This window comes from Pongo pygmaeus, chromosome 13 (genome assembly GCF_028885625.2).
Source record: "Pongo pygmaeus isolate AG05252 chromosome 13, NHGRI_mPonPyg2-v2.0_pri, whole genome shotgun sequence".
Classification (NCBI taxonomy): Eukaryota; Metazoa; Chordata; class Mammalia; order Primates; family Hominidae; genus Pongo; species Pongo pygmaeus.
The window spans coordinates 36840747-37417462 of record NC_072386.2 but is presented as its reverse complement, the minus strand read 5'-3'; the positions used below and the strand labels follow the sequence as shown (position 1 = coordinate 37417462).

The following is a 576716-nucleotide window of genomic DNA, read 5'->3' as shown; positions in this document are numbered from 1 at the left end:
TTCTGCAATCCTAGATCTCAGATTTCTGAAGTAAGAAAGAAAACCAAAGTTATCTAACCCTAGGGGACTGAGTTATGGGAGAAAGCATCCACCAAGGTAGGAGTGAGAGGACATGGCCTTCCTTCTGGGTCCTAGGCCTTATTGCTAAGGGACTTGTTCATTTATCCTTCCAATATTCTCCTCTCCACTAGCAGAGAATGCAGGCGTACCTCCTTTTATTGTGCTTTGCTTTATTGCACTTTGCAGGTAGTGTGATTTTTACAAATTGAAGGTTTGTGGCAACAATATCTATGTGCCATTTTTCCAACAGCATGTGCTCACTTCATGTCTCTGTGTCATGTTTTGATAATTCTTGCAATATTTCAAACTTTTTCATTATTATTTTATCTGTTATGGTGATCTGTGACCAGTAATCTTCGATGTCACTATTTTAATTGCTTTGAGGCACCACAAGCCATGCCCACGTAAGATGGAAAACTTAATTGATAAATGTTATGTGTATTTTAATGGCTCCAATGACTGGCTTTTCCCCTTTTCTCTCCTTCTCCTTGGGTCTCCCTATTTCCTAGACACAATATGGAAATTGGACCAGTTAATAACCCTACAATGGCCTGTAGGTGTTCAGATGAAAGAAAGAGTCACACATCTTTCACTTTAAATCAAAAGCCACAAATGATTAAGCTTAGTGAGGAAGGCATGTCGAAAGCTGAGACACGCCAAAAGCTAGGGCTCTTGCACCAGTTAGCAAAGGTATAAATGTAAAGGAAATGTTCTTGAAGGAAATTAAAAGTGCTACTCCAGTGAGCAAAAGAACGAAAAGAAAGTGAAACAAACTTATTACCTATATGGAGATATACAAAGAGATGAGTGTTGTTTTCTTGCCTGCTAACACAACACCCATTCTGCAGCCCATGTGTCGAGCAGTAATTTTGACTTTCAAGTCTCATTATTTAGAAAGTACATTTTGTAACGTGATAGCTGCCATAGATAGTGATTCCCTCTGATGGATCTGGACAAAGCATATTGAAAAACTTCTGGAAAGGATTCACTATTCTGGATACCATTAAGGGCATCTGTGATTCATGACAGGAGGTCAAAATATCAACATTAATGGGAGTTTGGAAGAAGTTGATTCCAGCCCTCATAGATGACTTTGAGAGGTTTAAGACTTCAGTGAGAAGGTCACTGCAGATGTGGTGGGAATAGTAAGAGAACTTGAATTAGAAGTGAAACCTGAAGATGGCACCGAATGGCCACAATCTCATGACAAAACTTGAACGGATAAGGAATTGCTTCTTATGGAGGAGCAAATAAAGTAGTTTATTGAGATGGAATATGCTTCTGATGAAGTTGCTGTGCTGAAATGATGAAGAGGATTTAGAATAAACTTAGTTGATAAAGCAGTGGCAGGGTTTTGAGAGGACTGACCGATTTTGAAAGAATTTCTACTGTGGGTAAAATGCTATCAAACAGTATCACATGCTACAGAAAAAATCTTTCATAAAAGGAAAAATCAATCGATGCAGCAAATTTCGTTGTTGTCTCATTTTAAGAAATTGCCAGAGCCATCCCAACCATCAGCAACCACTACCCTGGTCAGCAGCCATCAACATCAAGACAAGACCCTTTACCAGCGAAAGAATATAACTCACTGAAGGCTTAGATTATCACTAGCATTTTTTTTTTAGCAGTAAAGTATTTTTTATTGTGTATATTTTGAAACATAATGCAAACTTTTTATACATAATGCTATTCCACACTTAATAGACTATAGTGTAAATGTAACTTTTATATACACGAGGAAACCAAAAAATGTTGGTGACTTGCTTTACTGTGATGGTCTGGAACCTGAACCTGAAATATCTCTGAGGTACTCCTGTATATGCTAAGCCTTAAAGCCTAAAGGTCTGCAATCACAAAAGACAGAACCTACCATTTCTGCTCTGAGAAGAGCAGTATTTGTTAGCACAGGACCCCGAACCACGGTGAACCCATGGGGAGGGCAGGGAGGGTGTTTAGTTTCACTTAACATTGGGAGGCGGGGTTGTGCTCATGGCTGTGGAGTTACCGCTCATTCCATTCCTTTTGCTGGGTCAAGGAAACCAGGGTATCTAGGTGGAAGAGTCTGGGCTTGGGTCCTCAATGGGTTCTTCGGACAATGCTTATTTTATCTCATCTAATAAATTGGGGATAAAAATTATACAGTGACCCAGAAGATCATAAAAGAAAACTGACGTGGAGCTATAAAGCTCCAAAGAAATGCAAATTGTTATTTTCTGCTACAGTGTTAGAATTCTGATTACCCTATTTTTTTGTTTGTTTCTTTGTATATAGGCCCTAATGCTACCATGCACACATTATCACTAAGTCATTAAGCTTCCATAACACTCAGTGAAGCAAAAATTACCCCCAACCACTCATACTTGGTTGTTTTTAGAGTGACTCAGCACAGGGTGAGCACATGACTTACACAGGTTACATCTTCAAGTGTTATGATTTATCTGGTATGTGGCTGTCAACAATACTGGGGACCTTTTGAGAGCAGGAACCATCTTTTCTATTGCTGCCTGACTAGCTTCTAGCACAGTGTCTGGTATAAAGTTAGTGCTCAGTATATTTTTGTTGAATTAAATAAAATGTATCAACTTAGGTGCTTTAAACATTTCTATACATGGATCATATAGATATACTATACATTTGGCAAAAATTTATTGAGAACTTACTATATGCTAGACTCTGTGCCAGGCACTGGGTATACAATGTAAAAAGGATGCTTGCAGCCTAGTGGAGAAGACAGACTTCACCAAATGATCACACTAATAAACACAGAATTGCAAAAGAAGCACAGATTTCTCAGAGAGCATGTACAAAGCAACTGATCTACTAGGTGGGGAGGTTCCCTAAGGAAATGATACTTCAGCTAAGACTTGAAAGAAGAGTGAGAATTAATATGGTTAAATAGAACACAAAAAAGGAACACATTATTATTATTATTATTATCATTATTATTTTTCAAGACAGAGTCTCGCACTGTCGCCTGGGCTGGAGTGCGGTGGCGCAATCTTGGCTTACTGCAACCTCTGCCTCCCAGGTTCAAGCAACTCTCCTGCCTCAGCCTCTTGAGTAGCTAGGATTACAGGCGCCTGCCACCATACCAGGCTAATTTTTTGTATTTTTAGTAGAGGCGGGGTTTCACTATGTTGGCCAGGCTGCTCTTGAATTCCTGACCTCGTGATCTGCCTGCCTCAGCCTCCCAAAGAGCTGGAATTACCGAGGTGAGCCACTGCACCGGGCCACATGTTATTAATACTATGTGCCACACACTGTTCTGCTGCCCTTCCATGCATGCTTATATCATTCTCACAGTGATCCTGTTTGGAACTACTATGAGTGTGCCTAATCATATGGTGAGAAAATCAAGGTGTGAGTGGTCAAGTATCTTGCCCAAGAGCCAGTGAGTGATGGGGTTTGAACCTGGTAGGCTGGTTCTAGAGCCACGCTCCCCACATATGGAGAGAACAACTAGTGCAAAGGACCTGTGCCTTAGCAGGCAACAAAGAACAGGTCTATTCACCCCCAGGCTGGCCAGGCTCCTAGCTGCTCTCATATCAAAAGTCCCAACACTGACAGCTCTCCTTTCAGAAGAAGAATTCTGGTGAGTGTGGTGTCCTCATCTTGTTTCATCTGTAAGTTATCTTTTATGGTGCGAACACACACATGCTTGTGGAAGCCAAGGCACTGAGGCTGAATGGCCCAAAATAAAGACAAGTGCCCACTGTGTGGGCTGGTCAGCATCCATCTTCATACCGTCTAATTGCTTCTGAAGTAAGTAAGGAAAGAAAAAGAAAGGGACAGGCAGACAGGCAGACCCAGAGGTTTCTCTGTTGCATCTGGTGACTGTAACTCACAGAGTAAGGAAGCACTTAGGCAGACAATGCCCAACCTTCCTTCAGATTGACAATGCCAAGGGCTTTTTTATGGGCCCTTAAAATTGGTTGTCAAAGGAAATGCAAATTGAGTTCATCTTTGTCTTGAAGCCATATGTCCTCTGGGATAAAAACAACTTTTTTTTTCTGTTGAGAATGCTATCCAGGGTTTACTTGGTTACTACAGCTTGAGTGTGCACAATGTGGTCGGGGGGCAGTAAAAGGAGAAAGTGAACACTCAGAGTTACAAGTGAACCTCTGTAGTCTTTAGAATGAGAGGAAAACAGTTTGCAAACTGAGAAGCAGAGATGGAAAGGAAAGCTACTCTGTGGTGGGACACTGCCCACTTTTTCACAGTGGCCCTTACTCATCTCCCTTTATCCCCAGAGAATCTCATTAGCTATTTGATACCACTTATTGCCTTTCAATTTTTTAAGCAAAGTTTTTCTCTCCTCTTAAAACAGTTTTCTTCCTAGTGACCCTCCAGGTATTGCTTCTTTCTATCTACTTACTAATAAGACCCAGCATTCCTTTTTTTCCTTTTTCTAAATTCTTCTTTCTAGTGTCCACATGGAACAACCAGGAAGACCACTCAGGGAACCCTTATTTTTATGGGACTACTATTCCTTTCCCTAATTATATAACTCTCTAGCTCTTTGCACTAGAGTTTGGGAAGGGGCCGTGTTCAGCAACAGCCTATCAGGACCAGAGACTCAGAACAGCATCTGTCCAGCCTGAGGTTACAACAGGTGATGTTGACATGAAGGCCCGAGGGAACTGGCAACAGGACCTAGCATTTGAGAATGCAGGCTTTGGAGTCAAGTTGCCTGGGCCTAAATTCTAGTTCTGCCACTTTCTAGCTATGCAGACTGTTTGCTCAATCTTTCTAAACTTCAGTTACTAATAATAAAGAAGGGAGGGTTATAGGGTCTACTGCATAAGATTCAATAAGATAATACTTATAAAGCATTTAACACCATACCTGACAAAGGTCAGAGTCAGGTTAAATGTCAGCTATTTTCATTATTAAGATAAGGGGATGAAAAGCAGTATCTTAGTCAGTTTGGGGTGCTATAACAAAATACCAAAGACTGGGCGGCTTCTGTACAACAGAAATTTATTTCCTGTGTTTCTGAAGGCTGGAAAGTCCAAGATCTGCAATGGAAGATGGCCCTCCATGAGGAAGTGGGCCCTCACCAGACACTGAATCTTCACTGTCTGGTGAGAGCCCACTACCTCATGGAGGGCCACCTTCTCATTGTAACTGTACATAGAGGAAATGGGGAGCTAGCCCTCTGGGGTCTCTTCAATAAAGAAACTAATCCCAATCATGAGGGCCCTTCCCTCATGACCTAATCACTTCTCCAAAGCCCCACCTCCTAATACCATCACCTTGGGGGTTAGGATTTTAACATGCGTTTTGGGGAGACACAAACATTCAGACCATAGCAGGATGAAGGTTAAAGCAGGTAGGTTTGTCTGTAATAGATAAATAATAGTGAGTAGTAGATAGATAATAGTAGTCATAGGCAGATAAAGTAGTTAGGTTAGAGTTAATATGGGAAGCCAATAGAAGCATGGTCAGAATCACATGGCATATACACATATCCTATCCTATCTTGATTCTTTACAGCAGGGAAAACCCAGGATTGGGATGCAAGACACCAGATTATTAATAACAGCTACCACTTATTGAGCATTACTACATGCCAGAAACAATGCTAAGTGTTTTAAATAACTTGTTTAAATACAGTCCCCTTAGTACTATGAGTGTCATTGTTACATCTCTGTAATGCTTAGCACACTGCCTAGCACATAGTAGGTATTTAGTAAATAGTTGTTGACATTAAAACATTTTGCAGCACTCCTAGTTTATCCCTTTTCAATATACATAATTTGCTTGATAAGTCAAATGAGAAGGCAATATTATTGGCATTTGACCTTTAACCACCTGAAGCACAAGTAGAACATATGTATGTAATCAAATCGATTACTAGGATATTTCTACATTGGCGAAAAAACTTTTCTACATTGGTCTAGATTGAAAGAAATCAGCCCAAGCCAGTGATGTGTCAAATGGGATATTATTTAGAAAAATTGCTGCATGTTTTACAGGCTCACAAAGCTAGACTGAAAAATATTCTTCTTGGCAAACATATAACAAAGTAATTAAAGGAGTCAACATTCAAAACAGGGAAGTGAAAATCTGAAACCGGCACTGAGACAAATAAAATAAAAGTATACTTTCAGCTGGGTGGGGAAATACTAATTCATTCAGCAGTCCCTAAGAGGGAAAAATGGAATACCATCAAGTAATTCCTTTTAGTACATTAAAAAAAAATCTCAATATTTCCAGTGTGAAAAGATTTTATCAGCAGCAAAACCAAAGTTTAAAAAAAGTTTAAAAATCTTCCCAGAAAAATTTAGATCCAGGCCTTTCCCCACCCCCATCCTATTTTTAACGATTAGTATTTTTTTTTCTTCTTTCTGCTTTTTCTTTTTATTTCTTTTTATTTTTTTATTTTTATTTGTTATTATTATTATACTTTAAGTTTTAGGGTACATGTGCACAATGTGCAGGTTTGTTACATATGTATACATGTGCCATGTTGGTGTGCTGCACCCATCAACTCGTTTTATCAGCAATCCAAAGTGTTGGGTGACTTTAGAGGACAGGTATCATTAAAGAGCAACTATATATGGAAAGGGCTTCCCTTGGCTTATCTAGCAATAGACAAGATATTAAGATGGGCAGCAAAGTCTATTTTCTCTCAGAGAAAGAGGAAATAGCCCAAACAGGAAAGGGATTCTTTTCTATTTTGTAATGGTTATTGTACCAGAACCATCACATCAATCCATCAATGACTCTATGTTTGAACACCTATGATAATGTCCATATAATTCATAGTGTAACACTCCACTGAGTGAGCGCATTAAGTTATTGCGTGACTCCAGTGAACTTTTTTTTCTTGGAGTATCTAGCTAGCTCATAGTTTAGTTACCATTTTAGGATGCGTATAGGAAGCCACAGTCACTAAAGTAGGTGACACCCTACTTTAATTCACCTCTAAATACAAACACTGACACACTCACACACAACCAATCACTCACATTGTTTCAGTCATGGTCAAACCAGAAAAAGCTACACTAAGTATCTACAAAAGAAAACATTTAATCCAGGTGACTGGTAACAAAGATGATAAATATGTTAAGTATTAAGTTAAATATGTTAAGTATTGAGATAAAATAAAAATTTTATAAGTATGATAAAATACTTAAGAAATCACATAGAGGGGACACAGAGGAAACCAAAAGGTTTAGGAACATCAGGCAGCTGTTGTCACCCATAAACTACAGGGATTAAGGTAGTTTTGGCAGCAATCACTGGGTACAAGCTAGAAACGCATTGCATCTGTTACAGAGGAAGTTAGCACAATGGAACAGACACAGCCACTCAGGAAGATGGGCCGAGATACGAAGAAAAAAGGGGAAAACAACCCACTTCTTCCTCCCCTCTGCTCATAATCTTGCTGGTGTGCCACGTCGGTTAAACCTAGCAAGAAACTAGGACACAGGGAAATACAGCTTTCAGGTGTTAGTCACCCTATGGGCTGGAGCAGAGCAGGAAAAGGGTATGAAATATATCTGTTATCAACAAGCCAAGAACTGCTCCCCACCGCCCCACCAAACATACACACACAGAGATAACTTGGTTTCAACATCAGAATTGTCACTCTCTGAATTTGAAGCTAATTGAATCAGTGTAAAATAAATAAAACCAACCAGCCCGGCCAACATGGTGAAACCCCGTCTCTACAAAAAAAAAAAAACAAAAAAAAAATTTAGCCGGGCATGGTGGTGCATGCTTGTAATCCTAGCTACTTGGGAGGCTGAAGCATGAGAATCGCTTGAACCTGGGAGGTGGAGGTTGCAGTGAGCCCAGATCGCGCCACTGCACTCTAGCCTGGATGACAGAGGAGGACTGTGTCTCAAATAAATAAATAAAGCCATCCATTAGCGAGACAATTTAACTTTCCAAGTCTACTTGACTCTAAGAATCTATGATGTCTTTCAATATGGTGAAGCTTAGAAAAGACAGAGGAATAAAGACCGAATGCTTACTATATGTTAGAATCAGTGTTTAATGCTTTTTGAACATCATATGACTTTATCCTCACATCAACTCCATAAGTTTATTACAGGGTTCAAGGTTATAAAGATATATCAACTCTATTTCATAGGTGAAGAAACTCAATGACGTGAATACATTACCCAGCATAGTACAATAAGTAAATATTGGAGTCTGGTTTTACATAATGGTGGGTCTGACTTAAAATTTTCACTAACAACACACAATCGGTGATGCAACTAATCTAAAGCTGTAGCCTAATCAATTGCTTTGTGTTTTACTGTCTGTTGTAATGATGTCATGATTGGAAAAAGGCGAAGAACAACCTGAACTAAAAAATACTTAAAGGGTGTATGACTTCCAAATTAACAGAAGAAAACTAGAAAAAAAGTTAAATAATCAAAATAAGGGAATAAAAGAAAAAATACGTAAAAGAAGAAACATTAGAAGGTACATAGTGAGATGGTAGATCTAAGCCCAAATATATCACTGATTATATTAAGTGAACTAAATGTACCAGCTAAAAGACAAAGATTGTCAGACTAGATAAAAACACAAGATTCAACAATATTTTGTTAACAAGTAACACAATGAAAACAGGATATCGTTTAAATATAAAAGAATAGGAAAAGATATACCATGCAAACACTAATCAAAATAATAACAATATTAATATCAAGCAAAAAGTTTACTGAAGACGAAGAGGGTCACTTCATAATTATAATGCTTTAAATCACATTAAAGATTTATTCAGACTAACGTTTGGTAGACCTAACATAAAATCTTTAGAATATATAAAGGAAAATTGACAGAAGTACAAGAAGAAACAGATAATAATCATGAAACTGGGACATTTTATATATCTCAGCATTTGATAGAACAGACAAAAAAATCAGCATGGATAGAGAAGATGTCAACAACATGATTAGCAAACTTGATATCACGGACATACAGAGAACAGTACTGCCAACAACTGCAATATGAGTATATTCTAGTCAAGCATACATTGAAATTTACTAAAAATTACCACATAGTGAGCCATAAATTAAGACAATGGCATTCTTTATCTTTGTTACTGTGTTTCTGTGAGGTTTTTTCTTTCTTTTTTTTTTTTTTTTTTTTTTTTTTTTTGGTGCTTGCTCCCAACCGAAGCTTCCGTTTGCCTGTCTTGGTCTGTGTATATCATTTCAAAGATTTTCTGAAATGTATGGTGCTCCTTGGTGAGCTGTTAATTTTTAGGACTTGAACACTAGAGAGCTGGTTTCAAGCTCCAAGTATAGGAGGCAGGGCTTTCATTGTTCACAAGGACCCCTAATGTCACTGTCAATGGTCTTTTCTCTGGGCTGGTTTAGTCTTACTGAGAAGAATCCTTTAATCCCCTGTTTTCTCATATGTAAACTCTGGATAATAATTGTTTCTAGCTCACAGGACAGTGTAAGCATTAATGAGATAATCCATATCAAGTGCTTAAAATAGTTCCTGGAACATTGAAACTTTCAATATATATTGGCTACTATTATTCAGAGCATTCAACTACCCTCATGGTTTCAATATTGCTGATTAGATATGTTGATGATGCCCAGATTTATATATTTAATTGCTTCCTTAACATTTCCACTTGGATATAGCTCAGCCATCTCGAACTTAACATGTCCGCTCTCCTCTCATCTCAGTAAACAGCATTGTCATGTTTGCACTTGCTGAAACCAGAATCCTAACTCCCCTTCTATGAGTTCATGGCCTTTCTCCCCCAACTAAGATGGAAGCTACTAGGTAGCAAAGACATTCTCTGTCATCTTCTCCTTTGGGGTTATGATCAGTGTGTCTCTGCACTGGCTGTGACTGAACCAGTGTACAAAATACAATGAGGCACTGAAATAAGGAACAATTGCACCCAATTAACACTGTAGTTGTAAAACCGTATTATTTGAAGGTTCAATTTGTTTCTAACTCCTTGATCTTCTTCTGTTCCCATTTTTTCCATGCGTTTTCTTTTTCTTGCTTCAATCCATCTTCAGTTATTTTCAGATAGAGCCTCATTCTCTCCTCCATTTGGATTTTGCTTCATTTCATTTTATTTCCATTTCCTCACAACATTGCTGGTGAGGACTCTACCTATTCTCCAATTGTCATGCCCTAACTGCTGTTTCCTGAGATCCTGGGCATCATAAGATATCCTTGGATTCTTCACAGCAGACTGTTAAATTTGGAAATGTAGACTCTTATTCAGATATTTTTGTTTTTTTCTTTCAGACTGCACTGTTAGGCCTTTAGGACTTGATGTTGTTTATTCTTAGAGACTTCCTGGGGCATCAAAAACAGCTTAAAACAATTACTATGTGTGCACTGGCATATATGACATCCAATCGCCCTATGTTAAACTGAATTTCAATGAGTTTTCTGTAAATGAATCAGAAACATATGGATTTCATCCTCTCTATCTGCACTTTTTTAAAAGCAGGAACTCAGTATTTGGGTTTCATTGAATATAAAATATTTGAAACTGACTGAGATATGACAAATCAGGGAAGAGAGGCTTTCCTAATTTGATAGCCATCTTGTCTCTAATATTCTAGTTAGTAACGATGTGTTTGTTGATTTCTCATCAACTTCACTTTCCTCTGCTTGCTTCTAAGTTTTCCTTCATTCTTCTAAATTCCTATTTATCCTTCTGCTTCATCCAGCCATCCTATAAATAATTATCTGTTGACCACTACTCTGCCCTGCCTGTGCTACCTCCCTGGAGGGCTATATAACCAGAGATTTCCAACACACTGGGAAAGTGCCACAATAGAGGGGCATAAAACAAGCTTTGAGGAGAGGGCAACTTTTTGTCCATTTTGCATTTTCCTCCCTTTTGTTTGCCTTTCTTTTCACTCTCTTCACAGAGATGCTCTCCATTTTACTTTCCTTGCTCTGATCTTCATTACTAGTCTTTTTTCTCCTTGCTACCATGAATGTTTGTGTCTTCCCCCAACCCTGAAAATTCATATGTTGAAGCCAAAATCCCAATGTGATGGTATTTGGAGGTGGAGTCTTTGGGGATGATTAGGTCATGAGGGTGGAACCCTGATGAATGAGATTATGGCCTTATAAAACAGACCCCAGAGACCTCCCTTACTCCTTCCATTATGGAGGTTTACAGCAAAAAAATGGCTGTTTATGAACCAGGAAGCAGGCCCTCACCAAATAACAAATCTGCCAGGGCCTAGATCTTGGACTTTCCAGCCTCTAGAAATATGAGAAATAAATTTCTGTCACTTAGAAGCCACCCCGTGTATGGTATTTTGTAATGGCTGCCCAAACAGACCAAGACACTCCTGAGTTTTCTACAGCCACATTAACTGCTTTCCAATTCCCCATTGTATCAATGTTTAGGTCCATCTGGCACTGCATATGCATGAGCAGTTTAATGCTTTCCTCTACTTGACTTTTATCCATTGTCCTGAATGGAATCCCCAGAGTCTGAGCCTTTTGCTGCTCTTAGTCTGCGTGAGTTTGATAGGGGTCTTTATTTAATTTTAATTTTAATTTTAATTTCAATAGTCTTGGGGGAACAGGTGGTGTTTAGTTGCATGGAAAAGTTCTTTAACGGTGATTTCTGGTTTTTTCTTTTTTTTTGAGATGGAATCTCACTCTGTCACCCAGGCTGGAATGCAGTGGTGTGATCTTGGCTCACTGCAACCTCTGCCTCCTGGGTTCAAGTGATTCTCCTGTCTCAGCCTCCCAAGTAGCTGGGATTGCAGGCACCCGCCACCACACCTAGCTAGTTTTTGTATTTTTAGTAGAGACAGGGTTTCACCATGTTGGCCAGGCTGGTCTCAAACTCCTGACCTCAAGTGATCCACCTGCCTTGGTCTCCCAAAGTGCTGGAATTACAGGCATGAGCCACTGCACCTGGTCGTTCAGTGGTGATTTCTGAGATTTTGGTGCACCCATCGCCCAAGCAGTGTACACTGGTACCCAAAGTGTAGTTTATACCTCACCCCCCTCCCATGCTTCCCTCCTGAGTTTTCAAAGTCCATTATATAATTCTTATGCCTTTGCATTCTCATAGCTTAGATCCCTCACTTTAGTAGAGGTCTTGAGAGAGCAGAGCCAGCTCCTAATAGGGTAAAGCTGTGTGAATGCATTGAAATCTCCAATTGCAGTGCACAAAATATGTGGCCAAGACTAATACAACTCTAACATGGTGAGGAATTAGTATGAAGTGTTAAATTACATAAGTAAATAGATATCCAGTAGACAGAACAGTCAGCCACTCTGATTAATGTTGCCTCCTCCACCTTCATAATTGCATTAACTTAGTAACGATGCTCTCAATCATAAAAATACAAGTAAAGACATAATCCTTTAAATAGTTTTCCTTTAACTACTTTGGTGAATTAGTGTCATTCTGTTTACCTATACCACATTTTGAAGCATTCTGCTAAAGACAATATAATTCTATCAGTAGTGAATATGACAAGCAAAAAAAGGAGATATTTGAGGGGGCAGGAATGTATAGATATGAACATTCAGACAGGCTCAAGTGCTTATAAAGCTCCTTTCCATCCACCTACACATCTCCTTGCTGTGTCAAGACCTTTACGATCCCAGAATGAACCAGTTAAATAAACAGCTACAGATCTAGTGCTCTCATGGGAACACAAAAAAGTCTTTACTTCTGCAAAATTTTTCATTAGGTAATTCACAAAATTAAAATTTAGGCAAAATTGAAGAAAAATACAGGATATAAGGGAGAAATTATGTTTTATTTTAAACATTTTATCTAGTAATCATAAATACAGTGCTTAACTACTTGACAGGCACTGTCCAAATCATCTTATAAATATTAAGTATAATTTGCATGACAACTGTTTAGTAGGGGGTGTAAATTTCATAACAACTCTTCAGTAGCTATTATCTGTAACTTTTAGATGAGAAAACTCAGCCACAGTAAGATTAAGTGATTTGCACATGGTCACACATTTTTAAGGGGTAGAATCAGGATTTGAACTTAGACATACCAGGCCAGGCGCGGTGGTTCATGCCTATAATCCTAGCACTTTGGGAGGCCAAGAAGGGAGGATTGCCCAAGCTCAGGAGTTCAAGACTACCCCGGGCAACATGGTGAAATACCATCTCTACTAAAAATACAAATATTAGCCAGGTGTGGTGGTGGGAGCCTGTAATCCCAGCTACTTAGGGAGGCTGAGGCAGGAGAATCGCTTGAACCCAGGATATGGAGGATGCAGTGAGCTGAGACGGCACCGCTGCACTCCAGCCTGGGTGACAGAGTGAGACTCTGTCTCCAAAATATAAAAAATTAAATAAATAAATAAATAGACATGCCAGCTCCAAAGTTCATGTTCTTACCGCTCCACTATACAGCTATGCTATGGTAGAAATAGAAGACGTGTGGAGTATTTAAAAACTTAGAAATTGAAGTTTACCATACAAATTCTAATAAGAACCTAACATGTTCTAGAAGACACCTGTCTCACAAAGATCATATGTAAAATGGTAATAGTACCTATCACATAAGAAGTTGTGGGATTTAAATGAGCTTATATATTTAGCAAAGAGCCTGGCATTTGCTGATAGTATCCATTTTTCCCAAGAAACAAAAGGCAAATTGAGCACTGCGTGTGTGTTCATGTATATATTCATGAATAAATTGGTGGATAGCTGTATAGAAGACTATTATAAATAAGAAAATCTATAAATGACTATATTTTTCAGATTCAAAGGGAGTGAAAAGAACCTCCCCTATTGAGGAGAGGAAATCAAAGTCACATTGTTAGACAAGGATGTGGGTTGGGAGATATCGTGACCATCTGCAAAATACAATCTACCACAAAAGGTTCTATTTCTAATCCTGTGAATGACCAACAAATGTTTGGATTAATAATCTGAAGTTCTTACAGTGTTGATCATCTTGAGTACACAGCTTTTCTTAATGAATTAATTATGTAATAAGCACTAGAATTTTATTTTAGCTCCTCAGTATCAAAAAGTTTTCCTAACCTGTGTGAATTCCCTGTTGAATAAATCTCAGTGGAAATCAGATTCTTACCTTTCACCATTGCATCTGCTGGTAACCAAAGCAAGGGCATACGACCTGATCTCTGCCACCTCAACCCCCTTTTGGTCTCTGAAGTTTGATTGCGTGGCATCAAGACCAATAGATAGGCAGATGTGGCCATAGGGCTGCAATCAAGCAATGTAATGTGAGGGAAAGTGATACATGCATCTCCATGTTCTTGAATGACACTAATGAACAAAGAGGTTATATTTTTCTTTTGCCCCTCCTTTCACAAAATAAAAATTTAAAAAACCCCTCTCTTTACACCATTGCATTCTCTCAATCGTTTTAAATTGTTTGGAGAGAGATATTTTCCTTAACTCTTCTTGGGTAATATTGGGAGAAATTCTCTCTCCCTAAAGCATTAATTTTATTTCAAACCCAGAGTGGAAAGTACAGATATAATTTTTTAAATCCCAAGTAATTTTTTGTTCACTTGATTGAACCCCAAGTGGGTATATGTGTGTGTGTGCATGTGCACATGAACACATCACATATATATTCACAAATATTGGGCCAGAAGATTCATATTCTCAGTGAAATTCTCTCTGAACTACTCATGCTAAATCCTAAAACTATCATTTTTTTTTAAAGAAGCTAAATTTGAGCATGCGATGCTCATTATGTTATTAAATAATTCTTTCTAAATATTAGTAACCCATTCCCTACTCTTTTGATGTACCTAGCCAAGTATTTTGTTTTACTGATGTAAACTATGCACTTCTGACCTATCAATAAAGGAGCTTGCGTCTTCAACTCCTTTCTCCTGTAGTAGGGGTAGATTTATCATATTTATCTAGTCTTTCCTAACCAGACACCAATTATCTGTGAGATGGCTGGTCAGAGTTGGAGCTGTGGCTAAAAAATGGAGAGAAAACTCCACTTGCTTACATGGAGATAAATAGAAACAAAATGTTCACATTTGTCCCATCAGCCTCATGATCTAGATATTTGAAACCTATCAAACTGTTGGATAGAGTACTTGTTCTCACCAAATACATTCATTCTTAATAATGAAAATTTACATGTGTGCAATCTATTATTACTATGCAAGATGCAGAGGTTCCTCTTCTACTTGTAAGTAGCAGTAATCCATTTCATTGGTTGAGTACGCTACACTTTTGAAAGCACATTCTAATAACTCTTAAAACTGTGTGAGGTAGATATTGTCTTCATTTTACAGGTGAGAAAACTGAGGCTCATAGAGATCATTTGACTTTTACAAGGTCAAGTTGTAAGTATCAGAACCATGATATGAAACTACATCATCTGACTGCAGTTCAGTAGGCTATCAAAACTATTCCCGTGTTATTTTCCATTGCATTTCGTGGTCATCCTTCATAAGCCCTTTCTTTGGTAAACAAACAAACAAACAAACAAAAACTTTAAAATAAAGTCTAACAAAGGAGCATCAACACTAAACATTGAACTCACTGGTCAGAAACTTCCTGGCTCACAACTAGAGATTTCTAAATGATGGAAAGAGGGCAGTTAACATGTTGTGATGTTCTTTCTTTCAGCCATAACTTTTCTTGTAGGTTTATAGTTATGGTTTGGCTGTGGAGTACAAAGCTATAAAACTTAAATGAATAGAAGTCAGATCGAGGTCTTTCAAGCTAGACATAATGTAAGTCACACAAATAAAGATGAACCAACAAATTTTTTAAAATTCATTACAAAGACCCCAGTGGAAAACATAACCCTAATTTATAAAATCTCCCCACTGTGAAGCATATTTTGTGTGATACACAGGGGAATAAACCCATAACTATTATTATTGGGAATGAAAACTATATCATAAAACTTATATCCGGAGGCTCAAAGTATGCTTCTGATACAAACCCTGCCCTTCATACACACACACACACACACACACACACAAATATTTGGGAAAGACCCAGATTTTCTCTACATTGGAGCATAAGTAACAACGACTTCCCCATGTAAAACCTCTTGTCAAGTCACATTAAATACAATAAACATATCAAATGCAGGCTGCATGTAGAGACTCACGTCTGTAATCTTAGCACTTTGGAAGGATCACTTGACCCAGAAGTTCAAGGCTGCGGTGAACTACGATTGAGTCACTATACTCTCTTCTGGGCGACAGAGTGAAATCCTGTCTCTAACAAAACACATACATACATACGTATGTACATATAGTTTTCCACCCTGATTTCCATTGTCCTGGAAGTTGAGGCCCCCTTTTATTCCAATAGAATAACATCCATCTTTCAGTTTTGGAATGCTTCAAAATGCTACTTTGATATTGTGTTTTGCCCCCATGCTGTTGTAGTTGCACACTCTTCTCCCTATTTCTGAGTTAATCCTGTCCTACTGTGCAGTTAGTGAGTGCATTGACTGTAGATAAGTATTTAAGGCAAGACTATATAGTTAATATGAGAGGCTGAATAATGGCATCCTAAAGATGCCCACTTCCTAATCCCTGGAATTTGTAAATATCTTCCCTTAAAAGGTAAAAAGGGACTTTACAGATGTGATTAAGAATTCCAAGATGAGAAGATTATCCTGGATTATCCAGCTTGGCCCAGTGTACTCACAAGGGTCCTCACAAGAGGGAAACAAGAGAACATTTAGAGAGAAGATCAGCAAGGATACAGATAACTTGAATAATAGTATAAACCAGCTAGACCTAATAGACATACACAGAAAACTCCATTTAACAACAGCAGAATATACATTCTTCTCATGTCTACATGGAATATTCTCCAGGATGTACCATATACTAAACCATAAGACAAGTCTCCATAAATTTTAAAAGACTGAAATCTTACAAAATATCTTTTCCAACCATAATGGAATAAAACAATTAGAAATCAATAACATAAGGAAAACTGGAAAATCCACAAATATGTAGAAATTAAACAACATACTCTTTAAACTGGGCAGAAAATAAATCACAAGGCAAATAGAAAATACTTTGAGATGAATGAAAATGAAAACACAGCATACCAAAACTTAGGAGATGCAGTAAACACAGTGCTCAGAGTTAAATTTATAACAAGCTGTAAATGCCTATATTAAAAAGAAGAAAGATCTCTTGCAAATTGATAACCCTATTTTACACCTTAAAGAACTAGAAGAAGTTCAAACTAAAACCAAAGCTAGCAGAGGGAAGGAAAGAATGAAAATTAGAGCAGAAATAAGTGAAATGGAGACTAGAAAAACAATAGAGAAAATCAACGAAATCAAAAGTTGGTTGTTTGAAAAGATTAACAAGTTTGCCACACGTTTAGGTAAGTTCACTAAGAAAAAAGGGAGAGAAGATGCAAATCACTAAAAGCAGAAATAAAGATGGAGACATGATTACTGACCTTACAGAAATAAAAAGGATTATAAAAGAATACTATGAACAACTGTAAATGAACAAGTTGGATAACCTAGATGAAATGGACAAATTCCTGAAAACATACAAATGATCAAAATTTGCTCATGAAGAAATACAAAATCAGAACAGACTTATAACAAGTACAGAAACTAAATTAGTAATAAAAAAAAATCCACTTAACAAAAAAGAGCTCAGGACCAGATGGCTTTGCTGGTGAATTTTACCAAACATTTAAAGAAGAAAAACATCAATCCTTTTCAAACTCTCCCAAAAAATAGAAGAGAAGGAAACATTTTCTAACCCATTCCAAAAAGCCAGCTTTATTCCGGATACCAAAGTCAGACAGAGATATCACAGGAAAACTATAGTTCAATATTCCTCATAAACATAGATGCAAAAATCCTTAAAATATTACCAAACCAAATTCAGAAACATATAAAAAGGATTATTATTAAGACCAAGTGGGATTTGCCCTAGGAATGTAAGATTGCCTTAATATATGAAAATCAATTACTTTTATACACCATTGTAAAGTAGTAAAGGACAAAACCCATATGGCCATCTAGTAGAGGCAGAAAAAACATTCAACAAAACCCAACACTGATTCATGATGAAAATCTCTCAACAAACCAGGAATAGAAGGGAACTTTTCCAACTTGGTAAAGGGTACCCATGAAAAATTTTCAGCTAACATACTTAATTGTGAAAGAAAACTGTGCACCTAAGAAATTAAATACAACCAGATTAGAAAGAAAGAAGTAAAACTATATTAGCAGGTGACATGTAGAAATTCTTAGGGAACACACACACACAATGTGGAGCTACTATAACGATTTTAGTAAGGTCACAAGTTGCAAGATCAATATGCAAAACTTAATTGTATTTCTATAAACTTATAGCAAATAACCAGAAAGTAAATTTAAAAAAAAATTTCATTTACAAAAATGAAACAGAGTAAGATACTTAACTGTAAATTTAACAAAAGAAACCCAGGATTTGTATACTGAAAACTACAAAATGTTGCTGAAAGTAATTTAAAAATACATCCATAAATGGAAAGACATTCCATGTTTATGGATTATAAAATTCAAGGATCTATTATAAAAATTGACAAGATAATTTTAATATTTAAATGGCAATGCAAAAGACCTAAAATAAAGCAATTTTGAAGAAAAACAAAGTGTACTTACTATAAAGCTACAGTATCAAGACAGTGTGGTATTCATATAAAGATAGACCTATAAGGATCAGTGGAACAGAAGTCTAGAAATATGTCTTATGTTTATGGTCAACTGATTTTTTTTTTTTTTTTTTTGAGACAGAGTCTCACTCTGTTGCCCAGGCTGCAATGCAGTGGTGCACGATCTCGGCTCACCACAACCTCTGCCTCCTTGGTTCAAGTGATTCTCCTGCCTCAGCCTCCCAAGTAGCTGGAAGTACAGGCATGTGCCACCATGCCCAGCTAATTTTTGTATTTTTAGTAGAGACGGGGTTTCACCATATTGACCAGGCTGGTCTTGAGCTCCTGACCTCAAGTGATCCACCTGCCTCAGCCTCCCAAAGTGCTAGGATTACAGGCATGAGCCACTGCACTCAGCCAGTCAATTGATTTTTAACAAAAGTGCCAAGACAATTCAATGAGAAAAGGATAGTCTTTTCAATAGATGGTTGTACTGGCACCACACACAAACTTTAATTCAAAATGGATCATCAATATCAATGCAAGAATTAAAAGCATAAAACATCTGGAAGAAAATACAGGAGAAGATTTGTATGGCCTTTGGTTAGTCAAGGAGTTCTTAGGTTAAAACCAAAGCACAAGCCATTAAAAAAAAATACCTGGTAAGCTGGACTTTATAAAAATTAGGAGTGCTTCAGAAGACACCATTAAGGAAACGAAAGGGCAACCTACAGAGTGGATGAAATTATTTGCAAATCGTATATCTGATAAAAGCCTTGTATCTAGGCTGAGCATGCTGGCTCACACCTGTAATCCCAGTGCTTTGGGAGGCTAAGGCAAGAGGATTGCTCGAGGCCAGGAGTTCAACACCAGCCTGGGAAACACAGCATCTCTCCAAAAAGAAAAAGAAAATACCCAGGTGAGGTGGCACATGCCTGTAGTCTTAGATAATATGGGGGCTGAAGTGGGAGGATCACTTGAGCCCAAAAGTCCAAGGTAGCAGTGAGCTATGATTGTGCCACTGCACCTTAGCCTGTGTGACAGAGAAAGACCTTCTCTTGAAAAAATAAATAAAAGACTTGTATCTAGAATATATAAATAACTCATAAAGCTCAATAGTAGAAACACAACCCAATTAGAAAATGAGCAAAATAACATGTGAATGGCTAACAAGTACATTTAAAAGTGCTTGACATCATTAGTCATGAAGGAAACTAAAACTACAGAGAGTTACCAATGCATATCAACTAAAATGGTATGTGAAGAAATGGTATCCTTATCGATTACTTGTGGAAATGTAAAATGGTACATCCGCTACCCAAAACAGCTTAGCAGTTTCTTAAAAAGTTACACATAAACTTACCAAATAACCCAGCAATTTTACTCTTAAGAATCTACCTGAGAAATAAAAACATATGCACAAAGATTTGAACATAAGTATTCATAGCAGCATTACCATAATAGCCCCAAACTAGAAATAATCCAAGTGTCTAACAATCTGATAAATGAATAAATGTGGTATATCCATATAGTGGAATATTTGTCAGCAATTGAAAGGAATGCAAACACTGATACATGTTAAAATATGGATGGACCTCAAAAATATGGTAAATGAAAAAAAAAAAGTGAGATTCACCAGGATACATACTGTATGATTCCATTTATAGGAAATGCACAAAAATGCATATTTATAAAGACAGAGAGTAGATCAATGGTTGCTGGGGCTGGGAGTATGTGAGTGGGTATTCATTGCAAACAGATTTGTGAGGAACTCAGGGAAAAGTTCTAAAATGGAAATGTTCTAAAATCGGATTGTGCTTGGGGTTTGCACATCTTTATAAATTTATTTAAAATTATTGAATTATAACTTAGGGTAAATAAATTATTGCCCAATAAAGCTGTATATTTTTTGTTTAAATTTTTAAGGGAAAAAAAGGGAAGAAAAAAATTTAGATTAGGTTGTTATTTACACAGGCTACTGTGCTTAGTTTTATTGTAGCACTTAATTATACTCTCTTCAAATCAGCTGTCTAATTCTCTGACTTTCCCATTGGAAATGTAAACAGGATCACAACTGATGGATTTGATAATTATCCTTTACTGCGTTAGGTATTTAGATGGGGGCTACCTTTCTTGGCCAACTGACATCTCAAGCACCCAGCACTGAAGCTGAAAGCAGAAATCAGGAAGAACCAGGAGATTAAAGAGAATAAAAGGCATACAATATGCATATGAATCCATGAAGACATGTTCCATGGAACTGTTCAATGCATCTAAAGAGCCCAGTGTGAGAATCCCACTGGAATGACAGTTGATGTGCCTGCCAGTCACCTTGGGGCAGGGAAGTGATACCAGCCTAGAGGAGAAGAGGAGGGAGAGGCAGGTGAAAGCGAGTAGTGAGAACAAAATGTGAGCAAACAACCTTCATTACTGGCAATTTGTGTTATTCCAAAACTGGTATCCAACCGATGAGCTGCTGGAGACATGTGAGGACCGTTTGTATTCTCAAACCCCAAACATTCGTTTCATAGTCCTAAAACAATGAATCCTACAGCTCACTATCACATTTAATAGCTCTGGGGAAAACCAGAAAAGGACAGATTGGGCAGGGGTTCAAAGAGGAAGTGTCTTCTGCCAAACCGAGTGGCCCCACTTCCTCTCTGCGCAAGAGTGGAATCTGAGATAGACCCTGCTTCCAGCAGTCTCCCAGACAAGACAAAGGGTCTCACTTGTGAATCAAAGTTCACTGCAACAGCATAACAGGCTGAGACAGGTTCCCATCTCATCCAGATATTCCCCATAAAAGGCAGAGGATAGAGTAAGAATGCCAGTCCCAATATCCTGTAAATGCCTGTGGATTTTGATGTGGACTGGACAGAGGAATGGAGAGAGAAAGGGGAGGTGACCCTCACAGGAAGCTAACGTTTCTCAAGGGCCCACATGACAAGCACTATTAGGTACTTTTATTTAATACTTCCAGCAACACTGTCACATGGGCATTGTTATAACCTACATTGTTATACCTACAAGAAACTGGGGTTCAAAAATCTTTTTTGCCTGTAAAATAGCTAATATTATACATTATACCTATATACAGGCAAGAATCTAAGGCTTAAAATCTTAAGTGAACAGTGTTACACATTTGGTAAGTAGCAGATATGGGATTTAAATTCAGGTCCATATGAGCCCTGAACCCCTGTTCTTTTTTATTACATATGCCGCACTGTCCAATCACGTTTAAATAGTTTAAAAACACGTTCAGCCTTTTAGCTTAGGCTTTCTGATTTCTTGTTTCTGGATGATAATAAGCCAGCCAAAAGTCCTCCCGGGAATTCTTTTCTCCCCAAGGGCTGGAAGGATAAAAACACACCACTGTGCCCTTGAAGCTTCACTAACAATCACAACTATAAAGGCTGGAGTCAATGCTGAGAGGATATTATTAACAAATGGCTTTAGAAAACCTTCAGAGGGTTTGCAGCCACCCACATCATTTGTAAAATCTTAGGGAAGAAACCTGATCCAGTAAATGACTAGGAAGAAAACAAACCCTAGTATCAGAAATATAAAGGGAGGAGGATCATTGCCTTTAGACAATTTGCTCTATTGTGAACAATAAAAATGTTCCAGTTGATTCAACAAAAAATAATAAAAAACAAGGCTATTTTTAAAAAGGCATTTATAGCACTGCAGTTTCATTTCCTTTGCCTTTAGATCTTCACGCTCTCATTCTGAGCAGCAGATGCTGTCATATAAGGAAGACCACCTGCTTTCCAGGGCATCTCTGCAACAAATAGCTTTGAGGGAGAGAGAAAAAAGATCACAGGATGAAAAGGAAAGAATTAGAAAGGGGGGAAACGGGAAATTAAGAAGTTGGCTTAATGCACATCTTCTGAATTATTCAACTGCTAAAAAGCCGACAGATTTCTTTTGACACTTGACTGTCTCACTCTGTGCCTGTATCCATATTCCACTTTTTAAGGACCTACTTTAAGAGAATTCTGTCCATCTGCACAGCCCAGCTTTGTGACATATTTATCTTTCTTTGCGAAATGGAAGCATAAAAAATTTATGGAACATGGGTATTAATTAAATGGTATTTAGTTCAGGGAAGTTGCCCAGCTTAAAAAGGACTCCTAGGAGTGAATCCTTTGTAAAGAAATATAGTTGTGGAAATAAAAATAGCCCACACTCACTCACTACCTCCCCCCAGCAAAATGACTTAAGCAGTGTTTTTGAGTCCCCAGGTTTCTAAAAGCTTGTTAAACTCTTATTTAAAGCAACAGGTAATGACTTGTTTCTGCTGAACTGACCCCAAAGGCTAATTGTTTGGAGTGATCTAGGTCCCCACATGCCAAGGAAAAGAAGACATTAAGGAAATCATTCACATAATTCCAACCCACTTAACACACTCACCTGAAACATATCAATAATAAAAGTGATAACAGGAAAATGTTTACAGTTTTGAAGTCTCAGGAAACAATTTGTTCTAGATGGTATTTTTTATATATCAAAGGTTTTCTTTTTATTAAACACTCAGATGTTATTTTAGATTTTAACAGGTTTTAAAATCTGTCAAATATATTATTCATTTCTTTGCCTTCTTAAACAGTGTTTACTTAATTATAATGTATTCCACTAAACTTCCAAAAAACGGTTTCAGAGAACTATTAAATGATATTTTAAACATAATTTGAACTCTGCATGATGTCCCAGGATGCTTGCATCAAACACTAGTGACAGGATGGGGCTAAAATAAAGTAAGGCCCTTGGGATGATAAGAAGACTTGGTCTTCATATTCTGTGGAGACCATATCTTCCTGTATTATTTTAACTCTATGTCTGATTTTTAAATTTTTTTCAACTTTTATTTTAGATACAGGGTGTACATGTGCAGGTTTCTTACATGGGTATGCTCCCAGGTAAGGAGCACAGTACCCAATAGGTAGATTTTCTACTCCCACTCTCTCTCCTTCTCCCATCCAGTAGTCCACAGTATCCATTGTTCCCATGTTTGTGTCCAGGTGTACTCAATGTTTAGCTCCCACTTGTAAGCGAGAACATGCAGTATTTTGTTTTCTGTTCCTGCATTAATTCAGTCAGGTTTATGGCCTCCAGCTTTATCCATGTTGCTGCAAAGGACATCATTACATTCTTTTTATGGCTGCATAGAACTCCGCAGTGTATATGTACCACATTTTCTTTATCCAATCCACCATTGATGGGCACCTAGGTTGATTCCATGTCTTTGCTATTGTGAATAGTGTGGCAATGAATATATGAGCATATATGTCTGTTTGGTGTAATTATCTATTTTCCTTTGGGTATATACCCAGTAATGGGATTTCTGGGTCAAATGGTGGCTCTAAATTCTTTGAGAAATTTTCACACTGCTTTCCACAGTGGCTGAACTAATTTACATTCCCACTAACAGTGCATAAGCATTCCCTTTTCTCTGCAACCTCACCAACATCTGTTATTTTTTGACTTTTTTTTTTTTTTTTTTTTTTGGAGATGGAGTCTCGCTCTGTCACCCAGGCTAGAGTGCAGTGGTGCAATCTTGGCTCACTGCAGCCTCTGCCTCCTGGGTTCAAGCAATTCTCTGCCTCCGTCTCCCGAGTAGCTGGGATTACAGGCGCCCAACACCACGCCTGGCTAATTTTTTGTATTCTTAGTAGAGACGGGGTTTCACCATCTTGGCCAGGCTGGTTGTGAACTCCTGACCTCGTAATCCACCTGCCTTGGCCTCCCAAAGTGCCGGGATTACAGGTGTGAGCCACCGCACCTAGCCTTCTTGACTTTTTAATAATAGCCATTCTGACTAGAATTTTCGCCCAATTCTTGTACCTCTTTGAACCTCTTGGCTTTAAATCTGCCTTGTTGGGTTCACAGATCTTAACATGTTATGATTGTTACCGAATCCTAATCAAGCCTGCATAATGAAAAACCTGCCTTAAACAAGACTCTCAAACTCTTGCTTCCTGAACAACTGGTAACATTCAAGCTAAGTCTCTCAATAAATATTTTGGGGATGCTTATATTGCCACAAATTAGAAATAAAGTGATTCAGTGGTATTCCCTGGGAGTTGCTCTTGCTTGGGGGTGCTGGATGGTGCCTCCGTGGAAGTGTCATGACCCTAAAATATAGGGGATTTGTTTCAACTGTCTGCCCAAATTAGGGCTGAAAGGAGGTAGCAATGGCCATGCTCTTTCCCATACTAATATGGCCGAGTTTTGAAAATGAACTGAACCTGTTGTCAGCCTGTTCGTCTTCTCACGGCCCTACTCATTCTTCTGGTTTCTATTTTTCGTGTTTATTCTGATGACTCCTAGTTCTTTATTTCCAGTTCACAGCTTTCACTGATGCATCAAACCTACAAATATAACAGCTGATTGGACATCTCCATTGGATATCTCAAGAGTGCAAGAAACTCAAAGTGTTCCAAACTATACTCATCCTCTTTTCACCTCCCAAAACTACTCGTTTTTCCTACTCCAGCAATGATCCCAACATACGTCTACTTTGATAAGCCTGTTATCCTTGACTTTTTCTTCCCCCTTATCCAAGCAACCACCAAAATGTTTGATTGAAAACATTACATTAAAATTATGTAAATTCAACTCTACACACTTTGTTGAACTTAGTAAGGGATGCTTTCATATGCAAAGAACTACATCGTTTTATTAGGTTTTAAGAAATTTTTATCAAATGTAAATTTTCACCTCCTATATTGATTTAAATTTTCCATAAAGTACTGCTTTAGTATCAATAGGTCTTTCAGTAATCTTCCCGTAACAGCACTTATAAGATAATGCCATATATAATTGGCTATTTAAAAAATATTTTTATTATGAACTATAAACATGCAAACAGAAAGTGTATAAACTTATACGTACAGTTTAACAAATTGTCCTAAAGCAAATACTTGTATAATTACAATGCAGGTCAACAAATAGAACATCGCTGGCACCCCAAAACCATCCAGACATCCTTTAAAGATCACAATTCTCTTTCCCTCCGAAAGTAGCCACTATTCTGATATCTATTGTAATAATTAGTTTATTTTATTTTCAGCACCTATGTATACATTTTTAAGTAATACAGTTCAGTTGCCTTACGATCTTCTTTTTACATTTTATAGAAATGGCACTATGCTGTTTGCATTATTTTGCTCCTGCTTTTTACTCAACATTATATTTGTAAGATCCATCCATATTATTTTATGTAACCAAAGTTTTCTTATAAATGACTATTTACTTACCTGTCTCCTCAGTGGACTGTCAGTATCTATCATGTCCCTTCTATTCACCACTATATTTCCACCACTTCCTAGTATGTGTTCAAAAAATATTTGTTGTAAAAACCAAAACCATCTGTATCTACACAACTTACTGTCTACATTAACATGACCTTATTATGCCACTGTCTTCATCAGTATGACTTTATTATTCCAGGAAAATCTTGCCCCAAAAGACAACAGTTACAAATAACTTTATTATTTAATTCAGAAACTTCCTTTAAAAGCCCTTTAAATGAACATTAAATTGTCCAACTCTTTAATAAATGGCATCAAACAATTGAAACAACTTCTTATTCTCTGAGATTCTTTGAACCTCTTGGCTCTAAATCTGCCTTGCTGGGTGCACAATTCCTAACTTATTATGATTGTTACCCAATCCTAATCAAGCCTCCACACTGAAAAACCTGCCTTAAACAGGACTCTAAAACTCAGTAAATGTCTCGATTTTGCTCCCTGTCTTCTGAGATGCACTAAGATTCTGTCAAGGTAGTGGCTGGCAATTGTACAAGTATTTGCTTTATCACCATTTATTACTCTTATCATTGTAAAAATAAGCTCAGCTTTGTCTCATCAACAGGTTGTTTTGATTATATTTTCAGGGAGCCATCATTGTTCATACGACTGAGTTTGTAAATGAACCAAAGAAACCGCAGGCAGCATATTCAGGTTAGAAAGGCGGTGTGCTTTGGCACAGCACAGCATTCCTGCTAACTGCTAAAGCATCTAGCACTTTGCACAGAATAACAGCAGAGGCAAAGTCTTTCATGAAAATCAGTTTATAAAGGCCTGCTACTTAAAGATTGTACTTTATGCAAGATCATTAGGATAACCTAAGAATAGACCCTCAGAACAAGGTAGGATTAATGCTCAACAACCCTCTAAGGATTTACAAATAGACCTTCAGAACAAGACTGATTAGCCCACACCTTATGCTTTCTAAGAAAAGGTGGAGAGAATACTCCCAGGGTGTCTGTACAAATATTTGTCATGGCCAGTGATATGGTTTGGATCTATGTTCCTGCCCCAATCTCATGTCAAATTGTAATCCCCGGTGTTGGAGGTGGGGCCTGGTGGGAGGTGATTGGATTATGGAGGTGGTTTATTATAGTTTAACACCATCCTCCTTGATGCTGTTGTTGTGATAGTGAGTTCTTGTGAGATACTGTTTAAAAGTGTGTGACACCTTCCCATTCTCTTTCTTCTTCCTCTCTGGCCACGTGAAGTATCTCACTCCCTCTTTGCCTTCCACCATGATTGGAAGCTTCCTGAGGCCACTCCAGAAGCAGAAGCTGCTATGCTTCCTGCACAGCCTGCAGAACTGTGGGCCAATTAAGCTTGTTTTCTTTATAAATTACCCAGTCTCAGGTAGTTTTTTTTATAACAGTGTGAGATGGAATAATACAGCCAGCAAGCTTGCCAAAGCCTTGAGCAGACTGAACTGAGATATTGGAGTTCCATTCATCAGAAGAGGTAGGGGATTCAGGGTTTCCATTCATTTCCATCATTACTACCATGAACAATGCCTTACTCTTCTCTCAAAAAATTGTCTCATGATCAAAACAACAGTGTAATGGTGAGACTTTGAGCTAGGGATGGAGGAAATGTATTTTCCATGTGCAATGGATGTGACTCTTTGAAGACTTGAGGGTGACTATGGTAGGATGAATAATGCCCCCCAAAATGTGTCCGTGTTCTAATCCTCAGAATTTATAAATGTTACATTATATTGTGTTTCAGGAAAAACTCTCTCAAACCATGTTTTTCCTCTGCTTATACCACCAGAACAATTATCAACACAGAAGACGACTAGAGGGGAAAAGTGGGTGGTCTTGTGGAACCAAGCCCGCAACCTGTGGGATCCAACACTATCTCTGGATAGACAGTTTCAGAACTGAACTGTGGACACCCAGCTGGTGTCTGCTGCAGTCGCAAGTCTGGGCCTCCAGAACTTCTGACCAATAGTCTTCAAGTTGGGGTTCCCACAACCTCCTCTTTGGGTTTAATTTGCTGGAGCGGCTCACAGGACTCAAGGAAACACTTACTTAGGCTGACTGGTTTATCATGAAGGATACTTAAAAGCATACAAATAAACAAGCAGATGAAGAGATACAGAGGGCAAGGTCTGGAAGGGTCCCAAGCACAGGAACTTCTGTCCTTGTGGACTTAGGGTGTCCCACCCTCCTGGCAGGTGGATGAGTTGTTCTTTACCTTTCTGCCAGCCTCCATGTGTTAACCTCTCTGGAAGCTTCCCAAATCCTGTCCTTTAAGCCTTTCATGGAGACTTCATAGGTTATCTATGATTGAAGCATGGATGATGGTGTCAAAATGTGATTGGACAAGAAGTGTATGATGTAAACCCAGCAATGCCTATCTGTTTAGATCCTTCTTGGTCTCTCTGTGCAACATTCCTTCCTCCAGAGTATGGGGCAGGACCCTTTGTGCAATGAAGGTCTTATGACCCACAAGCAGATTAGAGTCTTGCCTTGAGTGGGTGAAAGGAGGACAAGAGAAGGTCAGAAAGATTTTGTTTCCTGAAGCCTGCTTCTGAGGCCTAAAGTACCCGAGGATTATAATAAAAAACTGTAGCTCCTTGTTATGGGAGTTCTTATCTAGGAACTGTGGACAAAACCATATATATGTATATGGTTATATAGCGATCTATATAATATATTGTGATCTGTATATAATATATATAATCATAATATCACATATCAAAAGAGACTTTGCAGATATGATCAAGTCAGATATCTTGAGATGGGAAGATTATCCTAGATTATCTAGTTGGCATGATGTAATCACAATGATCTTTTTAAGAGAGATGCAGGAGGAGTCAGAGTCAGAGGAGAGGGTAATGTAATGATATAAGTAGAGAGTAGAGTCCCACCCTTTGAAGACAGAGAAAGGGGCCATAAGCCAAGGAATACAAGAAGCTGAAGAAGGCAAGGAAACAGATTCTCCCCTCACAGCATTCAGAAAGAAGCAGACCTGCTAATACATTAACCTTAACCCACTGAACTTGACTTTGGACTTCAGACCTCCAGAACTTGAAGAGAATAAATATGTTTTGTTTTAAGCTACTAAGTTTGTGCTGATTTGTTATAGAGGCTACAGGAAAGTAACACAAAGACATTACACACAGCCCCACTCACTAGATTAAGATACATTATACACAGCCCCACTAACTAGATTAAGATACTATTTAATTTTTCTATGGTTGTATTACAAATGATCACAAATGCTATGACTGAAAACAATACACATTTATTATCTCAGTTTTTGTAGGTCAGGAATTCAGGCACAGTTTAGCAGGGTCTGCTGTTCAGGTCTCATCAGGCTGTGATCAAGGTGTTGTCTGGGGCTGGAGTATCATCTGGGGCTTAGGATTCTCTTTTAAGCCATAGTTATTAGCAGATTGCATCTTCTTCAAGCTGTAGAAGTTATGGTGTTTTGGGGAGAGGGTCTCTGGCTTCTTTATCTTTGACCTCTAGATGCTCTGTTTAAAGGGCTCATCTGATTAAGTCAGACCCACTCAAAAAATGTCTCTTTTAATTAATTCAAAAGTCAACTGATTTGGGACCATAATTTCATCTTCAAAATCTTTTCACCTTTGCCATATAGCATAACCTAAGCACAGATATCCCATTCTATTCATAGATCCCACCAACACTTAAGGGGAGGGAATTATACCAGGTGTGTACATCAGGGGATGGAAATATAGGGGACCATATCTTAGAGTTTTGCCTAAGTTTTGACATTTTGCCTAAAATGTCATTTATTATATGTAATGTACCATTTTAATGTTTTCAGAGATATTAATATGTGTATATTTAACTTCCACAGGTCTCATTAAAACTCATTCACCATTTCCATTTTTTCCATAAAGTCTTAGGATCTTAAACTAAAATTCTCATCCTTCTAGAGTTTGCAGAAAATCTAATTAAGAAAATTATTTTTCTATATGCATATATGTATACATTGTGTATGTATATGTGCATAATACTAATACAAACTTCATATATGTGTGTATATTTGTGTGTGTACGTGTGTGTGTATATATATACACACATATATATATCCTTGTGGGGAGATATATATATATGTATGTATATATACACACACATATCCTTGTGGATAAAATTATGTTCTGAAGATGAGGAATCTTAGAGAAAAACAAGTTGAGAAACTGAGCTACCCAGAATTATGAAAAAAGCAAGACAGTAGTAGCCTGGCATCAAAATCCACGTCTCAAGAATTCTCATTTGAAGCTCTACCCACCGTTCCATCATATAATCAGTATTTGCTTCTCAGAAAACACATTATAACCTCTGTGTTAGAATTCAGATTTATATGCCATTCATGCCAATAATTTCCAGCGGGAGACTATGGTATGAGTCCTCACAAATGATAGTGTTTTTCCTTCACACCTCCAGGGAAGCTTTCATTTTCTAACATTATCAATTAAGCACTAATACTCTGTTCTCATTGCTTTGTGTGTGTGCCTAAGAAATTGACATGGCCTCATTGCTCAATGCACACATACTGTTTATAAGGCTCACATCCTTGCCACTTAACCATGGAGTCCAATAATTTATTATCTGTTTCATTTAGGACAATTAATGGTATTGCTGGCAACCATTTTGCAGCTATAATTTGGCAGTTCTTATTAGGTCATGCCCAGTAGCCTCATGGAAATAATAGGAAGAGAAGAAGAAAGGAAGGAAGGAAGGAAGGAAGGAAGGAAGGGAAGGAGGGAGGGAGGGAGGGAGGGAGGGAGGAGAAGGGGGTGAGGGGGAGGGGAATAGCTTTTATTTTGTTTTTGTTTGTTTGTTATTTTATTATTATTATACTTTAAGTTTTAGGGTACATGTGCACAATGTGCAGGTTAGTTACATATGTATACATGTGCCATGCTGGTATGCTGCACCAATTAACTTGTCATTTAACATTAGGTATATCTCCCAAAGCTATCCCTCCCCCCTCCCCCCTCCCCCTACCCCACAACAGTCCCTGGTGTGTGATGTTCCCCTTCCTGTGTCCAAGTGTTCTTATTGTTCAATTCCCACCTATGAGTGAGAATATGCAGTGTTTGGTTTTTTGTTCTTGCGATAGTTTACTGAGAATGATGATGATTTCCAATTTCATCCATGTCCCTACAAAGGACATGAACTCATCAATTTTTATGGCTGCAGAGTATTCCATGGTGTATATGTGCCACATTTTCTTAATCCAGTCTATCATTGTTGGACATTTAGATTGGTTCCAAGTCTTTGCTATTGTGAATAGTGCCGCAGCAAACATATGTGTGCACGTGTCTTTATAGCAGCATGATTTATAGTCCTTTGGGTATATACCCAGTAATGGGATGGCTGGGTCAAATGGTATTTCTAGTTCTAGATCCCTGAGGAATCGCCACACTGACTTCCACAATGGTTGAACTAGTTTACAGTCCAACCAACAGTGTAAAAGTGTTCCTATTTCTCCATATCCTCTCCAGCACCTGTTGTTTCCTGACTTTTTAATGATTGCCATTCTAACTGGTGTGAGATGGTATCTCATTGTGGTTTTGATTTGCATTTCTCTGATGGCCAGTGATGGTGAGCATTTTTTCATGTGTTTTTTGGCTGCATAAATGTCTTCTTTTGAGAAGCGTCTGTTCATGTCCTTTGCCCACTTTTTGATGGGGTTGTTTGTTTTTTTTCTTGTAAATTTGTTGGAGTTCATTGTAGATTCTGGATATTAGCCCTTTGTCAGATGAGTAGGTTGCGAAAATTTTCTCCCATTCTGTAGGTTGCCTGTTCACTCTGATGATAGTTTCTTTTGCTGTGCAGAAGCTCTTGAGTTTAATTAGATCCCATTTGTCAATTTTGGCTTTGGTTGCCATTGCTTTTGGTGTTTTAGACATGAAGTCCTTGCCTATGCCTATGTCTTGAATGGTAATGCCTAGGTTTTCTTCTAGGGTTTTTATGGTTTTAGGTCTAACGTTTAAGTCTTTAATCGATCTTGAATTAATTTTTGTATAAAGTGTAAGGAAGGGATCCAGTTTCAGCTTTCTACATATGGCTAGCCAGTTTTCCCAGCACCATTTATTAAATAGGGAATCCTTTCCCCATTGCTTGTTTTTGTCAGGTTTGTCAAAGATCAGACACTTGTAGATATGCAGCATTATTTCTGAGGACTCTGTTCTGTTCCATTGGTCTATAGCTCTGTTTTGACATCAGTACCATGCTGTTTTGGTTACTGTAGCCTTGTAGTATAGTTTGAAGTCAGGTAACGTGATGCCTCCAGCTTTGTTCTTTTGGCTTAGGATTGACTTGGCGATGCAGGCTCTTTTTTGGTTCCATATGAATTTTAAAGTAGTTTTTTCCAATTCTGTGAAGAAAGTCATTGGTAGCTTGATGGGGATGGCATTGAATCTATAAATTACCTTGGGCAGTATGGTCATTTTCACGATATTGATTCTTCCTACCCATGAGCATGGAATGTTCTTCCATTTGTTTGTATCCTCTTTTATTTCATTGAGCAGTGGTTTGTAGTTCTCCTTGAAGAGGTCCTTCATGTCCCTTGTAAGTTGGATTCCTAGGTATTTTATTCTCTTTGAAGCAATTGTGAATGGGAGTTCACTCGTGATTTGGCTCTCTGTTTGTCTGTTATTGGTGTATAAGAATGCTTGTGATTTTTGTACATTGATTTTGTATCCTGAGACTTTGCTGAAGTTGCTTATCAGCTTAAGGAGATTTTGGGCTGAGACAATGGGGTTTTCTAGATATACAATCATATCATCTGCAAACAGGGACAATTTGACTTCCTCTTTTCCTAATTGAATACCCTTTATTTCCTTCTCCTGCCTGATTGCCCTGGCCAGAACTTCCAACACTATGTTGAACAGGAGTGGTGAGAGAGGGCATCCCTGTCTTGTGCCAGTTTTCAAAGGGAATGCTTCCAGTTTTTGCCCATTCAGTATGATATTGGCTGTGGGTTTGTCATAGATAGCTCTTATTATTTTGAGATACGTCCCATCAATACCTAATTTATTGAGAGTTTTTAGCATGAAGCGTTGTTGAATTTTGTCAAAGGCCTTTTCTGCATCTATCGAGATAATCATGTGGTTTTTGTCTTTGGTTCTGTTTATATGCTGGATTACGTTTATTGATTTGCATATATTGAACCAGCCTTGCATCCCAGGGACGAAGCCCACTTGATCATGGTGGATAAGCTTTTTGATGTGCTGCTGGATTCGGTTTGTCAGTATTTTATTGCGGATTTTTGCATCAATGTTCATCAAGGATATTGGTCTAAAATTCTCTTTTTTGGTTGTGTCTCTGCCTGGCTTTGGTATCAGGATGATGCTGGCCTCATAAAATGAGTTAGGGAGGATTCCTTCTTTTTCTATTGATTGGAATTGTTTCAGAAGGAATGGTACCAGCTCCTCCTTGTACCTCTGGTAGAATTCGGCTGTGAATCCATCTGGTCCTGGACTCTTTTTGGCTGGTAAGCTATTGATTATTGCCACAATTTCAGAGCCTGTTATTGGTCTATTCAGAGAGTCAACTTCTTCCTGGTTTAGTCTTGGGAGGGTGTATGTGTCGAGGAATTTATCCATTTCTTCTAGATTTTCTAGTTTATTTGCATAGAGGTGTATGTAGTATTCTCTGATGGTAGTTTGTATTTCTGTGGGATCGGTGGTGATATCCCCTTTATCATTTTTTATTGCATCTATTTGATTCTTCTCTCTTTTCTTCTTTATTAGTCTTGCTATTGGTCTATCAATTTTGTCAATCCTTTCAAAAAATCAGCTCCTGGATTCACTAATTTTTTGAAGGGTTTTTTATGTCTCTATTTCCTTCAGTTCTGCTCTGATTTTAGTTATTTCTTGCCTTCTTCTAGCTTTTGAATGTGTTTGCTCTTGCTTTTCTAGTTCTTTTAATTGTGATGTTAGGGTGTCAATTTTGTATCTTTCCTGCTTTCTCTTGTGGGCATTTAGTACTATAAATTTCCCTCTACACACTGCTGTGAATGTGTCCCAGAGATTCTGGTATGTTGTGTCTTTGTTCTTGTTGGTTTCAAAGAACATCTTTATTTCTGCCTTCATTTTGTTATGTACCCAGTAATGATTCAGGAGCAGGTTGTTCAGTTTCCATGTAGTTGAGCGGTTTTGAGTGAGTTTCTTAATCCTGAGTTCTAGTTTGATTGCACTGTGGTCTGAGAGACAGTTTGTTATAATTTCTGATCTTTTACATTTGCTGAGGAGAGCTTTACTTCCAACTATGTGGTCATTTTTGGAATAGGTGTGGTGTAGTGCTGAAAAAAATGTATATTCTGTTGATTTGGGGTGGAGAGTTCTGTAGATGTCTATTAGGTCTGCTTGCTGCAGAGCTGAGTTCAATTCCTGGGTATCCTTGTTAACTTTCTGTCTCATTGATCTGTCTAATGTTGACAGTGGGGTGTTAAAGTCTCCCATTATTATTGTGTGGGAGTCTAAGTCTCTTTGTAGGTCACTCAGGACTTGCTTTATGAATCTGGGTGCTCCTGTATTGGGTGCATATATATTTAGGATAGTTAGGTCTTCTTGTTGAATTGATCCCTTTACCATTATGTAATGGCCTTCTTTGTCTTTTTTGATCTTTACTGGTTTAAAGTCTGTTTTATCAGAGACTAGGATTGCAACCCCTGCCTTGTTTTGTTTTCCATTTGCTTGGTAGATCTTCCTCCATCCTTTTATTTTGAGCCTATGTGTGTCTCTGCACGTGAGATGGGTTTCCTGAATACAGCACACTGATGGGTCTTGACTCTTTATCCAATTTGCCAGTCTGTGTCTTTTAATTGGAGCATTTAGTCCATTGACATTTAAAGTTAATATTGTTATGTGTGAATTTGATCCTGTCATTATGATGTTAGCTGGTTATTTTGCTCGTTAGTTGATGCAGTTTCTTCCTACCCTCGATGGTCTTTACAATTTGGCATGATTTTGCAGTGGCTGGTACCGGTTGTTCCTTTCCATGTTTAGTGCTTCCTTCAGGAGCTCTTTTAGGGCAGGCCTGGTGGTGACAAAATCTCTCAGCATTTGCTTGTCTGTAAAGGATTTTATTTCTCCTTCACTTATGAAGCTTAGTTTGGCTGGATATGAAATTCTGGGTTGAAAATTCTTTTCTTTAAGAATGTTGAATATTGGCCCCCACTCTCTTCTGGCTTGTAGAGTTTCTGCCAAGAGATCCACTGTTAGTCTGATGGGCTTCCCTTTGTGGGTAACCCGACCTTTCTCTCTGGCTGCCCTTAACATTTTTTCCTTCATTTCAACTTTGGTGAATCTGACAATTATGTGTCTTGGAGTTGCTCTTCTTGAGGAGTATCTTTGTGGCGTTCTCTATATTTCCTGAATCTGAATGTTGGCCTGCCTTGCTAGATTGGGGAAGTTCTCCTGCATAATATCTTGCAGAGTGTTTTCCAACTTGGTTCCATTCTCCTCGTCACTTTCAGGTACACCAATCAGACATAGATTTGGTCTTTTCACATAGTTCCATATTTCTTGGAGGCTTTGTTCGTTTTTTTTTATTCTTTTTTCTCTAAACTTCCCTTCTCGCTTCATTTCATTCATTTCATCTTCCATCACTGATACCCTTTCTTCCAGTTGATCTCATCGGCTCCTGAGGCTTCTGCATTCTTCATGTAGTTCTCAAGCCTTGGCTTTCAGCTCCATCAGCTCCTTTAAGCACTTCTCTGTATTGGTTATTCTAGTTATACATTCGTCTAAATTTTTTTCAAAGTTTTCAACTTCTTTGCCTTTGGTTTGAATTTCCTCCTGTAGCTTGGAGTAGTTTGATCGTCTGAAGCCTTCTTCTCTCATCTCGTCAAAGTCATTCTCCATCCAGCTTTTTCCCATTGCTGGTGAGGAGCTGCATTCCTTTGGAGGAGGAGAGGTGCTCTGCTTTTTAGAGTTTCCAGTTTTTCTGCTCTGTTTTTTCCCCATCTTTGTGGTTTTATCTACTTTTGGTCTTTGACGATGGTGATGTACAGATGGGTTTTTGGTGTGGATGTCCTTTCTGTTTGTTAGTTTTCCATCTAACAGACAGGACCCTCAGCTGCAGGTCTGTTGGAGTTTGCTAGAGGTCCACTCCAGACCCTGTTTGCCTGGGTACCAGCAGCAGTGGCTGCAGAACAGTGGATTTGCGTGAACCGCGAATGCTGCTGTCTGATCGTTTCTCTGGAAGTTTTGTCTCAGAGGAGTGCCCGGCTGTGTGAGGTGTCAGTCTGCCCCTACTAGGGGGTGCCTCCCAGTTAGGCTGCTCGTGGGTCAGGGGTCAGGGACCCACTTGGGGAGGCAGTCTGCCCGTTCTGAGATATCCAGCTGCATGCTGGGAGAACCACTGCTCTCTTCAAAGCTGTCAGACAGGGACATTTAAGTCTGCAGAGGTTACTGCTGTCTTTTTGTTTGGCTGTGCCCTGCCCCCAGAGGTGGAGCCTACAGAGGCAGGCAGGACTCCTTGAGCTGTGGTGGGCTCCACCCAGTTCCAGCTTCCCGGCTGCTCTGTTTACTTAAGCAAGCCTGGGCAATGGCGGGCGCCCCTCCCCCAGCCTCGCTGCCGCCTTGCAGTTTGATCTCAGACTGCTGTGCTAGCAATGAGCGAGACTCCGTGGGCGTAGGACCCTCCGAGCCAGGTGCGGGATATAATCTCCTGGTGCGCCGTTTTTTAAGCCTGTGGGAAAAGCGCTGTATTAGGGTGGGAGTGACCCGCTTTTCCAGGTGCCATCTGTCACCCCTTTCTTTGACTAGGAAAGAGAACTCCCTGACCCCTTGCACTTCCTGAGTGAGGCAATGCCTCACCCTGCTTCGGCTCATGCACGGTGTGCTGCACCCACTGTCCTGCGCCCACTGTCTGGCACTCCCTAGTGAGATGAATCCAGTGCCTCAGATGTAAATGCAGAAATAACTCGTCTTCTGCATCGCTCACACTGGGAGCTGTAGACCGGAGTTGTTCCTATTCGGCCATCTTGGCTCCAGCCAATAAATCTTCACAGCTTTTATTTTGTAGTTGCTTTATTCAGGTCTCTTTCTGGTAGAAGACACAGGTCAGTATAGATCAAGCTGCTATTTAATATGCTGCCCCTATAGTGCTGGCAAGGATCTAGTAAGATTAGAATATTAGAATATTTTCTAACATTCTAAATTATAAATAATGCTCCTATTTTTCTATTATCATTTGCCTTCTCTTGGAAATCAGGACTCCTACTGCAACAGACAAAACTCTAGGATATGAGCTATAGGGGCTATGGCTTATAGTCCTAACTCTGCCTCTAATATATTATGTAATTTTTGACAAGTTACTCTGAACCTTGGTTTCTGCATATAAGAAATAATGGAAATGTATAAGCTCCATCCAGCTCTAAAATTCTGATTTTCTGTTGAACTAAATCCAAATGAAATTCAGTATCTTTTTTACATTATATTTTTTCATGTCACTACTTTGGTATTACTACTTTTATTGCTTTTTAACAGCCTGGAAATAACTCATATTAACTGTTAACAGCAAAGTAGAAATGAAATTGGGAACAGGAATAATGATAAAACTGCCAGCCAGTGAGCAATTAGTATGTGCCTAACACCATGTTGAGTGCTTTACATATTTTATCCAATCCTTGGGACAACTCTCTGATAGGATTATTACCTCCATTTTACAGATGAGAAACTGGAGGCTTAGAATAACTGGATAACCTTGCAAAGTCATATTCCTATGCTAGTTAGCAGCAAAGTTCAAATGTGAATCTGTGTCACTGGACTCCAAAGACTGTAATTTTAAGCATTAGGCTTTTACATCACCCCTAACTTGTGGATGGCCAATCAAGCCCAACATTGTTAGACTGTAAGGTGACCCAAAGGGGCAATGTGCACTGCAATTCACACCTCACACTTCCCTCCTTCACCCTTTTTGTAGGCTATGAGTAGGAGATCAGATGGCTTGTAGGTGTGGGTTCACTCCCTTCTGCTTTTAAATTTTACACTCCCCAGAGTCTTTGTTTGTTGGCATTGTCCCATGGCTTGCTTGAACAATCGGGGGGGACACACTTGCACTACTGCATCCCCAAATATTCCCCTTTACTAGTAAACACTGCTGGAAAAAAATTGCCTACTTTCTACCACCACCCGCCACCCATTTTAAGAGAAATTGTTGTAAAATTAATACAGTCATCCCTCGGTATCCATGAGGAATTGGTTCCAGGACCTCCCTCAAATACCAAAATTCATGGACACTCAAGTCCCTGATATAAAATGGTGTCATATTTTCATATAACCTATGTACATCCTCCTGTTACCTTAAATCATCTCTAGATTACTTATAATAGCTGATACAATGCAAATGCCATGTAAATAGTTGTTACACTCTATTGCTTAGGGAATAATAACAAGAAAAAAGTCTGCATGCTTTCAGTACAGATGCAATCATTCTTTTTTTTTCTGAATATTTTTGAGCTGCGTTTGGTGGGATTCACAGGTGCAGAACCTATGGATACAGAGGGCCGGCTACATGACACATAAAAATTCAAGACTAAGCAAAAGAGTCAAAGCAAAAAGTTCCCTAGAATTTCATAGTTAGATGAGCATTAGAAATCACTTTTAGTTCCTAGATGATAAAAAACTAGAGAGAGCTACCTTGTTTATAAAAGTTACTCATCTACTCAATGTGATAGGAATGAGATTGGCACCCAGTTTCTTGACTCTCCTGGTGTGGTGCTTTTCCTACTGCCAGGAAGTTCTGATTACAGAAGACAGACACATGAAGGGACAACCCATGTGACAATGGAGGCAGGGATGGAAGGAGGCCAATTGCAACTGCCAGCCAAGGGATGCCAAGGAGCACCAGTAGACACCAGAAGCCGGGAAGAGGCAAGAAAGACTCCCCTGGGGGATTCAGAAAGAGTATGGTCTTGTGACACCTTGATGTGGACCTCCAGAACAGTGAGAAAATAAATGTTAAGTCAACTGCTTGGTGACACTTTGTTGTGAGAGCCCTAGGAAACGAATACAGAGAGCTAAAGGGAACAGCAGGTTCCTGGGCTGGGGGATGGGGAGCCACCAAGGGGCAGATGGAGAAAAGTACCAAAAAAAAGCAGTTAGATTGTTTCCGTATCTTGACTATTGTGAATATTGCTGCAATGTACATGCGGACATGGGCACATTAATAAGAAAATGTGATATATATATATATCTCATATGTATATAAATATATCATATATATATCACATTTATATATATTTGTATATATATTATATAATGAAATATTATTCAGCCCTAAAAAGGGGGTCCTACCATTTGCCACAACATGAATGGACATGGAAGGCCTTCAGCTAATGAAATAAACCAGACACAGAAAAAAAATATTGCATGATCTCACTTATATGTGGAATCTTTTTTTAAAAAGGTTCAAATAGAGAACAAAAAAATGGTTATCAGGGGCAGAGCATGTGGTGAGGAAGAAATGGGGAGATGTAGATCAGAGGATACAAAGTAGCAGATATGTAGGGTGAAGGAGTCTAGAGATCTAATATAGAACATGCAGGCTACTTAATAAATTGTGTTGTATTAGGTATTTTTGTTAAATAGGTTTCAGCTGCTCTTGCCAAAAAATAAAAACTAACTATGTGAGATGATAGCTATGTTAATCTGCTTCACTATAGTAACTATGTTACTATGTATATGTATCATATATAACATTCCTTCGTAAGCCTCAAATATACATAATACAATTTATTTCTTAAATAAAATAAAATCTTTCAAAATAAAGTAGTTAGAATTCCAAAGACAGTTGTGTTCTACCTCACAGTCAGCACTCTACAGTGTGGTGCCCCTTCTTTAGTCCCAAGAGAAGACCAGCGTTCAGGTGAGCACCTGCTGCTCCCAGCTGCCCCCAGCTTTCTGGGGAGCTATTAGATGGGGAGAAGCTCAGAAGTGCCTCTAGGGTCTCATACTAAACTTCACCAGAATTAATACCAAGGAGTTAATCATTCTTTGCACCTTAAGAATTTCGGAGAAGAAACCTCTATTTACTTGAGAAAGCTCCCAAGAGCATCTGATAGTTGCCAGCTTGACAACTCTGATTCCCAAGTCATCCGTAGTAATCCTTTCTGGTTTTTTGATTGTTTATTTCTTCTCAGATAACCCGCAATAGTGAAAAACAACAGGGTGACTTTTCTACCCATTTTATCTGTAAAACATCCCTTCCCAAGTGACAGGAAAATATATCATAGATGCAAACTAAATTAGAACTATATTAGAACTAGAGGTTAGGCTCCACTAAAGAGAATATGTAGGGAATGTGCAGATGCTGGTGAGGAGGAGCACAGGGTGGGCACAGGGCTGGCACAGCTCTGGGACGGGGTTGGGGGATACTTTCTGGTACTGGTTTACACTTAGTCTTTCAGTAGCACTTGAGAAAAAAATGCTTGATTAACCTATAGGTTGCCCCTTTTTCTTGCAAGAGCACCAACGCAGAGAATTCCCTGAGAGGCTTCAGTGCCAGACTGTGGACTCCATAGTTGCTGTAGGAAGTGGGAGCAACTCTGAGCAGAACCTCCTCATGAGCTTGTTTCTGTTGCTATTAGAGGAATGCCCAATTCTTCCAGCCTCCCCACTTCCCCACCCCCACTCCCCAACCCCCAACCAGAGCAGGTGCCAGGGAAGTTAACTAGAATGGCGGCATCAGCTGAGACTGCCCTACCCACTTCAGAGCCTGATTCAGTGGTCAGCATAGGTTTCTGGGGCTTTTAACAATCTCCCCACTGGCTGAAGTGAATTGTGAGCAGTACAAGAACAAGATGGTCATGTTTATCTTGTCTCCCTTCTACCCTTCCACAAACCAGAAATAGGCTTCAATAACTGTAGCTGTGTGAGAGCCACAAAAATCCCACCCAGGCAGGCCATGACTGTGGAGAAGCTGCTTCCAGAACCATTCCACCCACCTCCATCTCCCTTCTGGCTGCTCCTTCAGCTCTAAGCTGGGCAAGCATCCTCTTTCTTATGCCTTCCAGTTTAGCTCTGACCTTTCAGAGACCCCTATCCAGGTTGCCGTAACCTAAAGACTCTTTCCTCCAAAAGAATGCCTCCCTATCCCAATCCTCATCAAAAAGCATTCCCTATGGCAGCCCTCAATCAATACTTAGGAAGAAAAAGGGACATAGATAGATAGAAATGAAGAATTGTATGTGCTTTCTAATGAGCTTTGTATAGTTATACTTCCTGGAATATTCATGTCTTAAAACACTAGTAACTTTTTGTAGTGGATTGAATGGTGACCTCTAAAAGAAATGTTCATATGCTAACCCCTAGAACATGTGAATGTGACCTACTTAGGAAAAGAGTCTTTGCAGATATAATTAAGAACCTTGAGATAAGATCATCCTGATTATCCAGGTGGGCCCTAAATCCAATGATAATTGTCCTTATAGCACCCAGAAGAAGGGAAAACACAGACACAGCAGCAGAGGTTGGAGTTATGCAGCCACCAGAAGCTGGAAGAGGCAAGGAGGGATGAGAGCCCTGCTAACACTTTGGTTTTGGACTTCTGGCCTTCAGAACTCTGAGAAAATAAAATTATGTTGTTTTAAGCCACAAAATTTATGGTAATTTGTTATGACACTCCTAGGAAAAAATACTCTTGTTAAAGTTGCACAGCCATGCAACTACCTCTCTGAATGTAAACATACACAGTTTTCTGCATTATATTTCTTGCAATTTTCTGTGCAAATATAAACATACACATGCTTTGGTTTTCCTTTTGTTTAATGCAAATGAAATACTATTTTGTTTTCCCACTTATTTTTTCCATTTAATATGTCATAGACATACTGCACATTGGTCACAAAAATATTAACTCCTCCCTGTAACAGGACATTTAGTTTGTTTCTGTTATTTTGCAATTTTGAATAATGGAACAATGACAGCAGTATACATATATCTTCATGTACTTGGCAAGCACAGTATGTCTGTGGGATAAATTCTCAGAAATTGAACCTGTAGCAACTGTGAATGGGAGTTCACTCATGATTTGGCTCTCTCTGTCTGTTAGTGGTGTGTAAGAATGCTTGTGATTTTTGCACATTGATTTTGTATCCTGAGACCTAGCTGAAGTTGCCTATCAGCTTAAGGAGATTTTGGACTGAGATGATGGGGTTTTCTAGATATACAATCATGTCATCTGCAAACAGGGACAAAGAGAATAAAATACCTAGGAATCCAACTTACAAGGGACATGAAGGACCTCTTCAAGGAGAACTACAAACCACTGCTCAATGAAATAAAAGAGGATACAAACAAATGGAAGAACATTCCATGCTCATGGGTAGGAAGAATCAATATTGTGAAAATGGCCATACTGCCCAAGGTAATTTACAGATTCAATGCCATCCCCATCAAGCTACCAATGACTTTCTTCACAGAATTGGAAAAAACTACTTTAAAATTCATATGGAACCAAAAATGAGCCTGAATTGCCAAGTCAATCCTAAGCCAAAAGAACAAAGCTGGAGGCATCACGCTACCTGACTTCAAACTTTACTACAAGGCTACAGTCACCAAAAGAGCATGGTACTGGTACCAAAACAGAGATATAGACCAATGGAACAGAACAGAGCCCTCAGAAATAATGCCACTGATCTACAACTATCTCATCTTCGACAAACCTGACAAAAACAAGAAATGGGGAAAGGATTCCTTATTTAATAAATGGGGCTGGGAAAACTGGCTAGCCATATGTGGAAAGCTGAAACTGGATCACTTCCTTACCCCTTATACAAAAATTAATTCAAGATCGATTAAAGACTTAAACGTTAGACCCAAAACCATAAAAACCCTAGAAGAAACCTAGGCAATACCATTCAGGACATAGGCATGGGCAAGGACTTCATGTCTAAAACACCAAAAGCAATGGCAACCAAAGCCAAAATTGACAAATGGGATCTAATTAAACTCAAGAGCTTCTGCACAGCAAAAGAAACTACCATCAGAGTGAACAGGCAACCTACAGAATGGGAGAAAATTTTCGCAACCTACTCATCTGACAAAGGGCTAATATCCAGAATCTACAATGAACTCAAACAAATTTACAAGAAAAAAACAAACAACCCCATCAAAAAGTGGGCAAAGGACATGAACAGACGCTTCTCAAAAGAAGACATTTATGCAGCCAAAAAACACATGAAAAAATGCTCACCATCACTGGCCATCAGAGAAATGCAAATCAAAACCACAATGAGATACCATCTCACACCAGTTAGAATGGCAATCATTAAAAAGTCAGGAAACAACAGGTGCTGGAGAGGATGTGGAGAAATAGGAACACTTTTACACTGTTGGTGGGACTGTAAACTAGTTCAACCATTGTGGAAGTCAGTGTGGCGATTCCTCAGGGATCTAGAACTAGAAATACCATTTGACCCAGCCATCCCATTACTGGGTATATACCCAAAGGATTATAAATCATGCTGCTATAAAGACACGTGCACACGTATGTTTGTTGCGGCACTATTCACAACAGCAAAGACTTGGAACCAACCTAAGTGTCCAACAATGATAGACTGGATTAAGAAAATGTGGCACATACACACCATGGAATACTATGCAGCCATAAAAAATGATGAGTTCATGTCCTTTGTAGGGACATGGATGAAATTGGAAACCATCATCATTCTCAGTAAACTATCGCAAGAACAAAAAACCAAACACTGCATATTCTCACTCATAGGTGGGAATTGAACAATGAGAACACTTGGGCACAGGAAGGGGAACATCACACACCACCGGGGCCTGCTGTGGGGTAGGGGGAGCGGGGAGGGACAGCATTAGGAGATATACCTAAGGTTAAATGATGAGTTAATGAGTGCAGCACACCAGCATGGCACATGTATACATATGTAACAAACCTGCACGTTGTGCATGTGTACCCTAAAACTTAAAGTATAATAAAAAAAAAAGAAAGAAATGGAACCTGTAGGTCAAAGGGCATGTGTTACCTAATTCTCTTCCAAATGAATTGTTCCCATTGTCACTGTCACAGGGTTTGAGAGGACCTCAACAGATGATATCCACAATTTTAATCATTATTGGCCTATATTTTTCATATTCCTCATATATCATTGGGTGGGGATGGAAAGAGAAATTTCTGTGCCTGAATTTATAACCTAAACCCAACATAAATATTCTAAATAATGTTATTTCCCCAACCTAAGGGAAAATATCCTCCTCATATGGATTGTATTGTAGCTTTGTTCCTTCAGCCCTGATATGTACTACTGGGTTAATTCCAGCCATCCCTCATCACCTTTCAGGGGATTCTCACTCTAACCCAAAAAATATTTTGACTTTTGAAACCCTGGTTTGATGAGGTGAGTGAATTTCATGTGATCCATCAATCTTATGCCAAATAAATTTGTCTATAGCATGAGGTAGCTTAAGTCTCTGTTCCAGTTGACTCAGATTTTATTTGGTGATTATTTGACATTAATTGACAACATTCCAGGAATTAAGAATACAAACTTGATGCCCTCAACCAGAGTGCTTGTCTGAGCAGGCTACTGTATTTTTTTGGAATAACTCACCCTTATTAACCGCAATTTTGTATGCCTGTGCATTGTCTTAGTTGTGTGGGAGATCCAGGTCCTCATCTTTTTTGGCTAATTCCTCTTCAGGAAAATCACATGGAGAAAGTGTTTTGGAAGGACCCACATGACCCTCTTCTCCCAGTTTATTCAATGTCTATTTGCAGAGTTCCATCAGCGATATTCAAGGTAGCAGATTTGCTGTTCTGCAGATCCACTATTCTCATCGCATCCTTGCCAGGAGCATGGTGGCCTGTGATCCCACCAGCCTCTCAAGCTCTGAGGTGGTTTTCTCTCTGCATGGCTGCTCTGAGGCACCATCACCAGCTGGCTGCCTGTCAGCAGCGTGAGATGTAAATGTTCTTGTGCCTCCAGCCCTCCTTTACCACTTCTTGACATTTTGCTTAATCTGGAAAGGGAAGTAGAAGATGCTCTGTGCTTCCCACCTCTATTCCCCATGGTGGGGGAGCAAGAGAGGCAGAGATTTTAGCTTGGAATTGATTTCAAATTATTTCTCAAAACAAGAATTTTATATTATGTGCAATTTACCACAGTAAAAACAAAAACAAACAACAACAAAAATTAAGATCTGGAAGCACTCCATTATCTTCCTTTCAAAAAAGCTACCCAAATAAAGCATTTTTAATATAAACAGTGTCTCTCTCCTCTCTGAATTATTCTGTGTCTCAATAGAGAAACACACAGGCAATCGTGCCTTTCCTTGGCATGAATGCTCTGATTTCCAGGGTGCTGATAAGCCATTCAGTGTCATACTACAGTGCCGGGGACATTAAGCATATCTCCTTGTATATCTCACTCAGGTAGCACATGATTCAATGAGGAATTCAGAGCTTCCGAAACTTTTGTTTCAACCTCCACTTCCACTGTACCTTATGTGACTGGAGTACATATACTCAGGGGAGAGACATGATGAACAAAAGTGCACTGCCAATACCTTTCATTCTTTTTAGCCTCTCAGCCTAGCTACTTGATCTTTGGGGCTTCAGGGAGGACTGCCTCCCCCTCCAGTTCCACCTTCCCAGCAGTTGCGCTGCACCTTACAACTGACCAAATGAGCAAATGGAAACGAAACAGTAGACACCATACTTTTCATGCCATAGCCCAGGTCTGAACAGAGACCTGAAAAAAGGTGGAAATAAGTGAGAGGTGAGGCAGAATGCCACAAACTGGCTGGGGGTCAAAGTTGGAAGCAAAAATAACCATGGTGAAGGATTTCGATGCCAACAATGTGGCCTCATTACTGTGCTTCTCACATGCTGTACTAGAGATGCATTAGCAGCTGAATTGCCATTCAGTCAAGTCTGCCAGTGTCTGGAAATCATTTTAAATACCATTTAGTAGCATTTAGATTATTTTATGATAACACAGTACCCATTGAAAGGATTATTAAGCTCATATTTGCAGTGGCCAGAGAAAGAAATAAAACATCTCTTCGAAAGATGACTCCCACCATTGCCCCCTCAGCAATTATTCATTTAGGAGCCTCTCTGCCTACATTAGAGCCTGATATAAATTGGCATATGCTAATGCAGGGCTCTACTGTGGGTTTCTCCTTTAGGAGTTCAGGCTCTCATTACCTACCAATTGATGCACAGGATCCCAGACCCGTTTCCTCTAGTTTGATGTCGCTGTTACACTGTTAGCTCTGAGTCAAAGTAATTTCTTTTCCTTTCCATATACCTATTGCTCCTTTGGTAATGGGTTTCCAGAGCAATATTGCAAATAAGAAGCCAATGGTCAGAGCTTGCTTGCTTGCCTCCAAAAATAATACCTCATTAGGCAGCAGATCTTGGCTTTTCACCGTGGAGCAGGAGATTTACAAAAAGCATCACTTCTCATAGCCCACAGAAGCCTGTAACTCACTTAAAGAAGATAGTGTTGCCAAGTTAAACCTGGTGAGCTTCTCAGCAGGTACCTGAAAGTTGAATAACTAATATTTTAATTACACAATCACATTGTTAAAACAAATTTTCAAGTAGCATACTTCAAGTGCAGTGGTGTGCTAGAGTTGATTTGTCCTGGCTAGGGAGAGCCAATGGTGTACATCTCTTCCCCACTCCAGGTTCAGTGACCTGATGTCAGCTTGGGAGGCTGAAATTGGCCATAAAAATTGGGAAACACTACAAATCAGAATTCCCCTCTTTCTTCCTTTCTTCCTTCATTCCTTTCCTTCCTTGCTTTCCTTCCTTCCTTTCTTTCCTTCCTTTCCTTCCTTCCTTTCTTCCTTTCCTTTCCTTCCCTCCCTCCCTCCCTCTCCCACCCCTCTCCCACCCCTCTCCCTTTTTCTTTCACATAAGTTATTATTAAACATTCACCATATCCCACCACCTCAGTGGACTCTCCAGAGTGAAACAGTTCCCCAGACACCACTGGGTAACAAGACCTCATTCATTGCTGGAGGCTGACCATGAAAGTAGGCTGGCTATTCCCTGGGTAGCACCAACTCTGACCCCAGGCTCATTATTTCTATGCAACTCATTCAGTTCAGTTTCTATACCTTCAGCTTCTCACATATTCCCCTAGATCACAGCCAAGGGGCTTTAACAATGAAAGTACCATGAGCCTGATTATGCTCAGTTTTGAAAAAGAAAAAAAAAATTCTTCTTTTCAGGAATCTAGTTATGAAAGATATTAAGAGGTTGTGTGTACAGTTGAGGGTTTTGAGAGCTACAGGAGATTGGGAAAGGATTGCTTCTGTTATTACATCTGTTGTTTTTCTGCAAAAGACAGGGCAAGTCTCAAGGTCTGTTTTGTTTGTTTTGTTTTGTTTTGAGACAGGGTCTCACTCTGTTGCCTAGCCTGGAGTGCAGTGGCGTGATCACAGCTCACTGCAGCCTCAACCTCCTGGGCTTAAACAGTCCTCCCACCTCAGCCTCCAGAGTAGCTGGGACTACAGGAGAGCACCACTATGCCCAGCTAATTTTTAAAAATGTTTTTGTAGAGACAGTATCTCCCTATGTTGCCCAAGATGGTCTCAAACTCCTGGGTTCAAGCAATCCTCCTGCCTCAGCCTCCCAAAATGCTGGGATTACAGGCATGAGCCACTGCAGCTGGCCCCAAGGTCTGTTTTGAATTCTTTTAGCTTAAGGCCTTAATTATTAATGAATCAAAATTTCATTATGCAAACTCTTATCAGTACTTATATTCTAATGTGAAGGATAAAGGTTTTGATGGGGGATGGAAGATCTATAAGTACTGATAAGTACTCTTATCAGTACTTATATTCTAATGTGAAGGATAAAGGTTTTGATGGGGGATGGAAGATCTAGAGGAAAGAGAGTCAAGAGAATGATGCTTCCAAATAGAAATGTTCTCAATTCATCATTATTTCTAGGACTAGCCTAGACTATAATAGTGTTGTTTGACTAACATTTTAATTACATAAGCACACTGTTCAAAATATTTAAGTAGCATGAAGAGTACAAAATGGAAAGTAAATTTTCTCTCTACTCATTCAGTTCACCATCTGACTGTTACAGCTAGTAAATGGCAAAATTTTATTGTATTAATATATATTTCCAATCTACAATAGTGTATTTGAATGCTAACTATGCTAGTGTATTTGATTATTAAATATTCAGTATGAGCCCATAATAATTTCCAAATTTTTTTCAAATACACTTTTGCTCAGACATACAGACATCAAACAATGCTCATTAGTATTAAAAACCTGACTTGACTTGTTCACTATATTAATTTTTTTTAAACCTGTGTTTTTACTGCTTTCCCTTTGGAATTGTTTTCCCTCCAATTTAACCTGAATACGGTCGAGCAAATGCATGGAAAGTGAGAGTCCAGAGTTGATTTAACTTCTATTGGCAGAAAGATCCATGCTCCCAGCAAATTGCACACTGCCGGCCTCCCATGTCCTCCTTCATCATAGCTCACTGGATGCATAAAACCAGATGACACTGTTGTTCCTCCCTCTCAGAGAAACTCTTTGCTAGAGTCAAGTCCATCAAAAACCTCCTAATATGTTCATAATGGCAGCCTTTGATCATCTCCTCTCCAGCAACACCAAGGACCCAGATTTGGTCCTTGATATTGCTGTTGTTATTTATATTGTTGGTGTTCTCAAATAGCCCATCCTCCCCATTCTCCACTGTTTCATTTATTGGACCACATGGCCCATATTGCCAGTGCACCTGCTCAGGGCTGCCCACCCCCATCTCCTGGGACCCTGAGGCTTCAGATTCGTTGCATGGCACGGGACTCACTTTGAGCCCCCAGCCTTCAAACCCTAATGGGTTTGTATTTGCCTATTATGGATTTCTGACTAAGGAGCAAAGGGTAGAATCCTGATCTTGTTATAGTGGCCTTTGCTGTGTCACTTCCTTAACCACTGGCCTCTGACAGTTCCCTTGTCAAGAGAAGTAGATGTGCCCAACTGAGTTTTTTGATAAACACTACTCTGGCTGTGGGGTCTCCCCTCACAGGTTTTGTTTTTATCATCACAGTCTGAGTCTTGTCTCAGCCTCATGTATCTATTTCTAGGTCACTAACCTTTGCTCCTCTGTTGCCTCTTTTTGGTGTGTCTCTTAGTTTCTTGTACCACTTAGTTCCCAAAGCCTAGGCAATAATAAACGATTTGAGAAAACTATTATGCTTTTCTTTTTGTTCCTGCCCGTGAGAACCTTATCCCAGAGCATGTGGAGCAGCTGAAGAAGACACTCACTGGTGTTGCGTTTATATGCATGAGCCTTGTCTTGAGCCACACTTACAAGAGGTTATTTGAGTTTTTGACACACAGGCCCCTACACATATTCCCATCTATGCTCTTCCCTAGAATGATGTTGCAAGGAAATGACCACCTTCCTAAATAGAACACAACTCAGATACTTCAAAGGTGGCTGTGAAGATTATATATTCCATGTGGAAATGGCAGCTGGACCATATATATCTGGCTCTTGTCTGAATTCTGTGCAGAGCTTTATCCTTTCTCCCCACTCTTCCCCTCGTGCTAGTCTGAGGATTGGAAGTTAGAGACAGACATTAGTTCATTCTGGTCCCAAATGTGGACATTCATTCATTCATTCATTCAGTAAATATTTATTGAGCACCTACTATATGCCAGACATTGTTCTAAACCCTGGTGATACTGGGGAAGATTCTTGATCCTCTTCAGCTTTTCTATAGTACAGCTAAAACAAGAATGGAATGTTGACAGAAGAATAGATGTTAACAATAGGAACATAAACAGAAGCCAAGAAATCTAAATGATACGGTTTTCAAGATACACTTGATCTCTGGGGCTCATATTTCAGGCCTCATGTGAAATCTCAGCCTCAAAATTAGACTCACCACTCAAGAAATAATTTGTGTAAATCTGCTCTCAAAGTATAGATCCAACTGCTCAAATCTCAAAGAGAGATAATATTTCCTCTCTCTACCATGAAAGCCCGTCTTGTTCCACAGGAGGCAAAAATTATATAAAATTAACATCTATTATTTGGATGTTCTAGAGCTGACCTTTCTTTTTTCCTACTTGATTTCAGCAAGATCAAAACAGATGTGTTGGAGGCTGGCCAAGATGGCCGACTAGAAGCAGCTAGTGTGCACTGCTCTCACGGAGAGAAATGGAAGGAGTGAGTAAGTACAGCACCTTCAACTGAAACATCCAGATACATGCACTGGGATTCATCAAGAAAACAACCCAACCCACAGAGAATGGAGAAAAGCAAGGCAGGACGACCACCCACCTGGGAGCAACATGGATCTAGAGAAGCCTCCCCTACCCAGGGAAGAGGTGAGTGAGTGAACGATCCAGGGACTCACGCTTCTCCCACAGATCTTTGCAACCCCAGGTCAGGAGATCCCCTCGTGAATCCACTCCACCAGGACCTTCAGTCTGACATGCAGAGATATGTAGAGTCTTAGAAGAGAGGCCTCTTACGTTCACATGGAACCACAGGAGGTTTAGATATCTGGGCTTCCCAGGAAAAGCGGCTGCAACTCTGGCAAATCAAGAGGTTGGACTCCCATACATATCCCTAGGAAAAGGGCTGAATCCGGGGGATGAGCAGCCATGGGCGGTAGGCCCCACTTCCATGACATCTCACAGGATAAGATCCACTGGCTTGGAACTCTGGCCAGCCACAGGTAGCAGCTTTACATCCCCCTGAGATGGAGCTCCCAGAGGGAGGGGCAGGCTGCCATCTTTGCTGTTTCGCAGCCTTAGCAGTTATTGCCTTTGGGCTCTAGAGAATCAGAAGCAACTAGGGACTGGAGCAGTCCTCCGGCACAGTGCAGCAGCTCTATGAAGACGTGGCCAGACTATTTTTTTACGTGGGTCCAAGATCCTATTTCTCTTCACTGGGAAGAATTTCCCGGCCTAGGTCTACAACCATCCGCACCAGGGTTTTCCAATCAGCAGCAGTTCCAAACCTCCTGGGACAGTGCTCCCAAAGGGTACAATGGGCCACCATCTTTGCTGTTTTGCATCCTTAGCTGTTGTTGCCTTTGGTCTTTGGAGAGCCCACAGGTTGGAGCAGACCCCCAAAGCAATACAGCCACTCTACAAAAAAGGGGGCAGACTGATTTTTTTATGCAGGTCTCTGATCCCATTCCTCCTCATTGGGCAGGACCTCTGCATCAGGGTCCCCAGCCTCCCCCACTGGTGTGTTTGGGCCAGCAACGAGTCTGTACTTCCCTGGAACAGAGCTCCCAGAGGGAGAGGCAGACTACCATCTTTGCTGTTTCACAGCCTTCACTGTTGATACCTTCAGGTACTGGAAAATCCAAAGTGACTAGGGACTGGAATAGACTCCCACCATATTGCAACAGCCCTAAAGAAAAGTGATCAGACTATTACGTGGGTCCCTGATCCCACAGCTTCTCACTGGGTGGGTCCCCCCAGGCTGGGTCTCCAGCCATCTCTTGCTGGGGCTATTGAGCCAGTAGCAGCTCTGCAACTCCCTGGGATAGAGCTCCCAGTGGGAGGGGTATGTTGTCCTCTTTGCTGTTTCACAGCCCTTGCCCTTGCTGTCTCCAGGCTCTGGTGAGTCTGCAGGGACCAGAGACTGGTCTGGACCCCCAGCACAGAACACCCACCTCCTGGAAAAGTTACCAGATTGTTCTCCATACAGGTCCCGGTCCCAGTCCACACTTCTCACTGGGGAGGGCCATCCAACCTGGGACTCCAGCACAAGCACTCTGCCCCTGTCTGATCACCACAGAGGCAGACCAGCATTTCTCCAAGGAGGAAATCTTAGAGTCAAACCACAACCCCTGTGCCACTGCAATTGCAGTGCTACTGCCCTAACAGCTCTCAGCCTGGGGAAAGGATCAAAGGCACTACCCAGGCACCTCCAGCGCACCATAGCCACCATACAAAGAGGAGTCCAGCACCTCTTCCCTGGGAACCCCTACTCCCACTCTTCACCAGGTAGGGCCCCTAGCTCATGACCACAGAACAGTCACCCCACCCACAGTGAACATCTCACTAGTAGTGGCCCAGAGTTTCCCTGGGGAGAGGCTCCCAGAGGCATCTGACGGACCCCCACCACCTCCCGCCCGCCACTGCCACAGTAGCAGTTCTATCCCTGCTACCTTTGGCCTGAGGGATACACTTAAGCTTACAGCACCCCACAGTCACCAGAACTTACAGCACACCACAGCATACCACAGAACACCACAGCACAGAGAGGAGACCAGTTTCTCCTCCTAGTGAGCCATTGACCCCCAGCTCCCCAACAAGCAGAACCCCAAGCTCACACTGGTAATGCAGCTACCCCTCTCTACTGGCTGAACACTCCCAGTAACTGCAGCTCTGTGTTTCTCAGAGACAGGGCCCAAGGAGGAACCAAAAGCCCCTCTGCCCCTTTCTCTGTGTTGGTGCTACCCAGCTACCCTCAGACTAAAAAAGGAGCAAAGGCCCTAAGTGCCTTATGCACACCTCCAACAAGCAGCAGCTGACCCAAGGAGAGGAAGCCAGTCTGTCTTCCATGGCTCCTACCCACACTCCTGCTCATTATTACCAGGAAGGGAACCCCTGGCTTAGGCCCACAGCACAGAGCCCCCATCCGGGGCTGATTGTACTGAGTGATTGCTGACCTGAATCTCTCTGGGGTGGAGCCCCCAGGAGACAAGAAAAAACCCTTGGCCACAACCACTTCTAAGGTCCCTTTCTTTGCTGCTTCCAAGTTGGGGAGGGCACATAAGCCCTGAGATCACCCCAGAGCTGTCGTGGGTAGCCTGGGAGTGCCAAGTTGCAATCTACAGCCAGCACTCAAGTGGGAGAGGAGCCCACACTTTCAGAGCATTGAGAGGGAGCATGATTGCAATTGGTGAAGAAATATAGGGGTATAGAGGAGCCCCACGCCTGAGCAAGAGTCTACCAACCGACCACTATAGCTAAGCGTCACCTACTGGATCACACCCTCAAACCAAAAGATTCAACAGCGAAATTACCTAACACTCCCAGCCCCAACCCCCACCGTGAAACCAAAGACAAGGCAGTTACAAAGACCCTGCACAAATCCTTGGCCCTGTGAAAACATCAAGAAAAGAAGCCTACTGACTACACTCAATCTATATTGCAGTTAAAGGAACACCCACATATAGAGATGAGAAAGAACCAATGCAAGAACTCCAGCAACTCAAATGGCAAGAGTGTCTGATGTCCTCCAAACAACTGTACAAGTTCTCCAAAAAGGGTTTTAAACTAGGCTGTGTTGACTGAAATGACAGAAACAGAATTCAGAATATGGATAGGAATGAAGATCATCGAGATTCAGGAGAACAGCAAAACCCAATCCAAGGAAACAGAATCACAATAAATGATACAGGAGCTGACAGACAAAATAGACAGTATAAAACAGAACCTAACTGATCTGATAGAGATGAAAAACACACCACAAGAATTTCACAATACAATAGCAAATATTAATAGCAGGATAGAACAAGCTGAGGAAAGAATCTCAGAAATTGAAGACTGGCTCTCTGAAATGACAGACAAAAAAAGAAAAAGAAAAAATAAATAAAAAAGAATGAACAAAACCTCCGAGAAATATGGAATTACGTAAAGAGGTCAAATCTATGAATCATTAGCATTGCTGAAAGGGATGATAAGAAAGCAAACAACTTGGAAAACATATTCTGAATGTCATTCATGAAAATTTCCCCAAAACCACTGGAAAGGCCAACAGTCAAATTCAGGAAATACAGGGAACCCCTTGCAACATTCTACATAAGAAGATCATCCTCAAGTCATATAATCAGATTTTCCAAGGCCAAAATGAAAGAATATTAAACGCAGCTAGAGAGAAAGGCCAAGTCACCTATAAAGGAAACCCCATCAGGCTGCCAGACCACCTCTCAGCAGAAACCCTACAAGCCAGAAGAGACTGGGGACCTATATTCAAAATTCTTGAAGGAAAAAAAAATCTTCAATCAAGAATTTTATATCTACTAAACTAAGCTTCCTCAGTGAAGAAGAAATAAGATCCTTTCAGATAAGGATAAGCAAATGTTGAGGGACTTTGTTACCACCTGGCCTGCCTTATAAGAGATCTTGAAAAGAGCTCTAAATATAGAAAAGAAGGACGATTACTAGCCAATACAAAAACACATGTAAGTTCACAGACCAGTGACATTATAAAGCAACCACACAATGAAGTCAGCATAATAACCAGCAAAGACATGGAATCAACCTAAATGACCATCAATGACGGATTGGATAAAGAAAATATGGTACACATATACCATGGAATACTATGCAGCCATTAAAAATAACAAGGTCATGTCCTTTGCAGGAACATGGATGGAGCTGGAGGACATTATCCTTAGCAAACTAACATGGGAACAGAAAACCAAATACCACCTGTTCTCATTTATAAGTAGGAGCTAAGTGATGAGAACACATGGACACAAAGAGGGGAACAACAGACACTGGGGCCTACTTGAGGGTGAACAGTGGGAGGAGAAGATCAGAAAAAAATAACTATTGGTTACTAGGCTTAGTACCTGGTGATGAAATAATCTGTACAACAAACCCCCAGGACATGAGTTTACCTGTGTAACAAACCTGCATATATACCTCTGAACCTAAAATATAAGTTTAAAGAAAAAGATGTGTTAATTGACCATTTCTATTCTTTTTCTTTTAACTTGTATTTGTATGCTAGCTTTTATTTTATTTTAATATGTGCTATAAGCTTGTCCATACTGTGGTTCATGGGCTGCTTGATGCCCGGGGTGGCTTTGAATGCAGCCCAACACAAACTCATAAACTTTCTTAAAACCTTATGGGATTTATGCGTGGACTTTTTAATTTTTTTAAAGCTCATCAGCTATCATTAGTGTTAGTGTGTTAGTGTTGGGGAAGCCAAAAGAATGGACACCTCTGCTACAATATATTTGGTTCATAAAGGTTTTAGACAATAGTTCCTTCCTTTTGTTTTTCCTATTCTGATTAAAAATATTGACAAAAATTGTTTATATTCAAGGTGTACAATCTGATGATTTGATATATGGATACATTGTATGCTTATTACCAAAGTCATGTTAATTAACACATTCATCACCACCCATAGTTACCATTTGTGCGTGCAGGGCAGGGGGATGAGGACACAAAATTTGCTGTCTCATCAAATTTCCAGTAAACAATGCAGTGTTATTAATCATGGTCAGAATGCTGTACATTAGATCCCCAGAACTTATTCATCTTAAAACTGAAAGTTGAACTCATAGAAGAAGAAAGTACAATGATGGTTGCTAGGGACTGGGTGGTAAGGTGAATAAGGTGATATATGGCAAATAGTTCCTTTTTTATAGAATGAAATCAAGGCCAACATAAATAACTGTCTTAGTTCTGTTTAATGATTTCTTATGTGAATTGTATTTATATAATATTTTGATTCTTACTTTATATTTTCAGGGTTTTTTTGTTTTGTTTTTTGTTTTTTTCAGACCGAGTTTCGTTCTCGTTGCCCAGGCTGGAGTGCAGTGGCATAATCTCGACTCACCGCCACCTCCGTCTCCCGGGTTCAAGAGATTCTCCTGTCTCAGCCTTCCTGAGTAGCTGGGATTACAGGCATGCACCACCACACCCGGCTAATTTTGTATTTTTAGTAGAGACGGGGTTTCTCCATGTCAGTCAGGCTGGTCTCGAACTCCTGACCTCAGATGATCCACCTGCCTCGGCCTCCCAAAGTGCTGGGATTATAGGCATGAGCCACCGTGCCAGGCCTATTTTCAGGTTTTTAAGTACATTTAGTCTCCTTTTCATCTTTTTTGAGTTACTCTTTTTTGTCTGTCTCTTTAAAATAGTATATACATGAAGTTTGGGGTTTTGATTCTCATGAAAGATCTGTCTTTTAATAGAGAAATACATTTACCAAAAATATGTAAGACTTCTTGGGTCATAAACTTTATCTCTCAAAATTTCTATTGCTCCATTATATTGTCACATTTATTATTATAGAGGTAACATGTTTTATTCCTTTGTAGAAAACTGTTGCTTTTCTGTTTGGATGCTTACAGAACAGTGGTTCTAAAAGTGTAGTCCCTTGGGGATTGTTAATGGGTACAAAAAAGTAGTTAGAAAGAATAAGACCCAGTATTGCTAGCACAACAGGGTGACAATGGTGAGAAATAATTTAATTGTACATTTTAAAATCACTAAAAGTGTATAACATGATTGTAACACAAAAGATAAATGCTTGAGGTGGTGGATACCCAATTTACTCTGAAATGATTATCATGCATTACCTGTTTGTATCTCATGTAGCCCATAAATATATACACCTACTATGCACTCACAAAAATTTGAAATTAAAATAAATTAAAAATTTTAAAATAAAAAAATAGTGTGGTCCCTGAGAGCTTTCATGGAGTCTATGAAGTCAAAACTATTTTCATAATACTAAGAGGTTATTTTCTTTTAAGGTGTGGATATTTGGACTGATAGTCCGAAGCAATGATGCCTTAACAAGAATCAAGACAGTGACATTAAATTATACTATATGTCATTATATATTCTATTTGACAAATGGGAAATACTCATAAGGCACTTCTACAGCACATCACAGAAGAATGACTATCTTGAGGAAAATCACATGGGCAATTGTTTGAGTTGCAAGCTAAACTAACCACATTTTTCTGGAAAACCCTTTTTTACTTGAAAGAACAACTAAGAGATAAACTATGCTAAATTAAACAATTATTTGTCAGACGTTTTCTTTAAATGAACTAAATGAGCCTGTCACTACAACAAAAGGAACTGCGAGTATTTGAGGTCAATGATAAAATTTAAGCTCCCACGTGAAAAACAGAATTTTGGAAAACTATTAACCACCATGGTGAGCTTGTAAGCTTTTCAGTAGTTAGACTTTTCTAATGAAGTTTGCAATAATATTAACAAGTGTGATTTTACAAGTTTGTATAACTAAATGTGTCAATGTTTAGAAGATCTTAATTATTCAGGGAAACAATGTATTTACAAATGACCAATGTATGATGTTAAAATATACAGGTAAAGATCTATTTGAAATGGTAAACCAGTGGATTTTACTGCAACTAAGTATGAAAAGTTATTTAATATTTCAGTTTTCATATTATTATTAACCTTTCAAAGTTGCCACTTTTCAAGTTTGGGTGTAGTAGTTTTAAAATATTCATAATTATCTGAAAAAGCTATTAAAAAGCTACCTTTCCAACTACATATTTATGTGATGATAGATTTTTAAATATACTTTAACCAAAAAATATTAAAACAAATTAAATGTAGTAAATATGACTTCCTGTTTTCTAAGCCAAACATGGAAGAGATTTGCAAACTGGAAAAAAATCCAATTTTTGTTTTGTTTTGGAATAGTTTTTTCATTAAAGTATCCTATCTATGTTAACACACAATGGGCTTATTATTCAAATGAACACATATTTTCCTTAAATTCTCAAATTTAATTTCTAATATGGTAAACATTGATAAAGATAATCTACGTAAACAAAAGTTATTTGGAGCCTGCGATGGTTAATTTTATCCGTCAAATTGATTGAGCCACAGGGTGCCTAGATATTTGGTCAAACATTATTCTGGGTGTTTCTATAAGTGTGTTTTGGGATGAGATTAATATTAAATAAGTAGACTGAGTAAAGCAGATTGCCTTTTCTATTGTGGATGGGCCTCATCCTTTCAGTTGAGCCTGAATAGAACTAAAAATCTGAACTTTCTCCATGTGAGAGAAAATTCCCCCGACTGTTGGGACATTGGCTTTTTTTTCTGCTTTCAGACTCACAGTGAAACATTGGCTCTTCTTGGGTCACCAGCTCACTGACTCACTCTGCAGACCTTAGGACTTACCCACTTCCACAATTGTGTGAGCCAATTCCTCATTTTTATGTATCTATCTACGGTATCTGTATTAGTTCGTTTTCATGCTGTTAATAAAGATACCCAAGACTGGGTAATCTATTTAAAAAAAAAAGAGTTTTAATGGACTCACAGTTCCATGTGGCTGGGGAGGCCTCACAAGCCTGGTGGAAGGTGAAAGGCATGTCTTACATGGCAGCAGACAAAAGAGAATTGAGAATCAAGCAAAAGGGGAAACCCCTTATAAAATCATCAGATCCTCTGAGACTTACTATCACGAGAACAGTATGGGGGAAAACACCTCCATGATTCAACTATTTCCCACTGGGTCCCTTCCACAACATGTGGAATTATGGGTGCTACAATTCAAGATGAGATGTAGGTGGGAACACAGCCAAACCATATCCGTATCCATCCATCCATCCATCCATCCATCCATCCATCCATCCATCCATCCATCCTATTGATTCTTCTCTGGAGAACCCTAAAAGAGAATCCTTAGTAATTTTTAAGAGTATAATAGCATTGTGAGACCAAAAAGTTTGAAAACTGTTGTTATAGAGTATGCAACCTTGTATCATAGTGTTACCAGGTATCACCCAAAATGAGTCTCTTTTTATTTACTTTAACTCAATGAGCCACCTTAATCTATAACTCATTCTTTCTCTCAGGAATATCTTCTTATAGGTATCATTGATTATTGATTTAGTCTCCTATAGGGACACCAATTATCCACATGTTGTTGACTCTCCATTCTCTGTTCTCCATGTCAATTATCTTTCCTCTCATCAGTTTTTTCTTTTTACTTTTCTGTGTGTTTCAATTCTGTTATACTAATCTTTCTTTATTTTATACATCTCTCATTGCAATTATTTCTGTTGCCTTTTTATCTTAGCATTTTATCTCTGAATATCTTTCTGTTTCATAGAGGCAATGGGTTCTACTTCTCTATTGCTCATTCCAAATAATTTCCTGGTTGTTTCTTCTGGATTTTACAAGAAAACATTATTTTGGAAAGATACTTTTCTTCTCAGTTTTTTCTTACCTTGGAGTTTTCTTTCTTTGGCTTGGATTGAATATTATTCTTTTTTTTAATGTTTCTCTTTGTTAATCCTTTAGTTGGGAAATTCTTTACAAATATTTTTGTTATTGTTCTGTTGTTTTGTTTCTTTTTGTTTTCAGAAAGCACTGTTGTTTGGTGAGGTAATTTTGGCTTTGTTACTGCCTCTTGTGTGGTGATTCCTCTTTTTCCCAAATCTACACTTGGAAGGCAGAATGACATGCACTGAGTTCTAATCCAATTCCCAATGACTTTCACCTAGTTCAAACTTACTAAAGAAGTAACTTCTCTTTTCCCTACAACCTGATTTTCAGCCACTGTAAATCAATATAATACATGATAAACAATTCTTGTCTTACACCTATAATAAACATTCCTCCAATGTCCACCCTACACCCTACACTTGGGGATTATAGCTATGAGAATTAGCTCTGCCATCACCATGATTCCCTACCTGCCTCTTGCCCAGTTCATTTTGTTGGCCTCTATCTCTGTAGATATAATAGGATGATTGGGAGCAAAACTGACTGACAGAGTACTCCGATTGCCCCATAATTCATCATACCTTGAGGTGAATTCTGAGTAATTTGTTTTTAATACACTTCAACCTGCTTTATATTATAGTCAGCAAAGATTCACCACCAGACAGTGGCATTGAGTTATCTAACAAATTTAGTCTTCAGTATTGATATGAGTCTTTCTCTTTCTTCTGTATCTTTAAAAATACTATAGTTGGATGTTGGGAGTCAATGTAATGAAGACTGATAGACACTAAGAGTCACTTTGAGATCTCTGGTGATATTAAACCAGTCTCTAAGTTATTATAACTCTGAACCTTATGACATGAGTTCTCCCACTGAGAATACAAATCAAACTTCTTACAGGTTGGACTGGGTATCTGATTCTCACTTTAAGGTCACTAAGACAGTCCCAGTGTGGTTGCTGACCAAGTAGAATAATGTCGAGATTGGATCCAGGGTTTCAGAATCTTAAATAATTTTTTTTGTTTGTTTGAGACGGAGTCTTGCTCTGTTGCCCAGGCTGGAGTGCAGTGGCACGATCTCGGCTCACTGCAAGCTCCACCTCCCGGGTTTACGCCATTCTCCTGCCTCAGCCTCCCGAGTAGCTGGGACTACAGGCACCCCCCACCATGCCTGGCTAATTTTTTGTATTTTTAGTAGAGATGGGGTTTCACCATGTTAGTCAGTATGGTTTCGATCTCCTGACCTCGTGATCCACCCGCCTCAGCCTCCCGAAGTGCTGGGATTACAGGCGTGAGCCACCTCGCCCAGCCCGAATCTTAAACAATCTTAAGAAGATGGTACCAGGTATAAAGTATATATAAAGTATAAAAGCTGGGGGAAAAGACTCAAGGGTCAAAGTAAAGGTTACTTAGTTATCAGGTTCTGAAAATAATCAAAGGAACAGATATGACTAATAACTGACTAATAACACTCAAGGTCATTCATTCAACAACATTTATTCATAAATATTCATTGATATCAGACTATGTTACTAGTGCTCAAGCCAAGGAAATGTAAACTCAAACAGGAATCCATAATAAGATGAGTGGGGAGGTCTGGAACTTTTGTTAGAAATAAGGCTATGATGCCCAAACTCTTTTCAGGTGCTGGGTTTTCTGATTTTAAAGAAATAGAATCAAGATAGATACTAAGAAATACTTTTATGGCATTGTATACTTCTTATCTTTCCATTTGATCTCCTTCCATTACCCTCTAGGCCCAAACCAAAGGAGCCATGTTGTCCTTTTGACCAAAGAGGAAACTGGCCTTATGCTCCAAACATAATAAACTCAGCATTAGGCCTAAGAGACCTAAAGGCCTTTGGTCAACTTCCCAAAGATACTAACTGGCCACTTCCCCTTTGTCCCTGAAGTGGGAGGAAACATTCAGACCCATCTTATCCCTTTAACAAGCATGCTAGGTTATAAGCCTGTATGCAAGTGATTTCTGGAGAATCCATGTTTCACTTGTGACTGTCTCTTTGTAAAACACAGGATGAACGGAAAGATATGGTTAAATCCAAGTCAAGCTCCCTTAGGGAAAAATCTCTCACAATTTCTTTACTGGTACAATGAGTAACTCTGGTCTAGTATTTTCAGAGGTGTTCCTAGCTTATTCTCTTAGCTGTTCTGCCACTGATTTTAGACCCTGCTCTCCTTTCAAAGTATTGATTTAGGATATAAACAACTTAATGAAAAGAAAGCCAGCAAAGGAATAAAAGCTTTAAAACACATCATTATGCAGATGGTAATGTATTTGCTGCCTCCACTGCCAACAGAACAAAAGGATAAAGGTACATGTAGCAGCAGACAAGTTTAGATTAGTCACCGGAGGAAACTAGACATTACCCATCAAAGCATGATAATAACATGGCATAGGTTTCCCAAGGGAGATTGTATAGCTTCTTTAGTAGGCTTTTGAAAGAAATGGTTGACAATGATATTTCTTGAAATATGTTAATATAGTTCTATCCGGAGATAGGAGAAAGTACTTGATAATGTCCTCTGCCTATCCCTTGCCATTTGACGATTATAAATCATATAACTGTAATAACTCATTCACCTGGAAAAGGGCACTTACCTTTATTTCCTTCTTCTTTAAGCAACAAAACCATTACCTTTTCTGAACTGAAATCTGCTCACAGGTTGCTTTTTGGTACTGACTTTTCTCTTTGTTCACCAGACTGATGAAAGTGTGTATATCCTATAAGTTCTTATAGTTGTAATGAAATCCCTGAGCTCTTCCTTCAAAAACAATTTTTAACAAAAAAAAAAGTAGGTTCCAGGAGGATAAAAGGAAGACAAACTGTTCTGTGCTTGTGTTAAAGGCCAGGCTCTAAACACTTTCCAAAAATCCTTTTCAGGCTCCTTCCAGGGGATGACCAAACATCAACCCTACATAAAACAATCAGAGATTCAAGCTATAGTTTTTCCTGGCTCCAAAGTAGATTAACAAGACTTAACTGCACTTCCTAGGTACCTCAATTCTATAACTTGTTCCATTTTATTTTGTAGAAAATAGCTGCAATACATAAGGCCGGTAATGGTAGAATGTCAGTAAGGATTTTTTTTTTTTCTCCAGCCCCCTTCTACTGAAATATGCCCAAATCCCACCACTCATGGGAATTTCACTAGTCTCCTTTAATAACCACTCACCCATGAGCATGTCATGAAGACTTTTTGTGTCATGCTGACTATTTGTACTACTCTCTCTTATTATGAGGCTTATATCCTTTTCTTCTCCTATTCATCTTTTTTTTTTTTTCTTTTTCAGACAGGGTCTCGTTCTGTCACCCAGGCTGGAGTGCAGTGGTGCAATCAACAGCCTCCACCTCCTGGGCTCGGGTGATCCTCCCACCTCAGCCTCCCTGCTGTAGCTGGGATGGCAGGCTCATGCCACCTGGCTAACTTTTTGTGTGGTTTTTGTTTTGTTTTGTTTTGTTTTGTTTTGTAGAGACAGGGTTTTGCCATGTTGCCCAGGCTGGTCTTGAACTTCCGGGCTCAAGCCATACACCCACCTTGGCCTTCCAGAGTGCTGGCATTACAAGCATAAGCCCCTATGCCTGGCCTCCCACTCACCGTTTAGTTCTCAGCTTGAATATCTCTTTCTCAGGCAAGACTTCCCAGATGTTCCATATTAGGTTAGATATACTTACTACACAACTATATACATCTGAACCCAGGTGCATTTCTCTTGCACATCTCTCATCATAAGTGTAGATATTTGTACAAGGTCTGCTTCTCGTTAGACATTAAGTTCATGAAGATGGAAGGCTTTCATCAAGTTCACTACTCTATTTCCAGTATCTAACACAGTGTCTGACACTTAAGTGTTCAACAAATGCTTTAAATTATGTAATTCATCAATAAATTTTGAATACTCCAATGCTACTACTGATACTTAAGAAAGTTAATAATATTTATTTTTACTACAACAGATTCAAGTTTTCAGTCTGAATATTTCATTTCACAGTATTTATTTAAATTTCTTCTACACTGATTATTTTCTCTTTTTAAGGCTAGCTTCTGGTTTTTTGTTTTGTTTTTTCCATCCTCCTACTACCTGACCCCCTGGCCCTTTTATCTTGGAAAGAAGCAAATTTCTTACAGACATTTTCTTCCTACAGGTATTGTGGTCTCTCCAGAAGCAGACTTAGCAACAGGTATAAATATATAGTGGTAATTTGTGCAAGTAGGCAAGGCTAATCTTCCTTGAAACTATGGTCTCATTTCCAGAATTTTGCGGAAACCCTGCCTTCACCCCCACATCTTTCTGATGATGATAATTCCATTAGCAAGTGGGGTGCTGAATTTCACAATCAGAAATGTGGTTTTAAATATAAATCCTAGCAAGATAAATTGTAATTTTATTTAAATCTCATTTAAGGTCTCAATGACTTCTCATCTGCTTTTCTGTAAATATGTCTGAAGGTTGGCAATGACGCCCTGGGCAGGCAGAGCCAAGGCAGATGCTGGAGGAATAGAAGTGCCCCTGCATCAACATTTTGCTGAGAGTTGGACTTACTATTCAAGTGTGACCCTCAGAGCCTTTGTTCAGCACCTTGCTGTAGTGCAGTAATATGAGAGAAGCTGCCATGCAAAAAGTGCTGGTACTTTCTATATAGTGTCTATTAGTGGAAACTGTTTGCCTTGGGGCAGATCTTTGTTTTCAGAAGACTTATTAAAACAGCCTCCTTAGTTAAGAAATATTAATATATAGATATTAATTGTTCTTGTGGAATAGTATGAGAGATCTTTTGTGGCTTCCTAAAGGCTGCCCCACCCATACCCCTTGGAAGACTAAACTCAGACATCTCTGGGGTGGGCAAATTTACAAACCAAGGAGGCCAAGGAGTTTCCTGGAAGGAAAAGGAATGGAGACCTGACCTTTCCCTTTGGGAGAGTAAGGACATTATAACTGCTGATGACTTGAAATGGTATCAACTCAGGTCTGAAAAAAATGGTTTTTTTAAGGAAAAGAAAAAAGAAAGATACCAAGAGCTGCCACTGAGGAACTTACCTTAAGGGAAGGGAGGGTACCAGTATAAAGAAGTGATCCCAATGGAAACTATGCCCTTACCATTGAAAGCCTGCCTAAAGACTCACAAACACTGGAGCCTAGGCCTACAGTGACATGGGACAAACACGTCTGAGCTTAACAGTCAAGAGCAAGATCTCTTTTTTCTCTTTCAGTGTTCCTAGGAGCCTCCTTTATACCAAAGGACAGAGACAGTATCATTCTGTGCAAGCTCTTGTGTTTACAATGAAACGCCCTGTGGTAGCCACAAAAACAACATGATCAAACCTTGGGTACTCACCCATGGCCAAATCAGAGTCCCTAGTTCTCCCTATTTCTATAAAGAGTTGGAGCCTAAACCTATATTCTGTGGATTGAGTGAGCCCATGGAGAACTAAGGTTTCTGGGGTAAAAAGGGTCCTAAGAGAGAGACTAGATTTTCTACTAATCTAGGCAGAGATATGAGTAATGAAAATGTGGCACATATACACCACAGAATACTATGCAGCCATAAAAAAGGATGAGATCATGTCCTTTGCAGGGACATGGATGAAGCTGGAAGCCATCATTCTCAGCAAATTAACACAGGAACAAAAAACCACACACTGCATGTTCTCACTCTTAAGTGGGAGTTGAACATTGAGAACACATAGACACAGGGAGGGGAACATCACACACCTGGGCCTGTCAGGGGGTGGGGGGCAAGGGGACACACAGCATTAGGAGAAATACCTAATGTAGATGACGGGTTGGTGGGTGCAGCAAACCACCATGGTACATGTAAACGTTTGCAACAAACCTGCACATTCTGCACATGTATCCCAGAACTTTAAGTATAATAATACTTTTTAAAATGCACTGCAAAAAAAAACACATTTCAAAAAAAGAAAATATAAATAAAAATAATTTTTAAAATATATACTCATGTGCCATGTAAAAACATTTTAGTCAACAATAGAGCACATATACTGACAGTAGTCACGTAAGATAATAATGCATATTTTAACTGTACCTTTTCCATGTTTAGATGTGTTTAGATACGCAAATGCTTACCACTGTGTTACAACTGCCTTCAATATTCACTACAGTGATATGTTGTACAGATTTGTAGCCCAGGAGTGACAGACTATTCCATACAGCCTAGGTGTGTAATAGGCTATACTGTCATCTAGGTTTGGGTACATATACTCTGTGATGTTCGCAGACAATGACAAAAAAGTCCCACATTTCTCAAAATTTATCCTTAAGTGATATATGACTGTATATGTAACCTCAATTCTAATGCAGAGACTAGTGAATGAGATTATGCAGAAAAAAATTAACATAGCAAGCCTGAGACTGCTACCCTCAGAAAGACCTGCTTGCAATCTAAGCCCCTGGCTGGCATCTAGGGACTCGAATTTCAGGAATGTTTCCACGACCCTAACTGACAAGAGTGGTTCATTGTGCCTAAACTGCAAATGGTATGGCTTATGCTGAACACTCGCTTCCCTTCTGCAAGTCTCAAGCTTTAGTATATGCTAAGTAGAGAGTGCGTATGTGGCCAGCCCCCAGTAAAAATCCTGGGTACTGAGTTTCTAATGAACAAACCTTGGGAGACGACATTTCACATGTGTCATCACAACTTGTTTCTGGAGGAATTAAGTGTATCCTGCGTGACTACTGGGAAACTTTTGGAAACTTGCTCCGGGTTTCCTCTGGAGTTTGCCCATACACCTATTCCCTCTATTGATTTTGCTTTGGATCCCTTCATGGTCATAAATCATGGCCATGAGTACAACTACATGCCGAGTCCTGAGAGTCCTCTTAGGTAGTTACCAAACCCAAGGGTGTGGTCTAGAGGAACCCAACACACAAGGAAAGCACACAAATAATACCAATCAAATTTCTTTCAGTCATATGGGATGCCACTTTTTCAACTTGATTCTGGAATTTTAGCTGGATATTTCCATTAACATTTTTCTTTAAAGATTTCCTCATGTTTATGCAGTTATTGTTTTCTTTTTATACAAAGAAACTGTGTTCTCTTTTCTTACATATATACAGAGTTATGTTAATTTTTTATCATGTTAAAGCTTTCTATTTCAACATCAAGTAATCTGAACTGCAGGGATTTTAGAAGAAATCTAGTACTACTCACTCATTTCATGAAGAAACTGAGCCCACAGCAGAAGAAATTTAAGGCTTCAACTGGCTTTAGAAATGAGCCCTCTGGATATGTGGGGTTTTGTAAATCATTTAAACCCTAAACATAAGGTCACCATATTATAGAATTTTTAGTTGTTATATTAAAGCAAGAAAATAATTGACATGCGGTATATTTTATAACAGGAAAATTTTGCTTTTGCTCTGAAATTGACCCAATTGTGTTAGGAATTCAAGAAAATCTGTTGATATGTGATATCATCAGTCTAAAAGCTTCTGTAAATAATCAAATCAACTCCAAAATAAAATCTCACCCAAAGTAGCCCAACTTCTTTCACTAAATGCACTTTTTCTTTTCACTCTTACACTAACCTAAGTGATTATAACAGTCAAAGGCTGACTCTGTGTACTTTAATCATATTACAGTTTTACCACTCTCCTCTTCCTTTTCCTGGTCTCCAAACTACAGGAAGGCAAGTCTTCTACACCACCCAGAGTCAGTAAAAGTCTGGCTAAAAAGTACCCATTGTTCCTATGTCTTCTCTTTGGTGAATTGTCATGACTCTTATTGATATTAGAATTAAATTTTAAATTATTTTAAGGGAAGGAAAAAAATGTTGATCCAATGAAAATTCATTTTGTATCCAATCATTTGAAAAATTATAGTTTCATAGTGATCTTTCCTTCCTCTGGTTTTGAACAAGATTTACGAAAAACACAATGCTATATTTCACCAATTCTAAGACTGAAATGAAATGTGTTTTTATCAAATTTTAACATCTCTCAAATGAAGATCCATTTTACAATCAATGGCATGTCATAGGTTTAATTGGCAGCATTTTTTTTTCTTGGTAGTATGTTTAAAAAACAGCATCTTATAAATACACTTGATCATAAGATGAAATATGGTAGATATGTTTAAAGCACCTGTGAATTCAAGTAAAATGTGCTGCTGGATATCTTCCTGTCACCCTTCTAGCTTCACTTTCCCTTTTCCATCTTGCTAGTAGCCCTGGGAAGCTGACTTATGGTGGATGGCATCAACCGGGTTCCCTTGCCCTACTGCTTTTGGTTGGATTTGGCAAATGGGAGTCACCGGTAGGAGTGGGAGGGCAGGAAGAGGGTGACAGAGACATATATTCCTATCCCTCACCCACTTGCTTCTGCAGCGTCATGGAGGTTAGCCAGATCTCCCTACTGAAGGCCCAGGCTTTGCTGTCAGTCCAGCCATCCCTCTCCAGGTGTTAACTGTTCTGTCTCCTTGCCTCTTGAGATCTAGGGTTAGTGCCCTCTCCAGGTGTTATTAGCCTAGAGGCACTGCACCTTCTCTTATTGCTTTTCTAAACTATGTCTGCATATTTGTAAATAAGCCCTTTATTAATCTCTTCTCAAATTTCCAATTTGAATATGCCATCTGTTTCTGCCAGGGCTCTAACTGATACAAAAGTGCTTTAATCCTTGCTTCTCAAGAAGCAGCAGCATCTACATCAGCTGAGAGCTTGTTAGAAATGTAGACTCTTGGGCCCCTCCTAGACCTACTGAGACAGAATCTGCATCTTAATAGGTTCCCCAAAGGACTGGGGTGTACATTAAAGTTTGAAAAGCACTGGTTTAACACATCAGTAGATGTAATAAAATCTAGCATCAGAATGTTAATGGCTTATTAAGAGACTACTATCTGGTCCCCATTGTCCACTGGGGGATGCTTCTCCAGCCCTTCTTTCATTATTTCAACCAAAAAGATAAAAAAAAATCTAAAATGAAAATGTTCTTGTTTGGAAAAGTTGAAGAATCTTGTGTAAAGAGTTGTTGATTCTCATCTTCAAAATAATTTCATTTTAAAATCAGTGCACATTTGGAAGAAACAGCAGAGGAAAATCACGCTTCCAGATATAGTTTTGAATAATAACTAGGTCCACCTATGCCAAAGATCATTAAGAAAATGAAAAAAAGTAGAGCTAACTGGACAAAAATCTTTGTCATATTGCATAAAATTATTGGTAACTGGAGCCTCATTTGTTAGCAATAAGCTATTCATATTGATTTTTCTATCTCTGCAAACTGGAAGTTTGGGACACAGAATGAAGAAATAATTGTAAACAAGATCTCTCTGCCTGAAGAAAAAAAGAGAACATTTCGTCAAAGTAAGAACACAATCCTCGATAATTTTCGACACTTGTCTGGCTGCAGAAAGCAAGGCCGAATCTGCAGGAGGCTTTAAAACCCTGTGAATTTGCTGGTCTGTTTAAAACACTTCACACATTATTCAGAGGAAAAATCAGACGTGCTATGTATGCAGATAGCCTTAAAGCCTTCCTTCCAGGTTAAAGAAATTTATAGGAATGCAGTTTAAGTTATTCATCCTCTTTACCATATAAGATTACCTCACTTTGCACCAGGTGTTCTTGAAAATAATCTGAAACTTCCCCATATTAAAGGAAAAATGTTTGATTTATAGCTTGGGTTTAAACCTATAATGAGGCATTCCATTCTGGGTGATCTCATATACTCAAAGCAATAATAACCCCAGGGTGTCAGTGTACGGGAAGCCCTGCCTAGATGGACATTCTGCAGGGTCTGTGTTAGCCCTTTTTCTCCCTGCTCGGATTTGCTGGGGAGTGTGGTTCCTGGGGACCTGAGAGGTGGCTTGTCTGAAGGTGAATCACCTAATTTTTAGTGTGTCAATCTTGAACAGCCCCCCTGACTTCTACCCTTACCAGCCACCCTCCACCTCCCCTGCCCCACCACCATCTTTCTTTTATCTAGTTGGTAGAGTACAAGAAAACAAAGTTAGGTCTCCCATCTCTGAATGTCAGACTAACAATCATGTGGTGAGAGACACACGGTTAGGGCTGGAAAAAACAAAGACACAAGCGAAGCAAGTAATTCTGGTTCTCAAGTGAAGCAAGTAATTCTGGGTTCAACTTGTGGCTCTATTACATTAGCTGTTTGGCTAAGGTGACATGCCTGGCAGCCACCCTACCGTGAGCTCCATCCTCAGAGTTTTGGGGCATAGAACCCTCTTTTGCAATGGAGTATCTCCATGTCTTTTTGCTGATCTTTGGCCAAGTCATCTGGGGCTCTCCCCCAGGACTGGTAAAGAAATCACTTCAGCTCTTTCAAACCCCATAGTTCTAGGGAGCCCAGCAGCATGGCATGGTGATGAAGAACAGATTCTATGCCCACACTCCCTGGAGCCAAATCCTGGCCACACCATTTACCAGCTGTGAAAAGTGACTTCAATTCTCTGTGTCTCCATTTCCTCAATGGAAACAGAATTATTACTATTCACAGGATTGTTTGAGCATTAAATGATTTATAGTAAAAAGCACATAAAACAGTGCTTGGTAAGTAAAAGAGAGCTATTTATATTTGTTATGATGATGATTATTATGTTCACTAAAAGTAGATTGCCAGATAAATATCTTGACATGCTGAAACTTAGCTTCACTAGTTTTTAACTGAAATGTCCACTTTTTAAATTTTGGTTAATATTTCTATAAGTATTATATATTGGTTATAAAAATTTGTAAAATATGGCATTATTAACATTTTGGTATATTTGCTTTCAAGTCATTTTTTTTTCTCTGAACATGTTGTGAAATGCATACATATGTGTATCCATTATATTAAACAGCATATATATACTCTCGCCTTTTGCCTATTTTCAATTATTCTTCATAAACTATAATGCTTTGATGAATGGTCTTCTACATAAATTTTTATGCACTGACTTCCTCTTTCAATCAAGATGGAGTAACTGCATTCAGATTTACATTTTCACATAAAACAACTAAGGCAATCAGAAAAAAATATAAAACAATAGTTTCAGCCATTGAACAACAGACAGCTTGGGATAGCAATCTCTGAGAGAGGGGAAACAAATGAGGTGAGCCCTATGATTGCCCCCACTTTTTGCCTGGAAAGTGATTCCAGACCACATCCTAGGAAGAGAGAATCCAGAAGGCAGCCAGTGGTTTTCCTGGTTTGAAGAGACAGGCTTGGGAGTTCTGAAAGGCTGAGGTTGATTGAGTCTGCATGGCCGTGTTACAGAAGAGAGAGCTGAACAGAAAGAGTGGTCCAAAGATCTGCACAGGAACCCCCATTCCCACTCCCAAATAGCATGTTTGTGTGAGGAAACTATCTGAGGTCAAGGAAAGAACCACCGCAAAGGGGACAGATGAAATAATTCATGCAGCTCACACAGGGCCAGGAAGAGTCTATGTTCCCTCTACCATGTGGAAAAACCTTATGACATCTAGGGTATCAGGAAGAGTGCTTATCAGGTAATCACCTCAGTTGTGGAGCTAAACTAGTCCTATGCTTAAGGCTGCTGTGGTCCCAGCTAGTAAAGCCTAAAGCAAGATGTGAAAGGACAAACTGTTTCCAAGGAACTTCATGACATTACTGCTAATATGTTCTTATAAATGAAATAAGGAAAATACCCAAGAAGAATGCAGTACACCATCCCAAAAGTTCCAAGGAGAAATATTTGGAGGAAGAGAAGCCCATCTTGTCATGGAGGAGGGGATATTCTGGCCCAATAATATTAATTCATTTATTCATTCATTCATAAATATAATGAGTACCTACCATGTGCTATGAATCTCCACGCATTTTTGCACCAATCAGTGGGGTCACACCCTTCTCCACATTCCATTCAGAGAGCTAGTGCTCAGTCACTATTTGAGGAACCAGGATATGGCCCAATTCCAAAACACCCTCTGGCCAGCCTCTCTGTAAGATGCTGTAGGGACAAAAGAAACTTTCCTTCTACCCCTGAAAGCTGGAGAATTTGATTCTATAAAACAAACTGACAAAAGACAGATTGACAGGGGAAAAGACATACAAATTTATTAAAATGCAAGTGCACAGAAGTCACACAAAGTATGAAACTCAAAGAAAGGCCAGAAGGTTGAAACTTAAATACCCTTTTCATAGAGGAGAGGAAAATGGAGGTTGTGGGAAATTTTAGAGGAAGAATCAATTAATTTTAGGGGAAATTAATGGGCCCAAAGAACATACAATGGCCTGGGACAAAGTTCCTCTGGGCTCTGGGGAAAGTGGCAGCAAGTTATGGGAAGGTGAGGGGCAGAATTGCACTGCAAACAAAGGTTATCTTATCATGCAGATAAAGTGTCTCAGGAGAATAGATGAAATTCTGCCCAGATTGGTAAAGGGAGAAGTTTAGTTTCTTCTTTGGTGATGAATCTTCCCTGGTTAATGGAGATTTCAGGCAGGAGATTGAAGGCAATTGTGTTTCTTTTGGAAGAACTACCCTCAGTGAGATACAGAAACGTCAGAGAGAATTCTTCCCTGTGCTTGTGGGGAGAAACAAGGGAAACTTAGAAAGACCCTGATTCTGAGGCAGTTTCCAAGGCACCTCCAATTTCCTTTAATTCAAAGTACCCAGCAAGCCAAATCATCACACTTTGGGGTATTGTTTTCTGAGCTCCAACAATGCCTGTACAATGAACAGAAAGAAGAGTATCCAATGAACATGTCAAACTTGATTTCTTAAGATATGATCAAATTGTGCTTCCTTTGAAGGCTTGATTTGTGCTAAGCCAACAAAAGGATCCGCTGGTGAAGAACACCCTGTTATGAAACTCACTGACACTCTGTGTCCAAGGCAGAACACATTGAGAGCTCTGCTTTTCTCCTGTTCCTGGATCACACACTTAATAAATGGACTATCTACAGCGTGTTGAATTTCTCCCATCTTCTTCATTCCAAAATTGGCTATTAGATGGTTTCAATTTGAGACAATTTTAAGCAATGATTGCATCAAACTAGAATCTAATTGGGGCAAAGTAATTTTTGGCAAAATCCCAAGGCAAGAGATTTTTTATCTGAGAAAATTATATACTAAGGCTGCCAACTCACAATGGAAATCTTAAGCATTAAACACAATTCTGCCATTGTCCATTTCTATGAACTGTATTTGATGAGAAGCCACACAGGACAGGGCAGAAGTTACCGGGAATTATTCTGAAGTTGTCTCAAGACCAAAAAGTAAGATATGTGCCATTTGGAAGAAACTTAATAATAGACTCTAGTCCATTTTCCTAATTCAGGAGCCCATCATGCACCATGAGTCTATTCAAACAGCTCTCACACCAGAACGCCATTCTCATAGCTCTAAATGTATCCAGACCTTTGACATTTCACTTATTCAAAAGCTTTTGCTGTCTGCTTCAGTCCTTATGGATCTTCCTCTTCTCTGAATGCCTGCAGATCTTAGAACCCTTAGGGACTTTATGAGGTGTGGTTTCAAAGAAAGCATTCATTGTTCTCTGGGCGTTCTGATAGAGGGTGCCCAGAAAACAAGACCAGGTCCTGTTTCTCTTGAATTCATCACATCATCCATCATAACAATGGATTCAGTTCAGAGGCTAGCTTCCCTCTTCGTAGTTCTCCAATGGGCTTTCATAGCATCCTGTGCTTAATTCTTTCTTAGCACCTACCATACTGTGCCATGTTTTCATTGCTTCTCTCTTTCAATTACTAAATGAGAGTTCCTTCAGGCCTGAGATCACGTGTATGATGTATTAATATTCCCAGAACATACTGCAAAGTAAAAATTCAATGCATACTTATGGAATGTGTATAAATGAGAGAATGGATGCATAAAGAAATGAATTCTAGAAGCTCAGTAACTACTTATTGATCAGTTCATTGACTCTGAGGCAAGAGAGCAGAAGAAGAGTTGTTTCTGTGCTTAATGAAAGTTGAAGATAATAGGTAACTTAGATCATCCAATTGTAATAAAGGAGAGAAATGAGAAACAAAAGCAGCCACAGTCAGGTTAAGCCCTGTTAATAACCAAACATAAGATCAGTCTTGCAAGCATACTAGTTTTCATCTTTTGAACAATTGTATGATCTTTCTACTCAATCCCCAGGAAATATACCTCTACTACTTTGGAAGGAAATCCAGTCTCTCACCTTCATTTCATCCGGCAGGATTAGGCTAGAAATGTATTTTGGCAGTGACTGAGAGCCCCACCTACCACGCCATCATCATGCCCAGCCAAAGGTAACATCTCCTTCCCTTGTAAGCAGGTGTGGTCAGACAACTAGGTTCTGGCCAGTGGGGTATTAGCAGAAGGAAGGTATATGACTTCTGGAAAAATTCCTCAAAATAAAGAAGTATGTTCTTTTCATCCTTTCTTTCCTGTCCCAGAAGTTGCAATGTGGAGGAGGACAGAGCAACAGCATGGAAGGAGACTGCATCTCTGATATCAGGCTACATACTAGCCTCTTACATGAAAGAGATAATTCTGTCATTTTTTTCATTTCATGGTCTTTTGTAACAGCAGCCTAGCTATGTCTTTACTAAGACAACAAGAAACCAGCTGCCATGTTTGTATGTAATAAACCTGCTAAGAGAGTACTGGAGAAAAGATGAGGATGAAAATTCACCTTTTTAACGTGTCTAATGTAAATGCTTTTAAAAGTGCCTTGTAGACAATAGGCAGTATGCTAAATGGCAATCTAACAAAGTACTTATCATGTTTGACACTTTAGAAGTGAGGAAACTGAAACTCAGAGAAGTCAACTAGCTTGTACAAGGTCATATACCTAGTAAATGGTGCCAGGTCTGTTTGATTCCAAGGTCCATACTATTTCCCCTTTACAATAGCAATAATAGTAATTGCTAACATTTACTAAGGGCTTATTATGTGTTAAAACTTATGCTGAGCATTATACATGAATTACCTCATTTAATTCTCCTGAAAGTCTTTGAAATCAGTGTACTATTACACTAATTTTACAGATGAAGAAAGAGGGCGTCAGAGTTGTTATTAATATTACAAATAACTCCCAAGGTTATTAAGCTAGTAAGAGGCAGTGTCATAGTTTAAGCAGAGTCTGACTGACTCTAGGGCTCAAGTCTTACCACCTTCAGCTTAACTATGAGCACATCTTTATATTAAATTATTACTCCATTATAGAAGGAATGTCTAGTGCCCAATCTACCTTAGGATAAAGAGTAAGTCAACCTTCTGAACCCAAGAGTTTAATATGCATATTATGGCTCATAGGCGGCTTATCTACCCCTGTGTAGAGCTGGTGAGAATCAAAAGAAAAAACAAACTTTCTCTTTAATTATTTATTGCACAAGAACTACACAATAAGACCCAACTGCCACTACCAGTATGTACCTTGCTGTTAACAGCTGTTAATTTACCAACCCAGATCAATCAGTCATTGTATAGAAGTTGAAATTCATTATACATTTCTGAACAATTTAAGTTTAATTCTGCTGAAATTCTACCAAGAAACTAGAAACATTATGAAAGATGAATAAAAAAAGACATAAATGAATAAAGCTTCCAGGGGCTCCTGACTGACGCTTGAGAGATAACCAACAAGCGTTTTGTTAGACATTGTGGATTCACTTCTTATATTTAAAACACTATTGATGCTGTTCTTAAGGTTTTTTTTTATTTTTTATTTTACAGCCTATGTTTTACAAACAAAACCTTAGGTATTTATATCTACAATTCAACCTGGTATTTATTTCTGAAAAATTAGTTAAAAGTAAAAAAAAGGAAAAGAAGCATATGAAAATGAAAATCATTTTCAGAAGTGACCTACATAACTCTAATAACACAACCTGATAAAGACATTAGAAGACCAAAAATGATAGGCTAATATCTCTCATGAACATAGATGCTGTGGTAAACAAGTATAGGGTAGTCTTGCCTCCTTGTATTCATGCCCTGATATCATCTTCTCCCCTCCCCTGAGTGCAGATGGATACTGTGACTTGCTTCTAACCAATAAAATATGTCAAAGGCGGTGAGATGTCACTCTCATGATTTCATCACATTATTTAAGACTATGTCTTGCTAGGAGACTCACTCCAGAGAAATTTCTTAGCTGGCTTTGAAGAAGTGGCCATGTTGGGAGGTCCATGTGGCAAAGAAGTGAGAGTGGTATTAAAGAACTGAATGCAGCCTTCAAGAACTGAACGCAGCCTTCAGACAACAGCCAGCAAGAAGCTAAGGCCCTCAATTGTACAACTGTAAGATAATTATACTAATAACCTAATCAAGCTTGGAAGCAGATCGTTGCTTAGTTTAGCCTTCCAATGAGAATATAGCATGGCCAACACCTGGACTGTAGCCTTGTGAGACTCTAAGCCTAGGATCCAATTAGACTATGGCCAGCTCTTGACTCACAGAAACGGTGAGGTAACACATGTTGCTTTAAATCACTACATTTTTTGGTAATTTGTTATGCCGATTATAAAATTTGAGTAAAAATATATTCTCAACAAAATTTAGAAAATCAAATCCATCAATATATAAAACAGGAATTCCAAAAATACAAAGTTGGTACAACATTCAAAAATCCATGAGTTGTTTTCCACATAGGTAGAAAAAAAGGAGGTAAAGTCATAATCATTTCAACACCTGCAGGAAAAAAACACATGACAAAATTTAACACTTCCATGGTAAACACTCTTAGCAAACCTGGAAAGGAAGAGAACTTTCTCAATCAGATAAAGAGCAACCATAAAAAGCCTACAGCTAATATCCTAATGAATAGTGTAAGGCCGAATGCTTTCCCCAAAGATGGGAAACAAGACAAGAATGCCTGAGCTCATCTTTTCTGTTCAGCATTGTACTGGAGTTCCTATACAGTGCAATAAGGAAATCAAAGAAGTAATAGTCATAAAGATTAGAAAGGAAGAAGTAAAACTGTGTTTATTCAGAGACAACAAAATTGTTTACATAGAAAATCCTCAGGAATTGTATCAACTTTATATTGCTGCTGTGACAATTTTGACAAACTTAGAGGATCAGAACAACACAAATTTATTGCCTTCCAGTTTTGTAGAAGTGTGACACAAGTCTCACTGGGCTGAGATCAAGAGCATCGGCAAGGCTGTGTTTCAATCTGCTCCCTTGACTACTCCAGTTTCTAGAAACCACCCACATTTTCCTTCATTTGTTACCCTCTTTCTTAATTTTTAACACCAGCAACATTGTATCTCTCTGATCATTCTTCACACACAAATATTTTTTCTCACCTGTGGCTTGCCTTTTAGTTTTCCACTGTTTTGAAAAATAGATCTAAACTTTGATTGGGTAAATGTATCAGATTTTTATTTTATGGTTAGAAATTTCCTATGCCCTATTAAGAAGCTTTGCCTCTATTCATAATAGCACAGACATGGAATCAACCAAGATGCCCATAAATGGTGGCCTGGATAAAGAAAATGTGGTACATGTACACCGTGGCATACTACATAGCCACAAAAAAGAATGACATCATGTCCTTTGCAGCAACACGGTTGGAGCTGGAGGCCATTATCCTATTTTCTGTTGCAGAAACAGAAAATCAAATACCACTTGTTCTCATAAGTGAGAGCTAAACATTGAGTACACATGGACACAAAGAAGGGAAAAATAGACACTAGGGCCTACTTGAAGGCAGAAGTTGGGAGAAGGGTGAGGACTGAAAAACTATCTGTTGAGTACTATGCTGATTACCTGGGTGATAGAATTATCTGTATATCAAACCCCATGTAACATTTACCCATGTAACAAATCTGCATATGTACCCTCTGAACCTAAAATAAAAGTTGGGGGAAAAAAATAAGGAAAAGCAGCAGCTTTGCCTAACCCAAGGTTGCATAGCTTCTGGAGATTTTATAGACATATGATCACTTTCAGATTCATTTCAAATTAATGTTTTGTATGGTGACAGGGATCAATGTTGGTTATCCAATTGACCCAGATCCATTTATGAAAAATATATCTTCTTTCATTGAATTTCCTTGGCATCTTTATTGCAAATCAATTGATTGTATATATATATAGGCCTATTTGCAAACTATATTTCCTTCATTTATTTGGCTATTCTTTAACCAATATACATTGCTTTAATTACTGAACTTTTATAAGTTTTGAAATTAGGTAGTATGGCTCCTCCCCAACTTTGTTGTTCTCAGTCTTTTTTTCAAAATTGTTTCAGGCATACTAGATCCTTTCCATTTAGAATCACCTCATAATTTCTATAGAAAAGCCTATTGGGATTTCCATTGAAACTGAATTGCATTTATAGCTCAATTTGGAAATAAATGGCATGTTAGCAATATGAAGTCTTCCAATCCATGAACGTTGTATAGCTGTCATTTACCTAGGCCTTCTTTATTTTTCCCCAGAAATATAATGTGGTTTTCAGTATAACAATCTTATAAATTTTTTGTTAGATTTATTTGATGCTATTGTAAATGAAATTTTTAAAAATACCACCTTGCAAATATTTGTCCAGGGGTTGGAAAACTTTTTTTAAAGGCCAAAAAGCTTAGGGGCAGATCATGTGCATAATGTTATTTAACAAATAGATTAAAGTTATATTTGATTTCCTATCTGCCAACAAAATTTGGCTAAGCACCTACTATATGCAAAGCTGTAGTTACCCAGGAATACAAACTTGATCACATATAAATGCTCTAGATGATTTCTGAAGAAACGTGTTATAAGTGCTTACCAGGAATGTCCACTTTTTCCAGCAAATTTATAACTCAGTGGTTCTCAATCCTCATTGCACATTACAAAGACATGCAGTGTTTTAAAAAAACACCGATATCCAGACCCTACTCAAAGCCACTCCTAAGCAGAAATTTAAAAGTCTCTCTAAAAAAGTTATTCCAAAATATTATTGTCCTCAATACATACATCTTGGATACGGTGCTGTTATTTTTCCTTCTTAAAAAAATATCCAGACCCCTTTTAACTGTATTACTTTCATCCTTATACATCTAGAGCTTTACACATAGCATGCATTATACATAACTTCAAAGAATGAATGGAAGATTGCTTGCTAACAAAAACAAAAGGAAAAGAGAAATCTGCTAATGCAGCATTCCAAGGCATCTCCTGCGAATGTGTTCATTGGACTGAGGGCATTTCACTGAGATAAGCTGGGGGCACCAAACGTTCCAAGCAAGACTGGGTACATAATTTGCTGGGTTAAGCACAAAATGAAAATAACGGTCTCTTGTTCACAAGTTACAAGAATTTCAAGACAGTGATAGTAGAGCATTTAACCAAGCATGGAACCGTTCTAGGCATAAGGCTCTGTGCAAATGCACTGATTACTTGTCTATTAAGCTCACCCTTGTTTTGAGGACCAGAGTGCTCCCTATACATCCGATAGTTCTGCACACTTGCTGACAATCAGGCATACAAGGGAAAGCAGTTGATTGCATTTCGATCCCAATGTCATGAATTTGTGTTGTTTGTTCATTTAAAACATTCCTTTTTAGGCAGGGCATAGTGGCTCATGCCTGTAATCCCAGCACTTTGGGAGGCTGAGGTGGGCAGATCACTTGAGGTCAGGAGTTCGAGACCAGCCTGGCCAACATAGTGAAACCCTTTCTCTACTAAAAATACAAAAAATTAGCTGGGTGTGGTGGTGGGCGCCTGTAATCCCAGCTACTTGAAGCTGAGGCAGGAGAATTGCTTGAACCCAAGAAGCAGAGATTGCAGTGAGTCGAGATTGTACCACTGCACTCCAGCCTGGGCGACAGAGCGAGACTCTCTCGAAAAAACAAGCAAACAACAAACAACAAACAACAACAAAAAAACCCTACTTCTTAATTTTTGACTTATCCCCTCTTTTGATGCCTAGAGAAATCATTTGAAATTAAATCATCCTGTCTTCTTGCCCTTGTTTTGGATAAGCGCACATATTTTTAGTGTTGCAAGTTTTCTTTTTTGACCACTTTCCATAAAACTTGAAAATCTAAAATGAGGACTTAAATCTCAGTTCTATTTTTACTGAGAGCCAGTCAATAAATGTCATTCCTGGAGATTTCAGCTCTTGTCTTAAAGACCAGCAACATCTACTGATCACCCACTAGATGCTTTGTTTTCGACTCATTCTATTCAGGATGCTATAACTAGACTAGGTGGCTTAAAATAGACTAAATGGCTTATAAATAACAGGAGTTTATTTTTCACAGTTCTAGAAGCTAGGAGGTTCAAGATCAAGGCAGATTCAGTATCTAGTGAAGACCTCCTGTCTGGTCATAGGATGGTACCTTCTAGCTGTGTCCTCACATAATGGAAACTATAAGCTAGCTCTGTGGGGTCCCTTTTATAAGGAAAAATCCCAATTATGAAGGCGTTACCTTCATGATATAATTACCTCCCAAAGGCCCCATTACCTAATACTATCACCATGAAGGTTAAGATTTCAACACATAATTTTTGGAGGGCATCAACATTCAGATCATAGTTTATTAATTTTTCTCCTCATAACAAAATGATGAAGGAAGAAATATTTTCTCTACTTTTCAAATGACAAAGCTAAGATTCAGAAAGTTTAAATAACTTGTCCAAGTAGGAGGTACAGAACAGTAATCAAGATTATAAACTCAAAATCAGGCAGATCTAGCTTCAAATCTTATATTTGTACTTATATGCCTAAGACTTTGAAAAACTACTGAACTTTTATGAATTACATTTTCTATAACTGTACAATAGAAAAAAATAATGTCTGCCTCATAGGACTGTCATGTGGACTGAGCTAATATAAGCAAAGTGCCTAGAAAAATAAGATAAACAATAAACAGTGGTAATTATCATTAATGTCACACATCTAGTAAGTAACAATGCTTTCATTATTTCTCCTTCTCTAAAAATGGCATTTGTAAATTTTCCAGTCTCTTGTTTTAGATAATTCCTGGATTAAAGAAAAATAGTAAGCATCAACTATCTTCAAGTTGAGCTTGAGGCTAGAACAAAAAACTATTAGTGCAAATATTGAAGACAATGCGAAGTATAGTGCTCACTAGCATTTTGAAAATACTATACCTAACTGTTCAAAACCTTGGCTTTTTCCCTATTCCTGATTATTAGGCTTAAAATACCAGGAATATCTTTATCTCATACAATAGCATGAAAAGTTGTCTTGCGAAGGCACTGAAATGAGTTAACAGCCTTTCCAATACTTTCTATTCATCCTTGACACAATGGTGGACACCTGGCATATGTAACTCCTTTTATAATTTCCTTCTTAATACATCTCCTGAGCATAACTATATGATTCCTCCCAACATATCCTGTCTTGGCAAAGTGCCATGTATGTAATAGGCAGGGGGATCTGGTGTTTGATTATAGTAGGCAAGGGAGAAGGGCTTCACACTAGAATATTTTCAAGGTTCCCAAAAGCTTAAAAAAAAAAAAAAGAATCTGATTCTGTACCATAAACCTGTAGAGAAAATAGGCAAACATGTTATTTAAAAAAAAAAAAAAAAAAAAAAAGAAGAAGAAAAAAGCCTTGGTATCTTTTTCATAACAAAAGCTTGCTCATTATAAAAATTTTGAATGCAGGGAAATTTAATGAAAAAAAATTCAAGTTTCCACCGTCAAAGCCAACCGCATTTTGATGACTTTTCTTCAGATGCCATGTTGCTGCTCAGTTTCTGCCTACATCTTTCTGTCCCCTTTCTTCTTTCCTTTGTTACGTACCTAGTGCCTTCATGCTAACTTTCATTCATTCCCTCACCTACCCACTTCTCATGTGTTATGGACCAGTGTGGAAACCTGGTGCCCTACGCACTAGACTTTTCATAATCCTCTCACTCCATAAAAGTTTAATGTGCCCCCAGTTCCCTCTCTTAGGTCTGTGGCCCTCTGCCTAAACTAATCTGGCAAGACATCTGCTTATAGTCGGTAACTATAATCAACAGAGGCCTTATTACTTTCAGAAGAGAAAACAGAGGGTAAGAATGTTGGGTAGCCCAAGGGAAGATTGATTTATTGAAGATAAGACCATCAAATGCATAAAACAAACATATACTGAACACAGCTGGAGGTAGCACCTTGTTATGGTAGAAAGAGCATGGACAAACAATAGATCTAGATTCAAATCCAGATGCTCACTGACAAGCAGCTACCTTAACTTCTCTGAGCCTCAGTGAAGTGGTAAAGCCAATTGCATAAGCTTGCCATGAGGCTTTAATGAATAACAAGTATAAAATGCCCAGTTCATAAGAGTTCCTTTAAAAAAATTAGTACAAGGTGCTATGAGATTTTTTTTAAATGAATCAGATATGATTGTGTCCTCATGGAACTTACTATCTAGGAGAATAAATAATACATACATAAAAGTAATCAAAATACTCAATTTTTAGAACTCTTATTATGATCTGGACACATGTATTCATTTTACATATGAGGAAACTAAGGCTCAGAGAAGGAAAGTGACTCGACTAAGGTCACAAAAGTAGGAAACTGCAAAAATTAGAATTTGAACCTTTATCTGCTCAACTGCACGTTGCATTAATATAACATAGGCACTTATTTTTAAACCTTTAAAAGTCTTATACTCAGTAAATATACTCAACACAGGTGTAGATTTAAAACTTCCTATACATATAAGACTATAAGACACCTATACAAATTTTATAGTACAGGGTCAGGGGAAGGTGATGCCAGTACTCCCTTAGCTGCCCCAGCTGGTATCTCAGTAGGTCATGTGTCCCCTCAGTCCACTGGGCCCAGTTCAGCACTAGGGACTCACCTATGAGTTGCAGTCCTTGTGGCCTAGACTATCTCTCAAAGTTTATCTGGGGCTCCAGAGCACTCTAGCCCATGGTGGTGAGGGTTGTGGAAACTCAAGTTCTCACTGTGGAAACTGGCAATTCCCCTCTGGCAAGGGCTGGTTTAAAAGCTCCCTCCATGGGTGTGTGTAAGCTGAGTTTGCTTTGGTTTTCCTTTCTGCTCTAGCAGGACAGTACTGAGTTCAATTACTCACAATTGCTGTGCTCTCCCTCTTTCCAGCATACAGAATTGCTCTCCACACCACCCTGCAGCTGCCAGAGGATCTAGGAGGGGAGGGCTGGTGCTGGCTAGTCAAGACTGTTTTTCCTGCCACTTCAGTGCATTATTCAGTGATATGAATCAAAACCAGGTACTGTGAGTGCTCACCTGAGTTTTGGTTCTTACAAAGGTGTTTTTTTTGTGTGTGTGTAGATAGTTGTCAAATTGGTATCCTTGCAGGAGAGATGATCGGTGGAGTTTTCTATTCTACAATCTTGCTCTGCCCCAAAGTCCTCTGCCTGCATTTTTAATTTTTGCCAAGCTAGTATGTGTGAAAACATATCTTTCTTTCGTTTCAATTTGAAATATCTTGGGTAGTTTAAGCATTTATTTACATATTTATGAAAATGTTCGTAGTTCTTCTGTGAAAACCTGATCATGCCTTTTACTCATTTTTCTACTAGGTTATTCACTGCCTTACTGACTTTTAGATTTTTTTTTTCTACATATTAAACTTCTGTCAGTTAATTGCCCTTAAGCTTCCTACTTCCACTAGTTTATCCATGGCAATCAATCAGCAAGGTTAATTTTCTGTAGAAACATCAGCATACATGCCTACATAATCATCCATAAATTCTTTTTAGAATTCAGCACATTAAATTTTAAAAATACATTTGAATACAATTGACACAATTGAACATATTTTTCTTTCATCCTTACCCCAAAGTTAGGGAAAGCGCCGGAAATGAGTGGGTCTTTAAGGATCAAAAGTTTTCAACAAAATCTTAGAAGAGGAATTTTGCTCATCCACCACTGATCTTTGTGTTTTCAGTTTGACAGTACAATTAAATGCACATATATTTTATGTTCATGCATATCCTTAATTCCCTTAATTATACCAGTCCTGAATTGTAGGCAGGAACAGAATGTGTGGAGGAGAGGGGGAGAATGTAGTGCCAGAGGCAGGGAATTTTATTGGTGTTGCCTCTGTCTATAGGGTATATCATATTTTTAGGAAGAGGAGAAAAAAATACATTCTGAACTGGTTTCAGTTACTTATATTACAGAGGGAATACCCATGCCTAGAACAGCTTTTATGGATTTGTCAATTGACATAAATTAAAACCAGATCAAACTTCATTTCATCTCTTTTTTTCTATAGATTTTTCTTGCCTTCTCCCCTTTTTCTTTACCCCACCCTAACCCCTCTTCTCTTCATATCTTTAAAAATATTTTTGCTTTGTCCACATTTTCTGCTGTATCCAGACACATTTTCCCAATGCTCTGGTTCCCTTTCTGCCTGAGGGAATGTTTCCTCTCTCCTTCATTCCTTCATTCTAATCCTCTCAATTATCTAAGCCTCTGCCCAGAATCCCCAGCAAACATTCTGAAAGAGGGAGGGGGCTTCATCTTGCTGATTGATTTTAACATTTTTTTGAAACCAGGAAACTTTAGTTTAACCTTTTCTTTTATGAAAACATCATTTTTATATTAAGGCAATTACTTACATGTTTTAGTTATTTTAACAACAATGGAGAGAATTCTTTAACTTCAGAAAAACTTCTAAGCACAAAAGCTTACCCAGCTCAGGAGGTGCAAAGATGGAAAAAATAAAGGACACTGTCTTCAATAAGACCTGGGTTTAAACCCCAGTTTCATCTCTTTCCAGGAGTGGGACCTCTCTGTGAGTCTGTTTCCTTCCTTGTAAAACATTTAATGTGCAGGTATATTGCAGAGATTTTCAATGAGATAACTTGAGGAAAGACTTAAGTCATTGTTTCAGTTAGGGTTCTAACTTAAGATCAAGGACACTTATGAGAAGGATAAGAGACAGACGGGAAGGTTAGGGAACAGTCATGGCAAGAAGTGCTAACCGTGGTGTTCTGGAGGGCACGGAAGCAGCAACTAGACGAATGTCAGGCAGTAGGCATGAATAAATTACCAGCATTTTTAGTCTCCTGGCAGTTTCTTAACTAGAGGAGAGATGGTCACTCTGTTAACACCCAGTTTTTTTCCCCAATCAAATAGCTGATTTTCCAAAGAAAATGAAGATTTTTTTTTTTAAGGGAAAGTGGGTGCAACACAGCCCAAAATCAACCAATGCCTACTATGTAGTAGCATTTCTACTATGTAGGAAAGCTAATTCCATTCCTTAAGCCTTTTGGTTTTGCTTCATGTTCCTGGACTTTAAAATGAAATCGTGTAATTTCAGATTGATTTCAGGGGGACCCACGTCCCCAGGTCCGAGTCAGCTGCTTAAGTCTTTATGGTGAAAGAAAGGGTAGGAAAGGCAAATGGTTTGTGTGTTTTAGAAATAAATACGTACTATAGTCCACCTAATTTTTCTTCTCTTCTCTGTCCATCATTTAATTTTTAGGATTCTGAACAGACTGGTGAGGGAAGAGATATCATCTTCAAATGTTGCCAGATGAGAGACACAGGCCCTGAGAGAAATATTAATCTAATATTTATTGTTGGATCTTATGTCTTAAAAGATGTTAAGATTCATGTAAATAGAGACTATATATAATTCCTATTACTGTTACTGCTAATAATAATGCTAATAGCATCTCAGTAGATTTTGATCTCAAAACTAGAGTAATTATAATTTTAACTATTGGGCTGCATTACTCTAATGTGTTAAAATCATATTAATCAGAACAACATTCAAAAGAGAGCCCAGAATTTTCAAAGGTCTTTTTCCCCAGGATCTCAGAATATATTTGTAGTGTGAAGTTAAGATATTTTGTAGAATTGAGAATCCAGAAACAAATCCTACATTTACAGTCAATTGATTTTCAACAAAGGTGCTAAGACCACTCAATGGGGAAAGAATAATCTCTTCAATAAATGGTGCTTGGACAATCAGACATTTACATGCAAAAGAATGAAGTTTGACCCTTACCTCATATGACATACAAATTTAATTCAAAAATTAAGTGAAAAAGACTTAAAACTCTTTGAAGAAAATATAGGGGTATATCTTCATGACTTTGGATTTAGCAAAGGACTCATACATGTGATGCCAAGAGCATGAGCAACAAAATTAAAAATATATAAAATGGACTTCAAAAGTAAAAACTTCTGTGCATTGATGGATACTATAAAGAAAATGAAAGACAATTCACAGGATGGAGAAAATATTTTCAAATCATATCTCTCATAAGAGCCTAATATCTAGAATATATAAAGAATTCATAACTCAACAGGAAAAAAAAACAATCAACCCACTTTTGAAATGGGCAAAGGACATGAGTAGACATTTCTTCTGAGAGAAATGGCCATACAAGTGGTCAGCAAGCTCATGAAAATATGCTCAATATCATTAGTTATTAGGGAAGTGCAAATCAAAACTATAAATGAGATACTTCACACCCACTAGAATGGCTATAATTTTAAAAACACAGAAAAGCGAGTTGGTGAAGACAATATGGAGAAATTAGAATCCTCAAACATTGCTGGTGGAAATGTAAAACGGTGCAGCTGCTGGTGAAAACTGTCTGATGGATCCTGGATACATTAAACATAGAATTACCATAGGACCCAGCAATTCCACCAGTAATTTACATGAAGAATTAAAAACAGAAGTTCAAACAAAAACTTGTACGTGAATACTCACATAGCACTATTTACAATAGCCAAAAGATGGAAACAACCTAAATGACCACCAGCTGATGAACAGATAAACAAAATGTGGTATATCCATATAACTGAATATTATTCACTCATAAAAAGGAATGAAGCACTGATACATGCTACAACATGGATGAACCTTGAAAAGATGCTAAGCAAAAGAAGCCAGATAAAAAAAGACCACAAGTTTTATGAATTGATTTATATGAAATATCCAAAATAGGCAAATCCATGGAGACAGAAAGTAGATTAATGACTGCCAAGGATTAGAGATGGGGAGGAGAATAAGAGACACTGCTTGAAGAGTGAAAGTCTTCCTTTGGTGTTCAGGAAAATGTTCAGGAACTATGTAGAGGAAATGCTTGCACAGCATTGGGAATGTGCTAAATGCAACTAATGGTAAATTTTATATTATGTACAATTTACTACACACACACACACACACACACACACAGAGGTTAAGATTTCCTAGAAGATGTTTTTGGCCTGCAATTCTATTTCTTCTGATCTGAAGCTGCTGTTTAGAGAGTCTTTCCCTTTGAATCTAAAACTTAATCCTCAACCACACACCTTTGTCATCTTCATGGCAACCCAGTTCTCCTGTGTATAATTATAAGACTAGCTAATAATTGTATGCCAGGAACATTTTATTTCTTAAATATGTACAAAACTCCAAGTATGTGGTGACCATCGTCTTAGACACTGAAGATACCACAGTGAATAAGACATAAATATCTACTCTCAAGAAAGTTAGCTCATTGAAAAGAGACAAGAAATAAATGAATGAAATAGGTAATTTCACAAGCTCTCGGTGTTATGAAAAAAATAAAATAGGATGGCATGATGGAAAATAATAGGGAGAGAGGGGGATCTAGTTCAGCCTGGGTGGTCAAGGAAGGCCTCTCTGAGGTGACATGTGAGCTGAGATCTTGCATTCAGAAGGATCTCAGGGGAAGAGTCTTCCAGGAAAAGGAAACCACACAAGGAAGAACCTAAGGCAGGAAAGGCTTTGGGTTGTTCAAAAAAGGCTAGATTAGCTGAAGCAGAATTAGGAAGGGTAGAGAATTTGTTGATTTAATGGGAAATGTAGGAAATGGGAAATGGGAAATGAATCAGATCCTGTAAGGCCTGTAAGTTTATCAGGGAAGCCACTGCAGAGTTTTAGGCAAGGGAAAACACGATCTGCTTACTATTTGAAAAACAGCACCACTCTGGCTAAGTGAAGAATGTGTTGTAGGATGCAGAGTAGGAGACCAGTTAGAAGACTGTTGTGTTAGATTGCAGATGCAAGGCAATGGTGGCCAGAGCTGTGTGGGAATGGTGAAGGTGGAAAAAATCATCCAAGACTCCTTACCCTCTCATCTGCCTTTCATTCCTGGCCCACTCCTGCTTTGTGGACATCACATAGGATACCCTGCCTAGACCCAGCCTCAGTAACCAGTCCCAGCATGACCTTCCTGCCCTTATCTCCTGCATGGGGGCTGGAGGGACAGCATTCACAAGCCACAGTGATGAAAATAATGAAGAACAATAGCCTGAGATTTCTTCTATTTTCAAGAATGTGGGCTCTGTAACAAATACCCAGATCCAGAAACTTCCTGTTTATAAAAGAGGGTCCAGCAGTTCAAAGCAGGGCTCGCTTTTCAGGGAAGCAATACGTGCCCTGTGCACACAAGGACAGCAAAGACTCTTAACCCTGTCAATATCCCATGGGAGGGGATCTCCAAAGGCCACAATATCATCTCCCCTCACAGTAGATTATTAATCCCATTGTCAATGTGAGCCCAGACAGGGCGCCCAGATTCCAGGCCCATCTGTGTTTCCCACTGTTCATCCTCGAGGACTAACATGATGACTGGACAAGAGGCAGATGAAGTAGACACAGAATCCAAAGTAGACAAATAATTTGAATGCAGGGATAAGCACACCTGTCAGGACATACCTTGGAGAACAAAACTCCTTCACACTTCAACTTCCTCAGGAAAGGCCAAAGATCTTAAAGGAAGATGCCCCACACAGATTTCCTGTTTAAAGGAAAATATAGCTTTGTTGTAGCCAAAGTCAAAGGCCTAAGAAGTAAGATTCAGGAGGTTTCATGTTATGAGGGAAAGATGTGAGCCATAGGAGGCTTCTGATTATTCTTATTCCTGTGGGTATAATAAATTGGAAAAGAAGAAAAGCTGAAAGCTGGAGAGCTGCTATAGATGACTGCAAAAGGTTCAGGGATGTGCTGGGCAGATCAAAGACAAGGGTCCCTCTAAATTTTCTTAATTTATAAGCAGATGACAAGGCAGCATATGCAGGCCATTGAGCAAAAGCAGCAATAATCTAAAAGGAATGAACACACAAGTTTAGTGTCATAAGAGAATAAAATTTATGGCCAGGTTAATCTGATGTATGTAGCTAATGGGGTGCATAATTGTGACTGTGCTTTGGGAATAATTAGGCATAAATGGTAAACAGTTTATGTAATTAAGTGTAATTGTTGTGCTACATAACTGAACACATTTTAGCTTTTTCTTGTCTCACTTTAAGTTTTCTAGTGTCCATACTATTAATACTGTAAATGTGGCTATTTTTTTCTGATACTAACACTGAATTAGCACCCTCATGAGGCAAACCCAAACCAGTTAGCATTTGAACTTTCACAGTCTGTCCCTTCTACCTACTCCTGTCTTTAGATCTCCCTATCTTCCAAGGAGGGTCCTCTTTGGTTAGAACAGTTATTTGGGCTTCACCGTGCAGAAGCAGAAAGGGGAAAAGAAAAATCAGTACACCTGTTGGAAGCGAGAATTAGAGAAAAGTTTGCTGCAAGAGTTGCTGATGTGCTACATGAAAGAGTTAGATGATAGAGACAAGAGGAATTCTTTTAAATGTGTTATTGTGATCCACTATTGCATCAAGAAATGCAAGTAAAACCTATAGGTTATTTTGAAATTTCTGTGGATTGCTGGATTTTTGCTTTTTGAGTTTTTGGGGTTTTTTTGGGGCCATGATACAGTTTGGAGACTAGACTAGATGGGTCACATTATAAGTGTTTTAACCATTATCTCAAACACTGATAAAAATATCTTTTAAAGCCCTCAAATCTCACCCCCCAATGGTGTGGATCCTGCTTTCACTAATTCTCATGCTAGATCTCAGGACACTGGACTACCCAATTCCACTCTGCCAGTCTGTCTGTCAATTTTTCACACCTGTGCAAACTTTCATACACAGAAAGGATTATTTAAAGCTATTTGGTTAATCATAACTGCTAAAATTATAAATGCTAAAACTTAGGGTTTCTTATGTTTTTAGGTTCAATTTATAAATTTTGTTATTCTGTTTTTAAAAATCTCAAAAAAATATAGCTTTTACTTTTAGTTTGTAGTATGTTTAACTATAAATGTAGCAGGTTAGATCTTACTAAGTGGTATAACCTATTTAAAAATTAAATTAATTAAAATATCAGGAACATTTTGTGATGGTGTTTTGATTTGTCAGTGTGGCTAGGCTGCAGTCCCCCAGTTAATGAACCAAATTTCAATCTCAATGCAGCTGTGAAGAGATTTGAAACCTTATTCTGTTCACTTTAAGTAAGGGAGAGATTATTCTGGGTGAGCCTGACTTAATCAGTTGGAAAGCCTAAAAAGTAGGGCAGAGGATTTTCCCTTCTAATGGCCTGCCTTACAGACCTCAGACTTGCTTAGCCCTTGCTTTCCAAAAGCCAATTCCTTGTAATAAATCATACGTGCATGCATGCACATGTGTGTATACACACACACACACACACACACACACACACACACACACAGCTCCTACTGGATCTGCTTCTCAGATTAAGCTCTTGACTAACACACATTTACACATTTCAAATTTGGTATAACTGATTCTTTCACAAACATAAAATATCTGACAGGGCAAACTTACAAACAATATAAGCAAAATTTTTATAAATCTAATAGGATACATTTTAAACGTTAAAAAATCAGGTTTTCTTAAATATGCAACACTGCTTACAAAACTATATTCGCACTTTCAAATTAAACACAAATAATAATTAAGCATCACAAATTACAATCACAAAGCTAATATGCAGTTTCTCTAAATTGTCAATTTTTCTCGATATTTCAAATGTCTAAAATAACAAACAAGAAAGATTAAGATAATTATTCTAATCTATCTTCTGAAAACACAAAAGTGTAAGTTCCATTTACTTGTTTATTTCTCTATTTATTGGTATACATTGCCAAAGTTACTCAACATCACTTACCCAACTCTTAAAAGCCATAAAACTGAATTTGAATCAGAGTAAGTGGTTTGATTCAGGAAAATAAAACAAACAACTGAACAGTAAGCTCAGCCTGCCTAAGACATATTGAAGAGATTTTATTTCACAAGTGGGTCAGAAAAAGTTTTAAAAGACAAATACCTATGAGAAGTATCTGAATATGAATTCAGTTTAACTTAATAAGGTGAATTCTATTTGAATCTTTCCTGTTTTGACAGAGGGGAAACTTCCAAATAGCTGGAGGTGGCTGAGTTGAAAAGAAGGAGGTGTTAGTGAAAGGAAACAGGAGCAGACCATGGAGGACAAACCCAGCGATGTACACATAGATTCAAAGCTTCATGAAAACTATGATATCAATGAGAGCTGAAGCTGTGGATATGCAGAGCCAGAAAGATACTCAAGAAAGCTTCCTATAAAAAAATTGGCAAAGCTTGGTGAGGCCACCCGAAAGGTCTACCATGATTTGAGAAGCAATGCTTCAGGTGGATGAACTGATTCTAAATACTGCCTATTACAAAAATAGATATATATCGAAGAAGAAATACATATAACAAAGTTAAGGATTTTTTTGGTTGTCATTTGTTTTAAACTTCTCAAGGAGGGTTTCCCTTAAAAAATAAAAACAACAATAACAAAAGAAATCTACTTCCAATGAGAAGGGAGAAAAGGAGACCTGGAGTCACAGAGGCCAGGGCAACTGGAGTCTGAAGGCCTCACAGCAACTTCCAGCAGAGTTGAGGCCCATTGGGAGTCCAAGAAAGGAAACCGAAAGAGCCTTCAGGTTAAAGAGTCTAGTACAATTTTGCATAGTTTTAGAATAGGGATTTAGAGATTGGTAGGAATGAGAGCAACTGAAGATGTAAGAAAATTGGAGGCAAGAGAAAGAGGAAAATTTTGAAAAGTGTTATTAGAATCCCATTAGTTTTCTTTGAAAAATTCTAATAAAGCCTGGAACCGTATTTTAATTACTTTTGCTTGCTGGATTGTGTGTCTAACTGCACCTGGGCCACTAAACAGTCTAGAATTTATTCAGATCACATAATATTCAAGTGATTCACTAAATTCTGCTATGCAGAAATGTAAAGGTATACTTTTTGTTGCTTGCCAAAGTACAGATATCAACTACTTCTCCAGAAAAGCAAATCTGCTTTCCAAAAAGTCATCTTTTTTCTTCTATTCAGGGACAAAAAAAAAAATCTATCTGCCTTTTGTAGGTTTATGTATTTCTCAGGCACCGCACTATGTGAGTTTCAAAGAAAATGTATAGTGCTGGTGGCAGGGTACATTTATTCAATAATTTATTAAGCAGACATCTTTTTAGAAGCCTCCATGGGCCCAGCATTGTGCTAGGTTCTGAGATCAAGGGATAAGACTCAAATCCTTCGAGAAATTTGCAGCCTGGTGGAGAAGACTGAATTGATTCTCCCAATCCTTTTGGAAACTGATTTAGCAACAATTATTTTAAAATCAGACAAATTTCAATTCTAACCCAATAAATCTATTCCAAGAAATTTGACCTGACAAAATGATTTTTATTTTTTAAATTTAATTTTTAATTACAATTTAAAATTTTAATTTTTAATTACTCAGTAATTAAAAGCCAGATGTCAGTTCCCATCCTGTTTCTGCCACTTATTAGATTATTACTTAGCTTATCGTGGGGTAAGTAATTGCAGAGAGCACTTAGCTATCTGCAATATGAAGATAACAATTCTAGCACACGAGGTCATTGTAAGTATTAACCGTGATAACATACGTAGAGTTTATCACTATGCCTGAGTCGTGGAAGATGCTTAATAAACAATCATGTCTCCCCTTAAGTGATAACCACAGAGGGGTTACAACTACACAGAAATCTATAAACATGTGAATGAGGCTGAAAAATTATGTGCTCGAACTTGTTTTGCTTATGTGATTGATAATTAGATGTGTTTTTTTTTTTTTAAATTTTAATTTCTGAGAATGCTTTTCTGTGGCTGAAACTTCAAGCCCAGACTCTGAAATATATTCATATATTTCATGGAGCTGGAGAATGTGTTTTTCCTTTTCCAAAGACAAGACACATTTTGAAACATAATAAAGAAAGAGCAAGGCTTTTTCTTGATTTCCGCTCAAAATTGGTGTTGGACATTCAGCAGCACAACTTAGCCACTCATTTATTAGCCACTCAACAAACATTTACTGAAGATCTACTATGTGCCAGATACTAGGCTGGTGGCTGGGCATTTGGAGTGAAATGACAACCCCTCTTTGCATTTGAGGGGTCTATTTCTGGTATTTACTGACAAATCTATTATTATAGAACAAGTAAACCCCACCACAGGAGCCTGGAAGAGAGGCATCTCAATAAGGCTGGTTAGTTACAGAGTGCTTCCTGGAGAACACAGTGCTTAAATTGAGTTTTAAAGGAGGAGAAGCAGTAGCTGGATAAAGCCAGAAAACATATCTCCTTCAGTATTGATGACAACTAAGTTTAAAAGTTGGGGAACAGAGTGAATAGTCAAGTTTTCAGCCTATCTGCCAAAAGGAGTACTAAGAGGATTCAAGGAAGAGGGAAATTGAGACAAAGGAGCTGAGAAGGAACATGCCCAGAAGAAAGAAAAGTATATGCAAAGGCAAATAAACGGCATAAGTGACCAAGGACAACCCAAAAAAATCATTCCACACTTAACACTTAGATTGTACTCTCTGGAATTGTTCTTCAGATTAATTTAAGCCATTTTTCACATTTACCAGTTTTTCTCACAAGAAAGGAAGCCTTAATGCTGAAATTGCCCCAACATATTTACCACTTTGCTCCCATACTGAGTGAAAGATAGCCACGGGAATCATAAAGTTTGCAATAAATTGACCACAAATTATTTTTTCAGGAAACAGGTCTCACTTAGGATTAATGATAACTGATCATAGCTTCTAAGGAATACATAACAATAGCAATGATTCAGAAAAGTAGCGAGACAGAGCATCCCCTAGAACACTTATTTTTCTCAGATGTCTTAGTATGGCAGAAGATGGACTTCCTCAGAGTGACCAACAGCACGGTATTTTTACCCAAAATGTGTCTAAACACGTTTTCTCTTAATACAGCCTTTTTAACCTTCTAACAAGGACTTTACATCGCATTAAAAGCAAGAAGTGGAGATGGGCAAATTGAGTATGACTAGCAAAAAGAGTGTGTTTATGCTAATTAAGAGAGATAATGCTCTCTGATGTATCGACATTATATTAAATGGAGGCACATCTCACACAAGGTTGGCATCTGAAGTTTGGATATGAGGCACATAATAAGTATGGTCGAAAGTAATGTTGAACATCCCATAAGCCACCCACAAACAGTAACATACATGTTTTGTGTTGAAAACCCTGTTCATTGATGGTGTGTAAATGAATAATGTATACAGTAATAAAAGTCTATAATAAGTGGCACCTATGCAAATGAAATTTAAGGCATTTTCATGGTATTTAAAAGATCACTTGCATAGTTGAATTTAAAAACTTTAATATATGATGTGTCTCCACTGCTCAATACTTAATGCCAGTGGAGGAGTCTAGGATTTTTACAGGTCTAAGGAATATATTCTGGCAGAGAGAGCACTGAAGTTGAAATTGGAAGAGCTGGATTCAAGTTCTGCTACTGTGACTTATTGAAAAAGAGGGCTTACATCTCAGGTCACATCATATCTTTATAGTTTTTGTCCAAAATGTTAAGATAGTCTTGGAAATACTCGTGTCTATATTTTGGCATGTGATATGTTGACATTGTGAACTAGATACGAGAGTAAAAGAGCCCTGGGCCACTGGGCCAGGAACTCATGGCTTCTATTCCTTTCTATGCTTAATAATAAAAATCAATCCAGGACCTTTTTATTTACCTTGGGTATCTTTACTCGTTCTCTTACTACACTGCTCAATAAATGTTTAGGCTATTTTTAGAGCTACAAAGAGTAACAATATTGTTAAACAGAGTCAAGGAGGTTTCCCCCAATAGCCTCACACATTGAATGAAAAACAACCACAAGAATCATAATGTTTGCAATAAATTGACCACAAATTATTTTTCAGAAGACATATCTCACTCAATATTGATGATAACCAAGTTTAAAAGTTAGGGAACAGAGTGAATAGTCAAGTTTTCAGCCTATCTGCCAAAATGAGTACTAAGAGGATTCAAGAAAGAGGGAAACTGAGACAAAGGAGCTGAGAAGGAACATTATTCCATTGTCCACAGCCCTGAGAGTTAAGGAAGTTATACATGTGGTCATTGCCCAGGTCCACTATCTTTGGAACCCCTCAGAACTTAGAAAACCAAGATAACTTTTTTTTAATCCTAACCTCTATACACTCTAATGGAGACAGCCCTTTGGATATGAATAGCTAAATTTGATTTTTCAAAGATGGTTGGTAAAACTAGGCTTCATTTAGGATTTCCCAGGTATCTAGGGACTATTTTCCAAATAATGCAGGCTCAATAAAACTGCCAAATGTGCTTTGTCATTTGATTTTTTTCAGATATGAGTAATTTAATCCATATGTTGCTCATTCATAAAAATCTCTACAATGCAGTTTCAGATTTTTAAGAGCCATTCATTTTCCCAGGAGGTCCTGGAGCTTACTTATTACTTTTCTAGAAACTATTTTTTAAATCAAATTTCAATACAGGTGACTCTCTTTTCCTTATGAAATCTGGATCCTGAAATTTTAGGTTAGGTTTGAAGACAGATTCCAGAATGTTTTGCCTATTATTTTATTTGCAGACTATTTGTTCTGAGGTCAATTTTTGTGGGCATTTACCTCAGCTTTGTATGGAACTTAAAATCTTAGGAGTAAGCGATTCCTCCTCTATCCCAGGATCTCATGGAAAGATTCTAAATCTCCCTGCTCATGTAGGAGCTGTATTTTCTCAAGGAACTAAGGTTTCATTTATAAAATACCTTTTTCAGGGTTCTTATTATCCTATTTCGTTAGAAGGTTAACTCACCTCATGCAGACAGGAGGTGGCATGTCTGTGTCAGCAAGAAGAATCCTCCCCAGTAGATGAGGCTCAAGTTCCAACCTCAAGAAGTCATTTTGCTCCCAGGCGAAGGCCTCATTGATGATGCCAATTCAAAGTCTCTGCCTTTCTATTTTCCTTATTTCAACTTCATCTTCAAAAAGATAAAATCTGCCTCAAAAACAGCTTAGAAATCTGTTCTCACCCCCCACTCCTCCCCGCCTCATGGTCACCCTCCACTTTCTTTGGTCTGAAACCAATTGTGTAAATTAATTCACTTCTACATTGCTAATTGCTACGGAAGCTGAGAACTCAAAGGCTGCAAATACATCTTTGTGGTTTTTTTTTTGCCATTTTGAAAGTACAGCTAGTCTTTTAACTGCCTTGGGGAAACAACTCTACTACCCAAATGGAAAAGGCCTCTGAGAACTGTCTATTATGTAGTGATTAAATGCAGGGCCTCTGGAGGCCCACTGCCTGCATTAAAATCCCAGGGCTACCACTTACTCCCTGTGAGTCCTCAGGCAAGTCGCTTTAGTCCCTCTGTGCCTCAGTTTCCGCACCCATAAAATGGGATGGCAGCAATATATACCTAAAAAGATTATTGTGAGCAATGAATGAAATTAAGAGTTAGAACAAGGCCTAGCATAGTGTAAAGCATTAAAAAAATGGCAGCTTTACCGGGCTCTCTCCCCTTTGACTAGCTCCCTCCTGGGCCACACTACAGAGAATTCCCAAGCACTTGATTCAAGATATAGACACTTTATGTGTGCCTTTGCCTGCCATCTATTCATTTATTCCACAAATATCTATGAAGCTATGTGCAAGATGCTGTGCTGTGCGCTGGGGTATTATTTTGTTCCCATAAAAATATAGACCCAAGACTCACTTTTATCAAATGATAACAAAGGAAACAATACAGGAACCAATGCTCTCCTCTGCCCCTATCTGCCTCCTGTCTGAATCCACACACTAAGACTGGAGAAACAAATTTCTCCCAAAGGGTTCTCACACACCAGAGAACCATTAAATTAAAAAGCACTGATGCTTCTGGGAGGAAAAGACTGAAGGCTGTCAGCACTTTGCATTAACAGCTTCTATCAGCAGGCCCAGGCCCGACCCAGCTAAGGAGCCCCTTTTGCATGGAAACAGCCCATGCTGCTGAATGAGACTATGTGGTGCGTTCCCTTCCAGGTGCCCGGTGACTGATGCGTGCTGCTCATTAGTGGTAAATGGTAGCTACATGTGGAAATCCCAGCACATTGAAAAGAGAATACAACCCTAAGGAACCATAAATCACTTGCATTGATTCTAAAACTGACTGAGATGCGGCGAGAGAGTTGTTTGTTCAGAATTTAATTTGATTCATCAGCCATTGGACAGGCCTTTATTTGCTGTTAAACTGCTACATTTCCAGCTACTGAAGCTGACTCAGGTGTTCCTGAGTTTTTGTCTTTTGTGGGGGAGGGAGGCAGATCTGTACGCAGAGAGAGTGGAATGCATTTTTGTTCAAACCCTGCTTCTGCCAGCATTGAAAGCACTCAAGTGAAAGGTAAATCACACTGATCAAGTGACATGGTAGATTTGGGTGCCTGCTGCAATTGGTGTGCCATAGCTGGGCACAATTGCAGGTTGGTTGTGTTTGGCGTCTTCTGATGGTAAACTTCCTATTCCCTTGTGAAGACTCAGGCAGACTGGAAAGTATAGACCATTGTATTTACAGCTATTGGATGCAGTTCTTAAGCAGGCAAAAAAGAAAAATAAGACCCCCTTATTTCCGGCTCTCAGTTAATCAGCCATCTGAAACCCTGACCTCAGAATTTCTCACCTCCTGTTCGGCACCCCTGAATTTCCCTTCCATATTAGCTGTTCACTATACTAAACTTAGCCTGAGCCATCCCATGATAATAGTCCATCTCCAGGCTGTTGATGTTATCCACCCATAACCTCCGACTTCTCTCAAAAGGATCCTGGTTTGGACAATACATTATATGATTATTGTATTTATAATGTGTGAGTCTCCTGCTAACTTGCTAATATGTCTCCATTGCCTTAGAAACGAAAGTCCTGCCTTTCCAAAATTGAAAATTCCAAACTCTTTCTTCTACCCCTCACCTGCTTTCCCTCACCTCCAATTCAACCACCACTCAAATGAATCTCCTTGTCTCACCTCCTGAAAAACTGAGGCTACTAACCATGAGCTCCTTTATCTTCTCTCCTCTCCTCCTCAGAAGATTTCTGTATCATCACGTATATTTTATGGCTTTAGGAGCAGCAAAACCAGGGTTCAAATGCCTGTTCCACCCACCATGTAGTGGCTGTGTAAGCTTGGGCAAGTTTCCATGTCTACAAATTGAAGACCATCATTTCTATGCCACAGAACAGCTGGTATAATTAAGAATGAATACAGCACTTAGCAGCTTCCCCTGCCTACGCTCGCTGTCTTATTTCTCTCTACTCTGTGTAGGGACTTGATCCTACAGAGTTAGCCCCCGTTACTCCAAGACCATCTGTGGTCCTCTCATTGTTGTGGTTTTCCCCTTAAAATTTATCAAGCCCCTAGTTCTCCTATCCTGAATAATCCCTCTTGAGCTACAACTGTTTTGGCTTGGTCTCATATTTCACTTCTAAAATGATTGTGAAGAGTCTTCTGCTATCAGCTGATGGTATGTCACAGCCTAACATCTCTTTAATTAACTGTAATCTGGCTGATATTCTGATCATTCTACAATACTTGAGAAAGCCCTGCCTCGTGATCTAATATATCACCACCACACACCCTTTCTAAGACATCTCTTTGATACTTGAATCATGATGCTGCCCTTTCTAGGAATGATGCTACTGCAGGGTAGCATCCTGATGCTCACTCAAGCCCTTCCATTACCCCAACCTCTCTTTCTGCACCTAATATGCTATAAAGATAAGATTAAAATAATTTAAAGAAGGCAGGCCACGGTGGCTCACGCCTGTAATGCCAGCATTTGAGAGGGCGAGGTAGGTGAATCACTTGAGCTCAGGAGTTCAAGACCAGCCTCGCCAAGATGGTGAAACCCCATCGCTACTCAAAACACGAAAATTAGCCCAGTGTGGTGGCAGGTGCCTATAATCCCAGCTACTTGGGAGGCTGAGGCAGGAGAACCATGGGAACCTGGGAGGCAGAAGTTGCAGTGAGCCAAAATTACACCACTGTACTCCAGCCTGGATGACAGAATGAGACTCTCCTGAAATAATAATAATAATAATTATTATTATTTAAAGAGTTCTATGATGAAATAGGTGTAGAAGACTTTGCTTACTATTTCCCTTTTTAGAGATTCTTACTGTATGTTAACAGATTAAAGGCTCTTCAAAGAGTTCTGCAGGAAAGAATACTTACCTGCTCAATAATTACCTATTTATTAGTAACACCCATGTAGTACTTATTTTTATTAATATTTGACTTTTTACTGTACAAATGTCTCCTCAAGTTGTTCCTAAGCTACTAGCAAATAAAATTTGTGTTACATATTTTTTGTATGCCTCTCAAAGCCTGTTTTCAGACATGGACATAGTATTTATATATATCCATTATAAACCAGACTGCGAGGTCACTGTTAAATATTTTTCTTGTTTTTTAAAAAATTAATTTATACTACGTTTGTCTGAAATGAACAGGAAAGCAATGAACTAAAAAGTTTCTATGACACAACTATTTTCTTTGGCTCTCTCAAATGCCTCATTTCTCCATGTCTTTATTTTTATTTTTTTGACATGGAGTCTCACTCTGCAGCCTGGGATGAAGTGCAGTGGCACAATCTCAGCTCACTGCAGCCTCCACCCCTGGGTTCAAGCAATTCTCCTGCCTCAGCCTCCCAAGTAGCTGGGATAACAAGCACCTGCCACCACGCCCAGCTAATTTTTGTATTTTTTGTAGAGACAGGGTTTCACCATGTTGGTCAGGCTGGTCTCGAACACCTGACCTCAAGTGATCCACCCACCTTGGCTGCCCAAAGTGCTGGGATTACAGGCATGAACCACTGCGCCCGGCCTCTCCATGTCTTACATGACCTGAAGAAGAAAGGAGGTCACCTGCTGGAGCCAGGGGCCATGCTCCCTCCATTCAATGCATGATCACATGTAAGCTTTACAACCCTGTGAAACAGATATGATTATACACATTTCTACCAATTATAAACTGAGGCTCAGAGTCACCCACCAATGAAGTGACAGAGTCTGCATTCAAATTTAGGTCTGCTGGTTCTAAAAATCTGTGCTTTTTTGCACAAAATGGCAGCCTTTACCAATAGTAAGGTGAGTGGAAGTGATATGCAAATGCAGCAGGTGGGAAAAGCGAGTGCCCAAGAAGAGGAAACTATTTGTCCAGTGGCTGGAATGATGAGCCTTTGCCAAGAGCATTGTGAGGCAGAGAAATTATAGCTACCAGCTGCCAACTCCCAATCTTGGGCCATAGAGAAAAGAGGAGAAAAAGATACAGAAGAAAAGGAAGACTGAACAAAGAAACAAAAAGTAATATGCTCAAATTGCCTCAGCTGCTGCAAAGCTATTTGCCCTAGGGAAAAAAATAGACTGTTTTTCCTGCCTTGACTTAGTGCTGATCACCTGGTATCATGAAAATTCAACCACACTATGCCAGGCAGTTTGTCTGCTGCAAAAGATAATGAGAGAAAAAACTATAAGCTTCCATTGGAGCCACAGACTGCGTTTTATACTTTTCTCCCATGTGTGTTTCTGCTTCCTAACAATTAAATACATGAGTGTTTACTGAATACCATCTGAATGAATGAATGAAAGTAGGTTTATGTCAGAGAGCTATTTAAATTCCCTACCACTCCTTAATTAGTTACTGCAGCCACAAAACCTTTGAGAAACAAGGCAGGTATACATTTATAAGTAAAATTATTTCCAAATTGGTATTCTGAAAAGAAGAAATATATTAACATTGCTTGTGGGTGGTTTAGTACATCCATCATCAAAATGTCAATATTTATACACATATGACTCTAATATTTTGATGGTGCATTATCATAACATCTAGAATTCACTCAACACTGTCTTGTGTTCCTGACCTCTACAGCAAATCAAACTGTATCTTGTCGATTTATGTTGAGTGCAAGCTCCACTAATGGAAATAATCTCTTCCTCTACAAGACAGGGGTAAGTCTTCCTATATGTTACATGGTAGGTAAAAATCCAGTACAATGGGAAGCAAATGGCTTGGTGGCCACTCTTCACTAGACAGTAGGATGATAAGGACAGAAATAAAAGAAGAAACCCTTTGTTCTTGGTGCTTTTCACAGAGGATTCATGGACCCTCTATGAAAACCCAACTCTCTGAGGCTTTTTCTGTGAAATCACTGGCAGATAGGAACTTTTCAGCTAGCACATGTCAAAGCTTCTGCCAGGAATGTAAACTGTACAATAATTTTTTTATGTCTTTAGACACCTAAAACAGAAACCTTAAACACCCAAGTGTCAAAATAAGACAGATAACCCAATAAATTTGCTAGAGCAGGGACAGGGAAAACAAACACAGCCTTCTGTTATACGGATGTCTGTTAACTCGCTCCGACCACTAGCCTGAAACCTTAGCCTGCCACACGTCTTTCCTGTCGGGCTGTTTATTTAGACTCCCGTAAAGCCTCTCGGCACCCATTTTTAATTTTCAGCTTGCTTCTTGTCAGCTTTCTGAAAAGCATGGCAAGATCCACTGTTTAACAAAAACACACACAAATCAGAGGAGGAGGAGATGGATGGCAGAGGGTAGTGGGTGCAGGCATCCCCCAGTGCACTGTGGGGGGACGACATTCCTGGTCCCATTTGTTTGTAACGGAGGGCAAGGGTTGTCAATCGGGGTCATTCAATCTTGCATTCTTGGATTTAACTATACGGCTGTCCTCATAAGAAAGGTTTGCCTCGTTCGATGCTATATTCCGCATTCATTCATAAAACACTCTGTAAATGCTCTTTGGAAATGTTAGTTAAAAAAAAAAAAAAGAAAACTTCAGTGGTGCTAGTTCATTTCATTCTGATAGTTTTCTATTCTTGATTAGATGGCTTGAAGAGGCCTCAAGCAATAATCCTGTCCTTCCAAAGAAGGATAATAGACTTTTGAGTTTAAAGATGATCATCAGATATGTTATTTTCCTTAAATGCACCTGATAATTCACCGAGCAGCAACCACTTACCAAGTAATTGTTACAGGCAAAGAGCTGTAGTTAGACCTGAGTAGAGAAAACGTATTTTGTGAACCAAAAATTGGAATTCAGGATTTCATATGGAATAACTGTGGCAGATTCCAACTCGAGAGGCAGTCAGGGAGATGCAGTGTAGGTGCCCCCAATACTGGAATTTATAGGCATTTTGATAACTTCAGCAGGGGCAATATTAAAGACTATTTAAAAGTGGGCTCCTTGCTCTGTGAAAGCAAGCCTTATGGACTGCAAAAGTAAGGCTTATAGTGGGGGATATAACATAGGGGATATAACACTTTTTCATCTCTTCACTGTCTCTCCACTTTTACCCTCATGCATTTGGAAGCAATCTCTCAGTTTCCTAGAAGCCCATAGGATCAATTTATACTTCTTTTTCAGTAGTCATCAATTTCAACAGTGAATAGTAATTTATTCTCAATTATAGTGATTTTCCTAAGAATGTAAGATTTTCGGGAACTGGTGGGCAAAGAAAGAAAAGAAAGGAGTTCTTTTTTTTTAAAAAAAAGGTAAACTGCTCCTATGATTCCATCACATGTATGCGTGTGTGTGTGTGCACATGTGCACACACACACACACACATATACAGAAAGAGGCGAAAGTCCCAGGTCACATCCAACATATAAAATCCTACCCCTTCCTCAGGGATAACCACTGTTAACATTTAAGAGCACTATTTTCCTGGATTTATTCTGTGCTTAAATTTGATATACAAGCACATATATGTATATGTTTATATGCATATATGTATACGTCATATACAAATAGCCATACATACATGTATTTCTTTTTCACAAAGATGGGATTCTGCTATATATACAGATATACGATTTGTTTTTATAGTACAATTTGATTTTATATTAACATTTTATTTTGTATATCTTGTCAAGTCAGTACATATTTTTCTATGCATTCTTGCTAATGGTTGCATAATATGGCATTAAATAATTATAACATCTTTTATTTACCCAGTCCCCCAACTGATGAACACATAGCTCATTGCCAATTTGGGGTATTACAAAAAGGCTGCAATTAACATTCTTGTGAATATATTTTTTCAATGACTTGTGTTACTATTTCTATAATGTAGAGTCCCAGAAATAGTGATCCAGAGAACTGGGACTTGCCTGAGTTATTAATATATCAAAAGAAAGAATGTAAGGTGGAGGGGCAAGGGATCATCAGCATCAGAAGCAGAGAGAGTCTGGAAGGCAAATGTTGGTAGGGTCTGTCTGAGTCGTGTTGAGAGAAAAGGAAGTCTGAGTCTCTGACATCAGGTGTCTTGGTTCCACTGGCAAAGTATCTCTCTGAAGGGAGCAAGTGCCACCAGCTCTCTTAAGTGAGAATTTTAATTTTAGGTGATAATTAGATAATTTACTATTGCCTAATTCCTGTAACTTATTCTGATCCTGATTCTATGCTCACTAGGCAACATTATGAATATGATATGGTTTCCCCAAAGATCTAACTTGAGAAAGCTGAGTATAGGGGAAAATGTAGGCAGTAAACTCTCTGCCAGTCTGTGTACTGGGTTTCTGTAAATCCTCCCTGAGATATGGATCCTCTCAGTATAGTGGTAAAATTGGTTTTTAAACCTACAGAATAGCCACCCTGTGGGGCCTGTTGAAAGACACCCTGTCATCAATATGATCAACACCTCGCCTCCATTCTGTATTTTCAATTCCAAATGCAGGTAACCAGTAAGCTCCTAGAAGGCAAGAGACACCCTTGATCTGAGTTTGTCATCCCCACAGCTGGGGACAGTGGCAGAGTGGGCATCCATTGCCAAGTCAATTTCTCAATGTTCTTCACAATTCTCACCTCCATTCCCACTGCAACTCCACTAGTCAGTCTCTCATCCACAACATCAGTACTGCCCTCAGCTGACTCCACTGTCTCCACTCTTGCTCTCCTTGAAAGCATGTGATGATAGTGTCCTATTATTTAAAGAATAACGTACAACCCCCTATGAGCTGGCCCTAAGCCCCAAGGTCTAGATCCATCATACCTTTGTAGTCCAATATCTTACTACACCTCTTCTCCCATCTCTGGGCCTCTGCTTATATTTTCCCTTCCATTCCCAATGACCTCTTCTTGAGAAATCCAAAATAGATTTGTAAGATAGAATACATAAATGTTTTGTGGAAGAGCAGGGGCTTCTGTCGTCAAACAAAGGTTAATCTGGCTGGGTGACATAGGGAGGGACGGGGAGAGTTGTGGACTCACCAGTCAGGAGGACCTATCTGCCCCTACCAGACCCCATCCCCAGCTCTCCTTTTGAGTTATGGTGCCCACCAAAGAATCAGATTCAAAGCTTGCATTGTTGCAAATCCATATTAACTACTTTAATAGGTAGGAAAATTAGAAATTGTTAATGAATATAAAATGTTTATTATATAGAAATAAATTTTTGTTATTAAATATTGTTCTAATGTAAGGCAATTCAAGATCTGGATACTTTTCCCAGGAAGATGCTTATTTTACTATAATACATGGAACATGCAATGCTTTCCAAGTTCCAAGGATAAATTCTTGTCAAAAAGTTGTCCTGGTTTACTGTTTACCTTGCTGCTAAAGAACAGAGAAATGCCTGATCACGAACTCACCACAAATGAAGTATTGACTTGGGTTTGGATACCTTTCCTGGCATTCAGTATTGCCTGGAGAAAGGTTACAAAAAGATCCAGGGCAGCTCTTTCCTTTGAATCGGAGGCCCAGTCCTCTGAGATTTGAGATTGCCTCACCTCCAAAGTTAGGATCCCCAGGTCTGCTAGACAAGTAAAAAAGGTAAAAATTTCACAGGAGAATGAAAACCATGTGGTAATGTGTGAATATTATATAATAGCGCTTTGAGACAAAAATAAATGGGCAACATAATTATGCCTTGATTGGTTTTTCATGTCAAGGTCTTGATGTCTGAAAATTTCTGTTTCATATCTTATTTTAGAAGAAACAAAAATTGGGCCAAAGCTAGAGAAAAGAGCTATTCTTGAGTTTGGCAAGTGCCCAGCGTAGATGTGCAGTAAATTCTTGATCAAACAGACCCCAACTCATAGGCTTCAACCCTTAACCTGATTTTTTTTCAGTATTCCACTTTCAGAAGATACGTTTATTACAAGAAAAGAAGATCATATTGAGGATTCCCTTCTGAAAGAAACTCACAGATGGCCCGTGGTCAGTATCAACTCTACCTATCTTGGGGAGACAGCATCACAAAGGGGTGCAACTAACCAGGGGCAAAGAGAATTAGACCTAATCTCTTCCAAGCCTTGACTTCCTCATGCAAGTCAGTTAGTCTTTTTGAGTTTCAGTTTTCTTATTCATGAAATGTGGATAATAACACTTGCCTTCTCAGTCTCAGAGGAGGACTGGGAAAATTAAATGAGGTAATATATAGGAGAATGCTTTACCTCCACAATGCATTATTGTCATTGACATACTATCACTTTCTATATTCAGCCTAAAGAATCTCCTGTGTTCTAGAGTCAGATGGGTACTACATGGGCAAGACAACTATATATCCTAGCTTTTCCTGGGTGACCTGGATTTCAACAGTTCTGCCTGACTGTCCAGATAAGTATACTCCTCAAAGTGTGTATTTTTACATAGATTTGAAAGGGGAAAGGGTAGCCACTTAATTTTTAATGAGATATGTAAATATACATCATATAATTAGAAATCTACACACAATATTTTAATAATAATCACCTCCCTCTGAATGACATAGAATGGTCAATGATTAAAAAGTCTTTTATAAAATAAAACTGACTAAGTGCAAAAAGAGAGAGGATGTAACATGAAACTATCTCAGGAAAGCAAAGGAACAAGGAGCTATCAGAGGTGTCTGTTTCCAAGTAGGTAAAACTTAACCCTTTGAAATTAGATAAAATGCTTCTGTACCTTTGACTGTGGGCATGAAGTCAAAGGAGGCATTCCTCCAATCAGAGCTGGATGTGAGTTATGACTACTTTAAAAGAAAATGCCTTTCAAGGGAAGTCTTTGGCAGCTGTGTAGCTGGATTAGAAAGGAGTTAATTTAAGTGCACAAATAAATGGAATCTATATACATGGGGATTAGAGAATGTCATTCTTGACATTTCAAAAGAATAGATTTTGACCTCAGTTGGAATATGCATGTGATGTGTCTCTCATTCCATCCCTAGCATTACTAACTGGTGTATTATTCTTTCAACACTAAACAAAGAGAAATAGCACTTGTCCCCGGACCAACATGTTACTTTAGAAGTCCCAGTCTCAACACAAGGAGTATTTTGACAGTGGATGGAGCACATACCCCTTGAAAACCCCACATGGCACAGCTGGTAAGTCACCCAGAAAGCCAATTCTATTTAAATGCTTATGAAACGTCTAAGGAGAAATTCAAAACATTTTTAAAAAATCACAGTTGTAAGTGAAATACTACCAGCAGCAATAAGCTGGGAAAGTAGATGGCAAAACTCGGGGGTTTTTCTTCAACTTGGAGAGCCAATCTTTCCTTCCTTTTTAATGTATGTATGAATGGATGTATTTTAACAGAGGCAATGAGGACTTATGTTTGTATCCAGGTTGATTCTGAAACATTGAGCAGATTTTTGTAACAGCTCCTCAAGGATGTGAAAAGTCCTGGTGAGAAACTCATCTAGTCCAGCTTCCAACTGCAATATCCAATTCAGGCAAACTCCTGGTAATTCTAATGACTTTCCTCTCTAATCTCAGTCCAATTTGGCTGTTGGGATTCAGTTCTCATCACTCTTCCATCTATGGTTCAGGCACAACCACTGTAATAATGCACACCAACGAGGAGACTTTTTGTTTTGGTTTTGAATATATTAACCTGAATTTGATAAAGTTAGCAAATAGTAACTTCCATAGGGATGATTTTTTTTCAGGCAGCCATATTGAAATGATCCTAATTTTCCTTAGGGTCATGTCTAAGATCAGAGATTGGCAAACTTTTTCTGTAATGGGCTCAATGATAAATATTTAACTCTACAGACTATAAAGTTTCCATTGTGGCTTCTCAATTTTGCTACTACATCATGCAATCAGTTACAGGTAATATATAAACAAGTTAGAATGGCTGTGTTCTAATAAAATATTTTGTGGACATATATTTGAATTTTATATAATTTTCATGTGTCAACAATATTACTTTTCTTTTGACTTTTTCCAACTATTTAAAAATGTAAAAAACACTCTTAGCCAGCAGACCATACAAAAACAGGCAGCAGGCCACATTTGGCCCACGGGCCAAAGTTTGCTGACCCATGTCTGAGAAACTCAGTAGGAAAAAATTGCCAAGGGACACTTTTAGGAGTCACTACAGAGGAGGTTAGCTATGGATACAGCCCGTTCCTCAAAGGTTAAAGGCCAGTCACGGGTGACAGTCATTAGTGCTGTCCACCGAATATTCTCTGTTCTTTCCCTAGGAACATGGTAGCATTGTCACTTCCCACACCCTTATAGTCCCTGTGGCATGTGACTATAGGAGATGTGAATGGAAACGACATGTATTCCTTCCAGGTGAAAAATTAAAGAGTAAAGACATGATTTATCATATTCCCTTCTCTAGGTTATAGTACTTATGAACGGGTGAAGTACCCACAAGTGACCTGCAGGTCATGTAGCTTGAACAAGAAATAAGATTCTGTTGTGTTAAACCACTGAAATTTTGGGGTGATTTGTTCACAGGTTAGCCCAGCCTGTACTAAATGCAATTGGATTATTACAGACTATGATCAGAGGATGCCTGTGGTTCCTTAAAATGAAATATTTATTCTTACATCAGCAAGAGACAGCCACTTGGCCAACTGAAAATAGGTTACCACATATATCATGGATTTATTGTCCTTCAATCTGTGACCTATCAAGAAAACTATATACAGTAGATAATTTTTAATGCTACTATTCAATGCATTAAATGCATTGAACAGGTTGTAAGACAGGTAGTCTCATATTCTGCTGATGGAAAAGTAAACTGCTGTAATCTTTCTAGAAAGCTAATTTCCTATGCCCACCAAGGTCTTTTATAATTTTTCAAACTCTTTGACTACAAACTCTATTTCTAGGAATCTAGCCTAAAAATATAGTCAAGAATCCAAGCAAATATTTGTGAATAATAATATTCATTCTTGTCAAAATAACAAAAAATCCCTGGAAATAATTGTATTCAGCTTTATGAGAAATAGTAAAAATTATGGCATATTCATATAATGAAAAAGTTATACAACTATTTAAAATTAAGTTTATAAAGAAATTTAATAATGAAAAATAAATTAAATATAGTATGATCTTTACCTATATTTACATATAATATATAGAGAAAGACAGAGACAAAGAGAAGAACTGGAATAAAACACACCGAAACATAAACAAATGGTTATTTTATTCCATTGACATTTTTATATTTTCCAAATTTTCTACAGGGAATGTGTATTACTCTTACAATCAAATAAAACAATAAAAGTCATCCCAAATCAGCCAGCTTTAGACTCATCTCCTCAGAGCACTCCAAGTCTGTTTCTGCTTTCCATAAGCTATGAAATGCCCAAGAATCCCCTGTAGTGAAGAAACTCCCCACTTTCTAACATTTTTACTTAGAACCCCTAATTGAGTTATCAGCATAAAACCATCCCAAGAAAATGACTCATAGAAGTCCACATCAGAAAGAATGGGCCTTCCCCTCTTCCCAATGTTGTCATATATTAATTCAAAGCTTATTACTATTTAAATTATTATCATAATTCTTGTGAACTACTTACTTTGCGAGGATTTTATAGATCTTTTAACCTACCTTTCAGCCTTACCGTCCCCACTATAATGCCAACTTCCGTAATAACAGCAAATAATCTCAGTGGCTTAACACAATCAAGCTTATTCCCTTCACAATCTGATCAGGTATTGGGTGCATGGCCTTCTGTTCCATGGTTACAGTATCTTGGCTTCTTTTATTTTATGGGACCACCATCTGTAAGGGCTTCCTTAGAAGGCTTTGCTAGATCCTGTGCATTCAGCTAGCCAAACAAGCCAGGCAAGAAAGTTAGGAGAAAAGGCATGCATCACTCTACCTTCATTTCATTTGCCAGAAAACAGTCACATGACCCCACTTAACCACAAGTGGGACTGAGGAATGTGGTCTTTCTGTATGTTCATAAATGGGAGGCAAGGGTGGGGAACGTCAGCAGTCTCTGCCTTACCCACTATAGATAACTGAGAATAGCTCTCAGCTCTCAATACTACATATTCTGGTTTACTTTCCTCTTTTGCTAAAGGAACTCTCCCACTCAGTTAATCTTTCCCCTACTAGATTCCCCAAATTGGTTTTGAATCTCACCTCCGATAAGTTGTTCTAAATGCCCCAATCAAAAGAACTGATTCCTTTCTTTATGGACCTGTTGCATGAATTTCTATTATAACTATTCTAGGAGTCTAGGGCTTATATTAGTGGAAATTGTATGTTTTTCCTTCATCAAAGGTAAGCGACTGAACCAGGTATTATTCTTTACCATCTCCCATGGTATCCAGCCCGGGGTTTTCACATGCTAAGCACTCAGCAAATATTAACTCCCTTCCATTGCTTTTCCAACAACATTTGTGAAAGCTAACAGAACAAAAATACACCAGCCTAGTGTTTCACATAAATGCTGCCGGTTTTAGCTCTCCCTCTTAACAAATATTATATGAAGAGCATTTATAAGAAGGTCCAGAAGAACCATCCAAGAAGCACATGAGCTTTAAAACCTCTTTGGGGATTGATTTAAGAACCAAAGGATCTAGCATAAGGTTTCATATTCCTCTGATAATCCGACGTATTTTGCGGACTTTAAAACTCTCTGCAGACTTTTCCTTTTCCTGGAAAATCCAAGTTCTTTAGTAAATCAACTTTTCAGTCCAGTGGGTATAAAAACAGACTGTGTAGTAAATGTGCTTTAGCTTTGCTGAATTTGAAGGCAAATGGAAAGAAAAGCAAAGAAATAAAGTAAAAGTGAGAGGTGTGAACTTTCCCCATCCATCTTAATGGAGTGCTAACCTTCTTGCCTCAAGGTGACTGTTTGAATTCTAGAACTATTAAACAACAAGCTGAAATCCAAACAATCAGTCTGGGAGTGAAATTGCCTTGAAAAAGGACAGCTGTGTCCAGTTTTGACTAGGATGCAGGCTTAAGAAAGCAAGTACACCCCAAATAAACGGATTTTGGCTGTCGTCTGTCAGCTTTAGACTCTGTAACCTCTCCTCCTTGCTCTGCCCTGAAATGTTCACTCCGTTTGAAAGCTGGATTGGGTATAAAATGGGGCCTTGCTTTTAGGGATGGCATCTGAGAATGGGCACATTAAGTGAAAGACACCATCTTTTGTCAGAGTGCCTCAAAACTCTTTGGAGTGTTAGTGATTGTTGATTTTCACCATTTGGAGTAATTTGTACAGTGCCTAGTACTAGGGGTTGTACAGAGGGGAAAGGCAGAAAGAGGCTAGAGACCAACAAACAGAGCTTAACTTAAAACATTTAAAAGCAACATATGCTTATATAGAAAATTTAGAAACCTCAGACAAAAAGAAATAAACAAACATTACCCAAGTCCCTATATTCCAAAACAAAGCTGTTAACATTTTGATGTTTTGCTCTGTAACAATTTTTCTCTGCATAGGGTTCAGAAGGAATTTTTGTTCTTTGGTTTGAAGCTATTGACCAGACCAGAACTGAGACTGTAGGAGAAACTGAATCCAAAAAGAGCAAACTCTAGGCCTAATTTCCAAAGCATCCTTCTTGATACTATCTTCATTTATAAAATAAAGGGACTGGAACCAAACAACTCCCTGCTGGGTCTGATGTTTGGTAATTGGGTAAAAGCATAAGAGAAAAAAGAACACTTGCTTTGAAGTTAAGTCAGATATGGGCTTCGTTTCCAGCTTTAGGACTTACCACGTGTTTCACCTCAGGCAAATTCTTTAATTTCTCTGACCTAGGTACCTCATCTTTAAAATACAAATAATATGACTTCATAATTACAGTATTTTGAAAACAAAAGGACATCATCTTGAAGACAATAAACAATCAAAGTTGTAATTATTGTTCTATGATTACTATGGGCTTGGGAGGAGTTTTAGGGAAGCTTTCCTAATATAACACTTCTTCAGTTTCTCCTATAGTCTCAGTTCTGTCTGGTCAATAGCTTCAAACAAACGAACACAAATTCCTACTGAAACCTATGCAGAAAAAAAGTATTGCAGGGCAAAATACCAATATGTTAACTGCATTGTTTTGGAATATAGGGACTTGAGTAATTTTTGTTTATTTCTTTCTGTCTGTGGTTTCTAAATTTTCTATATAAGCATGTGTTGCTTTTAAATATTTTAATAAATATTTTTGCTGGGAAAAAGTAAATATTCAATAGATTCTGTGTGATCAGTAGGCTAATTATAAAGCAGCTCTTTGCAGATTGCTATTGCATAAATTGTGCAACTGTATACCCCAGATTTCATGGGACATTTCTAAATATGGATATTTTGTTCCATTTGTTTAACTTAGTCTGGTGTATATGGTTACTCTATACTGTTACACCAGTTATTTGATTTAGTCTGATGTATATGATTACTCTATAAATGAGATACAATAGCAAATTAGGGAAAACATACATGATTCCCTCTATCTAGAAACTTCCATCATGAAAAAGTCCTGTGTGTATACTAAAATAATAATAAAATCAAACTATGTGATGCCTGCGCAGAAAGCAAGCACAAATTGTAAGGTGACAAATGGGGAAGTCACACTGGGTGCTGATAGCCTGGTGTGTTTAGACAGAGAACTCTTCTGGATTCAATGGAGCACTTCATGTTGATTGGTGGGACAGATGAAAAAGGAGGAAAGAATCTGGGGAAGGTTAAAATGCAAACTAGAAATGGCTAAACGGTTTTCACTAGATGTGAAAGAGATGCAGTGGAGATGAGATTTTAACACGGTTTTGGAATTACAATAACTATAAAGAAATCCATGGGTCTTAGGCTTCCAAAAAGGAAACATGTGACTCTATAGGTATCAGTCAGGTAACATTACGTAAGGTGCGGCTATAACCATGTCAGATTCTTTGCCAACTCAGTGTTTTCTAAGGTAAAAAAAAAAAAAAAAGTTGGATACCCACTTAATAAAATGTATTGGGCTCCATGTAATAGAATATAAGATTAAAACTGACTTGAAAAATTGAAGCCCAGAGGTACAGTGATCTCCAGGTTGATGCAATAACTCAACAACCTCGGAGATCCAGACTTTCCAAATGTGTTTCCCCCTGCCATCCTCTGTGTGTCACGGCCCTCTGCATAACCCAAGATGGCTGTAGCCATTCCAAGCATCATATGCTCATACAACCCTGGTGGGAATGGGGCAAGTAAGGTCAGAGGGGCAAGGAAATTCTCCTCAAGTGCCTCGCTATCAGGGAAAAAGAGATTTCCTGTAAGTTCCTTCAACAAATTTCTTCACTGATATTCCCAATATCAATGGTCACCATTGGGTCAAACGGCCATCCCCATCAAGGAAAGTAGGAAGGCAAGGGCTGTGTTTTTAGTTTCCAACACAGGCTGTGGTCTCTGCCCACTTGGGAAAAAAAAAAAAAAAAAACTAGGGTGGCAATTAGCTGTTATGTAGAGAATTAACAAGGAGCATCATAAGTGTTATATTTCAAACAAATTAAAATGCATGCCTTCTTAGCCAATAGCACTTAAAATAAAAGTACCTGTATTCCTCATACCACCTGTCCACCATCACCTTTACCCTCGCCTCCACTCACGTATACACATAGAGAGAGCAAGGACTCCTAATATTGGACTGACTTTATTTTTTCTCTTTACTCTTCCCTTGGCTGAATTTATAGAACAAGATCATCTTACAATTACAGAAGAGAGCATTTATTTTTTGCCTCTTAGATTTTTGTGGATTTTTGTTTGTTTCAGATGTAACTAAAGGAATTATAACAACAAAAAACAGAAGCCAAGAATATGTGGTTTTTGTGAATGTTTATGTTTTCCTGCAAAAATTGAAAGAAATATTTAATAAACATTTTTAAAATCATACAATAAATGATAACTATTGTATGTCCTTAGGCATGGAAAGAAAATTAAGCAAAATAGGAGTTACACAGATATAAAGGGCATAATTGAAGCAGCTTCTATTAACTCTTCCAGATGCCATCAACATAATTTTAAAAACCAAAGGTGAATACGTATTCATCACAGTTTAATTTTAAGTAAATAAAAATTGTTTCTGAATAGTATTTGAAATCAAAATCCACCTATCCTGAATGACTTCAAAGTAATTAAACAGTAAAACTAAAAATGGATGACAAATTCCTATCTGCTTTGTTTGGCTTTTCAATAAAAACTAAATGCAACACAAAACAAGGAGAGTAATTTAAAATTGTCATGCATTATAATAATTTATTTGTAATTAGAATACTTCATCTTTTATAAAAGCCTATTACTCTACCTGTGTAGTGTATCCATCTGCACAAATTTTTCTGAATTCCCTCAGGTAATTAGTTTCATGAAATATTGCTGGATGGCATATTCTCCCTCACCATTACTCCTGAGATTTTATAAAATACAAGCCCTCTTACCACAATGTTATGTTGAGAAATGTAATTAACAGAAAATACTGTATGATATTCATGTCAAACATTACTTGGGCAAAATACATATAGACTCTAAGTATTGCTAGATGACCTAATTAGGTAAAACAGATTTATCTCACAAATCTTGACACTATATTCCTTCTCTGGAGCAGATATTCAAGGCCTTGGGAAGCATTTGATTCTGGGTTTAACCTCCCAGCTGCCCAAGACCTTATACCGTATCACACAGTGAATCTATGAAATGACCCAGGATAATTCCTTTCAGCTCCATTTCAGTAAAGTCCTCATCTCTCTAATCCACTGACCAGCCCCACCTTCCTGCTGGATCCTATTTGCAACATCTTTATTACTTGCCATTTTGGAAGTCACAAACCATCTCAGATCTTTTATTCATCAACTCTTCACCCAAGGCACATATGTTGCTAAACTCTCTCCAGTAATTCAGAAAAAGGGAAACTTAATTTCCTTTTGTTAAACAGTGGCATCCTACTGTTGTCTTTGCCTTTCCTGTTTATACTGAATCCTAAACCAGCTTTTTCATCTACCAAATGTTCCACCAATGTCTAGAGTTTATCTGTGTATTAGAGTCTTGCACCCTTGCACTGTTTTCTTGCACTAAGTATAAAACAGCTATCTTCATTTAAAGGTAATTATTGCTGCAGTACTGCAACACATCAATTAACATTTTTCCAAGTCAATAATACAAAGATCCAAGACAAAGGTAAAGGAAGGAGATACTTCTGCTCACCAGACTCAAGGTGTAATTGGTTTTCCAATTAAAAGTGGTTATCATGAGAAATCATTGGTTCTAAGACTAGAACGTTTACTAAAGCCACAATAACTTTGAGCCAAAGCAATAAGACAAGGCAAAAACAATTTTAAAAAAGCAATTTATTATAATTTGTATATTAATTCATTTGTTGCACGTCTAGTAAGTACTCACAACTTTGAAAAGTAAGCGGGGAAGACACAGAAGAAACACAAAACACAGTAAATTTGTTAAACCATAGGAGTGTTCTCTATTAAGGATAATTATGGCCACATGAATCAAATCTCCCTACAAACAGGAGGATCAATAAGAGGGAATAAATAAACCACACATGACCCACACATTTAGCATCACCTGAAAAAAAAGCCACAAATTTCAAATTACCCACAAGAAATAACACTAATTTTAAAATTTCTACAGAGCTCTATTGGCACTATATTCTCAGAGAGCGGAATGAAAGACTCTGTCTTTGAGAGACTTCATGAAAAACAGGGAAAGAGAACAGAATACATGGGTGAAACAGAAAAAGAAAACCACCCTCGGAAAGATAAAATTCAACATTAATTGCTAAAATACTGAGCACATATCTGGGACTTCACATTTCACAACTACACCTATAGGAAAGGGACTTTAAAGTGAGAGATACTGGAGGTTGCAACCAGTAACTCTCAAATACAGACAAATACAGAAAAACTGTATTTTCTGTTTCCACAAGAAACCTTGCTTCTGGTGGAGAATCAGACAAATACAGAAAATACAGTATTGGAGATGAGGCAGTAAAGAGAAAAAGAGAAATAAAAAGGAAAAATATAAAATTATTAATCCTACAGAAATTAGGGAAATAAAATATACTCACCCCTTTCCCTGTTTCCATCACCATTAGCATCATCTATTAGAGAAACTATGCTTCATGATACCAAGAAAGAGGGCACTCTTAAAACTAGAAATCCTGTCCACAAAATATCTATGAATCAAATCTAAAAAAGCAACCCAGTGCTATGCAAAGATCCTACAAGAAGAAAGTAAGCAAACAAAAACATGAGTTTCAGTTGAAACTTCTCTCCCAATAAACCATACAGCAGAAGAAAACCATAACTAAACTCCAAAATAAGTTAATATTCTTAAGCAACCATTTAGAGAAGTATCTTTTAATACATAGAATGAAAAATTTAAAAACTAAAAAATGGACATGGAAAGAAACAGGAAGAAATGCAATAAGAATGGCCTGAACTCAGGAAAGAAACTGAATAAAAAGACAAAACCATCTTATAAATGAAGAATGAATTATAAGTTGCACAAGGAAGAATAGATTAAAATAAAAATTTAATAAGAGGTTACACAGGTCTGAATGTTTGTGTCCCTCCAATATTCACACGTTACAATGTAACCTCCAAGTTTATGGTATTAAGAAGTGGAGCCTTTAGTAGGTGATTAGGTCAGGAGGGGTCCACCTCCATGATTCAGATTAGTGCTTTTATAAAAGGGCTTCAGCAAGCCTATTTGCCCCTTCTACCCCTTATGCCATGTGAGGACACATAGAAGGTGCCATTTATGAAGAACAGGGCCATCATCAGACATCAAACTTGCAACTTGCCAGGATCTTGATCCTAGACTTTCCATCCAGAACAATGAGAAATACAATTCTGTTGTCTATAATTAATTACTCAGCCTATGGCATTTTATATTAGCAGCCTAAAAAGAATAAGACAGACATGTTGAAAAAAGGTAGGGAAATAACTGAAGGAAAAAAATGAGAAAAGAAGGATGTAAAAGTGGTCAGAGAGAAAACAAGGCAAAGAAGGCTTGGTGCACTTACAATGGGAGTCTCTGAGAAAGGAAAAACAAAATTATGGAGCAGCTGTGCATATTTAAACTATAACTAAATAAAACTTTCCAAAAATAAAAGAATCCTGAATCTATGTTGAAAGGACCCATTATATATGTGGGGAAACTGAACTAGAAATACTCTGATCAAGTCCTAGACTATCCTAGTAAAACTATTGTTTTAAAGACAAAGAAAAAATATCCTCAGAGATCTTCAGACAAAATGACCAAATTATCTGTGAGGGCAAAAATATTAGGCTTACTTACATTCGAGTTCTCAATAGCAACATAAAACAAAATATGGCCACTGACAGACTGAATTTTCAAGAAATTTAAGGAAAGGAAGCACAAGTCAAGATTTATACCAAGGCAAGCTTCGCTTCAATAATTGACTATATAAAAAAATCTTCAACATGCAGTAATATGTGGAATATCATACACATTAGCCATTCCTGAAGAGTCTACTAGAGCAATATTTCTCAACTTTTTCACCCCATTACTGCCCCTCTTAGGAGCCTTTTCAGACCTGCCTACACACACATCCCACCACCATGAAATTTTAATACCTTGCATATACAGTATCTCTTTATATGCTATGGTCTTTTGAAAGACTACACACCATTGTGACATCTAAGAATTTTTCACCCTTGGCCGCAGAAACCAATTTTCACCCCATGGATATATTACAGAATGAACATCTTTTAACCAACGTATAAGTAGAAATTTATGGAGATGGACTGATGGAGCATATACCATATTTGATTGTGGTAAATGATAGGGGTATGGAAGGAAGAGTAGTATGTGTGACAAAGCAGAAAAAATGTTATTCCCCAAAAGTGAGAAAATGAGGAAGGAGAGAGAAAAGGAAAAGTCAAATAAGATGATTTACCTTGTATAGAGAATAGGTGGATGTCAGCAAATAACATTCATTTAATATCAGCAGACCAGATAATAAAAGATTAAGTAAAAATCGTAACTAAAGACAATAAAAAGCAGAACTAGATATAATGGTAACCACAAATGTAACAAAAATACAAGTAGTATTTGGTATTTTGTATTTGATTAATACCAAAATATAGTTTAAAATATACAAAGAAGCCATGCCATCTGAAGAAATAAGCACAGTAAATATAGCATAATATGCACAGAAATTATAACAATATGACAATTGATACAGAAATATCAGTAATAATAAGTGTGAATAGGCTTACCTTGCTTATTAAAAGGAAATATTTTCAAATGGGTTTATAAAGCAAAATATAGCTGTATGCTGAATATAACACTCACACCTAAAACAGTAATTCATAAAGGGCAAAAATAAAGAAGTGGCCAATGACTTACTAGATAATGGAAGTCATAAGAAAGCTGAGGTTGCAAACTTAATATCAGATAACTTAAAATTCAGACTAAATGCATTTTTAAAGGGAGCAGAAAATACTTTATAGTGCTAAAAGCTGCAATTGTCAATGAACATTTATCAGTTATAAATACCTGTGTCCCAAATAACACTGTAAACACCTATGTAAAGAATAATTACTCATACCTCAAGGAGAAACATAGAGAAACACATTAATAACAGAAGACTTTAACATACTACTCTCATACTGACCTGTCTTAAGTCAAGTGGACAAAAAATAAGTAAGGTTATAAAAACCCTAAGAAACATGATAGATAAGACATAAATATATGTCAAGCATTACACACTTATAATAGAAAATATACCTTTTTATCAAGTACATATGCGGCATTCACAAAAACTGATATGGTAGTTTATAAAGTATCAATATGCTTTATATTGTACAAATATGAACAACACTCTGGTTAATTTTTTAACTATCAATTATTAATAAATAAAAAATACCATTTCATGTAAAAAATTATAAAATATTCTATTAAACAACTTGTGAGTGAAAGGAAAAATCAGAAATTATAGAATTTCTGAAAAATAATGATGATAAAAACCTACATATTAGAATCTGCGAGATATATTTAAATAACAGGTAAGAGGAAAAGTCATAACCTTAAACATCTTGAGTAATACAGATAAAATGTTTTAAAAATAATTAAAATTTCTAACTCAAAAACCTAAAACAGAAAAAAAAAAGCCAAAAGAAAACACAAAAAAGATCAGAGCAGAAAATAAAGCATAAAGCAGAAAACCTACAGATTAAGTTAATATATCAAAATACTAGTTCCTTAAAAGAGAAGTCAATAAAATGAAAAAACTACCAAATAATTTAATTTTAAAAATGAGAAAACATAAATGTAGAAAATGACATGACTTGGAGGAATTACCTCTTGATACGGATAAAACTTCTTTAAAAAATTATGAAATACTGTTATATACACTTCTATACAATTAAATTTGAAAACTTAGATTGAATGCATAAATTCTTATGAAAATAAGCTTTGACAAAACTGACATTAAAAGAGATAAGAGGCTTTAAATGACAAATTTCTAGAGAAGATATAAAAATTATCAAGGAACCATCTCACCAAAAGCACCAGGCTCAGGTGCTTTCATAGAGGAATTCTAATAGATCTTTAAAGATGAGATAATCCCAAAGCTACACAAATTGTTTTAGAGGACAGAAAATTAATTAACAATTCTTTTCTAAGTAAGTAAGTGTAACATTGATACAGGAACCTGGTTTTTAAAAATAGCACAAAAAAGAAAGTTACAGGCCAATATCACTGATGAATAATGATGAAAAATCCTAAATAATATATCAGCCAACAGATTCTAATACTTCATTAAGAAAATATATCATAATCAAGTGAGGTTTATCTAAGGGATGAAAGGAGGGTTCAATATGAGAAACTATATTAATATAATTCCCTATAATAAGTCTAAAAGACATTACCTCCCTAAATCCTGAAAAAGTTTTTGACAAATTTGACACCGATTCCTAATAAAATCTCTCTAGAAAATAAGAATGATGCATATTTCTTCAGTTTGGATATTTAATTTGATTTCTTTGACATGAAAACATGAAGATACACACACACACACACACACACACACACACACACAAACACCATACCACACACATATCTATGTATCTACATATATATCTTACTTAATGAGGATATGCTACATTCCCAGTAGGAGCTGGGAAAAAGCTAGAAAACCTACTATATTTGCTACTGTTTAATATTTTACTGGAAATACTAGCTAATGCGATTAGATACAACACAATAATTAGATGCATAAGAATTGAAAGACAAATAAAACTCTGTCTATATGCAGATGGATAATAGTATAAATGGTAAACTCTGGAGAATCAATGATAAAACTTAAATAATTCAGCAAGATAGCAAGATATAAAATTAACCTATAAAATTCAGTAACTCAAACTTGGCATTGTGATGTGAACCTTTAGTCTCAGGTATTCCAGAGGCTGAGGCAGGAGGATTGCTTGAGCCAGAAGTTTGAGGCCAGTTTCATAGCTATGTTGTTATGCAACATAGCAAGACCCCTCTTAAAAGAAAAACAGAATAGGCTTCATCTACACAAATAATAGTTAGAAGATATAATTCAAAAGAGAAAACTTCATTTATATTAGCAACAAAAATAAAATGCCTAGTCATAAATTTACCAAAAAAAAGTTCTAAACTTGTATGAAGCAAATCATAAAATACTCTTGAAAGATATGAAAATAACATGGAAAAGCATACCTACCTTATTCTTCATAAGAATATCTCAACATCATCAGGATGTCAGTTCTCTTTGAACTAATTTATAAATTCAATTCAACCCCAATAAAAATGCTACAAATTTTTTTTTCCTGCAAACTAGACAAGTTGATTCTGAAGTTCATTTGGAAAAATAAACATGTAAAAAAGCTAGGAAAAAAACTGAAAAGGAAGAGCTATGGTTTGAGCTATGAGCCCTACCAAATACTTAAAAGTACTAAAATGCCTCTATAATTAAAGGTGGGGTAATGGCACATGACTAGAAAGATCAATGAAATAGAACAGAAACAGAGCACTCTAATGTGGATATTTAGTATGTAATAAAGTGGTATCCCAAATGACTAAGGCAAATAGAGACTTAAATAAATGATGTTAAGACATTCGGGTAGACATTTGAAAAAAGAAAAGAATATAACCATTGATCCCACCATACACAAGAATAAACTCTAAATGTATCAGGGATCAATGTTTTTTAAAAATGAAGCTGTATAAGTACTAGAACAAAACCTAATTAATGTGTATATAACTTGGGTAAAGGAAAAAGGCTTTCTAACTGTGACTCAAAATCCATGTGTAATAATGAAAAGATTGATAAATTTGATCACATAAAAGGAAAAGGTTTTTGTATAAAAAATAAACACACCAGAAACAAAAACAAATGACAAATTGGTAGCAACATTTGCAATATATATCACAGAAAAAGAACTATTATCCCAAATGTATAAAGAGCTTTTTTAAATTGGGCAAGAGGGATGGAAACATGAGAAATCCTATAGGAAAATGGAAAAAAGACATGAGCAAAAAATTTACCAAAAATATGTAAAAATGACTTTAAACATATAAAAAAATTAAACTACATTTATTATAAGATTGACACAATTCAAATGACATGAATATAATTTATCACCCATCAGATTGGCAAAAATTCAAAAGTTGACCATAATCTGTTGGCCAAGCTCTGGGAAAACAAGCACACTCACATTGCTGGTAGGACTGCAAAATGATACAGCTTCTATAAAGGGGAATTTAGCAATATCCAACAAAATTACTATGTAGCAATCCCAACTCTATAAATCTATCTTGAAATTAAACTTTTAACAATATGAAAATAAATATGCATATGATTATTCATTACAGCATTACTTGCAATGGCAAAACATTGGAAACTATCTAAGTGTCCAAAAATAGGAGGACCAAGTATTTAAGCATGTTCATATTCAGGTGGGTCTTAGGAGGTTGATTGAACAAACTAAAGTCTATCAACAACATCTATTATGCAACTGTAAAACGTAAGGAGAAGATCTCTGTAAATTGATAAAAATTATTTCCAAGATACCTTATTAGGTGAAAAAATAACAATGTACAGGAATATATATGGTGTGTTTCCTCTTACGTAAGAAAGAAAATGCAGATATCTGCTTATTTTTGCAAAAAGAAACACAGTAAGTTTAAGCCAGAAAATAGTACAATTGGTTACTTACAAAAGGTATGAAAGAACAGGGATAAAAGGAATGGTAGAGGGAGGATACTTCTCTGGATATACTTTTATGTATGGTTTTGACTTTTGAAATGTGTTAATGTCCTTCATATTAAAAAGGTAAAATTAAATCAGTAAGGATGGCAGTAGAAAAAGAAAAAACCCTAACACCAAATGCAAACAGAAACATATAAACTCAACTGAATTTATTTTATGTTACCTAGGCTAGAATGCAGTGGTGCGATCATAGCTCACTGCAGCCTAACTGCCTGGGCTCAACCTGTCCTTTCACCTCAGCCTCCTGAGTAGCTGGGACTACAGGCGCACACCACCACACCCAGCTCTTTTTTTTATTTTTGTAGAGGCAAGGTTTCACCATGTTGCCCAGGCTGGTTTTGAACTCCTAGGCCCAAGCAATCTGTACACATCAGCCTCCCAAAGTGTTAATATTACATGTGTGAGCCACTGTGCCCTGCCATCCTACTGTATTTCAAATGAATGTTGTAACTACACTGAATGAGAAAAATAAAAGGATACATTTAATTAACTTTTGAACAAAAGACTTTGACTGTATACATTCTCAATCCAGGGGAAAAAAGAATGGCAAGCAAATCTTGAACTCTTTCATACATTTGTTTTTATAATGGTATGTCTGTGTAGCAATTTTGAAAACATTTTTCGTGTCTTTTAGGATTAAGAAAATGAGTAAATGTGTTTGTGTTGTTGGAAGCTGAAGTTCTTACTGTGGAGAAATGAACATACAAATATGGAATGGGAGAAGGCAAGAAAGAATCCTGTGGGTTGTGCTGAAATTGGCAGCAGTTCAAATCTGTGATTTTGCAAATAGATAGATAGATATAGGTAGGCAGATAAAGACCTAGAAGCAATGACACACCAGTAGCAATAAGCACACCAAGCACCCAAATCTTGGTTTCTAAATACCATTCCCCAGTAAATGATCAGTGTTCCTTGGACAAATGATTGATTCCACTGCTAAAGCAGGCAAGGTACAAGGTGAGACTGGAACAACTTGTGCCAATAAGTATGTGTAAGAAATGTTTCAATCATCAGTAAAACAACAGAGGTGAATTATAATACAAGATACTGGGTCTCACCTTTTCACTCAGGCTGGAGTGCAGTGGCATGATCATAGCTTACTGCAGTCTCAAACTTTTGGCCTCAAGCAATCCTCCCACCTCAATTTCCCAGGTATCTGGGATTACAGGCATGAGCCACCATGCCCAGCCCTATTTTTTTTTTTTTTATATTTGACTGCTGGCAATTTTTAGGCTTTACCTCTCCCTCTTGCTGTTGTGTTGTACCTGTCGATAGCTGGAAAGAAAGCCTTGGCACTCTTTCCTTTATTTGACACTGATCGGGGTTTCAAACCACTGAAGTTCCATAGGGTCATTATGCATGAAAACTACTCTCAAATGGTACAGAAAAAATGTATTCAAATATATGTATATGATGTGTGCATATACCTATCTACATATCTACCAATCTATACTTATGTATAGCTATCAGACCTAGATAGATAGTTACAGAGGATTGAAAGAGAAAGATTAAACAAATGTGGCAAAATGACTAAAAACTAGTCAATCTGATAAAGAGTATAATTGGACGTCTCTGTATTATTCTTTCAGCTGTTCTCTAAGCTTAAACTTATTTCAAAATAAAAAGCTTAAAAAAGTATGGGATATGACACCAAGATCACAGGTAACAAAATAAAAAATAGATAAGTACAACTTCATCAAATTATCAGATTATCAAGATAGCAAAAAGATAACCTACAGAATGAAAGAAAATATTTAAAAATCATGTATCTGCTAATTAATATCTAGAATATATAAAGAACTCATTCAACTCAACAAAAAAGGAAGTAATCGCATTCAAAATGGGCAAAGGACTTGAATAGATATTTTTCAAAAAAGATATATAAATAGCCAATAAGCACATGAAAAGATGCTTAATATCATTTGTTATTAGGGAAATCAAATAAAACTGCAATGAGATAACACTTTACATCTACTGGGATGGCTAAACTAAAGAAGAAAAGGTAAAATAACAAGTGTTGGCAAGAATGTAGGGGAACTGAAGCCCTTGTGTATTGCTGGTGGGAATGTAAAATGATGCAGCTACTGTGGAGAACAATTTGGCAATTCCTCAAAACATTATAGAACTACCACATGACCTGGCAGGGTGTGTATCTCAAAACAATTGAAACCAGGGATTCAAACAGGCATTTGTTCACCAATGTTCATACCAGCACTATTCACAGTAGCCAAAGATGTAAACAACCCAGTGTCCATCAATAGATGAATGCATAAACCAAGTGTGGTATATACACACAATGAAAAATTACTCAGTCTTTAAAAGAAATGACATATTGATACATATTACAAAATAGGTGGGCATTGAAAATATAGTATAAGTGAAATAAGCCAGACACAGAAGGACCCACTGTAAGATCACACTTACATGAAGTAACTAGAATAGGCAAATTCATAGATAGAGAAAGTAGAATTAGAGATAATCAGGGGCTGAGAAGGAAGTTAGTGTTTAATGAGTACAGAGTTTATGCTGGGATAATGAAAAAGTTTGGAGTATAGATTTAAGAGGATCATGACAGACAGGAGTTAAGTACTAGATTGCAGCTCCCACTCAGATGGACAGAGCAGCATGTGGAGCATCGTGTCATGAACTTTTGCTCCAGGACTACTGCAGGAATAAATCAGGAAAGCGAAGAGAACTCACAGATTCTCTGAAGGAAGTGGATTGCTCCTGCGGGACCCAGGAGACACCTCAAATACTAGCAGGTGTGGAATCCAAGGCTGAGAGATCTGCAGACAGTTCACATCACAGAACTTTGTGCAGACAACCCGCAGTGTTAGCCTGAAGCCTGGGAGACCTGCTGGGTGACCTGCTGGGTGACTAGATCCAGAAGAGAGATAACAATCACTATAGCTTGGCTCCCAGGAAGCCACATCCCTAGGAAAAGGGGGAGAGTACTACATCAAGGGAACACCCCATGAAACAAAAGAATCTGAACAACAGCCTTGAGCCCTAAACCTTCCCTGACATAGCCTATCCAAATGAGAAGAAACCAGAAAACCAACCCTGGTAATATGACAAAACAAGGTTCTTTGACACCCCCCCAAAAAATCACACTAGGTCACCAGCAATGGTTCCAAACCAAGAAGAAATCCCTGATTTACCTGAAAAAGAATTCAGAAGGTCAGTTATTAAGCTAAACAAGGAGGCACTAGAGAAAGGCAAAGCCAGTTTAAAGAAATCAAAAAAGTGATACAAGACGTGGAGGGATAAATATTCAATGAAATAGACAGCATAAGCAAAAACAATCAAAACTTCAGGAAACAATTGGCACACTTATAGAAATGCAAAATACTCTGGAAAATCTCAGCAATAGTACTGAACAGGCAGAAGAAAGAACTTCAGAGCTCAAAGACAAGATTTTTGAATTAACCCAATCCAATAAAGACAAAAAAAAAAAAAAAGGAATAAGAAGACATGAACACAGCCTCCAAGAAGTCTGGGATTATGTTAAACAACAAAACCTAAGTGTTGGATATAAAAATACTTCTAGGAATAAATGCTCGGTGCCACAAAGTGAAACCAGCACTCAGGCAAAAGTTGTCTCAGCAAGGCAATTTACTTCTGCAGAAGGGTACCACTCACATCAATTAAGATTGCAAGAGCACAGAGAGCAAAGGAGACGAGGGGTTTTTTATCTCCTTAACACAATCACTACCGCTGTGTCCCTCCCCCATGGGCTGGGGTCAGATGCACAATCTGAGCTGAGCCAATTGGCTACTTGAAAATATTTTTCTAAATATGGAAGGCAAGGGGGACATGGGGTACAGTGGCGAAGCATGTGAGATGTGCAGTTTTGGGTGAAAAATTGGTGCAGGTAACCAAGGGAACAGATGTGAGTTATTGATTAGAGCTGATGGGAAGGGGGTAGGCTGTTTTACAGTAACTAGGGGCAAGGAGGAACAGGAAAGTTGAGTTTGAGAACAAAGGACAAGGAAGTTAGCAGACTAAATCTTTGAAGAGAAACTCAGAGAAATTCAATGTATCTTTCATAAGAATAATCAGTGTTCCTGAGGAAGAAGAAAAATCTCAGAGTTTGTAAAACATATTTGGTGGAATAATAGAGGAAAACTTCCCTGGCCTTACTAGAGACCTAGTCATCCAAATACAAGAAGCTCAAAGAACACCCAGGAAATTCATGCACAAAAAGGTTACTGCCTAGGCACATTGTCATCAGGTTATCTAAAATTAAGAAGAGGAAAAGAATCTTAAGAGCTGTGAGACAAAAGCACCAGGTAACCTATAAAGGAAAATCTATCAGATTAACAGCAGATTTTTCAGCAGAAACCCTACAAACCAGAAGGGATTGGGGCCCTCTCTTCAGCCTCCTTGAAGGAAACAATTATCAGCCAAGAATTTTGTGTCCAGCAAAACTAAGCTTCATAAATGAAGGAAAGATACACTCTTTTTCAGACAAACAGATGCTGAGAGAATTTGCCACTACCAAGCCAGCACTACAAGAACTGCTAAAAGGAGCTCTAAATCTTGAAACAAATCCTGGAAACACATCAAAACAGAACCTCTTTAAAGCATCAATCTCACAAGACCTATAAAAAATACAATTAAAAAAAAAACAAGGTATACAGGCAACAAATAGCATGATGAATAGAATAATACCTCACATATAAATACTAAAGTTGAATGTAAATGGCCTAAATGCTCCACTTAAAAGGTACAGAATTGCAGAATGGATAAGAATTCACCAACCATCTGTCTGCTACCTTCAAGAGACTCACCGAACACATAAGGACTCACATAAACTTAAGGCAAAGGGGTGGAAAAAGACATTCCATGCAAATGAACACCAAAAGCGAATGGGAGTAGCTATTCTTATATCAGACAAAACAAACTTTAAAGCAACAGCAGTTTAAAAAGACAAAGAAGGACATTATATAATGATAAAAGGCCTTATCCAACAGGAAAATATCAAAATCCTAACTATATAAGCACCTAACACTGGAGCTCCCAAATTCATAAAACAATTACTACTAGACCTAAGAAATGAGATAGCAACACAATAAAAGTGGGGGACTTCAATGCTCCACTGACAGCACTGGACAAGTCATCAAGACAGAAAGTCACCAAAGAAAAAATGGATTTAAACTATTCCCTGGAATGAATGGACTTAACAAATATTTACAGAACATTCTACCCAACAACCACAAAATATACCTTCTATTCATCAGTGCATGGAACTTCCTCCAAGATAGACCATATGATAGGCCACAATACAAGCCTCAATAAATTTAAGAAAATTGAAATTATATCAAGCACTCTCTCAGACCACAGTGGAATAAACCTGGAAATGAACTTCAAAAGGAGCCTTTGAAACCATGCAAATACATGGAAATTAAATAATCTGCTCCTGAATGATCACTGGGTCAACAATGAAATCAAAACAGAAATTAAAAAATTCTTCAAATTGAACAATGATAGTGACAAAACCTCTAGGATATAGCAAAGGCAGTGCTAAGACGAAAGTTCATAGCCCTAAATGCCTGTATCAAAAAGTCTGAAAGAGCACAGACAATCTTAGGTCACACTAGGAACTAGAGAAACAAGAACAAACCAAACCCAAACCCAGCAGAAGAAAGGAAATAACCAATATCAGAGCAGAATTTAATGAAATTGAAACAAACAAAAACAATACAAAAGACAAAACAAAAAGCTAGCTCTTTGAAAAGATAAAATTGATAGAACATTAGCAAGAGTAACCAAGAAAAGAAGAGAGAAATCCAAATAAGCTCCATTAGAAATGAAACTGGAGATACTACAACTGACACCACAGAAATACAAAAGATCATTCAAGGCTACTATGAACATCTTTATGCACATAAACTCGAAAACCTAGAGGAAATGGAAAAATTTCTGGAAAGATACAACCCTCCTAGCTTAAATCAGGAAGAATTAGATACTCTGAACAGCCCAATAACAAGCAGTGAGTTTGACATGAAATAAAAAAATTACCAGCAAAAAAAAAAGTCCAGGACCAGATGGACTCACAGATGAATTCTACCAGATATTCGAAGAAGAATTGGTACCAATCCTATTGACACTATTTCACAAGATAGAGAAAGAGGGAATCCTCCATAAATCATTCTGCGAAGCCTGTATCACTTTAATACCAAAATGAGGAAAGACATAACTACACACCAATATCATAATGAACATAGATACAAAAATCCTTAACAAAATACAAGCTAACTGAATCCAACGACATATCAAACGATAATCCACCACAATCACGTGGGTTTCATACCAGGGATGCAGAGATGGTTTCACATAAACAAGTCAATAAATGTGATACACCACATAAAAAGAATTAAAATCAAAAATTACATGATCATCTCAATAGATGCAGAAAAAACATTTGACAAAATCCAGCATCCTTTATGATTAAAACTGTCAGTAAAATTGGCATACAAGGGACATACCTCAATTTAATAAAAGCTACCTATGACAAACCCACAGCCAACATAATACTGAACAGGGAAAAGCTGAAGGCATTCCCTCTGAGAACTGGAAGAAGACAAAGATGCCCACTCTCACCACTTCTCTTCAACATAGTACTTGAAGTTCTAGCCAGAGCAATCAGACAAGAGAAAGAAATCAAGGGCATCCAAATTAGCAAAGATGAAGTCAAACTGTCACTGTTTGTTGATGATATGATTGTATACCTAGAAAACCCTAAAGACTCCTCCAAAAAGCTCCTGGAACTGATAAAAGAATTCAGTAAAGTTTCCAGATACAAAATTAATGTACACAAATCAGTAGCTCTCCTATACACCAACAGTGACCAAGCTGAGAATCAAATTAAGAACTCAACCCCTTTTATAGTAGCTGCAAAAAAAAAAAATAACAAATAAAAAAATAAAACCTTAGGAATATACCTAACCATGGAGGTAAAAGACTTCTACCAGGAAAACTACAAAACACTGCTGAAATAAGTCATAGAACACATAAACAAATGGAAACATGTCCCATGCTCGTACATAGGTAGAATCAATATAGTGAAAATGAACATACTGTCAAAAGCAATCTATAAGGTCAATGCAATTCCCATCAAAATACCACTATCATTCTTCACAGAACTAGAGAAAAACAATTCTAAAATTCATATGGAACCAAAAAAGAGCCCACAAAGCCCAAGTAAGAATAAGCAAAAAGAACCAATCTGGAGGCATCACATTACGTAATTTCAAGCTATACTAGAAAACCGTAGTCACCAAAACAGCATGTTACTGGTATAAAAGTAAGCACATAGACCAATGTAACAGAATAGAGAACCCAGAAATAAACCAAAATACTTACAGCCAGCTCATCTTTGACAAAGCAACCAAATACATCAAGTGAGGAAAGGACATCCTATTCAACAAATGGTGCTGGATAATTGGCAAGCCACATGTAGGAGAATGAAACTAGATCCTCGTCTCTCACCTTTTACAAAAATCAGCTCAAGATGGATTAAGGACTTAAATCTAAGACCTAAAATTATAAAACTTCTAGAAGATAACGTCGGAAAAACCCTTCTAGACATTGGCTTAGGCAAGGATTTCATGACTAAGAACCGAAAAGCAAAAGCAATTAAAAGAAGAAAAAGTTAAATAGCTGGGACTTAATTAAACTAAAGAGCTTTTGCACGGCAAAAGGAACAGTCAGCAGAGTAAACAGACAACCCACAGAGTAGAAGAAAAACTTCACAATCTATACATCTGACAAAGGACTAATATCCAGAATCTACAGCAAACATGAACAAATTAGCAAGAAAAAAAAAACAATCCCATCAAAAAGTGGGCTAAGGACATGAATAGACATTTCCTGAAAGAAGATATACAAATGGCCAAAAAATGTATGAAAAAAATGCTCAACATCACTAATGATCCAGGAAATGCAAATGAAAACCACAATGCAATACCACCTTATTCCTGCAAGAATGGCCATAAACAAAAAATAAAAAAATAATAGATGTTGGTGTGGATGCTGTCAATAGGGAACATTTCTACATTGCTGGTGGGAGTGTAAACTAGTACAACCAGTATGGAAAACAGTGTGGTAATTCCTTAAAGAACTAAAGGTAGAACTACCATTTGGTCCAGCAATCCCACTACTGGGTATCTACCCAGAGGAAAAGAAGTCATTGTAGGAAAAAGATACTTGCACACACATGTTTATAGCAGCACAACTCACAATTGCAAAAATGTGTAATCAAACCCAAATGCCCATCAGCCAGTGAGTGGATAAAGAAACTGATATATATATCAGTTTCTGAATTTAATATATATATACTAATGTACACCATATATATGTATATAATATATATACATTAACATACATCATATATATATATATATGATGGACTACTACTCAGCCATAAAAAGGAATGAATTAACGGCATTTGCAGCAACCTGGATGATATTGGAGGCTATTATTCTAAGTGAAGTAATTCAGGAATGGAAAACCAAACATTGTATGTTCTCACTCGTAAGTGGGAGCTAAGCTATGAGGATGTGAAGACATAAGAATGACACAATGGACTTTGGGGACTCAGGGGGAAAGGTGGGAAGGGGGTGGGGATAAAAAACTACAAATTGGGTGCAGTGTACACTGCTCAGGTGATGTGTGCACCAAAATCTCACCAATCACCACTAAAGAACTCATTCATGTAATCAAACACCACCTGTTCCCCAATAACCTGTGGGAAAAAAAAAATTTAAGAAAAGAAAAAGTTTGAGGTATAGATAATGGTGATAGTTATACAACACAATGAATTACTTAATGCTACTGAATTATACGTTTAACTTACAAATAGTTAAAATGATAAATATTATGCTATGTATATTTTACCACAGTTTTGAAAAAATCAAAAAAGAAATATATGTGGGAAAATTATTATATTACTTTAAACACAATGCAAGATACACTAGAAACCATCAAAGTGCTCTCTGTGGCTTGGATACAAAGAACCTGTCACACACTTTCTTTAAAGCAAACAAACAAAAATTAAAACCTTAATATTTTAGGAGAAAGAAGACTCTCAGTTTTGAAATAATGATAGAATTTACTGTGTGTTATTACTCTTTAGTGATAATCTAAGTAAACTGTAAGTTCCTTTAGATTGAAAATCATCAATTCACTTACCTTTGTATTCCAAGATCTGTTATTAGATAAATAACTGTATGATAGAAGGATGGAGGGATGAATTAATTAGACTGAAGATTTAAGAAGCTTTATGGGTTAGAGAAATACTAAGGTCTGAAAAAGCCAGAGAAGAGATCATGGAGAGGGTGTGAGCTGAGCTAGGAAGGACATGGAGGATTTGGAAGAGCAAAAAGATAAAGTGAGGACCCGCTGAGTGAGAAATTGAGAGGTACTGACTAGTCTCATGCTTCCATGAAACCATAACAGCACTTGGGCTTTTTCATTCTTACCTTAGAGGCACATGCTTAAAAGCTAGGTTTTTCAGGTTTTTGGTCATGCTTCTAGGCTACAGTTCCATGAAGCTCAGATTTGTTAGGTGATCTTGAGGCTTAAAAATGAAATAGTGAGTCTTTTCTTCTATTTGCCCCAATTGAGCCATTTCTGAGTATAATATCTTCTGATTTAGTTCATTTTACTGGAAAAGGTCAAATGATTTATGATTTATAAAATTATAGCTATGATTTCAGTTAGATGAATCAGATAGTAAATCATAACCACAGAAAAAGAATCAGCAGCCTTGTAGATCAATCAGAGAATATTCTACCTGAAATTTCCAGTATAAAAAGAGAGGTCAATAAAGGTTTTGGAGAGTAATAAAAAACCTTTTTCAGAAATGTAGTCATTAAAATAACTTCCTATAATCTCCCCTACTAGAAATAAACTCTGAAAGGGACTGGAAACAGCAATGGCTGGAAACACAGTGTACTATCTTGCCAATGAGAAGTGCCAACCATAGACACTGATGAAGATGCATAAGTTTTATTTCCAGGAATTCAGCCAGGGATATAAATGAGGAAGTTAGACATTGGTGACTATGGGTCTTAGGTCTACTTTGCTTATAAACATTGACTTTCATGTCTATTTTTCCGTTGCTAGTTTGAGAAAATATAAATGTATTGAAATGTAAAGACACTAAATACAAAAAGCAAGTTGAAAAATCTGCAAATAAGCCTATTAAATATATGCTTATGAATAAAAGCTTTAGAATTCTGAGAAATATGCACCAAACTTCTAACAGTTATCCAAAGTGTGAGGTGGGTGGGGAGGATGGAGAAGTGTGGAAAATTAGAACTTCCTTACTATCTATTGTCCCTTATATGTTTTAATAGTAGCAATATTTATTAACACAGTTTTTACTATGCACTCTTCTTAGTCTTTGATTCACAGAAATGTCTATTTTAAATTATTAGCATGGTTATTTTGGCTATAGGTCTCCATAGCAAATATTAGATTAGCTGACATTTATTTTTACTCATTTCTGTGAAGTTTTTTACTTTTAGTTATTATCATTATTCTTGATATAGGCCATTTCTTAAGTATCTGTTTGTCAATTTAAGTTCATATTTGTAATATGACTTTTTATTTAAACTTTCAAAAGTAAAAAAAAGGCCTTACCAGGCCAGATTTCCTGATTTCTGATTTTAAAAATGTTAATCCAAACCTGTTATTACCGTATTTACTTCGCCTTTTTTCCTGCCCCACCCTCTCTAGAAAGAAATATCCTTTTCCTTCCTCTAAATTGTTTCTCCCCAGCAGTTACTTTGTCTTCTTTGTTGCAACAGAAAAATACCTACTCTACAGGCCGAGGTCAGAGACACCAAAAGAGTACAAATGACCATTTTTCTGAGGAGCAGGAATTTAGGTAGAGGTGTTGACCCCGTTAGATGATCTGATCAAGTCTTCAGAGGAAGTGAGTGGTATGTTTGGAACATATAGAGTGAAATGCAAGATTGGGGAACCAAAGTGTATCCTGGAGTAGCTATAAGTCCTTAATTGATCCTTTAAGCTATGGGTGAGCAAGAAATTAAATAAATAGATTCTAAAATAAAAGTAGATTAAATAGATTCTAAAATATAAAGAAAATATGCAAGGCAAGAAAACTAGTATTTATTGAGTGTTGACTACACCACATACAGTATACTATTATACTATTTACACTATTATGTAAATGTTCACAATAACTTTGAAAGCAAGAAATAAGCATCTCTCTTTTGAAGATGAGGAAAACTGAGTCACTGAGAAATTACAGAGATTGCCGAGGGGACACACTCAGTAAGTGGAGAGCCAAGATTTGAACCCCTATCTATCTGCCTCCTTACTTTTTTATACTATATAATAATACCTTCATTCAAGTCAATATTCAACCTCACCATTCTAAGTAAATGCCTCTATCATTTACAGCATCTGCTATTAACTATAGAGTCTGGATTGATAAGGTTCAGTTTGTTCCTTTAATATAAGTGTAAATATTTTCAGCCTTACAAGTACAGGTAAAAAGGTTAATGATCTGAACTGTTCAGAGTGAACCCATCTTCACAGTACTTCTTACAAACAAAATCACACTGGCTTTCCTAATCCAATTTCAGCAAGAGAAAATGTTTCTTAAAAGACAGTAAGTCATGGTAAGGTCCTATAACCTATCAGCTGTTACTGTCCTTTGCACCTCCTGTCCTCGGGTGCTAGACTGCTGTCTGCCTCCCCAGTGCAGTGTGCAAAGGGCTTTATTATTACCAGCTGAGAGCCAAGGCAGCTGAAGGGCACACTGTCACTACAGTTTGCTCCCCCACATGTCAACATATTCTGAAAGCTACTGACATCTGATTTTAACTCCTTGCTGCCTTCTGTTCCTCTGACTTTGACAGATTTTAATGAGACAAATGCTAGCTGTGGGTTTCCTTTCTCCACCTTCCCCTACCTCACCCCTCAGGAACTCACTTTTCTGCTGCCATCCTTCGTGAAACGGCAAACTAAATAAGAAAAACTGCTGATAAGGAGGAATAGACTTATGCCCAGAGGATAAACTTAACAGAGCTCACCTAGCCTGGCTGGCATCGACCCCTGCCTCTACCTTTTTAGTACATGTCTCATAAAAAAGAAACTGCCTGTGCTTCTAGGACTCTTTTATATAAGTGCCAGGAGATGTGTCAAGTACAACTTGGTTCTCCAGCACATTGATACATTTAGAATTTTTAAAGAAAACTCAAGTGAGTCAGCAGGTATACTCTCAAGCCACATACCTAGGAGGATGCTCAGAATAACTACCCTTTACTGAGCACCATAAGACCAGCTTGGGCTCAGAAAGACCTGTGTCCAAAATCACACTTCAATCACTTGGGGAATCTTCTTCAAAGAGTTTGAAAAATTCCCTTGCATATGGCAGACCTCCAGCTAGGTAAAGAGAATGACTGTGACCCCCTCTATCCCCTCATTTCCCACCAGGTTTTCTAATATCTCAATTTAGAAACTGAAGGTTGGGGGCAGCTGGAAGAGAAGACCATAGAAATCTTGAGTAAGTGGAAAAAGACTCTTGGGGCCCAAGGGGACTGTGCCTTGCTTGTCTGGAAAACAAGCACTCAGGCATATTGCCCTTCAGTACAGAACCATGGGATGTCTTCAGGGCAAGGGTTCTGAGGTAGTGCACACCATACCCTATAGCTTGACCAAAGCACACTGAAGAATGAGAAGTCCCACATGCCCCAATCAGAGAAAAAAGGGAATGAAATGTCCTGGTGTATGGACAGGTGGCCCAGAAATGAGATCATCATGACTGACAGCGGTGATAAAATATTCAAACATCAGCAGTTGCTGGTCCATGCCCAAAGGCCAGATGGGACCCATTTCATCACCAGCAGAGACTGGACAAGGACACAGAAGCTAGGGAGCCCTCCTCCTGGAAACACGATGTTGTTTTTGAAAGCTTCCCTCTGTGCACAGATGTCTTCCCAAAGAAAGGAAGAAGGAAAGGGAAGGGGAAGAAGTCTTCAAGGACAGTGCTTTATCCCAAAGTGAATAGATTGAGACTGAGATAATAACATTTAAATGGACTAGAAAAAAATCAGCATAACAAAATGGAGTAGAATAGACTATATGCTCTAGGACAGACTGAGGGTTAAGTGCAAAACTCAATTCAAATATAGAAAAAGAAAAGTTACGTTTTGAATTGCAGAGTGTGCTAGTATTACCTGATAAACATGTTGCTTCTATTTCTCTCTAAATATTGCTAAAAATTATTGAACAGAACTGGACAAAAGGGAGTTTGGCATACTCATGACCAAAAATTTTCCCTAAGATGACATTAAACCACAAATCAATATCCACTGGTTATATTGGTTCAACCAGTAACCAACACAGTATATTTACAGTCACCCATTGTGCTCCAGATGTCCCATGAGGACATCAATAAAGATTTTGGCCATTGCCTGGCTAAAATCAACATACACAAAATCTAGATAGAGTATGGTATAAGAAACAAGTGTAGGCTGTGGAGTTAGAAAATCTCTCTTTAAATTCCACAATTTATTAGGAAGATTGTAAAAATTTACTTAACTCCACTATGATTTCTTTTTTTAAAAGTTTTCTTGTTTGTAAAGTGAGGGTCGAATTCACTAATAACACCTGATTCAAGACTTGCTATTATGATCAGCTGAGGTTACATATTTTATAAATATTAATCACCATGTAGATATTGGTTATTATCTCTTAATAAATGGATGTCTTATTTAAATCTCATTATTTTAAGAAAGAAATGATGTGTTTGTTACACGTCTTTGTAATAAACTCATGTTGACTTCCAGTGATCTTCATTTAACTTTTCAAGTACTTATAAACCATCCATTTTTAAAAATTCATCCAAAAATTTTTCCAAGGGAAGTTTCAGAAATCCTTTGTCTTTCCTACTACTTTTGAAAACAAGGACTTTTTGGCATGTCTCCAGTTCTTAATAATTCGATAGAGATTATTCAGATGGCTCAATGATCACATTTAGAATTCTTTTAAGTTTCCTGTTACATTAATAATTAGAGTCTAAAGACTTGGGCATAAGTTTCACTATCTGGTTCACTCTTCAACTAACCTGTGCTTTTCCTACATCAAGGGAAACACACAAACCTCCAAGCCATGTAGGTTTGCTCCTCTTCAGTTTAAAGGTAATATTCCTTAACACAGAAGAGAAGACAAATGGGAAGTTAAGAGCTTTGCTTTCTCTTAATTTTCTTGTAATGGCATAGCTTGCCACTAAAAGTGAGCTGTTTCTTCCCCGTTTCTCTTTCTTGCCCTGAACTAAGCCTACAGTAGGCTCTGTCCTTTCTGACACTGACACGTTCTTGAGAGCAGGGCTCCTCTTTGGCAGCTGTCTTTGGTCATGAGCCCTTCCTGCCACCTTCAGCACATGTTGATGTCAAAAAGAAATTGTCTTCAGAGACAGTCCATGCAGAAAAATTCTTGGCATTTGAGAGAAAACTCCAGGTACCAAATTGGAGCCCAGATTGTTAGGGATACTGACTAATAGCTTTGTAGTTAACTAATCTCAAGTTCAAATCCTAGTTCTTACAATCTCCAGCAGTACATCCTTGGGAAATAAAAATATCTCTCTAAGCCTTAGTTTTCTCATCTGAAAAAAAAGAAAAAATAATGCCTATATCATCAAATCATATAGGACTAAATGTGATGATGTATTTTAAAGTCCACCAGCACTGTCATCCTGCTCTGGTGGAAACATAAAGAAGCATGGTTCAAACTATACTACAGGGTTACAGTCACCAAAACAGCATGGTACTGGTACCAAAACAGGGATATAGACCAATGGAACAGAACAGAGGCCTCATAAATAACACCACATATCTACAACCATCTAATCTTTGACAAACCTGACAAAAACAAGCAATGGGGAAAGGATTGCCTATTTAATAAATGGTGCTGGGAAAACTGGCTACCATGTGTAGAAAGCTGACACTGGATCTCTTCCTTACACCTTATACAAAAATTGACTCAAGATGGATTAAAGACTTAAATGTAAGACCTAAAACCATAAAGATGCTAGAAGAAAACCTAGGCAATACCATTTAGGACATAGGCATGGGCAAAGACTTCATGAGTAAAACACCAAAAGCAATGGCAACAAAAGCCAAAATTGACAAATGGGATCTAATTAAACTAAAGAGCTTCTGCACAGCAAAAGAAACTATCAGCAGAATGAACAGGCAACCTATAGAATGGGAGAAAAATTTTGCAATCTATCCATCTGACAAAGGGCTAATATCCAGAATCTACAATGAACTCAAACAAATTTACAAAGAAAAACCCCATCAAAAAGTGGGCAAAGGATATGAACAGACACTTATAAAAAGAAGACATTTATGTAGCCAACAGACATATGAAAAAATGCTCATCATCACTGGTCATTAGAGAAATGCAAATCAAAACCACAATGAGATACTATCTCACACCAATCAGAATGGCAATCATTAAAAAGTCAGGAAACAACAGATGCTGGAGAGGATGTGGTTAAATAGGAATGCTTTTATACTGTTGGTGGGAATGTAAATTAGTTCAACCATTGTGGAAAACAGTGATTCCTTGAGTGATTCCTCAAGGATCTATAACTAGAAATGCCATTTGACCCAGCCATCCCACTACTGGGTATATACCCAAGGATTATAAATCATGCTACTATAAAGACACATGCACACATATGTTTATTGTGGTACTATTCACAATAGCAAAGACTTGGAACCAACCTAAATGTCCATCAATAATAGACTGGATAAAGAAAATGTGGCTCATATACACCATGGAATACTATGCAGCCATAAAAAATGATGAATTCATGTCCTTTGCAGGAACATGGATGAAGCTGGAAACCATCGTTCTCAGCAAACTATCACAAGGACAGGAAACCAAACACTGCATGTTATCACCCATAAGTGGGAGTTGAACAATGAGAACACATGGACACAGGGAGGGGAACATCACACACCAGGGCCTGTCAGGGGTGGGGGTGCTGGCGGAGGGATAGCATTAGGAGAAATACCTAATGCATATGACGAGTTGATGGGTGCAGCAAACCAACAGGCACATGTATACCTATGTAACAAACCTGCACGTTGTGCACATGTACCCCAGAACTTAAAGTATGATTAAAAAAAAGAAGCATGGTAGAAAAGAAATGAATTCACATTCATGTATAAGTATAAAGGCAGAAAATAAAACTTCATGATAAGAACCAAAATGATAACAATAGGTATATATTGGACCACAATCTTTTTACTTGTCTGAATGTTCTAAGATTCCTTTAAGAGCAACTATTGCTTTTAAAGTTGATTTGTAAAAAGAGTTTAATAGTTCAGTCCTCCCTGCAAAAAGATAAGGCAGGATTTTTTTTAACTCTCATGTTTTAAAAAGTCTCTTAGAAGAAACACTCCCTGGGGAGACCACAGTTTTGAACTTAACCTAAAATCTAGATCTACCTTAGTGGCTCATAGCTGGACTTGGGAAAAGGAATTCTATCTTCACGGGAGCATTTAGTGAGCTCTGATTGTGTAATCATCCCAAAGATAGGTGTGGGGAGAACTAAGTATAATAGCTGATTCCTGACCTCAGGGAGTGTTTGGCACAGCTGGAAAGAGAAGATTAACCATAATATAAGTAATTGCCCTATTTTGTATTATGGATCATAAATATAAGAAAGAAGATCAGAGAAGTTGTGATGAGTGCAGAGTGAAGCAGGATGTCCTCAAAACTGCTTTCTACAGAAACACAGCCATGTTCCTTTGGAGAGTTGCTTACTGGCAACTAAACTATATAGTTTACTAGCATGTTGGAGGCCCTGAGAAGACAGCAGAAAAGGAACCTGCTTAACTTTAAATAACAATTATTTCCTAAACATACTTGACAACAGAAGCTCCTTTTTAGGGAATACTTTTAGCAACTTGTAGAGTTGCCCAACCTCAGAGCTAATGTTAGCAAGAACAGATTCATGCAGGATATGCATTTGCTCTGGGCCTTGAAGAACGGGTAACTTTTAGATGAGCAGAGGATGGAAGAGGCTTCAGAGGATGGAATCATTTGGGGGATGAAAGCATAGACTCAACACATATCTATGGTCAGGACTGATCCTGAGAGCTAGAGGTAGGTCTAGAGGGAGAGAGGGAAAGGGTCAAGTAGTCCCAGATTATAAGGTTCAGAAGAGTGTAGATCAATGGTTTTCAAAATGCAAACCTTGTATCATCTGCATCAGAATTTCACTGGTGCTAGTTAAAAAGTACTCAGCCCCATCAAACTCAAAATCTTCTACATGGTGAAGAAAACAATCAACAGAGTGATTGAGAGAAATACAATTACAAAATGGGAGAAAATATTTGCAAACCATACATCTGATAAGGGGTTAACATGCAAAATATGTAAGGAACTCAAACTACTCAATGATAAGAAAACAAATAACCCAATTTAAAAACGGGCAAAGAACCTGAATAGACAGTTCTCAAAAGGAGACATACAAATGGCCAACAGGTTCATGAAAAAATGCTCAGCCACATTAATTATCAGGGAAATGGAAACTAAAACTACAATGAGATATTACCTCATACCTGTTTGAATGACTATTGTCAAAAAAACAAAAGATAGGCTGGGTGCAGAGGCTCATGCCTGTTAATCTCAGCACTTTAGGAGGCTGAGGCGGGCAGATCACGAGGTCAAGAGAAACGAGACCATCCTGGTCAACATGGTGAAACCCTGTCTCTACTAAAATTACAAAAATTAGCCAGTGTGGTGGTGGGCCTCTGTAATCCCAGCTACTCGGGAGGCTGAGGCAGGAGAATCACTTGAACTCAGGAGGTGGAGGTCGCAGTGAGCTGAGATCACGCCACTGCACTCCAGCCTGGCAACAGAGCGAGACTCCATCTCAAACAAACAAACAAAAACAACAAAAACAAAACAAAACAAAAAACACAAAAGATAACAAGCGCTGGTGAGGTTGTGAAGGAAAGGAAGCCATTGCATAAGCTGATGGGAATGTAAACTAGTACAGCCACATGGAGAACAGTATGGAGGTTCCTCAAAAAATCAAAAATAGAACTACCATATGTGATCCAGCAATCTCACTGCTGAGTATATATCCAAAGGAAATGAAATCAGTATGTCAAACAGATAACTGCACTCTCATGTTCACTGCAGTGTTATTCATGATAGTTAAGACATGGAATCAACCTAGTGTCCATCACAGATGAATGGATTAAAAAAATGTGGCATATATACACATAAAATACTATTCAACCTTAAAAGAGAAGGAAATCTTGTCATTTGCAACAACATGGATATATCTGGAGGACATTATGCTAAGTGAAATAAGTCAGGCACGGAAAAACAAATACTCCATGATCTCACTTATATATGAAATCTAAAAAAGCTGAACTTAGGCAAGCAGAGTAGAATGGTGGTTATCTGGGTTGAGCAGGGAGGGATGTTGGGGAGATGTTGGTCAAAGGATACAAAATTGTATTTAGAGAGGAGGAATAAGTTCAAGAGATCTATTATGCAACATGATGACTATAGTTAACCGTGTATTGTATTCTTAAAAATTATTAAGTGTTCTCACCACACAAAAATATGGGAGGTAATGCATATGTTAATTAGCTTGATTAGGACATTCCACAATGCATCCATATTTCAAAACATCATATTGTACACAATAATTATATACAATATTATTTGTTAATATAAATAAATTTTAAAAAAAGAAAAAACAGGCCAGGCATCGTGGCTCACGCCTGTAATCCCAGCACTTTGGGAGGCCGAGGCGGGCAGATCACCAGGTCAGGAGATCTAGACCATCCTGGCTAACACGGTGAAATCCCATCTCTACTAAAAATACAAAAAATTGGCTGGGCGTGGTTGTGGGCGCCTGTAGTCCTAGCTGCTTGGGAGGCTGAGGCAGGAGAATGGCGTGAACACGGGAAGCAGAGCTTGCAGTAAGCCGAGGTTGCGCCACTGCACTCCAGCCTGGGAGACAGAGCGAGACTCCATCTCAAAAAAAAAAAAGAAAAGAAAAGAAAAGAAAAAACATTACTCAGCCCCCAACCTCAGATCTACTGAAGGCGGTCCTGATAATTTGCATTTTAAAATAGCCCCCAAGGTGACTCTTAAGCACTCTAAAGTTTGTAGAGACTGGAAGCCAGGTAGGGAAGGGGGTAAAAAGCTAGATTTGATTGCAAAATGAAGCTTAATTGGAAAAGCAGACACCCCCACACTCAGGCATTTATTTATCTGAGATGTACTGAGCTCCAGCTGTATGCCAGTCCCTCTCCAAGGTCTCAGTTTGCTTTGCTTTTGTGATTGGAAGAAAACTGGTTCCTGGCCTCTTGGGGCTTACACCCAGTGGTCAATTAAGATACATGTATTGCTTAGGAGCCTTGGAGTTCTGTCTTGGGTGCCATGATGAGGCTTTCTTAGCTCACTTTCTGAGGAGGGGGCCGGCCTTAAGAATAATGAGTCCACTGTGAGCACATAGGGTAGTCGGGGGGACTCTTTAGGAGCTCCAATGGCCCCTGACCATTTGATCAGTCTTGAAAATGTGATGTCCACCTTGTTTCTGAGGCTCATCTCTACCTAGTGCCATATCCAAATAAGTAGATTTTTGCCCCAGTCCAATTCCCTGTGCCTCTATCCTGTTTAACCTGCTTATCTCTGAACACTTATCTCTGTAGTGTCTCTTCTGACCATTCTGACTGAGATATTCTAACTGGGGCCCTGCTTACCAGCTGGCTTACCTCCCTGGTACGGACTCTCTCTTCACCATCTGTCTTCCTGGAGCCACATGGATGGCTACTCCCAGATTCTCAACCACTTTGCCTGGACCACCTCCCGACTCCAACACATTGAACTCATCCTTTGCCAGCTACCTACCTGAACTACAACCTACTTTTGCTGTTGATCCAGGTGATTTTGTAGAGTCAACTTTATGGTTAAGCATTCCCAAGTTCAAATCCTAATTTTTACAATCTCCAAACGCACCTCCTTGGGAAATGAAATATATATCTTTAAGCCTTGGTTTTCTCATCTGAAAAAAAAAGAGGAAAAATAACGCCTATCTACTCAAATTATATAGGATTAAATGTTATGATATATTTTAAAGTCCTAGTACAAAGCCTGGCACAGAGTAAGTATTTAATCAACGAGAGACATTCTTTTTTTTTTTTTTTTTTTTCTTTTTATTTATTTATTTATTTATTTATTTATTTATTTATTTTTATTATTTTTTTTTTAATTTCTGAAGTATTTATTGATCATTCTTGGGTGTTTCTCGGAGAGGGGGATATGGCAGGGTCATAGGATAATAGTGGAGAGAAGGTCAGGAGATAAACACATGAACAAAGGTCTCTGGTTTTCCTAGGCAGAGGACCCTGCGGCCTTCTGCAGTGTTTGTGCCCCTGAGTACTTGAGATTAGGGAGTGGCGATGACTCTTAAAGAGCATGCTGCCTTCAAGCATCTGTTTAACAAAGCACATCTTGCACCACCCTTAATCCATTTAACCCTGAGTTGACACAGCACATGTTTCAGAGAGCAGGGGGCTGGGGGAAAGGCCATAGATCAACAGCATCCCAAGGCAGAAGAATTTCTCCTAGTCAGAACAAAATGGAGTCTCCTATGCCCACCCCTTTCTACACAGACACAGCAACAATCTGATCTCTCCTTCCTTTCCCCACACTTCCTCCCCTTCTCTTCAACAAAACCGCCATCGTCCTCATGGCCCGCTCCCGATGGTCGCTGTCTCTTCGGAGCTGTTGGGTACACCTCCCAGATAGGGCAGCCGGGCAGAGGCGCTCCTCACCTCCCAGACAGGGCGGCTGGGCAGAGGCGCCCCTCGCTTCCCAGACGGGGCCGCCCGGGCAGAGGCGCTCCTCTCCTCCCAGACGGGGCGGCCGGGCAGAGGCGCTCCTCACTTCCCCGACGGGGCCGCCCGGGCAGAGGCGCTCCTCAGTTCCTCCCAGACCGGGTGGCAGCCGGGCAGAGGCGCTCCTCACCTCCCAGACGGGGCGGCCGGGCAGAGGCGCTCCTCACTTCCCCGACGGGGCGGCCGAGCAGAGGCGCTCCTCACTTCCCAGAGGGGGCGGCCGAGCAGAGGCGCTCCTCACTTCCCAGAGGGGGCGGCCGGGCAGAGGCGCTCCTCACTTCCCAGACGGGGTGGCCGGGCAGAGACGCTCCTCACTTCCTCCCAGATGGGGTGGCGGCCAGGCAGAGGCGCTCCTCACCTCCCAGACAGGGCGGCCAGGCAGAGGCGCTCCTCACTTCCCAGACTGGGCGGCCGGGCAGAGGCGCTCCTCACCTCCTAGACGGGGCGACCAGGCAGAGGCGCTCCTCACTTCCCAGACGGTGTGGCGGCTGGGCAGAGGTGCTCCTCCCTTCCCAGATGGGGCAGCCAGGCAGAGGCGCTCCTCACTTCCCAGACGGTGTGGCGGCCGGGCAGAGGTGCTCCTCCCTTCCCAGATGGGGCAGCCAGGCAGAGGCGCTCCTCACTTCCCAGATGGTGTGGCGGCCGGGCAGAGGTGCTCCTCCCTTCCCAGATGGGGCAGCCAGGCAGAGGCGCTCCTCACTTCCTCCCAGACGGGGTGGCGGCCAGGCAGAGGCGCTCCTCACTTCCCAGAGGGGGCGGCCTGGCAGAGGTGCTCCTCACTTCCTCCCAGACGGGGTGGCAGCCGGGCAGAGGCACTCCTCACCTCCCAGACGGGGCGGCCGGGCAGAGGTGCTCCTCATCTCCCAGACGGGGCGGCCGGGCAGAGGTGCTCCTCATCTCCCAGACGGGGCAGCCGGGCAGAGGTGCTCCTCACTTCCTCCCAGACGGGGTGACGGCCGGGCAGAGGCACTCCTCACCTCCCAGACGGGGCGGCCGGGCAGAGGCGCTCCTCACCTCCCAGACGGAGTGGTCAGGCAGAGGCGCTCCTCACTTCCCATATGGGGTGGCGGCCGGGCAGAGGCGCTCCTCACTTCCCAGATGGGGCAGCCGGGCAGAGGTGCTCCTCACTTCCTCCCAGACGGGGTGGCAGCCGGGCAGAGGCGCTCCTCACCTCCCAGACGGGGTGGCCGGGCAGAGGCGCTCCTCCCTTCCCAGACGGAGTGGCCAGGCAGAGGCGCTCCTCACCTCCCAGAGTGGGCGGCCGGGCAGAGGTGCTCCTCACTTCCTCCCAGACGGGGTGGCATTCTTATTCATCTTGGGCATCTTTATAATTTTCATTTAGCAATTACATCCATGCCTGTTTCAACAACTTCATTCTGACCTTTGGGCAGGGGTGTGGGTGGGAGTGGAGCATGGGGATCAAGTTCTGAGTCCTGTCCCTATGCACACTCTCCAAAAATGGCATCTCTACGAAGATTTTTAAAAGTAATATGCTGACTAGACTAGAAAAGCCATTTTGAGGGAAAGCAGTATGAAAGCAAGGCCTGGAGACAGTGCTCCCTGTCTCATGAGCCAGCAGAGCTGGTCCTATTCTCCCCCATCCCCATCCCATCCCATCCATGCACCCAGGCTTATTTCCAGTGGTGTCAGAACCTGGCTTGGCCCCTAGCACCATTCTATAATGGAACAGATCTTGGCTGACCTCAAATATGGCATTGTTTTGATATGCCCATAGGTTCTACATAAGACCTACTTTTTAAAAACAAAGTTTTTTGTATCATTCACTTAATTACCCAGTAATTTGCCAATCAAAACTTGGTGGACATTTTTCAGAACAGATAGTAAAAGAGAGAATTCTCTGTCTCTATTTTCTCCTTTTCCTGACCCCCCATTGCTTACTCAACCAAGTCCAAACTACTGAGCCTGCAGTACAAAGTCCTGAATGATCAGACTCACTTTGCCTACCTCAACAGCCTCATCTCATGCCCTTCCTCTATTCTTCAGCTCTCAGCTGCAATCATGCTTCAATTCTTGCAGTTCTAGAACTTTCCTCTCTCCAAATCTCTTTGTTCATGCTGCTCTGTCTCCCTGCATACTTTCTCTCCAATTCTTTACCTGGAAAACTTTCATTCAAAGTTGAAGACTCTGTCCAGGGGTCATTTCCTCTAGGAGTCATTCCCTCTCCTTCTCCCATTCTTAGCTAGGTGCATTCCTTTGCACCCATGACATCTGAGCATCTTGTGGCAATGCGCTTCTCAGACCACACCATAATTAATCATCTGTTTATGGTCAGTCTCCCCTAGACCCCTGCTACTCAAAGTGTTAGAAATGCAGAATCTCTATGCCCACCTCAGACCCATTGAATCAAAATTTTAATTTTATCAAGATCCCACATGATTCCTCTGCTCATGAAAATGTGGAAAGGCTGCTTTAACAGGTAGACTGTGCAGATCCTCAGGAGGTGGGACTGTCTTTCATCTCTGAAGCCCCAACAATAGCACAGTACCTGGCACATCATAGGGCTGAATTTGGCATCATGCCTCTGTCCTGATCCCCACCTGGCCTCTTGGATTGGTTTTCTAACCCTGTCAGAAGAGGGTTAGAGTCAGAAGCTCTTTCAAGGGAGGCCTTGTAGAATTTCTGCTACAAACAGCGGCCATGCGACAAGGTGCATCCCCAAATTAGAGAACACTCTCCACTTCTCTTCCTGGGATCCAGCACTGCTGGACAGTGGACCCCTGGTTTCTTTGGAGTTCCCATCTTGGGTGCCATCATGAGGCTTCCTTAGCTCACTTTCTGAGGAGTGGGCCAGCCTTAACAATAGGGAGTCTGCTGTGAACAAATGGGGTGGGTCAGGGGCACCCATTAGGAACTCCAAGTAACACTTTAGGGATCATTGCAGGAGCCAAAGGTCCTGCATGAGCAAATGAGGGGAAGAGTATGGGGAAAAGGACTTGAAAATTTTATTAGGGATTTTGAAATGGGGAGAATAGCCTGAAATGATCTTGGTGGGCTTGATGTAGTCACAATGGTCCTTACAAGATGGAGGCAGAAGGGTCAGAGTCAGGTGAGTTGGGTAAATGACAACAGAAGCAGGAGCTAGGATGATGGGAGAAGAAGCCATGAGCCAAGGAATGAGGATGGCCTCTAGAAACTGGAAAAAGCAAGGAAACAGATGCTCCCTAGAGCTGCCTAAAGGAACCAGTCCTGCTGGCACATGGATTGTAGCCCAGTAAAACTGATGGTAGGCTTCCAGCCTCCAGAAATGTAACAGGAAAAATGTGTGCTGTTTTAAGCTACCAAATTTGTAGTAATTTGTTACAGCAGCATTGGGAAATTAATACAAGTAGGAAATCTGAGTTATTCATATTAATGTGAGTTCCTTTGTTTACACAAGCTGTTGTAATATCTGGGTTACCCAAGCTAAACTCCCACAGTTCTAGACAGCCACAAATTAGGGTGGCTTTTTTTTTTTTTTTTTTTTTCCAGTTGATTGGCTCTTAGACAGTTCCAGGAAAAAACATGCTTCCTTGGGGATGCTGGTTGGGAAAAGCAAGAAGTTGGTTCGATCTCAATTTTCAAAAGATCCAGTGTTTTTTAAGCAGATTTACTACTCCACACAAGAATGCTCTCCCAAAGGCATCTTTCTAGCCTAAAACCCCAAGTAGTTCTTAAGAGCCAGAGTTTCCAGAGAACAACAATGAAGTTGTCATCCTGTGTTGATAAATCGACTGCTGGGAGCTCTGGAGGCTTGGTGGGGAAAGCCAGTCATCATAACTGGGTAGTGAATGTCCCTGGGGCCATCAATGCTGAAAACCAGTAGCTTCTATTAATAAATCAATACCTTCCCATAAGAACTTTATTTTTTTGTTATTGTTGGTTTATGGAAGAAATCTTAAAGAAAGAAAGTGTGGGGAGTGGGCAATGTCAGATCTGTCTAGACCATGAAATCCACCTGACATTATGATTCTTAAGGACCATTTGAGCTATCCCCTTTGAAAGATCTCATTAAAAGTGGAGCTCTCAACAGCTTTGAATTTCACATGGCATGAGCCTCCCTTTGGAGAGCTAACAATGGTCTAGATGCCAGAGAATCCCAAATGCTGAGCAGTTTCCTTGGTGTCCACAGCTAAAGCTACTTTCTCAAGGTCTCTGCAAATCGCATTACTTTAGCTACGGATTTCTGATTATGATCCCCCTGGAAGAGGTTTCTCCTAAGTTTCTAGCCCTAGGAACAAGTGGCAGTGACTGCACAATTCTGCCTCTGAAAGGGAATGCCCATCTTACCTGCATTCTCAGTCTAAGGGTGCTGGGAGGGGAGGGGAGATGGGCTATTCATTCAGACTCTAAGACAGCCAGAGTGGGGCTGATCCAAGCACCCAGGAGAAATGACAGCTTAATTCCCGGCACCCCACTGGGAAGCCATGGCAGGGGTTAATTAATTTCCTCTCCAGCGGTTCCCTGGGAGAGTTTGCATTGGTTCATAGCTGTGTGAACCCACAACACTCCCTGCATGAAGCCTGGCAAAAGAGGCAAAATGAGCTTGTATGTGGTTGCTCTGCTGGTATCTTTGTTTCTCCATTTCTGGAGATAAGTCAGGTAACTCATTGACTATACTTAGAAGGGACTATGCCAGGACTGTCTTCAGGGAAACTGCAAAATAGCCTAGGTTTTCCTCTGGCTTGTCAAGACAATCCTTTTAGGGCCCATCCTCCTACCTCTCTCACATCTTTGCCCTACCAAATTAATAAAGGTGAAACTTCAGATAATAATTAAAAATTTTTAATCATCTATTATGTTTTTCCATAAACATATAAATATCTAACCTATGCCAGAAGCTGGTAAGAAGCGATGTAATAAGGGAAGTAACATTTACTAAGCATCTAATATACATCATATATTGTGCTCATCTATACTCATAACTCTCTGGAGAATATACTCCTACTAGTCCCATTGTATAGAGAAAAGCGAGGCTCAGAAAGGTTAAATAATTTCTCCCAGCATCATACAACTAGTAAGTTATGGATAAATCAAGAATTTGAACCTGGTCTGTTGGACTCCAAACCTGTGCTTTTTCTGTATTAGTCATGAGCTTGAAATCTGGAAATAAAAAATAAAAATTAAAAAAATCCCTAGATTTAAATTCTGGCTTTGATACTTAGCAATTGTATGACTTTGGGAAAATTACTTAAATTCTCTGAGTGTTTTCATCTTTAAAAAGGGATGACAAAAGTGGTACCCACTTCACAGGATTAATGAAGATTAGATAATGTTTATACATTGTTTAGTACAGTACTTGGTACATAATAAGTTCTCCAAAAGTGTTAACTGTACACAATTATTTTTCCATGCTCTTCTCAAGGAGCTTACACTCTAACAGCAATTTCCACACTAACATTCTTCCCATCTCTAAAACTTCAATATTTGTGAATTGACTTTGAAAGACTGTTTCCCCTGCAGCAAAAATCTCAGATAAAGTGCTCTTGAGTCACTTACGGTCATAAAATTGGCCTAATCAAGGTGTGATCACCATGTTTTCCGGAACTTTTTTTTTTTTTTTTTTTTTTTGCAGGACAGACAAGACCTTCGGATCTCTTACTTCCACTCATAAAAACATCTATTATTGCTTTTAGCTTATAAAATATCATTGATGATCTCCTTAGTAAGTATGTAGTTTATATACTTACTGTTTCTGTGGACATAAAAATATCTCAAAGGGTTTTGCACAATCACATGCAACTTCAAGATCCTGTTTCACTTTTTCCTGTAAATAAGCTCATAAATGGTGCCTTCCCATGCCAGCATGATTTATGGGACCATAATCCTCACCAGGGATAAGTACACTATAGGAGGTGAGTGCCTAAGACCAGATGTGAGGTGTAGCTGCACAGCTAGTCCAGAGAGCATTCCAACAGTATCTGGAGAAACTAAGAGAGTTTATTCCCTATGGCTAGGTAATTACATTCTCTGGCGTATATCTAAAAAAATTATCATACGGATCCACCAGGGGCCACCTAAGAGAATGTTCAGTGTGGCCTCCTTGTGGCAGTAGAGAATTCAGGGCAAACTAGATATCCATTAAGAGGGGAACAGAAGAGTAAAATGTGGTGGTAAGTGCCCTCTAAGGGATGCTATGCAGCGGGTAGATGCAATGAATTTGATTTAATTTTAGTTGTGTGGATAGATCATAAAAGAAATCTGAAGTGAAAAAAAGAGTGAGGTTTCCAGCACAAACCAACTATACTTGAGGCAGCATGTCTTATTTTAGGAGGGTACACACATGTTTATGAACAGTTCAAACATATTAGAGGATCCTGGCATCGACCAATGAAGATAAGATGCTATGCACAGAGGGGTAAGATGAACTCAACTTTCCACAGCTCAGGTCCAACCAAACCAAAGCAAATAAGGGAGAGGTGCAGATCAATTGCAATAGGCATGTGGAGGAAAGTGTGAATATCCTAATTTTAGAAGATCAAACAAATTTTCATGGAAGTGTTAGAATTCTAGCTGCTAGAAGAGCAGGATTAGGTGGTTGAAGATGGGAAAGGTCTATGAAGTCAGAGGTAACTGCTTAAGCAAAGACTCTAAAAGAAGCCAGAAGTTAATCAGGAAAGGATGCAATGAGCATTGTAGACAGAGATTGGGATGAAGTGGGTGAGAAGACCAAGAAGATGGACAAAGGCTGGGGCTGGGGAGGCCTGGAAAGCTGCACTAAAGACTATTTTGTAGACAAGAGGCAGCCAGTGAATGTTTTAAATTGGGAAGATATATATATTTAAGAAAGATATTCTGAGAGCTGAGTTAAAGGTGGATGGGGAGAAAGGTGACTACAGTCAGATACATCTTGTAGAGGAGGAATCATTAACATCAGAATCACATGGACACTTATTAGAAATGCAGATTCCTAGAGCCTACTTCAGTCCATTGTATCAGAAGGGATCCAGATAGAGCCCTGGAATCTATATTTTTAAACCAGCCTCCAGGTGGCACTTAGTTCAATTGGGATTAAGGACGAGGTCATTATTAACCTCAGCTGCATATTATTATAGAATCAGTTGGGAAGACTTTTAAATTCCTGATACCGGGGCTGCCCATCAGACAAACTGCGTTGAAATCTCTGGGCCTGGGGCCTGGGCATCAGTATTTTTTTGAAGCTCCTTGAGTAATTCCAACATGCGGCCAAGGTTGAGAACCACTGCACTGCAAAGAGCCTTTCTTAGAAAACTCAAGAGCCAGTACGACTTCCCCTCATTCTATCTTCATTTAATCTCCAGCTAATTTGATTCTCTACTTAATTAGATCAAAGCCTCAGGCTCTAAATCACTTGTATTAAAAATATAAATTACCCAATCTTTTATTTGAAGAACCCCCCGGCACACAGTATAGTGCTTTTCCACCCCTAGTCTTGGGCAATTGACATTTGATTATCATAAGAGGGCTAAAGTCAGAATTAAATAAAAGTAGCAAGATCCCTGCTCTAGTTTCTTCTGGTGAAAAGAAACAATAACAGGTGGTAGAACAGTCCACATGCCTTGATATTGAGTATACCTTGAAATCATCTACATTCAAAATATTGGATGCATATATCAATTAAGGTGACAGGAATGGGTTTGAAATAAAGTACAAATTGGATTTGTAACCCTGAGTAGCATTAAGGCCCATAAATTATGCCTTGAAATTTTATTATTTATTAGTCAGTGAACAAACTTCTGCTTTAAAATGGTACCTGGCTAGAGTTTCCTGGGGTATTCTCCCAGCTTCCCTTTAAAATTTCTATGAAGAAGAAGAAAAGTAAGAAAACTTGAAAGCTCACACCACCCAAAAGAAAGATTATCAACCCACTGCCAGAATCTGGGAAGACTTTCCCTTAAATAGAAATTATATATAATTTATTTTTAATATATGTAATGTATTTTAACACCCATCTGACATCCCCTAATGAAATGTAGTTGATCTTTTAATATATAAGCAAATGTCTATCAATATAGGTTCTAAAATTAATACTGGATGCTGAAACTGATAAACAGGATAATTTAAAGATGATAAATATTTAGGATGTTGATTTTTAAAATATATAACCCAGTAGAGAGACATACAAAAAATAACTGAATAATTAGAGACACTAAGTTCTTAAACAGAATATTCTGTGTTGCTGCTGAAAGTTATCTGTAAATTCAATGACTTATCTACAGAAGTCCCAACAGGGTTTTTGGTTTTTTTTGTTTTCAAATATGGCAAAATGATCCTATGGGTTGAAAGAATAATCAAAGGGGCAATGCCAAGAAAATACTGACAAGGAAGACTTTCCCTATCAGACTTTGAGATTTATCAAAGAATTATAGTAATCAAATAGAGGTAGCACAGGAATAGAATCAATGGAATAGGATACAGTGTGTGTAAATATGAAAATTTAACACATGGTTAAATGAGGTATTTCAAATTACCAGAGAAAAAGATTGAGCTGGTTTTTTTGGGAAAACAAAAGTAAGCACTCCTTCCATCTTTCCACTAAGTAGAAGTCTGGACAAATCAAGGATTTAGATGCTCAAACATGATAAAATGTCTTTTAAGCATCTCATGAAAACCAGAAATCAAAGAATAAAGACCAATAAATCCGATTACCTGTAAGTCTTAGACTTCTGTATGGAAGAAAGAAGAGAAAATACTGCCATAAACCAATATCTCTGGGCATCAGGTAAGGCACTATTCTTTAGAGACTCAAATCCATTTGACTGAAGCCCAATTCCAGATCCTCTGGTACTCTTCATCCCCTCCCCAAGATTACTGTACACATTCAGGGGCTCACATGCTCATGGCCACTCCTCACCTTTCTCAAAAAATCCTTGTTCTAAATTAATTCATAGCTTGGTTACTTTTCTTTGATTTTCCTAAAATCTGATTCAAAATATTTATTTAACAGAGTTTATTGAAGGTTCAGAATGTGAAGAGAAATGCCAACAATATCTAATTGAATATCAGATAGCTTTATCCTAAGAACTCCTTTGTATAGCCCACCACTTGGAATATATTATTAACAATATTTTTCTGCAGGCTTTAGTTTCTTGCCATGTTGTCTATCCCTGTCTCTCACAGTATTTTTTTTCACATCCTTTCATTCCTCTACTTTTTCTAACTCTCCACATTTCTATTTGATTATTAAATGCAGAAAAATAGAAAACACCTAGATCAAGTAAAACGGCACCATTGACATTTTAGGAAACACACACAGACAGACACACACACACACACATGCACACACACACTACGTCTTTTCCCATCACAACCACTACTCCATCTGCTAGAAATAAATAATATTCTAAGATTGCCAGTAACTACATTCGTGTTTTTCTTTATAGTTTTATTACCTAGGTATACATCTATAAATGATGTAAGTTAGTTTCTTTTTGAACTTTTTATTAATGGAATATTGGATATGTTCTTTTTGTCTCAGTTTTCTTTCCCAGCTCATGTTGATAAGATTTGTCCATGCTGGAACATGTAACTTTAATGTATTCATGTTCACAGCTGTATAGTTTTCATATTACAATTATTCATCTATTTTACTGTTGATGGCTATTTGCATTGTTTCCAGTTAGGGGAAATTATAAACAATGCTTCAATGTATATGACTGTATATATACCTTAATATAATAATTATTATTTATACACACATTTTTCTGTGTCCCTACACTAGGCATTCATAGTCCAATCAGTGATTTAGGAGAATTTCTGATATTCCACATCTTCAAAAACATTTGGCATCAGCAAACATCTAAGTGTGTTTTTATGGATATTTTAATTTATATTTATCTGATTACTCATTAGATTTTAGGAAATTTTTGTGTATTTATTGACCATTTGGATTTCTTCTTTTGTGAAGTGTCTGTCTAAATCTTTTGTCTGTTTTTTAAATTGGTTGTCTGTCTTTTTCTCTCAATTTGTAAGTTATTCATATATATACTCAATACTAATCCTTTATCAATTATATGTATTGCAAAAATCTCCTACTTTTCTCTCTCATTAGTGTGTCTTCCATTTAATGTTTTCCAGCCTGCCCATGAGTTTGGCTAGCCTTTTGCTTCACAGTTTCCTGACGAACTGCTCCCTCACTCTTTATCATCTAAGTGACTCCTCAAGATATTCTCTGAAGCAAAATTAATTTCCCACTTAAAATAGTCTCATGACATACATTAAAATAACAAAAAACCTTACCCATTATACAAGATTAAAAGACAAAAAAAATTTTTTAAACTTAATTCATATGATAGTTACTGTCCATAGTATACAAAAAAAGGTTATATAAAACCATAAGAAAAAGTCAGAGACAACTTAAAAATGGGTAAAAAATATGAACAGGCAATTAATAAAAGAAGAAATACCAAAGGTCAATAAACATGCAATATCTGTTTAATAGCATTAAGCAAATATAATATAAATATAATTTGATATAAACATTCATCTATGACAAAGCTTGACCAAACTCTATACTTATGGTAGTGTGAAAAACAAGGGCTATCATGAACAGTTAATGGAAGTAATACATTTGAACTTGCTGGAACACTATTTGACAATACGTATAAAAAATCAGTGTAATCTTTGAATCTGAAATCCATCTTTTTACAGTTTACCTTAGGGAGATACCTGCCTAGCTGTGAAAAGAAATAAGTAGAAGGCTTTCACTGCAGCATTATTAATAGTAACAAAGTGAAGTGAAATGCCCAGCAGCCCCCAAGGCTGGTGACTATCTCCACAGGACTGCACTTGCATTTTCTAACTAGTGAGTTTCAAAATAATGCCACATAGCCTGGATATTTTGCTTGCCCAACATATGTAATTGATTTTTTTAATGTGAATTTATTGCCTTTATTTAAAAATTAGTGGATTCCACTTTAAAATCTGGATTTAGGACTTCTCTAGAAAAATCAGATTCAGTGGCTTTGAGCCATTTATATTTTCTCATAATAACAATCAGCTAGAATTAAATATAAACTCCCCTACAGTTTGCCATTTTCTTATGTCAGGCCGAGCTAATACACCACTTTAGTTTATAGCCCATAGGATAATAATTCATTACATTCTGCCAAGGAGGCCTGCAAAGGATTTGCATTTTCCCACCTTTTAAAATAACTTTATTTTCCTAATTATAAAAGTGAAGCAAGCTCTCTGTGGAAAAGTTAAAAACATGAAAATGCATAAAAAAACAAACAATAGTAACATCATCCCCTTCTAAAAACAACACTTGTGGAATTTGTATATATATTCTTTCATTTCCTTTGTCCATGCATACATGCCTTGTATAAAGTAGAAATCATGCTTATATTCTGATATTTTCTAGTATTATATAAACAAGGCATTGCATAATTTTCATTTTTAATGACTACATAACATTCCATTGTATGGATGTAACATAATTTACACAGCCCTTCTTCTAATGTTGAACATTGGATTAGGTTGTCTCTGTTTTATGCGATCGGGGGATTGTTTTCGTTTTATTGCAGTAAATAGTAAATAATACTGGAATGAAGATCTCATACTATAGTTTAGAATTTCTGTATTACTTGGATAAGAGATTTCTAGAAATGAAATTTCAGAATGAAAGTATATGAGCATTTTTAAGTTCCTTTATATAGAGAGGATTGCCACATTGTTTTCTAAACTTAGTTGGATCAATGTATATTCTCACAATAGGAAAAGAGTCCCCTTCCTACGTGTATATATTTTCCCATAGATATAAATAGTTTGGGGCCATTTTCACCATTGTAGTCTCTAAAGCCCATTTAATTCTGCTAATTGGGATGATGTATTTTTTTTTTTTTTTTTTTTTTTTTTGAGACTGGGTCTCACCCTGTTACCCAGGCTGGAATATAGTGACACAATCACAGCTCACTGCAGCCTTGACCTCCCAGGCTAAGGTGATACTCCCACCTCACCCTCCCCAGTAGCTGACACTACAGGCATGCACCACCATGCCCAGCTAATTTTTGTATTTTTTGTAGAGACAGTGTTTCACCGTGTTGGCCAAGCTGGTCTTGAACTCCTGGCCTCAAGTGATCTGCCCATCTCGGCCTCCCAAAGTTCTGGGATTACAGGCATGAGCCGAGCCAGGCCATAATTGGGGTGATTTTTCATATCCATATTGACAATAACATTACCTTTGTCAGTGAGGACATAAACAAAAAGCCAGACCATCAAACAAACACAAGCAGGATTGGTTCAAAGAGACCAATATCATTTCTCAGGTTAGACCAACCGTCACTCATGAATGTAAAGGTGAAAAATGAAAAGGTACCTGAAACACTAACCCTGACATCACTGTCCCTGCAAATCCTTATTGCACAAAGACGAGAGGGCTATCTCCCAAGAAAAAGATGCTGAAGATTTCCCTTCCCCTTGGCTGCATCAAACAGAGTAAAAGGTGGTTACAAAACACCCCACTTGTAAAGGCGGTCATCTCCAGATGTTGTAGCCCCAGGTACCAAGGCTCCACACCAGATGTGGTCCCCAGGGATTGAGGGGGTGAGAGAGCTTGGAGCACACAGCTGCAGATGATGAGGTCATCAGCACAATTTGGGGAAAGGATGAGTTCACTCGGGAAAGGGGGAAAAAAGCATGTCACTTTTCTTTTTTCTTGTTTGAAGTCACTAAGCTTCAGGGTTCAGGAGTGAATTGTTGCTCTGACTTTATTCTTTGGAGGCGGGTGGCTGCCTGCCAGAGGCAGCTGCACACGGGTCATTTGCATTGCATGCAGTCTCTGGTTTTAGAGGGAAGCTCTTCCTTTCCTTAGATCATCTGCTTCTTTAGAGTTAGAGCCACTGCCTCACACAGATTGTATTCGCCCTTTAATCTTTTTCCTACCCCTCCCTTTCCCTGACTTACTCCATGCAGTTTAACAAGCTTCCCAGACAGGTCCAGCAGGCTCATCCCAATAGCTTTGAAAGCCAGCTGGCGGACAAAGGAGGAATTATTTCATATACTCATGGCTGGGTGGGTGTTGGGGAGAGGCAATTTGTGGAACACATGGGGTCCCCTCGCATCTCTCTCTCTCTCTTTCTCTCTCTCCCCGCCCCCATCCCCTTCTTTCTCTCTCCCCAAGCCATCCACCCCAAGGTGCCAACACCTAGATACTTGGTAGCCTGGGTTTTGGCTGGGTCTGACCTTCTGAAGCACAGTTAACATTGCTAGACTTCCAACTGCCTCTGGCAAACCTGGTTGTGCCATGAGAAATCAGTTTCTCAGAAAGAGGAGCAAATTCTCTTTTGTGTATGGGCACATTCTTGAAGTTTCACCAAGGTGATGCCGAGGCTAAAAGGGGTGTGGATCGGGCTGTCCAATGTGGGGAAACTTGCTTTTAGTTAAATGAGGCACCTTTTTTGGATGGTGCAGGAAAAATAGAAAAGAAACAGAAGGTAGACTAGGCAGGGGACGAGGATGTATGGACCTTTTTCTGCAGAGAAAAAGTTGTTTCTAACCAGCCTATTGCTTATTAACTAACAAGAATGTTTCAGGTGTCATTTTATTTTATTTTTTCTCTCTCCAGTTAGGGATGATTTCAGCCATTACTTTAGAAATGATACCAAATGGAGAGCAAGTGGTCCATTTCAACTTCATCTGTGAAACTCAGGCTGGATAGAGTCCAGTCTGAGTCTAGGAACCAATAAAAAGAACAATTAGAGAGGTGTATTAGTCATTGTTGAGCACCTATGTGCTGAGACAGGCACTGTATATTACTAAACCCAAAGATGTTCTTCCCATCCTCAGAAAGCCTAGCAATCAATAAAGCAGAGAGCGGCTTAATAATATCAGATGGACTTTGCTTCTTAACCATCGCCATCTAGGGGGTGTCCTGATTCTTATTACTAGTGTTGCTATGAGGCATCTTGAGATTGTTTTAAATTTTTAATCATTTTAGAGTGGGAGAATCTCTCTTAACTAGAATTCAAATAGCAGGATTTTCAATATTTTTCAATTCACTTTGAGAATAAAGAAAAAAGGAGAAATAAGCAACAATAGGTTTTTTAAAATAATGTTTCAAGAGCTATCACAGCTATCACAATCTCCCAAGCATTGATATTCTGATATCTGGGTTTCTTTTTTTTTTTTTTTTTTTTTGAGACAGAATCTTGCTCTGTTGCCCAAGCTGGAGTGCAATGGCGTGATCTCAGCTCACTGCAACCTCTGCCTCCCAGGTTCAAGTGATTCATGTGCCTCAGCCTCCTGAGGAGCTGGGATTACAGGCACCCACCATTATGCCTGGCTAATTTTTTTTTTTTTTGTATTTTTATAGAGACAGGGATTCACGATGTTGGCCAGGCTGGTCTTGAACCCCCGACCTCAGGTGATCCCCCCACCTTGGCCTCCCAAAGTGCTGGGACTACAGGCGTGAGCCACCGCGACCAGCTGATATCTGGTTTTCATAATGAATATAGTCAGATCCTTCAAATAAGAAACAAAAATACCTTTCCTTATCAACCATTTATACTAGATACCGGTTAACACTGACACATACCTTATTGTGTTTAATCTTCACAATAACCTTAAAAATATAGATATTATCTCCATTCCACAGAGTAGCCTCTGGCTCCACACATTTCAAATCTGGTTTCTCCTCCACTGCCCACATATTTCCAGTGCCAAACACCGCGGGACACTTTCATGTGGAGATATTGGGAGTCAACTTCTGGCTCTGCCTCTTTCTGTATACCTTGCCAGGTGTGTCAGCACACTGGGCTGTAGGCATGGACCGAGAAACCATTCCTATACCTATGGCCAGCAGTAAAGTAACTGCATATGGATGAGACTTTGATTCTCACAAATGTATCCCACTAAACCCACACTAAATGTATCTCTAACTCAACTGCCTTGGATCACTCCAACCCCGTGTAACAGAAAGGGAAATCTAACAGAGGGAAAGTAGAAATAGAGACAGCAGTCAACTCATTGGGCTTAAAACACCTTACTTTTATAAATTTTGCCACAAAAATACAAACATGGGAACACATTGCTAGCATCCTTCTTGGGGGTCTCAAAAGAGGCCTAGAAGCTTAAGCTTTATTAGCTTCATGGTAAATTGGCCTCTGCCCAGCGTCCCAGGACAATGGACGCTGCCATTGTCCAAAGCATTTGGCATTGACTTCAGAGCTTACTTCATGCGTGTCTGAATAGCCTCATTGGTAGCTGTAAGGGTTGATTGGATTTTTGGAAGCAACCAAAGTCTTTTGGACTGGAGTATTATGGTTCAGGTAATTGGTCAAGCTGTGGAGTCCTATTTGGAGGTCACAAGTGTGGTAGTTTTGTTCTGTAGCTCATTATATTTGAGAACAGTTCTCTAAAACAGGGGTTTTGCCCTGCAAATCACAAAATACAGCCCAGGATTATTCCAAGGTCCTTTAACAAAGAAGTGGCAGAGTCCAGTTTGCATCTCCCAGTACCCAAAGTCCAGACTGTAACTCAGCCAGTTGTCTGTCTCCTTCAAGCACACAGAGTGGGACACAGAGCTGGAATGTCTCTTGGCTGCATGCTCCAGACACTGGGGATTTGCTTATCCTTACAGCTAATAGCTATCATGAGCTCTGTCTTTGGGAAAGGGTTTTGTTTTGCCCCAAACTTCATCCCATGGCTTTAATCCCACTGCATTTGTCATCTTCAGCCTCACTGAATACAGAGAAAGGGAGGCTTCAACCAGCTTGCCAGGGAGGTAAATAGGTTTAAACTTCACCACAGATGGCCTCATCTCACGGTGCCAGATTTTTATCAACAACTGGTGTGGCTACTGACATGGCAAAAAACCACAGCTAGACCTGGCTCCTGTCCACTTCTGTGATAACAGAGACCAAGAGGGGATAGAAGAGACAGTAACAGCTCGACAATTTGAGATAGAGAAGGGAAAAGAAAGAAAGTGAGAGATTGAGGAAGAAAAGAGAGCTGTCATGTTACAAACTGGGAGAAGTGACTTAATAGAATAGGTATGGAAATGAAAGCATATTGAATTTGTCTGATTTACTTATTTAATGCCTGCCTCATTCCACAAAGAGTCCTTTTATTTTTATTTTTAATTAGCCCTTTTATTTTTAATTAGGGTTTTATCAAGATGGAAACAGTTTTTAAAAAATTCTCTGCTTTGAGTTTAGAGAGAGGAGGAAAGTAACATTTTTAAATTGTTCATTATTTCGAAATTTCATTCTCCCTGTGTAGTCAGCTGCCACTTTCCCACCATTTTCAATTTCCTTTCCTCAAAAACGTGGCAATTAGGGTGAGTATGTATTTGTCATTGCTGTACAGCCACACATCAGCAGTTGACTGGAATAGTAAGAAAAAGAGAGAGGGAATCGCAGAAAAAAAGAAAGAAAAAAGGAAAAACATTACTTGGCCTGTAATCTTTGGGAAGTCGCCAGAATCTTTTTCTAGCCAGCCAATCCCATTTCATGGTGTGTGTGTGTGTGTGTGTTCACACTCTAAACCTGGGTAAGCATGGAACACTCAGATGCCCACAAATTGCTGAGATATATGAAGCAGAAGAAGTGCTACTAGCAGTGGTCATGGTCCAAGTGATTATCAAAGCCCTCCTCTCCTGATCAGGTTTTGTGCAAAACATGCCAGAGAAAGAAAGGAAGGACTGAGGACTGCTTGTTTGGCATTTCTTTGTAGTCGGGGCCTTTTCTTCCCCTGAGGTGGTTGTTGTTGTTAACCGAAGTTGTGTGAAACTCCTTCTGTGCAAAAACTGGAGCTTCCTCTTTGAAGCTAGAATGTCTTTGTTCTTCACCTAACTTGGTGCCATTTTCGACAGGCGCATTTGTGTTGAAGTCTGGTTAATGCCTGCCACCCAGAATTCAGTGAGGCTGTTTGCCAGGTGGGGAAAAGCAGTTATGGTGGGGCCTGAGGGGATAGTTGTGGGTTTCAGGGAGGGGAGAGATGGGGAGGAGTTGCCCACAAATAGAAAGACAAAAGAAGACACTGTAAAAGTTGGCTTTGATTGGTGGCTTAGAGCTCACAGTTCTCCTTTGGGATTTAAATGCTCCAGAAAAGAATGTTCTGGGACTTGGAAGAAGAGGGGAAAAACGCAAGTCGGATATATTGCTGGATTACAGAAAAAGAAAAGGAGAGAAGGGTAGAAGTTTACAAAATGTAATTATAATAAAACCTCTTAAACCCTGGCTTTGAGACCAGGAATGGGTTTAGTAGGTATTAACATAGAAAGCAGTAATTTCCAGGGTTTCCCCAAAACACTTAATTTTACTTTTTGAAGTTTATATTCAAAATTTTAATTTAGCAAACACTCAAATGTGTTAAATACTAAATTTTTAATGCATTGGAGTAAAGTAGATTTCCATCCCACCAGAGTTAGATTTCAAGGTTGGCAAATATTGCTTATTAGCAAAATTGGCTTGAATATCCTTAAATCCTCCATTAATTAACACACATCCCTGAATAATAATTCTTATCCACACTAAAGTTGGAGAACCACTGACTAAAAGGAAAAAAAAAAAAGACTGGGTTAGCATGTCACGATTTTCTTTAATAGCTTAGTTACCAAATCTAAGCTGTGAACAGGGCAAGAGTGGAAATCTCCAGTATTTCTGCTTGGCAGTGGTTTTACTCCCCTCCCTTTCAGCATGAAGCTCCTATTACCTTAATATACGTCATGATCTTTTTGTTGTGGTGGCAATTAAACTAGATAATGCAGTTCTTCTTATGGCAGGGAGTTGCCCTGAAAGTTAGCATGTGAATTTGCTCCTAATTCAGCTCCACCATATACCAAAACATTAACTTGTTGGCTCAGCCCTACCATTAATTAGCAGGTGAACTCAGGCAAGCAACTTAAGCTCTCAGGAGTTGCATGTATCAGAGGACTAGATGACTTCTAAATTCTCTCCCTTACTAACAGTCCATGCTACTAATTTAAAACCTCTTCTTGGCCAGGTGCAGTGGCTCACACCTATAATCCTAGCACTTTGAGAGGCCAAGGCCAAAGGGTCGCTTGAGGCCAAGAGTTCAAGACCAGCCTGGGAAAAATAGTGAGAGCCTGTCTCTTAAAAAAAAAAAAAAAGGAAGAAGAAAGAAGAAACAGCAGTAGCAGCAGCAGCAGCAGAAGAAGAAATTAGCTGGGTGTGGTGACATAAACTGGAAGAAAAAATACATCCCAACCCAAACTCTGTGGCAGCAGTACCTTTATTGTTCATGCTTGCTGGGTTCGCCTATGGTATATGCATATCAGCAGACCCATAATGTTGCATCCCTTCAAACAAATATTCTTTATTTATTCAACATGTATTTAGTGTAGATGGGCAGAAACTCTTTTCCTAGTAACAGAAACTGTTTTCAGAAACAGAATCACATTACTAATTTACTCTCCTTAACTGAATTATACTCAATATATTAATACAAAAGAAAATTCAACAAAATATATTAAAAACACATTCAGAGTTTAAAGATAAAGGACTAAGTATGTTAAATACAGATGTAATGAACTCCTAAAAGCCAAAAATTATTGCTTATATATTTTGAACTATAAATGGGTAAAGTCATTGAATTGCATTAACTAGAGAAACACATATATAGTAACTGAGAAATAAGAAAACCTTGTACAGTTGAATTGCTGAATGCCTGCTGGATGAAAAGTCAGTAAAAGAATTCACAGCATTGCCACCTTCAAAGTAACTTGTTGAATTAAAAATTTAGCTGGAAAAAGAGACCGCGTTGCCACGTCTTCTGCATAATTTTACTTTTGCCTTATAAAAAGAAGAATTTACAAGCACAGCTATTTTCTTGCATTTGTCCAGTATCAGAACCAACTAATCATCAAAGAAGATTATTTTTTATGTGAATGCTTGACAACACACACAAGTGGTGCTAAAATATTCAAAGTGTTGAATATTTCCTTAATCTACTGACTTATCCTGGACCAATTTTGTTGACGTCGTGCTGGTGTTGCAAAAGCAATGGGAGGTAAAGCTGCTGGCACCTTGGCATAAATCATCACAGTAGCACCAAACCATGCCAGTAGTTATTGTATTCTGCATCACTACATACTTATAATGAAACAAATAAACAAAACAAAAGCAAAAACTTGTTTCACTTAAGAATATACTTGATAATGCAATAAAAAGTATAACTTTTTTTTTTTTTGAGACAGAGTCTCGTTCTGTCACCCAGGCTGGAATGCAGTGGCACAATCTAGGCTCGCTGCAAGCTCCGCGTCCCAGGTTCACGCCATTCTCCTGCCTCAGCCTCCCGAGTAGCCTGGACTACAAGCGCGCACCACCACACTCGGCTGATTTTTTTTCTATTTTTAGTAGAGATGGGGTTTCACCATGTTAGCCAGGATGGTCTCGATCTCCTAACCTCATGATCCACCCCCCTCGGCCTCCCAAAGTGCTGGGATTACAGGCGTGAGCCACTGCACCCGGCCAAAAATATAATTTTTTTTAAACACGACCCTTCAGTTGATTTGCTGAATGCCTGCAGGATGAAAAGTCAGTAAAAGAATTCACAGCATTGCCACGTTCAAAATAACTTGTTGAATTCTTAATAAACACACTTTTTAAAAAACTATATGAGAAAATGGAGAGTACACGCAAAGCATTTCTGCCTATTGAAGCATGATGGGTTTTTTTTCCTGGATGTCTTGAAGAAAAGTATCTGCATGATTGAATTGCAAGCTGAACTACTCAATCTTTTCATGGAATGCCATCTTTTATGTGAAAGAATGACTTACATAAAAACTAAGGTTAGGCTGGGCGCAGTGGTTTACACCTGTAATCTCAGCACTTTGGGAGGCCGAGGCAGGCGGATCACAAGGTCAGGAGATCGAAACCATCCTGGCTAACACAGTGAAAAACAGTCTCTACTAAAAATACAAAAAAAAAAATAGCCAGTCGTGGTGGCGGGCTCCTGTAGTCCTAGCTACTTGGGAGGCTGAGGCAGGAGAATGGTGTGAACCCAGGAGGCAGAGCTTGCAGTGAGCCAGGATCACACCACTGCACTTCAGCCTGGGTAACAGAGTGAGACTCCATCTCAAAAAAAAACAAACAAACAAACAAAAAAACACCTCAGGTTATTCAGATTTAGGTATTTAGTAGATATTTCCTGGGAAATGACTGAAGTGAGACTGACATGTTAAAGAAAACAACTGACACTATTTGCTATCAGTTATGAAAGTTAAACTTTCAAGCACAAGCTAGAATTTTGGAGAACTCATCACCATGACCATGACAGCTTCTCAGTGCTTAAAGCCTCTTCTGATGAGATCGACAATGATATTAATGAATTATCTGATTTTTATTATGTTATTATATTTATATTGTATTTATATCCTGACTTCATATTTTATAATGAAATGCATCTGTGGTTCACTCAGTGAACCAATGTTTTCCAAATGACTAATACCTAATGTTACAAAATCATGCCTGGTTAATAAATCCATTCAAAGTATAAGATAGACCAATAAATTTTTAGGTGACAGAGTATAAAAAGTTTATTGTTTGGTTTTTGATTCCCCATTACAACTAACTTTTAATAAACTACCACTTGTCAGGTTTTGGCATCATGTCAAATAATATCCACAATTATCTGAAAAGTCTATATTAAAATAATCTCCCCATTTTAACTACATAACTGTGTCAGGCTGTATTTTCTACATGTAGTTAAATCAAAAGAGCATATTCTACATGTAGTTAAATATGCTCAAAAAAGCATACTTCTACATGTAGTTAAATCAAAAGAGCATATTCACAGGACAGTGAATGCAGAAGCAGATATGAGAATTCAACACCTATTAAGCTAGACGCAGAGACTTGTGAAAATGTAAAACAATGGCACTATTCTCATGAATTTTTTTTGTGAAAGAAAAATAACGGTAAGATGCAGTAATTTTCCCAAAAAAGTTATGTTAATACATAATTGGTTTATTATTATTATTATATTATTATTTTGAGATGGTGTCTCGCTCTGTCACCCAGGCTGGAGTGCAGTGGTGCAATCTCGGCTCACTGCAACCTCCGCCTCCCGGGTTCAAGTGATTTTCCTGCCTCAGACTCCTGAGCAGCTGGGATTACAGGCTTGCACCCAGCTAATTTTTGTATTTTTAGCAGAAATGGGGTTTCACCATGTTGGTCATGCTGGTCTCGAACTCCTGACCTCATGATCTGCTCGCCTCAGCCTCCCAAAGTGCTGGGATTACAGACGTGAGCCACCTTGCCTGGCCGCTTTTTTATTTTTAATTAATAGATCTTTTTTAAATTTCTGTTTTAAGTTCTAACATAACAAAAACTGATGATATATAACCCTCATAAAAAAAAAAACTAAGGGGGGGGTACGGATCTTCATAATATTCCAATGAATAAAGAAGTCCAAGGGCCAAAGTATTTGAGAACTGTTGACTTATGCCATTATGCCATTATACTTACTCCATATTTACCCTCCTCACATGATTAAACTCCTTGAGGGTAAACACTGTATATTCATTGAACCTGTAACCATCCTCAGTACCTAGTATTTAGTAAATACTGAGTAACATTCACTGAAGGAATAAATAGGAATGAATGAATGAATCTTTCAACTTTAGTACCTGAAATTTTTCTTGCATTCTATAATGCAGACTTTAGTATCTGAAATTTTCTTGCATTCTGAAACGGCCAAGAAAAATTCCAGCAATTACAATGACCGGGTTGTAGAGAAAAACATAAAGGAAATACCACAATTCTTTCACATGCCTTTTAAGCTTATCTATGGCTTACCCTTGTAGCCTCACGACCACTACTCCTTGCCTCATGCCTCATGATTCAGAAGCATCAAACTGCTACTAAATCACACTCTTGATCTTTGTCCTTAGTACTCAGAGTTCATTCACTCACACACTCTATACAGGTCTAATTCTGAACCTTTAAGATTCAAATTAGGCTAAGAAATGAGGCAACTCTATTCACTGTCTCCTATAATACTCTATCCATATCTTTTTCATTGCACAGCAACAATTTGTCTATAACTATCTTTCTATATCTGTCTTCCTTTCTAGACTGTCTCACACCTTTTTGTATCCTTAGTACTATGCATAGAGTCTGACACTTAATGGGTGCTTTAAATGTTAGACTGAACTGAAATGCTTTATATCCATGATGTTAAATCTGAGGTATAAGACACACAGGGCCATTCAACTTCATTCACTTTCATTGAACACTTACATGTGTCAGCCACTACAATGCGCATTGGGGATACAAATATTTACATCAGTGAGCTTATGGTCCAGTGGGGGAGAGGGGGATCTATAAATGGCAGAAAATAATAAACAAGCTACATGCACAAGTTTCTACAGAGTTTGTGTTTATATTTTACTTTAATAATTAAAGAGGAGAAGCACATTCCTTCAACAAATATTTAGAACACCTATGTCTAGCAAGACACTTATTCAAGACACAAACAGAACCTCTGCCTTCAATGCACTTAAAGACTTGTAAAGGAGACAGGCATTAAACAAATATCACAAAAGTAGTATATAAGTGTAAATGGTCAGCAAGATTGGGAAGGAAAAATAGTGACACATCATTATCAGGGAAGGAAAAGGGGTCAGAAATGGTGCCCCTTAGGAAATGTGTGCAGGCGGGTAGGCACATGTGGGTGTTAACCACAGGGAAAATGCTGAGACGAGCATTCCAAGCAGGTTAACGTGGCTGGGGTAGCAGTCTTCACAGAAAAGCAGGCATTTGCCAGCTTTACCAGGCTTGAAAACTGGAGAGAGCAAGGGCTAGAGGAATGGGAGAGGGGCTGGCATAGCACGGCGAAGGCTGAAGCAGCCCAGAGCTAAGCTTAAGTGCTTCATTTTCCTCTTCTGATATGCAGAACCATGATTCCGGGTGGTCTGTATTCATTGCACATAAGCCTCTAAAGATAAATGGAGACTGTTTCCTCAAGTAACTACTGCTAAGAGAAAAGTTTTCTTCAGATGTAATTCTCCATCAGCGCTTTTCCCATAGGGCACCTAAAACCTTGATTTATCATAAATGTTTCACCCAGCATACACATACAGTAATACAAATGTGGCATATTTAAATGCACCCCTCAGAGAAATTTGCTGGCAGTGCTCATGACCCATAAATAAAGGAAAAAATAGCCCAGCTATGGTTGTTTCCAGAACGAGTAGATAGACCCCCATCTAGGCTACTGCCCAGAAGCTGAAACATAACTCAAGAGAGTCATGACCGTGTTATGGGAAAACCCATTCTGGAGCTGGGACCTACTCCTCCTTAATGGCTGGCTCCAGAAACAGGAGGAATATTAACAAAACTCTAGATTTCTTCAGCTGGTTTGTTGGACATGGGGAGCAAGGAAGTGGATCTGGCCAGTCAGCAACATGGGTCTAGTTGAGTAACTAAGGTGCAGTGCCTCCGTTCAAACTACAGCTCAACTGCTTACTAGCTCTGTGATCCTAGTTAACTTATTTACCCTGTCACTCATATGCCCTCTCTGTAAAATGGAGACATAAGTAGTATCTGTTTCATAGACTGCTGTGAGCATTAAATGTGATGATGTAACTCAAGGCTTAGAAAAGCATTCATTAAATGTCACCTATTATTATTACGATTGCTCACACCAGTCAATCAGCCAAGAGCATTTCCAGGTCTCAATCAGTCAGGCTTCAAGACCAGCTTAACTGATTGTTTTATTCCCATACGTAACTACTTGTTTAGCATGTTAAGGACACAGTTTCTGTGATGAATCACCCTGTTTTTAGTCTTCTTGCAGATAACTTTCGTTTTATGAAATTCTAGCCAAACAGCGAGCCATGCAAGAAAACTACTTGGTTTTTTATTTCCCTTCCTTATTGCTCATAACCTCTGCATCCTGTAAAAATATTCTAAGAAAGCCCTCTCTATTAAAATCTGAAACACAGTGCTAAATAAGCTCTCTTTCCAGAATTTGCCAACTGCTTCCTTTACTACTCTGAACAGACACTGCAGTTTTGAGAATAGCAGTTCTCTCATCCTGTCACTCAACAACACCCCCAGACTGGGGGCTCTTGAATCCCCATTCAGACCTGAGAGTTTTCACAAGTCCTCATTCAACATCCAGCAATGCCTTGAAACCAAACGCCAGCCACACTCACCCTAAGACTGGGTAAAGCATGAAGTAATCACAGACTTTGATATTTTTCCGACCACAAACCCCCTCAAAGTCAAATGTGTCCATGAAAGAAAAGTGGCTCTTTCTTACCTAATCCACAGTGGAACACAAATCAATAGAAACCACATCAAGATTGTGCTTGGTAAAAAATAAGAAAGACTTTCAAAAGTATACATTTGGTTTAAGCATGCCTGAAATATGAAATAACTAGAATAACACCATCCTTCTTGACCTTGATCATAAGGCCTTTCATAGGAATATCTCAATACCTCAAGTGAAAGAAAGTACTTAGAACCTTGAAACACTTTTTAAAACCTGCAGACAGCTTAATTGAAGGGGTCTTGTGAAGAGTTCATTGTCAGGGGTTTCTAGCAAGTGTTATTTCTTCCTGAATTCCACGAACCAAGTTCTCTGAAGTTTACATTCACACAGGATGAACAAGCCCACCACAGCATTAAAAGGGATAAAAGACCTGATGTGGTTTTCTTTGGGGGACAGGTTTAACACCCGCACCTACACACTCAGACCCAGCACCTGGCAGGATGGCAGAGAAGCAGGTGGCCTCCCACAGTTACAGCTTAAACTAACATCACATACATTTAAAGCAAGTGCTGGTAACCAGAAAAGTAATTCTGACAGTAAGCAAATGGCTCTTAAAAAATAAAATCTCTCAGGTGGTAGAAAGCAGTGACAAAAGACAAACATTTGGCTAAATAGCATTTAAAGAGAGAAGAAAAGGTGGACAAAATCATCATGCAGAAGGGTTTTTTTTTTGTTTTTTGGTTTTTTTTTGAGACAGATCTCGCTCTGTCGCCCAGGCTGGAGTGTAATGGCGCGATCTCGGCTCACTGCAAGCTCCGCCTCCCGGGTTCACGCCATTCTCCTGCTTCAGCCTCCCAAGTAGCTGGGACGACAGGCGCCCGCCACAACGCTCGGCTTTTTTTTTTTTTTTTTTTTTTTTTTTTTTGGTATTTTTAGTAGAGACGGGGTTTCACCGTATTAGCCAGGATGGTCTGGATCTCCTGACCTTATGATCCACCGGCCTCAGCCTCCCATAGTGCTGGGATTACAGGCGTGAGCCACCCCGCGCCCGGCCACAGAAGGTTCTTGTGCACGTGAACGGTGCCAAGGGATGGGGCTTGTAAGCAAGGGGAGGGGAGAGGAAGAGAAATTTGACATGTGATTATCATCACAATCACACTGCTGTTGCTGCCTGCTTCAGGTCTATCTTAGTCTGAACTGTCAATATAAACCTTTTGGATCTAGACTGTGTTCTGGAATAGGCAGAACTTTAGGTTTTAGAAGGACAAGACTGCCTTTGGCATTAGAAAGAAGAGGAAAAAAAGATCTTTTTATTATTGCCATTAAACATACATCAGATAAACAGCTGCTGGACCTAATGGCAAGAAAAAGAGACAAAGTTTGAATAAGCATTTGCTATCCTGATTGGTGTTAGCACTAGTCTTTCCTATCTTCTGGAAAATATCTGTTTGTTTTTGTAATTATAAAAATAATACATGTTGGCCGGGCGCGGTGGCTCACGCCTGTAATCCTAGCACTTTGAGAGGCCAAGGCAGGCGAATCACCTGAGGTCAGGAGTTCAAGACCAGCCTGATCAACATGAAGAAACCGCATCTCTACTAAAAGTACAAAATTAGCTGGGCTTGGTGGCACATGCCTGTAATCCCAGCTACTAGGGAGGCTGAGGCAGGAGAATTGCTTGAACCCAGGAGGAAGAGGTTGCCGTGAGCTGAGATCACACCATTGCACTCCAGCCTGGGCAAGAAGAGCAAGACTCCATCTCAAAAAATAATAGTAACAATAATAATACATGTTAATTGCAAAACTTAGAGACTTGGAGTATTGAAATCAGCTAGACATGTATGTAAATCTATAGTAATTGTACTAAATATGGTTGCAAAAACAAAAACTGTCAAACATTATTCTTAAAAGATTAGAAATAAGGTGTAAAATAATAATTTTAGCAACAATAACAATAATCTAGAACTAAACCCCCAATTTATATTTTCAAAAATTGTTAACCAGGAAAGGGAACATAAAAAATTATAAGGCTATTAAATTATTTGTCTTAAATAAGGAGTCTCAAAAGATTTGTGTTTTTCACTTTAATAATTAAAGAGGTATTGGTCAAAGAACAATTTTTAACTTAAAAAGAAATAAAATTAAGATAGAAAATGAACCTTCTAGAGCACTATAGAAGGTAAAAGCCAATAAATTATATGTGTGGGGGAGGGACTGGAAATAACAAGGAAGCCTAAAGAAAATAATATATCAGAAATAAAATCAAATATCGATAAATGGGTTGAACTTCCCTATTACGAAAGAATTCAAAATAAATTTTAAACATTCAGTGATCGTCTATGACAAGTGATAAAAAGACACAAAAATATTAAATTCATCTTCCCAAAACAGATATCAAAATATTAATGTCAGTAAAAAGGAAAATTCAAGACTGTAAGCACAAGACAAAAAGTATAATTTCACAATAAGTGGTTCAATTTATAACAAAGATGTGAGTTAAGAAATTTTATATACCAAAAACTACCTGCTTCCAAACATACAAAGGAAAAATAAAATTTTACATATGAGATGAAAGTGACAGAAATAAAATAGGATTGGGGCCAGGCATGATGGCTCATGCCCGTAATCCCAGCACTTTGGGAAGCCAAAGCGGACAGATCACTTGAGGTCAGGAATTTGTGACCAGCCTGGCCAACATGGCAAAACCCCATCTCTACTAAAAATACAAAAATTAGCAGGGCATGGTGGCACTCACCTGTAATCCCAGCTACTCGGGAGGCATATGCCCGTCTATATTATGTATATATATTATAGAATTGGCAAATAAACCAGAACCCTCTCTGTTTTAGAAAGATCAATAATGCCAGGGATAAACAAGGAAATAAGAGAGCTGAAAGATAACAATAAATATGAGTGATTTACTAATTATCTATACATTTATCTCTGAAACATTGTAGCCTATGTATAATATTTTTGGCTCCCATGAAACAATAACAAAACAAGTATGTATATAAAATTTGTGTAAATACACATATTTACAAAAATATATATGTATACTGAAATACAAATGTTTTCAAAAAACAGAAATTTTATCAATCTCATTGACCATACCGTTTAAAAAATTAATATCCTCAGCAATTCAATGCAGGAACAGAAAACCAAATACCACATGTTCTCACTTATAAGTGGGAGTTGAAAATGTGAACACATAGACACAGGGACGGGAACAACACACTCTGGGGCCTGATGGAGGGTGTGTGTGGGCGGGGAGGGAGAGCATCAGGAAAAATAGCAAATGCATACTGGGCTTAATATGTAGGTGATGGGTTGATAAGTGCAGCAAATCACCATGACACACATTTACCTATGTAGCAAACCATTACATCCTGTACTTGTATCCCAGAACTGAAAATAAAATAAAGTCAAAAGAAAATAAATTCCACCCATTTGGAAGTTTTAAAACACTCCTTTAAGCAACTTTTCATTTAAAGAAAAAGTAAAAACTGGATTTACACATTATTTAGAAAATAAATAACTATCACAACCTATAGGATGAAGTCAAATTACATCAGATAAAAATTTATATTCTTAAATGTTTTCATTATTAAGCAAGAAAGACAAAATATAATAAACATTAAGTTTAAGAAGTCAGAAAAGAAACAAAAATTTTTAAGAAAAACTGATACAAGGGATTAATGAGGATAACATAAAAGACTTACAAGCCTAAAAGGTAAAATCAATAAAAATGTATATTCACAATAAAATAATACTTTTGAAAGTTATTACAATTTACCAACCTTCTCTCCTTAATCTGAAAAAGAAAATAAATATTTGGAAGAGAAGATATAGATAACCACAGCAATGGAGCTTTTTAAATTGAATAATACTCTGTCTAATTCTGTTAATATAATAATAAAGTAAACAATATTCTCAAAAAAATAGATATTACCACAATTTGCTCAGGAACTTAAAAACTTATGTAAACTAATAACTAGAAAATAATTGGGAAAAGTTGCCAAAAATGGTAATAATATTTGTAGTGCCTATTATGTGTTCTGCTTTATACTAGGTGCTTTATCTATTATCCCTGACATACAACACTGTAAGATAGGTATTATGATCTATATCACTGTATCTCCATTTCACCCTGTATTTCCCTTATTACATGCTCATGTAAGCAGCATCATGCAGTATTTGTTTTTCTGTGACTGACTTATTTCACTTGTCATAATGTCTTCAAGGTCCATCCATATTGTCGTGAGTGGCAGAATTTTCTTTTTTAAGGCTTAAAAATATTTCCTTGTATGTATATACCACAATTTATTAATTTATCTGTCAATGAACATTTAAGGTGTTTCCACATCTTGACTACTATGAATAGTGCTTCAATGAACGTAGTCAAATTTATAGAATCAAAGAGTGGCATCATGAGGCGAGGGGAAGGTGGGGAGCTGCTATTCAGTAGGCATAAAGTTTCAGTCTAGCAAAATGAATAAGCTGTGAAGATCTGCTGTACTACATTGCACCTATAGTCAACAATGTTTTGTGCACTTAAAATTTGTTGGCCAGGCGCGGTGGCTCACGCCTGTAGTCCCAGCACTTTGGGAGGCCGAGGCAGGCAGATCACGAGGTCAGGAGATCAAGACCATCCTGGCTAACACAGTGAAATCCCATCTCTGCTAAACAATACAAAAAAAAATTAGCCGGGCGTTGTAGTGGGCCCCTGTAGTCCCAGCTACTCGGGAGGCTGAGGCAGGAGAATGGTGTGAACCCAGGAGGCACAGCTTGCAGTGAGCCGAGATCGTGCCACTGCACTCCAGCCTGGGCGACAGAGTGAGACTCTGTCTCAAAAAAATAAAAAATAAAAATAAAAAAATTTTTAAAAGGGTAAATCTCACGTTAAGAATTCTTATCACAATAAAATGATAATAAGTTTGTTACATTCTGCTGTTATCATTTGTCTTCCCTACTAAATTCCAAGCACTACAAGGACAGGGACTGTGTTCACCATAAGCATCCCCGTATTCCTAGAACTGACATTCACATAAAGCTTCTCACATAAATGTAACTCAGTAAACAACTGATTGAAGGAATGAGAACACTGGGAGTAACCGTAGTATAATATAATATAGAAAAATTACAGTCCAGTCTCACTTATTATATAGATACAAAAATCCTATCTAATGCAAATATCCCTGTACATCTAATCCTATTGAATGCATATATCTGTACATTCATTCAGGCTGCTATAACAAAATACTATAGACTGGGTGGCCTATAAACAACAAAAATTTGTTTTTCACAGTTCTTAAGGCTGGGAAGTCCAAGATCAAGGCGTTGGCAGATGTAGTGTCTGGTGAGAGTCAGTTGCCTGGTTCATAGATGGTGCCTTCTCACTGTGTCCTCACATGGTGGAAGGGGATAGCTAGCTCTCTTGGGTCACTTTTATAAGGACCCTACTCCCAATCATGAAAGCTCTGTCCGCCTCACCGAATCACACGCCAAAGGTCTCACATTCAAATACCATCACCCTGGAGGTTAGAATTTCAACATATGAATTTTGTAGGGGACAAAAACATTCAGACCATATTACTAAGAAACCTCATACTATCGAGAACTATGTTATGAAACAATTCTTTCAATGGGTAGAATGAGAAGACTCACAAGAACAAAGTTACCTTCCTGAAAAAAAAGTTTAATAATTTTTAATAGAAAAAAGAAGTCTAGCTATAGCAAACAAATACCCTGAACAAATGTAGCATTTGATTATGGTATGTGCTCAAGTAAAGCCTTTTCCTGTATCTTCCAGCACTGTCATTAGCCCAGGACTTCTTATATACACTTACCAATGTTATCGCCTTTGCCAGACCACTTTTCCTTTTTTCTTGTACTATTTCTATCAGTAAGCTGATGACTTCAGCTGTCACCCTTGTAGTACAAGGCCATGGCTTTTGTCTGCCAGCACCTCCTCTGACCCTTTTTGGTAACAGACCCCCCCCTGAGGTACAGAACCCATGATACAGGCTGGGCCTGTGAGACTACTCCTGGCTCCAGCCACTATGTTTGGTCCAAGGAGTGAGCACTAAGCCAAAATAAGTGAGTCCACCACCCAGAGAGAAAGGATGCAAGCGTCTCATGCTAGTTCCCAATCCTGAGGTCTTACTGTACAGCCATTAATTCAAGTCTGTGATGTTCCCAATAGCCTCTCAATAAATCCTTGTACTGTTGTTCAAATCAGCCTGGGTCTCCTTCTGTTACTTACAGCAGGGGAAACCCATTAATTAATAGATCTACTTTTTTTGATAAATCATAAAGCCATTCAAGCCAAATAAGAGGGTTTTTTCTCCTTCTCTATTTCCCTTGCAATGTTAGTTCCTGATATCAGTGGTGCCTTGGGCAGTCAGTCTCATGCAAAATATGTTTCCTAAATAATGCACCATGTTGTATCCCGTTTGCCTCAGGAAAATGTGTGCTGCATTAGAAAAATACCAGCACTAGATGAAAAGCATGACCTGTCAGTGATTAAACTTAATTTTGGTTTATTTCTCTGTCTCCTCTTCCAAATGAGAGTGAGAGGACATACATATTCTCCCTTGGAAAATGAATTTCTTCTAAAGCAGAAAATGGTTGGAGAGAGCTGAGAAATAGGCATATTTAAGATACTTGTGTTATACAAATCTAGGACCCCATTAGGTAATAAAGCTCTTACTGTCTTTATCAGAGAGGAGATAATTGTTAGATGTTTCTGTTAAAGTGTCAAAATAAAAAGGAGTATGATAGGTGATCTGGGGGCTTTCAAAAGACAATTCTGGTCTCAATCATGGGTTCTGACCCTCTTTTATTATCACTCCTGGGGCAGTGATGATATCCAGCGTCTCATTTGTGGTAGGTCAAATGGACAGATACTATCACTCTGTTCTTTGTTAGTATCAATGAACAGAAAGCTATCTCAATTTTTGAACAAATGTTTCTCAATGAATGTTTGTAAGCATTACCTGTTTCATTTGTTGTAAAAAATATTTCTGGGAAAAGTATACAAATATTTCAGTGTGCCTCAGTTGAGATAAATAGTTAATAGTCACAAATGGTTGTTTCCATCTTTTTCCCAAGACAGAGAGAGAAAAAATATAATTAAATGTGTCTTAAACTTATGGAGGGTTCAAGCATATAAGGGGAATTTGGAGAAGGTTTGTCCCAAAAGATTCTTAAAAGCTGGTTAGAACTGAATCAAATGTATACATTTGCTCACCAAAAATCAAGAATAAAAATGTTCACGATACCCCCAAACAGAAACAATGCAATGCCCATCACCAATAGAATGAATAAATGGATTGTGGTATAGTCACACAGTGGAATACCATGCAACAATAAGAATGAAAAATATGTACCTACACTCAACATATGTCATGCTCATAAATATAATGTGGAGTAAAAGAAGCCAGACATAGAAATTGCCAACTGTATGATTCCATATATATAAAATTTGAAACCAGGCAAAACTGATCTATGCTGTTAGGATTCAGCTTAGTAGTTACCTTTGCAGGGGATGAGTAGTGATCAGAAAGAGGTTACAAGGAGGGTAGTGGCACTTCTGGTGTCCAGGTGATGTTCATCATCTTAATGCAGGTACTGGCTACACTGATGTGTTCCCTTTGTATAATTGATCAGTCTGGAAACCTACCATTTGTGCTCTTCTCTGCATGTATGCAGCACTCTAAGTTTTTTCAATTGACAGGAGGAATAATGAAGAACAAGCTGGTGCTGGGAGCAAGTTAGTCTTCCTAAAAAAGGTTGGGGGTCCCAACCTTTTTTATTTTATGTCACACACAGGCCATGATACAATTTGAACACATGGGGAGTAAACAAAGAGGTTGGTTAAAGCCTAAAACTGCAGTAGAGACCCCATTTGTCTTAACAGCGCTACCCAAGTCTCTCACCACACTACTGCTTTCCAGATTGCTTTTTCCTGGAGAATATCTATTTCAAATTATTGTTCCCCATGTGTTTTGGCTTCCCTTACTTCAATTTGAGTCACATCTGGCTATCTCCTTCCTATATTCCTGATCCCAGTTTGCTTTTGTATTGCTTTTCTATCTTCATTGGAGCTTTCAACACCTTTCACTTTTGCATCCTCCAAGCATTTCATTAAACCAGTTATATGCATTTTCCAATGAACTCAAAGAAAATAGTCAACTAGTCATTAGAAACCCCAGATTCATTTCTGGCTTTAAGCAAGTTATTTGCCTTCTTTGGGTATGATCTGTGGATTGGGGTAACCATTTTCTTAGCTTCCGCAGAGGAGTGCCTGCAGAAAGGTAAAGACATGCACATATGTTGAGCCTTGAGCTTCCAAAAGGTATAAAAGAGGAAATTCATTCTGAACTAGGAAGGCACTGCAAGCTACCATCATCAGAACTTAGATCTCAAGATTCATCCACTTATTTGCTCCTGTTGGTTGTCACATCAAAATATTCATGGGTTCTGTCCGTCACATTTGTCTATCCAGTCATTTGAGTCTTTGATTTGACCTCTGTAAAAGAACTCTTGCTATGTTACTGGTCTATAATTAGACTTTTCTATTCTAGCCTACAATCCTTTGGATTTCTAGTGCTCCATCCAACCATTCTGGCTCCATAAAACACTTTCACCACCACCACAACCCACACACACGTGTGTGTGCTTGTGTTGGGATGTGTGTCCTTGTGTTGGGAGTACTAAAAACCACCCTGGAAGAGTCTCTACTCTATATCTAGAATGTTCTTAGGTGAGGGGTTTCTAAACTTAGATTTTATGAATGAGAAATTTATAACAGGGTAATTGTTGTAAGATTGTTCTTTGGAGTGCTAATGTCCTATGAAGTTCTAGTTCTGATGTTGAATATGGTAGTCATTTATTCAAGTTCATACAGAATTGAGCCAAAGAAAGGTGCCCATATCTTTTAATGCCTAGTTATGTTAGTTTTCTCTGCTATGTAACAAATCACCACAAATTTAGCAGCTTCAATCACACACATATTTATTATCTTAGTTTCTATAGGTCAGAAGACTAGGCCAAGCTTAGCTGGATTCTCCACTACCGAGTCTCATCAGGCTGCAATCCAGGTGTCTGCCAGGAGTGCAGTCTCATTAGAGGCTCAGAGTCATTGGGAACCCAAGCAGAATGATTCTGTGTATGCAGCAATCCTATTGATGAAGTGCTGAGGGCTTAATTCACTTTAACAAAATCAGAGAGTCAGAGGATTGAGAAACGACAAGAATTAGGGAAACATATGATCTCTGTCATTGTATGTCAGGGTGAGAGAAATAGGGAAGGAAGTAAATGTACAATCCCCTATTTTTGAGTTACTCAATGGAGTTGGGTGGCCCTCAGCCTTCCCATTAGTGGATGGTTTCAGAGAGAGACACTGTTAACACATGTGGCAGAGGGTGTGGAGAAGACTGTGTATATTTGCTAGTGAAATGAGCTGAGGGAGGACTCACTCCTACCAGCAGGCAGAAGCGCACAGTATAACACAGGCTTCCATTGAGATGTGGGAAGTGCACTAGAAGTCTGCAGCACAGAGGTCTGTTCCCAATGCCAGTGCTGGAGTTGGACACTGATTTTAAAAGAAAGCAAAGCGTGAGACCTTCTGAGTAAATCACCTAGGGCTGCATTGTATTTCTACAGCCACTTTGGTATTGCTTCCTCAAGACTAGGCCCATCTTGGAGATTATAATAAAATGTCCTCGGTTGAATGGACCCATTCTGTACCAAGTTTCTCCTAACTGGCAGGTTGCGCTTATGTTAAGCAATTCTTAACAGTGCCTTCATTGGTAGATTATTAAACTTTAGGTGAATCAACAGTAGCTCTTCATCAGGAAGATCAATGACCTTTGGCACAGGATAATTACTCCGAACACTTGTATTTCCTGTTCTGCATCTGTGTGGCCTTTGGACGGTAGCACATTTGGCAGGGCACATGAAGAAATATTGAGAGCCCAAGACCGAAAATTTACTAGACTTGCTCTTGGGTCCAGCTGTACCACAATTAGCCCTGTGATACTTGTTTGTCAATAAACAATTTCATAATTTCCTTCCATCTCAACTGTAAAATTAGAATTCATATTAAGAGTGATTAAGTGCTCTTTATATATCCAGCACTATACTATACACAATTCGAGCTTTGGAGAGTCTATCCTACCTGCCATACAGGGTTGAAAATATCTAATGAGGTGGCTTCTATGCTTTGAGAAAGCGTAACATGCTATGTAAGTGTAATTTATTATTCCTTTTACTGAAGAAATAGTTCAGTATTATTTACTAAAGAATAATTCCTTTTACATGCTGATTCCTATAGTTAATTTTTTTTTCTCCTCACAAGGTCATGGCTTCCAAGTATTTCTCAGTGATTTCCCATCCCAAGGAAATGTCTGGTTGTTTAGGTCAATGACTGCATCCTATAACATTGTCACATGGAGAAATGGAAGTCATTCTTTCCTTCTTTGTCATTCTGTCTTCCCAGACTCTGACTACTTTCGGCCCTCATTAAAAGGGCTTGGTGGAAAAGTAATACCTTTGTTTCATCACCACCTCGGATGCACCCCCGTGCTGACTCCAAACAGCTCATGTTCACTAAAATTGAGCTTTCCTCTTATTCTCACATATTCAATCAGAGCTCCATATGGGTAAGCGGGAGATCCCAGATGGCCTGACCACTTCCTGGATCAGAAAGCTTCTCAGTATATAAAATAGAAATCTCTTTGATGATCCATGTATTTGTCAGGATTTGTTACACAACACATGTCCCAGGGAAGTCTCCTGTGATTTCCAGCACCTCTATCATAAACCCAGAAAGGCAGTTGGTTGGTTTGTTTGTTTATTTAGCTTTCACTTGGGCAGTTGGTTGCAGAGTTTCCTATTTCTTTTTCTTCTGCATGTCTCATCTCCTAACTTAGAATGCTGTCACAATGGCCTTACTTTTAAAAACACGTGAATGCTAAGATCCAGGATGCAGTGCTGATTCTCTACAGTTCTTCTTTGAGATATATTTCTCATCATTTTTTAGAGTTCCCCAACCCTCACCTGCCTAAATGAAAAATATCAAGTCTGAAGAACTTTCACCTCTAAAGGAAATGACCAATACTCAATTAACCTAAGCAAAATTTATTCTTCTTTCTTAAAACATATGTATTCCTTTACCAAAAACGTGCTGAATTCTTACTATGTGTGACACTGTTCTAGTTGCTTAGCCTACAGAGTTTACAAAATAGGCAAAAAAATTCTGATTCTTCTAAGCATTCTTATCCTTATCACCAGAGCTTATAGAGTGGTGAGGAAGAGAGACAGTGAACATAATCAGAAGAATCAGAAGAAGAAGAAAACATTTTTTAAAGATATCATGCTAATTGCGATAAGTGCCATGGAGAAGATAAGAGTGACAGGGAGTGTCAGGGTGGGGGGTGCAATTTGGAATTGTAAACACTAATAATAGACTGTGGGAGACAAGCGTAGAAGCAGAAAGCTAATCGTGGCTTAGGATACAGTGATAGCAGTAAGGGTGATGAGAAGTGGCCATTTTCTGGGCTTATTTTTAAGTTAGAACCAACAGAACTGTTGGTGAGTTGAATTTGAGAAAAAGAAAGGAAAGTTACCATGAAAGAAACTAATTTAGGTGAAAAAAAAATAAAACAAACAAACAAGACTTGTTTTGAATGATGAGGACAGACGAGTTGTCAGATGTTAAGAGGAGAAGGTATGACGTAATAAGTTAGTTGTGAAAAGGGAAGGAGAAAAGAAAGACTTAAAACCATACTAAATGGTAGTTATCTAAAATTGAAAAAATGTAAGTTCTCAGATTGGAAGTGCATCCTCAAGTCTTGAACAAAATATATAAAAATAAATCCACAACTAGATACACTGTAACAAACCAGCAGAACATCAAAGAAAATGGAAGATGTTTAAAGCTCTCAGAGAGCAGACTTTTCCTTAGCTACAGTCAGTGCCAAAAATAACAGAATAATATCTTCAGTGCTGACAGGAAGTAACTGTCAACCTGCAATTTCATGTCCAGTCTTTCAACTGAATGGACAAAATAAACGTATTTTCTACCCAGCAAAGACTTTGAGTATTTATTGCCCACAGACACTCAGGAAGGAAATTATTAAATGATTTACCTCAGTTAGAAGAAAAGTGAACCCAGAAAAAAGAAATGAAACAGTGAGCACAGAAAATAAATAAAAATAACTAAGTATTTTGAATTTTTGAAGATACAACAAAAGCTCTAAACAAAAAGCTGGGAGTGGGGGCATTGCTCATTGGTAGTAAAAATAGGCTAAGATCTTGTTATATCTGGCAAGAAAATATAAATATTAAATAATGAAATAATGGTAGAAAATGTATGGTTAAATATTTTGTTAAACATGTAAGAGTGACAACTAAAATAATAGGAAAATAATCTAGCTTATGAAACAGGAGGAAGGAGAAAAGAATGTAGAAACTGTATTGGTACACCAGAAGAAAGGGAGTCAAAAAAAAAATAAGCAAGAATAAAGAAGACAAATAGAAAACCTAAAATGAAAGGATAGAAATAAACTCAAATATAGCAGAAAACAATCAATGTAAGTATTTAAGCTTACCTAATAAAAAGCAAAGTTTAGTATTGAGAGTGTTTTGTAGGCAATTAAAACTAGATTTTGTTTTGGTATCCCATCTGGTAATTTCTGTTTTAGAGAATAAAAGACAAGGTAAATATCCAACTAATTTTATATCAATGTTTGTATCACATTGATTCGAAACTGGACAAACTGTTAAAAGAAAAGGATATATTTGCAAACAGATGCAAAATCTTAAATAAAGTACTAGCAAATGATCTGGCAGAGTGTAAAAACCAAACGACGTTTATCTCAGGAATATAAGAATAGTTCAATAGAAGAAAATCTATGCCATACCCCTTAAGTACGGATTAAAGGAGATTAGTATATAATTACTTTAGTAGATGCAAAAAATGATGAAATGTGATATTTATCAAGATTTTTAAAAAATCTCTGCCAACTAGAATTATAAATGATAACGGAACTTCCTTAACACCATAAAACTACAGCAAGCATTATCTTAATAAAGCATTTCACCTGCTGTGACAGCGTCACTTTAATATGGTAATGAAGTCCTAACTTATTAAATATGAGAAAAAAAAAGCAGCATTAAACTTGGAAAGGCACAAGCTAACCTCTACTTATTTGTAGATGATATGATTGTCTAGGAAATAAAAAAGAGTCTATACAAAGTTAAAATCAAAAAGAAAGTTTAAGGTTTATATACAAAAATCAGTAGTGTTCCTACTGATTGTGGATTAGCAATAACCACATGGAAACGTAACAGGCAAAAAAAGATGCCACTCAAAACATCAATAAAATGTAAAAGACACCTGGGGTAAATCTAAGAAAAGATATGCTATAACTCTATGGAAGAAGCTTAAAAACAGCATTGAAGTACATAGAAAAACACCTTAATAAATGAACATAAATACCACATTCATTGATGGAAAGATCCAATATCATAAAGATATCACCTTTTCAAATTGATATATAAATTCATTTTCAATAAAAGCTGGGCTCACAACTCTAATTTCAGCACTTTGGGAGGCCAAGGTGGGAGGATCAGTTGAGGCCAGGAGTTCAAGACCATCCTGGTCAACATAGCAACAACAACAAAAAAAATCCCAACTGAAATTTCCATGGAATTTAAAAAGCTGATCCTAAAACATCTGTGGAAGAAAACTGGGAAGAAGATCTTGAAGAACAAAATGAATAGTTTGGTGCTATCGCATATCATAATTTATCATAAAGCTTAGCAATTATAAGAGTATGCTCTTGGTGCAAGGTGAATAGACAAATAGATCACTGGACTAGGATAGAAAGACCTAAAAACAGGCCAGTGGACATGGGAAAAATGGATATATAGTGGATGTGGCTTACAAATTGGTGAGGATAAGATAGATGATTATTTAATAAATGGTGCTAGAATAATTGGTTATTTAGGTGGAAAACAAAACAAAATTATATACCTGTATTGGTCTGTTTTCACACTGCTATAAAGAGCTACCTGAGACAGTAATTTATAAAGAAAAGAAGTTTAACTGATTTACAGTTCTGCATGACTGAAGAGGCCTCACGAAACTTACAATCATGGTGGAAGGCGAAAGGGAAGTAAGTACCTTCTTCACGTGGAAACAGGAGAGAAAAAGTGAGAGAGTGAGGAGGGAACTGACAAACACTTTCAACCATCAGATCTCATGAGAACTCACTCACTATAACAAAAACAGCATGAGGAAACTGCCCTCATGATCCAATCACCTCCGACCAGGTCCCTCCCTTGACACATGGGGATTACAATTCAAGATGAGATTTGGGTAGGGACACAGAGCCAAACAATACCTTTTCTATACCAAGAAAACCTCAGAGATGAATAAAGCCCTAAATATGAAAAATAAAAATTTAAAATGTTTAGAAGAAAATAAGGTAGAATGTCTTTATGTCTTCAAGCTAGATAAGGATTTCTTATCTAGTTACAAAAGGGAAATCTCACTGAGCCATAAACACGATGAGTTGCCCAATTTGAATAGTATCAGAGAAATTCAATTTACAACAGTGATAACACATCCAATCATAACCATAAGTTTGGCAAAAATTAAAGCCTGAAAACACTGACAAGTATTGACATGGAAGTCATAAAACCAGAACTCACATACAATACTGGCAGAAAAAATAGATTGATTAAACTGCTTTGAAGAGCCATTTGGTTATATCTGCTATTGTAGAAGTTCATAGTCTAGCAAGTCGCCTTCAAGGTAAATCTTAGAATAGTGTTTTTAAAACCGCAGGTTAACAGATAATGAAATCAATTTAGGGGGAAGGGGAGGAGAGAAGAAGGGAGGGGAAGAAAAGTCAGAGAAGGGGAGGGAGGGAGGGAGGGAAGAGGAAAAAATATCACAATGCATCACCAGTTGCAAGGTGTAGTCGATGCTGTTGGTGCCTTGCCCAGATCATTTTCGTGGGGCTAATGGATTCACCCCTAACTGCTGTATTAGCTACTAACTGCTCACAGCTGCCTTCATTTCCACAGCTTGCCCTTGGCACATGGGAGCTACTTCAACTAGAAATGTCTGGGAGCTTACACTCTTCTCTTGACCCCACCAAGCAGCCAATGACTGACAAATAAGAGGTATGAAAGTTGGGGGCCCCCCGCTCCACAATTTCCTGAGGGATCAAGCTGAGGCAAGACCTCAGCAGAAACCACATCTTTGCTTAGCTCTTTCCTCTATTCTGTCCTGCTCCTCTTTCTTCCTTACAGGTTTTCCCTAGCACAAGAAAGTCTGTCTCAGGCTTTGCTGCTACGGAACCTGACCTAAGAAAGAAGGATACATATTTTTAAGTGCTTGTGTATGTATATTGAGTTATAATGTAAAATGTATTTTTAGAAGTTTGAATGCTTCTGCTCTAGGGAGAATCTTGCAAACTTGAACAAGGAAACATGTATAACAATGCACATTGTTGTGGCAAAAACTCAGAAACAGTCTAAATGTCTATCAGTAGGAGCATGGGTAAATGGGTATGGAAATAATAAATCCTACTCTCATAACTACTTTTCGGGAGGAGGAAGGGAATGAAAGTCAAAGGGGATACGCAGGAATTTTCACTTGTATCTAAAATATTGTCTTTATAATTTTTCTAAGAAATGTGGAAAAATTCAACTTTATTAAAGCTCGGAAGTGAGTGGGTACATTGTTTGTGATATCTTCTATACTATATATATACGTATATATATATATACAATTTCATTTAAAGAAAGCAAGATGTGAGAGCTCTAAATCCTCACTCAAACCCATTCTACTTATCTCCCTGATGCACTCCTGTGGAATACACATATATGAGGAAGTAATTTGTTTCCTCCTTTTTGATAATAAAAAATATGTAAGTTGTATTTCCCTCCATTGATCTTTATTCCAAAGATAGTCATGGGAGAACCATGTTAGATGTTAATAATAATAAACCATATTGGTCTTTATGGTTAGCTTGTGCTCTCAATGGCCATGGGTCTGAGGATATTGTTTCCCAGCATTTGTTCCTCTTGTTTACTCTCCCAAATCCTTTAGAAAGTGAGAAGCAAGGCCGGGCACGGTGGCTCACGCTTGTAATCCTAGCACTTTGGGAGGCCGAGGCGGGCGGATCACGAGGTCAGGAGATCGAGACCACGGTGAAACCCTGTCTCTACTAAAAATACAAAAAATCAGCTGGGCGTGGTGGCAGGCACCTGTAGTCCCAGCTACTCGGGAGGCTGAGGCAGGAGAATGGCGTGAACACGGGAGGCGGAGCTTGAAGTGAGCCGAGATCGCGCCACTGCACTCCAGCCTGGGCGACAGAGCAAGACTCCGTCTCAAAAAAAAAAAAAAAAGAAAGTGAGAAACATAGTATGTACATACATAGAAAGGAGAGAAGAAGGGAGGAAGAGAGAGAGGGAAGAATGAACAAAAGGAAAGTGGAAGTGAAGGAAAAAAGAAATGGGATCACACAGTTTGTTAATGAAAACCCTGAAACTGTGGAGATGGTTGTTCCTTTCAGTTCCTAAGGATGAATCAGAACTAACCACACTGGAGAAAGTTCCAGCAGGCAATTATATTCTAGCTGCGGGTTGTTTCTTTTTTTCTATTTGTTTTGTGAATATGCAAGGAAATTGAGGAAAAGATAGTCTTCTTCCATCTTCCATTGTAGCTCCACACACCATAGCTCCATAAGAAAAGGCTTCCCATTTTTCTGTCAAAAGCGTCCAAAAACCATGTATTTTCTTCCAGCTCATTTTGGCTTAAGGTGAAGCATATGGGAAATTTGCAGATCAAGTCCATCAGCCAGACATCAGTCTGTAATGATTTGTGGCCATGTACATATAAAGAGACCATAGTTGTCCATTAACTGCATACATATGGCATCTGGGAATGTAAACTCACAGCCTTTACCTTCAAAACCACATGCTACCCAGGGAGGTAAAACCGTGGTTCACAACATGTGGGTTGTGACCCTGAGTTGTCTGCCAACATTTGGTAGGTGGGCGGCCAGAGATGAATTGTGTGCCTACTGCAATTTCCTTTCTTTGGGGCTCCCTTGGGCGTATGTGTGCACATATTCTCTTGGCCATAATATAGACCTGACATGGAGCTGGAGCAATACCTGATGAAGACCTGAAACAATACACATTCATATTCCTGTCTCGTCATCTAGTGGGCACATTCTTCCATCTGTCTTTATTTTAAATACATTACAGATACATGTTTACATATTGCATGGGCCTCTGCAACTTTTGTAATCTCTATCAATCATGAGTGTGTATTACAACCCCTACGGGGAAACCTGACTGTTTGCAAACAGAGATACATCCAGCCAACGAAGTAGGCTCTGACTATCATTAGGAAAATATTTAGGACTAAAGTATTTGTTCTGATTTGTGCTAACAGGGAGGAACCTAATGGTAAGAACATACTAGAATAGCTGTCTTCCTTGTCCATCCCAAATCCTTCCTAAGGGATTAATTGCATTGTTCATTCTCTAAATCCAAACACTGGTGGTAACTTTATCTCAGCATTAGTAACAAATCCCTTTTAGACTGTTTATACTCTGGTTGGTTCTGAATGGCCTTGAAAGGTTGCCTTTTTGAAAATGCTCAGATTTTCCTATCTGCCATGACACACAGAGTCAATTGTTTTAAAATATAAATATGATATGTTGACTCTGCTGCTGGAGTCAATGAAATATTTTAACTATGGTTTGCCAATGAAAATCTTTGATTTGTTTATGGTTTCTTTGGTATGTGATGGTGTGTAACCTCACTTTTCTTCAGAGCCACGATCCTGTACTAACTTGGCAAGTGGTCCATACTTACTTGCATCATCTTTGTGGTGTTTTAATACCCATTTGGCCTCAAGAATATTTAATGATAGCTCAACCATGTGAATTGAAGGTCTCATGGAGAACTAAAAGCATAATCATACACATTTCTAAAGAAAAGTCTTACACATTTTCTGAAGAAAAGGCTCACACATTTCTAAAAAAAAAAAAAAAAGCTGAGCAGAGTGAAGATGACGGGAGCTGTGAGGCAACTACATTTCTGTAATGTACTATTAATATAACAAAAATAGTGTCTCTTCTGCCCTTCTATGCCCTGCTATCAGCGTGGCCTTGAGGTATTTCAGAACAGTCTAGGTAGCCAACTATGTTCAACAGCCACCTGAGCTCAGGCTTAAAGACTGAATCTCTAATGTTATTGCCTAAAGTTTTCCCATGTCTATTGGGATAATTGCCACCAATAAGGTCACACACATGCATCTCCCAACAACTACCAGTAATATTCGGAGCCTGGGTAGTCTGAAATACATATTTTTTCCCCAAAGGAAATGTAATCACAGAAATTCTGCTCTACCCACAATAAAAACAACCTGTTTCAGTTTAGCTTTTTGGAGGCCAAGTCTGGACTCTCTTCCCTCCAGAATAGAATCTTCATTTTCTCTTTGCAAAACCAAAGGCCCATTGAGGTCATTCTTCCATTAAAAACAAGTTCTATTTTTCTGCAAATCCTCACCCCTTATAACACAAACACTAAAATGTCAGAAACTGACAAAATCCTTCACTTGCATATTCCCAGTTTACTAAATTTCAAATATTATTTTTATAGAGCTTTTTTTGTCACAGGATTTGAGAATGGAATTTGGAAATGCTTTGACCTAAATTTCCTCTTAGTAGAAGAGACTCTAGACAGTGGTTTCCAAGAATCAGTGCTCAAGGTCAAAGTCCTTGAACTTCCTTTTCTTCTCCTTTTCAAAACACAAGCTCTGCTCCAGCTCTCACTCAAAAGTACAGAGCGCTCTGAGGTGGGGGTCACAGACTGTCAGCTCCCAGTTGCACTCACATACACACCCAGAGAAGGAACATTGATGATGGAGCATGAATTCCTAAGTAAGAGAGTTGGCACCCCAAATTGTCTTTTAAAAAAGAATCCAAGTGGAACAAATATGAAGATGGAAAACGGGGAGGTGAAGGTGACTCCGAGTGGAAGGGAGTAGACTGGCTTGCTGCAGGGTGGGTGCATTGCAGTGAGTTTCTTCAGAAGTTCTCTGCTATTGCCCTGAGAAGGAAGAAGGGTGAACGCCCTATTGTCTCTGATCCAGGAAGAGGTCAAGTCCCAGAAGAAAAGCAAAGATTGTGATGACTCTTAGGAGGGTACAACCAGTGTGGCACCCAGTCTCCAACCTGTGCCTTCCTACTCCATGTGTGGCTCAAAGCATGTGGAAAAGGAAGGAGAGAGAAAAGCAGAAGAGGCCAGAGCTCCCAGCTGAGGAAGGAGAGCTAAGGCTGTTCACTCTGTAGAAGGGGCACAGACAGTGGTAAGTGGAGGGTGAAGCAAGGTGGTGGCTGCAGGATGCAGATTCTCCCAGAAGTCCTAAAGGCCACCAAGAAGGGTCAGTCATCCCTGGTAACAAGGGCCTCTGGGGGAGGAAAGGGACTTAGTGATGCTGCAGAGCCTGGGAGCTGGGTGTGAGGTGTGACATAACTATGTTATTTCTCTTTTGCTGCCTTGTAACCCCCAGAGTGCTGATTCCTGAGGAGAATATATGCAATCCATTTTCTAATTCCACTTGTTTTTTTCCATTCATCACAGCTCATCACATTCCTACAGCCTGATGGAGAGCTCATTTCCTCCTGAGAAGCAGTGTATCTCAGTGAAGACAGGTTATGAAGTCTGATGCCCAAGGTTCAAATCCAGGCTCTGTTACTTAATAACAATGTGACCTTGATCAAGTGCTTTCACCTGTTGAGCTCTGGTATTCTTCTCTATATAAGGAAAGTATGGTATGAATATCTACCTCATCAGTTTTTGAAGAAGGAGTGAATAGGCTAATATACATAAAGAACTTACAACAGTGCCTGGTCTGTGTTAAACACTCAGTAGATAGTGTGTACAAGCTTTTACTTGTTAAAATTAGAGACTCTTGAATAGAAAAAGCCTCATAAAAGACTATTTCATTTAACAATAGAATGGCAATGTGCCAGGCACTAAGCAAGGGCCTGGAGACACAAAAAATAACATTACTCAGTCCATGCATTTGTCAACTTTTCCTTTGAGCTTCCCAGTCTCGGGTCCCTTATCACAGGCTCCCATTTTAGTCTTACTTTTGCATTAAAGCATTTATCACAGTATATTCATTTATATTTTGTGTGATTACTTTTCTATTTCTTTTTTTTAAATTTTATTATTATTATACTTTAAGTTTTAGGGTACATGTGCACAACGCGCAGGTTTGTTACATATGTGTACATACATGTGCCATGTTGGTGTGCTGCACCCATTAACTCGTCATTTAGCATTAGGTATATCTCCTAATGCTATCCCTCCCCCTCCCCCCACCCCACAACAGTCCCTGGTGTGTGATGTTTCTCTTCCTTTGCCCATGTGTTCTCATTGTTCAATTCCCACTTATGAGTGAAAACATGCAGTGTTTGGTTTTTTGTCCTTGTGATAGTTTGCTGAGAATGATGGTTTCCAGTTTCATCCATGTCCCTACAAAGGACATGAACTCATCATTTTTTATGGCTGCATAGTATTCCATGGTGTATATGTGCCATATTTTCTTAATCCAGTCTATTGTTGTTGGACATTTAGGTTGGTTCCAAGTCTTTGCTATTGTGAATAATGCCGCTATAAACATACGTGTGCATGTGTCTTTATAGCAGCATGATTTATAATCCTTTGAGTATATACCCAGTAATGTCATGGCTGGATCAAATGGTATTTCTAGTTCTAGATCCCTGAGGAATCCCCACATTGACTTCCACAATGGTTAAACTAGTTTACAGTCCCACCAACAGTGTAAAAGTGTTCCTATTTCTCCATATCCTCTCCAGCACCTGTCATTTCCTGACTTTTTAATGATTGCCATTCTAACTGGTGTGAGATGGTATCTCATTGTGGTTTTGATTTGCATTTCTCTGATGGCCAGTGATGATGAGCATTTTTTCATGTGTTTTTTGGCTGCATAAATATCTTCTTTTGAGAAGTCTCTGTTCATATCCTTCGCCCACTTGTTGATGGGGTTGTTTGTTTTTTTCTTGTAAATTTGTTTGAGTTCATTGTAGATTCTGGATATTAGCCCTTTGTCAGATGAGTAGGTTGCAAAAATTTTCTCCCATTCTGTAGGTTGCCTATTCACTCTGACGGTAGTTTCTTTTGCTATGCAGAAGCTCTTCAGTTTAATTAGATCCCATTTGTCAATTTTGGTTTTTGTTGCCATTGCTTTTGGTGTTTTAGACATGAAGTCCTTGCCCATGCCTATGTCCTGAATGGTATTGCCTAGGTTTTCTTCTAGGGTTTTTATGGTTTTAGGTCTAACATTTAAGTCTTTAATCCATCTTGAATTAATTTTTGTATAAGGTGTAAGGAAGGGATCCAGTTTCAGCTTTCTACATATGGCTAGCCAGTTTTCCCAGCACCATTTGTTAAATAGGGAATCCTTTCCCCATTGCTTGTTTTTGTCAGGTTTGTCAAAGATCAGATAGTTGTAGATATGCGACATTATTTCTGAGGGCTCTGTTCTGTTCCATTGGTCTGTATCTCTGTTTTGGTACCAGTACCATGCTGTTTTGGTTACTGTAGCCTTGTAGTATAGTTTGAAGTCAGGTAGCGTGATGCCTCCAGCTTTGTTCTTTTGGCTTAGGATTGACTTGGCGATGCAGGCTCTCTTTTGGTTCCATATGAACTTTAAAGTAGTTTTTTCCAATTCACTGAAGAAAGTCATTGGTAGCTTGATGGGGATGGCTTTGAATCTATAAATTACCTTGGGCAATATGGTCATTTTCACGATATTGATTCTTCCTACCCATGAGCATGGAATGTTCTTCCATTTGTTTGTATCCTCTTTTATTTCATTGAGCAGTGGTTTGTAGTTCTCCTTGAAGAGGTCCTCCATGTCCCTTGTAAGTTGGATTCCTAGGTATTTTATTCTCTTTGAAGCAATTGTGAATGGGAGTTCACTCATGATTTGGCTCTCTGTTTGTCTGTTATTGGTGTATAAGAATGCTTGTGATTTTTGCACATTGATTTTGTATCCTGAGATTTTCTGAAGTTGCTTATCAGCTTAAGGAGATTTTGGGCTGAGACAGTGGGGTTTTCTAGATATACAATCATGTCATCTGCAAACAGGGACAATTTGACTTCCTCTTTTCCTAATTGAATACCTTTTATTTCCTTCTCCTGCCTAATTGCCCTGGCCAGAACTTCCAACACTATGTTGAATAGAAGTGGTGAGAGGGCATCCCTGTCTTGTGCCAGTTTTCAAAGGGAATGCTTCCAGTTTTTGCCCATTCAGTATGATATTGGCTGTGGGTTTGTCATAGATAGCTCTTATTATTTTGAGATACATCCCATCAATACCTAATTTATTGAGAGTTTTTATCATGAAGAGTTGTTGAATTTTGTCAAAGGCCTTTTCTGCATCTATTGAGATAATCATGTGGTTTTTGTCTTTGGTTGTTTATATGCTGGATTACATTTATTGATTTGCCTATGTTGAACCAGCCTTGCATCCCAGGGATAAAGCCCACTTGATCATGGTGGATAAGCTTTTTGATGTGCTGCTGGATTCAGTTTGCCAGTATTTTATGGAGGATTTTTGCATCAATGTTCATCAAGGATATTGGTCTAAAATTCTCTTTTTTGGTTGTGTCTCTGCCAGGCTTCGGTATCAGGATGATGCTGGCCTCATAAAATGAGTTAGGGAGGATTCCTTCTTTTTCTATTGATTGGAATTGTTTCAGAAGGAATGGTACCAGCTCCTCCTTGTACCTCTGGTAGAATTTGGCTGTGAAGCCATCTGGTCCTGGACTTTTTTTGGTTGGTAAGCTATTGATTATTGCCTCAATTTCAGATCCTGTTATTTGTCTATTCAGAGATTCAACTTCTTCCTGGTTTAGTCTTGGGAGGCTGTATGTGTCGAGGAATTTATCCATTTCTTCTAGATTTTCTAGTTCATTTGCGTAGAGGTGTTTATAGTATTCTCTGATGGCAGTTTGTACTTCTGTGAGATCGATGGTGATATCCCCTTTATCATTTTTTTGCATCTATTTGATTCTTCTCTCTTTTCTTCTTTATTAGTCTTGCTATTGGTCTATCAATTTTGTTGATCTTTTCAAAAAACCAGCTCCTGGATTCATTAACTTTTTGAAGGGTTTTTTGTGTCTCTATTTCCTTCAGTTCTGCTCTGATCTTAGTTATTTCTTGCCTTCTGCTAGCTTTTGAATGTGTTTGCTCTTGCTTTTCCAGTTCTTTTAATTGTGATGTTAGGGTGTCAATTTTAGATCTTTCCTGCTTTCTCTTGTGGGCATTTAGTGCTATAAATTTCCCTCTACACACTGCTTTGAATGTGTCCCAGAGATTCTGGTATGTTGTGTCTTTGTTCTCGTTGGTTTCAAAGAACATCTTTATTTCTGCCTTCATTTCATTATGTACCCAGTAGTCATTCAGGAGCAGGTTGTTCAATTTCCATGTAGTTGAGCAGTTTTGAGTGAGTTTCTTAATCCTGAGTTCTAGTTTGATTGCACTGTGGTCTGAGAGACAGTTTGTTATAATTTCTGTTCTTTTACATTTGCTGAGGAGTGCTTTACTTCCAACTATGTGGTCAATTTTGGAATAGGTGTGGTGTGGTGCTGAAAATAATCTATATTCTGTTGATTAGAGGTGGAGAGTTCTGTAGATGTCTATTAGGTCCACTTGGTGCAGAGCTGAGTTCAATTCCTGGGTATCCTTTTTAACTTTCTGTCTAGTTGATCTGTCTAATGTTGACAGTGGGGTGTTAAAGTCTCCCATTATTATTGTGTTGGAGTCTGAGTCTCTTTTTAGGTCAGTAAGGATTTGCTTTATGAATCTAGGTGCTCCTGTATTGGGTGCATATATATTTAGGATAGTTAGCTCTTCTTGTTGAATTGATCCCTTTACCATTATGTAATGGCCTTCTTTGTCTCTTTTGATCTTTGTTGGTTTAAAGTCTGTTTTATCAGAGACTAGGATTGCAACCCCTGCCTTGTTTTGTTTTCCATTTGCTTGGTAGATCTTCCTCCATCCCTTTATTTTGAGCCTATGTGTGTCTCTGCATGTGAGATGGGTTTCCTGAATACAGCACACTGATGGGTCTTGACTCTTTATCCAATTTGCCAGTCTGTGTCTTTTAATTGGAGCATTTAGCCCATTTACATTTAAAGTTAATATTGTTATGTGTGAATTTGATCCTGTCATTATGATGTTAGCTAGTTATTTTGCTCGTTAGTTGATGCAGTTTCTTCCTAGCCTCGATGGTCTTTACAATTTGGCATGATTTTGCCGTGGCTGGTACCGGTTGTTCCTTTCCATGTTTAGTGCTTCCTTCAGGAGCTCTTTTAGGGCAGGCCTGGTGGTGACAAAATCTCTCAGCATTTGCTTGTCTGTAAAGGATTTTATTTCTCCTTCACTTATGAAGCTTAGTTTGGCTGGATATGAAATTCTGGGTTGAAAATTCTTTTCTTTAAGAATGTTGAATATGGGTCCCCACTCTCTTCTGACTTGTAGAGTTTCTGCCGAGAGATCAGCTGTTAGTCCGATTGGCTTCCCTTTGTGGGTAACCCGACTTTTCTCTCTGGCTGCCCTTAACATTTTTTCCTTCATTTCAACTTCGGTGAATCTGACAATTGTGTGTCTTGGAGTTGCTCTTCTTGAGGAGTATCTTTGTGGCGTTCTCTGTATTTCCTGAATTTGAATGTTGGCCTGCCATGCTAGATTGGGGAAGTTCTCCTGGATAATATCCTGCAGAGTGTTTTCCAACTTGGTTCCATTCTCCCCGTCACTTTCAGGTACACAAATCAGATGTAGATTTGATCTTTTCACATAGTCCCATATTTCTTGGAGGCTTTGTTCATTTCTTTTTATTCTTTTTTCTCTAAACTTCTCTTCTCGCTTCATTTCACTGATTTCGTCTTCCATCACTGATACCCTTTCTTCCAGTTGATTGCATCAGCTACTGAGGCTTCTGCATTCTTCACGTAGCTCTCATGCCATGGTTTTCAGCTCCATCAGGTCCTTTAAGGACTTCTCTGCATTGGGTATTCTAGTTATCCATTTGTCTAAGTTTTTTTTCAAAGCTTTTAACTTCTTTGCCATTGGTTCAAATTTCCTCCTGTAGCTCAGAGTAGTTTGATCATCTGAAACCTTCTTCTCTCAACTCGTCAAAGTCATTCTCCATCCAGCTTTGTTCCATTGCTGGTGGGGAGCTGTGTTCCTTTGGAGGAGGAGAGGTGCTCTGATTTTTAGAGTTTCCAGTTTTTCTGCTCTGTTTTTTTCCCATCTTTGTGGTTTTGTCTACCTTTGGTCTTTGATGATGGTGACGTACAGATGGGTTTTTGGTGTGGATGTCCTTTCTGTTTGTTAGTTTTCCTTCTAACAGACAGGACCCTCAGCTGCAGGTCTGTTGGAGTTTGCTAGAGGTCCACTCCAGACCCCGTTTGCCTGGGTATCAGCAGCGGTGGCTGCAGAACAGCGGATTTTGGTGAACCGCAAATGCCACTGCCTGATCGTTCCTCTGGAAGTTTTGTCTCAGGGGAGTACCCAGCAGTGTGAGGTGTCAGTCCGCCCCTACTGGGGGATGCGTCCCAGTTAGGCTCCTCGGGGGTCAGGGACCCACTTGAGGAGGCAGTCTCCCTGTTCTCAGATCTCAAGCTGCATGCTGGGAGAACCACTACTCTCTTCAATGCTGTCAGACAGGGACATTTAAGTCTGCAGCGGTTACTGCTGTCTTTTGTTCGTCTGTGCCCTGCCCCCAGAGGTGGAGCCTACAGAGGCAGGCAGGCATCCTTGAGCTGTGGTGGGCTCCATCCAGTTCGAGCTTCCCGGCTGCTTTGTTTATCTCATCAAACAGCTAACTCGGCAATGGCGGGCGCGCCTCCCCCAGCCTCGCTGCCGCCTTGCAGTTTGATCTCAGACTGCTGTGCTAGCAATCAGGGAGACTCCGTGGGCGTAAGACCCTCCGAGCCAGGTGTGGGATATAATCTCCTGGTGTGCTGTTTTTTAAGCCCGTTGGAAAAGTACTGTATTAGGGTGGGAGTGACCCGATTTTCCAGGTGCCGTCTTTCACCCCTTTCTTTGACTAGGAAAGGGAATTCCCTGACCCCTTGTGCTTCCCGGGTGAGGCAATGCCTCACCCTGCTTCAGTTCGCACATGGTGCCATGCACCCACTGTCCCGTACCTACTGTCTGGCACTCCCCACTGAGATGAACCCAGTACCTCAGTTGGAAATGCAGAAATCGCCAATCTTCTGCGTTGCTCACACTGAGAGCTGTAGACCGGAGCTGTTCCTATTCGGCCATCTTGGTTCCAAGCTATTTCTTTCTTGTTTAAAATTAATGTTTGTCTTGAGCCTCACTGTAAGCTTTCCAGGGACAGGAATTGGGATCCATATACTGTTGTACCCCCATTATGAAACCTAACATATCATAGTAGAAGCTCAATGGATATTTGTTGAATGAATAAATAATCCAAGAGAAATAACTAGATATCGCTTTATAGACGTTTTCATTAGAACCCAGCACAGCAAAGGAGATAGGTGGTGAATTTTGAATAAAATATCTATCAGCAGCAGTCAAGATCTGCTTTCTTAGGGTAACATGGGTCTCTGTGCTAAATAAATCATTTCTCCAAAAGAGAACATGGAATCCCTGGTATTTTGTCCTTAGTTCGTTTTCTCATCTGAGATAGGAAAACATGGCACCCTGACAGGCAAGCAAGCAGCCCTTAATTTTAAATATTCAAGACAGATACATACAATACTATCTGAGTGGGGGAGAGGTGATTCTATCTAAAATAAATGTCTTTCATTATACAGAAACAGCTGTTTATTGATTTCCAAGAACCTTTGTGTGAGTGTTGGTTTGAAAGGGAGGAGGCCATCATGAAAGTAAGCATTCCGTTTGTATTGGCTAGAAGCTGTGAATCAAAATTTTTCAAAGATAAATTTTCCTCTGTACTTGATTCTCTATCAAAGGGATGTCTATTTATCTTGTCCATGTTACTGTCATGTTTGAGAGACATACTGAGCGGGTTGGATCTAAACCAATCAAGTCCAAGCTTTAGCACCAGCAAATGCTGAATTTACAGTCGTGTACTCAGAAACCCCTGAATAATTGAACTAAAAAAGACACTAGTATCCTGAATAATTAAACACCTTCTGTTGCATAAAATCAGCCTTCCCCAGCCCTGAAAAGTAGGATTGTTTTCACCTGCAGTAGGTGGAACTGTTTGCATAGTGGACTACAGCAGCAAGCTTGTCAGGGCACTTGTACCAGACATGGGGGTGATTATGCTATCTGAAAGGTATGTGCCTGTGATTTCCTAATTATTGCTGCCTACTTGTTTGGTCCTGCAGGAAATCAGGGATGGTTACAGCAAAACGTGACCCAGATCAATGAAGGATGGAGGGGGTGGGGACAGACAAACACAATAAGCAAGCAGAAGCCAGGTGTGTCTCACACTGTCAGGCTAAGCTGGAGCCTGAATCGCAAATACCAGAGACTCAAAAGAGCGTCTAATCTCGGGGCTCAGGGCAAGATGGAACCTCCAGGTTACTCCTTGGCTATCTTCTGCTTTTTTTGAAACTGAAATTTTCAAAGGGAAACTTTTAGATAGTATTTCATTCATTCATTGATTCATTCATTCATTTGTTCTTCTTAAACATAAAGCATACTTCTATATGTTTTATATATAGTAAGCATCATCCTTGATAATAATGGCCACCATTTAGTGAGCACCTTCTGGGGCAGACACTGTGCTAGGTAAAGGTAGGTCATAAAATTCACTGTCAAAAAAGAAACAGGCTGGAAAAAGTTAAGTCTATTACCCATGATTACATAGCCAGAAGATGGCAGAGCAGTGTTAGGGCCCAGGTCTTTCTGACACTAGCATTCATACTCTCTACATCAAAGTAAACCACCTCTCTCAAAGCTGTTCCTAGGGATTGCTAGGGAAAGAAGAAAGGAAGAAACTTGGAAGGATACTGAAGACACAGACTAGAGAAGGTTAGAGAAGCCCTGAGCACACTGGCATGCCATCTGGAACTTGGGAATGATGTGCATTTCTCTGTTTTGCTATTCTTGCTCAAGAAAGAGCACTCACCTGGCACTGGAAAGCACTCCGATTTTTTTTGTTGTTTTTAATGATTCTTAGTAAGACTTCATCTGAGCAGTCTTAATAAAGTGCAGGGGGATAATTCAGTCCTCTGTTGTGGTGGGTTTCTTAGCCCTATCTTCATAGGCAGAGTCCTCCTTGCCCTCTAGACAGAAGTAGTCTCCTCATTTCCATAGTGTTGAGTCATCCATTCTGAGTTTGCTGAGTTAGAGTCAGATAGTTCTGGAAGGCTATATCCCTGTTTTCATTTACTGAAATGTCCCAGAAGGCTTGGGTGGAGGTGACAACCACACTCCATGGCGCACGACCTCCTAATTTGGAGCTCCTGACTTGGAGTCATCTTGGCTTCTCAGAAGATGTAAGGACCCTTGGGCTGGAAACTGACATGTGGGTGGTCCAGCTGAGCCTCCAGAGAAGGAAAAGCCCAGGTCTCTTCCTGCCTATTCAGGTTCAACTACATTTATGAGGCCTGACACCTGCCAAGTACTTTGATACTTTCACGTGTTATTTCTTTTCACCCTCACACCCACTCTAAGAGGCTGAAGTATTTTTCACGTTATGAATTTTAAAAAATGGGCCACAGAGAGGTGAAGCGTCTTATGCATGATCAGGCATCTTTTGCACAGAAAAGCCAAAAACTCTGACCTTCACACATATAGGCTGAAAAACCAATTTAGCCATCTGCAGCAACATTTAAATTTCCATTAGAGTAGAACTCTGAGTAGCTTGTTCTAGCACACACCATACCACGCCAGATTGAGGAAAGAAAGCAAAGGGGTTCATGCTTTACGAACTGAATTGGCCAAGGAAATCATGATTGAAAATTAAGTTAGTCAGAAAATACAGCAATCAATGCTTTAAATGGGGCCTGGGGAGCTGGTGCACCCCTAACAAAAGTATAAATGGAAGTTCCCAGTCAATCCCTATTTTCTCCCTCTCTGGGCTGCTTCTAGCACGGTGAGGGGCCTCGTTTGCATGCTTTGGGACACCCCAGTGTATATGTCTTAGCTTTGTGTACATCTGTTATCAATCAAATGTTTGTATTCTTCCAAAATCCGTATGTTGAAGTATCAACCCCCAACATGACTATTTGGAGACAGGGACTTTAGGGGATAGTTAAGGTTAAATGATGTTATAAGGATGAGGTGCTAACTTAATAGAACTAGTGGCCTTATAAGAAGAGGAAAAGAGAGATCTCCTTCTCTCCCTATTCCTGTCTCTTCTTCCTTCCTCCTAGTGACCTCAGAGAAAAGGCCATGGGAGGGCATATCTAGAAAGCAGCCATCTATAAGCCAGGAAGAGAGCTCTCACCAGAAACTAAATTGGCTGAATCCTTGATCTTGGACTTCTAGCCTCCAGAAAATAAATTTCTGTTGTTTAAGCCACTCAGTCTATGGCATTTTTACAAGAGTCTGAGCTGACTAATAACAACATCCTATCCAAATAGCCACTGAGCAGAAGCTCACTTGGTCCTGCAAGTGGACTGAGGCTAGGGTTGCCAGAAAACATAGAGGATTCCCAGTTACATTTGAATTTCAGATAAATCATGAACAATTTTTTAAGTATGAACTATGTGTTAAGCATTGCATGGGACATTATAATAAAATTTTATTTGCTATTTATCTGAAATTCAAATTTAACTGTGCACCTTCTATTTCATCCTATATTTTTACTTGCTGAATCTGGCAACCGCAACTGAGGCTCTGGTCAGGGAGCTTCAGGGACCTCAGTGTTCAGAGCATTGTCTAATGTTTAAGGGGGCCTGGTCAGGGAGAGTTGGGCCCTGGATAGGCACACCCCTTTGTTCCCCAGACTCTTTACCTCATGGGAAGGAGCCCTCTTAGGCTTGAGGCCTAGGAAAAGGGCTGCTCTTGCCCAGGTCTAAAGGCAATATTGGTAACAGATAGCTTGGAAAGGAGTACATGAGAAGAGCTTGAATTTAGGAATAAAGAGACCCAGGATCCATCATGAGACTTGGACAAGTTACTTAATCTCTCTGAACTTTAGATACCTGAACTGTAGGGAAAACAGAGCTTTACATGGAATAATATTTGTGAGAAAACTATCCCCATGCTTAACACATAGTAGCACATAGTAGGTCTCAATACCAGCTGCTTCTATTGTCAAAGAAAAAGAGATATGGTATGAAAATGCTTTGAGTTTCCTTGCCTTCTGGCTTTTTTTTTTTTTTTTTTTTTTTGTCACGGAGTTGATTCACACTAGCTGTGAACTGGAAGAGGGTGTTAGGTATTTCAATTTGCCCATGAATGGGTTAGGAAAGGGTCACCCTGTCTAGTGGTAACCGTCCGGGAAGCTTAGCAGTAGAGACTAGACTAAGCATTTCAGGAGAGGTGAGAGGGAACTTGATCCCTTCTGGCCCATGAATTGATATGTCTCCCTCTCCCCTACTGTTATTCATATGTCTCTGGGGCCTGGTGGGTAGGTGAGGCACTGTCCTTTTCAAGAAGGCAGGAAGGAGAGGTGGAGGAGAGAGAGCAGAGCAGCCACCCTACCTGGGCAGAAGATGCTATGAGGTATGTAAATATTCTCTTAATTCACCTATTTGTTTTTCCATCTTCAAAGGAGCCTGCCTAGATGAGAACTTAATCCCATGGGTTGTAACTCAGCACCATGAGGATACACACAAAGGGAACCCAAGGAAGCTGGCCCTAAGGCTAAGTGCTGAGTGTGGGAGGAAATATATAAATGAACTTGGAACCTCATGAAAGCTCAAGACTCTTCTCTCAATTTCAATCTCATTCCCAAGCATCACGCTGTGGGATTTGACTCAGGGTGTTTCCCTTGTTAAAAGTCAAGAGTAAGAAGTAGCAGGTGAAGGCAAACTGGCTTGGGGCCAAACTAAGCAGCTTCCTTTTTAACTTGGATGTATTAATGGGAGTAGAACTTTTTTGAACTCTAAGATTGGCACTCAGGTTCCTTTCTTTCACAGATTGTAACAGGGTTTTAAATGAGTAGGAACTGAAATGACTATGAGGTTGGTCATTTCAGGGGGGTTTTGAGGCCCTAAGGCTAGAGAGGTACTGCATTTAGGGTGAGCAAAGGGGAGGAAAATTCCAGGAAGAGGGCTTCTAAGAAGAGGTTACCTAGAGTACAGATGGAAATCTGTTGGTCAGTGTGACCATAATACCTTCACCAGCCCCTTCTGCACCTGGGAAGGTCTCTCATAACCCGTTACAGAGTCTCTGCCCCTGAAAGGCTACTGCATCAATAGATTCTCTGCCACACACAGATGAATTGAGGCACAGTTTCAGGAGTCTTAACTTCATAAGAAGAGGTTTTCTCCTCCCTCCTCTCCTCCCTCAGATCCACTCTCCTCCTGGAAGAAAGCATTTCTCATTCTGTTTTAAATTACAGTAATGAAGATGTGATATGAAATAATACAATGTAGGTACCTTTACCAATGAAACCACGTGTCATCAGAATCTACCAACACCGGCAAAGACACCCATCCAGTGCTCACCTGGTGTTAACACTGAAGTTTTCTTACACTCACCATATTAGGACTCAAAAGAAATTACTCCCATAGACTTATATGAAAGTTTTAATGTGAATGAGTTCTGAAGTCAAATAATTAAGCACCAACTGTGTGCAATAAAATAAGCACAATACAAGTTACCAGTTCAATTCCGCAGGTGTTTGTTGAGGGTCCACTAGGGAAGCATGTAGCATAATGATGACTCTGAGGTCATCGCCTATGTCTCCATCTGTACCTCACCATCCACTAGTTGTGTGACTTTTTGAAGGTGATTTTAATCCCTCTAAGCCTAGACCGCTCAGAATACAGACTATGAGAGTATTACTTAATTGGGCTGTTGTAAGAATTAATTATCAAGCCTTCATCATAGTGCCTGGCACAGAATAGTTGTTTAATAAATAGGTCAGAGGATACAAGGATGATTACATGATCTCTGTCCTCAAGAAGCTTACAGCCTAGAGAGAAAATAAAGATAAATTGCCATCTGTCCTAGGAGAGGGGTGTGCCACAGTGCTAAAGGGACCATAAGCCAGTAATCCCAGCCTAAGGCTGAGTAGAGAGGAGTGGGAGGAGGTTGGGGGTGCAAGCCAAACCTGGGAAGATTGTCAACCCGGAGTTAGCCAAGCTGAAGGAGCAGGAGGAGCAGAGATGCAAGACAGCATTACAGCTTCTAAAAAACATGGCTGCAACATCAGTCGCCACCTTGTTTCACTTCCACAAATGCCTATTCCTCTCTAAAGCAAATCTAGATGCCACCACTTTTAAAGTTCACCTTTTCATTCTCCTCTAGAATCTTCTCGAGATTCTAATGACCTGCCAGCCTCATTCACTGAAAGCATCTCCTGTTTTGAACATCCTCTCCATCATGCCCGTCCTATGAACTAACGCACCAGCAGGTGCTGGCCCAATACTCTGGCAGCTGCTGACCAAGCCACAGGAGATTTGACATTCTCTTTCCTGCCCCCCACAATCCCCAACATTAACTTGACTAAAACACTTCTTTGCCTCAGTCCTACCAGTCCATAAAATATAAGCATGCATTCTGACCATTTAGGTAGAAAAAGACTTGTAAATTACAAAGGCTTGTGGAGTCCTGAGAAATAGGGCTAAAGAAACACTCGCCACTTAAAATAGGTAACTAAAGAGGAAAGACTTCCTACTTGATGCATTGCTGGGTTAGTGGGTTGATTTTATCACATCCCAGGTTGAATGCTTCCTATCAATCAACTGCAAATGAGGAAATCCAGAGCTTTGGCTCCAGTAATGTACTTCATATGTTCAGAATTATCCTGCAAATCAGCAACTGACTGTAGTGGTCCAATGGGAAAAGACAGCTGTTCCCATGTCAGGGCCCCAGCTTTCAAGGCTGTGAGTGCAGGGAGAGGCAAGGAGCCATGAGGACACTCCTGGAAATTCCAACTTAAGGTGGATGTGGTGGATTTTCTCTTCTCTCATCAGCTCTGACTCCGGGATGCAACACCTGACATGGGAAAGAGCCTCCTCCTAAATAGCTGTGGTTAAAACATCCTAATGCTAATTAAAAAGAGAGAGCTTAGCTAAAGTGGAAGGAAACATTGCTCCATTAATGGCTTTGTCATTTGCTAAAACCTTATTTCTTTGCTGCCTTCAATTTGGTTAATTAATCTTTCACTGTTGATCTACTGCTGTCAGCTAGGCAATATATGCAAACCACATCTCTAACTCCAGCCTGTTCTTCAGCCTTTGAAAAACTGGGGGGATGGGTGGTGGTTAAATAACCAATCTACAAGCCACTTGCAAAATGAAAAGTTTCATTTCCCGTGCATAAGGTGCCAAGACCTTTCTTCAATAACCCAGCAGTGTTTTATTTCTCAGCTGGTGGAATTTCAAATTAGTAGAAACTTCCGTGGTTTCTTACAGACCTCCTTGGTTACAGACGAAAGGACTCCACACCCACCCCCCATATTGTGGGTTTTTTTACTACTCCTTTTATTGCTAAGCTCGCACTTACATTCTTTTTACTTTCTTTTTGCACAATTTTTTAAAAATTATAAATTAGCACCTTCATTCCCTTCATGGTTGGCATCTGCTGTATTTCAAGTGAGAATGCATAAAATCCTCTTTTCATGAGACTATCATAATCAGAAAAACACATAAGCAGAATGCTGACATACCAGCTCCTTCATTCTGTTTTTGTGATTCTATTTATGAAATATTCGATACATGCAATGAGGTGCTATTTATAAAAATTTGCAGCATACTAAACAGTATATAATACTGTTTGTGGATACATATATACATGAGTAGTAAAAACATTAAAGCACATTTGAAAATTATAAGCATCATCCTCAGTATTTGAGGGTATCTTCAATGCGAGATCATTTTACTAGCCAGATTGTAACATGCTTATACATACAGACACACACACTTACATGTACACACACATTTGCTCTCAATTTTGTTATATATATGAACAAGGCATTCTAGAGTTTTATTACCAGCCTAGACAATGTCTTAGAAGACTTTTAATTTTTCCTTTAAAATAAAAGGAAAGCAGAGCAAATGAGATGTGGTCAAAGGGGGTGATGCTAAATGACCTCACTTTTTGGGGGTGTTTGACTGCCTTCCAGTAGCTTGCCTCCCGGGTCCATTTTTGAGGCAGGCTCTGGCTTGGCTCCAGGCCAGTGTGACAATCAAGGCCTGAGAAGTCTCTTCTTTCTGAGATAATTTCTCAGGTTTCTTTGTTTTACTGGTGGATAGAAGGAGGGACCTCGAGAGGAAGGGAGTGGGGAGGAGGGGGATCAGGCAGAGATTTCTAAACTCAAACAGGAAGTCCGGCTGCTGTCCCAGCCTGTGAAACTGTGTTGGCTTCAGCAGGGCAGCCCATGCAGGATGGCTTAAAGTTAATCCATGGAGTCTGGGCCACTTTGGACTAATTCCTTTGAGAGGCTCCAAGCCTCCAAGGAGCATCTCTGACTCTGGCAGACCATCCAAGGTAGTTTTGAAGAAAAATAAACTCAGATAAAAAAGAAAAGAAAATATAAACTATCCGGTTAAAACGTGTGCCTTTAAACAGCTACGGGCCAGACACTAAAATGAGTTTACAAGATCCCAAGGAGACAATTAAGGAAAGCGAGAACAAGGGAAAAATAAGATGCTCATTTCAGCATTGTAAAGAGCAGGAAGGAGGGAACATTATCAGAAAGAGAGCCTTTAAGCCAGCACTGAGGGATAAAAGAGACCAGATGGCCCTCACCCCCAGGCCAGGCAGAGGACCTGCCCAGCCCCTACACACTGCGCCCTGTGAAATGCATGCGTGCAGCCCTCAGATCTGTCAGATTTATGCTTGCCTTTGCGCCACTCCAAGATGAGCACCAGTGCCGAACATCTTTGAAATTCTGTTGGATTCCAAGTGAAAAATCGTTCTGCCTTCAAAGCTAAATGGAAGTTTGGTAGATGTGTGTGCTTTTCCCTTGGTTCAAAAGAGAAATTACTCTCCTCGCCATCTTTATGCATTCATAGTTTCCTTTTTCAAGCAAAAAGGGAAATTATGATGGGGAAGCATCCTGTAAAAACAGAAGGTATTATACAATAACAGTACTGCTTCTTTATAGAAGCATTTTTTTCTACATTTTCTTTAAAACAGAAATGTAGTTTGCTTTCATCCAATGCAGTATGTTTACTTCTCTTATTTTAAAAAAAATCTGTGATTTTGATAGAGTGTCAGAATCATTATTTGCTCACATCTCATTTTAAACATTTTGCAAAAGTCTGAAATAATGTACATAAACCTTTCAATGAGTTAGTGCTAGATGCAGAAAGTACAGGAAATTGTCACCTCCTAAGTCATGCATTCCTGTGGAGGTGTTTTAGCGGACATGAGAATATGTTATAACGGGAAAAATTTTTAAAAAAATATTGAACTGTGATTATGCATTAGGTAGGCCCTAGTGACACAGAAAATAGACAAAGATGTTACAATCCGTGGTTCCTGCCCTCAAGGAGTTGATATCTAGTGGGAGGAGAAAAGAAGGTGGACAGGGCAAGTAAACAAATACCTGTGATTAATACAAAGTGACAGGTGCTATAACTGAGTTAAGTATCAAGTTTCATGGGTTACCTATGAAGGAACAGTTATTTCCACAGAACTGTGACTGTATCAAGGAAACCTATACCTAGATTGTATTGGTGAGACAAGATAGGTGAGAGGATCCCAGAGAGAGGCAAGAAAGCCAAAGAGAGGTGGAAGTCTATGATGTTTTCTGGAAGCAGTAAGGAGCCCAGTATGGGTACAGCACGGCAACTGGGAGTGGCAAGGAATGGCTAATGATGGAATGGAAGTGTGGGTTTGGAGTCAGAAGCAGTTCATCAAAGGCTTAGATTGCTGTACTAAGGAAGGTGGACCCCCAAGCCATGGTGAGGAGCATAAGCACAGCTTAGAAAGAACACCTTGGTCTTCAGATGTTGTGTTGAAAGGACAAGGGAATCAAGATTTTTGGACTATGGAAGTATTAGGATGAACAAAATGCAAGGAGAGATGGAGTCATATTGGATCTGGAGAGAAAAAGTAGATGGTAAACTTAACAACAAAGTTTTACTTAGTCAGAAGAGCACTTGGCTAAAATAGGAGATAATAGTAGCTAACTTTTACTGTGTGCTGTTATATCCAGATCCATGCTAATCCTTCTTATTTAAACTTCAAGACTACCCTATAAATTAGGTACTATTATTATAGTTGTTTTACAGGTGAGGAAAATGAGGCAAAGAGAAATTTAGTGAATAGCCTAAGGTCACCAATTAGTATAAGGGGAGCCAGGATTTGAACACAGGCTGTCCAACCTCCCCAAAACTCTCTATGTATACTGCTCACAGAGAAGGAAACATGCTCTGTAAGGAGAAGAAATAAGATCATGTGTACATAAATTTTCAGGTTGCTGCAGGATATCAAGGTAGAGATTTCTAATAAATAGCTAAGAATATAGGTCTGGCACTCAGAGAAACATGCATTCATTCAACAAATATTATTTCTTGAGCACTTATTTTGTACCTGATGCTATATCAGAGCTGGAGTCATAGCATCATCTAAATATTAATATTTATGGAGCACTCACATGTGAAACATATGTACATCAAATTTTGGTAAACCAAAAATTTCCATCACACAGCAGAACACATACTCTTTAACTCAGAGATAGCTCCTTCTGCAAAACAAATAATTCATCCCTTAAGCACCTGTTTTTGCAATTTCAGAATTACCCATATTGGATTTTCTTAAAGCAAAGCACCCTATAAACACGCAAACATTCAGTCAGGAGGAAAGAGTTCATTTTAATTTTATGAACCACTCAGTATGTGTGTTGGGCTTAAGAAATAATAAAATAAATACATCTCAGTCATTTGTGTCGATAGAATTTAATGAGAAGACTACAGTAATGACAAGTTACTCACAGGTCAACAGAATGCAGATCTCCCTCAAAAAAAGAGGGAAAAAATTCAATCATAAAGTTCAAGATCATGGGAAGGAAGGGAGAAGCCCCTGACATTTGGCCTGCCCTGGTCTGTGGGCCTTGGAATCCTTCAGCAACTGCAGTTGCAGTATCTACTTGTATAACCAGGCACATGCATAGCCAGGCCCAGATGTAGCCTGACAGGAGCACCCATGAGGGCTCCATGCATCTACACCAGTCCCAACTGAAGCTGCCACCACCACTCTATCCCCACTGCCAGCCCCAACGCAACTACTGAGTGAGATTTGTTCTACCTTAACTATGCAAAGGAGATAGCACCAGGATCCCTATCTATTTCTATGCTATGTGACCATTATACAATGTGCTGCATTATTTTGAAGTGAGACTCCTTTCACAGAAAAATAACATGTGAGACAACTTATATCTTGAGCTTAGATAGCACCTTCTGCTAAGTGCCTCTGCTTACTTTCAGATATTATCTCATGAAATCTTCACAGGTTTCTATATTGGAAATATTTTTCAGCAGTGGCATAAAAGTCAGGGCATTTCTATGAATATATGCCCTAACTGAGGGGATTTCCTGACATCTCCACCCACTGAAGAACCAACAGATTATTCTCTTTTCAAGCAAATCCCATGGTGGTATCATCCTTAGGTAAGCATCAGCGGACCCTCACCAAGAACTCCAAGTACATATGGTCCAGTCTTGTCTCTCCCACTGCTGTGGTCTGAATGTCCATGTCCTCTCAAAATTCATATGTTGAAATCCTCACCCCTAAGGTGATGGCATTAGGAGGTAGGGCCTTTGGGAGGTGATAAATTATGAGGGTGGAGCCCCCATGGATGAGACTAGTGCCCTTATAATAGAGAGTTGAGAACGACTCCTTACTGCTTCCAGCATGTAAGATTAAAGTGAGAAGTCAATTGTCTACCAGGAAGCAAGCCCTCTCCAGACACCTAATCTGCCAGTGCCTTGATCTTAGACTTCTCTGTCTCCAAAACTGAGATATAAATTTCTACTGCTGGTTAGCCAAAAGTCTATAGTATGGTGTTATGACAGCCCAAACAGAGTAAGATACTTTGATAATTTTCACGATCAACTGTTTTCCAGAGTTGGAGCCTTTTCAGGCAACCATCACAAAGAACCAACAGGCCACATAGCATAACAGTTTAAGAGCATGAGTTTGAATCCAAACTTATTTACTGTGCAAACTCAGGAAAGGATTCTAACCTCTATGAGTCTTAGTTTCTTTAACTGTGAATTGGGAATAATAATAATACCTCCTGCTATGCTTATGAGAATTCAGTTATTACATACAAAGGGCTTAGAGCACATGGAATGCCCTCGATAAATATTCTTGATTATATCCACCTGTCTGTCCACACATGTAGAAAGCAAAGAGCATGAAAGTGGATGTCAGAAAATCCAGATTCCAGTGCCAGTTCTCCTGCTAAATAACTGTGTGTTCTTGATAAACTCAACCCCTCTGAGATACAGTTTCTGATTCCTGAGTTGGAATGGATTATTCCAAACAGCTGACTTTTTGGGAGGCAGCTGAACCTGGCACTGATAGCGAATGCAAGGAACCCTTACGGGAGCTCCCACCACATCTCCAACATGGATTTTATACATCAAGAATCTTTCTGCCTTGGCTCAAGGCCCTAACAGGTACTAAAGAAAGATTTCAAAAATAGGTCACATCTTATTTGGTTCGGGCTGCTATCACAAATATACCATAAGCTGAGTTGCTTAAGCAACAGAAATTTCTCACACTTCTGGAGGTTGGGAATTCCAAAATCAAGGCGCCAACAGATCTAGTTTATGGTGAAGGCCCTTTTCGTGGTTTTTAGATGCCCATCTTCCTGCTGTGTCCTCACATGGAAGAGAGCAGATAAAGAGGGGCAGTCTCTCTTGTGTCTCTCCTACAAGGGCACTAATCCCATTAATGAGGGCTCCACCCTTATGACCTGATCACCTGCCAAAGGCTCCACCTCTGAATACCATCGCATTGGGGATTTAGACTTTACCATATGAATTTGGGGGGCCACATTCAGTCTACACCAGAGCATTTCTCCAACTCTGCCTCACAAATAGAATTCTAAGGATTCATTTTCCATCTTATCAGGAACAGAGTAACTATCCAACTGCAAATCTTGACAATGTACAACTATATTGTTAGCATTTATTTCTCTGGGGCACCCACATGGCAGAGCTCCTACAGGGCACTTAAGGACAATAAGAGATTCTCTAAATAGTTGTTTCCTCCAGAGATATATTCATGGTTCTTCCTGGTCCTGGTCTCCCTTTCTCCCCCTGGAAGTTGCTGAATGTAGACCACAGCCTGCACAGGCCAGGGAGCCCAGTGGACACAGCAGAGGCTCGGGCTGGCCAAACTTATTCTCAAGACAAAGACGATCAAGTAAAGCAGATTCTGGAATCAGCCTGTCTGCCTATGAGTCACACAAGCTGTGTGACTTTGGGTAAGTTGATTAATCTCTCCGGGCCTCAATTTTTCATGGGATAAAAAACATGGATGATAAAGTATATAACTAACCTGGTTGCCTCAAAAAGCAATTGAGATAGTTCATGCTGACCTTTAGTACAATGCCTGGCATATGGTGAGCACTCAATAAATGTTAGCTGTGATTATAATTATCACAGCTCTGCCATTGTATAACTGTGAACCATGGACAGTTTGTTTAATTCCCTGAGCCTGTTTTCTCATCTGTCATCTGGGGGACAATAATACTTACCTTGTGGGTTTGTCATAAGGATTAAATGAGATAGTCCATCTGGGCCCAGTGCAGTGGCTCATGCCTGTAATCACAGCACTTTGGAAGACCAAGGCGGGTGGATCACCTGGGCCAGGAGTTCAAGACCAGCTTGGTCAACATGGTGAAACTCCATCTCTATTAAAAACACAAAAAAGTAGCTGGCATGGTGGCGGGATCCTGTAGTCCCAGCTACTTGGGAGGCTGAGGCAGGAGAATTGCTTGAACCCAGGAGGCAGAGGCTACAGTGAGCTAAGATTGCACCATTGCACTCCAGCCTGGGCAGCAGAGTGAAACTCTGTCTCAAAAAAAAAAAAAAAAAAAAAAAGAGACAGTCTGAAATGTCATGTAGCACTGAGTAATGATATGTGCTATTATTAAAATTATGACTATTATTATTTATAATTGGAAGTGAAGAAGGCATGGTCACAGCAGCTGAGCTGACTCCCAACGCTGACCTCTTGCACCCAGAAAAGAAGCCTTACACATAGACTCATCTGTATAGATTCTTCTCCTGGTTTCATATTCAAATAAAAGAAAATATGTACAATTTCTTAAGTAACTCAGAATCTAAAACAAAGAAAATTTACATTTATAAATTGTCTTGGGAAGGAACTAATTTTCAATTTTTGCTAAATAATGAGCAGAGAAGGATTTTAAACCAAGTCAATACATGAGAACAACAATAGCAAGACCTATTATGATTATCCCAGTCTTTCTATGCATAGCATCATACTTAATTCCCATAGCAGCTCTGTGTTGTAGATAGGGAAAGGATCACTAAGCCCACTTAGCAGGTGAAGAAACTGGAGACTAGAATAATCAATCATCCTGCTCATGCTAGGCTATGGTAGAACCAGAATTAGAACTCAGGTGGCCTGGCCCACTGTTTCTCCAAAATCATTCTGGAAGTCCTACAGGTCTTCTCCTCAAAATGTTTAGTGGGTGACCTTTAGACTTCAGAAGACAATGAGCCCCCATCTGGTGTTCATGGCAGACATCACCAATCAACAGCTCTTTCCTAATGAGCCCCAGAGTCTTCTTTAACAGATCCCTTCAGGAGCCATTACCACTTGATTATATCTGGCAAGTGAAATGAAATCTCTCTGTTGCTCAGGCACTAGACCTTAAAGAATGAAAACTCAAGTCTTTATAGCAGGAGCCAGGCTGATCATGGATATAAATAAAAGAGTGGGAATGTCAGTACCCATGCACACCTCATGTGAGTGTGCTGAACACAAGAGCCTATGTCATGGATTAAGGAACAGCCAATTCACTTCCAGCTAATGTTTTACTATGTTGAAGTGAAAGCTCAACATTGTCATATCTTAATTAAAAAAAAAGAAAGAGAAATCTAAAATCTACACGGTATCCAAAATTTCCCAATTATTTAATACTATGTAGCCTAAACAGAATGAGTATATGGGTCACATACACTATCAGTTTGCAACCTTAGCTATAAACCAAGTCTTGTGATCCTTGCCATTCTCTGAATTCTCAGCATCCATGTAAGCTTGACAGCCTGATTCCCGGAAGTGCACTTCTCACCTCGATTAATTAGATCACTGAGATGCATTTGGATGAGCTACTCAAAATATGCAAGGCGCCAGCTGGCTCCAGTGTTCGCTTCCTCCAGACAGAGGGGTCAGAGTTAGTCTCTGCTGGGCTCAGCCCATAGAGAAGAAGGCAGTGAAAAAGGAAAAGCACATCTTCCTTTATATGACAAGGAAAGTCAGCAAAAGACACAACCAACCTTTGGGAAAATCTTGAAGCCTACATTTGTCTCTGAGAATTTTCTCTCTACTTCTCTGCTACTTTCTCCTCCCAAGCCTCTCGCACTCTTAGGTATTTCCTCTCAACAAGGTCCCCCAGGTTTGTCCCCGCCCACCCTTATCCCCTTCTTAGTATCCTTTCTAGAAGCAGAATGAGTCTAGCAAATTCCTTCATGAGCTTTTTCTTCCTCTTTGCAAACATTTCAAACAAGTAAACTCAGATTAAAGCTATGCTAACACCAAGGAAAAAAATGACCAAAATAACAGCCATAACTTTCTCGAAGTAGGGAGGCTATGTACAATTTGCATTTTCTTCATTAAACTTTTCCATGTTTGCTCGATCTAGTATCATTAACAATCATCACTTTTTAATAGGGAGGATGGGAGCTATTTTTTCACAAAGAGAAAGCATTAATAAGATAAAGTAAGTGTCAAGAATTATGTAATAAACTGGTCAAGTTACATGGTATATCAGTTAAGATACCTTTGGCTGCAGCAATTTTTAAAAATCTTCTCCAATTGATTCAAACAAAAAAATATTTCTTTGAAACCAGAGATTTAGAAGTAAACTCTCCTAAGAAGGCTCCAGGGATGGTTGATTCAACAGCTCAATGATTCTCCAGGATCCCTCTGTCACCCACAACATATCAGTTGTATGAGTCAGCTTCCCTCATGGACTCAAGATGCTGCTGCAGTTCCAGGTATTATAGCCATGCTCCACAATGTCCAGAGGTAGAACAGGATTGGCCTGCCTCTGTATCCTTACTGAAACAAGACATATTTCCCAGAAGCTTAAGCCAGACTTTGCCACGTGCTTCATTGGCCAGGACTTGGGTCACCTGCCCATTCCTAGACCAATCACTGTCAAAGGGAATGGGATCTCCATGAATAACCTGAGAGAATTATTTCAGTTGGAACAGATGTTGGGAAGCCAGCCACAAGGACTACAAGACAATGTGTTCACATTATGAATGAAAGTAGACTGCTATGAACAATGAGAAGATCATTATAAAGCTCATTTTGAAGGGCTCAGAGTCCACAAATATTCCATCCAAAGGGTATGTCTGGAAAGGCATATGAGTTTTATTCCTAATATTGCCTTAGATTTATATAGCAATTAATAGTTTGTATTGTACTTTCCCACAAACTTCCCCAATGGTATTTCATGTATTCAGAGATGACACTGTAATTATTATCCCATTTCACAGAAAAGGAACCAGCTGAGCACTGTGTCTGGTGTCTCATGGCTAGCGAGAGATAGAGGTGGGACAGGATGCCAGGCTTTTTGACACTTAGTTCACCAGTCTTTCTGCTACACCATGTGGCTTTCACTATAAAAATGCTCAACAGGGATAGAGCACTTGTTTCCAAAGTACACACACACCATGATCTCACTTGATTCCCGAAACAACATTATGAAACATTAGGCAAGGTGGAGTTGTCTTCATCTACAGATAGGGATATTGAGGTTCAAGCAGGCTGATGGTAAGAAACTCAGGTTTGGATGAATTGAACTGGTTTTATTTGTTTTGCTTTTTACTACCAATTGGCAGTTGTTGTTGTTGTCTTTTCCCCTTGCTCCTTCTCAACACCTGATCCTAAATCAGCAAGCATGTCTCCAAAAAACATGGGATCTCCACTCCAAATTTTCACACTCTAAGACCCCTTCTTGTTCCAGACTCTATTCCTGTCTGTTAGGCCTAACTAAGCAGCTGGTGCTTCCCTACAAGCTCCTGACATCTCCCCTTTCATTGTTGCCTCAGGCTTCTCTGACCTTCCAATGGGATCATTAGTTAATCTCATCAACTAATTTGCTAAAGAAAGACTCCAGGCTCTTCCTTTCCAGGGAAGAATAGCAATGGCATGTTAGAAACAAGGCACCCACTTTTGTTGCCTATCCCAAGGCAATTACCCCTATAGTGGGAATTTTATGACAGGCTAGAGGGAAGTCTTGACTGTTAGATAGTTAGGAGCCTGGTCTTTTAACTATTCTAAAGCAGGGCAAAGAAAATATTATTATGCAGTAGAAAGAGCACTGACCTGGAAGAAGACATGCCCGCTATATGATCTTAGTATCTAAGCTCCCATTTACAAAATATGAATATTAGCTCCAGCCCAGCTCACTTTCCAGAGTTTTTACAAGACTTTATCAAAGCATTCATAAATGCATTTTGAGCTCAACAGATGTGTAGTTATTAAACAGTTGCATCTAGGTGAGTGGATGCCTTGCAATTTGGCATTACTTCAATAATAATTGTTTGTACCATCTTACTTCCAAGTGTAACAGGTAGATAAAAGGAGAGAGACCAAATCTCACTATTGTTTATCCAAGGCCAATGATCCAGGGCAGGGTTCTCAACCTTGGCTCCGCACTGGGATCATCTCGAGATTTTTATAAAATATGATGTCCAGACCCTACTCTGAACAAGTTAATTCAGAATCTAATCACTGGGGAAGTGGGGCCCAGGCATCAGTACTTTTTATTAGCTTTCCAGGTGATTCTCTGTGCAGCCAGGGTTGTGAACTGCTGCACGTGAGTGATCCAGTAGCAGAGAGATTAATTGGATTCTTTTTCTTTCAGTCATGCAACCACACTTGGAGGACAGAGTGACACAGTCAATTCACAGGGGGTCAGAGCATCCTTGGTTCTCTTTCTTGGCACTGGGTCAGGTGTATGTCATGACCCGTTCTGGGCACTGCAATTACTTCTTAGAACCACTGGATGCTTCATACCAAATGCTTTACAAATGTGACTTGGGGTCAGTAAAGGAGGACCAATGAGGGAGAATGGTGTGGAAGAGAGGGAATATGAGGTTGAAATAAAGAGATAAAAGCAAAGAGAGAGACAAAGACAGGCAGGGGGTGGGGTGCAGAGAAGCAGAAGCAGAAAATAAAACTGCTGATAGTAGCTTTCAGAATTCAGACCTGCTTTCAAACCATATGGCAGAGATATTAGCTTGCCTGTAATTACTACAACATTCTCAACTGCAGAATGACTTTCATTAAAACCCATGGATTGAGGCACTTGGAATTTGTGAATAATTCTTACTTTGAGCTCTGGCTCTATTATGCCTCTGTTTGGAGTTGATGTTTCTTAGGGAGGGTGAGACTCCACTTGTTCATCAAGCTGCTATTTTAGAAATAATGTCATCAAAATCAATTTAATGGGCATTTGTTTAGCAACCACCGTGTGCCAGGCTCTGTGCTAGAAGCTGGATACTGGGAATAGATATCCCTTGGCTACATCCATTCAACAAATGTGTTCAACAGCAACACATGCCAGGCACTGTGTGGGGTGATGCAGGGGTAGGATATCCCTAGCAGACTGATAAGAATACAAGCAATTACTTGTGGTAGAGTCACTGTATGTAACAAGTTGTACCTCTATTAATCTGCTTCAGTTGGTGAAGGGAGGAGAAGGGTAACTGCATCCATCTTTGACCAGGAGGGCACCTAGACTAAGTCCACAGTGACCACCACTTAGTGACCCATGAAAAAGGCAGAGGTGACAACTTCTAGTTTCATGACACAATCAGATTCCAAGCAGGTTCCTGGATGGGGGTTGTATTAGTCCATTCTCACACTTCTAATAAAGAAATACCCAAGACTGGATGATTTATAAAGAAAAAGAGGTTTAACTGACTCACAATTACACATGGCTGGGGAGATCTCACAGTCTTGGCGGAAGGCGAAGGAGGAGCAAAGATACATCTTACATGGCAGCAGGCAAGAGGCATGTGTATGGAAACTCCCCTTTATAAAACCATGAGATCTCCTGAAACCTATTCACCATCATGAGAACAGCACAGGAAAAATCCACCCCCATGATTCAATTACCTCCTACAAGGTCCTTCCCATTAGACATGCAGATTATTACAATTCAAGGTGAGATTTTGGTTGGGAACACAGAGCCAAACCATGTCATGAGTTGTTATTCTACCTCTCTGGAATGAAATGTGACCAAAGTTCAGGGTTTAGCAAGTCTAATATCTACACCATCATCCTTAATCACTTACCACTTAGCTGAGAGATGACAAGTGGTTTCATTTTACATGTTATCTTTGATCCACTGGTAATGACTGCCTAGAGTACTGCTAGTAAGATTTCTGGGCTCAGTGAGATAAAAAGTTCTGCCACGGGGTGGCATTAAACAGTATAGTTTCCAGCCCTGATTTTGCCCAATCTCCTTTGTTCTAGTGCTGTATTGTTCCACAATAAGCTACCCTCAAGTTAGTGGCTTAAAACACCAGTTCTTTATTTTCCTTGTGAATCTGCAGTTTGGGAAGAGCTCACACAGGACATAGCTCATACCTATATACATGGCATCATCTGGAGCAGCTCATCTGAGGCAGGAGGATCCACTTCCAAGTTGACTCACTGACATTGTCTGAGAGCTCAGGTGTAGCTGTCAGCGAGGGCCTCTGTTCCTTTCCATATGAGTCTATCTAAGAGGCTGCTTGGACTTCCTCACAGCATGGTGAGTGGAAACTAAGAAACAGCAAGTGGAAGTTGCTTAGATCTTTAGAGTTGGTCCTGGAAAATGGCCCGACATCACTTTTGTCATATTCTACTGATCAGTGCTGTCATAGAACACATTCAGGTTGAAAGGAATAGAAAGTGTGTCAAAGAATTCATGGTCATACTTAATCTGCCACATCATTCTTCCATTTTGTGAAGCAAGTTGAGCCCAGCTCCAATTGTTTATTGTTTTAGTCCATTTGTGCTGCTATGGCACAATACTACAGACTGGGTAACTGATAATGAACAGAAATTTATCTGTTCACAGTTCTGGAGGCTGGAAAATCCAAGATCAAGGTCTGGCATCTGGTGAGGCCATTCTTTGTATATAATCCCATGGTAGAAGGGCAGAGAGTGAGAGAGAGCAAGAGGATTCTGAACTCATCCTTTCATATCAAACCCATTCCTGTGATAACTGTATTAATTATTTCACTGCCCTCATGGCCTGATCATCTCTCATTAGGCCCCACCTCCCAACACTGTTGCCTTGGGGATTAAGTTTCCAAAGCATGCCTTTGGGGAGACACGTTTAAACCATAGTATTTGCTAGGGTAGTTCATAATGAAAAGCATAAGGGAAGCTCAAGTCTAATGGCTTGAAAATAAAATGGTGTAGAATGTGAGACCTCTAGTTGCAACCAACTCTGCTCTGATGTGTCCTTCCTGCTAAACCTCTGCTCTTCTGGGAATACTCAAGAACTCCAAAGGCTACACAATGAAGGCAGACAGTCCTGCCAAGACTTTGCCAATCATTTCAGGAAGTAGAGTGTCTGGGCCTGCACTTCACAATTTTTTTTCTCCTCTCTCAGTTACCAACTGGGGCTTGCACTTTCTATGTTGTGTTTCCTGCCCTACTGCTACCTCTTGGGTAAGTGTCCCAAGGGTTCTTTTCTTCACCTTTCTAATCCTTACATGCTCTGCCATCAAGCATTATAAATGCTGTGGGATTCCTAATCCAACCGTGCAGTTCTTAGGTTCAGGGGAGAGGTTGGGATCAGATTTTCTAGAGCCGTGCATTCAGTGAGGGCTTTCTGATACCCTAGAGATGATTCATCTACCATACCTAGACAGTAGAAGCAACCTCTGGAGGTAATGAATTGCAAGCAAACTTGTAGTTCTTTTTACTCTTTTTATTTGCTCCTGCCATGCCTATTGAGCATGAAATAGTCCCCAAGGGTAGAAAGAAAGGAAACCAAAAAGAAAAAAAAATAATAGAACTCCAGCATGTATACACACACACACACACACACAAACACACAAACACACTTGCCTAAAGTGAATGAGCATGCAGAGCCAGTATTATTCTCTTTGCACAATTAAAAGGATCTTGTATTTGCCTTTGGTTACTGAAAGCTTAATCATTTCAGAGAATCAGAGACTTCAGCACTTTCAGCTCGTGTAAATGAGAGGCACTATCAATCTGTTTTTAAATTGGTTGTGGGTCTTCTGAGGTCTACTATTTCAGCTTATACCCAATGCCTAGAAATTTTCCAAAGTCCCTTGTTCAGCAGTATACACAGCCAGACTGGTTTGATCCCAATTGCAATTAGTGATAAATACATCATAAGATTAAAAATATTTTTAAGGCTCAGAGATTTAGGAACAAATACACTCCAAAAAACAGGAGAAACACTCAATCTCTAGAAACGTCAAGGTCCTGAGTTAAAATCTACCTCTTTATAGTTTTCAGTCAAATTGAAAGGCCTGGTGCACTTTCTTTTTCTATAGTTGACTTAATTCTACATCTGTGGTCCCAATCCTTCTGATCATACCAGATGCATTAGTACTGCAGAAAGGAAAAGGCACTGGTGTTAGGACTGGTGTTAGGATTAAGCTCTTGCCTTAAACTAGTGGCGTGTCACTGGGCCTCTGGAAAGAAGCGTGTTTATAAGTACAGAAAGAGAGGTGATTTTAAACCAGACTGAGTAGAGTTTGAATCTCAGATCTGCCTGTTACTGACTTTCATTTACTAGGCCAGTTTCCTTAACATCTCTAAATTTCTTTCTTCCTCATCTGTAAAATGAGAGCAAAAGTACCCAATTTATCAGTTTGTTATGACAACTAAATAAAATAATATATGGAAATGACCTGGCACATAGCAAACCCTCAATAAATAATGGTTCCCATCCCCTGAGCCTCTGGTTTTTCTAAAATGAGTGGGCTCATTGGCTTGACATCACCATACAGAAACAGTGTTTTCCATGACACTGGCATGGTCCCTTAGCTCATGGAGTCTGTGTGTAAATAGCTAAGAAAAGGGGGCTATCTAAAAATATCCTTAAGACCTAACTAGGAAGAGCAAGGCGAGTGCTGAGAATAAATCAATAATGTCCTTACCTTAAAACCTTTTTGCATTATAGATTTCCTCTCCCTAAACTCCCCTCCCAACCCCCTACACACACCCCATGTGGTAGGGAGAATAATGACTCCCAAAGATGTCCTAGTCCTAACACCCAGAACGGTGCTATGTTACATCACATGGGAAAAGAGATTTTGCCAATATGATTAAATTAATATGTGTGATTATCAATTTTGGCTGTTAACTTGACCAGATTAAGGGATACCCAGATAGCTGGTAAAGCATTAATTATTCTCAATGCTTCAGTAAGCACTGAGCCTATCCCTCCTCTGTTGAAAGAGAAACACAGGTGGTTTGGCATTTGATTAGAATGATTGGGCTGCCCCAGGTTTATCTTTGAGGTGTTTTCAGAGGAGACTGGCATGTGGGTCAGTGGACTGAGTGAGGAAGATCCGCCCTCAACGTGGATGGGTGCCATCCAACAACTGGGGGTCTGGATGGAACAAAACGCTTATAAGAAGGGCAAATTCCTGCTGTCTCTTCTGGAACCAGGACACTCTTCTCCTGTCCTCAGATGTCAGCACTCTAAATTCTCTGACCTTTGGGCTCTGGGACTCACACCAGCAGCCCATGGGCCTTTCAGCCTTTGGCCTCTGACTAATAATTTCACCATGAAGCCACACTATTGGCTTTTCTGGTTTGCCAGCTTGCAGATGGTCTGTCACGGGTCTTCTCAGCCTCCATTATCTTGTAAGCCAATTTCCCTAATAAATCTCCTCTCATTTATGTATCTATCTATCTATCTATCTATCTATCTATCTATCTATCTATCTATCTATCTATCTATCTTTCTTTCTATCTATCTATCTATATCTATCTAATGTCTATCCATCCATCCATCCATTCACCCATCCATCCATCCATCCATCCATGCTACAGATTGTGTCTCTCTGGAAAGCCCTAACTAAAACATTAAGTTAAAGGCTCTGAGAAGGGGAGATTATGCTGGATTATCTGGTTGGTTAAAGGGACTATTAAACATGGAAGAGGGAGACAGAAGGAGAGAGTCAGAGGGAAATGAAACCTTGGAAGAATGTTAAGAGAGATGCAACATTGCTGGCTTCCAAGATGGAGGAAGGAACCATAAGCCAAGGAACGTGAATTGTTTCCAAGAACTGGAAAAGACAAGAAACCAGATTCTCCCCTAAAGCCTCTAGGAAAAATTGAAGCCCTGCTGATACCTTGATTTTAGCCCAGTGAGACTCATTTTAGATTTCTGACTTCCAGAATTGTAAGATTAAAAGATTATGTTATTTTAAGCCACACAATTTGTGGTAATTTGTTGCATCAGCAATAGAAAATTAATGCACACAGATATAACTATTTTGATAAAATCACATCACCCCAGCCCTAGAGAAAATTATTTTTAATCATACTGCTATGTGGGAGGATTAAATTTTATTAACCAAAAAAAATTAGTTTGTTTTTAATATATTTATCACACTTGTCCTACCCTGCCCAGCCAAGATAGGAGATGAGCAGTGGTTGAAGAAAACCCCTTGGAAGTTCCTCAAAGAATGAATGAGTTATATGCCTACTGTTTGGGACAGAGTCAGAGACATCAACTGAAACTTAATCATCTCAAGTCTCTGGAGAGAGACTTGAGATCCAAATAGTCCCCAGTAATCATCTCAAGTCTTAATCATCTCAAGCCTCTGGAGAGAGACTTCAGATCCAAACAGTCCCCAATAGCTATGATTTGAATGTTTGACCCCTCCAAAACTCATGTTAAAATTTAATTGCCATTGTAACAGTATTAAGAGGTAAGACCTAGCAGGGCACAGTGGCTCATGCCTATAACCCTAGGACTTTGGGAGACCGAGGTGGGAGGATTCCTTGAGCCCAGGAGTTCGAGACTAGCCTGGGCAACATGACAAAGCCCCATTTCTACCAAAAATATGAAAATTAGCTGGGTGGCATATATCCATAGTCCCAGCTACCCAGGAGGCTGAGGTTGGAGTTCACTTGAGCCTCAGAGGTTGAGGCTGCAGTGAGCCATGACTGTGCCACTGCACTCCAGCCTGTGTGACAGAGTGAGACCCTGTCTCAAAAAACAAACAAATAAACAAATAAATAAATAAATAAATAAAAGGTGAGACCTTTAAGAGGCAATTAGACCATGAGGGCTCCAACTTCATCAGTGGGCTTAGTGCCATTTTAAAAGGGCTGGTTTGGCCCTTCTTGTCCTCTCTTGCCCTTCTACTTCCTGCTATGGAATAATGCAGCAAGAAATCCATTGCCAAATACTGGCATCTCAATCTTGGACTTCAAAGACTCTAGAACTTGGAGCCAATAAATTTCTGTTTATTATGAATTACCCAGTCTCAGGTATTCTGATACAGCAGCAACAGTGGACTAAGAAGCCAGTCATCCAAAAGAAAACTACTAATTAAGAAAGTTAATGGGGAATAATAACTTTTTAAGGTGAGGTGTAGGGAACCTTTTGTAACACTAGGGATCTTGGCTTCTGGGTAGCTAAATACAATTAGATATCAATTTTCAATTTCATTCTGTAGAAATCCATATGACATAGGTCAGGATTAAAATACTGTCTTAGTTCATTTTGTTCTGCTATAACAGAATACCATAGACTTCATAATTTCTTTTCCATCTCCATTGCTTTTATTTTTTTACTTTTATTATTTTAATAGGTTTGTGGAGAACAGGTGGTGTTTGGTTACATGAATAAGTTCTTTAGTGGTAATTGCTGAGCTTTTGGTGCACCTATCATCCGAAGAGTGTACACTGTACCCAATGTGTAGTCCTTTATTCCTCACCACCCCTCACCCTTTCCTCTGAGTCCCGAAAGTCCAATGTATCATTCTTTTTTTCTTTTTAGAAGACAGAGTCTCACTCTGTTGCCCAGGCTGGAGTGCAGTGGCGTAATCTCAGCTCACTGCAACCTCCGCCTCCCGGGTTCAAGCAATTCTCCTGCCTCAGCCTCTCGAGTAGCTGGGACTACAGGCACCCGCCACCACACCCGGCTAATTTTTGTATTTTTAGTAGAGATGGAGTTTCACCATATTGGCCAGGATGGTCTCGATCTCTTGACCTCGTGATCTGCCCACCTCAGCCTGGGCAGTAAAGTGCTGGAATTACAGGCATGAGCCACCGCACCCGGCCCAAAGTGTCATCCTTATGCCTTTGCATTCTCATAGCTTAGCAACCACATATGACTGAGAACATACAATGTCTGGTTTTCCATTCCTGAGTTATTTCACTTAGAATAATTGACAGACTTCATAATTAAAAAAAAAACTGAAATGTATTTAGCTCATGGTTGTGGAGGCTGGGAAGTCCCAATATCAATGGGCTGACATCTAGTGAGAGCCTTCAGGCTGCATTATCCCATGGTAGAAACGCAAAAGGGAGGCTAGGCCAGCAAGCATGTGTAAAAAGAAGAGTGCCAGGGTCAGACTTGCTTTATAACAGCCCACTCTCTCCAAAACTAACCCACTCCTGCAATAACAACACTCATCCATTCATGAGGGCGCCACCCTCATGACCCAATGAGACCCACCTGTTAGGCCTCACCACCCAACACTGCTGAATTGGGGATTAAGTTTCCAACACGTGAATTTTGGGGGATACATTTAAACCACAGTACTATCATAATTGTATTTTCGTTTTTCTATAAAGTTTACTATCTTCTACTGGTAAAGTAAAGCCTGGCCATTTTGAAAACTTGTAGAAAACACCAAATCTTTTTTTTTTTTTTTGAGACTGAGTCTCGCTCTGTCACTCAGACTGGAGTGCAGTGGCACAATCTCGGCTCACTGAAAGCTCTGCCTCCCAGATTCACGCCATTCTCCTGCCTCAGCCTCCCGAGTAGCTGGGAGTACAGGCGCCCGCCACCACTCCTGGCTAGTTTTTGTATTTTTAGTAGAGACAGCATTTCACCATGTTAGTCAGGATGGTCTCGATCTCCTGACCTTGTGATCCACCCGCCTCGGCCTCCCAAAGTTCTGGGAATACAGGTGTGAGCCACCGCGCCTGGCTACCAAATCATTTTTTAAGTAACTCCATAAACAAAAGACAACATTGCTAACGTGTTACATTTTCTCTGTACAGATAGGAAAAGGCAGCCCAAAAAGAGAAATAATGCTGTAATACTATTATTCTCTGACCAAGCTTGCTTCCAGCTTACTCAGAGTTTTACTTATAAGCAAATAAAACTGACATCACCAAAGGAGAAAGGTTCCACTGGGGTTGGGCGAACATGGTTTGAATCTTGGTTTTGGCATGTCCTACCTATGTGACCCTGGCAAATGAGTTATTCCCAGCAGCCGAAGTTTCCTTGTCTATAATTTCTGTTTATACATGAGAATAATCAGACCTATTCCAGGCTATACATGAGGACTGAAGACCAAGTGCCTAGCACAGTGCCCAGTAAAGGAAAGTGGTCATTGTTGGCTCACAAGTAATTTTTTTCAGGAATTCTCCGGCAGAATTTTTTTCAGGATTTCTAGCAGCTTTGCTGGCCACTGGCACCTCAGAGCTAACCATAGCCCTGCTGCCTGCATGAAACACATTTACCTCAGCACAGCCCAGAAATAACCTCTAATATCTACAACTGGAGAAGTGCTTATTTTCCATTTATGAAACCTTATCATGAGCATTATCTCATTTCATATTTGGGCACCAGCCTGTATGAAATGGAAACCATCAAGCTGAATTTGTTTAGAATCTGCCATCTGGCTGCTTCCCCCGGCTCCCTGAATGAACTCCTTCTGCCGGAATGTTCTCACCCATTCTCTTCCCACTCTGCCCCTCATCACGCCCTCCTAGGTGTCTGCACTGAAGTTAGTACATTTTTCCACTGCTATGTGTGCCTTTCTATTCTGCAGGGTTGGTTTTGAATCTTTTTTTCCCTAACCTTGAGAACAGGAACCATGGCGTTTTATTCTTCCCAATGCTTGGCAGAGTGGCACTTGGTAAATGTCAGTTAATGTTCACTGAGAGAAGAAATAAATCAGGGTGGAATAAATGGGTAGATAAATGGAATAGGTAAATTCACGAATTGTCCTCAATCCAATGGAGGCTGCACCTGTGCTATCGCTGGGTGTTTCTTGTAGCCCAATACCTAACCCATTTCAAAGCTCATGTGTACTTTTATGTTTCTTCACTACTGGTTTGTTCTGAGGTTAACCTGGAAGGATAGTCAGCAATAAAATTAACCAAGACCTGGGTGGAGGAGACAGAGAGAGAAGAATCCTTTTCTTTTTGGTAGGGGTGGGGGTGAGACAGGATCTCACTCTGTTGCCCAGGCTGGCCTTCAGTGATGTGATTATGGCTACTGTAGCCTTCACCTCCTGGGTTCAAGCAATCTGCCCACCTCAGCCTCCTGAGTAACTGGGACCACTGGTGTGCACCACACATGGCTAATTTTTTAATTTTTTGTAGAGACTGGGTCTTACTATGTTTCCAGGGCTGGTCTCAAACTCCTGGAATCAAGCAATCCTCCCACCTCGGCCCCTCAAACGTGTTAAGATTACAGGCAGGAACCACTGCACCCATCAGAGAAGGATTCTTCACATGCTTTCTAGTGAAAAATTAGGAAGCTAGCAAAATTCCATGGGCACCTTCACACTGTGCTTCATGTGAACAGCAGTCCTGAATCACCGTGCCCTACGTGTTTACATGAATGATGCTCTTCGTAGTAGCCAGCGCTAGTAGCTAGCACTAATTTTACCCTATAGTATTTGTTCCTTTTGGAAGATTGCAATGTTCCTTGGTGCCACTGGGACAAAGCCCACCCTGAACACTTCCATTGTTGCAGGAAGTAAACCTGCTCCTCCTCTCCCTTGTGCCCTCCTGGGTATCCTGCCCCCCCTCTCCATTAAGGCTCTAACACAATGAAGGCTTTAAGTGAACACCATGTCTGGCTGGGCAGATGCCAATCTCCTCTCTTGCTCAGAAGTTTGGATGGTTTCCTTTCTTGCTCTGCACCTCTGAGCTGGCCCACGTATCTGGAATAACTAGCTCTTGACAAGAGAGAACCAATGCCTCTTCCTCCTGCCAGTCTGACTTCTATTGTAGTCAGCCCTGAGGGCCCCCATCCCAAGCAACACAAGGCATTGCATGAGTCCAGAGATGCTCAGGTGTAACAAAGGCAGTTAGGAGCAAGGACACTAAAGAAACAACACCTCTGTTGAAATGTCAGTTCTGACACAACCTCTCTGCACCTCAGTTTCCACACCTATAAGGTTAGCGTAAGTATCTACTTCACAGTTCCCTTGAGAGGAGGATTACATGAGTTCCTGCTTGTAAAGTACTTTGAACAAAGTAATCCCCTTTTCTCAGATAACTCAGTTCATCTCATCCACAGTGGGCAGGGCCACCAAAAAGCCAAAGGTCAGGACAGCTGCCCCTGCTTCATGTGTTGCAGCTGAATTTGCCCTTCTCCAAAGATTTTCCTTAAGAAAAACATCAAGTCAAGAACTTCTGAAACAAATCTTTTCCTGGTGGAATGGTAGCATGAAAAGATGTGGAGCTGAAGTATCAAACACAATTGGCATTCAATTCTGTGTCCATCACTTACTAACTATGGAAATTTGGACAAAAGACAATCTCAGTTTTGGGTTCCTCCTCTGGAAGATGAGAGCAATCAATCACATCTAAATTATATAGTGTCCTTGTGATATTTGAGATCATATGAAAAATAACCTGTGGTAAAATATAGGTGCTTAATATTTGTTTCTCTTTTTCCTGACCCTAAACTTTTTGTTTTATAGAAAATAGAGGCCTAAAGGAGTTAGGCAAGTTACTTAATCCCTGTAAAAAATAACATGCCTGTAAAACACAGGTGGTGTTAATGCTTTCCGGAGGTCTATCAGTCCTAAAATGCGTAATCTCTGAGTTCAAGATGGCTCAGGAGTCACTGTTGGACTGTTGGAGAATCCTAAGCCACTCCAGCAATGAGCACAGAGGCCTATCTAGGATTCACCCGTGCTCCCAGCCCTGGTACATTTGGGTCTATTAGGATGCGTCTTTCACCACCTGAGGATATATCCAGGCTAGCTGGAGAAGCAGCCTCCTGCTAAATGGCTCCGCTCTTGCAGTAGGCTACAGCGGGAGATCCATATCAATGGCTGCCTGCCTGCACTTCTGGAGCCTTCCTCATCATGTGAGGATTACAAAGAAAGGACATCTATGGCTTCTGTCAGAGCAGCCGGCAGTGGGTGAACAGGCACAGTCTACTGTGTGGATTCCTGGTAAAGGTAGGATATCCTTGGGCCTGGGTTGACTGTCGTAAAAGGGAGCTGAAGAATAGTCGCCCAGTTGTTGCGGGAAGTCAGGGACCCCAAACGGAGGGACTGGCTGAAGCCATGGCGGAAGAACATAAATTATGAAGATTTCATGGACACTCATTAGATCCCCAAATTAATACTTTTATAATTTCTTATGCCTGTCTTTACTGTAATCTTCGAACATAAATTGTGAAGATTTCATGGACACTTATTACTTCCCCAATCAATACCCTTGTGATTTCTTAGGCCTGTCTTTACTTTAGTCTCTTAATCCTGTCATTTTCGTGAGCTGAGGAGGATGTATGTCACCTCAGGACCCTGTGGTGATTGCGTTAACTGCACAAATTGTTTGTAGAGCATGTGTGTTTGAACAATATGGAATCTGGGCACCTTGAAAAAAGAACAGGATAACAGCAATGTTCAGGGAACAAGAGAGAGAACCTTAAACTCTGACCGCCAGTGAGCCGGGTGGAACAGAGCCATATTTCTCTTCTTTCAAAAGCAAATGGGAGAAATATCGCTGAATTCTTTTTCTCAGCAAGGAACATCCCTGAGAAAGAGAATGAGTCCCTGAGGGTGGGCCTCTAAAATGGCCCCCTTGGGTGTGGCCGTCTTTTATGGTCGATCTGTAGGGATGAAATAAGCCCCAGTCTCCCATAGCACTCCCAGGCTTATTAGGACGAGGAAATTCCCACCTAATAAATTTTTGGTCAGACCAGTTGTCTGCTCTCAAACCCTGTCTCCTGATAAGATGTTATCAATGACAATGCATGCCCGAAACTTCATTAGCAATTTTAATTTCGCCCCGGTCCTGTGGTCCTGTGATCTCGCCCTGCTTGCATTTGCCTTGTGATATTCTATTACCTTGTGAAGCACGTGATCTCTGTGACCCACACCCTATTCGTACACCCCCTCCCCTTTTGAAAATCACTAATAAAAACTTGCTGGTTTTGTGGGTTGTGGGGCATCACGGAACCTACTGACATGTGATGTCTCCCCCAGACACCCAGCTTTAAAATTTCTCTCTTTTGTACTCTGTCCCTTTATTTCTCAAACCGGCTGATGCTTAGTGAAAATAGAAAAGCACCTACGTGACTATCGGGGGCAGGTTCCCCAATACCCAGTCTCTGGGTGTTCCCTATAGCCCAAGACCTAACTCATTCTCCAGATAACTGCTCTTCTCATAGTTATAGTTCTTAGACCATGAAAAGCCCTTTGATAACTGCTTTTCAAGTTTCCACAAAGACCTCAGTAATTTTTTTTTTTGGCACATCTGCTAAGCACCTAATAAATGTTTCCTTCCAGGAAAATTCAGGGACACACAAAATTATAAACAATGGCATCCCAAAACTTGCTGAAATATCAGAGCTACATTTCACAACCTTTATTTTTCTGAAAATGAGTCTAGGTTCTACACAAGCAAGTTTGAAAATCTCTGCATCCTTGGAGATTCACGGTGCACTTTATCAAAGCAGAGACACTGAGCAGTACTGTAGTTAAAAGGAATCGAGGCCAGGTGCAGTGGCTCATGCCTGTAATTCCAATACTTTGGGAGGCTGAGGCAGGAGGATCACTTGAGGCCAGAAGTTTGAGACCCACCTGGGCAACAGAATGAGACCCCATCTCCACAAAACTAAATTAAAATAATCAGCTAGGCATAGTGGAACACATCTGTAGTCCTAGCTACTTGGGTAGCTGAGGCAGGAGCATCGCTTGAGCCCAGGTGTTTGAGGCCAGCCTAGATGACAGAGCAAGACCATCTCTTAAGAAATGAAAAAAAAAAAAAAAGCTGGTTTGGTTTAACTGACAAAAATTATCATAAAACAGAATACTTTTGAAACAAATTTCTGTGAAGATACAAGTGTTCTTCAGACCCAATTTGGAAAATGCTAACCTATAATATTTTAAGTGGAGATTAAATTAAATGGCTTCTTTAATCACTAAGATTTTACATCATATAGCAAATCTAGTTTTCACAATAACCATCAGCATCCCCACCCTCTAACCCACACACCAACTCAAATTTGTCCAGGTCTCCTGGTAAGTTTAGAATAAGAATATGGCAATTGCTTGCCCGGATCCCCCTGAAAACTCACCTTCAGGTCAGTGAGCTCAGAATGCTGGTGTCTCCTAGTGCTTGTCTGGCCAGGACCCCCCAGTGCCGCCACCACCCCACAGCTACACTTTCCTGTCAGGCTCTTTCGTGGCAGGAGAAGAATAACACTCTGAAAAAGGGGTTCCAGGCTTTAACAGAGCCTAGAATAGGCACTCAGGGAAGACTCTAAGGTGAGGCATTGGATGCCTCCTTTTCATGGGCTCTGGTAACACTTTTTGAGTGCACATTCCCCAAGCCCAGCACTGTGTCTGCCACATAGCAGGTGATCAATAAATGAATAAATTATACTTGACATATTGCAGGACTACATTCCATTTAGAGAATGTTTGCCTCTCATTTATGAAGTTGCCAAGAGGAAACACAATTTTTTTTAATTTCGTGTGTCAAGTATCTATAAAGGGCTTGGTTCACGGACCTAAGAAGAGTGGGTGAATGAGTCAACCGTGTAAGGAGTGAATGACTTTGAGCTTTCTCATTGGCCCTTCCTACTGGGTGCCAGGAAGTGAGAATAGGGCCCTCAACCCTCTCTCAATTACCTTTAACCTCCCCATCCCACTGGGTTGCCTGGCCCCTACTTTTCTTCCTCCACCGTGATGTTTCATGCACTTCCTCCCCCACAGCCAGGTTATCTGCTATTCAGCTCCTTTGCCATAAGGAGGGAATGGGAAATGAGTAGCCTGAGGTGTAAGTGAACTACCTTAGCCACATTGGCTTGAGAAGTTTAACACTGAAGTGGGAAGCAGGGCTTAGGATTCACTCCCTGTCACACTCAGGTGTGAGTTGTTGACACTGCATTGAAAGCTGACCATAGGGAGCAGCAGAGGAGAGGGCGCTCCCTCATAGCCAATAGCCCCATGGTCTTCTTCCTCTACATCAGGCCTTATGCTCCACTGCTCTGCTTTGAATGTCCCCTCCGAAAGTCATGTTGAAACTTAACTCCCAACATGGCAGTATTGGGAGATGGGGCCTTTAAGAGGTGATTGAGTCATGAGGGCTTTGTCCTTGTGAATGGACTAATTAATGGATTAATGAATTAATGGGTTAATGGATTAACAGGTTAACATGGGAGTGGCACTGAAGGGTTTATAAGAAGAAGAAGAGAGATCTGAGCTAGCACACTCAGCTCCCTCATCACGTGATGCTTTGCACCTCCTCAAAACTCTCAGAGTCTCCACCAGCAAGAAGGCCCTGACCAGATGCAGCCACTCAGTCTTGGACTTTTCAGCCTCCATAACTGTGACAAATAAATTAAATAGCCCAGTTTTAGGTATTCTGTTATAAGCAACAGAAAACAGACTAAGACATCTACTTCTTCAGGCTTGCCTCTCGCGTAAAGGATTCAGGCATCCTTCCAGGGCCTATTTGAATATACTCAGTTCAGATATTTTCCCATTTGTCCCAGACTCATTGCAGGCAGTCTCTGGCACAAAATAAATGGTATGTGTGTGGAGGAACTATGAAAGAGAACTCTTAAGGGAGTACCATACTGGGACATTCAGTTTTCCACATTTAGGGATATCATCTTCAACAGCTAGCTAACAAGAGGTGAACCCACTATGGACCCCTTTTGCAGCTAAGGATTTTTGTTATTGTTGCTAAGAATTATTTTTAGGTACAATTTGGCAGTTAAGGATGCAATATTTGCTGCTTTGACAATTTAAAAGTGACCTCAATGGATTTCTGGGGGTGGGGAGTTACTTGTTTTTTGCCTGAAGCATGAATTTTTATGCCCCACCTAAGTTGGTGTGCAGGATGGAGTCTTAGCCGTGAAGGAGTCTAGACACTCATAAAATCTCAACAGTTTTGTGGCTCTCCCTTAATATAAATGCATATGAATCTTTCCAGCAGTCTGGAGGGCAGGTGTTTTTATCCCTGTTGTATAGGTAAGAAAAGGAGATGCATCCATGATGTTGGAAACTGGGGATATGGCTATCTCAGGGATATCCCTACTATACCATGGGTCTGAATCCAAATCCCCAGTGCCTCATTCCTCAGCTCATCTCCTCCTCCCACCCATGACTCTCCTGAGCTTCCTTTCATTTCTCTGTTCTCAGCAAGTAAAAGCTTCAAAGGCAGGTGGGGTAGAGTAAGAAGGGGCATGAGTGAAAGGAGCAGTGTTCTGGGTGTCTCTCTTCATTCCCAGCAGCTCTGTTTCATCTGCTTTTCAGGTACCCCTGATAGCAGATGTCCTTTAATATCCAGATAAGAGCAAACCAAATTCCTATTCTACAACCAAGGAGAAGTACAATCTGCTCCCCCGACCCTCACCAAGATTTTTTTTCAATTTCTTAGAGGCTTACCTTCTGGTAGTCACCTCTATCTCATACTTTGTTTTTACTACATTTGTCAATCTGAGTCATATGGCTTCTTTGTTCCTTTTGTTTTTTATCTTCTTCTTGGCATTGACCCAAACAAAGGACTTGACTGCTTTCCTCTTGATACCTGGTCTTAGCCTGTTTTGTGTTGCTATAACAGAATACCTGAGCCTGAGTAATTTGTGAGAAAAGAGGTTTATTTAGCTGACAGTTCTGCAGGCTAGGAAGTCCAGTGGTATGGCCCTGCCTTCTGGCAAGATCTTTCATGCTGCATCATAACATGGTGGAGAATTTCAAAGGGGAAGCAGACGTGTGAAGAGGGAAGACTGGAGGGGCATCTTGGCTTTATAATGACCTACTCTAGCAGGAACTAATCCATTCCTGCAAAAAATAATCCAGTCTTGTCAGAGAGCGAGCTCTTTCACAACAATCAGAAGGGCACCAACCTATTCATAAGGGATCCAACCCCATGACCCAAACAGCTTCCACTAGGCTCCACTTTCCCAACACTGCCACACTGGGGAATCAAATTTCAGCGTGCATTTTGGTGGGAATAAACAAACCATAGCACTGCCCTTCCCTATCTCACACATAAAGGAGATGTCTAGGCTATATTTTTTACTGTAGAATTGAGAATAATGGTAAGGAGTTTCCTGTGTACCTCACAGGACGTAATTTAAGAGAATTAGTCATAACCGTTCATGACAAGCCCTGTTACTCAGCCTCTCCATCCTTCTTCCTCCCCTCTCTTTTCTACCCATCCCCACCATCAAATTCAAGTTTATTACTTACAAAAAGCCTTTAGCTGTTTCTTGGTTGCGTTCTCCCTGAAGGTGATTTAGCAAGGTATTTCCCTAAAATAAAGTGCTTTCCCTAAGGAGCTCTGGTCTCTGCTAGAAAGGTAATGATCTTTCCCAGCCCAATGGCATACCTACTCATTCATTCATTCATTCATTCATTCATTCAACAAATATTTATTGAGTGCCTGCTATGTGACAGACTCTGGGGATATAACAGTTAACAATGGGACAAAAACCCCTGTCATCATGGAGTTCACATTCTAGTGGAACTTTGCATAAACTTTATTTTAAAAACAAAAATGTTTTCATACAATAAAAAGTTGAAAGCTGATGTTTTAGAATATTTTTCAGAAAGCATTTAGAATTCTACTATTCCTGCCTACTCTTCTTAAATAAATGGGGAACAGAGGGAAGAACTTGCCTTTGTTCTTTGGAATCCAGTTTCCTTTTTTATCTCCTTCCTTTTTAAAAGGACCATTTTCTTCTCTGTTACCTAGGTTGTGCTAGCCTCCTGTCTCCTGCTTAATCCTCCCTGAAATACACAAAGCAGCACCATCCTCTTCACTCTATCTTACTCTCGCTTTAAGGTTACTGTCTCCAAGGAGTCCTTTCCATAAAGCGCTCCCACAGAGCCCTTTCCCCACTCACCCACCTCAGCACTCTCTCCTCTCCCATCTAAATTAATTCCCTTGCCCTATTTCGAAGACGTTGTCTGTGCTGGCTGGATGTGCTGCTTGGTAGATCATTAAACTGTCCCCCATATAATTTACAGATCCCTTCAATGATGCATGTCTGAACTGTAGATGTCACCAACAGATGTCTGGGGAGTTACATCCTACCCAGAATATGCTCTCCTGCAGTTTCAAGAGTTACCCTGTGTGTGTTTATTCATCCTCTCCTCCTGGGCTAGTGGGTTTTGCCAGATATATGCTGCTGCTGCTTTCTTTTATGGGATTTCCTTTTTTATTTTTTCTGCTTATACTCAACAGATCATCTCTGAGAAATCACTATACAAATGACTGAGATTATCAGCACACAGAAGGCCTCTCTCACTCACAGCACCGCTAGGTGCAATAGACAAATGATATCAGATGTGTTTCTGCAACTAATTTTGTTCCTGAAGCATCTTAGGAAAGAAAAGCTCAAGCAAGAGACTGACACAGATGTTGAATTTTTTTAAAAAACATCTACAAACAACACACACTATCCAAATATTCTGCTACTTTATTTTACTTGGACTCCATTTTGTTATTAAAGAAAGGTTTGAATGAGTTTGCAAAATGTATATAATATATAAAGAGGAGCAAAAAAGGATAAAGAAATTCAACTAAAAAAATAAAGAAAATTAGATTATCCATTTGTAAGGATATTGCAAAAATTTGTACTTAATCAGATTTGGTGCTGTGCTACCTAATGGCCAAAGCAAAGAGGAAAACATGGTCAGCTTGAGATACTGCCCATCTGGAGGGGGAAAGGTTAAACTATTAGGTTGCATTCACTTTTTCACAAGAACTTGGGGCTACTTCTCACATTTTGTGGGTGAGAGTCAGGAAGGATAATTATCCTGCAATGCTTAAGAGTCCTAAAGAATTGTCCTGCCTGAAATGCCAACTATACACCTTTGAGAATGGCTGACTTTCACAATTTGTAGAGCCTGAAAGTTAAAAACTCAAGAATAAACCAGTAATTTGGGAGAAGCACCAGCACTAAAATTAGAAAATGAAGTCCTTTTTGAGACCGCCTAAAAGGGACTCACTAGTATAGCAAACATCAAGATGCTCTAACAGATGTCAGAGGGAGATTTCTGTGATCATTCCTACCATCATCCAGAGAGAACTGCTGTTTCAGAGTCTCATAGTTCGACCTGTCCCTTAATGTGGCAGTTCATCCTGACAAGTGTGTTTAGCTGAGGCTCCCTAATTTTTTATTCCAACTCCACAAATGTGAGCTGACTACTAGGTAGTGTTCTAGACTCTACCCTGAAACCTTGAAGGTTGGAAGATTAAACAAGACCCTATTCCTCTCTGAATGAGATGATTTTGTAATAAGGTCATCATCCCCTCTAAAGCAAGTTGGAAAACTGAGAAACTAAAACTCCATATTCTGTAATATAACTCTCATATAAACATACAAACCAGTCTTCAAGGTAAACCAATTGACTGATCAGGCAACTTAAAATAACAAAAAGAAGAAAAGCATAGCAGCCTAAAATTAATGGTATCTCTTGTTCCAGTCAAGGTTCCTTTGGTTGCCAGCTCTAGAAATCTACTCTGGCTCCCTACAGCAAAAAAAGAGGTTTATTGGGAGATTATCAGAGGCCCACTGAGAATGCATGGGAAGCTGAAGCCAATAGGAACAGCACTAGGAGATTCCCCATGGAGCCCAGCGGTGATATCCTTAGCACGTTGCAACTGCTGCAAGTAAAGGTTAAGAGCCCTCAGTGTGTTCTTTACTGGATCCTGATCCCAGGCTAGGATCCGTTTGGCCAAGCCAAGCCTAGGTCACATGCCCACATCCTGGCTGCCAGGGTCTGGGAAGAAGAGGATCTATCGTCAGTGACTTCCACAGTGTGAGGCAGACTATGTGTCTAACCAATACCACACCCAACAGAGGATGTGGACAGCCGAAAACCATGATGCTTGTCCCTGATGGAGCATAGGACACACTGCCCCCAAAATATGGCTTCTTGGAAATTGAGAAGACAGCATAAGCAGAAAGGTCACCCTCTGACACTGCCCCACCTTTCTGTGTGAAAGCTAGCCATACAAGAATTTTCTGACCTGCTTCCCCTGAAAGTAAGTTATAAAACCCTCATGCAACAGATGTCCTGCCTTATTCCCAAAGAAACAAAGACACAGAGATGCCAAGAAGAATCTGAACAAACAGCATCCAAAGTGATATGATTTGCCTCCATGTCCCCACCCAAATCTCATCTTGCAGCTCCCATTACTCCTACTTTTATGGGAGGAACCCTGTGGGAGATGATTGAATCATGGAGGCGAGTCTTTCCCATGCTGTTCTCATGATAGTGAATGGGTCTCATGAGATCTGGTGATGTTAAAAACGAGAGTTTCTCTGCACAAGCTCTCTCTTTGCCTGCTGCCATCCACATAAGATGTGACTTGCTCCTCCTTGCCTTCCACCATGATTGTGAGGCCTCCCCAGCCACATGGAACTGTAAGTCCAATTAAAACCTCTTTCTTTTGTAAATTGCCCAGTCTCAGGTATGTCTTTATTAGCAGTGTGAAAACGGACTAATACACCAAGTTTCCCCAGTTTAATATTAAACCTTACCCCCATCTGTTCAATCATATTTCTACACAACTATCCATTTTCCATCAAACCTAAGTATAAAAAAGACAGTTTTACCCATTTCTTTGGGTCTTCATTTCTGAAGGTTCTCATGTTAGATACAATTTAAATAAATCTGTTAGGCTTTTCTCTTGTTAATCTTTGTTTTGTAATATGGGTATCAGCCATGAGCCTTGTGATGGATGAGAGAAAGATATGACTTTTTCTCCCCTCATCCCCAGTACCTACTGATTTGTGTCTCCACTCATTCAATCAACAGATGTGTGCTAGACAGTGTTCTGAGCACTGAGGATATAAGAGGGAATAAGCCAAAGTTCCTTCTCTCCTGACACTTATATTCTAGTGTGTGGGTGGGTAGGAGGTAGACAATGAACAAATACATAGATAATGATGCCAGCTGTTGTGGCTTCAAGGACTATGGATATAGCCAAAACAGGGGAGGGGGACCAGGAGTGCTGGGGGCCTGCTCTTCTATATAGAGTGATTGTGGAGGAGATCATGTGGTTACGTGGCGGATGAGGTGAGGAGCCAAGATTATGAAAGGCATTTTAGCTCACATGAAGGACTTTGACTCTAATTCTAAATAAGATAAGAATTCTTTAGAGAGTTTTGATCAAAAAAGTGTCCTGATCCAATTAATATTTTACTTGGGTAATTTTGGCTGCTGGATTGAGAATTAGCTTTTGAGGTGTGAGGGAAAAAGAGGAGGGACTATTGTCAAACTCAGGTCTCTCTCCCAACTGCAATACTACACTGTGGAGTCAGAGAGTTCACAGGTAAAGGGAACCCTGGAAAGGCTCTAGTCTAACACTATGAAGAAGCTCAGAGATGTGAAGGAAACACTGAAGTTCTGGGAGGGCTAGGCCTGCTGCCTTGTGCCTGGGCTATCTTCACTAATTTACAATGATGACAGAAGAGGCTTTGTCCCTCTTTGTCCCCCAAGGATAGTGGACCATGGCTTCCTCATCCACCCAGATCTCTTGGGGATGAAGAAACTCTGCCCTTGTCAGACCCCTCTCTGCACTGTGGGATGAGCATGCCACGGTGAGGAAGCTTGGGTGGTAGTACTAGACATCAGTCACTGTGCCTCTCCCAGCCACTGTCTAGCCAGAAGAGGTGACCCTTAGTGGCCGCCTTTTGTGATGCATGACTTTCTCCCTCAATCCCCACCTCAGTCAGACCCTAGATGACAGGATTAGGGGTGGACTTCTGATCCAAGGCAATATACCTGAGGCCTGGCCAGGGAGCTATGATGATGTGACCCAGCAGGAAGAGATGAACACAGCCAATAGGATTCCGCTTCTGGCATCTGAACTAAGACATAACAACAGCAAGAAGTTCTCAGCAGTGGGGCCTGAAGCTAAAAGTAAACATAGACATAGAGCTCAGTTAGGGGTTATGGCAAACAAGTGAGGAGAGAAGAGCCCTGAAGAGAAAAGAAAAGAGGCCTTGAAAATCATGGTACCGATGAAGGACACAGGAAATGGCTCGCTCACATTAATGCCAGAGCACTTGCAAGAAAAATCACACACTCCTTCTGCTCAAATTCCTAGAGTTACCTTGCCCTGAGGCCTGGTGGTTCTATTTTTTTGTGAAAATGTGTATAGATACAGTGGCATCTGCTCCTAAATGTTTAGGCTTTAGAAATATCCACCTCTGCTCAGCTAGTCTGGCTTTCAGGCCACCAACAAGAAGATCACACCTAAGATAGTACCATACATTGCTCTTCTTAGACACCCACTCACCTCCCAGCTCTGATGAGGCCTTTTTCCTCATGTCTCTATATCCAGGGCAAGTTGTAGACAATCTCATTTTACTCCAAGGATATATTGATTGAGATATAGCTATAGTGATCAACATCTTTAAAATTCTACATGTGTATTCGTCCATTTTCATACTGCTATGAAGAAATACCCAAGACTGGGTAATTTATAAAGAAAAAGAGGTTTAATGTACTCACAGTTTGACGTGGCTGGGGAGACCTCACAATCATGGTGGAAAGTGAAGGAGGAGCAAAGGCACATCTTACATGGTGGCAGGGAAGAGAGCACGTGTAAGGGAACTCCCCTTTATAAAACTATCAGGTCTCGTGAGACTTATTCACTATCATGAGAACAGCATGTGAACAAAACCACCCCCATGATACAATTACCTCCCACCGGGTCCCTCCCATGACACATGGGGATTATGGGAGCTACAATTCAAGATAAGATTTGGGTGAGGACAGAGCCAAACCATATCATTCTGCCCCTGACCCCTCCCAAATATCATGTCCTCACATTTCAAAATCCATCATGCCTTCCCAACAGTCCCCTAAAGTCTTAACTCATTTCAGCCTTAACTCAAAATGTCCAAAGTCTCATATGAGACAAGGTAAGTCCCGTCTGCCTATAGCCTGTAAAACAGAAAGCAAGTTAATTTCTTCCTAGATACAATGGGGATACAGGCTTTGGGTAAATGCAGCCATTCCAAATGGGAGAAATTGGCCAAAACAAAGGGGCTACAGGCCCCACGCAAGTCCAAAATCCAGCTGGGCAGGCAAATTAAAGCTCCAAAATGATCTCCTTTGACTCCATGTCTCACATCTTGGTCACACTGATGCAAGAGTTGGGTTCCCATGGTCTTGGGCAGCTCCGCCCCTGTGGCTTTGCAGGGTACAGCCCCATTCCTGGCTGCTTTCATGGGCTGGCATTGAGTGTCTGTGGCTTTTCCAGGTACATGGTGCGAGCTGTCAGTGGATCTACCATTCTGGGGTCTGGATGATGGTGTCCCTCTTCTCACAGCTCCACTGGGGAGTGCCCTAGTGGGGATTCTGTGTAGGGGCTCCCCCTTCACATTTCCCTTCCACACTGCCCTAACAGATGTTCTCCATGAGGGCTCTGCCCCTGCAGCACACCTCTGCCTAGACATCCAGGCATTTCCATACATCCTCTGAAATCTAGGCGGAGGTTCCCAAACCTCAGTGCTTGACTTCTATATACCTGTGGGCCCAACACCATGTGTAAGCCACCAAGGTTTGGGGCTTGCACCCTCTGAAGCAATGTCCTGAGCTGTATGTTGGCCCCTTTTAGCCACTGCTGGGACACAGGGCACCAAATCCCAAGACTGCACAAAGCAGCAAGGCCTTGGACCTGGCCCATGAAACCATTTTTTCCTCCTAGGCCTCCTGGCTTGTGATGGGAAGGGCTTCCATGAAGTCCACTGACATGCCCAAGACATTTTCCCCATTGTCTTGGCAATTAACATTTGGCTCCTCATTACCTTTGCAAATTTCTGCCGCCAGCTTGAATCTCTCCTCACAAAATGGGGTTTTCCCATAAAAACCCTAGAAGAAAACCTAGGCAATACCATTCAGGACATAGGCATGGGCAAGGACTCATGACTAAAACATCAAAAGCAATGGCAACAGAAGCCAAAATTGACAAATGGGATCTAATTAAACTAAAGAACTTCTGCACAGCAAAAGAAACTACCATCAGAGTGAACAGGCAACCTACAGAATGGGAGAAAATTTTTACAATCTACACATCTGACAAAGGGCTAATATCCAGAATCCACAAAGAACTTAAACAAATTTACAAGAAAAAATCAAACAACCCCATCAAAAAATGGGCAAAGGATATGAACAGACAGTTCTCAAAAGAAGACATTTAGGCAGCCAAAAGACACATGAAAAAATGCTCATCATCACTGGCCATCAGAGAAATGCAAATCAAAACCACAATGAGATACCATCTCACACCAGTTAGAATGGCGATCATTAAAAAGTCAGGAAACAACAGGTGCTGGAGAGGATGTGGAGAAATAGGAACACTTTTACACTATTGGTGGGACTGTAAACTAGTTCAGCCATTGTGGAAGACAGTGTGGCAATTCCTCAGGGATCTAGAACTAGAAATACCATTTGACCCAGCCATCCCATTACTGGGTATATACCCAAAGGATTATAAAGCATGCTGCTATAAAGACACATGCACACATATGTTTATTGCGGCACTGTTCACAATAACAAAGACTTGGAACCAACACAAATGTCCATCAACGATAGACTGGATTAAGAAAATATGGCACATATACACCATGGAATACTATGCAGTCATCAAAAAGGATGAGTTCATTTCCTTTGTAGGGACATGGATGAAGCTGGAAACCATCATTCTGAGCAAACTACCACAAGGAGAGAAAACCAAACTCTGCATGTTCTCACTCACAGGTGGGAATTGAACAATGAGAACACTTGGACACAGGGTGGGGAACATCACCGGGGCCTGTCATCGGGTGGGGGGAGGGGGAAGGATAGCATTAGGAGATATACCTAATGTAAATGACGAGTTAATGGGTGCAGCACACCAACATGGCACATGTATACATATGTAACAAACCTGCATACTGTGCACATGTATCCTAGAACTTAAAGTATAATAAAAAAATTAAAAATAAATAAATAAAAAGAAAATGGGTTTTTCTTTTCTATCACATACCAGGCTGCAAAATTTTTGAACTCTTATGCTCTGCTTCCCTTTTAAAGTTCCATCTCCAAACCACATCTTTGTGAATCAATAAAACTGAATGCTTTTATGAGCAACCAAGACACATCTTGAATGCTTTGCTTCTTAGAAATTTCTTCTACCAGATACCCTAAATCATCTCTCAAGTTCAAAGTTCCACAGATCTCTAGGGCAGGGTCAAAATGCCACTAGTCTCTTTGCTGAAGCACAGCAAGAGTCACTTTTGCTCCAGTTTCCAACAAGTTCCTCATCTCCATCTGAGACCACCTCAGCCTGGACTTTATTGTCCATATCACTATCAGCATTTTGGTCAAAGCCACTCAACAAGTCTCTAGGAAGTTCCAAACTTTCCCACATCGTCCTGTCTTCTGAGCCCTCCAAGTCTTTACGAAGTTTAAACTTTCTCACATTTTCCTATCTCCTTCTGAGCCCTCTAAACTGCTCCAACCTTTGCCTGCCCAGTTCCAAAGTTACTTTCACATTTTCACGTATCTTTACAACAGTACCCCACTCTACTAGTACCAATTTATTGTATTAGTCCATTCTCATACTGCTAATAAAGACATACCCAAGACTGGGTTATTTATAAAGGAAAGAGGTTTAATTGACTCATGGTTCCACAAGGATTAGGAGGCCTCAGGACACTTACAATCATGGCAGAAGGGGAAGCAAACATGTCCTTCTTCATAGGGCAGCAGGAAGGAGAAGAATGAGAGCAAAATGGGGAAAAGCTGCTTATAAAACCATCAGATCTCATGATACTTATTCACTATCATGAGAACAACATGAAAAAAAACCCACCCCCATGATTTGATTTCCTCCCACTAAGTCCCTCCCATGACACATAGGGATTATGGGAACTACAATTTAAGATGAGATTTGGATGGGGACACAGCCAAATCATATAAGCATATATTGTTTATTTAAAATCGGCCAGACATGGTGGCTCATGCCTGTAATCCCAGCACTTTCGGAGGCTGAGGCAGGTCGATCACCTGAGGCCAGGAGTTCGAGGCCAGCCTGTCCAACATGGTGAAACCCCATCTCTACTAAAAACACAAAAATTAGCTGGGCATGGTGGCGGATGCCTGTAATCCCAGCTACTCACGACGCTGAGGCAGGAGAATCACTTCAACCCGGGAGGCAGAGGATGCAGAGAGCCGAGATCACACCATTGCACTCCAGCCTGAGCAACAAGAGTAAAACTCTGTCTTAAAAAATAAACAAAAAATAAAAATAAAAATAAAGGCTATTTTTTAAAAAGCTATGTTGATGATATTGCAAGTCCATCAACAATGTCTAACCAAGAGGTCTGGACAGCCCTCCTGCTGGACTAATAGCTTAGTTGACTTACAGAATTAAATGCCAAGGGATCCTATATTCTTACTGTCTTGTGTAAAGCATAATTAGGAAGATAAGATTACATGTTAAGGGTTAGAAAAATTTTTCCTTGGGTTACTGATCATTTCACCTCCACCATTAAAACAAGTGTTCCTTCCAGTGGTTTGCATAGCTGGTCATAAGCAGGTCTCCAGGTCTCAGGGACACACTCTCATTGTTATCGATGATGTAGATCTTCTAAGCTGATTATTTATAAAATTTGTCAGTAAAACCACTGAGGATCAGGACTTCGAGATTCAGCTTACTGAATGGTCCCATCTTTAAAATTCTCACGTAAGTGCCCCCGCCAAACAAATGAAGGATTCTAAGCAGCAAGGTCTGGCGGGAAAAATAGGCTATTGCCAATGGCAGAGGCATTGTCTTAGTTTGGGTTCCTAAGAAGCAGAGTCTGAGATGGGGATTCTTGAAAAAGTAGTTTACTGGCGGGGGGGGCTTGGGAGAAAGGGAGCAAAAAAGCTGAATGGGTCTCGGAAGAAAGTTAAACGAAGATGTGGCTCAGGTGGCTCCGGTGTGATCCCACAGGGAGCCCTGGAATACAAATTACACTACAGAGGTGGTCCTATCTTCAGGCAAGGTGCCATTTTTTTTGTACCCCTTGTTAGTCATTGGCCTTCAGAGGGAGGTGAGGAGATGGGTATATAACCTCTAGATCAAAGCAGCTTCCATCTGACTAGAGGTAATTCTCTGCAGAAGAGGGTGCCATGAGCTATTAGCAGCCAATACAGCCCTAGATCACAGGGGGCACCAGCCTGGTAAGGGAGGTTTGGGCTGAGCATCTCAGAAGTTGCCCTGAATGATTGTGCAAGAATCAGTGGTGACCATTGTTACTAAAGAGGAAAAAATCTCTGGTACTGGAGCCATATCAGGTTTTGGGTTTATGGTTTTGTTTTTGTTTTCATTTATGAACTTGGGCCCCTGTACTAGGTCAAATTGTGGGCTACCGAAAGACATGTCCACATCCTAAACACCAGAGGCTATGAATGTAGCCTTATTGGTAAAAGGGTTTTAGAAGACATAATTAGGTGAAGGATCTCAAGATGAGATCAGCCTGGATTATCTGGTTGGGCCCTAAATCTAATGGCAAGTGTCCTTATAAGAAATAGAAGACACAGATACAGAGGTGACAGCCATGTGAAGATGCAGACCATGCAGCCAGAACCCAAGGGAGGCCTGGAGCCACCAGAAGCAGGAGGAGACAAGGGATAGAATTTTTCCCTAGAGCATTTGGAGGAACAAATGGTCTCTCTGTCACCCAGGCTAGAATGCAATGGCACTATTTTGGCTCATTGCAGCCTCAACTTCCTGGGCTCAGTGGATCCCCCAATCTCAGCCTCCCAAGTAGCTGGGACTACAGGCATGAGACACCATGCCTGGCTGATTTTTGTATTTTTTGTTGAGACAGGGTTTCACCATCTTGCACAAGCTGGTCTCGAACTCCCGGGCTCAAGCGATCCTCCAGCCTCAGCCTCCGAAAGTGCTGGGAATACAGGCGCGAACCACCATGCCCAGCCCAAGCATGAAGTTTTTAATAAAACATAACTACAACAGCACTCTTTATCTTATTTATACTTCTTAAGGAAACTATAAACTTTTTATACTTTTTATTGAAGTATATACTTTTTACATATATTCAAATATGCACATATCATTAGGATAGAGCTTGATACATTTTCACAACTGAACACAATCATGTAACCAGTACCCAGATCTAAAACAGGGCATTACCAGCACCCCAGAAACTTCCATGTACTCTTTCTCAGTCACTACTCTCCCACAAGAAAAACCATGATGCTGATGTCTAATCACATAGGTTAACTTTGCATATCTTCAAACTTTATATAAAGGTAATCATACAGTATATATTCTTTTATGTGTGTCTTCTTTTGTGCCACATAGTGTTGGTCAGATTTATCCATAATGTTGCATGTAATGAACTGCTCAGCATCATTGTTGTATAGTATTTGATTTGGGGAATATCTCATAGTAAATCCATTCATTCTACTAATAATGGACATTTAGGTTGTCAATTTTTAGCTATTACAAATAGTGCTGCTATAAAAATTCTAGTTTATAGCTTTTGGCAAACATACATATAGAATAATCTGGGGAAAATTGATATCTCTACAGTATTAAATCTTCCAAAACATGAACAACATACATTTATTTAAGTCTTTTTAAAATTTCTCTCAATATTGTCTTGTAATCTTCTTTGTTGAAGACTGGCACATTTTTCATTAGATTTATTCCTTAGTGTTTTATATTTTTGATGCTATTATAAATTGCACTGGGACTCTGTGGGATTTTAAGGAGATGGAACATTTTAATAGCCTGAGCTTTATTGCCTTTCTAGACAAGAATCCTAAAATTTTGTTTTATTAAAATGATAGGAGGAGAAAGATTATTTAAATATCCCAAACTATTAAAACTGACAAAGGGGAAAACAAATAAGACTAGAGGCTGCAATTAGCCAATTAGAGTGCCAACTACAAATTCCAGTTTGCACTTCCAACAGAATCTAATAGGCCCCAAGAAACCTTTTCCCAGAAAAGGATCCAAAAGAAATAAGTTGAAATTCCATGGTTTGTGTAAAAGAAATAAATTCTTTTTTATTGATCTCTGGCTAGAGAGTGAGTACTTCTTCTGATTTCAAAAATTTGAAAGGGAGACAAAATCCAATATTTATACATTCATATTATGTGTCAAGTGCATTTTACATAATTATCTCTCTTAATTTTCATGACAAACCTACACACTGTTTGCATTTATTCAATTTTCTAGTTGAGGAATCTGAAATGCAAGAGATTAATGCCCCAAATCATACTCTTTCAGTGATAGAAATGCAAATTCAGGCCTGACAGATGCCAACAGCAACCCCCAACAGCAACCCCGCACCCCCATCTTTAGAAGTAACATGAATTGGTATCTTTCTAACTATTAAAATTAAAGTCATGTTCATTACAGAAATTTTGAAAAATGTAGAAAAGTATAAAGAAATGATTTTATAGATATACATTGATTTTTTACTCAATATCACTTATAATAACATCCTCACGAGTTTATATACTCTTGAACATTATCATTCTAACATCTACATACTTTTTCATCAGTTAATACACTGTAATATTTAAACCAAATACCTTTCATGTTGGACATTTAAAACTATTTCTATTCTTCTTGTAATACATGACTCTGCAATGAACCTTGCATCTGTATCATTGCAACTTTGCACACACCTCTGATTATTTCTTTATGATAAATTCCTCCAAGTATTATCCTGAGTCAAAGAGATAGAAACATGTTAAGACTGTTAATACACATGGTCAAATCCTCCTCTTCCCTTCCCTCCCATCTTCCAGATAAGTCACAGCTTCTTCCTATCCTTAGCAAGAGAGAGGGCCATCTGCTGTGCCTTTGTCTGTACTGGATATTACCACTTAGAAAATTATTTCCCAATCGGATAGGTCTAAAAAATCATATTATTTTAATTTACACTTCTTTAAATACCAGTGGTTTTGAGCATCTAGTTATTGGCCATGTGTATTTGTCCATTTGGATGTCGGCGTTTCTCAACAAATGCTCTCTGGATCACTTGCATTAGAATGCTTATGTGCATAGGAAATAGGTCGATTCCTGATTCCCAGTTCAGACTACCTAAAATAATCCCTGCATGGGGGTTGGAGGGAGGAAATCTTATTTTGTTAGCTCTGCTGGCAATTCGTATGGACTCTAGATTTTGATCATCACTGCCCTCCTCCAGTCTGGCCTCTGCAGATTCCAGACCTAGAAGCAGCAAACAAGTCTACATGTTAGCAGTAGAAGAGACTCGAATTACCCCGAGTTATGGCCAGAATATCCATACGGGTCAGTAGCAACTTCAGTCCTTGCCTCCTCAGAAGAAATAATTCAACTGACGGGCATAAAGCAGAAAAAGAGACTGAAGCAAGTTCCAGAGCAAGAATGGAAGTCTATTTTAAAAGACGTTAGAACAGGAAAGAAAGGAAAATTCACTTGCAAGAGACCCAGTGGGCACCTGAAGGTCCAAGGGAGAAAAGAGAGAAAAAAAAGGGCGGGGCCTTTAATCTTGATCCTACAACTTTATACGCTCGCCTCTTTCCCACGAAAGGTGTAGGATTCTCGCATGCGCAGTGCTTTTCTTGCCCTCTGTAATTGAGCAGGCAGCGTGTTTAGGGAGTTATACGCATGCCCATCTGAGGCATTTTCCTTTTTCCGGTGGCGTGTGTTCCCGGAATGTCATACTTCACCATTTTGTCTCTTAACATGCACGCCCAAGAAGCTGCTTTTCCCTGGGTTCTACATTCAATGAACATTTTTAATGTTAACAGGTGTGGACCATCAGTGGCTTGACTCTCCCTGGCTGCCGAATTATCATTTCTAGAGAGGCAATGCGATAATTGCCGAACCATCACCCGACATTTCTAGTGGGTGGGGGAGAGCCCCGTCCTGCCCCACTCATGCCTAACTACCTGTAACATACACAGCCAAGGACTTGATCCCTTTATAAGTCAAAATCACTGGTGATCCTCACATGAAGCTTTTGTTTGTCTATATAATTCAAATGTGTTTTCAGGTACTTTTTTTTTTTTTTTTAAAGACATGGGGTCTCACTCTGTTGCCCAGGCTGGAGTGCAGTGGTGTGATCATAGCTCACCGCAGGCTCAAACTCCTAGGCTCAAGCAATCCTCCATCCTCAACCTCCCGAGTTAGCTGGAACTACAGGCATGCACAACCATGCCCAGCTCAGGTACATTATCTAAATAACTGCAGAGAAATCTCTGAGAAGTCATAGTTCAACCCCTCATTTAGCCATGTTAATAAGCTTAAAACACATTTTTTTGGTGTGGTATCGTCAAGCCAATGACTAAAGATTCAACATCTCTGCCCAGCAGGATTCTAACTACATAGCAAAAGAAGAGATTTTTTTAAAGAGAATAAAATTTTTCTTTTGAAGAGTTTAAGAAATCCTGCAAGAGCTGTGAAACTAGAAGAGTTTCACAAGTAGAGAACCAAGCACAATAAAGCACCATTCATTCCTGGATTTTGAGGAGCCAGATGAAAAGCCTAGTAGGGTGCAGTCCTCAGCCTCTCCTATCTTATTTCCCTTCACTGATTAGGCCCTAGCAAATAGAAACAAAAGGATTGTATTCCTGAGGACAGCATGTACATGTTTAAAGACATTCAGCTTCTGTAAATGCCTTACAGCAAATTTTAAGGACATAAAAGCTACAATGATATTGTTTGAGAAGCAGATTTTTTCTTATGCCTTTGCAATTCAAGCAAGCCAAATATAATTCTATTAGCAGTTTTTAAATGTTAAGTGTAAGGATTACCTAATATTTACTACCAGCAGGCCAAAATGATGCAAACAATAGGCCAGAGCTAGCAGGGTGGGCAGGAGGTAGCACATCATATTCATGTGAGGAAACCTCTTCCCAAGGAAATAGGTAGAAGCATCCCTGTTACAGACTGAATCATGCTGCCCTCCAAATTCATGTTGAAGTCCTAACATCCAATGTGACTCCATGTGGAAATAGGGCCTTGTATTAGTCTGAGTGCTCCAGAGAAACAGAACCAATATGATGTATATAATATGTAGAAAGAGGTTTATGATAAGGAATTGGCTTGTGATTATGAAGGTTGGCAAGACACTGATATGCAGAGTGAATTGGCAAGCTGGAGACCAAGGAAGGCAATTTAGTTCTAGTCCAAGGCTGAAGGCCTAGAACCAGGATGAACTGATGTTTCAGTATGAGTCTGAAAGCAGGAAAAAAGCTGATGTTTCCACTCCAAGGCATCAAGCAGGAAGAATGCTCTTCTACTTGAGGGAGGGACAGGCTTTTTGTTCTACTTAGGCCTTTAACTCATTGGATGAGGGCCACTGATATCAGAGAGGGCAAGCTGCTTTACTCCACCTACCAATTTAAATGTTAATCTCATCCAAAATCACCTCACAAATGTACCCAGGATGTTTGACCAAATTTCTGGGTCCAGTCAAGTTGACATACAAAATTAACTATCACAAGAAAGGTTCAAACATTAAGATCATAAGGGTGGGGCCGTAATTCTATACGACTGGTGTCTGTATAAGAAGGGGAGACTGGGACACACAGAGAGACACCAAGGAAGCACATGCACAGAGGAAAGGCCATTTGAGGACACAGCAAGCAAGTGGCCATCAGCAAGCCAAGGAGATAGGCTCAGGAGAAACCAAACCTGCCAACACCTTGATCTTGGACTTCCAGCCTCCACAACTGTGAGAAATAAATTTATGTTGTTTAAGACACCCAGACTGTGGTATTTTGTTATGACAGCCTGAGCAGACTAACACAGTCCCCTTCCCAGGAAGGAAGAGAAAACAGTTTCCTGTTGCAAACCATCATATATGAAGAACTTATGCCAGCACTGAGCTATGCATTTTTCACCCACTGCTCTCATTTATCCTTATTACACTGTCCAGAGGTGGGTGTGCATATCTTTGTATCAGTTAGGAATAGGTTGGGTTGCACATAATAGAAAATCCAAGCTACCATGGCTTGACCAAATGAAGGCTTATTTTTCTCATATTCAATAAGTACAGAAGAAAGCAGACCAGGGCTATGAGGAAGCTCAGGGAGATGATGTGGCAGCTGTCACATCCAGGCTCCATCAAGCTTCTGTCTAGCTATCCTTCATGCATGGCTTTTGTTCTTATGCTTATTTCCTTGTACTAACAAGAATATAACTCTGTCTCTGGCGTTCAGGTAGGAAGAATAGGAAGGATGATGAGCAAAAGGCAAAGGACAACTCAGTTTCTCTTTTAAAAAAGGTTTTACAGAAAAGCAGAACTCCTGCTTACAGTCCAATAGATTGCTCTATGTTATGCTGCAAGGGGGGCTGAGATCTGTCATTTTAGCAGAATAGAACTGAGGGAGAAGGAGAGAATGACTACTGGCAGGCAACAGCAGCATTTGCCACCTTCCCCTTGCATGGATGAGTATGGATAAATTACACACATCAGTTGCTAGTTAAATCACGACACTTGGGGAAGGGGATGCTATTTATAATAATGCCAGGCAGCAGGCACAAAACAGGACTTTCCTGAACAAAGTGTTTGGATGCACTACAGAGGAAGCCGAGAAAGGACAGTTAACTTGTCCAAGGACGCATTGAGTATTCCAACCCTGCTCTTACCCCAACACTCATCCTCCTTAACAATTGCACTAGAATGTTATGATTATGAGGTTGTAGATGTAGATTATTTTCTTCAGAAACACTAAAATGCTTGCTAACAATACTGATTCCTTCACCCTACCCTGGGGCTTTGGATTCAGTGAGTCTAGAGTAGAGGCCGGGAGGTCTGCTTCCTAAATAAACATGCCAGGGTAAGTCTGATGCAGTGAGCTGCATTCCAGGAAACATTGTTTTAAGACAACCAAACCTGTAAAATAAGCACAAATCTTCCACCATGCTTTAACTAGGAGAAAAATGACATTTATTCAACTTCTGTGACTCAGTAGTTTAAAAGGACAATGGGACATTTCTTGCAGGACCTGGTCCTCCTGATAAGGACTACCCATTACCTAGGGAATCTGGGAACCAGGCAAACATTCATCTCATTGGGGAGAGCAAAGGTGAACAGACCCATGGGAGGCTGTGGGAGGGTCATAGCAGCCCAATGGCCAGAGGTGCATCTCTCCTCACTCCTGCCCAGGTAACTTTCATATGCTGAGCCTATCAACTCCCCTGGGATGAGGTGAGGTGGTTGCAGGAAACCAGCTCTATTCTGATAACCACAGAACAAGAGGGTTGGTAGCCTCTAGAAAAAATACCCAAATAAGAGGGAGCAAGTATAGACTTTTCACTCATACAACGAACAGTTTTTTAACACCTACTCTGTGTCAGATTCCTAGTGCTAGGGATATGGTGATGAGAAAATAGACAAAATACGTGCCTTCACAGAGCTTTCAGTTGAGCAATGAGGGAAATCCTACATCAAAGAACCTCACTGGTGAATGCATACTTAACACATTGCCTCCGTTGATCTGAAGGAAGCCTCCAGAGCGCCAAGCCTTTACAGAGTGCCAAAACCACCTCTCCACCTCTTCCGGTTAATTCTTCAGTCTCAGTTCATACCACACTCCCTTGGTCCAGGTCAAACTCCCTGATATTGGCTGATACTCAAATATCCGTTAAATGCACATATGAAGAAATAAATGCTCTAAGTCCATTCATTACAAAGTTTTCTCAATTTTTACACAGATTGATTGCAAGGTATGCAAACAATTTGATAACTTTTCTTGTTTTTTGGTTGGGAGTGGGAAGGGAGGAGTTAGAAAAAAAAAAGACATTAAAATTTCCAGACCATAAGATGCATCTAAATTTCATGAGTTTGAAAATACAGAGAGAAAGGAGTTTTAGAAACAAGGAAAAGCAGTACTTAGTGACTTGCAACCATCATCTGCTCATCACTTGGGCAGGGGCAGGGGAGTATACATTAGTACATCAGTATTTGCTGCATCTACCTGTAGGAACCTCAAGGCCAGGGAAGGTAAGAATTGGTGTAATGCAAGGGTTCACACGGCAGTTTGTATTTTCCAAAGCCTCTCATTCCTCATGTTCTTCTTATAAGGTGGCATCAACACTCCTCCTACCAAGAAGTAAAGTCTGTTCCCTCCTCTTGCATCTAAAGGATGAGTGCATGCTGGGGGCGGGGGGACGAGTAGTGGGAGAGGAGGGAATGGGTAACTTCTCCAAACTATAGAATACAGTGGAAAGGGCCAGGTGCAGTGGCTCACGCCTGTAATCCCAACACCTTGGGAGGCTAAGGCAGGTGGATCACTTGAGGCCAGGAGTTTGAGACCAGCCTGGCCAATATGGCGAAACCCTATCTCTACTAAAAATACAAAAAATTAGCAAGGCGTGGTGGCACATGCCTGTTTGGAAGGCTGATGCACAAGAATCACTTGAACCTGGAAGGCGGAGGTTGCAGTGAGCAGAGATTGTGCCACTGAAGGAGTGAGACTCTGTCTCAAAAAAAAAAAAAAAAAAAAAAAAAGAATACAATGGAAGAGACACAATGCAACTTCCAAGGCTAGGTTACCTCTCTGCCTAGCTCTGGCTGTCTCTTAGGATGCTCATCTTCAGTACAGTTCAGCTGCCATGTTGGCAGGAAGCACAGGCCACATGAAGAGGTCATATGTAGGTGTTCCAGCTGACAGCATCAGAGAATGTCTCAACTGACAGCCGGCATCAACCACCAGACAACTCTCTGAGTGAGCCTTCACATAATTCCAGCCACTAGATTTCAAGTCACCCCAGCCGACATTAAGTGATGCAGGCAACCTGTCCCTACAGAGCCCTGGGCAATTTGTATATCTGTGAGCAAAACATAGGTCATCATTAATTCAAGTCACTAAGTTTAGGGGGCAGTTTGTGATACAGTCATAGTAACTGAAACAGCATGCAAATGCTTGCTCTTCTTTCTTAGCAATAACCACAGAAACATGGTAACAGCTAAGTTTTATGTCCTGCTTTAGAGTTTGCTTCTTGCACTCTTTCATTTCACCAATAAATTATTGTAATCACCTCCACTTCACATGCAAGGAAATTGAGACACAGAAAGACAAAGCAATTTGTCCACAGTCATACCTTCTTCTCCATGGGAATAAGACAAGGGTTAGTGGAGTTATTAAGAGGAATTAAAGGAGTGCAGTTTTGAATGCTGACTCTTTCCCGTTTCTTGCTGCCTGCCTTCGGATAAGTCATTAACCTCTCTGAGTCTCAGTTCTCTCATTGTGAAATGCAGATGAAAACAGTACCACTTTGTGGAATTTTTATTCAATGTTTAACCACACAAGCAGCACTTAAGACAAAGTCAGGCCCAGAGTCAGGCACTCTTTTGTCTTGTGGCTCCAGCAGCATGGTGTCTTTGACAGGGCTGGCCCTCCATGAACATTTCCTGGATGAATGAAAAAATGAATTGAACTCCCATCCATTGGGCTCCAAGATGCCTCCTCTTGTTATATGAGGATGCCACACTTAGGGCTTATAACTAGTAGGGTTGATTTTCCTTGGCAAATACTAAATGGAAACTGTGTACTGTGTTGGCACAGAATGGAAAAATTGGAATTTTTTCCTACGCTTCTGTGAATCTCCCATTCATAGAAGCATTCAAAAATTCAGAATTTAAACACACAGCCACACACACATTGTAGCATCACACAGTGCTCCTAAATCAGGGCTGGGATGCCCACTCCTTAAGGACTATTGCTCCAACCTTGGCTGAGCTCTTGCCCTCTGAGCCAGAACAGTGGCTTACAGGTCTCTTCGCCCTGCACCCAACCCCAACACAAACCCACCACTTCCCCCGCTCGGCAGAGTGGCACTAGCTATTCTCTGCTGAAAACAAGGAACAGAAATCAATATCGTTCTAGCCATACTGAGTGCAGCAAGCAGGGTAAGGCCGAACTCTGTCAAACGAACAATGTAGAAAACCCGATTGAATACTAAGATGGACCCAATTCTCGGACAGGCGTGTTAAATGTGATTAAAGCTGCACAGCATTCCCCGCATACCCATCTGCCGTGTTGAGGAGCCCACAGCTGTTCTGATTTCTGATGTACAGTTTCTTGTCAGTTGTTTCAAATGTATCTCATCCTGCCTGTAATCTGGGCTCTCCCTCCCTTGCCCCTTGTCAGGCCAGCCTTGGCCAGCTTCTCTAAGCAGTTGCTGATATCCACATGCCTTTGGCCGCGGGTCTGTAGAGGCATGTGTGAGCTCTGGCTGGTGCAAAATGTGTGATCACAGAGAAAGCTTAGCGCTTTAGCGGCTGGAATGAGTCTCTTGGATCCTAAGCTGTTGTGACGCCACCACCTGCAGCTCCTGCAGGTTTTTGCTGCGGGGTGAGGGGAAAGAGCAGGGACAAATCATTTTTGATGCTACAGAGAGCTGTTCCTGAGATGCCTACATGCTACCATGGAAATACAATCTGAAAGCTCTGGAAGTCCAGTGCAGGCACACTTTGGGGTTGTGGGGAAAGGCAGAGGCAGAAGTGGAAGTGGGGTTCTTCTGGGCAAGGGATGGAGTCCTCAGAGGCCATTGCAACCTTGTGGCCAGGAGGCACAGATAAGGTAGAGGACAGCTGATTTCAAGAGGACTGGACCACCTAGCATTGACCCGTATGGCATATTCATGAGAATTTTTTAAAAGTTAGAGCTATGGCCCCGCACAAAGGTACACAACCTGGCAAGCAGGGCATAGGCTGGATTTCAGCCCCACTCACCCTCTTGGCCAGGGGTCGTTGTGCAATAAACAACATGTACAACCACACATATCAACATTGAACAGAGGAAGAGCTCCAAGGAGCATACGGAGGTCATGATGAGAAGTAGGGGAACAAAATAAGTGAAAAACGCCTGCCCGTAAGCAACTGAGAGCAAGCAAGGCTAGCAATATGGATGTGGAAAACACAGGAGAGCATAAGAGAAGGGCCAGGAGAGAAATAGAAAAACAGAGTGCCAAGGGATTCAAAGAGGAGAACATGCTTCTGGTTGGGGAAATCAAGAAAGGCTTGCAGAGAGAGATGGCATTTGAAATGAAAAGGAGAAAGGTACACAATGACACTTCAAACAGAGATGCATGAACAAAGAAATGGCAGAGGGTTAGATCAGGGCCATGTAATGGGACAGTCCATAGTCCAATTTGTCTGGAGCTTAAAGTGGATGCAAGAGATGACAGCTCACATCTCCCTCAGGCTCCACACAAGAAGGATGCTATGGCAGACACCTCATAAATGGAGAATGAGGCTCTGGCCCTGACGCCCTCTCCATGTGTCTCTGGCCAGCCCATCTTCACCCTTATGATGACCCCCCCACCGCTTGTGCATTTGCTCATCGTGGCCTCCACTGTGCCATCACCTTCTTGTTTTGTTTCCTGGACGTTGGAGCACTAAAATAATTTGGGGATATATTATAGAGGATCTTGAATGACAACTATGGAGGATCTTGAATGTAACAAAGATGTGGACTTTGTAGCAGATCTAGGGATCAAGAAGAGCCACAGGTCATTTTTGACATGATTCATGGTCAAAGCGACATGATCAGAATGCACCTAGGAAAATCACCCAGTGGAGGAAGGGATTGGAGAGGAAAAAGGCAGGATGCTATGCTCTGGGTGGGGAAAATGGAGGGAGTGAAAGGAGCAGGAAGGAAAAGCAGGGCCAATTCAAAAGCCAATATGGAGACTAGAAAGGGTGTCAGGTGGAAAATTAGGTCAAATCATTGAATTGTCAGAATAAAGTCCTGCCAGCCTGCACTGAGCTCCTGGATGCAAAGGCTGGGGTGTTGTGTTTCTACATACCCAACCGCAACATAGCAGAGGGTACTGACATGATGCTGGAGCCAGCCAATCAAAAAACGACTTGCTTGTGCAGGGGGAAACTGACTGCAGTGCATCTGTCTCCCGGATAGTGGGTGTCTTCCTGGGGAATGATACAATGGGAATAGCAGAAATGAAGTCATCAGACTGGAATGTTATTACAGAATCAATCACTTTCATGGAAGTCTTTATTCCACTAATAGTCTCGTTTTAAGTATAAGATTTTATCTGTTTAGAAAGAAATGTAGGAGAGGGAAAAAAGAAGGTGAAGAGAAGAGTAAGGAGAAAAGATGAGGTAAGTCACATATACGCCTTCTTAAGTCTCCAATTCACTGGAGAACTTAAAGTCATAATAAATAGTTCAGAAACACAAACATACTGATTCTCCCTTAGCTATCTGTGTTGACGTGCTAGGGCTGCTGTAACAAAGTACCACAAACTGGGTGGCTTCAACAACAGAAATTTGTTGTCTTATGGTTCTGTTTTTTGTTTTGTTTTTGTTTTGTTTTGTTTTTGGGATAGCGTCTCGTTCTGTCACTCAGGTTGGAGTGCAGTGGCACAAACAGCTCACTGCAACCTTGACCTCCTGGGCTCAAGTGATCCTTTTACTTCACTGAGACCACAGGCATGTATCACTACACTCAGGCAATTCCTTTATTTTTTGTAGAGATGGGGTCTCCCCACCTTGCCCAGGCTAGTCTCAAACTCCTGGGCTCAAGCAATCCTCCTGCCTTGGCCTCCCAAATCCCAAAGGGATTATAGGCATAGGCCACTACACCTGGCCCTGTCTCACAGTTATGGAGGCTGGAAGTTCAAAATCAAGGGATCAACAGGGCCATGCCTTCTCGGAAACCCGTAAGGGAACTCTTCCTTGCCTCTTCCTAGCTTCTGGTGGTTTTCTGGCAATCTTTGGCGTTCCTTGGCTTGTCACTGCATAACATCAATCTCTGCCTTGATCTTCACATGGCATTTCCCCTATGTGTCTCTCCTGACTCTTCTTATAAGGACATTAGTCATATTGGATTAGGGACCAGTCCTACTCTTGTATAAACTCTTCTTAAATAATTACATCCACACCAACTCTATTTCCAAATAATATCAAGTTCTGAGACACTAGGGATTAGGACTTCAACATATCTTTTTAAGGGGACACAACTCAACACCTAACACTCCCACATTTCCCTGTTCCTTCTCCCAGAAAGGTAGGCTTGGCTCCCAAAGAGGGCCTTACCTAAGAGATTCCGTCCCTGACTTCTCTCATCTCTTCACACCTAGGTTTCCACTCTAGGAATTTCTCAGGGAGGCAGAGCGGATTTGGTGTCATTGTAGGGAACCCCTATGACTGGTCATTGGGGTCAAATCCTAATTGCAAGATTGGCTGGCTGTGGCCAAAAAAGCCCAGGGGCTCATTTGGATCCTCCCCTAACTTGAGGTATTCCTAAGCACTGTTATTACCACCCTCACTCTGGTCAAAGGGTATGGCAGAGCCTTCTTGGCCTTCTGGCTCAAGTATGCACATACTCTTCACTGGGTGGGGTTTCCGCACAAATACACAAGTATTATCCTTCGCTCATCTCCTATGATCTATGACACTCGCTATGAAACTCCAGAGGTTGTCAAGAATACCATCCCTTCCCCAATCCTTCTATTTTCTGTTGCCAATTTGCTTTTCTACAAGGCATCCTCCTAGAGATATTTGAAGACATTTATTTAGTACAATGTCCACTCCCACCCCCTTAGTCCTTTCTTCAGCAGAGATCAGTCCATTTAACTTCACATAGTAAGCCAACCAAGTCCTCAGGCTCCACGCAAGAAGGATGCTATGGCAGACACCCTGAGCATGGAGAATGACGCCCTGACTCCCATTCCGTGCATTTCTGGCCAGCCCATCTTTACCCTGACAATGACCCCCACTGCTTGTACATTTGTTCATCGTGACCTCCACTGCGCAATCTTTTCTCTTAGACCATCATCTTCTTGTTTTGTTTCCTGGACTTTGAAGCACCTGCTTCCCTCCTGGAATGGCACATCAGCAGCCTGCAACCCCAGGCACAGGCACACCCTGTAGTGCAGTACAGACCCCATACCTGTAGGCTGCACCCTGCTGGCCTAGTCTCCCATGGACCCTCTTTCCCGAATGCAGAGAAGCCACAAAAATGAATCAGGCACAACACAACCCTGCCACATTTCTCCACGTGACTGCTCATCACAGTGACAATGGTAATATTGGAATTCCTCCCGCCCTAGGAAGGAATTATTTCGAAGGGGCTGATTGTTGCTTCCCAACTCCCCATGAGGCAAGCTCGTTAGCTTGCTCCACTCAATTAACCAGCCTGGGCAGAGCTGCTGCTGCATTCTAGGAAACGTGGCATTCTTGCTTGTCTCAGAAATAATTCAAACTCTTCCCTCAAAGCCCCAGTTCTTCAGTTCTGCTGACTCAATGCTTTCTTAAGATAACGTGTTGAAAATGACAACTCTGTATTAGAGAAAAACTTGAGTATAGGCCCTTCAGTTCTTTTAAAGACATCAGAAATCACTTAGTGATTTCCTTAAAGAAACCAGTACTAATGGAAAATGAAGTTGGTTTAATTCAATAAATATTTGCTGGCAAATATAATATTTCAGGCACAAAAGACAAAAGAGAAATAAGGCACCATCCCCAACCTCACGAGTGCAAGTTGGTGACAGAAGCACAGTACAAATGGCCACCAGACATTGGTATAACATCAAAGGTCATGTTCCTACCAGCCTGAGCTCTTCCTTCCCCAAACCTCAGGTCACATTTGTACCACTCTACTCAGATACTGGCAAAACTCAAATTGTCATTTAGTAAGCACACCCATTTTAGATCAGGTATAAATAAATAAATAAATAAGATAAAACCACAAAATGTATCTGTATCTGTGCGTATGTATACACACACACACACACACATACATAGTGGGTATTGCAACCTCAAGAGATACAGTCACAAATGCCACAATCCAGAATGTCGAAATCCCTAAAGGTCAAAATCCCTGAAGTCTAAAATTCCTAACATCTAAAATCCCTAATCTCTAAAATCCCCAAAATCACAATCCTGAAAGATTAAAATACCAAATGTTGAAATCCTGAAAGCAGAATCCTAGGGGAGAGATTAGTACATTTTCAGTTGTACACAGAATAAACAGCTGCATCATATTAGTTCCATCATCTTAGGCGAACTATTATCTTGCTAGTATCTTTGTTTAGAAATTAAGTATAGTTTAAGGGTGCCAAGTGGACAAGGAGTGGATTTGTGGACTTAATATTGAGTACTAACTTGACAGAATTAAGGAATACCTAGAAACCTGGTAAATCATTATTCTGGGTGTGTCTGTGAGGGTGTTTCCAGAGATTAGTGTGTGAGTGTGAATGAACTAGGCAGGAAGATGTGCCCTCAGTGTTGGCAGGCACTGTCTAATCAGCCAAAGGCCCTGAACAAACAGATACAGAAGGTGAACTGGTCTTCCACTGAAGCTGAGACAAATTTTTCTTCTGCTGCTTTGGACATCAGCAATTCAGGCTCTGAGCTCTGGGACTTACACCAGTGGCACTCTGGGTCCTGAGGCTTTTGACCTTGGACAGAGAGTTACACCATCTGCTTTCTAGGTTCTAAGGCTTTTGAACTTGCCAAGAGCCACACTGCCAGCATTCCAGGGTCTCCAGCTTACAGGTGGTCAGTCATGGAACTTCTCAGCCTCCATAATTGCGTGAGACAATTCCCCAGTAAACCCCTTCTCATATATCTACATCTATATCCTGTTGGTTCTATCTCTCTGGAGAACCCTGACTAATATAAATTTTGTATTAGGGAAATCAGATATTGTTCTTTCTTACTGCGTTCCTTACAACACAATGGAAGAGATCTGTGAAATTGTTCCCTCTAATTTAAGTGTATAAGGCTACTTAATGGTGAAAGACAAAAGTTTAAAACTAATTATTATTGGTGCTGCAAAAGCAGAAAATCACCTAATTGCAGTAGCCAAGCAATACCCAGACTCTCAGATGGACAGCATATACTTACAAAATTTATAGACCACAACCACTCTCCAAATAAAAGTGCAGCAAGTGTTTCCAAACTCATAGATGTGAAAACAAATGAAAAACACAAGAAATCTCCCCTGCCAAATTATTCAATTGTATACAACTTCTGCCCCTTCACACATAGCACCAATTGGCTATGCTATGTGTTTTATCTTTGCATCATTTCTAGTACTGGCGGTATAAATTGCACAAAGACTTTTAGAGAGCTCTAATTCATTTTAGACATTTTTTTAAAAAAAATTGACACCAAGGAAGTGCTTTATTCACAATGTTGACTTTCTGTGTAAGCACTATGCATGTATGTAAAAATGTTGAAACTTCCTCAGTAAATGAAGATGTAAAGAATTTATCTTTCACAATGCAGATGTACAAAAGACCTCTCTTTGCACAGCTGCATTTGTGAAAGATATGATTTCTTGAAGTCCCAATTCTTCGGGTGACTGCATATGCAGTGGTGATCCATTGTGGTTTTTGTTTGCTCTCGTCAAAAGATTGAGGTTGCCCATCATGGCATTTCAGATGACCACAGTTATAAAGCTGAATTGCCAACCATAGTGGTATGCATTCATAAATTTCACTTTCTGACCTATTTCTTCATGTATACAGTTCATAACTGTTATGCCTCCATGACTGTTGTTAGTATACCTGACTGTTTATGCTTGCAAAAATATGTATGTTATTATTAACTAGTCTGTTCTGTAAAACAGTCTATGAAGTATGCTGTCACTCTTTTATGCTTCTCAAATAAATCCCCCTTTTAAAATGTAAATAAATTTATTTTAAAGAATTTTTATTTTTTCCAGAATTATATTTTGGGGATTTTAGACTAGGAATTTTGATCTTTTGGGGTTTCAACATTCGGGATTATGGTGTTTGGAATTGTGTCCTTTGGTATTATGGCCTAAACCCGCCAACAAGTGGCAGAGCAAGGATTCAAACCCAGCTCTGTTCCATTCCAAAGAACATCCTCATAACCAATGTGCCAGTCAGACTGTCCAGGTGCTACTGCACTCCAGGAAAACCTGGAGGGAAGGTCACAGATTGGGCCTCAAAATCCAGGTTGGGATCCAAAAGACCACATCAGCATCATCCATTTTACACATTAACCCTGATGAAGGAGAAAAACCAGACCTGAAGACCAAAGAAGCAGAATCCAGGGGTCAGGGTGAGGTGGCCAACAAGAAACAAGGCGGCAGTTTGAAGGCCAAGGGGATGGAAACTAAGGGAAGGTGGGATGGGAGGAAGGAATATAAACTGGCCCTGAAGAAGGGTTTGGCACGTGGACTATAAATGAGGAAAGGGTCTCACTCTGATTAGTCACTGGCCAGATGGGACAGTGACTCACCTGCCTCAGGGACAGTGGCAAGTCTGGGACAGACCCATGGCAATGGCAGCCCCCACCTAGGCAGCTGCCAGGAATCCTGCGCAGAGTCCAGCACTGCTGACTCTGGCCTGTGACAGCTCTCAGATGAAACACGGGTGGATCCGTGGGCGCTTCCTTGAGGAGGCTGAGCACAGTCCAAATAATGCACAGCAGACTTTGATGGCCCTCCCAACCAAACCTTTTTAGGTTACAGACAGTGCTGTGTTTATACGCCCAGGGACGGAACATCCTTTGCTCACAGCCCCATGGTCCACCCCCACTCACCATCTCCCCAGCTATGGCAAATGCCTAGACTCTGAGCAATCTGTGCAGACATGTTGTGAATCACTGTCAGTTCAAGTACACAATATTCCCTGACTTTAACCCTCCTCGGCTGGCTTGCCTTGCACGCTGCCACTCCAAGCACTGGTAGAGGCAAACTCCATAAGGAAGCAGCAGCCCCCAGTGCTGTGGAACAGGGAGCAACAGCAGGTAGGACAGCCACAGAACTAGGTGACTGATACCCATGAAGCTCAGACAGTGCCAGGCACAGTCCCAGAGACTTTACATTCCCACAGATCTGTGAGCAAGTGATTATTATGTCCATTGTGAGTATGAGGAAATTGAGGTTCAGAAAGATTAATTTTCTTTTTTATTTTTTTGAGATGGAGTTTTGCTCTTGTCACTCAGGCTGGAGTGCAGTGGAGCTATCTCGGCTCACTGCACCTCCACCTTCCGGGTTCAAGCGATTCTCCTGCCTTGGCCTCCCAAGTAGCTAGGATTGCAGGCATGCGCCACCATGCCCAGCTAATTTTTATATTTTTAGTAGAGGCGGGGTTTCATCATGTTGGCCTGGCTGGTCTTGAACTCCTGACCTCAGGTGATCGGCCTGCCTCGGCCTCCCAAAGTGCTGGGATTACAGGCGTGAGCCACCGCATCCGGTCCAGAAAGACTAATTTTCATACACACAAAAGTGAGAGAGCTTAGATTTAAAACTAGATATGTTCTTCCTAATATACAATGTTCCATCTCAAATCATCATGTTTCCAATGATTTCTATTAGCAGCCATAATAGTAATAGCAGCAGCCTATGGGCTAAACACTACACTAAGTTCTTTGTATGTACTAAGTCATTTAATCTTTCCAAACAGCACTGAGGAAGATACAACTACTATCTTCATTTTAGAAATGAGGATCTGAGGCAAGAGAGGTGCGCAGCAGGAGAGAGGTGAAAAGGTAGTGAGTTATCCCCTATGTTCTTCATTTCCTTTGCCCTTCTCCTTACTAGAGCCCACTCAGCTAGTTGGGGCAGACCGAGGCTCATATGACTCCAAGTTCTTAATAGCTCATCTACAGACCTGTGCTGAACAGGGAGGATCCTAGAGGACATGCGGCCATGGAGGGTCTGAGAGATGGTTTGGGCGTCGGGATGTATATACAACAGTCCCATAAAGTCATTCCCCAAATAAAGCAGAGAAGGACAATGTGAGGTCTTGAGATAAATAAGCAAGAATGGCTAGATGGGAAAGCTTGGAGGCTTCTGAAGATTCATAGAGAGGGAGCAGGAGCAGGCAGGGCAGGCCCATTAAAGGAATAATAAAAATTAGCCCTTTTGTGCACACAGCCCTGGGTCCCAGGTCACAAAGGATCTTCACAGATGTGAATACATATTTTATTTAGGGATTCAAGGGTTCCATGTATGAGGCAATACAGCATGTGGGAAAGGAGCTTGGGGACATGAAGAAGGATAGAGTTCTTGAGCAGGTGGGAATACACTAAGGGTGGTCCCAAGAAGGGCTGTGCATGCCAAGAAGTGGATTGACAGGCTCTGGAATGAAGTGAATCCAGGAAGAAGCCAAAGCAGCGTCAATCATTTCCTGCCATGCTTGTGATGCCCATTCGAACATGATCATTCCCTTGAGGGGGCTCCAATGTCTTATTTGGGAGTGTCTCTATACCAGTTTGTTACTTTGGCTATCATTAGCCAGGAAGGGGAGGTTCCTTGTGAACCCATTGGACTGCTGATTCCTGAAGACCCAGAGTGATCCACAAAGGACTCAAGGACAATCCTCTCCCTATTCCTTACCCCCACTACTAGGACCAAATTCAGGTTTAACTTGCCTTCTCTGGTCACCTACTAGGCACAATGCTAAATGCAATTCTAATTTTGGAGACAAAGAAACTTGCTCAGGGAGAGACTTGCTTGATGTCACAGATATCCATAAGTGGCAGAGCCAGGATCCAAACTTGGACCTCTTATTCCAAGTGCATTGCTCTTTTCACTACATCATGATGCCTTCTAGAAAAATCAGCTAACTTTGTGCTTCTAGACTCTACATGGTATTCAATAACTCTGATGACTTTGAATTCAGGAAATGTCTATCAATTGGACCAGGATCTGCTTTTTAAGCTTATCTTTATTTCTAGTACTTCCTGAGAAAGAGTAAAGTATTCTGAAATATAGAGGATGGATAGGTAGAAAAATGCATACGAAAATACACAGATGATGGATGGATAGATGGACAGACTTTTTAAAAATTTTTGTGGGTACGTAGTAGGTATATATATACATTTATGGGGTACATGAAGTGTTTTGATACAGGCATGTCATGTATGATAATTACATCTTGGAAAATGGGGTATCTATCCCTTTGAGCATTTATCCTTTGTGTTACAAACAATCCAATTATATCTTTTAGTTATTGGACAGACTTTAATTGAGTTTTGGTATTAGCTCCTCCATCAAATTTTGTGACTTCGAAAAATAGTCACTTAGGTTTTGTTTGTTTGTTTTCTATAAAATGGCCTTGTCAAAGCCCTTCTCATGGAACTATTGTGAAAAACTACCTCTAACAGTGCCTGGAATAACCATAGACTCTTCCTATTCTCCCCTTTGTGTTAAAATCATGCTTTAGAATTATGTCCAAATTCTACAGCAAGGACCCAATTCAAATATTGTTTGAAACATCCAGAATGTCTGTTTTTGACATCAAGTTGGCCCATAGATTTGACAGCCTGGTACCCATAGAGTCCCCACCCAAGAACATTTCCTTCAAAACAAGCTCCTGTTACAGAAACAGCCCTGGTTTTAAATATACTCCCTTCCCTCATAAAAATGCCCCAGCCAGCTAAAGTCATTCTGTTTAAAATATTTAATTAATACCTTCACAGAGGTCTGGAACTTATTAAAGACTCTTGGGGACCATGTCTTAGGGGCAATGCTTTGTTCTAAGCAGCTCTATGTGTTACAGATAATATAAAGTGCTGGAATGTGCTTTCTATTAAAACCAGGGACATTTGCCTGCCTGCTGTTGCAATCCCTTTTGTCATCATTGTGACACATTAAGGCATAATCCAAGTACAACATACATACACAAACAGTGTCAATCCAACCACTTAGTAAAAAGAGTCCCAGGAAAACCACAAGAAAGGTCTGGTGATTAGACAAGGGGATTAAAAACTGGAGGAGCTCTTCCTCTACCTCTTCTCCCACCTGAAGAGGCCACAAAGGCACATTGCTCCCCAAGCAAACAAGAGCAAAAACACAAAGGCACATGCTTTGCTCTACCTCCAGTATCTTCTTGGCTTCTCAGCCTTTGGCAGGTGAAAGAAACACTGGTTAAAAGTCCTACCTTCCAAGCAAGTAAACATGCTCTTAGTCCCACTTTGTCTCACAGGCTGAAGACTGGCAAATGCTTCACATCTATTGTAGTTTGGGTAGTACATTTTTTTTCTTATTATAAAAATGGTATAGGTTCATGTCCTTCGCCCACTTTTTGATGGGGTTGTTTTTTTCTTGTAAATTTTTTTGAGTTCATTGTAGATTCTGGATATTAGCCCTTTGTCAGATGAGTAGGTTGCGAAAATTTTCTCCCATTCTGTAGGCTGCCTGTTCACTCTGATGGTAGTTTCTTTTGCTATGCAGAAGCTCTTTAGTTTAATTAGATCCCATTTGTCAATTTTGGCTTTTGTTGCCATTGCTTTTGGTGTTTTAGACATGAAGTCTTTGCCTATGCCTATGTCCTGAATGGTAATGCCTAGGTTTTCTTCTAGGGTTTTTATGGTTTTAGGTCTAACGTTTAAGTCTTTAATCCATCTTGAATTGATTTTTGTATAAGGTGTAAGGAAGGGATCCAGTTTCAGCTTTCTACATATGGCTAGCCAGTTTTCCCAGCACCATTTATTAAATAGGGAATCCTTTCCCCATTGCTTGTTTTTCTCAGGTTTGTCAAAGATCAGATAGTTGTAGATATGCGGCATTATTTCTGAGGGCTCTGTTCTGTTCCATTGATCTATATCTCTGTTTTGGTACCAGTACCATGCTGTTTTGGTTACTGTAGCCTTCTAGTATAGTTTGAAGTCAGGTAGCGTGATGCCTCCAGCTTTGTTCTTTTGGCTTAGGATTGACTTGGCGATGTGGGCTCTTTTTTGGTTCCACATGAACTTTACAGTAGTTTTTTCCAATTCACTGAAGAAAGTCATTGGTAGCTTGATGGGGATGGCATTGAATGGCACATATACACCATGGAATACTATGCAGCCATAAAAAATGATGAGTTCATGTCCTTTGTAGGGACATGGATGAAATTGGAAATCATCATTCTCAGTAAACTATCACAAGAACAAAAAACCAAACACCGCATATTCTCACTCATAGGTGGGAATTGAACAATGAGAGCACATGGACACAGGAAGGGGAATATCACACCCTGGGGACTGTTGTGGGGTGGGGGGAGGGGGGAGGGATAGCATTGGGAGATATACCTAATGCTAGATGACGAGTTAGTGGGTGCAGCGCACCAGCATGGCACATGTATACATATGTAACTAACCTGCACATTGTGCACATGTACTCTAAAACTTAAAGTATAATAATAATTTTAAAAAATGGTATAGGTTCAATCTTGAAAACCTTGGAAAAAATGTAAAAGAAAATAATTATCTTAACCATAACCCTACCACCTAGACATGATTTTGCTGCATTTCTCTCCTTCTATGTGTGTAATTTCACAAACCTGTCATTACCACACATTTACCCTTTTATTTCCAGCTTCTTTTCCCTTAAAGACATTGGGGGAAATGCTCAGGGTATCATAGTAAGAGATGAAGACTTTAAAAGAAATTAAAGCCTTTTTTTTTCATGTAGTTTTAGGTTTACAGCAAAATTGAGAGGAAGGTACAGAGATTTCCAACATAGTCCTTGCACCCCCACATGCAGAACCTCCTCCATTATCAACATCCCCCACCAGCGTGGTACATTTGTTACAACTGTCAACCAACGCTGACACATCATAATCACTCAAAGTCCATGGTTTACTTTAGGGTTCACTCTTGGTGTTGTACATTCTGTGGGTCTGAACAAATGTATTAATGACAGGTATCCACCATTATAGTATCATTCAGAGTACTTTCACTGCCCTAAAACCTCTCTGTACTCTGCCTATTCACCTCTCCCTCCTTGCTAACCCCTGGCAACCATTGGTCTTTTTACTATCTTCGTAGTTTTGCCTTTTCCAGAATGTCATAGAGTTGGAATCATACACTATGTAGCCTTTACAACTGACTTCTTTCACTTAGTAATATGCATTTAAGTTTCTTCATGGCTTGACAGCTCATTTCCTTTTAACGCTGAATAATATTCCATTGTATGGACATACCACCGCTTATTTATCTATTCACCTATGAAAAGATATCTTGTTTCCAAGTTTTTGGTAATTCTGAATAAAGCTGCTATTAACAACTGTGTGTAGGTTTTTGTACAGTTTTCAACTCCTTTGGGTAGCTACCAAGGAGCTCAGTTGCTGGGCAGTATGGTAAGCATATTTTTAGTTTTGTAAGAAACTGGCTAACTGTCTTCCCAAATGGCCATACTGTTATATTTTGCACCCACACCAGCAATCAATGAGAGCTCCTGTTGATTCCCATCCTTGTCAGCATTTAGTGTTGTCAGTGTTCTGGGTTTTGGTCATTCTAATAGGTATGTAATGGTATCTCATTGTTTTAATTTGCATTTCTCTAATGACAGATGATGTGGAGCATCTTTTCATATGCTTATTTGCCATCTGTATATCTTATGTGGTGAGGTGTCTGTTGAGATCTTTGGCTTATTTTCTAATCAGGTTATTTTCATATTTTGGTGTTGAGTTTTTTTTTATACTTTTCTTTTGGATAGCAGTCCTTTATCAGACTGTCTTTTGCAAATATTTTCTCCCAGTCTGTGGCTTGTCTTCTCATTCTCTTGACTACGTCTTTCACAGAGCAGAAGTTTTTAATTTTAATGAAGTCTGGCTTATCAATTATTTCTTTCATGGATTGTGCCTTTGGTGGTGTTGTCATTTATTTTTAATTGCCAAGGATGATACCACTGTGGGGCTGAACCAACATTAATATAACCAATTATTTCCCATATGATCAACATTGAGGTTGAGATTTTCACTACTGTAAACAATGCAGTGACAGCATATTGATAATTGTGAACTTTTTGGATTATTTCCTTTGGATAAATTCCTAAAAGAAAAATGAATAGAGTCTCAATCTTGTTAGAGTATCTGATATATTTTGCTAAACTTACATCCCAAAAAGTACCACTTTACCCTCTTACCTGCATGTGACAATATCCATCTTATCACACTTTTAAAAATATTTTTTACTAAGATACATAGATATATCTGTATTTTTTTCTTTTAAAAAAAGGAAAAATTCATCATAAGGCTGCTGCCCTTTTTCATGCATCACAGGAGTACAGTTACTATCCCTCTTCTTACCCTTCCATTTACATTAAAAAAGAATCCTGAGGGGAAGCAGGGGCCTCCAAAGGGTACATTCCTCCTCCCACCTGAGTGAATTGGAAGAGAAAATTGAAGGTCTTTTACAAAATCCTAACATGGTTGAGAGCAAGGATTTAAACTTTGGCCCCTGTACTTCAGCCAAGATCTTGTAAGAGTTTATTTATTTTTCTCTATTTTTCCCTTTGATAATCAACAAATTTAACATATTCATTTTAAATCCCACAAGTCTGTTCCCTTTCCCAGGAGCAGAATGAAGTAATCTAGTTCCCACGTTCTGACAGCATAGTTTAAGGGCCACAAAAGATGATAGCCCCTAGCCCATACAGCCAGGGATACTTCAAATAACTGGAGGTTTGCTAAAACAATCAAGCAAGAGACATTTGCACCAGAGCCTTGAAGATCGTCCAACCCTTAGCTGCCCAATTATTACCTCCTTCAAGAGTAGAAGTCTTTCCTCCACCTGACTGTAGCCATATCTTGAAATTTAATTGAACTTTGCCACCAGAAGAGTTCATTTTATTTTTATTAGAGACACAGGCAATGCTTTTCTCAAGTAGGGACACCCTAGCAGCAAAACCTCACTGTGTTCCTAGTCTTTGCATCTTACCTGAAGCTAACATGCAGACAGGGAAGTGGGCTCTCAGCTCAGTGGGTGCTGTGCTTCTTATGCTTTGGGGGTTTGGATGGGGCAAGACTCGGGAAGTACCTTCAGCCTTATGGTCCCTAAGTGACAGTGACCACATAAGGTGTATCCAAGTCCACCGAGAATCTCAGCTACATTTCATGACATAGCTATACAACAGTTCCAAGTACGAATTCGTTAGTCTTGGGTTTTATGCTGGGTGACTCTGAAATATCTGATTAAAGAGGCTAACTTCAGTTTCCACTCTGAAAACCTGGCTTGAATTTATTGCTGCCTCACACAGGATTGCCTCAAGCTGGGTCTCTCCACTTCAGTGGCAGGCAGGTTAACTATTTCACTGCTGGATGCTCTCTCCCTCACTGCCAGCTCACCCCCAAGCCCCCTTCCTAAACTCCCATCCCACAGCCCCGGGAGCAGATTCTGCAAAGGGCTTATAAAGCACAGAGGGAAAACAGACCATCTGGCCTGAGTGATCTTTTTTGAAGGGTAAAGAAGATATTTAGAAAGAGTCCATTGTAATAAACACATTTTCAAAATTGTTTTAAAGTGCTTAAAAATACAGAGATAGAGATAATTTTCTTTTTAAAAAAAGACTTTTAACAGCCAAATAATTCTCATTGGTATTTTATATAAAACACATGCGTAAGTTTGGAAAGTTTCAATCACACAGAAAGGTACGAAGTTAAAGGTATAAAAATAATGTAAAGCCTACTTTACCCATCAGAATAAACATAAAACCCAGTATATGCTTATTCTTATAGGTAAATTACTCTTGATTTAAATATGTACATTTTGTTTGAATTATGCTGGGTCTCCAGGAACACAATTCTTATATAAAATGAGATAGCCCTGTACTATTTTCATTTTTCTATTTTACAGAGGAGGAAACCAAGCTAGAGAGAGAAAAAACAAGTAACTTGCCTAAAGTCTCAGGGATAATAAGCAGCAGAGCAAGGACATAGTCCCAGGTGGGATCCCAGAGACACATATGAGCTCACCTGGGTCATGACAGTAACTGCCCAGCAACCCTACTGCCAGTCTCGGTGTCCACCAGCCCACAATGAGTCTTATGATCACACCATGCCCCTATCCAACTACTTAAATGACTCCCCACTTCATATACCCGCACTGGAGAGTGGATTGGATATGGAAAACACCATTTAGCACAAAGTTATTTAAAGACACGCATATTAAAGAAAGTGGATTCTACCAAATAGGATAATTCCATTTTTTTTTTTTTTTTTTTTTTTGAGATGGAGTCTTGCTCTGTCGCCATGCTGTAGTGCAGTGGCACAATCTCGGCTCACTGCATCTCCGCCTCCCAGGTTCAAGTGATTCTCCTGCCTCAGCCTCCTGAGTAGCTGGGATTACAGATGTGTGCTACCATGCCTGGCTAATTTTTGTATTTTTAGTAGAGATGAGGTTTCACCATGTTGGTCAGGATGGTCTCGATCTCCTGACCTCATGATCGCCCACCTCGGCCTCCCAAAGTGCTGGGATTACAGGCATGAACCACCGCGCCCAGCCGATAATACCATTTTAATAGTTACAAAGGAGTCAGTGTAGATGACTACATATCTGTTAAAGGCTTTATAATAGCAATTAACATCTTAAAAAGATTTAGGTCAGGCGGTAGCAATAATAGCTGTCATTTTTGTCTTAAACTCTTCAAAATGGAAGGGGAAGGGAGACTGATCTCTAAGTAAATAAAAATAGTTATCCATATTCAGTATCTAGAGTCTAGCAGAGACTATGCTAAGTATTTTACATATGTCAGCATATTTGAGCATATAACTCTGTGAAGTCAATAGCATTATCCCAATATATAGATGAGGACACTGAGGCTCCAAGATGTCAAGCAATTAACCAAGACCACCCAATGGCAAGTGGCTGAATTGGTTTGCCAGGGTTGCCTTAACAAAGTACCATAGACTGGGCAGCTTAAACAACACAAATGTATTTCTCACAGTCCCAGAGGCTGGAAGGCTGGGGTCAAGTTGTGGGCAGGGTTGGTTTCTTCAGAGGCCTCTCTCCTTGACTTATAGATGGCCATCTTCTCCCTCTGCCTTCACGTGGTCTTTTCTCTGTGTCTGTGTCCTTTTTATAAGGATACCTGTCATTCTGGATTAGAGCCTACCCCAATGACTTCAGTTTAAATAACTAACCTCTTTAAAGACCCTATCTCCAAACACAGTCACATTATTCTGAGGTACTAGGGGTTAAGACTTCAACGTATGAATTGGATAGGGACACAACTCAGCCCACAGCACTGGCTGAGCCAGGATTCTGACACAACTCCGTGATGTTGGAAGCTACCCCATGTTGCCTTGGAATTCAGAATGATTCTTTAACTCCTTTGGCCTGTTGCAATGAGATTTAGAAAATAACCACGAAATTGGCAACTTCTATTTACAATCACTATAGTTCTTTTAATGATAGTGAACAACAACAACAACAACAACAAACATGCAAGGCAAGGCCCGAAGCAAAGCAATTGATTTGTCTCTACCACAGGCAAATGTAAGATGCTGAGCCTTTATATAGCTGTCTTGCTTAATTTTTTCCCAAAAGGTTCCACAAATAGAGAAAGACCCACAGGCTTCTGCAAACCTGTGGCTGAGATTTAGCTGTACATTCTTGCCTGGGGCTAATATCCACCTCCATCTCCTGCCTGAGGACCCTCTGGTGGGATTACCAGCCCACAGCCAGGGAGGTGGCACATCCACTGATTTGGCAGGGCCGTGTTGGGTGTCTTTGTGTCATCCCATGAATAATGTCACAGCTACACCCCTTTACAGTCCTTAATGTTATTTTCTTCTTTTGTTTGTTTTTATTTTGAGACGGAGTCTCACTCTGTCACCCAGGCTGGAGTGCAGTGGCATGATCTTGGTCCATTGCAACCTCTGCCTCCTGGGTTCAAGCGATTCTCCTGCCTCAGCCTCCCAAGTAGCTGGGATTACAGGTGTATGCCACTTCACCTGGCTAATTTTTTGTATTTTTAGTAGAGACAGGGTTTCACCATTTGGCTAGGCTGGTTTCAGACTCCTGACCTCAAGTGATCCTTCCACCTCAGCCTCCCAAAGTGCTGGGATTACAGACCTTAATGTTATTTTCTTAGACTGACTCATCTTCATATCACCCTCACAACTTCTACCATATCTGCATTCACCCTGTAATTTTACCTACTGTTTTAAATCATCTTATGTTTTGTTTATATCGATCTTTAAAGGAAAGGTTTATATAATCACCTTAAATGGAAAATCTATATCATCTGTCACAGATAGACGGTAACCATAAAAAAGTACACACAAAAAAACAATTATTATTAAATTCTAGCTAGGTACAGCTGTTTGCCACCTCTTTCTCTGCTTTTAAAAAAAGGGAGATTGGGACATGCAAATGAAGTGTTTGAGATATAGTAGTCCTGAAGTGAGACTTTCTTATAAATTAATCAGAAGCTGAAACAAACTTGAAGAGAGAGTAACTTCTTCACTCTGTGATTAGTATTCCCTAATGCTGGGACTCTGTCCTACTGAAAACCAATTCCACCCACATTTGGGAAATGCTGCTTTCTACTTTTCAAAGCATTTTAACAACAACCCTCTAAAATAAGCAGAGCAGACATTTTACACTTATCCTCTAAATGAGAAAATTCCTGCAAATTGTAGGCATTGTGAGAAACTCCTAAATTCCAAGCAAGCTTCTCATTTGGCATTTAGAGTTAGACAACTATACTTGGGGTCCAGGAATGAGGGGTCGGCAGGAAATACTTACTGCTTAAAGAGATGACTTTCTATAGTTGGCTCGGCCCCTTTGTTGGTCTTCAGCCAAGTGCTACACAACTGGAAACCAAATCTAGGCTCAGAGACACATGCTAGACCCAAGTTTCCGGGACTCAGTCCCTGACCAGGTTGCAGAAGGTGCTGGGATAACATCCGCTTCTCCCAGGGAAGGAGGGCCCGCGGCTCTCTTTGCTCAGCTGCAGCAATTGATTTGACTACAAGATTTACCAGGTCCCTCTCATCCTGCCGTTGTTCTGCAAATAGCTGATGCAGTTCTCAAATCAAAAGAACCTCTAAGCCCTGGCTCTTAAAGCATGGCCACCAGCAGTACCTGGGAGCTTGTGAGAAATGCACAATCTCAGCACCCCACCCCACACCACAACACGCTCCCTGCCCCACAACAGATTAACTGCACCCTTGAATCCAAATCTCCAGGTTAGCAAAGTCTCCAGGTGATTTGCAATGCACATTAAAGTTCAAGAAGCACTACTTTAAAAAAATTGTGATCAGGTGGTCATCCTGGACTGCAAGCCGTGGATCCTTCAGCTGTGTGGTCCTTATGCTCAGAGTTGGGAGCTACCACTCTAAATGTTGCAAACACTTGGAACACCGTTCTAATCCAGGGTCCCCTAATTACCAGTTGTGGGAACTAGGGCAGATCACTCAGCCCTTCGGGGCCTCTGTCAGTGCATCTGTAAAACAAGGAGAGCAAACTCCTTCTCCTAGAAGTATCTGGAGTAGCCCTTGAGAATGTCTATAGAGCACCGCATGCAGTGCCTGGCACACGGTGAGCGGCACAAGGTGCTCATTCAGCAAACATGCATTGATGATCTATAATGCCCGGACTCTGGGGCTGCAGCACTGAAAAGGATGGACAAGGTTGGTTGGAAAGAAATAAAGAATGAAGACTTTCAGTAGTGATAAGGATCCTGAAGAAAATAAGTCATGCAAGCAAGTAACAGGAATGGGAGTAGGTACCATTGGCAGAGTAGTTAGAGATGCTGTGTCTGAGGAAATGACATTCAAGCCAAGGCCCAAATCAGGGAAAGATGCAGCCACATGGAGATCTGGAGGCAGAACATTCTGGACAGAAGGTACACCAGGCAGAGGTGCAAAAGCCCTGATCTGGAACAAGCTTGCCAGAGAAGAGGACGAGAAAGGTCAGGATGGCTGGCATATAGGTATTATAAGACAAGGCTACAGAGATAGGTGGCTTCATTTCTATCACATCATAACTCACCATCAGCGCTACAATCATCCACATCCACCATTGGCTTTAGTCAGAAAGCCATTCATATTCTCCCCACGACAGACGGCAGAGAGATTTGGAGACCAAGACTGTGCCTTTGTGTCCCAGTGTCCAGCTTCACGGATGTTTACCTGCCTGAGTTCCTACTGAGGAAGGAGGCACTTCAGACCCAACACCAAGTGTTTTGGAGAAAGAAGCAAGTCTCTCCTTTGCAGGGAAGCCATGTGCTCTGGCTAGAGGGAATTGATGTCTCCCAGTTGGGGTGGATTTTCTGCTGATTTTACAAATAAGCCAGACATGCCAAATCCTATGGGAAGCCAGCCCAAAGCAGCCAGCAAGATCAGATTTGGAGTCTTCATCAGAGGGTTAGGTGGTGCTAGCTATGAGCCAGACCTGGTGGCTCCAAAGTTGCCCTCAAATATATCAGCCAGAATTCAAGGAAGTTGTAGGCAGAGGGAAAACAGCTGGCTTGTCTCAGAGGTTTAAATCTTGTTTGCGGTATCACACCATGCTATGCATTCAAAATCACAGTTTACAAATAACTGAGGCTTGCTTCTCACTTGAGCCTAACAATCCTGGGAGGCAGGGTAAGTCTTACCATCCCTCTTTTGCAATGAGAATTCTAATGCTGTGAGAGGGGGTAGGTTGAGGTGGTAAAACCAAGACTTCAAAGCAGACTTTCTGGCCTTTGACCAGTGGCCTTTCCACTGGACCAGCCATTGCCATTAGCAACGTACCCATTTTCCCCACAATCTTCTCTTCAAGTACATCTTTGTTCCCACCATCCCTGCCTATTGTCTGTCCCCTCCCATGACTACCATTGCTAACTTTGGGTAATCCTCTCCTTGCTATCTACATATCATCCAAAAGCATAATCCACAATCATTTCCCTAATCAAAAGTCATCTGATTAGCACCTGAACTCCTCCTGCAACTTCAATGCCCCTCTACCATGTAACCCAACAAACTCGCTTCCTGGGAATTAGGATGTGGACATCTTTGGAGGGCTGTTATTCTGCCTAACACATGCAGTCTGTCTCTGAGCAGCCATTTCTTGGCAACAACTTTGCACTATTTAACTGCATCACTTATCAAGTCATCACTATCATCACCACCTTCATAGTCGCCAAACACTCAGCCAGGTGTTTCTAGTTTTGGGTTACTTAACCCTTAATCTTTATTTCATTTTGTAAACTCTACATGCTCAATTCTTTTTTTTTAAACCTCCTGCATTGGAAGGAAGAACTTCACAGTCCCACCCCTTTTCCGCTCCACAATGTTAAGACTTAGAGAAAGTTAAATTCCACTTTGGGTGGAGCCCAAACATGAAAGGTTCCATTCCAGGGGAAATATTTACTGAGAATATCTCTGCTAGAGGAAGAGAAGCCATTTCACAGTCTTAATTAGAACAAGCCTTCCTTTGACAATCAACCTAGACAATGTTTATAGCTACACAGTCTCTGTACAGTGTGTCAGTATCTCACCTCCTCCCAAATGGGGCGAGAGGCCGTACAAATTCATTCAACTAGTTGCTTTACTAATTACATCACACATACCAGAGTTACCAAGGCTAGCTGAATCTAATTACATTAAATGCATCTACATGAAGATTTCCAATACACCCAGAAAGATGTTTTCAAGATTTCAAACCTTGGAATAAAGGCTGTAATGAAGTCGGACCACATTATTCTGTTGGTCTGGGGTAATGTAAACACAAGGCAGGGCTCTGTGTATCTGATTCTTCCTGCTGTAAACTCTTGGAGGGGCCATATGGAACAGAGGATGCTTTCCACATTGGATGGATCCCTTCAGAGAATTCTGTGCTGAGAGTACAAATATCTCTCAGCTGTTTGGATGCCAAGGAAAAATTCAAGACTCTTACCTGCCTTCCTTCATTTCAGAAAACCCTACTGTGCACCGAGCCTTATCAGGAATTCTGGGAGATGATACAGGGAAAACAAAGACGAATGAGACAAGCTCAGGGCAGGCCAGTGGATGAAGAATCCCAAGCAGCCTAATTATTCGGTACTACTTTAAAAGAATGTTCTTTAGCTATTTGTTCGATATTTATTTAGTGATGGTGGGAAGTAAATGATTTAATAATCATTGTACGCAGCAGTAAATTTACCTGCTTTACCTCCATTGGTTGAAATAAAATGTTCAAACAACTTATGTTCATTTCTAGAGCTCTTGTTTTCTTCCCTGTTTTAAATTGTGGTTTGTTTTTAAATCAGACCACTTCTTGGACAGGAAACATATTAAAGAGTTTTGAGTTTAGGCAATAAAATGATTCAATAATTGCCAATAAACAACACTCTACCAGCATTATGTGGTTTCAGAATTGTGACTGACTACCTGATTTTACAAATAAGCCAGCCATGCCAAATCCTATGGGAAGCAAGCCCAAAGCAGCCAGCATGATCAGATTTGGAGCCTTCATCAAAGGCTTAGGTGGTGCTAGGCCACAGTCCCCTGAGTGGTCTCAGGAGAGTGTGGCCATTGGTTCACTGCAAATTGCATGAGCTTGTCACAAAAACTCTCAGCAATGTTCCTTGGACCCTGGAAAGAGGTGCTTTTCATTCCAGGGTGCTATCAACTACAGCAAAAGAAAAACTCATTCCTGCTTTGCCCTTCATGTAAGGAATAATATCATGTAAATGAGTTAATTGGTACATATACATTATTATATACATATTATTTCATTTATTCAACAAATATTTATTATGTGCCCACTATGTACCAAGACTGTTCCAACTACTGAGCCTATTTCAAAGAACAAACTACATAATGTGCCTGTTTATGTAAAGTTTAAATTTTAATGGAGTATGGGGAAAAATAATAAACAACTAAACAAATCTATGGATTAATTTTAGATAATGATAGGTTCAAAGGAGGAAATCAAATAGGAAGATGTGATAAAGAATAAGAATGCTGGGTATTCAAGAGCTCAAGACATATGCCATTTTCTGACCATGGGAAGGGGAGCTGATTTAGGTTTTTATTTGTAATTGAGCTGAGATCTGATTGTTGAGAAAGAACTGCCCAGGCAAAGACCTGGGGGAAAAGTAGCCCAGGCAAAGGCAACAGCAAATGGAAAGGCCCACATAAGTTTGTGGCATCGAGGAACAGACAGAAGGCTGGCAGGGCTGCAGTGGAGCACCCAGGTAAATCATAAGGGAATGAAAGGGCAGAGAAGAGAGGCAGATTTTACAGGCTATGATAAGATTACATTTTATTCTAAATGTAATGGAAAACCATTAAAAGATTTAATAAAATAAGTGACATGATCTTATTTGCCCTTTTAAGAGATTCTGCCAGTTAGTATGTAGAGAATAGATTATTATGAGAAAAAGAATGGGAATTGGACGAATACTTGAAACACATCACAGGAATCTAAGCAAAAAATAAGGGTGGCTTAAATGATGATTACAATTGTGCAGTGGAGGTGGTGAGAAACAGTTGGAATCCAGATATGTTTTGGAGGTGGAAGCTACAGGACTTGCTGTGGTGTGGTGTAAGGTGTGGGAAAGAGTGGAGTCGAGAAGAACTCCAGGACCATTAGCCAAGATGCGGAAAATGGGGGGTGGGAAGGCAGCAACAGATTTGGAAGCACAGGAAATCAAGAGTTCTGTTTTAGACATGATCCATGAGATGGTGTGGTCTGAATCTGTATATATCAAGTTGGTGGCTAGATGTACTTGCTCAGTGGACAGGTCAGAGCAAGAGATATAAATTCGGATCACTTTCTTGTAGACAGTATTTAAAAGCCATGGGCCAAGAGAGTGTAGACAGAGATTAAGTTCACTGATTTATTAGTATCCCTTTTTAGATCAATGCTTCTGGAAGCTGCTTGACTGGTCCACTTCTTATCAAGCTCTGAACACAGTGCCTGCTTTAAAGGAGCTCACAACCTAAGAAAAGACAGGCAGATGGCTAGAAAACAGTGTATTTTGTATTATATATAATGAAAGTATGGGCTGGGCATTGTGGGAAAACAGAGGAGAGGATGACTAATAGCTTGATTCATGAGGAAGACAGCATACAGAAAATGGCATCAGAAAAGGTCATGAAGGATAAGGACAGTTTTCCCACATAGCAGAAAGGAATTAACACATGCAAAAGCATGGAAGCAGGCCATATTGGTGAGGTTCTGTGAAACAAAATATATATATATCATATCCCAAAAACTAGGGCCATGCTTAATGGGAAGACATAATAAACATGCTCATTAAAGTCAGCAACAAAACAAAGGACTTCCATATTCACTACTACTTTTTAACACTAATCTAGTGATACATGCCAACACAATTAGGAAAGACAAGGAATTCACCAATTCAGAACTTGCCAGGAGGTCTAGTTATCAGTATTTGCAGATGATATGATCACATATTTATGGGGAATAATAAAAGAGTAGGAAAAAATATTAAAATGAGTAAGAAAACTTAAAAAGTCAGCTATATACAAAATCAGTGCCAAAAAGAAATCAACAGCCTCAAATATAAAAACAACAATCATTTGGAAAGTAGAGCAGTTCCCATTTCCAACAGCAACCTAAAGGATAAAACAACTAGAAATCTAAGAAATGTGATTTCAGTGAAAACACTGACAGAACTTTTTTTCACTAAACAGATTTTAAATCGTATATGGTAAATATATAGCAATGAGAATATTTAGAAAAATTCTGAAAAAGAAAAGTAAGAAAGACAGACTGGATGTACCAGCTGGTATAACATAAAGCTAGAGTAATTAAAACATCATGGGCCTGATTTAAAAAATAAAATCCAGAAGCAGACTCCAAAACATATGAGAATGTAAAATATGACAGAGGTGGCATTTTATATCAGTGGTGAAAAACACATAATTAAGCAAATGGTGTTGAGACAACTAGGTAGCCATTTAGGAAAAAAATAAAGCAGGATTACTAAATTTATCCATCAGACCAAAGTAAATTCCTGATGGGTGTAAGTCACTAGAAAAATTCGGAAAAATATTTTATAATCTTAGAAATGGAAAGACCTAAGTATGAGAAAAAAAAATCCCAGGAACCATAAAGAATAAAATGTATACAACTCTACAAAAATTAAAAATTGCGTACAAGAAACACAGAAAATTAAGACAGACAATGACAACACACTTGGGATACCATTTGTAATACACGTAAGAAAGGACTCATTCTCTAATATATATGCCAATATATATGGTAATATATAATCACCAAAAATCATTTAGAAAAAGGCCAAAAACACAATAGGAAAATGGACAAAGGACCTGGATGGACATGTCTTTCTCTGTGGCACACACTCCCCCGACACATACACACTCCGAAAGGATTTAAAACACTTAAAATGACATTTAAAAGAAAGCAAATAAACTACATTTCTTACATTGCAAATTATCAAATATCAAATCCTTGAATGGAGCACTATTGGGAGAGTAGAAACAGCTATTCACTATAATTGTTGCTAGGCTTATAAATTGATTCAGTGCAGAGCAACTGAATACTCATATAAAAATGTATAGCACATGTATTTTTTCTTTTTTCTTTTTTTTTTTTTTGAGATGGAGTCTTGCTCTGTTCCCCAGGCTGGAGTACAGTGAAGCTATCTCGGCTCACTGCAAGCTCCGCCTCCCGGGTTCACGCCATTCTCCTGCTTCAGCCTCCCGAGTAGCTGGGACTACAGGTGCCTGCCACCCATTTCCAGCTAATTTTTTATATTTTTAGTAGAGACGGGGTTTCACCGTGTTAACCAGGATGATCTCAATCTCCTGACCTCGTGATCCACCCACCTGGGCCTTCCAAAGTGCTGGGATTACAGGTGTGAGCCATCGCGCCCAGCCCTAGCACATGCACTCTTTTACCCTGATATTCTACTTTGGAGAATTTATTCTATAGATATGTTGGCACATGTGCATAAAGTTGTAGCCACAAAGATATTCCTGCAGCATTGCTTATATTAGCAAAAGGGTGGAAGTAACCTCAGTTATCACCAATAAGGCAGTAGTTTTGTAGATAATGACATTTCCTTACAATATTTCAGCAGAAGCCATTCAAAGATTTGCTTTCCGTGCTAACAACCACGAAGATACAGTGTTACAATTTTTATAATAATGTGAAAAGTCATCTATCATTTCCAGAGAAACAAAAGGATACACACATTTATGCTTGTATATATAAGAAACCAGCAACGGTGGTTGCCTTTAGGGAGAGGAAGGATGTGGTTGAAACACAGAGATGGGAAGGAGACTTACAATATACCTGAACCATGTTCCTGCATCACCTGTTAAAAACCAACTACATAGCAGAAAGTTGAAGATCATAGTCATTTTACATTGTGACTTGAGATTAGGACATGTGTTAATGGGGAAGATGAGGGGGCAGAGATGACAGTGAATAACAAAATCAATCTTGTGGAATTATGAGCATTAGAAAAATGTTCTTAACACTTAGCAACTGGCCTGTTGTAGGTGTCCAGTAAATGTTAGCTATTATTACCCACAGATTACATAACAGGAACACACATCATTTAGTGAAGTGGGAGGTTTGATTTGCAGGTTTAACTAGGGTGAATTCTCCCATTACTCTTTCTGTTGCACACCCAGACGGTAAGGTCTGGTGAAGGCCACCCGTGAGTCCCTGCAGGCCCTGACTGTGAGGTGAGAGCCAGGGTCTGGCCTAGAGCCACATTTCATACCCCAGCCTCAGCCCAGAAGGCATCCAACCCAGAACACACCTTTTTTCTTGGGGAATGAACCCTACAATAACTCTGCCCTTCATATTTTAAAATCTCCCTCTCCATAGGGGTGGGCTCCCAGCAACCATCCTGGTCCTGTGTGCTCCCTCCACCACCATAAACACAATTGATTGGATAAGGTGTGGACACCTGACTCAAGCTGATCCAATCAGATTTTCTTCTTTGGGCAATTTGGAACTTGAACTTGAACCAAGTCAGCCTCTATGTGGCTGGAAATACGAGACATAAATATGGGAGCTGTGAATCAGAGCAGCAGCAGAAAAATCCAGTCCTCTATAAGAAAAAAGAGAAGAATGAGTCACAGAAGGCTTCCAGTTTCTGGCTCTAATCCCCTCCACAGGCACAGTTACATTAGTGCCTTTATATTTTGTGAGATGTCTCTGGGTTCTTAGAATTTATGCCCTTTTTCTTTTTCTTTTCTTTTTTTCATTTCTTTAAGCCAAGTTGACTGGTTTCTAGGTTGTCAGTTTTTTGTTCTGTTTTGTTTTGCAATTAAAACATCAAAACCTATACAGACACTGAAAACATGGTAAATCCCAACCTCCTATTGATTGTATCAGAAGAATATAGGTGAGGCCAAAGCAACTGCTATCAAGCTTGAGATCAACTTCGATAACTCTCGCCAAAGCAAAATCATGTGCAGGGGAGAGGATGTCTATTACATGTGGGTGACCAGAGTACTTAGGGCAGCTCAAAGTGGTAGTGGAGAGGAGGGGAGGGAGAGCTGGATGTAAGAGGCTCCCCTATATAATCTGCCACGGCTGTTGCATCCGTTTCTACCTTCATCCATTTGGTGTTGCCATAACAGAATTCCTGAGACTGGGTAATTTATACAAGAAAGAGGTTTATTTAGCTCACAGTTCTGTTTGCAGGAAAGTCCGACAGCATGGCACTGACATCTGCCGAGCTCTAGCGAGAGCCATGGGCTTCACCTTTCGGTGGAAAAGCAGAAAGGCCAGTGGTCACACACAAAGAGGCAGGCAAGAGGGGCTGGGCTCACCTATAACAATTGCTCTCTCAGGAACTATTCCCTGCATAGTGAGAGAGGTGAGAGCAGCGTTACCCCAGGACCCAAATGCCTCCCTCTAGGCCTCTCCTCCCAACGCTGCCATCAGGGGAATCAAATGTCAACATGAATTTTGGTGGGGGCAACCCACATCGAAACCATGGCAGTTTTCTAGGACTGGCATAACAAAATGCCACAAGGTAGGTGGCTTAAAATATTAATAATAGAAATGTATTGTCTCACAGTTTTAGAGGCAAGAAGTCTGAAATCAGTGCCACCCGGGACATGCTCTCTGAAACCCAAAGGGGAGAATCCTTCCTTGCCTCTGCCTGGCTCCTGGTGGTGGCCATCGTTTCTTGGCATTCCTTGGCTTGCAGCTGCATCGTGACAACTTGTGTCTGTGTCATCAAATGGGGATCTCCCTGTGTGTCTCTGTCTTTCCATGGGTGCTCTCCTGTGTCTAAATTTCCCTTTTCTTCTAAGGATTCCGTCATTTGATTAGGGCCCACCTTAATGACCTTATCTTAACTTGATTACGTCTGCAAAGATCTAATTCCCAAAAAGGTCATGCTCACAGGCACCAGGTGTTAGGACTTCAGTATTTTTTGGAGGACACAATTCAACTCACAGCAGTGGTCACAGGGAAGAGGAACTACTGCTACTCACTGCGATGCTTATCATTCATCCAGGAAAACAGAAATCATGCTGAGAGTTTAAAGCAGAGGGGATTTGGTGCAGAGAAGAGGTAACAGGTGATAGGGAGGCTGAGAAGCCAAACAGGAGACAGCATACAACCCAGAGATTAGCAAGAGCAGAAAGCTGCTACCACGCCTCAACTGCACAGACAAATTGAATGTCAGGGTTAGGCAAGACTCGGGGCCTGGGTCACCTACTAAGTGGAAATGAGGACCATGGCAGCTCTGTCAGGAGGAAATTGGAGCCAGGCAGGAGGAGAGAAAGAGGGTAGAAATAGCTGGGCTTCCTTCATCCTCCCACCCTCCAATCTCCTGCCGAGGCCTCAACAGGCCAGAGATCTGGCTGACACCGGAGATTGCAGGGATGGCCTCCTGCCACACAGAGAGAGCAAGGATTGTGAGGGAATAGAGCTGAGGGCAAGCAGCCCAGGCCTGGCCTAATATACACTGTGCACCAGAATTTAAAGTCTCACAATAACTTAGGATGTGAGAATTACTGTTCTAATCTTACAGAGATGCCGAGACTGTCAGAGTGTCAGTAGCTCACTCCACAGCGCCAGCTCCGAGCTCCATTCCATCTTGGGTCTGCACATGTGGTGTCTCTAGGGCTGTGGCTCCTTCCCCTCCACATTTGTAGGTTCCATTCTGATTCCTTCTTGCCTCTATCTGTGCTGTCCCTAAATACACAGGCCCCATACAAACAAACCACATGAGGGAAAGCCCTTCTGTAAGGGACCCAGTGGACAAGGACAGACTCAACAACCACTGGGTCACCATCGATATTTCCTCTCTTGCCCTTTGGGCTTTTGCTCAGATCTCAGGCCATGCCTGCTCCCTCTCCGACTGCCCGTCTCCCTCTGTGATCTGGCCCTGTAAACATCCTAACCCTGCTTCCCTGGTGAACTTCTTTTTCATCCTTGAGACCTTATCCTAGTCATCACGTTTTCCAGGAGGCCTTCTCTGGCCCCTCAGACCAGCCCACCACGTGCCCCTTGGCTGCAGACAATTCCTCTTTCATTATCCTCATGTGCTTTGTGATTTGGGGCCTGGTGGGACAGCCTGCTGAACCATTCATTCATGGCTGTTCTGTTGTTCCATTTCTTCATTTCTACCGGGCACCTGGCTTTGTATTCCTTTGCTGTAGGGATTTTTCCAGAGAGAAAGTGGAAGCTGAAGGAAGACGTTGCTCTTCATGTAAAACACCCAGTCCTTTGCAGGCAAAGCAAAGGGAGAGAGCCCTTCCTTCGATGACAGGAAGAGAGGAGAGAAATTCTCGAGGTGGATGACGGTAGACAGATGCTGAGCTTAGCAGAGACCAGACTGAAATGTAGCCAAGTGTTAGTGGAATACTTTTCCCCTGAATACATTTACTAAAAATTCAGCCTTTTAAACAATTTTTTTTTGAGTTGGTGTCTTCCTCTGTCACCCAGACTGGAATGCAGTGACACAATCATGGCTCACTACAGCCTCAAACTCCTGGCCTCAAGAGATCCTCCCATCTTGGCCTCCCAACGTGCTGGGCTTTTTAACAATTTTAAGTCATATGTTGACATGGCTGCTGTTAAGAATATGACAGATGATAGTGGAAAGAAGTTGGACAATGAGTGCCCAGTCTCCTATTAGAAGTTGGACAAGATTACCCACTACCCTATCATCCAAGGGTGGCTCAGGCCCTATTCTGCAGACCACCCCCTCCCCTCCCTGGATAGAGCCTGCCTGTGTCTCCGACAGAAGCGTGCCTAGGGAGCTGTGAATATTCCTCAGAGACATGGCCAAGGCGTGCACCTGAGGACGCCAGGGCCTTGTCATGGACTTTCCAGCTCAGGTGGAGATTCATATGCCCACAGGTCACATTGACACAGCAGAACACACTGAGCTGCCTCACATCTTGGCCTGCTTGCCCATCTGGAGACTGAGATAAAATAGAGATGTTGGCAGCAGCTATGATGGACCAGAAACCAGAGGCCCTTCCTGGGTTTTCAGAATCCTCGTGAAGGCCCTGGGCTTCTGGTGCAAACCTAGGAGGTGGAATTTCCTGCTGCCCTGGCAGGATGAGAGCTTAGAGTCAGCTTTGACTTAAAGAAAACAAACAAAAGTGTGTATTTTTACACATGAATTGAGTGAGGTTCATGCCCACACGATTTGTTTAACGTCTGACTTTTCCAATTCCCTGACAGCCAAGACTGCCTAAACTCACGGCCCAACGCATAGTAAGTGCTCAGTCAATATTTGCTGAGTCGAGTGAATGGGTAGTTTTGGAAGTCAAATCTTGGAAGAGCATTTCTCTGTTTCCTCCAGGCAGACCCTGCAGGCATCAGCTCCAGGAGGCATTCGTCCTGATGGTCACCTAAACCCTGCTGACACATGAGCAGACACTGCACAACTGCACTGGCGGTTTCTGTCCAGGCAGGCACTCCCTCTGTGGTGAGAAATACCTCTGAAGTTGCCTAGCATCTTGGGGCTCCTTGCCCATCTTTAGAATTTTCAAGTGCCCCAAGCTATTGTGAATGTGTTCAATGTTTATATTCCAAGCAGCTTGAATCTATGCCTTGCAAAAATGCAAGTTGGAAAGTTAATTCATTCCTTTATGTCAAGGTAATTGCAATTTCACCCTAATCCTCTCTTGTCAAAGACATTTCTACAATGCAGGGAGTTATCTTTTACAAAAGACACTTCAAGGTGATTTAATAACAACACTTGCTATGAGTCACATTTTCCTTGTAGTCATCTACTCTTCAGCTTGAGAGAACAGGGCTTCAAGTACAGAAGAGAGAAGGCATTTGGCTAGTCACATAACCCACTTACACACTCTCAGCCAAATGTACACCTTCAAGAGAAAAAGAAAGCCCTAATGAGCACTTGTGGTAACTAAGGTGCTAAACGAGATCTTTAAAAGCAATGCTATTTTTGTTTGTTTGCTTTAGGGCAAGCTATATTCACTCAGTGCTTTGAAACTTAAGACACGTATGAATTTCATGACTGCAGACAAAGAGGAAATTTGATATGGAGATTAATTATTAATTCAATATTTACTGAGCCCCTACTATGAGCTGTGCTACGGGCTTGGCTACAACAGCACACAGGCTTGCCTGCCAGCTGCCCTCACCAAGCTAGTGGTCCAGCAGGACTGCAGATGTTAAACAAATAACAAAGGCCAAAGGTCTCTCTTTCTCTCTCTGTCTGTCTCTCTTTTAAATGCAAAACTATAAATTTATTTTATATACTCCTTTTTACTTCATCTGCATGATGAAAGGAATACAGATGTATTTTTTAATGTAACCAAATTCCCGTCTCACTGCACAGTAGGAAAAAGTCTACCCACTCCTCACAGTTTCTAGTTCTCCCCTCACAGTGGAGCGCATCAAAAGGCAGAGGACATTGGCTGGGACGTGACCAGGTTTCAGGCAATTTGGGTGTGAAAGGCCAGCAGGCAGCTTTGAAGACTGTTCAGCTCCACAGGGTGACATATTCTCCCACCAACCATGCCTCTGTCAGCCTCAGCCCAAGAGAAAATTCAGCTGAATAAGAGAGGTCTGAGTGGAAATTATATTGGAAAGACTCACCATAATGGCTCCCTGAAAAAAATACACAAACAAAACACATTTTTCCATCCAAATTAAACAATTAGGTCAAGAGGGCAACTTTGCCAAGTGCCACTTACTCCCACCGCCAGCTGGAATTTTCTGGGCATGCCAGCACTGGTGTTACTTGCTGTAGGCAGATTCTCTACCCATACTTACAAAAACCCACACCAGCTACTTCTGATGGAGTTCTTAGCATGCCTCTTTCAACTGGATTTCTAAACAAGGAACAATGTAATTGGCAGGTAATAACAGGTTAACAGGATTGTCTTAACAGATACTGGTGCCTTTTCAGTTCAGACTTTCACCAGCCAAGAGGTTCTATACAGAAGATCCACACATCAGAGCCATGTGATGAGAGGCCAAAACACTGGAGAGCTGTGACCCTGAATGAAGGAGTCAGGTTTACATATTGATTCAAAAAAAATTGCTACTCTTATCCCTGTGTGACATCATGCTTTGAATATGATCATTTAAGACGTTACTTGGAGTGCAGCTACCTTGAACCTTTGGTGAAATGAAATGGGATAGAAAGGAGTAAGATTGTTGGAGGCTTTAACTACTGTTCCACACTTTTGAAAGTTAGAAAAACAAAGAGCAACAGCAGCTGCCTCTGTGTTGGTAATCATATTTTCCACCAGCAACTGGCTCCCATTGGTTGGAGCCAATCCTTTGCTGTAATAGAGGATCTAAGCTGCCAAGAGAAGGTCCTCATGTTCAGATAGAGCAACAGAGTGGAGCATTTGAAATGAGGAGCTTCACATCAGTCCCCTGTGGGTCTGAGTGCCTGAGGCTCCCTGCAATGAGTGCACACAGTCATTATGCTGCTCCACAGAAAGAGATGGGAGCTGGATGAGTCCTTCCCTGATGACTCTTATGAGCTAATTATCCTACCAGAAATACAAAAAAAAAAAAAAAAAAAAAAAAACACTGGTCGTGTGATTTCAAGACAGTGACAAAAGCTTAAGCTGAGTTTGCCACAAAAGGTTGTGGGAAGGGGTGTGGTCTATAGGCATGGGTGCAGCCCAGGCTGAGAACGACTAGTTAGCTGAAAACAGCTGCTTTTCTTCACCAAAATATATGGGTGAATAATGCACCCTGTTTTCCAGGGGGATAATGCAAACAAGTGCTCTGTCAAGGTAATTTTTGTATCCCACAGGGATGGCGGGGCCATGTGGGGAACCACAGCTGTGGAGCGGGGATGTAGTATTGCTTAGAGCCAGGTGTGTGGGTCCCAAAGCAGATGTCAATGCTTAAAATTAATAGGAATGGGAGAGCCATGCCTAGATCTTTGCTCTGAGATATAGTCGTAGTACCCAAAAAAGAAATTCCGGTAGTGGAAAAGGTAGATTTAGAGCTGGGCTGTCTGAAGGGAAGGCAGAGAATGGCTTATGCACCAGCAGAAAGCCAGTTTCCACCTTGCGTATCCAGTGAGGTTGCCACAGAGCCATGACCTTCATTCCTGGGGTGCCCTGCCCTCAGCGCATTGGGTGTCTGTGTGGCTAGAGTTTGGTTCTGTGTATGAGAGGCAACTTGGAGGGGGGAATGGACTTTAGCTCAATTCAACCAACATGAGTGTATATTCACTGGGCATCAGGTACTGGGATTTCAAAAAACTGGACATTGATGTAGCACACTGATAATGGAGCCAAAATCTAAACCACTCTGGAAAATCCAGGGTGACCACTGTACTTAAGTGCCACAAATAGCTATTTTGCATAATCAAAGCTTTGGGCTTGAAGGCTTTGTTCATGCTTTTGCTGCTCACTCATGACCTTTCTCAGGAATTAGTGCTGCCATATGTTGGAGATTTACCTGTATTAGATTTTCACATGCATGAGACTCAATCCTTGGCTTCAACTCAGCAAATGTCTATCTCTCTAGGGCTTCCTATCCAAATCTTTCCAGTCCTTTCAAATGCCTGTCTGGGAGAAGAACAATTTTGGACTTTCAAAACAGAAGCTAAGAAAGGTCTAGTGAGCCCCAGTGGTATGATCGCATCCTGTGCTCATTCGCATTCTACTCAGACTTTCTGCCATAGCAATCTGTTTGTTGTAACCCAACCACACTTCTAGCAAAAGGTAACATCTGGGGACCCTGCTCTAACAAATTTAGAGTAACCCAATTCCATGTTTTCTGCACTGAGCAACATGTACAACTATCACCTTGAAAATTATGCTGGATCTCAGTTACTGAGTCACATCTGTCCGAGATTAGCAGCCCCGAGGACTGGGATGCTTAGTGCTAGTTGCATATTAGAATCGCCTGAGAAGCTTGAAAAAGTGTTGGTACCTGGCACCCCACCACCAAAGATTCTAATTTAATTGTTCTTGGTTGGGACAATGTTTTCTTTTAATCTTTGCTAGGCTTCATAATATTACTGCTAATCACTTTTAGAGAGTGAGTGCTTATAACCAAACTCCCAGCCTGGTTTACTACAGCCCCTGTATTTCCTCCTTGATGCCATTTAGCAATGACCCATGGACTTTTGATGACTGGACATCTTTAGTTCTCTAGATGGAAATCTGAAGATGAAGGAGACCTTATGTGCCAAATAGAAGCCTGAGATTTTTAGTGAAACTAACATAAGCCATCTGGTCTTCGTGAAATGATTCTGAGGTTTCTAAGAATTTCCCACAACACTGAAGATTGGTGGCTTAGAGTTTATTGACCCCCAAAGAAAAGGGTATGTTTGACTGTGAGATACAGTTGTCCTTGCCATTTTCCAGATATTACCCACTGTCTCTGTATTGAATTACCTTAAAAGTATTGACTCATAGAAGCAACCCACATGGTTAAACCCAACTTTAATCCAAAAGTCTTGGTCATCAACAAGGTTTTCTCCAACTATAGAAAAATCTGCTCCCCAAATTTGCCACATTCTCATTCTCTCCATCTAACAAAAAAGAAACAAACTCTTCATTGTCTGGCCTACTTGGATCTTTTTATCCCAAATAATTTTTTAAAAAATGCTTATGTTGGCTTGGCATGGTGACTCATGCCTATAATCCCAGCACTTTGGGAGCCCAAGGCAGGAGGATCATTTGAGTCCAGGAGTTTGAGACCATCCCGGGGAACATGGCAAAACATCATCTCTACAAAAAAAAAAAAAAAAAAAAAGCCAGGAATGGTGATGCATACCTACAGTATCACCTGAGCCTGGGAGGTTGAGGCTGCAGTGAGCCAAATCGCACCACTGTACTCTAGCCTGAGTGATAGAGTAAGACCATGTCTCAAAAAAAAACAAAAAAACAAACAACAACATAACAACAAAAAATCCAAAAACCAAAAATCAGCTTATTTTGAGGGTTGGGGGAGATAAATGACGAAGGCTAGATTCATTTTGGACTCAATTCTAGCTCCTCAGGGAACTTTGAATGTATGCCATTCTTGATATTTATATTTAATCCTGACTAGGAAAGAGGGAAGTCCAAGATTGCTGGATTTTTCTCTCTCCATGCCATTTAGGAATATCTCAAGACTCTTTCCACTGGAGTTCAAAAACACCAGGTCCTAGTTCTGAGTTACTTCTGATACTGAGGTGTTCCTCCTAGGTTTTCAATACATTTTGTTTACATCTCTACATGTTTCATTATCTTATTTTTGTTAGCTGGGTTTGTTTCCTGTCTGCCTCCCATGAGGTCCTTCAGGGCTGAGGCTGAATCTTTTCTCCTAAATGCATCCAATCTGACCCAAAGTCGGTACTCAAATGTGTGACAATAAATGAACACACAAATGAATGATGTATCAACTCCCCCCAAAGCTAGCTACAGGGAGCCTAGCTGTAGGACAAGAGGGAAAGGCCATGGCCACAAGGGAGTACCATGCGCGGAGCCTGGACTACAGAGATTTATTGCTAAGGCTTATGCTTTTGCCTCCATTTGCCCACTGTTGTTTTGTCAGTCAATATCTGCAGTTGTTGAATAACATTCATTTATACATTATTTAGTAGGTGTAATCAGTCAAAGTCCCCATGATCATGGCCCTGCTTTTAAAACTTGCCTCTTATCTGTAAACACATTTCCTGAGCTGCTCTATCTTTTCATCTTGTCTAGGTGATCTATAGCAATATCCCAGAACCTGCCTATTTTCTTTTTAATTCCCTGATGGATTATAAATAGCCTCTTCTAAACCTCCCCAAAGCTTTGACGGCAAATTCCTGCTTTCTAAATTACTATCCACCTCTTGCTCTGCACTCAGACCCCTTCAGGAGGCTGTCCTCCTTCCCCAGGGCAGACACAAAAGCCTTCTACACTTCCCTGGCCTCATGCTAAAGGAACACTATGGCAACGACCAATGTTTGGAACGATTGCAGCCGAACACACACATCACTCACTGCTTCAAATGCTTAATAGCGGTGATTAAAGAAGAGAAATCTGGCATAAAAGAATGGCGGGAGAAGAAAGCAAATGAGAGAGAACAATGAGTGACAGGAGAAAAGGAAGGAGTGAGGAGAGACCTGAGGGAAACCTGGGAGAACAGAAATGAAGACAAGAAGGGAAAAGGGAACAATGGGGAACAGAGTGCAACCCGGCCTGCTTTCTTTGACCTTAGGCCCTGCACATTTGCTGAAACACGCAAGTCTGTCAAACCACCACTGAAGCAAATGCTGTTAGAAGAGGCAACGTGGCTGGAAAGAACTCGGTGCTCTGTGATGCCCCATGGATCCTTTCTATTCTGCAGATAAGAGAGAGAAAAAGCCCCATTGCTTAACATCCTGGATTGCAGAGAAACTGCTGGGCACATGGTGGATCTGGGGACCCACCGTTCTCAAGAACTTGCTGTAATGGGCACCTTGGAGGTACACTTACAAAGGATTCTGTTTCCAAGACACTTCCTCCTCCACTCAAAATTTGCTCATACTTGCAAACAGGAATCATCTCCTACCCAAACCCCCATGACCATCTCTCAGGCCAGAGTTGAGCAGCCAGGTTGCCCTTCTCTGAGCTTGACTCTTTCTGTGTATTAATTTTCAATTTCAAGTCACAACGTAATCCATTAAGAAGCACTTATTCTCAGCAAACCTCTTGAGCAAGCTCTCATTTTCTATTTCTCAGTATAAACTCATTCCTACCTTCCGGTTCAGTGTTGACACTAAATTTGGCACAGTGGCTCAGCACCCACCTTCATCCCTGCATCAATCTCCAATTGGTTTTCTCTTGCCTCCACGCCATCAAAATCAGCCTCAGCTTTTCTGAATCTCCATGGGGCTTAGCAGATAGGGTGGCGCTTCATAAATCCAGTCTATGCAAAGCTGTTAGCAAAAATGCACAGAGGGCAGCCCCTCGGCCTTCTGTGGGTATGCTCTGAGTGGCTCCAAAGGTATCCTTAAACATGGTATCATTTTGAGCCTCTAAACTCTAAATAGCTAAGCCTTCTCTACAATTTATGCCCCTTGCCATCCCTGAAAGTGGGTAAACCCCACTGGTTTTGAGTGAACATCCTTTAAAAAAAACTCAATTTCTTAGGATCCAAGTCTACATGATTGAAGGACACAGAAATGTGCAAACATGTTCCCAAAGGCTTGATGCTGTGTAATTGTAGGCCCCTCTTCCCTGGAGCTAATCTTTATTGTGAGTTTACCATGTTCCAGGCATTGTGCTGGTTTTCAGGCATTATCTCATTTGATCCACCCCCAAACTCCAGAATGATCTTTAAAACAGAAATCAGATGATGATGCTTCTCAGCACAGAACTCTCCAGTGGCTGTCTCACTTGGAGGAAAAGTAAAGTCCTACTGTGGGCTGTCTTGAGGCCCCTGTGAGCTCTCCGATTGTGTTTTCTAGAGAATCACCTTTCAGTTCTGCACTCTAGCTGGTCTTGCGGTTCCCCTCACTTGTCAACTAACTCCCCTCTCTCCCCTATGCTTGTCTTTTTTACTCTCAAATGTCATCTTCTCAGGGAGAAGATGGCTGCCCAGTGTACATTGTACCTCATCTCCTCCCCACATCCCATTCGTTGCTTGCATTCTCTTCATTGCACCCCCACTGTCAACCTGCTACATATTTGTTTACTGTCTCCACCAACTAGAAAGTAGCTGGAGAAGGACAGGACTTTTGTTCACTTTAAATCCCCAGGACCTACAAGAATGGTGTTTTCAATAAAACATTTTTTAGTAAATAAATGCATTAAAGTATTCTTCTTATCTCCATTTTACAGTTGAGAAACAGGTTTAGGGAGGTTAATTAACTAAGGTCTTAGAGCCAGTAAGTACAAATAGTACTATGGGCTCACCAACTGCTATTCTCAAGTTCAAAATGCCTTTTTGGGAAATATTTTTGCCATGCTCATTCAACTGGGGGTGATTTGACCAAAGTGGGAAGCTGAGATGGAGCAAGATGAACAAGAAATCACCGAGAAGCTGGGTCTGGAATCTGCTATGCACACTCACACTCCTCCAAACTCACTTATCTTGTAGGTTCTCCTCACCTCACTCTTGACATCGACCAAATTCAATCCTTTATTAAATATACACCATAGCATTAAAGTGTAGGACAGATAAGATCACATAAATTTTTCAACATTTTGAGGAACAATATGACACTGCTATTAATATTTGTAAGTATCTTGGAACCATTTACTAGATGAAATGTTTGTGTAAGGGAAAAGATTATATAAAATGAGACAAATCAACCTCAAATACACTAGTCTGTAAACTCCTAGAGGGTAGCTACTGTGCTATATTCTCCCTGATTAGCACCAAGAATGACCTATAGTAGGCATTTGATAAATGTTATTGAATGGATAAATATCTTTGGAAATGAAATTTTAGTTTTGTCTGTAAGAGCAGATTTGGATAGTGGCATCTTTTCTGGGCCAGGCAATGACACACAGTTGTATGAAAACAATGCCAGGGCAGGGTCAGTTACATTTGAAAGAAAGTCATAATCCCAGTGGAAAGTTTTACAAATGAAATATATAGCTGCATGGAATATCCCATTATAAGAGAGAAACCTGGACAGAATCTGCCACCTCAATGCTGGGAGGGAATCTATGTTGTTGGAATGTGGCCTCCAAACAGCCAGTCAGGAGGTGGGTTGCTCTCCAGCCATTAAAAACATCCCAGAGGCCAGGCACGGTGGCTCATACCCATAATCCTAACACTTTGGGAGGCCGAGGTGGGCAGATCACTTGAGGTCAGGAGTTTGAGACCAAGCCTGGCCAACATGGTGAAGTCCTGTATCTACAACCCCATCTGTACTAAAAATACAAAACTTAGCTCGGCGTGGTGGTGGGTGCCTATAATCCCAACTACTCAGGAGACTGAGGCAGGAGAATTGCTTGAACCAGGGAGGCGGAGGTTGTAGTGAGCTGAGATCATGCCATTGCACTCCAACCTGGTCAAAAGAACGAGACCCTGTCTCAAACAAAAACAAAAACAAAAACAAACAAACAAAAACCAAAACCAAAAACAAAACCATCCCTGAGGGAAAGACAAATGGCCATGATTTACAACCAGAAAGTTTAATTGGTGAAGCCATAAACAAGCAGTCTAAAAAAATCCCAGCTGAGACTTTTCCTCCATATAATCTCTTCTTCCTGCCTCATCAGGCCTCAGAGCTCTGCCGTATTTCCCTTCAGGGGAGGAGAATGAAGCCCCACTGAGGAACAAAATTTCCACAAGTGCCCCTATTTCCTTGGGTTTGTCCAAGTGTCTGGGATATCAGGAAGTGCCTTCAGGTATCCAGTACTTTTAGTTCAAGAAACAATATAATTCCTTATCCAACGACCAAACTCCTACAGGGAGGAAGGCCAGCCTTCAAAGTGGACAGCCATCCAGATGACATTCTAGATTCCTCCTACTGACACGGCAACACAGGGAACCTCTACTTGAGTGAGTGCAGGACATCGTGACTAGCTTCCAATAAACACAATATGGCAAAAGTGATGGGATATTATTTCCATGATTAGGTTATAAAAGACTATTACTTCCACCTTGCTAGCAGACTTTTTTTTTTTATTTTTGAGACAGAGTCTTGCTCTGTCACCAGGCTGGAATGCAGTGGCGCGATCTCGGCTCACTGCAACCTCTGCCTCCCAGGTTCAAGTGATTCTCCTGCCTCAGCTTCCTGAGTAGCTGGGGCTATAGGCGCCCACCACCACATCCACCCAATTTTTATATTTTTAGTAGAAACGGGGTTTCACCATGTTGGCCAGGATAGTCTCGATTTCTTGACCTCGTGATCCGCCCACCTTGGCCTCCCAAAGTACTGGGATTACAGGCGTGAGCCACCGTGCCCGGCCAGCAGACTCTCTTACTGGCTTTAATAAAGCAATCTGGCAGTTTGGGAAGCCCAGGTGGCAAGGAACTGAGCGCGTCCTTCAGCCAACTGCCAGCAAGGAACTGGGACCCTCAGTCCAACAGCCCATGATAAAATTGAATTCTGTCAACAATCACTAAGTGAACTTGGAAACACCATGCCCCAGTTGAACCAGTAACTTGGTTTCATCCATAAGAGAGGCCCTGAGCTGCAAGATCTAGCCAAGCCATGTCTAGATTACACAGAAACTGTGACATGATAAATATGTATTGTTTTAAGCTGCTGACTTTTGAGGGCAATTTGTTACACAGCAATAGATAATCCAATATATTAAAAATGTAATTAAAACTCAGTGAGATACACATGCAAAGATTCTTGTTAAAAGTGTGAAGCTTGGGATCACAGGATACTTACAGTAGATACTCTCTGGAGGAGAAGTATGGGATCCTACTTCACAATGCAAAGCTTTTCATGCTATTCCAAACTCCACCCCCACTATAGCTGCCCATTTATCCACTAAATCAAGCAGGAGTTCCTCAGTCTAGCAACAAGGTCTGACATCATGTGGTCTCTGCCTATTTCTCCAATTTTATCTCCTGCTTTCCTACCACTTGCACTCGTCTTTAAGTCATACCAAACTACATGTAGTTGCCCCAAATGCTGTATACTTTTCTCTTTGTCCATACTGTTCCCTCTGCCTAGAATGCCTTCCTGTACAGGTTCAGTTACAAGCATCTTTGGTGCTCTGTAGAACTCCATTCAAATCCTTACACTGTCCTCTCAACTCTCTTATACCATATGTCCACCTGTCTTATAACCTTTGGTTTCTTTGTCTAATACCTCTCTAGCTGTAAGCTCTGTATTGAGCCTCTTCCTCAACTTGGGATCCTCAGAGCTAGTTCGCAGTCTGGCAAATCACTTCAGTCAACAACTAATGAAAGAATAACTGTGGGATGGACCTGCCAGAAGGAGAAACAATTATTTATTGGCTTAACTGTAATTTATACCATGCTATTGAAATAACAGGCAGTGTAAAGGACCTACATTCAGGAAGGTTAGTAGCACACAAAATTAAAAGCCACATAGAAGGATGAAAAAGCAAATCTGCCAAACAGTAGGCATATTTGTCACAATGAAGGATTACATTTCATCCTAAGTTTGCCATCAGACAAGCAAGAAAATTCCAAGGAATTATGAATTTGCCTACACCTTCCAATTGGGTTCATCCTCAAAATTCCTCCATTAAGACAAAAGAAAGTCTTCCACATGGTTTGTCAAAATTATTCAGGTTTCCATGCAATATATCAGTTCTACTCACCTTCCTGGTGTATCAAATCAGTTCAAAGAGAAAGAGGAGGGGATTTAAAAATGAGTATCTTATTTTTATGCCCTTCAGGAAATCTGCCTTCCTCCCCATTTGTTACCAAATAAAATTGACAAACTGACCCAGAGTTAAATCGACTTAGGGATCACTCAAGGAGTGAAACCAACCACCTTTTCATAAAGAAATGCTCAGAGAAGAAGGTAGCAATTACACTTTATCAGAGAAAATGTCTTTCTTACAAAGTATAGCCATCAAGTGGAGATGTTTGATGATCCTTTTAAAATACCCTTAAATCAGAAGTAACTTAGCATGGATGCCCTTCATGTTGAAGAAAGAGAAAATATTTGATGATTTGATGATTCATCAAAAATTTGTTTCTATGCAACAGGCTTATTGTTATGAGGGATTTCAATGCAAAATTAATAATCAGCCTTGGAAAAGAAATGCCTTGAATCCTATAAAACTGGGATGACTTAAAAAGTTCTATTCCTGCTCAGTCAACTTACTGAAAACCATCATCATCTTTGATCTACAGGGATCTACAAGGGATCTACAAGGGAATATATCTACAAGGGATATATATACAATTGATCTACAAGGGAATATATCCAAAAGCTAAGCTAAAATCTCTCTTTCTTTAGGTCATAAATCAACTCTGCAATCAAGACTATGGAGAGTCCGTGCCAGGCAGATGGCTTTGAGTTTTATAAATTGGTTAGGTGTGGGGACATGATCAATTGTTTGATGATTTGACTAAGTAAAATGTGCTGAAAAAAAACCACCTGTAGGGAGGACTTGGATGACTCTGCACAAACTTTCTTGAACCTGAAAATCCAAACTGTGAGTCATATTGAGACTAACAAAGTTAATATGTGCCACCAAAGGAGAAGGCTATATCATCTCAGTGAAACAATTTTTGACTGTGGTTAGTATTCAGGAAATAATGCATTCATTGAAAGGTAAAACTGGCAGTAGGCTTACGATGGCAATGGGCAGTGCCAGCAGTGGCTGTGGCATCCTGGAGCAGGAAGATTTGGTGCAGTTCTAGTGCAGCATAGGCCAGAGTGATGTTTCTGACATTTGGGATGCTACAGCACTGATAAAAGTGGATGATAAAGCTGTGGCTTCATTTAATCAGGCTCTAAAGAATGATGACATTTGTGAAACCTCAGATAAACCAAAAAGCATGCCTAATAGAAAACCTGCTAAGAAGAATAAAAGCCAAAAAAAGAATACTGCAACTTTCCTGAAGTAGTGGAAAGTTGGGGACAAACGTTCTGCCATTTGCTCAGAAGACAGCTGCATTTACTCTGCTACCATTGCTTCAGTTGATATGAAGACAGAAAGCTGTTTTGTGATTTACACTGCATATGGAAATAGAAAGGAGCAAATCTGTCTGATCTACTTTCTTCAACCTCTGTAGCAAATAATATAGGACAGAATGCTCAAAAGAAAGAAAATGAAAGTCAAGATTCAATGGATGAAAGCGAGAACTCCAGGTCCTGGAAAGAAACCATTTAGCATCAGCTCAGAAGCTACTCCATGGAATTCTGAGACCACGAAAGCCAGGTCAGGTCTAAAATTCAATAGCCCACCACCCACACCACCCTGCTTCCCCTCATGCTTGCTGTCTCCATTTCCTTCTGGACCACCAAAAATTCCCCCACCACCTCCCACAGGTCTAGATTTTCTTGATGATGTTAATGCTTTACGAAGTATGCTAATCTCTTGGTACATAAGTGGCTATCATACTGGCTATTATACAGGGTTCAAGCAAAATTATGCTCACGTTCCAATTAATGAGTAAATATGCCATTATTATAAAAGTGAATCTTACTTTTGTAAAATTTTATGGTTTGTGGAAAGCAAATGTTTCTGAATATTTTTAAATTTAAAATGTTAAAAAGTTGAAAGGTTAATGTAAAACAGTATTAAAGACATTCTGATACCAAAACTATTAGATAAAAGGTTGAGCTACATCCCTACTAGAATTCTCATGGTATCAAAGTATCACCTCACCAAAAACTTACTGGTTGGTGGTGTGGAAAAAATATACTTTTATAATAAAGAGTTCCGTAGGCTCTGATGACATTTTACATCACTAGTAGTCAGAAAAAACAGACATGTTTTCTGACTTGTGATGCAGTATGACCTACACATACTGCACTGTACACTCTATGACCTGTGAAGTGCTCTGGTCAAAAAACTTTAGCTGAAATTTAGTCAAGCCTTTAGATCTGATTTCCTGTTTGCAGGAGATGCTAGGGATAGAGCAACAAGTTAAATGACACCACTAAAGAAACAATCAGACAGACCCAGAATATAGAATGTTGTAGAAGATAACTGGCCTCATTGCTTCAAAATATCAGTGTTGCCAAAAAATAAAAATAAAAGAAGGTGGAATGGGTAACTCTTCCAGATTAAAAGCTACTTAAGAGACATCATAACCTAATGCAATGTGGAATCTTTGATTAAACCTAAGGGGGCTGAGAAAATTTGAATATGGACTAGATTTTGAATACTAGACCATTATTGCTAATTTTATGAGCTGTGAGAAGGATGTTGTAGTTTATAAAAGAATGCCTTCATTTGCACACTGATTTAAGAATGAGGTGTTATAGTGTCCCTTAAAATGTTTTAAAATGGTTTTGCAAAATGCTCATGAAGCATATATGGCAAAATGTTAATGAATCTAACTGGTGTGTATATGGGTGTTCAATGTGCTATTTTTTCCTATTTTCTGTATGTTTAAAAGTATATATATATTTTTAAATTAAAAAGGCAACACTGAAACAAGAATAAACAGTTTTCTTCTTATGCTAGAATTGCTACAAATTTGATTATGTAAAAGAAACTTTAAAAAGTTATACTTGGTGTGGGTTTGCTGAATCAGGACAGACTAAAGCTTTCAGTGCCAATAGTTGTTTTCCTCAGAGAAAATTCGATTGGTGCGTTCTTCTGGTTTACTGTTATCCAGCTTGGGCAACATGGCTAGACCCTATATCTACAAAAAATAAATTAGCGGGGTGCGGTGGTGCATGCTTATAGTCCCAGCTACCAGGAAGGCTGAGGTGGGAGGATCCTTGATCCTGTATCCTTGATACAGTGAGCTGTGATCATGCCACTGCATTCTAGCCTGGATGACAGAGCGAGACCCTGCCTCAGGGGGAAAAAAAAATGATGGAAGACAGACACAGTTCAGAGAGAGAGAGTGGAAGAAGCTATGCTTCTAGCTTTGAAGATAGAGGGAGGGGCCATGAGCCAAGGAATGCAGGTGGCCTCTAGAAGATGAAAAAGGTAGAGAAATGGATTCTCCCCCTGGAAAAGACACTGGAAGAAATGCAGCCTTGTTGACAGTTTGATTTTAACCCAGTGAAACTCACTTTACACTTGTGACCCCTGAAGTTGTAAGATAATAAATGTGTGTTATTTTAAGCCACAAAGTTTATGGCAATTTGTTACAGCAACAGGAAACTAACACATCACACAATATTTAAGAGAAAAAAATAATTTGGAGAGTAATAGTGACTAAATTAGCATTTCTTTGTGTTTCAACATAGCAAAGGGCTACATATGTATCCTCTATAAGATGATGTGGCTAGCCACATCCCTTTCAAAACTGTGGTATGGCTTTTAAGAGTATAATGGTGAAATAAAGGTTACTGAGATGCTTGCTATAAATAAAATCACAGACTATACAATAACAATGACCATTTCCATGTGGTATATGTGCCTTAAGAAAAAGTGACATCATTCTAAGGTCTTGTACATGGTAAATAAATGAGTAGAACGTCTGGCTAACCAAGATCACAACTTGGGCTTACTCCAGGTGAATGCCCAACATTCTCTAGAGAATGGCTTCCCACACAAATACCACTCACCAAAGCTGTAAGACACTGCTGCATAAAGATGACAGTGATGCTCATACTATATACCCACCCTTCTCCAGAAGGCACTATACAACCATGTTTGAAAGGGCGTGCTCTCACACGGTCCTTCCTGTGATCCAGGGCACCATTCATGACATGTTTGTGTATGCTCAGGAAGTGTGTAGTCATGCAAGGGGGCAAACCAGTGGGTTGAAAAGGGGCTTGAACCTATGACCTCAGCTTCACCAGTGTTACCTGTAGCAATTGAGCTCATCAGGTGGAAATGGGTTCAACTCTATCTGTCCTATGTGGCCCAGCTCTGAGGCAAGAGACTTGGCTCCCTTTCATTCCAATGGGGTGAAAACAGCTTTGAAGGAGCAGCAGTCAGTTACATAGCTGATGACTGCCCTGCAGGAATGTGCACCTGAGGAAGGGCAATGATCACAACAGGCTGAAGACACTCGGGGCTGAATGGCAAACAGCACCAGTGTAATCCTACATATTGGCAAAATTCTCCACCAACCAGAGAATAGAGAATTGTTTCATCAGACTCCAACAGCATCATAACTACCATTTATTAAGCACTTTACTGTGGACCAGGCACAGTGTGCTAAGTGTGCTACAAACATCTAATTTTAACAGTCACCTTAAACAGAGGTCCATTGTTCATCTCATCTCACAAATTAGAAAACCAAAGTTTGGGAAAGTATGTTGTTTTAAGGTTATATGGCTAGGAGTGACAGACCTGGCATTCAAAACCAAATCTTTCTGCCTCTAATGTTATACTACCTTTAGTATAGTAGCAGAATAAGACATACTTTTAAGGAAAGAGGCAGCAGAGAATTGGCATCGAGGTAGCAACTTACCTGCAAGCCAAGGAAGATATTTATTTACGGCCATTTATTTAATTGGTTCATCATTTTTTGAGCATTTGGTCTATGCCAGGAATTGTGCCCATATAACTTGGAATCACCAAAATATCAAAGGGTATCAGGTAGTAGGACTTGGAGACAGAGTGAAAACCTACAAACTTCCAGAACATGCTCTAACAGGGAGAGGACCTGCCAGCTGAGCAATTCCACCCTGGACATGGCAGCAGCAGCCAGAATGACTTGGCAGGTGACGATGAAGAGGTAGCATCTCAAACAAAGGTGTCAAGTTTGAGGAAAACAAACACAACCTCAACATGCAACAGGCTCAGGAAATGGGGCCAGAGACCCCAAATATGGAATGCGCCCTTCTTGCATGCAGGACTGATGTTCAATACCGGCCTATTCACCTGTTCAACTGATAGGCTAACACAAGGGCTGGCTTGGAGACCACATCAACTGCAAAGCCTCTTCAGCAACACTGATAACGCCCTTTAAACCCTGGATCCTGTGGGCCTACCCTTACTATGAGGGAGATGCTCAATTGTTACCACAAAGCAGCAGCTGTCAAGGTTCAGAACTCAATATCCCAAAATATGGCACCTTGCCATACTATTTTAAACTGGAGGAAACTGAGGAAACTCAGAAGCAGAAAGAGCACTCTTTTTGCCACCTTTCTCCCATGAAGATTGGTCATTTAAAAAATTTTCTTTGCTGGGCGTGGTGGCTCACACTTGTAATCCCAGCACTTTGGGAGGCCGAGGCAGGTGGATCACTTGAGGTCAGGAGTCCAAGACCAGCCTGGCCAACATGGTGAAACCTCGTCTCTACTAAAAATACAAAAAATTAGCCGGGCTTGGTGGCAGATGCCTGTAATCCCAGCTACTCAGGAGGTTGAGGCAGGAGAATCACTTGAATCCGGGAGGCGGAGGTTGTAGTGAGCCAAGATCAGGCCATTGCACTCCAGCCTGGTCAACAAGGCGAGAGTCCTTCTAAAAAATTTCTGACTTACCTCACCTGAAAGGAGGTCAAAAAGATCCTCATTCCAAAGGAGTCCTGCCCTATACCCTAAGGCCGGAAGAATCTGAACAATCAGGCCTTGCTAAGTGCCCCCAGTTTATTACCATTAGGTCATACCGCCTTTATGGATACTTCCGTATGACTGTCCATTCTTCATCAAAGTTAAGCATAAAAATGGAGCTTCCTCTGGGTGTCTTGGACCTTCATTTCTAACAGCTCCCATGTCACATAAAACTTTGGTTGAATCTGCTCTGCTTCTCTCTTGTTAATCTATTTTTAATGTAGGGGTGTCAGCCATGAACCTTGTAATGGGTGAAGAAAGATATTTTTTCTACCCTACACAGCCCAACTAAACCATATGCATCATAAGTGCGTATGATAAAAGTGATGGAAAGAGAAATCTGAAGGTATACTTTCAGTTCCACATGTCCCAAAGTGTTTTCCTCGAAACTACAGTGACCACATGCCCTGATTTGCCAAAGACAGCTTTGATTTATTCATGTTGTCCTGGGATGATTATTAATAGTGTCCCATTTCCTTCTCAAAAATGTTCCAGTTTGCCAGATCTACTGGTATGGACCTATAGTCCTAACTACTTCTGAGACCAAGGTGGGAGGTTCACTTAAGCCTAGGAGTTCAAGGCCATACCATGTTATGACGTGCCTGTGAATAGCTACTGCACTACAGCCCTCGCAACACAGGGAAATCCTGTATCTAAAACAACAACAACAAAAAAATTCCAGTTTGGCCAAAAAGTTACACGGTTAGCTAATCCAGAAAACCACTTCTAGAGATAGTAATAGCTGTGCTGTCCTTCTCTGAAACTGTGCTACCCAAACTATGTTATAAACCTTGAAGAATGAAACATAGTTTAAAAACGATTTTGAGGCTGGGCGTGGTAGCTCAGGCCTGTAATCCCAGCACTTTGGGAGGCAGAGGCAGGCGGATCACAAGGTCAGGAGATAAAGACCATCCTGGCTAACACGGTGAAACCCCGTCTCTACTAAAAATACAACAAAAAATTAGCCAGGCGTGGTGGCGGGTGCCTGTAGTCCCAGCTACTTGGGAGGCTGAGGCAGGAGAATGGCGTGAACCCGGCAGGTGGTGCTTGCAGTGAGCCGAGATCGCGCCACTGCACTCCAGCCTGGGTGACTAAGCAAGACCCCGTCTCATAAAAAAACAATAAAATAAAATAAAAACTATTTTGATAAAGAAACATTTTAAATGCCAAACAGCTATTATTATCTTGCATAACTACTATTGTGTTACATACTGTTTGGGAAATATTGCATTAAATAAAGTTAAACAAGTTTGACTATTGGTGGAACATGTGGCTTTCCAAGATTTAATATTTTAGCATGTCATGAATTGCCAAGAGGGTCATATACTGGGCAATTTTTCCAAACTTAAACGCAAAACCATTTCTCATGAAATGTCAAGAGGTTCATGTTCCACAAAATGCTCCCACATTTTCATTTGATAAATACAGGTGTCTCGTATGTCTTGGACTTGTTCTAGGTCCTGGAATCAGCAGTGAACAAAACAAACTTCTTGCCCTCAGGTGCTTCTGTTCTAGTGGGGGAGACAGATAATAAACATAGAAACAAATAAATATTGTAATTTGGAAAACAATGATTTATCCCTCAATTGATTCAAAGTCAAAACTCCCGACATCTAACAATTCTGAGGGATACTCATGAAGCAGCCTGTCTTCAGATGTGAGTTGGCAATGATTTGTGTCTCTCAAAAGCCATCGCTGGGCATCGTGTTTCCTGAATAAAAGAAGCTTCCCTTAAAAAGTCTCCGCCTTTGAACTGAGTGTGCTTCATTTGGCATTCTCATTAGTATAAATGTGCTTTTGGGGGAGTCCATCTTTATTTGGATTGCTTGTGGACCGTATTCATGTGTACCTTTAATTTAATGCTATTTCCTGTCCTAGCTAGACTGAGGTGCTATTTAAAACAGCGTCCCTTTCAAAAGAGATGTTAATAGGTGCTTAGCACCCAGGGAATACATTCCAACAAATGAAGAGTTATACATTCTATGCCACACATCCCATCCCCTAGGGCTGGGGCGGCTAGAGACAAGAAGGTTCTTACACACGCACACACACACACTCACACACACACACTCCTACCCTCTGATTGGTTCTGTGCAGAATAGAGACTCACATTTAAATGAATAAGCCAAGTTAAAACTTTCCATCCTGGAACAAAGCAAAAGGAAAGCCTCTTTATATTGCAGGGACTATAGATGCCACGGGCTGAGCCTGTCCCAAAGCTTCCCTCCACTGCTCAAAAACTAAGCCATCTTGCTGCGTTTAGCACTTCTCACCAGACCACCCACCCAGACACGGATACACAAACCACATGTGTGAGGAATGCTGTTCGGCTAGGAAATCAGTATCAGTATTTCAACCTTATTACTTGCACAGACGGCCCTTTTAGTGCGACTCATTTGTTTTATCTTTTCAATAGCTTTGATTATTTTCTTTTAATGGCCTGGATTTATCCTTTTCTACCCTTTTGAAGCTTCAGAACTCTGTGGTGGGGGCTGCATGGGGTGGGAGACATGATTACATGATTGAGGGGAAAATGAGCAAATAAATTTGTCTTTACTCACCATCTATCTCCCACTCCTTGTGGGCGCCTCCTATTCCATGCGGATTGCCAAGTGTCCTAGTAGTCACCCTGAATTGTTATAAAAGTGGACTCAAGGAGCCTTCTCATTCAGGTAGAAGACTATTTGTGCTGTTATTTAAGAGCCATAGGGCCCAGTTATCATTATCAGAGTGTTTTCTGGTTTGTGCCGTATATTTCTCTCACTAGCTCCTAGGGACCACATTGGTTACCCTTCTTTAATTAAGGGGAAATTAAGACCAAGAGGCTAAGCTGAGAGCCAAAGGCAATCTAACCACCTCTGGAAAGAATTGGAAACGCCTCTACAGAAGGGGACCACATAAACAGGAAGGTATGGATACTATTACCTGGCAGAGAAAGCAGAAGCTTTGAAATGTGCTCCGTGTTTTCTATTTGGGTGGTATCCCTGGCAAGGAAACCAATAAAATACCCTTAGTTGCTCCACTAATCAGAATAAAACAAGACCACTAGTTTTGGAGACTTATTTCCCTGAATTAGCAACCAGAGAGGTCTGGGGGTCAGGCTTGGTTATCTGTCATCTCTCTCCAGGTTTCCTTGCACATCGAAATGGGGCCATAAATTGGAGAGACAGGAAACAAATTATTGGGGAAAACCATGTGGTGCAGTGCACCCCTGGGTGAGTGTGCTTCAGCAGGGCCCGGGGCTGATCTTGACCCTTTCTGTACACTGGAGAAGGTGTAAGGCCATTATTTTAAATAAAATTGAGTATCTATGCCACAACAAGGGAACAGATTAGTCCAATCCAAGTATGGTCATTAGAAAGTTCTACTGCCACCCCAACCCATCTGGGACTGATGCTTCCACATCTAAACTCAGTTTCGGGTTGATAAGAGACAAAGCAGTCCCCTCTAATCCCCTAAATGGCTTGTCAGCCTGAATGAAGATAAAGTCAGTTTCTCAAATTTGATGTAAATCTCTTTACTGTTAAGTAAGAGCATCACACCCAATTCCTTGGTTATTTACCAAACTGAATGTATTTTATTCTCTTTGTTGTAGTAGTTGTTCTCCTTCCTGTCTAATCAAGGTAGCAGTTCTTGCTGTGAAAGTAAATGCAGGGACTTTGTAAGATCGACGCTCTCTGGCTATAGCACATTGTTTCTGAACAAAACCCTCCAAAGAGATAGGAGAGAAAGAAAAAATACCATGCATACACAGCCTAGTTTATGCCAAAAATGTATCCCACCACTTCTTGTTCCAATCTTTGCAGAGTTTAAAAAAAATTATATATATACTGGCTTTAGGACACAGAAGATGGTGTTAGACATGAGGGACTCCTAAAATGAATGAGGCATGGACTCTCTGCCTTCAGCTGGTTTTGGACACATTGTCCTTTCTCTGGATGCCTCAGATCTCCCCATCTATTCTTCTTTAGAAACAGCATCACTTCTTGAGAAAAGGCTAGGGGCTAATTTTTCCTGTATGCAAAATAAAGCCAAACTTTGGTCAAATGACTCTTAGCAAATCAGTACAATTATACATTTTAAAAAAGGTGCTGAAACAGATTATATGAGTTTAAGTAAAAGACCTATTTCTATCAATCTGTACTTACATTTCAACATGGATTTTAGAGAAGGGAAATACATCTTACAGTGTGCCTTGAATTCACACAAAAGCATGTACACATACACAATGTATCTTTCAACATAACTACACATATACAGTCCATTAAAAAGATACTGACAGATTTATAAAATGTATTGGCCTTGCACTGTTAGTATCAATAATACATTTTCACTTAATTTATTTTTGCACTGCATGGTAGCTCTGGCCACCAGTAAGGATCTGTCAGCATTTCCATCATAACTCTATTTTCAGAATACTGGAGTACAAGTGCCAAAACACATATTTACAGTTTACAGACAGCGGTGGCTTTGTCTTCCTTTTAAATTGACTTCTTCAATGCGTCTTTACAAGGAATATTCAGGGACGGCAGTGCCTATATAATAAAAAGCATCATATAAAACAAAAGAGGTCAAAAGACGTAGACTTCCTGTCCGAGACTAAACTAAACCATGGGAATTGACTCCTTAACTTTCACTGCAGCTGTAGTAGTCTCTACATCATAGTCATAGTTTTAGAGCAACAGTCCAAAGCAAGATTACTCTGATAATATATATGTATATATATATATGTATATATAAATATAGGAGCAGTACACAGCATTAGTACACAAAACGCTAAAGGTGGAAAGTAATAAGCATAAGCAAATTACTCCAGAGAAGATCACTTCTACAGTGACAAAAATAAACATGAACCACCAGACACTGACCGTTTCCAACACTGGACATCCAACTCCATTAAGTAGGCAAAGTTAAAACATTTAAGAGTAAAGTCTCTCTTAAACAAGTATATTAACTACATTTGTGGAGCTTGAAGTGGTAAATGGGATGTTATACAGGCCTAAAATTGTTTCTTCTCTTTTTTTTAAAGATTAGGTGGGCCTGTAAAAGATATTGGCAAAAAAAAAAAAAAATTTTTTGAAGAAACTTTTTAGTGGAAGAAAACCAGTATTACTGGCTCTTTCCACCAAAAGGTGAATATTCAGATTAGAGAGACTTAAATTGCCTAGTAATTTAAAATGTTTAAGACACTCTCTTACGAGATATTTTTTCCTGATCTGAAGTTTTTATAGTCTTCCCTACCTTGACACTATATGAACGCATTTATAGACATACCTATTTGTCTGTATTAAGATTGAGAGAGAGGCAGATTATGGTTAGGATCGTGAAATAACTGCAAAATATTGTTGCTAACATGACTGTTACATCTGAAGACAGAAGGAACCCCAAACCCACCAACACACATCCTGCTGCAAAACCAGAGGCAAAAGCTAAGTTATAAGGGGGTAGAGGGGCAGGAGCTCTGTACATACATTTTTTCCCCTGGCTAATTACTGAGGAAAAATTTTTTAAAAGTTTATCATACTCTGGTTGGTTCAAACCATATTCACATTTACCCAATTAATTTTATTTGAAACATCTATTTATATATGTACACCAAAGAAATTAAACCCTGCCATTTTCCCTTTGTGCTTAAGAAACCAGAGCCACTGTTAGCGTACTCACATGTCAAAGATATTCTTAATAGGCTTCAAAGTTGGGTGTATATAAGTGTGACAGAACTGAAGGGGTTATTTTAAGAGAGGTTATAACTACCTGAAATTAATTCAAAGGGATCTTTTTATTTCTGTATTTAAAAATTAGATAAGAGCAAGATTACCACTTCAAAAAAAATAACGTAACTCTCACTCTTAATTTTGTGAAAAACTTATTTTGCTATCTTGATGAGTAGAAGATGGATAAGTTTTTCTGAATTTTATCAATTTACAAACTTACATTTTAGGATACTGTGAAGAAATTAACTTTATTACCTAATTTTCAAGTCTAAAGTTTATCATATAATAGCTGCCCTTCTTATCATTATTTTTGTTTCGTCATTTCTTATCTTACCTAGTTTCTTGGTTAGTAACTTAAGGGAAAAAAATTTTACATTGGCAAATCAGATTTTTTGCCCCATAATTTAGTTACAGAAATAAAAATGGCCTAAACTACATATATACGTTTCTAGTTAAACTACACAGATATATTAAACCACATAAACTTCTGGCTTGATCAGAATATGTGAGTTAGCAGTTGGAAATTTTAAAATATTTTAAAAATTTGCAACATTTCCATATAAACATTACCCTCCCCTTCCAGCTATAAAGTTAAAAACAAAACGCAACTGAAACCACACAATTGATCAATCATCTAATGTCCAAAATGACTCAAAGTTTCTCTGCACATCGAGAAGTGGACAGTACAACAAATGCTTCAAGTACGGATCATGCCAATCATCATTAAGAATCATAACATTATTGAGAAAGTACACTTGTCCTCTGGGAGGACGCTTCAGAGAAATAATTTACAAGGAGCATGGCTGTATTATAATTTTTTAAAGGAAAAATAGTTTCTTTGGATAGAAAGAAACAGTGTAAAAAATCCCCTTTTTAAAATGCAGAAATAACTCCATTATCAATCTGCATTTATATAACTGCCCAAAAGAATGGGTCTGGAAAGACCATTTTCTGTACAGACACTAGTTAATCTCTGTATGAAAAGACAGCATCTGGCATGGGAACAAACAAGGGAGATACTGGTCTATTAGCACACATAGAGACTTTCTTAAGGCTGATCCAGTGACGAACCTTTGGATCCAGAAGTATTTCTTCATTTCTCTTCATTTCGGTTGTATTTCTAGTAAAAACTTTGAAGATGAGCTGTTCTTACTTTTCATTTCTCCACTTATGGAGAAGATGGAATAATGACACCAAAAGTACTTTGGTTTTTTTCTTTTAAAAATAATTTGCTTTCTTTTGCATGCCACAGGACAGATTTCTAGTTTCAAAACAAGGGTACTGGTTTTTTTCTTTTAAAAATAATTTGCTTTCTTTTGCATGCCACAGGACAGATTTCTAGTTTCAAAACAAGGGTACAACAAGAACAAAAAAATCCCCCCGTCCCCAACCGTCTTTCACCAATACAAGAAATCCTTCTGGAAATATTAGCAAGCGACTAAACAGGTATTGAACCACTGAATCTACAAGTTAATACATAATCTGTTATGGCAGAATAACCAAGAATTTTCCCACAAAGAAAGATTTTAATTTTTTCAAATATAAAAGTGTCTAAGAGAATCACATGTGAACAAACAAAAATCTCTGATTCCAGATTTTTAGGATAAAGATGAGTAACACACTGGCAGCAGAAGAAAGCTGAAACTCTTACTAATAAATAGATCCAAATTAAGAATTTCTACAACAGTTTTTTTTTTTAGAAAACAGGACCAGAATTCTTTTTTTTTTTAAATGATGATCCTGTGGAATGCCTTTACTTCCATATTCACCTAATATTATAACAGTAAAACAGACACAAGAATGTTGATGACAGCTCAACAATGCTGGATTCAGGACATTTACAGGTACACTTTTGTTTAAAAGTCCTACGAGTTTATTGACTAAGGCTAGACAGCAATTCATATGATCCTATTTGGTGCATTTTCTACCATGGTCCAAGATCATTACATGGATACAGCCAAGGACTGGGCCCCAACTTTCAGGAAAAAGACCACAAAGAAGAAAATCAAGGTGGCTATTTGGTCCCCCCAGTTGATAATCTGTGTCCTGGAACTGGAAAAACAAAAGGTGGAAAATACAGACTGCAACGAGTTAAAGGACTTGGAAAAAGTTGGTGGAAAGTGGCACGGTATACGAGTAAGGTCACTGGGCTTGGGATGGCAAGGGTGCTGCATTGAAAGAGCATCCACGGGACCAAGTACTTATAATGTCTGATGGTGTCATTCCCTCAACGACTTAGAATATCTGTATGCGATAATAAATAGATCAGTTATGTAATAAGGCAGTGTGTTGAATATGCATTCGTCCTGTGGAATGAACCACCACAGAGAGATACATGATACCATACACATTCTTTGAGTTTTCTTGTGTTGTGTTTGATTTGTTTGTTTTCAAGGCTATCCAGGCTAACTCTTCCCGGGGATTTCCTTGGAGAGAAGAGTGGTCCGCTGAGGCTGGTTTGCTTTAACCTCTCCTTTATCAAGAGATGATGACTGGCTTTAAAGAAAAATAAAGCTGAAGGTTGTTTGATTTTTATTTTTTCCCTTTTGGTTGCATCATTTTGAGTGTTTTCATATAAACAACAACAACAAAAAATCACAACCAAAAAAAAAAAAACAAAAAAAAAATACAATTGTTCTTGATGCATCCAGTTTTCATATCCTCAGGATGTTCCAGATGTTTCCAGGTAACTCTGTAGTTTGCGGACTGTGGTTTTGTCCAGCGAGCAAAGATCAAAATCAAATGTTGTGTTTGTGATATGAAAGTGTCCAGTTTCTTCTATAAGGTTCACGATCTAGAGGAGTGAAGAAGAGAAAGTTTGGGCAATACGCAGCAAACATCAAAAGGCATAGAGAGAGTAATGGAGGGGCGATCAAATATGGAATCAAGTGATAAATATTCGTATTTATAGCAACAAGGTCCCATACCATGAATAGCATTAAACTGTCTCAGTCAGCTTGATAAGTCAAAGGTATATTAAGCCTTAGAAATTCCCAGTGAGAACCTGTCTTGATTTTCATACCCTTTAAACTGATTCCTGCTTTCAAGTCATGAACAGAATATTTAACTGTGAGTGAGCAGTTAGGGGGAGATAACATTTCAAGACCCCTTTAAAAATTAGTTACTGACTCAATAGACAGTGGTTATACTTAATAGACATAAGAAAAATCCAGCCGAGAAATAACAAAACTACTTTTACTTAAGTACAAACACATACACACACACACCCCTATATAAAATCATTTTCCTTTATCATTATATAATTGTTAATAATTTGGAAAATACAGGAACTCAAAAAAAAAAGAAAAGAAAAGAAAGAAACTGTCTATAATCCCACCCCCTTAACAGGTAGTGACCAGAGGGGGCTCAAGGGAGCCTTCTAGAGTACTGGAACTGTTTTGTTGTTTGACTTGGGTGCTGGTTACATAAGATGTTGTCACTTGGTGAAAATGCATCTACCTGAATGCTTTGTTATACTTTAACATAAAAATAAAAACATATTTATTACTTTCAGTTGTGTTCACTTGATTCCCCTGAATATTTTGGGGAGATTTTAAATATTTAAGGTATTCAATTAAATAGAAATATTATCTAGAAAAAGAAAGGATGCCTTTGTCTTGTCATTTGGAAAAGTTATACCTCATTTCTTCTTGTATTGGCTCCAGCTTTCAGAAAAATGTTAAATGACAGAGGTGACGGTTACTGTTACTCTTGCCCTGGCTTTCAGGAGAACACTTCTGAAGTCTCAACATTAAGAATGAAGTTGATGATTGGTTTGAGAGATTCTTTTACCATGTAAAGTATCTTACCATTCCTATTCTACTAATAATTTTATTGGACATGGATGCTGTATCTGGGCAGTATGTTGGGGATAACGTTTTTTGGGGGAGGGAGCAAAGTTAGTATCAGGGCAATAAAAAAAAATTTGCACAGAGTAAACAGCTGGCAAACTTCCACCTGATTTGAGTTGTCTGTTATTCTCTTTCTGTCACTTACCTCTGATTCTCCTTAGGTCAATAATCTTAAAAAAGAGACTAATTTTAATTATTGAGCCTATCATTTATTTCATGAAGTTTTAGATTACCTAATGCCACGTTGAGTAACAGCAGAACTGAAACTTTTAACCTTCTCTTCTTACAATTAGCTTTCTTTTAAAAAATACAGTAAATTTGTGAACTACTCCCTATAGGTCAGTGGCTCTTAATAGAAAATGTGCTCCCCATTCCTGACATATTATTTGACTTTCACAGAAGCATGACATATTAACTCTCAATCCAGTTAACTGCTCAGCTCCAGATTGAGCTGTTATTGTCTTACCCAATCTCTGGAACTATTTTTTACGGATATAACTACAGCCTTAATATTAAAACAAGCTACTCTCATAGTGGAAGCAATGACAGATGCTGCAAATATCGATTTATTCCTTTTTTAATTTTTTTTTATTAATGGAAGGCCGATTTTCTGAGAGCTGCCCAACTACAACGCTTGCCTCTCCAGACCTACTTGCAGCACTTGTCAGATGCTGCTATTTACAATTTATTTGTCAGAACTCACTGTTTTCAGGAATATTTCTGAAAAGGGTATGGACAATGGGTATGCATCCTTTGCCTTCTTTCCTTCTTCCTGTGTGCAATGGGAATGCAGTGCTTGGAAGTGCAGCAGCTGTCTTCCCATTAAGAAGACGAATACAGCATATGAAAGATGGAAGAAAAGAAAGACAAGGAGCCTGTGTCATCAGTGGCATCTTTTAAGCAACTACCTTGACCATGGAATACTTACCTCCAGGTTTACTGTTATAGGTGGGGAGGGAGTCAGAAGAAAACCTCACTTGTTTGAACCACTAGACTCAAGGTTCTGTTACAAGCATCAAGAAATACTTAGAAGAGGTGTACCCAATTATGGTTAAAGTGCTACATTTATGTAAAAATGTATCCAACAAGATCTTATTAACACTAAAAGATCTAAAATGGACACGCATTTGTTTTATTAGTTATTAGTAACAGAACTTTCAACAAGTCATCCACACATATCCACATACATACAGAAACACAAACACACAACTATGCCCACAGAGGCTTTTCATGTCAATCATATACTTACTATGTAATTAACATCAATTGAACTATGTATTTTCTGGAATAATTTTTTTGCCATTTTGTGCAAAAATACTATGAATCTAGTGAAAATGCGTAAATTTCAGGATGGAAACAAGTAGTCTCTTTAGAGCTATTATAATTTCAAATTTATACAATGGAGGCAAATAACAAGCTGACTAGAATTTGACTCCTTTCCTCAGCCAGCTGCCCAGTAGGTAATTGACAAAGCATTCAGAATAGAGTTCTGGATTTGGCATATCAAGTTCTGACTCTGCTCACTTTTTCAATGGTATTAGACAGAACATCATAACCTTTGAGCCTCAGTTTCCTCTTCTGGAAAATGGGAGTAATGCTACCTGTTCTACTTGTACAAGTTTGGGCAGATGATCAAATAAGATATCATAAATAAAGCTTCTTATAAATGGTAAATTGCTACCTAAGTCAGGATAGCATGATTATGATTACCTTATAAACTGATCCTTAATTATCTGGGAGGTAACTAAACTGCACATGAATTATAGACCTGATGCTTTTTCCTCTCGCCCCCAACGAGTGTTAGCCATTTCATTAGCACTAAAATAAATGAGGCAAGAAAATGCAGAAACTAAAACTCAGAAAGGCCGGCTTGAATTAAAAAAAAAATTGTAACTCATTCTTTTAAGAAAACAGTTTTCCACGACCCAATATAGTTGTTCCCTAATTATTTAACAACAAATAGAAAACTGGGCAATAAAAAATCCCTTCTAGAAAAAAAGCCACTTAATTTTAAAGCATATAAACACTTTTACCCACTAGAAACTTTAGCCCGGGCATTTCTCATGCATTGTGCTATCTTGCAGATCTCCAGTACTTCCATCACCACCCCCTACCTCCTCTATCACCATGTTGTGCCCGGCCTGCAGCCACACATGCACAACAATATAAAGGGGATCTGATAAATCTAACTGAGCCCCACATTTTTATGAGAGCCCACAAGAATACATCAAGGTAGATGCAGAGAAACAGCCTTAATGTAGTAGCAGTGGCAGCAGCTGGGGAGTTGGGAATTATTTGCCAAAGGGAACGGCATTAATGATCTGAATTATTAGAGCATGTGCCCACATCCTCGTTTAAGTAAGGGCTCCATAAAGAAAAATAAGTGTGCACTGCTTTCCAGGAATCCTGATAGTTAGAACATCAGAAACAACATTAACATGCTTTATTCCATTGACACATGCCACAAAGCCTGAACACATCCCATGAGTGCCTGAAGAACACTCTGCCTTCCTACAGGAATACCCTCTTTGCTGATGCAGTGTGGCTTGACCTTGATGTCATTACTCTGCATCATAGTGCTATAATTAATGTCTGTCCAAAATAATAATAATAGTAGATAGAGTGACTGCAGATAAGAAAAACAGGCAACCGAGTACATATGGGTAGTGGAAAAGGAAGAGTGTGTAAACTGCTTAACTCATTCTTCAGATGATGGTTGTTGTGAAAACATTCATGATGGATTATTTCCTGCCACATCAGCCTTTCAAGCGGTACTACGCAGGCTGTTGGATGTCTCATTTTGTTTTAAACAGGGTAAGGTTCACTTGTCAGATCTGTGGCTCCCTTCCCCAATTTTTAATTATACAAAGGTAAATGCATTGATTTTAGTCTGATTATAGTTTCAAAAACCAGGGTTCTTTCCATGTGAAGCAGCCTCTTCGCTGTGTGGGGAGTAATGAACAGGCTTTACTTTAACTGCTTCCCTATGGAGTAGAGCCAGGTCTGGGATAACATAGGTCTTCCCATAGAATGGCCTCTACTATGGTCTGGAAAGCGTGGACAACCACCACATAAAAATGTGTGCTCTACACTTGGTTAAGGGGTAGGCCATCAGGCTCCAATCTGCAAGGGTTGCTGAGATGTGACAAGTAATTTCCCAGGATGGAGAACATCATTTTCATCAGAACACTTCTCAGGGAGGGTTCTCTGGGTTCTTAGAAGGAATATTCTAATACACCACAGATTCCCCATTCCCTGCAGACAATTCGAAAAGAATGATGGCTGGCTTCTAAACTGCTAAACTACCCTCTAAGGAAACCTGGTTTCCCACAGAGTTTTCTTCCCCCAGACGTGGATGCAAATCCAGGCTTAGAGCTGAATTGCTGGGGAGGTTAGATACATTCAATCTCACTTTCCAAATAAATGTGGAACATGTGGTTTAAAGAGGAATCAAATTATTCATCAGTCCTAGGTAATCACTTCTCTTGGTTTGACTGTGTCTACTCTACTGTATTTATACCCTTTGAAAAAGTGGCTTAGGAACACAGGCTCCTTGATCCAATGCTGTCTGTTCATTAAACTAGCTGCCGAGTGCCAGGACTGCATGCCCCCAGAGTAAAACAAAGCTATTAACCGCTTTTTGTGAGCCAAATAAAATCATCAGGCCAGATTTTTGGATAGGATGCATTTAACAGGAAAGGACCTAGATGTGATCCTGGGCCCACCAGAAATTCTGCTTCAGGTGTTCAAGTCTGCACGGCAGAGAATACATAGACTTCGTGGAATGCATTCCATGAGACGAGCAGCCCTCAAGGTGGAGAATAACATTAGTCCTCAATAGTGCTATGTTTTACAAAAGGAATTAATTAAGCAGTAAACCGTGACAGGACATGCATCATGGTATCATAATCACAAGCCTCAGCTGCATTACAAGGCAAAAGGCCAAAGACTGAGAGCTTTCAACCGGCCTGGGAATGCAATTAGGGTGAAATGCTGTGTGCCCTAGAGTGCCTTTATGCCAGGTTAAAAATTCATAGATACTGTCTCCCTCTAGAATACTAAAATAATCCACTTGGATGGAGTTCTCCAGTAAGCCACCTTTCTTCACAATTCTTATAAGGTCAAAATAAAGGAGAAAATTAAATTGGGAATGCCAATGACACCCCAAAGTAAGATCTGCCCAATGGCCTAGTATCCTTGACTCACTGGTAGGGCTTTCTTTGTGAAGATGTCCCAACCCTGCACACACATCTGTCCCACCCTCCTATGAGACTTATTATTTGGGCCCAGCTTGGGTATTAATAGCTTTATTGGACAATTGCTCCACAGTGGTTCAGAGCTGGTGTTTGGGAAGAGATGAGAAAGATCATGCAATAGATCTGCAATCAGCATTATGCCAGCCCCAAATATTTGGAAAATGACAGGTAAAACAACGGTCAGTTCTTCAAAAGAGGCCTAAGGAGAATATTAGCAAAGTACTAGACCACCACTTATGGTAGGCCACTCAAGTCCTGCTTCCTTACCCATACTAACTAAAAAGAGACTGCAAGAAATGCAACTTATCTGCAATTAAGAATCATAGGTCTGTAGTCTTTTGTTCAAATCTAAAACTCTACAAGGGTTAAAAAGCTTATCAGGCCAGTCAGGAAACTTGGCAAGTTTGAGAGTACATATTTATAGACGTAAGCAAAAATGTACACAGAATATAAATGTGACCACCAGCCATTAAATGTTAAAAAAAAAAAAAAAACCCACACACAGCTGGGGTAGATTAAGTACTAACGTCAAGTCATTTGAAAATAGTAAAAAAAAAGAAAAAAAAAACGAAAAAAATTCAAACAGCGAAACAATCTCCATGTCTGCCCCGGAATTTAGAACACACATTCTTCTCTTTGGGTGTTAAAAAAAATTACCAATAGCTGCTGGTAATGCAACAGAGGCATACATCATTAACTGGATGAAAATGAAAAACCACCCTTCTTATCTTCTCAAAACATCAAATTATACTAATAGAAGTTTCCCCACTCTACAAGTATTCCACTGCAAGTATTCTACAGTTGAGTTCATAATAATAGAATGTATGTCATAGAAGATAAGGGAAATGAAGAAAATATTTATTTTCCTTAGAATATCATTGGCAAAGGTTGCTAAATTGAATCACAAATGTTTACAACACTTGACTCAAATTCTTATCACTGTTTTCCCATGAAACCAGAAGCCTGGCCGCAAAGGTTTTTGCATTTCTACTGTCCCCTCCCTGAGCCCACATTACACCAGCCATCTGAGGGATCACTACAATCCAGTATCACTTCCCAAATTGCCCAGTTCTCACCATCCACTGCACTAGAGGAGGGAGAACAGTTGCCATAGAGCTCCACAGGAGACTTCTAGGTAGCCTCAGAAATAAGAACCCTTCCCAAATACATCTACAGGTGGCATTCGCCAGGTTCTGATAGCGTGGGGCTGCAGTGGCCTCCAGGTGCTATCACACTACTGCAGGACAAACCAAGTCTTGAAGTTTCTGGAAAGGGTTGTGCTAAAAAGCATTTCTCACCTGCTGCAGAATGTGTCTTTCTCTCAGCGTCATTAACCTTCTGTGAAGCTCTACCAGTTCATCTAGGTATGCCTGAAAGAGAAGAATGTCCCCGAAAAGGACAAGCACTTTAAGAAGTAGTTCAAAAATAAATGAATATGTAAGTAAGAACACACAGGCAGCAGCAGTTGGAGGTTTCTCATTATACCACTCCAGCCTAGGCTGTGTGCACTCAGTGCCCAAAGGCCTCTGCAGACCAAGCCTGTCTCGGACCAGTCATTACCTTTATCACGCCAACTTCAAAAAGGGAGTTGGAGTGAATTCTTGGACTTAATTGCTCTTATGAAGATTCAAGTCAGTAGACTCACTTTCCTCCAACAATATCTCTACAAAAGGTAGGGAAATTAAATGCTAAATTGTGAGTTTAAACATATTAACAAAGGCTACTTTCATTTTTTTTTTCATTGTTGAATCTCAGAAGGTTTCTAAGAGAAAAAAATTCTAAGTTTGAACATGGAAACAACAATGTACATTACCAATGAAGTCAGGGGAATTTTGTGGGGTTTTTCCTGTTTGTTTTGTTTTTGTTTTAAAAAGGCTTCCTGGTCATACCAAATATTGCTAGTAAGCAATGCCAGCAAGTGACAGAAGAACAGAAGAATGTATTATGAAAAACAGGGATCACTATCTAATTATCGTCTGATTTGTGAAGAGCTCCCCTGAAAGGGGAGAGGGGGTACCTCTCTTTCCATATGCTCAGACTCACGAGTCTTTGTTAGTGTAACTGCATGGGTGCCCCCAGCACCATTTGCGATAAAGGCTAATGAAAGATTTGTGAAGCATTACAGAGGTCTGCCCTGGCCCTACAAAGCAGGGTTAGGGCTCTGCCCAAACCAGGTAACTTAACCCTACCAGGTCTTGTAGTCAGATTTCAGAAGCATGATGCACACTCTGGGAAAGCACACTGCACTAGCATCAGATGTCTTGCTCATCTACATCTGAGATTCCTTAACATTGTATCTCTAACACAATTCTCTTACTTCCCAATTCAATGTGCCTGAAATCCCTTGGCAATGTAGGCATCATGGCAAATGACAGCATAAGGCCAAGCTTAATACCGAAGATATAAACAACACATGGAAAACAAACTACAAAGCACTGGGACGAAATACTCATCATTTGGGCATCTTGGGCACTTTGATGAAGAAAATGAAAGGAGAACCAGCAAGGATGATCAAGGGGAACACAAAGAAACAGAAGGCTTGTCAGTGTTGGAGCCCTCCTAGTAACAGACTGGAAACCTACCTTGTCACATTCACCATTCTTTATTTGCTTATCTGATTTGCTTTGCTTTATTGGACTTTTCACTTCAAGAATCTAGGGATCAAAGAGAATGCTGTGTTAAATTTTATTTCAGGCATCTCTTAGCTAACCAGCCACATAAACAAAGGCATTCACTGAATGAAATGTACAGTAACATTTACTTTCCAAATAGCATTTCTTTTCTATACATTTTCCTTCTTCTCTCTAATCTTATTTTCCTTGGAAAATGAATTACTTAGATCTGAAATGCTGAGTCAGAGGAGTAGAACTAAAAAAAAAAAAAAAAATAACACAGTTGATGATAAGGAAATTGATCTAAGCTTCCAAGGCTGCTTCTCTTTTGCGACAACACTCTCACCATATGTATAGCAGCTGAGTTATACTGAGATTATAGTTCCTTTTGGCAAGAATTTTTTTCCTATTCATTCTGCTGTTTCAGCATGACTACTAGTGCTCAGTATGCTAGGGATGATAAAAACAAATACTCAAATGCCCTTTTTAGTACCTAACTTTCACATTCTAAAATTACTCATATGCACAAAACTGATGCAGCTTTGGAAATGAAGATGGCCATGAGTTATACTAGTTGCTCCCAATTTGAGATCCTCGAACTCAAGAAATAAAGAGATAGGACTATCTTCTGTGTTTTAAGAAATGAGGTGTTTACCATTGGTAAAACTCCAACTGCTTTTCCTTTTATCTGGACTGATTACAACTTAAGTTATGAATAGCTTTACATACTGTATAGAAGCTTTTGTGGGAAGCTATGTTCCCACTTAATAAAAAGGAGAAGCAAATTATTATTTAATAAATGCAGCTGATTTCTTTGACAGCATCTTCAAAACTGAGGATTAAAAGGGAAGTATTTTTAAATGGCCCTCACTTGAAAAAGCTTGAAACCACTAAATTTATAAATGATGAGTGCTTACAAGTGTGTATAAACACAAAAAGCAAAGTAATTTGTCTTTTTCATTATAACTCATTATGAAGTGAGTTGTTATAATTGGAGACTAATATTAAAGGAAGAAAATGCCAAATAAAGGACCTAATTTATCTTAAGAAGTTTTATATTCCTACTGTTCTCTTTACCCATTCTCTGCTGTAACTTAGTAACAGCTCTGTCCATAAGTTTACCACATTCCATAACATAAAGATTTTAAGAATGAGTCCACTTTTAATCTGTAGTGGCAAGAGCACTGATTAGGCTCAGAAGCCTAAGTTCAAGTCCCAGCCTTATTATTTAATATTTTTGTACTGCAAAGGATGAAAAGGGAGAGATGAACAAGATAACACCCAGATTCCCATTCAGCTTTAACATTTTTTATTACTAATAAACATTTTACTGGATGAGGATAGGAACATGACATCCTGGAAAAGACCAAATACTCCTGAAGGAGCATATTTTTATTTTAATTGAGAATAATGCATGAGTAAAAAGTGTCCTTCTAACAGTCTTTCCTGACAATCATGCTTTTTTTCATCATTTTTAATACGAAGATAACCAAATGACTAATTTGACCAGGCTAACTTAAAATACAATACTTTTGGCAACACAAGGAAATTACTTATTAGCAGAGGCAAGGCAATCGTTTTTAACGTGCTCCACTGTAAAGGAAACCAAATACTCCACTACATTCACAATTTCCTCCTCCATTGTTGTTGGAAGTTAGACCTCAAGGGAAAAATCAGCGCTGAGACCTAGGAGTAAGTAGGTCAGTAGATGGCACTCCTCGCCAACTCAGATACTGGGCTGGGCATGCAAAGACAATCTGCTGAGATTTCAGGCAAGAAAAAAAGAAAAAAAAAGTGCCTGCCTGCTTGACTTGTGCATTACAGAACTGAATTTTGTTCCCATCATATCCCGCTGCCTCCCACAATCCCCTCCTCCAACTCCTGTACTCTGGGTGTTGAAGTGACTTGAGGACGCTGTATTTGTAATAGAACTTTGCTAACTAGGTTTACAGAGTTCTGCCACCTTTTCTTCAAAGCAGAAAATAGAACATTTGGACGCTTAAGTCCCACCCCACACATTCCGTAAGTGCTACAGCACAGAAGGCCAAAATACATTGAAATCCTAGTTTCTTTCTTCTGAAGCTGCAGTGGCAGGAACAAAAGCTCTGGGTGTCAGTGACCCGCCTCAAGTTACTGAGTGGCTGCCCAGAGAGGGCTCAGTTAATCTTCCTTCTTTGATCTCTCCCTGCTCCAAAATAAACAGCTTTGTCAAAACCTCATTCTGAGAGAGCTGAGCCCTGCTGAAGACAATTGTTTTATTTATGATCATTTCTTATCTTTAGGGAAACAACTCCAGAATAAAAAAGTACAACACCTTGTCTTCCACAGGCTTATTTTAAACCAGTTTAACTGGATAGACTCTTTTTAATTTCATTCAACATGCCTTGCAGGCTGATACGTGATTTATGATATTCTGAATATTAACCCGAGTCCAATGGATCACTTCCTTTCTTCAAGTCCTTTCTCCCTTCCCTCCCTGCCAAGCTTCTGGCTAAAAAAGATGTGGTATTTTGTTTTTGTTTGAAACTCACATAAGGGAGGTTTGGAGTGAAAAAACCATCTCTGGTTGAAATGATGCAACACTATTATTACCTATTAAATTGTACTGAGAGAAGCAGAGCTACCTAGACTGCCTAGCTACTCCATTTATAGATACAGCAGTCTCTGAAAATAGAAGAATTGTGGTTTAGTAGCACTTTTGTCTTTAATCTGAAAAAATGTCTTGACAAACGTTCAAGATTATATTTTTCTGTATCACTTTATGAAGAATGACAACTCAGTTATTCACAGATGGATTCTCTACTGATAGATCTTTCATGCTCTAATGACAGTAGCTCCCAACAATACTCAGGTTAATTACTTGCTTGGTTGACGTGCGACTCTATGTTCACTTTTATTTAGTATGAAAATATTTGGCTCCATTAGTACTTCCCCTCTTCTCTAGTCCCTGGAAGATTTGAGAAAAGGCAATGGACATTTCAGCTTTGCCTGGTACTTTATCAAACTCAGAGATCATTATCAATTCATAGAGAGAGAGAGAACAGGCAAGGAGTATGGAAGAAGGAAACTCAGAGTGTTCCCATTTCGGAGTTAGTCCTTCCAAGTATGTTCTCAACTCTTTATTTATCGTGAAAATTCAGATTCATACTCTTTCTCTATCCCTGTCTCTCTCCCCCTACTTTTCTCCCTCCCTCCTGCACACACACACACACACACACACATTCAAATACAACTGAAAAGTCATTCCAGAGTGAAATTCAGTTGACTTTTAGATTTTTAAGAAATTTTTACTCTCTTACACCATCAACATAGAGAATTAAGATATACTAGTAATTTTTTTTAAGTCCCAGAAGCTTGACTTAAAGGGATAGCATCACACCTGACCCCAGTGCAAGTGATTTGAGGGGCTAGGAAACCAATAATAAACAAGGTTTAAGAAACCTTTTCTTGTCCTCTCAGCTCCAAGACATAGCTCTAAGGAGGTAAGCCCTCCTGTGGTATATATATTTCCTAACCCAGACTAGCTAAAAGTGGAAGCATATGGACTTTCTTACCATGCTTACAGGTGCATGGAGAAAGTGACACATAATAGAGTATTATGTGAATTATCAGCAGACTGATGATTCACATGTGTGAAGGAACATTTGCCAAATAAACACACCAAGAAACCAGGGGTATGCTACTTAATCAGATAAGGTAACTTTTACCCTCTCCAGATAGATGATACTATTCGTTTTTGGTTTTGTTTTGCTAGACAGGCAAAAAACAGTCTGACAAAGAGTCTAAACCTTTCCCTAAAGCCAAGGTCAGTTCAAGACTGCCCATTCAGGAAGGACTTAAGTGAAGCCATAAGGTTTGAAGGGCATGAAAGGGGCTTGCTGGAGCTGCATTCCCTAGCAAGCCCACTTTTCACTATGATTAGGAGAGATACTGAAGGAGATTAGTGAGGGGCACAAAAGCAGAGCCTAATGGCCTACACTCCTGGCCCTGCCACTGCTGTGCCCATGAAGTATTGTAGCTCTCATACCCCACCCACTGGATACAGAAATCAAGCTGAAATATGCCTAAATTGGATTTAAAAATATCATCAGCTGGGAGCGGTGGCTCATGCCTGTAATCCCAGCATGCTGTGAGGCGGATGATGAGGTCAAGAGATCAAGACCATCCTGGCCAACATGGTGAAACCCCGTCTCTACTAAAAATACAAAAATTAGCTGGGCGTGGTGGCATGTGCCTGTAGTCCCAGCTACTCACGGGGCTGAGGCAGGAGAATCGCTTGAACCCAGGAGGCGGAGGTTGCAGTGAGCCAAGATCGCGCCATTGCACTTCAGCCTGGGCAACAAGAGTAAAACTCCGTCTCAAAAAAAAAAAAAAAAAAAATCTCACCAAGGTTCAAATTCTATTCTAATGCTAGTTCTCACTGAAGCACAAATTTACAAAAGGATCCCAAATTTTCTAGTTAACCAGTCCAGTGTTCTCAGCTGATTGGCCATGATGCATACGTCTTTCCTCTTTTTACTCTCCTCTGAAATGCCTGACTTGTGGTGGCAGGCATCCGCACCAGAGGTAAAAGACGGCTGGGCCATGAGCACAGCTGGCCCTGAAGATGGGGAAGAGCCAGGATATGGAAAAAGAAGTAAATAACTCACTGAATACCCCATCTATAAGAGATAATGAGGCTGGACTTTGATTTTAATGTAGGATACAAAGAAATTGCAGTTGAACTGTAACTGGTACAACAAAGAGTACTGGTATCATTCCTACTTAACAAGAACGGATTTGCATTATAGACAAACCTTATAAATGAGGAATTTTAAACTATAAGAGATCTTTGCTAGTGCTTTAAATAAAATGCAAAAAGAAAAAGTCTTCAGCTATAAACTAACATTTTCCAAGTAACACAAAGACCACGAATTTAAGGGCAAGACCATTTAAAATTGAAGGACACCTGTGAAACAGTATTTTCAGAAAAACACAGTTGTTTAGTTTTCAAGTTAATATTCATATAGTAACTTGAATTAAGCAGTTATTGTAGAGGTCATAGGAAATCTGCCGACACAAAAAGATAAGAAAAACTTATGGTAATGAGAGTATCAATTCAATGCTCAATGAGGCTTTTACATTATTCATGATACTGAAAATAGTTTATTTTCGTTGGTAAAGAAAATATCCCAATTTAATTTATTTAACAAATGCTCTTTATCATAGCCTTCAAAGTTCTGCCTAGATCTTATCCAAATAGTTATATTTTGAGTTGACTATCAAATTAATAAGCTTTCCTTTAGCTCAAGTTGTAACAATGATAATGACCATTATTTTCTCAGCATTTTATTAATTATTCCTTAAAATCCCAAGTAATAATCTTTCTATCTTGGACGAGAAAACTGAGGCCGAACACCTATAATAATAAACTACCATCAACTGAGTGCCAAGTAGGGGCTGTGCACTGCCTTTTGCTCTTTACATATATTATTTGTCATCTTCCCAATAACCTAAAAGGTAGTGTTAATGTCATTTACAGATAAGGAAACTGAGAATCAAAAGCTAAAAGTTAATTTGCCACCAGTAAATTACCAGTGGTAAAGAACCAAGCTTTGTACTAGGCCCAAAGGTCATATTCTTCCTAATTAAGGCACCTACTTACTGCTGAGGTGTAAAGTATATAGAAATCAGTAGTAAATGGTAAATGGGCAATACTTTTTTCACCCTCTCTTATTGTACTAACTTAATTAACCCATCTGATGGTACATATTCATCTTCTCATGACAACAGAACCTCTTTTACCCTAACTATGTGTTTATTCCAAAGGCTGTGGCCTCCCATCTATTTGGCCTCAAGAGGAAGTTTGTTTAAAATTCAGGGATGAAAGTTTTGCATGCTTTGTAAAAATGATTACACCTAGCTCTGCAGAGTCTTGCAAAGTGCAAACCCCACAATTTACCTGGTTGTTGTTGGTTTTTAATAAGGGCGGTGGAGGTTCGTGATGTAGGGGTGAAGAAGCAGAACTGCTTTCACTATCGCTGCCATCACTTAAGCTAACTCTGAAAAGAAAGAGACAAGTTATGCACATCACTACAAACAGATGATTCTTGAAATACCCATAGAAACAGGCGTGGAAAGCACAGAATCCAAACACTAACCCTTGACAAGTTCATTTTAACTCACAACCGCTAACATGTATTGGTGCTTACTTTGTAACTGGAACTGTGTTAAGTGCTTTACCTGCCATTTCTCTTTCCATGATCTGCTGTTTCACAGATGAGTCAACTGAGACTCAGAAAGACTGGGTCACTCATCTAGGGTCACATAGGTAAAAATGGTGGCTCTGGAATTCAAATACAAGCAATGTGGCCCAAAGCTAGTGCTCAGCCACTATACTTTACTGGGGTCATTTATTCATTCATCTCCCTTCTCCTGCTCTACCCACCTACTATGATCAAGCATGCTACTCAAGCTTACAGAAGGTCAGCAAAATTAGTTTGTTGATTACTACCTTTATTTTCCTTTCTTCCTCCTCTCTGTTACAGATGAAAAAGTTACAAACATGTCTAGAATACACGCTGCAGAGGAAGAAGCAACCACATAAACGAAACTTCATAAAGAATGTGGAAAACAGCCCTGCACCACTGACAGCACAGAGTGACATCTAAGGATTGAACATGTGGAGCCCGGCATGCTAGGACCATTACCAATAACTTCTACTGTGTCATTATTCAAGGCTGTCTCTAGTTCTGAACACTGATACAACAATTCATTGGAAATACGCTACAACAACACAAAGAAATAGTATGTTTGGGATAACCGCTTTGGAAAACTACAATGATATATTTTAAAAATTAAACAACTAAAGACAATACATACCACCTCCTCCCCATTTTTTCTTTTCAGATGAAAATGGAATTTTCTTTTATCCACAATAGGAGAGATTTCTTTATTCTACTGTGCTGAAAGTAGTCCTCCCTCAGAGATGTCCTCTTTCAGTATTTGCTCCCCCCTTCTCTGGTTATATAGCACCTAATGTAATATGCTTCTCAGAAACAGAAACTGTTTTAGAAATCAGGATAGTTTTTCTTTCACTCTGAATAGGCAATCACATTCTAGCTCTATAATGTATTCAGACAGACAAGATACAAGATAGGAAATGAAAAGGATACACTGGGACATCCTTTTAGCAAAAACTGATAGAACTTGTTTTTCTTAACTAAATTACATTAATGAAGTGTTCAGTTGAAGCGCTGTTTTAAAATGCTTCTTGAGTGAAGTGGAAGGCTGAGTATTTAAACTGATTAAACAGTTGAGACTTCACAAGTGCAGTGAAGATCAAACGTTACACTGGCACTGCCACGCTAACACAGCACATGTCAGGCAGGGAACAAGAAAAGCAGCCCCAACAATGTATATCTATATCAGATGACTCACAAACCTATATGATGACCACACAGACTCAGGGGTTGGAGCAATAAGTAGGTGGGCAACAACTAATCACAGAATATCCAGATATTCTAAATAACAACTTGGGAAATCATCTAAATAGGCCACACATTTTTCATCAACTAAATTTGAGAGCAGGCAGTGGTCAGGATTTTGGTTGATATAAGTAAGCTACTTTAAGTTTCAGTCCATTTTGAGGTCTTTTTTCCCTACCAGTCTCCTTTTTATCAGACAAAAGACTTCTAAAGGGAAATGTTATAAGGCCATGGTCATATTAAAGAGATTATATTCTCCTATTTAAAAGGAATGCTGACAGGTAAGTCTGAGAGACAAGGAGAGAAACAGGGGTTGAATACGACCATAAAAAACAGTCACTGAGATATCTAATGGGGCACACACCCTAAGGAGGCTCTTTTCAGAGGACAAAGCATTGGCAATTAGGAAGCATCGGTCTCTCCAGTTTGGGTTAAGACTGCATTTTTTTTTGAATCTTAGGGTCTTCTACATAGTAATGGATAATAGGGAAAGATTTAATGCAATATATTATAAATGTAATTGGATTTTAAATTCAAGTAGATTCGTATTTTTTCCACTCAAGACAAATTAAAGCAAGCATGCCTATTTGTTTTCTTCATGATAAAGAAATAAAATCCTCAGGGCAATTTCAAGTTGAGTATTAATTATAAGTGACATGAATTACCACCTTATAACATGGAATTATGCCTCACAGCATTAAAGCTACTTAAGGCACCTAATTGTCAGCACACTTAAAAGGAATTTATTTTCTGGAAAACACACAGGTGATCCTAGTTTTAATTAGGTCACACACATAATTCACTGGAGCCAATTATGTATTTCTAACTACAAACAGCAAACAGATTTCTTCAAATTCTGAGACTATCTCCAGCAGTGGATCAACACAAACTCTTCAAATGAAAACAGACTTTAGTTCAACAGTCAGTCCTGCCACTTGGCATACATTTCCAAGGACAAGGACATCTAATGTGACTTTTTCCTATAAAATTTTTAGAGGAAAAGCCTCTTTCTGAGAAAAAGGAGAAAGAGTTCCCTGTAAAGTGTGTGTAGGCATGCCAAGGAGTCCCTGCATCAAATGACTGTGACCATCTACTGCCGTTTTTGGTGTTTCACACCTTTGCTGTGATTATCCCAGCAGGGCTTGTGAAAGAGTCTGACTTCATCACAGGCAACCCCTTTCCTTCCAAGATACTCACCTGCGACTTCGGCTGCCTCCTCTATTTACAGGCCTCTCCATTTCAGAGTCATTGTCGTTATCCTCCACTTCATCTGATTCCTCCTCATTGTCATCAGAATGCAGATCTTTCATTATAGACCTCAAAGGACCTGAGTAATGACAATGAACCACAGGCAATCAAACATATACTCAAACACACTTAGCCATATTAGAAACAGGGGGATGCTTACCAGCACTGAACACTGGTTAACAATAATCATCATATATATTTATACAATTTACAAGGCAAATTTGGTATAGTTTCTAAAATGCAATCTCTGCCAAAACACTATTGTTTTCATAATAGATTCCCAAAATGTTTATTAAAGAATCTCTATTTTCTAGGATTTTTTTTCTGTGTATTTTTCTTCCCTAAGAAAAATTATACATAAAAAGAAAAAGAAAAATCTATTAGTAAATTGAATGTTTTGTTAGGTTAATCCATGTATTGAAAAGTTGAGATTAATAAATCACTGTGGTTGTAACTTGTTCTTGGCAATGCAGCCTTTGTGTGGTAGTTTTTGATCTATTAAGGTTTAGCTGTTCCTTTTATTTCAAGGTCAATTTCAGGTCAAGCAAGCATTTCAGTCAAGTTCAGATTATAAAGTATTTCAATTCCATGGTGTAATATCCTACCTCTGATCTTCATATTGATCTTGGACACAAGGTCTTGTTGCAGCAATTTTAAGCAGCCAATTTTCATTTTACTTTTTAAGAAATTACTGGCACAATACCAGCATGTATAAATACAAATAAGACCATGTAATAAATCAGGTACACAGAAAAATCAGGACAGTATCCAGTATCAGACAGGAAAAAGAAAAAAAAATCAAACTCTAATTTTATTCTAGGACAGGACAGAAATGAAACACACAAACACAAATTCATTAGTGTGGCTTATTTTCACTTTACTAGGCTAAATGTGATAAAAAAATAGTTTTAATCTTAACAGAAGAGGTTATAAAGACAATAAAGAAAGAGAGACACTTTCATTTGGGATTAGGCAATTCCTAAAGTCTCATCTATGACAGAGATATCTGAGCTATTACTGTCTTGACTCCCTACAATCTCACATTCTGCAAAACCCAAATTTTTCTGCTTTTGTAGTGGGCTTATTTCTTTGGAAGTCAGTGAAACAAGACCTCTGAATAGCCAAAACGATTACTGTCTTTTATTTTATTTTTTTCCTGGAAGCTTAGCCTTAGTCCAAACACACACAACAATTTAATCCTTTTCAAAACATTCAAAGCCATCAGGAATTCAGTGTGGTCATTGAAAAAGGTAATGTTCAATACTATGCTAAAACACAAATTCTACTTTGATACCTACGCATTTTTCATGTAAAAAGAGTGTACACATTTGAAGATTTTCCACATACACGAAAATGGAAAATATAATTAGTTAAATATTCTAGTTTAAATGTCTTTATTCTGAATTCAAGTTAACACTTGATCATGAGTAGAGAAAAATATATATTTAAAAGATAGCCAATTAGTATTGCCTTAAAGACTATTAACATGTAGAAAAAAAATATGTCCAGGAGGAAAGATGAAAACCTATTTCCCTATGTCAAAGCCTCTTAAAGCTTTTGCTATTGTATTTCCTTTGGGAACTCCCTGGGATGGGCTGTGTCTATAATCCTTTTGTAGCAATGAGAATCTGATGGCAGGGACCGGAAAAAGGGGAATTTGTAGAGCCTTGCCTCGTACATCAGAACAATACTCAACTGTATTCCTAAGGGAAATAAATACAACTGCATAAAAGCCAAGTTATGATTCGAATAATAAAACAGTATAAGGTGATAATGCATTAAGATGGTTTTTTTTGTTTTGTTTTGTTTTCTCTTTTTGGAGACAGATTCTCACTGTGTCGCCCAGGCTGGAGGGCAGTGGCGCGATCTTGGCTCACTGCAACTTCCGCCCCAGGTCCAAGGGATTCTCCTGCCTCAGCCCCCCAAGTAGCTGGGACTATAGGCGCATCTACCACGCCTGGCTAATTTTTTGTATTTTTAGTAGAGATGGGGTTTCACCGTGTTAGCTAGGATGGTCTTGATCTCCTGACCTCTTGATCCACCCACGTCAGCCTCCCAAAGTGCCATTAAGATGTTTTATGAGAAAAGCATCTCCTAGTTTGCAGGGGATGTTGATACCTTGTTGCCTGGTCTGGGATGGTGTGAAGCTGGAGCTGGAGCTGGAGCTGGAGCTGGCAGGACTGGGTTGTTCAGACTTTAAAGAAGAATAAAAAGGCACCATCAATAAATTTATGGGATACCACACATCTAAAGTTGAAAACAGTATTGTTGCTCAAACCATCCTCTTCAAAAACCGTGATGCATTTCATTATGTCAAATTACTAACACAGGACAGTCATGTTGTCTTTTGTTGTGACCACTTTATTTTTATTAGATGCAGAAACAAGTATAAAAACTTAAGAATGAGGAGATAAACACCTGGATGTTCCATGAGAAAAGGGCCTGGCTTTGATGTCACTCCTATGTTTACTGCTATACAGGTCTCCCTCTTTTCATCTTAGATATAAAATACTTCTTTATTATACTTTAAGTTTTGGGATACATGGGCAGAACGTGCAGGTTTGTTACATAGGTATACATGTGCCACTGTGGTTTACTGCACCCATCAACCCATCATCTACGTTAGGTATTTCTCCTAGTGCTATCCCTCCCCTAGCCCCTGACCCCTGAAAGGCCCTGGTGTGTGATGTTCCCCTCCCTGTGTCTATGTGTTCTTATTGTTCAACTCTTCACTTATGAGAACATGTGGTGTTTGGTTTTCTGTTCCTGTGTTAGTTTGCTGAGAATGATGGTTTCCAGCTTCATCCATGTCCCTGCAAAGGACATGAACTCATCCTTTTTACGGCTACATAGTATTTCATGGTGTACATGTGCCACATGTTCTTTATCCAGTCTATCACTGATGGGCATTTGGGTTGGTTCCAAGTCTTTGCTATTGTGAATACTGCCACAATAAACATACATGTGCATGTGTCTTTATACTAGAATGATTTATAATCCTTTGGGTATATACCCCGTAATGTGACTGCTGGGTCAAATGGTATTTCTGGTTCTAGATCCTTGAGAAATCGCCACACTGTCTTCCACAATGGTTGAACTAATTTACAGTCCCACCAACAGTGTAAAAGTGTTCCTATTTCTCCACATCCTCTCCAGCATCTGTTGTTTCCTGACTTTTTATTGACTGCCATTCTAACTGGCATGAGAGGGTATCTCATTGTGGTCTTGATTTGCATTTCAAAAGAAGACATTTATGCAGCCAACAAACATATGAAAAAAAGCTCACCATTACTAGTCATTAGAGAAATACAGGTGTCCTTCTAAGAGATACCTTGATTACCCTTTCTGTAATGTTTGATTGACTCAACTGGTTAAAACATAGTGGTAATGAGGCTAAGGTCAATAGTTCAATCACATTATGAGCCAGTTAATCTAACTGTGGCCCAAGGCCATGACCCAACCCTAACCCTTTTCATCCACAGTTCACAAATGGAGGCCAATATTCATAACAAGACCCAGACAGGTCCAAATGAGTCAAGGGAAAATGTTGCCATTCTTTTTTTGTAAATTCTCTTTAATTCCACAACCTGTTAGTGGCAAGGAAAGAGTGTCATACACACACCCCAATCTCTTACTCTCTATGAATTCTCCTTACCCTTTTATAACCAGAAAGTTCCACATCCTCTTTGACCCACCCAACTCAGTTCTCTTCCTTCTCCAAAACCACTGAAATACAGTGGAATATCATGTTTTCTTGTTAGAGGTACAACAGTATTGCACTGCCTCCGATGTGTCTTTGCTCCCCAGATAGTCTGTAGACTGCCAGCACTTGAAAACTTAGGGGCCTGTCTTGTGCTTCTTGTAATCCTCTTGTACTTAGCATAATGCATTGTATACAAGAGGCACTTTTTATCAGTGATTAAAGACAGCACATTAGGCCCTGTGTTCCACCTTCTGCCACAGTTTTTTTTGAAAGATTCCATGGCAGGTAAAGACAGGCAATGCAGACACATGGACCTAAGTGTGCAAAGGTACCAATCATACCAACAAACTTGAATTTTACATATTTAAGGCTAAATCTATTTCACAATAACTTAGTAATGTTCTTACAAACAAATTTATTTCCATCCTATTTTTAATATGCTTATAGTCTTAACTACATATTTGAGAATATTTGCGGTTTCCTGTGTATAGAACAAATCTTTTTACTTCAAGGTGACCAAATTTGAGGACAAACTAAGAGCACAACCAGAAATCACTAAATGAGGATGAGAATCTCAGTCAGTTTATATTTGTTTCTCACCATTGCTTTGTTCATCTCCCTTTCAAGCACTGAATTCTCACCCCCTTCTCCCAAGGTAGCACCAAGCTCTACCAACTTGGACACAAGGAAACACTTTCAGACATTCCTAATGCACAATTCACATCCTCAGCCTTGATGGGAAAGCAGGTGTCAGCTATTTAGCACTCATTCTGCAGGAAAAGAGCCAGACAGGATCTCTAATGAGCAGCAGGTGGCCTACCAACCCTTCAGCACTGTAAGATTTACTTGAGTACTGTAGCACAATGTCTTACACATTGCTGTTTGTGGGTCACAAAGAAAAGTTGGTTTACAAGTACAAATGCTCTGTGAGGTACTCTTCATTTCTGTTGAGTGGCTCTTCTACTGTTGAGCCCCAATGGCGAGTTACACAACTGAAAGAGCATTCAGTTGGCATTTATGTGCACTGCCCAGCTGTAAAACATTTCTCCCAGGGTTTGCAGAGTACTCCTCTTCCTCTCCAAGTTGCTCTTTTCAGCCATGAAAAGTGCCTGCAAATGATATTATTTTGATAGCTCTGGAAACCACCTGGGAGCCGAAAAGGCGGTTTCCTTACAGTGAGCAGAGAGAGCTCTAATTCCTCATCTTGCCTGGCCAGTTCACATTGTATTGGACTTAAAGGAGCCACTCTGCCAGAGCTATTTGCTGAGAATGATATTAGCTAGGATGACAAGAGAAGATGGTGGTCATCTCTCCAACTACCCCACATGAAACATGACTCATCTGTCTCAAACATCATGTCAATTCCAGAACCAAACCAGGAGGCAGGCTTCTTTTAGCTTCTTACCCATAAATAAGGTTAATAATTACACAGTTGCTGATCACCAAAAAACCCACAAATAGGAACATAACACAACAGGAAAAAGGGCTTTTTATTCATCATTTATGATTAAGACCCTGCCTCTGCCACAAAGTATTTGAGAAGTTTTACAACAAAAGACATTAATTCTACAAGGACATTAAAGTAGAAAGTTTAAAGCAAAAGAGCTGGATAAAAAAGGATAAAATGCTGAAGAGTGGGCAACAAGGCAATGTCCTGAAAGCTTTTAGTAGTCAGGACAGAACAAGCATTTGTGGAAGATGAGACCTTTAAAATGATCTAAGGCAGTGAATCTCACACTTTGGTGGACAATAGAACCACAGGAGGACTTGTTAAAACACAGCCTGCTGCCCCACCCAGGAGTTACAGATTCAGTAGGTTGAGGGACATGGGTGAGTGGGACAGGACCCTGGAATTTATAAAACATCACAGGTAATGATGATGCTGCAGGTCCAGGGACCAACCATGCTGATGAGAACCACTGATCGAGGACCCAGAGACCGATAATCACAGAAACTCAACAGAATTAGCTGGGAGAAGCCTATATATGAGGAGATTCTGATTTAATAGGTTGACAGTGGAGATCCAGGCATGTTTATAAAAAGCTCACAAGAGATACTGATGAAAACTACAGGATGAGGCCACTGATTCTATATTAGTCTGCCTTTCTTCCCTAAACACACACACAAAAACACATTTTTGAAAGAATTTTTAATTTAAGAAAGCATGAGTATATACATCATGAGAAAAATTAGAAAAAAAATTGACTTATCCAGAGGCAGCTTGAAAGAACGCAATTGCCACTCAGTGAAAACATTTATGAAGCATGTACAACCATGTTGTGGTGGAGACACCTTAAACTAACTTAACCTGCCTAGTACAGAATTCACCTGCATGTTAACTGCTCAAAGAGCCACTCTGCCACTAGAGGAGGCTGACACTGTCTTACATTTCATCAAGCCCAACCAACAGAATTGCAGTTCACTGTGAGTTATGTATTTTATTTTTAAAACGTCGTACTTATCTTCCAAAAACAAACCAAGGATGATTATATAAACTAAAGAAGGTCACTTGCTTTACACACACAAAAAAATCATCATAAACAGGGCTATATGAAGATCTTTACAGGCCCTAAGGACTGCAAGATATAATAATCTCCTTTCCCCACCCTATCCCCTAAGAAACATTTTAAATATGTGCTTGTGTCTGTATACATGTGAGTGCGTGCACGTGTGAATGCTAAACCAAAAATTCAGAGAAGTCCAATGAAGTTCTGATTTTTCTCCTTGCTCACTAATATAACACCTGTTTGTATAATATCAAAATCTAACCACCAAAAAAATGTTTTACTACTTCTTGCTGATCCTCTAACCACATGCTTACCTGACCTACTGAATGAAACACTATGCATGTAGTTTCTTTCAATGGTATGTTCTACAGTGATAAAAGTATAGACATCCTTTGTTTCATCATGCCATTTTTCCAACAATTTGTGTTCACTTCATGTCTCTGCAACACATATTGGAAATTCTTGCAACTTTTCAAACTTTTTCATTATTATTATACCCGTTATGGTGATCTGAGATCAGTGATCTTTGATGCTACTATTGTAATTGCTTTGGGGGCACCACAAACCACACCCATGTAAGATAGCAAACTTAATCAATGTTGTGTATCTCTAACTGTTCCACCAACCTGTCAATCCCCAACTCCCTCCTTCTCCTTGGGTCTCCCTATTCCCTGAGATACAACAATACTGAAATTAGGCCAATTAATAATCCTACAATGGCCTCTAAATGTTCAAATGAAAGGAAGAGCCACAAATCTTTTTTTTTTTTTTTTTTTTTTGAGACAGAGTTTCGCTCTCGTTGCCTAGGCTGCAGTGCAATGGCAGGATCTCAGCTCTCTGCAACCTCCGCCTTCCGGGTTCAAGTCATTCTCCTGCCTCAGCCTCCCGAGTAGCTGGGATTACAGGTGTGCACCAACACGCCTAGCTAATTTGTATATTTTTGGTAGAGATGGGGTTTCGCCATGTTAGCCAGGCTGGTCTCGAACTCTTGACCTCAGGTGATCCACCTGCCTTGGCCTCCCAAAGTGCTGGGATTACAAGTGTGAGCCACTGCACCAAGACACATCTCTCACTTTAAATCAAAGCTACAAATGATTAGGCTTAGTGAGAAAGGCATGTCAAGAGGTGACAGGCCAAATGCTAGGCCTCTTGCACCAAATATTTAGCCAAGTTGTGAATGCGAAGGAAAAGTTCTTGAATGGAATTAAAAGTGCTACTCCAGTGAACTCATGAATGATAAGGAAGCAAAACAGCCTTACTGCTGATATGGAGAAAGTTGTAGTGGTCTGGATATAAGATCACACCAGCCACAACACTTCCTTAAACCAAAGCCTAATCCAGAGCAAGGCCCTAATTCTCTTTAATTTTATAAAATCTGAGAGATGAGGAAGCTGCAGACAAAAAGTTTGACGCCAGTAGAGGTTGGTTCATAAGGTTTAGGGAAATAAGCCATCTCTGTAACATAAAAGTGCAAGTTGAAGCAGCAAGAGCTGATATAGAAGCTGCAGGAAGTTATCCAGAAGATCTAGCTAACAACATTGATGAAGGTGGCTACACTAAACAAATTTTCTATGTAGACGAAACAGCCTTCTACCAGAACAAGATGCCATCTAGAGCTTTCATAGCTAGAGAGAAGTCAAGGCCTGGCTTCAAAGTTTCAAAGGATAGACTGACACTCTTTTTAGGGGCTAATGCAACTGATGAATTTAAGTTGAAGCTAATGCTCATTTACTATTCTGAAAATATCCTAGGGCCCTTAAGAATTATGCTAAATCTACTTTTCCTGCTCTATAGGAATGGAACAACAAAACCTGGATGACAGCACATCTGCCTACAGCATGGTTTACTGAATAGTTTGAGCCCACTGTTGAGACCTACCACTCAGAATAAAAGATCCCTTTCAAAATATTATTGCTCATTGACAATGTACCTGGTCACCTGAAAGCTCTGTGGGAGATGCACAAGGAGATTAATGTTCTTTTCATGCCTGCTAACACTTCTATTCTGTAGCTCATGAATCAAGAAGTACTTTTGGCTTTCAAGTTTTATTATTTAAGAAATACATTTTTTAAGGCTATAGCTGCCATAGATAGTGATTCCTCTGATATATCTGAGCAAAGTAAATAAAAAACCTTCTGGAAAAGGATTCACCATTCTAGATGCCATTATGAACATTCATGATTCACAAGAGATCAAAATATGAACATTAAAAGGAGTTTGGAAAAAGCTGAATTCAACCTTCATGGATGACTTCGAGGGGTTCAAGACTTTAGTGGAGGAAGTCACTGCAGATGTGGTGGAAACAGCAAGATAACTAGAATTAGAAGTGGAGTCTAAAGATGTGACTGAATTTTTGCAATCTCATAACATTTGAATGGATGAGGAGTTGCTGCTTATGGATGACCAAAGAAACTGGTTTCTTGAGACGGAATCTACTCCTGGTGAAAATGCTAGGAACATTGTTGAAACGACAATAAAGAATTTAGAATATTATATAAATTTAGTTGATAAAGCAGTGGCAGGGTTTGAAAGAATTGAGTCCAATTCTAAAAGATCTACTGCGCTATCAAACAACCTCACATGCTACAGATAATTCTTTTGCAAAATTAAGTCAGTCCATGCAGCAAACTGCATTGTCTTATTTTCTTTCTTTCTTTTCTTTTTTAGATGGAGTCTCACTTTGTCACCCAGGCTGGAATGCAGTGGCACCATCTCGGCTCACTGCAAGTTCGTTCACGCCATTCTCCTGCCTCAGCCTCCTGAGTAGCTGGGACTACAGGCGCCCGCCACCATGCCCGGCTAATTTTTTTTTTTTTTTTGGATTTTTAGTAGAGACGGGGTTTCACTGTGTTAGCCAGGATGGTCTCGATCTCCTGACCTCGTGATCCACCCGCCTTGGCCTCCCAAAGCGCTGGGATTACAGGCATGAGCCACCACGCCTGGCCTGCATTGTCTTATTTTCAAAAATTGCCACAGCCACTCATATCTTCAGCACTCCAATTGATAAGTAGTCATCAGCATCTGGGCGAGACCTTCTACCAGCAAAAAGACTATGACTAGCTGAAGGCCAAGAAAATTGTTAAGCATTTTTGGCAACAAGGTATATTTTAATAAGGTAATATATACTGTCACACTTAATAGATTACAGTATAGTATAAATATAACTTTTATATACACTGGGAAACCAAAAACTTCACATGCCTAATTTTATTGTGCTATTTGCTTTATTACAATTGTCTGGAACCTAACCTGCAGTGTCTCGAAGGTATGCCTACATATGCTGAAGTATCTTAATTCTACCGCTTGATAGTATATTCTGGGGAAGATTCCTTAAACATGAGTTTGCTCATAGAGTGAGGGCACTGAACCTCATATAGAAGTGATTATCTTGAATTGATATAATAAAGTAAAAACACCTAGCACACTGCTGTTCTAATGGCAGCTAATCAACATTTGATTGCTACTATCATTTACAATACGTCACATACTCCTCTACCGCCTAATACAAGATATATCTTTACTACCAAAACAATGGGCCTACCAGGATTTGCAATATAATCTTCAACATTAAATGGCTATGCAAAATCATTTTGTAATGGATTTTCTACACAGTATTACTTTTGTCCAAGACAAGTAAGAAAAACCACATGTTTACAACTAGAAGTGTTTCAAAAGAGAGCACCTGTCAAGGTGGATCACAGGAGAGGTCTGCATAAGCTGGCACTGATCCTGTACTAAGAGCATACTTCCTCCTTAGGTAACAGATGTCAAAAGTAGTTCTGTCTTTTCTAATTGGCAACTATATTTATGAACAGAATTTTGGTGACTTGATCTTTAAAGCAATCAAAACAAAAATAGTGAAAAGGGAAAGAGTACAGTATAACTAAACAGAAATTATTTCAGACACATTGCTACACTTTTCATAAAATGTAACCTCATTAGTTACATTATGAAAATGTAACTTTTCATAAAATGTAAACCTCACCTAGAAACGGAACACCTACAGCCTGCTATAAAGATTCTCTCTTCTTTGACAAATATCCAGAAAGACTGTGGATGAATACTAATGAAAGAAGAAAACACAAATATAAGACACTTTATTTACTTCTCTGTTCAATTTTCATCATGCCTGACTGAAGTACTAGGTTCTTCTCACAGTTTTGGTCCTTTCATTAAAAAAAAAAATCATCTTACACATTATACAGCTTTTCTTTTTGCTTAACATAAAAAAAAAAAAACCACTTAAAAGTCCACCTCATTTAGTTTCTCCTCTGTAGGAAACTGAAAATAATCCACTCAATTTTTAAATATGCATTTAAAAAAATAACATAACAAGCTAGGTGCAGCGGCACATGCCTGTAATCCCAGCACTTTGGGAGGCCAAGGCAGGAAGATTGATTGAAGCCAGGAGTTCAAGACCAGCCTGGGCAACATAGTGAGATCCCTATCTCTACAAAAAATAAAAATATTAGCCAGGCTTGGAGAAGTGTCCCTGTAGTCCCAACTACTTGAGAGGCTGAGGCAGGAGGATCCCCCGAGCCCAGGAGTTTGAGGCTGCAGTGAGCTATGGCTATGCCACTGCACTCCAGTTTGGGTGACAAGACTCTGTCTCAAAATAAAAGACATAACATCCATGCCAAACAATTGTGGAAAAATGCTTTCCATTAGATGAGTGAAATCTATGTTACCAACTCCCATTAATGGGTAAAATATTGAGATAGATATGTCAATAAAAGGTAAGGCCAAATTTAAACAAAGAAGTATTGAAAAGTGATAAAACAATATTCTAGTTACGCTGACCTAACAATCTATGCACTAGTGAATTATTAAAAGCCAGAATCAAGAGAAATTTTATTATCATTTGGTTTTACATTAGTAACTGCTTCAAAAACATGCTAAAAGAACAAAACTGTTATATAAAAAGATATATAAAAATGAGATTGAACAAACATCAGTAACTCTAACCTCATAATGTATTTTTGTGTAGCTCTATCATATTCCTTATTTCATTTGCACTACCACTAGTAAGGCGAGTGACAGGAATTATGCCCCCTCTACCCCAAAATTCACATGTTGAAGCCCTAACCCCCAGTGTCCCAATATGATAGTATTTGAAGATGGGACCTTTGCAAGGTAATTAGGTTTAAAATGAGGTCATGAATGTAGGGCCCTCTTGATGGAATTGGTGTCCTTGTAAGAACAGACACCAAAGAGCTTGCTTCTTTTCTTTCTTACTGTGTGAGGACACAGCAAGAAGGCAGCCATCTGCAAGCCAGGAAGAGAGACCTTACCAGATTCCTTGTTGGACTTTCCAGCCTTTAAAACTGCGAGAAATAAATTCCTGTTGCTTAAGACACTCAGTCTACTGTATTTTGTTATGGCAGCCCAAGCTGACTAAGATAACAGGGTGCATTTTAGATCAATATTTTTCAGATGATAAAACTGAAGCACACAGTAAGATTAAGTGACTGGGGGTAATATTTAGGTGAATTAGAACCGGATTTTCTGACTTCTAATCCAATGCTCTTTTTACTGCAACTATTAACTTTGAAAAAGGGCAATTAATTTAAAGCAGTGTTCTGAACATACTAACACCCTTTTATAAATTAGGGACAGGGAACAAAGTTTTGTCACTGCAGAAGATGTAAGGAACATCCTTTGTCCCCAAGCTACATCTTCTGATCCACACCCAAAGCAAACCAGTGGTAAAACAAAACACTTCATCCCAGGGGAGTTAATGTGTCTGATCCATTGCTTCTAACATTTGTCCAATCAATATTACAATGAATCCTGGCTAGGAACCTCGTTATTTCAGTAATTTTTTTTTCTTTCTTTTTTTTTTTTTTTTTTTTTGAGACAGAGTCTCGCTCTGTCCCCCAGGCTGGAGTGCAGTGGCGCGATCTCGGCTCACTGCAAGCTCCGCCTCCTGGGTTCATGCCATTCTCCCGCCTTAGCCTCCCGAGTAGCTGGGACTACAGGCGCCCACCACCACGCCCGGCTAAGTTTTTGTATTTTTAGTAGAGACGAGGTTTCACCGTGTTAGCCAGGATGGTCTCCATCTCCTGACCTCGTGATCCGCCCGCCTCAGCCTCCCAAAGTGCTGGGATTACAGGCCTGAGCCACCGCGCCCAGACTTCAGTGAGTTTATAAAGGAAAACAGGGAAGTTTCTTCTCTGAACTGCCCTACTCCTCTTGAGAACTGGCATTAATAGGACCAAGGAGCACATCAGGCAACACAGTAAAATCATATATTTTATGTACCTTCAAGTGATCTACACTCTTTTCCTAACTCTTCAATATAAATCCCATAATATCAAAAAAAATACCATTTAATGCTTTAAATAAGCTGTTAACAGCTCTTTCTTTCAAAACAAGGTGGAACCGGGAAAAGGACACTAGAGTGCAACCTTTATTGCTAGACACCTACTCAAGTCTGTAACCACAGAGAAGACTCTACAGCTCTTTTTAGGAGATGCTCTCCATTTGTATTATGACAACTTGAATGAATTTGATGTTAGATTAGAATCATATTTAGCCTCTTGATTTCTTATGTTATCAAAAGCTATTGTTATACCCATCATTTTCTGGTGATAGAGCAAGATCCTAAGAATTACCCTCTCAACTGTTAGCAAAACAGGAAACATCCTTATTTCTGTTATATTTTCAACTTACAGATATAAAATCATCCTGGAAGCCAAGATAATTGGATTGTATTGAGGTGCCTGTTTTTACAATTGCATTCACTTTCTTCATTATTATCATTACCTTTACTATTAAATGCTGTCATTTGGACTTATCACTACTTGTCTGAGAATAGAAAATGTCATTAGGAAATAAAATGGCCTTGGGGAGCAGGGGTCTATAAATCTCTCCATAAGACCCTTTTCCACACTTAGGGATGGCTATCATTTTCTTTCAGCTTCCTCCCTTTAAAGCAGAAGAGCCTCAAGTCTTTTATCTCTCATCACCATTTGTACTTTAAAGGCTGCTACGATTGTAGCCAGAACACGTGCTCTTTCAAAAAATCCAGTTGTTGCAAGATGTGTTCTAAGATCACTGGCTGAAGGATCCTTGTTAAGAGCTTTGAGAATGAGAAATCATCTGAAAACAGACCACTTACAGTCACACCACCTATAAGCACAGTACTATTTTTGAGCAAAGATCACGTGTATAGAAGTTGAATTTCACAACTGACCTTTAACTACACCACTTAGTTGTGATGCCAAAGACATACCTTTTAGCTGTGTTTTCTCTTTCTCTTTTGTGTGTTTTGAGAGTGATGGGTAGAGAAACAAAAATGTTACAAGTGAGAGGGCTCAGAGCTGTAATTCCTCACAGAAGAGAAATAGGAAGGAAAAAAAGTTTCTGATATAACTGGCCCATAATTAATTGTTATTGGAGTTGACCAATGAACATCGAAACACCACTACTTGTCAGTTTACAATGAGATCTTGAAATTGTTGTCAGAACTATTCAGTTACTTGTGAAGTAACCCTCCTGTGCAGAGCATAAGAAATTTAAAATAGTGGAAAATCACTTTTGTCTTCTCAACATTTATAACAGCAACATTGAACTGAACACTGAATTGAACAAAGTCATAAAAAGTACATTATGGCTACAGGGCTCAGTATTGGATTATAAATATTAAAGTATATTTTGGATTATAAAAAAGTATAAAGTAAATTAAATAGAATGAATTCAGGAAATAAAGGTGATAATGAAATAACTAAAAGATATATATCTGAAAAGATTATTTTGACAAGACATTTAACTACATTTCCTTATTAACTTTAACCTTTTAAAAAATGAGTTACTTTAAAATGTTCATAAAGCATTTGATTGACACCAATATAATCTTTACAGATTTACACAGATGTCAAGAAGTATTAATTTTAATCTTTGGACTATCCTACAGAATTTTCCCGATTAAATGTGAAACCTGGATTTACTATCATGGCAGTGGCATTAAGAGTTTATTTTATTTGCTAAGAACTTATGTCCATGGTAGTTTGACTTTTAATATAACCAAAATCCATTGGGGAAAAAGTGTTGACTTAAGACTACCTCATTTTCACCAGGTCAAAAATGCAACATTTTCTCATTATCAGCTTATAAAACAAAGACTACTGATAGTTGTAAGGGTTATTTCTTTACAAGCCTTATATCTTCCTCACTAGAATTAGAATACTGGAGCTCTTTCCTCTATCTAGATCAAGAACTCCAAAGTTCTTTGGGTGTGGGTATGCACATATATGTTTACATAGATGTGTGTAAGATAATACATAGCAGTAAAAGAAAATAACAAGACCTCTTTTTCATATTAGTCTTTTACTTTTAAATTTTCAATTTTTTGTATGTGTTTTCTTGTACATAATATGAAAGTACAGCATAACTTATTCTTGTACATAATATGTTGGCTTTGGAACATTTGGAAATGTACATACATTGGGGATACAGGTTTACAGGGAGAGATGAGTTGTAATACCAACTCTGTAAGTTTTAATTCTGTAATTTACCTGCTCAAATCTTAATTATATCACATGATTTCAAGTTCTGGAGTGATACATGCTAAATAAACAGGACAGTCTCATTATAACTCACACAGAGAGTATCCAGATTTTTGCCATTTTACAGTATTTTATGATAACAATCAAACTCAGAGCTTAAAAGTTTACTTTTTATATTTATACTGTACGCAGAGTTCCTTATTGAAGAAGAGGTAACACAAACTTATTTAAAAGATTTTGAAGTGCACATAGATTTTCTTAAAAACCAAACACAAAATACTTTACATAATCCCCCTAGAAGTTTGAAATTATCTGTAGCTCTATTTTAGAGTTTACTTTTATAGTGTTTACAGAAAATTATACAATATTAAGTGAAATTGTTTATAATCAGTCTAAATGTGCTATACTTACATTGACTTGTATTTAAAATGTTAAGTCCTAATAAAAAGTTTGTAAAAATATAACTATTTTAAGAAGTCCCTCTATCTTAATGAAAATGAACTAAAATAGCAAAAACATGCTACATTTACAAGACAGCTCTCATGTGAAAACCTCAGGAGGTAGATTCTTTTGTTTTGTTCTCAATGTAGCCCCTTTAAAAATGTGGTATTCAGAATCACATATTCCTTATTAGTAATATTAGATTCCTGTCCAGAATAGGAGGAATGCTGCTGCTTATAAGGCTCTAAAGGAACCTGCATTTCCATGCACACATCTTACATAAGCCTAACAGTTGCTTTTCTTCATAAATCAATCTATTGTTGCACTTCATAATGAGAAGGCAGATTTACTGCCTTTTACCGCCTTTTCTCACCATCAGAAAGATGCCTATTTGGGTAACAGAACGTTTCTCTTCTTCAAGGGTATTTGGGATTAGGGAGGCAGGGGCAAGAACCTTTAACATCTGCTCCCTTCAAATGAATGACACCTCTAGTTCTCACAGCCTGGACGTTAAAAAGCAAATACTCTAACTTGATAAAATTATCTAACTTGAAAAAGCACAACACTTTAAATACACTGAAGTCCCATCTCTAAAACATACACTTGGGATTTAGAGGTTATACCACAAAACTAAAGAACACAGAATTTAGATTGTCACTCAAAAGCCCCCAAATCATCATCATAGTGAGAACAATTGGAGTTTAGAATAAAGCCACTGGATTCATCATCTTGAATTTTCTCTGGCCCTAAAAACAAATCTAAATTACTGGCTAGTAAGACTTTAATCACTTGAATCTCAATATTCTGCAGGAATAACAAAACAGTTTGCAATATAGATTTAATGTTCTTCTGTTTTTATTTACTTAATTTTTCCCCTTAGGGAAAAATATTTAAGAATTACAAACTTTAGATTTTAATTTAAAAACAATAAGAAGGTACTTGTCAGCATCTAATTCCTAACCATCTGCCTTTTAAAAATATACACACACACATACTCACCCATTCACTCCAGTTAGGCTTAACATTCTTAACAAGTAAGTAGATCTTGATGGATCTAAACAGAAGTTTCAGTAATCAGAGTCCTACTTTTGGAAACAAAGCTATCTTTAAACAGGCATCATGACTCCTACTAGCAAAAGCAGTTAACCATAAATTTAAAACAAATAGACACCATCCAAAACAAATAAATAAATGAAGTGAGGCAGGTACTGGATTCAAGAAGAACCTCTATTTTTGAAGAAAACTAAATTACGTCTCCTCGTTCATGAATATGTAGTATTGCCCAGTGAGCTAACATTCTTGTTACTTCAGGCTATCTTTTGTCACTTCAGCAATGGTTTTTGACAGTTTTACAGGCTGTTATCCCAAAGACTTCAGTATTTATGGCCTTTATTCACTTGGGCTTTCTACTCTTATCCACTGGTTACTAATCGCTAAATAGATTTTTTTTTTAAATGGGACTGAAATTAGCTCACAGGATGTCCTTCAACAATGGCAGCTCAGGACAGCACCGGTAAAGGTCTTCTCCTCAGCCTCTTCCTCTCTCTCTTCAATTTTCTCTTCCTACAGACAAGTTAATGAGGGTCCAGATCCACACTGTTCAATTAGAACAACAGCACACATGATTTACGGCATTCTTAGGGGATGGTTCGGGATCGTTTCTGAATTGATCCTCAGAAACTCATTCAATTTCAAATATCTCAAGAATGATTTAAAGGCCTAACTTGTTTTTAATCTTCATAAAACAGGAGCAATTCCTACTCGTGGAATCATTATTCAGGAATTATTATTCAGCTCTACAAACCTTACTATCCCACACACACTTGCACGTACAATTCAAATATGGATACTTAAAACTTCAACACATTTAGTTGTAACCTGCCATTCCAATTTCTTCCTATGTAGTAAAGGCTGCTTACTACCTTTTATCCACTACACTTAAACACCATAGGCCGAAAAGCAAGGAGAAAACACAGACCGTTCTTTTCACTTAATTTCATCTGACTTAAACATCTCCTAAGACATTGGTTTTTATCTTAGGAACAATGTGAAATGCGTAACAGAGTACATTCTCTTTTCTAGCTGGCTGCTGGAAACTTGAAAGTCAAATTAGACTGGAAAGTGCTGTTTACTTATAAACTAAAAATGTGAAAGAAAGCCAGAAATACTGATGTTATTATTCTCATGATCTTCCTGATGAACTGAGCAAATTGCAGAATTCTCTGAGAATGGGCTGAGCAATGTCAGGAGGAAGGGGAGAGATTAGCTTTAAAGACACACTAAGGCTCCACTTATTGCTCTAAAATATAATATACTAAATATGACTCTTCCTAGAATAAAAGGAACTTATGATCAGCTTCTGTTTTTTCTGAAATTGTGCTGAAATGAAATCTCAAAAGAAAATGCTCCAACAAAGTATTTTAAACCTTTAGATATTTCCACATTTGGGTAGAAGCACCATGTTTTAGTGCATCAGAAAAACAATTTTATCAGGATTAGCATTCATATACAACATTTACATATAATATTAACTATTTGGACATCATGTGATTGCATTTAATTTATAGAGATCCACATGACAAATTCTCCTTGAATGTAGTTCCAGGAAAATTTATTTCTGCTGAAGAATGTGCATGCTTTCTGATATTCCAAATATAAAACTCCATAACTGTTATATTTCTCTAGGAAAAAAATGGCAGAACTTATTGCCTATGTGTAAAAAGCACCTAACTGAACAAATGCTATGTTCTTTAAATTTTGTAACTACTTACATTAGATTATATTCGCCATGTATATTAACCTGTAAACCAATCTAAATGCCATTCAGTGATACAACTATTAAACAAGTTAAAAATGAAATACATGTACTTGTATGAGAATTTACATAGTTATATTTTTAATTTAATAAAACAACATTTTAATGTATAATTAAGGGCTATTTTTTACCAAATACCCTAGTGGTTAGATAACAAGGAATACTCTGTTATTTTTCTGGTAAGTTAAATCTTGCAGTGTTTACTTTTATATTTAAAAATACGTGAATAGAGAAAATCATTTTGGATGAACGACTTTCAACATATGATAAGCTATATAATTAAGAAAAATGTAGGAACAATATTATTCTGAAAGAAGATTCATTTCAGATTAGTAAAATAATTAGAGCTCTAATCCTTAGCTTCTCTCAGAAAATAAGAGAAATTATTTAATATGATAATCATGAGTTAAAAAATGCTTCTATTTCTTTAACATGCATTTAAAAATTCACTGGTAGATAAAATACTTGTAAATGTGCTGAAGTCAGAGGAGAAGGGTATCTTTTTTCCTACTTTAAATCACTCTGGAGAAGAAATGCACACTGGGGCTCCTATTTTAAAACTTTTTCTCCATTTTTTTCTTAATTAGATGAATGCATGTTATATGCACATTAATCATCTAAAATTGTAAGATTTTCCTGAATTTTTCTATACATCAAAACCTCCTGTGGCTTTTACTTGTTCCATCCCTCTCACCCCATTTTTCATTACCTTACATAATAACCCAGAAGCTATCTTGCCTATGAAATTACTACTCATAGTAAATAAACTTTACATATAGTTTATCTTTAAAAATTAGAAACACAGCAAGTGAAGAAATTGTTCTCACCTCTTTCAAAAGAAAACGGTGTAGCCCTCAGGAAAACAGAAGTGCCCCTAAGTTCATGTGTGTCAGCAAGGAACTGAGAACTGTTAAGAATGATCTTCTTGAAAAGAAAGAAGTCTCCTTAGGCACCCACATGTATATTTAGATTAGATTGGCAGTTTAAATGACAGCAAACACATGGTCATGACTTCCCAATTGCTCATTCATCTAACACATACACAGGCTAATCAGAGGCAAACATCCACCCCGAACTGTTTTAGAAACTAGCTTCTCCCATCTGATACTACTGTATGTGTGGTAAGCAGACATTCTTCTAGAGAGATCGGATGTCAAATGCTTAACTCTCTCTCTTAGTATACCAGGATCTTAAATCACATTGATTTAGAATTCCAGAATGTTTTTGTAAAGTCAGTCTGACATCAACTTACATCAATTCCTTGCTCTAGCCTGCAGGGTTTTATGAAGTACAAAGTAAAGAAATGACTATGTAAAGATTGCAGGATCTATTTGTCTTATGGGTATTTTTAACTGTAAGACCTGCCCATCCTATCAGTAATAGCACACATTCCTATTCTGTAAACAGGGTAAAGTCACTACAGAGGATCACATTTTCTTGTGCAAATAAAGGGTGGTAGAGTTAAAAGGTGGAGATACTGAACATGAACTTTAAGCACCTATTCATAATTTGAGCTTCAGTAACATTTTCCAGTAAGTGAGAAACAAGAGAAAACACAGATGGCACTGTTTGCTGGCAGCTATCAACTACACCTACAACACTATTGTGTTGTATATATGCATACACATTGAGATTTATATATATTAAGATGTGTTGGTGAGGAGCAGAAAACAAATGCAGCTATCAGCTCTATGATGGGGGGTAGGTTATTTTAAAATGTCAAACAATTTTAAAATAATTATATTTTACTTTTGACATGAACTTTGCATTTTAATCTTAATGTCAAACATTTTGAAAAGTCTAGATTAGTATGAGGGTGAAAGGAATAAAACACTATAATAATTTGGTGCTCAGGTTCTGAAAACATCAAACCTGGTTTGAATCTCAGTTCCACCACTTTCTAGCTATGTGACCTTAGCACATAACATCATCTCTCCAGGCCTCAGTTCCTTCATTTCTAATGGGGAAACATAAGTAATAGTGGTACCAATTCATATCACTAATGTTAGAATGTTGACAATGCAAAGCAGTTAGGACAGAGCACTGAATAAAGGATGACTAAATATTAGTTACTATTATCATCAATAGGAATAAATATAAAATTATGATATTAAAAAGTTATGTCTGAGTCCATTTGGCTTGTCCACCCTCTCCCCCTATGATAGTCTTCCCTGAAAAACACTTCACACTTCAAGAAATAAGGTAACTTCCTTTAGACTAATCCAAAATTTATTTTCTCTCAAACTTCTCCTGGAGCAGGCAGCTGATAAAGTACCTAGTTCAGTGCCCAATATATAAGACATTCTAGCAAGGACTTCTATACAAACAGAATAAACAAAGATGAGAATTAAAAAGTGATTGTTAATCTAAGCACAAATCATCTATAGGTAAGAACTGCCTGGTCAAGCAATATTTGAGAATTCATAGAAAAAAGAAAGTGAAACTTATTTGGGGCATCACATTGTTTGAGAAGTTTTTCCTTTTGCAGAAAAAGTGGGCCCTAAGACTCTCAAGAAAATGATCCATTTAAAGAAAATAATAATATCATGATACTGTTCTTCACAGTTCATCTCAATTTTGTAGACTTATATGCTTCTGCCACATGTTAACTTGTCTTGGTAGTAAAAAGACAAAAACAGATGGATGCTGATTGCTTAATGGCAGAAATATTTGTCTGTAGCTTTTGCTACTTTATAAAATATTACAAAGGAATTCAGAGGTGGGCCAAAACCTCAAACTTAATTGAAACTCTCTAGTGTTGTCTGACAAATTAAGATTGTAAGTCACTTTATTATATAGCATCTGGTCATGTGGTATATCATCAATGCCAATTATTTCTTTTTTCTTTAAAAACTACAATCACTACATATACACAGTTCCTGTACTCCTAGTAAGAGGTTTTGTTATACATAGAAGTAAGCAAGTTTAATGTACTCATTTCCTAAGAAATAAGAGAATTGTCAATGTTAATATTATCCAAAAATGTGTTCTTAATGCTCAGTTTGTACCTATCATTAAAATTTAATATAATCTAACACAATTATCATCAATGGGATGCAGGTGTTGGATAATTATATTAGTATCAACACTACAGTCAAATTAAGATTTCTTCCCATGTGATGGAGTTCTGATAAATATCAATTCGTTGGTTTACTGAATCCTGAAGATCAAAAGGCCCTGCATATGGCACTAATAAATCAAATAGAGTCATCAAATCTACAGTCTGTTTTCTTTGGCTAAAACTGCAAAGTTTTACTTACAGAGACTTATCTACTTCTAAAAATTCTCTGCCAAACCAAATTTGACTCACTAAGTGTACAGAAAATATAGCACTCCCCAGCTGCACCATCCTGGGGCTTCTGAAGTCCAGAGACACTGTTATGTGGTGGTCTAGATTATCTGGTCTTTCCCTCTTCTTTGCCTTTTTAGATCTCATAATCAACTAAAAATTCTCGCAGAAAAGTAAAAAGTTACCTCTAGACCCAGACTGAAAAGTTACAAAATATTTTTATTTATTAATAAATCCTACCATAAGTAAAGGTACTTAATAAAAATCTCTAACCGATTAACATACACACTGAAAATAATAAAGGGGTCTACAATACTTTTTCCTGAGTCTATTTAAATATCGGTAAGAACTCCTAAAGCTGGAAATTCTCCTCAGGTATTTATAGTATAATTAGTCACGTTCTGATAAACTGACCCTAAACTTTGTGTGACAGTAGTATTATTTGAAAGAGAAGGGGCTACGGAAAGATAATGTAAGCAATATCCCAGGAAAAAATCCCACTTTCAGCTGATTTACTTAAGGAGACTACTCTGATAAACCATCTGTTCCATGATATTTTGAATCTTGAAGAAAATGTACAAATGAATGGTAGGATTATGGTGCTTTTTATTTTCTTCTTTATAAAACAGTTCTGTACCTTTCAAAAATTTTTACAATAATTATGTTTGAAATATATGAATAAAAATAACAAAATGTCTGTTTTTGGTTCAGTTGAGAACATCCTAAAGCAATAAGAAATACTTTTCCAAGTCCAAAAAGATTTTAGAAAGACTTAATAATTTGTCCTAAAATGTCAAAATCTCAGCTGAAAATTTTGGCTGACACCACTCCCACTCCCACTCCCAAGTCACAACATTTAAAAATGTCTCCGGATAGTGCCCAATGGGGTGGGGTAGGGGAGACACTATCCTAGGATAATGTTTTCTCAAGAAGTTACCTACAAGAGCCTCATATAATTATATACCATTAATTGACAGATGATTCCACTTTAATAAAGTTCTAATCTTAAGACCATTATGAAATGATACTTTCGGTCTGATAAGATCCATTTCAATGGTCTCTCTCTAGCATTGATGCTAAGGTGCATTCTGAAGTAAACTGCAATCTGCCTTCTGAGATATTTGTGTTGCATCTCTCCCTTTAGTGAAGGGGTTCTGGCGAGACAGCCCTGATGTCCCTTAGGTTGAAACTGAATTCCCATTTCCAATGGGCACTGCCATTTCTGTATTTCATATACAGAACATGTAGAGATGTGTGCCATTTGGTTAACAGGGTCCAAAAAGTACCATGTGAAAGCACATACTTTACATAATGTTATCCGAAATGAAAAAGAGTTTGCAATTAGAGTAAGTAAATACAAGAATGGTGTTACCAGTCAGTTTATGTTTAGGGCAAGCGTGTTCTGTGCCTGAAGTGGCACAAAATAATGTTTCAAGGAGAGTTTCCAAGGCACAGCAGGTTAAAGAGTAAGGAGAAGGGTCATTCATTCAAATACCTCTCTGGTCAGCAGTCCCAAGCCTACTCCCTTAGAAGCCAATAAACCCAAAGTCTGACAAGTTAGCCTCTGAATTGTATGTGGGTTTTCCTTCATGGCTATAGCTTTGCTAAAGAAAGACCAACAAGGAGTTGATCTGGCTCCTGTCATCAAGCTTTGTTTGGAGGCCCAATCGCTGGAGTAATGAACATTGCAGAATTGGATAAAGCCTATTGACAGAAGCTTTCAGCTGCCACAGTCATCACTGGAAGTGACAGACTCCATTCCATGGATGCCCCAAGCTCCTATTCTAAAGATGTACTGGAATGAGACAGCCAAGTGAATATGTGACTACATTAAATATTCTAGACCCCAAAAAATTCTCAGTAAGAAATGTTAACCGGCTTTTATGGCCATTAGTATTGGCCAGTCTGCTCCTATGGTGAAAACCAGGCTATTTTCTGGATATATATAACATTCTGAACTAAACCTAGATAATAGTAAGTTATAGGCCTGCTATTACTATTTTATCCAGATATCCACTGCTCTCTAATATAGAAATTATTATTCTAATTGTCTTAATATATTAAGTTGACTTCTCATATCCTTTTCATACCTGGTAAAATTCTACTATTCTACTTTTTGCTTTGTGTGTAAGTTATCTAAATATTTGTATTAGCCACTTTTCCCTGCAGTCACACTAGCCAAAGATGAAGATGAGGATAGAAAATACGTCTTTCTTACTTCGGATCCTCTATAGCAGGAGATGGTAGGCTTTTCCTATAAAAGACTGAATAGTAAATGTTTTAGACTTCACAGGCTGTTCAGTCTCTGTCAGAGATACTCCAGAGCTCCTCAGTTCTACTCTTGTAGCATGAAAGCAGTCGTAGACAGTATGTAAACAAATGGCATGGCTGTGTTCAATAAAACTTTATTTACAAAAACAAGCAGTGTGCCAGATTTGGTTCACAGGCTGTTTTTGCTGATCCCTGCTCCATGGGTACTTAGTATAGCAATATCACACTTAAAGATGTTAGGGATTTGGTGAACTTTGTTAAATCAGATTTCTCTGATTTAGTTTATCCTATTACTGGTCTATTTTTGTTTGAAAACAAAATTTTGGCTTTTTTGTTTTTGCGGTCATGGAGGGGAAGCTTAATGACCTCCTTCACTAGCTATGCAGTTTTCCATTCCTTAAAGACACTCTGTCCTATGGCAGCTAAACAATTTTATCCTGCAAAATAGCAGTGTTCTGACCTTGTTGTCCAAGTTTCTCAGAGTTACTGCGCAAGACACAACTGTGATATATTATCCTGAAGAGTGAGTTTTCATGCCAATTATATTGTTGAATGTATACAAATGAAAGTATCATCAATAAAATATAATAAATTGCTCTCTACCAGATAGTTCCTTTGATATGGCAACATCTTAGAAAAGGCAGTTTGAGAAAAGTTACAAACAGAATTCTCAAGCCACCACAGGAAGGCTATCTAAAGGTCACTCGTTTAGCAAATGCAACTCATTGTTTCAAAAATTCAGGTATTTTAAATGGATAAGTTTTAAATATCTGGAAGTTCCAGTTCTATAAACAGAAGTATAGGCAGGACTGGCTCATTCAGGAGGGCAGTGGAGAGTGGGAGTTAACATCACAATTGCCCCCAAAAAATACCTAATCAAATGAAACAAACACCTGTGCTTTATGGCCAAATTGATGTTTATGAAGATCAGCATTTTGATTATTACCTAGATGAAATTTTCCACACTAGAATCTGTAACCAAATTGATTCTTGCCTAGACCTCAAAACAAAAAGGAAGATCAAGTATTGATTTAGAAAATTTGTACTTGATTGTTTCTTTTGAACACTTATTCTAATAAACAACAAAACTAAACCATTAGCTAACAAGTAAAATCAAACGTTGAAGAAATTTGAAGATGACAGTAGAATTTGTCCTTTTTTGTTTATAAAGAAAGCTATTCTCCGGCCGGGTGCGCTGGCTCAGGCCTGTAGTCCCAGAACTTTAGGAGGCTGAGGCATGCGGATCATGAGGTCAGGAGATCTCTACTAAAAAATACCAAAAATTAGATAGGTGTGGTGGTGGGCACCTGTAGTCCCAGCTACTCGGGAGGCTGAGGCAGGAGAATGGAGTGAACCCGGGAGGCAGAGCTTGCAGTGAGCCGAGATCGCGCCACTGCACTCCAGCCTGGGCGACAGAGTGAGACTCGGTCTCAAAAAAACAAAACAAAACTATTCTCCGAAAGAATATCCCATTAAAAAACAATAATAAGGTAATTGTCAAAAACAAAGAATAAACAGGAAGAAAGGAAAAAAAAAAAACATGATTCCAAAAGATGGGATCCTTCAAGACAGTTTCTCACAAAAGTTATATGCCAGCATATTGGGAAAAAGAGTGATGCCACCAAGAATAAGAATGTGGGTGAGACCATATAGTTTATCTTGTTGTTTTTTTGTGTGTGGTGAAAATATTGGTAATAACTGACCTAATGTGACATTCCACTGGGGAGAAAAACAACCCATCTCCCTCAACATATATCAGAATTCTTTCAGCCTTCTCAAGATGCTCTGAAGAGAAATAGAAAATTACATGAACAAGAATGTCAGAAACTCTGAATGCTGCAGTAGGATCAGAAAGTAATGTTTCATCAGTAACATATTATGTAAAAAAACACTGAATCCACACAAAAATCTGTTTTCAGCCGTTCACAGTAGCATTATTCACAGCAGCCAAAAGGTGAAAACAATCCAAGTGTCCATCAGCCAATGAACAGAAAGGCAAATTGTGGTATATCCACACAACGGAATATTACTCAGACATAAAAACTAATGAAGTTCTGGTACATGATACAACATAGATAAGTCCTGGAAATACAATACTAAGTGAAAGACGCCAAGCACAAAACATCACATATTATATGATTCCATTGATATCAATTGTCTAGAACAGGCAACTGTACAGATAGAAAGTTGATTACTGGTTGCCTGTGATTGCCTAGGGCTAGGGGAGATAAGAGAATTGAGAGTTGATAGCTAAAGGGTATGGGTTTATTTTGGGGCCAGTGAAATTGTTCCAATATGTATTGTGGGGATAGCTGCACAATTCTGGAATATACTAAAAACCACTTTAGACCAGGCATGGTGGCTCATGCTTGTAATCTCAGTGCTTTGGGAGGCCAAGGTGGGAGGACTGCTTGAGGCCAGGAGGTCAAGACCAGCTTGGGTAACACAGTAGAACCCCATCTCTACAAAAATTAAAACAAAAAAAAAAAGCCACATGTGGTGGCATGTACTTGTTGTCTCAGCTACTCAAGAGGCTAAGGCAGGAGGATCACTTGAACCCAAGAGTTCAAGGTTACAGTATGCTACGACCACACCGCTGACTCCAGCCTGGGCAACACAGTCAGACCCTGTCAGGTAAGGGAAGGAAAGGGAAATGAAAAAGGAAGGGAAAGAAAACCACTTTAAATGGGTGAATTGTTTAAATAAAGTTGCATTTTTAAAGTCACACTGAACACATATTGACAATTGCTCATTAAATTTTTTCTTGTCTTATTTTGTCCAGTAAGGCAACTTGATTCAGCTCCTATGTTTTAAAAGGTTAAAATGTAATTAAGTTATGTATACTTTAGGGCATTGTGTAGTACATTTGGCCCATCAGATTATTATGGAAGTTCCTAAAATGGAAATATTATGAGAAGCAACCAAGGGAAGTTAATGATGAGTCTGGCGGCAATCTTTCCAATGAACTGAAGATAAAATATGAAACATTAGCCAAAGAAAATAGTAGTAGATTTGATAGTGTTACATTAAGAAGGATATAAATTAGAAAAATATGTGGAGATATTTGGAGGAAAAAGTGGTAAGTTTAAATAGAGATCTTAAAAGTAGGATATTAATTTTCCCCAAGATTGTAAATATAGTTAGGGCTTTAAAAGCAAAACTTAAAACTTTGTTACATAGAATGAGATCTACTAACCGAAAAAGAGAAAGTAGCATTAATGTAAAATGAAGATGGATCTACAATTGTATAAAGATCAGATAAAAGCACTGATCCCAAAATAATCATAAATTAATTCCTTTGTGTAAAACATCAGCAAATTTTGTACATACAAAAATTGTATGTTATTGAATGCCTACTATGTGTCTAGAAATGTCTTAGCACACTGGACAAACAGTGCTCAACAACCCAGATATGATTCCTGACCTTAGAGACTTTGGAGTGTATTTTATGGTTTAAAGTTTAACTGCCTTTGCTTCAATATTTCACATATACCAAGAACTCTGGCAAATTGACTAACATTCTTCAAATATGAAAACTACAACTTCTCCAAAATACTTACGTAAGAGGGAGCATTAAAGTTTCTTTTTTAAAAGCTGAGTTAGAAGTACAAATTAACATTTGGAGAAACAATTTATTTCTATAATAGTAAGACAAATCAGATATCTTACAGATTAAATTGAGGTGTGCCAGGCATGGTGGTGCAAGCCTGTAATCCCAGCTACTCAGGAGGCAGAAGTGAAAATATCATTTGAATCCAGGAGTTCAAGACTTGCCTAGGCAACATAGTGAAATCCCATCTCATTTTTTTAAAAAAGAAAAAAGGTTAAGTAAGTAAGCAAATTGGGGTGTGATTTACATGCTTGCATGTAGTAAAATGCACAATCTAGGTATACAGCTCAATTAATTTTACATATTTATACACCCATGTTACTGCCACCAGATCAAGATACAGAACAGTTCACCTGTTGGCAATTTTAGACAATGGTTTGCTAGGTGATTTGCTGGATTTCTTGCTTGGTCCTACCAACTCCCCTGGGGAATTGGGTAGAAAAAAATTTTAAGGCAACTCAATTGACATCAATCAATCATTTTGTAGGAATAAAATTGCATCTAAGTGACTGATTATCTGTGTTTAGAAAATCCTTGCTAATTTCTAGGACAGGGAAAAGCAGAGGGAAAAAGAAGAAAAGGAAGTGGAACAGGTGCCTGAAGAATGTGATCAACAAGGTAAATAAGATAAGGTAAACAAGGTAGTAACCCAGGGGGAACTGTACTCATTCTTCCCATATTTATTTTGTAAGGAAGGCTGACAGTATGAGGGAATTATTACTTTAAGGCATGAAACCAGAAGGCCCTCAAGCTAGATCTAATAAGCAACATAAAGTGAGCCTAGGCGGATCAAAGAGCAGCCTGAAACACAGGGAATCATCATCTCATCTCACCTATCCATCTATTTATTTACTGAATATTTTCATGAGAAAATATGCCAGCCTATGTTTATCTGTTCCTGATCCACTTTCCGTATTTACCTCTTGTAAATCTAATGTTATTGCATTTAATATTACTTCTATCAACTACCATGTTTTTCCTAAAACAAGACAGGTTTTAAAAATACACAATTCTTTGTCACTATCAAATGTACTTCTCTAAAGCTTAAGTTAGTAGAAGGAAGATGTGTATGTGATAAATGTCCAACTAGCAACTAGAAATTATGCAAGTTTGTGAAAGTTAAGGTTTTAGTATGTATCTATGATTTCTCTAATTTTATTTTACTATTAATATAATACAGCCCAGGTGCTACATAAGGTTAAAGACAGAAAACAACTAAAGAAAAAGACAAAACTATATGGAAGTCAACAGGCATTCTAAGGAGCGTTGTATCACTGGTGGCTTGCCACAAGAATCAGCTCACCTTGTCGGTAAGCGGGAACTTCACTGGAAAAATATCCTTCAGTTTGCTTATCTGAGGCCTCCTGAGCTCCCTGAGTTACCAAGAAGCCAAATCTACTGTTAATCAGAACACTCTAAGAAACTTCTAAGAGCACTACTTCCAAAATAAAGATAATTACTATGTCTCTTCCCAATCTCACTTCCTCAAACCATGCCTGGTAATTGTAAGAACCTTCAGGGTCCAGAGATTGCCCTCTGAACTATATTTCTATTTTGTCAGCTCTTTAAAATGTGACACCAAACATAAGGCCCAGATGCAGTCTGACGGGAGAAGATGATAGTACTGTAATTTAATATGACTGACATACAATTTTTCTAGTAATACAATCTTAGATTGAAGTAGCTTATATAGAGCTGACAATCTACTAAAATCCCCAAGATCCTCCTCATCTCCATATAAACTGTCTCTAAGGCCCATCTTCCTTTTCCTTTACTAATCAAAATAATTACTTACTTTTAAATGAAGAAACTTATATTTATCTTTGTTAAATTTCACTTTCTTGGGTTTACCCTAGCATTTCTACTTGATGAGCATTTTTTTCTTATAATTCTGGGGTTAATGGAAGACGTTATCCCTCCCAGCTTTGGGTAACTGGTGAACACAGCTTCCATATCTTTATGAAATTTGCAATAAACATAATAGGACAGGACAAAAGGCAAAGCCCTGTAACCCTCTGAAAGAGATCTCTTTACAGGCTGACATGGACTCTTTAAATGCATTTGTAGAGTGAGTACAAATCCATCCATCTCAAGAATCACCAGGTTCTCTTCTACCTTATCCTAAGGTATCATTAAAAGACTGATGACCTGTAATCCCAGCACTTTGGGAGGCCAAAGCGGGTGGATCACCTGAGGTCAGGAGTTTGAGACCAGCCTGACCAACATGATAAAACCCTGTCTCTACTAAAAATACAAAATTAGCTGGGCATGGTGGTGCATGCCTGTAATCCCAGCTACTTAGGAGGCTGAGGCAGGAGAATCGATTGAACCCAGGAGGCTGAGATTGTAGTGAGCTGAGATCATGCCATTGCACTCCAGCCTGGGCAACAAGAGCGAAACTCCATCTCAATTTAAAAAAAGAAAAAAAAGCTGATGAGGATGAGCCATTGCATTCTCTAGTCAACCTTATAAAAAATAAAGAAATTAGGATTGTTAGGTATAATAACCAGGCAGGACCTAGTGACAGCCACAGTCTTTTCCAAATGTTCCTTAACTACGTATTTCAAATTCAATTCCAGAGTTTACTGGGAAACACTATAGGACTTACCAATCGGCAATTTCTGGAATCTGAGGATTTGTCAGGACTACTCATAGAAGATTATGCTCACTTTATCACTGGATGCTGATTGTTGCATTTCAAAGGCTAAATGCTCACATTACTCACTTAGAACACTATCTTTAACTGTAGCACTATATCATCTACAGTAGACCTTGCTATAAAGATTTCCCTTCGATTTCAAAAATATTCACTGATATAATTAAATACAGGTCTGAATGTTTTAGGTTACATGCTATGAAAAGGTCAGTGCCTGAAGACTGTAAATATGTGCAATGCCTCTCTTCTTTACTCCAACAGCTATGCCTTACATAACCACTTTTTATTGCGTGATAAAAGTAATGCTAGTTGACAGAGAAAAAAAGTCATTATTGGATTTTTTCAATTATGTAGTAATTAGTCATGCATTTTTTTAAGTGCCAATCTAACAAGAACAGGTAACTATTTTAAGAGCATAGAAAATTAAGAGTAACAAGAGAAAGTGATAACTGTAACTTGAGATATATTTATAACTAGCATTACCAATTTTTAAACATATATAATAAATTGGTTCTTATTATTTGATACTTTTCTTAAAAGTACTTTATCATTGATAAGATTTATCATTCTTGTAAAGCTTCATATCTAAAAAAGATTTACAGTCATTTTAATTATCCTTCACAACAACTCTTTCAAATCATTCAATGCCACCATCCCTGATTCTGATTCTTTCCAGATGAGGAAAATGACTCATATGCAGTTTATAGAATTTTCACCTGTACAACACAGCAAGGAGCTGGCTGGATTCTCATATAGGCTTCAGGATGCAGGCTGAGACACCAAACACAGACACCCAAAGAAAAAGGTCCAGGGTTAGGGGGAGCATTGAGGGACAGGTACCTCCTCCAGAATTAGAGTCAAGGTTTCAGGTATTTGCCACTTATGGAGGCAGGGAGGCAGAGCAGTTCTTCCGATCTGAACACAAAATAAGACACTAGCTGTGCAAAAAGAAGATGAGGCGCAGCTTTAAGAAACCCAGCTATGATTCTTCCTACCTAGACACTAAGTCAATTAGTGACCTGGCCCTGAGTTAGAGAATTAACTGTTTAAGGCTACTACAGTGTCTTAGTTCTGAGAGGGCAGTAAGGAGGGGGAATTAAGGGATGGTGATAAGGTAACTTAACTCAATATTCCTACTAGGTAAATTTGGGGTCCACAAAGGAGACATCATGTCTGGGTGTACAACTTTACTATCTGGAGGCAAGAACTGATCTACTCAGAATATGGAACTAGCTGTAACTTCCACCACAGAGATATCACCTTTTCTGGGGGTTACCTTTACTCACAAAGTGTTAGACACTGGCTGTAAGATACACTTTGTAACAAACATGGAATGTATTTTTAAACTCTTTCTCAGAAAAGATAAGAAAATAAGGAATACAATGTTAGAGAAAGAGTTTGGAGAAATAAGGCTTCCGCAAAAGAACGACATGCCAGTAAACAGGAAATCTTGGCTTATTTCAACTTTTTAAAATGGGCCCATTTAAAAAGCTGTGCCCGCCCTCCCCCCTCAACTTCTTTTTTGATGGAGGGAGGTGTGGGAAAAGGTTTCCATCCAAGGTGATCCATGTGAGAGAAGAGCAGGTGAAAGAAAGGTCCCACAAGAGTAAGGAAAGGGCCTAATCTCTCCTATGTTCAGTGGTCACCACCTGTGAAGCTAACAGTCAGAGGAACTAAACCATAGTGTCTCCCAAGGCAACAGATGGAGCAAATGAATAAGTCACTGCCCTTCCCAGGATGCTAGGCACAAAGCACTTTGGAGAGAAGGTGGTTAAGCAGCGCATCCTGCTGAAAGAAACCTAACATCTGCTTGATCTTCTCCCCTGGCCTCCAGCTCCATACTGGGTATTTCAAATGGGTAACAACTTGAAAGCTCCATGTGGACTTCTCTTTCATTATTATTATTTCAAACGCTAAATGTTATCTACTTAGGATCTTTGGCTTCATGCCCTGGCAGAAGGCAAGATTTTTTAGCTAATAAGGGCCTGGAGGCTTTACAAGACCACAGGAGTTTTCAAAAATATTCCTACATATTCATAATAGTCAAATTAATAGATCTGATGCCAGATGTAAAGTGGCATTTTATGTGTAGCTTTAAAAGGTACTAATGGGGTAACTTTCAAAGCTACTTTAAAACATGCAGCTATGAATCTAATGCAAAACTGTGTTTCCCTTTCATGTTGGCTATGTGTTTACTGCTCTGTAATAAACTCATCAGAAAAAAACTTGGCATCTTTCTCCCTGGATAGATATTTGCCATTCAGGAAAGAGATTTAGGTTAAACACCTTTTAGCTGTCCTTTCAGTAATAATTAAAAGCTTTTCCTTTGACTTAGTGACATGGTTCACAACCACATATAATGAAAGCAACATAAATCTTTCCTGTGTGGTACATTACATGCCCTCCGATAGATTAAAACATGCCAGCCAAGTCTGCACTTTTATAGGCTTTAAGCTGTTGAAGAGCCAACAAAAGTACTGATGGCAGAGCATCAGGTAAACAGGATGAAGGAAACCATCGGTAACAACTATACTGTAGAATTTTCTGAATGCAGGATCCTGTGTTCAGGACAGCATAGGCTTGTTCTTGGAGAAAGCAGAATCCCTACCTTTAAAATTCCCAGTTCTAATCAGTAGACAAGATGAAGCATAAAGGCAAAAGTTAACTAATACATATGAATACAGCATCTATAATGGCAATGTCACCTCATGAACAGAAACTATCAACTAAAAGGATAAAATGCCTACTATAAACCATATTTTCAGGTTTTTTTTTTTAAGATAAAGTAATCTCTTTTAACATCTTGTGAGTAGCACTTTAAACTTTGGGAACTCTTTTATACATATAGTCCCCCTAATAATATGTGAAGTAAGGCATGGAAAGAAGGAAGGAAACTAGTTTAGAAATATTCAGGTTTTACTGGAATTTACAGACTACCAACTATGTGCCAGGTACTTTTTACTACCCTTTGATTCACACAATTTTGTGAGCTATTATTCACATATCAGAGATTATAAAATTAAGATTCATAGTTGTTAATAAGTATTTTGCCCCAGATCACAGAGCTAGTTAAACTGTCAGACCTGGGGCCCTTTCCCAGGTCTGAAGAGTCTTTCTGGGGTGCTAGTTTTTCAATTGGTTTATAAAACACAGTTTGTGTTCCTCACCAAAACATGGATAATCTGCTTGCCTGGGCCCAAAGTGCTATGGTTCCAAGCAGATTCTTGCACCACCTGGCATATATTTACAGGAGCACACAAGTTCAGAAGGGAAATGTTGGTGGGCGTAGATGCCGTCAAAGCTGACAGAATCTACAAACTCATCTAGAAAGAAATGCATGCAGGAAGTGAGGTATGTATGACACTGTCATTGATAAAATGGAATAGTGGAAGAAAGAAAAGGCAAAAAGGGTGTTGTTGCTGGAGTAAGGCTTATCCTAACTCAAAGATCAAGGAAAAAAGAACCACAATCCAAGGTGAGGCACAATCAAGATTTCTGGCTAGTGGAGATCTGTCAGGTGAAAGATGCTAGAACTAGTTAAACACACACACATACACACACTTTAAATATTTTACTTTAACTGAAAATTTATAAATACACATTAATCAACCAATCTTTTGATGCAGAATCAAGCAGTTTTCAGTAGGGTCTGAAAAATCTTTCTTACATAAATCACACTAAATGCATTATCTACAATCACCATTTATGAGCAAGAAGCCAGAGACTTGCATAGCTGTTAGAACGCAGGAGTCCTTCTAGAGTCTCATAATTTTTTCCGCCTTGGTGTTTTATACCTTATTTGAAAGCACATTTTTTCAAGGGATTCCCCATCAGGTTTCAACTTAGTTTTCATAGAAACAATTGCTTTTTGTACATTACTGGTTTCTAAAACATTTAATTAACATAATTAGAAGAACAACTGATACATCTTTGGGAACAACTATACTGGCTTCTCAGTGAGTGTAACATTCAACTTTTGGGAGCAGAAGTACACAGTATAAGCTAGCACCCACCAGCGACTGGCAACAGTCAGTATGCTTTACAGGTGATTGCACAGAATTGTTATCAGTGCAGGCTCATTACTTGAGCTTCTTTTGACTGCAGAACATGTACGGCCCTATAAAAGCTGGGTAGAAAGGCAGCTCTGCAGGACCCATCAGCACGCAAATTACAACTTACGGGATCTCCAGAAGTGAATACAGGAGGCAACCCATCAATCTATATTTACCTAAGTTTTAGGGTATCTTAATAAGGTTTCAAAGTACATGTGCTGAGGCTATGCCTTTCCTTAAGAAAAGAGAAGAAGGTTGTGATAACATCTTTCTTTCTAAAATGATGACTGCTGTCTTTAGAGTTCATTTTTTTTCTCTTAATCTCAGCATCCCACAGTGATAAATTATATTTGGGTATAATTTTTGTCTCATAGATGAAATGCCTCTTTTAAAACCACTCTTAGAAATGCTACAGTGTATCCAATGAATATAATTAAATATATATGTATTTCCAAATACAAGTGCCAACAAAGACACAACTAAGACCCTAATTTTTTAGGGGAACTAACTTCATCTTCCACATCTTGTTTCTGTCACTATGCTAGTGTTCAATATAACTCTCTTTCACAATACTTGCCCCTTTTAGTTAGAAACTTATATCTTTTGCATTTTTTCATTCATTCTTCTGCATATACAATGAATATTTTTAATTTTTAATTTTTTTCTATTTTTAGACAGGGTCTCACTCAGGCCGGAGTGCAGTGGTACAAGGACAGCTCATGCAGTCTTGAACTCCTAGGCTCAAGTAATCCCTCACCTCAGTCTCTTGAGCAGCTGGTGTGTGCCACCACACTCAGCTTATTTTTTAGTTTTTTTAGAGAGTCTCCCTTTGTTGCCCAGGCTGGTCTCAAACTCCTGGCTTCAGGCAGTCCTCCTGCCTCAGCTTCCCAAATGTTGGGATTACAGGCATGAGCTACATGGCCACAATAAACATTTAATTATATGGTTGTAGTTACTCAGATGTGATGGTTTAATAAATATTTAACAGCCAAATTAAGCTTATTAATTTAAAGCTATTCTGTCTTGACAATTATGCAACCTGAGGAAACAGAAGTTGGGGGGGTGGGGGAAGCAAGTCCCTTTTACATGGTATACAAGTGGCATTTTACCCGTTCCAATAATTTCAAGAGCACTGTAAACATGAGAGGAAATATAATCATATTTCATGATCACAAAGACAGCAAAAACAAGGTGGCCATATAACTTTCATGTTATCATGCCTCTGCACAGCCCCTATAGGAAACAGGGAGGCAGAAATTTCTTTCACTGCAACATCCTGTTATTGAAATTTCTCTGAAAACTATTTGCTTTTTTAAAATAGAGAAGCAAATGTTTCGGGATTTTAGACTCTGACATCCCTCTGCTGTCTCAATAAAAGATTAGTTTGTGGTCCTTGCTGCCCCTGTGTTATTTTTGTGGTTTAATACCCTTCATGGTGAAATCAGCTAAAAAACAAAACAAAAAAAACAACTCTCTTCTCTTTCTGTTGGAGTTTTCAGGAGCTACACACTCCTTGGCTGGCTTATGTACTCCAACACAAAGGCAAGGGGCTGCGAGGGCAGGTAAGAGTGAAATCCAATTTATGCAACTTGCTTACTGTGACCTCCAATTTATCCTAGGATTTTGTTATATAAACTTATTTGCATAAGGGTGGCTTACACCCTGTACTGTGTACCTCTGAGAGGGCCAAGACTTGTCTTATTTGTACAGGGAGTTCTCTCACTCATGTGACCTGTCTAGTCCACCTCCATAAAGAAGAAAGACCAAAAATCCCATCTTCAGATTACATAGACATATTTATAGTTAAGACTCCTCGACTAGACATGCATCAATTACTTAAGAGGAGTCTTAACTATAAATACATATACATATATTAGCACATCTTTGCACTTTTTAACTCAATATTTGTTGAGTGCCAATTAAGAGCCAGGGACCATGCAAAGAGCTGTGAAATTAGAAAATTAAGAGACAGGGTCTGCCCTCAAAATAGTCCACTGGTCAGGAGAAAAACACTTTAATATGACGGAAAAACAATCATCATCAAAGTATACATAAACTGTATACATGGTAGATGCACAAAGGAGGGAGGGGTTAGTTGGGGTGTGGCAGATTATTTAGAAAAGTTTCAAAGAATAAGTGAAAGTTAACCAGCTCATAAAGGACTCAGGGTAATACACTGGGACATGAAACAGCATGGAATAGTCAAGGAGTCATGGATTGCTAATATTTTAGGATGACTAAAGTATAGGGGAGATGAAAGAAAGATACGGATGAAAAGGTCAGACTGGAGAAGGCTTAAAAGCAATACTTTTGAAACTGTTGGAGGCTGCTAGGGAACCAAAGTCATTCTTTTGAAAACAAATAAACGGAAAGAATCAAGCACTGTGTTTTACTTTTCTATACAAACTACTGCTGGTTTGGGGGGAGAAAGTAGATAAGGGGCAGTTTCTCTTTATAGGTGAACTCTGGCAGATAAATGAAGAAAGAATGATGGAACAAAAATATCAACATTTCACAATCGCTATTAATGCTTATACAGCAATGAGCATCAATGGTTGCTAACATCATAAAAAAAAAAAGAGACAATCTTATATTATAGGCCTCCTAATAAAAGAATATAATCTACCCATGAGATGGTCTGGCCCAGAAAAACAAAACTAAAACAAACAAAAAAACCTAACATGACTCTGATCATGATTCTAACTTTTGACTATTGACTTACAGAAAATACACCGTGAAGATACTGTCAACAAAATCCAAAACCAGAAATTCTATGACAACCGAGTTTTTCTCCTCTTGTACCTTCATGTGAAAAAAGAGAGATGAGGGAGAACCTATAGATTAAAGAAATGTAATACTTTCACAAATTGCAAGATGTGAACTTTATTTAGATTTCAATACAAACAAAATATAGAGAAAAGAACTTAAGATATTTTGATTCCATTGGAAATTTGTCCAGTGGCTAGATATTTGATGATATTAAGACTTAACTAATTAATTTAGATGTGATCATGGTATTTAGTTCTGTTTTTTAAAAAAGTCCTTATCTTTTAGAGATTCATATTAAAATATCTATAAATGAAATAATATATCTTGGATCTTATTAAAAATCATACCAGGCTAGCAGAAGATGGCACTACACATGAAACAAAACTGACCATCCATTAATAATTGTTGAAGCTGAGTGATGGTCCATGAAGGGTTTACTATTTTGTGTATTTCATGTATACTTGAAAATCTTCATAATGAAGGATTACAAAAAGAAAAAAAAATGTTAAAGAGAATGTGGTACTTAGTCCATACAAGTGCTGCAGTTTTGAAACTATGGAATGTTTCATTAAACTGCCAATTGTGAAGATAATATTTTGAAAGTGACCCATTACACCATCATTTTAACTAGTTGATTTATATCCTTTTGCATATTTTCTTCTAGAATTTGTATTTTAGAAAGTTTTGTAGAGAAGAACCTGAGAAAGGAAAGAGACAGGAGATAGGAAGAACAACTCAAAATCTCCAACCTCAACTGAGTTAATGTGATGAGAATCCAAACTAAGCGCTGAATAGAAGCAGCAGGAGGAGAGAAAGGGAGAGTCACAGACATTTTTGGAGCAAACCTGATAAGGAATCATAACCAAATGAAATAAGATCTGAGGGAAAAGAAATAATTTTCATAGCACCAATCACTACCTAAAATTATAATTTCCTTTTACATGAAGGTAAAGCTCTGCTCCTATCTTAAGCATTGTATTATCCCCAGTGCCCAATAACCCATAATAGTAAGTATTTTTTGAAAAAATATGTTAATAACTGATATTTCTAATTTAGGTTAATAAAAATAGATGGAATATATATTTACCTAATTAGAAAACACAGGAAGGTGTTTTGGGATAATGGGTACAGTTAAATCAGTTAGGGAGTATGCTCACCTGGTAGTAATGTATACATCATGAACTAACATTGTTTTTTTCATTAAATGAGAAACCCAGTATGATAGACAGGATCAGCATGGCAGCTCTACAAGGTCAAGAATCAGGAATCCAGTCCCTTCCTGTTTTTGTGTTCCTCCATACTTTGCATATGCTTCTAACAACGTAGCAGCTAGAGCACCAGCCATCACTTCCAAGTTCCAGGCAAGAAGCAGAAGAGGGAAAGACAAAATGGTACCTGCCAGGTGAGTCAGCTTCTTTTTAAGGAACTTCCCTGTAATTCCCACCTAGTAACTGCCATTTATATCTCGTTAGCCAGATTCAGTCACAGAATAATGTCTAACTGCAAGGAAGGCTGGGGAAACTTTTTTGTTAGGCATATTACTGTTCTAATAAAATAAAAATTCTGTTAGTAAGAAGAATAAGAGGATAATGGATATTGAATAGATAACTAGCAGTGTCTGCAAGAGATACTTTAGAATATGTTGTACCTGGGTATCTGTTCTATTTCAAGTACCTGTTGATCAAATTGTCCAGCTGGTAGCTTTTGAGAATAGTTGGCGTTGAAGAAGATGTAAAAAATATATTGGTAACAGGTGATTGTCCAGGGACCGACTATGTAACAGAAAAGGAGAAACTGAGAATGGCTAACTTAATGGTGGTAGAGGAAGGTCAGCAGGTAAAGGAGACTCACACAGAGTGAGATCAAGGTAGGTATAACAGAGTCAAGGAATCAAGCAAAAAGTAAGTCAAAAGTGCCAATAAGGTCAAAGTCAATGCTTAGGACATGGTTTCTACATTAGGATCTGGAAGGCACTAGTGAACTTTTCCAGTGGTAGTTTTAAGAACAGTTTCAAGAGCAAAAGCCAGACCACAATGGGTTGAGGAATAAGGGAGCTTTTGAGGTGTCCATCAGAGAAAGAAAGGAAATGAAGGTGCCATCGTCTAAAAAGCACCAGAGTTCACTGGAAAGTTGCAGGGAGGTATGTTTGGCCTGAAGGATGACTCATTATATTTGTAGATAGACTAAGGAGAACAATCCAGGACAGACTCAGATACTGAAGAACCTGGAGGGTGGAAGGGAGGAGGATCTGGGTTTCGTCTGCTGAGAACAGCAGTTTGTCCAAGTAAAGGCTTCATTTACACAGGAGTTTTTAAAACCTCTTTCCATGTTTTTATTATGAAACAATACTGAGACTTTTGATTTGCCAGATACCTTAATGTGTCATTTTCTGTTTTGCCTAGTGATTTTTTCCCCCCTGAAATACATCAAGTCATGATTATTCTGGTTGGCAATATCCCAGAGACAATAAAGGATGACCAGGACACAAAGTCTATCAAAATTCTCACCAATTAACTTATATAACATCCTTTGGGATTTGCACCCTACCCTTTTTTAGACAAGACATGAAGCCCTGCAGGTGGAATTCAGCTGGGGATATGGGATATGAGGTTCATTCAATCAACATAGGGGCACAGGCTGAGAGGCTGGACCAAGAGGTCACATCAGCCATATGCCTGACAGGCTTAAATAAGTGTGTAAGGGCTAGTTTTTAAATGGTAACAACTCACTAGGAACCACTTTAAAATGTCCTAGAAGAGGAGAGTTTGGGAAAGTGAGTGAAGGATGTGCGAATCACTGCAAACTGGAAATGATCGATAATGGCATGCCAATTGGGGGCCTGCATCCTAGGGCCCCCTTTAAAAAAAAAAACGAGACCCCTAGGATCTTGGGCAAGTTATTGAACTTGGCTTCCAGTTCTCTTCTGCAAAATTCAAGTTGTTGAATGAGATTTCTGAAGTTTCTTGTTCTAAAAACTCTGTGATTATCTAAATCATGAAATAAATGCTGTATAAAACTGTATGTGATTTCTAAATTTGGTCTTAAACCTTCAAAAAGAGTACCTAAGCCTTGAGAGGTTTTCTAAATAGAGAAGAGAGACCACAGAGCTATTAATGTATCTACAGGCCCAATGAAGATAGAGATGAGTGGCATATAACACACAACCTCCCTCCTTCAAATCTTGTTTTTTGGAGGAGGTAAAACTATGAGGCTCATTGGTTTATTATACAAAACACAGAGGACTATGCATGACTTATCTTTAAAAGGGAGGAAGTGACTTGTTACAAGTCTCTGAAAGTTGATAGACAATGACAGGAGGCTTGGTAAACAACAGTATATGTGCTAGCCCTGTCTGATTCTTAACTAAGATCATCAGATAACCTAGCACTTTAAAATAACCCACCACAAGATCAACAAGTCTGAGGCTCACTTTAAATTAAAATAATGCTGCAAAATAATGTGAACTAGGACACTTGAAAATAGAGTGAATACTTTATATTACTAAAAATGCCCTAGAAATTAGGTCATCTTGAGTAGAATTTATCAGATACTAAACTTTTGTTTTTCAGAAACAGTGTTTCACTCACATTGCCCAGGCTGGAGTACAGTAGCACAATCATGGCTCACTGCAGCCTCAACTTACTGGGCTCAGATGATTCTCTCACCTCAGCCTCCCAAGTAGCTGGGACTACAGGTGTGAACCATTACACCCAGCTAATTTTTGTATTTTTTTGTAGAGATGAGATTTCTCCATGTTGCCCAGACGAGTCTTGAACTCCTAGACTCAAGTTATCCACTCACCTTGGCCTCCCAAAGTGCTGGGATTATAGGTGTGAACCACCGAGCCCAGTCAGATACTAAACATTTTAAACTAAGGTGGACTTTGAGAAAGATTCTGCTTTTATTCCCAATAAAATGAAGCGTTAGGCCAAATAGAAAATGACATTTTAGAAATATATGCAGAAATAAAAACATATTCTGTGGTCATGGATTATAAATCACTAGGTTCCCAGACTGCAGCTTTGCCTCCCAATCTTTACAAGAACCCCTGCCAACATCAGGTCTTCACATAATGCAATTGATAAAATTACCAAACAAAAGCTGACTTCACCTATGACATCATTAATATTTTGCTTGAACTAATACCTGAATGGCAATTTGCATCTATAATAAGGCGAGCATTATTAATTATTAAATCCACATTTTATGGTTCTCTACTACAAAGCTAAACCTGTTTAGTTTTAGTTTTTGATTTTGAAACGGTCTCACTGTATTGCCTATGCTGGAGTGCAGTGATGTGATCATAGCTCACTGCAGCCTAGAACTCCTGAGTTCAAGCAGTCCTTCTGCCTCAGCATCTCGAGTGGCTAGGAGAACAGGCGTGCACCACCACGCCCAGCTAATTTTTAAATTTTTTTGTGGAGACATGATCTCGCCCTGTTGCCCTGGCTGGTCTTGAACTCCTGGCTTCAAGCAATCCTCCTACCTTGGCCTCCCAAAGCACTGAGATTATAGGCTTCAGCCACTGTGCCCAGCCTGTCTAGTCTTTTTATTCCAAGTGTAGACTCCTGTACCACACTTCCTGGGCCACTCCTCCTGAGCCCACAAAGATAATTGACTGGCCAAGTATGGCTATGTTCCAGGACACAGAAGCCCTATCTTCCTTCCTCAGATCCTTCATGAGCATGACCTTTATTTCTTTTATTATAATTTTTTTCTGACATAATCCACCTGGAGATGCATGAGTGCCACCTTTAGATAATACAATATAATATCAATACAATAGGTGGGAGCCCTCGTAGTAACACTGGCCATGTCCTTGGCCCTAGAAATGAGATATATGAAACAACCTAATAAGATAGTACATTAGGGAAAAGTTCCCTCAGACAGACTCTCAGGTACCACAGCTTTTCAGTACTTTCTGCAATTCTGCTTCTCAGAAAATGATATTAGGTTACATAAAGCAAGACTCAATCAGCATTTTAGAAATCATGCCAGAGTCTCCTTTGCATCCATTACTCACACCCAAGTTTCCAAGTACTGTGGCTACATTTTATTTCTTACTCTTCCCTTTTCACCAGAATGTGGCACAACTACCAGATGGTCAGAGGATGTCAGATGATGGGAAAGTTAACATTACTAAATTGTATTTTCTCAAAAATGTTTAGTCAATATCACAGTGGTTTTAATTCGACATGACTTCCCTCTGAACAAGGTTTAATCATCAGTGGTACAATACAACAAGCATGAATTTTGGCATTATTCAGACCTGGATTTGAATTCTTGCTCTGTCACTTCCACCTGTAAGATGAGAACAAAAGCTATCTTACCTATTGTATAGATTAAGTAAGAAGATGTAAAATAAAAGAGTCCTGCACATGTCTACCATGGAGGGAGTAGAGTTCAAGAAGGTTTCTTTCATTCCCAGTAAACCAGTTTGATAAATTAACTGCAGGAATTTATTTATGCGATTCTTCTTCATTCTCAGAGAGGATAACACAAACTATTTACACAATTTGTCATCAATTGTTTGTGTTTTTTTCCAAGTTGTTTCCTCTTATCAAGAATGCCTTCTGGCCAGGTGTGGTGGCTCATGTCTACAATCCCAGCACGTTGGGAGGCCAAGGAGGGTGGATCACCTGATGTCAGGAGTTTGAGACCAGCCTGGCCAACACGGTGAAATCCCGCCTCTACTAAAAGTACAAAAATTAGCAGGGCATGGTGGTGCACGCCTGTGGTTCCAGCTTCTTGGGAGGCTGAGGCAGGAGAATTGCTTGAACCCGGGAGGCAGAGGCTGCAGTGAGCCGAGATTGCACCACTACACTCCAACCTGGAGAACAGAGTGAGACTCCACCTAAAACAAAAAAAAACAAAAAAAAAAGAAAAAAAGAAAAAAAAGCCTTTTCCTGTAGCCCCAGCAGCTACTTGGGAGGCTGAGGCAGGAGGATCACTAGAGCCCAGGAGCTTGAGACCAGTCTGGGCCATATAGTGAGACCCTGTCTCAAAAATAAATAGAAAGTCTTCTCCCACTGACCCCACACCCTCATCTCTACTAATTCATGCCTCTTTCCTTCAAAGACCAGCTTAAATTCTAACTTTGTACTATCTGGACCACCTCATGCAGTGCCTGTACATAGGAAGTACCTACCACATACATATTTTTAAGCGTTACTGGACATTATTAGAGTAATCAAGGAATATTACAAACCATTAAACACATCTAGAAGAAAATGTTTTTTATAACTTAAAGTGATATGATAGTTTATCATACTTAAAAAAATAGGAGTGTCACATAATAAAGCAAAGGTCAGCAATTTATTTTTTAAAAACCAGTACTGTGATTCTAAGCACTGAGGTCTCAAACCAGGGCCACTCTAGTAATTTCTTTCTTTCTCTATTTATTTAAAGTAATACCTGAGGCCCCCATATATGTATTTTCCTTCTATGACCGTGAAAGGCAAGAAAATTACCTTTTCTGTGTCACAGATTCTGAATATTTCTTCCTATCCCTGTACTCCCACATCCCTAACCTTTATATTTTCAGAATTCAAAGATAAAAGTGTTGTCTTCAAACATTTTAGTAAATGCTTCTCCATATTATCCTGCTTAATAGAAGGATCTTTGACTTTATCTGGGAATATATCACTGCACAATTACCTTTGGTGACCTAAGGAAGCTGCTTAGGGGTGATTTTTCTTTGTGGACCTTGACACTGCTTGCAAAGTTTACAGTCATAAATTGTAACCCTCTGAGAACAATTTCTCAAACTTGGTTAAATAATTACATAGACACCAAAAGAAAACAACCCTCTACTCCTACCATTGCATTATCTTGTCTCCTAATTCAAAGAAAGCACAGCCTACATTTTGAATAACTTAGAGAGGTTATAACATGAATTTACAAAATGTAACTAGAAAATTCAGAAAGGAGTCTCCAAACTGGAGGACACCATTTGTTATTTGGTGGCATCTTCTGGGAAAGGTTGATATTGCAGCTCAGCTCTGTGAAACATAAATTCTCTTGCAAAAGCACATGGGAAAAACTCTGGAAACAGAAAAATAATCCTGATGATATAGTACAATAAGGTGCAATCTAGACCCAAGAGAGTCAGTTTTATTTTAAGTGAGGATGTATAAGAAGCTAGAGGCTCCTGGATGTTTCACAGCTCTTCCCTCAATCCTGGCTCTGCATGCCAAATCCACCTATGAGGACAACCTGTCACCTCCTGAAGGCCACTGGTAAAGCCCAAACCAATAGGTCAAAGAAACAGGATTCATATGGGGGACAATATGAGATATTCAAGGCTTTCCCAGCAGCACTGCCAACTTCATGAAGCACACCTCTACAATTTTAGTATGAATCCAAGGAAGAATAAGATTTGTTTTATCACCAACCTCCTCTTAGGTAGGTACACTACCTACCAAGTGGGTTCAAATCCTAGCTCCATCACTTTTAAAGATGGCAACCTTGGGGAAGATTCTTCATCTTGGAGCCTCAGCTTCTTCATCTATAAAACGGCAATAATAATAATAATAATAATAATAATAATAATACCTATTTCATAGAGCTGTCTCGAGGGGTGAATGAGTTAAATCATGTTAAGTACATAGAAGGGTGACTAACACAGACTAAACACTCAAGTTTAGCTATGGCTATAAGGCATCTCTGTGGTATGGTAATGCTAGTCTTGCAGAGGCCATGTTGAGTCCCATTGTTGGCTTTATGTCTAAAGATGACAAATGGGATAATTCCATCAAATGTATAGGTCATAAAGCAAGAAACAATAATGCATTGAATAGGTGATGTAGCTCTCTTAAAGAAGGCTCACAGAATTTATTGGAAGAGAGATTCTGGCTCAATACATGTCAGTGGAAATGCTGAGTTTTGCCAATTGTTGATGACAACCAGCTTTGCAAAGATAGAGCCCCTGTGTATTCACAACCTTCTGCTACCCAAGGGCTTCTAAGGAATTACTTAATTTAAGAACTGAGATACCACACTGGGCCTAGTATCTACTGAAACACGGAAACAAAAAGGCCTCTGTTTTTCTTTTTTTTTAATCTCCTTTTTAACTGCTTTTTTCAAATAAACCAGGAATAAGGATGAATAAATGAACAGCTGGTTGGCAAGGCTGCCTCCTCCTCAGTGTGATCACACCCAACACAGAAAAAAAAATGCGTTAGAAAATAGGGACAGGTGAAATATCTCCATGCACCCAACAAAGTTAACTTTTGTCTGGTAATTTCAATTAATGTTCCATATTGAGCAGAATTTACCAGAGGAAGAACTGTAACCCTTCAGGTATTTTTACCTCCAGTTATAAAACACAGAAAACAGGAGCCTCCAATGAGAACCTGCCCCCTGGAGAGCCAGGGCAGCCCTTTAATGAATGGCCTCTCCAGCTGCTCCCTCACCATACTTACAGACTTTACAGCTCTTGCATGTGCTGGAATTACAAGTCATTAAAAAGCCACTTTGAAAACACAATAAAGACCTTCTTCTCTGACTGCAACAACCTTCCATCACATAAAAACCTAAGGCCAATGCTTCAACAGCAGGACGTTTACTACCAGCTCCAGACAGCTTAAGCAGGGCAATGAACAGGGTGGGGCAGGAGGAAATGAGAAACAACAAAAGAAGGGAAGTTTTTTTTTTTCCTTCTTCGTTTTTTTCTTTTTGAAAGAAATTTCTGGTAAGGTGATTTAAAGCATTTATCCTGCATCGGAATCACCATCCACTCTTGGGAAAAATGCTGCCATCTGATGAGATTTTGTTTTTCTCCTTCAAGAAGGTTTTCGCCAAGAAAACCCCTTGGTAAGCTCCAACTATCAAAAGACATGACTGAAATGTCTCTTCTCATGCTGCAGGCTGAAGGATGTAACATTTTGCCAAATGTAATTTGTCCATTTTCAGGGAAAGATCATTAAAACTTTTTACTTCTTCACTTTAAAATTATGATTAAATCCTCAAAGTAAGGCAAGAAAGAGGAAGGCAATGATAAGAAAATTACCACCATAACTGAATCTGATCATACATGGTTATTTCAATTTTCATTTACTTTTTTTTCCTCCTCTGCTGTGAATACCAAACGTCTTCATATCAGAAGACAAGATCAACTCTATACACTTCTCTTCAGGAGCAAAATTATATGAAAAACAAAAACAGGTGAATTACAGAAGAGGTGAAAGATATTTGGTTTTTCCCCTATTATCAATTAAAGCTTAAGCAGGTTAATAAAAAATACAATTATAAACCTTTAGTTGACACTGATACACTCCCTTTGCAGCTGTTAGTGTCAGTCACCAGTCACTTACCTACTAAACAGTAAGTACAGTGGAACATTATGTACCCCAAAGAGATGAACTCCTAAACCAGGAACCACTGTACTCTAATGGGAATAGCCTCAGTTCTTGAATGTAAAATATTCTTAACAGAAACATTTCCCTATCATGCTTTCTGTATTTGCTACATGCTCACCCACTATAACACAGTCCTTCTGCCTGTCTACCTTATCCAAGCCCCTACCAAATTCTTCTGTAGGGGAAAATTACTGACAAACTTTCATGTGACAGTATTAGATCTCTTTATGAGAAACATTTCAATAATCACAAAATGTATTTAAAAATTATTCTTTCAGTTATATTAACAGTAACTCAAGATAAATCATTTCTTAGGATATTTTAACAGCAATAGCAAAAAACAAAAGTGAAAAAACAAAAATCTACCAAGTGCCTACCCAGTGCAGTACTTGGTACGTTCTTGTCCTTTATCTCATTTAATTAAAAAGCTGAAAGATCTGAGAAACTTTGGCTTATCTTTCAGCTTCAAACTTAAGACTTTTTATCTTGTATTTTTACATTGATCATGTAGCAGAACCATATCAACATCAAGACCACACACCTTGTGACGACAAAATTCAGAGCAAAGTGACAAAAGACAAAATTCAAAACAAAGTGGCTTAGAGTACCAAATATTGCAGCATATAAACCCACAACCTTGAAAAAGGACACCAGAGTTCTGCAAGAGAAAAAATCTTGAGTTTGAAAGAGAAAAAATCTCTTTCAAAGCTACAGGTTATATAGGTACCCAGAAGTCAAGTCATATATAGCAATAGCTAACTAACATTTTTTTTATTAGTGTGTTAACGTTTCACCCACATTGATTTATTAAATTTTCAACAATAATCCTACAAAGAAGATACTATTATGATCTCCATTTTATAAAAGAGGAAACTAAGAAACAGAGAAAGCTAAATTATTTGCCCAAGATCACTGGTGGCACTGAAATTTAAAACACAGCCTGTCTGACACCAGACGGCAGAATTCTGATTACCTATCTACCTACCTTTCACTTATCAACAAATAAGTGATCGATCCCTAAACACCAGCCAGACATACAAACCATGGATGTCCAACTTCTTTCTCTCTTCTCACTTACAAAGGATACAAAAATCTTACCAAAAAGGACCATATCAGTTAATAATCTAAGCTTCCTAACCCATCTTAATACTACTGACATTTTTATATAAAACCTGAGTAGAATTTGATTCTAGAAAAGGTTCTTTAAAATGTTCATCTTTTTAATTATAAGACCTATACTGAGGCGAGATGTTTTCTTTATAGACATACTAGACAAATAATCATTTTCCCCAGCCTTCCTTATTCTTCAAATTCTTCCGATTTATTTGTGTCTTTTTTCTGTTTCCAAAGTCCATGATCTCTGCCCATTATGTCTAAAACCACCCATCACCCCATGTCCCACAAATGAATACCAATCTGGCTCATATTCAAATAATAAAACTGGAAAGGACCTTAAAGAGATCAGGTCATCTAATCACACTCACTCAGAGGCAGACACACAACTAGGACAATGTGCACAGTCCCCCCTGAAGTTGGGCCTGCCCCAAGCTACCAAGTCAATTACTGGCCAAGGTTACAGGGGATACTTGTAATGGAGAGCGGTAGCAGTCCATAGCTTAGTGCTCTCCATTACAAGTGTCCCCTGTTCCTTTTGTCTTGCTGGCAGGAGGGATGCCAGGTAGGAGACAGTCCAAACAAAGCCTGTCTTTTCTACTGGATAAATGGAATTTCAATTCTCTCTCACCTTCCTTTGCTCATAGAAAGGCCTTTGGGTTCATGGTTTACATCACATCACTTTTGTTAATTCTCTTCTGTTACGCTACCTACTTTTCAAGTATTGAACCAATAGCAACAACAATAAAACCATTACTAGTACCAGAAGACTAATAAGGAAAGTACGGTTGTTGGGTTTTATACACAAATAGTACCTGAAAGTCTTTACAGGCTTTCTCAGCAATGCTATGCAGAGTACATTACAAACACTACTATTGTAATCACTGGATTTGTGGCTCTAATATGTCACATACCATTTTGAAAATTTACTACCTACTGTAAAGTTTTCCAATTCTAACTCTTCATTCCAGAAGACTTTTCAAGGTACACCTTTGAATAAATACATCAAAGTGAACAAGAATTTTATCAAAAGAAAGACATACTTTATAAATCATATATAAATGGGAGGGAGCAAGAGGCAGACAAAAGGAGAATAAACAAAATTACCTAAAGAGGAAGACCATCTGTGTTTCATGTAGAAAGAGCTTTCAATGATGCTTTATGAACGCCATTTGGTCTTCTCATAAATCGGCAAACATTCTAAAAAGGTGCCTTTCAAAATTTTGACCACTATAAGAAACACACACACCTTCTCTGAAATAAAATTTTCATAAGCCATTACTTACCCATACTAATTATAATGTTTTCTGATTTTTTTAATGCTAGTGATATGTTAAATTTATTTCATAGCTCACTAGTGAATCACAACCCATGATTTGAAAACCTCTATACTAGAAGAATTGCAATGTGTTAGAATATAAAAAGGCAAAGTTGCAAAATTTGACAATTTTGATTGACTAATCACAACCCAACAGCATTTCAGGGTGATTTGAAACAAAAGTCAAACACACAAAAAAAAGGTCCAAGTAACATCTGCATTAAGAATAAGCTTCGAGTTAAGAGGAAAGGTAAGAAGCAAAGAAGGAAAAATAAATACTTGAGATATTGGAACAAACATATTCAACTCTCATCTCCATTTCATAAATTATGACAATAAAGCCTTTACCAAATACTGGAACAAATTTTCCCAACGTCCGGTATTTTATATGCTACTGTCCTAATCCGATCTTCTACTAAAATTTTGAGATTAGCTATAGAGAGTAGGGAGATCTGTGGACCACTGGGGATCAGTGTCAGCACCATGTCCTGACCCTGACTGGCTTTCTACCCAGAACAGTACAAACCAGGGACAGCAAATCTGCTACTATGCCCTCCTAGCCTTTGCCAGCATTTAAACTACAGACATATGTGGGCAGCCCAAGGGACAGAAAGAAAAGTATTCTAAGATTGCCAGTTATTTTTAGCCAGATAGCTTCCTTGACCATTGCCTAGAAATACGGTCAAGCCAATGTAACGAGATTATTGGGACTGATCATTACTAATAAGTAACCGAAAAAAGGCCAAAATTAGAAAAAATAGGAAAGTAAAGAGATAACTTCAAAGTAATGTTTATTCTTCAAAAACGTTATCAAACACTTTTGAATTAGTAACAACCGTGTCACTAGAAGTGTAAGGTTTATTACAGAGGTTAAAATAGATAATCTGAAAATCGCTTCCACTGCTGAAAATCTGTAATTGTTAAGTTTAAACCCCAATATCAAAAAACACCTTTTAGGGGAATTAGATGGTCAGATGCTCTCTTAGGCATCCACAAAGGATAATCCTACCCATTAGCAAAAACTTGTAGTGAAGATCACATACCCCACCCCTTCCAAATCAATGGCTAAACAATCAAGAAAAAAATTAAATATTCTCTTTTCAAAATGCTACTGCCTGGTTTTACAGGTATACACAAATGTCAAAATTTATCAAATTATACATTTTAAATATGTGTAGTATATTGTTACATCATTTTGCCTCAATAAAACTGGTAAAAAGAAAAATACTATAACCAGCCTTCTATCAACATAAACATGCTACTTCATTCCAATGATCAAAACACCAACATTATAGCCCTAATATTTTCTAAGTTTCTCTTTAAATTTATTTTCTCTTGTATTCAAGTTTTATTATTCTTCTGATTTTCCTAAATCATCACTCATTGGAAAGCATAGATACCAAGCTTTGATGAGCACCGAAATTTTCTGCTGCTATTCAAATGACCCATTGTAATGCTATGGAAGTATCTTCCCTTTAACAACTTAAATAACAGCCTAAAAATCTGCAGATTCCTTAACGACTTCATTTCTTCCTTCCCATTAGTTAAGGAAATGCATTTCTAGGCCAGATCTACCTCTGTGCTACCACTTTACAGCTCAGCATTCATTTTCTTCCCTCATTCTTTATTACGAAGCTATCCGAAATAAAATCTGAAAATAAGGGAAAGGAAGAAAGCCAGTAAGAACTACTCACATCAGATTTAGAGGATATATTCTCCTCCACATCTGAATCATTGGGATCCACAATATCATCAAATGGCGGTAACGTTGATTTCTTCTTCTCTGATGTCTCACTTTCAATTTTGACCTTTCCCATCTTGACATGAGATTTATCTTTTATCTGTTTTTTGTCAGCAGAACAAGTGAGTATCAGTGGTGGTGCACTAGAAAAACTTTTAAATAAAGCCTCTGAGCTACTCTTTTTCCGTTTTTTGGCTGAGAGTTCTTCAGAATCTGAAATGGGTGGCCTTTTACTAGGAGCCTTCTTATCTTGTCCACTGGTAATGGTGAGTAAGTTACTGTCTGGTTTTGGCTCTTTTGACATGGGTTTAGGTTCCTTGAAGGCCATCTTAGGAACTATTTTCTCTTCTTTCAGTGGTTTATTTTCTTTGGGTTTCTTAGAGGATTCTTTGGAAGATTTGTTGTGATCCCTGGAAGGTTCTTTGAAGGCACTTTTATGTTCTCTGGAGTCTTTAGAAGGTTTTTCCTTGTGCTCCTTCATTAATTTGTGAGGCTTTGAAAAACTGGTACTACTGCTGCTGCTGCTGCTGCTACTGCTGCTGCTGCTGCTGCTGCTGCTGCTGCTACTGCTGCTGCTACTGCTGCTGCTGCTGCTGCTGCTGCTGCTACTGCTGCTGCTGCTGCTGCTGCTGGTATGAATACTCCTATTAGGGTCCTGCAAAAAGGGGAGAAGAAAATGAAACTCTCAAAACTAAATAGCAATGAAGAGTCAAAAGAGATCTACATAAAATGATCCTTCTTTGATTCCTCTCAAGCTCTCATTAAAATACCAAAAATATTTTAATATAAACCAAAAACCACAATATAACAGGTGAGAATAGTGTATGCGAGAAACAGGTGAGAGTAGGTTATTATCAAAGAATTTAATGAGGAAAGCTGTTTTCTTAATCATCTGAAGCATGGAGTTTTAAAACATTTCAATTCAACAAATGTTAACTACTGCTTGTCCTAGAAGATACAAGGATGAATAACACATGGCCCCCACTCTTAATAACTATGACGTATCTATGATTGATAGTTGTTGACAACCAAAAGACGGGAACTATTTAATTCTGTTGGGAGCATGGGGCGAAGAATAATTCAAAAATTCATAAAGTAACATCTGAATTAGGTCCTGGAGGATAAAGAGGTAATTACTAGAATGAAAAGAATGGAAAGGTACTTAAGAGACCAAGGACCAGAATAAATTAAAACAACAGGAAGCAAAGCACAGATTGTATTTGGGGAACAACACCCAGCTATAGAACAAGATTGAGAAGGAGGCAGAAAAACAGCCCAGCTTCACATAATAAGGTCAGATTACATTAAATTTCAAATGGCTTTGCAATATAAGGAATCATAAAATCCCCCCCAAAAGAAATAAAGTAATTCTCAATTTGAGATGAAAAGCAATTATTTTTATGCTGTATAAAATTTCATCAGTTAAGAACTGTATCTCTCACCCACTAGGAAAAATAAAAGGAAGTTAATAGAACAAAGATTTCACCTAACCATCAAATGGACTAGAAAGTCTTTAGCAATTACTGTATTTCGATCATGAGAAAAGAGGTAATTGCTGCCTATTTCATTTTAAACGTGATCAATTTTTCCACTCATATAAACATATCAAAATATATAACCTATATATAATCTTTCTGTTTAGGAACAAAATCTAAGTCCATACTTACCATATTTGTGAACCTCTACCATTAATAGTAAGAATAAGAAACAGAGTAGATCCTGGACATGCAAAAATCCACATCAATACTAAAAGAAGAGCTCTTTCTTGCTTACTTCCACCTCCTAATGGAACCAAAGACAAATAAATGTCCAGATTTTCAACTGGAATTTACATCTTCAGGCTTGCTTATTATCTTTCACCTTAACTCACCCACTTAAGCCAATGATATGTAAACCAATCCTATATTCCTTAACTATCTAGCATGACACAGGACAGTAAGCAAGCAGGGGTATGCTTTTCACTAAAATGAACAATCTACTTATTGGGTCTATGCAAAAACAAAACAACAAAAAATATATACATAGGTACATGTATAAGCATCACAAAGTAATATCCAAATGAAAACTTATTGTTCTATATTAGTAGAAAAGTATTTTTTGGTTTCTTAATAAATTTTTTTTGTCTCATTTGCTCAACAACAAAATGACATATAACAAAATTATTCCATTTATTTTCTGGAGTGGTTTCAAAATTCTAAACTGAATGAAGTTACTAAGCAAAGACTTGTTTTTATGCACCAAATTAGATAATTCTTTAGAAAACATCATAATCTGAGATTTAAAAGGAAAATTCTAAAGATAGGATTCATATTACTAAAATTTCATTATTTTATAAATTTTATTATATTTCCTGTCATGTTAAGCAATACTATGAATAATTAATATAAAGTATAATGGACAAACTAAATTAAGGAAGAACATTTTGAAATCTCATATCCTTGAGTTTTTTTCAACTGGCTTGTTGACTTACTGAATTTTGAAAATTTGCAATCAGTATTCTAATTATGGCTCTAGAATACTCAAGTATCACTGTTTAATATTCAACCTATATGAAGTATTACACACATACTTTGTAAGTAAGTTTTAAAAGCATACAATTTTGAACCTACCAACATATTTCTAATGTTAAGTATTAAAAAACAGCAACATTCCAGCACCAGGAAGGACAATAAAACTTCTGTATAGATCCTTCCATGATATATTTTTAAAATCCTTCTTTAGAACAAACTGGAATTCTTTAATTCAGGGTACACATTGGTATCTGACACAGCTTCTTGTGTCATAAAAAAGTTAAGTTCCTTTTTTAATTACATGCATATAATGCTAGGTACAAAACTCTAGAAATATATCTTTTTATAATGTTTTACTTCTCATGTTGGTCTGGGTATTGAATGTCTACTATTACCTTTTTATCCACTCAATAAATCTTGGTACAAGCAAGTGACTCAGACATTCTTGTTCTTTCCTTTTTTGTAATTACCACCTCAAAAATCTTTAAGCTAAGAGAACAAAAGAGGACAAACACATTCCATAACAATGTCTTAAATAAAATTTAAAAAATAAAAGGAGAGAGAGCAGTTTTTAAAGCAGCATTTTCTTTGGCCTGGGCCCATGACAAATGTCAAAGTTCAAATATATTGTCATCAGTCTCCATGTTTGTACATGTAGTAAATGTAAAACAGTAGCTCAGATACACAGCCAGACATTAAATTGTCACTGACACAGATTAAAAGCTTTCACTGATTTTCAGCCTATCTATCTGATATTTTTATATATATTATATATTTATATATATATATATGGGGGTCTTGTCACCAGTCTCCGTGTTTGTACATGTAATAAATGTAAAACAGTGGCTCAGATACACAGCTAGGCATTAAATTGTCACTGACACAGATTAAAAGCTTTCACTGATTTTCAGCCTATCCGATATTTACATATATTATATATAAATATATATTTATTATATATAAATATGTATATTTGATACATTATATATAATATATATGGGGGTCTTGTCACTGGCTTTTTAAATTTTTCAATTAACCATTAACCTCAACATTAAGTACCACTGAGCAGCACAGACTAATTACCATTCAATGTAAAGTTTACACATGTATAATTCAAATTCTCTTCGCCTGAGGCTGATTAGGACAAAGTGAATATCAAGCAATCTAACACAGACAGCATGTGTGCATAATTCAAATCTCAAATATTTAAGGCAAATGATTGTTTAAACATAAATATACATATATTTGCACTAACTTTACAACCTGTGACTATAGGATACAATATTTTCTCTCATCTATTCAGATTGCACTGAATGCTTCCTTGTTTTAATTTTTTGGAACAGAATGGGTATCTTTAATGTTTAATCTCTTCTAATACTACTTGTCAGCAACTCAAGTAGAGGACTTAAGAAAAAAATCAGAACTACTGGCCAGAATAAGGTTTTCTGATTATATGTGGCTTTTAGTTTCCGTGTTACCTCCATGTCTACTTCTAAGAACCACTGACAACTCATAGCTGATTCTTGGCTTCTGTTTCTTCCCGCTGGCTATCCCTCTTATTTTTGGTCTCTGTTCTACTTTAACTGGCTTCTGTCTTGTGAAAGATTTTCAGATCAATCATATTTTGTTCAATGAAATTTGCATATAGACAAACTCTCCCAGAAGAGTTTTACTTATCAAAACCAACAAACTCTCCTAGAAGTTTATTTGTTCAAACTGCATTTTTACAAGGACACTTCCTAAAAATTGTAGTGTGGTCCAAGAGGTTATGCATATGTAGGGGTAGGAAAAACCATGATAGTCAAAGGTAAGGTTCCAAAATACAAGTCTCCTCTAAAATGTCATTAAACACACAATGAATAACACAGAGGGATGACAAGCCATCTGAAACTACAAATAGCTTTGTGCAGTGGCAGGATCATAGCCAATGGGGTTTATGCGAGGCACAATTACTGCTAACTGAAACTACGAATGGAGTATTAAAATTCAGAATTCTGGCATCAGGGGAGGCCTTGAATTTGATTTACTTTTCCCACTTCAATCCCAAATCTAACCCCATTTATGTCTCTTGAACTAGTCAGCTCTGGGGGTAGCAGGCAGTGGCCTGAAGAATGTGGCCACGGGCTTCTGGGCATCTTGAGAAAAATAATTGGTGCAGGATTTGCTCTGCTTGACTCAAAAGAGTTTATTTGTTTTTTTTAGAGATGTGGTCTTGCTGTGTTGCCCAGGCTGGAATGCAGTGGCTATTCACAGGCATGATCACTACATGCTACAGCCTGGAATTCCTGGGCTCAAGTGATCCTCCTGCCTTGGACTCCCAAGAAACTGGGACGACAGGTGCACATGCCACCATACCCAGCTTCCAGGAGAGTTTCACACACACAAGTATGGCCAGCCTTCCCAGCACTGAGAAGGTACTTGATACAGGAGGAGAGTCTGCTCTTAGGGCTGCAGAATGTAAGGAGATCAGAAGGAAGGCACAGAATCCTCTAGGTGTATAAACAAGAAATAGATAATATGCTTGCTGCTACTGTGCAGGTTGAGATGCCTGTACCTTTCATCACTTACAGAATTACAACAGCCTAAAGTCCCCTAACAGCTCAACTTCAACCCCAATGCACATATAAGTGACATACTTAAGGGTGAGAGGAAATAGGAGGAAGCAGATCTAACAGATTTTCTGGAGGAGAAAGATGAAATATTGAGGTCAAAAGCAGTATGACTACTTAAGGAGAATCAAGTAAAGTATAGAAAATAACTTCTAGAAAAAAATGTTTAATTAAAAACTAAAATTTAAATATTTATATTCTCAAGCTGAATAATTCAGTAGATAAAGTAGAAGATCGATGCTAACTGGCAGTATAAAAGATCAAATGAATGAAATTTCAAAGCACAAAGTAAAAATACAAAGCGATGAAAATCATAATGGGAAAAGAGAAGAGCCTTGAATGGATCAAGGAAATCTAACATACAGCCGTAAGAAGAGTTCCAGAAAGAAGAAAGAGAAAAGACAGAAGAGGTAATAATTAAAGTAATATGGAAAAAAATTTTCATAAACTAAAGAGAGAGCTGAATTACAATCTCACAGAGCTCTCTGAGATCCAGGCAAAGATAATGAGAAATGACGCCCAGGGAAAATCACACTACAATTCCTATACTTTAAAACAAAAAAAAAAGAAAAAGAAAAAGAAAAAAAAAACCTGACAAGTATCCAGAAAGAATAATTACTTAAAATTGAATAATAATTAAACTCACATTGTGCTTCTCATTTGTAATACTGAAATCTAGAAGAAAGAACAGTAACATTCAGACAGCTGGGAGAAAAAGAAGTAGAACCCAAATATCACACACACACAGTCCGTTGCGAAAGAAGTATTTGCCAAAATTTAAGAATTCAAATAGCACATCAACCACTGTCCCTGCCAAAGGAAAGGACTTGAGAAAAGAGTCTAGTCAAACAATAACTGAACCAGAAACGTTTTATGTGTGGGAAGGGGAAGAAATGAGGCATACAATGTATCTTGCACAATATACAGATTTAAATCTAAATGAAAAACTGTAATGTAAGTCCTCAACATGAATTCCTGACACAGAAAAGTCTAACAATCTGGACCTAAACAACTAAATTATTTCCACAGAAATTTAGGAATGAAAGAGAAGGATTAGGGTGTCAAGGTGAAAGAAAGTGCTAGTATCTTTTTTCATGTTAAAGTGGAAGAAAAATTGGATTATGAGCAATTAGAAAGGAAGGTGGTCAATTATTAAATGGAAAAGCGCAGAACTGTCACATAAACAAAGGGAAAATGGAAAATGAATATCAACTTGAAAATATAGGCAAAATTAAGAAAAGTGAAAAAAGTCACAAATATGAATAATGAACAAGGTGAAAAGACAGTAAATAAGATCAAGTATAACTTAGAATAAAAATGAAAGAACTGAATTCTCCCTCTGGAAAATAAACTGTCAGACTGGGCTAAAAAGACAAAGATCAGATAAAGGCTGTTACAAGAAATACTTAAAATCAATTGATTGAAAAAAGTTTAAAATAATGGGGTGGGCAAAGAAATATCAGCTAAATGCCCCCAAAAGAAAGTTTGAGAGCTAGATTAATATCAGATCATGTGAAATTCAACGTTGAGAGTACCAAATAGGATAAAAAATGTAAAAATCTAAATTATATAAAGCAAAAGGTATTTAATAAGAAGATTTAAAATACTTAGTTAAATGAGAAATCAATATATCTGTCATAAATTGACAGATCTCATAAAACACAATGAATACAGACACAGTATAACTGACCAAAACAACCCACATGCTCATTTAATAATTATACATAGAACTTTTCTATCTCTCTTTTTTTTAATACTTTAAGTTCTAGGGTACATGTACACAACGCGCAGGTTTGTTACATATGTATACATGCGCCATGTTGGTGTGCTGCACCCATTAACTCGTCATTTACATTAGGTATATCTCCTAATGCTATCCTTGAATAAAGTTTAGAAGTTTTATATGTATCCATAGAACACTGATAAAAATCAATCATAAGGTAACATAAGCTTTAAAACATCTCTTTTAAAATGTTTGTATAGATTACATTGGCTGACTCTACTCCAAGAAAATTAGAAAATTAGGCCAGGCGCAGTGGCTCACACCTGTAATCCCAACACTTTGGGAGGCTGAGGCGGGTGGATCACTTGAGGTCAGGAGTTCAAGACCAGCCTAGCCAACATGGTGAAACCCTGTCTCTACTAAAAATACAAAAATTAGCCGGGCCAGGTGGCGGGTGCCTGTAATCCAAGCTACTTGGGAGGCTGAGGTAGGAGAATCACTTAAACCTGGGAGGTGGAGGTTTCAGTGAGCCAAGACTGCACCACTGCACTCCAGCCTGGGCAATAGAGCAAGACTCTGTCTCAAATAAATAAATAAAATAAATAAATTAAAGACAAATAAATCAAAAGAAAACAATGAAAATAGCACTTCATATAAAAAAAACTCTGTAGGCATAGAAAAACATGTGCTCCAAGGAAAATTCATAGCCTTCATTGCGTTTGTTATTTAAACAAAAAAGAAGAGGTACAAGGAGAAGAGAGAAACCAAGTACAAAGCTAAACTTAGTATTCACTTTGAGAAACTGGGAAAAGATCCACAAAACATGCAAACATTATAATACCCAACATAATGAAGAAAGTAAAAGAAACAAATTTCACCAACGTCAGGGCTTTAATTATATAATTGTATAATGTCCTGACACATATGTTTAGTGTTCCAATCCTAAGGAGAAATTTGCCAAGTTAATTCTGACTTAAAGAAAATTTACAATCTACTTCTCTACATTAACTGAAAGAAGTGAAATTTCTTGCATGTAAAATTTCTCGAATTAAAAACTCAGATTTTCCATAAAAGGAATAAGATTAATGAGGAGACAGCAATTTAGAAACATGTCAAAATAGGTAGTTAAATACCAAAAGAATCAACCCATCAGTTGGCAGAGAAAGACAGAGAGAATGTACTAAGGGAAAGAGTGAAGCAAAATGGACTGCTGATGCTTTTTATAGGATTTTTAGCAAGATATGAGTTCATATTGTAAATGTTTTATTAAAAATTAATGTTATAATAAAACTATAAAACAGAAAACACCTTAACAATTGGTAGGATTAATGTGTTTTAAAGAATCAAAACTTACTTAAACATCAAGTCTAAACAGAGCCACTGAGACCCAAAATCTAACATGTCTCAGTCAATGGGCAGAAGACTAAAAGAACATGCCACAAGTGGAAGAGAAATGGCACTTGAGAAGCACAAGAGTCTTTCGTTCAAAACAATATATGTGGCCAGTGCACAAAAAGGACAAAAAATATTTATACACACTCAAGTAAGAAAAAGAAAGGTCTCCTGTTATGAAACACAATGCTTTGGAAGGTTTTACTTGTTTCGACTTTTCAATAATGTCCCATTTTTTAAGGTGACATTCAACCAGAAAGTTAGAAGGAACTCTACAATATATCCTCACAGATCCAAAATAATAAAGCCATTTCTAGACCTGACCAGGGAAGAGCAGCAGTTTTACAAAACTAAAGAATTATATCCTTAAATTCCTCGATTTACCCAGATCTGTAAAATAACCAATATAGATATAACCACACTTACAGAAATACAAATAAGTCTGGATTTTGCACTAATGACAAAAGATACAGCAATCATCCTAACAGTTAAGCAAGAACCAACACATAACATGAAAGAGCAAAAGATGATGCTGACCGTTCTAGGAGAGATTCGAGAGAATAACAAAAGATTCCCTTCAGCCATACCTGACTATGAATTCTGACAATTATTTATTAGGAAAGACAGGCCTTAATAGCAGCCACAAAGAGTAGTGACATCTGGGAGTAGTGACATCTGGGAAACAAAAGAAACCCACCTGAAAACTTTAAAGAGGAGATCAATATTAACTAATCACTTTAGGAAGGCCATCTGGTAGCAATGTGGGACAGTGATGGTGACAATGATGGTAACAGTGGTGGCAGCGGTAATAGCTTAATGAATGCTTACTAATCCAGACTGATGTAGAAGTTTTATTATTATTAACTCAACAATCTTGTGAAATAGCTATTATTAGCCCCAATTTATAAGTGAGGAAACTGAGGTACAAATACTAACGTGCCCAAAGACACATATATAATTAGTGATAAAACTGACATTCAAGCCCCCAGTTAGTCTGACTTCTTTTCTTTGGAGATGGTCTTCCTCTGTTGCTCAGGCTGGAGTGCAGTGACCTTCTAGGCTCAAGCGATCCTCCTTCCTCACCACTTGCAAGTAGCTGTGGGACTACAGGCATGCACCACCACTATATTTTTATAGTCTTAACCACTATATTTTTATTTACACTTATAAAGTCAGTTGGTTTCAAAATCAGCTGTCAATCTTGCCAATATAACCTGGGCCAGAAATGAAAGAAGATATAGAATGGGGGAGAAGTTCAATGACTGTAAAAGAACATCATCAAAAATATGCCTGTTGTCTAGGCAGAACTATACAAATGAAGTTCTATTTATTTCCAGTAGAGGGGGTAAAATATTATTTTTTGCTAGGTGATTAAAAAATGCAATGGGCCCTCCTGGCCCCCCATATCCAAGGGTTCTGTATCCACAGATTCAACCAACCATGTACCAAGAATATTCAGGGAAAGGCCAGGTACAGTGGCTCATACCTGTAATCCCTGCATTTAGGGAGGCCAAGGAAGGAGGATCACTTGAGCCCAGGGGTTCGAGACCAGCCTGGGCAACATGGTGAGACCCTATCTCTACATTAAAAAAAAAAAAAAAATTAGCCAGGCGTGGTGGCATGTGCCTGTAGTCCCAGCTACTCAGGAGGCTGAGGCGGGTAGATAGTGAGCTCAGGAGTTTGAGACCAGCCTGGGCAATATAGTGAGATTTCATCTCTACTAAAACAAAAAATAAAGAAATAAAGAAATAAATAAACTAGCTGAGTGTGGTGGTGGTGCATGCCTGTAGTTCCACAGCTACTCGCGAGGGGTGAGGCAGGAGGATCACTTGTGCCTAGGAGGTCACTGCACTCCAGTCTGAGCAACAGAGCAAGACCATCTCCAAAGAAAAGAAAATATTTGGGGAAAAACTCAAAATAATGCACAATTTAAAAATATAGTATAACAACTATTTACAGATCACTTACATTGTGTTGAGTCTTATAACAAATCTAGAAATGATTTAAGGCATACAGGAGGATGTGCATAAATTATATGCAAATACTATGCCATTTTGTACAAGGGATTTGAGGATCCATAGATTTTGGCATCTGAGAGGGTCCTGGAACCCATCAATCCCCCATGAATACTGAGAGGCAACTGTAATTTATTTTAAAATCAGAGGCTCTTCTTGTATACATTTCAAGTGGGTTAAACTTTGAGTCTTTTGGTACTAAATAAATATTTTTAAGTTGATAAACTTATTAGTAGAGTTGTGTTCGGAGGGCTCTTGTGATACTGAGAAAAATCAGCCTCTCCTATAATACCCTGGCAGAGCACATGATGCTTCCAATTATCTCAAAGGGTATAATAAAACTGCAAGATACTTCTCATCTCACATTAAATGTTTTCAAATTTTGAAGTCATAAAAATTTATAGTGCTCAAATCACATAAATAATCACCTCCAAAAAGGATGAGGTGGGAGAGGTCACTGTTTTAAGAAAACTGGAGAATCTTATAAGGGCCCCTATAGGCTGTCATTAGGAAGAGAGAGAATTTGAAATATTTTACACAAAAACAGGCAGCAATAAAGAAAACCAAAAGCTACAAAAATATATGGCTGTGCAAGAAAGAAAATCTAGCATTATAGCTGCAAATAAACATTCTACCTAGTGATAACAATAAACAATATTCACTGATTTTCAACTTTTGGAAACTAATCTACTCAGCTCTACCACTTGCTAAGTGCCTTAAATTTTCTTGTCAGTAAAATGAGGACCATAATATTACCACAATATTACCTACACCACAAAGTGAGCCTAATGATTACATAAGCTTAATATATGTAAAGTACCTATGTCTGTATATGTGTGTGCATTATAAATCACATGTATACGTAATGTGGCCGGGCACAAAGCAGGAACTATGTGAGTGCTTTCTATTACTACCACCACCACTACTGCAGACAAGCACAGAAGACTTAACATTTTTATTACATAGCACAATATAAGTGTCTGAACAGAAGAGAAGGGAAATAACTTTAGGATAACCTGAACTTACAAAGTTGAGAATCAAGGGACATTGTCCACAGTTGGTGAGCCAAGTAATATAGTTCTACATTAAACATCTAGAAAGTTATAAAGGTATCCAAGAGATCAATTTAAAATGGTGTCATACTAGGTGTCATTAAAATGGTATCATATGGAGCAAATGGGTTAGATTCTCATGTAAAAATAGCAGCATAGCATATAGTTAGGAAACTCTGGGCATTCACCTTAGAATTTAAATATAGAAACAGTTAAAGTGGTTCCTTCCAGAAAGTCGGAAGGAGGTTCAGGAAGATTAGAACATAGGACTTCTACTTTTTGTTAAACACTTGGCTATTTTTTTCAGCCATGTAAATATCTTCGACTTTACAAATGTACTTTATCCTCTTCCTTTTCATGCACTCATTTGCACTTTAGAGATTTTGTGAAATACATTTTGCATTAGAAAAATAAAAAGATAAATGATTCAACAATGTGACTAGTATCATTCTATGTTTTAAAAACAATTCAATTTTCCTTCTGATGTCATTTGTTCTATTACTGTTTTTGAGCAAACTACAATCAAGCATCAAGCTACAGACGTAGCTGCTTACTAAGATTGCACTTTGAGTTATATACATTTAGCTTATATCATTAATAAGATGAAAAGATCTACAAATTATATTTATAATTGAGAAACAGAAACACATGAAAAAATTTATTTCAACTATGAAGCGAAAAGAATAAGTAGTAAATTTTCATTTGCCCAGCCTTTTGTTCTAAAGAATTTAAGGTAAACCCAATAAATATTTTTTAATATTAAAAATATACTGAAGTACTGTATTTGCACTTAAATGAAGCTTAAGTACTGATTGGCAAAAGTATTTAATATTTTACAAAATAATATTTTAAATAGACAAAATATATAATGCCCTTTTTTCCTCAAATGACTATGACTTGTTTCAGCTATGTTGTATGTGCTATAAAATCCTTTTGTTTCAGAATCCAATTTCATTTAAAACTCTCCTATTTATATATACTCCCTGACTTGCTATGGCTTAAGTTCTAAATCATAGTTAAGTACTAATGACTGTAAGTTATATTTAGAAGACTGTAGTTTCAAGTAAACTTCTGCTTATCTTTGTGGTTTGAAACTAAAAATTTGAAGTAACATTTATATCACTTCTCTTTCTAGGTTTTTGTATATTTAGCTTTGTACAGTTCCTGCTTTATTAAACCAGCTTAAAAACACATTGGCCAGATCATTCCAGCTTCTCTCTTAGTACTAGCTTGATTTCTGATAATTAGCCTTGATAAATAATCATTAAATAACAGAGAATAGCCAATCTTCAGATTATATTACTAATCACAAATAATGGCTAGAAGTATAAAATGAAAAACAGTACCTGACACACACAAATTTAATAAATATACTGCATAAATAAAAGCCCAAAGAGATGCAACTGAACAACGGGAAAATATAATCAGGTTTATGCTATCTTGTTACCTTCTCTCAGTAGTTATTTTATACATATTTATGAGGTCTCCAGCATACGCAAAGGAATATGCTGAAACTGTTAAATACTATGGCTTCGCAGAAAACAACTCGTCTAATTTGGGCAATATGGTGGACTCTTTGGGAGTTCTTACTACGATACAACTAGATATTAGATAATTACAACAAAACTTCATTGCTGGGCCTTTAAAAAAATAAAGAAAAAGTTCAAGAATCAAGAGTATATGAAAGAGAAATAGAAAGATAAAAGGCAGGCCATAAAATGTGAACTACAATCACTCATGAAAGATGGGGTTGCCCAAAGGACACAAGCATGGCTGTGTTCTCCTGGGTCTCTAAAGACCAAACCTGGGCCCTATAGCACATTTGGAGATCTAAACCTCAGGGTCTCACAAAAACCAAGAATAAGCCTTTACAAATCTGCTGTTGGGGAAAAATACTCTGAATTCAGGTCTCAGGATTCCCAATGTTCACCTAAATCAAATATGAATTCGCAATTTAAAAATATTCCTGAACACAAAGAAACAAGCCACCATGATGTGAGGTAAAAGGACCTTAAAGACTTACTATAGGGAAATCATCAAATGAAGACTATAAATAACTATATATGAAGTATAAAAAGGAAAAACATTGGAATCCAAAAAGCGACCAAGCAATAAGAAATTAATAAGAATGACTGGCCCACTGAAAAGAAACAAATAAGACTTTAAGAAATGAAAAAAAAAAACACTGTTGGAATCAATATCTCAAAGGACTAGTTAAACAGCAGATTGAACACAGCTGAAAAGAATTAGTGAACTGGAAGATAAATATGAATAAACTGCCAGAATACTCACAAAGACACAAGAAAATGGGAAATATAAAAGCTATTAAGAGACATGGAGAACAGAATAAAAATAACAAATATCAAATTAGAGACCCAGAAAGAATAAAGAACATAGGGATACAATGGTGGAAATTTTCCAAATATGATAAAAGTCATGAATCTACAGATAAACCAAGTATAATATAAAAATAATATACATAAATAAAAGAAATTTAATCCTAGACACATTGTACTAAAAATGAAGAACACCAAAACAAAAAAACTATAAAGACAGTAAGAAACAAGAGATCATGTATTAAAAAAAGAACTAGTGGTACACTGGCGCCAGCTAATAGAGGCTTGACTGGGAGCCAGCTGTTAAATTTTTAGAAATTTTTTTCAGCCAGTTTTTAAACAGTAAATGCATTGTATAAATTAAACAAGACTATTATTTTATATAATATAAAATTGCAAGCAGAGAAATATTAAAAGCAGTGGTAATTAATAATCAAAACTCAGCACTTTCTAATTAGTTTACTACATATTATTATTAGCTGTTTTCTTGAGGTAATTCTCTCTGTTGTATAGGATGGCAGAAATAATTCATAACTATATGTTCTTCCCAACTTTGCAATAACTGATATAATATGGTGAGAGTATTTCCACCACAGAAATAAGCAAACACTAAAAATCATGACTTTTTCCCTCAGAAAGATAGTTGATAAACATTAGAAAAACCCTAAATCAGACTTACACCAGACTTCACAAGAACAATAGAAAAATATTTTCAAATATTGAAAGGAAGTAAGTAAAAACCTAGAATTGTAAAACTAGAAAAAACACTTTCATAATAGGCGCAATAATCAAAACTTTATAGATTAACACAAACTGAGTGTTTACTAACAGGAGCCTTTTAGTAAAAGAACATCCACAGGATTTATATCAGGAATAAGGAAAACTAGTTTAAGAAGACATTATGGTAATATAATTACGCTAAAATTTAAAAAGCTTTTAATGTTTTTAAAAAAACTGTATATATTTGGAATTATAAAAATATACTTCAATAATTTTCAGGTTAAAGAAGAAATTAAAATAAAAATTTTCAACTTCATCACATTGAATGATAAAGAAAATGCTACATTAATTTTGTGGAATTAAAACAGAACTTGAAAAAATTTTAGCCACCAATCCTTGTCTGTGAAGAAAATTATGGATGATAAATGAACAGAAGAATAATAAACTCAAGCAAAAGAAAGACTATAAAGATTTTTGTAACCCTAATAAAACAGTCAACAAAGCCTAAGGAAAGAACTTTGAAAAGAACTAATAAAACTCACTGAAAGACTGAATTAAAACAAAGGAGAGAAAGTATAAATAAAGCACAGGAAGAAAAAAATAAGAAAACATCTACAAGTATAGCACAGATAAAACAGATAAGAATATATTATAAATAATTTTATTGCAACAAATGTGAAAGCAAATGTTGGGAAAAATGTAACATACCAAAGCTGACTCCCCCAAAAAAATAAAAATTAGGAAGAATCCTGTATTGATATCAGATAAGTAGTTTGAAATCTTCCTACAAAGAAAACATCAAGCCCACAGGGTTTTAGAAGCAAGTTCTAGGAAAAGATAATTTTAATATTAAAGAAACTCTTCTAAAGAATAGAAAAGAGAGGCAGGTATGGTAGTTCATGCCTGTAATCCCTGTGGTTTTAGGAGGCCAAAGTGGGAAGAGTGCTCTCTTGAGGCCAGAAGTTCAAGACCAGCCTGGGCAATATAGCAAGACCCCACTGCTAAAAAAGATTTTAAAATTAGCCAGGCATGGTGGCACACACCTATAGTCCTAACTAATCAGCAGGCTGAGGCAGGAGAATCCCTTGAGCCCAGGAGTTGGAGGCTGAAGTGAGCCATTACTGCACCACTGCACTCCAGCCTGGGCAACAGGGTGACACCCTGTCTCTTAAGAAAGTAATAATAATAGAAAAAAGGAAACATATATTATTTTCTGTGGTTAATATTATCAAAGCAATAAATCCTACCAAGAAGAGTAAGAAAAAGAAGCATATGGCCTAATCTAACTCAAGAATATAAATGCAAAAATTTTTTAATAGAATATTAGCATAACTAATCCAATTGTAGGGGGAAAAAAAAAAGGAAAAAAACCTAATAGACCAAAACCAAATTAGGTTTAATCTCAAAATTCAAGATCACTTTGGCGTGACAAAAATGCTTGTCAAGCACTACATTAACAGATTAAAGGAGAACAAAACCATCTGTTCATCTCAATAGATGCTGAAACGTTTTCTGATAAAATCAAAAAATCATCCATGCTTTTTCAAAAAATGAAAACAAACAAAATTCCTTACAAACATGACTAGGAGATAAATTCCTTAACTTGAAAAAGAGTAGCTACCAAAGTCCCATGGAGACGACATTCTAAATAGCAAATTATTAGAATCAGTCCCTTTGTAATCAGTTTTTACTGGTATTCCTACTGACTCAGGACCGCAAAACGCAGTGGGGGGGGAAAGGATAGGAAAACTGGAAATAAGACAGATATATGTCATTATTCACATTTAATTGTCCACACAGAAATACAAAAGGATCTGTAAAGAATTAATAAGTTTAGTAAGATGTTAGAAGTCATATCAATATCCTAAGGTAGACTGCATATTTACACATCAGGAACAAACAGGAAACATTTAATATTAATATTAATAATAGCAAAACAAAATATAAAGTAGCTAAGAATAAATAAAGCATAAAACTACACAGACACTTTAAAGACATTAAATAACATTTAAATAAACTCATTGAGAAACTAGGTTCACAGATGATAATATTCTTCAACCACAGATTCAATGTAATTTCAATTCAAATCTCAACAGTTTTTCAGAGAACTTACACTGATTCTAAAATGTATATGAAGAAAAAAATGATCTACTAGAACTTGTTACATTATATAGTCAACCTCTTTATGAAATGATAGTAATTACAACATTGTAGTATTGCTACAGAGATCAACAAACTGATCAATGGACAGAAATGTACACCCTTCCAAACAGACTCACAAATATTTTAAAAGCTGATGCTTGACATGGCGGATCATTGATGAAAGCATAGACAACTCAATAAAACATGCTGGAGCTGGTTTTCTATATAGGAAAACATTTAAATTAGACTCTTACCTCATACATTCATAAAATCAATTCCAGATGTTTGAAAATATTTCAATGTTAGACAAAACTTCTAAAATTTTTCAGAAAAAAAATTCAGGAGAATATCTATATGACCTTGGTATAGGAGAACATACTAAATGGGACATTAAAAAGAACTAACTATTTTAAAAATCTGATCACATTAAGAATTTGTTTATCAAAAGATACCATAAAGTAAAAACGCCACTAACTGAGAAAACTAGGAAAATATGTCAATAGTAAATATAAACAACAATGAACTCCTATCTCCAGGATATTAAAAGACCTCTAATAAGTAAATAGAAAAGTAAGTGGAAGACATGAACAAACATTTCATAGAATAAGAAACATGAATGGCCACTGAAATATATGTTCAGCCTCATTAATGAACATATAATCACTGCAATGCAAAATAAGAGAATAATGATACAATTTTATGTGCTTACTAAATGTGCATAGATGAACAAGTCTGACAAGAAAATAGAACAATGAGATCTCTTTTACATGCTAATATGAGACTCTAAATTGCTATAACTATTATATAAAATAAACTAAGGCTAAATAGGTGACTGCTCTATGATCCAGCAATTTTATTCATAGGCATACAATATAAGACAGCATTTCTCTGAATGTGGTCGGCAGACCAGCAATATTAGTATTACCTAGATGCTTATCAGAAATTTATATTTTTAAGCCCCACCCTAGACCTACTAAATAAGAATCTCTGCAGCTGGGCCCAAGAGTCCTCATGTTTCTTAATTCTCCAGGTAATTCTCATGTACCCTAGAGTTTGGCAACCACTGAGTTAGAGCAGTATTATTCAAACAGAACTGGTTTAGTAAGGCTGGAAAGCAATATAGTAGACTCCATAATTGTTTATAAGTCAACCAGTACAAAATTAAATAGACTGAATTCCATGTAGTAAAGGTTAAGCATGGCTTATTAAACTTTTGTCTCATTTGTCCATGCATATTTATTTATGTATATGGGTACTTGATCATTATGGAAAACCTGTTTCTTACTATAGGTCACGATCATAAAAGTCTGAAATCTACTGCCCTACAGAAACTCTTGCATGGGTATACTAGACATATGCACAAAAAGGTTCATAATTGCAAAACCAAATAAAAAGGGGAAATCTAGATATCTAGATAACAAGACAATGAATGCACAAGTCATGATATAATCACTCTTTGGACTATATACAGCAGTGAAATAGACAATAATAAAGACAAATCTTATAATGCTGAATAAATAAAGCAAGTCAAAGTCATAAAAAATACATATAGCATTATACCATTTTCATAACAATAAAAAATAAGCAAAGATGAGCAAACAAACATACATTTACGGTAAAACCATGTTTAGAAGCTCAAGAAACTTTAGGAAGGTAATTATATCCAGGGAAGGCAAAGGAATAGAGAGGCATATACAGACAGAGTGGTTTGTAATATAACTTTTTTTTTTACATTAATTTTCTTTTTCATTTTATTATTATTATACTTCAAGTTTTAGGGTACATATACACAATGTGCAGGTTAGTTACATATGTATACATGTGCCATGCTGGTGTGCTGCACCCATTAACTCGTCATTTAGCATTAGGTATATCTCCTAATGCTATCCCTCCCCCCTCCCCCTACCCCACAACAGTTCCCAGAGTGTGATGTTCCCCTTCCTGTGTCCATGTGTTCTCATTGTTCAATTCCCACCTATGAGTGAGAACATGCAGTGTTTGGTTTTTTGTCCTTGAGATAGTTTACTGAGAATGATGATTTCCAATTTCATCCATACTATGCAGCCATAAAAAATGATGAGTTCATGTCTTTTGTAGGGACATGGATGTAATATAACATTTTTATTATAAGAAAAATTCAAAATTCCTGATGTCAAAATCTTCTAGTCTAGGAAGAGAAATTCACATTCAAATTCAGCAGATACTTATTTATTAGCTGCTATGAGCAAAACACAAACACAGTGTCTCATTTAATGTTCTTAAAGAGTCCTGTGTGGTAAGTACTTGATAAAGAATAGGCAATCAAGTATGTGCTCAGTGAATAAATGCTTGAATAATTTTATAATACTAAAAGAGACAGAGTTTGATTATATAGTATTATAGTTCTACCCACAGGAGTTAAATGAAATAACATAACTTTAAAGAGTTACTAATATATTTTTATCTTTTTTTACATTATATTACTTATTACCAAAAGTATAATGAGAAAAATATTCAAGTCAAATAACTTTTTTCTATGGAAGTATTATATTGCCGGTCAAAGGTGTAGAAACTAACAAACTGTAGGGCAGAATTAGCTAATATGTAACTCCTACAATACCCGTTTGTCCTAAAACATGGAGTTAGCTATATGTGCGGCACATACAGGGTGGGGGAAAAAAGCAGAGCTGTCCTAATACAGAAAAAGAAATCACCAAGGCTGGAAAAAAAATCACTTTTTTTTTAGTCTATGCACTTTAATAAGAACAACAGTTTAAAAGGGCAAAATCAAAATCTTTTTGTTCATTGAATACATACTGGCGTAAACAAACACACTTGGGAAACGGCTGCCTTACAAAATTATTTCCATCCTTCACAAAAAACTATTTCCCTTCACAGAGCTCCTACATATGTATGCTTTTGTTTTTAAATTTTGATTCACTGTTGTATCTCTCCAGCACCTGGAATAATGGCTGACCCTAATAGGCACATAATAAGTATGTGCCTTTGAATGAATATATACATTTATTGAGTATTTACTATACAGTAGGCACCGGGGGATACCACATCAAATATATTATAGTCCCCATCCACTCGGAGCTAACACAAGCGATTAAATTATGCCTTTTTGCTCCCTGAACAATTCAGTCCAAAAGCTCTTATGTCGGGCCAAGCAAAGTACGCAACAGTGCCGAGGAATGATTACAGGTGGAGAAACATCTGTACAGTGGCTGGAAGCCACTAAAAGGGCCTGCTCTTTGGAGAAATGGCTGAATTCAGAGCAGGGACAAGAAAGTACAATATGAACTTGACATATCTTTTTATAGAAAAAGGTTTAAAAGTATGCAAAGAAACCAGGTTAAAGAGGCTCTCACTGGCCAAGTCAGGAAAATTTAAGTTATCAAAATAAATAATGATAGTAATAGGTTATAACCCATTGAAAAAATATATATCCATGAGTCCATGATGATAAAATAAACATAAGAATACACTTAAGTTTGAGGAAAAATGGGATATTTACATCTTCTCAAAGTACCTTCCAATAATACACTTATTAATTACAAAGAGAAACTGTACAGTGGAGAAGCCTGGAGGATGCCATTTGAATCAAGTAATGGGTGTTAACATCAACAGTAATGTCTCAATGGAAATCAGGATCATGTGATGTGGTTCAATGAGAAGAGCGCAGATATTCCTACCAAAGATGCATAACATGAATCTAGTTGTAGGGAAATATACACAACCAAGTATGTATATCTACTAAATAACTGGCCTGAAGTCTTTAAAATCTTCAAGTTCATGAAAGTCAAGGAAAGATCAAGGAACTCTTTCCAGTTGATGGAGGCTAAGACATGACAACTAAATGCTATGTATGATTGTAGACTGAATCCTTTTGCTATCAAAATAAAGGACAGGGCCAGGCATGCTGGCTCACACCTGTAATCCCAGCACTTTGGAAGGCCGAGGTGGGCAGATCACGAGGTCAAGAGATCGAGACCATACTGGCCAACATGATGAAACCCTGTCTGTACTAAAAATACAAAAAAAAAAAATTAGGTGGGTATGGTGGCATGCACCTGTAGTCCCAGCTACTCGGGAGGATGAGGCAGCAGAATCGCTTGAACCTGGGAGGCGGAGGTTGCAGTGAGCCAAGACAGCGCCACTGCACTCTAGCCTGGTGACAGAGTGAGACTTCATCTCAAAAAAATAAAAAAATAAAAATTAAAGGACATTACTGGAACAATCTGCAACAAAACTGGAGTAGGATCTGAGGATGGCAAGTTAATAATGTATCAGTGCTAATTCCTGACTTGGATGGTTGTACTGTAGTTATATGAGAATGCCCTTGTTTGCAGGAAATAAATTCTAGAGTATTCAGGGACAATGGAGCATCAATACTGGCAACTTACTCTCAAAGAAAGAAAAGCTCTTTGTACCATACTTGTATTACAAGTGTAAATGTGAGATTATTTCCAATTTTTTTTTAATTATAAAGTAAGTAAATAGTATTTGGGGAAGCCCCACATCTCAATCTATGCACAGTGGACTAAGGGACTCTGGGAAGGGCACTGAAATCAGAGGATGTCTTCAAGGGGCCTTCAGTCTGTTTCAATTTGCTCCACTTGGCTGTCTCTTCAAGGACCCATAACATACTGTGCAGACCCAAATTGCACCATATTATCCTAAGAGGAATCTAAATGCCATCCCAAAAGGAACAAAGGCTTCCTTATACAAATTAGTTGATCTGTTAGCTAAATCAAGGCTTTTCTAATAAAAGGAAAGGCAGTGGTTTTCTCTCAAAAATGCCAAATGAGGTTGTTCTTCTATCTATATCACACACAAAAACAGAGTAAACAAAAAACAAGCATAATCTGAAGCCTTCAGTTCATCTCCTCTCAACTAAAATATATTGTCTTGGTTGCAGAAAAAAAGACAATAAACTTGTAATATAAATTCAAAGGTGTATTTGGGAACAGCATTTCCACATCTTATTGGGAAAATCAGCTCCACTTAGTAGGATTTGTTGTAGAAACAAGAAAATTTTACACACGTGCACTTTGACCATCTAATGATTTACACAAAAGATCAGCATTCTTTAAAAAAAAAATGTTGTTTTTGCCATCCTTAGTCTTCAGAGACTCAGAGCCTGCCTGGAGTGGGATGGGGAATGGAGTCCAATAAAAAAGCTTCTGGCACCCCACTAAACGAAGCAGATGTCTGAGTACCACAGCTTTTTCTCCTGAAAGCACATGAGGGCGGCCTGGACTGGTGGCTGTGAATTTGTTTTGTTTTCCTTATTTCTTTCTTTTTTAGAGACAGGGTCTCAGTATGTTACCCAGGCTAGACTTGAACTCCTGGGCTCCAGCAATCCTCCTGCCTCAGCCTCCTTAGTAGCTGGGACTACAGGTGCTCACCACCACACCCAGTGTTTTTTAAAAAAAGAAGAAACTGAGCTAGATTATTCCAGTCCTCTTAAAAGATGAGAATTTATTATCCCTTAAAAATTGACCAAGGGTTAAGGCTTGATAGAAAGCAAAACAATTCAGTGATCTTTCACTACATACCCAAAATCTGGCATTAAGTGTGGCCCACAGTAGGTACTCAAATACTTCAAAATGAAAAGTATTTATATGTCCTCCAGATAAGGCAAGCACTAAGCTAAAAAATGCCTCTTGGAAAGACATTTTTATTTTTGTTTATTTATACACTCCGAGCTATGTAGGCAGAAAGTGGGAGGTGTAGGGATGGTATCTGAAGGAAAAAGGAGTATGGGAAGACTTAGGAAGGTCCTCTCGAACTTGATTTTCAGAAGCAAAAGACATTAGTTTTGTATAGGGAACTTCAATCTATGAAGCAAGAAACAAAAGAATAAAAATCTTCTGCCAGAAGTCTTTCAGGACTTGAAAAGCATCTTGGATTTCCCGAGCTTGTCTTATCAGTCCTAGATTCAAATATTCTCAACCATTTTTAGATCATAAATGCAAAGGACTGTACATGTGTGGCGGGGTAGAGGAATATGACTATAAAGAAGCCAAAGTAGCTCCCCCAGAGAAAAGGTAGCAAGTCAGCCACAGTAAACTGATTCTATTAAAGTGTATTACCATCCTACTTTCCTACCCTGAGCAGAATATCTTTTAATATCTAAGCACTCAAAGAATCACAATACCCCATGGCTAATTTGTATCTCTACTTTCAAAACCCTGGTAGATTACAGTTATTTCTTGACTTTATGATAGGCTTTTTCATATGCTGATTCATGTTGCATTAACCATTTTTAGACCACATATAAAGTCATGCATAACCTTGCTGTTCAACTGAATAAAAGAAAAACTCCAAAAATTATGATTGCCTCTTAACTTACAGAAAATGCAAACTTAACCAATCCCCACAGATAGGTTGATGCTGGCTTTAAAAAGTTTAGGGGAAAGGTATTTCTAATTATCATATTCTCCACATAAATTGTATTTTCAGAAGCAAGAGAAATACAGGAAAATTTAGTCTACAAAGCAATAAACAAAAAGGTGAAGTCCGTTGCTGCCAACCAGTGAGCTGCTTCACTGGCAGTTTACCCAAGTTGTCTTCAGAAAGGAGACTCATGCAAGATTGCTCCATTGGTCCTAATGCAACTAAGAGAAGTGGCCCTGGGGATTTTTATTTTTTAATTCTTTGTCTTCCTTTCATTGCATTTCCAAAAAGAAAGCTAATATCACTATGTGTAACCATAGAAAGAATATGCAAGACTGAACAAAAACCCTGACTCAGCTATCTCTTGCTTGACTGATTTCAGTATTTGATGCCTTAGTTTACTCATCTGTAAAATGGTGACCTTGACCTATTATATCAAAGAATTTCATCAGCTACAAAACTGTATGATTTACTCGTTTTATAGCCATAAAAATACATCCTGATCTGCATGCCCAGAATCTAAATGTATTAAAAATAATGAAAGTGTTCATGGGTTTTTCCTAAACAGCAGTTACTGTGCTAATCATTTCTCATGCATTATCTCAAGTCATCCTCACAACTACTATATCCTGGTATATGGTACCAACACCTCATTTTACAAATGAGCAAACAGACTGATAGAGATTAGTAATGTGCCCAAAGACACACAGCTACGAAGCACCAATACCAGCATTTGAAAAAAAGAGCTGTGCTATGAGTCTGCCTTTCTGACTGTTATGCTGTATTCATTGCATCAAAAAAAAAAATCAGGATCAGTATGCAGAAAATTGAGCAGTGAGAAAGCTACTACACATCTCAATTTCTATAGGTGTTACTATTATCTTTAAGGCTGATCAATCCAGAGTAGTTTAACCTAAGACCTGTGAGACATTCACATTCTATGTTGCTCTGCAGTACAGAGGCACATACATCTGATGTCAAGCTATTTTCATTTTAAAAAGGTAAATCAGAATAAAGGTTTAATTACAGCTTTTTTTAATTCAAAAAGAAAAATAAACTGAAGCCAAAATTAAGTGTATGTATATAAGCCACAAAAATATCTTCCAGAAAAAAATAAAAAAGAACAGATTTCAGATAAAATGATCCCAGGGGTTGGTGTGGATAGAGAAGTAAAGAAGCTCAAGAAACCTGACCCTGGGAGAGGGTGTGATGGACGAAAGACCAATCCCTTCTGTCAAGAGTAGGAACAGAAATCTAGGAAGAAAAAATACAATGGGGATGTAAGAGAAATGACTCAACTAGAACTAGTTCTAGCCCTGGCCCTGAGACCCATATGAAGAGCCAAATCAGATAAAGTACATCTTAAAACTGGAACGTAGTAGAAGGTATTTTTATTAGTGCTGATCTAGAATATTCCTGATTTAGAGCTCACTGATGATCTCTTTGCCAAAGTATTCAGAGCTCAAAATCATCAGAAAGGAAAATTCCACTTCATTTAATCTTTACTTTAAAAAAACAATAAATAGCTATCTTTTGTGTGAAATTCCCTACAGCAAGGGCTACATTATTCAGCTGGTCCTCTAGTTTTTGTAGCCATGTTCTTTCAAAGGATTAGCTTGGTCTCATAGTCACTGGCATTTGAAACCCCTGGTTTAGCAAAACAGTCTTATCAAAAGTTTTTGCTCCCTATGCTTAAATCAGACCTTTATAGAGATCTATGAATGCTGGACAATAGTGTTATAAGCTAAAAGCACAAAGCAGAGTGGCAGAATGAGAGGTCAAGCTAAACCTTTGAAAGAACATGACTATTCAAAACCAGAACACTCTGATAACAAATTTTCAAGAAAGATTTATGTATTATTTCTCCAGATAACTTTGTCTAGACTATATCAAACAAGATAGCTTTAATATCAAAGTCACCTTTTTTATGAACCTATAAATAGTGCCACTGCAAATGGTTGTCCAGATGGTACCCTGCATAGGAAGTGTGGCCAATGGGATGAGGATTAGCTGAAATTCAGCTACACTATGCTAGCCATGCCATGCTCCTTGGGCTGGGGTTTTATAGAGTGGGGAGAGGTAGCAGCACTTTACTTATTTATTTAGAGACAGGGTCTTGCTCTGTCACCAAGGCTGGGGCTGTAGTGCAGTAACAGAAATTATAACTCACTGGAGCCTCAAATTCCTGGGCTCAAGCGATCCTCCTACTTCAGCCTCCTGAGTAGCTAGGACTATAGAGGTGTGTCACTACACCAAGCTAATTTTATTTTATTTTATATTATTTTTTGTAGAGACAGGGGTCTCACTCTGTGGCCCAGGTTGGTCTCAAACTCCTGGCCTCAAGTGATCCTCCCGCCCCAGTCTCCCAAAGTGCTGGGATTATAAGCATGACATTTTTAATTTGCCCAAAGACACAATGGTCACCATATGCATGGACTTCTGTCTACATTACCCATATAAATTCCTATCTTAAGTCACCACAAGTTCATGTAAAGGCTGATATTTGTAAGGCCAACTAAATTTTTATTATACTTCATTTTACTCTAACTGTAGTTGATTGGACCAGTTTGTTTCATGAATAGGGCATCCTTATCTCACTCAATCTGTCCATTATTTTACCATTTCACACTACCCACAGGCCCACAATGTACCCTATAGTGAAAGGGAAGGTGTGAGTGATATTTGCAAAGACAAGCTGCAAAATCTACACCTACAATAATCTATATTAAATTACAAATCTTAGGCCAGGTGCAGTGGCTCACATCTGTAATCCCAGCACTTTCGGAGCTGAGGTGGGCGGATCACTTGAGGTCAGGAGTTCAAGACCAACCTGACCAACATGGTGAAACCCCGACTCTACTAAAAAAATACAAAAATTAGCTGGACGTGGTGGCATACATCTGTAGTCCCAGCTACTCAGGAGACTGAGGCAGGAGAATCCCTTGAACCCAGGAGGCAGGGGCTGCAGTTATCCAAGATGGCACCACTGTATTCCAGCTTGGGTGACAGAGCAAGACTCCATCTCAAAAACAAAAACAAAAACAGAAACAAAATATTTACAGATCTTTCCAAATAACTGATCTATGGACTAAACAGTCACCAGAAAAAAAAAAAAAAAACCAACTAGTACATCATACTTCTGTATTGTCAAAACCATGAAGAGAAAATTTCAAATTTGTGCAAAACAGTTCTTTTGTTCTCAATGTTAAAATTTCTGGGTCTTAAGCCAGTAAGTTTAATTTTGAGAAGCAGAGTACCAGAAAGGGGAGTGGGGGGATGGCAGAGAAAGAAAGCAATAGAACACATTAATGGTAAGTTCTTAACAACCAAAAAGTTTGTATCAATCCTCTGAAGTGTGAGGACATAAAGTCATATATGTTTAAAATCTATGCGTTATGTTTAATATATTAAATGCAAAATATAGATTTTCAGTGGGATCTCATCTACAGAAAACTATAATGTGAAATACTGACAGAGGTTATAGTCACCGGAAAGATTACAATGATTTATTTTCTTCTTTTTTGCTTTTCTAGATGTCCACACTTTCTAAAAATAACACATACTTATTTTAAAATCAGGGAAAATGTTAGATTCCTTCTTGAAACTAAAATATGTTCTTTCTGGTAGAATAATATTATTATGTCAAATCCTCGTAATGGAAACCTTTTACTTTCACCATTCCAGATAACAAAAATCATGGTTTAACCGAAAATATAATAAATCTGCAGAAAAAAGATGTCATGTCAATAAATAAACTAATTATTTGCTGACTACTGAATTATGTACCAGATTGCATTTAATAATCTCAAATGGGAGAAAGGAGATATTACGCTTATTTTAGATTTATACAAACCTAAGCCCAAGGTAAACTAGCAGCAGATCCAAGAATTGAATTTGTGCCTTCCGATATCAAATCAAACATTCTTTCTGTTATACCATGGCTATATCCCCTGTGGTAATGAAGGTTATTATATTAAGCCACCTACCACCTATCCTCAACCCCTGAAAATGAACCACATATGCCTACTTCAAGTCTCAGACATTTGTTTCTTAAAGTGCTACCTTCAGATTCTGATTATTGTCAGGTTTTCTTATAACTCATGGAACAAGAAAAAAGGTATAAAACAAAATGTTAATCATAGCCCCTGTTCTCCTCCTCAATTTCCCCTAAAATTGTTTTCACTTAATATTATAGAGTATGAAACTCAAAAATATCTGGCGGGGACAGTCAGAATAAGCATCTGTGCTCATAGACAACTCCCTCACTATCCTAGAAGAGAATGAACTCAGATAAAGTATTAGATACACTTTGTATGCATCCTTGAAACAAGTACATAAAGAGCTAGTACCTAAGCAAAGACGAAATACAGAAACAGAATCTATGGTTTTCAACTGCAATATTTTTGTATTTAAACAGAGAAACAATTATTTCTTAATCTGAAATTTCTCCAACATTCACATCCTTTCATATTTTTCCTTTTCTGTTCATTTGTTATTTTCTTGGCTTTTTGTGCATTTGGGGACAGGAGGTAGTAGCAGGATTAAGTGACAACTTTAAGATATCACAGCATTTCCTTTCAAAACTAAATTAAGGTTACTATATTAAGAGTTTCGTACATACAGTCAGCTAAACTGCTACTTCGGTGAGGTCTGCAGAAAGAAATGGGGCACATCTTCCAATACTGACAACTAAACACTCAAAACAACTTTTCTTAGTACACATTCTAGGAACATCTCCCTCTCTCCTCTGTTTTTCTTTCAGTCTTTGCTTAGTTTATGCAGTAATGGCATTTGAGCTTTCAGCAGAGTGGAAAGTTTGCTCCTGTTTTTTTCCTCGTCACTTAAAAGGTAAACAGGTAGTTGGGAAGGAAGGAACAAATGAAGACACGAAAGTTGTTTTATCACACAGATTTTTCTGGTACATATTTTCAAAAGTCTGTAACTGCCCTGCAATCAACGTGTGTGACTTTAAGAAGACATTAAATCATAAAACTACTAAATAGGTTGAGTGACATAAATAACTTTGTACTATCATGACCATGCTTTCCCTGAAATAATTTATGAGATCGACATTACATTTGGAATTAAGGCTCACAATTTTGACTTTCTACTTAATATTTATATGTATGTTCCACTTTCATAACTTAATTTTCCAGAGTTTGTGGGGGAAGGTGGCCGACAAGGTTATAGAAAGAAGGAGAAAATGCCAAATATGACAGAAAATTAGCTTCTAAGAAATAACCACATAAATGAAGCAGCCTGCTTGGTCTTACATTTATTTAAATAAACCACCTTTTATCAGTGCCAGTAAAAAAGCAGCAGCATTCTTTTATCGTTTGAAGCAGACAATTACAGAATTATATATATCAGAAAATAATCAAAAAGGTACTTATTCCAAAACAAATATCCAAAAATCCAATGAAGCTGTCCAGTGACAGCCACTAAAATAATCTTCTCTGTATTATTTTCTTTGAGTCATTTTAAAAATAAGCAGCCAGCTATCCATCTCTAGGCACTGTCTAGATGAGTTTGCCACAAAAGCCACTTATATTTTTAGAAGCCAAAGTCTTGACAAATCAGTTCCTAAGAACATAATTTGTTACACATCGAAGAAAGCCTGAAAACACAGACCTTGGTTAAAGAGGCTTCCGTATCTTTTTGTAACCTTTCCAAATGTAAGTATGTGGGAAGAGTACCCATAAATTTAAGTTGAAACCGAAACACTTAGAATATTTCCAATTTAAAATACATTAAAATGTGGCCTTTGAAAGGAAATGAAAATGGCTTTTTAAGCATATGAAAAGTTGCTCACCATCACTCATGGGAGAAATGTGAATTACAAATGAGATGCCATTTTTCATCCATCAGGTTGGGGGAGAGGGTAGTTTAATAAATCATCCTGTGGAGAAACATGCACTCACATACTATTAGGTGCAGGCATAGAGTAGTATAACCTCTTTGGCAGGAAATGTGTACATGTCTACCAAAATTTAAATTTCACTTTGCCTTGGACCCACAATTCTACTCTAAGGAATTTATCCTACAGACATATCCATGTGCACAAAGAACTATGTATGAGTTTATTTACTACAGTATTACTGGTGTCCTAGAGGAAAACCTACTGTATATCATGCTGCACTGTGTGTATATTTACCTATTCAAAAAAATTAAAATTTGAGGAGAAGAGAATGTGATCCATACAGTTGAGAAATTAGAAGTGTTCTGAACTACCCTACAAAGGAAACACTAAACCACCCTACACAAGATTCATTTCAAATCCTTGTAATAAAATGCTGTGTTCAGATGGCTTGACACAGCTGCATTAGTGAAAGCTCCTTATCCTAAGATCCTTTTGGCCCTTTAATAAGCAAAACCCCTCGTTGGAGGTCCACTCTGGACCTGAATTTCACTTGACAATAAGCAGCATTTCAGAAAGATTCCAATTTATTCCTTGCGAAAACAGATCATATATAAATGTAACTGTCACTCTCAGAAACAGGACTGCATTATGCTGCAGATTTAATACAGACTGGAAGCATGTTCCCCATGTCTTCTCCAGCAAATCTTGCCAAATGGGCATCTGAAATGTCCTACTGAAACAGGTGGTGTCTGAACAGAATTGGATTTCTGCCTATAGAAACCCTAGTTTTAACAACTGCTGTGGTTAGTTTTAATTTTCAGTCCTCAAAATTAACTGCTTGCCAGTGATTCAGAAATAGGACTGAACAACATGTTTAGACTTTGCCCTGTTTAATTGAGGAAAGGAAGGAAGGAAGGAGGGAGGGAGAGAAGGAAAGAGGGAGGGAAGAAAGAAAGAAAGGTAGTAGGAACAAACAAACACCCAACACCCTACCACCATCCCATAAAAAACAACAGAACCAAAGCAGGCCATTTGGTTTCCAGGCCAAAAAAAAAAAAAAAAAAGAAACGGTAAAATAAACTTGATTTTTCAAAGATGCTTGCCTATTTTGTGCTTTCTTCGTAGAAGCACAAGGATCCAACTACCTTGCTGGTCATATATGTGAACTCTTCTAAGGAAACACATAGCCTTGAGAAGCCTTTAATCCGCTAAAAATTCAGAATTAAGAACAATGGTAAGAATTCATTTTTCTAATGAAAAGTTACATCTTACAAAATAATATTCCAAGCCCTTTACACAAGCAAAATACAAATAGGCACTTTACACAAGCAAAATACAAACAGAGTGCCAACAGCTTGAAGAAAGAAACCACGGGCTAATCTTTAAACACAACACAGATCTATCAATGCGCTAGTCACACTAACTTGGTGCTAAACATGTTTTCCTGTGAATAAATGTTGAGTAGCTTACACTAAATAGCAAATCGTTTTCACCATACCTTTAAGTGCCTGATATAAAGATGGTTAAGCATCTGTTGATATTCTAAACTAGTAATTGAGGGGAAAAGAACTAAGGTACTGGGTATCTATTATGTGCCATACACCATGGTTACATGTTCCCTATGAGGAAAACACTGCCATATCCATTTCACAGCTAATAAACTGAGATACAAAAAGATGCAATGGTTTTTCCCAGGGTTACCCAGCTTGAAGATGATAAAGGTTTTATCTAAACCAGCTTGACTTTAAAACTTTTCCAATTGTATCACACTTCTTTCCAACCAGAAATTCAGAAAGACAAGTTAGTAGAATAATAAATTTTAGTTCCCCAATATACAATATCTAATATACAATATATGTTTACTTTGCCAACAACCCAAAGAAAAGCTCATCTTCTTTCATCTATCTTATAGTAATACATGACAAACTCTTCTGCAATGTTTTCAATATGACTGAATCCAACTACTAAAAAGTGATAAGTGAATAGAGAGAAAATTATCTGTCATGATCATAAGCCTTTTAATCTTAACATCCTAATGAGCACAATTTGAGAATCACTGATCCAAAAGTGATCAATCAGTTCATTCTTTAAAAATGGGAAATACATAGAAATATCTCAGCAAATAGAGAGGTGCTTCTCCACAGAGTATATTTGGTCCTTTTGCTTAAAATTAAAAGACATATTATGTTTGTTCTTGCCCTCAAAAGTTTACTGCTCACTGCTCTCTTCCCTCTACCAGTCAAAGAATAAAGATCTCAAAGGAAATCGCCTCCCTTAATATAACATACAAAAATTTATATAATAAATATGAATAATAATTTTAAAAATAAGTTCTCAAGTTGTTCTTTCTCATTTCATAACCCCTACCCTCTTTCTCTCACTTAAAGCCTTACAAGGGGCTGGACGCAGTGACTCATGCCTGCAGTTAGAGCACTTTAGGAGGCCAAGGGGGGCTGATCATTTCAGCTCAGAAGTTCAAGATCAGCCTGGGCAACATGGGAAAACCCTGTCTCTACAAAAAATACAAAAATTAGTCAGGTGTGGTAGTCTGTGCCTGTAGTCCCAGCTACTCAGGAGGCTGACGTGGGAGGATCACTTGAGCCCAGGAGGTTGAGGCTGCAGTAAGCCATGACTGCACCACTGCACTCCAGCCTGGGTGACAGAGTAAGACCCTATCTCAAAAAATAAAAATAAAAATCTACCAGCCTAGGGAACATAATAAGACCCTGTCTCTACAATTTTTTTTTAAATTAGTAAATGTGGTGGCGTGCATCTGTAGTCACGGCTATTTGGGAAGCTGAGGTGGGACGTTCATTTCAGCCCAGCAAGTCAAGGCTGCAGTGTACAAAAATCAAGCCACTGCACTCCAGCCTGGGCAACAGAGTGAGACTCTATCTCAATTAAAAAAAAAAAAAGTTAGACGGGCTAGATCCTAAACCAAATCCACAATTTCCCCAGCAAGCTCCCATGAGCTGTCTAGTTTAGAGGAACCTACTTTCAGGGTCCTATAAAGTAAATCACTCTGTATTCAATACTCTCAGAAAATAATGTTTGGATCTAAATGTGCCCTGCCCACAATATTTCTTCTTTATAACAAGAATATACTTAATATTAGGGAGCCATGTCACAGAAAAACACAGGGTATATTTCTTCCAAGAGGGACATACACCAAGTTTTGAGACTATTTAGGAAATAGTACGACATTGAAATTAAAAACAAAATCCAGTGAAAAAAATAGAATGTTATTGACCCCTCTCCCAAAAAAAGTTGTTAAAGGCTTATAGATTATGAAGTAGAAAAAATCTGCAGTTTTTCAAGATTCTCTGGCAAAAAGTTCTTTGGAATTATTTTCTTCTAAGGGCTGAAAAACATTTTTTCCAAGATGCTGCCAGCTCTAAAATCAACCTCTCTGATCTCTTGAAAAGCAACACTCAACTTTTAATAGCTCTATGCACTTTTAGTTTAAAAGAAAATAATAAAAGAGAAGGAACCATAGCCAAACACTTTTACTCCACCCATGCCTTAACTTATATATAAAGATGAGAAGAGAGGTTCAATTACTTTTTCCTTTTAAGGTAGAATATATACATCTATGTCAATACATAATCTTTAGGTATAAGGAGGAAAGTATCCTCTCTCCCACCACAAAACTCAGGCCAAAAAAAATAATAATAATAAGTTTATCTGAAGACATAATCGTGAACTCATTTCTCATGAAATCAGAATGGCTCATAAGTTAGTAACACCATGATAGGCTGCATTAATACTAAGATAAGACAAATGGTTAAAGCCAGGTATCAATAATATAAGGCAGTCAAAAATCTAGGTAAGCCAAAAGATGTTTATTAGTCTATTGATTTTTTTTTACATTTCTATAGAAGTTTATTTTAATCTTCCCATATGAAATAGACAGAATCTGTGGAATTACTATGATTTTTAATGAATTTTTAAATGCTTATTTTACTACAAAATTCACTGTGATTAGTCCCTTAAGTAACTTGTAATATTTCAAATAGCATATGCCTGGAATAGTTCACATTTCAACTTATTATTTTAGAGTTGTCAAGACACAATCTAATTCTAATAGGAAAATATCTGCTGGCTTCAAACAGCACTTAAACACAAAGAAGGAAAGTTAGAAGTCAAGAAGAATCATTCTGAGATAAAGGCTCAGTAGAGCACAAGATGAGAAATCAACTAGAGACCTTATCAGGATGCAGTGCTGCACTTTGCTGCATTATCACTGACTGTAACCTCTCTTCCAGCTCACAGGCAACCCTCGACTTCTCTGGGACTAAGTGGTTGCTTTAAAAAGTTCTTGTGTCATATTTACGTTTTCCTACGACCCTTATCAGAAGCATGATGTACTAAAGTTACATAATTTGCACTCTCCAATTTACCCACCCAACTACACAACCCAAGAGAGATAATCAGAAATGTAAAATGCTAAATTCATAAAAAAAAGTGGTTGATTAGGATTTTAAATGGACCAGTTAGTTGACTGTTAAGGGCATAGCCATAGGTAAATAGCATCAACACTATACTCCTGATAACTATAAAAGGAGTAAAACAGAGTTACTTTTCCAAACAACTTCTTTAATAAAATCATAATAAGTTACTAATTTTAAAATAAGTTGTGTTACAAAAGCCCATTTCTTCATGAAGCTGTATTTCTCCCATAGAATACTCTAAGTGGCATTTCATTTCCAAAGCTGGCTCAATACCCACTTAAACCATAATCTACTGACATATATATGACAAGGAATGAAACATGGTAAAAGTACTTGCAATGCTTCAAATGCATATTCATAATTCAGGTAAAAGGACAGCAGCCTAGCAAAACAGAACTCAAAAAATGGGGTCCACATCACCCAGAATATTCACACAATTATATACATGGGCAACTTTCTCATAAGAGGAACAATAGCTTTTCTTAGGTTCTCAAAGTGGTTGTTCATGTATCCAATAAAGAAAACTGTGCCACAAAAAAAACCACCTCCTTCCTACAAAGCCCTCAGGTAGAGTTTATCAGTGATATAAGGCATCTTGATGGGTTACGGTCTACAAATGCATATAGAAAATAACTTCATAAATAGAAAACTGCACAAAAACCTTCCAGAGAAACTAAAGTGAAGATGATCCTGGAGAAAAGAACATATTTCAAAATAGATGGGGTGTGAAGTGCCCACATAATACGACACATAAGTTCATGTGAAGTAGGAGCTGATGATCCCGGTGACACTCATTGTCAAATAGATTTTGACCAATCAATAGTGTTTGTACAGCTGACCCAGATTCAGAAGCAAACATTCCAAATGTTTACGTTTGCAAGAGGTACCACTTAAAATTCTTTCCCATACTAGTCAAATCACAAGGGCAAAAGTTTACAACACTTTTGCTACCATTACTTTAAAAAGGAAAATCCATCTTTTATCGACATAAAATTCAAACCAACAAAAATGTGTATTTAAGTGACCCAAACATGTAGTATGAGTGAAGATACCTTTTTTATTAATTGTGATCAAGAAAATTTGGATTTCTTCTTATATAATTTTTAATGTGACTTGCAACGTAACCCAAAAGTTTCTATAACTGATATAACACAGTTCAAACATTATTCTTTTCTTAAATAAGAGTTTATTGCTTGTTTGTTTTGGGGTTTTGTCATAATTAAATTTGAGCTGCATAGATCTTAAGGCTGTTTTAATAAACAGTGTAATTTCAAATTTAAGCCTATCTAAAATATTATTGTCTACCTGTTCATCTCAACACATGAATCCACAGCTAAGCCAGTAAGGTACATCATCTCTTTTACCTCTTCCAAAACCTTATATTTTTAACACATCAGGAACTAGTTTTGTTTTTTTTTTGTTTTTTTTTTTTTAATAAGAATGCTTTTCACAAGAGAGTGCCACTTACCCCTCCTGCCTTCAGCAACTTTCTCCTAAAATCCTCTGTGGGGTTGTTGAAAGTTAGCTTTTCACAGCGGAGGTGATTCACTGGTGGATGGCCTTCAAGATGCAGGAATAAGTCATAATCAAAGCGGACTTTCCTAGGTTCTTCCTGGAGGTTAACAAAAATTATGAAAGAAAAAAGAGAGTGAGGCATAAGTGAAATTTTAAAAGCAAAAATTTACTCCTCATAAGAAGTAGAAAAGAACTAAGACATCTAACAGCTAAACTGTCAAAGTAGTACTGGGAAAAAAAAAGTATCATGGAATCAATCATCAGTGAAACAAAATAGAAATATCTGACAAATTAGTTTCTTGTGTTAGGGGAAATGAAATAAGAAAAACTTCTCATCTTCCCCATGATCTTTCAGGTGATGGGATACCAGCAACATAGCCACCCAACTAGAAACCAAGCACATTCCTTCCTCTTCCCTACCCCACTACACTCACTATCAAAGGCTGCCATTTTCTCCATAAATATTTCTTCAGCAAGCCCTCTAACTCTTACTGCTAGGCTTTCACTCATGGCCCAAACTACTATAAACTCTCTACTTTGGGATATATTCTCTTCAATCCCTCCTCCATTCAGGCCTTAAGATTATCTATATGAAACAAAAATCTAGCCATTTTCACTTCCTAGTTAAAATTTCAACAGCTTCCAATAGCCATTGGGCTAAAAATCCTAATCTCACTTGAATGCCACATAAGGGCCTTCATAATCTGGCTCTTGGCTTCATATCCCACCATTCCCCTTCTGTCCATCTGATGGCCTAGCAACATCCCAATGCTGGTTGCTTCCCAGTACCTACTGTGTTGTAGGTTACCTCTGGTTTCATTCTTGCTTTGCATTACTACCTTCATTGCCTACCTCCATTTCTCTACCTACTGCTTCACCTAGATAACTTCTCACCATTCCTAACTCAAGATTTCACTTTTGGAAAACCTCCCCTTAACTCCCAACTCCCCACTACCTCTCCTCTACTCTGTGTGCATCTTTCTCTCACCCTTGCCACGTCTTAGAATAATTGCCTTCTTATTATCACCATTTACCCTGCTGGATCAGAAGACTGTTGAAAGTAGGATCAATGTTTGAATCACCATTGTACCCTCAAAAACTAGTTTATGCCTACACAGTAGAAATGCAGTAAGTATCTGTGAGATTAATAAGAATGGAATTTTTCTGAATAAATAACTAGGACAAAATAGCATCCTATGCAAAAGAATACAATAGTTAGAATTTCCGATACCCAGGTTCAACTCTCAAGCCGTTACTTAAGTTGACTGAACATTTATCCCTCTCTACACATTGATCTTTAGCCACACAAGGTGAAAATACAGACTCAAGATAATAATGACCTCTCATTTAATTCTCACTGCACTCTTTGGGGCAGATGTGAGCCTTGTTTTATTGTTATATTACTAATACATGATGAAACAAAATAATTTGAATCCATTTCTTTTGACTCAAGGGTCTTAGCCCCTGAAACTGTCAGAATATAGGAATTAACTACTCAAAATTCATGGTTTCCACCTCCTCACCCAAACTTCCCAAATCATAATCTCTATTCATTTCCTTAGTACCCCTTCACTTCCACTACAATCTGACATGAAACCTACTTTTTCTCTCTCTTATCAGGATGCCATTCTCTCCTGGTTTTCCTCATAGTTTACTGGCTATTCCTTCTCAATCTTCTTCAAGGACTTTCCTCTCTTTCTTCACTGACCTTAAATGTCCTTTACCTTTCTGCAAAGTTTCCCAAGGAGATGACACCCATTCACAAGGAGTCAGTTCCACCTGTGTGACAGTGACTCCCCTAAGTGTATCTCCAACCCAGCTCTCACTGACTGCCACATACATGTGTTCCACAGGTTGACTTATGGCAGCATCCAATTCATGCATTATGTTAAACTAAAGTTACCTTCATATGTCTTTTGTCCTATCCTCTATTATCTTGGAAAACAGCAATTCTAACTGCTTGCCAAGGTTAAATTACACAAAAATCATTCCCAACTGTTCCTTCTTCCTCACTCACTACAGTCAAATTTTCTCTAAGTTCTATTTGGTATTCGTCCTTATGAACTTTCAGATCTACCTATCCTTTCCTCTAAGGCCTACTGTCCTAGCTTAGACCACCACCATTCTTCATTTGATGTCCTCCCTGATTTTGAACTTACCTCATTCTACTTCCCACAGTGACCAGAGAATGATCTTTCTAACACAAAAATCAGATTACAGCTTTCCACTGATATAAAAGCCTTTAATGGTTCATCAGTTTCTGCAATAAAATCCCACTTCCTTGGAATAACCATTGCAGTCTCTTACTACCTTTCCTATATTTCTTTTGATCTCTTACTATACTGTTTTTCCACAACTTTGAAGCATCTGCAGTTCCCCAATACTTCACATTAACTCATTCATTTGGCCTTTCACAAGTCGTGCTCCCCACACCTAAAATGTCCTCCCTCCCAGCATAGCTTCCCCTCTATTGCCTAGTTAATGCAAACTCATTATTCAACACCCAGCTAAAGCATTAATTCCTCTGAAAGTCTTTCTTACTCTCCCAATATAATCTGAATTAGATGTCCCTCATAGCATTCCTCTATTAATGTAATTATCACATTTAGTTATGATCATTTTTTATCTGTCTATCCTCAGTTACAGACAGAAGTTATAAAACACAAGTTGTAAAACAGAAGATGTAACTTTAGAATTAATTTTAAAAGGAGGGCAGTTTTCTGCCATGTAACTGGGAGCATAAACTGGTAAAGCCTTTTTGGTAGACATCTTGGCAATATCTATCAACATACCAAATACATATGATGTTTGACCCAGTAATTCTACCTCTAAGAATCTCTTCCACACAAATATTCAGATATAAGTACAAAAATATACTATTAAATGTTCATGGTAGCATTGCTTAGAATAGCAAGAAACTAAGAATGATCTTCATCATTACCACATAACACCATTCAGGTGTTTAAAAATACTGACTTTGAAAGGCATATTGCTAACTGAATTAAAGGCAAGTCACAGAAAAATATTAAATCATGCCCCTGCCAATCTCTATGCTGACACACATTTTATCTATGTAAATACATGGAGGGAAATCTGGGAAGACTGTACCAAATAGTTAACAATCATTAAATGTAGTCAAAGGACTAAAACTCCTAAGTTCTATTCCATATACTTTTACTAGTATATAGGAAAATATATACTCCTGTATTCAAAAACATATTGAAGAATACACATTAATTACCAGCATAAAAACAATGAGGTAATATCAACATCACTTTATAGTCTACAACAGTCTAAAACAGAACAAAAAACATCACTTTTCAATAAAACCAATGGTAAGCAACACAGAAAATGACTCTCTGAATCCTGAGTATGATTTTTTTAAAGATTTTTTTTAAGTAAGAAAAAAGTACTCATAAACTTGTGCTCTGGCCAACTGAATATCTTCTCTTAGAAGGCAGACATCGATATTATGTCAGTCTATGCTCCTCAGAAAACATTCTTCTTCAAAGTTCAAATGAGAAAGCATGTGCTTGCTCTATATATATAAATAATACATTTCCTAGAGGTGGAAATCTGTTTTTGGCAATATCAAGTTACCCTCTCTCACTCTGCAGAAGCTTCAGTCCTTGACATTTACTCTCTCTTTTCTGAGATCAGATTGAAAGAGAGACGCATGCGATCCTTTCAAACATAAATCGATAATGTTTCAGTATCCCTGTTGGTTTAGAGTTTCTGAAACACACAATTCTCACAAATAGGGTTTTTTTGTTGAGCACAAATACAAAATAAGACATAATTAACATATACAAACTCAAGAGAAGTACTGACACTCTACCACCCCTCTTGACCCTGACAGCTCAAATAAATGAGCAGAACTGAAGACAAGCTCATTAGAGAAGCAGGAAAAACACAGGATGGGGATGTGACCAAGGACAGGATATCTTTAATATGTGGAATTAAGACTCTTCCATCATTACCTGGAATTATTTTTTCTGCTTTCCCTCATTCCTGTGAAAACTCTGAACAACACTTTTTCATAAATCATTTGATATGGTTTGGCTGTGCCTCCACCCAAATCTCATCTTGAATTGTGGTTCCTATAATCCCCATGTGTCTTGGGAGGTAATTAGATAATGGGGGTGTTCCCTCATGCTGTTCTCATGATAGTAAGTGAGTTCTCACAAGGTCTGATGGTTTTATAAGGGACATTTCCCCACTTTGCTCTGCATTTTTCTCTCCTGCCGCCTTGTGAAGAAGGACGTGTTTGCTTCCCCTTCCGCTATGACTGTAAGTTTCTTGAGGCCTTCCCAGCCATGCAGAACTGTGAGTCAATTAAACCCATTTCCTTTATAAATTACCCAGTCTCGGGTATTAATAACAATGTGAGAAGGGACTAATATGCCATTACTATAATGGATGTTTATTCTTCAAGACAGAGTTGAATAAACTCCAGGGATAAATAATAAATATGCAAAAGAAAGAAATGAACACTCTGAAGCAAGAGCCTACACCTATTAAATTTTTACCAATGAATCATTTCAGTAACATGAAAAATAAAAAATATATCCAGCTGGACCTTGGGGAATAAGCCAGACACAGAAAGACGAGTACTATCTGAGTCCACTTACATGAGATATCTAAAACAGATATCATATAAGATTTTAAATTCATAAAATCAGAGACTGGAAAGGTGGTTACCATGGGCTGGGGAGAGAGGAAAATGAATTGTCAATCAATAGGCATTAAGTTTCAATTAAGTAAGATGAATAAGCTCTAGAGATCTGCTATACATTGCAACTATAGTCAACAATAAGGTATTGTACACTTAATACACTTAAAATGTGTTAAGAAGCTAGATCTCACATTAGGTGCTCTTACAAGTTAAATTAGAACAAATAAAGAAACAAAAATATCTAGCTCAGAGACCTAGATGAGACTATAGCAAATATTTGGTTTCTAAGACATCCTAAGAAAACAAAAAAGTGGCAAAGCAATAATTCCTTTTTTAATTAAGAAATTACTAACATATAGAAAAGTACTTAAAAATGCTATATCCATGTGCCCTCTACTGAGATTAAACAGATAACACTTCCAGAGATTTGCTTTATCTTTTTCTTTAAAGAAATAAAATTTGGCCACTTGGGGCGGCTCACACCTGTAATCCTAGCACTTTGGGAGGCAGAGGTGGGCAGATCACTTGAGCTCAGGAGCTCGAAATCATCCTGGGCAACATGGTGAAACCCTGTCTCTACAAAAATTACAAAAATTAGCCAGGTGTGGTGGTGCATGCCTGTGGTCCCAGCTACTTGGGAAGCTGAGGTGGAAGGATCACTTGATCTCAGGAAGTGGAGGCTGCAGTGAGCTGAGATTGCGCCACTGCACTCCAGCCTGGGTGACAGAGTGAAACCCCATCAAAACAAAACAAAACAAAACAAAACACAAAACAAAAAACAAAACTTTATATATGTAAGCTTCTTCATTCCTCTCCTCCAGTAACTAATGCCCTTAAGTTCCTGTGTTGTCATTCCAACATATGCTCTTATACTAAATACATACCTCTCCAGAACACCATTACTCATTTCAATAATTTCTTTAAAAAATACACAAATGATATAACCATGCACATATATTTCTGCAACTTTTAAGTCATCATTTTTTGAGATTTACTCATGTTGCCACATTAAGTACTGTACAGAATTCTATGGATTACTTAATTACCATTTATTAATCCACATCTCTACATAGGGCCAATTAGGTGTATCCTACCTTTCTATATTACAAACACTGAAATATATATGTATTATTGTGTACATGTGAAAACAGCAATCATTATTATGTATGAAATTTTAAAGAAAGCCTAAAACTAGAAAATAGAAATTAGCTAATCTATATAGTAAACAGAAAATCTACAATGTTCCAAAAGTGTCTATTTTATAATGGCCACAAAGGAAGAGATGTTTTTCATCTCATATGCTGCTTTCTTCCTTTATATTTTAAGAAAATAAAATCCCTCACAAAATGGATATATGTCTTACAGTCATAATGACTACCCAATGTGCCTTCATTATATCTTGCTTTTACTCTGTTCCATGAATTTCAAGAAGACTGAAGTGTGTGTGTGTGTGTGTGTGAATGCACACGCGTGTGTGTGTGCGTGTGCGTATGGTAGGGAGTGATACTTGCTACCTCTTCATCCTTTACTTGTATTCTTCTTAAATCTGGCATGTGGGGAAATTCCAGTTATTTTTGTAAAGCAGGAAACTGAGCAATTCATAAAACAGATTCCTCTGTTCAACTCAGAGCTTGTACAAATGACCAGAAGAGTTAAAAACAAGAAAAGAGAGAAGATACTTCACTGCATCATTATTTCCAAACTGAAGTCAATGCAATGTCAAACTAACTTTGCTGGTGGGAAGACAGTGATATAATCATAACCATTATGGTCTTCTCATAAGAGATCATAATTGCGTATTCTTTAATTTCTTTGAGTTAAGAACTTTGCTAGCTTGAAGGGCCAGATTCTTCCTATGGTGTAGCCCAATCCCTAGATGAAATTAAAACACTGGCTATGAAGGTGTGACAAGAGGGAAGAAAAGCACCATATGATCTTCATCACTTAAACTTCTAAGATATTAAAAGGGTAGTGGGGAATATGGGAGATAGAGACAGCCTCTAAATTCCTTCCCGTAAACATACCACTTAAATTAAAAGTACACTGAAAAGTGAGCAAAGTGAGATATGAATAGTCACTTCTCCAAAAAAACATACAAATGAACAACGAGCACATGAAAAGATGTTCAAACTCATAAATCATCAAAGAAATGCATATAAAACCAAAATGAGGTATACTTCACATCTACTAGGATGACTATAATAGAAAATAACAAGTAACGAGTATTGGAGAAATTGGTGGTGAAGGAAAAACAGAAGAAATAAAGCCAAAAACCATTTTCTTAAGGGAAATTGAACTTGAAATGACAAAAATGAGCACTTCAATGTGAAGGCATGTCACATGAGCACACATAAATACATCTCAACAAATTTGATTTGATGACAAATATGTCAACGATTCAGTGGTATCACCACTAAGAAAGACAATCATTATTCTAGCAAAGAGTTACTGCTAGAAGGCACAGAAATTAGGAGTATAGCCAATGGAGAGAAAGACCTAGATCACGAATCTGGTTTTAACACTTTCTAACTGCTGAATTGAGGACTGAGACTGCTATAAGTTAAAAAGGCCAGTGTGACACTGTTCCAGTGGAAGGGATTGCACATTAAAGAGTGGCTTATCAGTGGTTCTCTTACTTACTGAGCATCAGAAGGACTAGTAAATATGCAGATTCCTAGGCCCTGCCTCCAGAGATTCTGATTTGATACATCTGGGTAGAATTTGAGAATCTCATTTCTAACCTGTTCTTAGGGTAATGCTAATGCTATCCCAAGAACCATACTTTACTGAGCACTGGTTTGGATAACACGACATCCTATTTGCTCAGTTCCTTAAAAGAAAAAAAAAGCCAATTACCTGACTTTTCAGCAGGTTTTAGAAATTATGATATCTCTGGAGGAAAAATAAGGAATATGATATAATAATTAGCATTTTGAAGTGCTTATCTATAAGTTACTATTCTAAATACTTTGCATAAGTTTATTTTATCTAATCCTACTAACCACCTTATGAGGTAAGTACTCTTATCTCCTCATTTCATAAATAAGGAAAGTAAGCCCCACAGAGGTTGACCAATTTGTTTGGTATTATACAGTCTGTGTGTTATGCCACATATGTACTGCTAAAAACTTTTTTTTTTTTTTTTTTGAGAAAAAAAATGGAGCTTCACTCTGTCACCCTGGCTGGAGTGCAGTGGTGCGATCTCGGCTCACTGCCATCTCCGCCTCCCAGGTTCAAGTGATTCTCTTGCCTCAGCCTCCTATGTAGCTGGAATTACAGGCATCCACCACCATACTTGGCTAATTTTTGTATTTTTAGTAGAGACGAGGTTTCACCATGTTGGCCAGGCTGGTCTCGAACTCCTGACCTCAAGTGATCCGCCCGCCTTGGCCTCCCAAAGTGCTGGGATTACGGGTGTGAGCCACCGCGCCTGGCCTGAGAACTTTTAAATCCAGTAAAATCCATATATCCGAAGTTGAAATAACTATATACATGTATGGTGTGGGTACCAGCTAAAGATAAAATTAGATTATTCTTTGCAAGCCTCAAAAAAATTCTACAGATATGAAAATGAGAAAAGAAGCATTTTACTGAAAAACTATAATTCTTCTTTTCTATTTTACAAACATATTTATCTTTTCCAAAATGGTAATCACTCCTCTCTTTAAAGGAACACTTAATGAATTTCACATAATCTGACTTCATATAATTAAAATTATCTTCTAGCCACTTCCTTGATAATTAAGGGTAATGATAGCCAAAATTCCTAGAAGACAAATTTAACTTTTATTTTAAAATCATCTAGTGACAGAAGTGCTTATGAGTCAAAATTATTTTAAACATCATTTGGCTAATGGTGGATCTTCTACTGAAAGATTAATGGGTAAAGATTACATACCTTGTTTTTAAAATAAACCTCAATTGGCAAAATGAAACCAGCATACCCAGATTCTTCTACTTTGTAAGGTGGATCTTTGCACACTGCAACATTAAAAAAGAAAATAGGTAAGATGAGAATAATAGACAAAAAGACATTCTTCTTTTTTAAAAAAAATCCCGTTCTACCATCTAGATCACACGCGATTTTCATAGCCCCTTGCCAAACCCCCAGTTGAGTCTCCGATCTATCCTTTATTTCTTCTCCAGAAACTATAACAATAATTTCTCTTATGTAAAGCAGATATGTAAGTCATTTATTCAAATCTTGCTGGAGAATAGCTCATCACAATCAACCACGATTATTAATGAGTGAACTTCACTTGTTATTACCCTGCCCAAAAGCTTTAGGGAAACTGATGATTGCTCTCTATGACCCAAAGTTTGAAAAGAACTGTAAGCTTCCTAACAAGAGTATTATCTATGTCTAGTCTTTGATGCAAATCACTCCCCACCTTAACTCCTGACTTGTCTGAGATGTCCTGACTTCCTGACATCTTTTTTTTTTTTTTTTTTTTGAGATGGAGTTTCACTCTTGTTGCCCAAGCTGGAGTGCAATGGTGTGATCTCGGCTCACCACAACCTTTGCCTCCCTGGTTCAAGCGATTCTCCTGCCTCAGCCTCTCGAGTCAGCTGCGATTACAGGCATGCGCCGCCACACCAGGCTAATTTTGTATTTTTAGTAGAGACGAGGTTTCTCCATGTTGGTCAGGCTGGTCTTGAACTCCCGACCTCAGGTGATCTGTCCGCTTCAGCCTCCCAAAGTGTTGGGATTACAGGCATGACCCACCATGCCTGGCCTAGAGATGTCCTGACTTCTATGCCATCCTCTTTCCTTAGAAAATCCCAAACCCAGAGTTTCTCAACGACGCATAATCTCCCTCCTTCACCCACCCAAAAGGAATGTTTACTAAAATACCAATATACATGTAAACACTTAAGATCTAATCACATCATAAGAATACACAAGAAACAATAAGGCTTTTATTTCTCATGGAGTTAAAAGGAAGCAAGACTATTAGGCAAGCTCTTGGGGAATGAGAGACCCTAAGAAGCCAAATAGGATTTCATTCCACTAAAATTTCAATTAAACAAAAATCAGTCACAAGCCAACTGAAACCATTCTAGTTAAGACTGCATTTTGGTGGTAACACAAAGTAAACATGTACATGCCAAATATCAAGGCCACACACACTGATGCCCTGAGTCCTCTTCAGCAGCCCCAGTTTACCTGTCCTTTTGTCAACTACCAAAACCCCTCTACTTTATTCCAATGCATTTCCCCAAAATGTGCCCAGCATTTCCCACCCGTGCCTGGTCCTCCTCCTGTCCCTTCCACCACATCTTGAAGCTACTCTTAGTATCCTCTGCAAATTCAAATTCTAATTTCTTCACAAGATCTTTCTAGACCACAAAGCATTACCATCTATTTTCCTTTTGTCCTCCCAAAAAGTTAACTGCCTGAATCAGTGCCTTGACACTGAACAGAGTTCCTTATGACCATATTTTGAAGGATCTTATCTGCTAATTTCCTTTCACTTCTCAAGGACAGAAAGCACATTCACCTCAAGAAGATAGAGTGTCAAGGGCTCAGGCGACAGCAGCCCAGAATACTTGGGTACCAATCCATGATCCTCCTCAGACTAGGCAAGCTACCTCTGCAAAATTATTTCATCTTAGATCTCTGGGTTCCTCTTCTAGACAATCTGAAGACTAAACAAGGTGACCGTTATGAACTGAATGTTTGTATTCCCCTAAACCTCATAAATTGAAATCCTATCAGGAGGTAGGAATTTTGAAGGTGATTAGGTCATGAAGGTGGAAACCTCATGAATGGGATTAGCACCCTAGAGAGCTCTCTTGCCCCTTCCTCTATGTGAGGACATGGTGAGAAGACAGCAGTCTGCAACTCTCAGGAGGGCCCCCACCAGAATCCCACCATGCTGGCACTCTGATCTGGGACTTTCAGTCTCCAGAACTGTGAGAAGTCCATTTGTGTTGTTTATAAGCCATCCAGTGGATGGTACTTTGTTAAAGCATCCTGAATGGTTAAGCACAGTGATGTGTGTAAAAGATGCAGCACAGGGCCTGGCGCCTAAGTTCTCAGTAAGTGACTCGAGCAAGGCAGGAAATCTAACCATAAAACACCCAATTGCCACGTAGCCTTTTGGATGAAAATAAACAGGATGCAGCAAGCAAGGGCCCTAGATTTGGGTCAGAAGACTCAGGCCCACAGCCCTGGATTGAATATTCTCTGGACAGCCTATGTTTTCTCTCCCTTTAAAGAAGAGGAAACACCATCTACACAACTGAAGGCACAGCCATCGACATACAAGGAGACTATATGTAAGGAAACAGAAGCGTGAGGCACTTTTATTACAGAGATGATGTTGATAATGTACCTGGAAATTGGTTAAGACATTCCACAAGCAAAAATATGGTTACAAAAATGTAAACTGAAGCCCACCTTAGGAAAATTGCCCCAAACTGACATCCAAAGAAGTAAATCAAGAATGAGGCATCTCACATGACCTTATAAGTTTCTCTAATAGAAAAACAAAAAAGTGAAAGGATCCAGAGTGGCTTCAGCCTTGCATTCACTGACCACCTGTCAACCCATCATGAATATTCAAATACTGTGAACACTAGGGAGAAGTGAGAGAGTCTCACTAAATGCACTGAGCAGCCCCCACCCCACCTTAGCAAGAAGGCTAGTGTTACGCTTATGACACTTCCAGGCTGCAAAGCCCCTTTTCAGAACAGCAATTTCAGTGTCCAGGTTGCTTGGGATTAATCATGCCAATGTCATTGGAAGGTAGTTTATTTTGTGGGCTGCTGCATATGCCAGAGAAGTTATAGCTGATCCTCTATATGCCCTTTCGTATAATTCATTTTCTCTATTCTGAATGCGAATTGCTCCTATTATCAGAAACAGCTGATAATGAGCACATCTTATCGTTGAATGTCTTTGGATTTTTTTCCCCACCCTTTAAAGGAAATGACTTGCTATGTACTAATATTGTATAGAAGTGTGATTTTATAAGAAACTGTTTACCAATTCATATAATTATTTTTAAATGCAACAATTTCATCAATAACAATGAACAATGTCTGTAAACCACTGAGTTCTTAATTAGAAGCAAACCATAGGAACTTTTTACACACAATAAACAGGCTAGAAAATCAGTAGCCATGTAAATAAAAACTTAGAGTTCTAATCTGAAGAAAGTCAAATTAGGGGAAGTTGTTTATTTGGGTATTTTATGATCAGAATTAGTATGAGTTTCTTAGTTCAAAAGAAGAAACAGAGAGGTTAAAACTTAGAAACATCTTAGCCAGTAGGGATAGTACATTAGATATAAAGCAATTCTTTTTTGAACTAGTAGAACCATGTTTGGGAGGGATCACCTTCTGTCACTTGCAAAACTTCTTCATTGAGAGTCTCTTCTCTCACGGCATCAAGCTTATGATAGCTAAGCATTCTAAACCCTTAAACTAATTCTTCCTCTTGATTGTTCAAGAATCAGATCATCCTTAAGCTCTATGTCATAAAAGGCCAAGTTTCAGAAGCTACTGAAGGAATATTCACCTTTAGAAAGCCATTAAACTCTTTAGGTGACAATAAAATGGGATAATTAACATTTATTTTTTAAATTCTCATGTTCTATTATACGCATATGCATTCTCACATATTAATTCAGGCAAAATCATTAAAAGCTTTTTTCATCTGTAAATATCCAGCCCAGACGTTAGCTCTTTCAGAACATCTCCCTTGGCTCTCTTCCATGATCTTGTTGCAATGAACAGGTCAGAAGGTAAGTCATTTCCCTCTCAGACTCCTCCACTAGACAGACCCCCTTCAAAGTCAGCAACCACAATCATTATTCATCTCTGTAATGCCTGACACTACCATTGAGCCAAATAATATGTACCCAACAAATGTTTGTCAAATTTAACTTTTAAAAGACTTACGCTACCCTTCACTGATTTACCACTGCCAAAGAAGTTGCTTTTCCAATAGAAGTGGTGAGTTGACAGTAACCAATCAAATTCTTCTCCAAACTCGCTACTATCAACACAAACTTTTAAAACTTTTAAAAAATTGGTGCAGGTGATAGAAAAGTGTTGCTACAGAGGAAATTATTCTTGAGTACTGTGGAACTGGTCCTAGTTCTGAGAGTACCACATGTTAAGCAACGGAGTTAATCAACTGGGCCAGATCTCTAAGGCCATTTTGAAACTAATATTCAACTGCCGTAAATAACTACTCCCCTTCTCCTCTCCATCCACACATTACTACCCATGTACTCCAAGACTCTAATTGGGAGAGGTTTTCAAAACTCTCTTTGTGTAATTAATCCCATGTACCATGTAAGGTCTATTAGGATACGATAATGAAAATTCATGCCTGAGAGAAACAGATCAAAGTTTTTGTTTGTTTAAAAAGAAGTGTAATTGGGTTTAATTGCATTTTTCCCTGAAATGGCTTTTCAAAATAACAGACACAATATAGATTCAAATATATAATATGTAGTATGATGCTAACCATACATTGACCAATAAACTATTTAATTTTTAGTTGGAAAACATATACACAAGGAAGAAAAACACATGGAAAGGGGGAAAAGAAAATGATCTGGCAAATTTTCAATAAGCAAGGACTTTTAATTAGTTAGAAATAAGTCAAACCCTTACTTATTAAAAGTCCTTACTGAAAATTTTAATATTCTTGTTAGAAGTAAAAGATTTGACAAAGAGCTATGCTTGGTACAGAGAAATAAATGCTCTGTAAATGAATAAATATATTTGTGATTATATAATAAATTACTTATATATATTCAATAAATAAATGTAATTAATAGGAGCCATTTTTTTTAGCACCAAAAGAAAAAACTCTGCCAACTCCATAAGACCTTCATTTAAACTTTAGAAGTATTATTAGGCAACAGTTTTTTCCCAAAACCTCAGGAAAACAGCTGGTAGATTCCTCTCCAGAGCATCCCTTTACCCTATTTGTTTTGATGCTATGATTTATGGCCATCTGAATACTTATGTTAAGAACATGGCCCAGTTGCCCATTGATAATTATTGGCTTTACTTTATTTACTGTGCAGAGAGCCCTTCAGGAAGGAAACACATCAAACTCTCTATATATAGACTGGTTATTACTACTGCTTTGTGCCAAATGTCCCTTCCAGCTTTAGTATTTTGGACTCCCTCACTTCCTGCTTCAGTTCTACCACATCAGAGCCCCCAGGAATGGGGCAAACAAGGTCCTGTTCAGCCCATCTCTCCGCACCCAAACTGTTCCGCATGAGCATCTGGAAGTCTAGAGCCAGCGTCTGAAAGTCTGAGCATCAGAGGGTAGCTTACCGCACCTACCACTAAACATGGCTTAAGGCTTTACAGTCAAGACATTTTGAAAACAAAAATCAACAGTTGGGTTTCGTTTTTATTTTTATAAGCACACACAAGAAGATTCACCATTGCTTTTATTCAGCCCACTTCAAAACAGATTATTCCTAAAGAACAAAATTTTTAGAAGTTTTCCCTCTTTTGTGTTTTATTTCCTCCATTTCCTTGAACAAGAATTAAAGATAACATCAACAAATACATTGAGTTGTGTGTTGAGTTGTTCTCACCTTTTGGATCTTTTAAAGAATTCAAATGCAATTCTAAAAACCTAATTGCTTCCTATACAATAAGGAACTGTAGCCACCCAACATAACTGTCTAATTAACTTTCATAAAGTTTTAAAGACACAAATTAGATACAGTTAGCGGAGAAGATGCAGACCACCTGTCCACCTCCTCTGGACTCACCACTCAAGGCCTGACTCAATAGCACCACCTCTGGAGAGCCTTCTGCCAATACTCAAAACAAAAAATGGTCATTTCTCTCTTCTACCTTTTTCTCATTGCATCATATTAGCTAATCCTAATACATCTGCTACCATCAAGTCCCATCCTCATCCCTACTTAATTCAGAGCTTTCCAAAAGCTAATGCTGTTTCTCACACCTCCTCTCATTCCTTATCCCAGACCATCATTTATGAAATGATATAAAGTTATGTGAAACATAACTTTAGCATGAGTTTTAAAGGAAGGGATAGAGTAAAACTGACAGTTGAGGATAAAGTATACAAGGCCTGGACAGCAAGCAGAAAGTGTGAACAAAGGCAACAGGAGAGTAAAATTCAATATAATGAGACAGTCAGTATAAGCAGAAACATTGAAAACAATGAAACAATAGACAATACAAATAAAGCTTACATTTGTATAGAGAACGTCATGCTATACACACTCAGAAATTCATGTCAAAAGTCCAGGGGGGGAAAAATGGATTGCGCTCGTAAAGGAAGGATTATTGAATTTGAAATGTTACAGAGAACCCCTAGATTTGGAATAAGAATTTGAGACTCCAAATTGGCTATATTGCAAAAATCTTAATGATGATACATAAAAGTTACTTCATTTGTTAGTAACTTGGAATCTTTACTTATATATTCAGTATATCCCTAGCTTCTCTTTCAAGGGGGTGCAGGGGAGGAGAAATTTTCTTTAACATATGCACAACATTTTTAGCTTTCTAAGGAGTTTAGTCATTAGAGTTAGCAAAGCCCATGTAGCTGAGGTTAAGTCAATCTATTTCATCTTGAGAGAATATAACAGCTATGTTAAAACACGACTGCCTTCACAATCATTTCTTCAAGGAATGTATAACAAATAAGCCAGCAAAATTCAGAAGTTTCCCAAAACTAGATAATATTATTAATTGTTAGGAAATACTAAATATAATTCCTCAGGCTTACATCTTTCACTAAAATTGATAGTGCTTCTCCTAGCAACTTCCCCCAAGTTCCTTCAATATAACTCAGTATATAGAATTGTTTCAAATGATTAGCCTAGTGGAAACAGATGTCCAGGCTAATATGATGGGAAATAGAAAAACTGTATCTTCAGAGAAGGTTCAACCTAGAAACAGACCTAATTTTTTATTGAAAATTATACAAATGGAAAAATCTTGAGACTTGTATTCCAAGAATTATTATCATTTTCTTAAAGTTAAACCTTGGGCAAAATATTCATATTTCAGGAAGTCCATCTGGAAAAGCAACACTAGCTACACAGAAAATGATCTTCTAGGAAAGTAACTAAGAACTGTTCCCAATATTTGGTGGGAACATCTTCATTTCAGTGTGTACCACTACATCATAAAAGTTGGTCATCTGAAACCCCAGTTCTTCTCGGTGGCTTTTTAAAATAAAATATATAAAAAGCCATTGAAGAGTATCACTTCCTAAAACAATCGCCTTTTGATTTCTGTAGGTAGCAGAAAAAACGAACCTTGGGACAGCCCTCTGACATCAAAATTTTACCCAGGCTTCCATGTACTACTTCTGGCCCAGCCATTGCTAAAACTGAAACTATTTTTTATTTAGAAAAAAAAAGAATTTTAATGTGTTAATTTATAAAATTATACTTTTCATTAATATTAACGCATTTCTTCTCAATAATAATAGCCAAATTAATTAAATTCAACAAGCACTACAAAATCTTAAGGCTACAAAGATAAGACGAGTCCTGCTCAGTCTAACCAGAGACCGTTGCCTGCTAAGTACAAGTTCTATTCTAGGGACTGTGGATAGAGCAATAAACGTAATTGACAGGCCCCCTGCACTTAATAAACTTATATCCACTGTTGGAAGACAAAGGGAGGAAGTGGAGAGAAAGACAACATGCATATATAAAACACTGAGAAAGTACTGAGTGACAAGTGCTACATAAAAATAACAGTATAGAATAATAAAAGTGCTATGATAATAAAACAGACTAAAAGAATAGGAGCTCTTTTTTATTTTAGAATCATAGTCCCTCTTTAAGGAAGTGGCATTTAAGTTGAGACCTGAAAGAAAGAAAAAAAGGGGGGAGGGTATGTGTTGGCCTGGCAGGAAAAAATGACATTTATATTGGTTACAGAGGAAGATGTGCAAACAATCTAAAGCCTGTCCTTATATTCACCTCCAGCACTACTTAGCCCCTTACCTGATTTCTTCCTCTATAACTGAGGTGAAAGCCATTTCTTCCTTCCTAAACATTTCCTACTTGGGCTTCTCTTCCATGAATTCACCATGTAATAACTCACACAGGTTTGGCTCTTATAATTTCATGATAATCTCGTTTCTCATATCTTAAATTCTCCTAAAGCTATAAACCCCCAAGAGCTTATAATGACTCCACATTATAAAGATTTTATAAGTAGATATAATTCTTGGGAATTTATATGACCTATTTTTTCTTTTTCAATCTGTCCCTTGAAATTTCAGAGTTCCTAAACACAATAAAGAATCTGGACTAAGGAATACCAAAGCATAAAAAAGCAGCAGATTTTAAGTGCAATTTGAGAAAAGGAAAGACAACAGGTGAAAAGGTATCTACACAAGGGAGGGAAATAGTGTTGCAGGGAAAAAATTACATGGTTCAGGAGAGAAAGGGGAAAAGTACAAAAAGAGATAATGTTCAAATTATTAATATACAGTAGTTCTAATTTTCTCAAACGTACATTCACCTTAAAAGGATAATTTTCAACTGAAATAGATGGGTTTTGTTCTTTTAATAAACGCACTGTATGAGACTTACTTTTAAATACGCTACACCCATATTCTCTTACCTAACATGAAATTTCATTTTTTATTCTGACCCTTTTTCTCCAAATGCAGAGGACAACAAAATTGTCTTACACACAACAGTTATCAATTGCAGTAGGGTGATAGAAATGACAACGTGTTATAAAATAATCAAATATAATAAATCAAAATTAAAACCCATTTCTGAGTTTTGAAAAATAGCCTAGGAGACCATCAGAACCTAACGTGACAGAAACACCAAAACGTGATGGCTCAATATTAATTTTTGCTTTATTCCCTTTTCCAGGACAGGATCCAAAATTGTCCTAACTTCAGAGGAAGGATTAAGAACAAGATTTCTTTTCAGCATCTTGTGAGCTCTACTTTTTTTTCCCCCCTGCATGGCATTTGGCATAGTGGTAGCCTATCCTAAATATCCTAATTGATTTAAACTCCATTAAACATTAAAAACAAAGACTGAATGAGGGTGATGTTAATATGATGACGACAGTTTATACAGGGTACATATAGGAGTATAGTTTCTGTTTAGGCTGACAATCTTTCAATCTTCTTCAAGAAACCAGGGAAAATCCAGTTTCTCCACTTTTCTCAAGCAAGGATTTCCAAACTGTGTTCCAGGAAACCCTACATCCTTGCAAGGTGTTTAGGTGATTCTACAAAAAGGGTATTTGTCCCAAACAATGAAAAACTGAATAGTGGAAGGACTCATCCTAGTTTTAGATACAGGTTGAATATCTCCTATCCAAAATGCTTGGGATCAGAGGTTGATTTTGGATTTTAGATTTTTTAGGATTTTGGAATATTTACGTATACTTAAGGTTCAGATTTTAAATCCAAAAATCCCAATCCAAAATGCTCCAGTGATTATTTCCTTTGAGTGTCATGTTGGCATTCAAAAGTTTCAGATTTTTGAGCCATTTTGGATTTCGGATTTTCAAGTTAGGGAGACTCAACCTGCATAGTGTTAGTGTCCCCTTAACACTATGTGAAAAAAAGCCATGGCTTAAAACAAAATCTGAAACCACTGTTCAAAAGCATGTACATTATGAAGTTTTAGCTATATCATTTAAGTAAACCTACTTTTACAGAGTATGGGGTTTTTTTGCTTGCTCCTATCAAACATAGTATCAGTTTACTGTTTTCTCCCTACCCTGACCATAGAAGTGAGAAACACACAGATCTCTCAAGTTTGTAACTCTGGCATGTCTTTGGGCTAAATAGATAACAGGATAAAGAACAGCTTTTATTCAACTCTGCAGGTCAACTTTTACAAAATACCTTCTGATTATCAAATGTGGTACTAATTGCATAGTATCTCTCACGGTCTCTGAACTGCAGGAATTACTACGTAGGGGGACAAATATAAGAGCACAAACATGAATGAAAGAGAAATCAAAACAAACATAAAAACTACTAGTAGTCAATGTTATAGGAGGTTGCTCACAAACTGAAATGCTTAGGGAACAAACCAGGGAGAAGCAGAGATAGAGTCAGTCATTGGGGCTTAATATTAGTTTGTTTTAAAGGAAGCAGGTATGACTGTCAAAAGGAAGAAGAAAATAAAATTCTAATGAGCAGTAACGATTCTAGAAAGGCTTAGTATAAGTAGATTACAATACAAGCTAGATTATATATGAAACATTCCACAGGACAGCAACTGAATTAGGTATTTCTTAACAGTTCTTTTCAAACTAGAGACACTAAGAAAATAAGAGGAAGGTTAAAAAACAAAAAGAGAGAGAGAGAACCGGATACTGGCAAAGAATGTTTTTTTTTTTCAATTGAGACAAGCTCTCACTATGTTGTCTAGGTTGGATTTGAACTCCTGGCCTCAAGTGATCCTCTCACCTCAGCCTCCCAACTAGCTGGGACTACAGGCTGCACCATCATGCCCTGCTTAAGATTTTAAAAGTCCAGGCCAAGCTCAGTGGCTCATGCCTGTAATCCCAGCATTTTGGGAGGCTGAGGTGGGTGGATCAAGAGGTCAAGAGAAGGAGAACATCCTGGCCAACACCAACATGGTGAAACCCCGTCTCTACTAAAAATACAAAAATTAGCTGGGTGTGGTGGCACGCTCCTGTAGTCCCAGCTACTCAGGAGGCTGAGGCAGGAGAATCGCTTGAACTCGGGAGGCGGAAGCTGCTGTGAGCCGAGATCATGCCATTGCACTCTAGCCTGGTGACAGAGTGGCACTCCATCTAAAAAAATAATAAAAATAAATAAAAAATAAAAGTCGATGAGTAGATTTAATCTTATTTAGGAGTAATAAAAAATGGCTATTTTGAGAATAGAAGCAAAGGTAACCAAATAATGCACAAAGCATATTGCCTATTGCCCCAAATAAACAAAGAGGACAGAGAATACAGAAAATGAAGACTAAATACGAAGAAAGAGGAGGAAAAAGGAGGCTGAAAGTTAAGATGCTGTCAGAAATTATGAATTATCATGTATGCTGCTGAAGCTTACTGTAATAATTGGCAGGTGTTTTCCTCACTTAAATCAAGGGCTCATTGAAAACTTTAATTTAGCAACAGGCAGCATTTTGCGGAAGAGGCAGGTATGTATAACGTGGAGACAGAGAAGTTTAGTGGTCGAGAGCCAGAGCCTTTGAGAAAGATCCTTAGGTTCAGACCCCATCTTGGACATATTATGTTCGGTTCCCTCATTTACAAAGTGAAGCTAATGCTATTGCCTACTTCATATAGCTCCTATAAACTTTAAGAGATTATCCATGCTAGAAAGCACGAGATAGTCCCTTAACTTTTAAAACACTTTCTGAAAACTAGAAATCACCCAGTTATCTAATAGTAGTCAAATGCAAACCATAAATATTAGAGAATTTTTTGGACTTCTTCCCCCAAACAGAGTGAAATACATATATTTTCCATCAGTATAATTAAATATTCCTAAATTTGTTTTTATTTTTGCTGTCATAGCTCCTTGACAGGGATATGTGAAAAAAGAAAATGTTGCTCACTTGGAGTTCTTTTAGCTCAATCCACCACTAAAGGTACTATTAGCAGTGATGCCACACTAATCAGCCCACCTAGAAACTTGTGAAGCCCAAGTGAGCATATATTGTGAAAAAGCTTTAAGTAAGGCTTCTGAGGTTATGTACTAAAGCAGGAACATTGAAATATTGCAATAAAACAAATGAGTAGAAAATGGAAATGTAATCTGAGTTTGAGTCCTGTGATGCAGTAAAAGAAAAATTAATGGGGAATCAGGGGACCTGGTTCTGGCTCCATTTCTATCACAAACTAGCCATTTGTTCTTTAACCACTTACTCTAGCCCTCCTCTGTCACATAAGAAGCCAGCTTCCATTTCAGAGGCTGCTTCCACATCTAAAATCCTAACATTCTAAGGACCAGTCATATATGTTACTTCTACTCTAACTTGAAAGCAAATGCATTTTTTCATTATCTTTGTTTAAGCATAAAACATTTATCAGCTAAACACCACATCTGCTCTTAACACAATCGGGAAACTGAGACAAAACAAGCAAACAAACAACAAAAATGAAGGGATTTAAAATCACACTTGAATTGTTTTAAATATATTTGGTAAAGCCATTTTTCTTACAGAGAGAACAACTATTTTTTTATTAGACCATTAAATAAAGGAATACTAAATAAAACAGGAAATACTAAATATAAAGGAATACTAAATATTGCTCCCATGCAATAAAAAATAAATTAGATTTTCATTGTTTCCCTTCTTACTTGGGAGTCACCTTAAATGTGTCAAGTAAAACCCTGTTTTACATGTATAAATCAAACCAGCAATGTGATTCCTCAGGAACTTGGTATAATTTAGTTAGAGTGGCATATGAACTCCAGTATTAAGAAATGAAACAACAGAACATACCTGGCAGCATTTATGAGAAACATCATGCCTTTAAAATGGTAAAATAGAAAATTAAATCAACTGTTTGCACATTAGGCATAGCACATTATGTAAAAAGCTCTTGAATGTTATGATTTTTCTATATATTGCACTTGTAACACCCTTGTTCTTAATCACATTGAAGCATATTACATTGCTTTTTAAATAGAATGCACCCTGCCACAATGCAGTCAATCTTAATAGTATTCCAGAACAGCGTGCCCACATGAAGGATAGGTTGATGAATAGGTTTATGCCCTACTCAAGGAGATGAAACAGCTCAACAGAAAGATTAAGGCTTCTACCAGTAGTTGAATCTTAAAGTCAAAGAGAAGAACACAACTCAAACCAAATGTTACAGACAAAGGTCAAACAAGAGAATAATTAAGACCCTAACTTGAAGAACTAGCTAGTGTTCACTAATTCTGTGTAATCAGGAAAAAAAAAAATCTCTCTCCCTAAAGAGTGACCATAATAACTTTCACTGAGTCTGTTTTAAAAGATAAATTATAAAACTGAATGAAGGTGAGCTAAGTCCCAAATAATCTTTACAGGGAACCATTCCTATTTTGAATTGACTGGAACTTAGGTATAACACAGATTAAAATCTTGCTGTCATATTGTAATTTAAAAATAAATTCTAGAACTATAAAATGTCAAATATTAACAGAAGTATGAATTTTGGTAAAAGCCTTCCAGTTATTTTTGTGTAGAATTCTATTATAGCCTAATTTATTTATACAAAAAGAAAAGAAATTTTATGAAGAAAAAAACAGCAATTTGTTTCCAAGTATTATTTTTTGTTGACCTGAATGTCCAGTCACCAGTTTCAATCTATTCTAACAGGGTATTTAACTAAAAGATGAACATATACTTCTCGCTGTGTACACATACTACCTTCAAAACGGAAATACAAACTCGGCTCTACGAAAATGTGGAAAATATAGAATAGTGCTAAAAGAATAGAAAAAAAATGTTTATCACATTAGTAGCAAATATTTGGGAGGCAGTATAATCCCATCTTGAGAAGCCTGGTTTATTTAAATTTCTCATCGGACAACAGGTCCATTTGTGTTTCATTAAAAAAAAATTGCTCTCCCTGTGTGTTGTCATTTCGTATATTGAAAACTCACTATCTAATTTAATTTTCCCTCCTAAATAGCAACGTTTTTGGACAATGATGCTGATATCAGCTAATGAACTAAGTAAATCGTGAATTAGTATACCTACGTCAATGCCATGCCCATGGAGTAAATACAATCAACCAGAAAGACTACCAAGAAACTGAATAAGCTTTACCTACCTTATCAACTCCTTTTCCTTGTTTTTCTGTTTTCATCAAGAAATGCTGGTAGATAAATTCCAAATCCATCTGAGTCTAGTTTCTTCCTGGGATGTCAAGTACTATTGTTTAGCTTCTACCCTAAACCAAAGGTACAAAGGAGGGTAGGGAGGGGCTAATAAACTGAACAATAGTACTTAACACCGCAGGAAGAAAATTTTAATATTTTAAAATGATGCTTTATGTATAAATACATGCATTTGCTCTCACACATACTCCCCTCTAAATAAACACATATCAAACATTGCAAATAAGTCATTTTCTCTCCTACTTGCAACAAAAAGCAGTAAGACATTTAAAGACAGCCAATTTCAAATAATTTCTTCCTTGGAGATAACAATAAAGGTATGATTTATTTAACACCTTTCACCAGGTCCCTGAAAGATCACTGATGTCACATAAATCTATAACATAAGGAAATAAGTAGCTCAAGAGCTCTGCCAGTCACCCTTTTTTAAAGATGGAATATGACAACTTAAGCAATTTACTCAGAGGTCAGTGAGTTAATTCCTGGCATTCAATCAATAGATATTTATTAAAGGCTTCTGTGTAGCACTTTGTGCTGAATGCTTATATGAAAAGTATTTTTTTCTTTTTGCTTATTTGGATCTTCTCATTTTTCTACAAAAACAAAAATTATTACTTGTAATAATAAGAAAAATCTTTAAAACAGTAATGTGATGTTGAGTGAAATTAAGAGGAATTCGGAGAAATGCAAGGTCTCTGGAATTTGAAATATTCAGAAAGTCAAGGAGGACTGAGGTCTAGGTCTTCCACCTATGCGTACTTTCCATTCCACACCTTTTCCTATGAAAATCACACAAGAAACAAGTTTATAAAGATACCAGATTTAGAGTCAGCTAAACTGTGTTCTTTGCTGCTCTGACATTTCCTAGCTCTAGTAATTAACTTTAGGTAGGTTATTTAACTTCTCTCTACCTCAGATTCTCCTATCCATAAAACAATGAAAGCATGGCTGTGCAAATTCAATGTAACACATTATTTTATGAGAAACTTGATTTGTAAATGCTAAACGCCTGCCAAACATTAGTCTTAAAACATATTTTGCCAACAGTTATGCTTACTTCCACTAAATGGGGACAAAGAGAAGGTGCCACTGAGCCAAAACTTCTGACTAACCAAGAGACAGGTGTTAGAAATACTGAGACATAATTCTGCCCCTAAGTATGTCACCTACCATTTTTTTTTTTGGATAGAAAACTCTAGTAGGATGTGGATAATACACCTTTACCACCAACACAGCAACACAGCTGTTTCTTAGCTAAGAAATAGCAAGGAAAATGAAGATCCTAAAAGAATATATTATTAGAATAGCATAATACTGTTAAACTGTTAAGATGAAATAAATAAGTTCGGAAGTTCTTTTACAAATATGGTTTACTTGAACTTCATGTTTTAGTTTAATGCTTTTATTATCTCTCCATGGCTTTAATTCTAGCTTCATTTAGATAACGTGTCATAGCTATCAAAATATGTTTCTAGGGATTTGTTTTTATGTTAAAACCCAGATATTATTCAATTCTATTGGGATTTTCATTTGCCTTCAATTTACTGAGATAACAGGAACTATATTGATAAACTAGTATGCAAATTTTTCAAGTTACCATGTATTTCCTGGGATAGGTTTATATTCTGAGATGGTTCCAACCCTCAATGCCACTGCCATCACCTATTTTCAACATATGTGTTGCCGGCCATTCACTTATTCCTTTCCCAAACATCGCACACTTATTATACACCAGGACTAAGAATGCAAGCATGAATGAAATAAGGACTTATCCTCAAAAGGATCATAGTTAGGCATTTTCTGTCCAAGCATTTTAGATCCTAGTTAAGAATTTCAAGTACTGCCCACCCCTACCACTGGGGGTTGGGCACTAAACAAGTGAAGGTGCCAAGTCTTTAGTAGCAGTAGTTGAACATCCTAGATTGAACAAACTTCAGATGGGCTTAAACCAACTATAAAGAAAAATATATACAAGCCCCTGCATGTTTTTGAAGAAACAGTTCTTGTTAACAACCAAAGAAAAAGCTTTTCATAAGCTATAAGTGCTAATACAAATACCAAGCAAACCAAATTTAGAAATATCTTAAGTTCTAAACCATATCCTTTCCTTAATCATATTAGTTCAGCAATGTAATTGCAATTCAATCCTCTCCTAGTCATTCAAAAGTTGGCCACCCTCCCAAAGAAACTTCAACTGCTATTCTTTCCATTTATTTCTTTTTACTACCACTATGCTAACAAAAAAAAAAGAAAAGAAAAAGAAAAAAAAAGTTTCTTAGCTAAGACTCCATTAGTTTAATTACACCTAGAACAGTGGTCTCAGGATCAGTAACACCAGCATCACCTGAAAGACTTTTTAGAAATACCAAGTTTTGGTCTCTACTCTACATCTCTTAAATCAGAAACTCTGGGGTAGGCCGTAGCAATCTGTTCTCCTAAACCTCCCAGGAGATTCCGATGCTTGCTCAAGTTTGAGATCCACTGCACTAGAGATCTTCTCATATACTCATGTAGTCAAAGCAAAGATGTTTTCTCTTTGAAAATCACTTTTTCTTATTGCTTCAGTTACACTGCTATTTTTTCGTCCACCAAATGGTTAAAGTTACTTCTCTCATCTGAAAAATTACATCGTTTTCTAAAACACTTTTTTAAAGGAGCATGATGTACAATCATCCCCTAAAATTTCCTTTTCTGTATAACATTATTTTAATAATACAAAAATTGTTAATAATGTTGAGTTTCACCAAATGTAATTTTAAAAACAAAGAACAACAACAAAATAAAATGTTCAAGAGTAAAATTATGATCCTTAATGTGATAATAACACTAGAGGTACGTCTGTTTACTGTTTAAGCAATCACTGCCAGGAAGACATAGACATAGTCATGGAAGGAATTTTCTAAACATCAGAGGCTAAACAACAGTTGCTTTTCATTGGTTGGTAAAGAATAGGACTGGGTCCAATATTCAAGCTTAATCCACCAGATAATACTCAAACTTTTCCCATAAGAACTGTCAAGAACATAGTAATCTCATAATGTCACTGCTATGAAAACCATTTAAAAAAAGCAAAAGACAACAAAAAAACTAACTATGCTAATAAACTAAAAAAACAAAGTAGCTGCAGGCTGCTTCACAATAATGGACTCAAAGCCTGGCTCATATACAACAATGAAGTACAATACATAAATAATTATTATGCAACTTGTAACTAGTCACTGCACAAATAGAATTTATTGTGCCACACTCTTGCTTCATGTCTGTTCCTAGAAGGCCAGAGATGATGCCCAATAGAAGTATCAAATACCTACAGACTTGGAATAAAGTTGATTCCCTTAAATGATGATAATATAACCAGCCTCTCCATACTCAGGACACTGACCTTGCTGCAGCTGCTTTTGATTTGCAAGTGTCGGCTGGGAGTGTCTTTTTCTGTCTCCTGGCTCCTAAACTTACGATTTATCATTTCTGAAGCCCTCAACACCATTTCTATAACACTCTAATTATTGGACTGATTTGAACAAAAGATTCTTCAGTAATTTTGGCTGAAAACCACATAGAAATTTTTATAATACCTTGCTTAAAGAAATGCGTAAAGAAAATTGGAGGAGGAGATTTGAAGTGATAATAGAGTTTACATCTGTTATGATCTAAACAGAACATCTTAGAAATTAGCTTGTGTAGATATTAATGTTCAAATGCAACTATGAATACTTACATTTTCAATGACTAGCTGACCCACAATTAATATTCATTATGTGAAGCCAATTACTCTCAAGGTATTGCTGTTAATATAAATGGACCTACCCTATCTTGTCATTCTGTTCCTATACACGAATCTCCTCATCCATATACTACAAGGCTCGGTCTACCACCAAAAGACTCTGCCTTCATTCAGCGGAGACCCTGAAAGACACCCTTTTATTCCACCCTAATTTGTTTTTTCCCACATACAGCCCCCTCTCTGATCTAGCTATTTGCTCAAGAAAATAGTGCCCTATAAGCAGTTTGACCAAAGAGGGAAAAAAAAAAGCAGACCAAAGAGCATCCTATGACTATAATGTAATGAGGGCAATTTTCTCCCACAGCTACTAAGCTGATTTTGAAGGCAGCATCCACAGAAAGCACTTGAAAGAAACACACTCTTTTGCAAAAAGTATGTTTTAATATATCTATTCCAAATCCCATCAAGACTTGAATATTTTTAAATAGCTAACAGGTAAAAGGGAGTAGTGTTCTAAATAGTGGAGGACTTTATTACATATGTCCACATCCAGGAGGGAACTAGAGTAACTTAATGCTATGAATTCAACAAAGAGCTGTCAGCCTAGTACGCCAACCCATCAAGCCAAAGCTTTAAGGCTACTTGACACTATAAAGTAATGGCATGAGAAATGCGCGGGGGAAACTGAATGAATGAATGAAAAATCCATTGGCTTAAGAGTTGATTCATGCATTTTAAAGGTCAGTATGATTTATACAACTTTAAAGGCTCAAGGTGAAGTTATTTGGAAGGGGATGGCAGCTCTAGTAGGAAACTCAAATACAGCAGAAATGCCAGCCACTTGACTGTTAACGACTGTGCTTTCTGCAGTAAATTTCTATAATGTGAAAGAGGGTAGCCAAACAGGTATCTCTCAATAATTCACCTAAAAAGACTTATCCCATCCCCTAACTCTTAACAACTTTTCACAAAGATACCCATCAAATCTCCCCTCTTGGAAGCCATCCTGCACTTTAACTTAATGGTATAATTTCAAATTCTGATCTGCTGCATGAAAAAGAAGGCACAAATTAGCTTCAGTTAAGAAATATTTAAAATTTTGTTAACATATAAAGTTTCATACAACTTTCTACTATTAGGCAGCTGTATTGAAATAAGTCATGTATATATGAAGGACAATTCAACAGGATCAGAAATATATTATTTATAGCTAATTAAATATGGTATTTGGTGCATTCGTTTAAAACAAAACAAAACCTGGTTCAGGTCCCCAGGTCAGGAATGGAAGCTCCTCATTCTCACATTGGTTTTATGGGAAAAATCACATTTGACTTCCATTACATTGATTTACATTACCTAGCTATACCAGGATTTGGCACAATTTAAATACAAGAGCTTTTTACACACCAAAGTTGAGTCCTCCTCCAAAATACACACAATATTTCATTTCAATAGGTTGAAGGTAGAATATCAGTAAAGCTATTAGTCAATGTGTTATTTCAGTTAGCAACAAAATTGTCCTACTGAAACAAACTATGCATTTCACTGATACATGTTTTTCTAAATAGCAAATATGATAATGCTACCTAAAAGATTTCCCAGTTATTCCAAACTTATTTATTTGATTCAAAAACAGGAAAATTATTGTCTCAACATTAATGCACTGTTTTGTTTTGTTTTTTTTTTAAGAGATAGGGTCACATTCTGTCACCCAGGCTGGAGTGCAGTCACGCAATCATAGTTCACAGTAAACCTCAAACTCTATTTGGTGAAGATATTTCTAGATAAAATGCCATGTGATAAACATGGTTAATGAAACAGGAGGGGAAATAGTATTTCAGCAATGCATACACTCTTCAGATTTTGTGCCATCTTCTCTACAAGACTCAAAGCAGGTCAGCAGGTTTGTTTTTTAAGCAAGTTAGAGTGACCCAAATCAGAGAAATACAGAAACCCTGAGACAGTAACTTCACTTTAATCAGGAGTTAAATATACTGTTTAACAAAGGTATCTCATAGATTTCAGCATGCCTTATCCACATGTTCCCTGTTCAATACAGTGTGTAAATTTAAGTTATATCAGTCACTTATAAAATACTGCCAAAAAATTTATATCCTTAAAACAAATAAGTAATGTCAACTTAATTCAAAAATAAATGGTAATACATATAATTATAAATCAGAAACCAAACAAAAGCTTATAAAATTACACCAGAGGCTCTATAAATCATATGGTACCTGGTTGAGATTACTTGGAAATGCCAATGAAAACCAACCTTCTAAGGATTTAAAATGAAAAACTTTTTACATTCGAAGACAGTATTTTATCTTGAAGCCCTTGAAGTCCATCTTAAATAAGTGGAGTATTCATCCTAAAGACTGACATTTTCATTGATTTCTCAATATTAAATAGAAATTGTTAAGAATGATTATAATCAAGAAAATTATCAACTAGCTAAAATGTCCTGATTTAAATTTATATCAATAACCATAACATACGTTAAGGAATCTATCCTTTAAAACAAACAAGTCTTTTCCATCTGTGAATAAAGGCCAGGCTTTAAAACCTATGGTCTTTTGTTTTTTCCATCATGCTATAAACATGCTATAAATAGTTTGACAGACAGTTTCACCTTTAATTGAACCAACTCTGACTAGAACAGGGATATGGACTTTTGTCTCCTCCCTTCTCTGGGGCCCAGTGGGATGAATGCCGGAGGGATTCCACACAAGCTTTAGATGTCTTGGACTTAGACCCTATTTGTTTTGGAACCATGAGTTCCTTTCTTATTAAATTCTTCTATTTGCCAGGAGAAAACTGGAACAAAAATGAAAAAGTGTTGACTTTAAGGTTTGCTCTATTTGTCATGATTGGAAATTTCAAGGCTCTTTTTTCTTTCTTTGTAAGGCAACACACTCTACAAGTTGCTTATGCCCTTTGTTTTTTAAAGTAGTATTTTAGAGAGAGGAGTGAAACAACTGGAGTCTCTGTTTTATAGTGGCATTTGACTAACAAACTCTGATGCAGCCTCTCTTACATCCCCAATTAAAAATCTTTGAAAGTAGACCCCAATAAGTTAAAACAAACTCTGCCACCTAAAACTGAAGCTGACAACCTGTCACCTTTATGTGAGCTTACTGTCCTAATGACCAGAAGGATGACAAAACTGGATAGGGAAAAATATAAATAAATAAATAAATAAATAGCCCTCTTCTATATGCTCTGGGGCCCAGGAAGAGTCACACAACTTCTCCCTGGGACTTAGTTTCTTCTATAAAATAAAGGCTAGAGCTAGTGACCTTTCTGGCTCTACAGTTCTCCTATACTCCAGGGAGATACAGAGAGGGTGCACAGTATCATCCCAATGGTATGAGTTATTTTTGCAAGCTCACTTTTACCCTAAAATGAGATGACCAACACTGCTATAAAAGCAACAAAGAAAGTCCTAAAGAGAAGGAAATATTTTCTATGACTGTATGTTTCACAGATTAACCAATACTGGATTTAACAATTTAGGATTTCATTTTTAATTAGGTTGCAGAAGAAGCGCTGTTCCAGCCTTTGCAACTTCATCCTCTATTTACAGCTGCCAAAGTAAAAAGTACAATAATTATCAGAGGTGGATCAAGAGAAACAAAGCCACCCTGAAATAACAAGTCCCCTAAACCCTGCCCTGGGGCTTAGTGTCGCTGTGTTTCAGGCATGACAAGAACTTGGGGAGATCCTTTGCAACTGCTTGGTGATCACAGATTCTCAGTGGACTGGCAGTGGCTGCACTGAGAAGCTGCATCTTATTCCTCTACCTCTGCAGTCTCTTCTCAGATATGTTAACTGAAGTTAATGGCATTCTTTGCATACACTAAGGCCTTTATAAACATTTCTGGCTTTCACTGAAGAGGTACAGTGAGGAGAAGAGATGTAAGTTCTGTGAAAAGAGTTGTTCTGTCTTGTTTAGCACTGTCCCTCAGTGACTAAAACAATACCTGGCACAGAAGAGATGCTCACTAACCACAGACGGACTGACTAACATGCCTCTTGAAAGTAAGCCAGAAATGTAACATAGAACATGGCTGGTGAACTGCAGAGTGAGACACTGTACCCCGTCAAGGAACAACTCAACCAATTGATCGTAGTCTTATAAAGCCCTAAAAGCCTAGGTTCAAAGATGACCTCAGACATCTCTTGCTCTGCACATGATCACTACAGTTAAGATGGAAGATATAGCTATGGCAAGGTGAAAAGAGCACAGGACTGTGAATAAGATGACCTGATTTAAATTCTAAATCCACTCCTTAATAGCTATGACCCAGGGCAAGTCATTTTAACCTCGGAGCTTTCCCCGTGTTTAACAAGGGAGTACTACTTCACAGTCTTGTTGGATTTAGAAAAGAGGCCATGTATAAGAAAGCACCTGGAGGAAAGGAGAGAAGGAGAGGAAGGGGAGAAAGGGAGGGAACTTCAGCAGAGGTGAAGTTCCATCTCCAGAAACTTCAACATGGAATTTTCCATAGAGGGCCTGGTGTACAATAGCAGCTGTGGGAATGCTCTTGAGAGACTTTACAAAGAATGAGATTGACAGGAACTGATGACAGTTTGGATTTGAAGGCTCTCAATTAAAGAAATCTTGGTCTGCCCTCATCTGGCATGGCCTAAATTCCTTCTCTTATGTGATTCCTAACGTGATGAATCTCTTTAATTAGAGAGGAGTGGATAATTTGGAAAGAACGATTTAAAATGGTTTCCTTTACAAGTTTAAATGTTTCTAATATGACATAATCCTGCTGGCTGGTGTGTTTTTGTTTTTGTTGTCGAGGGGGTTCCTGGCTCTTTTTATGCTTTCAGGTTTCTTAGGAAAGTTGTTAACTGTGTACTTGTACCCTAAGGCAATTACTGTGAAGGGGTATCTTTTAAGCACTAGAACTATTTCTCTAATTAATTTGCTTTTTATATTGTTAACTGATGTTGGCCTCCCTTCATATCTAGAGGAAATCTTTTTTTTTCTTATAGCTTTAAAAAAAAAAAAAAAACAAGAGGGAAAATGGTGATTTCCTTTCCTTACTCTAAACAAATCCTGAAAAACTAGTTTATCAAATTAGGGTCCAGTTCTAAGCTAAGACCTTCTCCATTTGACTCAAAGCAAGCTGTTCAGAGGAGAAAGGAGTAAGGCCTAGAGAAGTTGGGTACTATGGTTTCTAGTTCCAGCCTGCCACTAATTTCCTGGTCGGAGATTTCAGGTGAGTCAAAAATTTCCCATGACTCAGTTTCCTTAATCAGACATGAGTGATAGTATCTGTCCTAGCTTTCCTTCCTGGGATGCTGTGAATAATACTTGTTTTTAAGTAAAAATATTCTACACATAATAAAAATCAACATTTGAAACATCACACAGATAACATTCATTTGTATATATAACCAAATTTGGATAAAGACCATGAAATATTTTGCAGGGAAATAATGCAGCACAATGGCTTAATTTCCATAACTCATAACAATGCCATGGTATATGTGATACAACAGCTGAGTTATGTGAAAGTATAAGTAGAAATTACCTAATGTCCCTGCTCTGAACCATTGCAACAGAGAACTCCCATGATGCCGAGTTATGCTTCTGGTATTACTACAATATAAAATGTGAGCATATCACAGCCTGTAACAAGGTACAGTCCTTCCTACAAATACAAGAGGTATTCTATCTGCTCTCTTTCTTTGCCAAACCTCATATCCTTTCTCCCACTGACTTATTTCTGGAAAGCAGGTTTAAGGCAAAGAAGTAAGCAAAATAAAAGCAAAACATGAGAACTGAAAATCAAAAGTTTGCAGAAAGAACGCATGCTGTCTTCTTGAGAGCCAAACTGTAAACTACAAACTTGTTGGGGCTTCCTGAGCCTTTCTATTTCATTCCTTCATTTCAGGGGGCCTAAAAATAAATGCATGAAATAGCTCTTTCATGGGCCCCAAGGCTTCCACTGCCTTATTCGTGGCTCCTTGCCTTTCATAGGAAGGCTTCCAGTTCTGGAAGTTTCTCTTCATGCAAACAGATCCACTTGAATAATTCCTGAGCTTGGATGAGCAAAGACAAATTTCCATATGCAAACTCAACAATGAAGAACTGACAGTTTCAGATGGAGCCAGCCTGCTGTTGAACTATTTCAAAACTGCATCTGCAAAGAGCGTCAGGATTCCTTTTCCTCCACGTATTGGAGATAGCCTAGGTCTTCCGAGCTAGGCACTTCAGAGCAATTTTGCTCTTCAAGACAAAAGTATCTGTTCAGCCTAATGGAATCATGAAGACAATCAATTAGTATTCATAGAGCACTAATGCACTGACTCACCAAATAAGCCTTTGTACACTTTTGGAAGTGAGAAAGGGCCAACCACTAGGAACCCATTTATTTTAATATCTCAGAGGGCCTCATATAATGATAGGTACATAGTAGATGCTCAGTTCTTTACTGACCACCTAGAAAATGCTAGGCACTACAAATACAAAGATAGCTAGGTCAGAGGGACCTTATTCAAAGAAGAATAAAAGGCAAACCTATAAATAAATAAATTGTCATGAGAACTATAATTTTAAAAGCATAATTTTAAAAGCACTGGCAAAGCACACACACACACAAAAAAAGAGTCAGGATCAGTTTCATAGGAGGTATTTAGGAGATATCCCTAAAACTAGCCTTAAAAACTAAGTATTATTGTTAAAAATGTTATTTATGACAGGAACCTCAAGTAAAAGAGAAAACTAAGAACGGGCAAACTATTGCCAGTCCTACTAAAGCCAAGTTTTCCCTGATGAATTGTCTCAGAGCAGTGTTTGGGAACTGGAATATTAATATACTTTTTCCTAATGATGGACTCACATATTACATGCAGACAGCCAAGAGTTATTTAATCTCCGATTAAGCTTTTGACCAAATCCTGATTTAATTCCCCGATTGCTGTCACAGGAGCAAACATTTTCCTGTTTTCTTTAGGAATCTGAAGGACCTCAGACCAAAAACAATTTAAGAGATGCCTAAAGGGATGGCCTCAAGTTCTACAATTATCTGATATGCAGTTGGCGCTCCATATCTGCAGGTCCCACACCCCAACATAAGGACGGCCAACTGTACTTGACTTGAGCATCTGTGGATTTTGCAATGAGGGGATGGGGGTTCCTAGAACCAACACCTCTCAGATACAAAGGGACAACTGTGCAACTGTCACTGAGGAACCTACTGGGAGTTAGGAATCAAATAGCTCCCCACCCATTCCACCCCCATAGTACCCTGTATATCCCTTTGCTCTGCTCCCTTCCGCCTACCACGCAGATCCTTCAATCAATGACATATCACCAGTTAAAACTCCCTTCCACTTCTTAGGAATGGAGCATTGGAGAAAATTCAGTTCCCTCACATATACTTGACAGAGGTTACAAGTTACTTACCAAAGTCAAAATTGTGTCTAAAAAGCTAAAACTGCATTTTTTAAAAAAGTCAACTAGAAGAGGAATACCTTACTTAGCACTCAAGAACCAGCATTGCCACTGATTTTTGCTAAGACCACACTAGGGGTCAGCTGGGTAGTAACAAATACAGAGAACCAAGGTCTCAAGAACATGCTGAAGAAATTGAGGAAATGTACTTCGAACTCAAGAGTCCTCTCCTATCTGTCTAGTTATAGAGACAAGGCACTTGTTTAGACATTATCTCCCAATCTAAGAAAGCCTGTCAAAAGCTAGACTCTTCATCCACATATTGTATTTCCCTATATTAGTCACTCCTGAATTTTGTTAAATAAAAATTATAGGAGGCCATAGTTTTGGACTAAGTTCCTGCATTAGACCAAAACAAACCAGACCAAACCAAATGGAATCACACATTCTAAAAGTCCACAGACCAGTTTCAATCGGCATGACAATAAAGTTCCCTCTGTCTTTAATCCTTACAACAAAATGTAACCTGATGTTAGCCAGTTATTTTTCTTCTGTTCTGTTTCCCTGTTCCCACCTTACAAGAAAAGTAACTTTGAAATGGTCATCCACTTTTTCCTTTTTTCTGCTTTCTTTAGCTCTTGTCTACAAAACCAATTTCCCCTTCTCAGGTCATTGGAACACTCATTCTACCTTATAAAATGAAGTGTTGCCCAATTCTAGAATGACGAGTAAAATCAATTAAGATCTTTAAACTAGATTTGCAAATTTGTCTTTTGATAATCTAAAAGGTGATATCCTATACAACACAACATATGCTACTAGGATTTCCCACCTAATACCAGCCAGGAGGTTTAATAATAGATTATCATAAAAATACAAAGTTCCAATAAGTCCTAAAGAAGAGAGTGAATAATACTAAGATAATTAGTATAAGAGGCATTAGCGGACTGTTTTCATTTCTTTTTTAATCCAAGAAGAGTTAAAATGAGTGTATATTTATTTCTTAGGTAAAAAATCTCTCCCATTAGAGGGAACACCCACACATCTGTCCTTGCCATTTACTTATACCTGTTGTTTCTTATATAAATCATGAGTTTAACACATTACCCAATAACCTGTTAGGTGACTTTTATATCCTAGAAACATATCTTCCATCCTCTTGTCCTAGCAGTCTATCCTCAATTTTCTTGCTGATCTTAGGATTGTACAGTACTACTTACATGCTAAGAACTGAACTGACAAATGACAAGTGATTCTGGCTTCTCCAGGTGAAAAAAAAACAAACTGTGGAAAATAAAAAGACAACTAGAGGCCAATTGTGAATCATTTCAGACTCTTAAAAGCTAACTAGAAATCCCACACCCAGTAATCCATATTAACGCAATGATCAGAAATGCTCCATTACAAACCATCATGGATATTCATTATATTACTACAAATAATAATAATAATTATTATTATAATTATTATTATTATTATAATTTTGAGACAGGTTCTTGCTCTGTTGCCCAGGCTGGAGTGCAGTGGTGCAGTCATGGCTCACTGTAGCCTTGATCTTCTGGGCTCGCTCAGGTGATCTCCCATCTCAGCCTCCCAAGTAGCTGGGACTACAGGCATGCACCATTACACCTGGCTATTTTTTTTTAACTTTAAGGATCTCACTATGTTGCCCAGGCTGGTCTTCAACTCCTGGGCTCAAGCGATCCTCCCACCTCAGCTTCCCAAAATGCCGGGATTACAGGCATGAGCCACCGTGCCTGGCCAGTGATTACAATTTTTAAAAGGAGAAAATATGTGCACCTAATTTTTTAAAAGGAGAGAACCACCAGCAAACTGTTAATACCATATTTTAAGTGTAAGATGCCCCTGAATGTAAGACTCAGTATGACTTGATGTTACACTAACGAGATAACACAGTCAGTAAAACTCTTTTTTTTTTTCTGAGATGGAGTCTCGCTCTGTCACCCAGGCTAGAGTGCAGCGGCGCCATCTTGGCTCACTGCAAGCTCCGCCTCCCGAGTTCACGCCATTCTCCTGACTCAGCCTCCGGAGTAGCTGGGACTACAGGCACCCGCCACCACTCAAGTCTAATTGTTTTTGTATTTTTAGTAGAGATGGGGTTTCACCGTGTTAGCCAGGATGGTCTCAATCTCCTGACCTCATGATCCGCCCGCCTTGGCCTCCCAAAGTGCTGGGATTACAGGAGTGAGCCACCGTGCCCGGCCCAGTAAAACTCTTAATTTAGCATAGATTAGTATATATATTCCACTTTCAGAGAGGTTAAAATGTAGATCTTAAAATATATAAAATACAATAGTGATATAACTATTAATACAGGTGATTCATTATTTATGGGCACATGAATATATAATAAGAGATTTGGCTAAAGATAATGTGCACACAGAGGCAATCCAGTCAAGCCGGTAATGGAGAGAAATCTTAGCAAATAAATTTTCCTACTAGTATCACTATATTTTCCATTTAGGTCTACTAAAAATTTTCATGAAAAAGTATTCTCAGAAAACTGTAATACATCCTTCACCATGCTCTCCAGCTTATTCTTTTAACTTTGCTCTACGAATAATTGTTCTACCATCATTACTACACTGCTGTAGTAATGCTGTATTGGAGGAAGCTCTCTATCACTTAATTTTTCCTCAATTGCCACACTCAACTGTGTGCAGTTTATAGAACCAGAAATATTTACATATTTTTGGCTTTTATTCCCTCAACCCTATGAGATGCACCTACTACCCAACTATATGGGTAAACTTAACCCAAAAATTACTCCTTTTCTCTGGTCTGCCCCACCACATACTGCCATGATTTCTCTGCATCTTCCTCCTAAGCTCAAAATTACCAATTTCTCCCCTGGAATCCTTGAAATTTGCTTCTTTGTCTCTCCCATTAGTCTGTAACCTGTAAAGTCTGTAAAAAGAACTGCCCTTCCCCCAAGACAGTACCAGTGCCTAATATGGTGCTTAACCCAAAGTATTCAAAATGTTTAATACTGAAAATAAATCATGAACACAAGCACATGAACCAGAGAACAATAATTATATAATCACAACCACATTTTGAACGCAGTTAAATATTTTCAAAAGATAAGGAGTATGTATGGTAAAGGTCTTTGAAAATATGAATCAAATTTACATAAGTCTCCTATTGCAAAATCTGTAATTATATTTCTTTCTTTCTTTTTTTTTTTTTTTTGAGACAGAGTCTCTCTCTGTTGCCCAGACTGGAGTGCAGTGGCGCAATCTTGGCTCACGACAACCTCCATCTCCTGGGTTCAAGCAATTCTCCTCCCTCAGCCTCCCCAATGGCTGGGATTACAGGTACCCACCACCACGCCCAGCTAATTTTTGTATTTTCAGTAGAGACGGGGTTTCACCATGTTGGGCACGCTGGTCTTGAACTCCTGACCTCAGGTGATCCGCCCGCCTTGGCCTCCCAAAGTACTGGGATTACAGGCATAAGCCACCATGCCCGGCCAATTCTATTTCTTCATCAGATTTTAAAGCAAGAGCATATTCAAGTCTCTGTGAATAGTTTGATTTTACATGTAAAATATCTGTTTTATTAAAATTTCTTTTAATTGGTGAAAATCTCTTAGGGAACTATACATTTCATACATTATTTTGAGACCACTTTTGGCTAAATGGCTCCTAGAATGATTGCTATGTATGAAAACCTAAACAATATATCTTCTTCTAGAATAATTCATTTCCTATAATATCACTACACTTGTTTATTTCTCACACATAAGAAGCCATGAAATGTCACCACCATAATAATATAACGCAGACACTAAGCCAAGATGTTTAAAATCACATTTAAAATGTACACAATACATTCGGTAAGTTTTTTAAAAAATCACTACATTTTCTGCTTTAAATCACTCAATGTTAATAAAAGAATATACACATACACACACACACGTGTGTGTGTGTGTGTGCATGTGTGTGTGATGTGATTTAATACATAAAGACTGGAAAGCTATAAAACAAAATAGCGATTTCTTACCAGAAGCAAAGTGGGGAATAAGGTGAAATTTTTACACTTTGAAAATAATAAATAAATCAGTATCATTAATTATAACAGGGTTGAGCAAACAGACTTCAAGTGGTCTAAACCTTCTACTATATACATATAGCACTTCTTGAATAATGTCTAAATAGTGATAAAATAATAAGAATTTCCACACAGAGATGCATGTATTGTATTATTTTCAGCCATGAAGTAACACTTCACTCACACACAAGTTATAGTCAAGTCATGCATTTCCTGAAATAAAATTTGTATCTGTCAGTCACATGATAAACATTTTTTCTATTCTTTTAGCACTATTCTATACTTTCCCAGAAAGATTCTGGTTATAATACAAAAACATATAACCAGAAATAAGGTAATATACAAAAATATATAGCTTTTCCTACATGGCAGCAATAACTGCTTCCTGGAGTAACTATTTCCAAAATACAACAGAACAAAGGGCCCCATTTATAAAAGCAGCAAAAAACTCAATGAACTCAAGAAACACAGGTTACCTATAAAGTTATATAACTTTACTGAGAGATATAAAATAAGACTTGAATAAATAAAAAGATATAACATGCTCTTAGACTGAAATGGTACACTATCACAAAAAGGCTAATTTTCCATACCTTTAACACAATTCCAACAAACATCCTGTCCTCTACAGGCCAACATTAAAGCATACTAACTGGCAACCCCAGAAAAAAGCAGCTAGTAATACATGAAATGATATTCCACCTCACAATTTTCTGAAAGATTAGCAAAAGGTTTTAAATAAGGTAAGGTTACACTCCTACAGTGCAACTTGGTATCACCTCTTTGGAAGACACGTGGCAACAAATGTTTCTACTTATTCTCCAAGGGCCAGCTCTTGGTTAATATCTATGAGATTTAAACTGTCAGGCTGACCTACTCTGCAGTATTGCATCGTTACTGTATTGCAACCTTATTTGCTCACTCTTTCAGTGGATATCTAAGCCTCCATCAGCTTGTTTATTCTCCAAAAGCAAGGGACATAAATTTTATTATCTTTATATCAGTACTTGTTGATTAACAGAAAATTGTGCTAGGGGAATCTGGGAGGAAATGAAAACCCGCACTCATGACATTTTATAATAATAAAACCACCTTAACTTCAAAAATGTTACAGGAATGCATTTGTGATTATCAATTGTTGTGTGTTAAGATAACAAAATGCAATTATTAATCAGACTATAAAAAATCAATTATTTATCCATGTATTCATCTATGTTTATCACCTAGAATTATGGCAGAGAGGGCATTAGCTAAATAAAAAGGTCCTAAAGCTGCCGAATAAAAGTTGCAAAGCAGAGCTAGTTTAATATTAAAATATTCCTCACCTCATCTTTCATTTCTTCTCCTGGTCTCCTAAATGTAAGGATAAAAAAGGGTAAAAGTGCTCCTTATGAAGCAATGGACTCTGTTTACCTTTAATTCTAACTATCCAAGGCTAAAATGTTGCTGCTGTCTAGCAAAGTCATAGGACTTTTGCTACTAGGATGAAATTCTATTTATGCCCAACATATGATTAAGTTATTTACAAAATAAATTAACAAATACAGCTAGAAACCTGCCTCTGGAGAAGCTTATGGCCACTCGTAAGAGAAAAAACCTAACCTACTTTCAACCAGAGCCATGCTTTCCCATGTCAAACGTCAGAAAATTGTTTTATACTCCCTAATCAGTACGATTCACCACTTTCCCACAACAAGAAAGATGGCCATTTCCCTCTATTTTAGAAGGGTCTATCTGTGCCAATAATTCAGTTATCAGACAATGTATCCACAATCCAAGTGGCACAATTTAGGAATAACTAATTCTTACCAAATTAATTTTAAAGCAACCTTGTGGTATGTGAGACATATTTATGTCAAAAATCAAGGCATTAGTGGTCTAAGAAAATAAGGGATTATTTCCGTTGAATTCTAGTAGCCATAGACTAAACATTCAAGATGGTAAGTAAAAGATCTGAGGAAAACCAAACTGAAATTATATAGTATTTGAGAGAGATGAATATCAGCAAAACTCATAACTCAAAGTTCAAAGCTTTATTTTTTTTCTTCAATGGCATAGCACCTCTGTTAAAGACAAGTTATATTCATATATTCCAAATGTTCAAATCCTGCACATTAAAAATAATCAAAAGTACACAAGGCAGGTAAGGTTACTTACCTTTTTATTGCGCCTTAAGTGCAATAAATTAAATAAATTAAATCTGATACCCATAAACAAAATCTTCCTTGAAGGATAAGTGCTTTTGAGGTAAAGATTACAAAAACAAATTAATTAAGTCACATTAATAGAGACAAAGTAACAAAGTGGTTGCCAGGGGTCAGAAGGAGGGGGGAATAGGGAATTACTATTTAATGGGTACAAACTTCCAGCTTGGGATAACAAAAAAGCTCTGAGGATGGACAGTGATAATGACCGTGCAACAATGTGAATATGCTTAACGCCACTTAACTGTACACTTAAAAAATGGTGAAAATGGCAAATCTAAGTTATATATTTTTACAATAAAAAATGAAAAAAACTAATAATCAAACTGATAATCCAAACTGAATGAAAAATTGAACAATGTGTACTCATAGAAAAAGATTAAAAATTTGTTAGTAATTAGAAGACTTTAAATAAAGAATGCTAATCATTTCCCTGATTAGAGACTAATGACATCAGTAAGAATGACAATTTTCTCAACAAATTAAGCAAATATAATACTTTAAACTTATTCTTGTAACATGAATAGATCTCCAAAAATAGTTAAAATTTACAAAGCAATATATAGAATCTGATTCTTTCAAAGAGTTTCTGAAAGATTTGCTCTCCTGAAATGAAATTTGGTAAGGGAGGCTCCAATTTACTGAAAAGTGGTTAATGTAAAGGAACAAATGCCCCGTTTTCCATGAAAGAAATTGTACTGCCAGATAAGGCTGTAAAACTTAAAGATCAGATAAATGGCGAGTAGACACTGTTGATCCAGATTTAGACAGAAAGGCATTCTTGAAAAGACTCACCATATGAATGCCCAGCCAGCCTCTGTAATAAAATTCAAAGGCAGCAAGGCAAGCAAGGCACTTTGGCAAAAAGTGTTTCAACTACTCAGCACAAAAGAGTTATTTCATTTGATCTGTCTTCTTGGGGGGAAGATAGGCATATTTTTAGACAGTATCTAAGTGTCAGAAAGATTCCAAGATATTAATACCATTTATGAACAAAGAGAAGTAACAAAGTGAACACTATTCCACAAAGTATATTAAACAAATTCCTTGTTTCTCCTGGCTTAATAAGGGAGAGCGGGTGGAAGGGGAGAGAGGTAGGGGACTGGCATGTCAATGGAACAGAAAGAATATCGGAAAAATAAATTTTATAAAATTCTTTCAATGAATTGGTTCCTGAGTCAAATAGGTTTTTTATATCTACAGAGGCAGGCCTATGTAAATATCCTATAAACAATGTCATTAGAAGGTCTAACACCTTTTCAAAGATCTTGGCATCTTAAAGGTGACGATTTATATTCTCTTTCTTGGCAGGTCTCTAATATGTCTAACAAAATCATTAAAGGGAGATTTAGGCAGATTTGTTGATCAGGAAAACATCCCCAGATGGTAAGAGAAACTGTGGGTGATTATCACCTTGCTATTGTCTTTGGCCAATAGGTTCAGTATTTAGGGCTGCCACCCTGAAGACGTTAATAGAACCCTTCTATCTGCTGGAGCAATTGGCTAGCTTTATACTCAGCCATCACAATAGCTGTACTTACAACCTATCTTCAAATACAAGATACAGAAGACATGGCTAAGAGTACATATAATTCCAGCATATCCTGAAAAAGCACAAGGCAAAACAATTCAGTGTCTGTGCTCCAATGACAGTTAAGTCTGTCGTAGCAGCTTCCTACATAAATGGCAAGCTATTTTATTTTGTGATTTGATGACAGTCAAACCTAGGGGAAAAGTTAAAGGGAAACTACATGTTGTAATTAATTTTCCAAGCAGGTGCCAGAGATACCAAATAAAACTCCTGTAATACTTTTTCTGAGTCAGGGAAAGAAAACGAAAAAAATAAAGAGAGAAATTACATTCAAGCTAACAACCAATGGCAGGTACTCAAATAAATCCATGGCAAACTGTAAGGTGCTAAGGATACAAAAAGGAATACATGGCACCCACCTTCAAGGAATTTACTCTGTGCTCCTCTGATAAAGATGTGATTTCTTTCATCACTGCCAGTCACCTCCATGACTGCTCTTCACCATCACTGATTAAGTACCATGACAGGCAGAATTCTAAAGCTGCCCCCCAAAGATTTCTGTCCTCTGGCTATTTAACCAAACACTAATCTAGGTACTATTGTGAAGGGATTCTGCAAATATAAGGTTACTAATCAACTGACCATAGGATATGAAGACTATCCAGATGGTCCCAATCTAACCACATGAGACTTTAAAAGTGAAGAACTTTCTTCAGCTACAGTCAGAGAGATGGCGTACAAGAGAGAAGTCAGAGAGATTCTAGCATGAGAAGAATTTGTCACGCCATTGCTGGCTTTGAAATGTTAAGGGCCCACATTCAAGGACTGGAGAGATGCCTCTAGTTGCTGAGGGCTGGCCCAGCTAACAGTTGGCAAAGAAACAGAGACCTCAGCCCCACAGCCACAAGGAACCAGATTCTGCCAACAACCTGAACGAACCTGGGAGCAGATTCTTCCCAGAGCCCAGCTGGCAACACCTAGATTTCAGCCTCAGGAAACCCAGAGCAGAGAAACAAGTTGGGGCAATCCCAGCTTCTGACCCAGAGAATCATGAGACAGTCTCATTTTAAGCCACTAAATTTGTGTTAATTTGCTATGGCAGCAACAGAAAATTAATGCGAGAACTTACCATATGCAAGTATTTGGACACAGGAACCCATTTAATTCTCACAACAACCCTGAAAAGTTATCATCCTCCATTTTACACATGAGGAAACTAAGGAATAGAGAGTGTTAAATAATCTGCTTAAGAACACAGAATCTAGGATCTAGTAATGACTAGAGTGGTTTGCTGTATATTCAAGAAAACTAATTGGCCCATAATAGTTATAATATGAATTAAAAATTGCAGCTGGAATCTGACTAAATTTCACTCAACAAGGAAATACCTTCATTTTAAAGATCAGAAAACTTTAAATGGTTTAAAATGAAAAGGTTATCTAAATCAGAGAGGTACTTTTTTATAATGTCCTTAAGTGACGTTAATATATCATATAATGTCCTTAAGTCAACTCAACAGGAAAAACAATATTACTAAAAATAAATTCAAACCTATGTAACTAGGTACTTCTTCCTGCATACTCAAAAATCAAGAGCAATACTTTGTCAATCAAAGGCTACGTTTTAACATAAATTCATTTTTTAATTCTTATCCACAAAACCATTTTAAATATGGTATTATATCAAGAAAAAATGAAAGTAATTTTTAAAAACCATGTGAGAGAGTTTTTTCAAGAAAGAGAAAAATGAGGAACTATACAGTACCACACTATTTAGAGGAGATACATCCCTGCTCAAGAAAGCAGAAAAATCCAGATAAAGGCAATAATATAGAAAGACATCAGGGGCAAAATACAAACCAAAAATGAAATCTAATATTTATTTTATGAGGAAGATAAACAGCCAGTCAATCACATGCAATGGCTCTAGAAGATGAATAGATGGCATTTCCTACTCCTCAAAGAGTTACTGCTAAAGATAGTAAAAATTTAAAAAGAATTTGAGTTTCTGTTAAGAGAGACTCAATCAAAACTCAAGTGAGAAATCAACAACGGTTATATTCCAAAATAGTAAGTGGCAAAAAGTACAAATGTGAGAAATAATATTTGGGGAGATGATCTTTAAATAACCACATATACACCTGGAGCTTCATTCATCAGTAGCACTTTCTTCTACTGATGTTTTCTTGTGTGACTTTTCACCATGAATTGTTGACTTTCAGAGCATAGTACAAAGAAAGATTGGGGAACACAGAAGATCCTGCACTCAGGAATAGCATGATATGGAATATGGAGTTTCTTCTCAAATAAACCAACCCTGGAATTCCAACCAGTAATGTGAATGTATGTTATTAAATGAACACCTATTTGTGTTTTGTGTAGATACTGTACTCACGTCATTTTTAGGTTCAGTAATAAAACATTTATTAACCTATTTAGAAAAAAAAGAGATGATTTCTAGCCTAATAAATTTAAAAGCTTAAATCTAACCATAGCTAATATTTTCTGTACTAATGTCCTATTTTTAAAACCTCCATCTTTGTCATTATTAATTATGCATATGGATTGATATCATTTATTTGCAGGTGTTCCTAAAGTAAATTGCATATATCTATTTAGATTTTTTTAAAGGCTGATAGCATACTAATTGTAACTTAGAAAATGAAGGTACCAAGATCCTTTTTAACCTGTAAACTCTGTAAAACTGAATGGGCTAGAAAAAGAACTTACAGATAGTTTTGGTCATATACTAGTTCTTAGGTTGGATGGTCATTTCAAGGATGTTCATTTTATTATTATGTTTTATAGTTTATACTTTACATGCATTTATATGTTCCAAGTGTTACAGTTTAAAATGAACTCGAGGTGATATAATTTCTTGAAAATATAGTTATAAACATAAAAATAAAATCATGAAAACATAATTACTTCCAACATACATTAATTCTACCTAACTAAATTTCCCACATATATTAAGATATATATTAATGTGCTAGATTTAATAGAAAAAAATCATTTATATAAAAGCACAAAATAGTTACTCAGGGAAATTAGCACCTGCTTCAAAACTAAAATCTCTAAACTAAATATCTAAGCTAAATTAAGAATTCGCTTGAAAACTAAAATCTCTAACTTAAATATCCATTAATATGCTAAACTAAGAATTTTAGTAAGTACATAGAAAATATAGCTTATAGATCTGATCTTGAAAAAGTTTTTCGCTGTCTATAAATTTAATGCCATAACACTCTCCAGCAACTAAAATGCTGCAGGCTAAATAGAAGTTTAGAGTTGTTTAGAATCGATTCATGACCTATCCAATTGATTGTCTTACCTTTAAATATTGGCCAAGAATGAATGTCACAAATCAGCTTATAGACTGAATTGTGCACCCATTTCCATTTTTTTTCCTACTACAGGTATTATTCCCATTTCCGATTTGTTTTTCTATTTGCCTAATGGATCATGCCTACTTCAATATTTTGCCATAAAGAAAGCTCAGAGGATTAGGAGTTAAACATTATAAACTTTTTCTTATTATTAGAAACTTTATCTTCAAGTGTCTTCCTACTCTTGTTATTAGAAAAACATTGTTTAAAGACATTCGCCACATAAACAACTCATATTTCTCCAAAAAGCATCCTACCTATCCTGTAGTAATTTATCAAAAAATAAGTTTCCAGCCTTTTCAACAGGTGCTTAAAATATGTTAAAGATAGAACCAGGTTAATCTGACCTGTCCAACTCCAGCTTAGCTTTTAACACCTTGAAATAACATCCTTATCTTTTAACACTCGGGAAGGGTTAGTATTTCTTTATAAATAGTTCCTCAACTTCACAGACAAGTCTTTAAGGAAAGGTTTCCTATAAGAATATAAATTTAAGTTCTGGAAAGCTATCTTAAAGAAAAAATCTTGACCACAGAAAAGCATTACACATAGATGCTCATTAGTATTATTTGTCATAGGAAGATACAAAGAATCCACTTAAATATCCAACAAGTAAAAATTATTGCCTAAATGGCATTCCTCTTATAAATATTATGAGCCATCAAAAATAATGTTCACCCCAAAACATGTATAATTACATGAGAAATACCTTATGTTAAAGAAACTATGAAAAATAGAATAATTACAATTCTAAAAAACTGAAAAATACTATAAAGTATGTTAAGTTTTTCACATTATTGTCTTTCTGCAAATGGTACACAATATGCATGCATAATTTTTTAACTCTGTAACACCATAGTTATTTTCCTACTACTCATTCTTTAAAATATGCTGGTACCACAACCATTTTAACACCTAGTCCCCATGAAGCACATACCTCCTTCCTCACTTTTCTGGAATGCACATTTCCAACATACTCAACCATCTGAAATGCAGATGAAAAATTCTCAGATAGAAACTAACAACAGACTTGTCTTCAGGAAGATGCAATCAATTCCTAAGTTTTCATTTATTATCCTGGATGACAAAGTCAAGCTGAAAACTATTAAAGTATCTTTGTCAAAAATATATTTGACTATCCACAATCATTACAGCATATAAACACAATTTGGCTTCCATGATTCCTAGGAATTCTTTTATCAGCCTGTGTCAGGATCCTAAGGAATTTTCGCAGTTGCTAAATGACTTCTGTGGTCCATCATATCATTCTACAGAGAGATATAGCCATTTGGCTACAGCTTTTACCATTCTTCAGTGAAGAAGAGGTTTATGCACAAATCCAGAAGGCTTTAAAGATGCTGATTTGCTCTGTTTTGTTTTTAATCGTCAATTTCACTATAAAGGGTCAACTTAAAATTAAGAAATAATGGTTTAAGAAATAAGCAAATAATTTTTTGAAGTATTTGAATTTATCTCTGTGAACATTTTTTCCTAACCTCAAATTCATACTGCAATGATATTTCCCAAATATAATCTAATTGCCTGAAGTTTTCTTTAAAAATATTCAAAACCTATCTATTTTAACAGCATGTGATGCCATTTTACCAATGTTTTCAGGCTGCCCACTTTAAAAGGTAAAACAAAGTGGTGACAGCTAAAAAGTCTTTTCAAATTAATTCCCCATTTTCATCCTTGAAACAGGCAAATTTCCCTACCACGGACATTTTCTCAATATTGGAATGCTGTTCAAAATTACTCAAGGTGGTCCTGAGTTTGTTATTTGAATACCCATGAGCAATTCATTTAATTTCATATATATTAAAACTGAAAAAACAACTATTTTATTAATTTTGCAGATACCAAATGGATCTTTCCAAGGGAAAGGAGTAAGCCCATAGTTGTACTATACATATATGCAAGATGATTTTTTTTCCTCCTAGGGTAATTTGCATCTGGATGAGAGGTTGGCTTTTAAATTGGCCCACTTTCATAAATTAAAAAATGTAATGCATTTACAGCTAGTTGAATAGGAAATTTCTGTACTTCATTCCTGCCAAACTACAAGCAAGCTACTTAATTAATGGGAGTCTGCCATTATCTTTTTGCCCTCAAGAGAAGAACTAGGCCTATATAAATCATTTTTCTCTCTGTTCATCACACTTACTGTAAAAAGTTTAATAATATGGGCAACCATACCCAGAATTACACTCAGAAAACCTACTCCCTTGCTTCTCAGTGTGCTCTGCAAATCAGTGACATCAGTATCCCCTGGGAGCTTGTTGGAACTACAAAATCTCAGACTCCCCACCGCGACCTACTGAATCACAATTTGCATTTAACAAGATGCCCAGGTTATCAGTCTGCACATTAAAGTTTGAGAAGCACTAGTCTAGAGGTTAAGGTAGAAGGCAGAATGATATACTGTCTCCTGCTTGCACATTCTAAGTTGTAGAAAGCTGCAAAAAATCTACAGTCAGCAATGAATAAATCATTCCTAGAGATTATTGGTAAATCTTTAATTAAATGTGGCCTTTCCACATAGATTTAGAAAACGTGTGTGGCTGATGCTCAATGCCTATTAACAGCGTTTTCATTATACAACCGGAACTAGATTTTTTAATAACATACTGAAAATAGGTATATCTGTTCACCATTCTCTATTAACAAAGCATTCTTACTAAAGAATTGTCCTCTTTTTCAAACCTAAGATGGGTCTTGTGGATGAAATCTATTTTTAGTTGCTCCAAGTTAAAAAATGTTTTAAAGAACCTTAATGTAAGAATCCTAATTGACCAATTTGAGGAAGCATTTACTTCACAAATTAATTTAAATATGATTGAGACAAACACATAACCCCTATCATAGGCCCTGGGCTCATAGTAGACAGTCAATGTTATACCTGTAACACAGGGTCCTCATAATTTCAAGAAGGATTTTCATGAGACAATACCAAATAACAGGCTCCTGGAAATTTATAACACAGTTCGAGTCACAAAAGTACAATTTGCAGAACTTTCCATAGGTTTGCCCAATATGCAACATGTTAAACTTGTACTGACCTGTGCTTAGTCCACAGATTTTTTAACAAGATGCTTTCTATAAGGATTTCAACTGTAACCTACCACAAAAGTGCTCTGGGAATAACTTTATCCCTCTACAATCATTGCCTTGTTCTAAACAGAGCCCTTAAGTAAATTAAATCTTTAGAAAAACACACTTTTTTGTTTGTAAAGAAAGAAATATTTCCTGAATGCTACACAATGTTTCCTTGAGAAACTGTTTATGTTACTGTGTTGAAAAGGTGTTTATGTTGCTATAAACACCTTCCATGTAAGAGGGGATGCAGTCTCCCCATTGTTTATATTGTAATCAGCCCTGTTTCTGGAAAGATCTAGGCTTATAATTCATGCCTGGACTAACCTTCACTCCATTCTATCCCAATTAGATCACTCCAAATTATATTCTATATTTGTTTAGTATATTTGACACATCACATGAGTACAGGGGAGGTTAGGTTCATAACACGCACTGTAAAAACACACACACACATTAAAAAAAATAAGCACTACAATTACAAAGCTCATTAATTAGCAGGGTGTTGTGGTTTGTGCTGTGTTAGCCTGGTTAAGCTGAAACTACTTTTCCTAGGATCTTCCAGTATGGTTCTACGCTAAAGTTGACATGGAACCAGAAAGTAGAATTTGCACAGATGTGGAAGCCAAAAGTCGTCATGGTTACTATATTGACAGTCCACTATGCCAGTGGATTCAGGCTTATCTTTGCTCTTCCCAAATCCCTGTCCAACTTCCTCTATAGATAAACAGTGCTTTAGGCCCAACATATCAATACAGATGATAGGTACACTGAGGCACAGCTTCTCAGAGACACTTCCCCAAGAGCCTTTCTCATGTGTGGCTCTCAGACTAAGTGGGGACACCACTGATCCTCCAACTTCCCTCTTGGACTTTGACTTGTCAAGCTTCCCCTATAAATGCTTAAGATTTAATTTCTATAATAAATTCCTTATGCTAATAACTCATTAGAGTTCTTCTTCCATGATCAAACCACAACTGATTCTCAAAACGGTTTACTTGTTGGCTCTAGATTTAAATCGTTTCTTGTCATTAAAGACATGCTGTAGTATCCAACAGTAAATGGCAAAGCAAACTTCACCTTCTGATAATTCAGTTGACAGACAGTAGAATATGGCCTGGGGTCTAAACCCCTCTGACCTCCCAAACCTTGATTTTTTTCTATAAACTTTTCAATGTTCTTTTTGCTCTATCTTTATTAAACACAATTGACATTAAAAATCACATATTTAAAGTAAAACAATTTGATATGTTTCGACATAAATATATACCCAGGAAACCATCACCATAGTCAAGATAAGGAACATCCATCAACCCCTAAAAGTTTTCCCCTGAGCTTCATGATCCTTTCCCCTCCCTGCCCTGTCTAGGATCCCATTTTCAGGTAACCACTGATCCATTTCCTGTTCTTATAATTATGCTGCATTTTATAGAATTTTGTATAAATAGAATCATACAATGTGTATGCTTTTTCAGGGGTTGGCATCTTTCACTAAATGTAATTATTTAAATTACTTTGAGAATCACCCATGGTGTTGTGCATCAATAGTTCATTCCTCTTTATTGCTGAGTAGTGTTTTATGATGTGGAATTTCCACAATTTGTTTATCCATTCCCTGTTGGTGGACACCTGGGTGTCCTCCAGTTTGGGCCAGTTACAAAAAAAAGTTCTTACGAACTTGTATAAGTGTGTAAGTCTTTGTATGGATATATACTTTCAATTCTCTTGGGTAAATACTTACAAGCAGAATGATTGGGTAGATATGTCCTTAATATTTTATGAAAATTTTTAAAAAACTGTTTCCAAAGTGATTATACCATTTTAAGTGTCCATCAGCTAGGTAAAAGAGTTCTTCTATGGGTGCAGTGGCTCATGCTTGTAATTCCAACACTTTGGGACAGTGAGGTGAGTGGATCACTTGAGGCCAGGAGTTCGAGATCAGTCTGCCTAACATGGTGAAACCTTGTCTCTACTAAAAAATACAAAAATTAGCTGGGCGTGGTGGCATGCACCTGTAGTCCCAGCAACTCAGGAGGCTGAAGTAGGAGAATCACTTGAACCTGGGAGGTGGAGGCAGAGGCTGCAGTGAGCAGAGATGGCGCCACTGTACTCCAGCCTAGGTGACAGAGTGAGACACTGTCTAAAAAAAAAAAAGGTTCTTCTAGCTGTTCTACCTTTACCAGTATTTGGTGTGGTCAGTCTTTTAAATTTTAGCCATTCTACTGAGAGTGTAATACTCTTCTATTGGTTTTAATTTGCATTTTCCTAATGACTTATGATGTCGAGTATCTTTTCTTGTGCTTCTTTGACATCTGTATATCTCCTTTGATGAAGTGTCTATTCAAATCTTTTGCCCATTTTATAACTGAACCATCTTATTATTCAGCTGTAGGTTGTTCATATAATCTAGATCAAGCTTGTCCAACCCGCCGACCACAGGCCACATGCAGCCCAAGATGGCTTTGAATGCGGCCCAACACAAATTTGTAAACTTTCTTAAAACATTATGAGACTTTTTTTGTGTGATTTGTATTTTTTTTAGCTCATCAGCTATCATTAGTGTATTTCATGTGGGGCCCAAGACAATTCTTCTTCCAATGTGGCCCAGAGAAGCCAAAAGATTGGACACCCCTGATCTAGATTCATGCCCTTGTCAGACATATGTTAACAAGTATTTTCTCCCAGGCTGTGGCTTATCTTTTGTAACTTTTGAAGAGCAAATTGTTTTTATTGTTTCAATATAACTTTAAGCACTAAAGCATACTGCCTTAGTATTAGTGTATTAGCTTCCTAGGGCTACTGTAACAAAGTACCACAAACAGGGTGGCTTGAAACAACAGAAATTTAACCATTCGTGCTAGAAGTCTGAAATCAAAGTGTCAGTAGGGCCATATTCCCTCTGAAAGCTCTAGAAAAGAATCCTTCCTTGACTCTCCTAGCTTCTGGTGGTTGCTGGCAATCTTTGAAATGCATTTCTTAGTTGTAGCAGCATAACTCCAATCTCTGCCTCCATCTTCCCATGGGCTTCTTCCTGCCTCTGTATCTTCATATAAAGTATCTCCTCATAAAGACAGCAGTCACTGGACTTGGGCCAACAGTAATCCATGATGACCTCATCCTAAATTGATCGCATCTACAAAAGACACTATTTCCAAATAAGGTCACATTCAAAAGTACCTGGGGTTAGGACTCAACATATATTTGGGAGGATACAACTCAGCCCATAACAGGCATTTAGTATTTAATATTTTTTAAAACCCACTGTAAATGACACAGGGAGGCTATGCACGTGTGAGGGGAGAGGGTACACGGGATATTTCTACATCTTCCTCTTAATTTTGCTGTGAACTTCAAGCTGCTCTAAAAACATTGTCTTTAAAAAAAAACACACTGAATAATAAATTATTTGACATAAGCTCTGACCTCCTTGAAACAGTCCATTTTTGCTGCAATAACTGTTCTCATAGAGATACCTTCAAAATCATTTGCAGAATTTACCCATGGTCTTATTTCCCCAAAATAGATGCATTCCTTGCAATACAATCAGCTCAGCTTAAGGGTCTACCCTGAGCTGTCCCCTTATTAATAACTGTTAGGTAAAGGTACATGAAGAAAAAAACTTGTATGACTGTTTCTTTTAAGATCTCTATTGTTCTGTCTCCAAATAGGGTGTAAAAATGTAGCATCCTCCTCTAGTCCCAGCTACTCAGAAGGCTGAGGCAAGAGGATTATTTGAGCCTAGGACTTTGAATCCAGCCTGGACATCATAGCAAGAACCTGTCTCTTAAAAAAAAATGTGGGGGAACAGGGGTTAATGCAGTGACAACTCTAAATCTGCATTCAGAGATGCCTCTTATTCCATCCCTGTCTTCCTTCAATACCACCTAACAGAAAATGGAAAAATGCTTCTCCAAAGAAACATGTTCCAATTATCTATTGATACATAATAAGTCACCATCAAGCTTAGTTTAAAACAGTAATAGCCATTTTACTTTCTCTGAGGGTCAGGAACTCAGAAAGGTTTGATTGTGTGGCTCTAGCTCAGAGTTTCTCATTTGGCTGCATTGAAATGGTGCCTGGAGCAAGAGCGGTGGAGGGCTACCAGGGCAAAGGTCTGGTTGCTTGATACAGTTGGTCTTCTCAGGGCCCTTGGTCTCTCCTCACAACACAATGGCCTCTGAGCAGCTGTACTGCTTATATGAAGGCTGCAGGTTTCACAACTGAACACCGTATTTCAACAAAGAAAGGAGCATCACCTTTTCTGATCTAGCTTCAGAAATCACATAGCATCATTTCTGCACTACTCTATTGGCTGAAACAGGCACAAAATCCAACCTAGCTTCAAAAAGAAAAGACAAAGACCCTACCTCTCAAAGACAGAAGTAGCAAAATCAACTGTGAGAAGAGCATATGGGTGAAAGATAACTTTACGGAAATCTTTGGAAAATTCAATTTGCCCCAGAATATATCCTAGTTCTCCCTGGGGCATCAAGAACTATTGACCACTCAGTTCAAATTAAATTCTAAGGCAAAGCTATACACTGACATGCCCAGGCTCAATATTTTCCCCATTCTTATTTCTCCCAATACTGTTTTCCATCTCGTCTACTACAGTTGAGTATACCCTATTGACTTAGGTCCTCCAGGTGTTCTGTGTTACAAAAAGCAAATTCAGAACAGTTACTTACCACAGGTCATATAGAGAAACTAATAGCAATCTCTTGATGCACAGCTGCATCATTTTCAACTCCCTCCAGTTCAATGTCTTCTTTAAGTTCAATGCCCAGAAACCTGGGTTACACTCTAGCCCTCCCAATAATTATTAAGAATTGTCTATAATTCAGAGTTTCAAATCATTCTTTCATTAGTTTAAAGTGAATTTCCCATTATAAAACACACAGATACACACACATATGCACACACATGCGCACCACTTTCCTTAGCTATATATGATTGATTTTTGGATAATTTACCAATTATGGTTCATGGTATCCATTCACTAGTTAAAATGCCTAGGAATTATTATATTTCCCTTTCTACTTCCATAAATCATGATGTCACAAATCTTTATTCAAATATACCATTTCTATGACACCTCATTTACTTTAAGATTCTCTCATTCTCCATAAAATGTAATCGAAAATAAATTCCACACAATAAATACTGATGGAACACTGAATACATACCAGGCCTTCTGCTATGTGTGAGGTCATGAAGGCAAATAAGACAGTTTCCTTCCCCTCACATAGTTAAGGCATCTAACTATGAAGACAAATTTACCAACAATCATGATTATTACTTACAATATCCAAAGGAGCCCTCATTAAGACCTAGGAGACTCAGTTAAAACCACACCCAAGAGGCCAGGCGAGGTGGCTCACACCTGTAATCCCAGCATTTTGAGAGACCAAAGCAGGCAGATCACCTGAGATTAGGAGCTCGAGACTAGCCTGGCCAATATGGTGAAACCCCGTCTCTACTAAAAATACAAAAATTAGCTGGGGGTGGTGACACACACCTGTAATCCCAGCTACTGGGGAAGCTAAGGCAGGAGATTCACTTGAACATGGGAGGCGGAGGTTGCAGTGAGCCGATATGGTGCCATTGCACTCCAGCCTGGGCAAAAAGAGCGAAACTCCATCTCAAAAAAAAAGGGGGGGGGGACTACCTTTTAAGGAAAAGTAGCTAAATATTTGACAATAATAAAACGAAGAGTACTGATTGTTGACAAAGTTAAAATGTAAGCAAAAATTCCAGAGTATACAGAATGCCTGGCTTGACAGGGCACCACAAATGAACCTGACTTGAACTGTGGTTCCAGGTGCCTACCTTGTTAGCCTCATGACCAGCCACAGAGCCACATTTGTGTCTGATCATCAGACTAACAAGGTAGGCAAATGCCAGCCTGTGATGTTCCTTACATAGCACTGTAAGGAGCTGAATTCTATAGGTAATAGCTAGCCACCAAATATTTTTAAGAGGTGAAAAAACTTGCAGACAACGTGATCTTATACAGTTGCTGGTCTATATCCATGGGTTCCACATCTGTGGATTCAACCAACCACAGATTGAAATATTAGGAGAAAAAATTACATCTGTACTGAACATGTACAAACTTTTTTATTATCATTATTCCCTAAGCAATACAGTATACCAACTATTTATATAACATTTACAATGTATTAGTTATTATAAGTAATCTAGAGATAATTTATAGTATACAGGAGAATGTACATAGGTTATATGCAAATACTATGCCATTTTATATCAGAGATTTCAGAATCCATGGGTTTGGGTATCCACAGGAGGTCCTGGAACCAATCCCCTGCAGATACTGAGGAATGACTGTACACAAACAACTCTAACATCTCCATCAAAAAACTGTTAGAACTAATAAATGAATTCAGTGAAGCTGCAGGAAACAAAATAAACATTTTTCAAAAACCAGTAGCATCTCTATATGCTAACAATGAGCTATCTGAAAGAGAAATTAAGAAAACAATCCATTCACTATAGCAACCAAAAAGAATAGAATGCTTAGGAAAAAATTTAAACCAAGAAGTTGAAAGACCTGTACACCAGAAACTGTAAAAGATTGATGAAAAAAACTGAAGACAACACGAATAAGTGGAAAGACATACTGTGTTCACAAATGGAGAAATTAATAGTGTTAAAATGTCCACACTACCCAAAGTGATCTACAGATTCCCCAATCAAAATTCCAATGACATTTTTCACAGAAATAGAAAAAACAATCCTAAAATTTGTATGGAACCACAAAAGACCCCAAATATCTGAAGTAATCTCCAGCAAAAAGAACAAAGCTAGAGGCATCACACTATCTAACTTCAAAATATACTACCAAGCTATAGTAATCCATACTGGTATAAAAAGAGATACATAGATCAATGGAACGGAATAGAGGGCCCAGAAATAAATCTACACATATACAGTCAATTGATTTTCAACAAAGGTGCCAAGAATGCACAATGGGGAAAGCACAGCCTCTTCATTAAATGGTGTTAGGAAAACTGGACACTCACACACATAAGAATGAAATTCGACCCTTACTTCATACTAAATATAAAAATCAACTCAAAATGGACTAAAGATTCAAATGTAAACCTTGAAACCATAAAACTACTAGAAGAAAACATAGCGGAAACTCTCCATGACATTATTCTGGGTGATGATTCTTTGGATATGACCCCAAAAGCACAAGCAACCAAAAACAAAAACAAAAACATAGACAACTGGGTTTACATCAAACTAAAGAGCTCTGCACAGGAAAGAAAACAATCAACAGACTGAAAGACAGCCTACAGCCTGGAAAAAAATATATGCAAACTATGCATCTGATAAAAGACTAATATCCAAAATATATGAGGAACTCAAACAACTCAATAGCAAGAAAATAAATAACCTGATTTTAAAATGGGTGAAGGACTTGAAAAGACATTTCTCAAAAGACGACATACAAATAGGCAACAGGTATATGAAAAAATGCCCAACATTACTAATCATCAGAGACATGCAAATTAATACCACAATGAGGTATCTCCTCACATGTGCTAGAATGGCTATTATCGAAAAGATGAAGATAAATTTTTGCAAGGACATAGAGAGCAGAGAAAAAGGATCCACTGTATACTGTTGGTGGGAATGAAAACTAGTATAGCCATTATGGAAAATTTTAAGGTTCCTCAAAAATTAAATTATTGACCTAGCAATTCCAAAACTGTGTATACATCCAAAGGAAACAAAACCAGTATTTCAAAGAGATATCTGTACTTCCATTTTCACTGCAGTACTAGTTACAATAGTCAAGATATGGAATCAACCTAAGTGTCCATGAAGAGAAGAATGGACAAAGAAAATGTGAAATATATATCCCCAATGGAATTGTGTGTGTGTATGTGTGTACATATATAATTATATTAAAGGCTGAATACTATTCAGTCTTTAAAAAAGAAGGAAATCCTGTCATTTTCAACAACATGAATGAACCTGGAAGACATTATGTTAAGAGAAATAGGCCAGACACAGAAAGGCAAATAATCACATGATTTTATGTGTATGTGTAATCTAAAAAAGCTAAACTCATTGAATCAAAGAGTAGAATGGTGGTGGGTGGGGGCAGGTGGAGAGTTGGGGAGATGTTGTTCAAAGGATATAAAGTTTCACTTGATAAGAGGAATAAGTTCAAGAGATTTATTGTACAATATGGTGACTACAGTTCTTAACAATGTATTTTATTTTGAAAAACATTAAGGGGATTTTAAGTCTTCTCACCACAAAACATGATAAGTATCTGAGATAATGCATATGTTAATTAGCTCAATTTAGCCATTTCACAATGTATACAGATTTCCACATCGTGTTATACACTATAAATATGTATAATTTTTATTTTTCAATTTAAAAAATTAATTTTTTTAAGTAGAAAAACTTGATGAGACCCATGTTTTCAGAAAGGTATTTGTCCACAATGAGAAAAATAGTTTGAGGGAAAGGAGCCCAAAAGTAGCAAAAATTACTAAGTTCAGGTGAAAAGAAAGAAGGGCTCATAATAAGTCAAAAGACATAAAGTGAACAAAACAGATGCAAGAACATCCAATTTAGTGACTGATGGCTTGAACCAGAACAGGGGGTGGTTGTTGGTGAGGTGTTGGTGGTAATCAAAGCATCCCGTCAAAATGAGAATCTGCAGAAGTTGGTGAGATGCGTGTGTCAAAGTCAAATAGATCAAAAGCTAAGAGAGGAAATACACCAAGACGACAGTGATTTTAAACTCACTTTCTGCAAGAAGCTTGGTTAATTTTAAAACATCATCCATAAATGGCATACTAAGTGACAGAATATGACCTAAACACATAATCACAAACTTAAGTAGTAAGACTTTTCATCAATGGTGATCACCTTATTTGCTAAATTATAAACTTTTTTTTTCCTCCAACAAAATTGGAATGTAGAAACCAGAGTGCCTGAGATGTCAGAGAACAAAAAACTTTAAAAACAAAGTCATAAAAATGAATAACAGAATAAAAATGGAATCTGTACAAAGTACACATATATAACAGCAAAAATAACAAGTGGGCAGAGGATAAGAATTCGAAGAGGTTAGCCTATAAGTTCTAAAATAAAAACTCTTCTATTTCAGCAGTTCCTCATTCATCCTTACCTTGGCTTATGGCACTGTTTCCTAGGCCTCACTTGAAGATGTCTGAAAGGACTATCGTGACACACATTTGTCTTGTTACAAAGAAGTGGGCTTGATTACACCAACAGTTGGTAGGTTTTTCCTCTTCCTCTTTGCCTGTATTGCGTCACCTTGGAAGGCTTATGTTACAGGTAAGCAGTAGGCCAGGCATGTAACATTAGAATATATCCAAGCATTAACTGTTCATACTTTAGAACACTGGCTTTAGATACCCCCTAAGTGTGATCCCAGCTCAGCCATTTTTCAGCCGTTGTTACATGAGCTAAAATGTCCTTCATGGTCCAACTTTACATTCCCAAAGATGGTACAGAAAACATGCATTTCTGTCTTGCTATCTCTGAAAAACAAAGGATAGTTGGTCACTGACAGTAGTCACTGTTCAAAAGTCACCAGCCCTGCTCTTTCTTTCTCTCTCTCTCTCCCTTTTTTTTTTTTTTTTTGAGATGTAGTCTCCAGTGCAGTGGCACGATTTCGGCTCACTGCAACCTCTGCCTCCCAGGTTCAAGCAATTCTCCTGCCTCAGTCCCCCAAGTAGTTAGGATTACAGGTGCACACCACCATGCCCAGCTAGTTTGAGACAAGGTTTCTCCATGTTGGCCAGGCTGGTCTTGAACTTCTGAGCTCAGGCAATCCGCCCACCTCAGCCTCCCAAAGTGCTGGGATTACAGGTGTGAGCCACCATGCCCGGCCCCTGCTTTTTCAAGAGAACTGGCTGATGAGCTTCCTGGGGCCACTGGTTAGACTGCTGGCTCTCCCTTGCCTCTGCAGCCTCTCCATCCTGAATACAATTCCAGAGCCATAACCATCAAGTAAATGCTTTTTTTTTTAACCTTTTAAATATTAAAGAACTATACAAAGCCAGTCTTCAGTGAAACATGCTGTTAGTATAAGGATACAGATTTCTGGCTTTGACTCATTTCCAGTTATTATGCATTCCAAATCACATGCCAAAATTTTAATGAACTTTCAAATTTACATTTATGAAAACAGACCTTGGCACACATAAATAGGTTATTTTTCCATATCACTTTTCAAAAGGTGCCTCATAGCTAAAATGATTCTGAGCTGTCTTGTCATTCAAGATGAACTCTACAAAAGAACTTAGTGTTCTTACTTTTACACTAATTTATTCTACATTGATTTTAGTCAGCATATGGTAAGCATATGGGAAAGAGAAGTGTATCTGGAAGCTGTTAGAACTGCATGTAATCAAAATCTACCAGTAGAAACCTAATTTGATTAATTGAAAATTATAGTAGTAGTTAATCACTCGCTATTTAAGTAGGGGGTGGGTATCACTTAAAAACGAATCTTTCTCAAACATGTAAAATTAATTATCTTTGTTCCAAATCAACACTTACTATTCAACTGGCAGTATGAAGAGTGCAAGGCACCCCCTAAAACCTTTAACAAGTAGGCCCTGGCTTAATGCGAAAGCGAGTAGTAAATTTTCAAGACGGTGTCTACATTTGAAAGAGAACTGTTTCTTAAAACATCACTTTAGCAGTTAATTGACCTTTAAAAGAAGGGAAAGGGGACTAGCTGAATCCAGATCAAGTTCCACCGATATCTGCCTCTTAAGTTTTGAAGCTTACAAACAATCTACAAATTCATATAATCTGTTAGTTGAGCATCTTTCGGCAATCTACCTCTTACTTACAAGGGACCAAAAGAAAATCAGTGTCTGGGGAAGAGCTAAGGAAATATTTCTAAAGCCTAAAATTGCCTCCCCCAAGTTGACCACGGCCTAGGCTCAAAACTTCCTTCATTTTTTTAAAATGAGAATGTTAACCCTACAAAAACATATTCACAAAAAGGTCCTAGTTTATATAACATTTATTAAAACTTGCCTTTAAAAAAGAGACCCTTATAGGTTTCCTCCTTTCCTCCCAATCCTTTGGTCTAACAAAGTAATCAAAACCAAAATTAATCTCATGTTCAAAGCCAGCAGATGATTTCTCAAGATTACCCAATTTCCTCCTGCCCATACATGTAAGAATTTGCTTATTAACTTCCTCAAAGATAGAGCAGCAATATTAGAAGAAAATTAACCAATCACAAAATGTCATGTAGTCTATTCCCAAAATGGAAAAAAAAACCAAATCTCAAGCCCAGAAAAATAGATAAATCAATTGGCTCAACATTTTAATGTTAAAATCATAATAGAATAAAAGGAAAAGGAAAAGTACTCTTCACAATAAGAATCTATATCAATCCAAATAAAGTATGCTAAAATCATGATTAGGCATCAAAATATAACACATTTGTTTAAAAAAGAATAAAAGCAGTTTACATGAGGGGAGAGGTAGCCATAATAAATCTGGAAATTAATTCAATAACATTAAGATATTCAAATGTATATTCCCTGCTGCTTAATCCAAAAGGAGAGGTTCTATTTCAATGCATCACAATAAAATAGTTTAGCATCTGTCTCCTACTAACCAGAATCACAGATTTTGAAACTGCTCTAAATTTAAAATACTGCAACTTTCCCATCATAATGTTCTTATTTATGGCCTCACAAAACTGCAGGTAAATGAAAAACCCACAAAACACTTGAAACAAGTAAGGATGACAAAAGATCCATTCCCTTACCTCTCACCCCACATTCCGCCCTTCCCCGTTTATAAAGAAAAATGTCTTCAGTCCTATCAGTTTCCTTTCACAAACACTCTGCATCATGTATCCTCAGGAGGCCCATCCACTAAAAGGAGAATGAAAGTGTTTACAGATGGTAGAAAGAGATAGGAGAGGACACTACCGCAGTGCCAACACTATCATCCCAGGATCTAGAGACCTAAAGCAGAAGAAATTCTAGTCAACAAAACCCCAGTCATAACTGTAGGGAGGAACTGAAAGTAAATCTTAGAGGTAAAGAATGAAGAAGACAAAAGATTAAAAATTCAGGCACAAGAAAGGATTAGACAGATAAGAACAAACTACTGCTTTACAAAGTCAGACTTCATACAGTTCAAGTAGACTAGCCTCGTAAATTAAAGAAACTAAACAGAACAAAAAGTAATAAATTCAAAAAAAAAAAAGTTTTAAACCCAAATGGCTAAAAGGATTTGACATGTTCACTAATGGAAGTATAAAATAAGTATCTATAAACCCCATAGGTCCAGCAAAAACAAAATATGGCTAAGCATCTCCATTTTATAATACTGAAAAACATTTCTATTTTGTGGTATCACTAATTCATATGGCTGTCATCTCTACATCCTCAAGGAACTCAAAACCAAAAGAATATGATATAAGATTTCATTTTAAATAATTTCATTTTTAAAGTCTGGTGATTGTGTGTTTGGAAAGGGGTGGTGAAGACATGACAAGGAATTACAGGTCAATGTACATCAGTGGGAATCAGAAGCACAAGGTCTCTGTTCTTTTCATGCAAGAGAGGTATCTATTGTCATAGGCTTCATATTTTATATGATGTATGTACAATGCCCACAACAGTTTACATTCCATGAAGATCTAATGAACTCCAGTTCTGACTGGGTTCTTCAAACTCTCTCCATTCAGAGTCCAGACTGGGTACCTAGAACATCTGGTAGCACAAATCACTGAAGTCTACCAAAGATGGCAATCTTTTTGTTTTATGGTGGATTCCTTTTTTTTTAAGTATGTTCACCATGGACAGTATACTCATTAAAATATGTGCTGAAAGGCATATTTACTCTGTTCAAAGTTCAGCTGAAATGTAGTGGCGGAAAAGCTTTCACTGTTTCTTTTTTTTTTAATTAATTAATTTATTTTATTATTATTATACTTTTATAATTCTTTGTCTCTCAATAAAAATGGATCTCACTCTTTAGTTGTGCTTGTAGTGGCTTTAAGTCATTGAAACACCCAGGTGTTGAATAAGAGGTGGCTCTTTTGAATTTGTTGAAGATGTGTTTCTCTTCTATCTTGGTCTTTCTCCTAAGCATTAATATCTACAACACTTGAGGTTTTGGCTTTTGTTTAAGCATAAATATTGAAATACTGTATGATACCATGTTACAAATAAGCCACCATGACAAGACTGTATTAATAGCACAGTTCAAGTCATTGCTGTAATGTACATGGCACTGCATCTTTCACTAACAAACAAAATGTAACCTGAACTTTGTCTTACATATAGCCTTGAAAACAGATTATATTCCATTACTACCACATATTTTTGTTTTATATCCTGCCAAATGATTAAGTAAGTTTAATTGTACAAGAACTGTCAATCAGAGCACAGTATAATGATCAGGGTACCTTTTTTTTTTTTTTTTTTTTTTTTTTTACATCTGATATCCACCACTTACAAACTTAGGCAGGCCAGTTGGCTTCCTGGAAGCTCAGGTTCTTCATAAAGATGAGAATATCAACATTATCTTAGCTGAATTATGTGAATCAAATGTGAAAATGTTTTACAAACCCTAAAATTCTATTTTTAAAAACATGAAGGAAAGACTGACAAGCTATATTAGATAAATATTTAATATTTCTGCTTGGTGAAAGAGCAAGGCACTACCACTATCAAATGATAAACTAGAAGAAAATATTTTAACACATCTGAAAAAGGGTTAATGTCTTTAAAGAATTCCAACAATTTGATAAGCAAAAAGAATCCAAGAAGGAAAAAATGAGCAATGAACAGGAGAAATGTGAATAAATTTAAAATACGTGAAAAGGTACTCAACTTTACTGGTTGGCAGAGATACGCAAATAAAAGATCAATTTTGCCGCCAGGTGCGGTGGCTCACGCCTGTAATCCCAGCACTTTGGGAGGCCAAGGTGGGCAGATCACGAGGTCAGGAGTTCAAGAGCAGTCTGACCAATATGGTGAAACCTCATCTCTACTAAAAATACACAAAATTAGCCAGGTGTGGTGGCATGCACCTCTAATCCCAGCTACTCAGGAGGCTGAGGCAGGAGAATTGCTTGAACCCAGGAGGCAGAAGTTGCAGTGAGCCGAGATCTCGTGACTGCACTCCAGCCTGGGCAACAGATCAAGACTCCATCTCAGAAAAAAAAAAAAAAAGATCCATTTTGCAAAAACTTGGTGATTGTTAATATTCAGAGTTGGTAGTACTATAAGGAAATGTACATTTTCATATACTACTTGGGAGAGGGGTTTGAAAGTTTCTACAATCTTCCAGAAAGTATTTGGTAAAATGTTATTATTTAAATTTTTTAAATTATACATCTTTTAGTCTAGGAATGCCACTTTCAGTGTTTATTCAACTGAACTAAAGCACCAGCATTTAAAGATATATACTCAAGAATGCTTTGCCATTACTGCTTAGAAGAACAAAAACTGGAAATGTGGTTGCCATCAATACCAGAAAGGCTAAATAAATCACATTTGGTTCTCTCTATAGAATATTATGCAGCCATTAAAAATAATGAATTATATATCTGCATCTATTAACCTCAAAATAAGTCCAAGATATGTTTAAGTGAAAAATTAAAGTCAGAGAATAATCATGTGACTGTTATTATTTAATATTATAAAATTTAAAACAAATTAAAACATTTTAAACATGTCTATTAGAGCCTAATACTAGAGTGGTGGTGTATGTGTGTGTGCATGTTCATATGGAAGGATGCTTATTAATTTCTGGGGTGACTGAGTTATAAAACTTAAACGTATTACTTTCGTAATTTAAAAAAAACTTCAAGAAAAATATAAATAATTAAGAACAAATGAAACTGATCAGACCCAGTATTGGAAAGAATATATGCAAATACAAACATATGCAAATAATAAAAAATTGCAATTGCAATACCTTTTTTTCAAACACAAAAAAAGTAATCTACCAAGAAATTTTAAGTATAACACAATGAGTTACAAGCTGGAATCTTTATAGCACAATTCCTTCTCTCAGACTATTACCAGAAGTAAAAGCAACAGGGAATTACATTATAAGATGGTAGAAAAGGTGTTATGCTATGAAGCATCATTAAATGTATCACATACATTGGGAGGCTGAGGCAGGAGGACAGCTAGAGCCCAGGATTTCATGGCCTATGACAGAGCCTATGAATAGCCACTGTACTCCAGCCTCACAACATAGTCCCTAAGAAAATATACAAGATTTTTTTTTAAATGCATCACATACAGATACACAGACATCACAGATACACATACATACATACATACGCGCGCGCGTGCGCGCGCACACACACACACACACACACACACACACACACACACACACACACACACACACACACACACACCCCTCTGCCTCTCCTTCCTCTTCAGCAAGTAAAGTTTAGAAGAGGAACACCTATAAGTGCTCACACTGAAGGCAGAGAAGGGCAACAGGAGCCACAGCAGACATTAATAATCTATCACAGCACTCTTTTCTGTGGAGCAGAGAGCAGCCTCAGAATTGCATTACCAGTACAGAGTTCTAAAATAGAAGAAGCCCATCCCTGAGTAGGAGAGGTATAAAGCCTAGTTGACCTTGCTGGAGGAATAAAAAGAAAAAAGCCCCCAAGTCTGAGCTGAAGATGAGACACAGACCTCTTTATGCACTTAACCTAGCACTTCAAGAGCAAGCTTTCAAAAGTATTCCTTTAATACATACTAAGCTAAAATACTCATTCTTGATCTGCCTCCAAGAAAGGCTGCAATGGTGCTGTTTTAGGGACTGTGGAACAACAGATGTCACCCTATCTGGCTCCTGATCTGAAATTCCATTAGCAATCATATTTTCACTCCACAATAGATTTTTCTTAGATGTTTAATACAGCAACAGCATGCCACCATGAATCAGCAATATCAGATGCCTGCCCACTTTGATAGGTTGCTATGTTCTCCTAACATTAAAACAGTGGCTCTCGAACTGTGACTCCAGAACTATTAGCATCACCTGGGAACCTTTGGAAGTGCAAATTCTCAGGCCCCACCCCAAATTTAATGAATCAGAAACTTTGGGGGAAGAGTCCAGCTTGTTCTGATTCTGATAATGGCTATTGTTGCAGAACCATTGCCCCTAACTATACATTATAAACAGCATCTATGAGTACAAGTGTTTTAATCCTATACACTCCGTAAGTTTAATAGTTAACAATGCTGTTTCAATAGCATGCCATGTTATGTCATTAAGCAAAGTTCATTTATTGTTTTTTGGTTTTTTAATGCAGCTGACTTTATTTTCAAGAAACTTTGTTCCAAGAAGTTAGTAACTTAAGTTACTAAAATAGCTATGACCATCACCACAACTGCTTCTAACTATACTGCCACAAAGCACAGTACATGACCAAACGCATCCCCACACTAAGCATGCAGTTTGCAGAGCCTGTCTTTTGCTTAGAACTCCTGTTTATGGCATTGGCCATTTTGCAACACAAGCTATAAAGTGACTAAGTAAATAATACATACATACTCCACTGTATAGGACAATTCAATACAAATGATCAAACATCCACTACACATAAGATACCATATTAAGAACTGTAAGTGAGGCTCTGTTATATTTCTCTCCGATTTGGTTTTGGGGGTATCTCTCTGGAGAGTAGCCATAAATTCTAGTCTTGCCCTGATAGGGCTCTAGGAAATATAGTCATAGATATTTACAATGTACCTTTCATGAGATCCTTCTTCATCCTGGCAGATAGCCTAATGCCTAGTGTCTGACCTGTGACCAGGTGTCCCTCTCACAGGAAACTGGTTTATACTGGCAGGCACCCTTGTGGCTCTTGTCTGACCTGTGTCCAGTTTATTCCTCCCAAGATAGCCACTCTCTGGGAGAGCTCTGACTAAGAGGAAAATTAGATCTGGGTCTGTCAGTCCAATGAGACACGGAGGAGGAAACACAACACAAACACGTGAAATACCAGAAGCAACGTATGACAAATCGGTGAGAGAACAGGAGTACCAATGCAGGCAAAAGACAAGATGGCAGGGAAATGCACTCAACCAGCAGATGGGGAGCCAGAGAGAAATTAGCTATGGGCCAAGGCCTTTATTGGGGTCCAGGGAACCAACCAAGCAGGTTTCCTGTGGGAAGTTCTAGTTGGTGGGTTTAGAGCAAGCAGGCAAAAGTTCTGTGGAGTCACACTGTGAATGAGAGTGGCTACTGTGGCATATCTGCAGCAGTCCATGCAGGGTATGGGGGGTCAGTCAAGTAGGCTGTATCTGTATGTCCATGAGGGAGGTGGTTGTACGCGGCAGATATCTGGCTCGACCACACTGAGGAACCGGGAGGAGGCAGGGAGTGGATAGTGTGTCAAGGATGACTGAGCCCTGCTTCTGTGTGAAACAAGTTACACCTAGACTCAGAATAGATGCTGAAGCAAAATAAAATTATAAGAATTCACTGTAATTCACATCTTGGTGCCTGGGCACCAGTTTTTAAATGTCAGATAAGTGTAAGTCTGAGGGGTGGATGCGCTGACTGTAAGGAGAAAGTGGATTTGGTGGTCATAGTCAGAGGCACAAGGCAGGAGATTCTGATGGAAAGTTGGAAGGGGTAGTAGGAAAAGACACCAGTGGGTAGGTGGTCCGCTCCCCTAGGGAGTAAGGGGTTGACTGATATGAGGCAGGTGTCTCCTGAGGAAAGCAACAGTCTCCATTAATTGTAGTAACTCATTCCAGATTTTCCTTTCAGTATGGAAGTGTAGGGGTGTACATTTGAGTGGAGAACAAGGAGGATACCAGGATCAAGGGCTAAGGAGACAGTGGGTTCAGGAAGAAAACCAAAAAATGTCCTGTGTCCTGCTGAGTGGAGGTTTTAGTGTCCCAGAGGAAGTAATCAGAGGGGCAAAGTCATCTCCAATGGAGAGGTCCTGGGTTGGGTGATATCATCTGGGATGTGAGACTGGGGTATGGCTTTTTAAGTGACTGCCCACTCAAGTTGATGAAGGCCTCTGGACTGTAAACCATTAAACACCCAAACCAGTAGTAATGAGACTAATATTCAACAAAATGATATGTAGCTGCACCATATAGGGGTTTTGATTTTTTTTTTATTTTTATTTTTTGGTGGTGGAGATTTAAGCTCAAATAGGTCCCCCATATCAAACGAGAAACTGCCTGGCCCATGGGGCAATCTATTTTTAATAGGTCCCAGGAAACAATGTGCCCTTGATCTAGCTGCCAGCCCTTATGGGATGGCAGCAAGATCACAAATGTATAAAGATATGACCTAGGGCAAGATAGAAACTGTTAGGGCTTTATTTGTTGGGCTGGGATTTGAAAAGGAGTCGTTTGAGGAAATCATTATGCCTCTCAATTAAATCATTACCTAACACCTGTCAGGGACATGAAAGTTCTACTGAAAGCATCTTCCAAGACACCAGTATTGTGTTCTAGGAAGTGAAATGTGTTTCCTGGTTACCACCAGTAATGTCTTCAAGGCAGGAGATTCTCAGTGTTTCTTACCTTGAAGGAACATTTTTTTTTTTTTTTTTTTTTTTTTTTTTGAGATGGAGTCTTGCACTGTTGCCCGGGCTGGAGTGCAATGGCGTGATCTCAGCTCACCGCAACCTCTGCCTCCCGGATTCAGGCAATTCTCCTGCCTCAGCCTCCCTAGTAGCTGGGATTACAAGTGCCCGCCACCACGCCCAGCTAATTTTTTGTATTTCTAGCAGAGACGGGGTTTCACTATGTTGGCCAGGCTGGTCTTGAACTCCTGACCTCGTGAGCCACCTGCTTTGGTCTCCCAAAGTTCTGGGATTACAGGCGTGAGTCACTGCGCCAGGCCTCAAGGAACAATTTTTAGGCAATGGTCCAATTGTTTATAATAAATGTAACGATGTCACTATTTGTAGGCCAGGGCATTCAGTGCTGAGGCGCCTGCCTGAAGTTTGGCCGAGTTTGTTTTGAAATTTTAAGTAATCTAGGACTGGCATACTTGCGGGACCTGGTGAGTAGGGACTATAGGGTTTAAAGTTCCTTTTCTTTCCCTCTTGGGCTTGAAGCCAACACCCTTTTTAGTTCCTATATCTGACTGATAAGAGAAAATGGGGGAGGAAGAAGGTATCTCTAGGCAGCAGCCTTTTCTTGGGATGGCCAGAGACTGTGAGATCATTAGTACCTTTTTCTCCCCATACTCACCATTTTGTTTTGTTTTTGTTTTTGTTTTTTTTTCTTTTTGGCAAAATATTTTAGAATGGCTACGCAGCTAAGTAATTATTTTTCTTTCTTTGGATGTTTATCTGACAAGCTCCTGGGGTCCCATATGGCAACCATAGTAAGCGGCCACCTCTACTATGGTTGCCATCAGCCAGAGTCATAACAGGCAGCAGCCTCTTTTGAGGATCTCCCCATTGACCTCATCTGGATCAGGTTGTGGCCTCCCCCAAAGCTCAAGCACAGACCCCCTGATGTAAGACTCTGTGGCTGGGGAGTATGTCTGAAGAAAATTGAGTCAATATATATTCTGTACCAGAGCAACATCTATTTGCTTTTACACAAGAAAAAGACTCACAAGCAATGTTACTAGATATGTTATATTGTGTGCCATGGGAGCATAACACATAATGACAAAAAAATAAGAAACAGAAGCAAAGCCAGTTAAGTAAGAGATATCTAGATGTCAGCCATAAACCCCAGACCCAGCTCCAGGAGTCTGTGACTATGAACACCAGCACTGCCTCAGATATCTCCTGACTCCGCTAAGGACCCACCAATCCCACCTGTGACCCACATGAAGGAGGAGAAAGTATCCTCATCACGTAAGCTTGGAAACAAATGTTTACACTAAATGGCTCTCTGGTCACAACCAGCACAAACGATATTGTGACTTTTTTTTTTAATCACACTCCAATTTGATAGGCAGCCTCACAAAAATATGTAGAAAAGCACAACACTCTACATGTATACACACCGAAATACTTTAAATTACAGTTAATCACAGAGCTAGAGCTTCTACAGTCTTACTACTCTCATTTCTTGACTTAACTCCAAAACTTTCATTATCTGTCAGGTCCCCCTTGTTATTCCTCATTTTATATGTCTCAGGAATGCTATTGATGCTATTGTATTAAATAACTGTCATGCCAAAGGCACATAATACTATAAAAGTTTATTTGCAATGTTGAGCAGAAACATCTATTTCTTTTTTATATCAAAGCTTATTAGAATGCTCTATCATCTATGGAGTGTACAGAATCATTTCCAGATACTCTTGAACCAAAAAAGAATCTGAGCCTCTCCTAACAAGTAGTTACAACAATGTAGAAAGATTATATGGGAATGTTAAATTGGTAACACATTTTACCTCAACTCTGTTTCCAAATATATTTTCAGTAAGTTCAATGGGCAGGCTAAAAGGTAAAATCTGTCCCTAGAAGGTATATTATTTTTACAATAGGATAAGATAATTTAAAATGTATTATAATAAATCCAACTCATGCATTTTAAGCATCTACTCAATTTTCAGTAATATGCTAGAAATTTTTAGTAATATGCTGGAAACTGCTATGCAGTTTAAGGATAAATGTTTTACTTTATTGATCAGCTATAGGAAATAATATACTTACCCAGTTTTTGTATTTTTTAAAAATAGTCTAATTCCATTTTGTTCAATAAGCATTGATTTACTGTCCAGGTGCTAGTATAGGTTGTTTCAGACTTCAAGGAGCTCTTAGCCTAGTATTATATAATATTTACTGGGTATTATAATGTCATAGGAATTTTGGAAAATTTCCTCAGAAAAACAGAAAAGGAAAAGCTATATTGAGATTTTTACAAAGTATTGGCCAACAGTTTCTACCTACTGTAGAGGGCTACAAAACCATCATCAAAAAAGAACAACACAAATCTCATAGCTCTATCCACTGAGAGGGACCAGAAGGAGTGGCATCCCAGTAACAATGAACACAAATGGCACCCAGATTGAGGTTTCTAAATACAATCCCCCAATAAAAGGAACCAAGGTTCTTTAGGGTCAGCCTAGTGACAGAGTGAGACTCCGTCTGAAAAAAAAGAAAAAAAAAAAAAAGAAAATTGGTTGAACCTAAGATAAGGGCAGTGAAAATACAAGGTGTGCCTAGATCATCCTGTGGGGTCAGAAAATAAAGAAGCAGGGCCAGGCGCTGTGGCTCACGCCTATTATCCCAGCACTTTGGGAGGCTGAGGCAGACGGATCACTTAAGGTCAGGAGTTTGATACCAACCTGGCCAACATGGTGAAACCTCATCTCTACTAAAAATACAAAATGAGCCGGGTGTGCTGGTATGGTGCCTGTAATACCAGTTACTCGGGAAGCTGAGGCAGAAGAATTGCTTGAACCTGGGAGACGGAGATTGCAGTGAAGCCAAGATCCTGCCACTGCATTGCAGCCTGGGAGACAAGAGCAAAACTCTGTCTCAGGAAAAAAAAAAAAAAAAAAAGCCAGAAATCAAATAAAACAAAATAGAGAAGCAGATGGCAAAAGAGATGAAGACTTGTCAGAAGGCATAGAAGGCAACTCACAAGAAATTACACTGGCCAAAGTTGGGGTAATTTAAACAATAAAATGAGCAATAATAGTATAACCAAAAGAATAAATATTCATGAAGCATAGTGCTATGAATGAATGAATGAATGGTAGGCTGAGCGCTGTGGCTCATGCCTATAATCCTAGCACTTTGGGAGGTGGAGGCAGAGGCAGGTGGATCACCTGAGGTCAGGAGTTCGCAACCAGCCTGGCCAACATGGTGAAACCTCGTATCTACTAAAAATAAAAAATTAGCCGGGCATGGTGGCACACGCCTGTAATCCCAGCTACTCAGGATGCTGAGGCAGGAAAATTGCTTTAACCCAGGAGGCAGAGGTTGCAGTGAGCCAAGATCGCACCATTGCACTCCAACCCAGGCAACAGAGCAAAAACTCTGTCTCAAAACAAACAAACAAACAAAAAAAGGCAACTTTTCCTTACAGAAGAATTATAATTAACAAATGCAGAAGAAAATAAGAGAAACAGAAAAACACCATTAGAACACTACAGTGGTAACTGCTCCAGGCAAAATGCAAGAATGGAAACAAAAATAAGTGGGCAAAATTTTAAGCACAAACAAGATATCACACAATCTCAAAGTATCTCTCCCAAGACATTTAGTAATCATAAAGATAAAATAAAATTTTATAGTGAAGGATCCTAACAGATACCACCTTAAACAAGTGAACAAGGTTAACACCAGTAATACATACTGACATCATGTACCATGTACCCCTCAGGTAATGGAATGAATGAGAAGGGCTTATCGAATGTATGGAGTCCTTCTCAATAATATAACCACAGTCTAATCATGAGAAAACATCAGACAAACCCCAAATCAAGGGACATACTACAAAATACCTGACCAAAAATTTTCAAAAATATCAAGGTCATGAAAGACAAAGACAGACTGAGCAACTCTCACAGATAAAGACTAAAGAAACATGACAACTAACTGCAATGTGGGATCCTGGTTTGGATCCTGATTTTGCTGACCCTGCAATACTCTTTAAATTAACTAATGCTTTCATTAATTAACAATGAGTTAATTCTTCCTTCCTATAAAAGGTAAAAAAGGAATAGTGTTTTTAAATCACTAAATAGAAAAAAAGTTGGAAATACTTATTAACCAGAAGAAATTTAGATTACTCTTTAAATTACAGACTTTTAAAACAAATATTTGCTAAACACAATCAATGTGGTATCCTAGGCTAGATCTTGAAACACAAAAAAAAGATATTAGTAGAAAAACTAGATAAATCTTTTTTTTTCTTTTATTATTATTATTATTATTATTATACTTTAGGTTTTATGGTACATGTGCACAATGTGCAGGTAAGTTACATATGTATACATGTGCCATGCTGGTGCGCTGCACCCACCAACTCGTCATCTAGCATTAGGTATATCTCCCAATGCTATCCCTCCCCCCTCCCCCCACCCCACAACAGTCCCCGAAGTGTGATGTTCCCCTTCCTGTGTCCATGTGTTCTCATTGTTCAATTCCCACCTATGAGTGAGAATATGTGGTGTTTGGTTTTTTGTTCTTGCGATAGTTTACTGAGAATGATGATTTCCAATTTCATCCATGTCCCTACAAAGGACATGAACTCATCATTTTTTATGGCTGCATAGTATTCCATGGTGTATATGTGCCACATTTTCTTAATCCAGTCTATCATTGTTGGACATTTGGGTTGGTTCCAAGTCTTTGCTATTGTGAATAATGCGGCAATAAACATTACTGGGTATATACCCAAAGGACTATAAATCATGCTGCTATAAAAACTAGATAAATCTGAATAAAGTCTGGAAATTAGTTAATAATGGTGTGCCAATATTAGTTTATCAGTTTTTACAAAAGTCTTTACAAAACCCTTAAAGACTTTTAACAATAGAGGAAATTGAGCGAGGAGTATACAGGGATATTCTATACTATGAAACTTTTCTGTAGACCTAAATTTATTAGAGATAAAAAGGTTTTTATTTATATGTCATCACTTTTAGGTACCTAACGATTGCCAGATGGAAGCATGTCATTATATTAGGCCATATTAAGAGCCATATATAGGCTTTTTTGACTATATGATATAAACATACAATGACATACATCGTTAAACCCACAGAATATCACTGAATCTCACTTTTCAAAAGAATACATACATGTGGCCAACAATCATATGAAAAAAAGCTCAACATCACTGATCATTAGAGAAATACTAATCAAAACCACAGTGAGAAACCATCTCAGTCAGAATGGCTATTATTAAAAAATCAAAAAGTAACAGATGCTGGCAAGGTTGTGGAGAAAATGAAATGCCTATACACTGTTGGTGGGAGTGTAAATTAGTTCAATCATTGTAGAAGACAGTGTGGTGATTCCTGAAAGAACTAAAAACAGAATTACCATTTGACCCAGCAATTTCATTACTGGGTATATACCCAAAGGAATATAAATCATTCTATTATAAAGACACATGCACGTATATGTTCACTGCAGCACTACTCACAGTAGCAAAGACATGGAATCAACCTAAATGCCCATCTATGGTAGACTGGATAAAGAAAATATGGTACATATATGCCATGGAATACTATGTAATCATAAAAACAAATGAGATCATGTCCTTTGTAGGGACATGGGTGGAGCTGGAGGCCATTATCTTTAGGAAACTTAACACAGGAACAGAAAGCCAAATACCACATGTTCTCACTTATAAGTGGGAGCTAAATGATGAGAATACATGGACACATAGAGGGGAACAACACACACTGGGGCCTGTTGGAGGGTGGAGAGTGAGAGGAGGGAGAGGATCAGAAAAAATAACTAATGGGTACTAGGCTTATACCTGGGTGATGAAATAATCTGTACAACAAACCTCTATGACACCAGTTTACCCACATAACAAATCTGCAAATGGACCCCTGAACTTAAAAGTCAAATTTAAAAAAAACAGAATATCACTGAGTCTCAATTGGAATAAATTGAGACAGTCACATAAACAGCTCACAAATCCTATCAATGAAAAAGCACTTATTTCAAGTTACTTTGTACCAGCTAAGTTCCATCCTAAATGCTGTGAAAAGCGATTTCCTTCATGTAACTTAAAGTCCAGCAAAATAGGAAGGCATATAAACAAAAAATAATGTGAAGAATAATACAAGAAAGTGAATAGAGACTAATATGAATAACACCACAATAAAAACACACAAGGGTTAGGCACACAACAAAAATGGGTGACTGGGAGACAGTACAGACTTCCCTAGAGAGAGAGAGATGGTTGAACTGAGTCTTGAATTAGGAGCACGAGTTAGCCAATCCTAAGAAAAAGGGGATGTTCTGAGAAAGGAGGATAACATCTTAAACGCACAGGGACAGGAAAATCCAAGGAACATTTGGGAATAGCAGAGTGTTAGAAGAGAATGCTGGCCATGGCCACGGCTGCAGAAAAAGCCAGAGATGCAGCAACTGTCCTAAAGCTGAGGCAAGACTAAGAGTGGGAGAAGCAGGACATGTGGAATAGTGGAAAAGGCAGGATTTCTTCTAAGACAAAAGGGTTGTAAACAGGCTGAGGATGTGGAAGAATTCACAGAACCTTTGAAATAATTTTTTTTTAATTTAAATGAGTTGCACAGCTAAGCTGTAAACTGTTTTTTTTGTTCTTTTTTTTTTTTTTTTTTGAAAGAGAGAGAGTCTTGCTCTGTCACCCAAGCTGGAGCACAATGACGCGATTTCGGCTCACTGCAACCTCCACCTCCTGAGTTCAAGCGATTCTCCTGCCTCAGCCTCCCTAGCAGCTAGGACTTCAGGTATGCACCATTGCATCCGACTAATTTTTGTATTTTTAGCAGTGACGGGGTTTCGCCGTGTTGGCCAGTCTGGTTTCGAACTCCTGACTTCAGGTGATCTGCCCACCTTGGCCTCCCAAAGTGATGGGATTACAGGCGTAAGCCACTGCACCCAGCCTAAGCTGTAAACTTTAAACCAAATCAATTGAGAATTTGTTCCTCAAAAAGAGTCTCCTGCTCACTCTCTCTCGCTGTGTGTGTGTGTGTGTGTGTGTGTGTGTGTGTGTGTAAATGGGAGACAATGGATGTGAAATGAGTTCAAAACCCTCAAGAAAACAGAAGAAGAAATCATTTAACTGTAACTCAAACTCAAGCCTCTATGGTGGCTTTTGATTCATTACCACATTACAGTAACTATCATAAAAGCAAAGTTTAAACTGACAAAGAATGTTGGCTATAGATGCCCTAAGCAGGAAGAAATGGTAAGAAAATGTGTTCTCAAGTAATTCATGAAAAAGAAAATTCAGTGCTTTCTGTTCTTTAAATAGGTATTGAATCCTGGATTTAATGAAGAAAAATTCCTTATTGTTCGTGATGCCATAAGCAATTAAGACCAGCTAGAACTCATTACTTGCTGAAAAAATAGCCGTAATATTCTCATTCTATTTATCCAATGCAGCTTAGTATTCAAGGTTAACAGCAGTCTAAAAGAAGAGGAAAGAATGAAGGAGAAGAAAACAAGAAATGTAATAGGAACTAAAGGGAGACAGCACGTGATATTAAAAGGGAAAATTATAATTAAGTTTTGACTGTCACAGTTTTTTTTTTAACACTCTGAAATATGCGGTGGAAACTTTCCTCATTAAACTGAATGTAAAAATGTAGAAACACATTTATTTCTAGAGCCCAGAAACAAGTTTTGATACAAAAAAAAATTATTTAAAGAAAGATTCCCACTACCAGCACTAAACTGTCCATGTTCTTAAAGTACTACTGTAGTACAGAAACAAGTTCCATAGAGAAGACTATTAGGTAGTTTCCATTCCAAATAAGACAGCCAAAGTCATCTCTTCCAGCTTTGAAAGTGACCAAAAAAAAAAGAATTTTAAAAATTAAAATAGTTCTGTGCTGTATTTAAATGATAAATGGGATATTAAAGCTTAAACATTATTTGGAAGAAAGCAATTAACATATTTTAAAATTAGCTTTTCCTCTTCAAAATAATGATATAATAATTCTGGACCACAACAGTAATTATATCTTCTCTTAGATATAATCTCTTAGAACATATAATTATTGCCTGTCAATTTTTTACTACCCTTTTGAGGTCATATGTGATATTTATTCCCTCTTGTTTCAAATAGCTAAGGAAGAACTTACTGCCCAGTATGTGCTTGGAGGGGAGGGTGGATACAGAAATCTGTAGTGTAGTATAAGAAGAAAGACTAGAGAAGAAAATAAACAGAATAAAAATAGTTGTTTCCTTCTAAATTGCAAGTGATGCTGTCAAGAGAATCAAAAGAAAAGCCACAGACTAAAAGGAAATAAATGACATATTTGATAAAGGATATACAATATACAAAGGGCCCAGTGCAGTAGCTAACACCTCTAATCTCAGCATGTGGTGGTGCATGCCTGTAGGGCCAGCTACTCTGGAGGCTGAGATAGGAGAATCATCTGAGCCAAAGGAAGTCAAGGCTTCAGTGAGCCGTGATTGTGCCACTGCACTCCAACCTGGGCAACAGAATGAGATCCTGTCTTAAAAAATAAATAAATAAATAAAAATAACAACAAAATATACAACAAATTCTTAAAATCCAAAAATAAACAACCCAATTCAAAAATGGACCAAAGACCTTAACAGACAAATCACCAAAGAAAGTATACAAATGGCAAATAAGCACATGAAAAGATGCTCTACATTATCTGTCATCAAGGAAATGCAAATTAAAACAATGAGCTATTTCTACACACCTATTAGAATAGCCAAATTCCAGAATGCCGATAACACTACATGCTGGTGAGGATACGGAGCAACAGGAACTCTCATTCATTGCTGGTAGAAATGCACAATGGTATAGCCACTTTGGAAGACATTTGGCAGTTTCCTATAAAACTAAACATACTCTTACCATATAATCCAGCAAAGGAACTTCTTGGTATTTACTCCAAAAGAGTTGAAAATTTAAGTCCATACAAAAACCTACATATGGATGTTTATATCAGCTTTATTCATAGTTGCCAAAACTTGAAAGCACCAAGATGTCCTTCAGTAGATGAAGAGATAAACTGTGGTACCTCCACCACACAATGGAACATTATTCAGCACTAAAAGGAAATGAGCTATCAAGCCATGAGGAAACTGAAATGCATTTTACTAAATGAAAGAAGCCAGTCTGAAAAGACTACATCTGTATGATTCCAACTATACGACATTTAGGATAGGGCAAAATTATAGAGACAGTAAAAAGATCAATGGGCCGGATGGGGTGGCTCATGCCTGTAATCCCAGCACTTTGGGAGGCTGAGGAGGGCAATCACTTGAGCTCAGGAGTTCAAGACCAGCCTGAGCAACATGGAGAAACCCCATCTCTACAAAAAAAAAATACAAAAATTTGCCAAGCATGGTGGAGTGTGCCTATAGTCCCAGCTACTCAGAAGGCTGAAATGGGAAGTTCGCTTGAGTTCAGGAGGTGGAGGTTACAGTGAGCCAAGATCATGCCACTGCTCTCCAACCTAGGCAACACAGCCAGAACCCATCTCAAAAAAAAAAAAAAAAAAGCCACAGACACACACAGAGAGATCAACGGTTGTCAGGAGAAGCAGCGGGGAGAAGGGATGAATAGGTAGAGCACAGTGGATTTTCTGGACAGTGAAACTGTTCTGTGTGATTCTATAATGGTGAATAGATGTCATTATACACTTATCCTAACCCATAAAGTATACAACAGCAAGAATATACCACTCTGGTAGGGGATGTTGATAATGGACGAAGCTGTGCATGTGTAGGATTGGGGGTTACATAGGAAATCTCTGTACCTTCTGATTGGCTTTGCTGTAAACCTAAAATTCCTCTGAATTTTTAAAAACTAAGTGTTTTGCTTCTTAAAATACTATTTGTATCAAGATACAAAATTAATATCCTTATCTCAGTTCTGGTATAACAATCTCTGCAAAAACTTCTATAAAACTACTGCATAGTACAATAGAATATTGAAATGTTTCCGCCAGATGAAATGTACTGTAATAAAAATTATCTTCCATACTTTTTAAAGCAGAGAAAAGGAATAACTGTGACTAACAAAAAAGAACTTTTTTTAAAAAAATGACAGGCTCTCGGGCTCTCATTGTGTTACCAGGTGGACTCAAACTCCTGGGCTCTAGCAATTCTCCCAGAAATAACATTTTTAAATAAAAATAGTAAATAAAAATTACTGTGGCAGAGGGTAGCTGTCATGAATGACCCACCAAAAGTTTTACCAAATATCTCAAGTGTGATTATCACTCATACTTGTTCCCCATTCCATTCATCCCAGCCCAGCAAATCTCTGAATGAGGTTCCTGCTGGGCACTGCTTGCCTGAAGGTTCCCCAACTCCACACCCCCTCCACCTTGCTTGTTTTCATAAATGTATTCCCAAAGGAAACAAAAGACAAATGCTAAATCCTTGTGAGCAGCTTCAGTCAGAAAGAAGCAGGAACCCTGTAAGGCTACAGAGGGGGCCACAACATCCTCAGCATTCAGGAAGGCACCTAGTAGCTTGGCCCAGTGAGGGTAGAGGAGAAAGGAGGGGAAAAAGAGGGAAGGGGAAGAAAGGGATGAGAAGTATAAGGAAGGAGACAGGGGAGAGGATATGAACAAGAAAGTAGAATTAAGAAGAAAGACTAAAAAAAAAAAAAAAAAACCGAGGCAGTGAAAAAAGTAGCTAGCTCCTCAACATTTGTAAGTTCTACAAACAGAAAGACAAATTCAAGGCCGGGCATGGTGGCTCACGCCTGTAATCCCAGCACTTTGGGAGGCCGAGGCAAGTGGATCACCTGAGGTCAGGAGTTTGAGACCAGTCTGGCCAACATGGTGAAATCCTGTCTCTACTAAAAATACAAAAATTACCGAGTGTGGTGGCGCGCACATGTAATCCCAGCTACTTGGTAGGCTGACGCATGAGAATTGCTTGAACCCAGAAGGCGGAGGTTGCAGTGCGCTGAGATCCTGCCACTGCACTCCGGCCTGGGCAACAGTAAGACTCTGACTTAAATAAAAAATAAAAAATAAAAAATAATAAAAAAAGACATCTTAGAGTTTTTTACAGTACTGAGGTTTTAAATGAAATCTAAGGCTCTTGTTTCCATTCCTCCTATCAAATGTAACCGTATCCCCACTACACATGCTTCTTATTTCATTCATCTGTAAACCATTCCTGTCAACTCTCAAATGTAGGTCTAGTCAGTCCCAAGGTCACTGAGCACACATGCTTCTCCATTTAATAGGTTTAGGATACAACCTTGTTGCTGTAAGATTTTTTTCAGCCCTTTTAATGTGTCAGTCCAGGCTTTTAATACCTTTCATCAAACTATTACTTATAACTGGTCTCACAAGACCAATTGTAGTCTAGGTTGAAGCCTGACCCTCTAAATTTACATGTTGTGACATTCTTTAAGAATTTATTGAAAATTATGGCAAGAACATTTGTACTGAGACCAAAAAAGCAATACCTTTTATAATTTTGGCTATCACTAAGAAAGGCTCAGAGTTTGACAAGGTAGAAAGGGCGGTGGGAGGCATTGCTTTGGAGAAGATACGTATGTTCAAGATCAGAAAATACTGTAACATTTCATGGAAAAAAATTCCATAAAATACTAGGAGTATAAAAATCAAGTAAAACCAAAAGATGTGTTCATTAGGCACCCATGAGGTGCCAAACACTCTGCTAGCTGACAATAATGAACTTTTGTAAAAAGTAAGCTTATCAAAGACTAGTGTACATACATACAGAAAAGTGCAATAATAATAGGTATACAGTTTGATGAAGTTAAACTAAATCAACAAACCCAATAAACTACCTCCCAGTTCAAGAAATGGAACATTACCAGTTTCCCAGAAGCCTTCCCCAGTACCCACTAACATTACTACACCCCACAAACTAGACCTGCCAAAAGGTAGTACCATCCTGGTTCTGAACTTTTTATTAACAGAAGCATAGAATACACATGCTTATGTGTATTGCTTATGTGTATTGCTTATGTGTATGGCTTATGCATAGAATACACATGCTTATGTGTATTGCTTATGTGTATGGCTTATGCATAGAATACACATGCTTATGTGTATTGCTTATATGTATTGCTTATGTGTATGGCTTATGCATAGAATATACATGCTTATGTGTATTGCTTATGTGTACTGCTTATGTGTATGGCTTATGCATAGAATACACATGCTTATATGTATTGCTTATGTGTATGGCTTATGCATAGAATATACATGCTTATGTGTATTGCTTATGTGTATGGCTTATGCATAGAATACACATGCTTATGTGTATTGCTTATGTGTATGGCTTATGCATAGAATACACATACTTATGTGTATGGCTTCTTAAGAGTCATTCACATTACTGAGTATAGCAGTAGTTAGTTCATATTCACTAATGTAGATCATTCTGTTGTAGGAACATTCTACAATGATTGACAGTTTTAAGCTATTATAAATAGTACTGCTAGAAATATTCTTGTACATGTCTTGTACATGTACCCACACACACATACGCACATTCCTAGGAGTAGAATAGCTAGATCCTTGGGTATGTTCATGTTTAACTTTACTGGCAGTTTTCCTAAGTGCTCGCATCAATTTACATTCCCACCAGCAGAGTGAGAATTTCTGTTGTTCTACATTCCTGCCAATACTTCATTGTCTTTAGCAATTCTGGTGGTGGTGTAGTGAAATCACCTTGTGGTTTCATTTGCATTTCCCTAATGACTAATGAGGCTAGGCACCTTTCATATGTTTATGGTACATACTGGACACTTACAAAGTGTCTGTTGAAGTCTTTCATTCACTTTTTCTGTTGGGTTGGCTGTCTTTTCTGAATTGATTTGGCAAAATCCTTTATATATTCTGGATACAAGTACTTGGTCCAAAGCTTTTAATCTATTTAGTATGAACATGATACACACAGGGAAAAGACAAAGAACAGTGTAAGATCAAAGGGTAAGGTTATGTAACCAGGCTATGAGCGTTCTAGGAACACAGAACAAGGAAAAATCAATTTAAGGTTATTGTGGACAGAGAAGGATATATAAAGAAGGGAAATCTGGAGGTGAACCATGAAGAAATTTAATACATTTATCAGGTAGAACAATATGCAAAAGCAAAAAGAGCCATAAGCAGGAAAATTCAAGTCAGAATGAGCTTTATTCCTGGGTTAACATAATTTCCTTTCCTAAGGTTCAAATCTTTCCTAAGGTTCAAATCTTTACTGGGCACAAAACAGGTTGGATAAAAATGAGGGCAGATGACAGTAGTCCATGGAGTTTTGAACAGACCTTACTTAACATTTTAAATACATTATCTCATTTAATCACCACAACCCTGTAATATAGGTATTACCCTCATTTACCAAAGAAAAGTCACCTAATGTCACAGCTAATCAGCAGCAGTGGAATTAGCCTAAGCACTGAGGTCTGCCACTTCTAAAGTCCATGATTTTTCCACTGAACAGTCTGTATCTCAACAAGCAAAATTATAGTTCCCACTATGGTAGCTCCTGGGAACTGAAGACAAAAACAATAATTAAACTGGAACATTAAAAGCTTTAAAATTTCATATAGGTACTGCTTGGCCTTCTTATATAATGCATTTCAAAATGTGCTCAAATTGAATATCCAAGAGTCAAATTGGAAAAGTCAAACAACAGGCTTGCTGAAGTGCCACAATTCTAAAATACCTTTATTTCAGAATGACACCATTAATTCTGTTAACATCTTAAGGTGAACACATTAAATGAGCACATTTATTACATGGTATCCTGATTTCAGAAATGAGGAAAGTGTTACACCTTAGAACCAAGAAAGCACAGTAAATGTTATGAGAGATTATCTATTCCCAGTGCAATAGAAGTTTATTAAAATCCCTAATTATCTGTCACATTTTTAGAAACAATCTTCAACAAAATAGTTCCAGCATTTGGTACATGTTCATTAACTGTGTTCTTCTGCCTCATCATTAAACACAACTTAAATCTAATGAGCATCTAATTGAGGTTAAAGACCCATCCTAATGATTTCCATCTTTATCTCAATCACATTAAGATTATAGCTATACCACTGGGTGTGTGTATAAATATATCCATGTGTGTGTTCACACAAATACATAAAGCCATTCTCTGATTTCAGCTTATTTTTATAAAATGGGATAACGCATTTAATCTATTACACAAATATATACTGCTGTGTAGACAGGGATAGCACACTGCCAAAACCCAACTGGTAACAGGAAAGTGGCTATATTCGTTTCCTGTGGCTGCTGTAACAAACTACCACAAACTTTGTGCTTTAAAATAACAGAAACGTATTTCCCCACAGTTCTGGAGGCCAGTAGCTCACAATCAGTTTCACTGCACTGAAATCAAGGTTTCATCAGAGCTGCGCTCCCCCCAAAGGCTCTAGGTGAGAATCTGTTCTTTGCCTTTTCCTTGGTGGCCACGGACAGACATTCCTTGACTTGTGGCCCCATCACTCCAAGTGTGTCTCCATCTTCACAGTGCCTTCGCCACTGTGTGTCTGTCAAATCTCACCCTCATTTCACTAGGATACTTAAGATGACATTTAGGGAAAACTCAGATAATCCAGGATGATCTCTTTATCTCAAGATCCTTAATTTACCGCATCTGCAAGGATCCTTTTTCCAATAAGGTAAAATTTACAGGTTCCAGATACTAGGATGTGGACATTTTGGGGAACCACCATTTGGCCTACAACAGCAGCCTACTGTAAAACTGTTGAGCATTCTCATCAGTTAATATACAAGGCCCCAACTGTAGACAGGGTAGGGAATTTTAATGTGTACTGTATGAAAGTTCAGAGTGCACTGAAGGCCAAAATCAAAGACTGCCAGTGTCATACTACAGATGTCTATTAGTAGTGAGAGCCTGGCTCAGGGTTATCAACCCTGAACATTAAAATCATCTTGGGACATTTTAAAACTACTGACTCTAGGGCCACACCTGAGACCACGCCTTACAATCTGGGTATGTAGCCTAGGTTTGGTTGGATTTTTTTGACTAACTCAGGTGATCCAAATGTGCAACCAGGTTTGAAAAACCACTAGCCCAACAGAATAACAAAATAGGATGGAGACCTTAATTATACAGTGAACTGTTTTTGGTTTGTTTTTGTTATTTTTTTTACCAATTTAATGCAATCACCTCTTCTCCTTAGGGAGAAAAGATTCCTTTAAAAATCATGTTCGTAACTTAATTTGAAAACATGTTCAGATTAAAAGTTCTAAAAACTGATCCATGACACTTTTAGCCAAATCAGAATATGTTAGCAGAATGGCAAACCCAAACCCAAATACAGTACAAAATAAATGTCTAGTTCATAAAACGGAACCTCCAGTTAGTTCATTTAATTGACCTTTCTCTAAAAGTATCAAATGCTTGTTTGGAATAAGCCACTCATGAAAATAATCATATTGAGATCATTTTAGAATTATACTTGCTGTTTCATGATTTTATTTTTATATCAAAGACCACTACTAAGGCATGAGAAATGACAAACAAAATTCAGAGACTAGAAAAGATGATTAACCCAATCCTTTTTTTTTTTTTTTTGGTAGAGATGGGGTTCTCACTGTGTTGCCCAGGCTGGTCTCTTAACTCCTGGCCTTTAACAATTCCCCTGCCTTGGCCTCCCAAAGCATTGAGCTGACAGGCATGAGCCATGGCATCCCACTGTAATCCAATTCTTTATCAACCAGGCCAATTATACAAACTGAGGGTTTTATTTTCATGTCTCTGATTCCTCTTCATTCTTTCTGGGGCTGCACTTTTATCTACTTACCTAGGGTTGTTTACCACCTCCACTACTGAGAAATAGAAGGGAAACTCAAAAGTCGGTTGATTCTATTTTGAAACGTGTATTTTTTGAAACGCCTCCTATTTCAAAGGAAAGCCTATACATGTCAACAGTTGGGCATAAATGTTAATGCTTGTTAATTTTGCTTAGAAACGCCGTGTTTTACTTTGATTAGTATGATGAATAACTGCAAAGGTGGCAAAAACAGTATCTCAATAAACTGATTTCACAAATGAAGGAAGATTAGACCAGGAAGTCATACAAAGGTTGGATTTTCATTGTTACCCTTACTTCTCACTACATGGATAAAAAATTACCAAGACTAGAACACACACATATTTCAATATTGAAACTGTTAAGTAAGAGTTACTAAACCTTTGATTTAACATATGTATTTTATTCATATACAATGAAAGGCAAAATGTATGGCCAGTGGAAAAACTTCAAAGCCAAGTCACCTATCAAAATGTTCAGAGCTTAAATCTGCCAAGATAAAGGGGTTAAGCTGTCAGCTTCTAGATGACAGAGAGAGGAATTTGTTCAGCAACTTTCCTTCAAGATGTGCAAAATGTTTTCAGAAATCCATATCTATATTATGTCTTATTCTCTGGTAAATACATGCATAAAAACAGTTACTGAATATAAATAGGTGTTCAGTAAACCATGATTCCAAAAGTCCTATATAAATTGCTTGTACATTTTGGGTTTTGCTTGCTCTGTAGCCCATCCTCTACATCCTGGGTTTCAATCGATTCTCCTGTCTCAGCCTCCCAAGTAGCTGGGAATACAAGCATGCACCACCACACCTGGATAATTTTTTGTGCTTTTAGTAGAAATGGGGTTTCACTATGTTGGCCAGCTTGGTCTCGAACTACTTATCTCAAGTGATCAGCCCACCTTGGCCTCCCAAGTGCTGGGATTACAGGTGTGAGCCATCGTGCCTGGCGCTGCTTGTACATTTTGAACAAATTATGTATTACATATTTTATTTACATCTTTTTAACCTAATTTAATTCATCTACTTATATTTTTAAGATACTTCTAGTTTTTTCCCAAAAAAGAAAAATCCAAGAGTAATCCAGTTTTGCTTTTAGCTTTTTTTTTTTGATACACTGCCCTTTTTTCCCCTCTCTATCCAATATTCAGCTGCTTTTTCAAATACATTTTCCTTTCAACTTTTTTTTTTTTTTTTTTTGAAACACAGTCGTGCTCTTGTCACCCCGGCTGGAGTGTAATGGTGCGATCTCGGCTCACTGCAACCTCTACCTCCCAGGTTCAAGTGATTCTCCTGCCTCAGCCTCCCGAGTAGCTGTGATTACAAGCGTATGCCACCATGCCCAGCTAATTTTTGTGTTTATAATAGAGACAGCGTTTCACCATGTTGGCCAGGCTGGTCTCAAACTCCTGACCTCAGGCCATCCACCCACCTTGGGCTCCTACAGTGCTGGGATTACAGGTGTCAGCTACTGTACCTGGCCTCCTTTCAACTTCATATTCATCTATTTTTATCTTTTTTAAAGGCACCACTTGCCTTTGTTTTAATTCTCTGTCGAGCAATTAATTGAGATTTCATCCTGCTGGCAACCACTCTAGTTCTGCAGCATCCTCAATGAGAAGCAAGGTCCACTTCTCATTTGTCTTCCTTTCAACTGTTTCTATATCCACACTTCCACTAGCAATATTAATTTCAACTAATTTCTAAGACAAGAAGTATGCCACTGAATGCAGCATAACTGATCTTAACAACAGATTAACAAATTGTTGATTCCTTGCCATTTTCAAAATATCAAATATACAAGACAGTAATTTTTTTAAAATATTTTTTAATCTCTGAGGGAAAGGATGATTTGAAGACTCCTTTCAAATTCCCAAGAAAGCCTCTCAATATTATCTGTGTAAACTACTGATTCACAAGAATAAATATTTGTTATTTAATATAAACAAAAGTGAAAATTTTTAGCTTTCACAGGAAAAGCTAAAAATTTTCATTTTAGTTTAGACTAAATAACAAATATTTACAAAACATTCACTATTCGTTAGCTTAGTGACAGACAGCACTGTTCAAACGCCCACAAAAATGACCAAATTAAATTGATCGCAAGTTGTTTTCACAGCTATGTTCCATCACAGATTTGTTAATGGCCCCTAAATGTCATGGCGTCAAGCAAAACATTAAACCTTATCAGCCATCATTTAATCTGTAAAGTGAAGATATTCAACTATGTGATAAAGTCTTCACAATAATCTAGAAAATATTGCTCAGCCAAAGTGACCCTTGCAAACATTCACCAGCAATACTTTAAAAGGTTACCTTTTGTTGTTAGAAATACAGTATGGAAAAATGTAAAAAAATAGGAAAAAAAAAATATATATATATATAAATCACTCAAACCATCACCCAAGAGTAACAACTGTGAAAATTTGTGGAATAGTAAAAAGACACCAAAATGTAATATGTTCATAATTGTAAAAAATTAACACAGTTGCAATCATGTAGTATATAATTTGAGCTTACATTTTCAACTTATATCATGAATTCTGTCCTAGGTCATTAGAACGTTTAAGAAAATGTCATCTTGCTCTCTACTTCTGCCACCCAAGATTCCAAAAGGAAAGAAGGCCAAGAGAAAGAATGTGGCTCCGGCCCCTGCTGTCCTGAAAAAGCAGGAGGCCAAGAAAGTGGTAAATCTCCTGTTTAAGAAAAGGCCTAAGAATTTTGGCATTAGACAGGATATGCAGCCCAAAAGGGACTTAACTTGCTTTGTGAAACGGCCCCACTATATCAGGTTGCAGCAGCAGAGCCATCCTATTACAAGCGGCTGAAAGCACTTCCTGAGATTAACCAGTTCACCCAGGCCCTGGACCATCAAACAGCTACTCAGCTGCTTAAGCTGGATCACAAGTACAGACCAGAGGCAAAGCAAGAGAAGAAGCAGAGCCTGTTGGCCTGGGCTGAGAAGAAAGCTCCCAGCAAAGGGCACATCCCCACTAAGAGATCACCTGTCCTTCGAGCAGGAGTTAATATCATCACCACCTTGGTGGAGAACAAAAAGGATCAGCTGGTGGTGACTGCACACAACATGGATCCCATCAAGCTGGTTGTCTTCCTGCCTGCCCTGTGTCGTAAAATGGGGGTCCCTTAACTGCATTACCAAGGAGAAGGCAAGTCTGGGACATCTAGTTCACAGGAAGACCTGCACCACCGTCACCTTTACACAGGTTAACTCAGAAGGCAAAGGAGCTTTGACTAAGCTGGTGGAAGCCATCAGGACCAATTATAATGACAGATATGATGAGATCCGCCATCACTGGGTCCCTAGACTGTGGCTCACATTGCCAAGCTCAAAAAGGCAAAGGCTAAAGAACTTGCCACCGAACTGGGTTAAATGTACACTGTTGAGTTTTCTGGAAATAAAAATAATTAAAATAAAACAAATTTTCCTTTAAAAAGAAAAGAAAATGTCATCTTAATGGCTGTTAGAAAAATCTACCACCAGAATGTAAATTGGTACAGCCATTATAGAAAATAGTATGGAGGTTCCTCAAAAAATTAAAAATAGAACTACCATATGATCCAGCAATCTCACTACTGGGCATATGTCCTAAGGAAATAAAATCAGTATCTTGAAGAGATATCTGCACCCCCATGTTCACTGTAGCATTACTCACAATAGCCAAGATATGAAAACAAGCCAAGTGTCCATCCACAGATGAATGAACTGTGATAGATATAAGCAACAGAATATTATTCAGTCTTAAAAGAGAAGGATATCCTGCCATTTGTAGCAAAATAGATGAACCTGGAGGACATTATACTAAGTGTAATAAGCTAGACACAGAAAGACAAACACTGCATGATCCACAGGTAGAACCTAAAAACGCTGAACTCATAGAAGCAAAGAAAGGTTGTTGCCAGGAGCTGAGAGGTGGGAGAATCGGGGAGATGTTAGTCAAAGGGTACAAAGTTTCAGTTAAAATATAAGTTCTGGGAATCTCATATATATAGCATGGATGGTGATGGATGTGTGAATTAATTTGTGGTAGTCATGGCACAATGTACACGTATATCAAATCATCAGGCTGTATATCTTGTACTCAATCCTAATTTGTCAATTAAATATTTTTAAGTAAATAAAAGTCATACTTAAAAAAAAAAGCTACCACCAGAATATTCAACAGTTATTATACAAAATAGGGATATTTCAAAAGAGAAATGTTTAGCAAATTTATTTCTAAAAATTTTATAAGTCATGTCTTCAGAAAGTTGCTACTGTGGGAGAACTGACCCAACTTTTAAAAAGCAAGTCAAATAAACAGCATGGCAATGATGGGAAAACGTCTTCATTAGAAATGCATCTTTAGAGCTTTCAACATCTGAAAAAGAGAAAGGTCCAATTTAAATAGTGATCCTATGGCCCTACTTTAATCCTTTATATAAGCTACCGAACAGATCATTCCAAATAATCTAAAGTTTAGAAATAGTTATGAATTCATGCAATCATGTGAAACGTTCTGAACTTTAGTAGCATTCGCCTTCATTTTTCACTCTGCTTTGTCCTCCCTGGATGAACAGAACACTGTGTTCTAACTATTCTTCTCAATAAGCACACTAAACACATAAGCACTTAGAAAATTATAAAGAAAAGGCCGGGCGTAGTGGCTCACACCTGTAATACCAACTTTGGGAGGCCGAGGCAGGCGGATCACAAGGTCAGGAGATCGAGAACATCCTGGATAACACAGTGAAACCCTGTCTCTACTAAAAATACAAAAAATTAGCTGGGCGTGGTAGCAGGCGCCTGTAATCTCAGCAACTTGGGAAGCTGAGGCAGGAGAATGGCATGAACCCAGGAGGCAGAGCTTGCAGTGAGCTGAGATGATGCCACTGCACTCTAGCCTGGGGGACAGGGCAAGACTCCATCTCAAAAATAAAATAAAAGAAAATAAAAAGAAGAAAATTATAAAGAAAAAATAGATTAGGAACCAAAGACACAAACTTATCATGGTTTGCTCAAACAAGAATGAACAGATCAAACTTCAAAGACTAAGTCTTTTATAGCAGGGGTCCCCAACTCCCAGGGCCTAATACTGGTACTGTTAGGAATCCTGGCCTGTTAGGTAGCGGGCCACACAGCAGGTCAGCGGCAGATGAGCTAGCGTTACTGCCTGAGTTCCACCTCCTGTCAGATCAGTGGTGGCATTAGATTGTTTCTCATAGGAGTGTGAAACCTACTGTGAACTGCACATGTGAGGGATCTAGGTTGTGTACTCCTTATAAGAATCTAATGATGAATTTAATCTGATGATTTGAGGTGGAACAGTTTCATCCCGAAACCATCCCCCGACCCCATCCATGGAAAATTGTCTTCCATGAAACCAGTCCCTGGTGCCAAAAAGGTTGGGGACCACTGTTTTCCCATCACATAATGTAAGAAAAGAAGTACAGCAGCACCACAGGGTCAATCAGGTCTAGCCCAGAAAGCCTTGGTGCCAAAGAGGCCACAGCCAGTAAGCCGTTTTTAAACACAACATAACTTTTAATAGAAACCAAGAAAAAAGGAAATGCACAAACAAAAAAATCAATCATAAAATATTTGAGTAATGAGAAACAAAAAAATAGTTACTGAAAGAAAACCATATTCTATTCACTCAGCAGGAAGAGACTCTGCAAGGAGCACACATTTAGGATTACAATAGGTACTGACCAGCCCTGAACCGGCAGGGTCTTGGTACAGCAGAGATGCTCACCAGAATTAAATTCAGTTCAGGAGACATTCGCTGATCCTCTCAAATCCCACATGTCCCACATCCTCAATGACATCACCACAAAAAGTGTTTGATACCGGCAAGTGTTAGGAGAAATAGGAAGATGCCCATCCATTTTTAAGCTAGAAATATCCAAACAATGCATAAATTAGACCCAATGAGGTTGCCTTTTAATTCACCAAGAGTCAGACATGACTATGTGATTTTATTACTAAACAAAACTTATAAGGACCTCCTGTACTTATTAAATATAAAGTAGCTTTTAAAAGTCCATCACAGGTATATTTCTGACTGTAATTTTTAAAGGGGGATTTTTTTTTCTTAATGTAGTCAAGCAGGCAAAGAGCCAATCAATCCATTAGAAAAATCAAAGAGCCAGAAATCTATTCTTTGTCATTAATTTAGCCGTGTGAATAGCATTACTACCAGCATCTTTAAAAAAAAAAAAAAACTGGACAGCAAGGAATAAATGGAGAGCAAAACAGAAAGAAGAAAATGGCTTTGTGGTATTTATCCTACAAGTGAGGTAGAGCGCATACTTCTAGCTCATGCTTGTCCTTGGGAGTGAGCAAGTGTCCAGGGTTTTGGCAGGGCACACAGTAATAAAAGAAGACACCATGAGAAAGCCTTTTCTGACTCTAGATTTTGATGGGTATCATTTAGGCAAAAAGAGTATACCGGGATTATTCAACCATTTCCCCCACTGCCTTTAATACTGAGCACATCATAAAAACCACTATGCAATGCTAGGCAGTAAAATTAAAATATGCCTACTATTCTCTCGGAATCAGTCTAATGAGCCAACTGTAGCCACAGTTAGAAGAAAAAGTGAATCAAAGGGAAAATAGTAACATAGGTAAGGCATAATACTGTAATCAAAGTCCCTTCAATTTTAAATTGGATACTGATGAGTCTTCCTGAAGGGTAATCTTTTATAGTAGTGCCTATTTTGTTTTGTTTTAATAAAATCTACTGTGTGCATTTTTTAAAAATACAAAATTACTGCAAACTACCTAGCCAAGACTATTTTTTCTCCACTCCAGTATGGGACGACTCCTGCAGGTAGTAGCTGTTTAACCAGAAAAAAAAAAAAAAACTGCCAACAAGCACATACTGTGCAGAAAACATAAGCACTACATTTATAGACAGCAGCAGCTTTTCAGAACATCTATGATGGTAGCCTGAATGAAGAAGAAGAACCATCTGGTTCTTCATTTATAATGAAGGTTTCAGAAACACAAACATCCAGGACCATGAAACCTAGGTGCCCTGCATTGCCAGCTGTAAAACTATAGATGGGAAGCCCCAAAGTAGCCAATTATTTAAGGCCATATATGAGCTGTTTCAACATATGCATTCATATACACTTACCTTTCTCTTAACTACAGATATTTAAAATGTCATATATTCTGAAATAGGTTGAAAAAAGCAAATAAGTACTCAATGTTATTAAAGCTGGGCAAGAAAGAGCTAAGGCCAAATCAATGTATACTACATACAGAATAGAATGTATTCTGTATAAGTGAGAATATTACATTTGTCTAGAATAGGGGTCAGGGTTATTTTTTAATCTGTTATGGAAATGTAAAATTTACAGAAAATGATGTATTCTTTCTGTACAAGAAAATATATTTTAGATAGGCTTTCTTATCTGAAGAATGTTTTTATTTTCCTAGAGATGATTATCTCACCTTCATAAACATCTTGAGTCATAAGCTCCAGTACATGACTTTCCTAATAAAAGAACACTTAACATTTTTCACCCATTTACACTTTAAAAAGAAGCGGGGGTGAGAGAGTCCTGCCAATTCACATGTATACATCTCAAACAAATCCTTGGTTCCAATGCGAATTTTCACATGGGTTATTTTCAAATATTTGGAATAATTCAGATATAAAGCAATGCAAGCTATAAAAGCTAAATGTAATTAAAACACCAAGAAAAAGAAATTTAAAAGCACTACCATTAAATTTATAAACTTCAGATCCTGCAGATGATTTATTGCCCTATGAAAATAAAGTCTAAGTTGCAATATGTATTTGACAGACATGGCATACTATAACCACTCCAACATCAAAGTATCATAGTTTATGCTGTTCAAATACATTAATCTTCATCTTAGCCTAGGTTTTAAACATATATTTTAAAAACTAATGACAAATCAGAAGACAAATGATAAACTACATGGTAGACTTATAATATTCCTTAATATAAATGCAAGGTTCATATAATTATTAAAAGATTTGGAAACCTCCACTGACTTGAGAAGATAAAATCTCCTATTATACCATCTGGGTGTAAGAGTTCTTATGGAAAAAAATTATGTGTGCCCCATGTGTTCATTATTGCTGAATTAGAAAGGTTAGTTTTTTTCAGAACCTAAGAATTTAGCTACTATTTTCACTTTTATTTGTAAAATACAAAGTAATAAAATATACCACACTTAAATAGCACTTAATGAGTGCCAAGCACTGTGTTTAATCCAATCAACCCTTGAAACATTTCTCTGAGGTAGTTTCTAACATTATCTTCATTTTACAGATAAGGCGATTGAAACAAAGGGGTCAAATTACTTGCCCAAAATTTATAAGTAAGTAACACAGCTGAAATTCAAACCCAGGCAATCTGGCTCCAGAGTCTTAACCACATTTCTAGAGCATGCCATATTAAACAATCCCAACCTGCTTTCCTGGCTTCCAACCTCCACCTCAATATCAGGAATACCTGAGAAAGCAAACATTCCTATCTAAATTCATACCATCTGCAATTTCTTTTGAAAAAGTAAATTTGTATACCAAAGTTGCTCCAAACATGCTTGAGATAAAAGAGAAAAGAAGGAAATTCCCTTACACTTCCCAGAAAGAGAAAATGAATACAAAATGCAAAAATTTATAAACTATATAAAATTAAAGAAGTAAGGCATTACAAATCGAGTTTTTAAACATTCCTATTTAGTCCCTTAAAAACATAAATAAAACACCAATGCTTTTTAAAAATCTCTACAGGCATACCTCAGAGATATTGTGGATTCAGTTCCAGATCACCACAACAAAGCAAATATCACAATAAAGCAAGTCAAGTAAATTTTTTGGTTTCCCAGTGCAAATAAAAGTTATGTTTATACTATAATATAATATACACATGTGCGATAGCATTATGTGTTTAAAAAATGTACATGCCTTAACTTTAAAATGCTTTATTGCTTTAAAAAAATGCTAACAATCACTTGAGCATTCAGCAAATCATAATCTTTTCACTGGGGAGCAGTAATGCCTGGATGTTGATTGTTACCAACTGATCATGGTGGTAGTTGCTGAAGGCTGGAGTAACTGTGGTGATTTCCGGAAATAAGACAACAATGAAGTTTGCTACATGGATTGACTCATCCCTTCACAACAGATTTCCCTGTGGCATGTGATGCTGTTTGATAGCATTTTACCCACAGTTGAACTTCCTCCAAATTGGAGTCAATCATCTCAAACCTTGCCACTGCTTTATCAACTAAGTTTATGCGATATTCTAAAACATGTGTTGTAATTTCAACAATGTTTACAGCATCTTTACCAAGAGTAGTATATTAGTCCATTTTCACAGTGCTATAAAGCACTACCTGAGAATGGGTAATTTATAAATAAAAGAGGTTTAATTGACTCACAGTTCCATATGGCAGGAGAGGCCTCAGGAAACTTACAATCATGGCTGAAGGCTGAAGGCGAAGGGGAAGCAAGGCACACCTTATAGGACAGCAGGAGAGAGAGGACAAGGGGAGAAGTGCCATACTTTTAAACCATCAATTCTTGCGAGAGCTCACTCACTATCACAGGAATAACATGGGGGAAATCCACGCCCATGATCCAATCACCTCCCACTAGATACCTCCCCTGACACATGGGGATTACAATTCAACATGAGATTTGGGTGGGGACACAGAGCCAAACCATATCATTCTTCCCCTGACCCCTCCCAAATCTCATGACCTTCTCACATTGTGAGATCAATCATTCCTTCACGACAGTCCCCGAAGTCTTAACTCATTCCAGCATTAACTCAAAAGTCCAAGTTCAAAGTCTCATCTGAGATAAGGCAAGTCCCTTCCACATAAGGAAGGTCCCTTCCATCTAGAAGCCTATAAAATCAAAAACAAATTAGTTACGTCCAAGATACAATGGAGGTACAGGCATTGGGTAAATGCTCCCATTCCAAAAGGGAAAAATTGCCCAAAACAAAGAGGCTACAAACCCCAGGCAACTCCAAAACCCAGCAAGGCAGTCACTAAATCTTAAAGCTTCAAAATAATCTCCACTGACTTCGTGTCCACCCCTCCAGCAGACTTCTGCCTGGACATCCAGACATTTCCATACATCCTCTGAAATCTAGGCAGAGGTTCCCAAACCTCAATTCTTGCCTTCTGCACACCCACAGGTCCAACACCACATGGAAGTCACTATGGCTTGGGGCTTGAACCCTCTGAAGCCATGGCCCAAGCTGTACCTTGGCCCCTTTTAGCCATGGCTGGAGCTGAAGTGGGTGGGGCTGGAGATGGAGCAGCTGGGACACAGGGTGCCATGTCTTAAGGCTGCACAAAGCAGCAGGGTCCTGGGCCTGGCCCCTGAAACCATTTTTCCCTCCTAGGCCTCCAGGCCAGTGATGGGAGGGGCTACTGTGAAGGTCTCTGATATAACCCTGGAGGCATTTTCCCCAATGTCTTGGCTATTAACATTTCACTCCTCTTTACTAATGCAAATTTCATTAGCTTCAATTCCTCCCCAGAAAATGGGTTTTTCTTTTCTACTACATGGTCAGGCTGCAAATTTTCCAAGTTTTTATGCTCTGCTTCCCTTTTAAACATAAGTTCGAATTTCAGACCATCTCTTTGTGAATGCATATGACTGTATGCTGTTAGAAACATCCAAGTCAAATCTTGAATGCTCTGTGCTTAGAAATTTTTTCCACCATATACCCTAAATCATCTCTCTCAAGTTCAAAGTTCCACAAATCTCTAGGGCAGGGGTAAAATGCCACCAGCCTTTTTGCTAAATCATAGCAAGAGTGACCTTTACTCCAGTTCCCAATAAGTTCCTCTTCTCCATCTGACACTACCTGTCTGGACTTCACTGTCCATATCACTATCAACATTTTTGTCAAAACCATTCAATAAGTCTTGAGGAACTTACAAACTTCAACATCTTCCTGTATTCTTCTAAGTCCTCTGAACTGTTCCAACCTCTGCCTGGTACCCCGTTCCAAAGTTGCTTCCACATTTTCAGGTATCTTTACAGCAGTGCCGCACTACCAGTACCAATTTTCTATGTTAGTCTGTTTTTACACTGCAATAAAGAACTACCTGAGTCTGGATAATTTATAAAGAAAAGAAATTTAACTGACTCACAGTTCTGCATGGTTGAAGAGGACTCAGGAAACTTACAATCATGGCAGAGAGAGAAGCAAGGCACATCTCACATGGCAGCAGGAGAGACAGTACAAGGGAGGACATGCCACACTTTTAAAACTTCAGATCTCGTGAGAACTCACTATCACGAGGCCCTCATAGGGGAAATCCGCCCCCATGATCCAATCAACACCCACCAAGTCCCTCCCCTGACATGTGGGGATTACAATTTGACATGCGATTTGCGTGAGGACATAGAGCCAAACCCTATCAAGTAGCTTCCATCTCAAAGAAACCACTTTTGTTGTTCATCCATTAGAAGCAACTCCTCATCTGTTCAAGTTTCATCATGAGATTGCAGAAATTCAGTCATATCTTCAGGTTCTACTTCAAATTCTACCTCTTTCAGTACACCTACCATATCTGCGGTGATTTCCTCCACTGAAGTCTTCAACCCCTCAAAGTCATCAAATTCTTCCAAAATCCTGTTCATGTTGATATTTTGACTCCCTCCCATGAATCACAAATGTTCATAATGGCATCTAGAATAGTAAATCTTTTCCAGAGGTTTTCAATTTACTTTACCCAGTTCTATCAGAAGAATCACTATCTATGGCAGCTATTGCTTTATGAAATATATTTCTTATATAATAGTAAGTGAAAGTCAAAAATTACTCCTTGACCCATGAGCTGTAGAATGGGTGTTGTGTTGCCAGGCAAGAAAATAGTATCAATCTCCTCATACATTCCCATCACAGCTCTTGTGTAACCATCACAGCTCTTGTGTCAATGAGCAGTAATATTTTTAAAGGAGTCTTTTTTTTCTGAGCAGTAGGGCTCAACAGTGGGTTTAAACTATTCAGTAAGCCATGCAGTAAACAGATGTGCTGTCATCCAAGCTTTGCTCTTCCATTTCTACACTATAAGCAGAGTAAATAATTCTTAAGGAATTATTTACTCTGCTTAAGGAATTATTTAGCATAATTCTTAAGGAACCTAGGACTTTCAGAATGATAAATGAGCAGTGGCCCTTAACAAGAGAGCCAACCTGTCCTTTGAAGATTTGAAGCTAGGCATTGACTCCTCCTCCTGGATGGTATCTTCACCATTAGAAAGCTGTTTGATTTACATTGAAAACCTGTTGTTTAGTGTAGCCACCTTTCTCAATGGTCTTAGCTAGAGCTTCTGGATAACTTGCTGCAGCTTCTACGTCAGCACTTGCTGCTTCACCTTGCACTTTTATATTATAAAGATAGCTTCTTTCTTCAAATCTCATGAAACAACCTGTGCTAGCTTCCAACATTTCTTCTGCAGTTTCCTCACTCCTCTCAGCCTTCAAAGAATTGAAGAGATTTAGGGCCTTGCTCTGGATTAGGCTTTGGCTCAAGGGAAAATTGTGGCTGGTTTGGTCTACCCAGACCACTAAACTTTCTCCATATTAGCAATAAGCCTGTGTCGCTTTCTTAACATTTGATTGTTCACTGAAGGAGCACATTTAGTTTCCTGCAAGAAATTTTCCTTCACACTCACAAGCTGGCTAACTACTTGGTACAAGAGGCCTAACTTTTGGCCTAACTCACCCAGCTTTTGACATGCTTTCCTCACTACACTTAATCATTTCTAGCTTTTAATTTAAAGTGACAGACATGCAGCTCTTCCTTTCACTGGAACACACAGTTGAAGTCTTACATGGGTATGGCTTATGGTGCCCCCAAAACAGTTACAATAGTATCTTCAAAGATCACTAGTCACGTTCCCATAACATACATAAGAATAATGAAAAACTGGCCAGGTGCAGTGGCTCATGCCTCTAATCCCAGCACTTTGGGAGGCCAAGAAGGGAGGATTGCTTGAGGCCAGGAGTTTGAGTCTACAGTGGGCTATGATCGTGCCAGTGTACCCCAACCTGGGCAGAAGAATGAGACCCTGTCCCAGAAAGAAGAAGAAGAAGGAAAAGGAGAAGGAGAAGAGGAGGAGAAAGAGGAAGAGGAAGAGGAAGGAGGAAAGAGGAGGAAGAGGATAAAAGGAAGGAAAAGGAGGAGGAGGAGGAGAAAAAAACTGAAAACATTGCAAGAATTACCAAAATACGGCATAAGAACACAAAGTGAGCATATGCTATTGGAAAAATGGTGCCAATAGACTTGCTTGATGCAAGGTTACCGCAAACCTTCCATTTGTAAATGATGCATTATCTGCACAGCGTAATAAAGTGAAGCACAATAAAACGAGGTATGCCTCTACAACAGGGGAATCAAAACTGTATAGTACTGTCATAAAGACAGACACATAAATCAACAGAACAGAATAGAGAACCCAGAACTAAAGTCTTATAGATATGGACAAATGATCTTCACCAAGGATGCCAAGACTACACAATGGGGAAAGGATTGTCTCTCCAACAAATGGTGCTGAGAAAACTGGATTTCCACATGCCAGAAAAAGAAGTTGGATTAAGACCAAAACATAACACTTATAAAACTCCTAGAAGAAAACATAGGGGAAAAGCTTCAGAATATTGGATTTGGGAGGGATTTCTTAAGCATGACACCAAAAGTATAGGCAACGAAGCAAAAGTAGACAAATGGGACTATACCACGCTCACAAACTTCTATGCAGGAAAAAAAAATGAAATGAAAAGGCAACCTATGAAATCGGAATAAATATTTCCAAATCATCTATTTGATAAGACGTTGAACAGGACTTGAACAGACATTTCTCCAAAGAAAATATACAAATGGCCAAGAGGCATATGAGATGATGTTCAACATCACTAATTATCAGGGAATGCAAATGAAGCCACAATGAAGTACCACGTTTTCCACGGAGGATGGCCACTACTGAAAAAAACAGAAAATAATAGGTGTTGACAAGGATGTAAAGAAATTAGAATCCTTGTGCACTGTCATTGGGGATACAAAATGGTAGAGCTGCTATGGAAAACACTATGAACGTTCCTCAAAAATTAAAACTAGAATTACCATAGGATTCAGCAATCCCATTTCTGGGTATATATCCATAGGAAATGCAATCAGTATCTCAAATAAATATTTGTACACCCACGTTCAATGAAGCATTACTCAGTCGGGCATTGCTTATGCCTATAATCCCACCACTTTGGGAGGCCAAGGTTTGAGGATAGCTTGAGGCCAGGAGTTTGAGACCAATCTGGGCAACAAAGTAAGATCCTGTCTTTAAAAAAAAATAAAAAATTAGCCAACGTGGTGGCACACATCTGTAGTCCTAGCTACAGGCTAGGCTATAGCTGAAGCTGAGGTGGAAGGGCCATTTGAACCCAGGAGCTCGAGGTTACAGAAAGCCATGATCACGCCACTGCAATCCAGCCTGGGTGACACAGCAAGACCTATCTCTTCAAAAAAAAATAATAATAATAATAAAGCAGCAGCAGCATTATTGACAATAGCCAAGAGGTAGGAGGAGCAACCTAAAAGTCCACTGAAAGATAAATAGATAAACAAAATGTGTTATATACATACAGTGGAATGTTATTGAGCCTTAAAGAAATCCTGCCATATACTATAAGAGCAAACCCTGAGGACATGCTAAGTGAAATAAATCAGTCATAAAAAGACAAATATCACATGATCCCACTTACATGAGGTATTTACAGAGGTCAAACTCAAAGAAACACAAAGTAGAATGGTGGCTGCCTGAGGCCTGGGGTGAAGGAGAGGGGATCCATTGTTAGATGGGTACAGAGTTTTAATCACGCAGGGTGGGTGGAAGGAGTTCTGGGGAACTGTTTCTTAGCAACACGCATGTGGTTGGCAAAAGTGTACTGTACATTTGGAAATGATTGGAGGGTGAGTTTTATGTTATGTGTAAAAGTTTTTTGCCGCAATAAAAACAATTAGCACACAGGAATATAATACCTATATACAAAGTATTATTTAACAACCTTGTATTTTAGTCATACATCTTTAACCGTATTAGATTTAAATCAGCCTGGGCAGCAAATCTATTTGTTAAACATTCATATTAAATTATGAAAGGGGACCAGGTCCAGTGGCTCACACATGTAATCCCAACACTTTGGGAGGTCAGGGTGGGAGGGGCCCTTGAAGACAGGAGTTCAAGACTAGCCTGGGAAACAAAGTAAGACCCAGTCTCTACCAAAATAAAAAATAAAAATAAATAAAAAATTAGCATTTCCAGTCCCAGCTACGAGAAAGACTGAGGCGGAAGGATCACTTGAGCTCAAGTGTTCCATGCTGCAGTGAGCTATGATCGTGCCACTGCACCCTAACCTGGGCAGCACAGCAAGATCTCGTCTCTAAAAAAACAGTAATAAAAAAAGAAATTATGAAAGGGACAAGACTGAGATTATTTTCATATTCAACATATATTAAGCTAATATTATTTCCAGATGATTTTTATTTCTCTGACCCCTTCCAGAACATGAACTCCCAACACACAGGAACATAGGAGTTTATCAAAATGCTTCCAAAGACACAGATTGTAAAAAGAGAGAATACAATGTTGCTTGATACAAATATAACACAATCTACACATGTAATTTAAAGTTTTCCCATTGCCACTTAAAAAAAATAATAATAAATAAATAAATAAATAAAGGCAGGAAGATGGCTTGAGGCCCAGAGTTTGAAACAAGCCTGGGCAACATAGTGAGGCACTGTTTCGGCAAAAAAATTTTAAACTTAGCTGGCTGTGGTGGCACATGCCTGTAGTCCTAGCTACTCAGGAGACCAAGGCAGGAGGACTGCTTAAGCCCAAGAGGTTGAAGGCTGCAGTGAGCTCTGATCACACCACTGCACTCTGGTATGGGCAACAGAGCAAGAACCTATCACTTAAAAAAAAAATCTACTGTATGGTAGATGAACCTGTGTATGGTAGACACACCTGACAGTGATAACTTAAGCATACCTGAGAATGACCCTGTATGGCAGATGCACCTGAATGTGCGTTTAGAGTTCCAAGCTAAGGAATCCGGGAGTGGCCAACCTGGAGATCCATTCCTTAACTATGAGGAACATCCAAGTCCTTACCCTCTCTCACTCCCATCCTGTCCCGTGGAACAGGCAGGGGCCATACAGGGGATCAAGGCTCTTTGTTTCGGGTTGAACGAAGGTTGCCAGGTGGAGACTGTTAGAGGAGGGTGCTAAAAAAATGCTACATAAACTGCGTGCCTTTTGCAGGCAGTTGCAGTTCTTCTGCACAGCCTGCTGCCATTGGCCTGTGCAGTTACCCTGTCCAGCCTGCTGCCACTGGATTCTTCCCTGTGTATAAGGCCCAGAAACACCCCATGTCTTGTTTGCTGGCTCTGGGTCTCTTCTTTGGCCTCCTGAATCTGGTGCCATCCCCACTGGAGTCAACAGGAGTTTGGCACAACAGATACTGGTGACATTAACATAATATTTTATTTAATATACCAAAAATAGTTCCACTTTGTGAGAATATTAAAAATTGAGATATGTTATATTCTTGTACTCATATACTTTTTTTTTTTCCTGTAGAGATGAGGTCTTACCATGTTGCCCAGGCTGGTTTCAAACTCCTGGGCTCAAGTGATCTACCTGCCTCAACCTCCTAAAGTGCTGGAATTACAGGTGTGAGCTACCATGCCCAGCCCCCATACTGTCTTTAAAATTTGATACATGGCCAGACATGGTGGCTCACGCCTGTAATCCCAGCACTTTGGGAGGCCGAGGTGGGTGGATCACCTGAGGTCAGGAGTTTACAACCAGCCTGGCCAACATGGTGAAACCCCGTCTCTATTAAAGTACAAAAAAATTAACTGGGTGTAGTGGTGAGCGCTGTAATCCCAGCTACTCGGGAGGCTGAGGCAAGAGAATCTCTTGAACCTGGGAGGCGGAGGTTGCAGTGAGCCAAGATCGCACCATTGCACTCCAGCCTGGACAAGAGTGAAACTCCGCCTTAAAAAAAAAAAAAAAAAAAAAAAAGGTACATACACTGGACAGTGGCTCACGCCTGTAATTCCAGCACTTTCGGAGGTGGAAGCAGATAGATCACTTGGGCCCAGGAGTTCAAGACTAGCCTGGGCAACAGAACAATAACTTGTCTCTACAAAAAATAAACAATATTAGCCAAGTGTGGTAGTGCATACCTGTAGTCCTAGCTACTCAGGAGGCTTAGGTGGGAGGATCCCTTAAGCCCAGGAGCTCGAGGCTACAATAAGCTGAGATCACATGACTGCATTCCCACCTGGACAACACAGCAAGATCCTATCTCAAAAATAAAACAAAAGTTGGTACACATTTTACACCTACAGCACATCTCAATTCAGATGCTAAATTTTCATTTGACTACTTGACTTGTATCTAGAGTCCAAAAAACTTTACAGTTGAAAAGGTAGATTCACATACCCAAGGTGCTCTAAACATATTTACAATTTTCCATTAATTGAATCAAGCCTCTTATTTAAGTTTAAAATTAAATGAAATTTAGAATTCAGTTCTTTAGTCTAACCACATTTCAAGTACTCAACAGTCAAATTTGCCTAGTGACTGCCATATTGGACAGCACATGTCTAACAGGAACAGGAAAAAGCGTCTATCTCATCAGTTGGCTCTATCTTCTCCAGTTCTCTGACATCACGTTTATGATGGCTCTCGTAGTATCTAACTGGTACAGCCTGAGATTAACCTCCTCCCCAAGGAAGACATTTTTGTTTCTGAAAAGCCATCAGCATTTAGAGTCTGAACAATGGTAAATGAAAATATTTTAAGTTTTCCAGGGAGGTGCTAAATACAGATTACATTTGACATCCCATTGGAGTACATACTGTAAATGGATTTTAATTGTAATAATTAATTATTGGAAACACCAAGGGTAAAACCTGCTTACCCTAATTATGTGAAATTGTTCTAAAATCCATTTGGAATGGCTCTGTTAAGAGTAAGATTCAAGAAAAGTCATCCCCTGTCCCAGGTGTAATCTCTCCTGCCAGCTCTGGGCAGCAAGGCTGATAAAAAGGCAGCAAGGAGTTGCAAAAAGAATAAACTACTCACCTGAATGCCTCTGAAAGACTGATGGGCAATATTTGTTGGGAATTTCAATATTCTCAAACTTACCAAAACACACATTTTGCTCAAAGATTTTTTTTTTTCCAAACAGGGTCTCACTGTGTCAACCAGGCTAGAGTGCAGTGGCACCATCACTGCATCCTCGACCTCCCCGGGCTCAGCTGATCCTCCCACTTTTGCCTCCCAAGTAGCTAGGACTACAGCCATGCATCACCATACCCGGCTAATTTTAATATTTTTTTGTAGAGAGGGGGTTTCACCATGTTGCCCAGGTAGGTCCCAAACTCCGGGGCTCACGCAATCTACACACCCGGACCTCCCAAAGTGCTGGGATTACAGGCATTAGCCATCACACCCTGCCTCAAAGATATTAACAAAAATAACAATAATAATAAAATGAGGCGTTAGGAATAGTGCCTTCATTTGACGAGGCACAGGCCACTCAAATCACTGATTAAATTACCAGATTCCTTGGCAACATCAGAATAAGAAAAGCCAAGTAGCTATAATTTGTGTGAGCCAAAACACTGGACACAAAGATAAAAACGACATCAGGCTTTGCTTTCTCTACAAAGAAACACCAACAATTGTTGGTAACAATCTCTGTTACCAACCCAACATGGTTTATAACAACAACAACGACTAACTCAAATAGTTCCTACTAATAATATTAGTAGTAATAACAATAGCTAACACATATATGCCATTTACTCTGTGCCAGGAACTGTCCTAAGCATTTTACATATGTTAACTTGTTTAATCTGCCCAACAACTCTAGAAAGCAGGTACCTTATGCTACCCATTCTGAAGATGAAGAAAGTAAGGAAATGACAGTTAATGAACAAAGGTCACACAGGCGACTGGCAGAAGACCTAAGGTTTGAACCTAGACAGTCTGGCTCCAAATGACATGCTTTTAACCACTACGCTCTACAGCCAAGACTATCAAATTCACCTTGGCTGATTTGAGAATTATAAAGACCACTACCTACTCAGACCTTTTAATCCCACCCTGACAGAAATACAAATACCTGAAAACTTCTTTCCACATTTACTCACCAAAGATCTTTGCCCAGTGATCCATTCACTGTGACCACCATCTCTCTTCTTAGCACATGCATGTAGAAAATCTAGTTCCAAAAGGGAGTCAATCCAACCAAATTAGGAAATTCCTATGCTACTCCCCTCTGCACCTCAAGATTTTCATACAACTGAATGTTGATCTCAACAGAAATCTTGTGGCTCATCACTCATCTACAAGAACTGCTAACTAAGGAATTGCTTCTAATATCATGAACTCCAAACCCACTTCAATAATGGTGGCATGGACACATGCATTAAAATCTCACCTACAATTCAAAAACTCACAATCCCATCTTAGACAATAGTTCTAATCCCATGTAACAAGGCTGATAATGAATTCCCAACTATTTCTAGTTTCTCTACTCTTACTTGCCCCAAAAGCTCAAAGCACTTCATGAGAGAAGTGACTTACAAATAATAACAACAGAAGCACCCAAGTGAAAGGGGAAAAGTAAGGACCCAGATACACAGCCCTTCCTTCATCAGAGATGTGTATTTAACCCTGGCTTTCCACCCTATTGTTCTTATTGTACAATTCCCTCTTTTCTTGCACTTGGATTTCTTCCTTGGTGCCATTTGTTTCACTGTGTGTGTGTGTGTGTGTGTGTGTGTTGTTTTTTATTTTTGAGACAGGTCTTGCTTTGTCACCCAGGCTGGAATGCAGTGGCACGATCACAGCTCACCATAGCCTCAGCCTCCCAGACTCAAGCGATCCTCCCACCCCACGAGTAACTGGGACCACAAGCAGACACCACCACCACATGACTAAATTTTTTTTCATAGACAGAGTTTCACTATGTTGCCCAGGCTAGTCTTGAACTTCCTCGGCCTCTTTAAAATGTTGGGATTACAGGCATGAGCCACTGTGCCCAGCTGTGTGTATTTTTTAATATGTTAAAGCTTGTTCAATATGTTACAAAGTCTTCTTTATTTTATTTATTTAGTTTTTTAAGAGACAGACAGGGTCTCACTCTGTTGCCCAGGCTGGACTGCAGTGGCATGATCATAGCTCACTATAACTACAAACTCCTGGGCTCAAGCAATCCTCCCACCTCAGCTTCCCAAGTAGCTAGGACTACAGGCATGTGCCACCATGCCCAGCTAATTTTTTTTCATTTTTTTCTTGGTAGAAATGGGATCTCACTACATTGACCAGGCTAGTCTCAAACTCCTGGCCTCAAGTAATCCTCCCACCTTAGCCTTCCAAAGGACTAGGATTACAGGCGTGCGCCACAGCACCCAGCCACAAAGTTTTCTTTAAATGACCAATTCGGCTGAGGAAAAAAATACTCATCGTGAAAATCAAGTAGGTCAACATGTTTGCTAAAATTTCCAATTGCCTTTAGCAGCCAGCAGATATAAAAGTAAAAGGAACAATTCCAATCCTTGAGTTTATTTTTAGGCTCCCCAAGAAAGAATAATAACATACCTGGTTTAATTTCTCAAGTACTCCTATATTTGATAACTCACTGAGCTGCTTTTTGTGGCCTGTGACTCTTTAATCCAATGCATTCCACAAAGCAAAGATCACTTTAAAGCACTCTCCCCACCCCATCCTCTTCCCCACAAAAGGTGATGTTTCATTTTCCCAACTTCCTTTTGGTAAATTATTACATGGAACTGCTTTCCCTGGGAAAAGTCCAGAAGCATATCTTCTAATGTAAGGAATGTACCAAACATTTTGAGTCCTACAGACTCTTCTGATTGGTCATGAATGTAACAATCAGCCTTTCTCCTGTGACACTTTTAATTCAAAAACAGACCCAAGGCAACCTTCAAAGCTGAAAGTGCTGAAATTCCAGAATCAGAAAAAAAAAAAAAACTTGCTCATTGATCAAGGTGACACAGTGCATGATTTCAGTATTTAATAGAGAGCTAACTACTGTATACTTAAATCAACTTCCATAAACTCCCAATGATGATACAAACTAGTTACCTGGAGGCCCCAAAACATAAAACCTATGACAGACTTTGATATTAATTTTTATTGAACATTAACATTACACCCTATAGACATGAACATATTACCTAGGATTTATGCAGCAGTAGACTTTTGTAACCTCACAAAATTCATGTTAATTGTTAAGTCTTTATTCAACCCCCATCCCCCTATGTGCACAAACAAATACACAAACCTGCTCTGATAAAATCAACAATTACACTTGCTTCCCTCTCTGAGTTGCCAAGTCATCAGATCCACCCACCCGGATCCCTTTATGACTGTAAAGTTTATGGATTACTTATTTCTCATGGGTTTTTCTTCCTGACATACTGTAACCACTTTCCTTTTATAAAGCGCCGATCAATTCTCAGAAGCATATTGGCAGAGGACAGTGAGCAACAGTAGCAAAGATGTTTTTAGGATTTTCTTTATTACTTGGAGTCTTGTTTGCAAAGAACTTTACACTCACATGAGAGCCTTCTTACAACACTTTAGAAATGGAAGCATTCGTAATCCTATTTAACACACACCAAAAATAAGGTTAAGTCACTTGCAAAAGACCACCCAGTAGATACAAGGTAGAGTTCAGATGCAAGGTAGCAAGTGTTCCACCTACCCTTTTAATTTCCTCAGCTACCAAAATTCAAGTTTTTGTTTTTTAATTAAGGCTGACATCGCTCATGTGAGCAGAATCAGCTCATCACATGCGGCACCAACTAGCAGCTAGACTCTAGCTGCTAGAAGATCTCCTTCCCAGTTTGTTGTTGTTATCATTGTTGTTGTTGTTGTTGTTGGGGAAGAATAGACGGTTTGAGAGTAGAAGAAGTGAGAACAGAACCTATGAGCTCAGTGATAGGTGTGATAATAAAGATGAGTTTTCAGTTTCTGATAAGCAGTTTATTTTTAAGGACCCAAAATAATCTACCTTGGCATTCCTCCCAAGTAATACATTCATGTTTTTCTTGGTAACAATATAATCGTTATCCAAATAAACCTTAGATTTACTTAGGAAATAGTTTTAATAGAAAGTTTAAGAAGTCAAATGTAAGACTAGTATTACCATATAAAAATCCCACATAGAATCTACATTTTCTCATCAGGCAAGGTCCCAAATAAAAAATCACTTTCAGTAATGAGCCTTGTAAAGGTACAACCTAAATGTTTTTTATATGCTTATCAAAAAGTTGCAAGGTAAAAAAATAAAAGTTTTGTCTCATGAAAATTCAAAAACACATACAAAATTTGTATTTTTCTAATTAAGACTTTCCCTACATTGGACACCCAGAAAGTACTAGAGAACATATGAGAATCTGATCTTTTATTATGACTAATAGGTGTTTCTTCTTCACCACCAGAGGTCAGAATCCAGAATTAAGTCCTTATTTTTCTAAAGTATTAAAGTTTATACTTTAACCTCATGAATCTTGGAGCAACTTTAAAAGCCACTTAAAACAAAACAAAAAAGCCCTCATTTCTCGACACTAAGTGTAACTGTAGAAAACAGTTTCACAAAGGAAAAAGAGAGGGCTGACATTCTGGTTATTTCTTCCCCCAAAATACTCTAGAAGAGCTTATATGCATATCCACAAGGAGGTAATAGTTGCTGAGTCGGCCTCACATTTATTCGCAGATTCAACAAAGGACAGCTGACAAGCATGTGCCAGGCATGGTGTTAGGTGCCCAGGACATGAGAGAAAAAAAATCCCTCCACTCATGGAGGAATCTGACCTCAATTCCATCTGACCTCAATTCATCTGTAACACTCATTCAACAAATACACTGAACACCTCCTAGGGCCAGCATGTTTGGAATGAACGATTTGTCTATATAAGATCCTGCTCATTATCTTGCCTTTCTACTGAAATAGAGTTTATCCCATGCCTATGACAGAAAATTCATTTCTAAATATTATTCTACTATTCACTGGACTTCCCCAAAAAGGCTGGTCAAATTACTTGACCTTTTAGACATTCTTATCTTACAGATCTAGAAGACAGGAAACAACAGGTGCTTGAATATGTAACTAAGTTTTTATAACTACATTAGAAACTTTCCTTGCCTGTACAAGACGAAAAATAAACAGCATTTTTTTTTAATTTACAATACACAAATATAGACATTCACAACCCTCCTGGCAAAAGAAAATGTTCCCAGAATACTAAATACTAACTTGAGGAAAACTTCACATACTAAAATCACAAATCTCTGAGTCAGGTATTTCTCTTTAGAGAAAAGCAAATCAATTGTTAATGGTCCAGCAGCTTTTCATACCCTTGAGAATGACAACTAATTTCTTCCACATAAGAATTTTCCTTTTCCTCTCTGTTCAGTTCCAAATACTGTTTGTTCAAACTGAATCAATTTCATATTTAGGATTTTTAACTGGATCACACTTTCTGCCTAACATTTTTCATATAACCCCTCATTAAAGAGACATTAACAATTTCAATCAAACCAATTCCACTTCCTTACCCAAAAACTTAATTTCCTGTACAGTACTGCTTTCATTTCACCTTTAAAAAAAATCTCAGTTCACAATTTTTTAAAGACCTCTGTTCTCTATTACTTAAGAAAATTCATAGTCTGGCAGAATATGCACCAATACAGGTTGTTACAAGTTTGGCTACTCAGTTTCTGACTGATCTTCTGGTACATAAAACCAAATTACATATTCAAGCTCCTGTCCCTACTTAAAATTCATTTTTAAAATTACTGAACACCAAAAATGGATGACATGAACAAAATATACTCACAGAATGTTACAACAGTCCATATAAGATGCAATAAGAAAGAAAATCAATGAAAAAATACTATAAATTGCACAAAACTCTCAATAAAACAAAGTTCAGCAAAACAAAGCTGATTACATATACTTTAAACTTTTAACTGACTTCACTTACCTCTCAATCTGACAAGGATACCTACTTTCCCTCTGTAAAACACATGGGTGACACCCTCCAAAGAGTAAATGTATATACCTATTAAGTACCTCTCCCATAATATACTTAGTACAAGGCATCTTGTTTGTTCCGAAACCTGGCTTTTTGTTTTTGTTCTTGACCATTTGCTCTTGTACTTAAGTAATTTATTATTTTGTTAACCAATAAAATGAGGGTGAAAAATGACTACTTTTGAAAAACTAAATTAACTACTTTGCAGATACTCAAATGGGAGTGGCTAAATTAATATCTGCCTAATGAACGGTGGAAAGAGAATTTAAGTCTGTAAGAAGCAATAATTTTAATCTTAATTTTAATTATTCCTTTCTAATTAATTAACTACAACTAGACCAAGTAGTCAGCTGGTGTCGAATTACGAAGTGTTTCGTGAAGCTAAACAAATACAATAAAGCATATGGTGGTGGCCACTCCCAATCATCCCCTTCCCCAGGGCTGCCAGATGAGTCTTCAGATAGCACTCCTCCTGAAGGTCATCTAACTGACCCCACAAATCGTCTTAACCTAATCTTACACTGGATTCTCTGGTTTATTTTCATGCTGGAAATAGCATTTTGGTTGAAAACACAGTTTCCTCTGTAAGTATTAGCCTCCAAACTAAATTTTTAGAGCTGAAACTGAGTTCTATTTTTTTTTTAATAGAGACAGGGTCTCACCATGTTGCCTAGGGTGGTCTTGAACTCCTGAGTTCAAACAATTCTCCCACCCAAAGTCCTAGGATTACAGGCGTGAGCCACCAGACCCAGGCTGCAACTCAGTTCTTGAACCCATAAAGCTGAGGAAATATACAACTTAAAATCTCACTACTCTACTACATTCTACACTGATGGTCTTTAAACCAGGCTATGTACAACATTTAGGGTACATGAAAACTCTAAAGGAAAAAAACTCTCTCTCCATCTTCAACTTCCTTGTAAAATAATATGCCTGAGAATTTCCCTTCTCTTTCCTAACTGCCTCTCACTTCCTAAAGTGGGCATACCTCTCAGCCACCACCCTCCCCTCATCTCACTAGGCACACTGCCCACAATTATAAAACCTCCCAGGCAACAAGGAGGAGACCCACTAGAAGCAAACTGGTCTTGATGCAAATAAATAAATAAGAAACATTTCTAGACGTCTAAAAGGGAACAAAATGCTTTTGCAAGTTGGATTGCTTCAAACAAAATTACAGGAGCATCCATTCTTTAAGCCATCTGCCAACAAATTATTAAAAATAAGTTCTGATGAGATTACTGTGTGAGTTTTGCCACATAACTTCAGAAAAACTCCAAACAATTGACTGACGCTGCTATAATACTCCCTTTTTCATTTTTGACAAGTGTTTTCAGTGCCTGCATCTTACACAGAAAAAGGGAAAATAAAAATGATGCCAAATCTTTTCTCATCTAGTAATAAACAAATTTATTAAGAAAAAAACACCCATATACATGCAATAGATGAATGTATAAACAGAAATATTTTTACTTTTTATCAATCATTTATCAGAATTTGTAATATAATCATGTTATTTTGATCAACTCCATTCCACAAATGGAAATACTTATACAATTACTTCTGGATTAAATAATCCTTGAGGCATAGGATATTTTTAATTTTCAGTATTGATATATTTTTATTACATAAGTATGACATGATAATCCATAAAAGACTCTAAAACATGAACATGTATTATATTAGAATAAAAATTGGGGGAGAAGGCCAGGCGCAGTGGCTCACACCTGTAATCTCGTCACTTTGAGAGGCCGAGGTGGGCGGATCACAAGGTAAGGAGTTCGAGACCAGCCTGGCCAACATGGTGAAACCCCATCTCTACTAAAAACATAAAAATTAGCCAGCCATGGTGGCGGGCACCTGTAATCCCAGCTACTCAGGAGGCTGAGCCAGAAAAATCCCTTGAACCCACGAGTAGGAGGTTGCAGTGACCCAAGATCGCACCACTGCACTCCAGCCTGGGTGAAAGAGCAAAACTCCATCTCAAAATAAATAAATAAAGAAATAAAAGTTGGGGGAGAAGTAAGATTACAAAAGAGTTCAAGTAAACAGGGAGAGATAAGTTTCCAATTAAAGAGCTTGTTCACTTATTTTTTTTAATGAATGGTGGGCTGGTATGACAATGTTAGATTTTTCATCAGCTCTACTTAAGTATATTACGTAAAAGGTCTATTTTTAAATGCCAATTTTTACAATATGCCCCAAATTACGTATTTTGAAACAACCTAAGTTATAACGACAATGTATGCAATCAGCACAATATTTGAAGACCATGGAGCTATACCAGTAGCAGTCATTCTGCATCCAATGACTATGATTCAGAAGAAGAACACAACCTACTGTTCCAGCCTTTAACTAACAACAGCTCCTCGGTTTGCACCTGCAGTTGGAGTCTCAGGAACATCATTTCCTCCACAAGTTTGCACTTTCCCACCTCCTGGCCCCTGTTCATACCATCAAGAAAACAGACCCAGTCCTCCTCAAATTCCACCATTCTTCCTTAAGCAGGGGCTTTTGGTCACATGCTGTGAACTGCTAATTTGGTAAGAGAGCAGAATAACATAGTGGGGTAGTGGGGTTGAGGGCATGGAATGTGGTAGCGGGTTACCTGGTTTCAAAATCTGCCTCTGCAATTCACCAGTTTAAGCCAATTAATCTCTCTGTGGTCCAATTTCCTCATCTTTAAAATGGGAATTATAATCAACATTACCTGATGGGGGTTTTGTAAACTGAATGAATTAATATAGCTAAAACCTTTAAAGCCCTGCTTGACAGTTTTTGCCACATCATCGTTATTAGCCCCACCAAAATTTCTACTACAGTGACTATCACCACACCTGGTCCAGATTTTTACTGTGTAGACACTAGCCCACATCTTTATAAATTGCTACTTCCTCACCTATTTCAGGGTACTGCTTACTTGGAAGGAACAAACAAGAATATCTATGCACCCCATTAGTCCCTTCCTAGAGAAAGGCACTAGTGAGAATATAATAGGGTCCATAAAAACTCTGTGTAAATCAACTAGGGTTAAGGAAGAGAAACACTAGCAAAGGTATTTTAATTAGCGAGCAATTCTACCCTGTTTCAGAAACAGAAAAATCTAGTGGGAGAGAGCAAGTCCTGGGAAGAAACTGCTGGGAGAAGGTCACACTTTCTATTCCCAGGGCTTCATTCATTCCTTATCTTGAATCAAGAGACAATATATGGAAAATAATTAGAGGGGGATAACCTATATTGATAACCAAAGAAAACCAAAAAATAACTGGATAGACGATTGATACAGACATCACTGCCTATTCCTCTCCTCTCCAGTTGTTCAGGCCTACAGTTGGCTGTAGTTCACTTTTTACAGTTGGTTGAAAAAAGAAAAAGAGGCTGCAGGAAGGAAGCCAAGGACAGTACTAAACAGCAGCCCTGGAGAACATGGGCTGGCAGGTGTATGAACACAGAACCATTGATTTCAGCGACCACTACAACAATCATCCCCAAAATCTTATCCACAAAATCATATCTTTAGGAAAGAATGTTTCTTTTTAACAAATGATTTGCCCTAATAAACGTAGCCCCATATTTGGCCTTCAGGAAGCAATTTTGTTTTTGTTTTTGGTAGAGACGGGGTTTCACCATGTTAGCCAGGCTGATCTCAAGTGCCTAACCTCAAGTGATCTGCCTGCCTGCCTTAGCCTCCCAAAGTGCTGTGATTACAGACATGAGCCACTGCACCCAACCAGGAAGCATCTTTCTAACCCTAACTGTAATATAACTTTTTCATTGCAATAAACCTAAATCTCACTTGTGCCTAAATGCAAGCCAGCATCACATCCTCAGCTGCCAAGTTGAAGAATAGGCTCTTATCAATTCAACAGCACCCAAAAGCATTAAACTCAGCTGAGATATTTGTGTGAAATACAGATTCCTGGACCCCCAGAGAGGCTGACTCAGTCTGGGGCAGAGATCAAGAATCTGCATTTTTAAACAAACCCCCAGGGAATTCTTAAGTACACTGTAGTTTTATGACCACTGCCTGAAGGACATCCCTGGAATATCACTTAGCAAATGCAATTCATACTTACTTTGCCCACTATGAGAAACTGTTGGCATCATTTTCATCAGCAAGCTCTGTTTCCACAAGACTGGGACCATGACTGCAAACTGTTCTGGATTTTAAACTTGCCAGCATTACAAACAGAAAGGAAGGGGAGAGCATCTTTCTCATAGCTTCCTCACAGTCCTGGTGAAGGGTCTGAATCACCCTGACCGCTGCTTGTCTTTTTCACTAAAAGGCTGAATGATGAGGGTAGATTGTAGCACAATGGTTGTTTTATCCTGTTCCAGGTCCATCTTTATGGCCCAGGAACCCTGTAGCAGGAAGATGGGGCTTCATGGGATATGGTCTCTTGGGAATCATTCACTGAACAGTTTTGCAAATTTGTTTTTACTAGAAATAATTTTATATAACAATAAAGTTATACTTTGTAATAGGATTCCATTTTAAAATACTGATATAAGTATTTTGGAATATTTGTGTTCCTAAAGAGAGCAAAGGATACTCTTTTGCAAAACATATGTATGAGTACTTTTATTTTTTTTTATTTTATTATTAGTATTATTATTATTATTATTATACTTTAGGTTTTATGGTACATGTGCGCAATGTGCAGGTAAGTTACATATGTATACATGTGCCATGCTGGTGCGCTGCACCCACTAACTCGTCATCTAGCATTAGGTATATCTCCCAATGCTATCCCTCCCCCCTCCCCCCACCCCACAACAGTCCCCGAAGTGTGATGTTCCCCTTCCTGTGTCCATGTGTTCTCATTGTTCAATTCCCACCTATGAGTGAGAATATGCGGTGTTTGGTTTTTTGTTCTTGCGATAGTTTACTGAGAATGATGATTTCCAATTTCATCCATGTCCCTACAAAGGACATGAACTCATCATTTGAGTACTTTTAAAAGCTGAGACACTTTTAACTTCTGCTATTAAAAGGAAACATAAAATAAACAAAGCTTTTGTTAACGGGTTAAAGTAAGTGGTGTTCAAGTTGCCATTCCAGTTTCCAAGCTGTTTTTACGAAAGCACAGGGCTGGGGGCATTTTAAATCAGTGCAAAGGGTAAGAATAGCACTCTGGAAGAATAAAACTTCTCTTTATTTTGGCACTCCACATTAACTTATCTGATAAGTTGCTGAGTTTATTATATGGGGATATTTATTTCAAAGCCAATGCCTTTTGCAGGGGTAGGCAGAGGCAGGGTGACCAATTTTACTATGGCAGAGCCTTTGGCCAAATCACTTCACCCCTCTGAAATGCATCACATTGCATCCTTTAATTTGAGTACCTCCTCCACCTGAGTCATGTAGGATAAAGTACTCTGTGCTGTCAAATGTTGTGCACCTGTTATTACCACTGCCTGAGAGAGCATAAAATACATATTTATGGAATAGTCACTCCTGAATGTTCAATATGCACAACAAAGTTTCGGTAAAAAGAAAGACTGACCTTCTGACAAATACAAGGATTTTGTAGCAGCAAGAGTACTAACACAGAAGCAAGTGACTATGTTCTTAACCCTACATAAACACAAACCAGACTAGTCATTTTACTTTGGGCAACACCAGGTACATTCTCTGTGCCACTGGTTTCTTCAGATATAAAATAAGGGAGACTTGGATAACATGATTCCTAAAACCTCACACTATAAACCTGTACTTTTCAAGCAGTCTCAGGTCTTGTTTTCTGTACCAACAAAAATGAAACATATTGTGAAGTTGACATAGAAATTCATTACTGTCTGCTTATTCCTGCTGAGGGTTCTGGAATTATAAGCCTGGGAAACAGCAAAATAATAGCCGCCATGCATAAGTTGAAGTGAAGAAAAAAAAATTAGAAATAACATCTGGACACCCAGACACCAGATCCCTTCAGTACATGCAAACATAAGGTATGTAGTCATTTTTAAAAGAAGGGGTCAAAAAGCCACAACTGCTATTTTGAAAGATGATGTATATGAAAATTAGCAAAAGAAAAAATATTATATCTTACATACTAAATAAGCATGATTTATACCAACTATACTATCGCTCATTCAACACATATTTACTGAGCACCCATTACGAGCCATGAGTTGGGGAAAAGAGCAAAAACAAGACAAACAGTTCCTGCTCTTTGGAGCTAGATAAACAGCAGGAGAATAAACCAAAATTACAGAATTTTTACAAATGTGATGTTGCTGCACAAAAGAAGTAGATATAGGGTGTGCCCGAAAACCTAATAGTAGAAGAAGCTGGGTGTGAAGGTCCTCAGGGAATAACATTTCATCTAAGATTTTAAGGATTGTGGGCTGGGAGCACTGTGGGCTAACAGGAGACAGCATTCTAAGCAGACAGGACAGCCTTACACTCTTATTAAAAATTTTTTTATTCTATTTTTATTATTTTTCTTTCATTGATAGATAATATTTTACATATTTATGGGGTACATGTGAGTATTTTTTACACACACAGATTGTGTAACAATCAAGTCAGGGAATCTGGGGTGTCATCACCTTGCATGCTTATCATTTCCACGTGTTGGTAACATTTCAAATCCTCTCTTCTAGCTACCTCGAAATATTTGAAATATTAGACCCTATCAAATGTTATATCTATAAATTGAGACAGTTTATATAATTTAGGTATACTGTTAAATGTTATAATTGAAAAGCAAAGGGACCAGGGAACATGTATCTACTTTATTTTGTGTGTGTGTGTGCCGCCTCCTGTACTTTTCTCCAGGTTACACATGCATGCACGCACACACACACGTGTGTGCACAAGCACATGCATTTTATTTCTCTAGTTAACATGTATCTACTTTAGACCAATGGAGCACTGTATTAAAAATTATATGCACTAAGACCAGCAGGACAGAGCACTATACATACAGACAAAAAATGAGGGAAATCATTGGCACACTTACATTTTTTTCTCGTTTTAAAAATAGCAATCAAGATACTCAAACTCTTCATTCTGAAGACTATCCCCAAAATAATTAATCCCAAAATAAATTCGTGTAATTAAAACTTTTCTGATTAAGAAAAAACTCCAATCTTTTCCAGAGACCACCTGGGCAGCCTCAGAACTATTATCGTTCTATGCTAATGACTGCTGGTTTTAATCATCGTCTTTATAACAAAAGACAATCACTGCATTCCAGTTGACAATTTGTTTTCCAAGTTTCCTTTCCAAAGTTGTCTTTAAAGTTCAAGGCAAATAAAAACCACCATACATAGTTGCTTACAGAACTGACAAGAGATCCTTGACTCCAACAGACCTGGTTGGCATCAATGATTCAAGCACATTATGAAAATCTCCACACGACTCAAAGTTTTTTAAGTACAGAACTGAAGTTTACATCCACAAATCTGTTTGATCTCTGCAGTTGCAAAACCATATGGCACACAGAGAAAAACAAATTATCTCTGCTTATGAAATAAGAACCCTCTGTAGGCTTTGGGACAGACCAACAGCTATGATTGTCCTACTTGCTGCATATCACTATAATTAACTTTCTCTAATCCTTTTGAAGAATGTAGAGTTTTTGCATTTTGGTTTGTTTGGGTTTGAGGGCTGGGGGGGCAGAGATTAGGGAACAGAAGTAAGGACATCACCAAGGGGAGATGGAGAGAATCCTAAGCCTAACCTCAGACACAATAATTTAAATATTATCTTTCTATAAATATTTTATGTCATATTTTCATGCTTTATTTAATCCCATTTATACTGAGGAGATATATAAAGCCATGCATGTCAACATTTACAGTGTAATGCAAGTTATGCTTGTGAAAAGGGCTATGTTCTTATACTAAGTGACTCAGTAGCTTCCATAGTAAAACTAGTTTCACAATGTTTCCAGCCATTGGCTACACAGAACCAAAAGCAAAAATATACTATGACAGTAATTAAAAATGCGGTTGAATTCTGCTATCGCTGTTTCCACTCCCACCACTACCTCTACCACCACCATCATTCATGCAATCCTCACCAAAAAAAAAAAAAATTTAGAAATAATTTACACTTCTAGCTTTGTACCTCAACAGTAACATGTAAAGGCATTTAAAATTTGATCTATGACACTAACAGATTTTAAGAAACTACTTCATAAATATAAACAACCTATCAATGGACCCTTAGCACCAGCAAAGATAATTTCAGAGACAATTTGGTTAAACAAATTCAAAAGTGTAATAAAAGAAACCGCAAATGCAAAAAAAGAGTGACAAGAAAAAAAGGAGTAAATATGTTTAATGGCAGAAGAATCATTTCCCAGATACATGTGCAATTTTATACATTAAGTGTTTTTAGGGGATGACCAGGTAGAAATAATTTATCATTTTGATTTCCTAAGAGAAGACACTATTCTTAAGAATAAGAGGCTCAGTAGCCCTGCCTATCTTTCTGCCTGGTAAGACCAGAAAAATGAAAGTGTTTCCCTAATACTTCGTGTAGTATAACAGGTGATGCAGTAGTTAAGACTGGCTTCAACTCTTAACTAATCAGAGTTGTGAAATCTCAAAAACATTAGGTCCCAGAGCATTCTTTGCATTTTGTCTTTATTTTACTTATACTGTACCCAATGAAACACCTTCTAGCAACACCTCGCATCCCCCATTCCTATCCAGTCACAGCTCACAGCCCTGCTGGCTTGCTAGCTTAGATCTCATAAACCTGGAGCTAAGAGCTAAGAAGCACAGTAACCCCAGAGCTCTCAGACATGCTGGGGAACGTTTCCAAGAAGCACACTAGGCAGAATTCAAAGGAAAAACTTTATCCCTGCAGCTATGATCAACTCCAGATATAAATATCTTTAAAACATATGGATTACAAGCACAGTCCTGGGAAAATCAGTAACATGTCATGGAGGAACAGCATTAATGGGTTTACCTGGAATCTGATCTGCTAATATCTAAAGCACTTTTTTTTTAAAGATCACTTGCTATAACAGGTGAACTAAGAATATCTTTTATTCACTATCTAATCTTACTGTCCTAAAGCCAGGTCCCTGTTGGGTAGGGGAGGGGTGTCATATATTTGACAGCTAATAATTGAAACAGCCTTTTCCTTTTCTTTTTGTCGACAATCTATTCAGACAAACCAGGCTAAATACATTTCCGGATTCCCTTATGTGCACAAGGAGAGAACAGCTCAATAAAGGTCCACAGAGACATCTGGAACAAGCAGCATCTCTACCTGCTAAGCATAACTACTGCTTTTCCGCCTTCCTGGATGGTGCTTTTAATTTCTCTTACAATCCTCAAGCCTCTCAGCTGGGTTAGAAAGCCCATTGTTTTTTCCCTTTATCCTTCAGTGAAGGCCTTGTCTACACCTCTTGGCCACAGACAGAGAGAACAAAGAGTAGTCAGACCTACAGATTTCTGTACTTGACCTTCTTTATGTGGGAAAGATGTTGGCGACCAATACTGCTATAATAAGAAAAAGGAAAGTGAGTTGCAGGAATGACAAACAGAATCTGTAAAAGAAGAAAAAGAATCAGCCACAAGTTTTCATTATCCAACTTAGGATATAACAAAAGATGACTTTTAAAAATAAATAAATAAGCAAGTGAATCCAGTCAGGACAGAAATCCATTTGGCAAGTAAAATCCATCTCCAGCACAGCATTTTTATAGCAGCATGCTGGAGTTTTCATGTTTTGAAAAATGAGACACTGACTAATATACTTAGCCAAATATTCTGATCTGTCATCATTCTAAATATATGGTCCTATCTTTCAGCAAACAAATTAGCAGGTAATATATCATCCCTGAGTGCATACCCTTCCCTGGATGCTCTATAAATACAGAGTGATCAAGACTGGCAGTTACTGAGTGTAAAATGTAAAACACTACTAACTTCACTTAAGCCACACTGCAGAATTCCATCATATCAATCAGAAGCAGGGTGTCAGAAAAGTTTTATGCACTTGGAATTCTTCCAGGGGAGGGAAAATGAGGAGACAGAAAAGAGATGGCTCTTACACTCCCTTTATTTGATCATGGAGAAAAGAAGAATGAATCTCTGGAAATAAATGACTCCTGTATTGTTTTTTAAGTGTGTCTAGGATCAGATGAGCAAGCCTCGAATTTGGCAAAATTGCAAACTAAAAGAAAAAAATAGCCTCTGCGTTCTCCAGCCTCACCTACTAAAAGTAATTCAAAGTACATAAGCTTCCCAATACAGTAAAAGCTGCAAAGCTAGCTATAGTCTCAGGTCCTCAGAAACAACTCATGCAGTTTCCAAGATTCTGATTTAAACAACAACCAACTATTTTCTGAGGGCAAAAGGGGAGTAAAGTTCTTAAATCATTTAATTCTGCCAATTAGTTCCGCAACTATGGCATTAAAGAACTATGGATATTTATCCACTGGAAGTGGATCAAAAAGTGGGCTCTCTTAATGCCTATTAAATAGTGCTGATTTTCAAGCATCACTGACCAAGGTCAAATCTGAACCAATGTGAAAACCTCCACTTCCCCATCACTAATCCCTTGAGCCATCCATTCTTCCAAAAGGCAAATGTTTTGTAGTCAGGGGAGAAATACCACACGGTATGGGTAGCACTTAATATGACTGCTTTCTACATTAAACTCAGCTTACATGTCTTCCACTTATCTGTGAAAAGTTAGAGAATTAAAACACACTGGAAACTTTCAAATATGATATCACTATAGTACTGGCATATACAGAGAATCAAGGAATTAACTGCTTTATTCCACATATATTAGGTAAAATCTCTGGCTTATTGACTGATGTGGTTTTTTTTCTTGGTATTTAGTTTTCTCCCACCAATTGGAGGAATAAAAGGATGCCCCACTGAGTATCTGTTTACAATTGACAAGATTATCTTCTGTAAGTGTGTTACTGATCAAATTGTACAATGCACAAAGCTTCGGTTCCGCTAGGTTATCAGCTACACTTAGAAAAGCTTGGGCTAAGGAGTTGGGAGGGATGAGGAAAACACAGTGAGCTGTTATGCAACTGTGCTCTTGGTGGGGCGCGCACACTGAGAATAACTTACCAACTCACTGCCCAAAAAGGAAAACTTCCAGAGTAGCCCAGTAGACCCAAAGACCTAATTGTTCACTTTCTTTATAGAACCACTGCTATAAGTACCGTCTCCACTCTCATAATCTAATACACACTGCTAGGTAATTCAACTTAATATTCCTATTGAAACAAAGTTAGTCACAGTCCAAGTCTACAGTTATCTATATCATGAGTTTTTAAAACGTGCACAGGTTCACTGAAAACCTAACCACCAATTACGGTACCTTTTCAAAAATATTAAATATATTGAAACTAATATATTCCAAATCCCCAAAGAAAATATGATTGCATTTTACCTCTCCACCCCCAAAGAAAGAAAAGCTGTGGTGCCCTGAGACCTAGACTAGATAAGCTAGTCACTACCAAAACCCTGAATATAAAAAGCTACTCTGTCCATCTTGGGCATATTCTAGTCCCTCTTCAGAAAAAGTCCACTCTCTATATCCTCACTTCCTCCTTCCTCCTACTCAAGGAAAAAAAAAAATATATATATATATATATATATATAAAGTGTACTTTCGTCACATGGAATTAACCGCTTTCTCACTATATTTTTAAACACTTTTTGGGCTGAGCATAGTGGCTCATGCCTGTAATTCCAGCACTTTGGGAGGCTGAGGCAGGTGGATCACTTGAAGTCAGGAGTTTGAGACCACCCTGGCCAACATGGTGAAACCCAGTCTCTACCAAGTCTACAGAGTGAGACTCCATCTCAAAAAAAAGAAGAGGGGATGTGAAGGACCCTTCTGCCCCCTAACAAAATAAACACTTTTTGTACCTATCATAATGCATCTTCTTTCTAATTGCATGAACAATACACGCTTAGGACAAGTTCAAACAATACGTAGGCATATTCAGTTAAAACAGAGTCCTCTCCTCTCCCTCCAATCCCTGTTAACCATTTGTTATGTATCCTTCCAGCCTGATTTATATACTTAAACACGTATACATGCTTATCAGTTTACAGATCTAGCATATCTAACAGACTGTGCACTCTATAAGAGCAAGAAATGCCCTATTCACCTGTGCATCCAGTACCTGGCACCCTGCTGATACAAATAGTTGCTCAATAAATATTTACTCAAGCAATAATCAAAGGGTTAAAGCCACAGAGAAGCAGGTCTTCTGGGGACTTCAGAAACAAGGAGAAACACATGTCTGTGTCCTTACATATGCTTGTGCCCATGCTCATCTGAGATTAAGGAGGAAAAAGGGTAGAGGGCATCTGAACCTAGGGCTCCAGGTGGTACACCAAATAATCACTGGTTAGCCAGCACAAGGATACTGAGGAATAGCAGCATATCCATCTTTAAAAAATAATAATAATACTCAAAGCAACTGACCAAAGAGGGAGATCCATTAGGATTCTGCTATGTCCCTGATCTCAAGGGCAGTTCTATTAACTGTCTTAAAGGCACCGTCCAGCAACTGCATATAGGATTCTCAGGGTATCAACCTCAGAGTAGATCATTTATGGATTAGAAAATGGGTCTGAATTGTGTTTGAAAATTTATAACTCATTTTAGAAAAAAAGCAGAAACTTCAGGATGCAACCAAAAGCACAAGAGAAAATGTTATCACTCAAAGTCAAAAAAAAAAAAAAAAAAAGTAGGGCTGAAAAAATTAAAATTAGGGTGGGTCTCTTTTCTCCAAGAATCTAAATTAAACTTGTTTCTATAACCAAAAGAAGAGCTGAAAGTAGTACTATATTCAGTAAAAAAAAAAAAAAATTAACACAAACGATTTAACCAATTAATATGCAACTCAATATAGAAGTATAAACTCTTTAACTTTTTTAAAAGGTTATTAGCCTTGCTGTTGCAATCAAGCCACCAACTGATAGCCACCCCAAGCTATAGTGAGCCTAAACATAAAATGGCACAGGAAACTCTTCTATGTCAAACTCTGTTTTAGTAAATCTTCAGATTTGAACATTGAAATTTCATTTAATTTGGCTTATCATTACAGTTCTCCTTTTCCTTGCCAGGGTTCCAAGAAAGCATAACCGCAAGATTTGGCACAAGAAACATTCCACAACTTGGTCAACAGCCCTGACTATATTATCGTTACCCAGATTTATAGAACGGTCCCAGTGACCAAGACACAGGGTACATGTCCAACAGTAATGTATATTTTGAAATGAACAAATTGATTTATACATTAACCAAGCAGGTTTTTGGCTCAGTCAAGAATGGCTACATACACTAATACTTGGCTTCCAACGCTGAAACTAACAGGTCTTCATTCCACTAGGGAGCAAGGGGTTTAAAAAAGAGAAAGGCCCATGTTTCAAGAACTCTTCTCTCCTACCCTCCACCCCACTCACCAAAATACTTAACCTCCATCCCCGCCACCTACAGCTGCCTTCAGGAACAATTAAGATGTCGACTTGGAGTCCACGTTCTGTGGCTATTCAACAATTCCCGGAGTCCACGTTCTGTGGCTATTCAACAATTCCCAATTAATTAACCTTAGCTAAGAAGAATATGGTGACAGAAATAAGCACTCATAAATAAAGTAAAAGAGGGGTGTGTGTATGTGTGTTAGAAACTGTGATACATAACATTTTAAAAGCATCCACCACTGAGATATTTATAGACTAAATGATTTGATGTCTAGGACTGACTTCAAAATAAATTCAGTTGGAGAGAGGGAGGAAAGGAGGCTTAGATGGTGGTATTGATGACACAAGATTGTGAGTTAATAATTATTGAGGCTGAGTACTGAATACACAGAGAATTATACTATTCTCTCTACTTTTCTGAATATTTTTAAATTTCCGTAATACAAGGCTGGGGAGGAAGGACTGAAAACTTAAAATAAAATGCTAATACCTCTTAATGGAGGGATTATGGATAATTTTACTCACTATGCTTTTCGACAAGAATCATATTACTTTGTGTTCAGAAAATATTTATAACTAGCATAATGATTCTACAAAATACTTCTGGATGCCTTTAGAAGCCATTCGAATACAAGCAAACCAAGCTGTAGCAAGATCCAAGCTTAAGAGAAAACTACAGTTCCCTGAGGGGTACACACCCAAAAATCCATATAAACAAAGTTTCCAGTGAGGATGTAACAAGTATAGAATGAAAAGAATCTGACAAAAATATCCCAACAGAAAGTAAAACAAGTTAATTTCTTTTCCTGAAGGAAAATATCATCTGTTCAAAAAGGTTTATTTCCCCTTTCAGCTAATGTTGATTAAACCCTTGTTATGTACAAAAAACTTGTCTGTATTTACATCTAATCCTCACAACAGTCCTGAGAGGAAGTTATTACCTTCATTTCAGAAATAAAGACATTGAGGTTGAGAGAGTAAAAATAGAGTGGGGTTGCAGTAGGGATTCCAAGAATTTAAGAATCACATCTTTGTCTTTAAGATGTCTCAGAGAAAAAAAAATAGGAGAGAAAATTCCCAAACATAAAGATAAAAATTCATCTACTTCAAAAAATTCCCAAAGGAAAACTATCCAGAGCCTCGGGTTCCAACGTAACCCTATGCGAGGGTAACACTTACACCCCTCCTGTCCATGCTCACAACCAACGGGAACAAATGATTGTAAAAGGAATACATCAAGAAGAATGAAAAGTTCCATAAGCCTCAATAAGATCAACAACAGCAGCCAGCATTTACAGAATGCTTATGTGCCTCCCGTGGTCTTATTCACATACACACTAAAGGAACTCTTATCATTCCCATTTTGTAAAAACTGAGACTCGGAGAAACCAGGTAACCTGCTCAAGATACCTGCTAATGGGCAAAAACTGTTTTCGAGACCCAGAAATCCTCCGTGGATTACTGCACACACCATTACCCAATATTGTACCTTGAAATCTAGGCTCATTCCCTCTTTAAAAACAGTTATAGCAATATAGCCATCATCTATCTACACTCCCCAATTAACAACCCACAAAACAGTCACCAAGATGTCCCAAGACTTTTCAAAGTCTCAGAGCTGTTAGAAAGATCACACAGAAATCTACTACAACATACTTATAATATGCTTGATATTTCAAAAAGTACACAAGCCAATGATGACAACCTATAATAAAACTTCAGCAAACAAGCACTAGGGAAAACTCAGTGGTGTCCTTGGTATTTAGAACACCCAGTTCTAAAGGTTTGGAGTGAAGAGACCATTCCAAATCCCAGTTTCTCCACTCACAAGTTCTATGACTTTGGGTACGTCACCTCTTAGCTATTTCAGCCCCTGTTTAGTGGAGCTAACATACCTATGTATACATAAAGCTCAGTGCTTGACACTCAATGTGAAGCAGAAGCTCGGTAAAGTCTTCTTCCCCACATAATGCGCTGTGGTCTGTACCTGCAAACATCCTTTCTCCTTCAATAATCCCAGCAGAAAAATGAACCCTTGGCTCCTCATTTGCCCCCAGCTGGCCCAAACTACATTCCCTCCACTCTGACAACACAACAGCATCTACTCTATAAATGAAAGATCCTCAAACTGTGGGGATTTAGTTCAGTAACGCTATTTTGCAATACTATAATTTTACTTTATTGGACTTTCAGATGGGCTTTGTTTGGCATTTGATTATTTCAGAGCCAATTTCCCACTTGAAATTCTAGACCTTGGCTTTGATAATAGACTATGAAAAATGCCAGGATATTATATTGTCCAAGGGACAAAAACTGCATGAGCAGCCAGAGATTGTTTTATTTATACAGTGACAACAGTCAGAATTCCAAAGAATCAAGTCATAGAATCTTAATTTTCTTCCATCAGCATTACTAGCATGGTAGTAATAAACAACAACTGCGGAGTCAAAGTACTGTGTTTTTTCAATGTTATTCACTAACACTTAAGATAAATGAAACTAAAATTAATATGGCTAAACATAAACACTACACTTTCTAACAAACATGGAAATTATTTCTCCTACACGTATCACAGTTTTAACAATTTCTTAAGCTAATTACATCAAACTATTTTTGTTTAAATGAGATTTCTGGAATGTCTATAACAACAAAAGAGATTTAGACATATGTACATTTACGACATGAGTAGAAAATGAACTGTGAACCTTACCAACTTTTGTATTTGCCAGAATCAAACATTTAAGCAAAATCAAAAATCCAAAGGTCCAACTTTTATGAACACTGTTAAACGATTAAGTTTCAAATTACTTAGCAATTCTGGAAATTCCTAGCAATACTGATTGTTCTTCTTTAAAAAGCAACCCATTAAAATAAGAAACCTATAGGTCTGGATTAAGTCCCAACAAATTCCATATTTTCTTACTTTTTTTGACTCTAACTTCCCACTTAGAAAAGGCAGGGTTAAGAACTAAATAGATTCTGACCTTTAAGCGTAACTTGAAAAAGCCATAGCCTGAAGATGACTCATACCTAGACTTTGTAAACTAACTACACAATTGCGAGACTGTATTTCATACAAAGTTAAGAAGCCATGAGTAAAACTCTAGGCTTTATCACTCACTGAAAATAGAAGACATGTCTTTGTAGTATAGAAAGGCACACAGTCGCTTATTCACACACACAAAAAAACAAGGACCACCACATGTACTCACACATATACATATCATTCCTTGGGAAACAAAGATTTATTTTCATATAATGCTGCAGGTGAGCTTATAACTTCCAACCAAAGCTTTTAACTTTCCAACAAAAACCTTTTAACTGCAACAAAAGCAAAGCTAGACAATGGGATTGCCTCAAACTAAACTTCTGCATAGCGTGCACAAGCGCACGCACACACACACACAAACAACACAGTGAAGTGACAACCTATTAATGGGAGAAAATATTTGCAAAACCTACATGTAATAAGAGCATAATATCTAAAATATATAAGCAACTCAATTCAATAACAATAAAAAAACTGATTTTATGTATTTTTTACTATAGTTTAAGTTCTGGGATACATGTACAGAACATGCAGGTTTGTTACATAGGTATACACGTGCCATGGTGGTTTGCTGCACCCATCAACCCATCTTCTACATTAGGTATTTCTCCTAATGCTATCCCTCCCCTAGTCTCCCACCTCCAGGCAGGCCCTGGTGTGTGATGTTCCCCTCCCTGTGTCCATGTGTTTTCATTGTTCAACTCCTACTTATGAGTGAGAACATGCAGAAAACAACCTGATTTTAAAACGGGCAAAGGACCTGAAAAGACATTCTAAAAGACAAGACAAATGGCCAACAGGTATATGAAAAAAAATGCTCAACATCACTAATCATCGTGGAAATGCAAATTAAAACCAAAATAAGATATCATTTCACTTCTGTTAGAATAGTTTTTGTCAAGAAAACAAAAGATAACAAGTATTGGCAAAGATGTGGAGAAAAGGAAATCCTTGCACACTGTTGGTGGGAATGTACATTAGTATAGCCATTTTGGAAAACGGTATGGAAGTTCCTCAAAACATTAAAAATAAAACGATCACATGATCCACCAATTTCACTTCTGGGTACATATCCAAAGGAAATGAAATCAGTATGTCAAAGAGGCACATGGATGAACCTAAAGGACATTATGCTAAGTGAAATAAACCAGACACGAAAAGACACTGCATAATCCCACTTGTATGTGGAATCTAAAAAGTCAAACTCATAGAGGTAGAGAGTAGAATGGTGGTTACCAGGGGCAGGGACACAGGGGTGGAGGAATGGGGAGATGTTGGCCAAAGGGCACAAAGCTTCAGTTAAATGGAAGGAATAAGTTCTGGAGATGAAATAGGAAGCTGACCACGGTTAATAATAATATACAGTATATTTCAAAATTGCTGAGAGAGTAGATATTAAATGTTCTTGCCATCTCAAAATGGTATGTGAGGCGTTGGATATGTTAATTAGCTTGATTTAGTCATTCCACAATCTATAAAGCTCTCAAAATATCACATTATACCACAAATATATAGTTTGTTATTTATTTATATATTAATACAAAATATTAGGCCGGGCATGGTGGCTCACGCCTGTAATCCCAGCACTTTGGAAGGCCGAGGCAGGCGAATCACTTGAGGTCAGGGACTCGAGGCCAGCCTGGCCAAAATGGTGAAACCCCGTCTCTACTAAAAATATAAAATTAGCTGGATGTGATGGCAGGTGCCTGTACCCCAGCTGCTTGGGAGGCTGAGGCGGAAGGATTGCTTGAACCCCGGAGGCAGAGATTGCAGTGAGCCAAGACTGCACCACTGCACTCCAGCCTGGGCAATGGAACAAGACTCCACCTCAAAAAATAATAATATATAAATAAGTAAACAGTAACATCCAGATTTCTCAGTTAATTAGGTCTAGGAACAGAAAATTTCTGAACTAGCTTTTTATTAGTTGAAAGAAAACTAAAATTAGAAAACCTCTCCTTGCTCAAAGATGTGTTTTCTCCATCCATAGATATAGTTTCTCCTTCAAAAAATTATACACTTGCATATAAAATGAAATACCTCCAGATTACTGACTAGGAGACTCAATGAAATCATTTGGTTTATTCACCTGTTGATAGTTTCATATCTCCCACCAAGTTTGAAAACTAGGTCAAAGTAAAACTATCACAACAGGAGAACTTTTTTTGTTTTTTGGTTATTGTGTTTTGTTTTTGTTTCTGTTTTTTCTTTTTTTTTTTTTGAGACAGTCTCACTTTGTCACCCAGGCTGAGTGTAGTGGCGAGATTACTGCTCACTGCAACCTCAAATTCCAGGGCTGAAGTGATCCTCCTGCCTCAGCCCCACAAATAGCTGGGACTATAGGCACATGCCACAGTGCCTGGCTAATTTTCTGTATTTTTCATAAAGATGGGTTTCACCATGTTGCCCAGACTAGTCTCGAACTCCTAAGCTCAAGGAATCCACCCACCTCAGCCTCCCAAAGTGCTGGGATTACAGGCATGAACCACTGTGGCCAGCCACGAGAAAGATTTTAAAAACCACTAAGACATAATACAAATAAAAAACTAAAATGGAAATGAATGAAGACCAGAAAAGTTAAAGAAAATGCAAATAAAGTTAATGTTTAAAGTAGATGTTAAAAAGCTTTAATAAGTTAAAAGATGTCTGAAATACAAATTATAAGATCTGAAGCAACTTAAGAGAACTAAAATCAAACCAGGTTGGATATATGTCTCCCCTTGATAAAATGGAATCAAGTTGCTACCTCCAAAAAGGCTTTGAAAAACTGGAACATAATAAAAACAATATTAACAGTAACTAATTATTGAGCTGTTCTTTGCACATTACATAAACCATCTATCACATTTAATCCTCATCAAAACCCAAAACTATAAATTTTTCCATCTTACAGGTGAGAAACTTAGCTACAAGACAGATCAAGTTACTTGCTCAAAAATAAAATTCTGTTGCATTTTTGCTGTTTGGTTTCATTTTTTGGGTTCGAGAAAGTATAGAGATAGAAGAACTGGTGACTGGTTACTCCTATTTAGGAGAATAGTAAATCACTTCATATCAAAGTTCTTAAACTTGAAAATCAAAATCACCTATAGGGCTTGTTAAAATGCAGATTGCTGGGTTCTGGGCACTACATCCAGGGTCTCTGATTCAGTAAGTTCAAGATAATGTCCAATAATTTGCATTTCTAACAAGTTCCTAGGTGATAATGCCCAGACTAATTGCAAATCACAAATTAAGAGACCCACTGCTTTACACCAATAAAAAAGAAACATGACAAACATTTAGAGACACAATAAAAGAAGAATGAATCATGTTCCAAGGAACCTAATTCCACTGTCTGAATTTTCCAGTTATTTGATTTATACCACACATTTTAAAGAACAAAAGTTCTGTGAAAAGTCACTATGGTGTAAAGTACAATCATACCTATGAGATATTCCAAGTTCATTGCAAATGACTGCAATAAAGTGAATACCACGATAAAGAAAATCACACAACTTTCTGGGTTTCTGAGTGAACTTAAGAGTTACATTTACACTATACCATAGTCTATTGAGTATGCAATAGCATTATGTCTTAAAAATAATGCATAGACCTTAATTTTTAAAATGCTTTATTGCTTAAAAAATGCTAATGATCATCTGGGTCTTCTGCAAGTTGTATCTGCCACAACCATCCCCTCATTTTGCTAGTGGAGGGTCCTGCCTGGATGTTGATGGCTGCTGACTAATCAGGGTGGTGGGTGATGAAGGTTAAGACGGCTGTGGCAATTTCTGGAAATATGACAACAATAAAGTTTGCTGTATGGATTGACTGTTCCTTTCACAAAAGATTTCTCTGTAGCATGTGATGCCGTTTGATAGCATTTTACCACAGTAGAACTTCATTCAAAACTGAAGTCAATTATCTCAAACCCTGCCATCACTTGATCAACCACGTTATATGTAATATTCTAAATCCTTTGTTGTCATTTCAACAATGTTCAAAGCGTCTTCACCAGGAACAGTTTCCATCTCAAGAAATCACTTGCTTGGCTCTTCCATAAGATGCAACTCCTCATCTGTTCAAATTTTATCATGAGATTGCAGCAATTCAGTCACATCTTCAGGTTCCACTTCTAATTCTACTTCTCTTTCCACCACATTTTTAGTGACTTCCTCCACTGAAGTCTTCAACCTTTCAAAGTCATACATGAGGGCTGGGAAAAAATTCTTCCAAACTCCTATTCATGTTAATATTCTGACCTCCTCCAATGAATCACAAATGTTCTTAATAGTATCTAGAATAGTGAACCTTTTCCAGAATGTTTCCAGTTTACTTTACCCAGATCCATCAGAGAAATTACTATCTACGGCAGCTATAGCCATAGACAGTAGGCTTGAATGTCAAAATTACAGATACAACTCGCAGAAGACCCAGATGATCATTAGCATTTTTTTAGCAATAAAGCATTTTTAAAATTAAAATTTTTAAGGTTTGTACAAAATTTTTATTTCCTGTGCATTTATAATGTATACATTCATAATGAATTTCTTAAATAACAAAACTTGAATGTCAAAATGACTCCCTGACCCACAGACTGCAGAATAGATGCTGTGTCACGAGGTATAATAACAACAGTAATTTCCTCGTGTATCTCCATCAGAGCTCTTGGGTGATGAGGTGCATTGTCAATGAGCAGTAATATTTTGAAAGAAATCTTTTTTTCTGAGCAGTAGGTCTCAATAGTGGACTTAAAATATTCAGTGTGGCAAGTAGATATTGTAAGTAGATGTGCTGTCATCCAGGCTTTGTTGTTCCATTTACAGAGCACAGGCAGAGTAGATTTAGCATAAGTCTTAAGGACACTAGGATTTTCAGAATGTAAATGAGCGCTGGCTTCAGCTAAAAGTCAGCAGCTGCATTAGCCCTTAACAAGAAAGTAAGCTTGTCCTTTCAAGCTTCCAAGTCAAGCACTGACTTCTCTCTAGCTATGAAAGTCCTAGATAACATCTTTTTCCAATCAAAGCCTGTTTCACCTACATTGAAAATCTGTTGTTTAGTGTAGCCACCTTCCTCAATGATCTTAGCTAGATCTTCTGGATAATTTGCTGCAGCTTCTACATCAGCACTTGCTGCTTCACCTTGCACTTTTATGTTATGAAGATGGTTTCTTTCCTTAAACCCCATAAAACAACCTCCAAACTATTCTTCTGCAGTTGCCTCACCTCTCTCAGCATTCGGAGTTGAAGACAGTTAAGGCCTTGCTCTGGATTAGGCTTTGGCTTAAGAGAATGCTGTGGCTGGTTTGATCTTCTATCCAGACCACTAAAACTTTCTCCATATCAGCAATAAAGCTGTTTACTATCTTATCATTCATGTGTTCACTGGTGTAGCTCTTTTAATTTCCTTCAAGAACTTTTCCTGTGCATTCTTAACTTGGCTAAGTGTTTGGCACAAGAGGTCTAGGTTTTGGCCATCTTGGCTTTTGATATGGTCTTCTCACTAAGCTTAATAATTCTAGCTTTTGATTTGAAATGAAAGATGTGTAATTGGCTTAATTTCAATATTGTTGTGCCAAGAAATAGGGAGGTCCAAGGAGAGGAGGAGAGACGAGAGAATGACTGCAGCAGTGAAGCAGTCAGAACATACACAGCATATATCTAGTTCACCATCTTATACGGGCACGCTTCATGGCAACACAAAACAATTACAATAGTAACATCAATGATCACTGATCATTATAACAGATACGATAATAATGAAAAATTCTGATACACTGCAAGAATTACCAAAAGGTGACAGAGAGACATAAAGTGAGCACATGCTGTTGGAGAAATGGACCAAATAGATTTGCTCAATGAAGGGTTGTGGCACAAACTTTCAACTTATGAAAACACAATATCCAGCCAGATGTGGTGGCACATACCTGTAGTCCTATTTAGTCAGGAAGCTAAGTCATGAGAATCACCTGAGCCCACGAGTTTGGGACCAGTCTGGGCAATATAGTGAGATCCCATCTCAAAAACAAAAACACACTATATCTGCAAAGCACCATACAATGAAGTACACCTGTACTTTATTTTCAAACCAGGATTAATCCTGCAACATTGTCCAATGTCTATTATCTTGACCTCTAAAAATCCCAAAACATATAACTCTTTCTACCTGTCTCTTCTAAAATTATACACTGTTCGTGTGGTGATTTATCACCACACAAATTTAATATATTTAATAACTCCAGTTAAAGCAATAGTAGGACAAAATTTCAATTTAATATTGCTTCCCTCCTATTTTTAAGGCCCTGAATGTTCAGATGCACAAAAAAATCATGAAATAGGCTAGACACTAACCTGATATATTCACGTGGAGTTAGGCTCTGAGATCTTTCAAAACACAAAATAATAAAGTTTGATCCAGAAGTATTACCATTTGTTTTTATCTTTTAAGATGATATGGATCTGAAGAAATGCCCTCCAGAGAAGAAAACACAACTTTCATTTCACAGCGCCTGTTCTCTTAGCCCATGTACCTTTTCAACACCTCTGTGAAATTCTCCCAGCAAGACAAAGAGCCCCAGGTTCAGCAAAGATTCACCTTGACCATCTCTCACTTTCATACCAATATACTAACCACTTGGGCAAGTATCACAGACTTGTCCATTCAAATCCATTCTAGCCCCATTACTGCACAATAGAAGACAGACTTCTGCCAGACACAGCCATGACAGATTAGAAAGGTAGAAATAAACACTGTGGGGTGAGGCTGTGCTTCTGAATAAATCCTAGTGTTTAGTTTTCAGCTTCAAGGGAGAAGAGTCAATACACACACCATTTTGCCAGCTAGGCTTTAGGGTCTTGAAGTCTGCTGCTGTGATAATGGAAGACTGCTCATGTGTTCAGCTTCCTGATACAGCAGACATAGCAGTTTTCCTGGCTGGCCAGTTCTATATCATTTGGGAATCATTCCTAGAAATTCAACCTAAAACCTGATCCACCAGTATTCTCTGTAGTTCCCAGTATCAAATCTCTCCCTACTAAAACTGGCTAAAGTGGTCTCTGCTATCAACAACTGAATCAAGACCTACATACTACTAAACAGAAAAGGATGATTCCTTTAAGTTCCTATCATTTGCAAAAAGAAATACTCCACCACAAAGGGAATTATTAGTTATCTAGCATGTTAGAAGAGACAGACAACAATTTGGAGGATCTGTACTATAGTCAGCTCTTCTGCTGACCTTTACTAAATAGGAATGTAAGAACTGCTAGATGAATTCAAAAGAAGTCCAGGTAAGTCATTCCTTCCCTAGTCATATCTGGCACATAAGATGTATTAAAATTTTGAATCACTCTGAACTAATGTCTGCTCTAAGTATTATGGAAGCATAATGAAAAACAGGGATTGATTACTAATCCAGGGCTCAGTTTCATTATCTGAAAATGGAGCTGAACGTGGTGGCTCACACTTGTAATCCCAACACTTTAGGAGGCAGAGGTGGGAGGACTGCCTAAAGCCAAGAGTTCAAGACCAGCCTGGTCAACACAGAAACTATGTCTCTAAAAAAAAAGAAAAAGAAAAAGAAGAGAAGATGGGAAACATATCAAAGAAAGAATGACAGGTCAAGAACACTGTGATATCTAATACAGCAACCACCAGGCATACGCAACTACTGAGCACTTCAAATGTGGCTAGTGCAACTGAGGACCTGCATTTTAAATTATATTTTATTTTAATTAATTAAAAATTTTAAAATATAATCAATTACTAGAAAACCCTTGAACATTATACTGGGAACAATTCAAGTATATGACGTAACATTTTCCAAGTAGATATGAAATCTAAATACATACCAGACTCCAAAGACTTCACAAAAAAAAGTAAAATATTTTATTAATTATTTATAGATAAGTGATATTTTGGATATATTCAGTTAGATAAATTATATTGTTAAAATTAAGTTTACTTGTTTCTTTTTACTTTTTCAAGTAAAGCTACTCAAAAACCTAAAATTGCAACTGTGACTTGCATTATGTTTCCCTTGTATAGTGTTGCTTACCTTAAGGAATGTAAAACATTTAACAATTTTTGAAAGAAGGGTTAAGAATAAGATAAATCAAGCCAGGTATGATAGCTCGTGCCTGTAATCCCAGCTACTGTAATCCCAGGCTGAAGTGCAGGAGGATTGCTTGAGGCCAGGAGTTTGAGACCAGCCTGGGCAACACAGTGAGACTACGTCTCTAAACAAATTAAAAATAAAAATTTAAAATTAGCTGGGCGTATGCTTGTGGTCCCAGCTACTCTGGAGGCTCAATGGGAAAATCACTTGAGCACAGTAGTCAAAGGTTGCAATGAGCTGTGAGTAGTACGCCACTACATTCCAGCCTGGGCAACAGAGTAAGATTCTGTCTCTATTAAAAAGAAAAAAAAATTTAAATAAGAAATGAGAAGAAATGAAAATTATATATATATAAAAGAACAAAACAATTTGGTATCATTGAGAAACAAGAGGAAATGTCCTTCTACAAAGAGCCCATGAGAAGACTTTTTAAAAAACATCTCTCCAAATAAGATTTCTAAGTATCCAAATAATTTCCTCACAATTCTGACGCATGAATAAAAAAATATAAACTTTTAAAAAACAAGAAGTTGATGAGAGCCATTATGGAGGCACACAAAATTAATTTCCTATGAGAAAGTACAGTATGGTATGAGGAAATGTGGACTTGTGGTTAGGGCAAAAGAGCTCTTTGCTCTAACCCCACCCTTTTTACTCACTACTAAGTCCAAATCAAGTTAGGGACACATACGAGAGGCTAGACAGGACATGGTAACAGCATAAAGGTGAGGCCTCCAGCCTGGTAATCCACAGAGGTCAGTATGGGATGCCTAGGTAGCAAAGAGGGAGGAACCTTTTGTTTTCTCTAGGGGGAAAGAAGATACTGGGTGAATTCAGACCCTAAAGTAGACCCCAGGCAGATTTTTATAAGTAGACTAATTAAATCTCACCAGACTTGTGTGAGGTAAATAGGGAGCAGTGAGGTCCTATCCCAGTTATACTAAACAGGCCCATTAAATAAAGAAAGCCATAGCTTCTTACCACCTTAGCAAGACCCAAGAGCTCTGGCTCAGCTACCACAGTCTCACAGTACAAAAAGTCTACTCATCTTAGTCATTCACACAGGCACAATCCCAGCCATGCTAATGGTCATAAATGCAAATGCTATCCACTACTTTACTCTTTCTTCCTTGGGAGCATTTAATTAGCATTAATTCTTAAAACAAAACAGAAAGGTTAAATCCTTTCTCTCCATTTATGGAAATTAATAATAATTTCCATTGCTGTAACTAGACAGTGATAAGAGTCCTATCTAACACTTTGCATGTTACGTTAGTTAACTTGACTTTTTTTTTTTTAAGCTCAATTTCTTAGAGAAAATCTCTTGAAAAATACCCTTGAATAGACATGCTCCAACTTCTTTCAGTCTTGAATAAATTCAGACTGGGACTCACCATTGGAGAGCCAAGACTCTTCATAAAACAACTTCTTAGACTCTCTTGGACAGTTTTTTTAATCCATTTGCTTTGAGCAGTTTTATCTGGAATCTGTGCACACTCTGCATATAATGGTTAGTCCTGAAGAAGACCAAGGCTGCTAATCAAAAAGTGACCAGGGATGGAATGACTTGAAATATAATATAGTTTTCCTTTCACATAGGCACGGCTTATCAATGTTTTCATCACACACTCCTTCACAAATATGGCTAGAGGTAAAGCCTTGAAATAAAGCAGTCAACATTCATTTTTATATAAAATATTTACTGTATTAGATGTAGCATTCTAATCATACACAGCAATGTGTAAGGAGAGCACCCCTCCCTCCAGTTCAGAGGAACTGAACCAGAACTACAACAATTTACACAAGGCTAACCTGCCTAACCACCTGAACAGAAAAGCTTCTGTCAACGTATTTTGTTTTTAAACCTACATTATATTCCAAACAAGCAATGCATGCCAAGCTACACTGCATTTGGTAATTTGTACAAAAGGATATTGCCAAATTCCAATTCAAAATGAATATGAACACAACCATTTATTTTGGTGCTTCTTTAAATTCCATTTATCAGTGGATTCATTTATAGTTTAGGACTGATGAATGAACCTTTCAAGACCATGTTTCTTTTTGGAGGATAAACTCAATCTGTCTTAAATATAGCAAAGTTCCACAATTCAGACATTGCTGTTTCTGAAGTTCTTTGATACACAGGTGAGAGTGGTAAGTTAGTGTTTATTTTAGTATCATTTATGGTAAGTGGGAATGGGAAGAGATTTTTAAGCAAGAAATTACATAAAATTAAAGAGGTGTTAAACAAATTCTTTCTTTCCCTTTAGAAGTTTAATTTACATACTGACAATGTAAACACCACCCACAGCAGTGCTTTGATCTGCTAATTACAAAACATTTTTATCTTTTCATTAAATCAGGAGTTCTAAGAGGCCACTTTAACGACTTAAAGGGCAACCTAAATAAGTCTTCTCTAATTCACACCAGAAATTCACTTGGAATTTTTTTTCCCTTAAACTAAAGGACCTATGCAATTCTTTAACTCTTGGGATGGTTGACTCCTGTATAGTTGATTAAAATACTCAACCTGTTTAGGCCCCTAGCAGCCAATCAGAGACTGGACTTTGAGGATTCCATCCACAGTTGATGAAGCACCTTAAACTACCTCTCATATAAGATGCAGGAACACTATGCAATTCTATTAGGTACAAGGAAAACATTTAAAATTCAACATTTCTACAGAGCTAAACCTTCAATTTGGTAAGAGGAATACCATTACCTCTGGCTATTTCTCTAAGTGATCAACAACAACAACAAAAATGCATTTAAGGCTCTATATCACTATTTAAGAAGAGCAACCCTCTCTCGGATTTGAAAGAGCCTAATTTTTTCTCTCCTATTTTTGAAACCACAGAACAAAGTTCTATATCTGATGCTCAATCCAGCCGCAATGAAAAATATTTTTAATTTTTTTATATTAAATTATTCTCCTTACAAAACTAAGGTGAATCCAAAATACTCTTTTAAAAAACCAATAAGCTGTACTTTTTAAAGCAGTTTTAGGTTTCAGAAAAATTAAGCAGAAAGTACAGAGAGTTCTTACATATTCCCTCTCCCCACTACCTGGCTCTCATTTTCCCCTATTATTAACATCTTGCATTGGGGTGGTACATTTGCTACAACTGACAAACCAACATTGACACACTATTAACTAAAGTCCATCCCTTACATTAGGGTTTTCTCTCTCTGTTGTACGGAAGTTCTATGGGTTTTGACAAATGAATAATGTCATGTAACCACTCATAACAGTATCAAAAAAAGTAGTTTCATTGCCCTAAAAATCCCAGCATGTTCTACCTATTCATCCCTTCCTTCCTCCCCACCAAACCCCCAGCAACCACTGATCTTTTTATTGTTTTCAAAGTTTTACCTTTTTCAGAATGTTATAAAATTGAAGTCATATAATATGTAGGCTTTTCAGATTGGCTTCTTTCAATTGGCAATATGCATTTGTATTAGTCCTTTTTCACCCTGCTGATAAAGACATACCCATTTCACGCTGCTGGGAAGAAAAAGAGGTTTAATTGGACTTACAGTTCCACATGGCTGGGGAGGCCTCAGAATCATGATAGGAGGTGAAAGGCACTTCTTACATGGCAGCAGCAAGAGAAAAATGAGGAAGAAGCAAAAGCAGAAACCCCTGATAAACCCATCAGATCTTGTGAGACATACTATCGTGAGAATAACACAGGAAAGACCGGCCCCCATGATTCAATTACCTTGCCCTGGGTCCCTCCTACAACACATGGAAATTCTGGGAGATACAATTCAACTTGAGATTTGGGTGGGGGCACAGTCAAACCATATCATTCCACCTCTGGCCCCTCCAAATCTCATGTTCTCACATTTCAAAACCAACCATGCCTTCCCAATAGTCCCCCAAAGTCTTAACTCATTTCAGCACTAACCCAAAAGTCCACAGTCCAAAGTCTCATCTGAGAAAAGGCAAGTCCCTTCTACCTATAAGCCTGTAAAATCAAAAGCAAGCTAGTCACTTCCTAGATACAATGGGGGTACAGACATTGGGTAAATACAACCATTCCAAATGGGAGAAACTGGCCAAACAAAGGAGTTACGGGGCCCATGCATTCAAATTTTAAAGCTCCAAAATGATCTCCTTTGACTCCAGTCTCACATAGAGATCATGCTGATACCAAGAGGTGGGTTCATGGTCTTGGGCAACTCCGCCCCTGTGGCTTTGCAGGGTACAGCCTCCCTCTCTGCTGCTTTCACAGGCTAGTGTTAAGTGCGGCTTTTCCAGGAGCACTGTGCAGGCAGTCGGTGAATCTACCATTCTGGGGTCTGGAGGACAGTAGCCTTCTTCTCACAGTTCCACTATGCAGTGCCCCAGTAGGGACTCTGCGTGGGGGCTCCAACCCCATATTTCTCTTCCGTACTGCCCTTAGCAAAGGTTCTCCATGAGGGTCCCACCCCTGCAGCAAATTTTTCCCTGGGCATCTGGCATTTACATACATCTTCTGCAATCTAGGCAGAGGTTCCCAAACCTCAATCCTTGACTTCTGTTGCACCCACAGGCTCAACATCACATGGAAGCTGCCAAGTCTTGGGGCTTCCACCCTCTGAAGCCAGAGACCAAGCTGCACGTTGGTCCCTTTCAGTCATGGCTGGAGCAGCTGGGACACAGGACACCAAGTCCCTATGCTGCACACAGCATGGGGACCCTGGGCCCAGCCCACAAAACCACTTTTTCTTCCTGGGACTCTGGGCATGTGATGGAAGGTGCTGCCATGAAGGTCTCTAACATGGCCTGAAGACATTTTCCCCATGGTCTTGGGGATTAACATTAGGCGCCTTGCTACTTATGCAAATTTCTGTAGCGGGCTTGAATTTCTCCCCAGAAAATGGGGTTTTCTTTTCTGTCACATTATCAGGCTGCAAATTTTCCAAACTTCTATGCTCTGTTTCCCTTTTAAAACTAAATGCCTTTAACAGCATCCAAGTCACCTCTTGTATACTTTGCTGCTTAGAAATTTTTTCTGCCAGATATCCTAAATCATCTCTCTCAAGTTCAAAGTTCCACAAATCTCTAAGGCAGGGCAAAACGCCACCAGTCTCTTTGCTAAAACATAACAAGAGTCACCTTTGCTCCCGTTCCCAACAAGTTCCTCATCTCCATCTGAGACTACCTCAGCCTGGACTTTATTGTTCATGTCACTATCAGCATTTTCGTCAAAGCCATTCAACAAGTCTCTAGGAAGTTCCAAACTTTCCCACAGTTTCCTATCTTCTTCTGAGCCCTCCAAACTGTTCCAACCTCTGCCTGTTCCAAAATCACTTCCACATTTCTGGGTATCTTTTCAGCAAAGCCTCACTCTACTGGTACCAATTTACTGTATTAGTCCTTTTTCACACTGCTGATAAAGACATACCCATTTCACGCTGCTGGGAAGAAAAAAGAGGTTTAATTGAACCTACAGTTCCACATGGCTGGGAGGCCTCAGTATCATGGCAGGAGGCGAAAGGCACTTCATACATGGCAGCAGCAAGAGATAAATGAGGAAGAAGCAAAAGTGGAAACCTCTGATAAACCCATCAGATCTCACGAGACTTATTCACTATCACAAGAATAGCACAAGAAAGACCAGGCCCCAAGATTCAATTATCTCCCCCTAGGTCCCTCCCACAACACGTGGGAACTCTGGGAGATACTATTCAAGTTGAGATTTGGGTGGGGGCACAGCCAAACCGCATCAGCATTTAAGGTTCTTCGATGTCTTTTCGTAGTTTGATAGCTCATTTCTTTTCATTGCTAAACAGTATTCCCTTGTGTGGATGCACCAGTTCATCCATTTACCTATTGAAGGACATCTTGATTGCTTCAAATTTTAGGCAATTATAAATAAAGCTGTTATAAACATTCATGTGCAGGTTTCTGTGCGGACATAAGTTTTCAACTCATTTGAGTAAATACTTTGGAGCATGATTTCTGAATCATATGATGCATTAATCTGTTCAGGTTGCCTTAACAAAATACCATAAACTTGGTGGCTTAGTAATTTGTTTCTCACAGTTTTGGAGGCTGGAAAGTCCAAAATAAAGGGGCGAACTGATTCTGTTTCCGGTGAGGACTCTCTTTCTGACTTGCAGATGGCCAACTTCTCACTGTGTCCTCAAATAACCGGGGGACAGGCAGGCCTCTTTTTGGTCTCTTATTTAACTTTCAATTGACAAAAATTGTACATATTTATGGTACACAACATCCTGTCCCTTCTTATAAAGACACTAATTCCATCAGATCAGGGTCCCACCCTTTAACCTCCACAAAGGCTCTATCTACAAATACAGTCGTAGAAGGGTAGGGTTTCAACATATGAATTTGGTGGGGGGACAAAAACAGTCAGTCCACAACATACAGTAATAGTACGTTTAGTTTCATAAAGAACCGTGAAACCATCTTCAAAAGTGGCTGTGTCATTGTGCACTCCCACCAGCAGTGAATGTGAGTCCCTGTGGATCCACATCCTTCCCAGCACTTGATTCTAAATCTTCACCATTCTAATGGTATGTAGTGGTATCATTGTTTCTGTTAATTTGCAGTTCTCTAATGACGTGATATTGAGCATGTTTTCATACACTTATTTGCCATCTGTACATTTTCTTTGGCAAGGTGTCTGCAAAATACCTTTTTCACTGTTCTATTTCCCAATGTGGTCTCATGGTCATCTTGGAGTATGATCACCAGGACTGCTTATTAGAAATGCAGAAGATTGGGCTCCAACCAGTAACAATAATATATTAAGACCTTTCTAATACAGTCAAGAATAACAAACACTAAACAGACTGCTATAACTGAGGGAGAAACAGTGAATAAAAATCACCAATGGTCAGCCTGACTCTTACTGGATCGATTGGTTAGAGACCTGCAACCATTCTCTTTTCCTCACGGGCTGCTGACTTTTGAATCAGAAAGCCTCTTAGAATAAATATAGGCCGGGAACAATGACTCACATCTGTAATCCTAGCACTTTGGGAAGCCAAGATGGGAGGATCACTCGCACTCAGGAGTTTGGGACCAGCCTGGACAACATAGCGAGGCTTCATCTCTACAAAAAAAATGTTTTAAATTAGCCGGGTGTGGTGGTGTGTGCCTGTAGTCCTAGCTACTCTGGTAGCTGATGTGGGAGAACTGTTTGAGCCCAGATGGTCAAGGCTGCAGTGAACCATGATCGTGGCACTGTATTCCAGCCTGGGTGACAGAGCGAGACCACATCTCAGAGAAAAAAAAAAGTAATATGGGTGGGTATGGATGGGTACTGACATAATCAGGAAATCAAAGTCATTCTGTGATTGGGGGAAAAAAAAAGGGGGGGATCGAAAATTGACGTGTTTGCCCAAATCCCAAAAGTGCTATCACTGACTTCGTACATAACCCCTAGAAAATCACTGGGGGGCTTAGGGGTGGCAGTGGACTGGTTCTCTTTAAAAATAAGCTCAACTAACCTGCTGAAAAAGAGAGGAGGCAGAAGTTAGGTATGCAGCTGGGAAACTGAGATAAGCAAAATACCATGGAAGCAAATTATTCAAACTATGGCACGTCACAAGTCAAACTCCAATTTAAAGCCCCTAATAAACCTCAAGGAGTTTTTTTTTTTACCTCTTTCCAAGGGAGGAGAGGAAGGAAGGGAAAAAAGGTAGAGAAATAATGAGACTCACTGGTTAGGGAAGGGGGGAAATGGTTTCCCATTCCTCTAAGGAGCCAGCAGAGTGGAGCAAGTTGGGAGGAGAAAAAAGAGCAAAAATAAGAGTAAGAAAGAACTATTCCTAGTATAATACCCTTTTCAATCTATCTGCTACATGCTTTGTTTTGTTTTTTTAAAAGATGAAACGAAACCTCAATCTGTTTTTAAAACAAAAGCATGATTCTTTCCTAAGTAGAAATGTGATGAATTAATTTTCCTCAAACTTTCTAGGTAGGAGCCAGGAGAAGCCAGCCAATTCTTTGATAAAACAAAGTACAAAATAAAAGACTTGATTCTGCAGCTTAAAATAATGTTAATATACCAATTTCTCTTAGATTTTTTGAAACAAAAGTTTGATATTTTAATTTTTGCATATTTCCAACAGATAACAGATAGCTAGGCAAAAAAAAAAAAAAAACTTCCCAATAGGTTCATATCTGCAAAGGGAACTTTTAAAGAAACCAATAAGACACAAAGCAGATAAAAATGACATATCATATAATCTTTTTCTTTATTCACTCCTATTATCACTATTCTATGAATTAGGTATGGGAAGCCAATCTGTCTCTCTTCATTTTACAGATAAGAAAGCAGACACTCTTGGAAGTGATGGAAACTTTTTCACTGCATGGCCTTCAGTGCATAAGAGAGCCAGAATTCAAACCAAGGACTCCCACCTTCAAGACAAGGGAGGGTCCCCCTACTCTTTCTACTTCACAACAATGCCTAAATTCTAAGACAAAAGAAAAAAAAAATACTCATTTTAACCATTAAAAGAAAAAAATCTATAATGTGGCTTTCAAGTACAGAGAAATCCTTTATTGAAAAATTTTTTATAAAAAAAGAATTTGAGAATGGAGGTATTCAAAAACTTTGTATTTCTTGAAAGTTCCTTCTATGATGGCAATAGTATCCCAGCCCATGGTTTTGATTGGTGATTTTTTTTTTTTTTTTTTTGAGGCGGAGTCTTGCTCTGTCACCCAGGCTGGAGCACAGTGGTGCAATCTCGGCTCACTGTAACCTCTGCCTCCTGAGTTCTAGTGATTCTTCTGCCTCAGCCTCCCAAGTAGCTGGGATTACAGGTGCCCACCACTGTGCCCGGCTAATTTTTGTATTTTTAGTAGAGATGGGGTTTCACCATCTTGGCCAGGCTGGCCTCGAACTCCTGACCTCATGATCCATCTGCCTCGGCCTCCCAAAGTGCTGGGATTATAGCCCGACCTAACTGGTGATTTGTAAGCAGCCCTCTGTGGAGCTGAGTTACCTGCCAGGAGAAGCCATTCTGTGGATAATGAACAGCCCATTTACAAAGTCATCTAGGTCAGTTGTTAGAAGTTGGAAAACCTTTTTCTACCTTTCCTTTCACCAACCACTCTAATTAGTAGGCTTCCAGAGCTGTAATTGCATACACTTCAATGGGCATCAACTCTCTCCAAGCTTCTTAACATCCTAGAAGTCAGCGTAGATGAAAATGGCAGTTGTGCCTCCCTAGAAAGTATGAGTTCATGAGTCCCCTTTACATCAGTGCTACCTAGACAGAGTCCCTATACTTACTGCTGATATGGGTTGCATGTGTCCCCAATGTCATCTTGAATTGTAATCCCTATGAATCTCCACGTGTGGAGGCAGGGCCCCAGTCGGAGGTTATTAGACCATGGGGGCAGTTTCCCCCACGCTGTTCTTATGATAGTGAGTTCTCATGGGAATTGATGATTTTAAAGTGTGGCGCTTCACTTGTTCATTCTCTCGTGTTCATTGTCTGTCTGTCTCTCTCTCTCTCTGTCACTCTCTCACCTGCCTGCCACCATGTAAGACATGCCTGCTTCCCCTTCTGCCATGATTGTAAGTTTCCTGAGGCCTCTCCAGCCATGTGGAGCTCTGAGTCAATTAAACCTCCTTTCTTTATAAATTATCCAGTCTCAGGCAGTTCTTCATAGCAGTGTGAAAATGAACTAATACAATTGCCATCTTCTTTTTTTTTCCTTAGTGGCATTGTCTTGCTCTGTTGTCCAGGCTTGAGTGCAGTGGCCTGATCATCATGCATTGCAGCCTCGAATTCCTGGGCTCAAGCAATCCTCTGACCTCAGCCTCCTGAGTAGTTGGGATGGATGATGGACATGCACCACCATACTTGGCTAATTTTTTTTTTTTTAATGTTATTGTAGAGATGGGGTCTTCCTACATTGCCTAGTCTGGTCTTGAACTACTGGCCTCAGGCAATCCTTCCACTTCAGCCTCCCAAAGTGCTGGGATTAAAGTTGTGACCCACTGTACCTGGCCTTGACAGTTTTTAAAAAGAACACAAGGAGTGATGATCTCTTAGAGACATTAATACCATTTAGCCTGGAAAGTTTTTATGGTGAAACCATATCTTCATCTTTTTATCTCTAAAGCCCAACAGAATGTCAATTACATCGTAAGGACTTAATAAATAGTTGATAATTAAATGGAAAAAAAAAGAACACGGGGACATTTAGTCACATTAATTTTAGTATACAATCCCACATAAATTTTTGTATATACCTAGTGACATTCTGAATTTATTGGACCTATTTTTTGAATCTAGTTTTATTGTTCTCTCCAATTTATTTAGTATGTTTTTTTCTAGTTTACTGGGGGCCTGACACTTAGGAAGAAGAGTAAGTTCCTGCCACTACTGTACAGTAGAGGTGCTGCAATTTGGGCACTGGGGGTGCATTTAAAAATACACATTCCCAGATTTCACTCTGAAAAGGTTCCCAGTCAACAGGTCTCAGATAGTGTGGAGGAAGCATTTTTAACAAAATATGACTCCACTGTAGGGGGCATTCTGAGAGGTGTATTCAGCAAATGCAGCCACAGAACGACTCAGCCTGGCCCACAAAATGAACTTATAAACAGATATGTTAAAAACCATCTGTGAATTCTAGAAGCCAATAAAAAAGGAACTGATTATGAGTAGTGAACACCAAAGGAATTCCAGACTGAGGGGAACAACTTAGGCAGAGTTATAGAATATCACAAAATGTTTAGGGAACAAAGAATCATCTGAAAATTACCAAACTTACATGCAAACTGTGAACTCACCATTTAGGGAGCATCTTGAATGTGAATTATTTCACAGAAAGAAGACTTTAAGAGAAAGGTGTTTAAGCAAATAAGTGAATGTGTATCAAAAAAAAATTTTTGTGACAACAATGTGAAAGATGGTTTCTAAGGAACATGAAACTAAAAACAGAAAATTAATTCCCAAATGGAAAAGAAAGGAAGAGTGTTTTTAAGAAATGTCAAACAGAATGAAGCCAGGTACAGTGGCACACTTGTAGCTAGTCACTCAGAAGGCTGAGGTGGGAAGATTGCTTGAGCCCAGGAGTTCGAGTCCAGCCTAGGCAACACACTTTTTTTAATAATAAAAATAAATTAAGAATAGAATGAATAAGAATTAGTGAGCCACCAACCTATATTATCATATTTTCATTCCCAAGTGATTAAGAGATCAGAAAAAGATAAGGCAAGCCTATGAGTAAACATTCTACCGATTCCAATCACGTATACCAAAAAATTAAAATGGAAGATGAAAAATTAGACTTTTAGCCTCACAATCCATCCTTACTTAACCCTATCATCTCCCCTACCCCACCTTACATGTGGTTTTAGATATAAACAAGAATAACCTGCTTACCTATGCTTATTCCTTCACTAGAGCTGCTATAACAAAGTGGGTTTAAACAACCCAAATGGGGTGGCTTAAGCAACAGGAATTTATTTACAGCTCTAGAGGCTCTAAGTCCAAGATCAAGATATCAGCAGGGCTGATTTCTGCTGAGGCTTCTCCTTGGCTTACAGATGTCTATCCTCTCTCTGTGCCTTCACATGGTCTTTTCTTTGTGTGTCTGTCCTAATCTTCTCTTCTTATAAGGACACAAGTCATATTAGATTAGGTCCTACCCCAATAACCTCATTTTACCTTAATTACTTCTTTAAAGATTCTATCTCCAAATAGTCATTCTTAGAACTTCAACATACGAATTTGTGGTGCATGGGGAGGGGGGCACATAATTCGGCCCATAACATTATAGCTGGCTATAATTTTTATAACTTAAAGTAATCATTACTTCAAAAACTTTGAAAAAGTCCTAAATAAATACTCATAAGCAAAGAGAAAAACACACTCAGGTCTAACCAGATCCCTCCTAGAATGCAGGTGCACGTCAGCCATACGATTACCAGGAGGTCTATTCCAACATTCCAAGATCAAGAATCTGTTCTAAAACTATCCTGGGAATTTTAAGCCACTTCCTATGAGCAACAAAATTTCAGACAAGTTCCTTTCTCATCCATCCCCACTGATAAAACTAAAGAAGCAATGAAAGAGAAGGCAAGGGCAGGTGGAGTTTATATAGTGACATTCCAACACTTGCTACCAAAGCTGTTAAGTATTATTATGGCATTTTTGATGCCCATGCCCAGAACTTAATAAAAGCTCAAATTTTTCTGTACTGTAGCTAAATTTACTATAGCAGAAATTTCTTCTGAGATAGCATGACTCTTCAGAAGCCATAAGCATATTTAAAATCAAAAAACAAGGGCTTCAATATTGTAAATTTAAATGGCCATAAACGTTTGATTCAAATCCGTTTCTTCCCTTGGAACCACCTCCTCTCTCCTCAGATCTCAACATTTAAAAATTACTGGGTGTGTTCACTTTCTGACAGGCCCAGGAATCCCAAGTTATCCTGGGACCTCAAGAGGAGAGGAATGTACGCAAACTTATAGGTATTTGAGGGTAGAAACCCATTGCTGGGCTCAGCATCAAGAAAGTCTTATCTGAGATTCCTTATGGACCCATCAAAGCCAATTTTAAAAGCCTATGTGAAAAATAACTTTTCTTGCTGCACTTTATACAAATAATCATGCCAAGTATAATAAAGCAGATCAGTTTTACCATGATTTGTCTTTAGTAAAAATAGGACACTGGAGAGAGAAAAATTATGTTTCAACAACTATGGTACATCTGTTATTAGATTCTAGTCTCATTAGTTGTTTCTGAGTTTTTTTCCTGCAATTTAGACTAACTCTGCTTATTCCTGTGAACCAACCAGTGATATCTGGCTTTGACTCAGAAGAAACAATAGGGATGGGTAATGTAAAAATCTGAGGCAGTATTTTAATTCTGGGCACGTACTGGAATCAGCCAGCAACTTCAGACTATCAGCTTGGTTCCAACAATTGCATAATTCATAGAAAGCCTTCTTATTATTTTACTTGGGATAACTTTGCTTATTTAGCTTTACTGTTGTGGAATATACTGTTGTTGTACTCCATGTGTAGGAATGCAGGATAAGCTTACTCAATGTTCTCTTTTTTTTTTTTTTTACTGAGAGGGACTCTTGCTCTGTCGCCCAGGCTGGAGTGCAGTGGCGCGATCTCGGCTCACTGCAACATCCATCTCCTGGGTTCAGGTGATTCTCCTGCCTCAGCCTCCCAAGTAGCTGGGATTACAGACACCCACCACCACACCTGGCTAATTTTTTGTATTTTAGTAGAGACAGAGTTTCGCCATATTGGTCAAGCTGGTCTCGAACTCCTGACCTCAAATGATCCACCTACCTCGGCCTCCCAAAGTGGTGGGATTACAGGTGTAAGACGCCGTGCCCAACCAATGTTCTCTTAAATTAAACATTTGTTAATCTTCTAGATATCACCTTTTGTCGGAACTCAAGAGTTATGAGTGGTCCTCGACATACTAATGCTTTCTGGCTGAGCTCCTCTCTACCCTGAATACAAGAGACCCTAATAGGCAGGAATATTATCACCTCTATTCAGCCTGAAGAAGTTACAGAAGATGGATCTTCATCCCTCTTCAACCCTTAGGATTAAGGGTTATCTTATAAAAGGGAGGGGGGCAATATGTCAGAGAGGCATATGTCAGAGAGGCAATATGTCAGAGGGCAATATGTCAGAGAGGCAATATGTCAGAGGGGGGCAATATGTTTGAACCAGAGCAACTCCATCTTGAAAAGGGGCTGGGTAAAATAAGGCTGAGAATTACTGGGCTACATTCCCAGGAGATTAAGGCGTCTTAGTCACAGGATAAGACAAAAGGTTGGCACAAGACATAGGTCATAAAGACCCTGCTAACAAAACAGACTGAGGTAAAGAAGTCAGCCCAAACCCACCAAAACCAAGAAGGCGATGAAAGTGACCTTTGGTCATCCTCACTGCTCACTATATGCTAATTATAATGCATTAGCATGGTAAAAGACACTCCCACCAATGCCAAGAAAGTTTACAAATGCCACAGCAATGTCAGGAAGTTCCCCTGTATGGTCCAAAAAGGAGAGGAACCCTCAGTTCCAGGAATTGCCCAGCCCCTTCCCATAAAACTCATGAATAATCCACCCCTTGTTTACCATATAATCAAGAAATAACCATAAAAATATCCAAACAGCAGTTCATGCTGCTGCTCTGCCTATGGAGTAGCCATTCTTTTGTTTCTTTACTTCTCCAATAAACTTACTTTCACTTAAAAAAAAAATTACTGGGCATGGGGGTTGCAGGGTGCCGTGGCTCACAACTGTCATCCCAGCATTTTGGGAGGCCAATTCTGGAGGACTATTTGAGCCCAGGAGTTCAAGACCAGCCTGGGCAACAAAGTGAGACCTCCATCTCTACAAAAAAAAAAAAGAAAAGAAAAAATTAGCCAGGCATGGAGGTGTGTGCCTGTGGATCCAGGTACACAAGAGGCTGAGACAGGAGGATCGCTTGATCCCAGGAGACTGAGGCAGCAGTGAATCGTGTTCATACATACCACTGCACTCCAGCCTGAGTGACAGAGCAAGACCCTATCTCAAAAAACAATAAAATAAAATAAAAATTACTGGAAAAATAAGGTTATATTACCTTATAATTTATATTATAATTTTATATTACCACATACTTCACTAAGTTATCCATAAAATCAGACACAGGAAACATTTGTCACAATATAAAATTTTGTCAAAACCATAAACAGGAAAAATAGAATAGATCCTGTATCTATCACTTGAAACATAAGCGTTATCAAAGAAGGAAAAGCACCAATTTGCAACCCCAATAAAATAGTTAATTCAGGCTCATCAAAAAAAGATGAGCAGTAGATGCTAAGACCATTAGAGAAAAGATTATTGTAGCACATGACATTTGAAAGATACAAAGTGTCATAATGCTAGCAGCAGTAACTACAAAAAAAAGAAAGACATGATTTTATATAAAAAGTCTTATCAGATTCTTTTCCTATACTTTTTATCCCTCACAAAAGCACATATACTATCTCAATCCCACTGTAAAAAGAAGTCCTGGATATATGTTACCATTTCTCTACCTAGCTCTGTCCAATATGGCAGCCACTAGCTACCCATGACTATTAAGTCCTCAAATGTGGCCGGTGACTGAGGAATTAAATGTTTTATTTTAAATAATTTAAATTTTAAAAGCCACATATGTCTAGTGGCTATTGTTTTAGACAGTACTGCTGCAGGGTATAAACAAACCTAGCCATGAAAGACAACATAAAAAGTCACAAGCTTAAATTATGGGTAGGCTTAAGGGAAAACTTTAAAAACTTATAAAACTATTTTATAAGCTTTTTTCACCAGATAATTCTGTATCAGGAATTGCCTCCATTGAACTTTCTTACAGCATGTTTTCTTGACTCCAAAAAATAAATGCTGAATAAAAGCTTGCAGAATTAAATTTATAAAGCTTTAAACCTACCCCAAAACATTGAATTACCAGGAAAACTATGGCATTTAATTAAATGTATAGGAGTACCCTGATTTAAGATGTCACTATTTTCATGACTGATTTTTAAAAACTGATTTGCAGTTTTCATTTAAAATAATAAGTTCTGGCCAGGCATGGTGGCACACGCCTATAATCCCAGCACGTTGGGAGGCCAAGACAGGCAGATCACCTGAGGTCAGGAGTTCAAGACCAGCCTGGCCAAAATGGTGAGACCGTGTCTCTACTAAAAATACAAAAAGTAGCTGGGCATGGTGGTGCATGCCTGTAGTCCCAGTTACTTGGAAGGCTGAGGCATGAGAATCGCTTGAGCCCAGGAGCTGGAGGTTGCAATGAGCTGAGACGTGCCACTGCACTCCAGCCTGGGCTGGGCAACAAAGCAAGACTCTATCTCAAAAAATAAATAAATAAAATAAAATAATAAGCTGCTTGAAAACATTAAAAATGTAATCTCACTCACAAAATATTATGGGTCCCTTGCAATTACACATTAATTTTAAATCAGCTTGTCAATTTACAAAGAAGCCAGTTGGGGTTCTGACTGATAGGGATTGTATGTAACCTGAAGCAATTTGGGGGAGTATTGCCACCTTAAGTCTCCCAATCTATGAACATGGAATTTTTTTCATTTATTTAAATAGTCCTCTATTTCTTTCAACAATGTTTTGTAGTTTCAGAGCACAAATTTCACATCTGTTTTGTTAAATGTGTTCCTAAGTATTTTACTCTTTTTGATGCTATTATAAATAAAATTGGTTCCTTAATTTCATTTTTAGATTGTTCACTGCAAGTATGTAGAAATACTATTGTTTTTTGTATACTAATCTGGTATGCTATAACCTTGATAAATTCATCCATTATGGGGATAGTACAGGTAGTACCTCAATTCGTAGGGATCATTAGACTAATAAGGTAATTATTGGAGAGTACCCAGTACTCAGCCTGGCACACAGTAGGCCACTGAAGTACTTTTATTTATCTAGGGCCTTACAAATGTGTCTTACTAGAAAGTTGTTATTTAATACCACTTATGTGCAAAGGTCTGAGTAACACAGTGACTTAAAAAAAAAAAAATCCTGTCCATAAGGAGCTAGAGGTCTTACTGCAGAAATAGATCATCCTTGTCCCACAAGTAATTTGTATAGACATCAGATTAAAAATCTGAATAAGATTTCCTTTATAACAAATTTACCTTCATATACTGTTAAGAGCCTCAGAAGACCATCTACTTTTCAACCATACAAATGAGGTTCAGCCCTCCTTCTTCTTACTATGTTTATTACTAGATTCTTCCATAACTCTTCTGAACACCAGTATTACTGCAGAGTGGTGTCATGTGTTGCACTTGACCAATAAGATAGGAAAGTTTTAGTGTCTTGTAATTACTAGCTTTGTTTTTTCTTTCTGTGAAGCCTATTTCATGCTTTTGAATTTTCAGAAGAGAAACAAAAAGAAATGGAAAATAAAAGGAGTAAGAGATTACAATAAGTAAGGTTCCTATAGAACTGCAGTCACCAATCCTACCACTCTATAGAAGCTTACTAATATTTTTTAACTAAAACAATTTTTTTTCCAAACAGTTCTTTAAACTTAGATATCTGCTTAGTGTTCCAAAGCACCATTTAAAAATCAACCAGGTCCTGTTTCTGTCTCAGCAACATTTGCTTTACTTCTAAATAATTGTTAATTTACATTTATTTGTTGGAAGAGAGACAGCCACAACCTAACAAACCACAATTTGTGCCACAGAGTCTAATCTTAGCCCAGATCTATTTTTGGATTCATAACAGCTTGAGCTAAAGAAGAATTTTATTACATTGTTCAAGTTGGGTCATAAACAGTCTCTGAAAAGAGAAGCAAACCAACAGAAAATGCTGTAGAAACCAAAAATGATATAAAATATGAAAGATTCAGGTTCAAACATCTGCTATATAAATGGAAACATTACTGTGCTCATTTTCAATCTCTACTTACCCCTTTATATTCCCAAAAAACTCTGTTCCTACCAAACTATAACTTATTTGAATTGCACTGAAATTTATCCACTTACAAATCTATCTCCCCTTCACCCCACATATGAGTCTCTGAGAGCAGAGAAGCCATATGTCTAACTAGATGTGTAAATTTGGAAGAGAAGTAGGATGTGCAACATAAGGCATTTCCATCCCACCCCAATACCATCTAACCTGTAAGTTCTCAAAAATGGCTTTAGTTTTGCTTTTATCATTCTAACAGTTGCCATTAGTCATTCTTTAGGTGAGGACACTACAGCCTTCAGTGAAGCACTGCTCAGACAGTATATAAGACAAATGACACAGAACAAAATAAAGTTATCTAATTACCAGAAGTGATGATCAGTAAATTGAATCCATTTAAGTTTTAGCTGATTTACCTGATAGACAGTACACTTCTAAAACTACCTTTCTGAAGTGCTGAGCCATTTAAATGAAACCAAATAAAGGTGATTCACTCAAAAGCTGTCCAGAAAACCTGGTGGAAATGCTAATCAATTTAAGCAAATCACAACATAAGTTTCCAATTTTCTTTTCCAAATTAGAGTTACTTTCCTGAAACCCTATTCTGCTGCTCTAGGCTTCTGATTAGGTGAAGAAAGGGAAACAAAAATTAAAGGGAAAAGCACAATATTCAATGATTAAGAGATGTGCCAAATTTCCATGTATCCAGAGGACTCAAATCATTAGAATTTTCTTTGAGTAGGCCAGGCGCGGTGGCTCACGCCTGTAATCCCAGCACTTTGGGAGGCCGAGGCGGGCAGACCACAAGGTCAAGAGATCGAGACCATGCTGGCCAACATGGTGAAACCCTGTCTCTACCAAAAATACAAAAATTAGCTGGGCATGGTGGCACGCACCTGCAGTCCCAGCTACTCAGGAAGCTGAGACAGGAGAATCACTTGAACCAGGGAGGTGGAGGTTGCAGTGAGCCAAGATTGTGCCACTGCACGTCAGCCTGGGCGACAGAGTAAGACTCTGTCTCCAAAAAAAAAAAAAAAAAAAAAGAAGTTTCTTTGAGTATCATGCAATGATGACTAATATTTATAAATACAATGCTAAGACGTAAAGTTCCTCAAATGCCTTCAGAATTTCTGAAGGAAAACTAAATTACGTTCTGAAACAATTAATAACCGGATGTTTTAAAAAAAAAAAAAGGTAGCATGAAAGCTATCATGTTTCTCCCCATTGTCCATGGTAAACATAACCAAGAACTGAATATTGTACTAAGCCAGACTTAGGCCTCAGAATCCTTCTCATTAGACCAACCTAAAGGTAGAGATATGACCTAGAAGCATGGTATAAACAGAGTAAAACAGTGATGAGCTTATGACTTGGAGTCAAAAGGCCTGAGTGTAAATCTTAGTTATGCCACTCTAAAAAAGGGTGACTATATAATCTATCATCCAAAGAGCAATAGTTCTGACACCAACACAGGACAATAGGCATATACTTGGACTGTCCCCAGCAAAACAGGACATAGAGTCACCATATTCAGAGGCCACATGGACCATGGGCAAGTTAGTTAATCTTCAGTCTTGGATGCCACGTCTATAAAATAACAAGGTGTAAAATCAAACCTTCAGGAACTATAAATTGCTTAGCTTTCTTCTTTTTTCACCTATATAATATTATATTGTACGATGCTAACCCAGTGAGTTCAGAAATTGCAAGAACACTGCACTTATACAGCCTTATAACGAGAACCCTCAAAGAGATAAAATCCATCTTTGACAGATTCAGGATAATTTTTTTAAATCCACACTGATTCTCTTTCTTATCAAATGTTTCCCTTACAATGTTGTCAAAAAAAAAAAAAAAAACACTTAGTTCAAATTCTGATACCTGGGCAGTACTAAACACTCAGAACTCTGTTTCCACAGCTTCATTTTTCATAGCTTCATAAAAGCACTCATCTTGTTGTGCTGTTATTGTGTTTGTATGTGTGGAAAACATGCCTGATGCTGGACTAAGCATTTCCAGAAGGTAAGAACCACGTCTGTTTTATTGCTATCCTCCGTGTTTACTGCAGTGCCTGGCACGTAGATGGTGCTCAATGTTGGCTGAATAAGTAATCAATACTTTAGAAATACAACCCCTTCCTTAACCAACCCCAACTGGTGTACATTCTCAACCCACAAAAATATTCTGTAAGGACGTATCCTTCTTTTCCCTTCTGAGTGTTCACACTCCTCAGGAATAACAGCAATCCAAATGTTTCTTCTCTATAGAGTGATGTCACCTATTTCCCGATTAAGGAACCCACCTTGAAATCCAACTAGATTTTAGGCTTTTGGGAGATTCCCATTTTAAATCCTTACTCAGAAGCTTCCGTTCCTTCACACACCATCTTAAACCTTACTCTTCTTTCAAAGAAGCCCGAACTGACTGCCTGAACACCCAATTATCTCCACCCATTTCCACTTCTTTTCTCCTACCCCCAGTGAACTATTTTCATCCAACCATAACTATAGAGCCTCCCCCTAGAAAGTAAGGTATACATGACATAAATCACTCTACTTATTATGGGAGAATCAGAATCCAATGGGAAAAAATTTAAACCAAAGAAAATTAATACAGTCAAAATTCAACGGCACCTTCAATGGTAAAATGGCTTTAAATTGTGACAAAGCCCCAGTGGTCCCTAAGGCATTTCTAGGGTTTCTTTAAATAAAAAAAAAGTGTAGTCAGTCACAGACATGTTTGCTTTTTCTCTGCACCATTGCCCCCAGACTCAGATTGCTCTAGGGGCTGGGGGTTTGGAGGCAAAACAATGAAGCATTTGACAACCTCAAAAAGTCAGAATCACACTTCACTTTGGGCTACCCATTTAAGTAGAGACATACCATGATACACTGCCCACCTTTAGTTCAGAATATTCTCCAGGTGAGAGGAACAAATCATTAAGGCGTTTTGTATTCAAAAAGATGTCTCTGGCTTCCAGATCAAAAACAGTCATAGAAAGTAGAAAGTTTATTCTGCGTGTTTCTAAAAAAACACATGAAAACTTACCTAGCGAAGCCTCACACTTCACTATGATCTGCAACTGACTGTGGAAAATATGTAACTTTTACATGGAAAAATACTTAGCTGTAGCAATAGCAGACTGTTCTTACCCCAAGCTAAATAACAACAGCAACATGAAACTGTAAATGTCTACTAAGATAGAGTTGGAAACTTTGTGACTCCACTATCCCTCCTCCCCCAGAGTTTCTTTTGCTCCACAAAAATAATTTTAGTCAGATGGGAATAGGGAAAAAACTGCAAACAGAAAGAAGTAGTTTCAATGTGAGTACAATACTGAGTGTCCTGAAAGCAGACAGATCCTCAATAATGTAGCTTCAATAAAAACTTCCTAAACCCTTTCTTTTTTTGTTCCTTTGAGAAAATGAAGCAATTTGCATTTACAGCTTAGTTCCTGTTTCCAAAATAACCCTTTAACTTTTTCTTTTCTTTTTATGGTGGGTATAAATAGCACCAAATTGTCAAATCACAGCTATTTTGTGTGCTACCTATACAAATAGGTCTGATTTCTGGCCAGTCATAAAACAATTACTGCCGAATTCCTCTGGTTCTTTGATATCCAGCTTGTCCACCGGGCTTCAAAGCTAGACTCCAGGACTTTTCTTGGGGCACTGCTGAAAAACAACCTCAACAGAAACACAGAAGATAAAATGTTCCCACTCCTATAAACACACAAAGATATAATCCCAGAAGTAAAACAATTCAGCAGTATTGTGGTGGGTTATTCCCCCTAACGATAATTTAAGAGTACAAGTATTTTAAATTATTTTTTAGCAATATGAATCAATGAGAACTTCGTCCCCCTAACTCGTATGGCTATTTTCTCCATTTTCAAGCCTCCAAAAATTAAGAATTACTTTGCTTTCAGAAAAATTTTCTGATTTACTAAAATAACTTATCCCATGGGAACTTACTGGGATGGAATGAAAGTTCAGCTTCTTAAGCACATAAATAACTATACAGCATAGTATTTATTCAATGTAGCAAAACTCATTCAAGCTAGAAGCTTTCAATAAGGTTAAATGTGGTCAGAATTTCAATAAAGGAATTGTATGTACGGGCAAATTATATGTTTTGACTATAAATTAACAGAACTTTACTCTCACATGGCTTATAAAAAAATCTACATTTGTATATGGGATATGTGGGATGGGCACACACACACACAAATACCTAACCCATATAGCACACGCATGTGCTCAGGAGTGACAGTCAAACTATTTCCTGTTATCCCACTGCAAAAGCAATACATTTATTACAAGGAAGTAAATGTTAAGTCCTGATAGAGACACTTAGAATTTGGCGTCTTGGAGGAGTGGCAAATGTAACATGATTATCAAATCTCCTAATGCCAGGCTCTTGTAACAATGTTTTATTAAGTTTGATATATATACACACACACACACACATACACACACACAGCATATGCACACATATATTTATCTCCACCTAAAAAGAGAAAGACATGTCACTTTTTAATTCCTCCTGCCAATGGCATCATGCCAAATCAATTTTTCCTTAACCCAGTATTCTTGGCAGCTTTATCATAATATGCCATAATTCCACAAATTAAGTAGTTGGCTAACATGTAGCTCTGAATTAAAAGTAGATATGATATAGTCTCCCTCTATATATGAAAGATCATTTTTAGATATATACATAAAATAAAGACTACCTTTGCACCCAAAATCTGCCTCTAATTTCTCCTTCTCACTTTCTCTTTACCATTAGCAAGAATCAAGCACTTTTGAAACATTAATCCGGATCTGATTTTGGCAGTCTTCTGTACTCCTATCCAAGAAACCACTTGGACATATTTATCCAAAGACATATAGCCACATTGTTTTTTAAAATCTATATAATAAGCCAACTCTTATAAGTATATAGGTGAGCCTTCTATTTATAACCCGAAAACTTGGAGCCACCTGTTTACAGCTCTGATCTCAAGAACACCACTTTTACCTCTTAGATCAAATCTGGCACCCGCAACTTAGTACTAAATTTCCTCAAAACAATGTGATTATGTAATCTCTCAAATTTCATTATGTTTTTTCCTCTGAATTTTTTTAACTAAGGCCAAATGCATTAACATACAACAAAATTCTCAATGTGAGTGATAAAAATGCATTAAAAGTAACCTTTAATCTATGCTATTAACTGATTTTATTCTATTTTGGCACGTTTGAAGTAACTCATCTAAGGATTAGTTAGGCTTTTCTACACTTCTTTTTATCAGGACTCTACCATTCTTGATTTAGTTTTGAGAGAAAAGGGTTTGCAAAAACTATAATAATCTCACAGCTGGAGATGGCTGGAAAGTCCGTTAGTACTCATTGTGCCCTTAATTTGCAGGAAGCCTTTGTGCTCTTCTACTCCTCGTTTTACATGCTGAGCAGTTTTCACCGATAAAGTACTTATAGACCAGTTATTTTAGATTAATGAAAAGCCCAGTAAAATTTTATGTACAGTGGCTGTGAACTTTCTCTTTAAAATACTGAAATGTATCTTGAGAGTCTTGATTACATGAAAATCTTAACCCTGGTAATTTGCCTCAATAGTTTTCATGTGAATAGGCAAAGGCAGTCTTAAAATTGTTTAAGAAGTATTATTTTCAAACACAGAAGGTATCCAAAATTTCAGGCTATGAATTCAGATTGAATGGCTGAAGCCTCAGGGCAAACACACTGATTTAATCACGTAGCAGTGGGTTTCAAAATCTTGCCCTCTTCAGACTTAACAATAAAGTATTTCCCTGCCCTTTAAACCTATAGCAATAATGCAAACACATTATACAGAAGGACCCAACATTGTTGAAATTTTGTTGGGATTTTTAACATTACAACATCAATTCCAGGAGTACATGGTATTATTCTAACTCTACACTTATCCAAGATGAGATTTTAAAGTCAATGAGTTAGTATTTCCTCTGTACTTCAAGCCTAAAAAAGGACATTTAAATATCCAATTATCAAGGATTATAAGTCAAACTCAATTTTCACAGTTTTCTAAAACTCTTCAGATACAAAAAACAAAGCCTAACTTTAAATAGTCTAAGTTGAAGTTTTTAAATCTGTCCCAATATAAGCAAAAATGTTGAGATTTGTTATATTCCAAGACATGAAAATATAATCATGTTAAAATAACTCATTTTCTGCTATACTACCTTCCTGTAAATCAGAAATTCAAATCATAGTCATATAGATTCATATCAAACACAGCTAGCATATCTGCAAAGCAGAAATGATAGTGTTTGAAACTAATAGGGTTAAACAATTTATTTTGTGAGGCCACTGGCAAAATCTACAGCAGCTGTCTAACTTTGCCTTTAACGATCATAGCAAAAGCTTAAGGAAGTGATCCAATGCAGCACTGGTCTTTAGTAACCAGATCGTTTCTATTTCATTTTCAGCCAACGGAATGGATAACGAAAACAACATTATGCCTCAGTCAGTACGTTTACTTGACAAGCTAATTTTTAACAATGTTAAACTTTTATTCACATATATGGCCAGAAGTAAGTTGTACCTTTTTTCTGTGTAGATAATCTTAATAACTTTTAAATACTGGCTACACAAGATAAAACTTCAGATGGCTATCACTTCTTTAAACTCACTTATAAAAACTACTGGAAAACTTTTTAGCTATTCAAGAACATATTAAGCTAAAAAATAAAAGGCAAATGGTTAGTCATTGCAGTAAACTGTTGAGCCATAGATGTTTAATTCTTTCAGTGAAGAAAACTGCAGGATTTATACCATTTTATAGAAGACCTGAAACAACTGTATGATGATTTTTATAAAAGAAACAAACTCAATTCCTCAAGGATTACAATTTCCTACCAAAAACTACTTACACTGTTCAAAATAAGCCAAAAATAGCTCTCTTATTACATATCATCATCCGGTTACTATCAATGTATCTGAGATACCTATTCCTACATTCTTTTTTACTCACCCTGTGGAAAACAGGTATTTCAGACATCTAGCTAATTGGGACTTATAAATATTTATTTATTTATAAATCAAGTTTCTGAAGAATGTGAATAAGGGAAACAAAGTAATTTAAATAAATGACCCAACAAAGTTATGCTTATTACTCTAGTTAATAACCACGGGTTCATACTAGAAAGAAGCTCCAAAATAATTTCAAACTAAGTTATGTGGGAATAGGTATGACACAACATTCCCCATTTCAATATTTATGATGCATATGTAACTATATTGTCTTACTCAAGTAATTCACCTAAAGAGCAATTTTAATCCAGTATTTAACGTAATTCCAATCATGTTTACTTCCACAAAGGTTTGGGCCAGAACAATTTTAGTTACACTTTAAGCTAGTATAACATTTATACTATATGCCATAGGTAAGAGATACTAATTGATTATAAATATATCAAACATACTTTCTGATTATGAGTCCTGTATCATCTTTTTATACTATCTTAAGTAGAAGAAATCTCACTTCAACTATTAAGCATTTGAAGACAATTACTAAGTGTTGGTTTTGTAAAGGAGTACAAATTACTTAACACTTAATAATTAAAGTATATGCACAAATGGATATTCCTAAACTGGCACACTTATGAATGGCTTACTGGTTTTAAAAAGTAACTCCCAAATGCTGGGTTAATATGTTTCACTTTAGGGACTTAAACCATAACTTCTTCAAATAAAATTAAAGAAATTAGTTTGCAAGTAATTAATGATGAGAATTCAATAATGTAAAACTATCCCTGCGTATTCTCTATGGCTGGGAAATTTAGCTGGTTATGTTCATATAATACACTTAGTGGGTCTTGGAGCCCACTGCCTGTAAAATCTCCCATGGAGATTCAAGACCACCCATTGAAAATAGTACATTATTGCCTCCAGCAAGAAGCTGGTACATAGGACTGGTTATTCAAGTCTTTTAAATACTATTTTATTGAGGGATTGCGGGAGGTGGGGGAGGGGTGAAAGGGGATTCATGAGTGGATGGGGGAGGAAAACTCAGAAAAAAACAGTAATTTCTAAAGCAGAGGTTCCTGCCGTACCCCCTTCACCCACCCATACTTTTAAAACAGCTACATAAACAAAGTAATAAGTGCTCAATTTCAGAGAGAATTACATTATACTCCATTTGAACAGGCTACAAAGTACTTTTATTTGAAAAGCTGCTTGTGCTCTGTTATAAACAATTTTACTCTGCACCAATTTCAGACAAGAGAAGATGGCTAGGGAGTGTGGGAGGTGGAGTTAAGAAAAATTCACTCAGTGTCTTTCAATGCCTTAAATAGTTGATCCAATAAAGATCCTTTAGAGAAAACTTTAAGTCTATTTTTTTTCTCCAAGTAAGCAAATCATACAGGAGGGCTTTTCTTTTCTAGGGTACTGCACCCTGTCTCTTTAAATTCCAGGCCTGCCCCATTTCCCACGCATTCAATGAAAGCCCCACGTTTGCTGGCCTCCAGCCCACAATGTCAAGTAGTTCTCTTGCTATTGAATTTCAAGATTATTCTTTTGGATCATTTGCCCTTTAGTTTTAAGCACACCAAAGCAAAAATAATGTCTTTCTACAATAACATAAAGAAAACTCAGAGGTCTTTACAAGTCTACAAGTAGAGAACACCTTGTCCTCTGGTTCCTCTTTCACTGCAAAATATGCTCCCACTCCATATGCTCCAAATAAGGGCCATTTGTACACTATCGTCATCTACCATAGTTTTGTCTGTCCTATAACAAAATTTTATGAGTATTTTTATTTAATTTGATGCCAATTTGGAATCTCTTTGCAATACTCAAACCAGGTCTTCGTATTGCTCAAACTCTCCACTCTTCAACTTGGTCTCTGGGGTATTTGGTTATAACAAGTTTTAAAACAATTACTTAATTTTAAAACTATTATTTTATTTTTGCAGTTAAGACATCTATATAAATTAACTTACTAATAAAAGTAGCAAATAAATATTGCCATCTGTACTCATTGTGCCAAAGAGTATATTTTCCTCATTCTTGTATACACCTTAATCCTGAAGAAAGGATTCCAGGCCATTATAAATCACGTTTAGAATTCTCTCAAAAGGAATAGACATAGTTAAGTAGAAATTTGTCAGCAGAACTAAATTAAGTTCATGGAATATAATCTTATTCCAAATGCTGGCAAATAGAATTTGAAGTTGCAATTTTATTCAAGCAGCTAATAAGAAATACCCAGATCACAAATATCATTGTTTATATTTCACAAACATTCTAAGGTAGAGTTAATCTACATGTATTTTATGGATTTTGTAAAATTATCTACTACTAAAGGGAAAATGCCCTTATTTTTATTTGACGTATAGCTTTGCTATGCATTAGTGCACAGTACACTTTTAAAGTTTAATGTCAAAATGCAAATGTGTTTTCTCACAGACTATAAAATCAGGGACTTAATTAGATAAATTTTAGATTGCAGAGAGACCCTCGAGACAACTAAAATTAACCTCATTTTGCAGAAATCATTTTTAGTTATGTTTAAGGAATATTCATATCAATCTGCATTGTACATAAAACATAAAATTATGCACTAATTTCCCTTTGTAAAAACCTCTAGTTATTTTTGTAGCTTATATATGAAATATTAATAAAATCATCTTAGTATCAAAATAGTTTGTATTTATGGAATTATGCATGAATTCTCCATCCAAAAAGGACCACTTCTTTCTCTGCCCTAAATCTTTTTTTCTCTATGCCTTATGTTTGGTACTTGTTTTGGTACTTTTTATTTCTTAAAAGCTCATGTTTGACTTCCAAATTATACACAAAATGCATACACTGGAATGAGTCTTTTATTTCCAATTATCGATACTATTTATTCTTCAACATAATCACCATATATCTAAGCAACATGATGACAGTCTTTTTATTTGTAGTTGATTTTTAAAGTCAGATGTAGGCTCTAGAAAAATTTTTAACACTACACAGCAAGACACACATATTAATTATCAAAGTTATCAAAACTCCACAGGAAAAAAAGGCAAGAACTTTTCAAAACATTCCTAAGTACTCCAAAAATGTATACTGTACTGATATAATACACTTGGGTATTTTTCTGTTACCAAGACTATCCTATATGAATACACATTTATAAATCAGGTTAATCTCATTACTTTTATAACTTCAATACAAAATGTTAAGAAAGGTAAGAACGTTATCTACATGTCTCCCTTTAAAGCTTACAATCAATTTGTGAAACACTGTGCAAATACTCATAGTAACATTAAAGGAAAAGACTCAAAACGACAAGGTGGTAAAAATGTCAAATAGCAAAATTTGAAAATGTTTCTTGGGAAAGACAGTCTTAATCATGTTCCAAATTACTTTTAGAAAAAACTAAAAATCTTATTGTAAATGTGCCGATACATACATTTAAATACTAGTTTTACTTTCACATAATATGAGTCATTCAAGAAAACTTGAAAAAGCCAACAAATTTTACTGACAACAATAAGAAGTTCCTGATATCCCACCTCCCAGAGATGACTTATATTAACATTCTACGATAGTATTTCTTCCCATCTTTTCAGTGATGTATTTTTATCTGTCACATACTTCTCAAAATGTGGGGTAAAGAAGAACAAATCTAGCCATTCTAACACAGAAAATGAACTGAATCAATGATGTTAACCTAAAAAAGATACTCTGTCAAGAAGCATTAACTATAAGCTATTGTGTAGCCTTTACAATGTAAGAAAATTCCTATTTATTTGCAGCTCTATTTTAAATGTCTGCATTTGTGTATTTTTTGATAAATTATCGGCTCTAGTCAATTGCTTGACAATTTTCTTTATAGAATTGGAATGCTAACTAAAATTATTTTTTCTTTGACCTAGAAGTTATACAGCATGTTACAACTGAAGAGTAGAAAACTACTTGCTTTTCAAAACAACTTCAATTGAGCATTTGATTTATTAAATAGAAAACCCTATTTATTCTTATTTGTATGTATGCAAGTATGCTGGACGATCAAAAATTTCATATACTTTCTTCTAACCTGTTCACATGATAATACCGACAGTCCTCAATTAGCTTACATGGGTAGTCCTCAATTATTACTCTATTGATAATAAAAACACAAGTAATACCTGGTAAGTGATACTTCAGAAAAGCAAATTAAGTGACACAATTTCAAGGTCTATTTTATGTAAAAGACAAAAAAGCATGAAAAACCCAATAATCTAATGGCATGGTCAAGAGCCATGATTGAGGAAGAAGTTTCCTATCAACACTGGGTGGTCTTCTGAGTTCTTGAAATGCTCCAATCTACAAGTAATAGTTGATGGTTGAGGTGAATGGCACCGATATGATCAGAAATTAACTTTTACAAGTGTAACTTAATCCCTTATTTGGTGAATTACTCATGTTATCTTCTACTTCCCTATTACTGCAGCAAGTCTTTCACCCATTTCACTGTCCATTCACCATAAGAAAAGATAAAATTCCAATACACTGATGTTCATATGTCGGTATTTTATTTTCTCAAAAATATCATTTTCCGAACTACTACTTAGGAAGAGTGAGAAATTAAATACACCACATGTCTATTGTCTAGCATGATAACCAATATAGCTATTTAGTAAAGGGTAGTTATTATTTCATTGTTATAAAAACACTAGATCAATGACAATTGCAGAATTTATCCTTTTTAAAACTAAAGGAAAAACAGTATTTTCAGAGCTGCAAAAGCCCACACAGCTTTTTCAGTCCAAACACATCCTTTCTACCTCCCAGGCCAGGGCCTTTCCTGCCACACTGCTAAATACTGCTCCTACCAGTTACTGGAATACATTAGACTCTTATTTTTAAAGCTAAAAGGCTGGTTGTATTTCATGGATTAGGTAGTAAAAAAATGATAGAGCTGGCCAAGTCCTTCAAGTTTGTGTCTAGCTTTTCTTTTTAAGCATCCAAAGTAAGTGAAGAAAGAATAAGGGAAAAAAGAGAAAAGAGAAAAATTCATTTTTGCCTATTACAAATGCTAGAACACATTCTATAAAATGTGATTCTCAGCAGACACAATGTTTCCTGCTAAATTCAAGTGGGGTTCTGTTTACACAAAGTCAATTATTAGAGGTGCAGAAGAAATGAGTTTCAGAAATCTGAGTAATAATTTATAACTTACAGGAGTGGAAAGTCAAGTCAGGGATTCTAAAACCCTTTTTCTGACTTGCAATACCTGCCTTTATATGGTTGCCAAAAACTTCCAGTGTCAAGACATTACATTGATGGAGCTATAAGTAGTGTCTACAGTGATAACATAGGTCCCATCCTTTCTGATGTGTAACTCTAATGCAACACAGGAGGAAAAAGAGATAACATATACAAAGAGAAGGGAGTGTTGGACTAATGAAAGCATGTAACACATAACACGTGCTATGATGAAAGTTAGCTTCCAGCCCACTAGTTACTATTTCTGTGCATACAGAGAAAAAGTCATACAACAAGCATCAGACAATTTTGAACTGTGTCAACATTTTTAAATAACCTGTTCCACTAAATGCAACTAAATCTCAACAGCCCAAACCCCCCATTTTTCATTGAACCTCTATAAAACACCTGCTTATTATAGAGAAACAGAGAAACAAATAAAATGAAGGAAAATACTATGTGAAATAGAAGAATGTTTCCTCAATATAAAAAAGGCCTTAATTATTTAGCTTTCATTATTCATATTAATGAAGTATTTGGGGTAAAGGGTAAAGATGATATAAAGTCTACAATGAACCTGGTTTTTAAATACCCAAAGTGTTTTACATGTTTATCAAATGAATAGATACCTGGAATAATCAGACAGTATTCTATCCCCAATACCATCCTTGGAGGGAGGCAGGGGAAATGGGACATAAAAACCTATCTGCAAAAATGAAAAGGCATCATTCAGACTAAATTTATATCTGAAAACATTAAGAGGCAAATTACCTCCCTACTCTCTGAGCCACTGCTATTATTATTAATACTTCAGGAAACTGTTAATATATATTTTGCTTTTAAAAATCAATATACACACACAGAGCATTTGGCCTGGTATTGATGAGGAAATAACTAATAATTTCTACTGGAAAGGTACAAAGAAAAAAATCTAGTTTTGACAAAATCAAATATTTTAAAATAGAAAAAAATTAACTTGGCTTTGAGAATATCAACCTTCTAATATGTGTAACTAATTAAAGGTAACTAATTATATTTATAATCACTAATGAACATTAAAGATAAGCCATAATTTTCTTTAATAAAAAAATGGTGACTTGATTTTATCCAAAAAGTTAATTGTTAACTGCTACATACCAACTAAATCACACCCAAATGCTAGCCTTATCTTTTTAGAAATTCTATCGTAATAGCCTTCTTCAGTCGTCAACCACTGCAAACTTATCACACTTAAGTCAAAAGGATTAAGTCATGCAACATTACTTCTTAAAACAACACTCTGCATCCTTCAGGTAATTGCAATTCTTACCACTGGGTGTGTTGGGGACAAAATATCAGGAGATAACTACCACCCAGCAACAATTTTTTCTAATGATTTAATCTCAAAGGAAAACTTTAATTCATATAGAGAATTTGATTTTGTCTGAAAGTAGCTATAGAACTTTTTCCTTTTAAACAGCATCTACCATGGTTACCACCACTTAATTAAATCCTAGATCATGTCTACAAAAGCAGCTATTGCTGAACATTTGTCTGCTAATATAAGTGAATTATTACTCAATGTTTTAAAAGTAAACATTGACCACCATTTATTACTAGTTATCTTTGCACAGGCATACTTGTGACTCATTGTGTCTACATGCAAGATCGCTCCACATTTCTAGGCTTCTGATTAAAAGTAAAATGAAAGGGTAATCGAAGATGAAGAATGTCAAGTGTCCTTTCCAGCTCTAAAAAGACACAGCACACTGAAGGCAGGGACCTCCTCTTACTCTTATTTGTATCTCCCTCAGTCGTTCACTGTATCCTACATATATATTGCCTTTTGGTTAAGCACATTACTATGGCCACCAACTAAATTCTTAAATAAGACCCTAAGCCCAGAGAGGAAAACAAAACAAAATAAAGCACATCAACTTGACAAAATTAAAAGCTTGCATATGGCAAAAAGATACCATAAATCAAGATGAAAGAAAAAAATGAGGCAAGATATTTTCAACAAAAATAACAAAGAACATCCTACAAACAAGAAAATTACAAACATCCCAATCTTTTCTTTTAAGAAAAAGGATATAAAAAGAAGTCAATAAAGAGGAAATCAAAATAGTCAATAACTATATATAAAATGCTCAATCCCACTAGGAACCAGAGAAATGTAAATGAAAACAAAAAGATACCAAATTTCAACTCTGAAAAATAGGAAATATTAAAATTGCCAAAATTGGCAAAGATATAGAGGAAAAATGGTACTCATTTTCTTGACAGAGTATAAACTGTCACAACCACTTTTTAGAGCAATCTGACAGCAGCTAGTACAAATGAAGACACACGTGCCCACAACTCAATAACTCAAAATCTAGGCCTATGTCCAAACCCTTGTTCATCTGCACAAGGTAACATGCACAAAGATGCTCACTGCACAGAATAGAAAATGACCTATTTATTTCTTAATAGGAAAACAGAAAAGTAAAGTATACAATATATTCCCATGATGAAATACTAAGCAGAGGAAATTAAAGAGAATGACGTGGCTCTTTATAGATGAAATGTGGATAGGTTCAAAAACAGAATTGAGTGGGGGGAAAAAGCAAGATGCAAATGTATTCACTCATAAAAATATTCTGGTATTAAATAATGGCAATGGTTATACAACCTTATGAATATACTAAAAACCACAGACTTGCACAATTTAAAAGGGTGAATTTTGCATGTGAATTATATCTCAATTGAAAAAAAAGATTCACTAGCATGATCCTCTTCATGTTGATTTTTAAGACACAATACATTATTATCTGTAAGCAATATAAATGTGCAAAATAAATAGAATAGAAGACAGACCGAAGGGTTGGAAGAAAAGGCTGGGAAGTATTTTAAAACATTAGCTGCATCTATAATAGTTAATTCTCCAGAATCCAAACAAGGAATCAAATAAGATAATATGTAAACATTTATTCATTCTTGGTAGTGGAGATTTGAATGTTTGTTATATCATTCTCTGCATTTCCCCATGCTTTTTTTTTTTTAATTAAAAAAGCAGCCATGGACTACAAAGGACAAAAAAGGCACATCACAAAAGACAAACGGTAAATAAATACATAAAGAAAGATATGTAGCACTGCTAATCATATAAATGCAAACCAAAATAAGGTAGTTTTTCCACACAGATTGGCAAAGATTTTTTTTAAGCTGTTAATTTCTAGTTTATATGCCTGAGGAAATATAAACTGGGACAATCTTTTTGGAGGAAAGTTTGGTAATATATAACAAAATTTCAACTCTGTATACCTTTTGACTCCACTACCTCCCTTCTAGAAATTTAACATAAGTAAATTATTAGAAAAACCATTAAAATGCATGTCAAAGATGTCCATCACAGCATTATTCATAACAAATCAAAACTGGGAAAAATCCAAATGAAGTATAATAAATCCATATACAATGTCATGCCAGAAAAATCCAACAATTTTAAAAGATGATATGCCACAAGGCTAGGAACGTTCCTCTGCTTTATCTCCAGCTCTAAGAAGGGTGCTAGGGCCGGGCGCAGTGGCTCATGCCTGTAATCTCAGCACTTTGGGAGGCCAAGACGGGAAGATCACCTGAGGTCAGGGGTTTGAGACCAGCCTGGCCAACATGGTGAAACCCTGTCTCTACTAAAAATACAAAATTAGCCGGGTGCGGTGGCGCATGCCTATAATCCCAGCTACTCAGGAGGCTGAGGCAGGAGAATTCTTGAACCTGGGAGGCAGAAGTTGAAATGAGCCAAGATCATGCCACTGCACCCCAGCCTGGGTGACAAGAGGGAAACCCTGTCCCAAAATGAAAGAAGGAAGGAAGGAAAGGAGGGAGGGAGGGAGGGAGGGAGGGAGGCAGGCAGGCACGCACATAGTAGGAGCTTAAAAAAAAGCACACACTTGTTGAATGAATGAATGTTAATAGTTAATATTGATGTGTATGTGTATATATATAAAGATGTCTAACAAATATTAACTATGGTTATATATGAAAATTTCAGATAACTTGTCCATGGTTTGACTTTTCTACGATGAACAAATATCTACAAATTAGAAAAAAAACATTTCATTTGTTTAAAAAAATGAACAAGGTTCTTCATAAAAGCTACACCACAAAATTATGCCATGTAATTTCCCAACTTCTAGCATCTCTTTTTGAAGATTCAAAACAAGAAAAGTTCTATATCTTAGAACTGTAAAAGTGATGTTAAATAGTGGGGATTATCTGTAATAAATGACTAGAAAGGCAAAAAAGGGGCCAAGGCTGGTCCATGGAAGACCCATGAGAAAGAAACTTCAAAGAACCAAGAGAAGGAACAAAGGAACTTTAAGGCAAAATTATCAAACCAAGTGATATCCCTGCCTGGCCTACTTCATAAAGATAGGTAGTTCTACAGAGGGGCACCTACAATAATGAATATAAAAGACTTCTGCATAATTCAGGTAATGCAACACAGAATGGACAGTGATAGGCCGGGCACAATGGCTCATGCCTGTAATCCCAGCAATTTGGGAGCTCGAGGCTGGTGGGTCGCCTGGCCCCAGGAGTTGGAGACCAGTCTGGGCAACACAGTGAAACCCCATCTCTACCAAAACACACACACACACACACACACACACACACATTGCCAGGCATGGTCGTCCACGCCTATAGTCTGAGCTGTTTGGGAAGCAGCTTGAGACCAGGAGATGGGAGGATGGCTTGAGTCCAGGAGATGGAGGTTGCAATGAGCTGAAATCATGCAATTACAACCCAGCCTGGGTGACAGGGCCAGACCATGCGGAAAAAAAAAAAAAAAAAAAAGAATGGACAGTAATAGTAGCTATAAAATATGTCCAGAAAAACCCAAGTTTAAATTATCCTTTTCTGAAAAAAAATATCGTTAGGTAATCATTCACCGGAATTTAATGAGGCAAACACCTTGGAAGATTTACCTTTTCTGTTTCCATTAAATAAGTTTTTATTAGCAACAATAATAACAATCAGCTTCCATGTATTGGGCAATTTATGTGTACCAGATTGTAGGCTGAATACTTTCTACCAGCAGTTCTCAGAGTGTAGAGTTAGGACCTCAGGATCCCTACGATCTTTTCAGGTGATTGGTGACATTAAAACTATATATATAATAAAATCTATTAAGTTATTTGCCTTTTTCCTTCCCATTCTCTCATGAGTGTGTAGCAGAGTTTTCCAGAGGCTACAGGACATGTGATAACACAATAGAGTGAAAAGAGAAGCAGGTAAGAGGACTTAGTTGTCTTCTATTAAAACAAAGAGATTTGGAAAAAAGAAAAAGAAAACAATGCCCTCTTGTCACTGTTTTTAAGAAAATGTTTATTTTTCATTAAAATGTTACCTGTATGTTAACATGTAATAGGTTACCTTTAGACAAATTAATTTCTTTAAAATGTCTCCATTTTAATTTCTAATACAGTAAAATTAATAGATATAATTTACACAAAAAAACTCTATGCATTCTTCAATTTGTAAGTGTAAAAGGATCTTAAGCCCAAAAAGTTTGAAAACAGTTGATTTATATTTCAACCTCAACTTATGAGGTAATAGTTCTATTTTATCATCATTTCCATAATGCAAATGAGAAAAGAGATACAGAAGTAACTTGTCCAAAACCACACAAGGAGTCTCTTAAACCAACATTTGAATACAAGTCTGTAATTCCTAACCCTAAATTCTCTTCATCTTTAAGCAACAATATCTACCCAAGATATTAAAGATCACTTTTAGATCTTTAAGATAGCTTTTAGATAGCTTTTTTAGACACTTTTAGATAGCTACATGCTAATCCCTATTTTTAAAACAATATTCTATATTGGTTTTTTATTCTTTTTCAGTTTTAAAAAGTTATGTGTGCTCATTGAATGTTTTAAATATACAGAGTTAACTTTAAAAAAAAAAACAAACACTACAAAAATAACTTCCCATCACCACCACAAGTAGCTACTAAAGTAAACTACTAGTAAGAGTTTGATGCCCGCTAATGCAAATTTACTTATTTACAGACATACACATGTATAGACATACATATACTTATCTGCACAAGCACTTTGTTAAAAAAATGAGATCACAATGATTTAGCAACTTGCCTTATTTCACTTAATTATTCTTGAAGATCTTCCTGCATCTACAAATAGATATACCTCTTTTTATAGATTATCATCATTTAATTGTATCCAGTTGAGGGCCCCTATATGGCTTGCTTCCAAATTTTGACTATTACAAAAACAATCACAAGAAACATGCTGTATCTTTGTGTACTTGTGAGAACATATTTGTCAGAAAATTCCTAGAAGTAAATTTGCTAGGCTAAACAGTATAAACATTAAAAATCTTAATAGACCTTGCCAATGTTCTCCAAAATACCCCTGCCCAATTTACATTCTCGCCCACAGAATATGAGATTTCCTCCAACAATTCAGCTTTTAAGTGCCTTGGAAAATTATACTTTATGTGCTTCAAAATGCACAGCAGTAAAACTGTTCTCACTGGTCACCTAAATTTCATACAGAACCCTACACAAATAACACTCGCTGAATGTATCAGAACAGTCACTCATCTTCATTTTGTTCCTTATATCTTCTAAATGACTCTGAAGAGAAAATATACCAGATGCACACAACGTCTTCAGCTAGTAAGCCCTCAAATATTAGTTACCTTGATAAAAACTTATCCAAATTATTTCAGAAGACCATTTAACACAAATCAAAACTATGCAGTAAAGCTGGCCTCATACACTTAAAGGAAAATTGTTAGAGTGGATTTATTAAGCTTTATCTGCCCACTCAAAGGACTAAGGCTACAAATAAAAAGCTATCAAATCATACCAGTGGCCAAATTAGCTTCCATAAAATAATAAGCAACAGATTTCATATCATAAATGTCAGTGAAACAAATTGCAATAGTAAGGATGGCTGTAACTGGAAAGAAAGTTCACTCAAATTCATATCATACTAAAAACAAAAACATTAATATTTTAAAAGAAATGTTTTGAATGTGACTGTTCATTTCAGTCATATCAGACTAGTACAAATCTTTGGTACTAATACATAAGATATTGTCTTTTTTTGCAGGTAAATAGTTTAAAAATGCATCATACTCTGACCTACCTGTTTTGTCATGGCTAATAGACATTCCAGGCTTCATCATTTCATCAAAATCTCTTTTCTAAGATTTTGTGCCAGTAGTTTTAAAGTGAAGGTCTCCCACACATCTTTATGACAGAGTAAAACCTCATTAATGCAAATCCAATTAGCTCAATTCTGAAATGCTATACGTAATTCTCATTAGGCAACAAGTTAAAAATACTATAATTTCTTCTCCTACAAATTCTAATATACTGTGAAGTAAATCAACCTGAAAATCAATTCACTTTTCCAAACCAAAGATTTACAAAACTAAGGACTCTTTCATCTTTGTGGCTGAGCAGTTCATCCTCAGTCCTAAGGTTCATCTCTGTTTAGCAGCTACTGTATACAGTGAAAATGATTTAGATTGTCACTATAGCCAACACAGCTTATTTATTATAGAATATGAGCATTTCTTTTAAAGATCTTATAACTCAGATTTCTCACAAATTCATATTTGCAGTTTCTCCAATTTCCAGTTGGTAGAATTTTACTCTATCACTTATAGATCTACAGTATAGCTAACATAACACTTCAAAAGGTACTGGAAGTAGACATACAAATTCTTGGCATTCTTATTCTATATTTATTCTTATCATTTTGAAAGACTTTATAAGCCAAAAAATAAGTCCCAGGATTAAGTGGCATGTTTGGTGTTGCTTGAACTTACAACTATTCCCAATGAACAGAGAAACCTTCTCTTGCAATCTGAATCATGTGTAATTACAGTATGACAAGGTCTCTCCTGGGTGATGTAAGCTGGCACTTTTCCCAGGACTTGTCACATCATGGGAAGCACACATACAAATAAAAATCCAAAAATAAACATTTTAAAACAATGGCTTATAGACTGCATAGAGAACCTCCACAGTTGAGTATAAAAATTGAGGAATCCAACCAACAAGCAGACATCTCTTACCAGAGACCTCTGAGAAGTCATCACTGCTATCAAGCAGCTTACCACGCCTAGCAACAACTCCCATGTGTGGCCTATGTGAGCAGCACCCTCATGTTCCCTCAGGGTAGACAGAAAATCATTAAGCATAGGAAATAAAAATAACATCAATGCACACATCCACTGAAGCAGAAAAACAATGGTAAAATAGAAGTTGATCATCTTTAATTTCATAATGCCAATTTCTTGATTGTCAAGGTGCCTAAACAAAGTTACCTTAAGAGCTACATCTTCTGCCAACTGAGTTAATTTTCCTAATAAATGTTGCTTTTTAAAAGCTTATTTCACCTTGAAGTGAACTGCAGCCAAGTAGTAGTAATAACGTATACCAAGGATCTTAGAAAGTGGTTTCTTTTGTTTAAACTCCTCTGCTCTACAGACACATGGAAAGGGAGAGAGAGAATCCAAGAAGCAGCATATCAACCTCATCAGTGATAGAAATTTGACATCACTCATCCTTACCACAGTTTGGAGGAAATATGAAATATAATAATCTCTGACTATATTTTAACATAAAATGCTAACAAATTTCAAATGTTATTTCCTATAGGCCATGCATATTTCTAGCCCTCTATAAGAAACTGGATTTATTTATTAACCATCCAACAAAGACCATCAAATTCACTGTTCAAGTTTTCAGGAGGAGTTAAAACCAAACCGCTAAAGGCAAAAAATACAATCCTACTTCCCATTACATGAGCTCTGGAAACAAAACTAAGCACCAATACAAACCTCTGCCACCTCTAAGGCACACGGCATTTCTCCTTTCTTTATTCAGCCCCCTGAATGTTCAATAATTTCCACATAGCTCTAAGCGGAATAGATTTATTATGATGTTACTCTAAGAAACGGCAGGAGTTCTAGATGCCAATAAAGATTACGGATCAAATGGAAGATAACTACTAACCATTGTGTCGACTTAGATAAATAAACCTGCTCACAAACAAAGCACCTTATTGTATTTGTACTGTTACCTTCACTAATCCAACTAAAACAATCAGACATTAGTTTTCCAGGGGTTGAAGGGAAAAGAAATCGGTATTTCTCAAACCCTCTTTAAATTTCTTTCAAAATGACACTCCGTTTCTTTTTTCCAAAACTGTCCTGCCCATTATGGAAAATGTTTGGGACCGCAGAGGCCCAGTAGGATTATGCAAACTAGACTCCAAGGCTAAGAACCAAGGTGGGGAGCGGAGCGACTAAAGCAAAAGCCTTCCTCCACATCTTCCTCTTCAACTTAGCTTCGACCTTTGCAAGAACTGTCTCCCTGCAGATCACATCCGGCAGACACTTTGGAACGTTGCTCAGAATCAAAGGAGCAGTCAAGTGCCACGCGGAGGTGGGAGGGAGGAACGAGTAAGCCCCCCAAGTAAACATAAAATCCAGACTGGAGTGGGGTGTGGCGGTGGCTAAGCCACAAAAAGAAAAGTCTATGGCAACTGGCACCTGGTGCCTCATACACAGACAGGAAAGCAGAGAAGACCCTAAAGAGAACCGACTTGCCAAGACCGAACAATAACTACATCCAATACATTCTTTGCTAATAACACAGGTAAATCTTAATTTCTCTAGGAAAACACACACACACACACACACACACACACGCAAAGTGTTTATTCCCTCCAGCCCGATTCCCTACATCTCCAAACTCAACAACTAATTGCACCTTTCCCAAAGAACCCGCGGCTAACCCCAGCGGACTGGTGAGGGCTGACTTGGGATGAATAAACACTCGACACCTGACGGTCCTTTCTCTGCGGTGACTTTCACCAAGCCGAAGTGGCGCGCGCGCGGGCAGGCGGGAGCCGGGACCTGGCCCGCGCGGCGCCGCGCACCCGGATCCCGAGGCTACGCCGGCGAGCGCGGCGCTGGGGGCGGGGAGCGGAGCAGCGGGACCGCCCGGGCCAAGCGATTGTTTCCTCGCCAAGCAAAGACATTTTTTATCAAGACCCTTTTGTATTCGAGCCCTACCTCTTTTTGGCCTAGGAAAGCTTTCGTGCAAGTGGAAGACGACTTTCTCCACAAAGTGCTGTATGTTACTGTGCTCCGGGCCGCGTACGAACACCATCCAGTCGTGGGTGAAGCCCTCCACGGTGGGTTTTTTCCTCACCTGGGCGCGGTGCCCCAGCTCCAGCTTCACCTGCACGGCACACTGCGGGCAGGGGGAGGAGAGATAGCCGTGAACAACAGGAAGGCGACGTTTCGGCTGTGAACGTTGCGCCTGACATTTTTTTCCTCCTTCTTGAAACGCACATAAAAGGAAACGACGGTGCTCTCTGCATCCACGTTTCACGCGCGTGGGCGCGCACACCCCACACCCCCAAATATACCCGCCCGCCCGGCCCGGCTCGGCCCCAGGCGCCCCGGGCCCCGCATCCACATCGGACAGGATTGTAACGGAATGTTATCCCCAGTCGGGAAGGGGGTCGGGGAAAAGAGCGAGAACACACTCAGCCACGACAAGCACGACAACAAATGCATCGGAAACAAATCAGAAGGCGATGCCGGGGCGGTTTCCCGGCGTGGGAGGGGAGGTGGCTGGGACCCAGCGGGACCGAAGGGCTCCTAGCGAGCCCCCTCCCCGAAAGTACCGCGGCGACAGGCACACGCCGAGGAAGTCTTTGTGTACGTGTGTGTGTGCGTGCGTGTGGAGCGCTGTGCCAGGCGGAATGGAAACTACAGGCAGCCTCTGCTGATGGGCACAAACTCCCGTGCTCTTGCCACGGGGTTCGTGCACAACAAAAATGAGACGTCGTCATACACACTGAAACACACACACACACGCCCGCAGGAAAACACGCCGAGGCATCCATAACTTAGAGCACCCCGCACCCCCCGGCGAAAAGCCCCACGCGATCGGCCAGGCCAGTCGAACCGAGCCCCCGCAACACACTTTCAAGAACCCAAGTGGCTCCAAAGTATCTCCCACCTCCCCCCAAAAAATGAAATTCAGAAAGGCAGGGCGGCGGGCGGACAGCCGCCGAGGCTCGGCTCGCGCTCAGCACCTCCCGGCGCTGGGGCAAAGTTGCGTGCGGCCCCGCCGCTGTCAGCCCCGCACACTTCGGCTCACACACGCGCGCCGCGGAGAACGCACCATCGTAGCGGCCGCGGCGCTTTGCGGAGGTGCGGCCGCCGAGGCTGCTCGCCGCGTCCCCGGACTGTGCCCGCAGCTCCCGGCGGCGGCGGCTGAAATATGGCTGAGTTATTATTCGCCTCCTTCCACCGTGTGTGAGTGTGTGTGTGAGTGCGCGCGTGTGAGCGAGAGGGAGTGTGTGAGTGCGCTTCTTGTGATTGCAAAGAGGCGAGGAGGGAGGGAGGCGCGGGGGGGGTGGAGGGGCGAGTGTGAGCGTGAGTGTGTGTGTGTGTCTGTGTGTGTGTGTCTGTGTGCGCGCGCGCCGGGGGGGTGGGGGAGGAGGGGAGCGGAGGCTGAGGGAGAGGCGGCAGCTCCCTGCAAGCCGTACCAACCTTTCTCTAATTGGAACCGCGGAGCGCTGGCGCTGTCTGGGCTGCGGCGGCGCAGGGCGAGGAAGGAAAGTGGGGGAGGTCTTTTATTATTATTTTTGCGCGTACTTACCGAGCTAGCCATGCTTGGGGGCCCGGAGGTTTGCTGGGGTGTTGTGTGGTACCCCCCCTCCTCCGCCCCCCCTCAGCTGTAATTCATGAAGAGGCTGCTATGAATGAGAGCGCGCCCAGGAGCGGAGGGTAGATGGCGGACATTCTCTGCCTTTTTCCCCCCGCGCTCACTTGCTCGCTCGCTCGCTTATTAAACTCAGCCCCAAAAGCAAAAGCAGCAGCAGCAGCAGCAGCTCCAGGGTAAAGGAGATGATTCCGGAGCATGCGCCGTCGCGCCTGACACCCGGGCTCCTAGCCTCACAGGGCGGAGGGAGGGCTTGCCGGCGGGGCGGAGCGCGCGGGGAGGCAGAGCGAGCGAGCCAGGGGGAGCTCGAAAGAGCCAATCACCTGCCACCTCCCGAAACCCCGGCGGCCCGCAGCGCCGCACTGGAAAGCCTCGCTTAAAGTAACAGGTTCCTGCTGGGGGGGGTGGCAGGGAGGGGGCGCAGGAGTGGGGAGAGCGGCCAGCTGGGGAGCCATCCCAGCCCCTGTGTAAACTCTGCTCGCCCTACAATAAAAAACGGATTAAAACTGCTGGAATGTAGCCACTGCTTAGAGCCCCCAGCAGCCGGAGAAGGGATGTTAAATCAAGTCCTTAGCTAGTACGCACGGGGAGGAGGGAGTGGGCTTTCTTTTACTTTCCACCAC

General features: G+C 38.5%; 1 protein-coding gene and 1 pseudogene across 2 annotated transcripts; one reads left to right on the top strand and one right to left on the bottom strand.

Moving 5' to 3' along the window:
* The first annotated feature begins 288661 nt into the window (after positions 1–288661).
* On the top strand, positions 288662–289486 carry LOC129043460 (survival motor neuron protein-like; annotated as a pseudogene).
* Positions 289487–299833: 10347 nt separating this feature from the next.
* On the bottom strand, positions 299834–576325 carry MLLT3 (MLLT3 super elongation complex subunit). Of its 2 annotated transcripts, none has more exons than XM_054501809.2 (11): positions 576031–576325; positions 574428–574608; positions 412079–412161; positions 403459–403602; positions 368750–369451; positions 320764–320839; positions 318595–318724; positions 315873–315972; positions 309902–309973; positions 308618–308689; positions 299834–302006 (listed from the first exon to the last, which is right to left on the bottom strand). In XM_054501809.2, the coding sequence occupies exons 1-11, from the start codon at positions 576040–576042 to the stop codon at positions 301875–301877; spliced, it is 1704 nt and encodes a 567-aa protein (XP_054357784.1). In that variant the 5' UTR covers positions 576043–576325; the 3' UTR covers positions 299834–301874. The 2 variants fall into 2 exon arrangements, with proteins under 2 accessions (XP_054357784.1, XP_063506573.1); XM_063650503.1 differs by lacking the exon at positions 576031–576325 and adding an exon at positions 575551–575837.
* Between the last annotated feature and the right edge of the window lie 391 nt (positions 576326–576716).

Bases quoted from the DNA above. Each gene is read 5' to 3' on its own strand.
- MLLT3 (XM_054501809.2), bottom strand. The intron at 403,603-412,078 runs GTATGTAATCTT...GTTAACCTCCAG, and splicing joins AGGTTTATTTTAAAAACAAG to GAAGAACCTAGGAAAGTCCG. The intron at 318,725-320,763 runs GTATCAACATCC...GTCATTACTCAG, and splicing joins ATCCCAGACCAGGCAACAAG to GTCCTTTGAGGTCTATAATG.